The 528,991-nt window shown below is 41.0% G+C and overlaps 2 protein-coding genes across 5 annotated transcripts; one reads left to right on the plus strand and one right to left on the minus strand.

The window, feature by feature from the left end:
- Positions 1-39,643: 39,643 nt before the first annotated feature.
- Positions 39,644-434,655, plus strand: DOK6 (docking protein 6). 3 transcript variants are annotated; one of them, XM_045006143.1, is made up of 8 exons: positions 39,644-39,883; positions 190,467-190,574; positions 216,056-216,170; positions 258,142-258,261; positions 278,381-278,570; positions 322,673-322,811; positions 354,589-354,706; positions 433,052-434,655. In XM_045006143.1, exons 1-8 carry the CDS (start codon positions 39,818-39,820, stop codon positions 433,189-433,191), a joined length of 996 nt encoding a protein of 331 aa, XP_044862078.1. In that variant the 5' UTR covers positions 39,644-39,817; the 3' UTR covers positions 433,192-434,655. The 3 variants fall into 3 exon arrangements, with proteins under 3 accessions (XP_044862078.1, XP_044862077.1, XP_044862079.1); XM_045006142.1 differs by lacking the exon at positions 39,644-39,883 and adding an exon at positions 99,746-99,873; XM_045006144.1 differs by lacking the exons at positions 39,644-39,883; positions 190,467-190,574 and adding an exon at positions 191,840-191,969.
- An 11,024-nt stretch (positions 434,656-445,679) lies between these two features.
- CD226 (CD226 molecule) lies at positions 445,680-485,611 on the minus strand. Of its 2 annotated transcripts, XM_045007633.1 has the most exons (6): positions 485,478-485,611; positions 484,863-485,192; positions 464,210-464,542; positions 450,423-450,534; positions 449,439-449,499; positions 445,680-445,922 (listed from the first exon to the last, which is right to left on the minus strand). In XM_045007633.1, the coding sequence occupies exons 1-6, from the start codon at positions 485,521-485,523 to the stop codon at positions 445,785-445,787; spliced, it is 1,020 nt and encodes a 339-aa protein (XP_044863568.1). In that variant the 5' UTR covers positions 485,524-485,611; the 3' UTR covers positions 445,680-445,784. The 2 variants fall into 2 exon arrangements, 1 of the variants encoding a protein (XP_044863568.1); XR_006577397.1 differs by lacking the exons at positions 445,680-445,922; positions 449,439-449,499; positions 464,210-464,542; positions 484,863-485,192; positions 485,478-485,611 and adding exons at positions 455,569-455,616; positions 463,951-464,067 and having other exon boundaries at positions 450,441-450,534.
- Between the last annotated feature and the right edge of the window lie 43,380 nt (positions 485,612-528,991).

Genomic DNA, 528,991 nt, shown 5'->3' on the forward strand with positions numbered 1-528,991 from the left:
GTGTAGAATATATCGATCAAATGGAGTCATGAAAGATTTTCCCTCATTTCTGGGAAAGGGCAGTTTTTTCATGTTTGTAAATTTAGGAATAAATCATTATACAGAAGGTATGATTCACACAAGGATTTAGGTGCCTAACTCCCATTAACTTCAATGGGAGTTAGGCACCTGAATACCTTTGAATCCCAACCACAATGATTGCATGTAGTCAGGTGCAAAGTTCTGCCACTGGAAAAAATAAGAGGACGCCACAGCTACAGTGTTACTAAGGTCAAGCTTAATTTAAAAAAAAAAAACCTCTTTAAATTTCTTTGAACTAACAATGTGCCAAATTAACTCAGACTTAGTGATCAATACTACTACTTTAAAAGAAAAAAACATTTTTAACTGATTGGGAAAAGATGTTTCAGCTTTTTTGTATGACAGCATGGTGCCATCCAGAGGCCAGATAAGATTATCCAGTGTTTTGTTTGCTAGGGATGTTGTAGATCCCAGTCCTTGTATTCTGTATAAAGTAGTGTTTGTGCTATATTGTCTCAGTGAAACTACACGTTTCTTGCGCTACAGGTGGTAGAGTAATTTGAAATCCAATTAAATATTTACCTATAATGAGAATTTTCCCAAATGTAATACTTAGCACTTACATAAATCTTTATATTTTCAAAACTGCACAGTCTTTACCCTATGGGTAACTAGCGTTAAGACATGTTTCGACATAGGAATACTGAGGTAAAGTGACTGGCCTAATGTCACAAAGCAGGTCATTGGTGGAACTGAAATTAGAAATCGGGCGGTCCTGAGCTCATGCTCAGACTTCCTGCCTTTCATCTGTGGGCCCCTTGTTTTGATGCTCTATCTTTTACAATAGTTAGTTTCCTTTACCATGAGCACAAGGTAGAATAGAGAATAACTTACAATCAGTGACTGTGATACCTCTGAGGAGAATTCCTGTAGCAAACCTTCACCAGCCCACATCTCTAGCATGACAAATTTAAACTTTTTTTCCTCTTTTTGTCTTGAGAGAGAACCACTATTAGCTGCTCAGGCAGTACTTTGGAGCCAACCCATCATTTGACAATGGCTTGGTGGCTCCAATTTTCCAATGTGGAGATCTAAATTGGACATGCACATCTTGGATGTGGACAATAACAGTGACACTTAATTGCTTAAAATGGGGCAATTATGTATGTAATACCCAATTGAACTGTACTAATATCCTGTTTGGACATCCTAGTTGGTTGCTGATGTTTGAAACCAAGGCTGTTTTTCTCAAATGTGCATCTCTCGTAGTTGGAATATTTGTTCCATGAGGTATATTTGCATCTCTACTCTGTCTAAAATACTATATTTTCTTTCTTGCCTTCCTATCTAAAGACAATATCCTTGCTGCCACATACATCTCCCCTCACCACTGGCAAGCAAGCCATAAATGTGATGGCAACACCAATTTTCCAATGTGAGTATAGCAAGACTGAAAAGAATTGAAGCAGGTTGACTCCACAATCTCCTGTCTAATGCTCTGCAGTAATTCTACATGGGATCCTTAAGGTGGGGGATTTAATGCATGCATGGGAGGGAAGAAACCGTGACCAGTACTGGGTTGAGCCAAAGCAAAGGTAAAGACTCCCATTCATTTCAGTGGGCTTTACATACAGACCTGCATCCTTGCACAATACTCAGAACCCCTCTCTAGAGGGAACACAGTCCTACCACCACTATTTCTGAGCTCACCATGGAGTACTATTCATGATCTGTGTCCCTGTGTCATACCTCCAATGTTTGGAGGAAGGATTTTGTCCTGTTCATTCCCATGAAGTTCTGCTGCACAGAACACTTTTACTTAAATTGTAATCCCCTGAGCAAAAGTAAACATTGATGATTTTTTTTAGAGAATTTATGAATAAAATACTATTCAATTGTTAAACAAATCTATTTTCCTTCCTCTGTGCTCCTTCAAAAAGAAAAAGAAGAGACAAAACTAGGACTTCCATCCTTTGAAACAAGACAATCAGATCTTATCCTTAAGCAACAGTTGTGTCAAATATCCATCAAACCTTCCAAAAAAACAAGAAAATGATTCAGAGATGACTCCTTTTCAGAGGATCCAATGTATAGTCAAAATCTGTGACATACAAGGTTTAATAAAGACACAACAGAGAAGCAACTAGTTTTGCTGATATATTAGCCTTTGAATAAATATGTAAAACCCTGCCTTGGTAAGCCCAATCCTGAATACTAAAAAAAAGGATTTTTTTTTAAGAAAAAGCACAGACCAAGCTTTCCACTGCTCCCAACATTCCAAGTCCATTCCTTTATCTTATGCCACACCCACAATTATCAGAATAGACTGGTGATTTCGGAGCAGCAAGACGAGCGTGCTCCTGCTCTGTTGGTCTGGGGTGGTAGTGGAATAGGACTGTATGTCCTTGAAAGATCAATAACTAGTTCTTTCCCAAATAAATGCCTGCATGTCCACTGAGCACTTAAAAAATAATCATGTATGTGGTGGTGTTCCCACAACAGTTGTCCCTGGATAGTTGAACTTCTAGGTCTAAAATAACAGTTTGTATCAAACAGCAGTTTTGATGCTGGCATATCATTCTTGCAATTAAACACTGAGGGCTGTTATTTCCAAGCCTATTGTATTCATTTATCAATACACCACAATTAGACTTGACCCTTTTCCTCCTCCGACCTAGACAAGCTTAAAGAAGCCTAATTATACTTTGTCTTTGTTCAGCATTATAGTACAAACATTACTTCCTTTTCATTGTTTTTAATACAGCCATTTTTCAAATTTTACTCCTCTGATTTGGGGAATCTATGTACAAATAATAAATTCTGGTTGGATTTTGTGAAATTGCTGTAGCACTGAATGTCTCAGTGCTATGTGGAATCTGCTATCTGTTGTCAGGGCTGTGTTATGTATCCCAGACCAGGGACAATGGATGATCATTAACATCGATGGCCCTCATTCCAATAGGAGCATCTTGGGACAAAGAGTTGGCCCCATACTAAGTAAAACCAGTTTATCCAATTGCTCTGCAAGAGGCTGGGATTTGGAGAGTCAAAAATCGCAACACTGGAGAACAAATAGATCAGGTGTTAACACTGCATCTCAAAAACAACAGAGCCTAAGACATTATATGTACCTCCACATCCTCTAAAGAGACACAGGAAGGCTTGGCAGGAGAAAGGGACAGAGGAATAGGGTGGGTTTTGTTTGTTTGTTTTGTTTTTTTAGTGAATGGGTCTCCCTCTCAGAGGACAGGGACTCCATTTCAGAAGAGAAGCCACATGCATAATGAGCGGATCCTGGACTCCTTACAGGAATCTAATTGATACCTAAAGAAAGCTCAAGACTGTTGAGAACTGAGGTCGGGAAATGTGTAGAGGTGTTCTATGTTTTTTTCCTAGAGCTGTGCACTCCTTGTGCTAGCTACAAAGTGACTGTTTGGGGAACTATTTTCAAACACCTTTCACCCAGAAGAGGTGAACTGTAAAGCTAGAACATGTACAGAGTGGAATTCTGGGAGAAGGTGAGCTTAAGCTACTAAAGAGCATGGGAGGAGGTTCAGCATGGTGGGCCTAGGGCAGCGGGGCTACAAGGTCATATTTCTGTGAAGTGGAAACAGACAGACAGCCTGTGCCCAGGAAATGTGGCAGAGAGGTCCAGGAAAGAGCACATGGGTCTAGCAGATCCCTTAAGATTCTGTTAATCTAAGTAGACTCATCAAACAAGTTTGAATCACCCTCTGGAAATGGTTCTGCTTCAGACCGCATCTGCTCTTAAAAGGGACAATATATACCAACACTACATTTGTAAGATACCCTTTGTTCAGGAGTTCAAAAATATTTTAAAACAGCAAAGTTTAGCAAAACAGCATCCATTGGGCCTGTTTAGAAGCATAGACACACACACACCATAGCCTACTCAGAAAAATGGAAACTAAGGGTAGAGGGGGATGAAATCCAAACACAGCAGCCTGGTGTGTGTCCACCTGGAAGAGCTTTAGCAGGGCTGTGATAACTCCTAAAATAAACAATCATTTTATCTACACATGTTGATTTCACTTGTCACCCAGTGCAGAATGCAGACTGAAGTAACCATGTGTCAAAGGTCTCACCCCCACTTGGAACTGTTGGGCTCCAATGTGGGGACCTGACTTGGTTTCCCTCTAAACTAAAATCCTAGTTTAGATCTAGTAAGCTGCCACCATGTCATGGGTCTACCCTCACTTGAAACTGGGCGGTTTCAAAGTGAGGGTAGACCCATGACATGGTGGCAGCTTACTAGATCTAAACTAGGATTTTAGTTTAGAGGGAAACCAAGTCAGGTCCCCACATTGGAGCCCAACAGTTCCAAGTGGGGGTGAGACCTTTGACATGGTGGCAGCGGAGTTTCGAACCCATTGTTACAAGGAGTTTTTTTCAGCTGGGCTATGCTGAAGGGAGCTATTCTCTTCTTCTAGAGCAGGAAAGCAACCTGAGAGAAGAGGGAGTTTACAGTTTCAGCCAGGTTGGCTGGAGGGAATTTAGTTTTCCAGCAGGCTTTGTTGGAAGCAGATTTTCGTTCTTGTTGCTTGGACAGGCAGCTTGAGGAAAAGGCAGTTTCAAGCAGTTTTCAGGGTTAGGAGGAGTTTTTTTTCTCTGCTGGCTATGCTGAGGAAAAACTCTTCCCTAGAGGTGTGTCCTTCCTTTGTGATATCAGGCATCACTCAGGATTCCTAAGGTGGGGGGAAGTGCTTGACAAAGTACATTCCCATCCAGTGGGGAAAACAGGTTTTGGGGGGGGGGAGAGACATAAACCCTCCAGCCAGATTTTTTTTTCCCTGTGTCTTTTGAAATCCTCTGGAGCCAGGGAATACAAATCCCTGAGAGGATTTACTACACTTTTCTCGCAGGTACTAAGTAGCACCAGCCGGTCAGCTGGGCTTATTAGTGTTTTTTTGAAAACATATTTTCAGAGAACAGCTAGGAAAGAGGTGTAAGTTTTTCTAACAGGCTTTGTTAGAAGGACCCCTACTGTGAGGTACTTAGCAAGTTGCTAGAAACAGGACAAACCAGTTTTTTTTGGTCTTCTCAGTATATCAGCAAACAGCAGCTACACAAATGCAAATACAAAGTTTTTGTTTCTTTTATATTCAGTCTCTCGGGAATAGAAAGGGTTAGGAATTGGGGAAACCAATTCACTGACTGCAGAGGGGTGTGGCCAGCACCAGAAGGCACTGTTCCCCATCCCAAGAAATTTCCCACCTACATGGCAGGTGAGAACACTGAGGCCTTCTTGAAAAGTTTTAAAAGGACCTGCCATGGGTACAGCATCCCTGAAGACCAGTACAAGGACTGGTCAGGAAAGTAGACTTTTGCTGTCTATGACAATTATTCCATCCCCATGCTATTGGGGGAAAACTTGGCCAACCATGTGCAGCTGGCCAAGAGGGGGGGAGTGGTCACCCGCGGCCAGGCCAAACAAGCAGGCACTCCCATCCCTGTTCCTGAGCCATCCACCAGGACCCTGTCTGTGTTACCAGAGACCCAGACAGAGGTGGTGGAACCGGATCTCATGCCAACAACTACAGCAGCCATAGTACATCCAGTCCCAGGACCGGAACTGGAAAAGCAACCAGCGGCAGAACCAGTGCCAGCACTGACGCCAGCGCTTGCAAGTCCACCGCCAGGGGGCGCCAACGGGCCTAAACTGGCAGAAGCAGCAAACAACTCTACCCAAGAGGCTCAGCCAGAGCCTCATATATCACCTTGTGCACCAGCGGAGAGCGGTCCACAGTCAATGGAAACAACCTCATCACCTACATCGCTCCCAGAGGAACTGGTGTCTCCCGCCTCAAGGGAACAGTTCCAGACAGAGCAGGAAGCCGATGACAGCCTTAAGAAAGCTTGGGCGGCGGCACGAAGCAACCCACCGCCTCTCAGCTCTTCTACCCAATTCCAGTTTGTTGTAAAACAAGGACTTTTATATAAGGACATTCTTTCTGGTCAACACCAGGAAGGCCAGCATCCTCAAAGACATTGGTAGTTCCAACTAAGTACTGGGACAAGCTCTTAAGCTTGGGCCCTGACATCCCAGTGGGCATTCTGGGGTCAACAAAGCAAAAACAGGTTAAAAACATTCCTTCCACTGGGAGGGGATGGGCAAGGACGTTGCCAAGTATGTCCGCTCAAATGCATACAAAGTGTTCTTCAGTGTCAAATATCTTGTTGTTTACATACTTAGTAGTATATGTAATAGTGCATGTGTTTTGTTAATCTGTTTATTTTAAAGTTCTAGAAGGAAATCACCGCCAGTGTGGTTCCCCCACTGTCTGCGATTTGGGGGGCGTGTCATAAATAAACAGATAGTTAAGGGTTAAGGTCTGTTTTACCTGTAAAGGGTTAACATGTAGTACCTGGTGACCACCTGACCAGAGGACCAATCAGAGATAAGATTTTTTCAAATCTCTGTGGAGGGAAGCCTTTGTCTGTGTGAGAACTGTTTTTGGATCTAATAGAGGACAGTCATGTCTCCAAGTTCTCCTGGAGTAGTTTCTACTAATTAATAGTGAGTATTAATTAGAAAGGCGAATTAGTCTTATGATTTGATTTCTATATTTGCAATTGTGTGTTTGCTAAAGGAAATGCTTTATTCCTGTTTGCTGATATTGCTTTTACTGAGAAAAGGGGGAGAGGGGATTCTCTCCAGAGATTGATAAGGTTATACCCTATGAGTGTCCAGCTTGGGCTCATAGAGATTCTGTACTTTCTTTTTGTTCTCTTAATAAATTCTTTTCTATTAAGGACTTGTTGGTCTTTCCTTGGGTGGATTCTCAGGGAAAGGGGAGGGGGAGGTATCCCTCTGTAGTTGGATCCCGGTATCTCTCCTAGGAAAAGGGAGGGGGGGGAGGAAGCAGGGGGAATGGTTTGTTTCTCCTGGGTGTAAGAACTCCATGGATTTGGGGCTCTTGGAATCCCCTAGGATTTTGGGGAAGGACTGTGTCTCAATCCACATTTCTTGATTGAGTGGTGGCAGCGAGAAGGAACCCCACCCTAAGGGTTAGGGTGGTGGCAGAATACCTGCGGGTCCCCATCTTTGAACCCACAAGCTCAAAGTGGGGGTGAGATCCCATAGGACATGGTGGCAGAATACATGCGGGTCCCCATCTTTGAACCCACAAGCTCAAAGTGGGGGTGAGATCCCATGACACCATGCTTACACATAAAGCAATTATTTCTCATCTGGAGCAAGGTAAAAGATCTTGCACTAAGACAACATGTACAGTAAGAACAGTTAAAGGAACACTAACAATTAGAACAGAGAAATTGGGAACTGAAAATAATCTGTGCACAGACATAATTGGGGGATGGGGGGAATGGAAAAGAGGAATATATATATATATATATATATATATATATATATATATAATTTTTTTGGTCCTCTGAACTACAGTGTTCCACTTGATTCACTTCATTTGTAATGCCTATCTAAAGAGTACAATAAACTTGACTGGTGGTGCAAATGTGCTATGTTTCAAACATTTGGCAAGTCATTCCTAAGGAAACTTTTGTATTTGGGGGATGGGGGTGAGGGTGGGGGTTGAAGGTTCACATGAGAAAAGGCATTAGCATGTCCAATGTCTCTCACCACTCCTATCCACAAAGTTGTGTACCACGAGCTAAGGCTCCTCTGCCCTGCAGTGAGAGGTCGGGAGTGATTAGCAATGTTGGCATATGGTAAATACCCAATAAATAGGGGTGTTGGAACCAGCTCCTGCAGTCCTCACACAGGAAAAGCTCCCTCTGAAGTCAGTAAGATTGTTGTGTGCTTCTAGACTGTAGGACCATTCCCTGTGTACTGGCTATAACTCTCAGGGCTTGGCTACACTTGAGACTTGCAGCGCTGGTGGAGGCTTTCCAGTGCTGCAACTTAGTAACTGTCCACACCTGCAAGGCACATCCAGCGCTGCAACTCCCTGGCTGCAGCGCTGGCTGTACACCTGGTCTGCTTGGGGTATAACGAGTGCAGCGCTGGTGATGCAGCGCTGCTCGTCGGGTGTGGCCACACACCAGCGCTGTTATTGGCCTCCAGGGTATTAGGAGATATCCCAGAATGCTTTTAACTAAATTACTCTTTTTGTTTTGTTATGCTGCCTCTCTTTGTTTTGTTGTGAACTCGGGGCTCCGGGAGCTGCTTATCTAAAAAACAAACACAGCTCCTGTTTGCTGTGATCAATCTGTAACTGACTGTGAACAATCAAATGAGATAACCCACTACCTTGCTGTGAATGAGGCAGGCAGGGGGATGAGTGTTTGCTTGAGGATAGAAACAGCAGGGGCAGGGGGGAAAAAGGGAGTCCGTTGGAGCAGCTGCTTATCTGGTCTGCAGGCTATTTGCAGTTAAGAGTAAGGGGTCGGGAAAATTTTCTGATTTTGCAAGGCTGGGAGCTGATACAGTGTCGGCTCCAAAAATCCACTCTCTGTCTCTCCCCCGGTCCCTGTCACACTCCACCCCACCCCCCTCTTTTGAAAAGCATGTTGCTGCCACTTGAACGCTGGGATAGCTGCCCATAATGCATCACTCCCAACAGCGCTGCAAATGTGGCCACACTGCAGCGCTGGTAGCTGAGAGTGTGGCCACACACTAGCGCTTTCCCTACACATCAGTATGACCAGCGCTGTAACTCCCAGCGCTGCAACTCTCAAGTGTAGCCAAGCCCTTAGTCCCTTTGCCAATGTTTCTGTTGCACCAGTTCCCATACAGTTTAAGTTTAAAAAAAGGTTTGGTTGTGAGCAACAGTAAATCATTAGAGGGAAGGTCCAATTTGGGTACACTGGCTTGTATAACCACCTTTGCTACTCCATTGCACTTCAGCAGAATGCAGGAGTGATTTCAAAGTGCCAGTGCTCATTAGGAATGAGTCAGGTACTTGACATAGCTATGAAGGTATTTATTTGTCCCCATGTCAAATGTCTGCATTTGAAAGCAGATGTCGTACAGCTTACAATTTATAGAGTTAGTTTCTCTCTCTGGGCTATGGAGCACTGGATTATAGTGAACAATTTTTAGACAGCAGATGGAATCCATTTGTGATTGTAGAATGTGAGGGTGTATTTTTCTCTATGGTATGTACAATGTCCCTTCCCACTTAACAGGAGGAGGACGAGGAGCTGAAGCATTTGCTTTGGGCCAGCAGAAGGACATTCATCCAGGGGGTCTTGTGGCTTCAGAGTGTGCCCTCCCTTGGACAAGGGCTGCCTCCTTTTTCGCATCTATATCCATGGGCAGAGGAGGATGTAGTCTTTGCCTCCCTGGCCACCCTCTGGCCAGTTCAGGGGGGGTAAGGGTGCCAACTGCCTCCAGCAAACTCCTTCTCCTTTCTAAAGGAAGACAAAGATCATTATTCCTACTCTTGTAGATGGACAGAAATGTGAATTGACTTGCCACATATAGCAAACCAGTCAGTGGCAGAGTCAAGAATGGTACCCTGCCTCCTAGGCCAATGCCCTATGTACTGGATCAGAAACTAAAGCTGCAGCCTCTAAGTCTCATGTGTTTATGGTGGATGAGGCTGGAATAATAGCCAATGTACCTTAGCTAGCATTTTGTTTTAGAAGTATCTTTCAGAGGAACAGCATTAACCTAGAAATCTGATTTCTGCTTTTGCAATATAGAACATTGAAACCAAAAATGGTATGTTCAGGGAGATAAAATGTTTAGACTTGTTGCTGGTGAGTTTCTCGTATTAATGAAATAATCAAGGAATCTATGTTATGTGGTTGGTTAGGCTATAGCAAATTGGTCAACAGTCATATATTACTTTTATGACAAAATGTGTCCAGTCATCTTTTTTCCCCCTTGGTTTATATGAACTGAAGGACTATAGTACGGAAGCACCAGCATGTTAAGAATAATTTATAACCTAGTTATACAAGACCAGTTTAATTTAATTAAATCAAAATTAGAATTCAGAATGTTATGGTAGGTTTATAATAGCATTAGTGATTATTAATCTAAATCAAGCATGCAGCTTTTTTTCAAAGGTTATACTTTAATTACCAGGTTTATACTGCAGTTGTTTTAATAACAGCTTGGGAAACATTTACCCGAATGACAAGCTAACATTAAAGCTAATATTAATAAATCACTGTCCTTTTTTCTAAATAAAAATATTTTGCTAACATTTATGCTAGCCCATTTTGTACTTGTAATTTATTGTATGGTTGTAAGTGACTCAACCTTTATACTTGGGGAAACAGCAAATTAGTGCTTTTTTAAAAAAAGTTTTCACTCTGGGCGAAATTCACTTCTGCTCAGAGGGCCCACACAAGGCATATACCCCATTTAAGTCTCACTTAAAAGTATTTTGAAGGAATTTAGTGGGGGATTTAATTGTTGAGTATGCCTTGTGCAGAACCTCTACACGGGGATGAAGTTCACCTTCTGTGCTTTGTTTCTCTTTAGTTTACTGTACCATTATTTCCAAGACTCTGGTTCTGCAAAAACTTATTCACATGCTTAACTTTATGCACTCTGAGTAGTCCAGCTGAAGTAGACTTCAGTAGAATTACTCAGTGTGTGTAAGCTTAAGAACACATATAAACCCTATTCTGCAAAGAATGTACAGTACTAACCAGACATGGAACCAAAACATGGTATCTATTAATGTGGCCAGCTCTAGAGATTTTGATATACTAGGGAAATTAGTAGATTTTCCCACCTCTAACTTCTATTATTGATTATTTAAAACAGAATAGAAATGATAACCTACTACCAATGACTCAAAGGAATTTTTTTTGAGGGGGAGGGGGCAGGATAGCTATGTGACCCTAGCCACCACTGTATTCACACTCTACACACCACATCAATGACAAAATATGCCTTCTCAGGTATCATTTGAAAACTAGCAACACATTGGTCATAACACTGTTGTGAAATGACAAGACTATATATGGAATTATGGATACTCACTGATATTATGCTTATAAGTCTGTGACTAAACAGCGTTTAAACTGGGCATGTGAGGGCAGGGCCGCCCAGAGGATTCCGGGGGCCCGGGGTCTTTGGCGGCGGGGGGCCCTTCTGTTCCGGGACCCGCCGCCGAAGTGCCCCGAAGACCCGCGGCGGGTACCCCCCGCCGCCGAATTACTGCCGAAGCGGGACCCACCGCCGAAGTGCGGCGCGGGGGGGTCCCCGCCGCGGGTCTTCGGGGCACTTCGGCGGCGGGTCCCGGACCGGAAGGGGCCCCCCGCCGCCGAAGACCGGGCTGCGCATCGGCGGCGGGTCCCGCTTTGCCCCGGCCCCGGCCCCAGCCTCTTACCCCCGGCTCCCTCGTCACCCGGAGTCTCAGCGCCTCGCCGGAACAGCCGCAGCGTGTGGCCGGCGGGGCCTGAGCTCCGTCCCGCTCAGAGCCGCGTGGGGAGGGGGCGGGGCTGCGAGCTCCACGCCCCCTCACCACGCGGCTCTGAGCAGGGCGGGGCTCAGGGGCTCCGCTGGAGACATCAAGTGCTGAGGCTCCAGGAGCGGGGCGGAGGCGGGAGCCTCCGCTGTTCTCTTGGGGGCCCCTGCGGAGCCCGGGGCCCGGGGCAAATTGCCCCCTTTGCCCCACCCTCTGGGCAGCCCTGTGTGAGGGAGAGTTGCTAAACAGGTTTTCTCCAGACCCAAGAAAGAGGCTAACACCTCAAACCAGGTGTAGACAAATTCAATGCACTATATATTTATACTGGAGGTTGCAGGAAGAGCTCATTTACTTGTAAAAACTACTGGCTGTCGGAGAGGAGAAGACAGCATGGCATCTAGACCAGACAGAACCGTGTCCACACTCAGCAGAGAAAAGAAACTTTATCTGGGGATATATTTCAGAAGAATACATTTCAAAGGTTTACTGGATTATAAGCAGAAGGGAAGCAGACCCCTAAATGATCCTTCACCTAAAGAGTTGAGGAAAATCAGTGCATTGGAATCTGTGGGGATCTTGGCTAGACACTCACTGCTGGAAAAGGAAGATTGGTGAGGAAACTACCTTGAAAAAAGACTGTAGCTTGTTGAATTCAGTCTTAGCCATTGGAAAACATATTTTTACTTTTGTTTATTTGTAACCATTTCTATCTGTATTCCTTCTGTTTGGTATCATTTAACCTTAGTCCTTTTCTTGTTAAACTCATTTTATTTGAACTATAAACCAACTTGATGCTGTGTTTGAAAGGAAGGATGTTTACCCCAGTCAAGTTAGTAAGCTGTAGTGTCACTGATTCTTTAAAAAGAGCAGCAAACTTAATATCTTCTATGAATGTAATAGGGGCTGTGCATTTCAGAGATACATCTCCGAGGAGCTTAGTGGCTGGAGCTCACTGAATGGTGCCTGCTCGGCAAGATTTGAGCCTGGAGAACCTTGAGAAGTTTGCTGGTGAGGAAGTCAGGCTGGTGTGGCAGGGAGCTGACACACAATCTAATCTCCAGCACAGCTCCTTCTTGCTGAGGCAGAGAAATAGCAGTGTGGCTCACAGTTCTGGGACCCCCCCTGCAGAATGTTACAAACCATCAATATTAGACTGAAATATCAATCCTAATTAAAGTATTTAAATCAAGATACAGGTTATGCAGATGCTACTGTATATGTATAATGTATTTGTTTGTGTAGGGCACTATGGTCCAAGGGAAAGGGACCGCTCCAGGGAATCGAGACCTGGGTGCTATCCTTGGCTCACCTGCTCACTGTTTGTGTGATTGTGTGCCTCTAAATGCCTAAGAGTCAGATTTTTTAAAAGGCATTTAGATACCAAGTGAGATTTTAAAAAACATGTAGGCACTTACACCCATTGATTTTAGCGGATATTAAGGAACCTAGATGTCTTTGGCCCTGTCTACGCTACACAGTTGTGTTGGCAAAAGGCAGCTTTTATTGACAAAACAGTGGAGGTGTGCACACTACAATGCTGTTCCTGCCAACATAACTCTCCTGCTTTGCCGACAAAATAAAACCACCTGGACGAGAGGCTTAGTTTTTGTGCAGCAAAGTTAGATCAACAAAGCGTCAGTGTAGACGCTGTGTTCATTATGTCGCTGTAACTGGCTTCCAGAAGGTATCCCACAAGGAGCATAGTGTGGACATGCAACAGAGGTTTAATTACAGCAGTGGCTGTGTGTTGGCATAACTTGCATTGACAAAACTCTGGAGTGTAGACAAGGCTTTTTAAAAATCCTGCCAGGCACCTAAATACCTTTTTAAAAATCTGGCCCTATATCTCTTTAACAATGGAGCCTAAGCTCTTAAGGCACTTTAAGCATTTTCAAAAATTTTGCCCTTAATCTCTTTGTGCCTCAGTTTTCCTATCTCTAAAATTGGAGATGATTGCCCTTTTTGTTGTAAATTGCTTTGAGATCAATGGATAAAGTTCTATATACTGTAGAACTCATCATAGCTCCTCAGAGACCAGAATCCCTTTGTGCTAGGTACAAAAACAGAACAAAAAAGCAGTACTGCCTCCAAAGAATTTAAAGACAAGAGACAACAGACGGATACCAACACACAGGGTAGTGCGAGGCAATATTGGTCAGTATGATAGGCCTTGGTTTCAGCATAGCAGGAGCCTAGCCAATGTCCTATTTTTGCGGGCATCATGCCAAAAGAGTCAGTATAGTAAAATAGGCATAACTACATGAAATGCCAAAGGAGTTAAATAATCAAATAAAAGGGCTGTAATAGAAGCAGGAAAGAAAGATGGTAAAAGGAGAAAAGAGACATGGGATGGAAGAGAGAGATGTTGACAGGGGACAAAAAAGAGAATGTAGAAAGTGAGCAGTCATTTCAGTTGGAGGCACCTCACACGCTAAATGACCAAAGGTGGAGAACGTATTTATGTGGTAGGGGTAGAAAGGGAAATAGAAGAGGGAAGGGAAGTATTGTGACAATGGACACTGAATGGAAAAGAAACGGGGGAAGAGTACCCGGATGAGTCAGAAGAAGGGGGATCTCTCATTAGTTAAATGAGTACAGTACATAGTAACTCTGTTATGGTGGTTTCTTGCAGATATAAAACTCATTCTTAATAAGGTAATTAGTGGACTGCCACTAAATCCCTAATTTATATGTATAAAGTACCCTGAGTGAATGAACAAGTCATGTTTATCTGTAATTCTAATGTATAGCATGGGGATGGGATGATAGTTTTGTGTTTTTTTTAAATTACAAGATTGAAGTGAGGAGATCTTGATTCTTTTCCCAGGTTTGTCACATAATACTTGTGTGGCCTTGAGCAAGTTGTCTGACTGTTCTTGGGCCTTCAGTTTCCCATCTATGAAATGAGGTTAATGAGGAAGCTTTGTGATTTATTCACTAAATCATTACAGTCCTTCCTCAAAATCCGCTTCTTCTGTTATGCAACAGAAACCCAACGGCCTCATAAGTTAGGTTGTGGTGACTGACTCTGATTGGCTAAGAATTGTACACACCATATGACTTTTGTCATGCTGTCTCACCCTATCTCCAACTCTGACCTGCTTATTGTTTCATCTACCTGAGATATCTCTTCTTTTACTGTAACCAATTTGCAGCAGACGTTGTCATTTTCTTTGTGCAGCGCCACGCATGACAGAGACCCGATCAGATAGGCTTCTAGGTGCTATAGCCATATAACTAGTTTATTATTATTAATTCAATGTTTGTGAAGTGCTTTGCGAACCTTAAATAAAAGATGTGTACGTGAAAGACATAAACTACTGTGTAACCCAGTATTCAGAAACACAAGGACTATTAAACAAGACAGGTATTCTACAGTATGCTTTTTAAAGAAGTGAAAATATTTCAAATATGCATAGAGGAAAAAGTGTTAAAATGAGCTTTTATTAAATGAGATACATGTATGGGTCTTAATTCAATCAAGTAATTAGCTGCATTGCCACCAAGTCACAATATATCTAACTACACAAACAATCTGTTTTGGATGCTCTCATAAATGAACTGGGAAAAGCTCTAAGCTCATCTTGCCTTCTTTCAGGCAGTATGGCAGGGACAAGATGCATTGTAGTAAGACTCCATCATCCCTATGTTTATCTAATCTCCATAGGTTTTTATTAAAGCTCATCAGGAATTTTCCATTTAACACTTTTTGGTGGGAGGGCAGGGGACATTTTAATTGACTCAGGGCGGTCAAAAAAGCAAACAGGATGTTAGGAATCCTTAAAAAGGGGATAGAAAATAAGACTGAGAATATATTATTGCCCTTATATAAATCCATGGTACGCCCACATCTCGAATACCGTGTACAGATGTGGTCTCCTCACCTCAAAAAAGATATTATAGCACTAGAAAAGGTTCAGAAAAGGGCAACTAAAATGATTAGGAGTTTGGAGAGGGTCCCATACGAGGAAAGATTAAAGAGGCTAGGACTCTTCAGCTTGGAAAAGAGAAGACTCAGGGGGGATATGATAGAGGTATATAAAATCATGAGTGATGTTGAGAAAGTGGATAAGGAAAAGTTATTTACTTATTCCCATAATACAAGAACTAGGGGTTACCAAATGAAATTAATAGGCAGCAGGTTTAAAACAAATAAAAGGAAGTTCTTCTTCACGCAGCGCACAGTCAACTTGTGGAACTCCTTACCTGAGGATGCTGTGAAGGCTAGGACAATAACAATGTTTAAAAGGGAACTGGATAAATTCATGGTGGCTAAGTCCATAAATGGCTATTAGCTAGGATGGGTAAGAATGGTGTCCCTAGCCTCTGTTCGTCAGAGGATGGAGATGGATGGCAGGAGAGAGATCATTTGATCATTGCCTGTTAGGTTCACTCCCTCTGAGGCACCTGGCATTGGCCACTGTCGGTAGACAGATACTGGGCTAGATGGACCTTTGGTCTGACCCGGTACGGCTGTTCTTATGTTCTTATTAAGATTTTCTTCTGGCTTCTATTAAATCTCCATGGAATGTTGACATTGACTTTAGGTAGGAGAAAGATTGAGCAACAGCGATGAGTAGCAAAATGGACAACAGTTGATTAGGGGATTATATTATACTTTCAGTAAACTGTCTGAAATGAGGAAGGGGACAACATTCCCTTAACACAGGATCTCAGAATTTGCATTCATTCCTGACTGCCTACACCCTGCTGTGTTTCAGCAACTCAATGTAAGCTAGTGGTCAGAACAATAGGCAGGTCTAATGGTCAGAACAGAATCAAAGGGCAAATTGGAGACATGGTCAGGGGACAACCCATTGGTTGGAGTCAAGAGTTCTGAAGAAAGTAGGGACCAGGGCTGGAGTGGGAGCAGGCACAGGCTGAAGGAAAGGCCTGTATAGAAAGCAAGTCTGGCATAGCTGTGGGCATGGAAATCATTGAGCAGCTACTGTGCTGCTGTTGCTACCAGGCTTAAATGGGGATCTGTTGGCCCTTCTGTCCAGTCAGGAAGCACAGTCACTTAGTAAGGGTTTATTGGGCCCAGCTAAGCTCATGGAGTTGCTAGGTGACCACACCCAGAGCCAGCTGAATTCCTGAGGGTTGCAGACATACAATAATCATGATTCTTGAAATGTTTGCAGGTGTAGTGTGTGAACCATATGTCCTTAATTTATGGATAAATAATTACTTAAGCATTAACTGCATAATTTTACCAGATGTAGGAGGAAATAAATGCAACCAATGCCCATAAATGCAAAGGCAATGTCATGATTACTGGACCAGTAAATGATTATAAATTACAAATTCACCCCTCCAAAAAAACTATGCCACCTTAAAGGGCTTCAAACATAACAAGAAACATAAGGAAATACTCAGTTAAATGTTAAACATACCATATACCTCTCAATTCCATGGTCCAACAAAGCATGCCATTAATTAATTCATTAGATTGTGCTTTCATGACCTAGATTTTGGAGAACCTGGTATTCTTTTTTTCACTTTTATTGCTTTTTGTCATCATTTTAATGTGAATTTAATGTGTTTTTTGTATATATATAAAGAAAATAGGCAAAAGATGTAACTCATCTCCATAAAGCAGCTTATTAAGTATTCAAAGACCCTTTGTGAGGCAATAAATTATAAGCTGAAGACCTATATTACAACTAAGTGTGATTTAAAGGTTCAGCGAAGGTGGTGGTGGTGGTTGTTGAAGTTGAAATATATTAACAGCCTAGTCTTTGAAGCCAAACTCATATGCCACATTTGTTAATCTACAGTACACACTTTAGTGTGTTCAGCTAATAAATATCTTGCGTTATCTGGCATTATTGTCAGCTGAGTACTCTAAATAGGTAACCTATAAACTAAGCATTATCTTAAAGCAGAAAGAAACTAGAAATTAACAGATTTTTAGCAGTAATATAAACATATATGAAATACTACCGGCCCTTTAAAAAGTGAACTTGTATTATACACTTAGTCATGTACAAGATACTACGCAGAATAACAACTTCACTATATTTTTCCCCTTAGTAATATCCCAAATTATGAAATTTAGCCAAATATAGACTGTAAATGGACTGTGTAGAATAGCAGAGAGAGTCAAATTCTTAGCTTTTTTATATTGTAATAACATTCCAAAATTGTCTCTTTGGGTTTACACTTACAGGAACAATGAAAAAAAATGGGTGCTATTGCATGACTATTATTCGAGGAATATCTATGGTTTCAGACAGGATTGTACTAAGGGCAGCGGCAGCTACCCTACTATTTTTATCACATTAGCTCAATCAGAGCTAGCATGTGTATGTCTACCCAGGCTGAAAATTGTACCCCCAACTCCAGTGGAGACATAACTCAGGGTATCTTGATCCTGTACAAGCTCTTGAGATGTGGTTTAGAGCCAGCCTATCATTCCAAGCTGGCCATGTCTTTGTTAAAGAGCAGGAGAAGACAAAAAGAGCGGAACTGAGGGAGAAACTGAGAACTGGTATATCAGCATTTCCTGATAATAGTGAGGATACCCAGGATAAACTGGCAATGGACCAATTTATTGATGTTCATCCAGACATTGATTGACAGATTATGATAATTGAAAGGAAACCATGGATACTTTATAAGGCTATGGAATTTCCTACAGAATTGGAGTCCTTCATGCAACATGCCACCAAAAAAGAAAGCAGGTGCTAAATGAGGAAGGGGGAAGCTGTCCACAATTATCCCTACAAATACACATCATTCTTTAATATTCATAATGAAAAGGGGAAATCTGATTTGATTTGGGATATGATGAATGGGGGGGAAATGATAAATTCCTTTAGCAAAACTGAAGATATTTGTAATATATTGTGATAGACCCAGGCCAGTTGGGTACAACAATGTAGTAGAAGGCAGATATATGGGCCACTGGATTAGCAGTTTTCTGTTCCTTGACTGACCAGAGCAGGGGCTGCTCCAGGTTAATGAGAACACCTGACTCCAATTAACCTGCAAAGAGTCAGGTGAGGCCATTAAGATAATGTGAACACCTGACGCAGATCAGAGCCATGCAGTGTTTTAGTGAGAGACTTCAATATACACCATAAATATGGTTTTTTTAATCTCTTTATTTTTATGATTCTTTTGGTGGCTTTGAAACATAATTTATTACATTGACTAACCTCACTGGTAACAAATAAGGATACATTCTCTCACCCTGTTTGGCATTACGATCTACTTCATTATAAGGCCAAATATAGATGGATATAACACAGGCATTGCATGGTTCAGCAACAGTATGCTAGAAGATCTGGATCTTGCTGATGACATAGTTCTTCTAATTGACAGCTGAATCAACATGCAAGCCAAGACCAAAATCCTGTCCAGCATCCCAAAAAAGATGGAGTTAACAATCAATTATGAAACAACAAATCTAATGAGAACCCAGCAACTCCCAACTCAAGCCTTACATTAGAAGACAAAATAATACAAGAAGTAAGTCAATTTACTTATCTTGACAGAAATGTGCAAGCCATTGGAGATGACTACAGGGAGATAATGTCAACCTGGCAAGGCAGCAGCTGCATTTACCAGGTTAAACAAGATTTGTCATTAAATATCCACAATTTAAGTAACAAACTACAAATCTTCAGCTCAAATTTATTTCCCTCTTAATATATGGACGTGGAAGCTGGAAATCCCCTAAAAATACAGAGAGACATCTAAATGCCTTTGAACGCCAGTGCATTAGAAACACTAGGCATTGAATGGAATTAATTTATAACAATACTAAGATTTGTCACAGAACTGAACAACCTCTTATCTCTGAAGTTATCCAGAAAAGGAGGAGGAAATATTTGAGACATCTGTTGAGAATGAAGCCAGAGTATCTGCCATAGGAGGTGTGGCATTGGGCAAGAGGAGGACCATCTAAAAGGGGGCAAAAAGAAGAATCCCTCAGTTGAACGCTACTCAAAAAGAAAACTTATAGGACTTAACAACATAGAGGACATGCAAAGAGCGGTTCATGACAGATGTCTTGTTCATGCCCTAAGCAATGTCTGACTGCACAGGAAAGATTGAAATTCAGAGCCTTACAGCTCAGTTACCAGTTATTGAATTGAATTTAGATGAGACATTTATGCTTTCTTGACTAATGTCCATGAAGAACACAGAATAAGCTACCCACATAGGTCATTGTTGTTCCTCTAGCAAGGTTTAATGCAAACAGGGGACACCATTTTTGACATGTGAATGGAAAAGAAATGTAAAGTTGTATTGTTGTTTTCTTGAATAAAATGTTGGGAGGGGGATATACAAACCCCACACTGGTCAACAAGGGGTTAAGGAGCTGCTCTGGGCTCAGCCAACCCTGCCCAGATGCACAGACTGGAGGAGGAGATAAAAGGAAGCAGAACAGCTCACTTGGGGGCAGACCAGGGAAGAGAGCAGACCTGCAACTTGCATCTCCTGAGGGAAGCTGCCCAAAGATCCCACCCTGAAGGAAGGGAAGACCTGCTGCAGATATGCTGTGAGAGAGAGGTATTCTCCCCACACACACACACCAATATTGATTTGTGCTAATTACCCTTTGTTTATGGACTACCTGAGCAGTGGAGAGACTTGGAACTGATCTTGCAGAGGGCCAAGCAGAGGAGGAAGCAGCCACCACCCTAAGAAAGAGGGAGCCATCACACTATGCATGGCCACAAGGAGATGCCAAGCAGTGAACTGACCCTCTTGCATCTCCTCACCACCAATGGCAAACTCTGGACAATTGTGGGGTGACAGCCAGGGGCGCCTTAAGACTGTCCTCTTTGGGCCATTTCTTGTCAGACATTTGATAGCCCTCACAGGGCCATAGGCCAGAGCCCAGTGGAGTGGGAGGGCCTGGGCTTCCCTACCAATCCCCCCTCTTCAGTTTTCCTGCTGGCCAAGGTTTAGGCCCTTCAATGAACCCCATGAACTATGGCCATCACAAATGTACATAATAACTTGGGTTTTACTTATTCTTCATTTTTGTGTTATCAGTTTGGAATAGCCAATCAGATACCATCACTGCAACTTCCAGTCCACTGAGAGGCAGATACCTCAATTACTAAGAACAAATAGGCAAAGAAAGCACCTACTATGTTTCTGATAAAATAATGATTTCCTGTTTTGAAATGTTAAGGTGAGTGTCCATAAGGTTTAATAAGTTTCAAATGTTCTACTCTTATCTATATGTGTGGTTTTGATAGCTCAGTCGGTCTTGAATTTTTTATGTGGGGCACCACTTTATAAGAATAAGAGCCTTTTATGAGCCCTCACTTCCCCTCCTGATCTCTCTACTTAGTTCTGTGGGGAGGGAAGGTTCATTCTGCAGACTACCAGAAAGGGTTCATCAGACCATTGCTGGGCCATGTCCCGCAGCCGCAGAACCATCTCACTAGCTGAATATAAAACCACAAGGCTAGACTTTTACTTGAATTTTTGACCCAGATGCAAGCAGTGATACCAGATAAGCAGAGTATTTTCATTACAATAACTTCTTGTAGAATAAAAAATAAATACCTAAAATCAAGGGTCAACTTCCTGTCCAAATTTAATAAAAAGAGAAGTTATTGATAAAGTTAAAAAAAATTAGAAGGAATTCTTCACTTTTTAATAGATATATTCTTCAGTAAAGTTCCATTATAGACAACTTAAAAAAAATCTACTAAACTGAAACCTAAACTCTGTTTAGCTAATGTAATGAAACTCCTGGATGAGACCCCTTATAAAAATTATTGATTTTATATGGCACGCTTCACAAATATCAGATTTTGTGGTGCAATATGTACAGGAAATACATCTCACCAGTTGTAGAAATACATACATTGTCTGGACTGGAATAAAGGCGCCATTCTGTTCTAACAATATGACACAGAAGTTGAAGAACAACATGCCTAATTCAGGGGAAAGTCCCACTGGGTTTTAAATAATTTCTAGTGGTCATCATCTCTCTTTCAGTAGCACAGTGCCCCCTAATGTCACCCCAGGGTATTAGATCATTACAGACTGAGCTAGAAGACACCTGCCTGCTGGATACCCATCCCCACTTCTTGCATCTGCTAGGTTGTCCTAAATGGTCTTCTAGCATCCAAGTAATGGCCATCCCTTCTTAGCTTATAAAATCTGACAAACTCAAAGGTCAAGGAGCCTTTGCTGCAGATGAAGTTGGACAGAAGAAATCCTTGCTTCTAAAATGTTAAGTGTTTTATCAGTGGGAGGATGTAATGTATATCTGAATTACTTGAGGATGGGGACATGATGATTCATGACACATTTTGAGTCAGAATTATATCTGTTCTAATAGATTATGTGTGTGTTGTAACACCTATCTAAATCCTGTCATTTGGCAAAACAAACACACACACTTTTTCCTCCTTAAGCAGCCATGACTAAATCTAATAGTGAGATGATTTAACAATTTCATAATAATAATGGGCCAGATCATGCTCCCTAGGTACTTTAACTTATTTCCACCCTTCTTCACAGTAGCTCAAGGTAATAATTAACCCTAGCAACTCCTGAGTCAGAGCTGTGAAATGGAGGTCATAATAATATTTGTGGGAAAGCTGAGGCACAGCAGAGCACTAAATGTTGTCATGTCCTCCAGCATTATTAATAAATCCTGACTTTTTATTCCATCATGGTTATGTAATCATTGCCTGTACTTCTAATAATTTGTATAGCATTGGATCACAAGACTAACATGTGACTGTCTCAATCCATAATTTTGTTTCTTATTTTTTCCCATTAAAAACTCAGCATATTACTGAAGTGTCATCTTTCGGAAGAGATGCAACCAAGACCTGACCAATAATAGTCATTATGGTCCAAACTCTGAAATCCTTGCACTGGTAATCAGTTAGTCAGATGAGTATTGCCATTGAAATCAGGGGGTCTACTTGCATGAGTAAGCCTTTAATTATATAAGGGCTGTGACCAGGTGTCTGAGATGGACCACACTGAAAATGCCACACTGAGGGAAGGCTGCAAGAAATAGGGCAGACAATCCCCAAAACTGGTTGTTTATTCTATAATTAGATTCACCAAGCCAGTAACAAAAGACCTTCTGGTTAATAACCAGCAGGGTGCTACAGAAGCCAAACTCAGTCCCCTCTATGCATTCCAGCCCTTGCATCCCATAGAGACAAACAGGTCTAGTATAATGAGAGGTTACAGAAAACCCAAATCACCATATGTGAGGTTCTACTTCTTTCATATGGCTGGTGTAGAACAGCAACTACAATTTTACCTGAAGTGGATTGCGCCAAATGGCTACATCAGGAGTAGCAGAATTTATTGCAGTTATGCCTTCTTCATATCTATAAATTGGGCAGTAGGTGGGGATATCTTCGATGGTCTGTCATGGGGAACCACACTCACACACTGGGGAGTCCTTGATTTTCCATTTGTGCACTAGATACCTGCATCTACCATGGTTGGTTAGAATTAAGGTCAGAGTTGACCAAGATGACCATGGAAGATCAAACCCAGAAAACTTCTGTGTAGGATCTGATGTGTGAGGCTCTACTAACCCAAAGGATCAGACACTTACCCCAGGTCAATATGTATCACAGATCTTACCCAAATATCACACTGTCAGTCATTCCTTTGTAAACTAACTAAAGGTTTTATTAATGGTTAATTGCAATCATTTGTATGCATATGGTCTAAGCCCTTATATCAGGTTTGTAGCAGTGATGGAATAGCATTTTGAATGTAGACAACCCTTGGTTTGACTGTTCAAACGGCTAGTAATAAAGTTATCTAAGAAAGTGACCCTAGCCTATTTTGTTGCATGAGCTAGCATTGTTTTGTTGTCTGTTAAAACCTAGGTATGAGCACCTAGAGGATTCTGAAACTAAGGGAGGTATTGATTATATTAAATCTTATTTACTCATAAGGATTTTTTTTCCCCTTAAAGCATCCCACACTGTTTTGGAGGACTCTGTGTCCAGAAAACTGGAAACGCTAGGGAGAAAGGAGCATTTAAAGTTTAGCATTTCATATGATCACCATTTTAGACAAACTCATGCTGCGTCTTATGATGCAATTACTCTGGAATCCCAAGTCTTCTGAGGTTTCATACTTGTCAAAACAGAACTGAAATACAAGTTTGCCATTATGAATACCGATAGATGAATCTACCAATGACCACAAAAGCTTGCCACTGTGGCTTAGGGTGACCATATATTCCTTTTTTAAGCCCTGTCCTCACTGTCCCAACTTTTTTTTCAAAAGGAGGCATTTGTCCTGTTTGCTCTTGCTGACTTGATTAGTTGGCAAGAGCAAATAGGACAAATGTCCACTTTTGTCAAAAAAATGGGGTATGGTGTGGAGGGGTGGGGGGATGAGTGGAGATGCCAGCTCCAAGAGGCAGAGCTGCAGGGGCGGGAGTTTCTAGCAAGGGGTGACTGCCTTGTGTCAGGGCAGGGGGATGGGTGAGCGGGTTGGGGTGTCCCATTTTCTCTTTAGGAAATATGGTCATCCTATGTGTGGCTTCAGTTGTGATAACTTTTTTGCTGTCACCATTGCTTCTTGGCATAGAGTAGAAATCCCTTGTTTGTCACTGACCTTGAGAATACTTTGGCAAAGAGTTCACTGTGAATCCCAGACGCTGTTTTTATTTTAACTAAATTTAAAATATAACATTTTTTAAAAGCCCAGATGGGGTCATACTTCCTTCAGCAAGTGAAAAAGAACAGGTCCAATAAACTTGGGATTAAAAAAAAAAGGTATTAAAATGTGCTAAAGACTTATTATAAAAACATATGTAGTACTTGTATCTTTAGGTGCCTTTTGCTCTCCACTATGAAATCTGTTTCATATTAAAGTGTAAGAAAACAGGAAAGAAATATTTCCAGAAAATTAAATGAAATGTCAAAATAAAAGATCAATTTTTTAACATTAAGAGACTCCAGGGGCTGATTTATTTACAGATTAATGCACTTCTTGGAACAACAGCCTTGAACCTAACATTGCACTAGAGGCATGTGTTAATGATCTAGTAAAACACATCCTGTTATGTCTTGTGGTTAGAAAGATAATGCAGTGCACACATCTTCTTCAGAATTTAAGGGATTAACAACAATGTGTGACCTTGAAAGCCAATGTATTATGTTTCTTTTAAAAATTAACAGTAATAGTGTTCTTCTTATCCTATAATCAGCTGCTGTGCTACTTTTTAGAGACTCATGCCTTTGAGAGAACATTGAAGTGCTTGAAATTCATTAGACACTCAATACATATTTTACAATGAAAAAGAAAGTGATTTTCCACCCTAGAATATAATGCTTTACATATTCAGGGCCTGAGTCTGGGAGGTGCTGTGTGGGTTAGATTGGGTGGGGGAGGAGGCTTTGGAGTGAGGAAGGAGGCTTTGAAGGCTCAGCCCAGATTTGAATGCTTTTTTAATTAGGTCTTGGTCTTTTAAGGCCTGGCAACTGTAGTCTTTAGAGGGATCATGTGACTGCAGATTGGCCATAAAAGGGGCAACTTTCCTCCTAGTAGAGATCAGAGGGCTGTGTGTAGGAGCTGTTCTCTGGTTATTCTCCATTGTAGAAAGTGGAACTCTGGACTAAAGAGAGCTGCAGTCAATGCTGTGCTGTGATGTTTGTTACATTATTTTTATTTATAAATTACCTAAGTATTAAATATTCTTTCTGACACTAAATAAAGAGACTGGCACAGGAAAGACCTGGTAAGAATCTTGTTGCGGAGAAAGATTTGAGGGGAGCAACAGCTTGGTTAGAGATTAAGCCCTTCAGAGTCATGGGTCTGTGTTAGCACTGGCATGGTTCCCTTCTGAGAAGAAACCAAGAGAAGGAGTTGATGAAATCCGCGTAAGAGGAGACCTGGGAAAAAGCAACAGCCAAGCATCTGAAGTGAGACAGATGGGGTTTCCCTGTGGGATGTGAGCTGGGAAACTATGACCAACAACACTGACTGCCCTTGTCTCCTGCTTGATCTTTTGGTTCTGTCAGCATGTTCACCTACCACAGCCCAGTGGCCAGCTCTACACTAAAAAATTGTGCTGGCATAGGTATGTCAGCTAGGAGAGTGGAAAATTCACACCCCCTCAGTGACACAGCTATACCACCACAACCCCCAGTGTACATGCAACTAAGCTGACAGAAGAGGGTTTCTGTTGGCTTAGCTAATGGTTTTTGAAGGGGTGGGATTACTATGTCAGCAGAAAAATTTCTTCTGTTGGTCTGTGCAGCATCTATGCTACAGGGCTGTGCAGGCATAGGTTCTGCAGCGTAGACATAGCCACAACTCACTGGCAGCAGACACCTCTCTGTGTCACTGAGGCTGGGGCCTGGCGTACATGTAAAAATTAGATTGCCGTAGCTGCGTTGCTGTGGGCTGTGAAAAATGTTGTGCTCTGAGCGCTGTAGTTAGGTTGACCTAACCCCCTGTAAAGGCTGAACCAAAAACTATTTTTATTTTTTTAAATTTTTGGTAAATTGAAAAGTCAAAAAAATTGTTTAGGACCAAAGGAAACATTTAGTTTTGATTTTCACTGTCTTTTATGGGGGGTTTTTAATTAGAAAAAAAAATAAAGGACATCTCAAAACAGTTATTTTTAATCCAAAAATTGTTCTGTTTCAAAACTGTCAATTTTTTTCTTTTTGGATTTTTTTTGTTTTTGCTTTTGTTTGTTTTTACATGAACAATTCAGTGAAACAAATCCACAAAATGTTTGAGTGTCACCAAACCTGATTTTTTGGCCACAATTTTGCTCAGCTCGACTTGTAGATGCCTATGCTGTTCTAAACTCAGGCCTTGATAAATTAAAGGATTTTCTGTTTGTGTTTTAAAAGTGTATATATAAGAGCTGAGATAGAATATGCATAAGTCTATTTATTAGTTTAAATGAGACCCTGTTTTACGCTGATAAAAGTAGCTTAGTAAAATATGTGCTACTTATTATCATGTATAGAGAAAAGTTCCCATAATCTAAAGGGGTAACTAAACCTTCTCTACCCGCCTCTTCATCAGAGAGAGTTGAGTGACTGCACATTTTATGGGAACTAAAGAGGATAATCATCTCACAACTTGTTCATCAGTTCCACTCAAAAATTAAATGCATGTGTACACCCTGATGAGAGCAGAATAGACCTCCAACTGCACTGACATAATAGATAGAGATATAATGGGGTACTGCAGAGCTCTGTAACTTTTGTGGGACTGAGACACTCATTTTCACCTGCTGTTGTATGTCTGAGCACTAATGAGCCATGAGTATTGATGATATGATTATGCATATGTCATATTTAAATGCATAAATTGCTTGAAATTCATCATCAGCAGCAACACTTTATTTTTTCTGAGCAATTTATCATGGAAAATAAAATAAAAGCAAATGTAAAAAAGTAAGATGAGCTAAAAAGCAATAAATAAAGAACACCTTCCAAAACTGTATGAAAAACAAACTGTATCTAGGACCACATGCTAATATGTGTTGTTGTTGTAGTTAATATCGTGGGTCTGAGTCTCCAGTGCCTTCCAAGTTGTGTAGTCATTTCAACCTGTGCAAAATAAATACAACATGGGTGCAAAATGCTACCACCAGCTTGTGTGTGGAATTTGGATTTGATAGTGTCTTACATCTTTACATAGGTATAAATGACAATGTCATATGCAAGACAGTGCAGGTTCAGGTCAGTAGTATACAATAGTAATTTCTCTTGCTCTTGATTTTATTTTCTGTGTAACTAATCTGAAGATTTTTCTTTTTGTTTGTAGAAGACAAAGAAAGGACTTTACTGTCATCAAATTGCCCTGAGTGTCACTGGTGGTTCTTTTAGGCTCTCTCACAAAAGGGGTCTATGTGCTGAAGAAGAACTCCAGACTTGTTTCATATCTCCTGATTGTGGTTAGCTACTCCTTAGGGCTCTGATCCAAAGATCACTAAATCAATGGAAGTCTTCAATAAGTATAGTTCAGTGCTGAAACAAGAAAGATTTGCTAGATAATACTCCCTGGCTTAGGAGAGTCTGAAAGATGTTTCTTATGAAAACAGTCACCAATAATTAAAATAAATGGTCCCTGGTGATTTTTATATGGACTGGCTTCCCTTTCAAGAATAAGAACAAAATATTATTTCAGGAACATCCAAAAACCCAGACAAATAAAAATGCTTCACTTAATTATGAAAAGCTTACTGTTTTAGTGATACAGCAGTAGGTTCCATATTTTTTTCACACCCTTCAGCTTTTATTTCTATTTGTCATATGTTTGTATGTGTGTTCCTTACTGAAACTTAATCTCATTTTTTTTGTTTTCATAGCCGTTGAGGAATGCTGCATGGCATGTATACTTTTCATCAAATAACTAACTAGCTCCAAAATAAAAACCTCCCATAGGGTTTTCACAGCTTCCTCTCATCTGAATGCTTCTACCAGTCTCTCCCTAAATACTGTAACCTCTGTTTGTTTTTGTTTGTTTGACTTGTGGAAGGACAGTACTACCAGTAGTTTGGTAAAGCCAGCCACCTCAAGGGCAAATGTGGAGAAAACATGTGTGGGGAGCAGGCTCTTCAGTTTTTCTGCCCTAATAAGGAGTGCTCCACAAAATGAGGAATGCTTGGGAGGCATTCTGCTGCACAGTACTTATGGGTATTCAACTATACAGCACAGTTCTAGTCCTGAGTCTCCCCAAATCCTTAACTACCACACACTCTGACTTCCGTCCCCCCCCATCACCTCCAAAGGCATGAAATCAGATCCCCACATGCTCGTTCGCTTTTGCACATAATCTCCACACTGTTTGCATACCAGAGATCTGCTTCAGGTTAAAATTTTAAAAAAGGATTATTTAATAGAAAAATCACAGATTCAAAGATGAAATAACAAGGGAAGGAAACGTACAAGTTATACAGAAAATAAACCTATAGCCACAACCTCAGGCTTTACGCTTTCAGATTAGATAAAAATTCCTTTTCTAATACAAGTTACCTATTGCCTTTGAACTGTTTCCCAGCATACCCCCTGTCAGAGAGAGGATCCAGTATTTCAAGGACAGCACTTGCCAATTGACTGTTGCTCAGTTTCTAAATGAAGTCCTCAGTTTCATGCCTCCTTTTTAAAAGGATATGTTTTTTCCTTTCTTTCTCCTGGCATTGTGACTCAAGTTTATTTAGGGTGGGGAAATTCTAGCCAGCATATCTCATTGTCTTCCCATTAACTCTAACGCCCCTCATTTGTCTTTTCCTGGATTATACAATGTTTGCTGCTTCGAGCTAGTCTTGCCTGATTGGGGAGGCAGCCCCTCCCTGCCTGACTGCACCACAAATTATGAACACAGTTTTCTATATGCACAAATACATAAATTCATAACTGCAGTCTGTATACATATCTAATGATGAGCATTAAGTTTAGAACATTATAAGCTTTCATAAAAGACCATACCTGACATTTTTATTGCACATCATATTATTCAACCAGTTGATTCAAGTGCTTATTCTTTGGGATTCATACCCTGTTATCCCCCAGGTGTCTGGACCCTGATTGCCACAGCTTCAAGAAAAAAGACTGACTTGAAAAAAGTATTGGGTCTTGACATGTAGAATTCAGAGTGATGGAGGGAAAATAAAAGGAAAACTTTTCTTGCCTAGATCAATCTCTGATAAATCTCAAATATATTGCAAATCATATATCAAGTATAGTTATCTCATATCTGAACAGACTAAACACATTACCACTTAATTAAAAGAGCCATATTATAAAGGAGAAAGCTCAGAGGCTGATAGGGAACAAGATTCAAACAGAAAGAGAGAATACTATCATCCCTGTAATGAAGGATGATAGGCAAGTAACAATGTATCTGACAGTCAAAAATGATCAATTCAGGAATTTCTGCCAAATCATTTTAATCTTCCAAAAATGCATTTAGTGCTCAAAACTGATAGTTTCATGGAAAACAGTATTTTCATACCCCTGTCTTTGGAACAAAAGAATGTATTAGGTGTCCAGATCTGTACAACTCAATTGAGGCTGTCATAAAAGAAATGCTGTCAACTAATTCACCAGGCGTTGATGGATTTCTGGCTGATTTTTATAAACCATTCACAAAACAGCTATCCCCATTGACCACAGATTACACGTATACACATTCCATAGTAGAGATTTATACCACTGGCTCTGTACTTAGGGACATGACAATAATAAAGAGTTTCATTACAAGTCTTGTTTTGGACTCCCTACTAACTTGTGTACACCTCAAAAACCCTAGACAAAACAGTTCTTCCTTTGGCCTGAAACTTCTTGTGCTTCATTTCTTATAGCAGGAGTAGGGAGGTGGGATAGAGAAGCTTTTATGGGGGACTGCTACCTCATGTACAGGTGTGTAGGAAGTGGATGGGCAGGTGTGAGGATTGGAGGGAGCCTTCACTCCCGACTCCAGCCACACCCCCACCATGCCAGACAGAATATGAGTCAGCACAGAGCAGAAGCAATTTGCACTAGCTGTGAGTCTGGGGAAATCAGGGACCATTGTGTGACTTTCAGAGACTCCCCCAATGGATTCTATGGTCTGCTTCTTGGGCAAGGATACTACACCATGCCCTTTATTCAGGGCCTGTGATGAAATCACAACACAGCTTTGTGCTGTTAGACTGTATAACTTCTGAAGTGACCATGAAAGTATAACCCCTGCAAGTCCCTGATTGCAAAAAAATGTAAGACTCATGAAAGGTACAAGCTGTAGTGGTACTCATGGAGTATATCTACCCTACAAAATTTGATACTTGTTTTTTTAGCATCGGTGCAGACACACCACTATTAGCAATGGTGAAGCAACAGTGCAGATTGGGCTCAGGTGTTCTTCAGCATCATGGCATGAAAGCAGACTGTCATGATATGGTGATTAAAACATCTGAGTTCAGTCTACCCTGGTGCTTACAATTCCTGGAAAGTTGGTACAAAATGTCGTTATATAGGGAATTATGAAATATTGCCATTATGGAAGTTACAAGCTTCTCTAGCATTAATGGCAGGTCAATGGGAGAAATTCGAGAACCACATTTTAAAAGAGTGAAGGCACAAGTGTTATGATTGTGTATGCAAACTATGCACAAGAAAGCTAGTTGTGTGTGTCAATGCATTGTTTATGAGGGCTACAAGTTCTGTTAGGATAGTTATAACTGTAGAGTTTTGTACTAACTTTTACTTAAAAAAATAGACTACACATGGAATTTACTAGCTAATCATTACTTTTTGTTTCCCATATAGCACCCTGATAAAAGATTGCCTTCACTGTTTTGACAATTTCTGTAATAGAAATTCATAACCCATTTAAGTTCACATAAATATAGTAAAAAACAGACAGACATGGAGCAGGATGGTAGGAACATGAATGATTTACTGATTTTTTTAAAAAAACAGACAAACAAGGAAATATGTAAAAAATCTTGAGAGAGTTGAGGGTGAAGCTTATAATTTATTTTTATTGTTCAATTATAGCTAACTTAAAAAAATTAAAAAGTTAGAACCTCAGAAAGCTTGCACTTAAGATTCCAACACAACCTGAATGCTATCTCTCACCCATTATTGCTGAAGACATATTTATCCCTGCTTACTCACTGCTTTTCCATGAATGGGACACAGATCTTTACTGTTCCCATAAAAACTCTCTATATAGTGGTGTAAGGCATAGGAATGCCTCTGAATACTTTGTGAGTCTTCTTGTGGTGCACAGGGTTTTATATGTTTTAGAAGATGCCAGAAACCAGTCAGAGAGATCATGTTTATAACTAGGCTTTGCATGTTTGTGTACATTAGTAAATACAGTTATTAAGATTTCTCCATGTGGTTTCTTCATATTGTTATTGTGGTAAAAAAGCAAAAGAAACAAGTGGCCCTTGATCTTCAAAACCACAAAGAGGAGATGTCTGACCCCTCACTACTCCACCCTCCTGAAAAAAGCCAGAGATTACATCTCACATTTTAATAATCACAAAGAGTCCAAGGTCAACCATCTCTCTGCCAGTCATCATCCAGTATAAATCACAGGACTCCAATGAATCCCTGCTCAACCTTCTGATACAAGTCAAAACCACCCTTTTGTGGGTACAAGTTAGAGACCTATCCTGTCTACCCTATACTTTGTGAGGAAATACAGTGTAGCCTAGTAAGCCTGTAATACACATGAATGCAAATTTGGGTGGAACAAATGGCTGTAGCTTTTTCGTTTGGTGCACCCAGAAGACAACATGGTTATATTTCACCTTCTCAACATATAGACTTATGTTCATGGCAATTGGTAGTTTGTGCAGGATGGCAGGCAAGGGGATATAGCAACTAGGCAGCTGTTAAACCTAATTGTCAATGTAATAGCTTTCAAAACATTAGCTTTTTAAATTAGCTATTTAGTCATGTTAATATTGTCTTTAAGGGAAATATATTTTCAACCTTAGCACTATCATTCAGAAGTTTGTTGTTTGTTTTAATCTGAGAATGCTGAAGAACCTGAAAGTGTGTTTGGAGACAATCATCCAGTGTTACTACTGAATGTTAACTTTCAGATCCCTGCTAAACTTGTACCTACAACTCTGTTCTAGAGTTAACCAGCGAGGGTGGGGAGGGAAGAACACAACTTCACTCCTCTGTTAAAAGCAGATGGAGAACTCCCCTTCCTTTCTGGCTCATATAGGGAGAGGTCTCCATCCTGTTTCAAGCTGATTTAAACTACTGGATGTAACCATAATATTCCTTAATCATTCATGAGTTCATATGGGATTTATAACAGCAGATTTGAAACATACAATACCAGGAAAATCATTCATTTTATGCACCAGGCAGAGCATAGGAGTGTTTCACCAAGACAAGCAGGTTTTTGTCCAAGGTGAGTGGCAATACCTGTTGTTTATCTGAAAAATATTTGGATTTGGTCCCAACTATACTGAATGGGTCAGGGATTTACCACTCCTGATAATGCTCACCTTTCATCTAGGGACAAAGGACCTGTTTTATTTGTGTTTTGGAAGCTGATGGCATTGGTATGTTTTGAAACAGTTCTGACAAAGAATACTGTTCTGCTAACAGACCACTTTCTTGATGGACTTTCTAAGGGCCCGTTTACACAGACACTTAGGCCTGGTCTACACTACGAGTTTATTTTGAATTTAGCAGCATTAAACTGAATTAACCCTGCACCTGTCCACACAACGAAGCCCTTTATTTCGATATAAAGGGCTCTTAATATCTATATCCTCCCCAACGAGGGGAGCAGCGCTGAAATCGGTATTGCCATTTCAAATTAGGGTTAGTGTGGCCGCAATTCGACAGTATTGGCCTCCGGGACCTATCCCACAGTGCACCATTGTGACCACTCTGGACAGCAATCTGAACTCTGATGCACTGGCCAGGTAGACAGGAAAAGCCCCACAAACTTTTGAATTTCATTTCCTGTTTGCCCAGCATGGAGAGTGATCAGCACAGGTGACCATGAAGAGCTCATCAGCACAGTTAACCATAACTATGCAGTCTGAGAACTGAAAAAGAGCACCAGCATGGACTGTATGAGAGGTACTGGATCTGAGAGGATTCCATGCTCGCTGAACTACGTTCCAAAAGACAAAATGCCAAAACATTTGAAAAAGTCTCCAAGGGCATGATGGAGAGAGGCCACAATAGGGACTCACTACAGTGCCGCATGAAAATTAAGGAGCTCAGACAAGCCTACCAGAAAACCAAAGAAGCAAACGGAAGGTCCAGGGCAGGGTTGCAGACATGCTGCTTCTACACTGAGCTGCATGCAATTCTAGGGAGGGCCACCACCACTACCCCACCCCGACCATGGATTCCGAGGAGGGGGTAATCTGAGCCATGCCTGAGGATTCTGTGGACGGGGAAGATGAGGAGGAGGAGGAGGAGGAGGACGACGAGCTTGCGGAGAGCACACAGCACTCCATTCTCCCCAACAGCCAGGATCTTTTTCTAAGCCTGACTGAAGTACCCCCCCCAACCCTTCCAAGGCAGTATCCCAGACCATGAAGCCATGGAAGGGACATCTGGTGAGTGTGCCTTTGTAAACATAAAACATGGTTTTAAAGCAAGCTTTTTTTAATGATTAATTTGCCCTGAGGACTTGGGATGCATTCGCGGCCAGTACAGCTACTGGAAATGTCTGTTAACGTGTCTGGGGATGGAGCGGAAATCCTCCAGGCACATCTCTATGAAGCTCTCCTGGAGGTACTCCAAAAGCTTTCCAGAAGGTTTCTGGGCAGTGCAGTCTTATTCCGTCCTCCATGGTAGGACACCTGACCACACCATGCTAGTAGCAAGTAATCTGGTATCATTGCATGACAAAGCCTGGCAGTGTATGGTCCCGGTGTTTGCTGGCATTCAAGCAACATCCGTTCTTTATCTCGCTGTGTTATCCTCAGGAGAGTGATATCGTTCATGGTAACCTGGTTGAAATATGGGAATTTAATTAAGGGGACAGAGGTGGCCGTTCCTACTGGGCTGTTTGCCTGTGGTTGAAAAGAAATCCTTCCCTGCAGTTAGCCAAGCTGGGGGGGAGGCATTGGCGCTGAGCTTTTTCACGTTTGGCTAGCAGGGATCTTCCCTAATACCAGCCATGCGATGGGGGGAGGGGTAAAGCGATCATCCCAGAGAACTAGTTTGGTTTCTGCTGCTGCATGTTAACAGGAAAACCGCAGCACTCAACGGACTTTGCTTGGTATGTGGGAAAGAAGGATATATGAAGGCTGCAGAAGCCAAAAGACAATGGCTTACCATGGCTGCATGCAAGCCGAATTCTGTTGCCCAGACCTGCATCTGTGATCTCTAACATCAAAGCCACAGACACTCAATATTAAGATGCAAAATGCGACCTTGTACTGAAATCACATGTGCTATGTAATGTGAATAGTGTTGTTCACCTTGAAAGATTATAACCATTGTTCTATAAAATGTATATTTTTAAATACTTCTCTCCCTTTTTTCTCTCCCTCCCGCAGCTGCAAATTTGTCAAGCCTCCCTCCTCCGTCCCGAAGGCTATCTCAGATAAGGCGGTGAAAAAAAAGGACGCGAGACGAAATGTTCTCTGAAACCATGGAATTGACCCGCAATGAAAGAGCTCATCTGAATGAGTGGAAGGTCATCCTATCCCAGTACAGGAAAGCTGCCAGTGAATGTGAGGCCATGAGGGATGAACGTGAGGACAGGAGAGACACTCAAGATGAGGAGGCTATGGAACATGGTGAGGGGGGAGGGTGGTTATACAGGGGCTGCAGCGGCACTCTGTGATCCTGCTGCCGTTCCTGAAGCTCCACCAGATGCCGGAGCATGTCAGTTTGATCATGCAGCAGCCCCATAGCCTCCTCACTCAGACGTGTAAGAACACGGGGGGGTGGGGGGAGAGACTCCGTGCACCCGCCCACTCCACCCCAGTGGACAGCCCAAGCAAAAGGCTGTCATTACTTTGAACATTTTCAGTGGCCTTTTCCTTCCCTCCTATCCTCCTCCCAAACCCCACCCGGGCTACCTTGTCAGTTCTCTCCCTCTTTTTATAATCAATTAATAAAGAATACATGATTTTTAAATGATAGTGACTTTATTTCCTTAGAAAGCAAGCTGTGATCGAAGGGGGAGGATGGGTTGCTTACAGGGAATGAATCAATCAAGGGGGTGGGTTTTCATCAAGGAGAAACAAACAGAACTTTCGCACCATAGCCTGGCCAGTCATGAAACTGATTTTCAAAGCTTCTCTGATGTGCAGCGCTTCCTGGTCTGCTCTTCTAATCACCCTGGTGCCTGGCCACGCGTAATCAGCGGCCAGGCGATTTGCCTCAGCCTCCCACCCCACCATAAAGGTCTCCCCCTTACTCTCACAGAGATTGTGGAGCACACAGCAAGCAGCAATAACAATAGGGACATTGGTTTGGCTGAGGTCTGAGCAAGTCAGTAACATGCGCCAGCATCCCTTTAAACGTCTAAATGCACATTCTACCACCATTCTGCACTTGCTCAGCCTGTAGTTGAACAGCTCCTGAGTACTGTCCAGGCTGCCTGTGTATGGCTTCATGAGCCATGGCATTAAGGGGTAGGCTGGGTCCCCAAGGATAACTATAGGTATTTCAACATTCCCAACTGTTATTTTCTGGTCTGGGAAGTAAATCCCTTGCTGCAGCCGTTTAAACAGAGTAGTGTTCCTGAAGCCGTGAGCGTCATGAACCCTTCCCGGCTATCCCACGTTGATGTTGGTGAAACGTCCCTTGTTATCAACGAGTGCTTGCAGCACCATTGAAAAGTACCCCTTGTGGTTTATGTACTGGCTGCCCTGGTGCTCCGGTGCCAAGATAGGGATATGAGTTCCATCTATCGCCTCACCACAGTTAGGGAATCCCATTGCAGCAAAGCCATCCACTCTGACCTGCACATTTCCCAGAGTCACTACCTTTTGGTAGCAGCAGCTTAGTGATTGCTTTGGCTACTTGCATCACAGCAGCCCCCAGAGTAGATTTGCCCACTCCAAATTGATTCCCGACTGACCGGTAGCTGTCTGGAGTTGCAAGCTTCCACAGGGCTATCACCACTTGCTTGTGAACTGTGAGGGCTGCTCTCATCTTGGTATTCTGGCGTTTCAGGACAGAGGAAAGCAAGTCACAAAGTTCCATGAAAGTGCCCTTACGCGTGCAAAAGTTTCGCAGCCACTGGGAATCGTCCCACACCTGCAACACAATGCGGTCCCATCAGTCTGTGCTCGTTTCCCAGGCCCAAAATTGGCATTCCATGGCTAGACCCTGCCCCATTAACAGCATGATCTCTAAAGCACCGGGACCCGCCGTTTGAAAGAATTCTGTGTCCATGTCCTCCTCACTCTCATAGCTGCCTCCTCCTCGCCTGGTTTTGCAGGTCCTGGTTCAGCATAAATTGCACGATAATGCGTTAGGTGTTTATAATATTCATGACTGCTGTCTTGAGCTGAGTGGGCTCCATGCTTGCCGTGGTATGGCGTCTGCACAGTTCACCCAGGAAAAAGGTTGTGAAACGGTTGTCTATCGTTGCTTTCATGGAGGGAGGGGGAGGATGTACCCAGAACTACCAGCAACAATGTTTTTTGCCCCATCAGGCACTGGGATCTCAACCCAGAATTCCAATGGGTGGGGGAGACTGCGGGAACTATGGGATAGCTATGGGATAGCTACCCACAGTGCAATGCTCTGGAAATCGACCCTAGCCTCGGTACATGGACGCATACCGCCGAATTAATGTGCTTAATGTGGCCACGTGCACTCAACTTTATACAATCTGTTTCCAAAAATCGGTTTCTGTAAAATCGGAATAATCCCATAGTGTAGACATACCCTTAGTATGCAACAAGGTTGAGTTAAATATACGGTGCTTTAGTCTACTGAGTACTAAAGTGCCATGTGGTCCTTGCTGCTGTGCATTAAAAGTTCTTTAGTGTATTTTGCATACTGCTCTTTCAAATATCAGTGGATGTTTTTTGTAATTTAAACAACTGCTGGTCTCATTTTGGTCAAACCCTCTATTTAATGTGTCCTAAGGCATCTTGAAAACACTTCTGTCAATAAACAAATTCCATTTGTTTTTCTTGAGTCATGGAATATTTTGATATGAAATAACCCCAAATTTAAAATTATGAAAAAAATATCCTTGTATCTAGAGTAGGAGAACAAAGTTATATTATCTCTTGGTCATTTTATTATAAATAACCACAAGCTATATCTGTCTATATGACAAATATTTCTCTCCATCTCTCTCTCATCTTATCTACCATGAACAACTGCATGATTAGATAAATGCTTGTGCTTAGATGGAAATAATGCAGATGTTAAATTGCTAGAAGCAAGTGTCTAGGAAAGTTTAGAGAGAGTTAAATTCTCAGCTCACTTATCTGTTAACAAATAAAGTTGAAATTAAACAGGAAAAAAGAAATTGGAAGTTGAGTGAGAATATTCCTTCCCTAGCATTTGGAAAATTTCAAATTCACTAGGATCTGATCCAAGCCTACTATTGTCAATGGGTCAGACTATTAATGCTCAGTCTTTTCCTAAAATAGGGTCCTAAACCAAGATAACTGGATGCAAGAGAAAATGCACAAGTCTAGATTTTCAGAAGAGTTTAAAAAAATCTGGAGTTCAAGACACATGAAGCCTTATATTTTAATCCACTTATTATTCCTATATATTAATATAAAATATATATTGAAGTGACATAGCCTTTTCTCATAACTCCATCTCCAAAGCTTTGAAATCTATTTTCCAGATTTTGATCAGTCTCCATCTTTTCCTTATGTGCTTAAAGGTATATTTCTAAATGTAACTCTAGAGAGTTTTACTGGAAAGTACAACTTGCCCAAAGGTTGGCTAATCTTAATATTATTATTTCAGAGAAGAAACTCACTTAATGGGAGAAACAATAAAATATAATATTATAATTTTAATGTCCTGTACATTAACATTTTTTACTGAGACTGATATGAAAACCACTTAAAATAGAAAAGAGAAATTATGGAAAAGTGTACTTTTGATCTCACCTCAAAAGCACACTTTAAATCTGTAATATATATGTACAGTATATATTGCAAATTCTTCATAAATAACGCTTCAGGGGTCAATGGTGCAATTTGACTGAGAATAGCAATTTTTTAGTAAAAAAGTCATGAAAATTTCATTAAGCCTATCATAAACCTCTAACTTTCACATAAAATATTCTAAAAAAATATTTTTTACAATCTGCTAATGATGTGTGTCTCTTATTTCTATAGCTTGGCTTTGTGGAGCAGGGTAAATCATCTGTCTACCCTGGGTTTGCACATACTTAAACAAGTAAATCAATCAGAGTTGTTTTTCCTGGTGTCTTCAAAACATAATCTAGCATTTGTGCAGAATCATTCTTTGCTAGATCTGCCTTAAGGAGCATTATAATTAAAGACATGCTTATCACTGCTGAGGGTATAGTACTATGTGTGTGGCACAATGTGGAGTTCCATTTCACAAGCTCAAAGGGGTTTGTACTTTATTTTTTGTTGGTTGTTCAAAATGTTTGTTTTATTGATGCAATAGGCTAGAGTGTTTGACAATGGGATCTAGTGTGCATTCCTGAATGACTTAAAAAGAAGAGCCTAGCCTTTCTTTATGCCTAAGTGTAAATCACTCATTCCTGAACTTTTAACACAATATGTGCATGATCTGCAAACAAATACACACCTGAGTCACTTTAAACTAAATATCTGAGCTTTTCAAATCTTTTTAGCCATACAGGTTATACAGTAGTTTCATTTCAGTGGAAGTTCTTGTGGCTAAATTCCCTGGCTGGGTTGGAAAATCTCAACCAGAGACTGATCGCTGTAAAGTTTCTCTTGCCTGTCAGTGTTTGCAGGATCTGGTCTCACAAGTGTACCCCACACTTTTTGGTGCATGTCAATTCTGACATGACTTTGTCCACATGAAAACATGCAGGGATTGTGCCTACCAGGGTGTGCACATGTGCCGTGGTCAAGTGTAAAAATCCTTAAGCAGCTGCCACAGTCTCCGAATGGACCATTATAGTTATTTATTGAAATGGCAGTTGCACGTATTGTGCTAGGCACAGTACAAACATAGGATGGATGATCTCTGCCTTCAACAGTCACAGCCCAACTGGACGAGCACGAGGGACGGCCAAGGATTATTTCCCTTGATACGTTTTTAAGAGGCAAAATTAAACCCCTGCCCTCCTCTTCCCTCCGCTACCTGAGCCGGGAAATCCGTGTTATTCCCCTGGGTCACAAAAAGGGCTGGGTGAGCCGAGGGCATAAACTCCCCGAGCATCTTCTCCCGGGAGCGTGGGCAGCAGCGGAGGCGGAGCGTGCCTGGCTGAGGTGCGGGGACCAGAGCCTGGAGGCGGGACCGGCAGATGGTGCCTTCCCCTCCTCCCCTGGCTGCTGAGGTGTGAGGAGGCGGCCCGGAGCCGGTGCCCACCCTCCCCCTCGCCGCGCAGGCGGATGGTGCGGTCCGGACAGCGGTGGCGCTACCGCCGAGTGATGCGGGAGGGCGGCTTCCGTGCCGGCGGCGGCGGCAGCGGCAGCAGGGGAGGGGGAAGCAAACAGCTGGCGGAAGAGCGAGGAGCGGGTCTCGGCTCCAGGCAGTAGCGGCGGCCGCCGCTTCCCGCTTTCTCTCCATCTCCCCGCTGCTGCTGGAGCAGAGCCGCTCGCTCTCCCCGCTCGCCGCCGCCGCCGCTCCGGGGCTGAGCGCAGCGCCCTGCGGGAGGAGCCGGCTGCAGCCGGGCAGCGCGAGCCAGCGGGAGCGGGGAGCAGCCCGGCTGCTGCTGCTGCTGCTGCTGCCTGGATGCCAGAGGCTCCCCGGGAGCCGGCGGCCAGAGGCACCCCGGAAGAGCCGCAGGAGGAGGAGGACGAGGCCCCCGGGCTGTGAGCGGAGCGGAGGAAGCCGGCACCGCTGGCCATGGCCTCCAACTTTAACGATATCGTCAAGCAGGGCTACGTGAAAATCCGCAGCAGGAAGCTGGGGGTGAGCCGGTCGCTTTCTTTCCCCTTCCTCCCCTCCGGTCCTTCTCGCGCGCCTTTCCCTGGCACTTTCGGAGGGTGGGCACCTACCCGCACCTCCTTGCCGTGCTGCTGGGTGGGTGAGCGAGCGGGGCTTGCTCCCAGCTCCGCAGAGAGAGCGGCGGTGGCTGGGGACAGTGTGGGGAGCAGGGACCTGCTGCTGCCTGGACTTTGCTTTCCCTTGACTAGGGTTGGAGGAGGGCGTGTTGCGTTAGCAGTGTACCAGTGAAGGCGCCGTTTCTCCTATTTTCCTTGATGATTGACTTGTTTGGCTAATCGAGGTGATTGGGTTTTGTAATTTGATGGGATCCTCTTTTTCCCTGTAGCGGTGTCTCAAGCTGGTGAGGAAATTTCCCGTTGGGTGTTTCTTCCCCCCTCCACTCCCCGTTTAAAGCTTCCACTTGAATCAGGATGGGGGGAGGGGAAAATGGGGGCAGTCTCTGCAAACTTTGGGCAGAGATCCCCTTTCTCCTTTGGAGGTGGGATGGGTCCAACCGAAGGACATGATGGAAAAACCCGAGATTTCTGAACGGCTCCACAGCAGCCTGGTAAACGAATTGAGGAAACAGCGAAGGTTGGTGCAGGAAGAATTATGGCGCGGGGCTGGAGGAGAGGAGCAGAGTAGCTGGTCTGGGGGGCTGAGAGGAGTGTAGGAAAATTGGGGGAGAGGAGAGTAACATCTCAATGGGCAGAGAGCGTGGACTGAAGGGGAATTGAAAGATTAACAGACACACTGGTTGGTGGCCGTCAGTGTGTGCAAAATATATGCCAGTGGATAGGAAAAAGTAGCCGAAACAGTGTAGCCCAAAGGGGTAGTCAGAGTCACTTTGAAGAGTGTACACTAGACAGGTAATGCTTACTCTGCTTGCCCATAAAAGCATCCTCTGAAGGGCAGCGATACAACGACCTAGGCTGACAGAAACATCAACAGAACGGACAGAACTTTCCAAACTTCGGACACTTCTAAACGCTTCAGAACTTTGCCTTCTCTCTCTGTTTTGCGGATGCTGGAACAATGCGAATTAAAAGGCCCTAATGATCCCTAGCCGAAATCATGATTAGTTTGCTTTTGTTTGAATGCATGAGCCAGAAGAGCTTTTATGATTTTATTAGGAAGTTGTTCAGGGAGAAGAAATTGTCAGTTTACGGGAAGCGGTGTGATTAGTCCCCAATCCAGGAGTTCCTTCAATTCCCACACGTGTTTGTAGACTGGCAGGTGTTTGGAGTAAAGGGGAAGGAGTTCAATTGGTAGCACCGGCGCTTGTTTGCTTCTGAGGAAGGCTCCTCCGGAGAACAAGGTGCAGACAACGTGCTGAGAAGGGGCAACAAACTCTGGTCTCTGCTGTCTGGGTGCAATGAAGAATTAACTTCTCCATTGACTTCAGTGACGGGAGTTCGAATTCACACCCGAGTGACTCAGAGCAGAATCCCACTAGGTGCTTAGAAGAGACATTATAGTAGAGCTTCCCTCGTAATGGGCTGTTTAGCCAGGAATACAAAAGGAATTTAACCCAAGCAGGCGGTGTGTCACCTGGGGTAGCTGCGGAGCCGGCCGGGTCTGTATTAGGAAAGCAGTCACAGCAGAGGGTAGGGAGGGAAGGTACAGTCTCAGACTCCAGCTCTCATGTCAAGGGCCTTTTCTCGAAAGAATGAGCCGCGTTTCTGTATCATCATCTCCCTCTCCCCGACCCCAAAGTCAGATAAGGGAAAGGCCGTATGAAATCTGCAATTCTACAAGTACCTGGGAGCTTATCGCAGAGCTAATATATTTCTCTCTCTCTCTCTCTCTCTCTTTCCCCGGATGCGATGCTTAGCTTGCAAACGCGGTGTACAGGGACAATGGAAATAATCATAAATTGACCTTTGGAACACTTTGCTGTCTTGACAGGGATGTTAGTTCCCAAAGGACACAGCAGAGTTTGGTTGGAAACTCTCCTAAAGCTGACTCCTGCAGCCTTCAGATGGAAAATGTTAGGAAAATTATTTTAAGTCCAGCGAGCAATGACACCTCCTCCCTCTCCTCCTCCTCCCCCCAAAAATCATGATTTCCAGGGTCGAGCGTTAGTTTGTGTCAGAAAGCTATCTCTGAACCTTAGTGGCATCTGTTAACCCTAGCTCCTGAGTCTCTAGTAGTATTATGGGGGCCCGATCCAAAGCAGTGGAAAGATTGAATCCGGGTAGTATCACAGCACGTTAGGGCTCTTAATTGGAGGCAGATTATCCTGTTGATTTACCTTCCAAAAATAATTGGCCGTACCTCTAAATATGTACAAATTAAACGAAGAGTATATGCAGTAAACATACAATGGCTGCATATTAGCAGGCATCACACAAGGTTAATGTAAACGTCCACAAGTGACATATGAAGACAGTAATTTCATCATGGCATAGCTTATATGGTTGAAGTTCTCCTTTTTGAGATGTAAATCTGACTTGTGGCTGATAACAATAGTGTGCTTTTCAGAACTACACATTATTCATGGTAGCTTTCTGTTGTGGTGCAGAAGGTAGAAGAGACCAGCTCTATAATCTCTCTGGAAAATTGTTTCCTGTTAAGAAGATGTAGGGTGTGTGAGTTCAGATTGCACAACCTCAAGTACATGGTAGTATAAGCTTATATGTGGAAAGTAGGGATGTAGATGTGAGTAAACTAAATAATCACATATAATGTACAAATGCATATTATTGTGTAAAAAAAAAAGCATCAACATTCATGAGAAGCTGTGGTTGAAATGTATGACTGTGTGTATATCTGTCTATAGCTAATCAGATTCTATCCTGCCTGAATTTTCTAAATGAATGCAAATTTTATTCACAAAGTGAAACATTAAAGATTCAGGTTTTTTTCCCTTATATAAAAGTATATTTCCAAATGAATGAGAGAGTCTGACTGTAGTATTTTACAGTTAAGCCTTAATAAATTGTACTAAAGCCTGCCTTCCTGTAGGTGAATAAATCCTCTTTAACGGATGTAATAACATGAGTTTCTCATCATCCAAGAAAATAAATAATGAAATAGAGGGTCTGTATGTTGGAACTTGTTGCCTAGATAATTATGAAATATGTAAAGAGCATTTGATCTCATTAGGATATTTCTTAAATTATTTATTTCTCCTAAACTTTAAATACATTAATTTTCTATTATAATGATCTAAACTCTAAGAATGTTTTTTGGTAGCCCGTAAAAGTAGATTAGAACTGGGAGAGCCCAGATGGCTAATGCCACTTTTTTAATGCCAAACCTGGGCTATAAAGCTGCTTCTATCCTCTAGGCAGGTAGCCAATCCATTACAGAAGTTCTTCCAGTGCTTTTGCTATATTCAGTCTTGTTTTATTACTGAGTGAGCCCTGGCTGGGAACCAAACTAAAGATATTGTGATCTAACACAACCTGTGGAGTGACAGTCAGATGTTCAGGTGGGCGAAATAGTGCTACAGTACAAACAGAGAAAGTCTAATTCATATTTGAGAAACAAATCTTAGTTTTGGAGTAAAATTTTGGTAGACTACGTAGTTTCTGGAAACTAAAGCCATCTTATCACACCTCATGAATTTCACAATTCTTAGAAGAAAAATGTCTCTTTGAGTGCTTTATTATAAAATATGGTATATGTATCACTGTTTTGTTAAAGTTATATTTTGGTTTAATTCTTAATGCCATGTAGTCCATTTGGCTAATCCCTCCCTACATAGGAATATATTTGAATTTAGATTTCGGTATAGGAAATTCTCCCTTCATTTAACGTTCTCAATAGCAGCATCCATTTTTAAGTTGTGATTATTTTACAAGTGTATTTTACTCTTTTTCAGAGAAAGTAGGAGAATTATTATTCCTTACAATCAACACTGTAGCAGGGGTTAACAATTTCATACCAAAATGCTTATTTCAAATCAAAGAGAGGGCCCAAGTCCTGATGGAAATAAATGACAAAACATGTTACCATAATGAATAAATGACTTGTTTCACAGTGGACCTACATGATGTACTGATCATCTTTATTTTGTTGTCTTCCTCCCCATAACCAAGCACCAGTCTAACACTAGGCTTATGTCTTAATGGGTTTGTGTGTACTTTTTTGCCATCCAGCAATTTTCAGATTGACCCCATTGTGTACACTATTTATTTACACAGCTGGTAAAAATAGCTCCTTTTGATCCAGAATCAGAGACAATAATATCACAAACAGAAACCTTACTTGCAATTCTGTTTTTGTCAAAATCTGTCATCTGCCACCGTTGGGAATATAATTGAAGCTGCTGCAGAAGCAGCAGGATGTGGAAGAAATTTACCCAACTAGTTTAACCCACCAACACTCTAGTTACTTTCGTTGATTTAAAATTTTTAAAAAGGTACATAAAGTATTTTAAGATGCCCAGCAACTTGAAATACGGTCTGTGCATGAAAATATCCTAAACATATGCACATCAATTGCAGTCTTTTATAAATATCTGAACTCCCACAAATTTGGAATCTGTAGTCAGTAAGGATAATACTTGTAATTAAGTTTTTTTTCAGAGATCTGGATTCCCAATGGCCTGAATATGAGTGTCTTTTCAACTCTCTAACATTCAACTCTCTTAACAACTCTCTACCACAGTGTTTGGTATTTTGCATTTCTCTAATATTACATAAAGGAAGTACCTCATTCTTCAGCTGTTACATTTGACCCGTGTGACCCTCTTTTGAAATAACTTTAATTGTAATGTGGTATGCTATTCAGATTATAATAGGTCATTTGTGTAGTGTGGAATAGGACTATGCTGCCTTTGTTCTTTTTGAATCTTTCATATTTGTGTTGTATTAAAATTCATATGACACAATTTTACACCATACTAGTTGTGCTCACAGGCTGCAACTTCCTTGTAAGAGACAGGAATCCTTTTATTGTCTTCTAATATCCTGAGCTGCAAAGATTTCATGCATTGTTGGAGTGCTGTTTCTAAGAAGGAAAACAATTTGATGTCAGGTTAAATAGTCTAATTAAAAGGAGTATTGCATCACTTCTACAGTTTTGTTTTGATCCATTTCAACCACTTTGGTCACAACTTTTATTTTATTTATTGCACATTTTGACCATAGTACAAAAGAATTCTGTGTAATAGAAATTTTCATTGAGTTTGTGACTATATCCTGTTGTTTGTTTGTGTTTCTACATGGTGAGCAGAATTATTTGCTGAGTGATTCATTTTGTACTCTAATGCTGTTATCCAAAGAGAAAATTGTACCTGCCAGTCAGCCTTGACTGAGTAATAAATAACAGGTTGCTGCTAGCCCTTTAATGAAAAGTTTTATCATACAGCAAACTATTTTTAACCATGCTAGTAAATCATTACAGGTAGCTTTTCTGAAGATGAACACTATGCTTTTCCTGCTGATTGATTGAGGACAGAGTTAGCATTATTGTGATCATGAACTAAGCTGCAGTCTGGGGTTCCTCTTGAAACATTGCAGTAAATACCTTGCAAAATGTTACTATTTAAATTACAATCTCGCTAAGAATAAGTCAAGAAAATGTGCAATGCTTTAGCTTATATTGATTGAGAACAAAAGCGCTGTTTAACTGTAGGGGTTATGATGGATGTAATGAGCATAATGGATGGTCTTTCACCTGGTTAGATTGTGGTAACTTATTATGAACAAAAGAAGCAACTTGGTATTAGGTGGAATGGGCTGACTTGAATATTTTCTTTCCGTAGTTTACCCTATATTTTCTGTTACATTAGCTCAAGGTCTTTGAAGGAATTCACAATGGTGCCTATGATGTCATCATCATTTGTGAAATAAACCCTGACTTATTTCAGTGCATGAAAACAATTAAGATGAGCACTTTTAATATAATTTCTGTTTATAATGTGCTTTATTTAATATTAACGAATCTTCAGACCCTCAGCATTCATAAGTCTAATTCTGTGTGAAGGAACTTCTATTATTGTCACACCACTTCAAGACAGTCTGAGATGTGGCATTAAAAGGATCTGACTATAATCTATTAAAGCATCTAGTAACATGTGCTGTACAATCCTGACAATATACTCTCTGATCACCAATAATTATTCTTTTTTGTGATGAAGAAATTAAGTGCAAATGATCCATTCCCTTAAAGAATTATTTATTCTTGAACCTAAACATCTTTTTTTTTTTTTTGGTGCACTATCATTGTGTGAGTGAATTTGCTGAATTAAATGGTAGATGGGATTTCCAATCAGCTCATTATGCATAGCGGCAGTAGTTTTGAACTACAAATCTGTGATTTAGTGACTGGACAAAATTGAGCAAAAACCTAGAGAAAAGCTTTGAATTCACTGTAAATAAAAATAAAAAAACTCAGTTTTTCCAAGTGTTCTTTTAAACACACTATTTACATTCATGTTAAATATTTTGTGCTTGGCCTTAAGTGGCAGTTTCTCTCCTGAAGATTATGCGCATTGCCTCCATGTCACTGCAGGTTATGGGAACTACAACATTTTGTCTCATGTGTAATACCATTGGTTTCAAAGGGATTACTCCTCATCTGTGTAACGATTACTCATGGGAATAAGAGTTTGTGGAATTGAGCCCTTCGTCATACCAGTGATCAGGCAATAAATTTTTATTTGATTTTAGCCATTAGTATGCCTTCACTCTAAGTTAATGGCCCTACTGAGCCATCAGTTAATGGTCTGTTGTTTTTGTCCTATTATGAGCATTAAGGGCCTGATTCACAGCCCACTGAATTCAGTTTAAATAATCCCATTGACTTCAGTGGTCTTTGGGGCAGGTCCTTAGAGGAAAATTAGTAAACTGCATACAATCTGAATTTTCTTGTTGTAAAAAAAAAAACAACCCTACAACTTGTACTCCTATGAATACGCCTTCACATTAATAATTGTGGCAGGATCATGCTTTGCTTGTTTATGATTTAACTATATAATAAGAAGCAATTGTGCACATCATGTGTTCAAATAGTGAGTTGCTTCTGACCTTTCAATAAATGATTCTTTTCTGTTTTAATTCATTCATACAGATTGTCACCTGTGCCTTCACAATGTTTTCTATGGGTTGCCTAGCAACAACAAATTTTTGCTCACATTAGTTACTTTAGTTTTTATATATGAAACCTAGAAAATTCTAAGAAGCACAGAATAAGATGCTTTCATTTTTTTAAAAGATGAGTAATGTTTCTGTGAATGTCATACATTGTAAAGTTTGTGTATTATTCTGAATTTGACAAAACAAGCTATTAATTCAAACACTTTCCACAAATGTCAGGGCTTAGCTGACATGCTTGGTATGTCTGCTTACAAATTTTGTAAAATATTTTAGATATTTGAGGTAAATAATACTCCAGTTTGTGACAAAATACCGATATTGATTTAGATTGCTGGCCACTTTCTGAATTGAAACATGTTTCTGAAACAAAATGATGGTATTTTCCTTTACACTGTAATCTTTGACATGGTATATTTAAAATGTTTAAATCTCTGCAGCATATCACGCAGCTCTAATATCCAGAGCTGTAACCATGTCTGACTTAAGTTAACATTTAATCTGTTGCAAAATTGTACTTCCAGATAAAATATATAGTTTGTCTGTGTTTGCTCTGGTCTTTGAAGATTCAGCAATATTTAAAGGGTACTTTAATAAAGTGTTGTGTGGGAAGTTTGTATGTAATGGGCTAATAGTGCACACCTGCTACTCATCCGAGTAAAGCCTATTTGCATGAGTAAAGGTTTCTAGAATCTGACTGTTGGTGCTTATCTACCATATACAATTTTTCACATTGAAATGTTTCAGGAATGTCATGTTAAAATAAAGACAGTGACACAGTTCAGACATCTGTTCTCTTTATTTTGCTGTTTACAGATAATGTACGTTAAATAGATGCCCCTTTCAATGATTCATTGTTAATTCAAATGTATAAGTATATGTCACCGTGCCTCAGTGGGAATACCAGATTCCTGACAAACTGCTGAGAAATGGGGCAGACCTACCCCCAAACTAGTGGCTATTCTTCCATAAGTTATACCAAGCCAGTAACAAAAGTAAACTTCTGTCCCACCACTCTGGTTAACAAGAACACAGAAATGCAGTTGTCTTAGGTATCCCGGCCCTTATTTCATCAGGCACACACTAGACTAGACTAAACTTTATGATGAGTGGTTATTTAAACCCAATTTAATCAAACAAAGGGTTCTTCTGATCTTAAAATATCACCCACATACCCAGGTCGATATATAACTCGGATCTTACCTAATAATCACGCTGTTGCGAATCCTTTATCTAATATTTAAAGGTTTATTTATAAGAGAAAAGAATGAGAGATTTAAAACGGTCAAAGAATTCAATTACATAAACCATTGCAGAGTTCTTTTATCAGGTTTGAAGCAATGATGTTACAGACTGATGGCTCGTAAAGTTTCTGGTAACTTCCAAAAGATTGGAAGGTCCTCAGTCAATTGGTTGGAATGCTCCTTTTAGTGTAAGTCCAGAGATCAGAGCAGGAATGAGGCAAATGGAGATGCTTCCAGGGTCTTCTGTATCTTCTCCCATGTGGAGGGAATACTCTCAGTCTTAGGCCTTGTCTACACTGACAAGTTTCTGCGCAATAATGCAGCTTTCTGCATTGTAACTCACGACGTGTACACACTGCCAAGCCACTTAGTGCACAGAAACTGTGCAGTTGCAGCACTGTTTTTAAAAACAAAACAAAACAAAAAAAAAACCAACCACCCTGACGAGAGGCGTACAGTGGGGCTACAGCACCGGGGTACCAGTGTAGATGTAAGCAGGGGAATGGTCCTGCTGTTGTGGGGAACTTTCCTGGCTTATACGCTACCCCAATGAAATGGCCTAGCGAAAGGATCTGAGTCCTCGCTCCCACTTCCTTTACCCAGAGGGCTCCCCTTCCACTCTCCTGTCTGGCAGAGTCCTCATAACCCCAACAAGGCTGGACCCAGGATTCCTGGGGGGCTTGACCCCCAACCTTGTGGTCACTTAGGGCAGGGGCTAGGGAGTCCCCACTCTGGGGTGCTCTCTCTGCACTGGATGCTTCCTTGACCCATGATCATTACATACAGTTCAAAGCAAATACAATTTATTAAACAGCAATCAATTTTAAAAAAAATAAGGAAAAAATGGGAAAGGTTAAAGGAAAATACATAATCCCCCTCTGTGGCATGGGAACATCACAAACAGCAGCCTCTGGAATGTAAGGGAAGTTCACAGTCTGTTCCTCACAAGTCCCAGGTCTCCTTGTCCGGCCCTGGCTGTGCTGCAGGGGTGCTGCAGGTCGGACACTTGCTCTGGTGGTGGCCACATGCTCTGAGGCTTTAGGTGGCAGGACTCTTCTTCCCAGCATTGCCCCTGACCTGTCAGGGTTGCAGTCCCCCTCCAAGTCTGGCCTGCAAGGCATCTTGGCTGGGGGCATTTCCCTGCACTGGGCCTGCTGCCCAAGGTCCCCCTTGCCCTTCCCAACTGCTCACCGCACCCGACTCTGGACTGCTCCGGCTCCAGCTCCACCATTCTGTCTCAGCATGGCTGCCGCTCTGTCTCCAGCTCCCTGAGCGGCTTCTCTGGCCCCTCAGGCTCTGGTTGCTGCAGCTCTCCTCCCAGCACAGATCTGCTCTCTGGGCTGCCTCTGTGACTCTGCTCCCAGCACTGACCTGCTTCCTGGGCTGCTTTTCTGGCCCCCTCTGGATCTAGCACGGCTCTGCTCCCCAGCTCAGCTTGGGCCCTTGCTTTCTTGGCTCAGCCCCACTCTGTCTGACCCAGGCAATTCCAGCTCACACGGACGATGGGATGCTTCTGGCCGCCTGACTCCCTGATTGACAAGGTGGGTAGGCTAATCAGGCTGACCTGGAGCATTGTTCCTGGGGACTGTCAGTCTCAGGGTCCTGATTTCCCATCGATCCTTCCCCTTTGTTTGGTACGTCCCCACTGAATTTTAGTAAGGGGTCAACAGTCCTCTTACATAAATACCCTGGTCAATTACAGCGCTGTGATTGGCCTCTTGGAGGTGTCCCACAATGCTTGTTCTCGCCTCTCTGGTCATCGGTTTGAACTCTACTGCCCTGGCCCCAGCCCTTAAATTCCTTGGGAATTTTGAAAGTTCCCTACCTGTTTGCTCGATGATGCGTGCAGTGGTCTCAGCGCATCTTTCCAAGTGACCATGCCTGCTCCACACACCAGATGATCCCCCCGCTTGGAGCAATGCTGGACTGCTGAACCTCATCAGCATGTGGGAAGCGGAGGCTGTCCAGTTCCGGCTGCACTCCAGCCATAGGAATTATGATACCTATGGACAGATTTCATGATGCATGACAGAAAGGAGCCATGATCGGGACACACTGCAGTGCAGGTCAGAGTGAAGGATCTATGGAACACCTACCACAAGGCATGGGAGGCAAACCACCCCTCTGGTGCTGCACCCAAGAGCTCCTGGTTCTGAAAAGAGCTGGACATGATACTTGGTGGTGACCCCACCTCCACTTCAAAGGCCACTGTGGATATTTCGGTGGCTCACATGCCAGTCAAGAGTGGACCGAGCCAGGAGGAGGACATTTTGGATGAGAAGGGGGAGGGGGACCCGGACCCAGACCCAGACCCAGAGGCAGAGGATGACTCTGAGGTCAGAGATGCATACAGCCCGGAGTTTTTCTTTACCCTGGAGGAGGCTAGCCCATCACAGCTGTCAGATTTTGACGAAGTGCAAACAGGAGAGGATGACCCTGGAAAGTGGCTTTGATTTTGGGAATCTCTGACGTGAGTTGTTGGTGGCCGAGGGGTTGCAGAAAGCAGGCTTGTGTCTGTATGATGCGCGTACCACCACATGCCTAGTCTGAGCGGCAGAACAGGGTGTTGATTGACTCCCTAACTTCATGGGATTCTGCTTCAGAGATCTCCAGGAAACTCTCGTGGAGATACTGGGCAATCCACTGCCGCAGGTTCTTTGGCAGAGCTGATTTGTTTCTTGCCCCATTATGGGTAAATTTCCTGAACAACTCTGCCATCATTGGAGGGCGGGGGGACCATTGCTGCACACAGGCGAGCTGCATAAGGACTAGGGTGGAAGCCACGGTCTTGGTGCAGACCCTCCTTTGATTCCCTGCTCACCCTCAGCAGCGAGGTATCTTCCATAATGAACACATCCTGGGAAAATGTGGGGACAGTAATGATTATAACCACCCCCTCCCCCATAGTGCTGGCTCTCCCCAAGAGCCACATGCCCAGTGTACAGTATGGTCCTGGAACATTGATTTCCCCTGTGGTTACTCACCATTTTGGGGATCTTGTGGCTCATGTGTGTTTGCCTGGGGTCAGCCAGTTAGTGACAGATATTTGAAGAGTGGCTGTGTTTTAAATCAGTGGTCTGTGTTGCAAACAACACTGCTTCTGTAAAATGTTGCATTTTGGCTTCACATATATGATCTTGGGAGTCCAGCCTCCCTCTTTATCGCTGGCTGAACAGCTGCACAGAATTAGAAAGTGTCCACGAAGAACTAAAGAGGACTTTCTGCGTGATGTCATGATGCACCCTGTGGCCGAAATACAAGAATTAAGGAGCGATAGGACAGCAAGAAGAAGGACTGAAAGGAGAATGCAGCATGCCAGAATGAAGCCACAGAGCAGCTCTTAAACATTATGGAGCGCCAAGCGGACACTCTCTAGGCACGACTAGCACTGAAAACCAAGCAGCTTCGCACCCGCCCTCCCTTGCAGCTGCTGTCACAAAACTCTTTCACGTGCACCTCCCCCCGCCCGCCCCAAACACCACCAACACACTCTTATCAACCTCCTGGCTCCAATCTGTACCCACAGTATTCCACTCCTCCCTCCTCACAGTCCAGCACTGCAGACTCCCAGTACCCACTGCACTCAACACCGATTCCTCTGTAGTTGAGCCCTGCTGAAGTACAGTACCTGCTGCACTGTGCTCTAAAGGAGAGGGTTGGATATCATACCTGGACATACACAAATCTTTAACCATCGCAGGACCCCTCCTCCTCCTGGGACCCTCCATTCCCCCATCCGGCTCAGTTCTGATGTGTGTTTTTTGTCTCTCTCTCCTCCAGTTGTTTGTTTAAAAAAAACAAAATAATTGTTTTGGTTTGAAAGCAATCTTTGTTCTATTAATTGAAAACAAACAGAGCCCTTCAAAGCATCAAGCAATTTTCTTAAACCATCATAGGGCATCGTCTGCACCAATCACAATAGTCTCCTAGCATTACAAGCATTGCACTCCTGAGCATAGCAACAAATATTAGTGGCTTTCAGCTTCAAATTGCTGCCTGAAGGCATCCCTGATCCTTATGGCCCTATGCTGCACCCTTCTAATAACCCTGGTCTTTGGCTGTTCAAATTCACTGAGGGCTGGACCTCCAGTGCCTGGAGGCTAAAGCTTTCACCACTCCCTTTACAAATATTATGGGGCGTATAGCACATGGCTATAAGCATAGGAATATTGTCATCGGCCAGGTCCATCCTCCCATATAGGCAGTGCCAGCGGGCCTTTAAATGGCCAAAAGCACACTCAACAGTGATTCTGCACTTGCTCAGCCTGTTCCTGAATTGCTCCTTGCTGCTGTCAAGGTGCCCCGTGTATGGCTTCATAAGCCGCAGCATTAAGGAGTAGGCGGGGTCTCCCAGGGTCACAATGGGCATTTTGACTTCCCCTACAGTGATCTTCTGGTCTAGGAAGAAAGTCCCTGATTGCAGCTTCCTGAACAGGTCAGTGTCCAAAAGATGCATGTGTCATGCATTTTTCCGGACCAGCCTGCGTTAATGTCCATGAAATGCCTGTCATAAACAGATAGTTAAGGGTTAACAAGCTCAGTGAACCTGGCAAACACCTGACCAGAGGACCAATCAGGGGACAAGATACTTTCAAACCTCGGTGGAGGGAAGCCTTTGTTTGGGTTCTTTGTTTTGGGGGGTGTTCTCTCTTTGGATCTAAGAGGGGCCAGACGTATATCCAGGCTCTCCAAGCTTCCTGAAATATTCTCTTCTATTCAGTATAGTGAGTATTAGAAAGGCGGATTAGTCTTTTGATTAATTTCTGTATTTGCAAATGTGTGTTTGCTGGAACAATATTTTACCTCTTTGCTGTACTTGTACTTATGCTAGAGTCCCTCTAGTTTTTATAAGCTGTATCCTGTAAACTTCCATCTGGATTTTAGAGCTAAATTTTACCTTTTATTTTTTTCTTTAATTAAAAGCTTTTCTCTTTAAGAACCTGTTTGATTTTTCCCTTGTTTGAGACCCCAGGGGATTAGTCTGACTCACCAGGGATAGGTGGGGGGAAGAGTGGAGGGGGGAACGTGAATCCTTCTTTGTTTTAGTTTCAAGGAGTTTGAATCAAAGAAGTTTTCCCTGACGACCAAGGGAGGGAAAGTCTGGGAGGGGGAATGGTTTATTTCCCTTTGTGTTAAGATCCCAGGAGTTTGGATCTGGGTTCCCCCCGGGAAAGGTTTGGGGGAACATAGAGTGTGCCAAAACACTATATTTTTGGCTGGTGGCAGTGTTACCAGATCTAAGCTAGGATTTAAGCTTAAAAGGATCCATGCAGGTCCCCATCTTTTGGACGCTAAAGTTCAAAGTGGGGAATAAACCTATGACAATACCCCAGTGATCCACAAGCACCTGGAGAACCATAGAGAAATACCCCTTCTGATTAATGTACTCAGTGGCTAGGTGGTCTGGTGCCAGAATTGGAATATGCATGCCATCTATCGCCCCTCTGCAGTTAGGGAAGCCCAGTTGTGCAAAGCCATCCAGAATGTCACGCACATTGCCCGGAGTCACGGTCTTTTAGAGCAGGATCCAATTTAATGGCCCTGCACACTTCTGTCAATACGAGTCCAACAGTCGACTTCCCCACTTCAAACTGGTTAGCGACTGATTGGTAGCAGTCTGGAGTAGCCAGCTTCTACAGTGCAATCGCCACATGCTTTTCCAGCTGCAGGGCAGCTTTCATTCTTGTGGTCTTAGGCCACAGGGCTAGGGCGAGCTCATCACACAGTCCCATGAATGTGACTTTCCTCATCCGAAAGTTCTGCAGCCACTGCTTGTCATCCCAGACGTACATGACAATGTGATCCCACCACTCAGTGCTTTTTTCCCAAGCCCAAAAGCGGTGTTCCACTATGGTCAGCAGCTCCGTGAATGCCACAAGCAATTTTGTGTTGTAGCTGCTACATGTGGTGAGATCAATGTCAAACTCCTCTTGCCTTTATAGTTTAAGGAATAACTCCACAGCCACCCGTGAGGTGTTACTGAGAGTGAGCAGCATATTGATCAACAGTATGGAATCCATTCCTGCAGACCGAAGAGGCAGAGCGTGCAGTACACAAACCATTGAAAAGTGGATGGAAGCACAGGGATTGCTGGGATGTGAAGCAATGCACCATGGGGCATTGGGACAGGACCCAGGATGTCCCATGCCCCCTCCGCCTTCCCACAAGTCTTAGGGGCGGAAGAGGAAGAGATGCTCTGTGGGATAGCTGCCCAGAGTGCACCGCTCCGAATACTGCTGCAAGTGCCGCAAGTGTGAACACGCTATTGAGCAGGCAGCTGACATTGTAGACACACAATAGCGGTTTCCCTTCAGCGCTCTCTGAGCACCGCTGTACCTGCCAGTGTAGACATATACTTTTAGTTTGTGGGAAATTACAGCACATAAGCTAGTCACATGCTCTTGCATGATTTGATGGCTCATAGGAGCAGACCTTACCCATATTTTTGGATAAAGCATCCATAGGAAGGCTCGCCGGGTGGGGACGAGCTTCTTCTATGGCCTATTGTGTTCTTTAATGGGCCATTAACTTGAATAGTTATTCACAATGTGCTGGCCAGACTGGATGTAAACTACCTTGTGGGTGTGACCCCAGGAGCAAACACATTTGAAATAATGGTACCTAGTCAATGTTCATAACTTTAGATACGTACATACAAACAGGACAATCGTATTTGGTTGATACTTTCCATGACATACTTTGTATAAGATTTGTTGCAGTTGTCCAACAGTTGCAATACTAATGTTATAAATAGTGATGTTTCAATCATACAGCATCACAGCATAATAAAAAGATTAGTTAGAATTTACATGTTTTATTGGTAGACTTGGAAGGATTAGATTTTTATCAGTAAATGTTGATTTTGTCATACATACACAAACCGACAACAACAAATTTCCATTGATGATGATCTAAAATTACAGATAGGCAAAGTTTTTTTTCTTAAAAAAGTCCATAGAATTTAGCAGAGTCAAAATTCAGTGATTTAGACTTGTTACAAATTGACTAACTGAACAGTAAAAGAGGCATGGCTTGTTGACTGTAAGGAAATGTACTCTATAAACCATTAAAGCAAATTGTCAACATCACATGCCAAAATACAGAGTTTTCACTTTTTGAATATCAACACTACTGTAATTAATTGTCTGACCACATAATTTCATCCAACTGTGAAAACTTAAATTGATAAGTTTAAAAAACTGCTTAAAATAGATAGGCATAATCATCAATTATACATAAATTCTGCCAAGCTTACTTATTGGCTAACCAGATTTGTATTAATTTAGTGTTGAGAAATAGAAATGAATTTATTTCTATTTAAATGATAAAAATCATGTACACCTTACCTAAGCCTGTTAAAACTTTTAATCAAAATGTTCTTAATATACAGGCAATAGTTAGCTTTAAAAAGGACATCTTCCTAATTTAGTACTATACATTAGAATGTATAAATTCAAAGAAAACATCTCTTCAAAATAACCAGAGACATCCTTAAAGATATATCTTCACTACTTCTGGGTAAATAAATGGCCTTGTATCATGTCTGAGAGGGTAATAAATTTGGACTGTCAGTTCAACCGGAAAATGGGTTGTAGAGTTGAATATATATATTTTTTTTACAAAAGTCCTGCTACTAGCCCAGAGATTTCCTAATATCTAAGTAAGGGCAATTAGTGATTGTTGTATTATCATAGCTCAGCTACTATGGCAGTGTCTGGAAAACAGAAGCCCTTTTTCATGTAGTTAGGGCCAAAACTTAGAACTTCAAACTTCAATATGAATACAATGAATTCCACTTTCCTAAGAAGTCAGGCTGCCACATTCTGCAGAATCTTTAAGGGGCCAGACATCTTTGTGGTCAGATACTGTGTAAAGTGCATTATGGTAATTTTGTTTGGAAGTTACAAAGACATGAATGACTATTGCATCAAAGAGTGGCTGTATAGACAGATTAAGGTCACTCCAGAAATGTAAAAATACCTTTTGAATTGGAAAACTAATTAATGAAGGGTGGGCAAACCTTCTGAAAAAATAAGAGTAGGTCACATGGTCTATTTTATCTGTCTGACCATCATCACCTCCATCTTAGCTACATTAAGACTCAGTCAGCTCATGGTCACCAAAGGTCTAGTTAGATATTGGGGGAAACCAGTATATTTCTGGGTCTGAGGAAAAGCCACACAGTCTCCTCCAGCTGCCTCACATACTTATTCTAGAATCAGGGATGTGTGAGAAAATATAAAATGCCTCACATTGCCCTATTTCCCCAGTCTGGAACATTTTTCTCTCCCTTGCATCTTATAGGTAATTGCTCCTGAGCTGTCCATCCTCAGAGCAAATGGTGCATTCTTCTTGCTTGTGATGTCATTAAGTATTTCTTTCTAGAAAAAGAAATAGAGTGATTAGGTCACATACAGTACACTTTTAATTTACAGACAAAAATTCATAATTAGCTTTTAATTTATCCTGACCCACATTTCTAAAACCACATTCTAAATGACATGAACTCATCCAATTCAAATGTGGTTGGAAAGTGTTTTTTTTAAATAGTACAAATATCCTTGGCACTTGGTGAGGAAAAATCCATTCTATTTTGAACTTAAATTGTTGTAGTATGTTATTGGTGATGATTAGATATTGGCAAAGTGCTTTCAAATGAGTTGCTTTTACCAATGAAGGCAACTATTGTTTAGTTAAAAGAGAATAATAATATTTGCTCTTGAAATTGAACTTTCTGAATTGCTATTGTAACGCCGACATGGAACTGGGGACCTCTGGAGCTTAGTGCATGGGCCTCTACTGCATGAGCTAAAAGCTAACTGGCTGTTAGCTAAGGCGGTAGAGCAGACTCATTCTTCTCTCTCTAAGTGGTCTTGGTGCCACTAGATGAGACACAACACCACACCCGGGAGGTGTGTGGGTTACACTACTGCATTGGAAAGTCTGCTTGAGGGAGAGAATTTCCACATCAGAATACTGAAAGACCATTATGTTCTTGTGAGAATTATACAACCAAAACTATAGGCACTTAGTGGTCCTACAAAGTGCTGAGTTCTCTCAACTTTGCAGCACCAATATAGCACTTCCGGTGCAGACACGTTACATCGACAGGAGAGCGTTTCCCGCTGACATAGTGTGGTGTAGATACCGCTTTAAGTCAATGTAATTTACATTGCTCAGAGAGGTGTTTTTCTCACACCCCTGAGAGATATAACTTGCATCAACTTAAGCAGTAGTGTTGACAAGCACTTTGTGGGTAAAATATTAGACTGTACTTAAGAGATCTGGATTCAGTTCCTGGGCTCTGCCACAGGTTTCATCTGTGATCTTTCATCTGTCTATATGCAGAGTTACATTTAGATCCATTTTTAGGCCTCGGTATTGCCAAAATAGTTTAAAGTGGCCTTAGTGTAAATGAGAATCAAGCCCTCTGTGCTTCAGTGTCTTGTTTATTTAGATCAGTGGTTCTCACATTTTTTTTATTCATTTGTTGTTGTTTTTTTGCAGACCACTTGAAAATTGCTGAGGGTCTCGGCGGATCACTTAATGATCTTTCCAAATGTTGTTTGTGCCATTAGCTAACTATTGTAAAGCACTTTGGATAAAAGCACTATATATAAAAAAATAACTTTTTTTGTTCTACAAATAAAAGCACACAATTCATATTTTAATATCTGTAGTCTTACCTTCTAATGCGATGGATGTGCCTGTTTTTGTGATCAGCGTTCAGGGAAGTTGGGTGTAATGTTTGTCAGCTTTAGCCTTAGGTCACGTTCAGCATTCATCCTGCTTCTCTATTTGAACTTGAGGGCAGTAAGTGATGAAAATCCTGTTTCGCACAGGTATGTAGTAGCAAATGGCATCAGAAAACGCACTGCTTTGTTTGCAAGTTCTGGGTACTCTCCAGTTCTTTGAATCCAAAACTCAATTAGGGAATGTTTTTTAAATTCTGACCATAATGTTTCATCACAAGAACGTGCCAACAAGCAGTCTTGTGCCTTATTGGACAAACCAGAGGGCAGCTCACTGATTTCAATTCCGAAAGGATTATGTACCCAGTTTTTTGGTTCAGCTTCTACTGGAAAGTAATCTTCAAACTGTTGCTTAAGAGCAACAAGATGTTCTTCAATGTCATTTTTTATTATTTTGTCAAGAACCAGTTCATTTTCAGACAGAAAACCTTCCAATGTTGGGAATGAGCTGAAATCATCCTTTTTTACGTGACTAGCAAACAAGTCAAGTTTCTTGATCATTGTATTAATTTTTGTCTCACACATCCAATATAATCACTGAAACGCCCTGCAGTCCAGCCTTAAAGTCATTTAGGCATGTGAATATATTGGAGAGGTAAGCCAATCACGAGAGCCAGGATGAATTTTCAATACAGCTTGTGAATTGGAATGGATGGTCTGTTAGAAATAGCTGTACTTCTGAACGTAGCTCAAACAAATAAGTAAGTACTTTTTTCCTCTTGACAACCACCGAACTTCTGTATGAAGAAGTGATACTTGAGCACTACCCATTTCATTGCACAGTACATTAAAACTTCAAGAATTCATAGGTCTAGCTTTTATGAAATTAACTGTTTTCACAGCAGAGTCCAAAACACCCTTCATTTCCACTGGCATTTTCTTGGCAGCTGGTGACTCTCGATGAATGCTACAGTGCACCAATGTGGCATTAGGTGCCACTTCGAGGATACTTGCCATTGCCCCACTGTGTCTTCCTGACATTGCTTGTGCACTGTCAGTACCTACTCCCACACAACATTGCCAATCAATACTGTGTTCCTTCACAATTCATCTAGTAATTGGAAAAGTTGTTCAGCGGTGGTTGTTCTTGGCACTGAATGACAAAACAAAGTATCTTCCAGTATTTTCCCTTCCCACTCATACCTAATGTATGCATGAAGATTTGCAACATCAGCGATATCCATTGTCTCATCCAACTGCAATGCAAAATACCTACTGCTGTTTTCACATTTCACGAGAATGTGTCTTTAACATTAGCTGCCACATCTGCGTGACACAGTGTCATTTGAAAGAGGCACACAATCAAACTGCTTTGCTGTCTTCTCTACACACAATATAAACACAATTTCTTTATGTGCAGGCAGAATAATTTCTTCCCCAGTAGTGTGAGGCTTCCCCGCTTTGGCGATTTGAAGGCTTGTACGAAATGAAGCTTCCAGGGCCTTTACGTTTATTTTTGCATGAGCAACTATTGTTACTTCCCCTTGTTTCAACTCATTCAGTTTGTGCTGAAAAAATTCAGGAGGTTATCTTTGAAAGCAGCGTGATTGGTCTCCAAATGATGCTGGAGATTTGCAGGCTTCAAGCTTTCATTTGCCAGCACTGCATAGCATATTGCACATTGCAGCCTTGGTTCAGCTTGTTCACCAGTCCATGTGAAGCCTACATTAATATAGCTTGAGTGGTGTTGTCTTACTAATTTTTGGCATTTCAGTGTATTTTCATTACCGGTACTCATACTGGTTCCTGGTAAACACGGGTCTGCACTCAAAATTTCCTTTGCAGATGTATCTTTGCTTGTTGTACTCTCATGTTCAATTTTGAACTTTTCACTGATCTCACCATCACTGGTTTGATTATTTGTTGTTGTTTTCTTTTTCAAATATCCCTTTTTCAACAGCAAATCCATGTCTGGGGGTTGACTACGATCCTACTTACTGGACTTGTAAGATTCTGGTACAGTCAGTACTTTCCATGTGACAATGATGCCCAATGCATACAATAGGTAGGTTAGCTGAATTGTATCCAATGCAAACCACACATACACAGCTGAAAAATGAAACCAATTAAAACTATGTATGTAGTGTAGTAGGGTACCAATTTAAAGAAACACATTTCGTTTTTGGATTAAATGGGAATAAAAATAAAATAAAATAACACCAAAGGCCCAGTTAAATCCTACCATTGACCTCTAAATCTCTCCACTGGGCTGAGAAGGGGGGGTCTGTGTCTCTCCACTGCCATAGCTGGGGCTGGGAAGGAGTGGGGGTCTCTCTCCCGGTGTAGCTGCGGTCGGGAACGAGGGGGGTCTCTACCCTGCCGCGACAGCCACCGGGCTGGGAAGGCATGCTGCAGCTCCACTTACAGGCTGGGAAGCCATGCAAAGCTCCAATTACAGGGAACTGTCAGCGGACCACCTGTATGGAACTTGCAGACCACTGGTGGTCCATGAACCATAGTTTGAGAACCTCTGATTTAGAGTGTAAGCTCTTCTGGGCAGGAACTGTCTACTATTATATGTATGTACAGTACCTAGGACTGATCATGGTTGGGGTCACTAGGTACTATTGTAATACAAATAATAGTGAATTGTTCCAAAAACATAAAAATCTGGAATAAATAATTGTATTTTCTCCACAGCAAGCTAGTGAAGTACATATTTAAAAGTTATGGTGAATTGGTTCCTCTTGGTTGGATCTTTCCGTTATCCTCTCCCCTTGACCTCCCTTTCAAAGACAGCAAACTGTTGATGGATTTTTGTGTTTATGTATACAAATACTTACAGGTCTATTTTCTATAAGTGGTGGTTTACCAGTTTTAATGGTATGAGCTTGGGATGACAGCATTATTCATGAGTATCATAACTATGAGCTATAGAGGGCACCCTAAAAAGTGTCAACAAAACCTTTATAACGAATATATAATTTTCTGCTATATTTTATGGAAATGTTATTTTCTGAGAGCTTAAAAGATGTCAATGGTAACATTTTTTTCTTATTCATCCACCAGTAAATCTAGGCAGCCTTAATTTAATGAATCCAAAGTTACAGAAGGAAAAGGAAAATTGAGCTGCAATAAACTTCTAGAGTTTAAAAAATTATTTAAATCAGGGTGCTATGACTATAAGGGTTGATTGCTATGATTGCAAGTATCTCCTAATTGGCAGAGGCGAGAAAAATGTTTTTTATGCTTTCTTATTATATTTTAATGGCTAATTAAGTAATTAAAATGTTATTGACTATTTATATTGCAATAGTATCTAGAATAGTATCTAACCAGGATTAGTGCCCCATTGCGCTAGTAGCTTTGCAAATGTATGGAGACAGTCGCTGGCCCCAGACCTTACAATCCAAGGTCCAGATCCTTCAAAAAAGTTCCTCATGGAAGTAGTCCCACGAAATTTGGTGTGAATGTACATGCTTGTCTTCCTGGATCAGGTTCTAAGAAAAGTTACATAGAAAGGGTGTGGGGAGAGGTATACAATCAAATATATATACACATTTTAAATATGGATTCCCAACTCTCCAAATGAATACAGTAAGTGTTTCTAGTCCAGATGGTTTGCAAGAAACTGCACTTTTAAAAATTGCATTTGTATGTAGTGCAATACTGAAGATGTTTATTTTAGGAGAGAATGAAGGAAATATTTATATTTTAGGTAATTTTTTCTTTGTCAGGTGACATTAAATTGTCTTATTGTTATAATTAGCATTTAAGATATAATGGGAAAAGATTAGAAAATGGAAAAAAATACTTAATGTTTTAGAGGGTTTTTTGTGTGTGTTTGGTAACAGTTTGTGCATAGTCATTTTGTTTCTCATACGTAATCAACTAGTCATTTTCTTTTATGGTCTATTCAGACACAAAGAAAAAAAATTAAAAATAGGAAAAAAAATTGTAAAACCACAACAATTGTGGTAGAAGACTAGAATCAAGTGTCCTATCCATTTTAGAAAACTGGGACACTATATATAATAATGACAGCATTATTCATGAGTATCATAACTATGACCTATAGAGGGCACCCTAAAAAGTGTCAACAAAACCTTTATAACGAATATATAATTTTCTGCTATATTTTATGGAAATGTTATTTATATATATATATAGCACCTATATCTAGGTGCTATATACCTTTATAGACCTTAAACTGGTTTAGGACTGAATATTTCTTTTCCTGGGCCTAGAACCAGTGTAATTTATGCAGTGGGTAGGGTATTCCACATTTCTGGGGAAAGAAAGAAACAGTTCTCTAGTCTTTTAAAAAAAATAATTAAAGATAGCATTTATCTGAAGCAAAGGTAACAGAAAAGTGTTCAGGACCCATATAATTAGAATATTAATATATGGTCAACTTTTCCATACTCGAGTACCTGAAGTGGTACTTCTAAATTTGTTTTTAAGCACCTAAATGTATTCCTATTTAGATGCCTAACTTCAGACAAAATGGTTGGAAAAAGCTAGTGCTGTGCACGTGTTTGTAAAGTCTTCTTTCCCTTGCAAAATATTGTGCATTGGACTAACTTCACAAAGAAAGACCAAACTTTAAAAATAGTATATGCTCATTATTTACCAATGAAGTATAAATACACCATTGTTAAAATGATCAAGGGTAAGAGATCCTTTTAGATACCCATATCAAATCAGTGGAAAAGCTAGATACATAATTCTCTTACTGAAGGGGTAAGAGTTACATAAATTATAAACTATTAAAGCTCTCAAAACTGCTAACCTGAGAAGATTCATTTTAAATTTGGATAGTGTCAGGCTTTTAAACGCTGCAAGTACTGTAGCTTCATGAAGTCTTTGACCTCCTAGGGTACGTCTTCACTACCCGCCATATCGGCGGGTAGCAATCGATTGCTCGGGGATCAATATATCGCGTCTCATCTAGACGCGATATATCGATCCCCGAACGCGCTCCTGTCGACTCCGTAACTCCACCAACCCGAACGGCGGTAGCGGAGTCGACATGGAGAGCCGCGGACATCAATCCCGCACCGTGAGGACGGTAGGTAATTCGATATAAGATACTTCGACTTCAGCTACGTTATTCACGTAGCTGAAGTTGCGTATCTTATATCGATTTTCCCCCGTAGTGTAGACCTGCCCTTAGTTTGCTAATTGGATCAGACTTTTCTCTTTTAACTGTGGTGGGCGGAGGGAAGGGGAGAAAACTTTTATTCTTCCTACAGTTCAAAACTTATGTTCTCTTTGAAATCAGGTGTCTATATTCCTTATTTACTAGCAGAGCATCTTTTACCATTATCTGAGAGTTAATCCCTTTTAAACACTCCTTTGTCTCCAGAAGCAGACTGCACAGCAAAATGTATTGAGTTTTGGCTTCATGCCCTAAGTAGGTAATTAATTGATTGGCAAAATTTTAGAAAATACCATTACTTAGTTGAAGACAAATATTAGCCCAATTTCAATAAAATTTTATTTTGGGAACTCTAGTTATTTAGCCAACTTATTTTAGATCCCCTCCAAAGAATGTGATTTGTTATGTTAGTAACCAAAGGGATACATTGCAGGTTTTCTTTAAGTGACAGTGAATTGCCAATACTATAAACACAATTTTAAAAAAGACAAGCAAATAAATCACAATGCTGAGATTTTTCTCAGTACCTTTCAGTTATGCTTTGCATTGCTGTACAGAGATGGGTTTCTCTGTAGGCATAGCATAAACAGTCAAAAATAAAAGGTACACTGTTATCTTTTCTTGATGGGTGAATTTTGGGACATAGAAGAAATTAAAACCAATGATGGTGAAAAGTGTTCAAAGCACTTAGAAGTGTAAAGTAAATGTGGAATCTTTGGTTTATGGGAGGTCTGGGGTTTTTTTTTTAATACATATTAAGGATATTTAAAGTTTTTAAAAAACATTTTGTTGAACCAAAAAAATATAAAATAAAAAATAAAATAAGGGTTTCTGAATATTTTTAAAATGCATATTTATGCCATAGCTGTACTTATCCTTCCTTTTAATTTTTTAACAGTTGCTCATCTTATAATTACATCTTTGGTGAAGGGATGCATTTCAACTGCTTTTTGGAGCCTGTGCCAATACCACTGCATAGATCAGCTAAATCTATAGTAGAATAGTTATGTATATTGCCTTATAAGTCTGATGAATGAATACATTAGTTGTGTGGCTTGTACAGCCTCCATTACTATTAAGCCCAGGGTTATGCAGTTTGTGTGTTACCCTGGGAGTCCAGAACACAATTTTATGGTGATATCCAAACAAAACAGTTCTTCAAGCCCGCATACCCATCTTTTGTAACTGAATGGCCATGAGAGAAATGTACTATAGCTGATTGTTGAGAGATCTTCCATGTTGAATTATCATTGGTATTTGTTCAGTGGCTTAGGTGTGCATGGTGCTTTATTGAATAATATAGTTGCATTAAAGAGTTTACAATTTGAGAGTTTCATATGAAAACTTACATTTAAGCATAACTATTTGCAGGATTTGGACTCCATGGTTTCGCTTCCCTAAAAACTAAGAATGGTAGTGGCAGGTTGCTTCTAAGGCAGCAGTATGCTTCCCACCCCCATCAGGAGCAGCTCTTGAAGAGCTGCAGTGGGTGGGTGGGTGGATCAGCTTGGGTATTTGGGTCAATCCTGGTACAGACGTCTCCTGTTGCCCCACACAGAGCCATTTGCTAGGGTGGTACTGATGAGGTCCCCAGAATAGTGGATTCATGGAATTAACACCACAATAAATCGAATGGGGCAGTTCACAGTTTTTCAGTGTGTGGGTTTTTTTGGTTGGTTTGTTTGGGTTATTTTTTACTCAGGTGACTCAGGTGTCATTGCTACACTGGTTATGCTTGGTTTATGTTTTTACATTTTTCTTCACAACCATGAACGTCAGAGACTTACTACTACTTTAAGTAAAATCTGAGATTCTGGTGTAATATTACCACCCCAGGAGCTGGTGTTCTAGGCACAGGCCTACAAGCCCTGTGCCTTAATCTGGCCCTAGTAACTGCAATTAAAGGTAATTAAATATATAAATATTTTTACATATGGTTCCTGTTGTTTTCTTTCTTTAAAATCAGTGTAAAATATTGTCACAATTAATTTTAGTATTTATTAATTTTAATATTTTAATTAGTCTTTCTTGATAGAGGTAATTAATGCCAATTCTTCCAATAATTACTTCCTTATTATTTGTATTCTATGTAAGTGTAAAATATTATTTCATAGCATAATTCGTTATGGGCCTCCAAGGGGCAGAATACCCACAACTCCTTTTGAAGTTAGTAGGTGCTGGGGTTGCTCAGCACCTGTGAACAGGGAGAAAAAAGGTAGCAAAAGAAAAGATACTGCAACAATCTCCTACTAGAAATATTTTTTTTTTGGAATCACGTGTATGTGCACAGGGAAAGGGTGGTATAATTGGAGCAAACATGGAATAGTAAAATGATGCTAGATATTCCAAAGTTGAAACCTGCAAAATTCTTTAATATTAGTTTGGTGGCAAGTACTGCAGATACATAATTTATATTTCTCTCATGTAAACATTGGATTCTCTTGGTTATTTACATGAAAGCTCCCCACTGAAAAATTCCCAGCCTAAAGACTAAATTTTTCCAGGCAAAGGCAGTGTAACTGTAGAACAGCTAGATTGACTTTAATATGGCTGCAGAAGAGGCACTTAATTGTTCTATTGTAAAAAGAATGAGTTAATAAGTCCAACACAAATCTGTCTCTGCTGTAGCTCTTGGCACAAAAGATCTCTAATTGGGTGAAGTTATCTAGGCCATAATTGCTGATTTTGCAGTACTGCCATGTTTACAGATAAGGCTTTAATACAAGTTAAAATTTGTTAACTGGAGAGAAACAATCATTTACACCAAAAGTGAGGGCATATAGCAGACATTTCTGTAATACATCTGGTGACAACTTAGGTAAAATATTGCAGCATGCAGCATTGATGAATTCCACGTTTTAGGCTAATGAAATTCCTTTTTTCTGAGCAGAAGACCAAGAAAAATGTTTGAGTATCAAGCTATGCAACCACTTCTGAAATAAATCTGTAGTTGAAATGATAGTTTCATCATTGATTCCCATAGCTCTTAATTATCAAAAAGCTTTTAGCCTGGAGAGGGACAAATGCAACTATTAGATCTACATTGTGTCATGAGGTCTTAGGATTGATATGAGTACAAGAGAGAAGAAAGAGCCATCGGGTCCAACTGCCTGAGATTGTTGACATCAGTACTTTTATCTTCCTAATATCTGCTTTTTAGATTATTAATTTTCAGGTTTTCTGAAAATGACAGAAGCTAGTGCCAAGTGAAGTTGGGAAGATTACTATTCTATTCAATTTTAAAACAATGCTCTTACATCTTGGACTGTGCTTTCTCCCCTTGTTTAATTTTTCAAATAGTTTGCTTCTGCCTATTAAGCACTGCAAGCTACTGTTTCAGACTTGAACTTTAATTTGAAAATAGTTGTATTAGCATTTGCAGCTAAAATATAGTAATACTTATAATTGCTTTCTATATGTGCTGAAAGCTAAAAGGAAGAATTGATTGTATAAGGCACAGGCTTTTCTTGGGCACTGCACATAATATTTTGCAAGAATTATTAATAAATGTCAGTCATCTCTGACCCTCTTGTCTTAGCTGCAGTGTTTATTATACAGATTCAACATAGGGAAAAGCTTTAGAGACTGGATTAGTGAAATAAACAGACACTACAATGAACTTCAGCTCAATGTTCTTTCAGTATGTTCCCGGAACAAGGCTTGACTAGGTATTTTGAGTGTCTTTGTGTGTACTTGGTTCAGACTAGCTTCTTATTTGTTTTTCTGAAATATATTGTATAACATTTTGTAAGCCACACAGTAGCTATTGTCATACTATTATTGAGATTTGTATTAATCTCTATAACTGGACATGTATATAAAAGCAAAGAAGCTGAAAGGACTAGTCGCAAAGGCTTAATTCTGCATTTGTTTGTGCTTAGAAGACAAGGGATCATGTATGTTTATCAAAGTTAGACTACAAATTATTATTATTCTTTGCTGCAGGGAGACTAAATATATTAAAGGATGTCATTCTGCAGGATATTTACTGGGAGACTCAGAATCCATGTTAAATATAAAATCCAATACCTACTTTTTTTTTACTTTATTCCATTTGAATTAATAGTCTGCAGTGTGTGTCGAGTCTCTCTGTCCCAGACCAATCTTAGTGTGTTCAAATGAAATAGGTTCTAGTTCCAGTAGAATTCAAAGACGCTTCCAATATTGCATCTCATGTTTCTTATAATATATACCCCAGAAGTATCAGAGGATCAGAGCCCTCTGTGGCACTGGTGATCAGTGACTGGGGAGGGAGCAGTCTGGGGCATTATGACCACCTTACCCTCTACTTTGACACTGAGGCTTAAATGGAGGGGCACATGGAGTGTTTTGACTGCTCAAAATAAGCAACTTGTAGTTGAACCTGCTGAGGATTTTGATTTATGTCAGAAAGACTGGAGCAGATTGAATCACATTAGGATATCTCATGGGAGATGTGGACAAACCCTCTTTAAATAGAAAATGAGGAAAACACCAGTATGCAACTGTGGTCAACAGCTACAAATGATGGAACATATCATACCTGAGTGTCCCCTTTGTTTTTTCACTAGAGGCCTGAAGGACATTCACCAGCTCACTGCTGCAGCAATGTGCTGGCTATCAAATCTAGATATAAATTTGTAGTCGTTGCTACTGTGATACAGCATGGCCAGAGGGCAGCAAGAGAATGTTAGCAGGGAGCCTTATTCCCTGCAAGGGGTGGAAGGTTTGCTATAAATTAACTAGAGCACCTGAAGCCAATTAGAGTACCAGCAGTGAGTCACATGATATAAACCCCTGCTTCAGGTCAGACAGTGTGGGTTGTTGGAGCAGGAAGGTTTGGTTGGAGCAGAGAGCGGTTTGAAGGAGTTGAAGCAGAGAACAGTTTTGAAGAGAGACAAAAGGAAAGTTTGGAAGAGTGCTGCGGTGGGCTGAGAAGTCCAAAAACCCTAGGTAAGGGGCACCTGGCTTGTGTAGAAGGAAGGCAAGAAGCCCCTCCACAATCTGAAGGGCAGGAGAGGGAAGTAACCCAGGGGAAGGAACCACCAGTACAAGTGGTTCACCACTAACCTCAGGGATCCTGGGTTGGGACCTGGAGAAGAGGGCAGGCCCAGGTCCCTCCCTCTCTACGCCACTCCTCAAGGACACTAGCGGGGTAATTAAAAATACCGGTTCAGAGGCAAGCAATGGCGCCCTGAACCTTCCCCAATGAAGAGAGAGCGCGAGACCCAGCATAACAGTACCGGCAATTTGCCACACTACCTATCTAAGCCAGATGCTAGAAGATGAAGCATGAACTCTCAGTCTTTATTCATCAGTAGGAGGTCGTCATCAACTAATAATGCCAGTGCAGTCTCCATACCATATCTATTTGGATAAAGAATGAAAGTTTGCAAAAACATCTGAGGGCTTCAGAGGTTGCCAGAGCTGCCCCTTTTAGCATCTTATCTGTATCCCTGACTCACAAAGCAAGGTTAAAAATAGTGACCACAGGAACGTCCACAACAAGCAGACTACTATGTGGATTACATATTTTATAAAATAAAAATCAAGCAAATGTTAACATGACGGGGCTACAAATACAACTTGTGTTTCTGGTGACCACATGATCTTCTTCAGCATTGCTATCCTGGCTTATCATAGGAATTTATAATCAGAATTATAGCCCCACAATACCCAAATGTTTGTTTCTGTTCCCAGTAGCAATGTTGTCATTGTAGAATAGTAGAATTCTATCAATCAAAAATATTATCCTATATGAACAAGATTCCTGATTGATAGAACACTTTGTTCTATATGTGATATGATATCAGAATCAGATACAAAGGTATTTTTGGTAGTGAATGAGCTGCAGGGAATACTGAGGGGCACGGGGTGGAGTGAGGTGGATGGGAATGCAGCAGTTTGTTTTAAACCTTTTGTCCAGGACTGGCTTCCAGTTTAATTTGCTTGCATCTGCACTGGCTAATGACTTGTAATTTTTATTGAAAAAGCTAAATTATGAACCTTTCAAAGACTTGATTTGTTGGGGTTGAAAACACTGCAAGATGAATAATAGCATCATTATTCATTTTTTCAATATTTTCCAAGGAAGATAAATCAAGAGTGTGGCATGCCAGCTCTCTGAATGTTCTGGTATGAGGGCAGACTAGATGTGGATGGTTAAGGGTGAGGGAAATGGGATCATGCTTTACTTTCCATTTTTGGTTTGGGGATTTTGCTATATAATATACTTGAAGAATTTTCAACAGCCATATGCTATAAATAATAGAAACTAAGCAACTACATATCACAAGGCTACTGAATGTTTTTTATCTTGTATATCTACTGTGTCAGTGCTGTTAATTCAGCAGTCTGTTTCAGTTCAAGCATTTGAATATATGAAAATTACATTCTGTTGCAATTTGCTCCACAAACTTAGCTTCTCTCATTATGGTGTTGTCATAAATAAACAGATCAGGGTTAAGATATCTTTTCCCTGGAAAGGGTTAACAAGCTCAATAACCTGAGAAACACCTGACCAGAGGACCAATCAAGGAACAGGATAATTTCAAATCTCTGTGGAGGGAAGCCTTTGTCTGTGTTCCTTGTTTGCTCAGAGCTCTCTTTGGATCTAAGAGAGGTCAGTCATGTCTCCAAGTTCTCCTGGAGTAGTTTCTACTATTTAATAGTGAGTATTAATTAGAAAGGCAGATTAGTCTTTTGAGTTGCTTTCTATATTTGCAATTGTGTGTGTGCTAAAGGAAATTCTTTATTCCTGTTTGCTGTTACTTTGCTTTCACTGAGAAAGAAAGGGGGAGGGAGGATTCTCTCCAGAGATTGATAAGTTTAGACCCTGTATTGTTTCATCTTGGATACAGAGACAGTGACTTTTCTTTTTTTATTCTTTAATAAATTCTTTTCTATTAAGGACTTGGTTAATCTTTCTTTGGGTGGATTCTCAGGGAAAGGGGAGGGGGAGGCATCCCTCTGTAGTTAAATCCCGGTATCTCTCCTAGGAAAAGGGAGGGGGGAGGAAGCAGGGGGGAATGGTTTATTTCTCCTGGGTGTAAGAACTCCATGGATTTGGGGCTCTTGGAATCCCCTAGGATTTTGGGGAAGGACTGTGTCTCAATCCACATACCTGATTGAGCGGTGGCAGCTTTTACTAGATCTAAACTAGGATTTTAGTTTAGAGGGAAACCAGTGCAGGTCCCCACATTGGAACCCAACAGCTCCAAGTGGGGGTGAGACCTATGACAGGTGTCCATTTACTTTACCTTCTCTAGCTGTGCCTCACCCTCTTCTCTGTTGAAATGATTTGCCAATGTGTCCAGGGTCACCAGGATTGTGCATTTACAAGGCCTCCCTAACAGCTGCATGATCATTTTACTTTTAGTCCATGAAAGACAACTCACATTCAGCTTTTGGCTAATACCTTCCTCTTTGGTGGTCTGGAGAATGACTTAAGATGCTGCCTCCTTTCTTGGCAGCCATCCTTTACCTCTTGATGGATTGGTGGGCCTGTAGCTACATGCATGCTTTGCTCTTCATTTTTGGTAACAGCCATCGTCATATCCCTTCCTAGAGCCTGGTAAAGTGTGGGGTTCCCTTGCAAATCTGTGGCCCTTCAGGGTAGTTTCATTCTTTGTAAAGTGAAGTTTGCTGTGTGACTCCTTTCACCCTAGAACTTCTGTCTCTTAGGTAAAAAAAATCAACACTAGATGGAGACAGACACGGGAGGCAGGGAATACATTAGATCAGGGGTAGGCAACCTATGGCATGCGTGCCAAAGGCGGCACACAAACTGATTTTCAGTGGCACTCACGCTGCACGGGTCCTGGCCACTGGTCCTGGAGGCTCTGTATTTTAATTTAATTTTAAATGAAGCTTCTTAAACATTTTAAAAACCTTATTTACTTTACATACAACAATAGTTTAGTTATATATTATAGACTTATGGAAAAAGACCTTAGAAAAACGTTAAAATGTATGACTGGCACTCAAAACTTTAAATTAGAGTGAATAATGGAGACTCGGCACTCCACTTCCAAAAGGTTTCTGACCCCTGCATTCGAGTTTGGAGGGAGAGGGCTACACCTGCAGAGCTCAGAGCTACTGGACAGAATTGTTTATCAATGGGTCTAGAGGACAAGGTCAAAGTAGGACAAACTAAATGGGTTAAAGGCTGTGTTAAAGGGTTAAAGCATGATTTTCAGAGGTGCTAAATGTTCTATTTGGCCCCAGCAGAGAAGGAGATAGTCACAGACACAAGCTGATAAAAACCCAGCTGTCTGCTGTGCTCACTTTAGTGTTCAGGCAGCAAAACTGAAACTAACATGAAAGTGATGATTTGCGCTCAAACATTTAGATGGACAAAACATCACACGATGAACCCATAGCTCATGTAGAAGTGACTGCTTTGAAACTGTTCTAGTTATGCAGTTCAATACCAGTCTGTTTTTTAAAACTTTCATATCCACACATATGCAGTAAATGTACAACCAAGATCAGGCTTGCAGGAAACTGTGTACATGGAGAAACCTGTTTTGCAATACTTGTGAAGGTTTTTAAATGTGGATTTAGAAGCCCTACTTTAGGCACGGATTTAAAAAAAAATCTTGGCCATTGTATTTGGTGTTAGGTCATGTTGTGTTGTGTGTTAGTCTATAACAAAATACTGTGCATGGATATTCAAATATACCTGTTTTCACAAGTGGATTGACTAAAATGAATTTATGATCCCAAAGCATATAGGGAAGTAGGTGACTGTTTCCCATTAAGAATAATGATTGTTGCATGCCTAATTCACTGTGCATTTTACTAAAAAATACTGCCATTAGGCCTTATACTTTGAAATCTGAATGAAATGCAAATTAACATTTATTTATTAAAAGTATTTGATGTAATTACATTTCTAATTAAATATTAATTAATGTAATTTTAATTGCATCAGGACAGTATTTGTAATCAGGTTAAACCAAAATGTCAAGTTCTTATAACAGAGGATAAACAGAAAATGTGTATGTGGATTATGGAGATTTAGAATGCCCCCATCAACAGCATGATTACTTCAGCAGCCACATCCACGAGATGGTTAATATTTGAGATATATTTTGTCCCAAGCTGCCAAGATAGCTCCTATAATAACTTGACACTCATGAATCTTTTGAGAGAAAGAGAGAGAGGAGGAGAGAGATGATACAGAGTAGGTGAGTAAATGACATTCAATGAAAGCATCTCTTTGATGAATTGTCAAATACAGTTTAATGGGTGCGAACAACTCTGAGACATAAATGTATCTCTGCTTGGAAGGATGTCACAGCCCACCCACCAGGGATTCTATCTTCCTGAGGTATTTTGAAAGTGCTGATCGCCAAAGCAACTAGGTGCAGAACCTCTTTGAATTTCTAATGTTACTACTATGAGGGTGGAATAGCATTCTAAAAATCTTTGTCACAAAATACTGTAAGTCCTCTGCGTGTAGAACTTCAGTGCGAGTTCTGTACACAGAGGGCCTGCAGGCTCAGGACCACAGCTATTAAGATGACAACAGACCCTGCTGACCAGGATATACAAGAGAATGAAACAGACAGTGGGATGGAATTTTTAAAGCTAAGGCTTCAACTCTATTAAAAGTATCCCTTGAACTATACCTGTATTACCAATGGGTGCTTTATTTAAATGTAGGATTTGATAGATATGAATTATATTGCGAGTATTAATTTAATATTTTAGCAATATGTCTTTAAAAGTTGGGCTATTACTACTTGGGTACTGTAGCTGGTTACCTCACAAGGGGTTTAGTGGCTACATTTACTGTACAAGTTAAGGGTGTGATTCCCCTGCTTGTGTACACACACTTGCACTAGCTCTCTTCAAGCTAGGATGAGTATAAATAGTAGTGTAACTGTAGTACCGCACGCGGGTAGTAGTAGTGGCAGCAGAGGCACAGCTGAACCGTGTTGAGCACATACCCAGCAGTTTCAGTTGGATTTGTACTCAGCATGGTCTAGCTGAGCCTCTGCTGCCATTTCCCATGCTACCATGGCTACAATGCTGTGTGTACTCACGCTAGCTTGATGAGAGCTAGCAAGAGTGTGTGGACAGAAACAGGAGAATCACATCCCTAGCTCATGATGTAGACACAGCTTGTGTGTGCATGTAGATAAATTGAAACTGACAACTTGAAGACTGAAGTTTTTAATTTATATTCAAAACATGAATACCATAGACCGGGGCAATCAAGTATTTTTTGTCAAGGTCCAGATTTCTTGGGCAAGGTATAGTCAAGGTCCACACTCCAGAGAAAATAATACAAATATAATAACAACAATGAGAAGTAAATAAAAGGATTTTGCGGCCTGTTCAAAAGCATCTGGCAGTTCGGATTTGGTCCGTGGTCTGCATATTGACTACCCCTGCCATAGACCATGGCAATTCAAAGTTTCCCCCACTTCGTGCAGTTTACCTCAAAGCTTGTCTAGACAGACCACCTCTGTGTCGTGAGAATGTATTGGTAGTTTAGTCTTTATGGTCCATTCAGTCTTTGGTCTTTCTGCACTTAGAATGCCAACAAGTGTTTTTTAATTATGGTGGCTTTTTAAAAATGTGAACTTTTGCTCACTGGGACATGGACATAGTGATTCCCACAAAGTACGGGCCCCGGCAATGTGCACATCATGGTGTTAATGGGGCGAGTTCATGCTGTAGAACGCCTGTAGAACGCCTGGGCCTGGGAAACGAGCACAGACTGGTGGGACCACATAGTGTTGCAGGACTGGGACGATTTCCAGTGGCTGCAAAATTTTCGCATGCGTAAGGGGACTTTCATGGAACTTTCTGACTTGCTTTCCCCTGACCTGAAGCGCCAGAATACCAAGATGAGAGCAGCCCTCACAGTTAAGAAGCAAGTGGCAATAGCCCTGTGGAAACTTGCAACACCAGACAGCTACCTGTCAGTCGGGCATCAATTTCGAGTGAGCAAATCTACTGTGGGGCTGCTGTGATCCACTTAGCCAACACAATCAAAGAGAAAATAATACAAATATAATAACAACAATGAGAAGTAAATAAAAGGATTTTGCGGCCTGTTCAAAAGCATCTGGCAGTTCGGATTTGGTCCGTGGTCTGCATATTGACTACCCCTGCCATAGACCATGGCAATTCAAAGTTTCCCCCACTTCGTGCAGTTTACCTCAAAGCTTGTCTAGACAGACCACCTCTGTGTCGTGAGAATGTATTGCTAGTTTAGTCTTTATGGTCCATTCAGTCTTTGGTCTTTCTGCACTTAGAATGCCAACAAGTGTTTTTTAATTATGGTGGCTTTTTAAAAATGTGAACTTTTGCTCACTGGGACATGGACATAGTGATTCCCACAAAGTACGGGCCCCGGCAATGTGCACATCATGGTGTTAATGGGGCGAGTTCATGCTGTAGAACGCCTGTAGAACGCCTGGGCCTGGGAAACGAGCACAGACTGGTGGGACCACATAGTGTTGCAGGACTGGGACGATTTCCAGTGGCTGCAAAATTTTCGCACGCGTAAGGGGACTTTCATGGAACTTTCTGACTTGCTTTCCCCTGACCTGAAGCGCCAGAATACCAAGATGAGAGCAGCCCTCACAGTTAAGAAGCAAGTGGCAATAGCCCTGTGGAAACTTGCAACACCAGACAGCTACCTGTCAGTCGGGCATCAATTTCGAGTGAGCAAATCTACTGTGGGGCTGCTGTGATCCACTTAGCCAACACAATCAAAGAGAAAATAATACAAATATAATAACAACAATGAGAAGTAAATAAAAGGATTTTGCGGCCTGTTCAAAAGCATCTGGCAGTTCGGATTTGGTCCGTGGTCTGCATATTGACTACCCCTGCCATAGACCATGGCAATTCAAAGTTTCCCCCACTTCGTGCAGTTTACCTCAAAGCTTGTCTAGACAGACCACCTCTGTGTCGTGAGAATGTATTGCTAGTTTAGTCTTTATGGTCCATTCAGTCTTTGGTCTTTCTGCACTTAGAATGCCAACAAGTGTTTTTTAATTATGGTGGCTTTTTAAAAATGTGAACTTTTGCTCACTGGGACATGGACATAGTGATTCCCACAAAGTACGGGCCCCGGCAATGTGCACATCATGGTGTTAATGGGGCGAGTTCATGCTGTAGAACGCCTGTAGAACGCCTGGGCCTGGGAAACGAGCACAGACTGGTGGGACCACATAGTGTTGCAGGACTGGGACGATTTCCAGTGGCTGCAAAATTTTCGCATGCGTAAGGGGACTTTCATGGAACTTTCTGACTTGCTTTCCCCTGACCTGAAGCACCAGAATACCAAGATGAGAGCAGCCCTCACAGTTAAGAAGCAAGTGGCAATAGCCCTGTGGAAGCTTGCAACACCAGACAGCTACCTGTCAGTCGGGCATCAATTTCGAGTGAGCAAATCTACTGTGGGGCTGCTGTGATCCACTTAGCCAACACAATCAAAGAGCTGCTGCTATCAAGGGTAGTGACTCTGGGAAATGTGCAGGTCATATTGGATGGCTTTGCTGCAATGGGATTCCCTAACTGTGGTGTAGACGGAACCCATATCCCTATCTTGGCACCGGAGCACCAGGGCAGCCAGTACATAAACCTCAAGGGGTACTTTTCAATGCTGCTGCAAGCACTGGTGGATCACAAGGGACGTTTCACCAACATCAACGTGAGATGGCCGGGAAAGGTACATGATGCTTGTGTCTTCAGGAACTCTGGTCTGTTTCAAAAGCTGCAGGAAGGGACTTTCTTCCCAGATCAGAAAATAACCACTGGGGATGTTGAAATGCCTATAGTTATCCTTAGGGACTCAGCCAACCCCTTAATGCCATGGCTCATGAAGCCATACACAGGCAGCCTGGACAGTACTCAGGAGCTGTTCAACTACAGGCTGAGCAAGTGCAGAATGGTGGTAGAATGTGCATTTAGACGTTTAAAGGGATGCTGGCGCATGTTACTGACTTGCTCAGACCTCAGCCAAACCAATGTCCCCATTGTTATTGCTGCTTGCTGTGTGCTCCACAATCTCTGTGAGAGTAAGGGGGAGATATTAATGGTGGAGTGGGAGGTTGAGGCAAATCGCCTGGCCACTGATTACATGCAGCCAGACACCAGGGCAGTTAGAAGAGTACAGAAGGGTGCGGTGCGCATCAGAGAAGCTTTGAAAACCAGTTTCATGACTGGCCAGGCCATGGTGTGAAAGTTCTGCTTGTTTCTCCTTGATTGAACCCTCCCCCACCGCACCCCCCCTTGGTTCACTCTACTTCCCTGTAAGCCTACCGCCCTCCCATCCACCTTTCAATCACCACTTGCAGAGGCAATAAAGTCATTGTTACTTCACATTCATGCATTCTTTATTAATTCATCACACAAATAGGGGGATAACTGCCAAGGTAGTTTGGGAGGGGTGGGGGAGAAGGGAAGCACCGGGTGGGGTGGGGGAGGAGGGAAGGACAAGGCCACACTGCACTTAAAATTTTTAAAACTTATTGAAGGCCAGCCTTATGTTGCTTGGGCAATCCTCTGGGGTGGAGTGGCTGGGTGGCCAGAGCCTCCCCCCCCCCCCACGTTCTTGGGCATCTGGGTGAGAAGGCAATGGAACTTGGGGAGGAGGGCTGTTGGTTACACAGGGGCTGTAACGGTGGTCTGTGCTCCTGCTGCCTTTCCTGCAGCTGGAGCATATGCTGGAGCAGCAGCCGGAGCATCGACTCTTGCCTTCTGTCAGCAAGCTCTATGAACAGTCCAGTCCCTCCTTAATATGCTTCTGTATAGTAATGACATATCATATTACCAATTCAGTTAACTGCTAAAGGAATTTTTATTGTTGAAATATGTCTATAATTTGAAACATATTTGCTGGTGCTTTCTTTGAAGCTTATGAATTATGCAGGGCAGTTTGAGGTTTAGCAATACTTTTATTTATGATCTCATAGTCCTTTCTACAACACCACATTGTGATCTAATGTATACTGTAATTACAAGGTGGAGGACCTAGGCTGACTTTAGTGCACATATATCTTAACGCATTGTCAGGAAGGTAGTAAAATGACAAAAAGTGTATCTTTATTTTTATGTATAATGTTAATGTTGAACTTTTTGGTAGAATACAAATGCATATATGAACTATCTAATTGGGCACCTCAATTTAAATGATGTATTTTCATGTGATTTAATTCTAGTTTGCCAATTTATTGATACTCAAAGGAACAGCAGTCTCATGAGAAGACAGGACTCCATAATACTGAAATGCTATTTACAGAGAATTCGCTGTTCCCAGCCACCTCTACAGTGTTAACACTGGCCACAATGGCAACAAAAAGAACTGGAAAACTCCCATTTAATTTAAAGTAGGGCTGTCAATTAATTGCAGTTAACTCAGTGATTAACTAAAAACAAATTAATCGCAGTTTTGATTGCACTGTTAGTGCTAATTGTTATCTTTTCTTGAATATTCCATTCTTTCACAACATCCAAGAAACGCTCTATACATGTTTCAGCCCAATGTCTCTCTTCAGTATGCATTACTGTTAAAGCAAATGACTGCAATGTCCATGAAGCATCAGTCAGGTTTGCCATGACTCCAAGATAGCCCAGTGATCACCAGTCAAAGCAACAGGTAGTGCATTTTTGAGAAGCTCCAACTTTGTAGTCTTCTCATTGTGATACAGGTCATGTATTCATGATGTAATGGTTCCTCAGGAGGGCCAAGTGTATGACTGATTGGAAGGTGCCATTTGAATAACATCTCTTAGCCCTTTGTCGTTTACAGTGTTGAGTGGTCTGCAGTCAATAGCTATCCACTTTGTAATAGCATTGGTTAAGCTGTTTCACTTTGTTTGATCCATGGGCTTGTAGCAATCCTGAAACACTGTAAGCATACTCAGTCATGGCTGGTGGGATTCATTTGCTGTCAGTGGTTATCTGTAGCATAAGAACTGGAGGCGAAAGCATGAAGATGGTACTGCAGACTTGAAGTACTTTGATGGTATTGGAACGTAGCCTTGCAATAGCTACATATAACATCTTTTTATCCAATGTGATGAAAACACTGATTAATCGTGACTACTTTTTTTTTATCACTTGACAGCCCTACTTATCAAGGTCAGTCTTGAAACAAGTTAGTATTTTGCCCCCACTATTCCCCTTGGAAGGCTGTTCCAGAACTTCACTTCACTGACGTTAGAAACTTTCTTCTAACTTCAAGCCTAAACTTGTTGATGGCCAATTCATATCCATTTGTTCTTGTACTACCTCTGGCCCTTAACTTAAATAGCACCTCTCTCTTCCTGATGTTTATCCTTCTGACATATTTATAGAGAACAGTCAGACCTCCCTTCAGCCTTCGTTTTGTTTGGCTAAACAAGCCAAGATCCTTAAGTCTCCTCTTGTAAGGCAATTTCTCCATTCCTCTGATCATCCTAGCAGCCCTTCTTTGAACCTGTTCCAGTTTGAAATCATCTTTATTAAGCATGGGAGACCAGATTTGCATCCAGTACTCCAGATGAGGTCTCACCAATACTTTGTACAATGCCTGTCTCTACTGGAAACATCTTGCATAATGCATCCTAAGATTGAATTAGCCTATTTCACAGCTTCATCATACGGGCAGCTGATAGTTATCAACCAATATACCTAATTCTTACTTCTCGTCTGTTACTTCCAACTGAGAATTCCCCATGACCTTTCACTTTGCACAAGGGCTGTCAATTAAGGATTAATTCACAGAATGATTAACACATTGCAGGTAGTAGAGCTCCATAGGCAGGAGCCCAGAACGCTGCACCCCCAAGGGGGTTTGAAGCCCAGAGCCCTGTGCCCTGAGCAGGGCTGAAGCTCCAGAGGCAGCCGGGTAGCTGAAGGCTGGAGACCTGTGCCCTGAGGGAGACTAAAGCCCAGATTTTTTTTTTAAATCTTGATAGCCCTAATTTAAAGATAGCATTAGAAAACATATAACACTACATGTTTTATCTAATAAACATAGGGAGCTATGGCTGCTCAGGATCTCTGAAAATCAAGCCACTGATTTAGGTCCCTGACTTTCTTTTGAGTGCACAAATTTTGGCCAATATATTTAACAGAAGCAGCTGTGACCCACTTCAGTAAACAAGTATACTACTAATTAATGAAGTATCATATGGGGTGTATTCAGTCGTGGAATGCAACCTTTCGTTCTGTGGCTTCTGCCAGTCAAACTTTGGAAATGTAGATTTTCTCCCTCAAATCTGCAGAGCCCTTTTAACTATAATTAATTGCCCATAAATCTTCACACTAGGAAAGATGCAATTAAAATTTACTCTCTCAGAAGAAAAAATCTTCTTAGGGGATTGTACCACTTTTTTTCTTAATTATATAAAACATTTTAGTCCCTTTTCACATTTTATAATGTCCTTGGGGTTGAGGTCATGCACGTAGAGCAGGCGCACTAAAAAAAGTCAACATTTTCCTCATTGTAATATTTCCACATTACTGTAGAAAATTCTTTTATTTAAAAAAACCTGATTCAGGTTCCATTGTAAAACTTCCATAAGTTTAAATGAGAGCAGAACAGACCCCAAATATAAGCCTCAGTGGTGAGACTTTCCCATGGTATATGGTGATAAAATGTTGACTTTTACAGTGCTATAACTCTAGGAAATGGATTATTTTATAGATTGCATTCAAGATGGGTCCAAAGTAAAACTCCAGGTTCAAGCCCCGGAACCTTAGGAGTGTTAAAAATTTGGGTCCAAATTTTGCCAGTGGCTCATATTTCAATAATAGACTGAGCCAAAACCCTAGATCTGAATTTGCTGAACTTTAGGGCATTGAAAATCCAAATGCAGAATTTGCAGTTTGTGCCGATTTTTTGTTACTTAAAACAATTTCTCTGCTTTTCATTCATGAGTATTATATTTACTATGAAATATAGTAACAATATTAATATATGTTGGGAGAAGGCAAATGGAATGGAAAATAGAATACAGTACACTGGAACAAAAAAACATTTAGCAGAGATATTGACCAAAGTGTACAGGCATGCAGCTTTGAAGTAAAGCACCAAAATCCATATTTAGGTAATTCTATCACAACTGCCTGATTTTCAGAGGCTAAGCAACTGAAAATGAAGCCACTTATTTCTTTTGAGCATGTAAAGTGCAATATACATATTAAACAGTATTGATGATTAAATTTGAATTTAGGAGCTTATCTTTAAGCACCCAACTTTGAAAAACTATGGCATATTGCTCACTTGCTCTCAAGAGATGGATTAAGACTAAATGGAGTTCATATCCAACAGGGTTTTACCTTCCAAGACATACTCTTCTTCCCAGCCTAGCATCCTCTTGACAAAATTTTTTCAGCCTGCTCCCTGTTTCTTCCATGTCGTCTCTTGTCTGCTTCTGAATCCTAAGTCTTTGATGCTACTCGTTCAGCCTTTCTTCAGTCTCATTCTGTAGAGTCTGGGCCTTTTGTGGTAGACATTGTAGAGCTAAGGAACCTGATTTAATCCATCCCTGATTATGTTTAGGACTTTTTGTTAATATGTGGGAGTTGCAGTATATTCACTCTAATGTGTATGTGGGACACTTAAGACATACTCCAACTGTTAATTCTGTTTATCCCTCTATTTCTCTTTCAAATGTCTGTTCTTTACAGTGATTTTTAAAATGTTTCTAGAACAAAATTAGAAGGAATAAAAGGAAACAACTTTGACAGAAATACCTAACGTTTGTTGTTCTTTTATAGGTAGAAGGTTGGTGGAAATGGAAATTAAAACTAAGGCTATATCTACAGTTGGAGCTGGGGTGTGATTTCCAGCTTGTGTAGACTAGCCCTCACTGAGAGAGTGCGCTAAAAATAGTAGTGTAGCCACAGTACCATGGGTGATTGCACAAATCTTTCTCGACCCCATGAGTATGTACTTGGAGCAACTACTCGTGCTACCGCTCGTCACTGTCCATGTGGCTATACTACTATTTTTAGTATGCTAGCTCGATGGGAATTAGTGCAAACATATTTACATGCGCTGGGAATCCACACTTCTTGCTCCAAGTGTAGACGTAGCCGAAGAACAAAGGTATCCGCTTAATGTCTGTTCACCCACATCCGCTGACTCCATCATTTTTACTAACATATCAAATACTATTATCTCATGTGCCACTGCTCCATATGTTAATGGAGAGGACTTCAGTATTATTTTTTTAATTCTATGCTGAACTATAAGATCTGTCTCATATTATGATCTTTAAAATCGCTGATTGGAGAATTAAACCACATTCTTCTAAAACATTCATAATATTTACTTAATGACTGAGTTCTGTGTAATACCGTAATCTATACTTGAGTTCATATTTATTGTCTCCACAGGGAACACTGTTTTTCAGGTTATGCCCATATTCAACTTGAACAGATTTAAAATGATCCTCGGGTATTGAAGAAAGGAGATAACAATTAAATACAATTCTATTACAGGATCATACCTGTTGCTCTAAGTTAAAAACAAAATTAGATTGCCTTTTTCTTACAAATATGTGCTCAGATGTCATGAGAGGAAGAATTGGATCAAGATTGGATGCTTTTCCAAACAAACAAACAAACAAACAAAAACAAAAACTCAAAGAATTATTTGGGGGACATCCCATGGCCTGTGTTATATAGGAGATCAGACTAGATGATCACAATGGTTCCTTCTGATCTTGGAATCAATGAATCTGAATGGGATTTTTTTTCTTCTCTGTTTATCTTGAAAAGAAAAATACTTCAAAATTGGAGCATATCTTAAAACCCCTGTTTTTGTAAAATTTCACAGCTCTCCTCCAGCATGTGGCCTTGCTATTGTGTTTTAAATTTAGGTAGTACTATTCTGAATCAAATTATGCAGGCCATAGAACAACAGAAATGTAGGGCGGAAGGGACCTCAAGAGATTATCTAGTCCATTCTCCCTTCCCCCCAGGTCTGAGGAAGGACCTTATATACCTACACATTTTCTAGCTAACTCTCTCAAATTAATAAAACGAAATAAAAGTAGTGGAATATTAGGTTTAGTCATGAAAGTCAAAGGAAGTATGCTGACAGGTTCATAAATGTATGTATATCAATCAGATTCTGCTGGCATTGAAACCTTTTCTTGTGGGCCTTTCAATGCCAATTTTAGATAAGTCAGTCCAAAATTATGTGCAAGAGCCAGTCTTTGCAAATGAAATGAAATTAATTGCAAAATAACTGGAGTCATAAAGGGATCTCGATCCAGTTGGATTTCCTGCTGTGGTCAGTATAATATGTAAAAATCAACTGCCATCAGAACTTAATGTTCTTTTTGATTAGACGGAAACCAATGCTGCTTCAAATGCTTCTTTCACAGAAGAAATGCTAACGAAATCTAGAGACCCTCTCAACTGTAAAAATTATTTCCTAATCTCACGGATCACTGGGAAGTGATTAACACCCCAATCTCTCAAGGTCAGACCCATAGTATTTCTCTTTCCTTTGCATCTCACCTTTTCAGAAATGTTTGTCCTAACCAAGTTTCTATGGAATAACAAGCTGGCGGTGATAGTTATTAGAAAACTTCTTTCCAAGGAAATGGGCAGAGGTTGAATTTTATTTTAAAGTAAGATGTATTTTGAATTCTTCATCATATAGATTGTCCCTCTGCCTACTGGTGAAAATCATGCAGGTATTTCTTATTTTCTCAGTGCTGGTTTGCGCATGGCCTTTGGGCCGCTGCAGAGGGACTGAGAGTGAGAAAAGTTTTCCCTACCTTGTACAGGTGCACTAGGGCCACTAACTATAGCACTCCCTGCACTTCCTATACTCTGGGGATTCCAAAGATTGCTCATTCCTGATCCTGCCTAGAGAGCGGGAGTCTGAAATGGGGCGCAGAAGAAGCAGAGTTCTGATCTGCATTATCCTATGGAACATGGCTAGCAGACAAGAGGACCAATTTCGTCCATACCTTTCCCATAAAACAAGGGTGCCCAACCTACAGCCTCGGGGCCAAACACTGCCCACCAGAGCATTTCTTAAGGCCTGCGGCTTGCTGCAACACAATATACTAATGGTCGATTCATTAGCACTTTGTCGTCATGTGTACATCATTTTAGTTTACACAAGTATGCAAATAGACAATACTGTACATAGGTTGTTTCTGTCTAAATACATATGAAACAAGCTGAATTTAAAATATATAAATCAATACAGGTGACTTCAAATCTTAGTAAATATGTAGAATCTGTTTGGCCCACACAAGGTTGCACTTAGATTTATGATGCCCTCCTGTATAATAAGGTTGGGCATTAGTGGAAGGAGACTGCATTACCTCTTGTGCACAAGGGTGCTGCAGCACAAGTTATCTCAGTGAATCACAGTCTCCCAGTGGAGCTCTGCACTTTCATCAGGGCTGTGGTCTAAAAGCTGCAATCTTGTGCTCGCTATTCTGCATGAAAGATTGTTCTGTGTCTTGTCTTGTTTAGTTTAGATTGTAAACTCTTTGAGGTTGGGAGTATGTCTTAATCTATATCACAACATGCTGTGTGGATGATGTAGGCTGTGCAAGGGTCAGATATAATGTCGAATAATGTCACCATTATTTACATTAAATTGTTTATTACACAAGTAGTTCAATTTCAGTAGGACTATTAATCAATAAGGTACTATTCAGTGTGAGTAAGGGTAGATTCTGGCCCTAGATGGTTTTTAATTATGATAATCTCAGAGTACTACTTTTGTCATTTGAGGTGATTGTTGCTATGATTTACTCCTTATGTCATTGTTGCACAGCAAGTGGCATAATAGTGTACATAAATGACTTGCATGCATGTTATATGCTAGTTTGTTTTTGAATGCTATATTATAAATAGCCATTTTGAATACTTCTCTCTCATTACACTTATTTTTGTATACCCCTTTGGGGGTGTAAGAGTGAAGGACATTTACAAATTTAGCCTTTGGAGTAACAGCTTTTCAAGAATGTTCTGATTAAATTATTGCTACACATTGTTGTTTTAGTATTAGCAGTTCCTAATGTCATGGGTATTTAAAATTGTATTTATTCAGTAAATTATTTTATATGATGGAAGACCCCTGCTCATACCAGACTTGTTCTCTCTCTATTTTGATTAAAATTCTCCATGTTTTGCCATGGCTGGATTTTTATATTTTTGTAGAGCATTTTATGCTAGGTATTAACTGATTAATCCTCCTGCTTCAAGATTATGAAACCCTCAAATCTGTGCACAATTCAACAAATCCAGATTAAAAGCTTTTAAGCATTGGGAATCATGGATCTCTTGGGGCCTTGAACAATTATTCTAGCTCTGTGCCAAAGAAACCAAGCCATTAAGAATCATCATGTGTTTTACGTTCTTTGAACCAGGAGGGAGGACTGACAGTGCTGCCTGTTTCTCATTTCCTTGATCAGTGATTTCTTTTCAGCTAGCTACTTACAAGTTAGTTTGTAGACAGCCTTCCACCACAATGCACATGTTGTTTATCAGAACTTCATGCTAACGATAAGCAGCAGGGGACCTTGACTGTTCAGTTCATTGCTGAACTGATTTTTGCTTTCCGAAGTTTTTAAAAGCTACAGTAGTAAGGTTTTGTTAATAAAATGCTTAAAACAATTGTTTAACCAAGGGTTGACTCTCTTGCCTGCATAAAATGAAAAATAACATTCACTGCTAATATACGTAAATATGTTGATGTGATTCTCTTTACGCGCTGTAGCAGTATAAAGGGACCTTAGTGTAAATGAGAATCAGGCCCTTTGTGGTTTGGCTGTAAATATTGAACTATATTTGCTCTTTTTACTTCTAATAAACATAACACCAAACCCATCATTGCAAGTGTTTGAGCCATCAAAGGATTTGTAAGATGGGGTGAGGAGGCAGGGGGGCTTTTTTAATTTAGGAAGTTTGTTAGCTGTGTACAGATCAGACTTTCATGTCTGACCAGGAGGTTTAGTAGTCCAGCATGAATTTTTTATGCACATAATAAAATATAAGCTTGAAGATATTCATATTCTCTCTCTTTATATATGCAAGTAACTTTTGTGGAAATGTTAACATATAAAGAAGCTCCACTTTGGACTGAACAAGCATATCTTCAAAATGGCCACAACCAAGAGAAGTTGCTGATTGTAGAATATATTAGATACTACTAGATATGGTTTGACAGGTTTTGGATAACAAAAAAAGGTTTGCCAGTTTTAGATAACAAACTAATTTGTTTCATGTCAATATGTAGAAGCCTAATTAGAGTTCATTAGAAACTGAAGTGCCTAACGCAAATGGTCACTAAGCATTTTCAACACCTGTTTGTGTTAGAGCATTCCATTGGGACCTCCTCCCATTATAAAGACAAGAAACAAGGAATTTTGATTGTCAGTTTCAGTATAGTGCATTGTGCTGCTGATTAATGTTAGTGGACATTTAGAATATATTAATAAAGGCATTTTTTCTTTAAAATCCACTATTTCTCCTTGATGTGCCCTCTGCAGTAACAGTTTTTCAAATGAAGTTCACACTTCTTTGTTTTTCTTGGAAAAGTTCAGGTTCTGATTCCTGCTTTCATCCTAGCAAACATAGCACAGTGTATGGTATTTTCTGTTCTCCCCATTCTGAACTAGATTGCCAGGCTAAATAACTATGAAATACCAAATGAAATGCTGTCAAAAACAGACATCAGGTGGATAGAAAAACAGACGCCAGAGTAAAATGGGACTCTTCAAGGTACCTACTCTTTTCAACTCCCTACTGCTGTCACTCAGATTGGAATGAAACACTTGAACCACCCAGAGTGAATATCTCCCTATTTCACTTCTGCTCTTTTGGATATAATGACGTTCAAAGATGATTTGTGGCCATAACAAAATCAACAGAGCAGGAATTTAAGGAGACAAGCTACCATGGACGTGATCCTCTGAGATATTCAAGGAGAAGATAGCTCCCTTTTCACCGCACATACTCCCTCAGTTTGCTAACATGGGACCTGATCCAGCTCTCAGTTAAGTTGGTGAAAAGAACAAGGAGTACTTGTGGCACCTTAGAGACTAACAAAGTTATTTGGGGTGAGCATCTTGTCATTAACTTCTTTGGGAGTTGGATGAGGCCTGTAGCTTAAATCTATGGGCAGCATCAAAAGTAGGTCCCTCTGGATCAGTTAAAAACAAGACTTCTTACCACTGGGCACATTGTCAGCTCTCAAATGCTGCTTTTTAAAAAAAAACAATAAAATACTGATTAAAATTTCATTAACAAAATAATAATGTGACCAAAGGGATGGTTCCTCCTCCAAAGATGACCCTGGAATTTCGGTAGTTTGCTATGATTTATATTTCCTGCAAATTTTATCTCTTTGGATGAAAATTGAAATTGTCCTTCTGCTTGTGGGATTGCAAACAATAAAATAAGTTAATCAGAGCAATAATACGCGTAGTATTGGCTTTTCACCAACAAGGTAATGATGCCTGACCCTCTAATCTGTATTATCTGGTCATTATCTGCTTTGTAAAGGACCAAAGTGTATTTGTTTCAATAACAGAAAGAAGAAAAACATACTGAAATGTAGATTATCCATTTATAAAATAGATAATTGCTTCAAAATAGTTATTTTCAGCTCCTCATTCAAACATTTGATACGTAATACTGACTAAGTTTATATTTTTTATTTCATTCATGATGGTCTGCATTTTGATAACCATATTGAGCTTGATTATGCCTTTGCTGAGGCTTCATTTTCCTCAAATAAAAAAGGTATCTCACTCCAACAGATGCAGTTGGAGAGATGTCTTTAAAAGTCACAATCTCCTAGACCAGGGGTCAGCAACCGGTGGCTCGCGGCTCGCCAGGGTAAGCACCCTGGCGGGCCGGCCCGGTTTGATTATCTGCCGCGTCGGCAAGTTCGGCCGATCGCGGCTCCCACTGGCCGCGGTTCGCGGTCCCAGGCCAATGCGGGAGGCAGGAAGCCGCGGCCAGAACATCCCTTGGCTCGCGCCGCTTCCTGCCTCCCGCATTGGCCTGGGACCGCGAACCGCGGCCAGTGGGAGCCGCGATCGGCCGAACTTGCCAACGCAGCAGATAAACAAACCGGGCCGGCCCGCCAGGGTGCTTACCCTGGCGAGCCGCGAGCCACCGGTTGCCGACCCCTGTCCTAGACCCTGTGTACGTGTAGCTATACACTGCAGTGAAAAGCAAGCTGCATCCAGGGGGGAAGCAGAAGGAAGGCTCTGCAGTGGGAAACTGCTAGAGCCTTTCTCTGCTGCTGGACTCTTTTTTTATTGCACCAGGGAAAGCTCCCAGCAGCTCCTCACTGCTGGAGCCTTTCCCTGATGCTGGAATTGCTGGAGCCTGTCCCTACCTCAGGGAAAGATTCCTGCAGCAGGGAGCTGCTGGAGTCTTTCCCCAGTACTGGAGCCTTTCCCTGTGGTGGGGAAAAGTACAGCACTGGGGAGACAGCAGGACACTACACTGATAAAAATAGCAATGTAGACGATTGAAGGGACTGGTTGAGTGTGTAGAGAACTGTGTGAATATATAAATGAGGTATATACCCATAGATTTCAGGAGTGTCTTTATTCTACTTGCTTAAGCGGTGCCTCACTAGCTACACTGCTATTAGTATCCATGTTAGAGGGGGCGTGGAGTGTATGTGTGACGGGTTGGACCCCTTGAAAAGCCACCTGATGTGCTGAGATACCACTTAATCCACCTGTTCTGCCAGCATGAGCCCCCTATAACCTGTCTTGCTGAGCCAGGCTATTAAAGCTTCCTCTAACACACACACACAGGCAGGGCCACACCCTGCTGCAGATCAACTCTGGGAAGACTCATATTTATGGACTTGCTCCAGCACTCAGATGTCCCTTGGAGTGCAGATCCAAAGATATATTATGAAATTTGCCCCTTCCCTCAAAGTGGAGAGAGGTGTGCACACTTCTTGCCCCCCTCCCATTAGAAATTACAAAAACTGGGTTTAATAATAAACAAAACAAATTTTATTAACTGTGGAAGGCAGATTTTAAGTGGTAAAAGGGATAACAAACAGAACAAAGCAGATTACTAAGCAAATGAAATCAAACACGCAAACTAAGCTAGTTTTACTAAAGAAATTAGTTATAAATAGTATTTCTCACCTTAGATATTGTTGCAGGCAGTTTGCAAAGTTTCTGTGGTTCAGAGTTCCAGTTATATTCCTTTTCAGACTAGATCCCTGTCTCAGTCTCGACTCCTCCCTTGCCTTCCATTCAGGTGCTTTTACAGGCTTTCTTCTTGGGCAGACAGCCATGGAGAGGAGGAGTCCTGTTTGCCTTCCTCCCCATCCTTGTATAGGATTTACATAAGGCAGGAACCCTTTGTTTCCAAAACTTGACTCCCCCTCGCTTTACAGTGGAAAGTTACAAGAAGTCCCAGGTAATGTTTTAGTATCGGGTGACAAGACCACCTGACTCTGTAGGATCACTGCGTGCATGAGTCAGTGGCAATATGGAGTGTCCACAGGAAGGCTAAGATTTTTACAGTGCATTATCCTTGCTGATGGGCCATCTGGCCTGTCTGGCTTGTCTGTTGTTGTACATGAAGTGTTAGCAGTGGGTGTCACCCAAAGTAGCATAGTTGAAATACAGATACATAGTCAATATTCCTAACTTCAGATAGAGAAGTTATATAGGCATACAAATTGGATATTCACATTCAGTAAATCATAACCTTTCCAATGATATCTCACATGAGCCATCTTGCTAAAAGTATATCTCAGTTATCATAAGCATATTTCCATAAAGAATATGGAATGACATGTCACAGTATGTACTCTACACACTGCTGTGGTGTTTAGATGTTGCTTGTAATTATTAGAACTGGGAGCACTGGCTGTTGGGAGTCTGAAAGGACAGGAAGGCGGGGGAGGAGTTGAGGAGGCAGAGTGAGAGTTACAGAGGGTGCAGCAGCAGCTTGGTAAAGAGGTTTCCACTTTAAAAATAAAGTCCTGTTGAAGTTTGTTAGTACCTTGCCTGGTTGATACAACATTTTAGCGATGAGGATGGATCTTCTGCCTCTGAACACACCTGCATCCTTTTTGCAAAGCCCAGGTGAGCCTCCAATTGTGTTTACTGCGTGATCCATATGTTTGAGACTTAACTGCTTGCAATCAGTGCTACAGAGATTTCTGAAGTAAGAAAGCATGCTCTGCTAATCCACTGCCTTGGAGCAGAAGGGCAGTGTATATTTTACACTTTTCCCCTTGCAAATGATAAGTATGAGACTGCACTCACTGCATTAAAGAACTTTTTTGTGCCCAAAGTGAATGTAGTAGCTAATAGCTACAGATTTTGCCAGAGTGAGCAGAAACCAGGGGAGACTATAATGCAGTATATTGCTTCCCTGAGGAGTCTGATTGTAACTTGTGACTTTGGGAATATGACAGATGAGATGATTAGAGACCAGCTCCTTGAGAAAACAACCATGCTTCATGTAAGAGAACGCTTACTTCTAGAACCACAATAATCATTGCTACTCAGATTGAGTCAGCTACAGCTGAAGTCAAAATAATGAGCAGGGATACAGGAGGCACAGTCCAGGCTGTGACTCCTTTGCAGAAAAGTTCACTATTGCTGCAGACAAACAATTGCAGGAGGAAAACTAATGAAAAGCCACTGAATCGGCAAATTCAAAATACAGTAAAAGCATGCTTTCGCTGTGGATCCCCACAACACCTTGCAAACTACACAGGATGTCCAGCAAAAGTAGCTCAGTGCAATCATTGCAAAAAGATTGGGCATTTTGCTACAGTATGTCGCAGTAGCCAGTTCAATCAACAGGTGCATGCAGTTACAATACCAGATGTTACTGTGCTGAGCGTGGACAAAACCACTACTGCACATATTCCAGAACAAATAAAGTGCACTGTAAATGTTTCCACCATACCCTCAGGCAAATCACACTCTATTCAGCTAATGTTGGACACTGGCTCAGCAGTATCTATACTACCTGATTCCATCTATTTGCATTACTTTACAGATGTCCTCTTACTGAACACAAACTTGAGTTGGTGTGCTATTTGAAAAAACATATTCCAGTATATGGCTGCCTGCCAGCAATAGTTACTTTTGGTGATTGCTGTGTAACTGCAGAGTTCTATATTTTCCACAAAGGCACTCCTATCCTTGGCAGAGATTTATTGGCTGCTTTAAATCTCAGGGTAGTTAATGGATGAATTGATCTTCCTCAGCAAAGCACTCTTGTGGTACACACACCAGTTTCAGCTGGGACCCAACACCAGGTTGAAGAGAAACTCTGCTGTGCTTATGAGTTTCTGCATAAAGTTAAAATGTGGAATAATGTGATGCCTGTATGACAGAAATTACGGCGCTTACCATTTTCAGTCAGAGAAGCTGTTTCAGAGGACCTTAGAAAATGTGTTCAAAAGGACATTATTGAAGAGATTAACTCCTCCGAATGGGTTTCACCTATAGTAGTGACACAAAAGAAGGGTGGAGGCATTCGCCTTTGTGTGGACTTAAGGGAGCCAAATAAAGCTATACTGGTTGACAGCCATTTTCTTCCTCACATAGAAGAAGTATTGGCAGAACTCCGTGGAGCAATGATGTTTCCTACTCTTGATTTGCAGAGTACATGCCACCAGGTTATGTTGCATGAAGATAGCAGAGACCTAACAGCATTTATTACACGAGGGACTATTTCATTTTAAACATGTTCCATATGGTCTTGCATCAGCCCCAAGTGCCTTCCAAAAAATGTCATTGATTCTGAAGAATTAACATGGAGTTCAGTGCTATTTGGATGATATTATCATATTTGGAAATACTACTGAGGAGAATGACAATAACCTGCAGTCTGTACTAAACTGCATCAGCAAAGCAAGCCTCAAGCTTAATAGGTCCAAATGCAAATTTAGACAAACTGAACTCTCCTTTCTGGGGCATACAATTTCACAGCCTGGACTAAAACCTGATCCAGATCATATCCTGGCAATTTCAAATGCTCCTCCTCCAATAGATTTGCAAACCTTACGTTCCTTCTTGGGTCTTACCGCCTGATATGCAAAATTCATTCCCAATTATGCTTCTGTCATTGAACTGTTATGAGAATTACTACGGAGAAGTTCAATCTTAGTGTGGACAATGGATGCACAAGCTAGTTTCGAAACAGTGAAAGACTTGATTGTACATAGTCCAGTACTTGCACTATTCAGTCCTGCGTTGCCCACAATTGTAACTACTGATGCTTCTGATTATGGACTTGGGGCTGTCCTCACACAACTTCATGAGGACAACTAAGTAATGCTGAGAGAAAATATTCTACAGTCAAAAAAGAAGCACTTGCTTGTGTCTGGGCTACTGAAAAATGGAGAACTTACCTGTGGAGCCACACATTCAAGTTGCACACAGACCACAGCCCTTTGACAACATTGCTTACCATGGAAGGACTGGGAAGAGCAGGATATCTTATTGCTAGATGGTCTGCAAGACTACTCTTTTTCAATTATGAACTGGAATGTAAGCCTGGAAACAAAAATGTGGTAGCTGATTGCCTTTCTCGCCTGCCTTTGCCTTCACCAGATGGTCCACTGGAGGATGAGGATGTAGTAGTTGCGCTTATTACAAGCGCTCTTACTGCAGTCACAATAGAACAATTTCAAGCTGCTTGAGAGAGGGAGAGTTACAGAGGGTGCAGCAGCAGCTTGGTAAAGAGGTTTCCACTTTAAAAATAAAGTCCTGTTGAAGTTTGTTAGTACCTTGCCTGATGGATACAACTACCACTGAAAGGAGTATGAAATGTAGACGTAATTAATGTTACATTTGTGTAACAGGTTTAGGTGATGCTCCAGTTCAGCACTGCCCTGATGGTATAAACAGGCGGCCTATTCAGGGCCTGTCCAGACATTCCCTCGGAGGTAATTAGCTCTGCCAACAGGAATAGCTACCCTCCTTTTCCCTTTTGTGGCTACTAGATAATGCCGCCCTGATCATCCATTGAGGCCTTAGAGGATATGCCTTAAGACCCACTACCCCCAATGTACACATAGAGGGAGGAATAATTTAATCCATATAATTTATTCCCTTTCTTCTTTATGTGAAACGCCAATATATAAAAGCATAATAGGAACATTGGGCTGGATAGGAATGGCACCTGTACTGACCTGACAGCAAATTTTGGCTCATTCTCCTCATTTACCTATCCTTGAATTTTTAGAAAAAAAAGTCTACAGATTTTACAAAAATTACAGTTTGTCAGTGTGATCAGGACACACATGAGAATAAAACCATTGCTGCATCTGTGTCAAAGTAGAAGACCCCAATTTTTTTAGTTTTATTATTATGAGGTCTGACACCCCCCCCCCCAAACCTCTTTAATTCCAGATTAATTTGGTCCAGGATGCAATGGAATCACCTCATGCCAGACAACCAAGGAATGAGGGTTGGCTTCCTCAGCGAAACTTCCATGAATGAATTAATCATTCAGGCCTCCACTTCCCCATTTCAAAGGGGAGTGAGAGGGCAGAGAGGGGTAGCTCAGTCTGTGAAGACTTAAGATCTCCTCTTGTCCCATAGGCTAACAAGGTTCATTAGTCCTGGTGTCCTGTGGTCAGGTTTAACCTAAGAATGGCCCCATGAAGCCACTTACCTGCACTGGACACCAGCCATATGTTACAATACAATGTATTGACATTTACCACCACTCTTTTTTTTTTTTTAAGGTATGCTTTCTTCTCCTTATACTTCAGGATTCTGTAAGGAAGGTGAAAAAAATAACCAGACACCTTGTTAATCTTGCCCAGAGGAAAGAATTACTTTCTGATCCCAAAGGGCAATCTGGTCAGACCCATAGCAAACTTGGAAACCCACTTCTGATAAGTATGCTATCTATATGGCAAAACAGGCAGTTTTCAGTGGCAAGAATGGCTGTCACATGCCCACTAATGTAGGGGAATTACTATAGTTGCCGACTTTTTCAACCCACCTCTCCTCCACCAAATTGGCCTGGGGTGGTTAGGAGAGGTGCATCTCTGCTCCATTTTCTCTAGCCCTAGCCTCCACCCACCATATAATCCCCACGTGTATTTTGAGTAGGGAGAGAGAAAAGAGCAGAGCCTTGATGGTGGAGGGCACCCTCTTCCAATCAGGAACTGAGGGTATCATGCTGTCTGGAGGGGCTCACAACTGTGAGTGTCTACATCAGGGCAGACTGTTAAAAACAGGGCAGACACCCCAAACTGGTGGTGTGGTCTATAATTAGATTTTGTGAAGCCAGTGACAAATGTGAACTTGTGGATCACTGTAACCGTCTTACCATGGAGTCACAGACAGTCCCCTTAGACTCCCCAGTCTATCTTGGAACCTAGGCAAGTTGCTTTTATGATAAATGGTCACTTACACCAAAAATCTCAAAATATTCAGGTTGGTTCCAGTCCCAAGAGTATCCTAGTTCTTACATCAAAGACAACACTTGTAGCCAATCATGTAAGATACTATCTAAAGGTTTATTAACTAGGAAAAAGAAATGAGTCATTTACAGGTTAAAACAAGCAAACATATACACACAAATGAGTTGCAATCTAAATCCTAAGAGCTACAGAACTGGAGTGAGCTGTCAGTTCAGAATGTCTTTCGGGGCAGACCCAGGGGTACCCTCTGGGCATCTCTGTTTTCAGTTGAGAGTGTCTGGCCCTGTGAAAGTTCAAACAGCAAAGAGATGGGAAATGTTCTTGTGTCTTTATTTCCTTCATTCAGCCTCCAAGTCCATAGGATGAGCTGCTTCGTGCGTAGCATTTCCAAAGTGCGATAGGCCATTCACCAATCCTTTGTTGTGATGTTTCTTGATGGCCAATCTGATTTGATAGTTCTTCTGGATAGTTGGGGGGAAACACTCTTCCCCCAGAGTTCACAAGTTTAGAGCAAACATTTTCAAAGTTATAGAGCAAAATTTACATGTTTCCTTATAGCATGGAATACAGATATAACAAGTGAGATTGATGCATTCAGCAACTTACATGCATTTCATAGAGTCTAAACACTGCATACATTCTTATAAGACTAATACCTAATTTGAGCAAAACTAACATACAGGTAGACTGGTCTGGTCTCCAGCTATGAGTTTGTCAATTCTTCGCTAATGCCTGCAGCCTTTGCAAAAGCTGGTACCTGGCCTGCCAGCATCACAGTGGGTATGGTCATTCTGTTTCCAGTCTGATCAAACAGTCCCTCTGCTAGCAATGGGAAGGTGCAATTTAATCACATTAGCATTATTTGTTTACGAAATGCCAGTTTTCTGTAATTACTAAATTGTTTGGGTTTTTTTTTTAAGTAGTAACTGAATTTTAATATTGGCAAAATGTGTCAGAATGACAACCCTGGAGACTGACGTTCTCTATTTATTATTCACAACATAGGCACAATACACACTGCAGCAATGTAAGTTTCCCACTGTCGTGCCAAAGAGTTTTCTTATGTCTTTTTTGTCAGAGAGTAGTTCAGTCTTCATGCACATTCATTCTTCAGTGAGGCATAGCCATGCGATTTATGATGGTATTTGTGATATGGACACTTGTTCCCTAATAAATAGAATGAAACCAGAAAATTCATTTCATATGGGACTGTGAAAATAACTTCAGGTCACTAGCAATCTAGGACAGATTTGAAAGACAAGATTTGAGTTGACCTAAAATGTTGCATTCCATTATTGGAGTACTAAGCCTTCCAAGCTCTGTGCCCAGGGAAGCTGCCTCTCTTGCCCTGTCCTAGTTACAGCCCTAGAAAATTGTGGTAACTGGACTTTTGGTTTACGGCCAATACTTCTGACTGGAGACTACAGGTCCTTAAAACCGGACATTTCAGTTGCAAACCAGACATGGGGCAACCCTAAGTCAGTTGTCAGGTTTAATTTTGACATCTGCATGCTTGAGATAATAGAACTAGAGGTATGAAAACATGACTTTTGGCAACCGACGTGTTCCAAATAGAGGTTTATAGTTTTGTAATGTATTATTACTCTAGGGTGACCAGATGTCCCGATTTTATAGGGACAGTCCTGATTTTTGGGTCTTTTTCTTATATAGGCTCCTATTACCACCTCACCCCCGTCCTAATATTTCACATTTGCTGTCTGGTCATCCTATGTTGTTCTTTATTTCACATGAGTAGTTAGGTAGAGTTCAGGTTGTTTTCATTACCAACCGGTTGGTTGTTTTCATTACCAGGGGAAATTGATCATGGAGTCAGCTGTCTTTGGCACAAACCTGTGTATTTACAAGGAATGTACAAAGTCTCGTTTCCCTGAACACAGGAGAAAGCAAACAAGGAGAGAGAGTTTATTTGATCCAAGCCATCAGGCAGGCAGCACATAGTCCAAAAACACTTTTTTAGCTTTTTCTCAGGGCCATGTTTCTCAGTGCTTCTATTGTGTATCTGGTGATTCTTTTCTGCCTTTTCTCTCTGCTTCTCTGGCCTTTCTGCCTTTTTTCCTCAGATACACAAACCTTCACAAAACAATAGCCTACAAAAGTCTTCTGCCCACATGTGACTTGCCAAGTGCCTTTGTTCCGGGCAGTGATATATGTGCCTGTGTTTTGGTTGGAGGCCTGTATTGTTTCAGCTACTTGGTTCCATAAAGGATCGCAATGTTTTCTTACAACTATCTTGAGAGATGGCCCACTATTGTACCACCAGTCTCAATGAGATTTAACCTAACCATAACAGTATATTACAGCACATTGTTTTTTGCAATAATTATCTTTTCATGGATTGCCACTTAAAGTATATCTACTGAAGATGCACTTCTTACCACAAATAGAGATGTGGTTATCTCTTCTATATTTTGATCTACTAATGTCATCAGAATACTTAAATAAAATATGTACTTTTAACAGGGCCTGTTCAGCAGGGTATGGAACCCATCCTAGAAAGTGCTGAGCTCCCTCAGCTATTTCTTAAAACAATGGGAGTTGAAGGAGCACAGGTCCATAGGCGCTGCCTCCGTGGGTGCTCCCATCCCTCCCCACTCCATGCCAGTAAGGAAAGGTGCCACTAGGAATTCATCTTGGGGAAAGGCAGATAGTGTTTTTGTGCAGTCTGGCCTTCCCAGCAATTCTACCTAACAAAAGGCATCTCTAACCTGTGAAAGGGTCTCCATGAGTGTGTCGACACTGCAATTAGACACACGTGGCCGGCCTATGCCAGCTGACTTGGGTTCGGGGGTATTTGGCTAAGTGGCTGATTAAGGCCCGGTCTATACTTACTTGCAGTGGGCGTCAATTTAGCGGGTCTAATGAACCCACTAAATCGATTGCAGAGCACTCTCCAGTCAACTCAGGTAATCCACTGCTCCGAGACGAGTTAGTTAAGTCAACGGGAGAGCATCTCTGGTCGATGCAGTGTGGTGTAGACACTGTGATAAGTCAACCTAAGCTATATCGACTCCAGTTACATTATTACTGTGGTAGTGTAAACAAGCCCTAATTGTGGTGTAGATACTTGGGCTGGAGCCTGGGTTTTGGGACCCTCCAACACCATAGGGTCCTAGAGCCCAGGTTCCAACCCAAGCCTGAACAACGTCACTGCAATTAAATACCCCTGTGAGCCTGAGTCATCTGGCATGGGCCATCTGCGGGTGTCTGATAGCAGCGTAGACATACCCCAAATGACCCTTGCTGATGGAATAAAAGGATAAATGGATACAAATCAGATATTAGGAATGGCAATATACAAAAACCTGTAGGAGAACACTTCAATCTCCCTGGACACACAATAGCAGATTTAAAGGTAGCCATCCTGTAGCAAAAAAACTTCAGGACCAGACTTCAAAGAGAAACTGCTGAGCTTCAGTTCATCTGTAAATTTGACACCATCAGCTCAGGATTAAACAAAGACTGTGAATGGCTAGCCAACTACAAAAGCAGTTTCTCCTCCGTTGGTGTTCACACCTCAGCTGCTAGAAGAAGGCCTCATCCTCCCTGATTGAACTAACCTTGTTATCTCTAGCCTGATTCTTGCTTGCATATTTATACCTGCCTCCGGAAATTTCCACTGCATGCATCCGACAAAGTGGGTATTCACTCACGAAAGCTCATGCTCCAATATTTCTGTTAGTCTATAAGGTGCTACAGGACTCTTTGCTACTTCCAGAGAGTACTTCTAGTCTCTGATGGCCCAGGCATAAACCTAAGAAATCATGTTAAATCTTCACATTGAGTTGCTAACTGTTTTGTATTATTATTGCTAGCCAGCTAATGGTATAGCCCAGGGGTCGTCAGCCTTTCAGAAGTGGTGTGCCGAGTCTTCATTTATTCACTCTAATTTAAAGTTTTGTGTGCCGGTAATACATTTTAACGTTTTTAGAATGTCTCTTTCTATAAGTCTATAATATATAACTAAACTATTGTTGTGTGTAAAGTAAGTAAGGTTTTTAAAATATTTAAGAAGCTTCATTTAAAATTAAATTAAAATGCAGAGCCCCCCAGACCTGGCCAGTGTGAGTGCCACTGAAAATCAGCTTGCATGCTACCTTTGGCATGCATGACATAGATTGCCTACCCCTGGTATAGCCAAATACAGAGTTTTGGAATACTTGTTTTGAAAGGCATTATGATGGAGGGGGGAGAATGTTGCTTGGATCTGTCATATTAAAAAGTTAGGCTGTCTTCTTAATGATATGGATTGCAAATTGCAGAAATATTAACAGTGAATGTGAGCCTACAATTAATGCTCTTCTGGCTCACAGCCCTATGTGCCTTCTCTTAGGTTAAAGAGTATTTTGTGGTGCAATGTTTCTGTCTTATTCATCTGATTTTTACCTGAGAGGTGTGTGAGGGCTGCCAAATGCTAGACTGTCTCACAAGATGCATGACAGTGATCTGGTCAGATAATGTACTCTCCCATATTTGAAGAACAGGGGAGTATAAGGTCTTCAAGCAATCAAGGCTGTTTTAAAATACATAACTTTGAACCTTCTACTGTCTCAGGCTAGGCAACATCAACTGTCTTTCATTTGCAAGCTAATTTTTATTTTGTCCAATTCACTGTAGCCAGGTGTATCTGTTTTCCAAAGTAGTTAAATTGTTGTTCTGAAAACTGAAGATTTCTTTCTTTCTTTCTTTCTTTCTTTCTTTCTTTGGGGGGTGGGGAGGGATGATGTAGTAAGACTACCACAGATGCACACACAAAAATTCAGTGTTTTCACATTCCCACATGAGATTCTATAGCAATGGTAGTGATCATAATACGAGGAAAAGAAATGGATAAAAATGGCCTCATGCTGTTAATCAGAAAGACAACTGCAACCTTCTCTGAAGCTTGCCTGCTTCTTTTCAGGGATATGTGACCTTTTTCAGTTTAGGTTAATCCTGTTACAAAACTTATCAGAAATGAGCATGAGTAAAATGTCTCTTCAGCTGATCATAAGACTTGCAAGGACGGGGATCAGACTCTTATGTTCAATTCACTAATACGGTATTTCCAAATGAGTACGCTCTACTTACCGGTAGCTACAGTGAGAAAATATATCAGTGAACCTATTTCTATGTTTCAGGCTGCTTCTGTTTGTGACTTTTACCATTTAAAAAGTAATCAGGCTATATATTTTATTATTATTTGTGTTATATGGAACACAGGGGCCTCGATCAACTTAGAGCCCCACTGTGCTGGTCATATTACAAATACATAGTAAGAGAAAACCCCACCCTTCAGAGTTTACAATGTAAACTAGGACATGATGCAAGGTGGACATAAATGGAGAAAATGAAGAAGGAAGGATGACGGTAACAGTTATAGGAACACACAGCTATGTAGATTAATTAAAAAAACAATTAGTTTGGGATATAAATAGTAATTATGTCAGTAATGCGTGTTGGTGACCTGCCTCAATTTGTATAATTTTATTTTACCTTGGTTCAGTATTGTAGCCAGCAAAGTTTGGGGGCTTCATACATGACTCTCAGCTTCATGTTACATAAGTGAGGTAGACCACACTCTAGAAGACTTGAATTAACCTGAATGTCACCATATTCTGGTGAGTTGCCCGGAGTGGTGCATGAAATTGGAGGCACTGTTTGGTTTTTGGTTTTGAGCTTTATTATAGTTGTTGTTTTATTATTGCTCATTTACTTGCTAATGGGTACTGAGTTAGTTTTCTTTACCTATTCTTGTGGTTTGCTTACATTTGGTTTATGTTTAAAGGAGCTGAAAATTTAGTAGATGTTAAGTTGAACTGGAAAATGTATGCAAAAACCAAAGGCAGTTTTCCTCAGTTTTATCAAATAGTTTTATCTAAACATAACTTAAATATTTTTTTAAAAAATGAAGGACTATGTTTCATATGGGGAAATATTTGTGTCTTCAACATTTAACACTGAAGTAATTTCTGTCAGTGATTTAGACATCACCTTTAAATATTTACATAACAGGTTGAATGAAAGTAAAAACCATATATTTAGTGAGAATGTGGTGGCATTTATCCAAGTGGAAATAATCTTTAAGAGCTTGTCCAGAAACGATTACAGATGTTTTAAATAATGATCCATTATTTAGCAAGTATGATCCATATTACTATTACTTTTTATTAGCATTTCCACTTCCTAACTGCTATTTTTGTTCAGCCCTAAGACCTCATAATTTCATGATGTCTGTGTTTATGATACTAGAACATGTTGCTATGGAAATTTATTATGTCATAAATGTAATACCTACTGATGGATGAGGTTTTGGTCTCTTTTTTGCTTCTTTTCATTTAAGAAATTATCCAAATATAGAAGTATTGCAAATCACAAATCTTAATAAGGACTATATTTATGCCAAAAGGGCAAGTAACCTACTTCAGACTGTTTAACCAAGATCCTGGACAAATCACCAAGAATTTGGTATGTTTATATTAAATGAATCTAGATATTAGAATCAGCTGCTTTAATACATCTAATGCAAATACATTTGGATTTACAGCAATACTACTACTTGGCATTTTTAAATGCTTTTCATCTGAAGAGATCTCTGCTTCCCTCTCCATCCCCCCCCCCAATATTATTTAGGCCTCACAACAATGCTGGTAGATGCATATCATTTCCATTTTGCAGATAAGCAAACCATATCAAAATAAGTTGTTGGCTTAACCAAGGTCACACATCATATTGGTGACAGAGTTGGGTATTCATCACAGTATTTTGTTCTAACCACTAGAAAATGCTTTTGTCAGTACATGCATTTGTAACTAGCGTCCATCACCAGGCACCAAGGAATAGATGTTGAACCCAAGCTCCTTAGTACCAATGCACAAGCTTCTACTACTTGAGCTAAAAGAGTCACTCCATTGGATGGTAGCATCAGCACCACTAGAACTTTGTCTTTCATGTGGACCAGTCACTAGGAAGGGGACAAAATTCACACTTATAAATGTTGTTGGGTTTTTTTTTTAATCTCCCCTTTTTTATCCTGAATGTTCATATATACCATACATAACTTATACGTATGTTAGGATGGCTGATCCACTCCAAAGGTGGCTGTATTGTATGAAACACATTACCCAGCAGAAACTGAAACTCCTATTCTGTGGGAAATTCCAAAATGGAACAAAAAATTGGAATTTCAAATTTTCTCATGGAATGGGAATTCTGAAATTTTGTTTAGAAAAAAGTTGATGTAATATTTTGTTTCAACCTTTTTGAAATGTGTCATGGCCCTAAGCTACCCTAAACCCCAGAAGCCCACCAGCGGAGACCAGAACATGGGAGTCCCTGGGAGCTCCGGCTCTGGGGCTTTTTGCCTAGCAGGATGCCTTAAAGCTGGGAGCAGCAACTGTCCAGACAGGCTGCTTTGAGCAGGGACTAATTTTCCAATGGAAAACTGAAATTTTTCAGCAAAATTAAAATTTTCCTATGGAAGATTTTTTTGTTTGTTTTTTGTTTTTTGTTTTTTTTTTGGAAAGTGAATTTTCAGTAGTAAAATCATTCTGACATAAAATTTTCCAACCAGCTCTATTGGCTAGTCTACAGTAGCACAACTAATACGTTATTTAAAGGTAGGAAGTGAACTTTACCAGTGGAATCTACCCAGGACGGTTTTCATGCAGTGAGGAATGTAATTAGAGCTGTAATAACCCAAGCTGGAATTGGAGCAAAACCCTGGGATTAATACTATTATTATTGGGCCTTTTCATGAGCCTCAGAAGTTAGGACCTCAGTATTACATTTCATTATTGACTCCATCAGCAATACTTTCTCCCTTACATCTTGCTTGGATATTGGTTGACCAGTGACCCATCTAGTTTATCACTAATATACCTTTTTAGAGATGCACCTGTGATCTCCTCCTGTGCAAGTATAGTAGCCAGGCCCATTCCTGCTTTAGTTTTGGGATCTGACAAGATAACAGCAAATAGTGTTATGACTGCTGGCAATATAGCCACATTCTTTATTACTTTGGTGAATTAAAATGAGAAGAAAATATGTTCGGTACAAGTTACTGTTTTAAATAGTAATTATATAATATATAACATACTTTAGAAAAGTGGATAAAAAGCCCTATGGATACTAATATAAATGCCATTTCTCATAATATATAGTATTTGAGGCATTCTTTAGTAGTTTTAAATTTATAGCTCTGGATCTCCATGTCTACAGGAAAAAAAAAACATGGAAGATAACCTAAAAATAAGAGGATCTTCTCACAGAGTTTCCCCAAAATAGTTCTACTAGGGTTGGAGTTTGCACTCCTAGGGCATAGGAAGCACTTCTGCCTTCAAACCCCACATCTCCCAGAGGATCTACAGGTGCAGCCCGGGCTATAGTCAAGTAAGCCCTGTGTTTCTATGCCAGCTCTGGTGCTCCTTGCCCTCCTCCAGATCCTGAATAATTCATCTCCATTTGAGCCATGCTGTCATGAATTTCTTCAAGGGATCTTCAGCTGCAGAAGGGGTCCCACACAAAAAGAAACAGTGTCTGTGGAAGATGGCTCACAGGTATAGAATATATATCCTGACTCTGGCTCCATCTCTGTCTCCACTCTGTGTAGGGTGCTGATATGAGAGAACATTGCTATAGAGGTGGCATTCCATAAGAGAGGTCAGATCTGTGGGCATGGATTATAGGGGGATGATATTAGATCCATAATTATTGATGTTATGCTTCTAAGAAAATAAACACATTGTAGTCTTCTAGAGGAAATCAGAACTTAAAATTATGGTACAGCTAAATGTTGAATCCTATACCTATCTCATAGAGCTGAAAGGGACCCCAAAAGGTCATTGAATCCAGCCCCCTGCTTTCACTAGTAGGACCAAGTACTGATTTTGCCCCAGATCCCTAAGTGGCTCCCTCAAGGATTGAGCTCACAACTCTTGGTTTAGCAGGCCAATGCTCAAACCACTGAGCTATCCCTCTCCACTAGAGCATGATATTGGAACTCGCATAACTGAAGAGATTTTACCAGAAAATAAAAAAAGGAATAATTACAAACCAAACCTGAATACAGAATTACTGTGGTTTTTGTTAGCTGTATGTCTATCAAGCTTAATTTTTGACTCAAATGAAAATGAAATTTCAATGAAAATTAAAACAGTTCACACACTTCCCCCTCCCCCTTTCTCATCATGTGTTCAGTAGTTTTTGAAGTGAGCTTGTGGTTTCAGTCTGTTTCCAAGGGTCTTTGGGTCTGGCCTTAGTAACCCAAAAATCACAAAAATAATTAGAAGGGGTTCTAATTGGCATCCTAACTGGCTTTAACAGCAGAGCGCAAGTGCTGAATAGATATAGGCTCTAAATTATTTTCCCTAAAAGTGATTCCACTGGATCAGGATTGTGAGACGTTGGTAGGATGGTTTTGGAAATTTTCATTATAATAAAAGCAGCATGCTATACCTTTCTTAGCTCAAGGTTGGTCTGTGGTTTCTCAAGGTTGTTGCTCCAGCTCCTTTTGACAGCACTAAGTTCACTCTAAAACAGAAGTTCTCAAACTATGGGGCAGGCTTCCCAAGGGGAGGCACAAGCTGTGTGATATATTTTTTTAAGAGCTCTGTCTGTTAACCCCAGGTGGGTGAGGCTCCTAAAAAAAGGGTTATGCACACGTATGAAGCGGGGTTAAAGGGAACAGCTGGAGACCGGTGCCCCAGGGCTGACAGACAGAGCCCTACCACCTGGACTCTCCACACCTTCCCATCCGCCCCCCTCAAATCCCTTACCTGGATGCAGTGGGGCTCTGGCTGTCAGCCCCGGTATGGTGGCAGCAGCAGCAGCAGCAGCAGCAGCATGGAAGTAAGTGTGTCAATGGGGTGCTAACCCTGATGTGAAAAGTTATATTGACAAATATCACTTTTTACATTGCCTCCCTTACCTCTATGCTGCTGCTGGAATGGTGCTGCCTTCAGAGCTGGGTGCCGGTATATGTACTTGTGGAGGCGGCATAAATGACTACAGACACAAAGAAGGGGAGCCCAATCAAATAAGTTTGCTCACTGCTCTAAAACAATCAAGCAAAAACATTATTTTTAATTTTATTTTTTTAATTAACTTTTTTTAAGCATTATGTATAGCATGTAAAAGGTAAAGTGTCTCATGTCGATCGCTTGTAGCTGTTAACAGGACAAACAGTGTAATTGATTGCAGAACATTGGGTACATAAAGAAATATGCTGTCTACTGTTGTAAGGAAATTTGATTTTCAATTTTTTCTCCCTGTTTCATTGGTATTGAAATAAGGATGTAGGGGATCATTTAACTTGGATATTTGTCAAGTGCAGAGAGCTTTGTTTTATCTTCGGGTTGGGGATTCTAGCTTACATGTTGATTTTTGCCTTTTATTATCCAGTTTCATGTAGTGCTGGCTGATTATGATATCGCTTATTAGATTGGTGTCCGTTTTCTCCTTTTTTTTCTCTGAAATTATGAATGCATTCACTTTTTCTCATGTCTTTGGATAACCAATTCCTATAGTTTTACTTATAAGGGGTTTGTGTGGGGAAGAAGATGGTCATTATCTGTAATTCTACTTGAATATATTTTTACTTTGAGAGCACTTTCTACAAGGGGTGAAATTCATCCCTGTACAGAATGTCTATGTACCATTTAAGTCCTACTTAAACCCTCAGTGGGATTTAAGTGGCACATGAGCATTGGGCTGGCCCTCGGGTACAGGGATAAATTTTACTCTCTAGTATATGTTTAGCCATCATTAATACCGTAGTGCAGGCAGTCTGCTGTACATTTCTAAAAGGCTTATATATAATCCTTTGCTGTATCCCATTTTTTCTCTCTTAGATTAGACAATAGTTTTCAGACGAGAAGTATGTCTAAGTGCACTTTGTTCAATATGCCCAAACACTTGCGAAGCTTGAATTCCTACTCTTCTGTTTCTCATCCCCGAACTTATTGTTCATAGGAAAATGGCATTTTAAAAATGATAGGCTTCTGACAAAATTCTTGAAAATGTGCTGATTAGTATTCATTTAGTTAATTATAGGCAACATTTTCAAAAGCACCTAAGTGATTTAGGCATCTAAGTCCCATTGACTTTCATTGAATTTTGAAAGTCAATCAGATATAGGTACTTAGATGCTTTTGAAAACTTTACCCTGTATGTTAAACTACATCAATTTTCAAAGCATATTGTTGGACATGTCTTGAAAAAGCTCCAGTAAACCAATGGAAAATATTCCCATTGACTTCAGTGGAATTTGGATTGAGCTCAGACTGAACACTTAACTGGGCATTGTAATCAGCGCTCCTGGTTTTACAGATTCATAGAGATGGGAAAGAGTACCAGAGCAATTTTAAAGATTTTTATAATTTCAAAAAGAGTTTTTCTGTAAACTGTGTGGGGCATATACAGAATACATGATGGTGTATTAGAAAGGTTGGATTGACAATTAGTTGGGATTACCAGCATAAATCTCTCATGATTTTGGCTCTTGTGAGTATTGCAGCCAATCCAATTGCATGAAGTTGAAATATGTCCCCCACATAGTGGTATCATGTATTTCTTATGTATCATATATAACTTTATATACTTGGACAATAATAACTAGGGCTGTCAAGTGATTAAAAAAATTAATCACGCTGTTAAACAACAATAGAATACCATTTAAAATATTTTTGAATGTTTACTACATTTTCAAATATATTGATTTAAATTACAACACAGAATACAAAGTGTATGGTACTCACTTTATATTTATTTTTATTACAAATATTTGCACGGTAAAAAACAAAAACAAATGTATTTTTTAATTCACCTCATACAAATATTGTAGTGCAATCTCTTTATCATGAAAGTTGAACTGACAAATGTAGAATTAGGTACAAAAAAACCTGAATTCAAAAATAAAACAATGTAAAACTTTAGAGCCTGCAAGTCCACTCAGTCCTATTTCTTGGTCAGCTAATCACTCAGACAAACAAGGTTGGTTACAATTTGCAGGAGATAATGCTGCCTGCTTCTTGTTTACAATGTCACCTGAAAGTGAGAACAGGCATTTGTATGGCACTGCTGTAGCTGGCATTGCAAGATATTTCTGTGCCAGATGCACTAAAGATTCATATATACCTTCATGCTTCAACCACCATTCCAGAGGACATGCTTCCATGCTGATGATGGGTTCTACTCGATAATGACCCAAAGCAGTGTGGACTGACGCATGTTCATTTTTATCATCTGAGTCAGATGCCACCAGCAGAAGGCTGATTTTCTTTTTTGGTGGTTTTGGTTCTGTAGTTTCCACATCGGAGTGTTGGTCTTTTAAGACTTTTAAAAGCATGCTCCAAACCTCGTCCCTCTCAGATTTTGGAAGGCACTTCAGATTCTTAAACCTCAGGTCGAGTGCTGTAGCTATTTTTAGAAATCTCACATCGGTTCCTTCTTTGCGTTTTGTCAAATCTTCTGTGAAAGTTTTCTTGAAACGAATATGTGCTGCATCATCATCCAAGACTGCTTATAACATGAAATATATGCAGAATGCTGGTAAAACAGAGCAGGAGACATACAACTCTCCCCCCAAGGAATACAGTCACAAATTTAATTGACACATTATTTTTTTAACGAGCATCATCAACATGGAATCAGGTCCTCTGGAATGGTAGCCAAAGCATACGAATGTTTAGCATATTTGACATGTAAATACCTTGCAATGCTGGCTACAAAAGTGCCCTGCGAGCACCTGTTCTCACTTTCAGGTGACATTGTAAATAAGAAGCAGGAAACATTATCTCTCGTAAATGTAAAGAAACTTGTTTGTCTTAGCAATTGGCTGAACAAGAAATAGGACTGAGTGAACTTGTAGGCTCTAAAATTTTACATTATTTTATTTTTGAACGCAGTTATTTTTTTGTACATAATTCTACATTTGCAAGTTCAATTTTCATGATAAAGATTTCACTACAGTACTTGTATTAGGTGAATTGAAAAATACTCTTGTTTTTTACAGTGCAAAAATTTATAATAAAAAATAAAGTGAGCACTGTACACTTTTGCCTTTAACATATTTGTATTATTTAGTCATTAGCAGATGTCTTTTATTGTTTTTTCTGGTAATTTTTGGGGGAGGCGGAGGGTTGTTGCTGCAATAAAGTTACTAACATTGTTTTTAAATACATAGACCTCCTTTGCATGGAAATCTGTACACAAGTAGTTGATTTTCCAAGAGCATGTCTACGGTGCCCCTCATTTTGGACTATGGGACTATGAATAGCAGTGCGCACCAAATTGTTGCTCTTTGACTCCCCCATGTGGATGCTGAAGGCACAAATTTAAAAGTTGCTAATTCTCTGGATTATATTAATGCAAATTAGGAACCTTTCAGTTTGTGCCCACACTATCCCTATGAGGGAGTTACAGCACAGCACTTTGGTGCATTATGCTATTTGTGCTCCTGTAACTATAGATAAAGCCCAAGATATTTCATGATGAGTGCTGCATCTTGTGGTGGTAATATATTGTACTTAGCAGTGCATAACACCATCCTTTATGATGACATGGTTTATACAGTTTATATGTTCACAGTTTAAAATAAAGGCCATAATTTCCTGTAATTTTAAGGGTATTGCAATGAATTATGCAAATATATGGTGTAGTAACTACTGACTTTTACGTACATATTTAAAATGAGAAAGGTTAAACCCATTATTTTAAATACAGTCAATAAGACCACTAAAGTACTGAGAGACTAGTAAGAGTATGGTCTGAGTAATGCAAATGAATTAAGTGAGAAAAGAGATGTAATGTACTCAAGTACATTAGTGTCGGAGAAAAACTCAGTTCTCACTTTTTGTTTGGGTGCAGCAGAGTCAGATACTTTATTATTTCTCAAGCAATTGCAATAGAGGGAGGGAGTGCCCTAGGACACAGGGTCGCCCCAGTCCCGGACAGGTCTCTCAACAGGTAAACAATTACAGCAAACATTTATACTTTTGTTACAGACAATAATAAGCAACAGCTGCATTTTGTTTATACATAGGTCATCCTGATACCTTGTTTTTCTCACTTCTAAAGAGACGCCAGTCTACATTTCATATTATCTACACATTCTCTACCCAAGGTCGCAACAACTTCTCACACAGTTCTTTTCCACTCGCCTCACACAATCCTCGGTTTTACAAATCTCGCGTTATTAGGGTTACAGCTAGCCTCACTCTTGCTAACAGAGACTGTCTTGCATTAAGATCCCCTACAAATCCCTGTCAGTTCTTTCTCTACTTCCACATTAGTAATAGAGGTATACAAAAAGACTGCACCTTTGCTGTTTTTCTGAAGTTATCTTTTCTCTTTCCTGCATCTCCTTTATCTATTATTTCTGTTTGACGTAGTTGCTGTCATTTGGCCTTGACAGTTTACAAATGATGGCTTTTCTTGTTTCTCAATGCTAGTCAGACATTAGATCTTGTTGACCTTCAGCAGTGTAACATGCTTGCCAGTGAAGTCTCTGCATGAGCTCCTATTCAGGAAGGATGAATGGAACTGACTTCAGACATGGTTTCTGAAACAAATTTGTATTAAACCTCCTTCAAAAAACTCAGATATGCTTCAGCATTCATAATACTAGTAGTATTTGGAATAGATACTCTTGCTCTTTAGCTTACAAGTCAGATGAAAATTGAAAGATGAAAGAAGGGAAAAAAGTTCATTGTGAATAATTGGATTTTTTGCATTTTACAACAATTGGAAAATAAATTAATTACACTGATAAAGATTTGCACTGTGTATTGTATTTGCTTCCAGTCATGAATACTATGAGACTATCATATTTAATACTTCCCAGCTCCTCACCCATAAATTTGTGGGGGAACAGTATTAGGTCTGTTATAATTTATATCCACGTATCATTCAAATCTGAAGGAAAAAGGCAGTTTTAACCCTGGTGCCTGGTGCAAAGCGGGGGAGCTGTGGCGCTTGTACTCACCCGGCGGCAGTCCGGGTCTTTGGCAGCATTTGGCAGTGGGGAGCCCTTCAGTCGCTCCGAGTCTTCGGCAGCACTGAAGGGCCCCCCGCTGCCAAAATGCTGCCAAAGACCCAGACCGCCGCCGGGCCAGGGTTCGCGGGACCCCTGCGGGGCCCGGGGCCTGGGGCAAATTGCCCCACTTGCCCCCCCTCCCCACCCCCGGGCGGCCCTGTGATAAGTTTATGAAAGGAATTGCATGTTGTGGTTGCCTGCAACTGCAGGGGACTGGACTGTATGATCCAGGAGGTCCTATGATCTTATGTTAAGGCAACGGGGAGGGAATAGGCACTATCCTAGGGGTCGGCAACCTTTCAGAAGTGGTGTGCCGAGTCTTCATTTATTCACTCTTATTTAAGGTTTCGTGTGCCAGTAATACATTTTAACATTTTTAGAAGGTCTCTTTCTATAAGTCTATAATATTAACTAAACTATTGTTGTATGTAAAGTAAATAAGGTTTTTAAAATGTTTAAGAAGCTTAATTTAAAATTAAATCAAAATGCAGAGCCCCCCCAGACCAGTGGCCAGGACCCGGGCAATATGAGTGCCATTGAAAATCAGCTCGCGTGCCGCCTTCGGTACTCGTGTCATAGGGTGCCTACCCCTGCACTATCCTATACAGAGCTATATACTGAGACTAAATTCTGCTGAGATTCCATTGAATTTCTTTAAAAAAGAAAAGAAGTTTTCTAATTAACTTCTTACTTAGATTCATTTAGTACTTCGTAATCCTGTAAACACTCATGTATGTTCTTAACTTTACTATGTGAGTAGTTCCATTGACAAATATACGTGCTTACAAGATCAGGACTTTATTAATCTGTGTTTTAGTAGAACATGAATGAAAATGAATTATTGACTTCTCCCTTGGATCTTTGTCTCTTCTGCTTCAGTGGGACTATTCACATGCTTAAGTATCTTGCTGAATCAGGGCCTAAAATGTAACGTTATTTATAAAACTCATTTTCCCTTCACTATGTAGATTGTTGCAGAACTACATATTTCAAATTACATTGCAGTAGTGTCAGACTTCATCAGTTGTATCATGCTACATCGCAAATGATGAATATCATAATACAGTGTGTAGTATGAGAAAATGATAAGTCAAGCATCAGGAAGGGTGAGAAATGAAATTGCTTGAAAAGCATAATTAAGGAAACAGTTTTATAGAATAGTCATTTTTCAAAATGCACCATTCTTTGAACATAAAAATGTCCACCAAGTATTTGGTAGCCAACTACATTTTGTGTGTACACAGATATGACTAAGAGGAGGAGACTGAGTTTAAGTGTGAATGTAAGGTGGAAGTATAGTGGTGAGTGAGGAATAAGGAATCCTAAGCAGAAATGTCTTATGTCCCATTAATCCTTGGGTTTTATATAGTGTCCCCTTATATGTAAATTATATAAAATTTGTATTAATCAGAATGGCTTATTTAACCCGCAAGAGACTATTTTACATTATATGAAAGCTTACAGATATTTGGCATGAATATTCTGCATTATGAAGTCAGACTTCACTTAAGAGAATTCAGAAATAGTGGCAAGGTAACATTTCATATCTTCTATGGAAAAAGTATGCTATTCTTGCACATGCTCTTTCAGCCTTCTAAATTACATTTTGGTCAAGTATTCACATAATACCCTCACAATGAGTATGTCATAAACAAAATGTTGAATGTAAGAAAGAGATAATCTACTATGTTTGGCAGTGGGGAATAGATATTCTTAAAATATTATCTTAATATTTAAAATATTACATTTTTTGCATCTAAATTTATTCAGATGGTCTGTGGTAATATTTCGGTGTGCAATCTGTAACAAATAATTAACTTAGTTGCTGAAGGATTAAGAGTATTGGAGCGTATTAGTAAATTAACAATTTTTTATAATTACCTGCTTCATGATGACATACCTCTAAAGCTTGTTTCTCTCACCAACAGCAGTTGGTCCAATAAAAAATATTACCTCACCCACCTTCTCTCTCAATTAAATTTAAATCAGACCACTATATGCTCCCAAGAGAGTCATCAAATGCAAAAATATGATTTATGATGTTTGTCAAACTTCATTTCCAAATACTTTATCTGAATTTTTGTTTTTCCTCTGATTAACTGTTATAGTTTTTCTTCCCTGTGCTGTTACACATTTATTCAATGCTAGTCATATACTGCTGTGTTTAGGTTTGCATACCAAAGAACCGTCGATTACAGTTTAGCAAAAACAGGTCCTTTTGATGTGAGAGGTTTATAGAGAACATGCCAACCTTGACAAGGGATTATTTGAAGATCAGTTCTATAATTAACATTGGTTTCCAAAAGAAGAAAATATTGTGGCTTTGCTGCTAGCTATGCTTTTGTTTTGATTGTATTAAAAAGAAATGTAATTACATTTGACAAGTTCATGCTTACATATGGGGCGATGAGGAGGGGAAGTATTCTTGCCATGTTCTATCTGAAAACTATATTGCCTTTTAGAAACTACTGTTAAATAAACCTTGGTAGGTGGCCACTCTTGAATTTACCAATTGCTTTATGGTCAGCTTATGATACACTTGTGTTGGTGAGCTCTTACTCACACGAGTAGTTCCATTGACGTCAGTGGGGTTACTCACATGATTAAATGTTTCACCAACACAAGGAAGGGTTAGTTAAATAAGGTCTATGTTCTACCACCAATATACACATTGAGTAATAATGTGTTCTGTGCAAGTTCTTATATCATGGTGATGTCTGAGCATTTTCCAGAAATGCATAAAATTACGTGACTAGCACTTGAGAAAATTGAGTTTTTTCTATATTTTTTTGGTTTTGTCCATTGTGCTTTGTGTTTATATATTATTGAAAGCAAGTGTGAAGAAGCATGCCTTGCAATGGGAACGGAAAGTGGTGAGGATTGAGGTAGTTATTAGATCCTGAAGAAGTTTATTCCCATCTTTAAGACCATTATTTGAAAAAACACTATTTTAAGCATTTTTTACCCTTATATTAGACAGCTCCATTGGAGTGGAACTGTTGACCATGGTCCTCATTCCACAGCTTTACGTGATATTTTAGGTATCCTGAGTAACCAACTGTATCTCTGTATTCATGCCTTGTGCACTATTGTAATAATCTTTGTACAAAGTATGCCTTGTGAGGTATCATATGAAAACTCATAATTTACCAGTCATTATTGTCCTGATAAAATATGTGTGGCAATGTTGTTTTATGTAAAGTATAAGATTCCACTGTATCACGTTACTAGTCTAGGGTCTGGCCAAACCAGTTCTTCACAGTCAAAGAGCAATCTGATGCATCAGTCAAGTGTAAACAAAGTCAAATGGGCCATCACCTGCTAAGAGGCTATTCATTCGCAGAAAAAGGGAGATGGACAAAAAACCTACATCTTAGCAAAGAAATACCATGGGGCTCCCATCCACTCAGCCTGTTACCCTATGTTCCCAGCTGGAGATGCTTCTCAAAGGAGGGAGAGGACTATAAAAAAGGAAGGGAAGACACCGCAAAAAATCCCTTGCTTTCTCTCTGACCATGGCCTTCAACTGAAGAACAAAAGTAGTAGCATTGGACTGGGGAAGCATCTGACCGAAAAAAGTTCAACCAATAAAACTGTTGAAACATGTTCGGGGCGGGGGGCGGGGGGAGAGAGAGACTGCTTTGAATTTACCCTAGCTGGCTAAGTTAGGCATTAGTTGTGTTTTACTTTTATTTGTCTTGTAACCAATTCTGACTTTTATGCCTCATTACTTGTAACCACTTAAAATCTATCTCTTTGTAGTTAATAAACTTGTTTTATTGTTTTATCTAATAGTGTATTTGAATTGAAGTGTTTGGGAGACTCCATTTGGGACAGCAAGAATGTTCATATTGTTATTAATTCAATGAAAAACTTTATATAAGCTTGTACTGTCCAGAAAAGGGCTGGGCAGTACAAGATATATATTTCTGGGGGGAAATCGGTGACTGGGAGTGTATTGGGGTCACCCTGCAACTAAAAAGCCAGTGTGAGACATAGCTGGGCATGACTTACATGCTGGAGGCTGTTTGTGAGCAGATCAGGAGTGATGGCTTCATGAGGAAATCAGTGAAAAAGACACCCCAGGTTAGAGGCCAGGGGGACACAACTAGTAATTAATCTGGATCTTACCCCAGTTATCTCACATCCCGGAACCAAACCACTGAGCACCTTGTAGAAGAGGACAGACACATTGTATTTGACATGGTGTTCTAAAGGGAGCCAATGTAACTAGTAGAGAACAAATCTGATGTGCTCACAGTTGCCCATACTGCTGAGGCGATGGGCTGTTTTCTGTTGTTGTTTCCTGAGGACTCCTGGCTTCCTGCCCAGATATATTGCATTGCTGTAAATTAGCCACGAGATGGTAAAGATGTATATAATTGAGGCCAGGTTACTATCTGCCTGGATGAGATGCTATATCCTATCCAGCCTTAAATGACAGAACATGTTACTTACAGTCATTGCTATGTAAGAGTTTAACGTCAGTGAGGAATTCAGGAGCAGTCCTAAACTGTGGACTGAATTGACCAATTGTGGACATGTATCTCCAGCTAAAGTAAACCACACTATGGTTCAGAACTCCTCACAGTATTTTCTTCTGCCAGTTATCCTAGCTGCCATTTTACTCTGATAGAGCTTCAACCAGCTGTTCTTCATTCATCGCATCTAGGATATTGGCTTCAGTTAGATGAGCCTGAAAGCAGCTTTTAGCTAGCTTCTCTGTGACCTTCCTGAGAAATGGAAGGTTATCGCAGTAGTTAGCTAGGTCCAATCTATCCAGGGTGTATTTCTTCATTGTTGTCTGAACCTTTTGAATGTCTGAAAGAGGAAAGAAGATTCCTTCCCTGAATGATGCATTAGATTTTTTCCATCAAAAGAGACATTGGTTGCTTGTGACTCTCTCTTACCAACTAGGAAGGGCAGGTATTGGTTTCACAAGTCTTGGGTCAAGTCTCCTTTGCAGTGTCTGGTGCTTTCTTTTGTGTAAATTAACTGAACTCATGGAATGAAGGTGTGCTATTTGTTGATTGCGGGTAGGAGAATAGATCCATGCAGCCTAAGAAATCTTCCAAAGTATGGTTGATCTCTTTCAGAAGTAGGACAATTATTCTCTGCAATGCTTTGAGCTTGGTGCTGCTGTGGATGGAAAGAAGTCAGATTTCGTGAAATGGATTATCACTAGGATGGGCTAGAAAACCATTCTATTTCACCCAAAATTCTGAGATTTCAAAATATGTTTTCATTCTGACGCAGAACAAAAATTAGACCTTTTGCTATTTTTTTATGAAAAAAACATGAGACTCATCCCTGTGTAGCCAGTAGCCTAATGGTTAGGGCACTCACCTGGGAAGTTGGGAGACCCAGTTAAAGTCCCTGCTCTGCCTGATTAGATCAAGGACTTGGGATGTGGGAGACCCAGGTTCAAGTGAGTACTCCAATCATCAGGCTATTGGCTATTCTGTGGTGGGTGTTTCCTTGTCACTTTTCCATTCTGAAACTGAGAAATTTTCATTGAGACTACTAGGTTCCCACAAAATATTTCAGTTTTAACAGGAAGAAGTTTTTATCAGATTTTTCGACCAGCTCTAATTATCACCCTAATATCTCCTTAAGGCATGATTTGGTGGTTTCAGTGCAGGCAGATAAGAAAGTTCTCTTAGCCTTTAATACCACCTCAGCATAGGCTTGGAGAAATTGAAGGACAACTCATAGAGTATGGTGCTATTAAATATGAATTAGAATGGTAGAATCTGACTTTCAATTATTTTACCTAAGGAATTTCAGTGTAGTGTATATTCCCAATAGTATATATAGAGAAGTTTAGGTAATATTGTAAATACTGAAGTCTGTCTGTCTGTCTATCTTTCTGAAATATTGGCAGGTTTATAAGGGTAACCATCATACAATATAAAATAGCACAATAGTTCTATTTTTAACTGTAATTTTAGATACCAGCTTGCTTTTTTACTGAAAAGGTTAATGGATCACTGTTATGCATATGGGATTATTTATATATTACACTATACCCCATGGATGGTTGTGTGTGTTAGGATTCTTTAATTGTCCCTGGCTCTAGTTTCTTGATGACCACACATTGTAATTCTTTTATTTTATTCATTCTCTGCTACAAGAAAAAAATTTACTTACAAAATCACTTTGTCTTTCCCACTTCTCTTATATTACAATAGTACAATAGTCAATAAGTTTATGATCATATTAAATGAGGATCTGACAACATTGTTCTAGGTTACAACCAAAATAGTTTCAAGTCACAAAAGTGTGATTTTTTTTGTTAAATCAGTTTCCCCAAACACATACAGAAAGAAAAGACAGAAGAGCAAAAAAAGTAGAAATGTGTTTTGTTATGGTCAGATGTGGATGAGTGGTTGCAGAGTTGTTGCATCAGGCTTAAGCTGGTTCTCTTGTTTCATCAGAAGACAATTTATCCATAGATGTTCAGCTCAAGCTGAAGATTAAGAAGACAGAGGTGATGTCAGTATGACGGGTGCTCTTCCAGCAAAAGAATAAAGGCAATATCAAACGAGTAGGTTGGGACTATGTGCAGGACTGCTAGGGTACACTGACAATAGCTTAAGAGGCACCAAGGCCATAGGCTTGATAAGAACAGGAAAATAGGAAAGGCAAAAGTAAAGGGACAACAAAAACAATCAGAAAAGAGTTACCTCCTTTATAGTACTTTGGGTTGTTTCTGTTTACCATCAGCCATCCTGACAAGCATAGAAAGTTGTGTGCCCTTTCACGAAAAACATCAGAGCCTTGACCATCTGGAAAGTGTGTAAATTTTCATAATCTTGCTACACTTTATCTGTAAGCAGTCAGGACTTATTTCTCCAAGAGTCATCTAATTAACAGTCGGGTGAAACCATGATGGTTGCTGCTGTAATCCTATGGTGCAACAGTGACATCCGTTGGCCAAATAGGAATATTTCCAAATCATTAGCCAGTCATCACCTTCCTGCTGAGGCACAGAGAGAGAGGAGATTTACAAAGATCTCCTTGTGATTTCCTCCTCCCCCACCCCCAATATTTTTTCATTGGAGAGAATGAGTTTGTCTTCCTCCTCCCCCTATCACAGAATGAACAGAGATTCTGCCTCCATGCTGGTTCAGGGGTCTGAAGCTTCTCCAATCTCCAGTTCTGTAACACTGCAGTTCTAACTTGAGCTGCACTGCAAAGTTTTCCCCCAGTTGGCAGTGGCCCTGGAATTCTTAAAGAGGGAATTGGGTGTGAATAAGTCAGTGCAACCTCTAGTTATGTTTACTTGTTACCAGCTTTTCCATGGTGTTTGGGGAAAGGAAAGTGTGTGCATTCCCTGTTTTAGTCCCCATCTCTTCCCCTCCTGTGTTCTCTCAAGTTGAGGACCCTCAAACACCCTAGGGGTTTTCTACAGAATCTGGGAAAGGAGGAGATGGTGCCAGGGAAGCAGATGACTTCTCCACCCCCACCCCAACTTCACATGGGATGGGAGGAAGCTCATGGAGGTACTGTCAGCACAGTAAACATGTCTCTACAGCCTATTTCTTCTGTTTAAAGTTGGTCATCAGAAGAGATTCAGGTATTAGTTACTCCCTGTGTCTGGTTTATCTCTTCAACTGTTTGAAATGTAGCCAATTAATTCATCTAAATTAAGGCGACTAGTTAGGGAAGTGGATTGGACTAACATATTTAGGGATTTAAAGGCAGATGACGCCTGGGGTTACTTCAGGTTGAAGTTGCAGGAGTTGTCAGAGGCATGTATCCCGAGAAAGGGAAAATGGCTCATAGGTAGCAGTTTTAGACCGAGCTGGATGAGCAAGCGTCTTAGAGGGGTGATTAAGAAAAAACAGAAAGCGTACAAGGAGTGGAAAATGGGAGGGATCAGCAAAGAAACCTACCTTATTGAGGTCAGAGGGTGTAGGGAAGCAGTGAGAAAGGCAAAGAGCCGGGTGGAGATGGACCTAGCGAAGGGGATTAAAACCAATAGCAAACGGTTTTTTAGCCATATAAATAGGAAGAAAACCAAGAAGGAAGAAGTGGGACCGCTTAAAACTTTAAACGGAGTGGAGATTAGGGATAATCTTGGAATGGCACAATATCTGAACGAATATTTTGCCTCGGTCTTTAATGAGGCTAATGAAGGGCTAAGGAATAGTGGTAGAGGGACTGATGGGAATGCAGATATGGGGGTAGACATTACGGTATCTGAGGTGGAAGCCAAACTTGAACAGCTAAACGGAAGTAAATCGGGGGGCCCGGATAATCTTCATCCTAGAATATTAAGGGAATTGGCGAGTGAAATTGCAAGCCCGTTAGTGATGATTTTTAATAAATCTCTAAACTCGGGGGTTGTACCGTTTGACTGGAGATTAGCTAATATAGTTCCTATATTCAAGAAGGGGAAAAAAAGTGACCAGGGTAACTACAGGCCTGTTAGTTTAACATCTGTAGTATACAAAGTCATGGAAAAATTTTTAAAGGAGAGAGTGGTTACGGACCTTGAGGCCGATGGCAACTGGGACAAATTACAGCATGGTTTTACGAAAGGTAGATCGTGCCTAACCAACCTGATCTCCTTCTTTGAGAAAGTAACAGATTTTTTAGACAAGGGAAATGCAGTGGATCTAATATATCTTGATTTCAGTAAGGCGTTTGATACGGTACCGCATGAGGAATTACTGGTTAAATTGGAAAAGATGGGGATCGAAATGAAAATCCAGAGGTGGATAAGGAGCTGGTTAAAGGGGAGACTGCAGAGGGTCGTATTGAAGGGTGAACTGTCGGGTTGGAGGGGGGTTACCAGTGGAGTTCCTCAAGGTTCGGTTTTGGGTCCGATTTTATTTAATCTATTTATCGCTGACCTCGGAACCAAAAGTAGGAGTGGGCTGATAAAGTTTGCGGATGACACGAAGTTGGGAGGTATTGCCAATTCGGAAAAGGATCGGGATATCCTCCAGGGAGATTTGGATGACCTTGTAAACTGGTGTATTAGTAACAGGATGAAATTCAATAGTGAGAAGTGTAAGGTTATGCATTTAGGGATGACTAACAAGAACTTTAGTTATAAGCTGGGGACGCACCAGTTGGAAGTAACGGAGGAGGAGAAGGACCTAGGAGTCCTGGTTGATCGTAGGATGACTATGAGTAGGCAATGTGATGTGGCCGTTAAAAAAGCTAATGCGGTCTTGGGATGCATTAGGCGAGGTATTTCTAGTAGAGATAAGGAGGTGCTAGTCCCATTATATAAGGCGTTGGTGAGACCTCATTTGGAGTATTGTGTGCAGTTTTGGTCTCCCACGTTTAAGAAGGATGAACTCAAACTGGAACGGGTACAAAGAAGGGCCACTAGAATGATCCAAGGAATGGAAAGCCTGTCGTATGAAAGGAGACTTGAGGAGCTCGGTTTGTTTTCCTTAACCAAAAGAAGGATAAGAGGAGATATGATTGCACTCTTTAAATATATCAGAGGGATAAATACCAGGGAAGGAGAGGAATTATTTCAGCTCAGTGCTAATGTGGACACGAGGACAAACGGATACAAATTGTCAGTCAGGAAATTTAGGCTTGAAATTAGACGAAGGTTTCTAACCATCAGAGGAGTGCAATTCTGGAACAGCATACCGAGGGAAATAGTGGGGGCGAAGGACCTCCATGACTTTAAGATTAAGCTGGATAAGTTTATGGAGGAGATGGTATGATAGGATAACGGGCTTAGTCAATAGGTCAATTAAGTGCCATACTGGTAATTAGTACAATGGGTCAATGATAGGATATTGTTAGCCTTTTTCCAGAGGGTATAGCTGGAGAGTCTTGCCCGCATGCTCGGGGTTCAGCTGACCGCCATATTTGGGGTTGGGAAGGAATTTTCCTCCAGGGTAGATTGGCAGTGGCCCTGGAGGTTTTTCGCCTTCCTCCGAAGCATGGGGCAGGGGTCGCTTGCTTAAGGAGTGGGTGGATTGGCTTATGTGGCCTGCATCTTGCAGGAGGTCAGACTAGATGATCATAATGGTTCCTTCTGATCTTGAATTCTATGATTCTATGATCTAATGAATGATACACCTGTAGGTACGTGTGATGCCTGTGGGGTCAAGTATCATAAGGTTTGTGAAGACTGATTTGTCATGCTACAGACACTACTGGGAGTGGAATGTAGTTTTATATAGAATTTCTCATACCCAAAGTATCTTGAGTTGCTTTACTGAATGATTAAATGGATACAGGTAGTGCAGTGACATGCATGGAAGTGTAACATAGAGAGTGTGCTTAGTAATAATTTAAATACAAATTTGGACAAAAAGCTCTTATTCTGTCCTAAGTCAGAGCCCTTTTAGACCTTGAACAGGATGAGAAATCAGGAACTCTGCAAACTGACATAATTTCATCACCATAAGGTATATGCACAGATGTGTTTATTTCTAAAAGGAAAAGAAGTCTGTTTTTTCATTTAGAGAAGCCAAATAACCCTGGGAAAATGTCATAATTTGTGTTATATCAGAAAGATGGGTGTTGCAAATTCAGAAATTGCTTCACAGTTCATTATTTTCTCAAACCTTCTGCACCAAGCTTAGGCTAGATTTACTTGGTGCTGTTAGAGAGCATAGACCGACACTTGACCATCTACCATATGCTGTACTTACATATGTTTGTTGTGAATAATTGAGCCTGGGACATTAACAAAAACATTGACCAAGCAATAAAGAAAATGCAGTATTATAGGGTTTAAAATAATATAACTAGGCTGTTTTGTCCCCTGCAGAAGAAAAGATATTTAGCCCATTATGTAGTTTGCGTATTTATACTTATTTCAATTTATTATAATTTCCTCAACATTTCTTTTGCCATGGGATATAAACATAAATTGTTTAGTTTAAACAAAGTCTTACCAAGACATGCACGAAAGATTGTGTATGATAGGAATTAAATCTGTGTTGTTACGGTTACCCTTTTAAGAATTAATTCCATTTTATTTTTAAATGAGCTGTGCCTGCAGAAAGAGCTTTCTTTAAAGGGAAACAAGCCAACGTAATAAATCCTTTTTGCAGAACGCTACACAATATCAGAATTTATAGGGGCAGTGATTGTGGAATTAGAGAGTTGAAAAGTTGTTATAAGATTTGGTCTGATTGGTTGAAACTACATTGGTTACATAATTTTTTTTAGTAAAAGAAATATCTTAGGACAAATTTTCAAGTTATTACTCAATTTTTACTCAGGAAGAGCTTTCATTGCAGTCAATGATGGGTGGCACACTTTGAAAAGAAATATTTACCACATACATTTGGTCCAAAATGCTGATGTAATTATCTATGAGAAACACCAGTCTCTCATTCACCCATAGAGTTGTACATATATTATAGGGGACACTGGTAGCACCATCTTGTTATTAAGGGTTCTTGACATTTCCCATTATAAGTCCTGGTTTTCAGTTGCTTATAACTTTGCCAGGCTTTAACCATTTGAGTTGAAATTTTCCATGCCAGGTGTCTTCCTCAGACTGTTTTTATGTTTCAGCCAAAATGGTCCAGTCACTTCAGAAAACAAAGCTAAAAAAATATGTATAGCAATATTTACCCACCCCCTCTTTTTTTTGTTGTTGTTTTTTTTAGAAACTCTAGTGCCCACATTATTTGGAAGAGGGACATGAAATTTGGCAGGGGGTGCCTTTGTGTGAGGGATGAGGAGACTGAGATTGGATAAGGAGCCTGGGAACGGGAGACTAAGCCTGGGAGGTGGGAATGGGGAGATAGATCAGATGAGGAGCCTAGAAGTGGGAACTTGGATGGGTTGGGCATGTATGCTAGGGACAAGAGTTTCAGGTGAGGGAGGGGGGCTGAGGCTGACTGGGCAAGGAGACTGGGGCTGCGATGAGAAGTCGCAGAACTGGTGACTGGGACTGGATAAGAAAGGGAAATGAGACTAGAATGAGGAGCCAGAAATGGGGAAGGGAAATAGTGGACGAGATGGGGCAGAAGCAATCAAGCTTGTGAGGGCCTGGGGGAAACAGACAGAATACTAATTAAAGTCACTATCATAATGCATTCACACAAGGAGGCCAAATTAAAGATGCACAGAAATCTTAATTCTGGCATTTCCTAACTTTGGAGTGCCTAACATTATAATCTTAATAACATTCTTTTAACGTGTGTGTGTGTGTGAAATTTCCTAGGGTTTAAAAAAGGAAACTGAAACCCCACAACAAATTCCATTGTATTGAGACCCACTTGCATCATCCACGGGGAATTTTTAGATCTACTCTACAGACATTTGCCGGTTGAACTACTGGAGTAACTGATAGCAATAGTAGGTTGTCGTCCTCTTTGTGGAGCAGCACTAGAAGGGGTGTGTGTGAGTAAAACACTTTGTCAGTGGTTTTCACAGATATTAGGTGACAGCACAGGACTGGTAAGACTGAGGAATCTTGTGGTTTTTTTTCCAGGCTCCAGAGAGGAGAGTTTTATAGTGGGCATAGAATTTCTTTTTTTTTTCTCTTCTGTTCATTCCTGCCAAGCTTGATTCCCTCTGCCCTGTCCCTGGCCCAGTCCTGTTTCTTCCCTATCCTTGGCTCAAAGGTTTCTAACTTGGCTCAATTGAGGCCGATTTTCATGTGGACAGCAAAGGCCACAAAAGTCACATAAAGACCATCATTCTGCCAAATTTCAAGTTTCTACACTTAAGCTGCTCAAAAAAAGACACCAGAATTTTTTGTTATGGGAAAAACAACATATTTTCCGCTAGTCTTGTTCTTGGAAATGGCTGAAGCATTTTTGCTGAAGTTTTCCAAAACAGTTCAGCCTAATGCAGACTCCCAAAATGTCCACATTAGGGTCTTAAATTGGGAAGTGTCAGGCAACCTTTATAAAAGGTAGTGTGATCATCCCCGCCTATAATATATAATACAGTGTTTACTTGTGTGCACATGTATTTGGCAGCCACTGAATAGAAAACAGAATATTCACTTTAGCAGAGGCAATTTAGACATCTTCTCTCAGTGCTGAGATGTTGCAAGGCATTATCACATCTTATAAATCACTTGATATTCCTGTCTTTTTGAAGGTTCATATTTCACAAACTAGTGTGGTCCTTATTGGTATGCCCTTTATCTCCCCTCTGCCTTATTCTTCTGTCTGACTTCCCTATTTTATGTCTTAAGTGGGATTAAAGTATCACATAGACCTTGTGCTGGCCTTCTGCAAAGTGGTAAATATTACCTTGTGCAAACAGGTATATAACATCAGAAAAAAACAAACTGGAAGAGGGAGTGCATCATTGTGGCTGTCATGACATTTGGGATTTATTGATCTATTATATGTCCAAGTGTTCCCACATCCCTGCATGTGACAATGTATTGGATATTTTTTCATGGCTACAGGATTTTATGGAATGGAAAAAGGTATTTTAAAATAGTACTAAGCCAATGAATAAGTGACATGGGACCAGGGGCAGCTCTAGACATTTCGCCACCCCAAGCACGGCGGCATGCCGCGGGGGGCGCTCTGCCGTTCGCCGGTCCCGTGGCTCTGGTGGACCTCCTGCAGAGGTACCTGCGGAGGGTCCGCTGGTCCCGCGGCTCTGGTGGACCTCCCGCAGGCGTGCCTGCGGATGCTCCACCGAAGCCGCGGGACCAGCGGACCCTCTGCAGGGACGCCTACGGGAGGTCCACCGGAGCCACCTGCGGCCCTCCCGGCGACCGGCAGAGCGCCCCCCGCAGCATGCCACCCCAAGCACACGCTTGGCATGCTGGGGCCTGGAGCCGCCCCTGGGTAAAGATCCAAGACCAATAGCATAGAAAGATTAATATGATTTGGGATTTCTATGATTAAGATAAGAGCATTTTCGAATCAAGATTTTGATGTTAAACTAAATTACAATAATGAAAGTGAAAATGTACTTGTTTTCCAGAATTAGATAATTCTGGGTCTAAACTGAGAGACATCTCGCAAAATGAAGGACAGTTGGGACCTGAGGACTGTTGATTGACCTTACAGCTTATTTTTTAATGGATGAACTGTTACTAAATAATTTCTCCAATATATTAGATATAAACTGGCTTTTGCTCAGCATCAGGCATGGAGGTCAGAGATTTCCATCTTTTTCCTCATCTACAAACATATTTATTCAGTTCTTTGCAAGGAAAATGTTGTTACTCTGTAGTGCAGTAGTTTTCCTGTATTTCCCTTAATGCATCTAAAGGAATAATGTAGGCAGTTGTTACCAGTCTCTGTTTTAGAGTAAGGATCTGTTATCAAGCTTTCGTGACATTTAGAAAAATAAATGTCTTTTCATGCAGTCATTTAAATTGGGAAAGAATGGGGGGCTTTTGTGTGATTTGGACTGATTATCCTCCCCTTGTGAATACTTTTCCAACAGTTGCTTTTAATGATGATGGGCACATGTTATTTGGAGTGGTGTCCAAGTGCTCCTGATGTTACATAAACACAGCTCTGTATTCCACACCAAATCCTGTTATAATTACCTTTGAAGGAATATCAAATTTGAATGATGTCCCCAATCCATAATTTTTTTTGTGAATAATAAGTATGGAGAACTATGCAAGAAGTAGTGAATTATCATCTGTAAATAGATTTTTTTCCTCACCATTCACATACTTTTCTTTTCACACATTTCAAATGTAGTATAGTTTGATTATAAAGGACTGTGGATACGTGACAAACATTCTTTTATTGGCTGAGCTTTTATCTTTTAGAAACTATGATAGTATTGCTAATCTGGCTTTGAGTGAATTTGATGGACTCACTGACTGGTCTGTCGAGATTAATAAATTATGAGTAATATAAAATGTGCTTCAGAATTAAATTGGAACTGCCAAAAATTCAAGAAGAGCATTGCTGATGTAGGAAATCCTCAATGGAATTAATTGCATTATATAACTAAGGTAAACTTCTGGAGCAAAGCCTAGTAAAACTTGCTTCTGCAGTTGCATGATGCTACAAATCACTGATTCATAGTATTTTTAGTAGAAAGTGCTTTGGAACTGTGAAGAGCTTTGGAAATTTGATGAGTCTTAAACTATTTATTATGAAACCCAATAAGTCAAATGGCAGCAACTAATTGAAAATAAATTCTCTGTTGTTTTAGTACTTTTCTTCACAGTGTTATTATTTAGTTTCGCTGCGAAGGCCAGAGCTTTTGGAGTAATTATTCATAACTGCATTGTCTGCATAATTGTGTGTATTGTATTGCACTGAAAGAACTTTAACAATATTTTATGTGGTGCATGCTTAAAATGGATGTTTGTCAGCATTGTCAGCAGTTGCTTTACTGAGTATCCATCAAGGCCAGTTTATTTTGTCAGCATGCCTAATGCCAGTATTGTTTGCAGTGTTGTAGCTGTGTTGGTCACAAGATATTAGAGAGTCAAGGTGGGTGAGGTAATATCTTTTATTGGGCTTACTTCTGTTTTGGAGAGAGACAAGCTTTTGAGCTATGCTGAGCTCTTCTTCAGGTCTCGGCTTGTCTCTCTGATCAACAGAAGTTGGTTCAACAAAAGATATTACCTCACCCACCTTCTCTCTCTAATGTCAGTATTGTTACTTTGTGCACAATGAGAAAGATGAAGAATGCAAGGTTCTAGGAAATGTTTGAGATTAAAGGAAATATATGCTGTAGAGTAATGAAGAATATTAGTTATTGTAGTTAAGCTTGGTGTGCATAACACTGTAGCTGTCCTTGTGTGATTGGGTGCCATCTGATGTTCTCTTTCATTCCTGACTGAATGAGAATTTTACTTCATGTGTTGGTGGAGGCTGAGATTTTCAGAACAAAAAGATGCATGCCTGAATTCCCTACACTACTTTGAAAATCTCAACCTGAATGATTAGTGACTTGCCTTCATTTTCATTAGAAAGTGCTGTAAATGATTACCTGGGCAAGATTCCACCAGATGGTGAAGAGGTATAGTTTGTACCTTCTGTGCTTACAGAGCCCACTAAACTCCAGTAGTGATTCAGCCTTGGAGAATGGCATGGGTATGAGGTTTTTGTGCTGTTGTCTTCCCTCAGTGGCTACACCAAAAAGGGGAAAAGCCACTTTCATATTATAACTGGAACAATACTTTCAGGCAGACCTCATTTTTCAAGTTGATAAGATCCCTTTAAGACCTATGATATTTTGAATCAATTTTGCAGTGTCATGACAAGATAGCTTCAAGATTTAAGATTATTAAGAATTTCTTTGTTATGACAGTTATTTTGCAGGTATCTTATTCAAGAAGAGCAGTGGTTTGAGCATTGGCCTGCTAATCCCAGGGTTGTGAGTTCAATCCTTGAGGGGGCCATTTAGGAATGTGGGGCAAAAATCTGTCTGGAGATTGGTCCTGCTTTGAGCAGGGGGTTGGACTAGATGACCTCCTGATTCTATAAACTAGAAAATATTCATAGTTGGGAGCTCATGTGGGGCGGGAGGAAAGGTAAAGCAATTGTCATTGTAGAAGGCAGAGTATAAGGAGCTCTCTAGCCGGTCTTACTCCTTCTTTGGATATATAAAAATAGATTGAAAGAGTTTAATAAAAGTTGTCATGTTCTTAAGGAAGTTTATAATTAAGGCTAAGATTTTGTCATGGTTATTTTTAGAAAAAGTCACGGGCAGGTTTTGGGCAATAAACAAAAATTCATGGAACCCATGACCTGTCTGTGACTTTACTAAAAATAACTGGGGGCAGGGCTAAGTAAGGGAAAGGAATGGAGTCCGATGGGGTGGGAGGGCACGACTGACAGGCCAAGACCCCTGCCATGGTGGGGAGCACAGCCTTAGATCCAGTGGCTGCAGCTGGGGGACAGGGGTGCACAGCCCAGCTGCAGCCCCTGCCAAGCCCGGGTGGCAGCTGGGGGAGGGCGCTCACGGCTCTGGGAAACCAAGAGGGGAGCACATGGCCCCCAATGCAGCTGCCAGGCAGGGGCACACAGCCCCAGCTTTAGCCCCCGGTGGAAGCTGGGGCGCAATGGGGGGCTCACAGTCCCCGCTCTGGAGCTGGCTGCAGCTGAGGGCCCTGCCGGGCCCTGGCCACAGACAGGGAAGAGACATTACAAGGGGAGTGCATGGCAGAAGCCGCAGGACTTGGGCACAGCAGGGGGTGCAGCCACGAGGGGTGTACAGCGCCCACTCTCAGGTTGGCCACAGCTGCAGGACAGGAGCACACAGCCCAGCTGCAGCTCCCCACCTCGCAAGCTGCAGGGCAGGTACTTGCACGGTCCAGCCATCCAGCCCCAGTTGCAGTGGGACAGGGGCGCACAGTCCCGACTCCAGCTGCTGACAGCTGAAGTGGAAGAAGTCACAGAGGTCTGGTAAAGTCATGGAATCTGTGATTGCTGTGACCTTCATGACTAAATTGTAGCCTTAATTATGCTTAAATGGCAAAAAAAACACAACCTTTGTTAATGCAAAATTAAAAGTGCCTGTTGATAGCTTGTGCCCTTCCAGATGGTTGAGTTCAGCAAAACTCAATCTTCTGAAAAACCAGGAAATACGGAGTTAAGGTAAACACCCTCACATTATTTTTTTCCCTCTGGAGATGACAGTAGGTACTAGGAACTATCTGCAGTCACTATGTTAGGTGTAGCTGGTGGAGGTATACGTTGGAAAAGTTTGAAAGAGCTATAATTGTAATATGAGATGATCTGGGGATTTATTTGTGAGGCATCACAGAGCTATCGTGATATGAAGAGATCAGGGTCTGAGTACCCCCATGTGAGTGATCAAAGGAACAAGGTGCATGTGTATCATGAGGTTCCAGTCTAAATCATTTCAATATGAAGTTTTGTTGGTTCTGTCAGTAACAGGGAATGGAAGTCTTCTTGATGTGTGGACTGCCAGTAGTGAAGCAGGATATGAGAGCAGTCTGTGAATTTAAGCATGGGTAATGGAAAGTATAGGTTTAAGTGATCTCCTGCATGCAAGTGCAAAGGGCTTGTAAAACAATATGAAGTGGTTGTTAGAGTTCCATGCTTATTCTCCTATAAGCTCAGTGTTTGAGCAGAAGGTAAATGCAGGTAGCACCTGTCCGTTACAGTGAAGAGGCAGAGCACGAAGATGTATGTTATCAGCTTTTTGATGCATCACTCAAAGAGGGACAAGTTAAGAGTGTGTATAAGGTTCTGTATTTCTTGGTTTTCAGAAGTTTCAGTGTTTTGCTGAACTCGACTCCTGGAAGGGGAAAAGGTGTCACTGGGAAAACTTAATTCTGTGTTAATAAAGTTTTTTGACATTTAATTTCTTAGTTTTTTACCAGGAAGAGAAATGTTTGTTGATAGGCGTTAGAAATCATTTAGACAGTTATAGCTCTCACCTAGGTTTGCAGTATATATGCTAAGTAATAATCAAAAGACACAGTGCTTTTTATCGGTAGATCTCAAAGAACTTTACAACATTATCACCATTTTACAGATGGGGAAACTGAGGCACAGTGACATAACTTGCCCAAGATCACCCAGAAGGCCAGTGACAGAGCTAGGAATAGTGCTATTCCCATGGTCTTTCCACTAGGCAACACTGTTGCCCTGCTATGATGGAAGCAGGGGAGAGATCATGTCTCATAAATGCACACCAGTATAATTCTGAGTTGGAGCCTTCTCATTGATCTGGTTTGGCTAGATGCAGCTGCTAGATCACTGTAAATGCTGAACAACATACCAATAGATTTTGTTGCCAATTTACCACTGTTTCTCTCATGGAAAAAGCATTTGCATGAGTCATTGGGCCTCTAAGATTAAACCACAGATTTTATCAGGAAATAGATAATGTTCACATACTTTGAAGATGAAAGAAGTTTATATGAAGCAGAAAAAATCAAAACCTTAAATCTTCAACCTTAAACCTTTGCGTGCCTAAAATCAGGCAGCTGAGATGATGTGTCTGATAGTTTTTGGAAGAATTTCTTTCTTCTTGCCCACAGAAGAAAACATATGTCATTTTACTGTGTTTTTGCTGAGGAAGGACATTTCTTAGCCTTTGCATTTTTCCTGTTTGCATGTCTACTGTTTAAATATTTGCCTAAACAAACAAACAAACTGCTTTGAGTATAATGGAAAGTTTTTACTATAATACAGCAACTTTTAAGTTTTACTTCAAAGTGTTTCACTTAGTTTGGAATTCTGTCTGTTGCATGTAATGCATTTTTAATTATTCTGTACTTCTGGGTTGAAAGGTTATGATCAATAACTTTGTAGAATTCAGTGCTAATTGATTTACTGTTCAATATGGAGACTGGAAGACAATGAAAGTTCAGTATTGTTCCACCTGATAATGGTAAGTGCTAAAATAGAACAAAGACCAGATAGGTCATCCTGAAAATATCTACTGAACAGTTGTGCATCTCTGCTGATCACTGTGGGGTAAAATCAACACCTGTCTACATGGCCATGAAAACTTGTACACCTTTACTGCTTGAAGGAACAGCTGGTTTTGGAGATGATGGTCTAGGATGGTGGCCAACCTGGGTGAAATTTACCACGGTACAATGGGCTGGCACAAAGTCTATATACCAAAGGGCTGTTCTGAGGGCTTAAGTGGGATGGGACTTATATGATGCACAGGTTTTGTGCCACACATCAAAAAGTCACCTCCTGCCTATGTTCAACCCACGATGCTGGCTTCCATTGCACACTTGTTAGATTTTTCCAACAAGCACATTTTTGTTTTCTGCCATGCTGCCACACATGCTTGGGAGAAGCTCCACATATGCATCGGCAAAGCTCCCTCATTATCCTCCTTCAAATCCTTCAACCACAGTTAGGCTGATGATATGCTGACATAAGAACATAAGAAAGGCCGTACCGGGTCAGATCAAAGGTCCATCTAGCCCAGTATCTGTCTACCGACAGTGGCCAATGCCAGGTGCCCCTGAGGGAGTGAACCTAACGGGCAATGATCAAGTGATCTCTCTCCTGCCATCCATCTCCATCCTCTGACGAACAGAGGCTAGGGACACCATTCTTACCCATCCTGGCTAATAGCCATTTATGGACTTAGCCACCATGAATTTATCCAGTCCCCTTTTAAACATTGTTATAGTCCTAGCCTTCACAACCTCCTCAGGTAAGGAGTTCCACAAGCTGACTGTGCGCTGCGTGAAGAAGAACTTCCTTTTATTTGTTTTAAACCTGCTGCCTATTAATTTCATTTGGTAACCCCTAGTTCTTGTATTATGGGAATAAGTAAATAACTTTTCCTTATCCACTTTCTCCACATCACTCATGATTTTATATTCCTCTATCATGTCCCCCCTTAGTCTTCTCTTTTCCAAACTGAAGAGTCCTAGCCTCTTTAATCTATCCTCATATGGGACCCTCTCTAAACCCCTAATCATTTTAGTTGCTCTTTTCTGAACCTTTTCTAGTGCTAGAATATCTTTTTTGAGGTGAGGAGACCACATCTGTACACAGTATTCGAGATGTGGGCGTACCATGGATTTATATAAGGGCAATAATATATTCTCAGTCTTATTCTCTATCCCCTTTTTAATGGGGACATGCCTTTATACTTAGATTTAAAGTCTCTGGGACTGTCTTTTTGTTCTGTGTTATACAGTAGCTAGCATGATGCAGTTCTGATCCACTAGAGCTCCTAGGCACTACAAAAATATAAATAAAACAAAATAATAATAGTCTGCACTAGGTAAATGTACCAGTCACGTAAAAGTGCATATACCCTGCATAGCAGTATACAAGGCTGGGGAAGGGGCAGTCTTAGGAAGTAGTGGTTGCTGCATGGATCCTACAATCCCTACCTCCTTTAATAGTGGTGTGTTGGGGTTATAGACAGTTATTTCAGCCAGTGAGCTGAAGAAGTCTCAGTGGAGTGGCACTTCACTCTGAGAGGATCCTTCAGTTTCTCTAGCCCCCATGGAGACCCCCAGCCCGCTGGGCTCTGGGTCCCTAGATCTGGCTTCAAAAGAACATTTCATCCCCATAGATTTGAGTTTGTGCACAAAGAAAATGATGTGCCAATGCTTCAGCATCATAGAAACTGTGTACATGTAGAGGGAGTTGATTTATAGAAGCTAAATTGGTATTTCAGACAACTTTTTAACTTACAGGCTTTAATTTTTCCCATTTCTAAACAAAATGAAGCACATTTGTTTCTCATAAAGCTTATTGAAATGTGAAAAATTCTTAGGAGGAGGAGGAGACAGAGTATGATGAATACTGCCAGCACATCTGGAAGAAATCCATTCTGAGTTTCTAATTATCCAAGGGAGAAGAAAAAGGCTTAATGTGTGTATGTGCCCATGTAATATGTATGAACACAGATATGCTATATTATGGGAGGTGCATGTTGTGAAACCAACATTATCCTTCAAATATCCTCAGAATAAGGCATAAATGACTGTTTATATATAGCTTTCAGGATCTGGAGTTACTTTTGAATTGTGTGGCACAATACCATATGGTTTACATGGGCCACATTTACCTGATGAGTCTTTTGTCTTGAGCACCATGGGTAATTATTCAACATCTGTAATTTCCTCTTCAGATACAAGTGTCTTTCCTGTCTACCACTACTAGGAAGGATTCCTCACTCTTATCTTCCCTGTTTGGGTAGACAGCTTCTCCATGCTATAGGAAGGCTTGTTTTCCTGCTGCTTCTAAGCTTGGCTGGAAATGAAGCAGAGAGCCCCACTTATCAAAACCTGCAGTATCTCTCTCCCACAACAGCCACAAATTACTTAGCTTTGTCTAGACTTAAAGAAAAAAAGAATCAAGCTCTGTTAATGAATAGTACTGTGTCAAAAGGAACCAAATACTGTAATAAATTTGCTGGATGGCTTAAATAACTACCCTCTTTGGCAAGATGTCTGAATACCGATGGGAAAAAATGTTTGCTGGATATGCTTGTGCCAATATGCAATTACAGGTTAAAGAGATAACTTTATATCTTATAAGACTATTCCACTCAGTCAAACAACGTATATGATTTAACAAATTTACAGTGTTTTCTTGCTTGTTTTGACTGATGGAGTGAGTGGGAATAGTTTGCTGCCATGGAAGTTGGGGGGAGGAGGGGAAATGTCACTATTGAATTAAAATCCTACACATTCTTATCATTGCATCATGTCTGACTTCATAGGTGGATAAGGATGGGTTGAATGCTTGCTCTCCACCGTATAATATGCAACATCTCATCTTGTTACTATTCCCTGGGAGAGTTGGCTTACAAGGAGGCCCCTTTTGCTTGCAGCCTGTATAATTTGGTAACAACAAAGAAGAATGAGTCAAAATAGCTGACCAGCTTCCAGCTAATCATGAACATGTTTGTGTTTGAGGCCTGTTTTGTTGTCTCGGGGAGCTGCTCCAAGGCAGAGGGCAGGAACAGCACACGGTAGTGGGTGGAGGGACAGCTGCAATCGATAGCCTGCTGGGCAGCTGCTGCACAGGAAACTTAGGGAAATCAGGAGTTGAAAGGGGGGGCTGCCGGTCTGCCCTGGTTCCAAGCCCCCATTAGCTAGCTGCAATGGGCTGCTCTTCCTGCAAGCAGTGGACAAAGCAGGCAGCTGCCAAACGACCTTAGAGGGAGCATTGCACAACTTTAAACGAGCATGTTCCCTAATTGATCAGCAACCTAACAACAAAACAACGACTTTAAGTGAGGAGTTACTGTAGCTATGATCATGATGGACCCTTCACCTCCTCTGCCTGCGTAGAATAGTTGCTATAGTTATGTAAAGATATGGGAAGTACCTGAAGAACTAAAAAGGGTCACATATCAAATTACAATGCAGGGCTGTGACATTATTATTTTTTTTAAAGAGCTACATGCTGCAGTTACATGAATGCAAGTTAAAGATTAAAGAACCTACAAACTTTTCTTGCATTAGAGTGAATAACATCAATTCGCCCTCACCTTCCAAAACAGAGAGGAACTACTGCACTCTGAGCTACATAATTTTGCAGGTTGTTAAAAGCTCATGCTCTGGTGGCTCTAAAGCCATGTTTGCAGAACTTTTCTTTTGAGTGTATAAAACTTATAAACTGAGAAGAGGTTTCTGTTTTGTCAGGTCTCTAGTGCTTTGTGTCTTTTCCTTTCCTGGAAGAAGCACTTAAGCCTTATTCAATCATTCTGTCAGGCACGCATCTACGGATGAGAGATCTAAAAAACACTATGTTAGTTACCCATCAAACTGTCACATAGATAGCACATGAGTGGTATGGACCTGTTAAAGAATACAGTTATTCTATTCACAAGACTGCTGACAAATGTCAACAATTTATGGTGGTCACCAGCCATAGGAGGACTCTGGAGCATAAGCAAGTAAACAGAACTGGCTGAATGACACAATTATTTTTATGCAGAAGGCAGAAACATCAAGTTCCTGGTATAGTAAATACTGCATATTATTAACACCTGCTATGAAGCTGGAGTGAGGATTTTATTAGGTTTTGTAATCTTCCCTCAGCAGTTACAGTATTCTCAAATCTGCCAGGTTTCTATGGAAAAAACCTCAGATTTGCATCCTTTTTATGGAAATAGATTGCTTATAGATGATTTATAGCTTGCAAATGTGTGTGCTTAAAGGATGCAACACATTTTTCCTCAGAGAGAGAGTGTGTATTCCTCTGGATTAAAACTAAAATAAACTCCATAAAAGGAGTATTACTGATCAGTTAAGTCCATAAGCATCTTTCTATATATTCGACTGTATGACTGAAATTAAATGCTCATAGTTGGTGGAAATGCTGCTCTGTCATTTACTGTCTTTCACCTTGTGTCAGGTCCTGAAGGGAAAAAGGGGCTGACCATGATTTGCATTTGAAATGGAGCTGAATTTTTACATGCACATTGCTGTTGTGAAATTCACACCTCATTCACAATTCACTCTCCATGATTCTGAACCCATGATCCATCCCGTTCTTTTATCTGAAGCTACCATTATGTAAGGGATTGTGACCTCCCTTCTTGCTCACATTGGTAAACAGTTATTCACAGGAGCAGCCTCATTCACTTCAATCTGGCCCTGAGTGTTTCTGAAGTGCACACAAGAATCAGTAAAATAAACTGTATCTGGTTTCCCTGCTTATAATATTATATGAGAACAATATCAAATTCTAGATGGAGTCAATGGGGAATGAAGAAGATATTCAAAATTAACAGAGGATGGGAAGTACTGTCATAAAATTGATTAGAATAAGAATTGGAAGGAACAAACTGTCAGAATTTTTTTAAAATAAATTTTCTTGAAGTTCTTGGAGCTGCTATTGAGCAACTGCCATTGTAGTGCTATTGTCTATGCTATATCTGTTCTTTGGATGTGTAACACTGTCCTGCTGGCTGAAGGGGCAGAATAATGCATGAGGCCCATTCCTAATGGCCTTGTCAATTTGGGGGCCCCCGCAAGAGTGCCAAAACCTGGGTAGAAGTGGGAGGACCACTGGTGCTAGAACTGTGGCCCTGCCCTCTCCTTCCCCATGGCCGCATTTTGGCCAAGCTGGAAGCCAGAGCTGGGGAGTGGTAAGAGGTGCCCAGGGAGTCTGGCTGCTATGGAGAGCCCCGGACCCTCTGCCTGCCCTGGGAGGGGGGCGGGATGCCAGAGAGCAGCCCCTGGCCCATGTCCTCACTGTCCAGGGCATGTTGCTGCTGGTAGAATCCCGGGGCGGGGGCTCTGGTCCAGCCTTCTGCTGCCTCCTCCCCAGGCCTGCAGACATGCTCTGCAGGGAAAGGAGGCCCTACCCCAGCTGGGAGGTGGCAGGGAGCCCTGAGAAGGTCACAAGCAGTGAGGAGCTGGGAGGGAGGGCTCCTCTGGGGAAGCTCCTGCTGCTGCTGGCCTGGCCTCAGCAGCCGCCACACTCCACCCGGGCTCGTTCAGTGTTTGTGCCCAGCTCCTGGTGAGTCCACCTGCTTCCAGGCTGTCTCTGCTGCCACCTGGGCTTTGTACCCAAGGCAGCAACCACCTGTGTCACTGCTCCTGTCACTTCTGGCCCTAGGCTTGCAGTTTGGAGGGGGGCAATGCCTCCCCCAAACTGTGCCCATACTGCTGCCGCCTCCCATATTGTCTGCCCGAGGCTACTATTCCCATGTTAAAAAGTGGGTGGGCATGGCCTTCCCACTTTTAAAATGGGGGTGGGGGTTATGCCCTCTGGCTTCCACGTTTCTGGTGCTTCTGGGCCCCCAGGATGTGGGGGTGCCCAAATATTTTCTGCCCACTGCCCCAGTAAATCATCATCAGCCTGTCTGTCTCTGGGATTATTTCTGCCAGCTAGTGCACCCCTTTTAGGTGGTTCCTCTCCCATCATTGTATCTGCCTGCAGACCTGCCTCAGTCCAAGTACCATAGTGTCATCTTCATGACTCGGACCCTGCCCATGTCACCATCCATGTTTCCCCCCCCCCCTCTTTCTTGGGAGATGGGGGAAGTATTTCAGTTCAATAATCTAGCCACTTCCCCAGTGGCGACTGGGGGGCGGGGGCGGGAACTGGGCCTGCCCACTATTCATGGTCCTGACCCAGGGACCTTTTAGATAGCAGCCTCCTGCTGTGTCTCATTAACTTCGCTCAATGTTGCTTCAGTTCCCTGGGCCACTTCCCCATGGCCCCAGCACCTTCTTCACCCTCTTCTCAGGGTATTGAGCCAGCAAGTCCCAGCAGCCAGCCTCTTGCTCCCCTGGTCCCTGTCAGCAGCTGCTCTGACCAAGGTGCTACCCTTCCTGCAGCCCACTAGGAACACAGTCCTCTGGGCTTCCTGCAGCATCTTTTTCTGGCATTGCAGATCCTTTTAGGTAAGTCTATCCCTTGCCTCTGGCATGTTACTCAGCTCCACCCGCTTCTGCCAGGCTCTGGAAACATGGCTCCTGCACTTGTGCTTTCAGTGCTCCTCCTGCTAGGGCTGCTCCTCTAAAAGAACATCCTATAACATGAAATGGAGACAGCACTAATTACTACAGCCCCTAGCTGTCTTATCCTGCTCTAGTGTGTTCCCCGAGGGGATTACAAGAAGCAAGGAGCTAGGCTGCTTCCCCAGATCTCCTCCAACCCATTACTTTCATCTCCATGGAGCTAAAACCATAAAGTCCCTGAGTTGGGATTTTGCAGAGATAAAGGGAAGTGAAATGGAGAAAGGGGCAATTCCAGAGACACAAGCTTCCCTCCATATGTGGGCACAGGATTGAGCAAGGGGCTTGTAAATAATTGTAGTATACGGATAGTAATGAAATGGTATAATACAAAATAAAAAGTGTGTATTTTGTGATCAGAATGCCTTATAAATAATGGGTCTTATATTTTCTTAATTGTTTAGAAAATGCCATTAATTCTTAGAGGAAGCTTGGATAATGAAATACTTTCCCTCTTTATTCTTTCTGTTGTATAACCTATGAAAATCAGTAAAATCAATTAAATAGAGCAATCCAAATAGTCTTGTTCATTGTCACTTATACCTCCCTTTTGGATTTTAAAGACAGTTATATAACTTTCTCTCTACTGATCTTTCTCATTACTTGGAATATTTTGACTTCACTAAAGGTTCTCTGTATTCAATCAAGGACAGAATTTGGCCTCATTAGTTCTATAAAAATTGTTAGTATTGTACTCAAATAAACTGTCTCTGTGTGGTGTTTATGTTAAGTAACTCTTTTGAAAGAGCTGGTAAACACTGAGAAGTTTTTACCTACTCAATAATTTGTGGGTGTGGAATTTTCATTAATGTTTTTACATAGTCCTTAAGGTTTTGTGGTGTCATTATGGAGTTTTTACTTTATCTAATAGCTATTAGTGCTGCTTTAAATGAAATTAATAGCAAAATTCCCATTGACTCCATTAGAACTCCCTCATGGATTGGTATGTAGGGCAACAAACAGTAAATATTTGGAGGGTTTGAGAGCTCTAAATTTGCACTATGCAAACTTGTCAGTGTTCAAATTGCATGAACATTCAGAAGTAAAATAAAAAGAAGAGGCTGTGGCAATATGATCTACCATATTCTTTTCAAAGGGGGGGAATAAACTAATAATTGCCAGCAGTCTGTATTTTAAGTAAAACATTTACAATATTTTCAGTCTTTTTGCTTTGTCCTTCCACAAATCTATTACATTCACAGTTTTTTAGATGAATGTTCCTCCTGTTTCTCACAAATATACCAATTTTTATTACTTTCAAGTGTTGTCACATTTAATATATAAACCATAGTCCAAATAGTCAACTGTGAATAATTTAACATCTTAAATGGCATGTTTACTCCAGGAACAATATAAAAAATAAGTTTTCAGTCTTTTTATATGCTGTTACCACCTCAGTATTAAGCTCCGAATGCCTGATATATTGGGTGGTGAATGTCTGGTAAATTGGGTTGGCTTATAAGGGTCAAATGGTTTCTTTAGCATTAGCCCAAGACCCAATTACTCACTCCTATTGGAAAACCTGCAGGGGGGACGAAGCAGAGAACATTTCTGTTAGATTTTCCTGGAGGACACTTCTTCTATGTCCTCCTCTTGTGGTATGGTTTTGCACGCTTTCCCCGTCTCCACCCTTCCACCTGTGAAATGACCTGAAGAACCGTCCCCCGCGTCTCATAGATCTCCTGACCTTATGCCTCTGTGCTGGCTCTCTATCCCAAACAGTCCAGCCCACGCCCTGGCAGTGCAGATTGATTGGAACTGTGCAGCGAGGGCCCCCTCATCCAGAAGTTACCCCAGGAACTATAGCAGTGATGGTGGTAGTGGGAACAGGTTATGAATGTAGCCTGAGTCTGTATGGCTTTTCCTAGCCCATTTTCATGGGGCCAGTAGGATTGATGTGTGTATCTCCACTCCAACCCTTGGCTGCCCACTTCCTGACCACTCTCCACTTGTGGATGCCCTGTTCTGTGGAGCTCCCTCTATGGACCTGGCTAAGAGTTGGGGGCCAGTACTGTCCTGACATCCCTTTCTGCAAAGGTACAGAACTTGTCGGTATATAGATCATGAGCCCACTACAGCTGCCTTTCCAGAAGCTCTTCTGTTTGCTTTTGGCACCGTAATGATTAGTCTCTTTTTTTTGAAACACACAATACACTGTGCCAAACTGATGCCTGATATCAGTGGGGTGACAAGAAGGATGAATCTGACCCATTTTCATCTAACTTTGCAAAAATTCTTGAGGGTCCTTTCTTTGGGCCTTTCTGTGTATGCAGAGTGCATTGTTTATTTTTAATTTAGTATTCTGTAGAATTCCAGGCTGTGATTTTTTTTCAAAATCCACTGTCTTTGTTAGGGGAAAAAAACAACCAAACTATACTAACAGATGTAAGTGATGCTTGCTAACAGTAGCTAGTACAAAGTTATCTCAGGAGAGATTTTAGCAACATAATTCGATACATAAAATGCAGAAGAATAACCTAGAAAGGAAGGAAAAGGAAAGATGAGGAAATAAGTCTACCTGGGCATTTATACCTATACCAGTATAGGAGCATCTAGGAATGATGGGCTTAAAAACTGAGATACAGTGACCTGGAGCCCAATCTAGCATTCTTTGTGTATCAGCAGTGGGAAAGGAAGACTGGGTTGTGAGAGATGAGAAATTGAGGACCAGAGGGATTAAATGACTTTTACTGAGGTCACACAGCAAGTCAGTGTCAGAACCAGGATTTGATCCCAGACTCACAGAAATGTGTGATTCACTGGACCACTCTGCATACAGAGACAAGTCCTCCTGTTTTACCATCTGTAATGTGAGGATAATAATATTGTATAAGCAAAATCCCCAAATGTGCAGCATTTAAGGGGAGGAGCGGTAAGTGTCGTCATTACCGGATGTTGTATACAAATGGTAAATGAGACAGAGAGGATAAGTGACTTGCATGCAGGGCTCTGTATTCCAGTGGATCAGGCAAGGCCTCGGACTCAAGAAAACCAAGTTCTAAGTCAATTCTGGACATAGTTTTGTTTTCTGATGTGGGTGTCCATCATTTGATCTTTGAGACTTCATTTCTCTGTCTAGAAAATGGGAGCTTCGTACCTATGTTATAAAGGTGCAATGAGAAATAATGGAATCAGTCCCTCGTTACACAGCTGTAACTCCACTAACTTTTATGGAATTATTCCTTATGTGAAGGGAGATGCAGATCCTTTTTCACCTTAAACAATACAACAAGGGATTTAGAAAATAACACTGTTTCTGAGGCTGCATGTTCTTTCTGATGTTGCTGGTTCTCATGATTTTATTGCGAGTTTTGCGATATGTTGTTTTTCTTAAAGATCAAACTCCTGGAGTCCGATGATTTTGTGAGATCCCAACTTTCATTTAAAGGAAAAAAAATATTTCCTAGCCATCATGGTTGTGAGTAAAAGCTTGAAAATGTGAACCCTAACCCCAGAAAGCAAATAGAAGAACTCACCTTTATTATTTCTAAAATCTGACTGAAAATTCATGAATCTGGTGATTTTTGGAGCCTGACTCATAATCTTTGAATCCTGGACTTGGCAATACTGTCTTTCACAAAATCATCCCCACTGCCTCCAAGCTAGTTCTGAACTCGATTAGGCTGGGGTAAATCCACTTGATTTCAATGACAATATAATTTTGTTCTCTGGTATCATTTTGCTGTCATATAACATGGAAAATAAAATAACCGGGAGAATACTTTCCAAAATAAATTTAATAGGGTAACTTGTCAGTAGGATGGCACAATGTCTAAAGGGCAGGCTGTTAAAATTGTTTTTTGAGGTAAAATTGGGTTTTTCACTAGATGACCTATATAGCAAAATAGATGCTTTTCACATAGTTTAAATTTTTCAAATCATAATATTTCAGCTGAAATCCCAAAATATATTTGATGAAAACTAAAATGGTTTTTCCCCAAAGTAAAAGTATTTTGATTTGGAAATGCTACTTCTTTCCCTCATAGGAGTTATAGTACGGGTACCTCAAGCACCCTTCTCCTCTATAGGCTGTATCTCCTGTGTATATGTGCCATGTCCAAGGATGAATCTCCCCTCCTCTCCATAAGTGGAGACCATGGACATCATGAGAGATGGAGTCAAAATGGGGATGTGGGGAGATTTGGAACCAACTCTAGCTCTTTACAATTTTTATATGTGCAGGGACACTGCAAAAGCCTGTTCTACAAAATGCTGAGTACCCACAGCAATCTCACAAGAGATGCTTCCTTGCAGGAGCAGGATTTAACTTCCAATCATCTATAAAAATGTAAGATCAGCCATTGGGTTGCTTCTGATAATTGGAATGATCTGCATGTTGTGGGGGTTTAATTATATTAACATTATGTAGAAATGTTGATTTTCATTCTTAGGTACAACAGGAATCAGGAACATCTGTAAATTGGACATAATGATGATTATTTCACTGGGGAGATCTGGCTGAAGAGCTATTCTTTTTCAAGCATAACACAATTAATATAAACAAAACTTACTGCAGCACAGAAAGTATTTGCCTTGAAAAACAGCATTCCCCCTAAGTGCATTTGTTTTCATCATTGCCAGCTGGGAACTTTAAAAAGCAACAGCCTGGCAGGTGGATTTTAATTCCTGTTGCAAATATGTTTGCTGTAGATTTCCCTCTCCTCTCTTGCTCCGTAACTTTACTATTGCTACATAAAAAATAATTTAATTAAAACTTTCAATAATAATTATATCAAAATAATGCTAATATTCCACATTTGGAAGACGGGAAATAGGAATAGAAAGTGTTACTGTTGAAGTTTATGGACAAAAACAAACAAAACAAAAAACTATGACTAGAGAAATCATTAACATAGTACTTACCAAATTCCAATGAAAATAATTCTATTAACTATAGTATACCAATTCCTAAGGAGCTCATTTTTGACATTGGAAGATGCTTAATTATTCATTGATGCATAAATAACCAAAAGAAATACATTTTGTAGTTGGAAACATTACTGTAGGCCCATATGTGCCAATGTATCTCCACAATTTGGTTCATTTAGTCATCCAGGTTTAAAACTGCATAATTTGCTAGGAATTCTATTCTGTTCTAGCTAATCTATCTATATGCATTCAACAATGCCAGCATTGTTTCTCCATTCTAGGTGAAATCTCACAATAAACTGTCACTCACCAATATCTGAAGGTATAAATAAGAGACCACTAGGATGAAGAATGACAAACCTTTTAACTCATTTGTAATACCATGGACTAATAGAGCTTTTCTGGAGGGAGCGAGTAGGGAAAATAAATACAGATATAAATGGAACCAGTGCCATGCCAAGGAAATATACTTTTTCAGTATTTCTTTCCCTTCCTTTTTGCTGTTGGTGAAGTTATGTATGTGCTAATAAGGGTTCTTGCCCTAATAGCCTAATCCTGCAGTGAGATCATAATTCTGTATGTCACATTATACTCAGTTGCTGTGGAAATTATTGTGCTGTCATAAATACAGCTTGAGAACTGGTTGAGAAGCTTCTGCTGAAGCAACAACATTTCAGTAAGAAAAAATAATAATGAAAAAGTTAATGAAAAATTGTTTTGGTTTCCCAGCCAGCTCTATTTCTTGATCAAATAAGAGAAGAAGCTGAGTGTGAGACATGGAAACACAAGAGTAAAGGTAGTTAAAAAGAAAGATGCACAGATTTCAGTTTTGAGTTAGGTATATTTAAAATTTTTTCCAGTATATGTTCCTTTTATCTGGAATTTAATTGATAACATCCAAAAGAAGTGTTCTAGTAAAAATATAATTGGCAAACCCCATATAAAGCCCAGTCCTACAAAGCCTTAATCACATGAGTAATGATTTGGGGGCAAGTACCACTTTTTTTGTTGTGTTTTTGTATAGTGCCTAGCAAAATGGGCCCTAATCTCTGACTGGAGAACCTAGGTGTTCCTGCAATACAAATAATATTTGTAATAAAATCTCCATCATATGAGTACTAAATAGGACTGTTTACATGAGAGAGACTCACTCCTGTGAATAAGGATTGCAGGATCAGGCCCCAAAGTCAATGATATTAAAAATATCACACTGAAAATCTGCCCTTTCCAATGTAACTGCCTTTATAAAAGTTTTTCTTATTCAGAAAACTAAATTGCTCAGTTGAATGGTAACAACCAGTATGTATAATGCCATTATGTTTCCACAATACTAAGAAAAGCTTTTGTCTGTGTGTCTGTAAGACAGCATATTATACAGAAAAGTAGTGAGGATAGTCTCAAAGAACTAGGAAATGCTGAAAGGTGATGTCTGAGTCAGATGGTCTTTTATAATAGCATCTTTAATCACATTATGCATCCCCAAGGAGTCACAAAGGAAAATCTCAATATGGAATAAATTTCCATTTCAGATAAGTGATGAAGAAGTGCTTCACTGGCTGTCAGATTGGGCCACTGTTTAAATAGAAAGAGCACCGTGTAATTTGAGGTTTGTGAGTAAGAGGAAAGGTGGTGTCACAGGAAAAATGCTGGGGAGGGGAGGGAGAAGATTATATGTTAATTTGCAGATCTCTCATTTCCTCAGTCAGGTGGGGATTAGGGATGTCACAAAATTGATGTGCTTGATCTCTGAGGAGGACTACAAATCACCTCACTACTAGAAGGCCCCTGGAAACAGCTACATGGAGTCATTCTAACTGCAGTCCTATGGCTCATGGGAGGACCACTGCTGGATGGCCACTAGACAGTGAATACAATGGGCAAGAAATTACATTGATGGCATTTGGGAAGGAGTGTTAGGAATATCAGCTTCTGAGTTTTGTACCAGTCACATCACAAACTCTGTCACCACAACATTTTGATGGCAGGTCATGTGCTAAGGTATAGTCGTATCAATCCATCACCATAATTTCCTTTGCAATATGACATTTTTCCATTTGTTAATTTCTCCATATGTTAAATGACGGTAACAGTCAGACTGCTTAAACGGAGGATGTGCCATCTAGTTAATTAGGACCTGATTTGCAAAAGTGTTGAGCATCCACAGCAACCGCTGGCTTCAGTTTTCCTTTTGGATGCTCAGCATCTCTGAAAATCAGATTCTTAATGTTCATGAAGTAAAGTGTGTGTGCGCACGCTCCAGCACATATGGGGGCACATGCGCTAGAAGTCACTAGAACGCACACCCAACTCTACAGTGGGATCAGCCCAAGAAGGGACAATACCAGGCTAGATGAGGGAGTATTCTGATTCATCTCTCTGAGAGCCTCTGCTGTGGGGCTCATAGCTGGTGGGCTATTGTGGTAGTGATGCTATTGCCTGTCATCCATAGGGTTGAACGGCTGTCAGCAGACCTGTCTTGCAGCATTATTTTACATATGTGTACATGTATGATTTTATATATCTCTATATAAAATAAATTAATTTAAAAAGCACACGTGGAAGCAAATCAGAATGTTGCACCGAATTCTCAACTGGTGTAGATTGGTATAAGTCCATTGAAACCAATGGAGCTGTGCCAAATTACATAAACTGAAAATCTGGCAGAAGCTTTCTTAAAATTTCCAGGAAATGGAGTTTGTTTAGGAATGTATTTGAAAATGAGATACACAGAAACACACACTTAGCCCACACCATGTTGGGAGAGGTAACCTCACTGGCACCTAGTGGATGTCAAGACCTGATTTTGGTCACATTCAAAGCAACACAAGTGTTGCCAATCATTTCAGTGGGAGCAGAGTAAGACCATAGGATTCTGTTGTATGCTACAGTATTTTTTCCAAAAAAGCCAAATTTCTCTATAAAAATTCAGTAAATATGATGCACTTCACTGAAATAAACATCAACTCTCACCTATTGCATTATCTTCTTTATTGCCAGTATTTTACTTGGCAAGTCTGTTGATGGAAACTCACGACTTGTTACTTCACTTCATGCTTTTATTTAACTTTAGTTATTTAATAATGAGAACATCTGAGCCAATTGACAAGACAGTAGAGTTCTGCTGATGTTATTGATTTTAGTGCTGTGCATATCCGCCAATGTTATACATTTAAAGTCCTTAGTTAACCGATTTAAAGAAACAGACCCTTTCTGTATTTTACAATTTAAATAAAATTGCACTAATCTTTCACCACCCACAAAACAAACTTTTTAATGCATAACTTTAAGAAGTCATTACATAAAATTGAATTTTCTGTAAAATGTAACATGGAGCATTGGATGTTCTGTATTTTTGAAGCAAAAAATAAAATTAATTTAAGAAAAAAAACCTACATCATTCTGCAGTGGTAGAACATAGAAATTGTCAGTCCATATCAGACCAATGATTCCTCTAGGCCACTGTTATCTCGTTCTCTCTCTCTCTTACTTACTTTCACAGACACACACCCACACCCAGTCCTTTGGTGGTAGCCAACATTTTACTTACTTCTACACACACACCCCATTGGAGGTGGCCAACCCCTGACATTTAGTGGTTGGCTAAGAACCTGAAGCATGAACACTTATATCCTTTAACATTTTTTTTAATCCTGTCACCTGTAACCATGGAAGTTCTCATTATCCATGTGTAATGCTTTTGAAATTCTACTAAGCTCTTTGCCTCAATGATATCGAGGAGTTCCACAGAGTGCTCACTGTATATAAAAATATTTCTTTTTATCAATTTTAAATATACTGCCTTTCAATTTCATTGAATTACTTGTTTTGTATTATGAGAAACGGTAGATAAGATTATCTGATATACCTTCTTTATACCGTTCATTATTTTGTATACCTGTAGCATGCCCACTTCTGGGTTTTTTAAAATAAAATGTTGTCTGGAGTTTGTACAAGAATAGTGAAACTATAGAAAGGCCCGTGATACTGAATTGCCCCTCTGACATGTATTAGGAAATCTCGGAAGTATGTGACAACTCCTATGTTTAGAAGTGCATTAGGTTTATAAAACCCCACCCAGCTGCATATTTTTAAAGAAATGTAAGAATTATTCTCAAGAAGTCTATTTCCTCTTTCCTCCTTATCCACTGAGGCTTGAGGTTCAATGTTTAGGTCACTAGCTTAGGATTTGGGAGACTGAGGTTCAGTTCTCTGCTCCATCACAAACTTTGTATGTGACCTTTGGCAAGTCACGTAGGGTATGTCTACACTATGAAATTAGGTCAATTTAATAGAAGTCAATTTTTAGAAATTGATTTGATACAGTCAATTGTGTGTCCCCACTAAGTGCATGAAATCAGCAGAATGCATCCACAGTACCGAGGCTAGCATAGACTTCTGGAGCGTTGCACTGTGGGTAGCTATCCCACAGTTTCTGCAGTCTCTGCTGCCCATTGGAATTCTGGGTTGAGCTCCCAATGCCTGATGGGGCAAAAACATTGTCACAGGTGGTTCTGGGTACATGTCGTCAGCCCCCCCTCCCTTCCATGAAAGCAATGGCAAAAAATCATTTCTCGCCTTTTTTCCTGGGTTACCCGTGCAGACAACATACCACAGCAAGCATGGAGCCCACTCAGCTCACTGTCACCATATGTCTGCCAGGTGCTGCTGACAGATGCGGTACTGCAGTGCTACACAGCAGCAGCTCCTTGCCTTTGCAAGTTAGCAAAGATGGTTAGCAGCTGTATTGCACCGTCTGCTGCTGTCTCCTGGTTGCTCCTGGCTGGCCTCAATGAGGTCAGTCAGGGATGCCTGGGCAGAATTGGGTGCTCGTGGCCAGCCTCGGTGAGGTCGGTCGGGGCGCCCTGACATAAATGGGAGTGACTCCAGGTCATTCTCTTCTTTAAGTTTCGTCTAATGGAGATTCAGTCCTGCCTGGAATATCATGCTAGCTGGAGGCTTTTGCCTCAGGCTTCTCTCCCAGTCGGCAGCACCACCCCAGCCTACCCTTTGCTCCCATGGCTCATGAAGCGTGGACAGTAGCAAGGAGCAGTTCAACTATAGACTGAGCAAGTGCAGAATGGTGGTAGAATGTGCCTTTGGATGTTTAAAATCTCATTGGTGCTATTTGCTGACTAGGCTGTTTGCGATTAGAAGAGCACAGCAAGGCACCTGCGCCTCACAGAGCCTTTGAAAACCAGTTTCATGACTGGCCAGGCTTCAGTGTGACAGTTGTGTGTGTTTCTCATTGATGGAAACCCGCCCCTTTTGTTGATTTTAATTCCCTGTAAGCCAGCCATGTCGTCAGTCGCCCATCCCTCTGTGAGAGCAACTGCAGACAATTGTTTAGTGCCTTTTTTTCCATGCAGACACCATGCCACGGCAAGTATGGAGCCCACTCAGATAACTGCAGCAGTTATGAGCACTGTAAACATCACGCGCATTATCCTGCAGTATATGCAGCACCAGAAACTTCAAAAGTAGGCGAGGAGGCGACAGCAACGCAGTGACGAGAGTGATGAGGACATGGACACAGACTTATCTCAAAGCACAGGCCCTGGCAATTTGGACATCATGGGAGTAATGGGGCAGGTTCGTGCCATGGAACGCTGATTCTGGGCTCGGGAAACAAGCACAGACTGGTGGGACCGCATAGTGTTGCAGGTCTGGGATGATTCCCAGTGGCTGCAAAACTTTCGCATGTGTAAGGGCACTTTCATGGAACTTTGTGACTTGCTTTCCCCTGCCCTGAATCGCAAGAATACCAAGATGAGAGCAGCCCTCACAGTTGAGAAGCGAATGGCGATAGCCCTCTGGAAGCTTGCAACGCCAGACAGTCGAGCATCAATTTGGAGTGGGCAAAACTACTGTGGGGGCTGCTGTGATCCAAGTAGCCAACACAATCACTAAGCTGCTGCTATCAAGGGTAGTGACTCTGGGAAATGTGCAGGTCATAGTGGATGACTTTGCTGCAACGGGGTTCCCTAACTGTGGTGGGGCAATAGACGGAGCCCATATCCCTATCTTGGGACCAGACCACCAAGGCAGCCAGTACACAAACCCAAAGGGGTACTTTTCAATGGTGCTGCAAGCACTGGTGGATCACAAGGGATGTTTCACGAACATCAGTGTGGGATGACCAGGAAAGGTATATGACGCTCGCATCTTCAGGTACTCTGGTCTGTTTGAACAGCTGGAGAAAGGAACTTACTTCCCAGACCAGAAAATAACCGTTGGGTATGTTGAAATGCCTATAGTATCCTTGGGGACCCAGCCTTATCCCTTAATGCCATGGCTCATGAAGCCATACACAGGCACCCAGGACAGTAGTAAGGAGCTGTTCAACTATAGGCTGAGCAAGTGCAGAATGGTAGTAGAATGTGCATTTGGACATTTAAAAGTGCGCTGGCGCAGTTTACTGACTCAGACCTCAGCAAAACCAATATTCCCATCGTTATTACTGGTTGCTTTGTGCTCCACAATATCTGAGAGAGTAAGGGGGAGACATTTATGGCAGGATGAGAGGTTGAGGCAAATCACCTGGCCGCTGATTATGCACAGCCAGACACCAGGATGGTTAGAAGAGCATAGCAAGGCATGCTGCGCATCAGAGAAGCTTTGAAAACTAGTTTAATGACTGGCCAGGCTACGGTGTGAAAGTTCTGTTTGTTTCTCCTTGACTGAACCCTCCCCAGCCCCCCCTTGGTTCACTCTACTTCCCTGTAAACCTACCGCCCTCCCCTCCCCTCTTTGATCACCGCTTGCAGAGGCAATGAAGTCATTGTTGTTTCAAATTCATGCATTCTTTATTAATTTGTCACACAAATGGAGGGATAACTGCAAAGGTAGCCCGGAAGGGGTGGGGGAGAAGGGAAGCACTGGGTGAGGTGGTGGCTTGAATGAACTTACCCATATATACTGATAAGTTTTGTGCTTTCATAACCCAAAGATCTGTGTTCCCGTTTTTATGACACGCCAGTGCAAAACATAAGCATAATTCCAGTGAAGAGAACAAAAACAAAACTTCAGTAGCAAATCTGATTATGCATAGCTGGATGGCTTTAAAGTTTTGACATAATTGTTAAAATCAGAAGCAAATAAATTCTTTTTCATAGGAAACCGCCCAAAGTGACATGGCTTGAATTTGTGCTTGTCCATAAACATTTTGCTGGAAGACCGGTTACAAATTTCAGTGTTGTGTTTCCAACTGACAACATATTCAATTATTTTTATTATTGATTCACCACAGTCTCTCATCTTGCTGAGGCATTGCCACATACTATAGGAGTCTTTGGACATGGTTGATCATGGGAAATGTGTTCCGGTTGAACCCAGCACTAGGGAGAATGGAGGTCTGTAAGGCACCCAAACTACAGCTCATACGATGGCATTTCCAAATCATTAATTTTTTTTCAGCTGAAATAGTCTGGTTTTTATCTATAGCAGTAATATTGATTTTTTTTGCAATGTCTATCGCTCTATTTCTGCTTGACTTAAATTTAGGGGTAAGCTTTTTATATCAAATGAGAATTATTGACTAGGGTTTGGTTCTGGAAACAAGTTACTTTTAAGCCAATGGCACTACTCACAGAAATAAGATTTCCTCTGTGGGAGTGTTTTCAAGGTAAGCCTTGAAAGAGGGAAAATTGGGAGTCCCACTGTACAACTGGAGAAAACAAAATAAATGTGGAAGAAAGGAGAAGATACAGATGGGGGGGGAGTAAAGTAGAATGAAGTGTCCATCCCTCTACCCTCCTTCCATCCATATTGTTCTCTTTTTCGTTTTTTCTTTATTAACCTCCCTATTCTTCCTACAAAAGAAAGAGGGAGATTTTTTCCAAAAAACGAAGTGAGAAATTAGAGAAGGGAAGTTAAATCACTGGAATGTTCCTATTTTGGCAGCTGTTTGGCTTTTTTTTTTTAATTTTCACTTCATTTAACAAAATAATTTTCTTTATTTGAGTGTAATTGACAGTTAAATTAAAATGATGATGGCTAGACAGTAGAAAACATTTTATGCATAAACAGGGGCATGGTAATAGACATCACTCTAATGTTTGTAGTGTTCCTGTTTGTAGTGTACAGCCTCTGAAGTATAAGTGTCATCACTGTGGTCCTCAAAGAAAATAAGATTAAAAAAAGGTGTGTGTGTGTCCGGGTTGGGGGGCGGGGGGAGCTGCACAGGCACAGCAGGCAAGGACTTCATCACAGCTTAAAAAAAAAAAACCCACCCCAAAACAACCCTCATTCAATCACTCTCACAGGGTATAAACAACCAGCTAGAAGACTTTGATAGACTGCATCATTATAATGATGCCTGTGCCATTTAATCACAAAGCAAACTGCAAGCAAGTGGCCTCTTAGAAAGTAGAAGGTATTTTTTTTTTAGTTTGAAACCTGCTTTGCCCAACCCATTCTCAATTTCTTCAAAAGAAAGCTGAGGCTCCTATTCCGACCAATTTGTGTTGGCTCACAAACATTTTCTTTTCAGATCAGGGTAGATTTGGCTGGTATTTTTGTCAGTGGCAAGCGGCGTCATCAAGAGGCATCGCCGCCAAAATGCCGCAGAAATTTGGCGGCATTTCGGCGGATGCTCGACCACCAGCCAGGACAGGGGTGCATTGGCACCCGTGGGCATCGCGTTGGGGACCCCTGCATTAGTTTCACTCTAACTTACTTGTGACTTACATCTAAAATTACAAGTTACTTTGTCTTTAAATATTTGGTTGTGGATTTAAATTACGGGAACTGTGTCACAAAGCATGTGTATTGTTCATGTTTTAAAAATGGGTTGTACTGATATGCTGTGTTAAATGTATTGCTTAAAGTTGTTACATTAGTTGCAAGTCATTTTTATAAATTCCTCCATGTTTTTCTTATCTTAGTTTTCAAGAAGCTTTTCTTGCTAGCATTTGAATGTTTGCCAAGTGGCAAATAATTCATTCCTACTTAATCATGAATGTTCTCAATGTTAATTATAATACCGTAATTTCATATTGGTAGTTATACTGATTAAACTGTAAGAAAATATGTAATTAAACCTCCATTATGGTATCCAGTTTAAAATCAAATATTCTGCAGTTAAATTCCCCCTCCCCTTTGTATGTAATGGTAAATACAAGTGCTGGTGCGGTTTTATGTTTTGTCTTGTGTTTTTTTTTTCTTTGGTTATTTTTATTCTAATTTTCACAAATATGCATTTCAATTTGTTCAGAAGAACACTGCTAGTTGGATATAAGTAAGGCTAAGATTTAGTCATGGATATTTTAAATAAAAGTCATGGACAGGTCACGAGCAATATAGAAAAATTCTCAGAGCCTGTGACCTGTCCCTGATTTTTACTAAAAATATTCATGATACAATGGGAAGGGACTGGGCACCTGCGGGGTGGCTGGGGCTCTAGGGCCCCCACCACCTGTGGGATCTCAGAGCTCCAGGGTGCCCCTGCCTCAAGCGGCAGTGGTACCTTACAGCTCTCTGCCACTGCGGGAAGTGACAGGACCCTGCAGCTCCCATCCTCCAGGGCTGAAATCACGGAAGTCTTTGGAAGTCATGGATTCCATGACTTCCGCCCTCCGTGACAATGCATATGGTTCTTCAATCTCTGGGTAATATCCAACCCTATTTAGAAGGGCAGAATAAGACCTATGCAACACTTACATTGTACTTAATCCCCTCAATTCACGGCATAAATGTGTCTTACTCTGCACAGTGGAATTTCATCCTATAGATAAACCACACGGTATGTTGAGGCATGATTTCAGTTATGAGGGACTTCAACATTCATCTAAAAAGGAGCAGTATTTTTGTGGGTATGCATGACTATCACAAATAGTCCCACTGAAGTTAATTAAGGTCTACTCATACAAGTAAGGGTTACTGGACCTGGTCCCTGCACTTTAACTGTCAAGAAATTCTGGGGGGGGTGGGGGGGGCGATGGACATGAGAATGGAGAGTTAGCTAAAAAAGCTAATGTACTCAATGCTTTTTTTGCCTCTCTCTTCATGAACACGGTCAGCTACCAGACTACTGCACTGGGCAGCACATTATGGGGAGGAGGTGAGCAGCCCTCAGTGGTGAAAAAACAGGTTAAGGACTGTTTAGAAAAGCTGGACATGCACAAGTTCATGGGACCGGATCTAATGCATCCTGAGGGTGCTGAGGGAGTTGGCTGATGTGATTGCAGAGCCATTGGCCATTATCTTTGAAAACTCGTGGTGATTGGGGGAGGTCCCAGACGATTGGAAAAAGGCAAATATAGTACCTGTCTTTAAAAAAAGGAAGGAGGAGAATCCGGGGAACTACAGCCTCATCTCAGTCCCTGGAAAAATCATGGAGCAGGTCCTCAAGGAATCCATTTTGAAGCACTTGGAAGAGAGGAAGATGATCAGGAACAGTCAACATAGATTCACAAAGGGCAAGTCATGCCTGACCAATCTGATTGCCTTCTATGATGAGCTCACAGGCTCTGGGGATATGGGGAAAGCAGTGGTTGTGAAATATCTTGACTTTAGCAAAGCTTTTGGTATAATCTCCCACAGTATTCTTTCCAGAAGTTAAAAAAGTATGGATTGGATGAATGGACTATAAGGTGGATAGAAAGCTGGCTAGATCATCGGGCTCAACGGGTAGTGATCAACTGCTTGATGTCTAGTTGGCAGACTGATCAAGGAGAGTGCCCCGGGGTTGGTGCTGGGGCCGGTTATGTTCAACATCTTCATTAATAATTTGGATGATGGGATGGATTGCACCATCAGCAAGTTTGCAGATGGCACTAAACTGGGGGGAGAGGTAGATATGCTGGAGAGACAAATTGGAGGATTGGGCCAAAAGAAATCTGAGTTTCAACAAGGACTAGTGCAGAGTCCTGCACTGAGGACAGAAGAATCCCAAGCACTACTACAGGCTATGGACCAACTGGCTATGCAGCTGTTCTGCAGAAAAAGACCTGGTGATTACAGTGGATGAGAAGCTGGATATGAGTCAGCAGTGTGCCGTTGTTGCCAAGAAGGCTAACAGCATATTGGGCTGCATTAGTAGGAGAATTGCCAGCAGATCGAGGGAAGTGATTATTCCCCTCTCTTCAGCACTGGTGAGGCCACATCTGGAGTATTGTGTCCAGTTTTGGGCCCCCCACTACAGAACAAATTGGAGAGAGTCCAGTGGAGGGCAACAACAATGATTAGAGGGATGGGGCACATGATTTATGAGGAGAGGCTGAGGGACTGGGCTTATTTAGTCTGCAGAAGAGACACGTGGGGTGGGATTTGATAGTAGCCTTCAGCTACCTGAAGGGGGATTCCTAACGGGATGAAGCGCAGCTGTTCTCAGTGGTGGCAGATGACAGAACAAGAAGCAATGGTCTCAAATTGCAGTGGGGGAGGTTGAATATTAGGAAACACTATTTCACTAGGAGGATAGTGAAGCACTGGAATGGGTTTCCTAGGGAGGTGGTGGAATCTTCCATCCTTAGAGGTTTTTAAGGCCCAGCTTGACAAATCCCAGGCTGGGATGATATAGTTTGGGTTGGTCCTGCTTTGAGCAGGGGGTTGGACTAGATGACCTCCTGAGGTCTCTTTCAACCCTAATCTTCTATGATTCTGGGGATATATCCCATGGTTCTTTGTGCTAAGATGCTCTAGGATTGTCTTCCAGTCAATGGTGTCTATTATGGGATAACTTGTCTATACTTAAGGGAGAGTTGTGAGAGGGGCATTGGAAGACCATCAGCTCACAAATGAGTTAGCTTTCATCTTCACTACAAAGTGAATAGGTTCCTACCTGAGTTAAACAGCCTGGGCTGTAACCATAACCCCGAACTGGGTTAGCTAGCCTGGGCTTAAAGCACCCCTACACCCAGTTCAGAGGTTTTGGTATGTGGACTATAGTGGGTTAAGGTTAAATCCTGGGAAAGAGACCATGTTAATAGTGCAATGCAGATATACGCTTAATGCAGAGGGAAAAGAAATTGCAGCTATCCTCATTCTATTTAGCCATCGTGGCCCATCCCTGGAGGTGATGGGATCAGCCCCGGTGGCTGTTTCCACCCACTTTCAATATTCTGCTTCTCTGGTGATTCTGCAAAAAAGTATTCAAATTAATGCTAGTTGCTATGATAGTGAAGACGTGTGTACCACCAGTTGGACGGAGACAACCACTTCATTTTATGTAGGACACTGAACAGGCACCAGATAGTAATGAGTTTCAGTCAACACCAAGCTGGGCTGGATTCACACCAGCAAACTAGATGTGGAAAAGTCAATATCCCATAACTAATCCCTGGAGCCATCAAGTCTCCGTAGTTGTATCTCTTTATAAATACACATCTTCTACATGTTCCACTCTGAACTGAATGAATAAACATGATTTAAAGCACCGACTGTAGGATTTTACTAATCTATTTATTAGTTCCCATTGCAAGGGAAGTTATAATGATGTGTTTTCACTTAAAGTAATTAGAATGTATTTTTAACAAGGGAAATGGTTCAGATTATAATTACAGAGCATTATGCTGTACTTTTAATGATTTTGCTCTTTACAATAATGAACAGTGTGAATCATTTTGCATAAAGTTATTATCTTGTTCTCATAATACAATTTAGGCCTCTTTCACAGGTTCTTATGCTTTACAGGTCATCACAGCACAGCTGCTGGGTAGAGGGACCCTATTGTTTAGGCCAGGATAGATTTTTTTTTAAAGGGGATTAATAGATATCTAATACATTGTGCAAATATCTCACTGCATTACACATCTGTATGAGTAGGACTATCAGTTCTTAATTACAGTTCTTGAGACAATATAATTTTGAAGCAAAAATGAAGATGGTATTTTAGATTTAACATAGCATGAAGCTAACCTGTGAAGATGTTTACTGATGTTCAGAAATATGGTTCCATTTTCAGTTGCTTATCTGGAGTAGGACTTAAGTGCAGGGTCTGCAGTAACAACACATCTATGAAAGGTAGTCATTAAGTATGGGGTAAATCCCATTCCAGCTACTTGGCAGATACAGAAAGTGCAACAGACAGTGGATCAGGTGCAGTTCTACTGCACACTGTAGGTATAGGATGCAGGCGACCTAAGAGGAGAGTCTGCATTTCCTATGCACCACAGAGCTATGCATGACAGAGGATCATTCTGTACAGCTATGGAGGGGGGATGTGAGGAGCAAGGCAGGAGATGAGTAGGAGCATTGCTAGTGGGTCAACAACTAACATATCCACCAGCTTGAACTTCCCCATCACTATGATTAGGGAAGGTGGCAGAAGTGTGAAGACTGCACTGATGTCCACACACAAGCTCTATTCCCTTCCCCATCTGCTGCCAGGCAACTGCACTGGAGCAAGCAAGCAAGAGTACTTTTTTGGAATGTTTTTCTTGAAGTATATAAAAGAAGCTAAGAATGCACTTGGAACATAGCCTCCAGGAATCTCAGTTTGTATCCTGATTACTGTAGGTGGGAAAAGGAACACGTTGGTAGGCACTGAAAAAGAAATAGCACTTTCTTATAGCCATTTGTATCAATCCTCTGTGTTGAAATCTAGCTGAGAGGAAGATGAACTATTCTAGGGAAACTCTTGGATCTAATTCCCCTCCCCCCATTTTGTGGTGTCACACTTAGTCAACAATCTTTCCTAAGAGACCTTAGTGTGAGTGGTGTTTGTATGAAAGTAAACAAATAAAAGGAAAATTTGTACATGCCCTGTTAGGGTGAGGTGGGAAAGGAAGAGTTCAGAGACTATTCCTACTGAAACCAATTAAAGATGTTGTTCTGTAATGATAATGTGTTATATGTCCTGCTACTATTATGGTACGCTAGTTCTTGTGTAAATAAATGTACCTTCAATATTTCATGATATTGTTTCTGTGTCTGTGGAAGGGGATGTTGTGAGACTGGTGGTGTGTGATGGGAGAGGGTTGTGAGCTGTGGAAGTGTTAGATGAGAGTAGGAGACAACCCTGGGTTACTCAAACTGGAGTGATAGTGGAGTATGTGTCTCTGAGGAGCTGAGAATTGGGTTGGAGGTGGCTGAGGAGAGTCTGATCTGAGAGCGGGTTGTAATGAGTGATGGGATTGAGTGTCTTGGGAATGGAGTCAATGGTTGAACGAGGGCATGGGTGAATTGGTGATGGAGTGTGAAAAGGAAATAGTGGGGGAAATGTGAGGGCTATGTTGGCAGGGCAAAGGTTGGGATTAGGAGAGATCAGTAAAGGGGTCACAGAGAGATAAATACTAATTTTCCCCACCATGCCCTATACTGTAAAGTGTCCCAATTTTCCATTCTGAAAGGGGCAGGAGAGGGAAGAGAGCACTATTTTTTCTTCCCACTTCCCCACAAACCTTCCTTAACCCACAGCCAGGCTTTCCTTATCACACTCCTGACCACAGTATCCCAGTTTTTCCACTTTGAAAAATTGATCAGCATTTGAAGGGGAGGGACCAGAGAGATGAGGAAGGGGCATTTGCTATGTATAGCACCATTAGTGGGAGTTTTGTGTGTGTGGTAGATGTCATTGGCTTTAATAGTAGATGACATAGCTTTTTTACAAATAGAGTCACATAGATGCATCCTAATCAATGCTGAGCATGTAGGTTTTGTGCAGAGATTTAAATGAGTAATTTCTGCTGCACCTATAGTAATCAAATCATCCCAAACTCATTTCTGAGCTGCCCAGAAACAAATATTAATGTAGATGTAATAATTATTGCTATCAATACAGATATCCATTGGATAGTCACAAATAATGTGGGTTCTCTATAAACAAATAGATTTAATATAATTCTACATGTTGATCTTTAAAGAAGTTTATTTTTAGCATAATAGGAGAGTGAAAATATCTTGCTTCTAGTATTATTCTTGGGTTACTCATATTGTTGTTAACGTTTGGACAAAGCATTACAATTTCATTATCAAGTGATAGAATCATGCTACTGTTCCCCAAGAGATGCAAATCACTATTTTTATTCACCTGCTGTAAGTAAACAAAACATAGGTCATCCTGAAAAGAACATAGACATTCTTAAAAGGATAAGAAATAAAAATGTCTTAGTCCGTTTTATTTTCTGATCTGCACATCTTTTAGGTATACCTCCTTTCTACTCCCTTGCTATATTCAGTTTGATTTCTATGTAGAAGTTGCTTGCTTGAATGAATGATTAAAAACATACAAAAAAACTTCAGATAGAGAGCTCCATCTTACAAAACAGAATTAGTTTTATGCAAAAATTGCTTTAACCAACATAGTATAATATGGTTACTGATCTCTTGTCCTGGCCATAGGTATTTCCCTCCACTGCTCCAGGGGCCTGCCAGGGTCTAGTTTGACTCCCAGAACAATTTAGTGTAGTCTCAAGGCTGCTCTAACTTGTGCCATTTCCTAATAGCCCTTGAGGGGCTGGTATGCCATAGGCAGTATAACTTTTTGGCCATGTTCCCTCCCTTGCCACACACTCCTAAAGTGGGAGGGTCAGGGGTAGGAGCACATGTGATAGAGTTAGCTATTTTGGTACTATGGTAACTATATAGATTCTAGGGTATCTGATATGTGGTAGTTAATTGAATTTCTCATACTGGTATGTGGTACCACTTCAGTAATGGTAGGTCATTTCCTTGTTGGTAGGTCAAACAATAACCGCTTGATCCTAATTCCATTGAAATCAAGGGTAAAACCCTCATTGACTACATTGGGGCACAATCAGGCCTTATATTTTTTATCTTCCATATTTCTGCTAGTAAAACACTGACTGTTAATAAATCCCTGCTTCACAACATGTAGATTTACTGAGGCAGAGCCATCTCAGTAACTCAAACATATGTGCCCTCCTTACAAGATTAGAAACACATGACTCATAGGACATGAACTTTAAAGGTAATATTTCATTTGGATTTAGGACACATTCTGAAATAGAGATGCTTTGGGAAAGGGGTGACAATATGTCTGATGGTTAACTTCGTATCAATTAAATACAGTGATATGTGAAAGTGTTATGATGTAATTTAAGCAGTAATTGATTAACACTTTATGTTGGCCTCGGCTGAAACTAAAAATATTGTGCTTATCAAACACTGCCTGACTAAGAGTAGGAAGTAACCCCAGCCTCACCACCACCCTTTTCTATTCTGATCCATGTGTTGAGTGTCATTTAGGGCCAGATTACAATGCTGTTCATCATGCTGAGCAGCGCCTTACTTCACAAGTAGTCTTCATTGAAATCAGTGGAACTACTCCTGGAGTAAGGTACTACATGGAACTACAGCATGGGCAAAGGTTTCAAAATGTGGCTCTTCATGATGCAACTCTTCCACTCCCTTCTTTTCACTGCTAGGGGTTACTTTTTTTTTTAATACTATTATTATGAGTGTTGGCCTATCTTCCCCATCACTGAAGCTAATGTAACAATGCAAAGGATTTTTCCCCTTCCATGAAGATGCACTGTGTCAGAGGACAGCTGGTCCTTTAAAGAGAATCAGGCTTAAACTCACTTGTGACTAATCAGCTGCCATTCAAAATTACTTGTTTCTCATAAAAGCCAGCAGTAGCTCTGCTGAGCAGGAGAGCTATGGAGAATAGGAGTGCTTGTAGGAGTCCCTGGGGCAGGGGAAAGAACTTAATTTACAGGAGATTCCCAGGTAGGTGCCCTGTGGAGTGTAATCTTGCAGGGAACAGGCTAGGAAGAAGGGAGCAGAGAAGCTTGTCTGGACTCCCAGAGAGCAGAGAGATGGGCTGAGGAATATGATGCTGTAGAATAGATGACTCTGCAGAAGACTCTGGGTTGAGGGAAGGAACACGATGGATATGTAGAACTTGTGTTAGGGTACGTCTACACTACGGGATTATTCCGAATTTACATAAACCGGTTTAGCAAAACAGATTGTATAAAATCGAGTGCGCGCGGCCACACTAAACACATTAAATCGGTGGTGTGCGTCCATGGTCCGAGGCTAGCGTCGATTTCTGGAGCATTGCACTGTGGGTAGCTATTCCGTAGCTATCCCATAGTTCCCGCAGCCTCCCCCGCCCTTTGGAATTTCCGGGTTGAGATCCCAGTGCCTGATGGGGCAAAAATCATTGTCGTGGGTGATTCTGGGTAAATGTCGTCAGTCACTCCTTCCTCTGGGAAAGCAACGGCAGACAAGCATTTCGCGCCTTTTTTCCCTGGATTGCCCTGGCAGATGCCATAGCATGGCAATCATGGAGCCTGTCTTGCCTTTTGTGACTGTCACCGTATGTGTACTAGATGCCGCTGACAGAGGCGATTCAGCAGCGCTACACAGCAGCATGCTTTTGCTTTTGCATGACAGCAGAGATGGTTACCAGCCATACTGTACCATCTACCATACCATAAATTCGTAATAAGATGATCATGGTTACCAGTCCTTTTGCACTGCACCATTTGCTGCTGTCATAAGTGCCCCTGGCTGAGATCAGCCAGGGGCGCAAAAGCCAAAATTGGGAATGACTCCCTGAGTCAATCCCTCCTTTTTGGTATCTAAAAATAGAATCAGTCCTGCTTAGAATATGGGCAAGTGTACTAGAGAACCACTGTATCATAGAACCAGAGAGCACAGCTGCTCTGTGTCAGATCCTGCAGAAATTATGAGCTGTATGCTATTCACAGGGGGTGCTCCTGCAACAACCCCACCTGTTGATTCCGTTCTTCCCCCAGCCTTCCTGGGCTACTGTAGCATTGTCCCCCCACTTGTGTGATGAAGTAATAAAGAATGCAGGAATAAGACACAGTGACTTGTTAGTGAGAAATGAGTGGAAGGCAGCCTCCAGCTGCTATGATAGTCCAGACAGGACATTAAGCAGTGTGGAGGAGAGGAGCCCAGCATCCCTCTGCTAGTCCAGGGGCAATTGAATCTTTTCTTTACACATGAAGGGTGGGGGCTGATGGAGCTCAGCCCCCTGTTGCTATGATGAAGACGGTTACCAGCCATACTGCACCATCTACCAGGAAAAATTAGGAGCAGGCGCCCTTGATCGACCTAACTGATGCTAGTCGGCATGGTTACCAGTCCTTTTGCACTGCCCCATGTGCCAATAGGCTGATGATGACGATGGATATCAGCCATATTGTACCATCAGCCACCCATGGCGGGGGGGGAGCAAGGATGTTGGTGTTGAGTGCTGCAGCATCGCGTCTATCTGCAGCATTCAGTAAAGATAGGGTGACATGTAAAAGAGTCAAGAGAGGATTGTTTTTCCTTTCACTTCTGGATGGTGGGTTGGGGGGTGCGTAAATTGCCGAGCTATGCCCTGACCCACCGTGGACACTGTGTTTGACCCTAGAAGCATTTGGAGCTCAGCCAAGAATGCAAATGCTTTTCGGAGACTGCAGGAACTGTGGGATAGCTTGAGTCCTCCAGTCCATGAGCGTCCATTTGATTCTTTGGCTTTCCGTTACGCTTGTCACGCAGCAGTGCGCTGAGTCCCTGCTATGGTGTCTGTCTGGAGATTTTTTAAAAATGATTTTGAATTTCGTCTTCTGTAACGGAGCGCTGATAGAACAGATTTGCCTGCCCTTACAGCAATCACATCCGCAGGGTCCATGCTGGAGCTCTTTCTTTACTTTGATTTTTAACTGCATCGCCACACGTGCTGATCGGAGTTCCACGCTGGGCAAACAGGAAATATTCAAAAGTCCGCGGGGCTTTTCCTGTCTACCTGGCCACTGCATCCGAGTTCAGATTGCTGTCCAGAGCGGTCAGTGGTGCACTGTGGGATACCACCCGGAGGCCAATACCGTCGATCTGCGGCCACACTAACCCTAATCCGATATGGTAATTCCGATACTAGCGCTATCCTCTCGTTAGGGAGGAGTACAGAAATCGATTTAAAGAGCCCTTTATATCGATATAAAGGGCCTCTCAGTGTGGACAGGTGTGGCGTTAAATCGGTTTTACGCTCGTAAAACCGGTTTAAACGCTTAGTGTAGACCAGGCCTTAGTTGGAAGAAATAAAGCTGAAGAGACAGGAACTGAAAACCTGTGGTTGCAGTGTGTTTTGGCCCATGATCAGTGAGTTAACCAGTGGTTCTCAAAGCCGGTCTGCCGCTTGTTCAGGGAAAGCCTCCAGGCCAATGTTGGCTGCAGGAAGCGGTGCGGGCCGAGGGATGTGCTGGCTGCCCTTCCCGCAGGCCCCATTGGCCTGGAGCGATGAACTGCGGCCAGTGGGAGCTGCGATCGGCCGAACCTGTGGACGCAGCAAGTAAACAAACCTACCCAGCCCGCCAGGGGCTTTTCCTGAACAAGCGGCAGACCGGCTTTGAGAACCACTGAGTTAGCCCACTAGTTTATATCCTCTCAATCCAGTATAGCTAGAATGAGAGACCGAAAAAAAACCCCTGATATAATTAAATATGAATATCTCCACATCTGATCATAATCTCTAATATTTTAGGTAAAGTTATGCCAGATTGGGCAAGTAGCTCAAAAACATATGAGTCTACTGGGTATTTAAAATGTTTTCTGTTCAGGGACTCAAGTGAAACCAGAAAGCAATGTTATCTGAAATGTATAAATTAATTATTAGTCTTGATACTACTTTGATACTAACAGATGCTGACATTTGCTATATACAGGCTGTGCCAGCCCTATTGTTATCTACTTTAATGGTCAGATTTATTAAACACTCGGTGCATTATGCACAGTGCATAGGGAATAATATTAGAGGGTTTTTAATCCTCAGTTGAGACACACAGAACAAATCTTTTTTTCCTGATTTGCTTTATTTATTTTTGCTTGAAGATTGTTGTGTTAAGCTCAGTGGCAACAACATACCTCTTATATGGGATTTGGGCTGTCAGAAAAAGCAGACCAATTACATAAAGCAACAGCAGAAGACTATTAAAATGAGTTGTGGGTGACCAAGGCCCTATTCTGTAGGGTACTCAGTGAAGAAAGACTTCTATGTCTGCATTGAGCCACACTAAAATCAGTGTATTCATTCAAGTCAATAGGGCTCTGCACAGGCACATGGAGTAACTTAAAGGATCACAATCTTTATAAAACAACCAAGGAAACTACAGACCAGTTAGTTTAACTTCTGTGCCAGGGAAGATAATGGAACAAGTAATTAAGGAAATCATCTGCAAACACTTGGAAGGTGGTAAGGTGATAGGGAATAGCCAGCATGGATTTGTAAAGAACAAATCGTGTCAAACCAATCTGATAGCTTTCTTTGATAGGATAACGAGTCTTGTGGATAAGGGAGAAGCGGTGGATGTGGTATACCTAGACTTTAGTAAGGCATTTGATACGGTCTCGCATGATATTCTTATCGATAAACTAGGAAAATACAATTTAGATGGGGCTACTATAAGGTGGGTGCATAACTGGCTGGATAACCGTACTCAGAGAGTAGTTATTAATGGTTCCCAATCCTTCTGGAAAGGTATAACAAGTGGGGTTCCACAGGGGTCTGTTTTGGGACTGGCTCTGTTCAATATCTTCATCAACGACTTAGATGTTGGCATAGAAAGTACACTTATTAAGTTTGCAGATGATACCAAACTGGGAGGGATTGCAACTGCTTTGGAGGACAGGGTCATAATTCAAAATGATCTGGTCAAATTGGAGAAATGGTCTGAGATAAACCGGATGAAGTTTAATAAAGACAAATGCAAAGTGCTCCACTTAGGAAGGAACAATCAGTTTCACACATACAAAATGGGAAGAAACTGTCCAGGAAGGAGTATGGCAGAAAGGGACCTAGGGGTTATAGTGGACCACAAGCTAAATATGAGTCAACAGTGTGATGCTGTTGCAAAAAAAGCAAACGTGATTCTGGGATGCATTAACAGGTGTGTTGTGAGCAAGACACGAGAAGTCATTCTTCCGCTCTACTCTGCACTGGTTAGGCCCCAACTGGAGTATTGTGTCCAGTTCTGAGCACCGCATTTCAAGAAAGATGTGGAGAAATTGGAGAGGGTCCAGAGAAGAGCAACAAGAATGATTAAAGGTCTTGAGAACATGATCTATCAAGGAAGGCTGAAAGAATTGGGTTTGTTTAGTTTGGAAAAGAGAAGACTGAGAGGGGACATGATAGCAGTTTTCAGGTATCTAAAAGGGTGTCATCAGGAGGAGGGAGAAAACTTGTTCACCTTCCCCTCTAAGGATAGGACCAGAAGCAATGGGCTTAAACTGCAGCAAGGGAGGTTTAGGTTGGACATTAGGAAAAAGTTCCTAACAGTCAGGGTGGTTAAACACTGGAATAAATTGCCTAGGGAGGTTGTGGAATCTCCATCTCTGGAGATATTTAAGAGTAGGTTAGATAAATGTCTATCAGGGATGGTCTAGACAGTATTTGGTCCTGCCATGAGGGCAGGGGACTGGACTCGATGACCTCTTGAGGTCCGTTCCAGTCCTAAGGGTACGTTTATACTTACCGCATGGGTTGACGCGGCAAGTTCAACTTCTCGGAGTTCGAACTATCGCGTCTGATCTAGACGCGATAGTTCGAACTCCGGAAGCGCCGCGGTCGACTCCGGTACTCCACCGCGGCAGGAGGAGTTGGCGGAGTCGACCTTGGAGCCGCGGAGTTTGCTTCCGCGGCGTCTGGACGGGTAAGTCATTCGAACTAGGGTAGTTCGAATTCAGCTACGTTATTCACGTAGCTGAATTCGCGTACCCTAGTTCGACCCCGGGGCTGTGTGTAGACCAGGGCCTAGAGTCTATGAATCTATGAATCTGTGTCCTTGTCAACTCCCCCACAGTTCATCTACCTTATAAACTTCAAATATGTGAAATGAGTGAAAGGACAAAATAAAAATAGCAATTGCTCTATTTTCTCATAGAATCAGTAAATGCACATTTTCTGTGAATTGTTCTACTGGCAGTAATTCAAGGATCAAACTTATACAATCCTGTATTACAATGAAACCTTCCTATTTGGTGTAAGGTTACTGGTAAAGGGTACATTATTAATAGAGCTGCTTGGACCATTTTTGACAAAATGGAATTTAGTCACATTGTATTTATCTGAAGTCAAAAGAATTTGCATAATGTGGCTAAACTATGTTTTGTCAAAAATGTTCATCAGAGCCAAAGTTCTCATCAAGAAGGTACAGACCATATTCATGCTAGGCAATCTTGCTTAGTGGATAAAACATGGGCCTCTGACTCAGGAGACCTGGGTTCTATTCCTGTTTTGGCCACTGGCCTACTGGATGGCCTTAGGCAAGTCACTTCCCTTCCTTGTGCTTCCATTTCCCCATCTGTAGAATGGGAATAATGATACTGCCCTCCTTTGTAAAGCACTCTGAACTCTATTCATTTGTAAACAGATCTGAAACATTTTCCATTTTGTACATTTATTTTACAGATATATTTTTTTCTTACCCTGAGAGAGCAACCACTTGAGTAGTGGAGAAATTATTTGACTAAATGTGTACTGTAGGGCTAATCCAGAAAAGGTGTGTAAGCAAGTACAACTCCACAATAAACAGATTTGTACCTTCTTGCATCATTTCTAAATTTGACTCATGCTATCCAAGAATTTCTTCAAAGTAGATATATTTTAATCGTTTCCTGTCTTTCATATGTACAGAACAGAATTCACATCAGAGATCCTATAAACGAAAGTAATTTGTTTTCCTCCGTATTATTTTGATTCCCCTTGGCTGGAGTGAGCCTTCTGGGTTTTCTTGTTTCTGCTGCATGGTCACCATTGTACAGACAGATCTAAAATTCTGTGCTATCAATTGGTGATCAAATGGCTTGGTTGTAGAGATGAAATAGGCAATATTTTCCTATTTTAATGGTTTTGCTGTTAGCTTTAAGAGCTCCTTGACAGAAAATTAATGTGTTCTATTGAGCATGTTCTTTTTCATATATATTTGCAATCTCATTAGAAGTTGGATTTCTTTGGCAAAGAGCACAGAGGTGCAAGATTAAAAGCTGAAATTTTTAGATGTCACTTCTGTCATAACATTCATATAATGGATACCGGCACATTGTAACCTAGAGATGAGCAGTGAGCAATTTTTCCTAATTCTTGTACCCACATAAAGTTATTCATCAGTGTAATGATGAGAACAGGAAGCAAATAATTGTGCTCTAAACAGTTTTTTAAAGCCAAGTGATGGAAGCAAAGATCTTTTTCTGTTATGTGACACCATTATATAAACTAGCCTGAGAATCAGCTGGAATACTTATTTAAACAGTATCACTGTGATCAATGCTGTACAAAACAAAGAGGGAGATGCAGACTCTGATCCCAGTCTGAGACCCCCAGTCCTCCAAAAATTTAAGCAAAGAATTTAGAATCTAAAATAAGTGGCAGATGGTGGGTGAGGGAGAGGGACACTATTTCCAGTACCCAACTTAAATTAAATGTTCATTAACTGGCTGATTTCAAATAGACATAGCAGCAGAGAACTTCCACGGTGGAGCAAATCTGATTAAACATCACTTCCACGCAAACAAATTTTTGTGTCTAAATTTTAAATTTGTTTTTCCTTATATTTTAATTGATAACCCTGATCCCAGTTCCAGTGGTGCTGAATCTTGCTCTCTCTTTGTGAAATGTTTTCAAAATGCTTTCTCCCTCCTAGCCTAGCCTCTCTGACTGTTTGCTCCTGCAGTGGAGTCATAATCATGCGTAGGAAATTGGTGTGTTGCTATGGAAATGATAGGGATATCACAAGTTCAACATTGAGACTTCACTGCAGAATTAAGTAGGAAGACATGAGTAGGAAGAATAAACTCTAAACTAGAGTTGGTCGGAACATTTTTGACAAAATGAAATTTAATCTAAATATGTTGTTTCATTGAAAGGAGACACTGCTTTTCACAAAATCTGCACCCAGAAGGTTTTTTTGAGAGAGAGACTGACTATAGCCAGGTGATTAGGGTACTGCTTGGGATGAGAGACACCCAGGTTTGAGGCTGGGATGGAGAAACTCTTCTCTGAATCAGGTGGAGCAGGGACTTAAACCTGGATCTCCAACATCCCAGGCCAAACCCTGTCCATTGATAGAGGGTGGAGTGGGGTTGCGGGAGAGAGGTGCGTACACCTCTCTCTTCATCTGAAATCTGACATCTTGCCACAGTTGCCACAAAACAGAATAGTGTTCCAGTCAGATGTACCCTAAAGACAAGTATCATCAGAAGTAACAGACAAGGTAGGGGAAACTCTGCAAACCACCTACAACTTCTTTCAGTCACTTTAAAAGTTTTAGTTTATTAGCAAGTTGTGCTGCACCTGTTTTGCTGTGACAAAACAGTGACATACCTTGTGGATCCAAACAGAGGCAGTTTCCCCATTTAGAGGAATCTTCTGGTGTTATAAGATTGCTATAGGTACTCCTGTATCACCCTTTCTGCATCCATAATGTCAAAGGTATGCTGGGAGTGCCTATGCTTTGGCAATTTGTAGCAGCTGCTATACAGTAGATCATCCCTAGAGCGGCTTTTCTAGGGACTGTCTTGGTAGTCAGCCAGCCACTGGTGTCTCCCAGGATTATGGGTACATAATGGTGTCTTCAAGAACACCTTTGTGCCCACATTATTCTCCATTTCCCCACATACCTCTAAGTTGCACTAGGGAAAGATGGTAGGTAGCTCAGAATCAGGCCAAAAATTGCAACTCTTATGCAAATCAAGCTAGCAAACAAGACAATTGAAACTCTAAATTTCAGAGCACTTAGCTCTAAATTGCTATGTCTGCTGGATTGATTCAAATTTCCATTGTACTCTGGCTTTGACCATCTGGGAGTATTATTTTTTTTTATTGGAGCATAATGTTACTTAGTTCACATACTTGAATAATAATTCTGTACTGACACCAGATCAGAAATAGAATGCTGTTTTCTTTCTTGGTTCTACCTCAACATCAATCAAGCAGGTTGTCTTTTTATGCCTATCTATTTTTAAGTACATGTGCTGCTTATACTCAAAGCAAGGAAACTCAGTCTTCATTTATTTTTGGCTACTGCCATATCTCACTTGGAGAACCTCACAGGAGTAATGGAGTATAGGAATGTTTACAACACATCACACTCTTGTCATCTTTGGTGGATCTTACAAGACCTCAATACCTTATAGCAACTGTTAGTGTTCATTTATGATCTTCAGCAGCACACACCATTATTCATAGGAAGTATGAGGGAATTGAGATTGATTGTCCATATCATGGTATGTGCAGAGTCAAAGCTTGCATTTTATCCCATCCTTGGTCACCAGCTGCAGAAAATGAGCAGGAAGTGGATTTTTTGGTAAAACAGGAGGAAAATCCTGTTGAGGCAAGTTAACCATCCATTTCCATTGAATCATAGCAGTTCAGACACCATGACAGTATAGTTATCTATATAGATAGATGGAAACTAATTGAAAATATACCGATGAGAATAAATGTATGGTGCATTGTTCAATATCTGTACAGCGCTATAGGCATGCGTGACACTTTACATAGGGATTAAAGATGTGATCCCTGCCCCAAAAGCCATTATTTACACTGTTTCCTTGTGCTGTCAAAACAATGGAAGTCCCAGTGACCAACATTTGAATTCTACTTTCAGCCAAACCTTACCCACAGCCTGACATCTGTGATTTGCTAGCTTTGTGAATGGAGGGGGTGGACAATTCCATGAAGTTGGTGTATGATCATGCCACACACAATCTGTGAGAAATCCTGCACACATTCATAGAAGACTGCGCAAAGCAGCAGTATCACTCTGAGCTAAAGAAGCAGCACTTTATTAGAACAAAAATCTTGCAGTTGAACTGCAGTCCACAGATAAGCTATGGTTTAGCTTAATGGTTGCGCAAGAAACCACAGTGGTGGCTGTGGTATACGAGTCTGGACAGCTAGAATTAGAGTCTCTGAAACTTTCTAATTGACAATGTTCACTTCAGCTTGGCTGTCTTCATATTTATTTATTTGTATTACATAAGGAAGAAGCTAAAAGTGGCAGCTCACCTCAGGGGAAGACATCCGTTCCCCTTTTTGTCCCTTGCAAGCCATGATATATAGGAAGATTCATTGCTGGAAGGAAGGCAGTATTACAAGGGGAAGAGAAGCAGGAGGAGAGGAGTGAAGTTTTGACAGGAAGAGGAGAGCAGTGCTGCTGCTGCTCCCTGCAGCCTAAGAGACAGGACCTTCTGGAGAGCAGCCTGGGCACCTTGCAACCAGGTGCCCTTGACTGACAGTACTGCTGCTGCCTTCAGGGGCTCACAGGTGGCAAGATTACTCTCATGTTAAGATTGATAGACGGCTTTTCAACTGCAAAGATATGGTAATAGGATAAGAGTCAGTTAACTCCCTCTCCAAAGCAGTTGCAAGAGAAAGATAATGTAGCTTTCAGCAGTTTCTGTTAAATGTTCATTGCATGTGCAGCTTGGTTTTCAGGGCTGGGTGATTTCTTTTTATTTCCAGATTTTTTTTGGTGTGATACAACGGAATGTCCTACTTGTGTGCAGATGGTATCATCACCATGCACAGTCATCAAAGCAGACTGTCATATTGCACTAGCTCAAACTCGCTGCTGAGAACTCTGCCAATATTCAATCACATCAGTATGCCTCTAATTCAAGAAATCATCTCCAGCTTCATTCAGGCAGTTCATTTTACACAAAGCCTCAGCGCTGAGTATCTGCATTTACTAGTTAACATTCATGAATATCTAAATTTAACTCAGCAGGACAAATGTGAGTTTTTCTTTGTGATGTGACTTCATTGAGATTGCATGTGTGTAAATGAGGAAGAGAACTTGGTGTGCTGTATCTTAAGATGTAATAAACAAGAAGCCCCAATAATTTTCTCATTTTGTGGGGATTTTTTTTCCAATACGCAATGTAGGAAAAGGGTACAGCAAACAACTAAAATAGATTTTTACTTTTTAATTATATAAACTACATATCCCAAAAAGTTAATTGCACCAAGGTTTCATTTGACCCTTAATTTATATTCTTCTATCACTATGTAACTTCAGGAAAGTGCAAGCTGTCACATCAAATTTATGTAATCCTTTCCTGATCTCACAAATGACAGACATCCTATTCAGATGTATGATAGCAGAGGTGCTAGTAAATGTATCAGAAAAAACCTAAGAGCTATTTTATGGAATAAAAATGAACTACATTAAAAATGGGTTTGAGCCTGTGACTCAAAATGAAAAAGGGGTTTGCTTTACAGAATAAGGTGCTGTGAAGCACCTTAGAATAACTTCTTGAAGAGAACATTTTTATTTATTTATATTTTACATCCACCATGCTAATGAGTTTTGAAGAGGGCTGGTTCCTACATGCTGTACCTATTTCTCATGAAGTTTTTTGTTGTTTGTTGTTGTACATGAGGATGCAAGGTAGGGTTGTATAAAAACCACATTTGTCTTAAATACACAAACACCCACTTTACATAATTAACCAGAACATCTCTGAAGGAGCAATTATATACTGTAGTGTTGATAATGTGAAGATTAAAGCCCCCGAAGGCGCACTGATATGATAGACTGTAAAGACTCCCAAGGAGTTATATTATACCATGTTGTGTTAATGAACAGTGGATAATGAATCACTGGGAGATTTTTGAATCCCACCTCATTGTTGAAAAAGCACTAACAATTCACCAGTCTCAGATACAAATTCAGTTCCTTGTTTTCTCTTTATAAAAAGCGAAAACCACATTAATGAAGTTCCAGGAGGGAGGGATAGCTCAGTGGTTTGAGCATTGGCCTGCTAAACCCAGAGTTGTGAGTTCAATCCTTGAGGGGCCCACTTAGGGACAAAACAAGTACTTGGTCCTGCTAGTGAAAGTAGGGGGCTAGACTCAATGACCTTTGAGGGTCCCTTCCAGTTCTGTGAGATAGGTATATCTCCATATGTAAAATCACAATGAATTTACTTTTAATCATGCTAATTAAAAATAAGATCAAAGACAGGTTCTCAGACTATGGTCCAGTCCACAGGGTATTGCTGTTGTCTGAAGAAGAGCTCTGTGTAAGCTTGAAAGCTTGTCTTTCACCGATAGAAGTCAGTCCAATAAAAAATATTTCCTCACCCACCGTGTCTCTCTAATATCTGGGACCAACACTGCATACAATGATTTAGGGCTCCATGTTTATCACAGAGGTAGCGAAAGTCATGGATTCCGTGACTTCCTGCAACCTCTGTGACTTCTGCAGCAGCCATTGTGGCTGACCCTATGGCCACCCAAGCAGCTGGCTCCAGAGCCAGCTGCTCAGGCGGCCCTGGGGACAGCCACACCGGCTGCTGCTGAATCAGCTCTGCAGCTAGCCGCTCCAGCAGCACCACAGCCAGCAGCACAAGCTGCTGCTGGGGTGCCAGCCGCACCGGCCGCTGCTCTGACTGCCCCAGGCAGCTGGCCCAGGGATGATCAAAAGCGCAGCGATCTTGGGGCAGCCGGAGCAGCAGCTGGCCTCCCAGGGCTCCCTCTCCCCCTGGTGGCAGCTGGAGTTGCCGCTGGATCCCCGGGGCTCCCCCCCGTCACAGCTGGTGCCCTGGGCCCCCGAAGCTTCCCCCCCACAGATAGTGGTGCGGGCAGTGCCCTCCCACCCCCCACCCCAAGACTCAATTGAGTATTTATGGTATAAATTATGAACAGGTCACTGGCCATGATTTTTTGTTTCCTGCCTGTGAGCTGTCCATGGCTTTTACTAAAAATACCCATGATTAAATCATAGCCTTAACAATAATGGAAGGTATCAAATTTTGACATTTGAAATGTATTATTTTATCAAATTAATTCTGGTAGTTGCTACAAGGAAATTACGGAAGGTGAGGTAATTCATGGGATTACAACTGGAGGAGGAGGTTTGTCCATAAAACAATCTCTACTTGTAGAGTCTGTGCACTTTATCTAGTCAGTTTTAGGGTTTCCCTGTAAAATGAGCCAGTTTGTCCTGTGCTTAGTGGGAGCCTTCCACATAGCAAGTGGAGGCAACATTTCCAAAAGTTATCAGAAAATGTGGGGTTTGTTTGTTTGTTGTTTGTTTGTTTAAATTAGAGTTGGTTGGAACACTTTTAATTAAATGAAATTACATGTCTTGTCAAAGCTGAAACATTTCATGGACATACACATCAATTTCAACCAAGTCTTCATCAGCAAGGATTTTTTTGGTCCAGGACTCTCTCGTCACTACTGCCTGCAGGTAGAAGATGAGAACTAGATAGAATCCATTCACCACTCAACTCATACCTGTGACTCTTATTATTTTGCTGAACAAAGTTTGTTCCCAGCTCCCTGCTCATTTCTTTGGTTTCTCTTGGGAGAGGATGCCTTTCTCTTTCTTTCCCTCTTCTGCAGGGATTCCCCCAGGGGGCAGAGGTTCCTCTCACCTATGTGTCCGCTTTCTCCAGATCTTTGGGGAGTGGTATTTGTTCTAGGTCTCTCTAGCTCTCAGCAGGCTGAAGGGGCCTCTGGCTGAAGGGCCCTCCCTCACACCTCAGTTATTTTGCATCCTTGGTTTTTCCTGCTGCCAGGACAGCCCCTTGCTCTTGTTCTCTTCTCAGATGAAGATGTCATGGTGGCAGGCATAGTGGAGCCTTACATTTCCTCCAAGATTTATTTTTAATTTTTAAGTTTAGATATATATTGGACCATTCAAGGTCAAGGGTGAAGTTATAGCAGTCATTACCGTATGTGTGTGTGTGTGTATATATATATATGAATATAGTGGGTGGGTGTGTATACACACACACACTGCACAACACAGTTAACATTCAAAGGTGCTTGTAGTATAAAGGGAAAAATGTATTTTGATTAGTATGCCATAAGTCAATTTTACCTACTACCCTCTGCCTTTGTACTAGCTACTTGTCAGCTGTTCAAAATCATGAATAGATTTTATTAGATGTCTGTTAAATATGTATCAATGCCTCACTTAAACTTTGAATCATTCTAAACCTAAAGCCCCTGGCCTCATGCTTATAAATAAAAATGATTAAATAGTTTGCATTATTTCAAGTAGGAGATCTGAACCTTTTTTTTCCCTAAAAAGATAAACCTTTATTCTAAGATACTGTGATGAAACTTCTATCTGAAAATCCCTTTGGGATTATATTTCTCTCTCTTGTGTCCCACCCTCTGGGATTTGATTGATAATCCTTTTTTGCAATAAAATACATATATTTTCATGTGGCTGTGCCTGTTGTGAGTCAGTGAACTGTTTCTTTTATAAATAAAGAAACTAAAACAGACAAATCAAAAGCTGATGTGATGTATTATTACACTATAAAGGCAGTGATAAAGAAGTGAGCTTGTTATGAAACATAATAATCCCCTGTAGGCCAAAGCCTCTTTCTCTTATCTCTACCTTGCCCTGTCAGTAGACTTGACATCAAATGAGACCTGAAATCTAAGATGAATCCCTTTCCAATTATGCATAAAGAATTTTTCATAATAACTCAGTTCCCTTTATCTGAGTGATTTAATACAAAGAACTACAGTCAATTTCTTAATCTGCACTCTGGCAGTGTCTGTGTATTTATATCATACTGTGACTTCTGTCAAATTCCTGTGTTTTGCCCCTATAATTCATGATACATTCTTACTCAAAGTAGTTATTGCTAAAGCTACAGTAATTATTTTATTAATCCTACTAGACAGATGTCATGCACAATTTGTATATTTTACTGTGTAACTATAGTATGTTACTGACCTTTCACAGGGAAAGACTAGTTAACAAAAAGAGTTACAATAAGACTATGCTGGTTGTCACCTCGTACATGATAGCATCCTGAAACAAAATCAGTTACAAATGTACTAAGATTTTTTTTTAAAGAAAATTACGCTCATCTTGTGAAATTTCAGATTTAGAGTTATTCCAATATGATCATTAATTAGAAACTTCAGAGCCAACTCATGTGCTCATTGTCATCAACAGGGGCGGCTCTAGACATTTCGCCGCCCCAAGCCTGGCGGCATGCCGCGGGGGGCGCTCTGCCGGTTGCCGGTCCCGCGGCTCCGGTAGACCTCCCGCAGCCGTGCCTGCGGAGGGTCCGCTGGTCCCGCGGCTCCAGTGGACCTCCCACAGCTGTGCCTGCAGAGGGTCCATTGGTCCCGCGACTCCGGTGGACCTCCCACAGGCATGCCTGCAGAGGGTCCACTGGTTCCGCGGCTCTTCTGAAGCCGCGGGACCAGCGGACCCTCCACAGGCACAGCTGCGGGAGGTCCACCGGAGCCGCGGGACCAGCGGACGCTCCACAGGCACGCCTGCGGGAGGTCCACCGGAGCCACCTGCCGCCTTCCCGGCGACCGGCAGAGCGCCCCCCGCAGCATGCCATCCCAAGCACGCGCTTGGCGTACTGGGACCTGGAGCTGCCCCTGGTCATCAATGGCTGTTTTGCCAATGATTGCAGTAGAGAGCACACTTCCTTCAAGGAATCAAGAGTTGATAATGCTGTGGTCAAGGATAGCTAATCCACAACTGATCCCTTAGTTCAGCTCAGCCAGCAGTCTTGACTGAGAGTTCTTTAATAAGGGCCTCTTTCTCTCTCTCTCAACAAAATTTGATTTCTGGTTCCTCCTCTTGGTATTTCAGGATTTCCTTCTTGGCAAGTGACTGATTTATAAGCTGCTGCTGTTCTGGTCACTGGATGAAGAGTGCTCTACTAAATAGATGTCTGTATCTGTGTAGTCACTTTATAGATAACTAGAGGCCAGTAGGTGGAACTAAAAAAAAAATAGCATTGTTTGTAGAATAAAACAGTTGTTGCTGGGCACTGAAAATGGTTTAGGTATGCAGCTCTTTTTGTGGAGCTCTTAATCATCCCTTTCACAATTTGTTTGAAAATCTCTCTTATTTGCAGCACATCTTCATGTGCACAGGTGTCACATGCCAATAGTCCATGGGGCATGGAGGAGAAGGGAGTGTCCACACAGCTCTGAACCATAGGAAAATTCCCGTGGTTGCTGGGCTTTCCAAGCTTTGTTCAACGCCTTCCTGTACACACACACACACCTTCCACCCCAAATCTCTCTAACTACTTTTGACACCACAAAGTGAATTGCCTAAGGCAGATGCTAGCAATGTTTCAGCAACCAACGTGAATGTCATAGGAATCACTACATACAGGTCAGGTTTATATTGGTTTTTAATGTCAATAGATAGGTATGTTCTAGAATATATAATGCTGTTGAGATTTTATCTCCTGGCATACAGCCAAACTCACTCCCATCCCCACAGCCAGCCAGAATGAACAATACCCTTTTGTTGTCATCCTCCCTGCTCTTTTAATACTGGGAGGAAGGCATAGGGGCACACAGCAACGATACTGCATAAATAAGCAGCAATATTGTGCAAGGGCACAGTCTGTCACTAAGGTGCTTGTTTACCTTAAATCAGTAACTCTAAATTGTCCCTTTCAATATAATCTTTTCCAGGGAACATCAGGGCATGACAGAACACCATGTTTGTTTACTACCAATGAGACAGCATGGCACACAAAATATGGCACCCACTGGACAACTAGTCAGGCTTTCCTCTGCGTGGAAGGCTGTTCTTTTTTTCTCAGTAACTTTTCTGCAACCAGAGACAGGAGAGGATTTTAAAAGCTACTGTGTAATTTTAACTGTGCCAGTGGATTAATCATGACGCTAGCATCTGTGATCAAAGTCAATGTTCTTGGGGTACTTGTTTCCAGAATGAGATGGAGAAGGAGGATCATGGGGGTGTCACCTCATGGTTCACTATTGAGACGATGGCTTATTTATCGCTCTATTTTCCCCTAGTCTTTTTCTTTTTTGTGAGATGAGATAATTCTTCCTTTAACCAAGGAACTTGCATTTGTTTTAGATCATCATTATGTCATAGGAATTATTCTTTTTAGGCTCTTGCCAAAACACATTCAAGTCACTGGGAGTCTTTCAGCTTAACTTCAATATGCTGAAGCTCTAAAACAGCTCCAGTTCACACGTGTTTGGAGGCTCATCACACATGCTGAACAGGGACTCCAGAGTGGTCTCTGGCACAACTGAACACTCCGGTTTGGGATGTAGCAATCTTATTTATTTTATTTTTTTAAAAAACTCTGCATCACCCACTGGGCCTGTAACAAGATGAGTACCCTTTCCCCCACATTCACAATAATCAAGTAGAAATAAAGAATATGTGCTTACCTTGGCTTTTGGAGTATCCTAGGAGCCCCACAGTCCAGATGGCTGAAGAGTTTAGGGAAAAGGTGGACTGATATGTGTGTGTGTGTGTGTGTGTGTGTGTGTGTGTTTTCTTCCTTTTATTAGATGTACAAACTGTCCTTTTCTGTTTCATATTCCTCTTCTGCAAGAGAAACTGAACCAAATCTATACTGTGAGTTGTATACTGCTGGGGACTGCAGGTTGCATTCTCCCCTCACTCCTCCTCAGTCCCTTGTTCTAGTTGTTAAAGACTTTTCTCTCACATTTGGAGCTGATGGTGTGCATGTACTGTTCAAGATTGACACACATGTCAGAAGAGGATTGATTGTGTGTCTGCAGCTACTTTAGATTTGGGTCCCTTGTAATGGGAAGCAGAACAGTGGCAAAAAGCAAACCATTCAGAAGAAGCGAGTGAGGCAGTTGAAAATGTCATTGTGTGTATGTTTGTTTTCTGCGTGAACACGTTCCTTTTGAACGCTCATGACTTGAAGTAAATTTTCAGAGCGGGAGTACTATGTGTATTTGCCTTTGAAAATTCCCCTTTTGCCTAAGCACTTAAGAGTGGTCCTTTGAAAAAATCTGCTTCAATATAGTTCAGCTTGGAGACACATATATATAACACTGCGTTGGGGACCACTGCTTTAAACCATAGCAAGGGAAATAGGTTTGAGACTGAGGGCATAGTGGCAAGAATAGCTGATGATGGTTACAATGTTGGTGTGGCAATAGAGTCACCAGCCCATGCCTCAAAATGTTGTTGATATTTGTATGACCTGACACGAGGAGTTTGATTCAGCCACACTGATGCTGGAAGGTGCAATTTGCAAAATGCATATCCTGTTCTAAATATTTAGCCCCCCTATAATATAAAATAGTGATGTGATGTTTTTATTATGTATGTACAGAAAAAAACAAATGTGTATATATTTGTACAAATTGTATATATGTATGTAACAATGACCAGATATTTCATAGTAATGGACCATGGATTATGTGGGTCATTAGCTACCATACACATTTAAGCATCTAGTGCTTTTCCTGAAGAATTTTCTATATGCAAAATATTTTGAACCTATACTATATTAGAAAAAAAGACTCTGACCTCCACTGTTTTACAACTAACCGACTGGGATGATATTAGAAATAAAATAGCCCGTAATCATATAAAAGGTACTCTAGCTTTCATATTCAGTTTACACTTTTATAGTTGTGAAAATGCCCTAACTTTAAAGGGCTGTTGCTAGTCTTACTGTATATTACGCTAAACAGACTCCACTTCCATCTATCTTGTTAGTCAAAGCAACTTCATCTTGAGGATAGAGATGCTGTTTCTTGATAGATATGTTTTTGTGATACAGCGGATAAAAGTAAGGACAGATATGTAAAGAACACTAATGCTACCTCTTGAAAACATAAAGAATAAATTTATTGATCCCAAAGCTCAATTTAAGTCTGTAACCCTCTAAATTAGGGCTGTAAAAATTATTAAGATTTTGTCCTTCGGTAGTTTAGAACAGGTGGCTATGATTATTATTCCATTCAAAATCTCTGCTTTGCTTTAAGGTATTCAGTTGCATGGGTTTGATTTTGTAATATTTATTTTGACAAATCCGTATGCTCCCAACATGAAATGCTTAGGATTTGAGTAGATAGCTACCATCTTTCAATATAAATGTGGTATTTGAGGCTGTGTGTGAAGGTCAGAATTTTGAATTCTAAAGGCACAAAAAAGGAAGCAGAATCTCAGTAATTATCTTTCTTTTTTCATTTACTTATAGTATGAAACTCCTTTTTGTGCGTGTGCATGTGGTAAACAACATTTATCTTGTCAAAGAACATGTATTAAATATGTATAACAAAGAATGACATTTCATTGCCTTCAAAAAAGTATGGTAGTGTCAAAGTTTAACTCAAAGAAGGTGGGACTCCCATTGCTTTAATGAGCAGACAATGTATTAAACATTCACAAGAAACTACAATCGTTCTCTTGAAGAATCATTACAGTATATGAAATCACTATTCTGGACAATCAAAAATTCTTGATAATATTATAACTTGCATCAAGCTAAAGAGAAAATAAGTAAATGTTCAGTGTATGTACTTTTTATTTTCAATATGTTATTCATATAAAAATATTTTTACTAGATAAAATAAGCCTGTACTGTTCAAATTTAGTGCCACATTCTGTACCCTTTACTGACATAGAACGGTATCTTATTTCGCAAGTAGTTCCACTGGTTTCATTGGGACTGTCATAAGGTAACACTGGCCTTTTAGAAGGGAAGAGGCCAGTACACCTGTAACTGGTCAGTTGACCCTAATAAGAAAACATCCGGGCTCAAGAGGGAAGAAGACTAGGTGAATCAGAGACCTGGTAAACTGGAGCTTGAGAAAGTCAGGAAGGATCAGAAGACATTTGCTGGAGGGAAGGAGCTGAAGGAGAGCAGTAACTGTGAGCTACCAGTGAGGAGCTGTAGGTGAGAACTGACCCAAATTGAGGACCCCTGATGAATGGACGTCTCAGGCAGAGGCTCTTAAGAAAATTGGGAAGACCCAGCTTGGTCAGGGGAAGCCAAACCGGGAAGCAAGAGGGTTGTTGCAGAGTAGATCCCCCTGAACAGTGGTGTAGGACTCCCTGACAAGGTGGCCTGAAGGAGTGGGATATTGTGGCGGGGGGTGGGGAGAACTCCTCTAGGCAAAGACCCGAGTGAAGAGCTGTTAGGAGGATTGGCCACTTCAGACGGGGGAGGCCTGGGGAGTGGGCCTCCAGACAGGGGCAAAGTCAAACTGGAACAAAGTTGACTTTCAGGTGGGTGCCTCAGAAGGGAATAGAAAAATGTTTACATGTTTATTGTGGAGATTGGAGATTGATTTTCACTACAAGGCTTTCGCACTGGTATATAAGAATGAATTAGGCCCAGAAGCAGGCTTTGTATCAGTCACTGACATCTATGTTCCTTTCAGGGTGGAAACTAAGGCAGGCACACCTTTCATGCCACAGCCTGCCTCTAGAGGCATTCCAGCAGGGCTGCTATATGACAGGGAATACTTGTGGTGCAAATGGTAATAAGCATGACTTAGGTGACATAGGGTGCAGATTCTGGCCCTTGCTTATCATTTAGTCCATTTGTTGTTCACAATCAACCTGTGTGTGTAGAATTTAAGCCCTAATGGAATGTCTTACTCACAGGAACCAAACAGTTTCGTGGGCATAATGAGAAATGTTCTTTTTAAATATTGGAAGCTCTGGCTTTTTCCTCCTCTTGGTAGTTTGCAGCACATGCTGTAGGAGAGTTTGTTCTACAGCATGTGTAGGTATTAGTGGTAGAGCTGGGTGGGAAACAATTTTCCCATCCCCTGGAATTTGAGATTTCAAAAAATGTTCATGCCCTGAATTGGGATGAAAATTCAAAATTTTGAAATGTCATGAACCAAAAATCTGAAAGAAAACCAAAACCAAAACACCTCAGTTCATGTCAGTTAAAATGTTTTTGTCTCAATTTTGGCCATTTCGAAAATGTTGAAATCAGACTGACAATTTTGGGGAAAAATCTGAGTCAAGAAATTAATAAAAAACAACCCTTTCCCAGGAAAAGTTCATTTTGACAAAACAGCATTTTGTCACACTCCTCACCAGCTCTAGCTAGTGGTGCTGTGAAATACAGGTGTTTGCATTGTTTATGAATCTCTTCCTTCCGACAGTCCCATTGACAACTCAAAGCAAAGTAACATGATGTTGAGTTGTGAGCTTAAGGTATCTAGGGATTAATAAAAGTGCATATCTCTTCTCCGAAGAATACTATGAACATTTTTTTCTAAATTTCTGCCTCTAATTATTTATATATATGTATGTATATATGTATGTATAATATATATGTATATACATATGTGTCTGTATATATATATTTACATGTGCATGTAAAAACACATGCGAGAGAGAAGATTAAAATAATAACTATGTCAAAAACTGGAGCTAATTCTCTTTGTTTGATCTGAACACTCTTTTGGACTTTATATTCCAGGGCTATACAGTTCGATTATACGCAGTGGTTCAGGGGTTTGGTTACCATAGGAATAGTTGGAAAATTACTGGTAATGACACACTCTGATTTTTGATAACTCTCTAATAGTGAAGTAAATCTTCTTATGAATTACAAATAGAGCCTGCAACTGCAGATCCATAAATTACAGTACATTATAAACATTCCAGATTCACGTACAACAGCAATTATAGGATAGCTGGTTGAATTGTCCCTAATCGTCTCTTTAACTCCATACTAATTCCCACTGACTGCAATCAAGCCTGTGAGGTCTGATCTAATCTGAGATGAAACAGACTGACTGCACCAGATGTTTCTATATTTCTTTCTGTTCCCAGCTGTAAATGCTAGCACATTTGCAGTCTGAAAAAATCACTAAACAAAACCAGAACCACCAGAAGCGTTGGGATTTGAACTGTGACACTGAAAAAGGGTCATATCTGAGTGGTGTCTCAAAACTTCTTTGTCACTCTGAATTATGGAATGTATTCTCTACTTGGAATGATGAAATTAAGCAAACAGCAACTTTACAGGCAAGAGGTTCAAGAACAATATCTACAAAAAAGAGAATGTTTTAGAAAATTCCACATTGTGACTCAAATATCTCTCTTCATTTTGTGTGCATATCAGTGCAAGAGCATTTATAAATTAAAAACATTTAATAATATTTTGGTGTTTCAATGGGAAGCTATTCAGCCCTTTTCTATCAAGCTCATTTCACAGTTATCAGTTGTTCCTAAAATTAAAGTTAACATTTATTGTTGATACAGTGCCTCGGGTTTTTTTCTTTTCTCCCTTGCACTTCAAAAAAAGACCTATGGAGATAGGGTCTGATTTTCTATTACCCTGCATCACGTACAGTCACTTACACCTGTACAAAATGCTACAAGACTGATCTAGTAGTGTTTGACACCCACTTTGTGTCGGTGTAAGTAACTGCACAAAGAGCAAGGCAGCAAAGAATCAGGCCCGTAACCTTTCTGCTGTTATACTAAGCTGTTAGCTGAGAAACAAGCATATCTTCTGGAATGTTCTTGGGTGCAGTCTCACATCACAATCTCTAAACCACTTATTCTTTCCCTCCTTTGGACTGTATTCTGATGCAATTCTAGTAGTCTCTTTGACTAGAGATTGTCTAGTGGCACACAAAACTGCAGCTTCCCTAATGGAATGGGGCTTGTGTACTAAATTGTCATCACCAGGTACAGCTATATTCCCATCCTTGTTACCTCATTCTGACTCCATTAAGTCGGGTGCATGACTGCTAATAAAACACTCTTTACAGAAATTGCACTTTTTTGCTTTACAAAAAGTACAGGCGTCACCCAGTAAAATTAATAGACAGAAGTTTTAAAACAAACAAAGGAAGTACTTCTTCACACAACATAGAGTCAAGCTATGGAACTCGTTGCCAGGGGTGATTGTGAATGCCAAAGGTATAACTGCTGTCAAAAAAAGAATTAGATAAGTTTATGGAGGATAGGTCCGTCAATGATTATTACCTAGGATGGTCAGGGATGCAGCCTCATGCTCTGGGGATCTCTAAACCTCAGATGGCTAGAAGTTGGACTGGATGGATGGATCACTTGATAAACTATCCTGTTCTGTTGACTCTCTCTGAAGCATCTGCTACCAGCCACTGTCAGAAGATAAGGTGCTGGACTAGATGGACCATTGGTCTGGCCAAGTATGGCAATTCTTATGTTCTTACATTGTAACTGTAAAAATGAGATTCAAGAAATAAAACCAAGAGTTAAGACAGAGAAGAGTTATCCTCCCAATAGGCAGTTCAAGCAGACCACCTCATACACTTTGATTTTTTTGCTTTTCTTTTTTCTTTCAATGCAGTAATACCTGTTCCTGGACCTAATAAATAAATAAATAAAAATTAAAGGGTGGGAGTGAAGGGGAAGACACACTATGTATGTATTCATGCTCTCTGTTTGTGTATATATATCTCCTCAATATATGTTCCATTCCATGCATCCGAAGAAGTGGGCTGTAGCCCACAAAAGCTTATGCTCAAATAAATTTGTTAGTCTTTAAGGTGCCACAAGTACTCCTGTTCTTTTTATGTAAAGGATGACATTTTCTTGAATTTACCTGAAAAGGCAAAGTGAGTATGTATAGAAATAAGCCTGTCACCCTCAAAGATGGTATTTCATATGGATCACTAGGTATGCCTTGTAGCTAGCACAGAAGAACATCTGTGTTCATGGGGAAGAATACTTAATCGGGAGTGAGATGAGTTTTCTAGATATTTGAGTATTTTGAGGGAGAAGTTTTATTTGTTTTTAGATTTTTAAAAAATGCCTGTTAGGCCAATTTCTGATCATTTGTATTCAATTTTAAGTTTAGGAAATACTTATTTTTAGATTTTTTTTTTAAAACCACTATAACAGATTTTAGGGAAAGAAATGGAATATCAATTTTGATGTGCTCATTATATTGTGCGGTAACTTTTCTATCAATACTGGTTTCTATAAGTAAATGCATACAAGATACATATTTTTTTAAATTGCCATAAGACTTGGCAGAACCACTGGCCAGGCAGCTCTCATCTCCCTAGTTTATCAATGGATTTAGACAGCAGCTTTAAAAAATAATAATAAATATTATACCCCCTCAAAATCCTAAGACTGGCTCTTTGCTAAAGATCTTGAAAGTGATGCTAAATCTAAATACATGAGGAATCAAAAGGATAGGTCACCATCTTAATTAAGTCATATCATAGAACTAATCTACCACGGATAATATGGGACAAATTGTGTCCCCCAGGTGTTTTGTTTTTGTTTTGTTTTGTTTTTGGGGGGGATTTTTTGGGGTTTTTTTTTTTTAACCCACTCAGTGGCTAGAAATTCCTCAAGAATTCCTCCCTCTCTTAAAGAATTATTTCACAGTTTGGTGAGGGCTTCGATGGAGATCCTAGATTCTTCAGATGATGTCCACTGCTAATCAACACCCCCTCCCCTCCCACCCTACTCATCCCCGCCATCTCTACTCATAGATTCCTTGTTCTGCTGAAAGTCTTCAGAAAGGCTTGGGGGAAAAGAAGATGGATGCAATGCTGCAGGGGCAACTGGGCTTCAAGAGGAGAATCTGAATTTTCATAAGACAAGCTTGTCCTTTTAAACGTTAGCAAGAAATTTGTTCTTGCTTTTTTTTTTAATGTGTGCTGCTTTCTGCTTTTCAGAGTATAATGTTTTAATTCATTCCTGGCAAGCATGTATCTTATTCAGTAGTTTCTAGGTGTAGCAATGCAATACATTTGCAATACAATTTTACATTTCTTAAGAATGCAAGTGGGAGATAAAACAGAACATTCCATAAACATAATATTGTTTCTTTGGGCTGAGGTGTTAGGATAGAGAGCCAACCTTGACACCTTCCAAATGGGAAAAAAATCAACTAAACCTCAAGCTTTGTAACCTAACAATGTATCCAGCATTTCCCTTTATTCAGTTCTCATGGTCATTAGTACAACTTTAGTCTGATTACCCAGCCCTGAAAAGACATCCTTTCTACATGTTTGCAGTAAAGCTGTGTTGTTTTCCTTGTAGGGAAAGTAGGAGGGAATTTTCTGTCATTTCTCTTCTGTTTAGAAATCCATTACAATCTCTTCTCCTCATGCCAGTTTGCTTTTATAAATAGTGTCTTTTTGGAAATTCTCACCTAGAATTTGCCATAGTAGTCCAGTAACCTGCTTCTGGCAGCGACCTATGCACAGCTTCAAAGTTGTGTGGAAAAAGAAAAGAACCCAAAATGCATCTAGTCAATTGTGCAATGATCTATTACTAGTTATGAAGTATTATGATTAGCTCTGTTTGTTAAGAACTGACAACTGAGCTCAGTGCTGTTCAAGATAGAAACCATTCCCTGCTCCAGAGAGCTTATTCTCTAATAGATACACAGTAGAGAAGATGCCCTGGGAACCCTATGGATTGTTTTATTCTTTATATTCAGTATTATTGTTTGCTCACTATCAAGAAAGGATGGGAGAAATTTCCTGACTCCTTCTGGCTTCAATGAACTTGAGGGAAAGACTCTCATTGACTTCAGTGGGAATTATGTGGCTCAGAGACTTGGTGATTTTTTCCCCCCCTGAGGCATGGATGGCGTGTGACTCCTGCATTTGGGGAGGCTGGGTGCAAGTGCTGGAAGCTCCCTAGAAGTAGAAGGGGCACCAGTGCCTGGACTGTGGCCCCACCCCTACTCTGCCCTGAGGCCCACCCCCATTTGGCCTCCTCCCCTCCAAGGCCCCGCTCCCTCTTGGGAGTTTAATCTGAGTCAGGATTCTGGTTTTAGTTTACCTTCAGGTTATATGTCACCTAGTAGTTCATCTTTTTTTTTAAAAAAAAAAAGTATAGGCTCCCAACTGCTATTGACCTAAATTTTGAACTTCTTCACCTTTAGTGCTTTTTGTGGAACCTCGGTAGGTCTTGAATAATCATTTTAACATCTGAACAGAGTTGTGCCTCACTGAACTCGACGGGGGTGGGGGGAGAATAGTTAACCTTTTCAATAAATGATTACATGTAAGTCAGATTATTGTTATATTGATGCATTACTGGGATACATTCAATGGGTTCACTTAGCAAAAATTTCCATTAGTGATGCTTCAGTGGCTGTTTCTGCTCAGCTACAGTTTCTGTAAGAAGATAGGATCTTGAGTCACTACTTCTCTGGAGGGATGGCTGCTGGTGACAGTCAATTAGAGGTTCTCCAAGTTCCGTAAGATTGGTGAGAGTGGCAATCAACTAGATTTAGGACATGTCTACATGTACAGCACTGCAGCGGTGCAGCTGTACTGATGCAGCTGTGGTGTTGTAGCGCATCTGGTGAAGACACTCTATGCTGATGGGAGAGAGCGCTCTAGTCAGCTTAATAAAACCACCTCCACAAGCAGCAGAAGCTATGTCAGCAGAAGAAGTTCTCCTGCCAACAAAGTGCTGTCCACACTGGCGCTTATGTTGGTGTAACTTATGTCGCTCGGGGATGTGGGGTATTCACACCCTTGAGCAACATAAATTCTGCCAATATAAGCTGTAGTGTAGACATAGCCTTAAAAATCAGATGATATCTATCAGAGAGATTCTTTTAAGTGTTGTCAAAAATAATTCTCAATGTGTAAACTTACTAGCAAAGCAGAGAGTTGAAAAACTTTTCAATCATCTCCTTGAAATAAAGTGATAAGTGGGTGGTTATTTTGTGAGAATATTCTCTTACATAGTAGATACTTGCTCAGGGACTTATGTCAATGAATGGATGCCTGTAAAAATGTGTTGGGTGTTTAAAATACTTTCAGAGTTTCATTATTAGTTATCGCTGAAGATATGAACTGACATTAATTCAAGTTATTTCTGGCTCAGTAGCTTTGTAAATGAGTGCAGAAGCACTCACAAACTTCAAAAAAAGTAAAAAGGGAGTATATAGCTGCAAAATCCACATAGTTCTCATGTATAGCTTGCTATCATGGTGTATTATTTTTAGCAGACAAAATATTTTTCCATCTTGTACCTTCCAGAAAATTTATCTACTATATGGATTTTAATAGGGGCTAAAGTTGTGCTGTTGTTTTCCCCTAGCATCTTTTTATTTGACTTTATGTATAACCTTGGTATTGATGAAACCACAGAGCTTACATCAACATGAATAAAAGTGATTCAGTCACTGGCCAAACAAACACTTGCATGTATTATTCAAGTCAACAACCTTCAATGAACATAAAGTAAGTATCAAGAAAACAGTAAAACAAGCTGTGAAGTTGCTGTATGAAACAGAGGGGAGCAATAGAGCAGTTCCCAATCCTTTTTCTGCTCAGTTAATGATGCTTAATGTCTCTTTCTTATTATGTAAAGAACTTTTAAAGAACAACTGTAGATGACCAGAAAGACAGTTGAGAGGAGTACTATGGAGTGGTGCTTCTTTCTGCAAAATGTAACAAAAAATGGTGTTGGGGAATAAAGTTACTTAAATATTTGGAACAATCAATTTATTTTGCTATTAGATGAACTGTTCTGTGTCCCTCTTCACTAATAGAAGTTCCTCTTTTGACACCTGATTCTGCCACCCTTACACACATTGAGTAGTACTTACTCATCCAGAGAAGTACTACACTGTATTAGTGAGGGTTGCAGAAATAATTCTTTGCTTAGCACAAGTGTGCTTTGCATAGCTGCACAGCATAAAGTGATGAGGGAACCTGACTGGGGGATACTCGGATCAGATTTGACTGTCTGAATGAAAATCAAATCAATCTGAGAAGAAAAGGGCATTATTTAAAAAATACACTGCTGTCACATAGAAGGAACCATGCATATTTCCATGCTTCAGTGCCGATCATTTGAGATTTGCATTGGACAGTGTATGATGGCCCTTGTAATTATGGTACTAAATAGGAGGAGGAGGACAGTGTCATGTGCTTAAAAAACATTTTGTGTCAAGCTGCTAACCCCTCTGGAATTTCCACATGGAAAAACTATAATATGCAGTTAGACATAGAGCATGTTAGTGCAGTGTTTTGAGTTTGTCTGTGTTTACCTACAATCTAAACTACTTTTGGCATTTTCCTTAGGCATTGGGGGCTAGATCCAAAAAAAGCACTTCAAACATCACAGTGCCTAGTGTTTAGGCACCCTGTCACTTAGTGGAATCCCAAGCCCAGCACTAGTTGCCCAAGCTCCCTGTACAATACATGGAGAGAGTTAGACATTAAGAATGGGATTCAGACAAGCCAGCACACTGAGGAGACAGCCACCTATGCTAAAAGCAGGGACATACATTCTTACAGGTAACACTAAATATGATATAGGCAAAATCGCATGCAGTTATATTTCTCCTATTGTTAAACATCTGACACTGATCTCTTTCACAATTGCTACCAACATTAGTTGTGAACTCCCACAGAATTTCAAAAGCTTTGATTACTAGCCAATGATATCTAAAACTAGGCCAGGGATAAAAGAATATCCAACTTTTCCTGAACAATTAAGTGGGCTTCTGTATGACAATAAGGTGTCTTAAGTAAAGAAAGCATTCACTTGCTATGCATTAATCTCTGTGCTACTGCACATATTATTTTTATTCATTCATGTTTATCTACCCATACCTCGAATGCTTTTACAAATTTTAGGCCCAAACTCTTCTGGTGAAAATGGAGGAAACTCTATTGAAGTAAATGGAATTGCACACATTTACTCCAGCTCTGAATGTATTTTCTTAGAACCTGGTCCAGAAAGTATAAAACTTCAAAATATATAGACGTGCTGCATCATGTCTGCTCCTTCCATAAAAATAACCTATGAATTAAGCATCCTCATCCAGCATTTGCATTATTCCAATCCCTCTTCCTGTTTCTAAACAGTTGCAAAAGAGCAAAGGTAAATGTCAACAAATATTCCTGATAGTGAGTATATTCTGGAAATGGCAGATCAAGGTGGAATCATTTCCACAGTCAAGGACCCTCACATGAAATATCCTGCCACCAGCCATCTCCCTTTTAAACATGAGGACTACTAGTTTCCACTGATCACAAATGTGAAGGTATCACACAAATTGAGGTGATCACTCCAGTACCCAGATTCCAAACCATTTAGAACATTGTAGGTCAAAATCCACACCTTAAGCTACCCATGAACAAATAGGAAGCCAAAGGAGCATAAGGGCTGGTCTACACTAGAAAATTAGATCGACTTAGCTATGTTGCTTAGAGATGTGAAAAATCCACACCCCTGAGAGATGATGTTAAGCTGACCTAAGTCCCATGTAGACAGTGCTAGGTCTATGGAAGAATCCTTTCATCAACCTAGCTACTGCTTTGCTGGGAGGTGGATCTACTACAGTTACAGGAGAATCCTTCTGGCTTCTGAAGTCTGCTCCAGTGAATGTATTTAAAGCATTTCAGGGCCTAACCTCATGCAGAGGCCTAATGAGGGTTTCCTTAAAGATAATTGTTTGCAGTGTTTTGGGTGAAACCAGACAATCCCTATGCTCTCAAATGAACTCACAGAGAAAAATAATAAGACAAAAACACCATATTACCTGTTGTCCTGGCCCCAAATCCATGGAGTTCTTACACCCAGGAGAAACAAACCATTCCCCCTGCTTCCTCCCCCCTTCCTTTTCCTAGGAGAGAGATACCTGATTCAAACTGCTTGAATCAAACCCAGGAGGAACTGTCTCTTCCCCCCTCACCTTCCCCTGAATTTCCACAGAAGAAGGAATTAACCAAGTCCAAAGAAAAGAAAAGAATTTATTAAGAGAACAAAAAGAAAATACAGAATCTCTATGAGCCCAAGCTGGACACTCATAGGGTATAACCTTATCAATCTCTGGAGAGAATCCCCTCTCCCCCTTTCTTTCTCAGTGAAAGCAAAGTAACAGCAAACAGGAATAAAGAATTTCCTTTAGCAAACACACAATTGCAAATATAGAAATCAAATCATAAGACTAATTCGCCTTTCTAATTAATACTCACTATTAATTAGTAGAAACTACTCCAGGAGAACTTGGAGACATGACTGGTCTCTTTTAGATTCAAAAGAGTTCTCACAAAGAACACAGCCAAAGGCTTCCCTCCACAGAGATTTGAAATTATCTCGTCTCTGATTGGTCCTCTGGTCAGGTGGTCACCAAGTACTGCATGTTAACCCTTTACAGGTAAAACAGACTTTAACCCTTAACTATCTGTTTATGACACCTGTGGGTGAGCACTTTTCACAAAATGATCACTTTATATTTGACCTCTCAGTCGTCATCCTAAAAGGAAACCTGCACAACACTTTCAAAAGATGAGGCTGGGAGCTTAAATTCATAAGTTTGCTAGACACTAAAAAAACATGGATCAAAAAAGACACTAGATTTATGGCTTAGTACAACAATCTCTAACCCACTAACGACCCTTTTCTGTCCTCACTGCAGAAGTGTTAACTGGTCACTTCATGTTGAATGGTCTTTTACAGTATATATTAACTACATATGCAAAACAATCTATTCCACCTTGTATTTAGCTATGACACCAAGTACCTTTCCTAGACTTGAAGAAGACCTCCCTGTAGCTCAAAAGCTTGTATCTTTCACTAACAGAAATTGGTCCAATACTAGATATTATCTCACCCACCATGTCTCTCTTAAGGATAGTTGTCACTGAGACCTTTTGAGTGGCAGTATTGGCAGTCTTCATTAATGGGGGCCCAAAGCCTTTTTGCTGAACTTCACCAATTTAGCTCACAAGTTGTAGTGCAAAGCTTCTGCAGCATCTACAAAAACTCAGCAAGTAACACAGTCTGAAATTCAAGCAAAGAAGATGTGAAACTCTGCTTTTTTCCCCACAGTGGCCGACAGCTTGGACTAGCTTCCGGTGATTTTCATCTACAAAGTAATGCAAATTCCTCACAGTGAGGGAAAATTTGACTCCTTATTTAATTGGAGGCCAGCCAAATTAACCATCTGGAGCACTTCTGCTGTGCAGGATATAGCTGATGCTTTGGATCCTATCCCACATAACCATGGCATAAGACAGGAAAAAATATTTTGTCATAGTCAGCACAGTCTACTGCTACTGCTCTTGCTGTCATCTTTTTTGTTTCCTCTTTCTCAGTTTGAGGTCACCTGTAAAGTATCCACGAAGGACAAAACTAATTGAGAGTGTGTTTAAAATCCACTGTATTGAAAATATAGAACATATGGTGCGGTTTTCTGTAGGTTGAACTGTATTCTCCTTCAGACCCATCTGTCAGAGCACTGATCCCATTAATCTTTAAGGGTAGATCATCAAAATGGGAAGTTTCATGCCAACCCTAAAGTGGAAGAGACAATTGCCCATTTTACCATTACAGGGTGTAAAGAATCTCGGAGAAAAGACTGACCTTAAAAGAGGTGGGATGGATTGAAAAAGCATATAGGTAGAACCTGAGAAGACTTGCATCCCTGCGAGACAGCACTGATGAGATTCTCATTACTGGAGATCGGGCAGTCATCTGGTGAGCAAACATGAGAGCAAAAAAGCATCAGAGAGCACAGCACTGTTGCATTCAGTGCTGTGAAGGGGAAAAAATACTCTATTTCTCTGTGTATCCACTTTAACTTGCATATGTGGAGATTTGCCATGTTGTAACATTATTACCAGGAGATTGAATTTGCAGAGGTGATGTTACTGTTTCAGTGAACACATCCACTGCTGACACATCATTTCAGGAAGTACTGTCTAATGAAGAGGGTACATGAAGAAATGACATTACACTACAGGATATGAAGGGATATGATGGTACGTTGCTTTCCTCATAGGTTAGATAGCATTCCCACTTTCAGAAGCACAGTTGTCACTTTCCAAACCTGAACAGAAGAACCAGCAACCTCTCTTGTCTTGTGATAAGAAATATACTTGCAGACTAATTCTAAGACTAAGAGCCAATAATTTCTTCTTTTGTCTTAATGTTTTCTTAACTAAACACAAAGTGACACTGAAGTACTATGAGAGGTTTATTAAAAGAGAACATTTGATTTATTGCATGTCTAGCATTCATTTGAGATATTGATTGCATCCCATTGCCATGATTTTACTACAGTATATTAATTTAAACTTGATTCCTACACTGAGATCATTTTGAATAGCTTCTACAATTGCTTCTACAGCAAACTCCACACGCGCCTGATAGTGTCTGCATTCAGGACAATTTACTGTTTGATCCACCTGTTAGTAGTTGCACCAATGCCAAATTCAGAGTTAATATAACTTCCCTACTCCTCCTTGATATTCCCCTGTTTATACATCAAAGGATTATATTAGCCTTTCTGACCACAGCTTTGCACCATGATTCCCACATCTGTTTCAGAGTCACTGCTGCCCAGGATACAAAATATAAATTTGTAAAGATATACATATGTATATTAGTTTGTAAATACTCAAGGGTCTTGTTGAACAAATGAGTACTTTTTTTTCTGTTTCCTCATTGCTTTACCTGCATCCCAGGACTTGCAAAACTTGGCCCATAGTAAAGGGCTAATTCAGTTTAAATATTCTCATTTGGCTTCTATAAATTTAGGAAATTAAAATCTAACTATGAAATAGAGTGAAGCTCTAGAAAATATAAGGGAAAAATATTTTTAAAACCTTGAAAATATGTACTCTACCTAGACATTGTTCACACAGTCAGTCGGTGGCAAAATTACATAAACATATAGCTCTTATCCTGACTTTCCTGCGCCTTCCTTTCTCTCATTCATTTGCCTGTTATATCTTGTCATAAACTCAGGGTTTGTCTGTGGGGTGGAGAGGAAGAGATAAAGGGTGGACGGCACACTCAGGAAAATAAATCCAAATTAATTAAAAATGTGAATTTAAAGTGGATTAGTTAAACTGCATTAAACTCTTGTGTGGACACTCTCATTGAGAATTAAAGTAGCCTTATTCCGGTTTAGTTTAATTCACTTTGGAAGTGAATTAAATAAATGAAGGCCACAGGGGTTTAACTAATCCACTTTAAATTCCATCTTTAGTTAATTTGGATCAATTTTCCTGATTGTCCAAGTGGAGATATGCCCAAAAATTGTCAGCTCTTTGGGGCAAGGGCTGCCTTTTACTATGTACATGCTCAGTGTCCAGCATCTTGAGGTACTGATCTAGGTTGATAATAGAAATAAATAATCATAATAACAATGGAAATGTTTTGGAAAGCTATAAAAATAATTAAATTACAAGTCCTTGGCAATATTACTTTTTTATTTTTGCATAATGTGTTTGCTTCTTAAATAGAATAGAAAAAAAATACTGATTTGAGTTTCATTCATAACGTAGTCTGAAGATTTTTTGAAGTTCAGAAGTTGCATTACTGCTCTATGTTTTGTCTGGAAACAGAAATACTGTAACAAATTTTTTTCTAATACTTAGCACCTACATAGTTCTTTATACCCTTAGGTATCAAGGATTTTTATATACACTTTTAAATACTGGGGGTTAAATCTTGGTTATGGTGAAGTTAATGGCAATTTTGCCATTGACTTCAATGGAGCCAGGATTTCACTTTAGATCTATTTAAAACAGAGATGGAGGTGGCCTCCTGATTCGATGGGTACGCTAAACTGCTGAGGAGGTGCTGATCACCCACAGCAGCACCCTCCTCCCGGGCACTGCAGCCCTAATCCCGGCTTATGTGGGAGGGGAGGCCCTGGAGGGCTGAGGGGTTTGGACAGCAAGCCTGACCCTCACTCACCCCACAGTGGTGGCTCCTATCCCTGTACTGTATTTGAATGAGCATGTGTATGTGTTTAACAAGGTAGGACTCTCTCATTTATACTTGTAAATGAGGATACAGGAAGGGTCCAATCCTGCTATGTATCAAGGGTCTCTTGAGAGTTAATGAGGATCCTCTACTCTCATTGACTACAGTGCTTGGATCCTAGCAGGATCGGACACAGCCTTCTAGTCACTAGGGATGAGTGCCTATAAATATATACCCCAAATAAAAAACCAAAAAATGAAACAGAGTACCAAAAACATGCCATTGTGGCTAAGCAGCAGAGTAAAAAGGCTGTTAGTAGCAAATAGGCATCCTTTCAAAATTGGAAGTCAAATCTTAGTGAGGAAGATGGAAAGGAGCATAAATTCTGGCAAGTTAAGTGTAACAGTACAGAAACAGGCTAAGAAAGTGTCTATGTCCTTATCTACTTGCTCTTCAAATTCTAACAGCAATTTTCTTAAGTACATCAGAAGCAGTAACCCTGCCAAAGAGTCAGTTGGGCCACTGGACAATTAGGGTGCTAAAGGAGCACTCAAGGAAAACGAGGTAATTGCAGAGAAGCTAAATGAATTCTTTGCATCAGTCTTCGTTCCAGAAGATACTGGAGAGAGCCCCACAGCTGAGCCACTCTTTTTAGGTGACAAATCTGAATAACTGTCCCAGACTGAAGTATTAATAGAGGACAATTTGGAACAGATTGATAAATTAAATAGCAATAAAATACCAGGACCGGACTGTATTTACCCAGAGTTCTGAAGGAACTCAAATATGAAACTGCAGAACTGTGGTTTGTAACCTATTGCTTAAATCAGTCTCTGTTACAGATGACTGGAGGGTAGCTAATGCAAAACCAATTTTTATAAAAGGCTCCAAAGGCAATCCTAGCAGTTACAGGCCTGTAAACCTAACTTCAGTACCAGGCAAAATGGTAGAAACTAGAGTAAAGATCAAAATGATCAGACGCTTAGATGAACATGGTATGTTGAGGAAGTCAGCGTGGCTTTTGTAAAAGGAAATCATGCTTCCCTATTGAAATTCTTTGAGGGAGTCAACAAGAATGTGGAAAGGGGTGATCCAGTTGATATAGTGTATTGTACTTTCAGAAAGTCTTTGATGAAGTTCCTCACCATAGGCTCTTAATCAAAATAAGTAGTCATGGGATAAGAGGGAAAGTCCTTTCATGGATCAATAACTGGAGATAGGGGAAAGGGTCATAATAATACCATAATGCCACAATATAAATGCATTGTACTGAATACTGCGTGCAGTTCTGGTTGTCCCATCTCAAAAAAGATACGTTAGCATTAGAATAGGTGCAGAGGAGGTCAACAAAAAATATTAGCTTCCATTAGAGGAAAGATTCAAAGACTGTGACAATTCAGCTTGGAAAAGAGACAACTGAGGAGGAATATGATAGAGGTCTATTAAATCATGAATAGTGTGGAGAAAGTGAATAGGGAAATGTTGTTTACCCCTTCACATAAACACAAGAAGTAGGGGTCACCCGATGAAATTAATTGGCAGCAAATTTAAAATAAACATAACAAAGTACTTCTTCACATAATGCAGCCAATATGTGTTTCTCATTACCATAGGATATTGTGACGGCGAAAAGTATAACTAGGTTCAAAAACAATTAGATAAGTTCAGGGAAGATAGGTCCATTAATGGCTGTTAGACAAGGTGGTCAGGAATCTCGTGCTCTGGGAGTCCATAAACCCCCAAACTGTCAGAAGCTGGGCCTGAACGAGAGGGCAGAAGACAGGATGCTGGGCTAGATAGACCAGTTGTCTGACCCAGTAAGGGTACTCTTAATGTCTTTAAACTGAGGGCTGTTTTATGGGAATTTCTTCCCATGGATCAGCTGAACCATATAATTTAAGACTCTAATGTTAATGAGCTTACATAAGAAAGAGAGAATAATAGAGTTCCTTCATTTTGTTTGCAGATTTTCAGGCGATGCTGGTTGGTTTTCAAGAAGGCTTCTAGTAAAGGACCCAGAAGGCTAGAAAAATTTCCAGATGAAAAAGCAGCATATTTCAGAAATTTTCATAAGGTAGGTCATGCACTCCCACAAGTGCACATCTACTTGGGCATAAGGTGCTTCTGATATGTAAATTCTGGAAGAAGATAGCATGACCAAGCTGAATGGTGTCATCCTGAGATCACTGAAGTCAATGGTAAAATTTCTATTGATGTCAATGTTGAAGAATCAGGCCTTTATGTTTCTGTCCAGATAGACAAAATAAATTTATTCTCTTTGATATAAGTATCTGATCTCTACATTAATGTAGTTTTCCTTGAAAACATGACACTGAATTTACTAAAGATTTGTACAAGAATGTTTATGTCAAATATTAACAATTATAAATTAAACATCAAATCAATTTCAGAAGATGCTAAATGTACCAGTTGTAAGTTCTAGTGAGATCAACACTGTTGGAATATTAAACATAATTTTTATAGACGATTGCAAGGTTTACAGGGTATTTCACAGTGGGGATTTTTTTTTGTGAGAAAAAATCAGCATTATTACTAAATTGGCAGTCTTGATTGAATGAGCTCCTTATTGCTCTCTATTTGTCACAATCAGTTCTGTGGAGGAACCCAAGATATTTGAGAAAGGGCTTTCCTTTCCTTTCCCTCCAGATACTGTCATTAACTCACCAAGTGGTGCAGCAGTGATGTAATAATAAAATGACATAATATTTTGCATTTATAGATTCATAGATTCTAGGGCTGGAAGGGACCTCGAGAGGTCATCAAGTCCAGTCGCCTGCCCTCATGGCAGGACCAAATCCTGTCTAGACTAATCCACATTTCTATAACCATCTTCCATCCAGGGATCTCAAAGGGCAGGATAAACATTTGGATTTAACCTCACAACAGCTCTATAAATTAGACCAGGTGTCGGCAACCTTTCAGGAGTGTTGTGCCGAGTCTTCATTTATTCACTCTCATATAAGGTTTTGTGTGCCAATAATACATTTTAACGTTTTTAGAAGGTCTCTTTCTATAAATCTATAATATATAACTAAACTATTGTTGTATGTAAAGTAAATAAGGTTTATAAAATGTTTAAGAAGTTTCATTTAAAATTAAATTAAAATGCAGAGCCCCCCAGACTGATGGCCAGGACCCGGGCAGTGTGAGTGCCACTGAAAATCAGCTTGCGTGCCGCTTTCGGCACGCGAGCCATAGGTTGCCTACCCCTGAATTAGACATTACCTCACAGTTAGACATTACCTCATTAGCTCACAGCTGGTCAAACTGAAGCACAGAGGCAACTTACCCAAGGTTGTACAGTGAGACCATGAACGACTCAGGAGTAAAAATCCAGATCTCCTGAGATCCCAGTCTTGTGCTTTCCATCACAGAAGGACAAATTCACATTTCAGTTCTGATGAACTGGGTCCACCTTTTGGCACCTGTCACAAGGGAAACAGATCAGGTGGGTCACCTACTATTTCCTAGTGGATATTTGTTCACCATCCCCTCCTCCTCCCCCCAACACACAAATAATTTGGCATTAGTGGAAGTCTCTGTTAATGAGAGGCCCAATACTCGTATAACAATGATGTTGTGGGTTAGGATCAGAGCTGTGTAAGGAATTTGCAAGTCACCGGTCTAGTATTCTCATTCTTAGATGTACCAAGTCCCCACCAAGCAAAAATAGTCCTCCTCCTCTTTAAAATGCAAGTGGGACAGTTTGAATTGGAGACGTAGAACATACACCTGGGCTGCTATTATTGCCTATTTAAATTCTCTTTTAGTAACATTGTAGTTTTTCATATCTAAAAATGACATTGCTAGCCCTTCATTAATCAGAGACAATTATGTCCACTGTTGTTCATTTTACTGCACTAACGTGATTCCTCTATATCCCTTTATGTACTTGATATTCAATTTATTTCCATTAAATATCCACAAATGGCTCACAACTGACATCAAGAATGACTTGCATAGAAAACAGTTGTGATGTCGCAATAAAATTACATCTCCAGATAGGGAAATAAGGAGCAGGAGTAGACAAACTCTTCAGAAGCAAAGATCTCTTTTACTTGAAAATGTCTTTATTAATAAAGAAAGCAGGATAAGATTTAAAAAAACAGATACAAATGACTAATATTTAGATGGTACCTTTCATCCAAACAGCTCCAAAAGTACTTTTAAAGCTGATTTTTCAGCCATATATTTTATAGAAGAAACAATTATCTAATTGGGCAACCATTTAACAGTGCAACAAAATAGTATAGTCCCGTAGGACAGGATGTGGAGAATAATATCTTGTCCTGTTTCCATGAGTGGTGGAATTTTAGGCATGTGGAATATAATTATCTAAGGAAAAATTTAATCAGGTCACCAGGATGACATCCCCACTTTGTAAAAATTGTCATGAAATCATTACACACCATAAGCAGTCAGGAGTTAGTTACTTCTTATCCACAACAACATTTCAGAAAGCTTCCATGAGGCACTAGCAGCTCATTAAGAAGAGCTCAATGGCAAGTAGTCGAGTGGGACAACATGGTTTCTTTCTTTCTTGGATTTGTTTAGACATCTTCTGTTCCTTGTGTCAGACTGACTCCTTGGAATGGTTTTGATCTTGGTGTGACTGGTATAGATATTACTTTTACAGATTACCAGTCATTTTCTGTTGGAGTTTATTGCTCTCTCTGCAGCTGTGATAATTGTTTAGTTAGTATTCTTATTTATTATTTGTATTGCCATAGTGTGCAGAAGTCCTCACTAGACCAGGATCCCATTTGCTAGGTGCTCTATTCTTGTTTTGGTATTTCTTCGGTTCTACTTTCTTGGCACATAATTCTTTTGTAGCCAATACACGATTAATTGTCTTTGGCTCAAGAATTAAGATGTTAACTGTAAGGTTTTTTTCTTTGTCTCTATACTTGAGATTTTAATAAAGTATTGTCAGTTGCACTGTAGCAGTCTAACAATGCTAAATATGGATCCTTTTGAATTTTTGCTATTTGGACAAACTTCTGCTAACTCATTTTGATTGTGTAGTAAGGGCTTGAGGTGATGTGCTTGAACTGATGTGTGTATATATAAAAAGGATAAAGTGAATCTCACAAATTTAATGTCAGTATTTGTTATTAACTCATCTAGAAACCCAGCAGGAACAAATTATGAAATGCAACATGTTGTGCAACTACTCAATTTCAAGAAAAAATAGAATGATCTGCTACTCAATGGTAATCTTTCCCATTTAATTCAAATAGATCTGCACCAACTGCAGACCAAGGGCAACTGGGAATATCATGTAATTTCAGAGGTTATTTTGCATTCTGATTCCTTTACTGAGTGCATATTTCACCCATGGATACCTTATCTTTGATGGCAGCATGCACAACTGTCCAGATTGCGACATTTTAGACTCTGTTCTTATATTTCTCAGTACCCACAGGTGCATTGTTGATTATGCTTAGCATTTCTTAACTCATGCTGTATTATATTATGACACAATGTCCTTTGTGCAGAAATTTCATCTCTAGTCCCAATATGCTTTTGTGCTTGATAACTGGTGGTGGTGGTGGTTTTTCCTGTCTGTCATCTGTCTAGGTTTAATCTCTCAATTTCTTGTAAAAACAGGTCATTTTGTATTTTTTCAGCTGGTCTTACCAAACTTTTTCAAAACAAGTAGCACATGAATTATATTTACTTCAGTGTCTTTTTCCTGCAGTTCCTTGCTGTCACTATTTATAGTTGTTCTTTAAATCATACTGACATAAAGAGCTCCTTACTAAGCCTATGTTTCATAGTTAAGGAAGCTTTTGCAATTTCTTGATCACTTCCTGAATTTTAGGTGGTACTTAGAACAGTGGTTTCTTTAATATGGTTTCTAGTGGTTTATGGCATGTCTTCCCTCAGCTGATTTCTTCCTATTAATATATTTATGAAACAGCTCCCAACAATGCACAACATTGTCAGCATTTGTTTTTAATCTGAGCATACTTCTGTTGTGTTTAAATCAGTGCTTAGGATCTATTCGCCACTGGACAGTTGTCTTGGAGAACAATAGTCCCCAGTCCAGGTGATCTTGCACTGATTTTAGGCTCTTTGTTAATATCAAAGTATTTCTGAACAAGTGGTTCCCTGACAAATTTAAATTCCCTAAGGCATTTTTCTTGCAGTCATCCTTTGACAGTTGGTACTGTCCTCAGATGACATTGTAATTTGATCATTTATTTGTGAAAATTGAGTGATTTTTTGTTTGTTTGTTTTAAGATGTGAATTTTAGGCCTCCATTTTTAGGCTCTTTCTATTTGCACAATTACCTCTCCTCTGTCCATCATCCTTTTTAGAACATAAGAACAGCCATACTGGGTGAGGTCCATCTAGCCCAGCATCCTGTCTTCTGACAGTGGCCAATGCCAGGTGCCCCAGAATGAATGAACAAAACAGGTAATCATCAAATGATCTATTCCCTGCTGCTCATTCCCAGCTTCTGGCAAACAGAGGCTAGGGACACCATCCCTGCCCATCCATGCTAATAACCATTAATGGACCGATCCTCCATGAATTTATCTAGTTCTTTTTTGAATCCTGTTATAGTCTTGGCCTTCACAACATCCTCTGGAAAGAATTCCACAGGTTGACTGTGCACTGTGTGAAGAAATACTTCCTTTTGTTTGTTTTAAACCTGCTGCCTATTAATTTCATTTAGTGACCCCTAGTTCTTGTGTTATGAGAAGGATTAAATAGCACTTCCTTATTTATTTTCTCTACACCAGTCATGATTTTATAGACCTCAATCATATCCTCCCTTAGTCATCTCTTTTCCAAGCTGAAAAGTCCCAGTCTTATTAATCTTTCCACATTCGGAAGCCGTTCCATACCCCTAATAATTTTTGTTGCCCTTTTTGGAATGTTTTCCAATTCCAATATATCTTTTTTGAGATGGGATGACCACATCTGCATGCAGTATTCAAGATGTGGGCGTACCATGGATTTATATAGTCAATATGATATTTTCTGTCTTATTATCAATCTCGTTCTTAATGATGCCCAACATTCTGTTCGCTGTTTTGACTGCTGCTCTACATTGAGTGGATGTTTTCAGAGAACTATCCATAATGACTCCACGATCTCTTTCTTGAGTGTTAACAGCTAATTTAGAACCCATCATTTTATATGTATAGTTGGGATTATGTTTGCATTTATCAGCATTGAATTTAATTTGCCATTTTGTTGCCCAGTCACCTAATTTTGAGAGATCCTTTTGTTGCTCTTCGCAGTATGCCTGGGACTTAACTATCTTCCCTAAACATACTTCCCAAATAACTGATCTCATTAATACAATCTGGAATGTATTCATATTCAAGTCCAATTTCTTTTCATTGGCATATTGCAGAATATTTCAGTATTTTATTATGTTGTTGCTTATGTTTGATGCCAATCAGCAGTTATGTCTGCCTCATTTAGAACCTCAAAAGTTTGGGAAATTATTATTATTGTTGTTGATTATTATGAATATTAATAACAATGGTTGGCTGCAATTTCAGAGGGAAGTTGCTTAAATATATATCCACCAAAAGAAGGATTGGAAATTCTGGGTTTTGCTCTTTCTATATTGTCAGCCTTAACTAAAAACCTTGGCTCATATCCAAGCCTGAAAATTCTCTTTCATTTTGAAGTCTAGACCATGTCTTCCTCAACTGTTGTAATGAATAGTGCTCATGTTTTCTTATCTTAAAACCTCTGGATCCATCAAATCATGAATGTGATTGTTTGGTTTTGTTACAGTTGCCATCCTGTTAGCCCATACCTTGATATATGAACTTAATTATATCATCTGGTCAAGTTCATTTTTCACTTTACCTGTTAATGCGAATTCTCAAAGAGAACTAAATAGCTTCCCTCTAAAGATTAAGTCCCTTTAAGTTGTCTCAATTTCTAATCACTAATCAGTTTTGTAAATCTTGACCAAACTTCATAAAGTTACCTCTCCAAAATAATTATTTTGGACACTATCAAAAGAGAGATTTCTTACAGTAATACTGATCCACCATAAACAATAGCATCACAAATATAGAAAGATAATTGTCTACTTTTTTTTTTGAAAATGTGGTTGATTGTTTTTTTAAATTCCTAAACAAATATCTCTAAAGAGCGATTAATATGATGATTACTTTTATAAACCTTTTCATTCTTAGGCTGATAGACTTACTCAGATGCATCTGTGGTTTTCAAAATGTCCCTCTGAAGTGTACTAAGGTTGTGGAAACTTCAGCTCTTGAGTAAAGTCTTCAAAAGTGCCTAAGAACATAAGAATGGCCATACTGGATTAGATCAATGTTCCATCTATCCCAGTATCCTGTCTTCTGACAGTGGCTAGTGCCAGATGCTTCAGAGGGAATGAACAGAACAGGGCAATTTTGAGTGATCCATCCACTCTCGTCCAGGCATAGCTTCTGACAGTTGGAGGTTTATGGACTCCCAGAGCATGGGATTGCATTCCTGACCACCTTGCTGATTTAGGAGTTTAAAAGGCAGATTCTCAAATGTATTTAAGTACCAGAATTTTCTTTACAATGGAGATTTGGCACCTAAAGATCTTTTAAAAATCTAGCCTTAAGTGCCTAATTTATTTTTGTAGATGACACTTAGGTGTTGCAATGCTGAGCATTGCAATGCCCAAATGCTTTTAAAAATCTGGGTGTAAGTCATTATTGAAAATGGGTCTTAAGCACTCGAAAATCTCACCTGCTTCTTCCCTCCCACTTTAGTCCTGTGTTTTGAAAATGTTGTAGTTAAACTGCGAGATGAGAAACCATCTTTACTAACTTTATTTGGAGGTTGTGGAAAGATGAAAATATATATTAGTCAGGAGATAGCTGCCTTGGAAATGGTAACTGATTAAAGTGAACCTCATTTAAGTGAGTAATTGTTTGCAGAATAACCTAATATACTGAGTGTTCTGCACACCAAACCATAAAATTTACAATAATTATCAGCCCCCTTTTAAATATACAGCTATCTGAATAATGTCATTGTTCAAAACAGGCATTCTGTGTACCAAAAAGCAAATTACAAAATATAATTGGAACTGTGCAGTAATAAAGCTGTTAATAGAGTTTCAGTACATCAAAGGGCAGAATATAAACTAACACAATGAAATCCCCTTCAACTAATAGTGTATTAAAGCAATACAATTGTTTTCTCCCCTCTACAGTGTAATTGAGAGAGCACCATTCTAACATGCTAACTGAAGAGTAGAGACCTGACTGAACTCTTACAAATTTAGGCCTGAATGTTGTACATGATTACTCTTGTGTGGAATCTACTCTTGTGTGGAATTGTTTGAAGGATTGGGGATTTTATTTTGAATTAATTGTAAGGTAGACAGGACAGTTAGATAAAAAAATGTATGCAGAAAAGGAAAGTTGTCTCACCAAGTGCTTTCATATAAAACAATTAGGTCTCAATAATAAGAAGTCAGATGGCCTAGGTGGCCAGACTACTGTATCTGATTTTTATATAGTCAGAGGAATTTCTTAAAAAAATAAAATAAAAAAGAGTGAGAGAGAGAAATATGATCATAGTCATGATTAGTTTGCTTTTGTACTAAATAGGCTGTTGTCTTTAAGAACCTTTAATCATTTTTTGCACAATTGGAAATGAAATAGAATTATTGCATGAAGAGAAAAGATTGTCTCATTGTTAAGGCAGTTGAATACTGCCTGGAGAATTAGATCCTATCTCTGCTCCTGCCACAAAGTTCCATTCAAGCAATTTTTAACCTAAACTTTTCACAGGTATCACTAATTATGTGTGACTTGTTTTCTGGGTGCCTGACTTGGGACCAGAGAGTCTATTTCAAACTTAACCATCTAACATACTATCAGTAACACTAGTAAGGAATTTTTGTTTTTTAAGCATGTATGAGTTTTAACTGCAATGACCCCCTTTAAAGCTACATTGCATTTTGTTAGGTGAATCATGGAATGAGTATAGGATTCTCAAATGGGAATGCGAACAAGAAATGTCCTTAACAGCAAACAGGTACAAACATTAGATCCAAACACATTAAGGTTGAATATGATGCTGGGGGAGACATTTAGGTTTATTGTCACTTTCACTCTCTGTGGTAGTAGAGACTAAATATAACAAGCCTTATGCATATTAAAAGGCTCATTCAAGCATTTGGTATGTTTACTGCAAGAGAGTCCTTCTAGAGTAAATAAAAAAAGAACAATTTATTATGAATATTGCTATAGAAATTGTCTCTAATTTTTACTACTTCATAGAAGGAAATTTGAAATTCAAATCACTGGCTGATGAAGAATGCTATTAAAAATGCATTAGGATTGAAAATGTAGCTGTAGATAATTGTCATAACAGATATTCTAAACAAATGTATCCCCCATGACAATTAAGCTAAAAGAATTTTCATATAATCAGCTAATAAATTTCATTTAATTTTGAAAGCAGATGCAATAGAAACAATAAAAAGAAGTTTGGGAACAATAAATACTAGAAAGGTCAAATTAAAAAAAATGCAGAAATCCCAGACAAGGAGTTGTACTTTCATTCCAGAGTCTTTCACTCACTTTTCTCAAACCACCATGTGCTTCCTTTCTCAGCGGACCCACGTCTCAGTATCTTTTGGGTTTCTAATACAGAATATCCTCTTCTTTTTCAGAAAACTTCTAAATGAAATTAGTACAGAATTCTGAAAGGCAGAATCTTTTTATCTTCTTTGTGCTGCTTCATATATTGTAATGTAAAATGCTTGATATAAAAACCTTCTATATCTTTTACCCAATTGACTGTTGCAGCTTTCGTATATACCATAGTAATATACACACAAGTAATATAATATGATTAATTTCTTATACATAGCAACTATAATGATTGTAAATGCATACATTGGTTGCCTTTGCATTTAGAATAAAAGATTCCTAGGGCTTGTCTTCATGTACAGTGTTACAGTGGTGCAGCTGCACCGCTGTAGCACTTCAGTGTAGATGTTACTAAGCCGACAGGAGAGCTTCCCGGCAACGTAGTTAATTCACCTCCCCGAGAGATGGTAGCTATGTTGTGTAGCGTAGACCTGCTCCTAAGTGCCTAGGTCACGGCATTGCAGAGTGTGAATTGCAGAGCACAACAATGTGTTGCACACTGTTCCTGGCTTGGGTGGACACTGTTGGTGTGAACTAAAAGGTATGTAGTTCACATTATCGTAGTCCACACTGTGGTTAGACTAGATATAGCCAACATTTCTCATATTGCTTAGGGCTTGTCTACAAGAACACTTATTTTGTAGCAAGCTGGGGTGTAAATCTATCCTGCCCTGGCCTGCTGTGCACTTAATGTCCCCGTGCACTCTGCTGCTGCACACTAAATGTTCCATAGTGCTCTTTTATCTACTTTCCTTTCAAAGAGGGTAAATCAAATTTCACTAAAAAAAACTTTTAGTGTGTGGCAGCAGGGTTCACATGGACACTTAATGTGCAGCAGGCTAATGAGGACTTGATTTACACCCCAGCTTGCCACCAACTAAGTATTCATTTAAGGGCTTGTCTACATGTTTTGAAAATGTTAGCCTTATTGTGGTAACTTTAAATTTATTACAATGTATTTTATAAGGCCACCAATCCTGCAAAGATTTATGTGCATGATTCATTTTAAGTGCATAGAACTATTTGTGCTTATAGTTAAACACATGCTTAAGTGATTTGCTAAATCAGGCCCAAAATCTCTTAATTTATTTGTCTGAGGAGACGCATCAGTGCTAGATGCTAGGCCCTGATTCCTCAATGAGCTCCACATAGACAGCATCCTTTCGAAGTCAGTGACACTACATGCAGGCTCAGTAGTCTACCTACATGGAGCGCCTTGACCGACTCAGAGACTTAAATTGTGGACGCAAATTATGCCCTGAATTTTGTACACCTGAATGTTGCAGGAGTCAGTTAAAGCCGTGCCTGTCCAACAAAATACACACAGATGTGTCTCATTTTAATTTGTCTGATGATAAACTTTAAAAATCATTGGGGCAAATTCTCACTTTATTTAAAATGGGGTAAATCAGACTTATGCTCTGACGGTTTAATGATTTCACAAGTTCATCTGTGTAGAGTTCAACACCTACTCCTGCTGAAGGAAACTGTGTGTCTGGATTTACATAATTTTAAAGAGCAGAATTCTGTAGTTCAGTAGTTCCAAAGACTATTGCTTTGTTAAACCCTAATGAAAATATTCTGCTATACATACACAAGTGAATTTTTAGTCAAAATTTGTTCTAAAGTAGCTTCAAACTTAATAAACAACTGTTAGTGACAGATCTGGAGTTCTGATAATGGTGTCATTTTTAGCAAACCAGGGGCAACATTTAAAAGTTGGAAAGGTATATTTACTTTTGATTTTACTGAAACTGAAATTTCACACATGTTTCGGGGGGGAAAAAATCACATTTGGATTCAGATCAATTATGAAAAGTGTGGACCCAAATGGACTATTGGAGAGCATTATGATGGATGAAAGATGGAAGCTGACTGGCATACTCTACTAGTATTGTCATACTGTAATAATCTAAATATATTATTAAAAGTGAAATAATTCACCATTTATGAACTTCATGTATTATTACCTGCTTGGATGATTACACTAAACTAATCAGTCTCCATTTCTGTTTCTCAGACAAAAGCACAATGCTATTGTGTTTGCGTTCCCATCACATCATGTGACTGATCCGTTTTAAAAAACATCTTTATTGACATTTGGAATGAAGATAATGAGATGTTTGCTATTCATATTTGGTTTTGTTTTAAACTCCCTCTCCCCACATCTTCAAAACTACTTTATTTTTCAAATCTAAATTTGGATTCTAAATTGCAAGGTTCTTTTAACCAAATTATGCCTTATTTAAAACATTTCCAAACTCTCAATTCTCCCTGAGGTTTTTATATTTTAATCATGCACCAAGATGATTGTTCTATGATGTTCAATTTGTGAATTAAAATGAATGGTACAGTTTGGAAAATATATGGGGGGAATCGTGGAGGTTGGGGTTTCTATATTACGGTTGATTAATCTTTGTCTGCATGATACAAAGTATTGTTTTGAAGTATAAAGGCAATTCTTTTTCAGTAGCTATAAAAATAATTGGTGATTAAAATAAGAGAGATCACAATGAGGCTTTAAACTTCATTTTACAACTGCAGACAATTGGCCAGGAACACTGTAACCCCAGTGGACTGGCTCATTTTACGGATTACACAGCGGTTGTTCAGTTCTGGAAACATTATAGTAGTGTACTTCAAGACACAAAGTGAAATAACTTGCTGTGATGAGGGCTCTGCCTTATTACCTAATGAATGCCAGTCTACACAAAAAATTTGCAGTGATTAAGCAGATTTGGTAGTCCCAACTTGTAGAGACTGTGAAGCACTTAATATATGTTGTGAAATATATAGCAAACCCCCCATCAAATGATAGGGTTGGTTTTTTTTAAATTTAGATTTCATGGCAACAAGACAAAAGAATTCTGGAATGGATTTGTTTGGTAGCTGGACAGGTTTTGCATCATATGATGGCAGGGTGAATTTCCTGGGAGTCAGTTTAATTATGATGATAATGATGCTCTGTTGAAGGTGAAGGTCAATCAGTTTTACAGTTCAAATGATAAATACAATTTCCAGGTTTTTTTAAATTATTTAAATCCGAAGAATAAATGAAAGATTTTTATTTATTTTTCACTCAGTTCAAAATTTAAAATAATAAGGATTACATTCTCAAAAATAACTGATGAATTTTGATCTTCAGAATGTTTCATTTGTTTTAAAAGATCAAATTTAAAATAAAAAGGCAATAAGAAATAATAGAATGTTCATTTTCTGAGCTGTGCATATTTTCTCCTGTCAAATTTTCATTTTCTTGTAGTAACCTTTCTTGACTGTACCTTGTCTACGTTTTGTATGTTTATTCTTTCTCACTTATTTCAGGCTAGTCTCTCTCTTATCAGCCTTTTCCATTCATGAGGCTTGAGTCACCTTTCTGTTATGTGAGCTCACCAGGATGGAGGCCGCCTATGTTGGGCCTGGAGGCAGGTGCTTGCAAGCCTTTCTCGTCAGGCCAAGTGGATGGAGGCATGCCCTGGGAAGCAAGGGTAGAGGCCACTATGTCTCTCCCTGGCAGAACTCCTGGAGGATGGCATTACTGGCACTACTGCCTGCCCTGTCGCAGGGGAAATCCACCTGCAGGGATGAAAAGAACTGTGTGCTCAGTCAGTAGTCTTTGGTCTCATTTACATTTTCTCTCATTCCTCTATTCTGTTCTTCTTCCTTCATAGTTACTTTGTTGATAGACTCTTCAACCTTCCTCATCTAATTCTGTGTTGTCTTATCTGTTCTCTTGTTCTCCGTTCAGTTTTGTCACTACCCCTCTATAACAGTTTTTGCACTATCCAGATTTTTTAATTTTTTTTGTTCAAGCTTGTTTTTCAGCCTTCCATATTTGTGCTTGGCCTCATGCTGTGTCCTTATCCATAAAAAGCTGCACTAGAGCTAGGAAAATGCATTTAATCCTAAACTATTCTGGTTAGCAGGGCAGGATTTGCTGTCCCATATCAGTTGAGTTCAGCTTCCACAAATATCCTGAGATACTCATAGATCTGGGACACACATCCCCCTGTAAACCCGGACTTCTGCATTTCCTGGTTCTCCTTGCTTCTCAATGATTGCATGGCCTCCTTTAGACCCACAAAGCTATGCAACTCCAGCACAACTTCCACTTAGTGTCAGTAGGGTTCAACCATGTAAAGGGAGCTACTGCTGACTCAAGCACTATGCAATTTTCTGTTTGGATCACTGTACATCTAGCAGTTGCTCCTTCCATTTCCTGCAGTGTTGTCCCTTCTGGAGTGAGGGACTTCTGTAGTGTCTGGGGCCCAAGTAAGAATGCAGCAGAGCTGCTGCCTTTTGTCATTCCATTGGCTGTCCCTTCCTCACTTCATTATGTGCTTGGTATTGCACAGCAGATGGTCACATGTGGGCCATTATTCAGAAAGAAAAGGATGAACAGTTACATTTTGCAGTCCTTTTCCTCTACTTCTATTGTTGTTGTTAATAGAAATGTAGTGACAGGAACCTAGTGGCATGCTAGAAAATACAAATCCATTCATGTCAGTTCAGACCTTTCCTTCCACCCAGGCAATTTCCAGAATCTGTGCAATGTAAATACTGTGAGGTATATGGACTCTCAAGAACATTCCCTGTCCTACTTCCAGATATGAGGAAGTACATATTTTTAGAATTATTCAGACAGGACATGCCTAAGAATAAAATGTTTGGTGTTTTTCAATTTCCTCTGATGATACTAGGGAAAAGTGGTCTAAATGAAATTACTACAAGGTGGGTGCACAACTGGTTGAAAGACCATACTCAAAGAGTAGTTATCAGTGGTTCACTGTCAAACTGGGAGGGTACCTAGTAGGATCCCACAGGGGTCGGTCCTGGATCCAGTACTATTGAATATTTTCATGAATGGTTTGGATAATGGAGCGACGAGAGTGTTTATAACATCTGCAGATGGCACCAAGCTGGAAGGGACTGCAAGCACTTTGGAGGACAGGATTAGAATTTAAAATGATCTTGGCAAATTGGATAATTGGTCTGAAATCAACAAGATAACATTCAATAAAGACAAGTGCAAAGTACTTCACTTAGGAATCTTACAAAAATGGGGAATATGTAGCTAGGTAGTACTACTGCTGAAAAGGATTGGGAGTTATAGTGGATCACAAACTGAAACGTCTTCAAACATGTTAAGAACAGTTATAAAGAGGACTGTGATCAATTGTTCTCCATGTCCACTGAAGGTAGGACAAAAAGTAGTGAGTTTAAACCACAGCAAGGGAGATTTAAGTTAGATATTAGGAAAAACTTTCTAACTATAGTTTTCCAAAGGAGGCTGTGGAACCCCCATCACTGGAGGCTTTTGAGAACAGCTTGGACAGAAAACTGTAAGGGATGGTCTAGTTTACTTGGCTTCAGTGCAGGGTGCTGGACTTGATAACTTCTCAAAGTCCCTTAGTCCTACATTTCTATAGTTCTATCTATTGTTTTTGCATGTCTTCAGTTATCTGTTTTTGTTTGTCATAGGGCTTTATTTTCTGACTATAATTTAGGACTGCACTGTGGAGCAGTGAGCTGTTTAAATATATCATTTTAGGATCATGTTCCTGGATGTGAGTTATATACACAGACAAAATTTATTTGCATAAATGAATGCTGCAGCTGATCTCTTTTGTAACTTTGCAAGGCATAGATTAAGACATGTATTAATGTGGACCTTCCTCCGCTCCCCTGTAAATCTCAATTCCACAGTATAACCTGGTTGAATAAGAAAGTAATTTTAGTAGAGTATTAAGTAAGCAAAATGAAAATGAACTCATTTCAGTGTGATTGGTTCAGCTATTAGTTAGTCATCCCATGTTGTATCTGTGCAATTCACTGCATCTCCTGGTATGTAGGATTTTACATTTATTATAATCAAATCTCTTATTGATGCCTGTAGCCCCACTGCTCTATTATTAATTATGATTATTAATATGGTATTAACAATATATTCTGTGCTTCAAAGACAGATATGAAGAGTATCAGTGTATTGATCCATCTATTTACCTGTATATCCCCCATCACCATAATATCAAAGCACCTGTCCTGAAAAATTTAGTTTATGCAGAGATATAAACGAAGTAGGTGTAACCAAAAACAGTGCAACTGAATGGTGAAGTTAAGAATGTATGTTGTTAATTCCGTTTTTGTGTGTGGGTTTTTTTTTTTTGCATAATAGTTTTTTTATATATATATAGTAGATTAAAGGGGATGGATGGTGAAGCTCATATCATTTCTGTGTTGTGAGTTTATTACCTCTCCAATTTCGATGTCATCTGCAAATATGATCACAATTGACTTCATACCAAAAACACACCTAATGAAGACATGGAGTGGATGTTTAAGGTGCTTGTTCTTGTGTAGTATTTTTTGGATGGGGAGGAGGGTTAGTTTGTCTAAAAAGCCTTTGGAAACACCTTACAGACAGAGGCGACACTATGTGCTCCCCCAGATTTCTGCCAGGGCTTATATTTTTATTTGTATTTCTTTTTTTGAAGGGAGTGGATTCTAAATACGTGAGTGCACAGTAGTTTATTTCAAAACATAGACGCCCTTTGTCACCCTGGTGCTGACCTACAGCGACCCTCCAGCCACATCAGGGCTACGTGTGGAAGGCAAATGCCACACTTGCCAGAGGCTTGCAGGGGCCAGTGAGGCTGGGCGCTTACCCCAATGTTTGTTCGGGTCTCGCACAGAGACCTGGGGGGCATTTAACCAGGGCCACGGGGTGGCTAATGCGCAAGAGCCCCTGGCTGCAAGGGTGGGGGGAGAGATGGAGGGCCTTGGAAGCCACAGCTGGAAACCACCCAGCTTTCAAGGGCTTGGGGCGGGGCTGGGGCTGCCCAACTCCCGTGCATGGGTTTCTTGTTGACTCAGAGCCAGCCCTGCGCAGCAGCTGGTGAAGCTGAGCCAGTCCAGTGATCTTGGAGAATGAGCAAACTGTGAGCTGTGCCCTGCGGGGAGAGGCAGGAGCAATAGCTGGGTGCTGCAGGGAATGGCTGCTGCTTTCTGGGAGTAGAGAGTGAGGGTAAGGGGGATCTGCCTAGGGCAGGCCATGACTCAAGCTATTCAGGGGTGGCCGAACCTTTAAATTGTGCCATCCCCCCACTATCAAGAGTTACACATCATCTCTGCATAAAGAATGCTAGGTTATGCTATCAAAAATTTCAAGACTTCCATATGTTTAATCCCTGTAACAGAAATAGCTCTATAGACCATCTGAAATTGGTCCTTGGACAGCATTGTGAGACATTGCGTCAGAGACCTGGCTTGGAAAAGAACAAGATTCTGGACTCAGAAACAGCACTAGACATAACAGAGATTAGTTAGTGCTGCAGAAACAAGGGCCATGTTACTGCGAAATAGACAATGGCTTAATAGAAAAATCGGCAGTAGTGTTAACTGGTTCACTAATATGTAGTGGAGTACCAATATATGATCATAGTGATTGATCACTAGAACAAAATTACCCATTCTAAACAACAACAAAAACATTCTGGGGATAGATAGAGTAGTTTGACTATGCATTAGGCTGGACAGTCGACATTCTTTTCACTGGGGATAGGAGTAATAATCTGGTGTACAAGCTTTCTGAAGGGGGCCAACTCTTGACTTTTGATTTACAATGTAAGGAAAATACTCCAAATATTAAGTTTTTGTCACAGTCATAGGAAAACTAGTGACCTGATGACTGTGATTGTGAGTGTCCATTGAACAGCAAAGCAAAAACTTTACTTTTTACCATGTATTTTTTCCATAGATTCGTAGGCAATGAGGCTAGGAAAGACCATTCAGTTGAACGACTTGAATGTGGCAGAGCTACTTTTTGATGAATGTGGGAGTGCTTGTTAATATATATTTGTCTATATCCCAAAATGTGTTATAGGATTTCTGAGATGACCAGTTGGAATGTCAGAAGGAGCATTGTTTCAGTTCCCCCTCCACCCATAATCATAAGACCAGTGATTGCAAGCTATTAGGGCTGAATTGGTCTAACTGCCAAACAACAGAGCAACCATCACAAGGGCATTCTCTTAGGCCTGGTCTACACTGGGGGAGGGGGTCGATCTAAGGTACGCAACTTCAGCTACGTGAATAGCGTAGCTGAAGTCGAAGTACCTTAGCTCGAATTACTTACCCGTCCTCACGGCGTGGGATCGACGTCCGCGGCTCCCCCATCGACTCCGCTACCGCCACTCGCTCTGGTGAAGTTCCGGAGTCGACGGGAGCGCGTTCGGGGTTCGATATATCGCGTCTAGATGAGACGCGATATATCGAACTCCGAGAAATCGATTGCTACCCGCCGATCCGGCGGGTAGTGAAGACGACATACCCTTAGATGGCCTAGCAGAGTGGGGGAAAAACAATCTGAAGTAAAAGCAAAACTTCATAGCTAGGCCTTGGAATGAAAGCCATTGAGAAATCTGAAAGAGACAAGGTGAGTGAGGTAATATCTATTATTGAACCAAAATCTGTTGGTGGGAGAGACAAGCAGTTGGTCCAATAAAAGATATTACCTCACCCACATCTCTCTATTGTCCTGGGACCAACAGAACTACAACATCATCACATATTTTGAGATATATAATTGCTCTCAGGCACATACAAGGATGAGAAAGAGGAGTTTTCATGAGTGGGGGTGTCAGGGACCACAGCCGGACAGTCATGTCCATAGATGGACTGAAGAAGGAAGTCGAGCCACAGTCAATAACCTGGGTCCAGAGCTGAAGCGGTGGGGTCAAGCCATAGAATGGAACCAGGACCTGGGGCCCAAGGTTAAGCCACAGAAAATAGTTAGGAACCACCGGGGCAGGCTGAGCAATCTGCTTGAAGATATCCACGTTTCCATGGCAGGTCCATAGCTGTGCTTGCACAGCCTCTTCTACCCACAGGCCCAAGAGATCCAATATCTTTTGTCTCCTCCAGGCTGGAGTGTGTCTGGAGCATGTAGCCGGCATGGTCAGCTGGGCAGTTGCACGCAACAATGGAGAGCTGCTAGACAGGAAATCAGGAAAAGGCATTTACAAAATTTGAGGGTGTTCAAGGGAGAGGGGTGGCTTCCAGTTTCCATAACCCCTGGGCAGTAGAGTTCACAATGGTGACCAGATCAGTCAGTGTTGGGCATTGTGGTACAGCTGCTGGATGACTGTTAGGGTTGGCACAGGTAGCACAGTGTCCACATATCTGCTGTGTTGATCTCTGTACCTTGACCTTGGCTCAATGCTGCTTGGGGAGGTGATATTACTATGTTGGCATAATAGGCCACTTACAGCAGTGGAAGACAAATTTAAGTGTGGACACAAGCACAACTAGATATTTAAGATCTTGCACTTAGCACACTTGAGTACAGAGGCGTAAGTTGCTTTCTACTAGCTTTCCACATTTTGATGCTAGGAGTAGTCATGAACTTATCAGGTCCTCAGTACAAGTTGAGCTGGTAGGAGCAGTTGAGGAGCTAGCAATGCTAGCTTTCTGCCAATCAGTGATTCCCTTATATAAGGATAATCCCCAGCAGGCTTTTAAAGACAATTTTCTATCCCTTTTTGCATTGCTGTAAGAGGGCTGAGGACCTGGCCCATTAAGAACAGAGGGAGTTGCTAAAATGCCAGAAGCTAAATGATGTGAAAACTGGATTCTTTTCTTTGATAAGGTGCAAGGGCGCTGGAACTGGTGAAGCCATGGTCCTCCCACTTTTTGAAAGTGGACAGGCCTGGCCCATCCACTTTTTGCCATGAGCCTTCCCGCCTACCCAGCCAGGCCGGCACCTGGAGACCAGCCAGGGAGCCTGGGCAGCATGGGGCACCATGGACCCTCCACCTGCCGGGGCTGAACGGGGGGGACAGAGAGCAGCACGTAGCCCTGCCCCCAGAGCCCCTCACACAGGGCAGGTTGGAGGGTCCACACCATGGCGCCACACAGCTGCCTGGCCACGCAGTGCAGCTGTTACCATGGACACACGGCGGCTCTGAGGCCCCATCCCCTGGCCGGAGCTGGGTTGGGGAGAGCTGTGCAGGAGCCACAAACCCTGAGCAGGGGGCCTGCTGGGCGTGGACTAGGGCTGGGAGATCTCTTGGCCCCCCTACTCCAGGCAGGTGGAGGGTCCGTGGCTCCCAGCCTGCTCCAGCTTGGCCAGGGATGGCCTTGGGTAGAGGGGGTGGAGTGGAGCCATGGAGGAGGCGGGGACCCACCCACTTTTGGGAAGGCTCCACTACCATTGCTAAGGTGATTCTTTTTGCATCAGTTAACAGGATGGTTTTGTCTGAGATTGCTATCAGTAAAATATTAAAGAAAGCAAACATCTTGACTAATTTTTTTTCCAGTTTTGTCCATTTTATGTACTTGGCAGTACTTTGAGTATGGTCTATTTTTCACTATTTCTCGGTAGTCAGTTTCACTTTGGAAGCCTTTTGGTCAATTTGTCCCGATATTTGTGTGGGCATATCATACCGGAATGGGTGAGAAATACTTTTAAAAAATGAAAATGTGTGACTTGAAAACCACAAAGTCATTAGGAAGGCTTAGGAGCAGTTGGGAGTACCTGAAAGTAATTGTAACTCCACTTTTGGGAAATGGCTGGATTTCAAGTAGGCAATGTCCTGTTAGTGGCAAGAGAAGTAGCCGTTTAAAAAATTTCAGTATTAGAGTTCTATTTTTATTGACCAAGAAAAATCCTGAGAACAGGGTCTAAACCTTGAGAGGTTTCTAATAATAGTGCTTTTGTAATTAAATGCAAAACAACACCAAATATTTTCTTACGGTGTTGATAATAGGCCCATTTCCATAGAAAATTTCATGAATTTTATGGAAAAAATAAGCATATTTTCTACATGAAATTATGCATTATTCAACAAAGAATTATCCCCCTGCCATGTACAACCAATATGAGTGGCAGGGAGCCCACAACATTTTAGGAATCAAAATCCCATGAAACAAAATGTGAATTTCATGCAGCTGTACTTGACCCACCAAAACAAGGAACTTTACAGTCTACTGAAAATCTGGAGAACCATAGTGGCTCAGTGCTGGGCATAGCACATAGAAAAGGACAAAGAGAATGTGGCAGAAAATGGTCTCCCATTTAAGGATTAAATGTTTTTCATTGTACACATGTCTGTTGTGCCACTGAAGTTTTGATGTCTTTAGACCGTGAGTAAAGCAAACAGGTGTTGTGTATTGCCCTGCTCCCAAGGTTTGTATCAGACTCCCATGAAAATCAAGGCGGTGCATTTCTTCCCAGTAAGTGAAACAGAAGGACTCATCCCCTGCTTACTTCCAACTGTTGAATGCTACTCTGTGTGTGTCTGATCCTGATTTTTCAATAGAAAATGTACTGCTGATGTATTTTAATACAATTATTTATTGCATGATGTAATTTAATATACTGATTAGTATGAGGGGCTAGTAGAAACTTTTGCTTCTGTATGGATGGCTAAATATGTCTCCCCAGTTTTGTTGATAGTAGCCTCTGAATACAATTTGAGTTACTGTCAAAATTCTTATATTGTTTTGGTGCCCAGATTGGAGTATTTTTTATCAATTTTTTTTTAAATCAGTGGCAGGTCAGGAACTATTTATTGCAGGATCATGTTGATAATCTTTAATCCTCAAGTGGTAAAGGAAAAAATCACTACCTAGAATAGCTTACACCTCTGGCTGAAGAGTTGTTTAAAGAGTTCTTGATACAGTTTATGACATCGTGTCACCATTCAAAGCTTTTGAAGATTATTATCTAATATTTCCTTTCCTCCTGCTCCAGAGAGAGAAACCATCCATTGTTAATTTAGTGGGTATTGTACTGGGTTTTTCTGAATGTTGTCCTCACAACCATTTATGCAGATACAGTTGAACCCTGTTATGTCGCCGGCCTAGGGGTTTGCCAAAAAGCGTCGAGATAACCGATGATCGAGATAAACCCCTATCCACCCCCCCACCCCTGAACTCCCCTGCCCTCTCTCCAACACCCCCTCCCTGCCCCCTTACCGCGGTGCCTGCACGTGGCTGGATCCGGCGAAGCGGGACGGGGAAGCGGGGCCGGGCGGCCGTGGACGGGGACCCGGAGCCGGGCAGCCAAAGAAGCGGGACCCGGTAAGCGGGACGGGCGGCAGGCGAAGCCGGACCGGGGAAGCGGGGCCGGGTGGCAGGCGAAGCGGGGACCGGGTAAGCGGGGCCGGGCGGGCGGCACGCGAAGCGGGGACCGGGTAAGCGGGGCCGGGCGGGCGGGCGGCAGGTGAAGCGGGGACCGGGTAAGCAGGGCCGGGCGGGTCCCGGGGAAGCGGGGCCGGGCGGACGGGCGGGCGGCGAAGCGGGGACGGGCGAAGTGGGCCCGGACGGCCGGGCGGGCGGCGAAGCGGGGACCGGGGAAGTGGGGCCGGGCGGGCGGGCGGCGAAGCGGGGACCGGGGAAGTGGGGCCGGGCGGGCGGGCGGCGAAGCGGGGACCGGGGAAGTGGGGGCAGGCGGCAGGCGAAGCGGGGACCGGCGAAGCGTGGCCGGGCGGACGGGCGGGCGGTGAAGCGGGGACCGGCGAAGCGGGGCCGGGCGGGCGGGTATGCGGGGAACCGCGGTGCTGGGGACGCGGGGCCAGGGCAGGAGTCGCGTGGCCGGGGAGGGATGCAGCAGGAGCCGGGCAGGGCCGCCGCCGGAGTTACAGTCGAACCCATTTATCTCGACCTCGGTTAGTGGCAAATTCGGCGCTCTTCTGTGCTCGAGATATTAGGGTTCGGCGAGATTAAAGAATCGACATAACCGATGAGAAACCGATAAGACAAAGAGGGAGTTTGGCGGTTCCACTTCTAAAACGTCGACTTAATAGGATTGGCAAGTTAACCGAAGTCGAGATAAATGGGTTCGACTGTATATCCAATACCCTCTTCATATGCTTTTCCCCATTTAATTAGGGTCATCTATATTTCTTGCATGTTATAGTGTTACTTATCTATTTAGATTCTGAACACCTAATCTTTAGTCAATAGCAGTTAGGCATATTTGAAAAAACTCACTAGCCACATATCTACATCCTTAGGTGCCTAAATACCTTTAAAAATATGGGCCCAACTTTGCTAGCCATAGTGAAAAGTACCTGAGATTTCATACTTCCAAGGCTACAAATCGTCCAAAGCTACATCTTTTTAATTTACATCTTCACTCCTCTACCAGTAAATAACCACATTGCTAGCTTGGCTGGGGTTTTGAGAAGTCTGGGAAGAGAGAAGGCCACTCCTCTCGAATGCTCCCCCCACATGTATTTTGGCCATAGTCCTGGTGCCAGAGTGTTGGGGTTTTCTCTGTGTCACTGACATCCAAGTGCCCTATGGTGAAGTTGAGAGGGACTCAGAGTATGGGTGAAACCTATTTCCCAACCCCTATGTCCATGGATTGCTGATAATAAATTATTCAATAGATTCTGAGCTCCCCCAGTAATCGAACACTGAGAACTAACCTGCACCTCAGTTAGTTAATTTGGGCTCCCTCCACTCAATCAAAGACATGATTTCTGAGCCCTAAATCCTCTTCCTAATTAATGAGCCTGTGAGTTTCTGCCCCCTCCTATCTTCTAGTGAATTAATTTTGGGTTCCCCTACATTTATTAAATTCTGGCATCTTCCTGCCCTTCAGTTATTGGATTCTGGGCTTCCTTCCCTTCCACCATTAATTAATGAATTTTTCCCCCTTCCTTCTTTGCAGAGCTTCTCTGGAGGCAACAGGTGTCACTAATTGAGATTAGTGGATACTTTTGACTGTAATCTCTATGTGCCTCAGCTCCCATTTGTAAAATGGGATAATACCATCCCCTCACCTCATGGAGGTGGGGGAGTATTGTGAATATTAAATGAATTGTTTATGAAGTATTCAGATACTATGGTGATGAGCGCCATTAAAAAAAAACTGTGAGGAAATGAACAATTCTGTCTTCAGAGCAGTGTGCAGTACATAAGATTTGGGGCCACATGTTGAACAATGAAGATAAAACAAAATATTGAATAGCTGTTTATTCAATGAGCACTGTCCATCCTGTGCCCTGAGGCAGGGGTCTTGTGGAATATATAGTATGTGATCATGTAATTAAAGACTGCATCATAATTCATATTCACAAGGGGGTGAGTTAAGGTTGCACAGGTAACCTTAATTCTGTATTTCCTAACTTTTGAGTGCTTGACATTACAATCTTAGACTAGATCTACATTAGAAACTTTTGCAGGTATAGTAATGTCAGTTAGGGTTTTGTTTTGTTTTTAATAGGATTACTAAAGTGGCAAAAACCCTAGTGTAGACACAATTATACCAGCAAAAGCAGAGATATTTTTTGTTGGTAGAGCTTACTTTGTTTGGGGAACCACCAGTGTATATCAGCAAAAGAACCTTTTTGCTACTATCAGTGTATCTACACTAGGAGGGTTTGCCAGTGGAGATTAGGCCTCAGTAATGTTCTTTTAACATAGATCCTTTGTGTACAACTTCCAAGGTTTTTATGAGAGCAAACGGGGGGAAAAGCCCCGAAATTCCATCGTATGGCATAATATTGACACCCAAATAGTTCATCAACAGGGTTGGAACCTTTAGATCAACCACACAGACCTCTGCCATTTGACCTAAAGAGTAACTGGTAGCAGTAGTAGGTTGTCATTTTGTCTTTGGACCACTGTTTAGAGAGAGATGGGACCCTTTGCCAGTCAGTTTGACAGAAATTTGCTGACAGCAGAGCTTTTGTGAGACTTAAGGAATCTGGTATTCCATTCCAGGCAGTAGAATGGAATGTGTACTAGTGGGCACAGACCCTGGTGCGCCACCCTCTCTGACCTGTCTTTGTACCAGTCTTATTTCTTCCCCAACCTTTTCATCTTGTTCCAATCCCATTCTCCTTGTCTATCCAGTCCCGGTCCCCACTCCTCAGGCTTTTCATCCCAGGCACAATCTCCTTGCCCCAGTCATTACCTGTCCTGTTCCCCATCCCTAGTGTGTCATCCGATTTGACTCTCTCTCTCTACAAATATTTACCATCCTTGTTGGCAGACAATTCCGATCTCCCTCCCTGGGTTCCTCATCCAATCTTAATGTCCCCCCAGCTCCTTATCCCTGTCTTTCTGTCCCACCAGTCCTAGTTCTTCTCCTTTATTCTGGTACCTCATCAGATCTGTCTCCTCCATCTTCACGTTCTCCCCCTCTGCACCCCATGGTTCTTGGTCCCAATCTCTTTTCCCAGCCATTCCAGTTTCCCTCCAACTCCTCACCAATCTGTCTCCCCTATCACCTACTGAATTCCAATTCAGTCTCCTTGCCCAACCAGTCATATTCTTCCCCAAATTCCATCCCAGTTTTTCCCTCTCTTCCCCCACTGCCAGCCTTCAGTACCACTCTCTACCTTCTCCCATCCTGATCATTTTCCTTCTGCAATCTACTGCTCCCAGCTGATCTAGCTCTTTTGACCTCTGCATTCTGGGCATTGGGAGTAGGGGTGTCATTGCTTTCACAAGACAAACTCCCTGCTCTCAGGTCCGGAGTCCAGACCCTCACAGCCCATAGCAACCCAAACAAGCAAGTATAGGGAAAGTCCTTTGTAGCCCTGGGCTGGAACATGCTCAGCTTGAATAGAAATTTGTGAGCGTTTAGCAGCTAAAATCCCTGAAGTCTCTACTGAGCATGTGCAAAGGGGAATTTTTTCAAATGCTTATAAATTGGCCAAATTTGGGCAGATTTTCATGGGGACAGCAAAAGGCCTATTGGTGACAAAAAAGGTCACCCCCCCTGCCAAATTTCTAGTCCTTGAATCTGAGTGCTAGAGCTGTCCATAAAAATGGTTTCCAGAATTTTGTTGTTATGGGTAAAACCCTTAGCAGCTTTTTTATAAATAGCTGAACTGTTTTGGCTGAAAAATTTCAAAACAATTCAGCATGAGAGAAACACCTGGCCTGGAAAATTTCAGCCCAAACGGTTAAAGTTTCACAAAGTTCTGAGGAACTAAAATCAGGGCCTTGTAATGGGAAGTACTATTTAAGAGGCAGTACTAGTAGTATTCGTATTTTTCTGGGTATTTTTCTCCCATTTAGTGCTAATTGAAGTTATCCATGTGACTTGAAGGATGGGGAAATATATATTGCATTTTTTATACTTTTTTTAATATTATGGCTAATTTCTTCTTGCTAAATTTTTCCTGGACCTTCTCAATTTTTGGATCAATACAGTTAAAGTTAGAATCATGACTTTCTAGTTCTGACAAGGATGGCACTGGAGCTGCCAATTCCACTTTAAAGATAAATGACACAGTGTCAATATGAAGGTGTAAGGTATTAATTGGTACAATTAATTGCCTGCTTCCCTTGGCTAATAAGCTACTGCTATTTCTTTTTAACAGCAACATACTTGCTACAAATTCTGGGGGGAGGGATAGCTCAGTGGTTTGAGCATTGGGCTGCTAAGCTCAGGGTTGTGAGTTCAATCCTTGAGGGGGCTACTTAGGGATCTGGGGCAAAAATCAGTACTTGGTCCTGCTAGTGAAGGCAATTTGGGCTGGACTTGATGACTTTTCAAGGTCCCTTCTAGTTCTAGGAGATTGGTATATCTCCAATTATTATTATAACAGATTTGCCATTTTGTATATTCACACAAGTTTGTTGTATTATAGGGAGAGAGCAAAGCCACTCTAGATGAAAAAGAATAGGTTAATACTTTTTCACACACATTCTCATAAAATGAAAAAAAAACCTATACATTTTTGACAGAAGATAAATTCTGTAGACAATTCTACAGCTGTTGACACACTTCTATATTGTTTCTCAGCTACAAGAAAATGAATTCAGATGGTGATCCGACAATGTGGTGATTGTAGTGAAAACTGAACATCTGGGGTGTGTTCTGTACTATTTATACGTTGGTCTAAAATATGTTTCTCTTCACTTCAAGGTAACTGAGCTTCACAACATCAAAAACATAACCAGACTGCCTAGAGAGACAAAGAAGCATGCAGTGGCAATTATTTTTCATGATGAGACATCAAAGACATTTGCCTGTGAGTCAGGTAAGCAATTACTACCACATCTCCAGCTTCAGGAAATCAAGCTGTATATGAAACAATGACTCAGAAGATGGATTAAGATACAGGAATAAATAGTAAACCTTATCTTAAAGGGAATGTGTTGCATTTTTTTAAAGTAAGCAATACTGGAAGTTTTGATTGTGGTGTTATTTACAGAGGTTTTGGTGATGATATTTTATTTGTCTTTGTCTGGGTTTTGCGCCCAGATGGTCCAGAGACTCTTGAGGTTTTCAGCTAAGCTTGTAGAACAAGTAACCATACCTATGGGACATTATTAAGGGAAGCAGTGACATGGATTCTGGTTTTTGCAAAGTGTTGCTATAGGCATTTGCTAGGGGAGTGATGCTGTCACACAAAAGAGAGAGGCAAAAAAACAATTAAAATCTCAGGACACTTTAAAGCTGAACTTCAAGCAATTTGTGTATTGAACAGTTACCTGGCATGATGAATAAGTAAAGTTCTGAGTGTATTTGGGTGTTGTGGTTCATAAAATCACCTATCATTACTGAGACACCAAATGTTTTGTATTTTTAAAGTACACTAGCTTTCTTGTTTTGAAACCACACAAGTATGTGCACATTTGTTATTAATTGATAACACACATTTGTTTAGAGATGTACTAGATTGTTTCAAGCTATACATTTCCTTAATTATTATTAAACAATATACAGTACCATGGATGCATGTAATAGAGCATTACAGACAAATAGAATGACATTCTCTAAGAGCAGACAGTCTAAATTAGATGCAACACCGCAAAGGATAACAATAAATATTGGGAAGGGAGATTGCAAAATGGGGGGTACAACAGTGATATATCATTGGATATGCACATGTAGGGCCCAGTCCTACATGTGCATAACATTTGCAAACATTTATCCATGTGCTTAATTCCATTCACATGAGTAGTGTCCGTAAGGCTGCTCAAAATCAGAGGGATAACCTGACACAGAAGTGAATTTTGTGGTAAAAGAAAAAAAATTGCAGTGGCTTTCTAGGATCCAGTTCAAGGGTACCAGCAGCAAAGGTAGATAGGTGGTATGTGTCAGTGAGTCTATTAGTTTTATTTATCTCTTTTAGAGTTAAAAAATAATAGACACCTATCCGAGACTTTAGGCCAGTAGTGGGCAACCTGCGGCCCACGGGCGGCATGCAGCCCATCAGGGTAATCTGATTGCGGGCCACGAGACATTTTGCTGACGTTGACCGTCCGCAGGCACACACACCCCGCCACACCCCTCGCCCTCCCCCCACACACACACAGCTCCCAGTGTCTGCAGTTCGTCGTTTTGAGGGAAACTGCATATTCTAATTTGAGACTGCCAAACACAAAAAACTGAAAATGATATAAAATGACCACCCTGATGTGGAAAGAAGAGCACTCTCACCCACTCTAAATTTACCTGTCTAGCACCCAAACCAAACGTGTTGTCTGAGATTTTTGTGAATGTCTTGGTGACAAATGAAGCCAGAGGGAAGATGGATAGAGTGTTGGTGGTAGAAGTTTCCTGCTGAGACTGGTTGGGTGCAGTGTAAAGATTTTTAAAATTCTTATGTTATGGTTGTGAATAGTGGCGATTAGGAGTTGTTTTCTAAGCCACCTTATTTAACTACATTGTCAAATCAATTATTTATCATTTTATAGTCCTATAAATGAATTTTGTTGAAGAGCCATATGAACACAAAATGGGTATAAAATCTCCAGGCATGTGGACAGACAGGGAAATTTGAAATTAGGGAAAAAACTTTTTACAAAATGTTACCAGTACTTCATAATACAGTATTATTATCATATTTATTGTCCTGAAGCTACAAAAGATAATTCTATTCTGATGACACAAAGCTCTAAGAGGGCATAAGTGACAGATCTTTATTAAGTCTTTTGAGAAAGATTTACCTATTTCTTCTTATGAAATCCTATAAAAGATAAAAGTGACTTGAAGGATCATCCTGGTGTTATTACTGTGTTCAATAAAACAAAAACTGTGTTGGATGAATCAGTTCTCAAGATTGCTGCACCAAACTATTCCAAATAGCATAATTGTTGTATTTTTAGTGCTTAGTAAGTGTGGTATTTTAAAACTAGTAGAACAGCTGTTGTAGGAAATCTTCATAACTGTTTATTTTTTAAATGAAAAAAAATTACATTCGGGATTCCATGATGCAATGTGTAGAAGCACTGTATTTAATGCTCTTTATTATGGACAGAGCAGATAATATTGTCCCATTATAAAACCCTATTTAGAGTTACATATGACTTTGCCAAACTTTAACTATTCAGGCTGAAATTTTCTATGTTGGGTGTCTGCATCAGGCTGAAGTTTGTTGACGAGTTTCACCAGAAATAGTTCAGACCATATTTGTGGGTGGGGAGGAAGACTCTGATAACTGTTTTGTTGAGAAGCTGAACTTTCCTGTGGAAAAACACCCAAAACATGCCAAATTATGAGCCTCTGAAAATCTGTTCGCACAATCTTGGTAGAGATTTGTTAGAGTTTGCTAAATATTAGCTACATTTGCTAGATACTTTCTTTGACGTTTCTGTCTGTAATTAGCACGCTCAATCTAGGGCAGCAGGTGCTGAGCAGAACTATTGCCGGGGTTGCTGTTTCACTCGGCACAAGAACTGAGAGCAGGAAGACTTTCTCTCCTCTGCTTTCAGTGCTTCCCCTACTGGGTGCCGGGCAGCATCAAGGAGGAAGCTTCCAGACTTGAATGCAAAGTCAACAGCCAGATTTCCAGCAGCATCTACTACTGCTATCAGTTACTGCATTAATTCAAGCTTCAGGGGTCTGAATGAATCTAAATGTTCCAACCATGCTTATGACCCATTTGAGTGTCAAGGTGATGCCACATGAAGGAATATCTGTTTGTGCAGTTTCATAAAAAAAACCTAAAAAATTACATGCTAGAACATAACGGCCACACTGGATCAGACCAAATGTCCAATTAGCCCAGTATCCTGTCTTCTGACAGTGGCTAATGCCAGGTGCCCCAGAACGAATGAACAGAACAGGTAATCATCAAGTGATCCATCCCACGTTGCCCATTCCCAGCTTCTGTCAAACAGAGGCTAGGGACACCATCCTGGCCCATTCTGGCTAATAACCATTGATGGACCTATCCTCCATGAATTTATCTAGTTCTTTTTTGAACCCTGTTATAGTCTTGGCCCTCACAACATCCTCTGGCAAAGAGTTCCACCAGTTGACTGTGCGCTGTGTGAAGAAATACTTCCTTTTGTTTGTTTTAAACCTGTTGCCTATTAATTTCATTTGGTGACCCCTAGTTCTTGTGTTATGAGAAGGAGTGAATACCACTTTCTTATTTACTTTCTCCACACCAGTCATGATTTTATAGACCTATATCATATCCCCCCTTAGTCATCTCTTTTCCAAGCTGAAAAGTCCCAGTCTTATTAATCTCTCCTCATACAGAAGCCGTTCCATACCCCTAATAATTTTTGTTGCCCTTTTCTGAATGTTTTCCAATTCCAATATATCTTTTTGGAGATGGGGCGACCACATCTGCATGCAGTATTTAACATGTGGGTGTACTATGAATTTATATAGAGGCAATATATTTTCTGTCTTCTTATATATCCCTTTCTTAATGATTCCCAACATTCTGTTCACTTTTTTGACGGCCACTGCACATTGAGTGAATGTTTTCAGAGAACTATCCACAATGACACACACACATAATACACTAAAAGAGCATTATTGAGGTTACAAAGTGAAGCATTCAGAAGTTAGGAAATGCCAAAATTAAGGTTACCTGTGCAACTTTACTTCAGTGCATAGGCATTATGTTACAGTCTTTAATTAAATGACCACATACTATTCTATCTTATAATTGTTGGCATTTCTTAGCTATTGAGTGCTGCATTTCGCAACCTTAATGTTCTTTTAAAATAGTTTCTGTTGGTAACAGAATATTTACAGCTTCCATGCAAGAATAGGTGATCTATGTGTTGGTATGGTATACCTGAGAAACTCACTACTGCCAGTAAAAAAAAAAAAAGAGGAAATAATTTTAAGGGGGGGAGGGAGAAAATTATTTATACAAGTTGGAATCTAGACCTCATTCATAGCTTTGAATTCCATTTTCTCTCTTATTTGATTTCCGGAGGTGGGGAGGAGGATGGGACAAAGTTTTTTGGTGAAAACATTCCCATTTTGTAAAGAACCAACAAACTCCTTCAGCTTCAAAATTCAGTTACTGTATGGCTCAGGTTTTTAATGTTTTGAAATTTTATGTGTTTGCCAACTCTAAGTTTAATATAAAGAAAAGGAAAATAATAACACACCACCTCTGTCTCCTTCTTAGCAGAGTTGATCATAGAGCTGTTTGGAATATGCAGTACATCCAAAATAAAAATGCTTTGTGAAATCAGTCCAGTTTTGTTGGAATTTTGTTTTGGGGGGCAAGAAGTTCTGATAATTCCCCTCTTTTCCCTTTCCTCCCTATGAGTAGAGGGTTATTAATGAGTTACTTCACCTTGAGTGGTCCTTTGAAATATGTGTTAACTACTTACGCTAAACAATCTGTCCCATCTTTGTATTTAGTTGTGACACTCTGACTACCTTTCCCAGATCTGAAGAAGAGCTCTGTAGCTCAAAAACTTGATTCTCACCAACAGAAGTTGGTCCAATAAAACATATTACCTCATCCACTGTGTCTCTCTAATATCAAAATAACATTTTTGGATCCACATTTTGACTGTACCGTACGTAGAGTAGTGATGGTTGGTGACTGTCTTCTGAGGGGGATGAAGGCACCCATCTGTCGTCCTTACATGGCATCCTGGGAAGTATGCAGTCTGTCAGGAGCCCATGTCCTAGATGTTACAGACGGATTGTCAAGGATCATCTGGCCCTCTGACTACTATCCCATGCTGCTCATCCATGTGGATACTAATGATACTGTGAGGTATGATCCTGAAAAGATCAGACGTGACTACAGGGCTCTGGGAGTAAGGGTGAAGTAGTTTGGGGGAGCAGGTGGTGTTCTCTTCAATCCTTCCAGTCAAGGTTAGGGGCCCAGGCAGAGACAGATGCAACCTGGAGATGAATGCCTGACTGCAATGATGGTGCCACCATGAGGACTTTAGCTCTCTTGATCACCGTATGCTGTTCCAGGAAGTAAATAGTGATGGGCTCCACCTATCAAGGAATGGGGAAGAGTATATTTGGATACAGACTGGCTAGCCTCGTGAGGAGGGCTTTAAACTAGGTTTGAAGGGGGCAGGTGAGCAAAGCCCACAAGTAAGTAAAAAACATGGAGACCTGGGAGAAGGGTTGGAATCTGGAGGGAGCATGGGCCATTATAGCAGGGATAAGAGAGACGAGATAACTTAGAGGGGTTATCAAATCAATATCTTAGATGTCTGTATACTAATATGAGAAATATGGGGAATAATCAGGAAGCATTTGAAATGCTAGTTAATAAACACAACTATGACATAGATGGTAGATGGTATCACAGAGACTTGGTGGGATAATACTCGACTGAAATATTGGTATAGAAGGGTACAGCTTGCTCAGAAAGGACAGGCAGGGGGGGAAAAGGGAGAAGGTGTTGCTTTATATGTTAAAAATGTATACACTTGGACTGAGGTTGAGATGGAAATAGGAAATAGGAGACAGACTTTTGAAAGTATATGGGTAAGGATAAAAGGGATAAAAGCAAGGGTATGTCATGGTAGGGGTCTACTATAGACCATCTAACCAGGAAGAAGAGATGGATGAAGCCTTTTTTAAACAACTAACAAAATCATTCAAAATGCAAGACTTGGTGGTGATGGGGGACTTCAACTACCCAGACATCTGTTGAAAAAATAATTCAGCAGGGTACAGATTATCCAACAAACTCTTGGGGACAATTTTTATTTCAGAAGGTGGGGAAAGCTACTAGGGGTGAGACTGTTCTGGTTCTGATTTTGACAAATAGGGAGGAACTGGTTGAGAATTTGAAATTGGAATGCAGCTTAGGTAAAAGTGATCATGAAAGGGTAGAGTTCATGATTCTAAGGAATGGTAAGAGGGAAAACAACACAATAAAGATAGACTTCAAGAAGGCAGACTTTAGCAAACTCAGGGAGTTAGTACGTAAGATACCATGGGAAACAAGTCTAAGGGGAAAAACAGTTGAAAAGAGTTGGCAGTTTTTCAAAGAGATTATTAAGGACACAAGAAGAGCAAACTATCCCACTGCATTGGAAAGATATGAAGTAAGTCAAGAGACTACCCTGTCTTAACCAGGAGATCTTCAATCATCTGAAACTCCAGGGTGGTTTAGGTTGGACATTAGGAAAAACTTCCTGTCAAGGTGCTTAAGCGCTGGACTAAATTTCCTATGGAGGTTATGGAATGGTTTAGATAATACTTATCCCTGCCCTGAGTACAGGGGACTGGACTAGATGACCTCTCCAGGTACCTTCAGTCCTATGGTTCTATGATTAAGTGTGTGTGTGGGGTGAGGGGAGGGAATATAGCTGGCTGGCCAAATGAAGGGAACAGTGCTTTATGGCTGGAGGGGTGGGGGAGGGAGAAGGAGAGAGAAGTAGTCAAACTGCTGCAAAAGGGGACAAGGGGCAGTATGGCGACATTGACTCATCCCCGGGGAACTGGATGTGTGGAAGGGTTTAAAAGGGACAGCCCTGTGCATGAAGCCCCCGTTTTGCATGGAGCAGGCAGAGGCAGCCCTCACTCTCCCTCCCCTTTAGATGGTGAAATACCAGGTTTGGTCAAGACCTGCTTTGGGTGTTGCGCTAGCTGCCCCTTTTTTAGGGAGCCTGGGATGGAATTTTTCCCTTTCCACCAGATTGGCCTATGTGGAGTTGGAGTTTTTTTGCCTTCCCCACACAGAAGTAGGCCATATGTCGCAACTCATTATATAAGTGTAGGGCAGATGTCCAGTGCGGGTACTCCATAGGGAAGGTATACAATGGCTGGATAAATAGCTGCATTTTTTCACTTCAGAGGTGGAACTTCATGGGCATTCCAAACTTACAAACAAATTCACATCGGTCAAGTTTTGTTTGAAAATAGAGAAAAAGACAAAACAAATATAAATGATTGTCTGATCATATCTTGAGTTACTTTTCCCAAGAGATAATAGGGTAGGCTCTCTCACTTTGAGCTACAGAAAAGCAAAAGCTATGGGCTTATGTGTATCCAGAGAGCACATCTTAATGTCTGACTCCTTTGTCTGACACAGTGGCAGGTCCCACCTTGAGAGCATCTTTGTACTTTCTGTTCCTTTTGAAAAGATCCTGCTTCCCAGTGATGGGCAGGTGAGAATCAATTAACATCGACAATAGCCTCTGTGTTCTGTGGATTTATCCTGGGGTGACATCCTGCTTCCCCCGCTCAACCAGTTCTAATTGGGCTTTTGTGTGCATATCTGCTGTAATATAGGCTTTAGTGAAATCTGGGCTCAGTAATCAAAAGTGAATGGTTCTGATTCTGTGTTGGAATTGCTGTATTTATGGTCTTTTGTGGCATCATTCAGTGTTCCAGGAAAAAGGTATTCATTCACGTATTGTTTGGGTACACATAATGATCAAAAGTCAACTCTTTCCCCATCCCTTTTTCCAGTAGTTATAAAATACAACTAATAACTTTAGAGCATAGGGAAATACCTGTTCACTTTTATAAAATGTCATTAATAGTCAGTTCCAAACTGTCACCTTAACTTTTCAGTGTAAAAAGGGAGATTATTTCATATTCTTCATGTGAATTGTTGTTTTTTTCAAGTTGTTCCACCTGGCCTTGTTATTATGGGAGAATATTGATGTTTTTGTTGTTTGTTTAAACTAGCCATCTAGAAAACGATGCAGAATTCTTTTAACAGTGAATACAGCAGCTTTTATAAGATTGATGAAGTGGATAGATTTTTTTTTAATGGAGTTCTTCAACTGAGATAAGGAGTGATGTAGCTGTTAGGCAAGAATTTACTCTTAATGATATTCCTGCTCCTACCTTGTCTGAGAAAAGCCAGATATTCAGGTAATCAATTGTATGCAAGGTCTTAGAACAAATTTTGAAATAGAAAGTAAAGGACATAGAGGCAAGTGGTAATTGGGATAAAATGCAACATGGTTTTACAAAAGGTAGATCATGCCAGACCAACCTGATCTCTTTCCTTGAGAAGATAACTGATTTTGTAGACAAAGGAAATTCAGTAGATCTAATCTACTTGGATTTCAGTAAAACATTTGATACAATTCCACATGGAAAATTGTTAGTTAAATTGGATATGATGGAGATTAATATGAGGATTGAAAGGTGGATAAGGAACTGGTTAAAGGGGAGAGTACAATGGTTCATACCAAAAGATGAACTGTCAACTGGAGGGAGGTTACTAGTGGAGTTGCTCAGGGATCAGCCTTGGGACCAATCTAATTTAACATTTTTATTAATGACATTGCAATAAAAAGTGGGAGTATGCTAATAAAATTTGCAGATGACATTCTGGGGGTAATGCCAATACCAAGGAGGACTGGAATATCATACAAGAAGATCTGGATGACCTTGAAAAGTAGAGTAATAGAAATGGGATGACATTTAATAGTGCAAAGTGCAAGGTCATGCACTTAGGGACTAACAACAAGCATGTTTGCTATAAGCTGTAAAAGCAGCAAAGAGTCCTGTGGCACCTTATAGACTAACAGACGTATTGGAGCATGAGCTTTCGTGGGTGAATACCCACTTCATCGGATGCATGTGACATGCATCCGACGAAGTGGGTATTCACCCACGAAAGCTCATGCTCCAATACGTCTGTTAGTCTATAAGGTGCCACAGGACTCTTTGCTGCTTTTACAGATCCAGACTAACACGGCTACCCCTCTGATGCTATAAGCTGGGGACTTCTCAGCTGGAAGAACAGAGGAAGAGAAAGATCTGGGTCTATTGGTTGATCACAGGACAACTATGAGCCCTCAGTATGATGCGGGTGTGAAAGAGGCTAGGATGATCCAAGGAGTCTCAAAGAGCTTGGCTTGTTTAGCCTAACCAAACAAAGGCTGAGGGGAGACATGATTACTCTTTATTAATACATCAAAGGGATAAGTATCTGGGAGAGAGAGGAGTTATTTAAGTTAAATGCCAATGCTGACAAAAGAAGAAATGGATATAAATTGGCCATTCAGAAGTTTAGGCTTGAAATTAGATGACAGTTTCTAACCATCAGAAGAGTGAAGCTTTGGAACAGCCTTCCAAGGGAAGCAGTGAAGGCAAAAAAGACTAACTGGCTTCAGGACTGAGCTTGATAGTTTTATGAAGGAGAAGGTACGATGAGGCTGCTTACGATGGAATATAGCTGATCTGCAACTGCTAGTATTAAATATCCCCAGTGGCTTGTGATCAAGATGGGGAGGTCTCTGAGTTACTACAGAGAATTCTTTCCTGGTGTCTGGCCGTTGGGTCTTGCCGAAATGCTCAGGGTCTAACTGACCACCATATTTAGGGTCAGGAAGGAATTTTACCCTGGGTCAGATTGGCAGAGACCCTGTTTTGGTTTTTTTGCCGCCTTCCTCTACAGCATGGGGCACGGTTCACTTGCAGGTTTAAACTAGTGTAAATGGTGGATTCTCTGTAACGCAAAGTCTTTAAATCATAATTTTAGGACTTCAATAACTCAGCCAGAGGTTAGGAAGTTCTAGAAGGCAACAAAGAGGCAGAAAATTTCATCTGACTGCCAGCAGATGATGGAGGTTCAACTGTATCTGTTACCTGTTAATCAGAGATTAGTATGAAAGATGTGAGTTACCGAGCAGAGACCAAAGCCACCACCCTAACACACGAAGCTTAGCACCCTCGCCCTTCCTATTGTGGGAGAGTGAGGATCTGAACTTCTCATTTGGCCCTTGCCTCTGGATCTTACTACTGGGGCTGTGGAAGATCCATATGTTTCATATCTTCCCCTAGCTAGTAGTGTGATAAGTGTTTCAATTTCTGTATTATGCCAACCTCTGTATTCTATACCTAAGTAAAATCTATACCAATGACATGATATAAACACATACAAAAAATAAAATCCTGCAATGTGGTCTAACATTTAGCTAGCTAGAGAGAATAAAAGTTGTTCTTTAGCCTCTGGTTGTTTATGGAAAAATTGAAATCTGATATTTTTCATACATTGTGCATCTATGTATTATAAAACTTCCTTCTGATTCAATTTAGAGTTTCTCAAGAGACTTGCCAAATGTACTCTACCATAAATAATTGTTAGTCCTCTGCAGCAGAAATTTTAAGATATTATCTTCCCTTTTCCATATTCATGACATAAATATGAGTCCCTATGCAAAGCTGAAATAGTTCTAAATAAGATATAATGAATGAACACCTTAAAAGATCAATGTTTTATCATGTATACATTTCTTTAAACATTGCTAAGATACTAAAGCACAAAAAATGTTGTTGCCTTCATGCTGTATATCTCAGGATGTCAGCATACTCTTCATACACTATAGGATAACCTTTCAAGAAGAGGTGTCTGTGGTGGACCATAATAATATGGTTATGCAGAAAAATAATAACATTGTTTTTCTCTTTTATAGTGCCTTCCATCTAGGAATCTCAGGTTTTATAAACATTGTCTCAAAACATTATTGTGAGGTACTCAGAGGTATTTCCCTCCCACTCCGCCGACCCCCAATTTTACAGATGAGGAAATAAAAAGTAGTTTAACTGAATTTCCCTGGTCTCACAGAAAGACTGGCAACAGAATCCAGATGCCCAAGTCTTAGTCATAGGACTTCACTTCATAAAATATAATTCTGGATACCAAGGTGACCAGATGTCCCAATTTAATAGGGACAGTCCTGATATTTGCGGCTTTGTCTTATATAGGCGCCTATTACCCTCTGCCCCCATCCTGATTTTTCACACTTGCTGTCTGGTCACCCTAATACACACATGGGTATTTGCATACAAGGTGAACAGTCACTAGTGCTGGTCAGAAAAATTGAAATACTTTGAAAATTTTATTAAAATGGGAGTGGGGGAGATTATGTGTATTTTCCACTCTTCTCATCCTTTTCTAGATGCTCATATTTTGTGGATGCAACAAAAATAGCAGGACACTATTTTTGTATTCTGACCTTCTATGTACACATAGTTATTTTGGGGGACTTCTAAGGCCTGTATTATACAGAACGTCAGACTAGGTGACTGCAATGGTCCCTTCTGGCCTTGGGATCTATGGAGTAGGTGGCTTTCCACTCTACATAAAAATAGACAATCTGTGTTGGAGGTGATGAACAAATCCATTAATTTCATTTTTCCCCTGCTCCCTCCTAAACAATCTTGAAAATATTCATACTGCTGCTTATTTTATATATCTCATAAGCTGGCATACACATTTTCAGTATTGTATATTTTTTCAATTAAGATGCATTGCTATGGGTGGGAATTTGGTGGCGGTTAATCAGGAGAGAAGCAGATTATTCTGAGGCAAAGCTATTGGGAAAAGGATGAGGGCTGCACACAAATGGAGTTCTTTTGTTTAAAAGTACTTCTGAAACATCTGTGTTAACAGTCGCTAAAGAGCCCTCAGAATTACACAGAACATTTCTACAGCTCATGCTAAATCCTGTCCTCCAACTGGTTATATTAAAATCAACACTTACCAGCTTTCCACTATGAATTATGAATTATTATTCATACATTTCTCTGTATGGATATTATGGTGTTTCTATTCTCCTATGTCATCTGTTTCTTTGCTATAGTAACTTGATGCTGTTATGCTATCTTAGTTAATTCCAGCCAACTACTGTATTTGAAATGGTGATCAGAATAACTACCATAATTGGCAGTTAGACAACATAACCTTATGCTGTCTTAGCAGAAAATAGAGAATATATAATGTGTGTTATGTAAAGTAAGTCAAGTATATATTATTATTAGATCCAAAAAATATGTATGAAAAGAGTGTTGAGGGTACAAAGTCAAGCACTCAAGTTAGGAAATGCCTGAATTAAAACTGCCCATTCAACCTTAATTCACACCCCTGGTGTTATGCATTGTTGCAGTCTTTAATTATATAGCCATATGCTATTTTTTTCCATAGGACTTCTTCCTAATTCAGTGCATGGGAAGAGCAGTGAATGATGCAGGGCACTGCAGGAGGAGAGAGAATATTCTCTTGTGTTGAAAGCACTGGATTGGGACCCAAGTGAGCTGGATTCTAGTCCTGTCCTTGACATAGATTTCTTGTGTGATGCTGGGCAAAACTATCACAATGTATACATGCAAGGGAGTTCAATTAAAGTTCCATGGGAGACTTTGATTTGGCATTTTCAGGTGGCAAAGTACTTTTAACATAGTTTTGTTTTTGTAGGTCATAATAATAATAAACATTATTTAATTTACAGTATGTAGTTCTCTGGAATGAAATACTTAGGGGCAGATCCTCAACTGGTATAAATTGTCTTAGGCCTATTGAAGTCAATTAGCCTATGGCAATTTACACCAGGCGCGCATCTGCCCCTTAGAAGCTTGTGGAAAATATATGAGATATTAAGACACACTGTTATGAAGAACTGATTATTTTGTGTGATGAAGTGAAGGACAGAGTTGACAAGGAAATTGAGAGTATCATCCACATTTGCTTTTTGGGAACTGGAACCAAATCCTTTTCACCTTACTAATGTGAGTAGTCCCACTTACATATGTAGTAAAAGGAAATGGAATTTACGGATATATCTGTTTCCGGAAACTTCATAAAGCAAGTATTTGTGGCAGGATTTGTTGATACCTCAGGGCAATCTTAGAAAACAATCTATTTTCAGTATCAGAGGGGTAGCCGTGTTAGTCTGGATCTGTAAAGGCAGCAAAGAGTCCTGTGGCACCTTATAGACTAACAGACATATTGGAGCATAGCTTTCGTGGGTGAATATCACCCACGAAAGCTCATGCTCCAATACGTCTGGCAATCTATTTTGAGATAATCCTGCTTATATTGCATATCACTTATTTTATGTCTCTTCTCATTTTTATATTATTATTATTATTGAGGATATTCATATTAAAACAGCATTTTTGTTTTTAAGTTCATCTATTTACTCTGCTTATCAGTCATCCAAACTCCTAATCCTTCTACTATGCTGTCATGAACTCACTATTAGGACTTCAGTTGAGGAATAAATAGCAGGAGCAGATGGACTTTTACAAATGTTGTTTCCATACAAACATGCCTAATAATAGTCTGATAGAAATACATAACTCTACCTATGTCTGTCTGAGAACATACCTCATTTCTGGGCTGAAGCACATTTGCGAGTTCTGCTACATTCAGAACATCAGAATCTGGTATTATGTAACCAAGCAAGACACCACATGTGGTATGATAGCAATGGAGAGGAACTTGGAAAACCAGACATCAGCTAAGGCATGAGGGTTTCTACTCATCTTCCTGGAGTATGGGTTAGCACTTTCAGGGTTTGTGAAAACGTGTGTCATATTGTTAAACCATGTGACTTCTGCAGCTCCTGGCCTCCCTTGAAAATAGTGTACATTTAGAGGCAGCACAAAAACCTCTGACATTAATTTATAGATGGAATTTGGGGTATTGACAGATGATGTATGACTGGAGAGATTTAAATGAATAACATGGTAATTTACTGCACCTAACCTGAAACACCAGGTCTATTTTTCATTTTCTGTCACTATTCAGTCTCAGTTGCATTTGACTACTTACATAGCATGCAGTACATGGTGCTATAAATAGATTAACCATTTAAAGTCTTTTCTGAAAGTCTGAACCTGTCATTGAATGAAGGGGTTTTGAACTGACTAGTATATTTATACGGGCATAGAAAATAATGTATACAGTTATGTATACTTACCTGGAGCCTGGAGCATTCCTATATCATGTAATATCTAGTGATATGGCTAGAGAAGAGGATACTGGTTTGGAATGAAAACTTGCCAGTCAGGAATGTTGTGTGTTCTGTTTTTCAATAAGTAACAGAATATGGTAAGTAATTTCATTCAGTGCAAAAGTTCATTATGAGAGATGAATATACCAATATGTTCAATATCCAGCTAATCCCACCAGGTTTCAGGTAGATTGCCGGAAGTCACTTGCTAATTTGAATATTACTGTCAAAATTAAAGCCCCAGTAGTCTATTGCACAGCGAAATTCTCTTGGTGTTTACCTGTAAAGCTTGGGAACTTGCTGCTCTTTGTTTGTTAGATTTGAGAAATATAGAAATTTTGGAAGCTGTCAATATCATACTGGTGCTATTGTGCCTTGAGAGTGCTGGATGAGGAGGTACTTCCATTAAAAGTCCATTTCTCTCTCTCTCTCTCTTTTTTAAAATATATCTTTGTTCAGAGATGCCCATGCATTTTCTCAGATCAAAGGTAAATCTTTTTTGAAAAGATCTGTAAAAATATGTTAGGCTGTTTTGGAGGTATTACAGTGGGAAAACATGGTGGGCTGTTGTTTAATGTTGACTACTGTTAGGTAGGACTTGTTTGGCCTGTGATAACTCACAAATTAGTTATTTCTGAAACTTCAATCTTCTCATGAATTGAGGGCCAGATCATCATCATCAGGTGTAAACTAGCATACCTTCATTTACATCAGTGGAGCTATGCTGAGTTGCAGCAGCTGATGATCTGATGCTTAGCCCTTAATAACAGCATTTGAGATAAGATTTGCTTTAGAAAAAATGAAATTATAACTTGAAAATTGTGAGTGAAATCCTGGTCCTACTGAAGTCAGGCAAAACTCCCATTGACTTCAGTAAGACCAGGATGTTATCCCATGTGTTGTACATGTAAATTGTGGCTTTTCCAATCAACATTTGACAATGTACCATACTCTAGGTCTCCAAGCTATTTATAGTTGCATTTATTTCAACGTGTAAGCCTATGGAAAATATCGCAATGAATGTATTTGTTCAGTAAATGTTGACAAAAAGATGACTTTTTAATTATTCCCACCTGTGGCATGGTGGAGACTCACCGGCGCAGCGCCTCCTGCTGGCTGTTTCGGGAATTAGCTCTTTCCAGCCCAAAGCCCCCTCTGCAGGCCGGTGTCTCGCCTGCTGCTGGCCCAGTGTCCCTCCCAGACCCTGGTGCCCTTTGCCCAGGGGTTCTGCCCACCACAGTACCCCCTCCCTCTGGGTCTCCCCTCCCAGGGGAACCCCTAACCCTCTATCCCCGCCTTGCTTCAGTGGCTACTGCCAGTCATCATCTAGCCCCCACTCCCTGGGGCAGACTGCAGTCTGTAAACCACTCATCGTCAGCAAGAGGGTTAGGTCCTGCTGCCTTTGCCTATCTCTTGGCTGCCCCTCTGCAGCCCCAGTATCTATTTGGCCCTTTTAGCAAGGGGATTTTTCTTGGCTGGAGCTCCCCAGCTCCTTCTGCCCTTCCCCAGCACTGCTCCACCTCAGGTACGCTTCTCAGCTCCCAGGCAACCAGGTCCTTCTCTCTCAAGAGGCGAGAGAGCAGAGGTGAAAGTAAGCCGGTATGGTCCGGTACAGCATACCGGCAAGAGCCAGTACACCGTGACGGACTGCACCGGCTTCTGCGGCGGGCATTTAAAGGGCTCTGGGCTCCCCGCCGCAGCCGGCAGCCCAGAGCCCTTTAAATCCTGCCCACAGCTCGGGCGGCTGGGCTGGGGCCAGATTTAAAGGGCTTAGAGCTCCCGCAGCTGCGGGCAGCCCAGAGCTCTTTAAATCCCACCAGCGGCTCCGGCAGCTGGGCTCGGGCTGGGATTTAAAGGGCTCAGAGCTCCCATGGCTGCGGGCAGCCTAGAGCCCTTTAAATCCCACCCGTGGCTTCGGTGGCCAGGCTGGGGCCGGGATTTAAAGGGCTCAGAGCTCCCGTGTCTGCGGGCAGCCCAGAGCCCTTTGAATCCTGCCCGCAGCTCCAGCAGCCGGATCTGCGGGGGTGGATTTAAAGGGCCTGGAGCGCTGCGGCGGCCGGAGCCCAGGGCCCTTTAATTTGCCCCTGAGCCCCGGGGGCTCCCAGCCACCTCTTCAGCTGGGAGCCCCGGGTTGATTTAAAGGCCCCGGGGCTCCCAGCCACAGCCATGCCCCAGGGCCTTTAAATCTTGAGAGGCACCGCCTCTTCCGGTTGAGGCCACGCCTCATGCTTGTTGCTCTGTTACTTCTTACAAGGTTTATTTAGTTGCCTTCTTACAATTGTTTTTCTGTCTATGAGAAAATAAAACATGAGTGACTTGAGAAATGTAGACCTGAATGCTGTTAGTGGGTATTGTTCTTAGCGAAGACTTCTGCCACATGCACTCACCTCTCTAAGGAAGGGATGTCCCTTTTCAGCTGAAAGACTGGGTATATTTTATATTGTTTTGTGCAAGCCAGTATTAAATAATTCAATTTTGGGACTCCACCACTTTTCTGATAAATTTACAAGCACGCTTTTCTGATATTCATCCCAAAATTTTCTTTTCTAGCTTTAATCATCATCAAGGTCGCCCAGAGGATTCAGAGGGCCTGGGGTCTTCGGCGGCGGGTCCCAGGGCAGAAGGACCCCCCGCCACGGGTCTTCGGGGCACTTCAGCAGTGGGTCCTGGAGCGGAAGGACCCCCCGCTGCCGAATTGCTGCTGAAGACCCGGAGCGGAAGAAGCTCCGGGGGCCCAAGCCCCGCAAGAGTTTTCCGGGTTCCCCCGAGCGAGTGAAGGACCCCACTCCAGGGCCCCCGAAAAACTCTCATGGGAGCTCCTGCGGGGCCCAGGGCCTGGGGCAAATTGCCCCACTTGCCCCCTCCTCTGGGCAGCCCTGATCATCATTATTAATGCATATATGCCTTAAATAATTGCTCCCCAGGTTTGTTGTGTGCAGCCTTCAAATCTCTATAGACTCTGGGTCCATCTTTTCTTTATTTGAAATTAATTAGTTGAATGAAGGAATCCTCTGCCTGACATTAGAACAAACTTCAATGCTTTCACTTTTCAGTTAGATAAAATCGAGGTTGGAGTTGGCGCCAAACAGAAAGCATACTGGGTGCATTCAGTTCTCTTTTTTTTAAGTAGTTTTTAAATTAATACTATGGAGACCTTAAAAATGATGTCTGGAAGTTCCACATTCTCCAATCACTTAAATGTACACTGGTAATTGCAATACACTCCTTTCTGCAGAGACAGTGATCTCATATAGGAATGTGAATACTTTTCTGTAGTTGCAATTCAGCATGTTTAACGTTATATACCATGTTTCAATATCTGTTCCTTGCTGGCTATAAAATAAGCTTTTTCTCTTTTTTGTCCTAAAGCCTGGCTGCATTTAACATCTATGTCCAATTTGGTACCAAGTATTGCTATTGCCATCTTGAAAGAAAACTGAAATTAGTCAATAGATGAGCGTCTCCTGGCTGCACAGTTTATATTGGATTGCATGAAATGTACGTGAATTAGTGGCATGAAAGGTTGTACATGAATAGTACACTTTAGTCTAAGGCAAACAATGCAAATAACTTTGAATATACAAAAAACACACATACCAGTCATAGAAAGACAGTACATTTTGGTCTGGAATTGTAAGTGGCAAGCTTATACTTTATATTTAGATATAGATAGATATTTGATGTGATTGTAAGTGAAAGCTATTTCAAATTCAGTTTTTACTGGTATTCCAAGCCTGGAGAGCAGGATCTGTTCAATAACAAGTTACGTTTAATTTATTAGGGTTTAAATTTTACAAATGCTTAATTCATCAAACTGTGTCTTGCCATTGATCATTACTGTGACAAGTCCATTGTCAGTGAAAGGATGGTCCAGCAGTTATGAGTTAGCTTGTGACTTGGAAGACTCCAGTTCCATTCACTGCTCTTCTAGAGACTTACCCATTCTAATTCCTTGAATTCAGCATGGTTGTGGCACTTTTATTTAAAAGAAATGTATCCACATTTTTCTTTGCAGGTGTAATGTACTAACAATCCTCAAATGTGCACAAGTCTGCCCATCCTTAAGGAACCGTCTTCATGCTGGAGTGCCAGCTAATTAGTCTTAGGGGTAAGGTGGTTTGAGAAATCAGAGGGTTTTGATCTCCACATTCACATGAATCACAATAAGTGGTTCTGCTCTTCTGACTTCTTGGCTAGGTGCAGGCCTTTCTTTGGAGTTGAGTCAGCAGAGTGCTAAAAAAACAACGCTGATTAGCAGTTTCATTTTTGCCAAGTCAGCATTTGTTTGACATGAAAACACTTCCTTAAAAAACTTCCAGATAGCTCTAGTACAGAGACACAGAGATGCACCTGAAAAGAAGACGAGCCCGCACCATGTGCCCAGCTAGCTCTCCACTGACCACCAAGTGTTTGCGGACCACAACTTAGGAGCCACTAGCCTAGAGCTTTAAAGACCACCCCACACAAATCTAAAGAACTTTTTGTCTCAGTTAACAGATTTTTTTTTAAATTCAGAGATTTTAATAAAAAAGTAAAATGTTTATATTCCTAAAGGTAAGATCCAGACATAGCACTTCTGTTTTACTGTCCCATTAAAAGTACTGTAGGACAGCTATTGGTCCCTAAAGTACAAAAGAGGTAACTGAAAATAACCTAGAACTGAGGGAAATAATAAGGAAGTCAGCTGTAAGTTCATAATTGCAACAGTTAAAACAGAATGAAACGAACTTGGCTATAAATCCAAAAATCTCAAAATTCCAAGTGGAAGAGAGAACTTGATCCTTTAAGCATATAATTTTAACAGTCGTGACTTTAGGAGCAGCTGAGTGATTCGCAGCTCTTTGACCAAATGAAGGCATTTTCCTCCAAAGGAACCTTCCTATCCTTCTTCACAGTTCTCAGATGACCTAACCCTTTGACTAGCACAATATTTATTTCAAGTAAAAAAAAATCTTGTAATTAAATTTGTGTTCTATAAATAAAAAGGGAAGCAAAGATTAGAAGTGGTTCCTCTATTGTGCTATGGATTATTTTTGCTGGACTTAGCAATTAAAATAGCATATTTCGAGAATTTGTACTGTGATTGAGAGAGAGGTGGATGTGTCTAATAAATGTAAATTGAGAGACCATTTGAGTATGTTAGTGGTAAAACCTCTAGGTAATTAAAATTGCATTGGAAACAGTATGGCAAACTGTCTATGTATCTTCTATTTTACATTCTAAATATTAAAGGCCTGATTGTGTCCAGCCATGCATCAGTGTGATAAGTAGTGTGCAAGGAGCCTTTCCTCCAACTTACATCTTCTTGACACATAAATAAAAGGCATGGGGCAGCATAAAAATACTGGCAGGAAAGGGTCTGTACTGTATCTTCTTAGTGTAGTACAGCATCCAGGATGTCCCTATACTTCAAGGGGCTGTACCTCCCTGATATTTCACTGAAGATACCCAACCTGCACTGCCCCATCCCACTTTATAATCCTCCCCTCCCCTGCTGTTGGTATAGGTTAGCTCTAACATACAAATAAGTAATATCTACATATTATTTAATAATCTCTTTATAGTACCTTTGTTTATCTGCTGTCTTGGGCACAAGTAGATTTTATATCTCTGTTTGTACTTTTTTTTTGGTGAGCACAACTAGTTTACTTTAAACAAGAGTGCTTTACATTGGGAAAGAAATCTAGCTACCTACAAAAATATAAATTAGGTAATAAGTATAGTTAACTATGATTCTACAGTACACACACTGTACTTTGTGTGATCCTCTTTGAAGATCCTCTAACTTTGAACTTTGAAGATCCTCTAAGAATCGTGTAGTTCCAGTAGTGTGTGTACTGGCACTCCAAACTGCTGCTTAGTACTTGCTCTCTGGAGCTTTCCTCAGGTTTATACAACTATTGAGAAAATTATGTTCATAGCTGAAACTCATATACATAATTGCAGGATAACAGATGCCCTTATAAGGGCGGGACAATTTTTTTAAAATATATTTTTGGTTTGTTTCTTTTACTTGCCAAGGCACAACTGCAAATATATTCGCATTTAGCTCTGAAAAACCCAGCCACTATTAGCAAGAAGTTAAAAAGTTGGGTGCACATTTCTCTGTGTGGTCAGGGCAAGCTGCTTCACCAACCAGTATTTCCTGAGTTTCTTTGAAAGTTTCAGCAAGGGAACAGAGGTAATGAACTATACACTGGAGGTTTTAGTCATTCTAATTTTACTTGTTTGTTAGATCATCTGCATTTTTGGCCTCATCATCATCATAATCTATTTGATTTCAAGTGTGGAAAAGCAATCAATCACCTTATAGATGTGTTCCAGGTTTAATATTGGAGAATAAATACTCTGGTCCAAATTGTTAGAGCATAATTCCTTAGGTAGGGCCCCACCAATTTCACGGCTGAGAAAAACATACCATGAAATAAGCCCTTCCCCATGAAATCTGATGTCTCCTTGTTCCTGGGAGCGCCCCAGCAAACGGGGCTCCTAGCTTCAGCTGGGCTGGGAATGGACAGGACTTGTCCATCCCCTGCACAGCTGCTTTTGGGAGGTGGGGGAAACCAGACCCACCTCCAGGTGCCTCCCCCTGCTGCAGGATGCTCTGGGACTGGGCAGCAGCCCCAGAGGTTCCTGCAGCTGGAGGAGGCTTGTGGAGTTGGATCCAATCTTCCCTGTGCTGCTGGGAGCACCCCAGAAGGGGGCTCCTACCTGCTAGTCTGGGCAGGGTTGGGGCAGGACAGGACTTGCTCTTTCCCTGCAGGGCTGGTCTTGGGTACCGCTCCTAGCTGCAGATAGCTCCACACCCCCTTCTCCCCACTCGCTTCCTGTCCCTCTCCCTTTGCAGCTGCCTGGGGAGGGGACATTGTACAGGGAACTGCCCCCCCACACACACACGCACACGTTCTAGGTTCAATTATTAGATCATTTCAATAAAAATAAAGATGAGGCACTTGACAGGGTATTTTCATTGACACTTTACAGCAGTAAATAACATTCAGGGCTCAACTCACTGACTGGTAGATATGGACATTGGGGCAGTTTTGGAAGGTAGTGTTCTCAATTGGCAGCCTACCGGAAGACAAGTGAAATTACTTGAAAATGAGTGTTTAAAGTAAATCAAAAACCTCTACAATCATTACTGCAGTGGACTCTGTGAAAGAATTTGGAAGCCAAATTCTACATACCAATGGTGTATTTTGTACAAGCTGCAGTGTGTTTCCTTGGATCACTGTGACAATGATTCAGCTCCACTTAGACTCAGAAACCCATAGAAGCAGAAAGAGGGCTGCAGATAGCACATTGCTGGGAAACAAAAAGTAAAATAAAATAAATAAATAAATAATGTATTGTCTTTTTAAGAAGACGACAGAGAGCTCTGAGACCCATCATTTAGCTAGAATGGAATTTGTGGATGCATTTGCAAGTGCTAATATACCGTTGGAAAAACTTGTTCTTCCAAAGCTGCATGAGTTCATTCAAAACGCCAGTTTCTTACCAAGTGTGAATAAGCTCCAGCAGAACTACCTTCCAAAGGTTTTTGCTACACATTTTGAGATGAACTTCAAAAAACTTACATGAGTTAATTTAAGTTATTTCAGCTGAGTCAACAGATGAGCAAGACCACTATGTACTGCATGTTCTATTTGATTTTACCTCTGACACGGCACACGGCCAAAGACATACAGACAGGAAAGCCAACAACAGTGCTTGCCAATTGCATTTATTTGGATGCTGTTAACTACACTACAGTTTCTCAAGTGATAATTAAAACCGTTTCAAATTAAAGGGCAAACTTTGACAAAATATCTGCTTTCATAAGTGACAATTCAACTTACATGACAAAATCTTTCAAATCTGTTCTCCAAGGTCTAATGCCAATGCTGTCCATATTACATATAATGCACATATAATTTCTTTTGTCAGTGAGCTGTGGAGATGTGAGTTTGGTAAAGTTGATAAACTGGGCAGCTACATTAAAAGTTCTTTAAACACTGCCCAAGCCACAGACTTCGTTACAGGCAGCACATCGCAAACATGACTGAAATGGGGAACAAAAAATTGCACTTCCCCCAGAGCCAGTAATTACTTGTTGGAATTCCTGGTTTTGAGCTATACAATTCCACGCAGCTCACCTGAAGTACAACTCTGAGTTTGTCTCATAAGAGCTGACACGGACACCCAAAAGGCAGTTTTTAACAGAACTGTCTACGCTTCTAAACAATGCTCAGCTGAATGAGGAAGTTCAGTTCGTTGCCAAACATGCCACAGGACTCATGGACTTAATCAGTTGGTTTGAATCTTGGCATGTCACAATTCACCAAGCGTACCACAAAGTAATGGATGTACTGTTCTGGACTGGAAGCACAGTCAAACGAAAATCACTCTGACAATGCCGAGTTAAATGCCAGTGCTCAGCATGTGTTTTCTTGCATGGCAAAGAAGCACAGACTGCTATGAGGAAGAGTCAAGCTATGTAGCAAAAATAGCTCAAAATTTTCAACAACCTGTAGCAGTGCATATTTTTGACCCTGCACATGTGCACAATGTGCTTTGATGGTGGATTTAACCTTGCCTAATGCAATTCCTGACTTTGATAAGAATTGTAGGCTGGAGATGCCTGCTTACAAAAATATTGTGAAAGAAGTGGATTGTAGTTTGCTTGTGCTACAGTTATAGAACTCAGTGAAAGGCAAAATCCCCCATCTTGCAAAGCTAGCTTGGTGCTGTCTGACAATTCTAATCAACTCCATGGATGCAGAGAGAGCAGTGTCTAAACGGACAGGTGTTTTCAGCACAGAGAATGAAGAAAGACACCGCACAGTTGCAGGATGCTCCATGCTGACATTCTATTAATGACATTTGAAACCAGAACTTTTTTTCCACTTGTTTTTGTTAACTGAAAGCTGTGGTTCTCAAGTTGGAGGCTACCAATTGAGATCACTCCCCTTAAAAAACTTTCTCAGGTACCCATATCTACCATTCAGGGAGTTGAGCCCTGAGTGTTATTTGCTGCTATAAAGTATCAATCAATAAAGCCTGTCAAGTTCACATGACCTTACTTTATTTTATTGAAACAAGCTAATAATTGCATCTTGAAGAGGGGTGCACCCTGTACATTGCCTCTCCTCCTGTGGCTGTGGAGTGATGGGGCCAGGAAGTGAGTGTGTGTGTGTGTGCTCGGGGGGGGGAAAGGGGCGGTGTGGAGCTTTCTGCAGCCGGGAGAGCGAAGAGCAGCCATGTAGAGGAAGAGCAAGTCTTGTCCCTCCCAAGCCAGCGAGGACTAGTAGCTAAGAGCCCCTAGCTGGGACGCTTCTAGCAGTGCGCGAGAGATCAGACCCACCTCCACCTCCAGGAACCTCCTGCGGCCGCAGGAAACTCTTGGGGTGCTGGCTTCAGAGTCCAGGTCTGAAGGCAGCACAGGAGTGAGGATGGCAATCCCATGAGCCCCTACAACAGGTTTGCGATCCCCCATCTCCTTTTGGATCGGGACACCCATGGCTACAACACAGTGAAATTTCAGATTTAAACATCTGAAAATGTGAAATTTATCAATTTTCAAATCCTATGGCCGTGAAATTGACCATAATGGACTGTGAATTTGATAGGGACCTATCCATGGGCCTATGTTTTCAATAGACTTCCATTTAAGGAAAATAAAATTTGTGTTTGTGTCAGTTTGTTTATGTAAAATCCTATGTTTGCTTAAAGCAATTGAGTTATTGTGCACACACACGTTTCCCTCTTTATACACTACTACCTGGTTTGTGAACACAAATCTGGGTGCTTTGTCAGGGACTAAATTAAGGGGGAACGGGAGAGCATGCAGTACCCAATCCCTTCCCTGGCCTGGGTAAGCAGTGCTCCCCCAAAATTCCATTCTCTTTGGTGCAGTGTGAGTCCCCCCCGCCCCCGGTATCAATCTACTTTAACAATGGGTTTTGTGCATGCAAAATGAGGAGCGCACAAATTGTACAATTTCATTAATGAACGGTCCCTGAAAACATGGCACTCAGAGTGAGTAGGATCAATCAGTTAGTCATACAATATGGTTAATTTAAAGATTTTGCTCCAGCTTGCCAAATGGGGGTCTCTCTGTGTACATAGTTTTCTATTTCCATTACATTAAACACAAAATTAAGTGTAATGCTTATTCGCATGTAGATTACTTTTTATATTATCCTTCTCTTTATTAAATTCATGTTGATGTATTTAATATTCTAATCCACTACCTCCTGTCAAATGAGATTAGTAGATTTTTGGTTTTCTAGAGGATAAGAGAACATTCAGTGGTGTTCCATTTTCCCAAATGAGGACATACTGCTCATCCCTATAAGAGATGTCTTAATCAGGTCAAATCAGAACAGCTGGCTGGCCACCCTGTCAAGAGACCACATCCTGTGTTAAAAATTCTATGTGTATCAAGGAAAGAGCTGTTACTGCTATCATGCTTTGTACTCAAGGGGCATGAGATTATTTGCTTGGCAAGTGAGAAGAGGGGTTTTATTTTTAATTTTATCATCAACAGCAGCAGTTAAAACTACACTTGATTTCAAAGGCCTCTGCTGCCTGACTGCTCTTCTTCCAGTCCTCTTTTTAAGTACCGCTGGAAATAATAATATATAAATTATCAAATTAATAAAAAGTTGTTTTCCATTAGGTTATCTATACACTATTCCCAGCTTTATGCAAACAGTGTGAACACTTTCAAAATTGCATATACATATTTAATTCTTTGTGTATCATATTGGGCTAGTATTTTGTAGTCATGTCCTCTTTCAGAAACAAAAGACCTAAGTTTTTTCTGTCTAGTTCTGGTAAGACCAGAGGTGAAAGTAAGCTGGTATGTCCAGTACGGTGTACCAGCAAGAGCCAGTATGTCGTGCCAGACTGGACCGGCTTCCCCAGGCTGGCGATTTAAAGGGCTCGGGACTCCGGCTGCTGCAGGGAGCCCCAGGCCCTTTAAAGCGCCACCCAAGCCCTGCTGCCAGAGCTCCAGGGTAGCAGCGGTAGGGCTCCGGCGGTGATTTAAAGGGCCCGGGGTGCCGGCCACTGCGGGGAGTCCCAGGCCCTTTAAATCGCCATCTGAGCCCCACTGCCAGAGCCCTGCGGTAGCGGCGGCTGGGAGCCCCGGGGCTCAGGGCTGATTTAAAGGCCCCGGGGCTCCAGACGCCTCTGCAGCTGGTAGCTCCAGGGTGATGTAAAAAATATGTTAAAAATATGTATTATTTAATATTTTAATATACAAGTCAAACCAAATATTTTGATGGCTCCATGTAGGATTTCAGCAATACACTCTGGCTGGGGCTGGAAGTGAATGTCACCTGGAAGCTCCAGTTGACTCATTCTACAAATGGCCTATAATGGGCAGGGGCCTAGCTATTGCAGAGTTTGCCTCTCATGTAATCAAGCAACATTCCTTAGTGGTTCTGTGACTGAAAGAACTTGGGATGAAGCTTTCGGGGGATGGTTGCAGCTGAAGTGTTGTGTTTAATACAATCAAGAGCCCTCAATGAGCTATGGACTGGCTGGAATAGATGTCAGATAAATATTTCCACTTATCAGTCATTTGTTGCTAAATTATAACCATCAGCGAGGCATTTGTGAAGAGAGAAGGGAGAATGGAGAGCAATGTGAGCCTCTTATTGAAGATTAAAAGGTATAGACTGGTTAGCAAGGAGAGAGAAAACTAAGAGCTCATCACTAGACTAACCACTTGTGTCAATAGGTGACATAAAGTTGTTTATATATTTATTTTTCGTCAGTCTATACTCCACTGCAAGCCACTTTCTCCCCTTTTTATAACAGGTTCCTTAAGAAGCTATGGAAGAACAAAGATAGATTGTAGGTGGCACAAACATAAATAGTAAACCTTGGAAAGCTTTTGAATAATTACAGTTGATTAATAGAGTCTACAAAACAAAATCTTTTAAGGGCAGTAGAGCACGGAACAGGTCTTGACTTCTTGTGAAGCAGTAAGTCTGAGAATTTCTGAAATTCATAGTTTTACTAAATAGTATTGGAGCACTTTTGTTCTCGATAAGTTTGGAAGGAAGATTCCTGCAGATAATACCCCGGTGCTTTTTTGCCTCAGTGAAAAGTTCAAATCCTGGTAGGGTCAACTCAGCTTTTCACCCTTCTGCTGTGGTCCAGATAGTGACCAACTACTCAGATAAGCAGTCCTATATTTCAGTTGGAATATTTATCTGAATATGGTGACCACAGGTGGCTGGCTAAGTAGCAGTTCTTCAGAAAAGGATCTGGGGATTACAGTGGATGAGAAGCTGGATATGAGTCATCAGTGTGCCCTTGTTGCCAAGAAGGCCAACAGCATATTGGGCATTATTAGTAGGAGCATTGCCAGCAAATCAAGGGAAGTGATTATTCTCCTCCATTCATCACTGATGAGGCCACACCTGGAGTATTGTGTCCAGTTTTGGTCTCCCCGCTACAGAAGGGATATGGACAAATTGGAGAGAGTCCAGCGGAGGGCAACGAAAATGACTAGGGGGCTGGGGCACATGACTTATGAGGAGAGGCTGAGGGAACTGAGATTATTTAGTCTGCATAAGAGAAGAGTGAGGGGGGATTTGATAGCAGCCTTCAATTACCTGAAGGAGGTTCCAAGGAGGTTCCAAAGCGGATGGAGCTTGGCTGTTCTCAGTGGTGGCAGATGACAGAACAAGGAGCAATGGTCTCAAGTTGCAGAGGGGGAGGTTTAGGTTTGATATTAGGAAACACTATTTCACTAGGAGGGTGGTGAAGCACTGGAATGTGTTACCTAAGGAGGTGATGGAATCTCCATCCTTAGAGGTTTTTAAGGCCCAGCTTGAAAAAGCCCTGGCTGGGATGATTTAGTTGGTGTGGACTAGATGACCTCCTGGGGTCTCTTCCAACCCTAATATTCTATGATTCTATGAGGTGGTCCCATTGTAGGGAAGAGAAGATGAAGGGGTGTCAGATAAATCTCAAAAATTAAGATGCTATCCAGAACTGGTTGAAAAATAGGTTTCTTTTCTTCAGCAGAACATTTTTCACAGGTTTTGCTTAAACTTTTTTTTTTTTTTAGTTTTCAGAAATCAAAACCCAACTTTTTTTGGCTGATTAACTTTTCTTCAAAAAAACTGAAAATTTTCAAGTTAAGCAGACACTTTGTGCAAAAATTTTCATTTAGTTGAAAATCTAATTTTCCATAGGAAAAAAATGTTGAGGACATTTTTGACAAGTCTTAGTGCTATCTGTTTTTCATGGTATTGAATATCCCATAGATTCCAAGGCTAGAAAGTACATGACCATCTCGTCTGACCTCCAGTATAACACAGGGCATTTCATAGAAGAGTATGGGCTTGCTTCAATTTTGTTGGCCAAAATTTCCCCTTTCTCAACTCTTGTGTAGCATGCTTTCCGCTTCTCTTAGCCATCATCTTCAATTTAGGGTTTTGAGCAGGGTGGGAGGGATGTGTGTGTGTGTGTGTTTACACAGAAAAATATGTTTGGTTATTTTTTGTGGGGGAGTAAATTTGTAAAAAAAGTGAACATATTTGCATGCAAATGCACACCAATATTTATTTTATATATTTAAATATTAAAATATAAATATTAAATATGTATATATTTGTCTTTGGGATATGAAACAATATCAAATAATTTATTATTAACAACACATTGATTGTATAGGGAATACTTTAAATTAATAAATTATAAAAACTCTCTGAGCAATATCTTAAGCTAATATGATTTCCTCCTCCTACCTCTCAGTTAGATAAGGACTTTAATCCTCCAAGGAAATTGCATGTGCCAGTAATGAAAGTAGTTCAGAAACATATATGAATTGTATTAAATTAAATTTAAAAGGTTATGATTTCTTAGGGACTAAATATTAGCCATCTTTTAAGATATTACTGTTTTACATCCACATCAAACCCAGAACAGTGAGTGACGTAGGCAAACTTTGTGCAAATGCATTTCAGATACAAATCTTTGAAACAGCTCCTTGGACCTCCGCTGCACCTGCAGTAGCTATTTAATGAGAACTTCTTTCAACACATAGAAATTAAACCACTTGATTTATCTCTATTACTAGATTCCAAGGATTCTATGCCAAGGCATGTTTCAAGATGATTTCTGAGAATGAGAAGAAAGATTTGTGTGGGTAAGCCCTTATCTGACTCTGAAAAAAGAAGAGAACCCTGCTGCTCACTCACCTTCAGTAATCTAGGAGCTGCTGTTGCTGCAGCTATTTCTAATGCCATGAGCCAAAGAAAACCTAGATGCCCAATATATATCTTATAAATAAGTCAACAAAACCTGAGTTACCCTCACATATTTCAAAATCAAGAAGTGATTTTGTGTTGCAAGGTGTTTTTTTCCTTCCTGTTCCTTATTTTTCCCCTGAAGATAGAACTAGGCCATGGCTGACAAGCAGACAGGAGAAAACCATTGAGAGCCATTTTCCTATTTAAGAGTATTAATACAGAGAGCAAACAAAAGCATTACAAACAATAGGTTTATTGTCCTTCCACTCATCTGTCAAGTGTATACTGAGACTCAGTGCAGCCAAATGTCTCTGTGTTTCGTAAATGGCAATGTTCAATTTTCTCACCACTTGTTTTTGTTAAATTAAAACACCTTTCAAGATGTTATGTTAGCTGTACATACCATCTTCAGAACGTTGTTTTCTGTACTGCGAAGAGATGGGAGAATATAGACTTGCATTTCACTAACAGAATATTGTTTTTATTCTAGGCTCTCGCCCCTTTTTTCAGGTCTTAAGTCTTGTAAACAATTCAGCCTAGAATCCAAATGAACAACATAAAAGGAGATTATTTAGGGCCAGACTGTGAATCCTTTACTCATACTGGAAAGCAGTTGCTTACATGACTAGTCCCATTGACTTCAGTGGCCTACTTCTGGGCTATATTGTCTGTTACCATGAGACCTAAGGAAGGGACAGTGCATAATTGCATTACTCCAGAGGCACACTAGGAACACAGTTGTGACTCTCAGTCACAGTTCAGTCCCTGTTTCTCCCTTGCTCCAGGAGAAATAAGCTGTGTCATCACTATACCTGGTGCAGCGTACATCCCACTCAGCACCAGCTCAGTTTCATTGGCCAATACTCTGCCCGCTTCCCTGCCTGTCCACCTATGCCAGAAGGAAGCCAAAGACCCTGTGATGGCTACTCTCTCCCCCAAGCGCAGATCAGCAATGCAGATAGGCCAGAAGTGGGAGTAAGGAGGTATTTTACACTCTTCATGTGGGTTCATAAGTCAGTTCGCTATTAAGCCCTTCTCACCAGTTTAAAGAGTTCACATTGTGGCCCATGGATATTGTCTTTCATTGTACCCCTCACCACTGACTTCTACATTTCAATTCAACCCTCTTTTTCTTTGAGTGCTTGTCTCTATGTGTAGTACACTTTGGCAGCACCCACTCAGTTCACCCATGCACCCCTCCTCTCCCTGTGCTCACCACCAAGCATAGAAAGGGTGATGCCAAACTGCTGCCAGACTGTGTATGCAGTGGGCATCGACTCACTAGTTTTGGTTCCTCAAAGTGTCCTGGAGTCCCTTGGCTTCTGGGAGGACAAGGGAAAGGTGTGCATCGGGGTCCAGGTCAGTCCCCTACTGCTAATGAGGACTATGATGACAGACACATCCCTGATAGAGTGGGGAACCCACCTGGAAGGGGTAGGTGGTCTAAGCAATGTGGTCCCCTCAGGAGTTAATGCTCCACATCTGCATGCTGGAGTGGACAATGGTCCAGCTGGCCTGTGAGTATTGCTTGCCTTGCATTTGCAGTCAGTCCGTCAGTCTTGGTGCTACTGGACAATGTGACAGTGATCTGTTACATCAACAAGCAGGGAGGGGCCTGTCCCTTGCAACTCTGTGAAGAGATCACCACCCACTGGAACACATGCATACCCCTGCAAGTTGCCCTGACTGCCATCCATCTGCCAAGGGTTCAAAATATCCTGGCAGATTCCCTCAGCAGACATGTCTTCAGAGAGCACAGGTGGGAACTTCACAGCCTGACCCTGTGGGAGTTATTTTGTGAGTAGGGTCACTTGACCAAAGGCTTGTTTGCATTCAGACATGAACAGAAAGTGCAAGGACTTAAGCTTGTGATGGGTTGTTGATGTGCCTATCAGCTCAGCTTTCTAACTGCCTTCTCCTGGTATGAGACTGTTACCTGGGATCCACACTCCTTCCCAGTCTCATGAATTTGTCACTTCATCTATTCTTATTAGCAACACTGCAGCTGTGCAACTGTTTCATCTTTCTTAGCAAAGGCCAATTTCTAACTATTCCTAACTATTTAGTGTACTCTCTTCCAGTTAATGGTGGCTGAATACACAAAATGGCTGTGGTTATGTCAAGTCCAGTTCTCTCATAACAAGACCTCTTGACAAAAAACAAGGGGAGGACTCACTATCTCAGCCGATCCAAAGAGGTCTCCTAGACTCTGTCTTGTTTGTGGAGAGGATGAACGGAAGAGGCTGTTTCTGCCCTGAGGATGTTAAAGTGGATCTTGGATCACTCGCATAGTACTCTGCTGTGAACTGAACAATGGGGGCAGTGTGAGAGCATGCTCGACAAGAGCCCCGGCAGCCTTAATCTCACTAAAGGATATCCCTAGTACTGACATCTGCAGAGCAGCAGGCTGGGTCTCTGTGCACACTTGCACGAGACATCATTTGCTGGTGGAAGCATCTGCCTTAGATGCATCCCTGATCAGGGCAGTCCTGCATTCTGTAGTGGCACAGGGCTCCAGGCACTCACCTCCTCAAGAGGGACATGGCTTGTGAATTGCCTGAAGTGTACTACACATAGGGACAAGCACTTGAAGAAGAAGGAAAGGTTACTTACCTTGTAGTAACTGGAGTTCTTCTAGATGTGGTGTGTCTATGTGTAATGCACTACTCAGCCACCTTCCCCACTGCCTCAGATTCTGTCGTGGAAACTAGCAGTAAGAAGGAACTGAAAGTCCCCTTTGGACTTTCCTCGTGGAGTATGAGGAGAAAGGGGCTGCATTGCTAGGAAAAAATATTCACACCAGGGGGCATGAAGCTCATGCACAATGTGACGTGCACTACACATAGTGACAACACATCTTGAAGAACTCCAGTTATTACAAGGTGAATAATCTTTTTTTTCCCTCTTAGTGAGCTAAGTTCCCTGCTCCTGCTTTATTCTCAGTTTTAAAAATAGGCTTGAAGAACACTCTTGCATGTAAATATTCCTCATATTTTTGAAAAGTTCCACAGTCTCCTAAATAAGGGTGAAAGACTTGTAATCAGAACTATCTTTTGATAGCAAGTTTCCAGTTTAACAAGAGTCTGAGTTGTAATTCAGGAGAACACTATTGAATTTTTAAACCTTATCACCCGTTGTGATATCCAGTCATCCAGACTAATTCTCAAGTTTTGCTTTTCTTGGTGGGAAAATGCTACATGATTGGAATGGGGTTCACCTTTTCACACTTTTTATATAGGCATTTAGGCTCTGGTTTAGCAAAGTACATGATTTGCTGAGTCATGGCCTCTGCAGGAAATCTTCGCCTTACTGAAGACAATGACAAAATTTCTATTGACTTCAATAGGTTCAGGATTTCACCCTCAGTTTTAGAAGTTTACGTTACCTAAGAGTGTCCTCATTAAAAAAACCAACAACAGCTTCTCAGTACTGATGTAGATGGATGGTCACATGTTTAAGGTGGCTCACCTTGAAAACCACAAATCTAAATCTACCTGATCTATATACAAAGTTCAATTTCATTAAAAAAGGAAAGTACGGGGAGGGAAGAATGCTGCATATTATATTTTGCTTGCTTGAACAAAAAGCGTAAATATTTTAATTAAATCTAGAATATTTTTGGATGAAAAAGATAATTTAGTGTAGAAAATGCAATGATCCATTTCACACTGAGAATAAAAAATAAATGATTAATTTAAGATGTGAATAAAAGATGTATACTAAGAATTTCTAACAAAAGAACCACTCAGGATTTGATCAGTGTATTTGTGCAGTGTAAGCAGACATTTATTCATTAGGTTATATAGTCTATAGTTATTATCTAGGGAAACTTAAAAGTTCTGTATTATTTTGCAATAGAAGCATATTGAGAATTACAAGGGTAAACATGATAAAACAGAAGACATACCAAATACATTCTCTAGCTAATACTAGACCACCTACATGAATGCAAAATTTTACATGACTAAAACTTAATTTATTCTCAGCAAAAGTGCACACAATGTATCATAGTATTAAGATATGATGGCATACTATTGACCCTGAAACAATACGCTGCCAATATTTTTGCCATTGGAAAATGGGGCCTGAACCTAACTGTTTAATGTCATGAAGCTCCCATTTCTAGCTCTAATGGATAGCAAGAGGTCATACCTTTGGATCACCAGTTCAGCACCAATCATTGCCCATTCTGAGTCTCATTGCGGCATAATTTTGGGTGAAATGTAATATATTTTGGGGATAAGGGAAGCAAAGAGAGAAACATTTGTGTTTCTTTTAAAAGACAGTTGTGGCAGAGTGCAGGTGATTCTTTCTTTGTACCCTAAGAATGACACTTGCAACACTGACATGCCCTTTGACCCAATAAACTCCTGTCAACTAAACAAAAAAAAGGGGCGGGGGAGGAGTTGGGCAGGGATTTAATAAAGTCTAAAAATTAATCACAGTAAAAGCCCCTACCTCAGGCAGAATATGTACCCCCCAAAAGGTAGACTCCATGAAGTCCACTAGGTACTTCGCTATTTCTACTGATTTATATGGATGGTGCTCAAATAATATGGTATCAAATCCTAACATAGGCTATCAAAGGTATATGATAAGATACTTTTTTTATATAGTTGTGAGGTTATTACATAGATATCACCACTAAATCTGTGGTGGTTTACATAGATGGTATAGAAAGTACCCCCATCTTGCCACACCAGCTTTGCTTCTGTATAGATCGATTGTTACAGCAATTCTCCCCTCCTATCTTATCTACCAGTATTCTGACCCTTAACAATTACACTTGTCCATAACTGGAGAATAAGACTTATTTTTTGAAATGTTATTGAGGATTAAATACGTCCCAGACTCTGTGTTTATAGAAGCTTTGATGGTAGAAGAAAGGAAACAGTTAAGACTTGTATAGAAGGTACTTAATTCCCCTATTCATTTAAGAGATGATTCTTCGATCTCCCAAGAGAAACAAAATCCTTGTTGGGAAAAACTGAATGTGAAACAGGTTGAAGACAATTTTGAGCCAAATAAATTATACGATTGACCGCATATCATAAGTAGTAGCTGTGTAACTTGATGTAATGGTGTTCAATATATATGTTATTCGTGGGGGAATTCTGCACCATGTGTGCACTCAAAATTCATGACCGGTGCAGAATTCTTTGCTTCTCCATAGAAAATGATGGGGAAGCAAAGGGAAGCCGCAAGAGCGGTCACATGCTCCTCCCCAGCAGTCCAGATGCATCATTTCTGGCACCCAGAACAGTAGGTGGAGAGGTAAATCACCGTGGGGAGGCATCATCCTCCCCAAACAGAGGCAAGGCATGGGGGGGGTACACAGGGGCATGTGCCACTGTCTCCCTATCCCCACCCCTGATTTCTGTGAGTGCAGAGCTGCCCGGATGAGGGAGAGTGGTCATTTGTCTTGGCTTGCTGGCTCTGCACCTGGCCACCTGGGAGTGAAAGGAGGAGGATATAGGTGCAGGCGACAGTGGGAAGAGGAAAGGGATGGGGCAGGGGACAGTGGAGAATGGACAGGGGAAGCCAGTCTAGCATGCAGCATCCCCTCTGTAGCTGGAGCTCCCTTGCTAAGCAAGCCCATTGAACCCCCACCCTGATGAGCCCCACCCCCTCTTCACCAGGATCACCCTTATCAGCCCTCCACACTGAGACCCTGACCCCACCAAGCTCCATTTCCCCCAGCACCCGGACCCTCCTGCTGAGCCCCCCCAAAACCAGACCTGCCCCTGCTGAGTCTCAGCCGCCTTCACCTGGACACCCCCACTCCTCCGTAGAGTCCCATTGCCCTTGCATCTGGAACCCTCCAATGAGCCCCCATACATCCAGATCCCCCCACTGTGCCACCCGCAGCCAGATTGCCTCACACCACACACCTAGATCCCTCCACACTTGGATCCTGCTGGGCTGAGCCTGCTTGTCTCTACCTGGTGCACCTTGCACAGAGGGGCAAGACCCCGGGGTGTTTCTGGGGCAGGCTCAGCCCTTGCGCTGTGTCAGGGTCAGGTGCAGCATCACTGCCGGGTCCCTGTCTGGGGTGAGGAGAGGCTTCAGGGTGATCTCCCACCTCCATGCTCCCCACTGCCAGGCTGGAGCCTCCACATTTATATATTGACAAATTTTGCAGAATTTTTAAATATTGTGCACAGAATTTTTTTGGTGCAGAATTCCCAAAGGAGTTATATATTGTGTGTCATTGCTGAAAGGTCCCTTTTTGGAGATGTGACTGACGTTGTTTATATTATTGCCATGAAGCATATTTTATACGTGCTGCCTGCAGTTATTTTACTTTTGCACTGTTTTCTTTTCATTTAATAATTGCAGAACTGGAAATAGATTGACGATACTGGGAAGTTGCCTAATTTCTATGGCAAATCCTTGTAGCTGACAATGTTCAATATAAAAATGTGTTTCTGCCTATTTCCAGACAGCTTGTAGTGTTTACTCTTTTACACTAAAAAGGAAAAGTATCATTCATACCAAACAATTGTATTTCTTTTTGGCTAAGAACACTGGAGCCGTATTCTGCCACTGTTACTCATATTGCATAGTTCCTACTCTGAAGAAGAGTACCACTGAAATAAATGGGACTACTTTCTGAGAAAAGTAGTACCCTAGATGAGTAATAGTATCAGGAAATCTAGCCTTAAAGACACAATTCTTTTGCTCACACGAGTAACATGGTACTGCATGAGTATCGCCATTCATTTCAATGGGACTAGTCAGTGAGGTAAGTGCTATTCAGTGGAAGTAAGAATGGTAGAATTTATTCTTTAACTAGAGGAAAAGAAATAGGTATGTTGTATAGCTAAATTGCACCAATGTCTAACCAGGGGAGGCGGGGGGGAGAAAAACTGTCTATAAAATGTACAATTTCCTCTCATGTTCCCATACCTTCACCAATCTTTTGTTTTGTTTTGTTTTGTTTGTTTTTTTACAAGAATTGGCCTGAAACTTAGCCCTTAGCTTATATGGTCAAGATACGAGTGGCTTTCTTCCCACCCACTGTGACCCCAGGAGACCTACTGAAGTATTTTGCCCCAGTACTGTACAGCATTTCTTAAAATTTGATTTAAGTTTTCACATTATTGTCAGTTTTTATTTCTTGGTGTTGCCTTATCTAGTGTTAATGCTATTTTAAAAAAACTGTATTCTGGATATGGCTGACATTTTATATAGTTATGAAATTAATGACTATTAGCATTCAGCATTATAGCTAGGTCCTTACCAAATTCATGGTCCATTTGGTCAATTTCACAGTCATAGGATTTTTAAAATAGTAAATTTAATTATTTCAGCTATTTAAATCTGAAATTTCACAGTGTTGTAATTGTAGTGGTCCTGACCCAAAAAGGAGTTGTGTGTGTGGGGTCACAAAGTTATTGTAGGGGGGTTGCAGTACTGCTACCCTTACTTCTGTGCTGCTGCTGGCGGCAGCACTGCCTTCAGAGCTCAGCAGCTGGAGAGCGGCAACTGCTGGCCAGGAGCCCAGCTCTGAAGGCAAAGCTACTGCCAGCAGCAGCACAGAAGTAAGGATGGCATGGTTTGGTATTGCCACCCTTACTTCTGCGCTGCTGTCTGTAGAGCTGGGCCCTCAGTTGGCAGCCACCACTCTCCAGTTGCGCAGGGGCTGAAGGCAGCACAGAAGTAAAGGTGGCAATACTGTGACTCCCCCCCCTAAAATAACTTTGTGACACCTCCCCCCCACCCCCGCAACTCCCTTTTGGGTCAGGACTCCCAATTTTAGAAACGCTGGTCTCCCCCATGAAATCTGTATGGTATAGGGTAAAAGCACACAAAAGACCAGATTTCATGTGGGGAGACCAGATTTCACAATCTGTGATGCATTTTTCATGGCTGTGAATTTGTTAGGGCCCTAATTATAGCATCTTATATGCTCTTCTTTTCTAATACAAATGTATGCAGCATAGTTCATTCAAGGAAAAATTGTACTTGAATACAATATCATATATTTTGGGAAATACTTTAATGAGAAGTAGCATTCATGTGACAAGTCTTTTGCCTTGTACTACAATTTTCCTGCCTTGTTAATTTCACTATCGCTTGAGATTTTTAGATTAATGGTTGTATGGTACACATTATAGGAATAAGCATATTGACTAAGCTGACACGTTTGTACAGACTTTCAGATGTGAACAGGGAATCGCCAGGGTGATGCATGCCATTGCATGTTCAAGTGACTACTTAGATACATGACTGGTTATTTTGTAATTGCAGTTACTGTGATTTTTTTAACCCAAACCGGCTGCTTATAGATCTGTCCTTGCCATATCTTTCAGCATCTGTAGAGGAAAAGTGGATGGATGCTTTAAGTCTAATTTCTGTTTTCTTCCTAAAATATGCATTTTCATCTTTTAATAACTAGCATTAATTGACAATAATGTATTTACTTCATTACTTATTTATTAAGGATTTTTTACCCAGAAATGTATTTAAAGCACTGCAGAAAAAAGGTCATCAAAAGTCTGAAACAGCATAGTAGCTTTAAATCACTTATTTTGATTTAAGCTGCCACACTGCTCTCTGAGTATATACTTCCTTCTCTAACTAACATGGATACCTTTAATTAATGGAAACATTGTCACATAATTTGTTTTAAAATATTAATTAAATATTTTTTCTCAAGTCTTTAGAAGTTATGATACTTTTATAAAATGAAGTACTAGTTAAAAAATGTTTTGCTGTTTCAGGCTGTACTGCTATCTACTAGTGAAAAATGAGATCACGCTTGTGAATTTATTTTATGTAACTCAATTCAATTAAAAAAAATAGTTCTATGGGGATTCTTTGTCCCCCCTCTCCCTCCACACAGAGATTTCTTATTATGGCTGTGTATATTTTTGTAAACATTGGCATGTGTGTTTCTTCAGCTCCCATCTTTCTTCTCTAAAAAGATCTTGCAGGTCCAGGTTTGAATGATCCAATTTTGTTTCCAGTCTTATTCTGAATGAGAAAATCCAAATGGGTTTTGGAATTCTTACAAACAGTTCTGGGAGAGCAATGGTAGCAGAAGTAACTTTTTGTGAGACATATGGAAATTGGTTCCAAGTCAAAGATCCAGCCATTTTAGGTCTGTGTAGCTAGACATAGGCAGGCGTTAGGGAAAGCACAAAAAAATAAACCAAATTCATATTATGTACAAGGAAAAGGCTCTTTTATCTCCATACAGCTGAGTTTCATACAAGAGCGGGGAACAGGCTTCCTCATCTTTATTTCAATTCAGTACAAAATCTACTGAGCCATTAGTGTGTTGTTACTGGACTGGAACTGATCTCGCGTCTTCAAGTCAGTGGTGGTTGTGTGTGCCCAACACTTTGGAGGCCTTTTGTGATTCTTTAGTATTGATGCCTATAGGGCTGTACAATATGCATTTTCAATTTAACCTGAATTACTGATTCCTGAGACATGGCACTGGGCTCTTGTGAATCAGGATACAGAGAAACAAAATTCACCTTATATAACTGCAGCAGGTACTGAACTATGAGCTAGAGCAGAAATGGCATATTCCTTCAGCCACTGACCTGGAAGCTCAGGGAAAACTGCAACTAACAAGATTGTATTTTCAGAAGAACCGACTTCAGCCTGCTGCTAGTTGCATTTCTCTTGCAAGAAGCAGTGTCAAATTGGGGCCACCTGTCTCTTTACATTTGATCTCACCTTTTGATATTCATATAGCAGAGCAAAATACTTGAATATTAGAGGAAATTAAGATGTGAATATTTTGAGAGTATTTATGGCTGCTTAAAATATGCCAACATATGGCATGAAGGTGTAAAAGCAGGCTACGTTCTGCCATGCCATACAGTGATTGCCACTAAAAAGTTAACCCTTATCGATAGTTAATACGTAGAATCTGATCCAGATTCCACTGAAGTCAATGAGTACTTTGCCACTGATTTCCATGGAAGCAGGTTTGGATCCACCAGAATAGGTCAAATACTTCAGAATTTCCCTGTACTTGGAATGAAAAAAAAATTGTGGCACTTCAGAGGCTGTCGCATGGCAATTTGTTGATTCTTAAAGATGAACACAGTTAATGTCATAGGTAACAAATTTGGTGTAAGTTACTGTGCAACTCAAAGCATTCTAATTAGCATTGTCAATTAATCACAGTTAACTCATGCGATTAACTCAAAAAAAGTAATCACGATTAATCGCACTGTTAAACAATAGAATACCAATTGAAATTTTTGAAATATTATTGGATGATTTTTCTACATTTTCAAACATATGAATTTCTTTTGCAAAACAGAATACAAAGTATACAGTGCTCACTTTATATTATTATTTTATTACAAATATTTGAATTGTAAAAATGATAAACAAAAGAAATAGTATTTTTCTCTTCACCTCATACAAGTACTGTAGTGCAATCTCTTTATCATGAAAGTAACTTACAAATGTAGATTTTTCTGGTTATATAACTGCACTAAAAAACAAAACAATGTAGAACTTTAGAGCCTACAAGTCCACTCAGTCCTACTACTTGTTCAGTCAATTGCTAAGACAAATAAGTTTGTTTACATTTATGGGAAATACTGCTGCCTGCTTCTTATTTACAATGTCACCTGAAAGTGAGAACAGGCTTTCGCATGGCACTTTTGTAGCCGGCATCGCAAGGTATTTACATGCCAGATATGCTAAACATTCATATGCCCCTTCATGCTTCGGCCACCATTCCAGAGGACATGCTTCCATGCTGATGACGCTTGTTAAAAAAATAATGCATAAATTAAATTAGTCACTGAACTCCTTAGAGGAGAATTGTATGTTTCCTGTTCTGTTTTACCTGCATTCTGCCGTATATTTCATGTTATAGCAATCTTGGATGATGACCAAGCACATGTTTGTTTTAAGAACACTTTCACAGCAGATTTGACAAAACACAAAGAACGTACCAATGTGAGATTTCTAAAAATAGTTAGAGCACTCAGCCCAAGGTTTAAGAATCTGAAGTGCCTTCCAAAATCTGAGAGGGACAAGGTGTGGAGCATACTTTCAGAAGTCTTAAAAGAGCAACACTCCGATGCAGAAACTACAGAACCTGAACCACCAAAGAAGAAAATCAACCTTCTGCTGGTGGCATCTGACTGAGATGATGAAAATGAACATGCATCAGTCCACTCTGCTTTGGATTGTTATCGAGAGGAACCCATTATCAGCATGGAAGCATATCATCTGTAATGGTGGTTGAAGATGAAGGGACATATGAATGTTTAGCATATCTGGCATGTAAATATCTTGTGATGCCGGCTACAACAGTGCCATGTAAATGCCTGTTCTCACTTTCAGGTGACATTGTAAATAAGAAGCAGGCAGCAGTATCTCCCATAAATGTAAACAAACTTATTTGTCTTAGCAATTGACTGAACAAGTAGTAGGACTGAGTGGACTTGTAGGCTCTAAAGTTCTACATTGTTTTATTTTTGAATGCAGTTTTTTTTTACATAATTCTACATTTGTAAGTTCAACTTTCATGACAAAGAGATTGAACTACAGTACTTGTACTAGGTGAATTGAAAAATACTTTCTTTTGTTTTTTACAGTTCAAATATTTGTAATAAAAATAAATATGAAGTGAGCATTGTACACTTTGTATTCTGTGTTGTAATTTAAATCAATATATTTGAAAATCTAGAAATTTTAAATAAATGGTATTCTATTATTGTTTAACAGCATGATTAATCGTGTAATTAATCACAATTATTTTTTTAATCAGGCGATTAATTGTGATTAATTTTTTTAATCGCTTGACAGCCCTAATTCTGATCTAAATTGCACTGGTTTGGTATTCTGCAGATGTGGAAAAGGAATCTACTACAACTCTCCTAATACATCCATGTGTTATAAGAGGGAATGTGGTAGTAGATTCAAAGGGAGTGTAGCCATTTAAAAAAGGTTATTTCAGAGTGTGTGTCAAGGTTATTTCAGAGTGTGTGTCAAAGCTCCATCTTGGCAATCCTGTGTGCTCAAAAATACTAGGAGTGCATAAGCTGAAACAGCACCTTAGTAGACAATCCATTTGTGTTTCTGGAAGTACACACACAGCCCTTCAGTCTTGCAAAAGCTGTTCAGTCCAACAACAGAGTCATTTCCATAATGGAAAATATATATTTATAGAGTATTAAATTGTTTGTTTTTGTAACATGTAAACATGGTTTATACACTTACAATATGATAAATGTGACTACAGCCTGATGTAATCATAACTTTAGTATTTTCCTTTACTTAGTTGCATAAAAATCTTTTCAATTAGTGGTAACAGTTTACCTAAATCAATAAAATTTGTTTTTGCCTGAGGTTTATGTAAGTATAATATATTCTTCAACTATTTGGCTATAAGTTCATGATTCATATATTTCCATATATTTTATACTTTCCAAAAAGTTTCCAAATTTAAACTATTAAAAGTATACTTTCAGCATTGACAACATACGTTCTATTGACTGTGCCTCCCATTATGTTGATTTGATTTACTAAATAGTTTCTCATGTGTGTTAAAATATATTTCTTCCGAGAGGGATTTTCTACGAGTTGCTTTCCCTTGGCTTTGCCTGATTTTGTGGGGGTACAGTCGAAGTTAATCACCACTGAGGCATAACAACTTGCAGTAATAGCTACAATCAAGAAATGAACTGAATCTGATTACCACAGTGGATTGCAGCTAGAGATTGGCCCAAACTAAGCCGTGCTATTTGGAAATTTTGAATCTGGATCCCAACCTTCAGAGTCTAGAAATGCCTTGTTGATAAAGAAGATTGACAAGGAGCATTCACAAGAAACCTTCATGTTTCCTTTCAGTGGGGTTGTGTTTTTTCCACCTGTCATGAATTTGACTTCAGGAGACATGTGGCTTAAGAACTTACTCACTGCTTTCAAAGTATTTCCATAAAAGTCCTCCTTTAACTATAGTGACATTAGGCTGGATTCATGAACACAATATTGATTTGTGCACATTTTTTTTCTCTTTTAGATGTTTGTTTGAGAGGCAGGATGGCTTTACATTTACCATCTCCTCACAGATCTGTCTTATTTACTGTTAAATTTATAAGACAAACCCATTGTTGAACCTCTGGGTGCTGGAACAGTTCAGTACTGTAAGAAAATGTATATTTTTGACAAAATAAATTACCTCAGGAAAAATGACAGCCATTGTATGGTGCTATAAAAGTCATTAAACTTGGACTTTATCAGACAAATAAAGATGTGAGTTCGAGAGATGAGTTTGCTCCATTCTCTTAGTTTCCATCATATTGATATCTAGGGACTGTAAGCAAAAGCACCCAGTTAATCTTAATAATCAAGATGGATTTAAAGCAACAATAATGTATCTTTTCAGATAACTATACATTAAAATAATTTTAAATTAAATTATTTCCATCAAGCAGGACTTGCTGAAAGATACTTTCTGAACAGCCTTCCCCGACCCAGTCACCCACACAGAGAGAGTTTTGCAACTGGGAAAAGTTGGAGGCTGTCCTGGGTGTATGAGTTGATTTCTAGCAAAATGAGCTTTTTTACACTTTTCACCTGTTTCTAATCAATTCAGGAGCCATGGCCTGATTCTTTTTTTAGAAAAGGTCCATAAATCAAGGCAAAACAGTGTGTTCGGGATTTTTTTTTCCGTTTTTTGCTGGTTTTGAAACAGAAGTTATTAATCGTAACTCAGTCATAAAAATAGTCTGTTGATCAAAGACCTATTTCATGTTGTACCTTCTTTTGAGTAAAATATTTCATGAATTCCACTGATGTCTTTGTTTATGGTTATTTTCAGAACTGGAGGCAGAGGAGTGGTGCAAACATCTTTGCATAGAGTGTCTAGGGACCAGGCTCAATGATATAAGCCTTGGGGAGCCAGATTTGCTTGCTGCTGGAGTCCAGAGAGAACAAAATGGTAGGTAGCCATCTGATATGGCTCTCCCAAATATTTCTGTATAGTTCTTCCCAAAGGTGAACAACAGTCTACCTTTGTTTTTTCTTCACATCTGCTAGAATAAGGAAAAATTGACCAGATGCAAGAAGGAGAGAAAATTCTGACTAACTTTAGTAGCAAGTCCAATGTTTATATATTTTCTCTCTCTCTCTCTCTCACTCACACACACACACATACACACACACACACACACACACTATGGTCACATTTGGGAAATTAATATCATGACTTCTTTGGACAATGAAAGAATGAAAAAACAGCAGACATTCTAAAATAGTCCCTGAAGAAATTGATGAACATTTTAAAAAGTCACCCTTTGGGTCAGAAAACATCTTCCTGTTATATATTCATACAGTGCCTAATACAATGGTGCCAGGGCCTCAAAGTGCTGCCACATACATATAATAAATATAATAGTGGGGCATGGTCTGCTGAGAAGAAAGTCTCTAGCTTTCCAGTAAATGCACAGGCGATTGGATGTTGGTGGTTGAAATCCACAAGAATTAAACAAAATCTTCTGTTATACAGTCATTTAACATCCAAAATCACAGCCCTCTTTTATCAATCATTCTTATTCCTTGGAACAAAGTCCATGTTTTTTTAAAAAGTAATGCAAAGAAGCTTAGAGCTTGTCTACACTTACATTTTATAGTGCTCTAACTTGCTGGCTCAGGGGTATGACAGCGCTTTGAAGTTTCCAGTGTAGCCATATCCCCTGATAGCTGTAAAATAGTACCAGTACCTGTATCTTTGCCTCAGCTTTGCAAACAAAATTACATCATTAAATTGTGGAACGACTACCATTTCCTCAATATTATTTTATTTATTAACTTGTGGTAGTGTCCTGGATGCATTTGAATCCAGTAAATGAAACATGGAGAAATCCATAAGAAGTATGACATCCTACTCGTTCTAGGAAAGGATGTTGCTCAGTTCCATTTCAAATAAATCTGGGGCCTTTGTGAAGCTGTTTGTTTGGATCACTCACTGCAAGACACAAGATTTAGCATGTAATATGATTCACCTTCACAACGGCCTCAGACCACTATATTAAGTACAGGAGGGTGGATTGACAGCCATGTGGGGAGGTGAGGGTGATCAGGAATATATCCAGGAAAAAACCCACAAACAAACACACACTTTTTCTATCATCTGCCATATATGTATAAGTTCTTATATTGTAGAACAAGTGTGTTATGTGTTTGAGGGGGGGAGTTATGGGACCAGTAGATGGAGGTTTCCTCAAAGATGAAGAGGAACAAACCTGTGATCTGCTCAAATGGATTGCAATAAAAGGAGAAACATCTTTATTCCCTAGGGGTCTCAATATATCACCACAGAGCTCTGAGTCAGTGTCCTGCTGCTTTGTGTCATAAGCAGTGAATATCACAATGAGATTTCTCAGCTTGTGCCTGATAGAGTGGGGCTCTCATGATATAGGGTCCCCTGAAGATCCAGGCTGAACAGCTCAGTCTGAATTGGCCTTGATGCAGTTGCTGTAGTATAACAGTTAATTGTGTTGTTACTGACTACTAAAAATTGGCACGTAAAAATAATTAGCATCTTTATTGTCCTGTTGTAAATAAATGAAATGAAACAAATACAATTAGCTTGGAAGCATGGGGCCTTGGTGTGGATCACATCGATAAGACAGCAAGGGGTATGATTAGTGGTACCTCTTCAAGCAAAGGGGGGTGAATGAAATCAAAATGTCAAGAACATTCTGTACTGAGTCATTAGTTACAGTACCTCAGACAATGCAATTTTGATACATATGCCCCAGTATAGAATTCTCTATTTAAATTAGCATCTTTAAAACTCAAAGTTGCTATCCTAGTTAGTTGCTTAATGCTAAGCAAGTGCTTGTTTTCTTAAAATCCCAGTAGGATGTACAAAGAAGCAGGGCCGGCTCTAACTTTTTTGCCGCCCCAAGCAAAAAAAAGACCGCCGCCCCGCTGTAACACCCCCCCCGCGAGTGCCGCGCCGCCAAACCCCCCGAGCATCGCACCACCCAAGCCCCCCGCCCCCTCCGAGTGCCGCGCTGCCCAAGCCCCTGCCCCCCCGAGCGCCATGTCGCGCCACCCAAGCCCCCACTCCCCTGAGCGCCACCCAAGCCCCCGCCCCTCCAAGCTCCGCCGAAACAAAAACAAACAAACAAGAAAAACCCTCCAGCGCTGCCCTGCCAAACCAAGAAACCCCCCCCAAAAACGAGCGCCGCCCTGCCCCAAGGTGCCGCCCCAAGCATGTGCGTGATTGGCTGGTGCCTGGAGCCGGCCCTGCAAAGAAGACCAGATGCTATTATTATTTGTATCCTTTTGTATCCACCCTTTTGGTTCATATAGCTGCCACTCTAAGAGCTTGCAGATGCGCTCAGTTGTCTTCAACAGGGTTTTGTTTTTTGTTTGTTTGTTTTTTACTAAAATAAGTTGAATAGAACTGTGGACCCTAGGAACTAAGATTACCTTAGTTACTCTAAACTTGGAGGCCTTATTCCTAACATGACAGTGTAATGGAAGAAATTAATAATTTCTGAGGAAATAGTTTGGTGATCTGTGATAGAAATGTCAAATTTTAAAATTATTTTTCTTTAATCAATGGTGCAAAATAATGAGTTCTACCAATTTGCAAGATTCTAGCTCATAAGGGCTCACTTTCAAACATTGTAGCTCAAAGAGCACTTGAAATCCATAGAAAGACTGATGCGCTTCTGATGACCTGAAATGGAAAGGTCAAAGTTTAAATTTTCAGCCCATAAAAAGCAACAGTATGTAACAAATTTCAAGATTCTTGCTCCCTGTGAAAATGTCTCCCTGTGCTCCCTGTGAAAATTGTCAGACTCAAGTCTGTTACAAATGACTGCGTTATATGGGTGTTATGTAATTGTACTTAACACTTACATAGCACCTTTCAAGCCAGTACTTTATAAGCATTAATATCCTCACAGCATCCCTCTGAGTTAGGTTAATATTAATGCACAGAGTGACAGAAAAAGATGGAAAGACACACCTGAATCTTAGCAGCAGAGCCAGGAATAGAACCCAAAGTCTCTATTCCTAGTTTCCTTTTCTTGCTACTGGCATGTACTGTTTTCTGAAAATTTTCAGGGCTATTCTCTCAGGAAGGGTTGGATATGGCTGAACAAGAAGTACTGATCTGTTGGCTCTTGTTAACAGCTAAGGTTGTGACAGAATTTTCAGTTTAATTATACTTTGGGTTCTAACTTACTATTGATATTTTGTAGACTAAAATAATTGCAACATGGTGACATGATATAACATCACAAAGTTAATATCTTTATATCCTGGCAAGACAGTACTGCCAGATGCAATCCTACTCTGCTATCGTTTGCAAATGGCCCCATATCCCTAAACATCTGCTGAACATACTTTGCCACAGTAAGGTGCAGACTTTACTGATAAGTAATTACTGCCACTTACAGAAACACTAACTTAATAAGAGTTTTCTTTCATAACTAGTCTGGTTTTTCCATGGTAGCGTTCTTAATATGTTACGTCCCTCATCTCCTCTAATATTTCCATGCTACACTCCCTTTCTCTGGAGTTCGTGAATTCTGTGTTGAGATCATTTGTATTCCATAAATTGGTATGGCCAGTTGTTAATATAGGTTGAAAGGGCAGGAGAGCACTTGCCGTATGAGCCAGGCAGGAGGGGGAAATGTGGAGATAGCAGTCCATCCAAGGTAAGGAAGAATGGAGTTCTCTGTCCCCATTTCCCCTTGGTTTAGCTCCTGGTTATGGCAGAACAGCAGCTGGGAGGGTCTAGCTTTCAAGTTTTGCGGTAAGTTGTGTGACAAAGAACCAAGCTTGCATTGGTGGCTTCCGGGCAGATTCAGTGGCCTCAGAAGCTTGCTAAGGCCCTCAGTGTGACCTCTCTTTCTCAGCGTAGTGGCAAGGGTCACAGCCTACCGAGTTACTTTCATCACAGGCCAGTATGGGAGTCTCTGTTGCTCCTTTGAGCTAGTAGGCGCAGTTCAGCTTCTTGTCTGGACCAAGGTCTGCTTCCCCTCTCAAAGAGGTCTCTGAAGAGCATGGGGGCGGGAGCGGAAACCTGGGCCCACCCTCTACTCCAGGTTCCAGCCCAGGGACCCTAACATTAGCAGCTGTTGGCGGCTTCCCCTTCACCACTGGAGTTGCTTTGATTCCCTGGTCCACTTCCATGTGGTCAGGGGCGGCTCCAGGCCCCAGCACGCCAAGCGCGTGATTGGGGCGGCATGCCGCGGGGGGGGGGCGCACTGCGGCTCCGGTGGACGAGGGGGCGGCAGGTGGCTCCGGTGGACCTCCCGCAGATGTGCCTGCGGAGGGTCCGCTGGTCCCGCGGCTTCGGTGGAGCATCCGCAGGCACGCCTGCGGGAGGTCCACCGGAGCCACGGGACCGGCGACCGGCAGAGTGCCCTCCTGCAGCGTGCCACCGTGCTTGGGGCGGCAAAATGGTTAGAGCCGCCCCTGTATGTGGTCCCCTTTTTCTAGCTTCACCCTTACCTCAGGCTTCAGCAACACTTCCTCTCTTCCAGCTGCTTTTACCTTCCTCTCTTCCAGCTGCTTTTACCTCTTCCTCTCTTCCAGCTGCTTCCCTGAGGGAACTGGAAGGAGATCAGTATGAGTGGGACCTTGATTGGTTCCAGCTGTCTCCATTAGCCTAACGGCCTTAACCGGTTAATTGGCATCAGATGTCTTAATAGGCCTGGCACAGGCTTTGTTTGACTATCCAGGGAATAGGGACCTTCTCATCTTGAGGTTGAGATCCCTACCTTCCATCACTCTCTTATATCCTTCTGGTTTGTGTTCATCACAGGTGTAAGCCTCTTTGTGTATGCCCTAGGACTATATAACCTCCTCTCATTGAGACATGTTGGGTGTTACTTTAATTTTTACACCTAGTGATTCCAGGGTTTTGAAAATATGTGCAATATGGACAAGTTGGCAAGCTTCTCCTCTTTTAGACATGTACTTGTCTATTTACCCTCCCCCTTCACAGTCATGTGGTTCCCCTGAGATGAACAACAGATTTTTGGAGGGAGGATATTTGGTGCTTTGTGACATAAACCAAAAGAGGCATCTTACATCATGCTTTTTGCCTGGAAGTCTGGAAGAATTTATATTTAGGATATAAGTAATATAACAATAGGGTCCTATGATGGGGTGTACCTAACCTGCACCAGCCCCAAAAGGGTTCACTGTGCTTTGCAGGCTGAGGAAGCTTCACCCTTCCAACTCTGCTAAGTATGCTCAGCCTGGAGGAAGAATATAAAAAGGAAACAGCCCAGCTAAGTCTGGGCAGGCGGCTGAAGGAGGAGGATGCAGACTGCAGGTTCTCTCCAGGGAGCTGCTACAGGCCCCGAGTACAGAGCCACGGCATGCAGAGTTCCGGACAGACTTCAGGCTGTCTGACAAGCCTGGAGAAGAGACTGTGCCGGCCAGAGTTACACCACCTGAGGACCCCAGGGACCTGAGGGAACCGTGGAGCATTGCTGAGGGAGAAAGGGTAGGAAGCAACCCAGGGGACTTAGACTCTTCTCCAGTGAATGAACTGGGACAACAGTCAGCATGTTTTTGGAGGATCCCCACTGACTTGGTAGTGAGGCCCCCCCCGGGCTGGGACTCGGAGGAGCAGGGAGGGCTGGAGTCCCCCTACTTTGGGGGGGACACCCCTCTGAGGGGCACCCAACTTCCCCAATGGGCCACACAATACCACAGAGGTGGGCTACTCTATTGACTCTGGCCACTAGGCCGTGCTGCCCTGAATATGCAACCAAAGGGGAAAAAATCTCAAAATGTACCTGATTACCAGTGGAATAGACATCAAAAACCAAAAATTCTTTATGCGGTTTCTTTGGGAATCCATATATAATGAGCTCGCACCTACTTGTCTTACTTCCTTCAGTGGGACCATTGCACGAATCAGGATTTGGACCTATATATATTATCTTTTTTCTGTAGTTCTTGTATTCATTTCTGGATCCATACGTTTAAGACCGAATGTTGGGCCCAATGTAAAGCCCATTGAAGGCTCCCATCAACTTTAGTTGCTTTTGAAAATCAGGCCGTAGGAGTCTGATCAAAAGTACTCAGCTTATGCAGAGGCATCAAAATAAGTAGCATGTGTGGGCATCTGCTGCCCTGAGCAGAAGGGCTGCTTTATTGACTCCGGCCATTGGGTGGCTATACATTTCTTTCCTTCTTCTCACCATATGTGACCCGGCACCTGTGATGGGAGTGTACCTGCCATGCGACAGGTCCCAAGTAGGAGTGGGAGAATAATGGGTTTTTCAGCTCACTGGCAATTCTGAAATAAATAAATAAATAGTTTTGTGTCAAACACTACATTTTGTTTTAATTTAGAATATTATTTAATTTTTATTTTTAAACAAAATTAGACATTTTTATTTGTCATTTAAAATAAAAATATTGAAATGAAGCATTTTATTTTTTTTCTCATTAATTTGTTTTTTAAACTGAAACAATTTGGTGAATTAATACACGTTCACAACATGTTTTGGTGTTGCAAAGCCGACATTTTTTACCAAAAAAAAAAAGTTTTTGGTCAAAATATTTCACACAGCTGTAGTCTTAAGTCTATTAACTAAACTGTTAATGTTGTTTGATTGAGGCTAAAGTCTGTGTTAGCCTAGTGGTTTGAAACAGATTGGCTCTTTTTTATGTTTTGAATGTTTGATGGCTGATAGCAAGATATAAAACCATTTTATAATTCTTTTAATTGTTGTACAATCTTTATTTGTAAAACCCAAAACCTTTATTTTCTACCTACTGGTTTTATTGGATCTGCAACATGTTGTGAAAAATACATGTTCGCATTTTCTCTTTGGCTTTTTTGTTACTATTTTGAAAAGCTTTACATTGTAAACAGCCAGCACGGAAAGGAAAGTAGAAAAGGTTAAAACTTTGATTGTTGTTGTTATATCCTTGGGGCAGCCGGTGTAGGAAGCAATCACTTGAGGCCAGAGAGCAGGCAGCTAACCAAAACCTCCATTTTATTTACAGATATACAGAGAGCTCACTCAGTCGGTTGAAACCGTCTGAGCTATCCCTTAATAGTCTAACTCAGTTGCCATAGTAACAAAACCCATGACAACCAAATACACAACAGTTGTAATGATTGCTAATATATAAATAGGGATAGAGGCAGGTTCCCTTCCCTTCATCCTGCACCCCCTCCACTGCCACAATTATAGGAGTTAAGCAAGGATGTGGCAGTGCTTGCTTTAATGGAGACCTCAGGCGGGAAAAGTCCTGCCAGTAGGGAGGGAATAAAGAAGAGTTTTAAGCTACCGCTATGCAAAGCACATCATTAACAGTATGAAGCCACCTTTTTGAATTCTATCTCAGTTATTACTCGTAAGAGATATTATTACTCATGTAAATACCTTAATTCCAATGCTTTAAGTGGCTTTTAGATGTTTTCTTTATATACCAACCAGACCAGGGGTCGTCAACCTTTGGCATGCGGCTTGCCAGGTTAAGCACCCTGGCGGGCCGGGCCGGTTTGTTTTCCTGCCGCATCCAGAGGTTCAGCCAGTCACGGCTCCCACTGGCCGCGGTTCACTGTCCCAGGCCAATGGGGGCAGCACGAAGCAATGCAGGCCAAGGGATGTGCTGGCCGCCACTTCCCGCCCCCCTCATTGGCCTGGGATGGTGAACCATGGCCAGTGGGAGCTGCGATCAGCCAAACCTGCGGATGCAGCAGGTAAACAAACCGGCCCGCCCGCCAGGGTAAGCACCCTGGTGAGCCGCATGCCAAAGGTTGACGACCCCTGTACTAGACTCATAACTCATGGCTAAGTTGTATAAAATTTGTAGGAAACTGAGAGCTGAGCTAAACCGCTCTTCCTCTTCCTCTCCCCTTTTACTTTCTTTCCTCCCTCAAAGCCTCCTGTATTACTGCAGCTCTCCAACCCCAGGAACTTCAGCAACCCCTTTTCTAGTTAGATTGCACTCCTCTTATTTACATATCAGAGGGGTAGCCGTGTTAGTCTGGATCTGTAAAAGCAGCAAAGAATCCTGTGGCACCTTATAGACTAACAGATGTTTTAGAGCATGAGCTTTCGTGGGTGAATACCCACTTCATTGGATGCAAGTCATTGCATACCCACTTGCATCCGACGAAGTGGGTATTCACCCACGAAAGCTCATGCTCTAAAACGTCTGTTAGTCTATAAGGTGCCACAGGATTCTTTGCTCCTCTTATTTACGTTATATACATACATCTTTGGTATGTGTTTGTACAGTGCTTAGCACAGTGGGGCTAGTAAAGAAAGGCTGGACGCGGTTACATTTGGATCCTGATAATTTCCATTGACCCTTAGCCACAAGTGAAGGATCTCTTGAGTATGGTACACTGCTACCTACCACAACTATTCCCCCTGCTGACACAGGGAATAAGAGACGTAGTGTACATCATCAACTCATTTCTATACAACCACACATGGTGATGTATTTTGAATCTGTTGACTAAACTTTAATAATAGGAAAAGTTCCATTATTTTAATTTGTTTAGCTGACTTGCTGTGGTTTGCCTGAGGAGTTAGGTTCTTCTGACCAGTTAAATCAAAATGTTTCACTGCTTTAGTTTTTAGTACTATGTTCTCAATCTCCTTGACAAAAATGAAGTTGTTTGTATGTTGAATATTACTTTAGCACTGGTAAAATACTGGAGTAATATTTGCTGTCTCTTTGGCCTGGTCTACACTGGAGGGGGGGGTCGAACTAAGGTACGCAACTTCAGCTACGCGAATAGTGTAGCTGAAGTCGAACTACCTTAGTTCGAACTACTTACCCGTCCTCACGGCGCGGGATTGACGTCCGCGGCTCCCCCGTCGACTCCGCCACCGCCGTTCGCAGTGGTGGAGTTCCGGAGTCGACGGGAGCGCGTTCAGAGTTCGATATATCACGTCTAGATGAGACGCGATATATCGAACTCCGAGAAGTCGATTGCTACCCGCCGATCCGGGCGGGTAGTATGAACGTACCCTTTGTTTGTCCAAAAAGACCAATATACACTTCTTTTAGAGGAGGACAAAATGAGTTCTTGTGTAGTGGAATGAGCTTTTTGCTCCTGGGAGAACACTAAGAACAGACTCCAGGTCTTTGACATTGTTAGTGAAGCTATATCCAGCACAAAACTACTTTTAGTCTGTGAAAGAGACTGGGAATCAGAGGTAATAGTGATTGAGAAGAGATGATACTGTGGTTGCTGTTAAAAATTCAGACTTTGCCAACAGTTGGTGACTCTTGCTCTTTTCTTTTATATATGAGAGAATGGTGATATTTCACATACTGTGGTATATGTTGACTTTTTTAATGACAATCATGGGATGTATCAATTATATGTAAGGTGGTGGAAAACTCACAGGCAAAGACATCAATTCAATTAAAATATTTTTGAAGTGGCACAAATCAAATATGAAATAAGGTAATGTGGGATCTGAGTGCCTTCAACCATCATTTTGATAGGTATTAAAGATGTTCATAAAATTGCAGATTGGACCAATAGAATCATAGGATTAGAAGGGGCCACAAGGGTCATCTGGTCTAACTCCCTGCAAAGAGTCAGAAAGAAAAAGTAGGCCAGAAAGACATTCTATCTAGAAAAGGTGCAAAATGCCAAATGTTAAGGCAAATATGCAACCAAAGGGGAAAAAATCTCAAAATGTACCTGATTACCAGTGGAATAGACATCAAAAACCAAAAATTCTTTATGCGGTTTCTTTGGGAATCCATATATAATGAGCTCGCACCTACTTGTCTTACTTCCTTCAGTGGGACCATTGCACGAATCAGGATTTGGACCTATATATATTATCTTTTTTCTGTAGTTCTTGTATTCATTTCTGGATCCATACGTTTAAGACCGAATGTTGGGCCCAATGTAAAGCCCATTGAAGGCTCCCATCAACTTTAGTTGCTTTTGAAAATCAGGCCGTAGGAGTCTGATCAAAAGTACTCAGCTTATGCAGAGGCATCAAAATAAGTAGCATGTGTGGGCATCAGTATGCCCAATAGTGGGCCAGATTCTTCACTTGTTATGTTGGTTTTATCCTGAGTATCTCCATTGATTTAAATGGAGTTATGGCAATGTAAAATAGGTATAGGTGACTGGAGAAAATGGACAAGTATATTCAGATTTTAATGCAAAATTTTAATGGGGGTTTTGCTTAGAGTGGGTCTGTGGGTGGGTGTGAGAGAGAATGAATTAGTTTTTTATTCCTTTTCACTCTTTCCATGTTATCATTGACTAATGCCTCATAATTGATTTCTCTAGTAAAGACATTTTGTTAATTATTGTGTTGTCTTCCTTTGTATAAGTGCTTTTTATTTGGAAGATACCATAGTATCTCAATTGCAGCAAACTCATTAACTGCCCCAGTGTCAAATATAACTTGTTGAACAAAGGTCTTGAATTCCCAGAATAGCCTTTTACTTTTTATATGCAGTGAAATTACAAACTTAGTCAAAGCATAGAAAAGATTATATAATTCAATTATACTCATCTGATTCATTTTTAGAAAATGTTCTTCGATCTATTGAATTACTGTATGTGATTCACTGTGTGACAGAATTTTTCACATATTTTATTCATTTTCTGTCATCCTTAATGCATTGTTTATCGTTTCAAATTTGAAAAAGATAAAATACACATTTATGGCTAGTATTCAAATAAGACATTTATTTAAATATTAAAAAGCTTATTCAATATATATCATCTGTAACCAATGTAAATGGTTAGTAAATCCTAAGCACAACATCTTTGTTACTTTGGTGATTTGTAGGTGAAATTACTTGATTTACAATAGCTTTGATGTTTAGAAAATTAAGAAATCTTTCTACAACATATTTTGTAACTGATGTAAAACAGAATAATTGCTATTAAAGAGGTTAAATCAATATTTAAGGGCCAGTTCCTCAGTTGGTGTACATTGGGTAGCACTACTGAATGCATTGGAGATACACTGATTCATACAAGTGAAGAGCTGGCTAAATTTGCATTTATTTTTATCGGGCTGTGGTTGTGGCCTTCCCTAAAAAGAATCCTGGACTTGGGCTATAACTAACAAACATTACTACTTGAAGATGACAGGTGCTGTGAGTGAAAGAGCTCTGTTGGCCACCTGGAAATGATCCGAGTAAAGTTAGTATCCCAGGAACTGTAGTTTGAGGACCATTACTTTCAAGATTAAGACTAAGAGCTAGATTCCACTCCTTACTTTCAGGTGCCTAGAAAATCACTGGGATTCACAAAAGACTGAGATTGGTGCCTAGGCTCCCTGTATAATGAGTAGGGAAAGAGACTCCTAGAGTGGGAATCGCAAAAGCCAGCATTCTAGGTAACTCCTTACCTAAGCTAGCCAGTGGGAGGTGCCAAACTGAGAGATGTGTGCTAAGCTCCAGCCCTCTTCCAGAGATAGGCATTGAAGTCTGTGCTGCAGGGAGGTGCCTCCTTCTGCTTGAGATTCTCTGTTGCAAACCCTCTCTTGGTGTTAGACACCTATGCCATTTTTGCAAGAAGCCAAGGGCGAGTGCAGGGAGTTGAGCCCAGTGGTTGGGTACTCAACTGGGCCTGGTTCAAATCCTCCCTCTGCCTGAAAGAGAGAAGGAGTTTGAATGGGGATCTGCCACTTCTCAGGTGAGTGTTCTAACCACTGAGCTATAGGATATTCTGATGTGATGCTCCCTCAGTCTCTCCTGTTGAAGCTGTTCCTCTGTGGATATATAATTAAAAATTTAATTGGAGCAGAGAGACTGGATCCAGTGTCTCCCAACATCCAGGTGAGTGCTATAACCACCAGGCTACAGAGTCGCTCCCATGCTTGCATTATCTCTCACTCTTTGGCCCAGTGTTGAAAATGTTCCACTGTGGATAATTAATGAAAGAATCATTGGACCAGAATCATTGGACTCCATAGCGTGTTAATTAGACAACTCATGTGAGAGACACAGTCCCCTTGCTCCAATGATTTTTTTTAAATATATATATTCACAGTGGAACAGCTTCAACAGATAAGACTGAGAGAGCCCCACAATACAATATCCCAGGTGTTCTCAAACTTTTTTTTGCTAGGACCCCCTTTGAAAATATTTCAGGCTGTGATGATCCCTCCTAAAAAGTAACAACTCTCCACTGCCCCATGCCACCATTACTTCTGCACTGCCGCTGCTGGTGGTGCCGGTGCAGCCTTCAGAGCTGGATTCCTGGCTAGCCACCGCCACTCTTGCGACCACCCCCCCTCCAGTAATCTTGCAACTCCCTTTTGGGTTGGGACCCCCAGTTTGAGAAACCCTGCTTTATAGCCCAGTGGGTAGGGCACTGTGATCCAGGGACCTCTTGGTGTCAGCTGGCAGAGGGCACATGGAATTCATAGGGTTTTACAGAGCTCCTGTGGGACAGATATATGCATAATAGTTCACCAAAGGGTAGTATATGAGGTCTCTACTGGGAGCCAGTAGCCCACTAGTCACCATAATCACTGTGAAATGTATGGATGGCTAATATTTATGGAAGAGCAGCAAAGAGTCCTGTGGCACCTTATAGACTAACAGACATTTTGGAGCATGAGCTTTCGTGGGTGAATACCCACTTCGTCGGATGCATGTAGTGGAAATTTCAGGGGTAGGTATATATGCAAGCAAGAAGCAGGCTAGAGATAACGAGGTTAGTTCAATCAGGGAGGATGAGGCCCTCTTCTAGCAGCTGAGGTGTGAAAACCAAGAGAGGAGAAACTGGTTCTGTAATTGGCAAGCCATTCACAGTCTTTGTTTAATCCTGAGCTGATGGTGTCAAATTTGCAGATGAACTGAAGCTCAGCAGTTTCTCTTTGAAGTCTGGTCCTGACGTTTTTTGCTGCAGGTGGCCATCTGGTCCTGAAGTTTTTTGCATGCAAATGGGGCCGGGGGGGGGGTTGAGCACCCACCGGCACTGGGAAAAATTGGTGCCTATGCCTGAGGCCAATAGGGGTGCAAGGTTAGGAAACCAGTGTGGCACAGGTCCCAGTTCCTTGCACTTAGGACTAGCCAAGATAGTGATTCAAAATCTGGAAGTATTGGAAAAAGCCAAAAGCTGGAACTAGCTTACAGAGTCAAAGAGCAGGAAGCAAAGGAAAGAGCTCAGGAAAAAAGAGCCCAAAAAAGAGCTGGAAGCAGAAGCCCAAGAAAGAGGGATGGAAAGGTGGCACAAGCTTAAAAAGCCATAAATACAAGGATGGAACCCTCAGCCCCACTTGTACTCCTCTTCAGGGATCACCCATCTGGGACAGATTATACCTGAGTTACAGGGGGACGGATTTCATCAGAGAATATGTGACCACCTTTGAAAGAATACGCAGGATACACTAAATCCCTGATGACTAAAGAATGACCGTCTTAATTCCCAAACTGACTGGAAAGTCTTACAAGTGTTTCATGATTTGAATGTAAATGGTTTGTTGTATGATCTGTTTAAGGGGTCTGTGTTAAAAAGGTTTCAGAGGCATGTTTCCAAAGTTTAGAAACCTCAAAACACTTGATAAAATAAGTTACAGGATATACGCCCATAAAATGGGGTATTATTTGAGAAAATGGATAAAAAGTAAAGGGGCAGAGATTTAGGACCAGTTGATAGATTTATTTGTTCAGGAGCAGTTCTCTGATGTCGGCTCTGATAAGGTTAGGGCAGTGGTTTGGGAAAAGTCCCCAGGAAATGTAGAAGAGCTGACTTGTGCCTGGAATTGAGACCATTCCTAGAGCATGGATGCCAAAGGGAAAGGCAAAAGCCCTAAAAGGGGGTCCCCAGTGTTTTCCTGGGAAAAACAAGGGATGGGAGGGGACTAAGCACACATCACCCAGTACCAGGCTGTTCCTGGTAACCCTAATTACCTGACCCCAGTCCAACTGGGCAGGCCAAGAAAGTGTGTCACAAGAAGAAACAGTGCCCCCCGTATGAAGAGTCCAAATACAATGCCCAATCCACCCAGATTAATGCAGTTACCATTGAGTTGGAGACTTCAGTGGTGGCACAGGGGAGTCCAGTTAATGTTGTCAGGTTTGACCTCTTGGAGGTTGACAAAGAATTTATTCAAGAGGCCAAGATAAATTATAAAGTGTGGCAGAGGTGGAGAGACATGGCTGCCCAGATCTTTCTAATCAAAAGAGATGTGGTTAAGCAGGTTGATATGTTCCCAGAGGAGAAGGTCAAACTTTTTGTGTTGAGGCAATTTAGAACCATGGTAGCTTTAGCCTGCATTGAATTAGGAGTGAAAAGGTTTAAGAGATACTTTGAATATGGGGATTCTTAAGAATTTACCAGCTGATGTATTCGTGGAAAATAACGTAATATCACTCCAAATATGTTAATATTATGACCTACAGCAAGAGGAAATATGTCCCTAAGTGCACATGGGTAAGCTCTGAGGAGAAAGAAGCAGCTGAGAGGGGAGAGGAATCCTCTGTATCCTTATCAGCAGAAAGTTATGATGTGTCTCCATGTTAGGGGAGTGAGAAGTCTCCTTCCCTGTTGCTTGAGACAGCTTTCAGTGCAAGCAAAAGCCAAATGGAGTTTGCTGCAGAATAAAGTGCAGATGCCCCCCTGGAAAGCATAAGAGATGCCATCCTCAGTAATGCCCCAGAGAAAGAGACCAGGAGGGGGCTCTTTATAGAAGAGGGAAGAATTTATAGGGACCCCAGTTGGGAAAAATAAAACTCCTGGGGAGGCTTATAAATAATTGATCATGCCCAAAAAGCATCATAAGCAGTTAATGCCACTAGCCCTTGATTGCCCTTTTGTTGGTCACCTGAGAATGGAGAGGGCATACGAAAGGCTAAAGAAAAATTTCTATTGACCCAGTACTCAAAATGAGGTAAAGAAATACTTCAAGACTCGTGACTCATGCCAAAAGTGAAAAAAGACTGTACGTCTCCACAAGGCTTCTTTGCATCCTTTACCTGTAATCAAAGGGTTGTCATGGATATCATAGGGCCCCCCTACCCAAGCCAGCCAAGGGAGAAAAATATTTATATTATTAGTGGTGGATTTTGCCACCAGGAATCCAGAAGCATTTGCTCTTCCAAATGTGGAAGCTGACACAATTGCTAAGGCACTGTTTTCTGTATTCAGCAGGGTGGGCTATCCAAAAGAGAAGTTATCAGATCATGGGTCAGATTTCATGTCCCAGCTGTTTTGTGAGCTATGGAGGATGTGTTGGGGGTAAAATAACTGAAATCTGCCCCATCCCATCCAGACACAAATGGAGTAGTCAAGAGGTTGAATGGAATCCTAAAAAATGTATGTAAACAATAAGGCAAGTGACTGGGATGTAATGTTACTGTTGTTGACTTACTGCGAAGTGCCACAAAAGTCCCTCAGGTTTGCTCTGTTTGATCTCTTGAATTGGAGAAAGGTCAGAGGTCTCCTGTATCTCATTAGAGACTCCTAGGAGTGTGGCACTGAAGCGGAGGGGGGAACTGGTGACTGCATATGTGCAGTTCAGGAGGGAGTTAAAAAACCATGATGGAAATAATGCAGCAAAACCTCACTACAAGCCAGGCAGCTCAGAAAGAATGATATGATCGCAATACCTATAATCAGTTATTTCATGTGAGGGATTTGGTACTGGTATTACTCCCTATAAAAAGATACAAAATGCAGAACTCATGCGAGGGGCCTTTTGAGGTGGTAGAAAGAGTTAGCGATGTTACCTACAATGTACAAAGACCTTGTAGCAGGGTTGCACCACAGACTGCTCATATAAATGAGTTAAAAGCTTATCACAATCGTGAAGCCACTGTAAACATGATATGCTTTGTAGAGAAGGAATGTAAGACTTTTAATGATTTAGTGACTGAATGCCATAGTGATACACCACTAGAGAGCATTAATTGATATGAAGGGTTAACCCTAACCCAAATAAACTAAGATTATGGCTGTGGTGCAAAGGCACCAGCAGGTATTTTCCAGCAGGGCTGGCCTGACTCACAAAATCATCCATCAGATTAACACTGCAGGACCACAGCTTGCGCCCAGCAGATCATACTGAATATTTGGTAGAATGAAGGAGCAATTCCCTAAGGAGATAGCTAGTATGCTAGATGTGTCAATAATTACAAAGTCAAATAGTCCCATGGCTTCTCCAGTTGTTATGGTCCCCCAAAGGAATGGGACCATATGGTTTTGTGTTGATTATAGGAAACTTAATACTGTCATTGTTTCAGATGCATAGCCTATGCTCAGAATCAGTGACATACTAGACTCTTTGGGCAGGGCAAAGTTCCTGAGCACCCTGGTTTTGACAAAGAAGCATTGGCAAATTGCCTTAGACAACCCTGTCAATCTCACTACCGTTGCTCAGAGAGGTGATGTTCCTACAGTGACAGAAAACCCCCGTCTGTCGCTGTAGGCTTACTCTTCACTACAGGGCAATACTGGTGTAGCTCAGCACAGTAGTTATGCCGGTATAGTCCCTGTAGTGTAGACATGGGCTTAGAGATGTTTATGGTTGCTGCTAAATTTCTTTCTTAGTCAAAATGTTTCATTTAAGAAATAGTCTTCCCCTTTATTCTACACTCTGAAGATCATTGTTAGTTTATTTATTGACAATTATGTTTTTCATCAAGATAAAGGACTTCTGTTCTCCAAGGCCTACATCCTGGACTGAGTCACATAACCCAAGTACCTTGCTCTGTGCTGCTCTGCTCCATGGAGAGATGGAGTAGGGAATGACTGGATGCATGCCCTCTGTGGTGGAGTGATAGATGGGTCTGCATAGCAGCAAATTCTCTGGCCTTGGCTTCACCAGACCGTGCTCTGCCCATAGCTGACCCTAATGTCCAGAGGGAAGTTGTGAAGCTGAGCACTATGCTGCTCCAGGGATGCACCTTCAGACTGGTCAGAGAACCTCATAAACATTAACGAGTTTATCCTCACAATGTGAGCAAGTATTATTATCCCCAAATTTACAGACAGACAGAAACTGAGACATAGAGAGAGTAAGTAACTTGCCCAAAGTCATTCAGGGAATCTGAGGCAGCACTGGGGATTGAACCTCGATTTACTAAACCCTAGCTATGCAATTGGGGCAGGATTTGCCTCTGAAACCCATTTTTTTCCCTTGACTTCACAGAGAGACTGTGCAAACCTTCCCCAGCAGATTTGACCCTAATTTTTAATTCCATGCATTATTCCTCAGCATTCATTTTCCTCCCAATTTCCTGTTGTCTGCACACTTTCATAAATTTTAGTTACAAAATTGTACTCTTAGTTAAAAAACAAAACTGAAAATCTGCAAAAACAAACAACATTTGCTTCTCCAGTGCATGTATGAATAACTTCTGTTATTGCCAGCCTGAATAAGTTCCTATGGTTCCACTTGGTTGCCTTGCAGCTGATGTTCAGTTTAATCAGACACATTTCCTCTCAATCCATGACACCTCACCTTAGACACTGACCTTGAATGCGGAGTAGACAAATGTCTCCTGACAATTTGAGTATATCATGTCTCCTGAATGCCCTTATGCAATAATATCCTCAAACAATTCCAAGAAGTTAGGTTACTTTCTGTGAAAATTTTGGTAGCTTTTAAATCATGTTGAGCTTTTCTCTGTAAATTTAAAGTTGTTTTTGTATATTCTAAGTGGAAACTAAACCAATTGGCTTCTATTTTTCATATGGCCTTAGATTCTTCCTTAAATAATAGCATAGTGCATGTAATTATCCCTGAAAATTAAAATCTGCGTAAAGTGGCAAACCTTTCTCCACATGTGCTAGTGCCATTGTGACAGTGGAAGCAAGGGGATTCTGCTATACAAGAAAGGGGCAGAGTTTCAGGAAATGTACATCCCCTGTTCAGCACGTAGCACCGTTCCAAAGGGGCTCCTTGTGTGGTTACACACAGTGAGGCTAAAACTGAGGTGGGTCAGAGAATCAGCCATTACACAGATTATCCAGACCTTTCGTTCTGGTCCACTTCAAAGAGGGGGAGATGCTAGGGCCTGGAATAGGCAGGCCATTCATCCAGTTTTAAGATGAACAGTTCTCTTTTTCTATGGTTTGCCCCCTGTCCACTACAGAGACAAAACTGAATGTGGTTTTGTCCAGTATTATGGAGGAGGGATGCCATTTTGAAGATCGTGCTGCTCCACCCTGCTGGTGTGACTTTGCTCACACTGCATGTGAGGTCACACTGTGTGGGAGGGAGCGGTGCATTCTTCAAAATGTCATCCTCCGTGCAATGTGACCTCTCACACATTGTGTGTGCAAGGTCACACTGGCAAGAGAAGGCTTATACCGTTCCTGTAAGTACCATAATGTCTCGTATTCTGGGAATTCAGCAGTGGCAATCCTCGTCAGGAATGGTAATAGCACAACAGTACAAAACTAAAGTCTAGTGTGTAACTAAATCATAACAGTGTCTATTATGAAGTAGAAGTCATGAGACTGGCTAGAAATCAGTGTCCACAATCATTTTTGTTAACCCATCTGTCAATCATTTCTATTATCTCACTCTCACACTTTTCCTTCCCTCCTCTATCTTAGGGTTTTGCATAATGCCCATCACTGTAGTATCTAATCACTGAACAATGTGATCATGTACAATTCTAATACAAAGAGTAAGTAAGCTACCATGATGTTCTCTAGATTCTTCACTCAGTAGTCGGTGTCTAAGGGCTTTTTATCCAATGCCAACTGAAGTCAATGGAAAACTTCATTTATTTCATTGTCATTGGATTAGATCTCTACTAAAGAAATCTCTGTGATCAGTAAGGGAAATTGTTTACAGTGATTTTAACTGCATCTGCTAAGCTATTTGTGCTTTCTGTTAAAGGCCTGTCACTAAACATTGTGGGGTTTCCACACATGGGACTAGTAATAAAATACAATTTACAGGGCTAACACCCATTAGTATGATTCATGAGAAATGGAATTTAAGAGAAGAGGTTGGATGGCCAGAAGATTGAGTGAATCAACTGGGGAGGCACTAATGGGTCAAAATTAAATGGGCTGAGACAGAATATCGTTGGGGATGACAAGTTTACTTATAGCCACATGGGGTTGCAAATCTTACTGTACATGTGATTGTTCCCTGATCACTTTAATTCCATAACCAAACGTGTGTTCATTTCTGCTCCTATACTTTTAGCTTATTTTGCATTAACTTGGATGCTCATTTACAACTTCTTCCTCCACTGATCTATCAAAAAGTGTATTTAACAAATGTTGAAAATACAGTCTGGTCTGTTGACTTACATACATAATGTAGGTCTCTTTTGACTGTTATTTTGTTTACTCTCTGTACATACCATCCTTAAATGAGTTTTAATTGCTTTCACAATTGTATGAGGACCCTCCCAATGAATGTCTCCCCAAGACTTGATTTTTTTTAAAAATGTTCTGCACCAAACCCTTGCTCTTTTATTAATTTTTGAAGCCACTTTTCCTAATTGGCCCTTATACATATGTGTATGTTTCCAATAGCTCATTTATAGAGTGAGTATTTCTGATGCCCAGTCTTGAATTGTTATTTTATTCATAGCTTTGGTCTTTCTAGCACCCTTAAAAGTAGTAACACAAATCTGCAAGTGTATGACCTAGTTTCACAAACGCAAGGAAATTCAGAAACAAATCTACAAATCGAGGCTGACATTCTGCCCTGGATCATGCTATTGTGCCTTGAGAATTAAAATATAACCCAGCATTTCCAATATTTGCATCTTCAAATGTTGACTGTTTTTCTGTTTCTGGCTGTGCATGTGTGCATATATATAATATATGTGGCAATAAACTACAATTTGATTTAAAATTCCCTGAGTAGCATCATGGGCTGTTTCCATCCATGTGAGTAAATGATGCTTTATATCATCTAATAATTTTGTTTCTAGTAGTACTGTATGTAAAATGCCAGGAGCCAGATCCTTCACTTATGTAAATTTTATGGCTTCATTGACTTCATGTAAATCAGCGGAGGATCCGGCTCATGATTTCTAAAATTTCTGTAGCCAGGCAAATTGGTATTCTGTTAATTTTTCAAATTAACTCTCATTTTCACCAGATTTCCCTCTCGTTTTGCTTTTTTCCTTCCTAGAGCGATTCAACGTATATCTTATGCCTACACCAAATTTAGATATCTATGGGGAATGTACAATGCAGATCACACATGAAAACATCTATCTCTGGGATATCCATAATGCCAAGGTCAAGCTGGTCATGTGGCCTCTGAGTTCTTTGCGGAGATATGGGCGTGACTCAACATGGTTCACATTTGAGTCTGGAAGGTAAGAGTTAAGGAAGTGTGGCAAGTGGGAAGAAAATGCATATCACTCCATTGTTCAATTACTGGGGGGAAATATTGTTACCATGGAAATTCTGGCTGATAGTTACTAACAGTTACCTACCTATGCCTTGATTTTGAAAATAGCAGTATACTGTTGGAGGGAGGATCCACTGACATGTGGAGAGAGAGTGATTCTTGAGAGTCAGATCCTCTAAGTTAGGCTATTCCATTTTTTGGAGTGAACAAAGAAGAGTAAATGTACTGCCCATGCTACCTACCTTTTTGTATATTACTTTTTCAAAGTGCTTCATATTCAAAAGGATTGCATCATGCCTAACATTTAAAAACACTGAAAAAGTATGAATGCTGCCCTTTTGTTTGTATCCAGCTTATTTCCATTTCTACCATTGCTGGGGTGGTCTTTCAAATAATGGGAGCTGTGTTATCAGATTTGAGTATCAGAGATGTGGCTATGCTCATGAAAGCTAGCAGGATATGTGTGCGCGTGATGCAGAAAAAATTAAAATCTGGTCAATGTCAAGGTGGTTTCTTCCTGTAATAGGAAAAGAAAAAACAACACTGGACAATAGGTGTAGGGTTTGTCTACATAGGGCAGCAAAGCACATTAGAAGAATATGATTTATAAAGCACTCTAATGTGTTGTGCTCTAACTGCCCTAACTGGCATGCTCTAAAAGGTACCTCGTGTGCATTAAAGTAGTCCTGTTTCAAACAGGACATTAACATGAACTAGGAACCTTTTAGAGAGCTCCAGCAGGATCTACACAAGACAGTTAGATTGCAACACATTAGAGCTCTTTACAAATCATACCCCTCTAATGCACTTTGCCATGCTGTGTAGACAAACCCTACATCTTTTTTACAATTTATTTTTGATGATAGTCATGTCCTTATAGCTATGTGCATCAGGGTTCATTTTTACAGGCGGTTTTTGGAGCACTACTTCCTTTCCTTCACATCTTCACCATTAAGAAACTTAATAGGGTTATTCCAACAGAATTGATGGAAAATCTACAATGACTGACCTGTGGTTCGGTTATACTTCCAACAGACCAATTAGTGTGAAATAATTCAGATGTAGGTTTATAGAGAAACTGTTGTACTCCAAAGCTAATAGACACAGTAGCAAGTGCATTCTTGGGTGAGAGTGGTTACAGAAACCACTTAACTGATGGCACATTTTAAAGTGGTTATATTGTAAGATTAACAAAGGCTGAAAGGGTAAGAAAAGTCTGAAAACATAAGGTAAACATCTATAGTTATTTGATGCGTGTAGCACTATAGCATTTTCAGCAGGCTTCCCTTTTTGTCCATTAACAGTGTGTTTAATTAAAAAAATATATCTGTCAACGGGGGAAAAGGCTACATTCACTGGACTGAGGCTAACCATACAACAAAACTTCGTGTTTCTGGCATTGCACAATACAGCCCAATGCATGTTTCATGAGTTGCATCTCTGAGTAAAAGAAATCTCTCTGTTAAAGTCTGATATAGCTCTAATTAAAGTCACTGGAAAGAGAATTAAATTGGGCTTTTAAATAACAGACAAGTTCTGTAACTAGAAATGATCAAAACATTTTGATGAAACATTTTTTCTGTTGAAAAATGTTGTTTTGTTGGAACTGAAATGTTCTGCTAAAACATATTGGTTTCAATGAAAATGTTGTCAGGAAAGTTATTTGGGTCCAGGATGGAATTTGAGAGAGAGGGAGACCTAGCCCAGAATACCTAATTTTTCGGTGTTTAGGGCACTCACCAGATTCTAATCCCTGCTTTGTCTGATTTCTAGCAGGGAACTGAACTTAGGTCTTCTATATCCCAGGTGGGTGCCCTAATCACTGGGCTAGGTACTACTCTTGGGTTGGTCTGTGTCAGTCTCTGTCTTATTTTTGTCATGAAAAAATTGAAAAGGTCTTGCTTTCATTCCACATCAGAAGAAAAGTAATCTTAAATCTCAAATTTTTTCATGAAGCAGAATTGTTTACTGGTCAACTCTTACTGTGTTCCCAGCTAGTCCGTAATTATATCCCTACAATGAACATATGCATCCAAGTAAAAAGCAATAACTCTATAACCACCTGCACTTCCCATTGTAACTCTAATATTTTCAATACATGATGCATCTACAAACCATATTATAACTCAGACTATATTCGTTATTTTCACCCTTCCTTATAATTGGTGGTGCTTCCAGCCTGATGAAAAGTAGATTCCTTTCCTTTGTTCTGGTATTGTGAGTTAGATCTACCTTTATCTGTTACGCTTCATTTTCTTTGATCTGATCCCTCCCTTGGTTCTTTCAGAGTTCCTTATATATGTGTGTGTGTATGTGTATGGAAATGTTTGTATGTGGATTTGCGCTGGCACAGAAAAGAGGGAGGTAATATATGACTACACAAGAAGCAGTGTCTTTAATATCATTAAGCCTATGAAATGCAACATTGATGCACTTTTTAAAACCTGTCCTTGGCTTTATTCTATGGTTCTCTCTCCAGCATCTCTCTGAACATTATTATTGCCTGGTCCTTTGATCTGTTCATCTCCTCATGCAGCAAAATCCTGATGTATGGTCTCTTTTTAAAAGTGAAGAGTTGAGCCATGCCGTAAAAGGATGTTCACAGTAGTAGTGTTTTCATCATAGGCATCAAAATACGCATTCAATAACAACAGTTGCTTTATGTGCAATACTTACAAATACATTGTTAAAATATTTGTATTATGGGTTAGCAACTGAGTCATATTTTACTTCATTCCAATGGGATTACTTGTGAAGCAAAGTACCATTTAAGTGTGTCTGGTTGGAAAAAAAGCCCTTAATAATAAAGATTAACTATGTACATATCATCTACAGCAGGGGTTCGCAAACTTGATTTGTGGCTTGTTCAAGGTAAGCCCCCGGTGGGTCGTGAGACGCTTTGTTTACCTGAGCGTCCGCAGGTACGCAGGTACTGCTGCTCGCAGCTCCCAGTGGCCGCGGTTCTCCATTCCCGGCCAATGGGAGCTCTGGGAAGGGGCACAGTCCTGGCCACTAGTTTATCAGTGCTCTGAGGTTCTACTGAGAATTCTCTCAGGTACTTGGCTAATGGCTCTTGTTTTTTTCAACCAGACACACTTAAATGGTACTTTGCTTCACAAGTAATCCCATTGGAATGAAGTAAAATATGACTCTCTGTAAGTAAGGATAGTGAAATCAGGTCTTCAATCATTATCTTTTTTATAAACGTATAATATTCTTACATCTAAATGAAATAAATATTTGGGAATCTAAATGTAAAGTGTTCAGTTGTTGTTCAGTAATTACTATATCTATATGCAGAGAGAGAGAAGACTTTTTTACGTGAAGTTCTTCATGTTGCTTTTCTATTGATTATTGGTACTTTGAGTGTGAGCTAATATAATCTCTGTGTGCGCCACTGCACTAAGTGTGAAGTACAGTAGAGCCTTGCTAACTTTCTAATTGGAGACCCACTGCAAATTACTGGATTGCGAGTCAAATGACTGAATTTTACAGTAAGTGATATTAAAACTTTGCTGACTGCCATCTTTTTGCATGGATTATAAAGTGTCTGATTTAGTGCAGCATAGATTAGAAGTGAGGCCTTTCCTAAGCTTCCATGCAGCTGGTATAGGGTCCCTCCAGGGTTGGCCTGGAGTCTCTCAGAATCGGCATCGATCTCCTGGTGACTATTGAAAGCAGTCTGGGAGATTTTAATAGGATATTTTAAGAAAATGACATTACGTCATGTTGTGGGAAAAAATCTCCTGGAATAGCTTCAGTCAGAATTGGCAACCCTAAACTGGTAAGACTTAGATAAGAGAGCTATAAATGAAGATTGTTACTGTATTAAAAACATTTCTTTTATGCCTTGTGATGGTCCTACTGTTGAGATTAAACAATGCTTTTGTGACAGGTTCCCCCCGGGGTGCCACCTGGAATTGGGGTACCAATGAGCCCTCTGACCCACCAGCCTGGGCTCCCTCTCACACCATGCTGCTGTGACAAGCTGCAGAGCCCTCCAAGCTTGCACTTTCACCAGCATTCACACAGGTAGGGACACACCCAGCTGCAGTCACATGCAGGCTCTCTAACCACCAGCCTCCCAGCCTAGGACCCCAGAGCAGTACCGTCCTGCCCTGGTCAAATCTGGCCAGTATATTAGTTTAATACCTGGTCCGCCTCTCCCTCAATGTGAAGAGGTCTATGCACACTTGTGGTAATCAACCTGAGATTCTCCCCAGACATTTTAGTCAAACACGCATCAGTTTGGATTAAAACATAAAATAAGCTTTTAACTACAAAAAGATAGATTTTAAGTGATAGCAAACAGATCAAAGCAGATTACCTAGTAAGTAAACAAAAAACACAAACTGAGCTTAACATACTAGATAGGTAGGATATGAATTAGCACATTCTCACCCTGAGTGATAAGCAGGCTGGCAGATTCTTAAGGCACAATCTGCCTTTTCTTTCCAGGTTTTCATACACAGGCTAGGTAAAGTACCATCATGATGTCATTTCCCCCTTTCATATCTTCTGTCCACTTGCTGGAAAGCTCTTTTGCTGTGACCTGGGTCAAACAGTTCCAATTGTGCAGTGTTATCTCTGAGAGGTTTCCATTGTACACAGTTCCTGGGGTAATCCTTGTGGTTGTGTGCTTTTCCTCAATAAGCCATTAACATTGTTTGGCTTTTTTACTGTTGTACCTGAAAGGCTGCTTGTGGTGGTTTTAATCTCACAACATGCTTGAGTAACATATACATAGCCAAACTTCATAACTTCACATACAGTGATAGCACATACAATCCAATGAGATATTAAGTCTAGCAGATCAAGACTTTTAGAATGATACTTCACAAGGCATACTTTGTAAAAAACATATCCTAATTACATGACAAAGATGAATATGGGGGTGACAAGTTGTCACAGCTTTGTTCTAGGAAAGTTGTTTAATCACCTATATTAACCACTGATCACAAGGAAACACTTACAGCCACTTATAGCCATTGATGAACTTATCTTCCATGAATTTACTAGTTATTTTTTGAACCCTGTTATAGTGTTGACCTTCACAACCTCTCTGGCAAAGAGTTCCATAGGTTGACTGTGCACTGTGTGAAGAAATACTTCCTTTTCTTTCTTTTAAACCTGCTGCCTATTAATTTCATTTGGTGACCCCTAGTTCTTCTGTTATGAGAAGGAATAAATAACACTTCCTTATTTACTTTCTCCACACAAGTCATGATTTTATAAACCTCTATCATATCGCCCCCTTAGTCATCTATTTTCCAAGCTCAAAGGTCTCCGTCTTATTAATATCTCCTCATATGGAAGCTGTTCTATACCCCTAATCATTTTTGTTGCCCTTTTCTGTACCTTTTCCAATTTCAATATGTCTTTTTTGAGATGGAGTGACCAGATCTGCATGCAGTAGTCAAGATGTGGACGTACCATGAATTTATATAGCGGCAACATGATATTTTGTGTCTTATTATCTATCCCTTTCCTAATGATTCCCAGCACTCTATTAGCTTTTTTGACTGCCACTTCACATTGAGTGGATGTTTTCAGAGAACTATCCACAATGACTCCAAGTATCAGAGGGATAGCTGTGTTTGTCTGTATCCACAAAAACAATGCATCTGAAGAAGTGAGTTTTTTACCCATGAAAGCTTATTCCCAAATAAATCTTTTAGTCTGTAAGGTGCCACCAGACTCCTTGTTGTTTTAATGACTCCAAGATCTCTCTCGAGTGGTAACAAATAATTTAGACCCCATCATTGTATATGTATAGTTGGGGTTTTATTTTCCAATGTGCATTAAGTTGCATTTATCAATATTGAATTTCATCTGCCATTTTGTTGCCCTGTGCCCCAGTTTTGCGAGATTCCTTTGTAACTCTTCACAGTCTGCTTTGGACTTAACTATCTTGAGTAGTTTTATATCATCTGCAAATTTTGCCACCTCACTGTCTACCCCAAGGATCAGCAACCTTTGGCACGTGCCCCACCAGAGTGAGCACCCTGGCGGGCCGAGACTGTTTGTTTACCTGCTGCATCCACAGGTTTGTCTGATTTCGGCTCACACTGGCTACAGTTCACCGCTCCAGGCCAATGGTGGTGGCGGGAAGCGGCAGCCAGCACATCCCTCAGCCTGCGCCACTTCCCGCAGCCCTTGTTGGCCTGGGGCAGCAAACTGCGGCCAGTGGGAGCTGTGATTGGCCAAACCCGCAGATGCAGCAGGTAAACAAATCGGCCCGGCCCGCCAGGGGCTTGCCACGTGCCAAAGGTTGCCGATCCCTGGTCTACCTCTTTTTCCAGATCAGTTATGAATATGTTGAACAGTACTGGTCCCAGTACAGACCCGTGGGGGACACCACCTCTCACCATTCTGAAAACTGACCATTTCTTCTTATCCTTTGTCTCCTATCTTTTAACCAGTTACTGATCCATGAGAGAACCTTCCCTCTTATCCTATGACAGCTTACTCTGCCTAAGACCCTTTGGTGAGGGACCTCGTCAAAGGCTTTCTGAAAATCTTAAGTACACTATAACCACTGGATCACCCTTGTCCACATGCTTGTTGACCCCTTCAAAGAATTCTAGTAGATTGGTGAGGCATGATTTCCCTTTACAAAAACCATGTTGTCTGTTCCCCAACAAATGGTGTTCATCTATATGTCTGATAATTCTGTTCTTTACTATAGTTTCAACCAATTTGCCTGGCACTGAAGTTAGGCTTTCCAGCCTGTAATTGCTGGGATTGCCTCTGGAGTCTTTTCTAAAAATTGGCATCACATTAGCCTCCAGTCATCTGGTACAGAAGCTGATTTAAATGATACCATAGTTAGTAGTTCTGCAATTTCACGTTTGAGTTCCTTCAGAACTCATGGGTGAATACCATCTGGTCCCGGTGACTTATTGCTGTTTAATTTATCAATTTGTTCCAAAAGCTCCTCTAATGACACTTCAATCTGGGACAGTTCCTTAGATATGTCACCTAAAAGGAATGGCTCAGGTTAGGGAATTTCCCTCACCTTCTCAACCGTGAAGACCAAATTCATTTAGTTCCTCTACAGTGGCCACACAAAAGTGTTCTTTCACTTCTTTTTGTCTGAAGAAAAACTGCAATTAAGTGTGTTTTTCTTAAACGCTCGTCAGGCCTGGAATCCATTTCCACAGCTGAGAAAACTTTAAGTTCAAGGGTTACTGAACCATGAAGAGTGCTGAGTTTAGAATAAGTGCTGAGCCAGATTTCTTTGTAATTTCTCTCCTTTTACTTCACCCAAGGTTGATGTATTAATTTTCTCAAGAGAAAATACACAGGTGCCAGAGTTATGTGAAGCAGAAAGTTCAGTGTTTGACAGATATCTTTTATTTTTATGTCATTCTTCAACAGGCAAGTTTTGGAGTTTCAGTGAGATGTCACAATCAGGTAACCCTTACAGTAAGGGTGGGGGAAACACCACAATTTCTTTCTCCATGTGATAGTGGGGCATTTTTTTTTCTCAAATACCTCAAGTGAGAATCATTTTGGCCAAGTGGTTTAAAACCACTAACTGGGACTTTTTTTTACAATGGTTCAAATTCAGCTCAGGTCTCTTCTCCCACTTCCTTAACACAATATTTTAAACTTTTGACAATATTCTTTTAAGAGCTTAAAAATAAAAAGTTTGGGTAGGAAACAGTTAATAAAAAATATTACATATTTTTCTTCAGGCTTTGTCAGTAAATAAAATTATAAAATTCTACAGTGATAGTAGGAACAAAAATGGCATTTTTCACAATTGAAAAAAAAATGCAGTGTGGCAGCAAAGGAGTATTAATTATCTCTTAGTCTTTGGTAAAAGTGCCCTGCCTAAGGGTATGTCCAGCCAGTGAGTGTGTTCTGATTGTGTAATGTTTCTCTATTTTATTTCATTGGCTGCCAATGTTGTCACTCAATATCCAATTGCAAGACTTGTGTGGTTGAAGTTTCTGCCAACTAATCTAACCTAGAATAAGCTCTATCCTGTTCATGTGTATGACTTAATTGTGCTTAATATACACACTTTTAATCCTTTGTCCAAAAGCAACATATAGAAGGATATTAATAACTGCCTTGTGATTGGATTCAGTATCCTGAATGGGTACACTTAGGCTGGAATTTACAAGAAGGTTTCTCACCATCAGAGGAGTGAGGTTCTGGAACAGTCACCCATTAGTAATTGTGGGAGCAAGCAACCTAGCTAGTTTATCTTAAAGCCTGATACATTTGCAAGAGGGATTGTATGATGAGGTTGCCTGCAGTGGTGGTGGTGGCGGGGGGCTGAGCTGGGCAACCCTGGGTGTATCTTCTGGTTCATATCTTATGTTCATAAAATCTCATGCTTCAGGTGTTCAGCCAGTCACCTGTAGGAGTTAGGAAAGAAATGATCCCCTCCTCCCCCCAGCTATATTCATTCTTCTTGTTCCTCTGAAGCATCAGAGATGCTGACTGCTGAGAATGGGACACTGGATAGGGTTTACCAGTGCTCTGAGGTGATACTGAGAATTCTCTTAGGTACTTGGCTAATGGCTCTTGTTTATACGCTCAGGGATCTCGGAAGGGATTCCCCTTCCTCTACAGTGTGGGCCATGAGTCACTTGCTAGGATCATGTTGGTATATCTCATCTAACATAGTTCACTGTTTTTGCTCTGTGGTTAATGTGTTGTACCCTTGGATGGCAGCTGGTCTGCATGTCTAGTTTTTGCATTGGTATTTGTGTTTAAATACATGCTTATATTAAAGAGTTGGATTTGCACACAATGCTTCATTAGCAATTTTTATTATACATAATGAAATGGAGCTTCATCACAGTACTCCATAAGCTGTGAGTTCAAGTATGTGGCTGGTCTCAGTAAAATTTTGAAAGTTCAATAAATGTCATCACATTCATCTATAAGCATAAAAAAGCTCCAGACATTTCAGCACAGTGATGAACACACAGTGGAGACAGTGATTTCAGTTGTACAGTGTCATTTGGTGGGAATAATGTCCCAGCTTGCCCAAAGAGGTAAAGTTTTAATCTCCAAAATAAACCCTGGGATCATGCACCTTGCCAGTGCACCCTCACATTAGTGTCCATGAATCTGCCTCTGACATCGACCAAGACCTGCATAATGATGGCGTAATAGCCTTTGCGGTTTATATACTCGTGCACCTGGCGAAGGGCACATGAATCCATCAGTGGCCCTGGCACAGATTGGAAAGCCCATTCTCTCAAAACCCAGCAATTATTTCAGGAACATTTGTAATGGTCCCCACCTTTGGATACATCACTGTCCTGATTGACTTACAAGCCACCACAACAACCCCCGCAGTTGACTTACGGACTCCAAACTGGTTCGGAACAGATATATAGATGTCTGGAGTAGCCAGTTTCCAACAGCCCTAGGAACCTGCATGGCCTCCCTCATACATGTTTCCTGATGATGAAGGGTCAGAGCAAGCTGATCACAAACCTTCAGAAGTGTCTGCTTCTTCATGTGAAAATTCCAGAGCTGCTGCTGGTCATCCCACATCCACATGATGATGTGATCCCACCAGTCTTGCTTGTGGCACTGCTCCAGAAGTGTGAGTCTATGTATGGGGGGATGCAGAGCTATGGCAGGAGGCACGAGCAGCACTGGGAGCTTACAGCCAATATGCCAATGCTCTTCTCTGAGAAGTGCCTTTGGCAGGTCAGAAACCACTGCCAAAATGCCAGAGATGCTCTGCCTGATTTCCTAAATAGAACTGACAGCATGATCTGGAGAAGTTGTGCCACCAGGTCAGGATCCATGTTGATGTCTCTGTCTGCTGGGAGCATGATGGGAGTGTGCAGATCCGAAATGGCTTGTCTGGATGTGTTGGTGGGCTCAAACCACTGAAAATGCTTCTGGTCAAGTCCTGAAGAATGGACAGAAAAGCTCTCCCCCAATCCATTATGAACCAAGCCCTATAGTGGCTGCAGCCAGTGAGGGCACTAGGATCCCTAAAGCAGGGCTGCCCAGAGGGGGGGACAAGTGGGGAAGTTTGCCCCAGGCCCAAGGCCCCGCAGGGGCCCTGCAAGCCCTGGCCCGGCAGCAGTCCCCACAAGCTGCAGTACTTGTACTCACCTGGCGGTGGTCTGAGTCTTCGGCGGCATTTTGGCGGCGGGGGGGGGGGGGGGCCTTCAGTGCTGCCGAAGACCCGGAGCGACTGAAGCGCCCCCCACTGCCGAAATGCCGCCAAAGACTCAGACCACCGCCAGGTGAGTACAAGTGCCGCAGCTCCATCGCTTTGCCCCAGGCCCCCTGAATCCTCTGGGCAGCGCTGCCCTAAGATACAATGAGATATGTCCCCAGAAGCAGAACATCTGACTCAGGTCTGTGTAGTACAGTATGGACACGCCAGCACATTTGTGTGGCCTGAGTTTACAATGCAATGTGGATACTGAGGTGTGGGCTTGAAACTCCAAGTCTGCAAGCCTGAATCCCACAGACACGAGCTTACTGTGCTGTGTACACATAGCCAACTCTTCCACTAAGAGGTTTCTTTCATCTTCCCCTGAGACAGGATATCAGACTGGACAGATAGTCTGATCCGATTTGGCAATTTTGGTGGAAGATTAATGTTAATAAATGTTTTATTTATGTATGTTGTGGGGGTATATTAATTAATACACAGAACCTTGAGGCATCCAACTGTTCTATATCTTTACTTACACACATACACACGCACCCCAATGTCCCTCATATTTTTGGTGTCCTTGACTATCCATGGCAGTTTCTACAGTAGCATGTAAAGGGCCAAAACAGAATCTAGGCATTGTTTAAACAAATAATGCAAAGAGAGTACCTGCTCCAAGGAACTCACAATTTAGGATTTAGAAAATGTGGACAGATGGGATAGAGGAGTAAGGTAACAGCAGAAATAGGAATGTTTGCATAAATTAGTAGTCACTGTGGTGTCCATAGTCACAGTTGGCTACCAGCCTAACCAGTGCCAGATGTTAGTGATTTGTAGGTCTCTCCTTTGTTCATTGTTTGTGGTGAACAGTGTGTGCTGAATACTATATTCTGTTAGATGTAAGGAGGAAGAGTACTAAAAAAACAGATTCTATACAGAACATGTATTTCCATCTTTCTGTACCCACAACTTAATAGATTCTTTGACTCTGGTATCTCCACTTTTCTCCACCAAAGCTTCATATTTCTTTCAGATTGTCTCTGATATTTTACTGTGTTAGATGACTTGTAGCACTCACCCTCCTCATCAAACTTGCCAAGGTACAATTCAATATAATGTACTTTTTCCACTAAAAGCACTGACATATTTAAAAATAAATTATCCCAGAAACATTTGTTCCAAGCAGGGTATTTAGAAAAACAAAAAAAAATGACCTTTTCTAATACTTCAGACTGGTTGGGCATTATACAATTGTTGTATTAAACAGAGTTCTTCCCTTTGGAAGTGTGTGACCAGTGGATTATACTAACCCTAAACAGCCTTCTTAAAATATAAATGTTTATTTAACAATAGTAGCACAGCATAGTATAAAAGTAAAAGGATATTAAAACAACGAAAGGTCTACATCCATGGCTCTCTTACTTAGAGTCTAAGCATTGTCCTAATGGGGACCCCCGGAGGTTTAACTTTCCCCAGATAATTGTATGGTAGGCTCTGGGTTCTCAGACTTAAAAGCCTGTCTCTGTTAGCTGCTCCTTTCTTGAGGGCATGTGTCTCTTTAAACACTCCTGAGTCTCTTTGCCCCGGTTTTCATTACAAACTTATGTCAGTATAATTGCATTACTCAGGGATATAGAAAATCTACACCCCACAGTGACATACTTATACCGATTTAACTCCAGGACAGGTGTGGGCAGCACTATGTCAATGGGAGAGCTTCTCCCACTACCACCTCTCAGGAAGGTAGAGTATCTACGCCAATGGGGGAAGATACTCTTGGTGTAGGTAGGGTCTTCGCTAAGCGCTGCAGCGACGCAGCTGTAAGTGTTGATAAACCCACTTATTCGCTCCGTCCGATAGGGAATGAGTCCCTAATGGCAAAACATGTCTGTCAGGCTCATAAGGGTGCTGTGCCAGAGCATCAAAGTGAATGGCTCTTTCATTGCCATTCAGGTGTTTTCTAACAGCCTTCCCCTTCCTGGGTGCATTTCCTGATAATCCTGCTATTGAATTAATTCAATATGTGCATCCAGTAACTGTCAACACATAATATTCATAAATGATCACAGGCAGCTTCAAATGCATCATACTATTTGGTTTGGTTATTTGCCAGCCTGATTACCCCAAAACCCTGAGGTGACTAAAGGCTGGGACATTAATCATTATTCAGAATGTATGCTGACCTAAAACTTTAAGACAGTGTTTTCAATTCATGTCAGTGCAAACAGCCAGACACTACACCACATTATTTTCAACTCAGCGGTCAAATAGAGAGGGAAGCCACAGCACAATAATGTAAATGTAACCTAGCTCACTTCTATTAGCAAAAAAACCAAGGAGTCCTTGTGGCACCTTAGAGACTAACAAATGTATTTGGGCATAAGCTTTCATGGGCTATAACCCACTTCATCAGATGTATGAAATAAAAAATACAGGAGCAGGTATAAATACATGAAAGGATGGGGGTTGCTTTACCAAGTGTGAGGTCAGTCTAATGAGATAAATCAACTAACAGCAAGATACCAAGGGAGGAAAAATAACTTTTGAAGTGGTAAGAGAGTGGCCCATTACAGACAGTTGACAAGAAGGTATGAGTAAAAGTAGGGAGAAATTAGTATTAGGTTTTGTAATGATCCAACCACTCCCAGTCTTTATTCCGGCCTAATCTGATGGTATCCAGTTTGCAAATTAATTCCAGTTCTGCAGCTTCACGTTGGAGTCTGTTTTTGAAGTTGTTATTTGTTGATGAATTGCCACTTTGAGGTCTGTTATTGAGTGACCAGAGAGATTGAAGTGTTCTCCTACTGGTTTTTGAATGTTATGATTCCTGATGTCAGATTTGTTTCTATTTATTCTTTTGCGTAGAGACTGTTTGGTTTGACCAATATACATGGCAGAGGGGCATTGCTGGCACATGATGGCATATATCACATTGGTAGATGTGCAGGTGAATGAGCCCCGGATGGTGTGGCTGATGTGGTTAGGTCCTATGATGGTGTCCCTTGAATAGATATGTGGACAGAGTTCGCACCGGGGTTTGTAGCAGAGTTTGGTTCCTGGGTTGGTGTTTTTGTTGTGTGGTATGTAGTTAATGGTGATTATTTGCTTCAGGTTGGTGGGCTGTCTGTAAGCAAAGACTGGCCTATCTTCCAAGGTCTGTGAGAGTGAGGGATCGTCCTTCAGGATAGGTTGTAGATCCTTGATGATGCGCTGGAGAGGTTTTAGTTGGGGGCTGAAGGTGACGGCTAGTGGTGTTCTGTTACTTTCTTTGTTGGGCCTGTCTTGTAGTAGGTTACTTCTTGGTACCCTTCTGGCTCTGTCAATCTGTTTCTTCACTTCACCAGGTGGGTATTGCAGTTTTAAGAATGCTTGATAGAGATTCTGTAGGTGTTTGTCTCTGTCTGAGGGATCGGAGAAAATGCGGTTGTATCTTAGAGCTTGGCTGTAAACAATGGATCGTGTGATGTGGTCTGGATGAAAACTGGAGGCATGTAGGTAAGTATAGCGGTCAGTAGGTTTCCAGTATAGGGTGGGGTTTATGTGACCATCGCTTATTAGCAGTGTAGTGTCTAGGAAGTGGACCTCTTGTGTGGACTGGTCCAGGCTGAGGTTGATGAAAGCATGGAAATCGTTGACATCTTGGTGAAATTCCTCAAGGCCCTCCTTCCCATGGGTCCAGATGATGAAGATGTCATCAGTGTAGTGCAAGTAGAGTAGGGGCATAAGGAGACGTGAGCTGAGGAAACGTTGTTCTAAGGAGGCCATAAAAATGTTGGCATACTGAGAGGCCATGTGGGTACCCATAGCAGTCCCGCTGACTTGAAGGTATAAATTGTCCCCAAATCTGAAATAGTTATGAGTGAGGACAAAGTTCAGCCATCAGGTTTGCCATGATGGTATCAGGGATGCTATTTCTGATGGCTTGTAGTCCATCTTTGTGTGGAATGTTGGTGTAGAGGGCTTCTACATCCATAGTAGCTAGGATGTTTTCTGGAAGATCACCAAAGGATTGTAGTTTCCTCAGACACACTCAGTGGCATATTATTGTCTAGGCCGACAAGGCCTAGGCATAGGGCAGCAAATTTTCAGGAGCAGTAAATTTATAATAGCAGCATTTTTATAACTGCGACATTAGTGATGCTGCAATTCTACCAATCAAAGCACGTATTGAAACCACCAATGACGTCGCAACACCATTTAGGAAACATACTCGCGAGAATCCTAAACGTTAATAATATGACCGGAAGGAAGAAATTAAGTGGTTCTCAGTTTTGGATCCATGCGCGGTCCTGCGCTATAAGCGAAACCATGCTATACAGATGCGCGTTCAAGTGAGGGTCCACTGTACTTGTAATTTTATTTATAATAAAACTTGTAAATGTTCAGTTATTTTAATGATATTTAGATTCATTTTAGTTCAAATTAATTTGTAAAAAAACTAAAACAAGTTCATATGGGACCAGGGGCAGCAATTATTTCAGGGCCTAGGGGCGACAAAATCATTAATCTGCCACTGGATACACCATGGCTCACACTTTCAGATGAGCCTCTAAACTTGGGCCCACCAGCTTGTGTGCTTGCAAACAGACATTTCTGCTCCATTCAGGTGATTGAAAAACCTGCATTAAAGGGTGCAAACTGAGTAGTGAGCCATGCACAGGAAACTGTCCTTATTCAGTGGTGAATCATTGAAATTGAGGATTGGTCTACGTGGCTCTTCCTTTCTTTATATATAGGTTTTGATAAGGTTGCCCATCATGGTATCTGTCTTCAGCTGTGCAGCCCACTGCTCAGTGTCTTTCTATTTGGCTTTCACTGCCCCATTTTTTATCAGCCTGTTGTGTTTTATTCTGCACAGGACTTTCAGTATCACTTACAGTGCAGATTTTGCTGCCTGATTAGATGATGATTCTGTCTAGCTGACATTTTTCTCATTGAAAGTTACGGTTCTTACAGTGAAGTGGGGTGGGGAGTTCCTACCCTTGCAAGCTTGAGAAAGCTTTCCAGTGTGATGGCTGTATCTTTACAATGGGAAAAAAATCTAAATTTCAGTTTCTAACAAAGTTACAATAGAATATCGAAGAATACAGCAAAAATACAGAAAGACTCTAAAGTGGTGGAAGCTAATATATCTGCCCCAACATTTTTCTGCTTTCTCCTATGTCAAGCTATAGTTTTGAAGGATTTTCTGTGTGTGTATTTTAGTGGAACATGTACATACACGCTCTTCAAATTGAGTCAGCAGTTTGAAAAGAGCAAGCCTCTGTACCTGTCTAACTGGGCAGAGAGAACATGTAGTGAGATCACATTAAGTCGTATGCAAAAAGCTTCATTAGGTTTCTCTAATCATTAGATAGGATAACTAATAAGCACTCTCAGATTCTGGTGCAGCTGCGCTTAAGGTATATGGGGAAACTATATAACCTACCAACATTTCAGATATCTTAAAAGGGCTGATGTTCCCTAAAAATCCTGCTTATAGCTATGGATCTGAAGAGATATGTACAACATGTTCTCTTGGCCCGTGGTTTCTCAGATGAATGAATTGTGACATATATTATGAAATGGGAAAATATATAGCTACATAAATATGTGGTCCTCAAATCAAATGACGCATGGTCCATGCTACAAAGAAAAAGGTTTTTAAAAAATCCATTCCAAAGTAACTGAGCAAACAGTTCCCCTTCAAAACACAAAAATGTGTAATCTGTACATGAAAAATCTTCTACTCTTTCTTTCCAGGTCTTCACTTTCCACACATACATTCTTAAAGGATAGTAAGTTAAACGTAACTGACCTTTATAAATCATAGAGGATACAAGAGCAAATGCTATTTCTGACTCAAACCATTTTTGAACAGAACATAATGATGTTCCTGGTGATGATGGTAAGGCAAAGAGGCAGTCACCTCCACTTTACTGCAGTGGCTTTAGGTCCTGTCTTCCTAACAAGCTCACCTGTCACAACCAGAATAAGACTTGCCATACAATATTTTGGCACCACTCCTGATTTCCTCCTTTCAAATGAGCTGATTTATATCCATGTTTTGAGCTCAGAAGGTGCAGTTTTCACTTATTCTCTCTATCTCTCGCTTTTCATACCCATCGCCATGCTATATGCACAAATCTTTGCATTAATTTTCCTGCCTCAGAATGTGACTAAAGATTTCATTAGCATAAATAAGTAGGGATGGAGAGGAAGGAGACAATGCAGTTTATCCATTTCAAATAATTTTAGATTTTCACTATTCGTTCCCAAGTCACAGCTTAACCCTTTAATGCCACAGCAGATGCTCAATCACAGCATTTAATCTGCCATGTGGAGATTTTGAATAACTCTGGAGAGACATAGCCATAGAAGCTTTTCTACCATAAGAGTGACACTGATATCATTGACAACAGCTTCTGCCCAAATAACACAAACAAAGAAAGAAAAAACAAAAGCACAATGCAACAAATAAACCTTAAAAACTGCAATAAAATAATTTAATAAAATGAAACGCAAAGGTCCTATGCCAAGCAGAGTTTTTTCCCCCAAAAGAGAAGCACCAGTAAGTCTATGCAGTCCATTGAGTGCCTCACAATTGCTTTTGGAAGGCACTCAGGTATTACAGTGATGGATGGCAGTATAAAACTCAAAGGCCTGGTCTATACTGGGAGGGGATCAATCTAAGTTATGCAACTTCAGCTACGTGAATATCATAGCTGAAGTCAGTGTACTTAGACCTACTCACCGTGGTGTCTTCACTGCGTTGAGCTGACTGCTGCCGCTTCCCCATTGACTCTGCCTGCACCTCTCGTGGCAATGGAGTATAGGGAGTCAACAGGAGAGTGCTCGGTGGGTCGATTTATCGTGTCAAGACTAGATGCGATAAATCGACCCCCGCTGGATCAATCGCTGCCCGCCAATTCGACAGGTAGTGTAGACATACCAAAGATAGACAGAGCCATATCTGTGTGATGGTTTCACTGTATACATATAAGGCTGCTCATTGACTAAGATATTGAAATAAGCAATTGTAGAGGTCTTATATGCTTTTAACAACTTATTGATGGACATATCTGTTACTTGGTTTAAAGATTCTGAATTGTTTTTTTTTTTATTGTAAATATTTAAACTTAGATGTAAACTGCAAAGAACTTGCCCAAAGAGACCCTTTCTCAAAAAAATACACATACCATCTAGCTCTCTGTTTTTTCCAATTTGTCAAAATATGTGAGCTCCTGGACAAACTGGGCAATATGGCTTGTCAGTCTATGACATGAATGCAGCTGAAAATCTGTTTGAGGAACCCTGCACTACCTGTACACTCTAGCAGTGCACTGTACAACACATAAAGGCAACTAATCAAAACACAGTGAGTGATGTCCATGTGCAAAATAAGTGTCTACATGAGCATATACAAATCAGTGCAAATGTATATGTGCGCTTGCACATACATTTAATTTGTAGGCACATTCACTCTTGGCACGTGGTCCCCAGCCTTTGATTTCAAAACTTTGTTTCCTAAGGTTTAAAAGGCAGATAGCCTATTCCTAAAGGTTATTGTACTATCCAGAAAGTTTGGGTCATTTCCTGCTGAAATTATAGGGTGACCAGATAGCAAGTGTGAAAAATCGGGACACTTCTTTGAGGGGGAAAGGCAGAGACTAGTTGTGTATATAAGACAAAGCCCCTAATATCAGTATGGTCCTGATAATATTGGGACATCTGGTCACCCTATTAAATCAGAAGTGATAAATGGTGTGGTGGTTCCGTTTTAATGATGACACTTGTTCACTCTGCAAATAACACTGCACAGTTTGGCACAGCTCAGCATAATTCTCAATCTCTGCTACAGAGCAGGGGAACCCGAGGCCTGCAATAGCTGTGGCACTGCAGGTCAGGACTCATCTTCATAGGCAAAGTGTTGGGAGGCTTGCTGTGTTGGGAGGCTTGCTTAGCATTGGCCTGTACTTTGCTTTGTTCTAGCTGATGCTATCAGTCCATTGATTTAGTAAATAATAAATTCATTCAAAATCTTATTGGTTCCTTTCTGTTTACCTTTAGTGTGATTTAACTGTCCTTGAGCATGATAGTACCTGCTGACTTCGCTGCATCAAACAGTTATCTGGGGTCTCACACCATGTCTTTGACCTTTGCTGTAATTCACAGAAGTACAACAGCTATGGGAATATAACTGTACCTAGAAATAACCATACAGGACTAAAAATAGCATTTTTTCCACAGTGTTTCTTCCAATCATTTCTTCACAATGATGAATATGGATTGTACTTAGGCTTTATGATGCTAAGTTTAATACTTTTATCAGGATTATTTTGTATTTATGTTGCATTATGCTTTTCATCTTGAAGGATCCCAAAGTGCCTCATGAATTACAGTACGTACATTCACCACTACTGATATACAACCACCTCTGAGGGGAACCAGTAAACACAACAGTGGGAAAAGAGAGAAAATTGTGGCCCAGGACAATGGTTGAAAAAACCTCTTCTTTTACGAAAAGCACCATGGGACCTTTTATATCCACACTACCACCACCAGACCGTGACTATTTCAAGCCAGCTTTCAAAAGTGCTCAGCACTCATAATTGAACCCAGATTTTCAAGAGTTCATTACCTGTTTAGCCATTTAAGGCGTCTACACTATGGGCTAGGGGTATGAGTACCCTGCTCATGTACACATATATGCACAACAGAAGCATGGCCTAGCTATGCTAAGTACATCCCCAGTGATTTCAGGCAGGCATGTACACAGCACAGCTAAGCCATGCCTCTGCTCTTTCTTCCCATGCTACCATGGTTTCACTGCTGTTTATATTCATGCTAGCTCAATGAGAGCTAGCACAAATATGTATACCCAAGCAGAGGAATCACACCCCTAGCTCATAGCGTAGACGTAGCTTCAGTATAGCAGCTGGATTTTCAAATACTCAATGTCCACAGCTCCCATTGACAAGAGTGGAACTTCATATGTGACTTTTCTTTTTATAAAAATATTCCTGTTGTGAATTTGAATATTTTTTATGATTGTTTATTCCTTTGAAAGGGGTGAAATCTGTAAACTTTAGCTGAATGCTCTCCATATAGCATAGAAAATAGATTCTTGAGTTTTTCTGGCATTTTAAGTATATTTACTAACAACAAACATTGGTCAAATGTGTGTTACCAGTGAAAAGCCAAGTTTTCAGAATTGATTGTATGCAAAGTAGTGCATAATTTGCTGCCTGATTGAGCAGGCATTTACAGTCAATGCACACGCAAATGACATGCCAGTGACCAATTAGACATCAAACTAGACATTTGTGAATGAAATTACTATGTTTGTCTGCAGTAATTATATATGTGGGCTGTAGGCATAAATCATGTTCAAAACCTGGGACCTAGAGCATAAAGAAGAAAATAAATAAATTTAAAATAAAATCATTATTCTGCTGAGAGGAAAACAAGGATAATCACTGAAAATAATGCCAGAGTACCTAGGGTGACCAGACATCCCGATAAAATCAGGACCGTCCTGATATTTAGGTGTTTGTCCCACGTCCCAACTCGGCTTTCTTTTTTTTTTTTTTTTTTGCTCCACCAACAGACCCCCGCTCCTCCATCATGTGTCCCAATATTTTCTCCTCCTCATCTGGTCAAGTTACTTCTGGGCACACTGTCCAGGGCAAAAAGCTTCTTCATCTATGGCCTTCCTGGGTCTGACCTCAGAGCATTCAGCACCCCTGTTCTCACTGTGCACTTCTGTAGCGGGTCCACCTGGACAGGACCCCTGGGGAAGCCAGAGGGTCCTACACACCAAATTTGCAGTCATTCGTGACTCTCAGCCAGCGTGTAAAACAGAAGGGTTTGTTAGTTGCCAGGAATACAGCATACAACAGAGTTTGCTAACACTCTGTTAGCAAATCAGTAACTTTAGCCAAGTCCATCTTGGGGGGACCCACGGCATGGTGCCTTTGGACTCCCCTCTCCGAGTCCCAAAAAAGAGACTGACCCCTTCCAGCGGCCAGACCTCCAACCCTCCCCATCTCCCCCCATTTTTTGTCATGCTTCCGAGGCAATGTGTCACCTCTTCACGTCCCCCTCCTGGTTCTCAGGTTATGAAAGGCATCAGCCATCGCTTACGTGCAGGCAGCTGGAGCAACCTCACCTGCCCTCTCAGCAAAAGTCACACTCCCTTATTCCCACCACCTAGGCAGTGATGTAATACACAGGAAAACTGAGGTACATGCAGTATTCATGCAAAACAGTAAGACTCACATAGGCTCACGTACAACCTAACAGAGGGGAAAAAACCACTTCATCACACCAACACATAGCTTATTCTGCAAGTCTTTGCATGTGTTTGAGTGTCTTCTCAGCTCCAGCTTTAGCTAGGTAAGAAAGTATCAAAAACCTGACAGATAAGGAAAATCTGGAAATGTGTACCAAATTTTATATGAAGCTCATAGCATGATTGTAAATAGCAGGCAGAATAGGATGAGATAAACCTTGAGGTATGTTTGAGAGGGTTCTTGGGCTCCTTTATCTGTTGCTTATTTAGGACGCTAAAGGAAGTTTTGCCTCTTATATCCTGTGAGAGGAAGTACTATTGGATACTGTATCCCTGCTAATAGTACTTCCTGGCTAGCAGAGTAGGTTATTACTATTATTGCACTATTAATAATTCTGGGGTCTGAGTAATACTGGGATGCTATGTGATTTAGTATTACTATGCTTGGAGATTTGTCACATCATATTTTCTAAAGGGCCTTGGACTTATTAGAAAGTGTGGGGAGGGGAGGGGGAGGCCATTGCTAATGGAATCCTTCAGTCTCAGAAGGTTCCAAATGTCATTTGGGTCGTGTGCGTGTTTTGACTTTTTGGAAAAAACATATGGCAATGCTATAACTCACTGAGATATGCCTCAATCAGTTATCTTGTCAGCAGCCTATAGCCTGGTCTACAATACCGCTTAAGTTGACATGTTACGTCACACAGGGGTGTAAAAAACCCATTCCCCTGAGCAACATAACTTACATTGACTTACTACAGTGTCTTCTCCGCACTATGTCGGCAGGAGATGATCTTCCATCGACATAGCTTCCACTTCTCTTTGAGGTGGATAAATCACGTCAACAGGAGATTGCTCTTCCATCAATTTAGCGTGGTAGTGAAGAAAAGTGTAAGAGTCAAATGTAAGATTGCAGTAACATGGTTTGCTTAAACCAGTAAAACATGATTTGAGTATTTTACCATATAAAATAATGTTGCCTTTTCTTTTTTAGTTACTCTAGCCCAAGCTGAGTAAATTCACATCTCTCTAAGTGAGAAATGAACTCTTTCTTTCTCAAAGTTGCAGTGTGAGTGGCAGGATATATTTTTATCTGTCTGGAGCGTGTGTTATGATGATTGAAAGCTCACAACCAAGTGTGGATGTGGATTATAAAAATAAAACAGGTTCAAATTAGTACTACTTAATGCAAAATTCTATCTGTGGGCAGTATGTAAGAAATCCCAGTATCAGAGGGGCCAACAGAATCATGTGTTATTTGTGGGGAAGAGAGAATGGAGGTAAAGATCAGTGAACTGTGTCAATATAGTGACAGTTGGGGTGGGGGACTGAAGTTCCCTGAAAAGCTGATCTTGGGGACATTTGCCCTCCATGAGAGTATAACCAAAGAACTGGTTGGACCATCTCAATTTCTGACTTCTTAACTGGGATCAGAGGCATTGCCTAGTAGACAAAGCACTGCAGGGGAAGGAACTGGCAGAAGGGAGTCAGAACTACTTCAAGCCATGGTAACAGCAGTTGTGTGGATATGCTAAATCTGAGGGCTGGGGTGAAAAGGCAGGCATTACAATGAAGGGCAGCAACAATCTGAAAGGCAGCTGTTAAACCAAACAAAGAGATGAAGTTGATGGGGCATAATCTGATTGGTGTATGAAGACTGGGAAGAGTTCATCAGGGAGCTAGTAGGGAGATAATCAACCTAGTTGATTCAGAACAAAATGAAGGGCTAGAGAGTGGAGTAGCCAGGGGGGAAAGGAATTGAGGGTAAGTAGACAGGGGCGAGCAAGACACCATAAGAGCTGGGAAGAGAAATCTGAAGCCTGGTCTACACTACGCGTTTAAACCGGTTTTAGGAGCGTAAAACCAATTTAACGCCACACCCGACCACACTAAGAGGCCCTTTATATCGGTATAAAGGGCTCTTTAAACCGGTTTCTGTACTCCTCCCTAACGAGAGGAGTAGCATTAATATCGGTATTACCATATTGGATTGGGGTTAGTGTGGCCGCAGATCGACGGTATTGCCCTCCGGGCGGTATCCCACAGTGCACCACTGACCGCTCTGGACAGCAATCTGAACTCGGATGCAGTGGCCAGGTAGACAGGAAAAGCCCCGCGAACTTTTGAATATTTCCTGTTTGCCCAGCGTGGAGCTCCGATCAGCACGGGTGGTGATGCAGTTAAAAATCAAAATAAAGAAAGAGCTCCCGCATGGACGATGCGGACGTGATCACTGTAAGGGCAGGCAAATCTGTTCTATCAGCGCTCAAAATCATTTTTTAAATATCTCCAGACAGATGCCATAGCAGGGACTCAGCGCACTGCTGCGTGACAAGCGTAACGGAAAGCCAAAGAAGCAAATGGACGCTCATGGACTGGAGGACTCAAGCTATCCCACAGTTCCTGCAGTCTCTGAAAAGCATTTGCATTCTTGGCTGAGCTCCAAATGCTTCTAGGGTCAAAAACAGTGTCCGCGGTGGGTCAGGGCATAGCTAGGCAATTTACGCACACCCCCACCCACCCCCAGAAGTGAAAGGGAAAACAATCCTCTCTTGACTCTTTTACATGTCACCCTATCTTTACTGAATGCTGCAGATAGACGCGATGCTGCAGCACTCAACACCAACATCCTTGCTCCCCCCACGCTATGGATGGCTGATGGTACAAAACGACTGGTATCCGTCCTCATCATCAGCCTATTGGCACATGGGGCAGTGCAAAAGGACTGGTAACCATGCTGACTAGCATCTGTTAGGTCGATCAAGGGCGCCTGGCCCTAATTTTTCCTGGTAGATGGTACAATATGGCTGATAACCATTGTCATCATAGCAACAGGGGGCTGAGCTCCATCAGCCCCCACCCTTCATGTGTAAAGAAAAGATTCAATTGCCCCTGAACTAGCAGAGGGATGCTGGGCTCCTCTCCTACACACTCCTTACTGTCCTGTCTGGACTATCATAGCAGCTGGAGGCTGCCTTCCACTCATATCTCACTAACAAGTCACTGTGTCTTATTCCTGCATTCTTTATTACTTCATCACACAAGTGGGGGGACAATGCTACGGTAGCCCAGGAAGGCTGAGGGAAGAACGGAATCAACAGGTGGGGTTGTTGCAGGAGCACCCCCTGTGAATAGAATACAGCTCATAATTTCTGCAGGATCTGACACAGAGCAGCTGTGCTCTCTGGTTCTCTGATACAGTGGTTCTCTAGTACACTTGCCCATATTCTAGGCAGGACTGATTCTATTTTTAGATACCAAAAAGGAGGGATTGACTCAGGGAGTCATTCCCAATTTTGGCTTTTGCGCCCCTGGCTAAGAGCAGCCAGGGGCACTTATGACAGCAGCAAATGGCACAGTGCAAAAGGACTGGTAGCCACGATCATCTTATTACCAATTTATGGTATGGTAGATGGTACAATATGGCTGATAACCATCTCTGCTATCATGTTTAAGCAAAAGCATGCTGCTGTGTAGCGCTGCTGAATCGCCTCTGTGAGCGGCATCTAGTACACATACGGTGACAGTCACAAAAGGCGAAACAGGCTCCATGATTGCCATGCTATGGCATCTTCCAGGGCAATCCAGGGAAAAAAGGCATGAAATGCTTGTCTGCCGTTGCTTTCCCAGCGGAAGGAGTGACTGACGACATTTACCCAGAACCACCCGCGACAATGATTTTTGCCGCATCAGGCACTGGGATCTCAACCCGGAAATTCAAAGGGGCGGGGGAGGCTGCGGGAACTATGGGATAGCTACGGAATAGCTACCCACAGTGCAATGCTCCAGAAATCGACGCTAGCCTCGGACCGTGGACGCACACCACCGATTTAATGTGTTTAGTGTGGCTGCGCACACTCGATTTTATACAATCTGTTTTGTTAAACCGGTTTATGTAAATTCGGAATAATCCCGTAGTGTAGACGTACCCTGAGCAGGAAAAGCAAGGAATGGCTGTTATGGAGAGGTAACTAGAAAGAGCAGGAGAGGAATGGGAGGGGGCAGTGACACAGGAAGGACAGCAGTGCCTCTGCAGCATGATGCTCTGGAAGTTTCAGAGGCTGACTGGCCAGCTCAGGCTTGAGTTCCCAGACACTTTAAGTAACCAGTACTTAGGATGTATTTGAGAGAACAAACACTGCCTATATCTTGCTTTGAGAATTCCCCTTGCGTTTGAGAGACAAGGTGAGTGAGGTAATATCTTTTATTGAACCAACTTCTCTTGGTGAGAGAGACAAATTTTCAAGCCTCGCAGATCTCCAAAGCTTGTCTCTCTCACCAGCAGAAGTTGGTCCAATAAAAGTTATTACCTCACCCACCTTGTCTCTCTAATATCCTGGGACCAACATAGCTACAACTACATCTTGTTTTCAAAGTATGCAAAACTGGATCACCAAATTCCATATGTAGCACCCATTGGAGCTTCTTTCATTGTTCCCCTGTACCTTTATGTGTTTTAAAATGGGAAGTTGCAACATCAGAAGGCATGTCATTTTCACTAAAGTGGGGAAATAATGTTTTGAATATATACTATAATCAGCTGCGACTCATTCACTTGCTCATTTGCAATAGATTTAAATTCAGCTTTATTCTTTAGCAATAAGAATTTTCCTCATCAGTGTCTTGACACTGTTCATCCATCAAATATGCTAATTTTATTAGTTCCTTCCCATTCACCTCTATCGGTAGTATTTATTTTTTTACGTAAGCAATGGAGGCATTATTATATGTATATTTTATTGAAGTATTTATTTCATACACTTATTTATGGTGCAAATAAAAAAGTTGGTGATATCACAAGTGCATAGAGTATGTCACTCAGAATGAATGAAGTGCTCCATCAACAGATATGTGGGATAGAAAGTCACTGAGGCATTATAAGATAAAACTTCTTTAAACCACCTCTTAGAAATATTCCTATGTTCAGTGCTTAAGTCTGCTTGTGTGAGTGTGCAAATGCCAGAATGGCTTTTGTGCAGTAGCTTTTAAACAGCTGGTGTTTATTCATGACTGATTACTCAGAACATGTAAAGCATAATTTACAAGCAGTAGTAAAATGGTGGCCAGCACCATAGCATATGAGCACCTCACATTATTTAAAAATACAATTAAATAAACAGTGACCTGCACACATTTGGTTACATAGTCTTTGTTTTACTAATCCATATTTGTTTACTGGCATGTACCTCATCATTGCAAAGCCTTCAGCTCACCCACCAAACAGATGATACAGACAGGTGCACATATCTCCAATCTCTGGCAAACAACCAGTGGAAGCAAATTCCATAAAGAATGGGCTTCTGCTGAGAACATCCCAATTCCAGCAATAAAGCCAGATTCAGAAAAGATTATAAGATGCAGTGGGAAAGAAAAAAGAATTTAGTCTAAATGAGTTCCCGGTCTTATTGTTTTTGTGTAGGGTGGTCCTGATTTACTGACACTCGTATCCTGTATTATTGTGGGGGGGGGGGAAAGGGGGGGCATTAAGCAGTAAAGTAATGGGTTTATTTTGTGTTTTATGTCTAACATTGAGTGGTTAGCAAAATCAACTGTGTTAGTGTGTAATTAATGCTGCTTAACCTGTCTTGCTGCTACTTAAGAGAGTGAGAGAGATTGAGTGTTGTTATGGGAGGCTGTTTTGCTGAATGAGGAATAGTACCTTCTAATAGGATGGCACTTATTCTGCAATGGATTGTAATATCAGTATTGGATATAAGCATCGATTCCAGGACTCAACACCTGCAACTCTCTGGTCTAGAAAGGAGATAGTGTCAATATCTGAGTCCTGTTAAAATGAAAAGATACAATAAAAAAAATAAAATAAACCAACATAGGTAATCTCTGTGACCTCATTTTTTCCCAGCTAGTTGTTTGTTTGTTTCTTGTCAGTGGTTTGCTGTTACTGTCGCATTGTGTACCGTGACATGCTATAATGTTTCTATGGTAAAATTATAATATTATTACATAAACTATGAACTGTTATCTTCAATCTTTCTTCTTGCTCTTAAGAACAGGTGCTATTTCAAGACAAGACAGTGATAAACCATATTCCATTATTATTGATCAGACCAAGATTTCACAAATTAGGAGAATGAATTATTTGACAGTATATTCATGTTTGCTCCACTGCTTACAAAAATACATATTTTGCTCCAAAAATGTGAGTGCCTTCTGTATTTAAGAATAGGTAGAAAATTGATTTCACTATCCTATCTTAGTTTATTTCTTACATTTAGTGCAGTATGTCATATGAGTGACTTTAATAAAGCTTCTTAAAGAAATCCTGAGAAGTCAAAAATCCACTAATACTATATCATGTATATATTATTTATCTGCATATTAATGCATTTTAAGTGAATTTAATACTGGTGAAAGATACTGGTATGCATTGCCAATCCAGAAGACTTAATTCCTCTGTTTATCTATAGATCAGGGTTTCTCCAACAGTGGTCGCCGCTTGTGCAGGGAAAGCCCCTGGCAGGCTGGGCCAGTGTGTTTATCTGCCCCATATGCAGGTCCGGCTGATCACTGCTCCCACTGGCTGCGGATCGCTGCTCCGGGCCAATGGGAGTTCCAGCAGCGATCCGCGGCCAGTGGGAGCCGCGATCGAACGGACCTGCGGACGGGGCAGGTAAACACACCGGCCTGGCCCACCAGGGGCTTTCTCTACACAAGCGGCGACCCCTGTTGGAGAAACCCTGCTATAGATGATATATAGTATGCACAGCAGCACCACGAGCTTTCCCGCCAAAGTGACTCAGTCATGTTTTGGAGGATTATCTTTAGCTAGTCAGATGTAGAGCCCTTCATATTTGAGGATGGTAATCATTGAACTCCTGAGTACAAATGTCACTCAGAGGACCCTTCTCCCAGTAACTAACTTCACGTGTGTCTAGAAGAGTATACCACAGATCTCTCCAGTGTTTACGCACCATTATATCCAGTTTTCCCATCTCTACCGAGGCTGAGGGTAGTTGGGTAGTTCAGTCTTTGTACTCATTCACCTTTCTGATATAAGTAGCCACAAACTTCATGGTTATGGTGATGGTCATGGTTTTTGCAATGTGAACACTTGCTGCCTTGGGATACCAGTTCAAACTGGCTACTTACCATGTGACAGATGGTAACTACATTTGACTATTTTTTTTCTATCTGATTTTTATACCATACAGTGAGTCCTGTTCTTTAACTTTTCAGTGCTAAGAGTTGAGATTTATTCTGATTCACTAAGGAAAAGAAAATTAACTGAACACAAAAGACCAATTTATTTAGTGAAAGAAAAAAAAGTAAGAGCTTTTTTTATTATCTGAACCAAACCGGTCTGATTCAGTTCTAGTCCCTGACAAAGAATCCTGGTTCTTGAGGGTAACAGACCTTGACAAACATCTCAGTGCAAATCTTACAGTTGTGTACTATTGCTCCAATCCTGCAGTGGTTATGTGGGAAGGCAGGGATCTGCCTTCTCTAAGTCACTTGCAGGACTGTAGCCATAGCGTGTAGTCAGTAATACAGTTCATCTGCAAATGTAGTCTGCATACTGTACTGCCATTAAGCAGAAAGGGAGAAATGTGCAAAATAGAATAATGGGATATTATTCCTGCAGTTCCATCAGTGTGATCTGCATGCTTCAGTACACTGAATGTAGGGAAGGCTATTACAGAAGAAAGACAGCACAGGCACTGGAGAAAAATGAATTTCCAGAGAGACACCATTACTGCTAGAACTGTGCAAAAAAACTCTCCCAGCCAGTGAAACAAGTAGAAAAATACATTTCATGAGCAAGTTAAAGACATAAAAATAAAAAATGAAAGACTTTTGTTCTTCTCCTTAAACTGTTGGCTAGTTTAGGTGGAAACTTAAATCTGTCACTTTACCTTAAAAATTGTTTGTTTGTTTTTAAAACAACATACTGTAGTCTAGGAGGGAAAATTGTTAGTTTAGCATAGTTCTGTCACTAATATTAACACACATCCACCTGGGGATGTTCATTAGTCTATCACATATGGGCCGAAGGTTCCAGTACATTACATATAAACAAAACAACTTGAAAATATAGTGCTGTCACTTGGAAAGAGTTATGGTTCTGCAGGACAGATCAGAGGATTGTTGGATCTCTTTGGAGCAACAGAATCTCAGCTATATTTTAGAGCAAGTCCTCATAGCCACTTACAAGCTGTGAGAGTTTTGCATCTCAGAAAAGGAAATCCAAAATGGCAATAAGTAGAGATTCATCGTTCCAGTGAATAGGTTTACTATCGGGAAAGGTGTTTGGATACCAAGAAGAGCAATAGTCTTGAGATTAAGGCTCTGGACTAGGAAATGTGGGTTCATGTCCTATGTGACCCTGGAAAAATCATTTGATCTCTGTGGGCCTCCATTTCCTATTTGTAAAATGGAATTAATATGATCTTCTTTCTCCTCCCCTTGTATCTTGTGTATTTGGCCTGCAGAGGAGCAGGCACTGCCTCATATTATAGGCTTGTCTTCACTGCACTATGAAGATGCTCTCTGGTCGACGTAATTACTTTACCTCAAAGGGTATGTGTATGCTACCCGCCCGTTTGGCAGGCAGCAGTTAATCCAATAGAGGTCAATTTATCGTGTCTAGTCTAGATGCAATAAATCGACCCCCGAGCACTCTCCTATTGACTCCTGTACTCCACCGCCATGAGAGGTGCAGGCAGAGTCAAAGGGGGAGCGGCAGCAGTCGACTCACCGCAGTGAAGACATCATGGTGAGTAGGTCTAAGTACATTATTCACGTAGCTGAAGTTGTGTAACTTAGATTGATTCTCCCTCCTACCCGCCATATAGACCAGGCCATAGAGAGGTAGAAGCTATTTTGGCAAGAGAGTGTCTCCCGCCAACATAGCACGCTGTAGACACTGCTTTAAGTCAATGTAATTTATGTCACTCGGGGGGGGGGTGTTTCACCAGTAGTGAACCAGTAATGTAGACAAGCCTTACGTGTTTGTATAGTGCCTAGCACAATTAGAGACACCAGTTTAGGCCGAAGTCAAAGTGCTACTTTTATAAAAATAATAAATACTAATAACCAAGATGATAGGCACTTTACAACTGCCTGACACAGGCAGGGAATAACGCTAATGGGAATTGCACATTTAAAAACATATGAAGTTGCTATATACAACAAGAAAAAACATGTTTTGTACATAATGTTCTTTGCAGTAAATGACCAGTTTTTGTTGCTGGCGAACAAGCAGATGCCCTGTATATCAGCTCATAATTCTACAGTACAGCTAGAAATGGAGGACACTGATAGATCTATGGGGAAATTAGATTATAGGGCTGATAAACTATGAAATAAGTGGAGCTATACGAGGAAAGAATTTGGTTCATTGTTTTTCACCTTATAATTGCCATGATATCTCTGTTAGATATGCAGAATGGGACTCTATGATGCGAACTGCAAAACATGGAATCCAAGCTTATTATCCATTTTATTCCCACCAATTTCCTTGGCTAAATGACAGAGTCATTATGAACTTCTACCTGTTCTGTATGTAGCCCTTTATAAACTCCTTGCACTTCACATTATTATTCCTTGTTTCTCAGTCTTTCACTGACCTTTCTTTTGCTTTCACTGACCTTTTCTCACCTTTTCTCACCCGACCACTGTCTACTGTCAAAAGTCTTCTCTGGTATTAAACAACATTTCCCGCTTGCCTCCTGTTGATTTTTCTCACCTCTTCATTTGTTGACCTTTTCTAGATTCAGGACATTTATGTAGTGTAACCTTTTCCTAATGATTCACCCACCTCACCTTATCCCTTTTACATTTCCTTACTCTAGTTTAGTACTCTGCATCTTGTCGACATTGTCTTATATCTTCATCTATTTTTCCTATCATTGCAACAACTGTCACTGCCCTTATTGTCACAGTTTTTATAGCACCAGAATTATCTGTTACTCTTATATGTTTATATAGTATCATAGATAGGCATGACACTTGAAACATAAAGCAGTCACTGCCGTAAAGAGCTTATTTCCTGTTCTGAAGCTCCCAATGGTGAGGTACCTACCTTAGGGCAGACTGTTAAAAAACAGGGCACAAATCCCTAATTGGTTGTGAATTCTAAACTTAGATTTCACCAACTAGCTGCGCCAAGTGCAAACTCCTTAGACACTTTAACACTCTTAACATAGAGGTACAGACAGTTCCCTTTCGTACTCTGGTCTGTCTTGCTACACCCAGCATTTAGCTGTGATAGATGACCCCTTACACCAGGAATCACAGCAAATATTCAGGTTACTTCTAATCCCAAAAGACCAGTAACTTACCCCAGGTCAGTTGCATTTTAGGGCTCACACCAAAGACAATGCTTGTAGCCAATCCTATAGTAAACTATATGAAGATTTATTAAATAGGAAAAGGAAATTGAAGTGTTACTTTCTAGGTTGAATCAAGCATAGACACATGACTGAGTTACTGTCTTAGGTTTCAAAGCATAATATAGGCTCCTATAATCAGCAAGCTTTACTCATCCTTTAGGGCTAACCCAAACTAAGCAGCAGAAGATCTCTTGCTTATGCCCAGAAACACCTTACCTCTCCCAGAAACCAAGCAGCATAGAGATCCTTACTTCTCTTGGTTTGGGTTTTTATCCCCCTCCTGCCATGTGCTCTGAGCTGAAAACTCAGCTGATGGGAGGAGTCTCCTTGCATGACTCATCTTCACAAGGAGGAGAGCCAAACAACAATAAGAATCTTTAGTCCTTTTGTCAATGGTTTTTCAATACAGATGTAGGGAGTTTTCAGTTGTAAGATTCAACTGTAGCCCATTGGTATTGATGTGTCTCCTCTTTCAGGAGGGGCATAACAGTTTCTGTAGAAGAGCAGCTCTTCACACTAATTAATGTCCTTCTCCTGTATGGTGATTCATACGGTCACAGAGGGTTTATGCTACACCTGTTCAAATATTATATTACAATATGGAACACAGATATTACAAGTAAGATTAGTGCACACAGCAACTTACAGGTATTCAATAGAATCTAAACCATTTCTCAATATTAACTAAGGCTGTGTGTCTGTCACAGAGTTCATGGAAGTCACGGATTTCATGACTTTCCATGACCTCCGTGACTTCTTCAGCTGCTGGTGCTGGCTCAGGGACTGCCTGGCTGGGCAGCCCCTGGGCCAGCAGCAGCAGTTTGGATGTGTGGGATGGGGCTCAGGGCTGGGGCAGGGGGTTGGTATACGGGGCGGTGCTTACCTGGGGGTGGGGGCTCCCCAGCTCCCACTGACATGTCCCTGCAGCTCCTAGGCGGAGGGGCCAGAGGACCTGCAGGCAATGCCCCTGAAGCTCCCATTGGCTGCAGTTCCTGGCCAATGGGAGTTGCTGAGTCAGCGCATGTGGGAGTAGCAGCCCTTGTCCACCCCTCCTGCTAGGAGCTGCAGGGACACGCGGAGCTGGGTAGGGAGACTGCGAGCCGCGCCAACCCTTCTCCTCCCAGCACCAGTAGAGGTCCCGGGCCATGTGCTGTGGCTCACCTCTCCCCCCGATAGCACCAGCAGGGGTCACAGGCCACCACCCCAGCACTTGCAACCCCCCAATGTCCAGCTGAGATATGGGGACATTGGCATGAGCTGGTACCTGGCCTGCCAGCGTCGTACATATCTTGCCTTTTCATTTTTCACAGAGAGAGAACATTTTAGGGAGCCTAGTTAGCACATGTTGATGGCTGGATTGAGCAAGTCGTGTGGCCCCTCAGTGAGGATGTATACCTTTGTGTTAGTCATCTCTAAGAGGAGTTCTGTGCACCTTCCTTGATAGTCGTGCCCAAGGAGGGTATGCCATGTGTTACGTTTGTGCACAAAGAACAAACATACTTTGTCAGAATTACCTTTATTTCTGATGAGAGACACAAGAGGTAATATATTTTATTGGACCAGCTTCTGTTGGTGAGAGAGTTAAGCTTCTCTTTTTACTTTATTTCAGATTGACGGAACAGCAAAATAAGAAAGAATAAACATTAAATGTCCATGAGACAGCACAGTGTTTGTGTGTCTCCTCTGACAATCTCACTAAACTGAACACAAAATGGCTGCCAGACTCCACAGATAGCAGTCTTTAGAGAGTCAAAGCTACAAATGCACAGAAAACAAATGTCTTCGTTACATAGCTAAATACTCCACAACAGTTCTCTCTCTCTCTCTCTCTCTCTCTCTCCCACACACACCTCAGCAGTTCTATTTCTAAAGGGAGACGCCATATCTTTTCCACCACCCTTGTCCTGGAAATAACTGCTCTAACTCTGGGCTGGTCTACACTGGCGGGAGGGGAATCAATCTAAGATACGCAACTTCAACTATGTGAATAGCATAGCTGAAGTCAAAGTATCTTAGATCGAGTTACCTACTGTCCTCACGGCGCGGGATCGACTTCCGTGGCTCCCTCTGTCAACTCCGCTACTGCCGTTCGCGTTGGCGGAGGTCCGGAGTCGACAGGACTAGATGAGACGCAATATATCGATCCCCGAGAAATCGATTGCTACCCGCCAATATGGCCGGCAGTGAAGACGTAACCTCTGTATATGACATCTGACCTTCTCATGCCCTCAAGACAGAGAAAGGACAGTAGCTGACTTCATTTCTCAGTCCAGCTGTTGCCCTGGTTAAGTGCTTAAAGTCCATATCTCTCTTGGGCTGCCTTGGTGGTGGTATCCAAGAGTCCACATATGCCTTTGAATCACACAGAGATATGTAAACAGAAACAGCCAGGAGTCCTTGTAAAAGATGATACCAGACATGCTGAGCCTTCAAAGGAAGGCTTACCAGTAGTTGAAAGTGGAGAACATAGACCTGGGTGAGAAGTAGGAAGGTGCTGCAGAAGTGGATGGGAAAGAGACTTTTCTGAACCCTCCAAAATGGACCTTGCTCTAACTGCTATTCTCAGATACCTCCTAGCTAATCTCCCACCAAATTTTACATCCATGTTAAACAGTAAAAGATCACAACTGATTTAGACTGGCACCTGCTGTGTGCCAGTCTAAATCCTAAAATGGCAAGCAAAAACAGATGCTGTAGCACTAAATTACTTTTTCCTCCCGCTAATATCCCCTAATCCTGACCTGTACTAACATTCATTTCAAACTCTTATCAATAGAATTTATTTCTACTCCTGTATATCATCTGCACTTGTGATGTAGTTAGCTGTTACAGCACTTATTTTATCAATCCCCACATGGAGAATGAGGGGTATAGGAAGTGGGCTGATGGTTGCATTATCTATAACCTTCTCTAAGGGGCAAACCTAGCTCCTTCTTCCATGGCTACAGCGGGCAGTCTGGCTATAGAATCAGTGTGGTTCTGCTATGCAGGAAAGGTGAGGACAAGACTTGAGAATGGCACACCCTTCCTGTAGCATCAAGCTCAATGTCAGGTGGGCTTCCTGCATTTTGGTGTGCAGGAGGTGTTTGGGAGCAGATTGAAGCCAGTTCAGGGAGAGGCTCATGGATCCTCTGATGCTCTCCCATTCTCTTATGGAGGAGAATAGTGCAGAACATCAGAGGCTATTTCACTGCCAATACATTTATCCCCCTGTTAAAATACTTTTAGGTGGTGCTGTGGCCTGAGTTTTCCCCCAAGTCAGCCTCAAATTGACTAATATTACTAAATGACAGAATCTCAGGCTAAGCAACTAAAATGGGAAAGCAAAAATACAAGAGCAATGGAATCAGAGGAGTAAAATGTGCATGTGATAATTGTTCATGTTCTTATCAGTGTCTTTAGCAGACTGAATTGAGACTCAAGAATGGAGTTTTCACAGGTCTTTCTGCCACCACAATTAATCATGTTGCCTCAGGCACTAAAGACCCTGCCATGAGTCTGTAATGTTTTTGTTTGTTGTTCTTAGCTCATTCAGCTCAGTTTATTAAATGGGTTAAGTGAAGACTGTTCAGGGGCTAATTTTTGACTAATTACATATTTTTAAAAATGTATATGATTTTAATCACACCTCACATTAGTGAAATGACAGACTAAGCATTTTTATTTCTTTAATTAAATTAACACTGTCTTATTCAGGGGCTCTTAAAATCAAAATATCTTTTAATTAGAAATATGTAGGAATTAATCTACCTAATTATAAATGTCATCTTTTATTTTAAGACAGACTGAAAGTTTCAAAAATGAATAGTGATTCTGGTTGCCTCATTTGTTGAGCGTTCAACTTAGAACTCCTTAAAGGGGACTGATTTTCAGTATGGTGCTTCTCACTTTTTTAAAGTGAGGCACACCACATTGAAAATCAGACCCTTTTAGAGTATTCCAAGTTAACATTCAAACATTGAGGTACCCAAATTCTCTAGTCACTTTTGAAACCCTTGGCTTATACATCTTGCCTGAGAAAAGGTGAAAATCACACTATATTGAGAGACATAAGGTGGGTGAGGTAATATCTTCCTGCAGCTCCCATTGGCCAGGAACAGTGAACCGTGGCCGCCCTCTGGGATCTGCGGGCGGCCGTGCAAATGTAAACAAATGGTCTGGCAGCCCGCCAGCAGCTTACCCTGATGGGCCGCAGGTTGCCCACCACTGCTCTAGATAGTCCTAGTCCTGCACTGTTATAATTGCCTACATGTTTGTTTAACTCATTTGGCTATTCAATATTATACACTTTTCTTTACTCATTTAATGCCTGATTACGCACCACTGTAATCAATGGGAGATTTACCATTAACTTAAATAGATACTGGATCACTTCCTTACCCATCACATTTCCCATTCTACTTGTGTGAAGCAACTGCAGGATTCAGAAGTTTAACTAACACAGACACACACACACACGCTCTTAACACCACAGAAATTCCTCCCACTGATCCCACTAAAATAGGAAATTAAATTACGACAATGTCTATAAATGCAGTCCATTCTTATCATTGATTTCCATTGCTTAATGTAGTGTTACTTAAGACTCACATGCTGCTATTCAGAGGCACTGACCATCCACAGCTCCGATTATTTTCATTTAATTTTTTGGGTGTTCAGCACTTCTGAAAATCAGCTCCCTTGCCCCTAAATCTTCAAACATTCTAAAAAGTTTTACATGGACAACTCCTATTAAAATCAGTGGCAGTATTTCAGCAATCTGCACTACTCTCTGAAAGTGTACTGTGCTCCTTAACCTAATAAAAGGGTAACTCTTTTAATTAAATACATGTTTAGATAACCAAATAAAAAGTAATATCTATAATCTGCTTTGCTTGCTTTTGTTTTGTGCCTTTCTTATTAGGATCTTATATATAGATATGTTTAAAAACATGAGGGAAAGTCAAACACTTGGTTTTTTAAGTACAGTGACTGAATATTGTGTTGTATGTCTATTAAACTTTACAAAAAACATCGCAACCATGACTTGAACGAGTCAAGCTCTCTCTGTGAGAGAAGTGCCATTGGTAAATGGTAGCAATCAAGTCCATGCATTATTTATGTTATCATTAGCTTTCTCAAAAGTAGTATTAGAGTGTCTGGCTTGAGGGTTTGATGTTTGCATCCATACAAAAAAGAGTTAATTTTAGAAATGATACAAACAGGTTCAGACTAAAGCAAGTATTTGGAACATATGAGTAAGTCAGAGTAATTTTCATAATTGATCTACTTCCAATCTACTCTGTGCTGTCATCTTAGATGTCTTTCTTATTCATGCAGCCAGAGCTTCTAGTAGTGACTCTACAGTTAAGGCTAATTGGCGAGCTAATGCTGTGACAACATTTCAAGATGAAATGCCTTCCAGGGTTTCTATTTTGTGGAATGTTAATTTCCCCTTCTTTCTGAAGGATCTGATCTGAAACCAGTGGGAATCTTCCCACTGACTTCAACAGGTTTTGAATCAGGCCCAAAGTGGTAAGTTCAGGCAAGGGTGAAAGTAATATTAAATTCTTACCAGTACTGGGGCCGGCCTTGCATGAAAGTGGCGGGGTTGGGGGGTCAGCCTCCCCCAGCCAGCCCATCCACACTGCCTGTCCCTGACTACCCAGGGCTCCAGCGGCAATTAAAAAGGGTCCAGAGCTCGGGTCCTTGGGCCCTTTTAAATCACTGGCCCCAGGGCAGCTGCCCCTTTTCCCCGCCCATCGGTGGCCAGGGGGCCCAAAAGGGGCAATGACGTTAAATGCCTCCCCCTTCGGCAAAAGGGGCAGCAATGTTAAAGCAGCAGCGACGTGGGCTGCATACGGGTCAGTACCAGCTTCTTACTGGTATGCCGTACTGGCCCATATGGCCCACTTTCACCCCTGAAGTTAAGTATTCTGTAGATAATAGTGGGCGTCTGCAAATACAATACTGCATATTGAATCCCCAGTTTAGTATGATGTATGGCTGCACATATCAAATATGAAAGCAGATGAATATTTTGTTGTTCATTTACTCGGCTAATAGAAACATTTGCTACTGTTCTGGAAAATTAGCTTTAAAATGGTGTTCACTGTGCCACAGTTTGCCAACAATTAATCTAACAGTCAATGAACAGAACTTCATGCTAGTAAGTCAGATATTTCCTGTAGCTCCTGTCTTATTCATACTGTAATATGATAAATTAAAAATCTGCAAACTGATATTGATTATTCTCTACAGAATAAAGTATAAACAAATCTGATGTCCTCATACATAGCTTCATGTTTTATACATAACTTTATACTGTATGTTGCATCAGATCATACCATAAGTCTTCCGGTCAATGTTTGTCTATTCATCCATCCGAACCATTCTGTAATAATACAAATAACTTGCACTTTACCCCTCCTCCCCTTTCCAATAAATAAATTGAGGCACCCAAAGTCAGAAAACAGTTGTGATAATTTAGGCCAGCATGACTTATTTAAGGTCGGAGAGCAAATCTGTGGCAGAGGCAGGAAAAGGAGTCCAATCTTAGTTCTGTGCATAACTAAAGCCAATCAACAGTTAAAAAATCATGAAAATGACAATGTTTTTGAAGTTATTTTAGTATCATTGGATTTTGAAATTGACCATTTATCCAAAATATTTGTTTTTTTAAAATAAAAATGGTTATCAACATATTTTATATACAGTAGAACCTCAGAGTTAAGAACACCATGGGAATTGAGGTTGTTCTTACCTCTGAAATGTTCATAACTTCAAACAAAATGTTATGGTTCTTTCAAAAGTTTACAACTGAACATTGATTTAATACAGCTTTGAAACTTTAATATGCAGGAGAAAATGCTGCTTTCCTTTTTTTTTTTATTAGCTTACATTTAACACAGTCCGGTACTATATATCCCCTCCCCCCACTCCCAGTCTCTGCTGCCGCCTGATTGTGTACTTCTGGTTCCAAATGAGGTGTGCAGTTGACTGGTCAGTTTGTAACTCTGGTGTTTGTAACTCTGAGGTTCTACTGTACCAAATTTAAACAAAAAATGATAAACATTTTGCAGGAAATGATAAATGTTGATAGTGTCAGCAATTCTGGGTAAAAAGTGCAGCATGGGGCACGGGTCATTTGAATGTTTAAACTAGAGTAAATGGTGGATTCTCTGTAACTGAGTCTTTAAATCATGATTTGAGGACTTCATTAACTCAGACAGAGGAGTGGGTGTGTGAGGTTCTGTGACCTGCAATGTGATGGTCTCTTCTGGCATTAAAGTTTATTTTGAAAGGCTATTTTTCCAATGAAATTTTTTTTCATTTGAATTTTTTTGTCCACTTCTGGCTTTAACCTCTAATCCTTACTGCCAGATGCTGGGATGGGCTGACTCAATAATTGTTCTGTTTTGTTCATTCCCTTTGAAGCATCTTGCATTGGCCGCTGTCAGAAGACAGGGTACTAGGTTAGATGGACCATTAATTTGACATAGTGTGAACATTTTTATTCTCTTCCCCTCCTTCGCTTTGCATATTTCTTCTGTGCATGCACATAAAAGCTATGCTCATACCCACCATAATGTGCTTCATAATAGTGGTTATTTGTCTCCTGACACAACTCTGCAAAGGAACAAAATGCCAGTGTAGCTAAATGTCAAAATAAAGGTTCAACTATTAGTTGCACAAAACTGTTAATTACCTAGAGCTGCAGTGCACAAAAGATGTACTCTTAAGAATTTCATCACCCTGTATAATAATAGATTTTAAAAACTGTACAGAATACCATTGGGGTTTTAGGACATAAGAATGTGATTGTCTGGTTTGGAGTTCCTGCTCTGTCTTAACACTGGAAAGTGAGTAAACATTCACTTTAGGTTTAGAGAGAAACTAGTTGGCAAAATGAGACTTATCTTCAGACCTCCAAATTTTCCCTTGATCACAGTTAAACAGCATTCGTCAGACTAGTTTATCTTCTTTCTCTTTGTGTTATTTCTTATGTTTTTGAATAAGCAAGAAATCAGCAAACAGATTTCTCTGTAATCCAGGACCTGAATGTACAAGAATCTTTGCTTTTTCCCAAATTGTAACATAGCGCTCAATTTACCTCCATTTGTGCTGTCTTCTGCCAGTGTAAACCAAGGTGCACAGCATGTGGTGAGGAGGAGGAAGTTTCGTTGTAAAGGCCTTGCAATCTGAAAAGTGACAAAGCTGTAGTGGACCCAACGGAGAAGTGGAGGACAGAATACTGGGGGATAAAAAGGGTTGTGCAGGGCATTGTATCCTGGTCAGTGCTAGCTGGTGTGTGTGTGTGTGACCGCTGTGCACCTTTAAGCGGGGGGTGGGGGGTAGGGTATTTGGCTGGCTGGCCGAATGAAGTGAACAGTGCTTTATGGCTGGTAGGAAGGGGGGGGGGGAGTAAAAACTGCTGCAAAAAGGGACAGCATGGTCTAGGGTAACCAGATAGCAAGTGTGAAAAATTGGGACAGGGTGGGGGGTAATAGGCACCTATGTAAGAAAAAGCCCCAAATATCAGGATTGTCCTTATAAAATCGGGACCTCTGGTCACCCTAGCCTTTTCGTTGACTCATCCCCTGGGAATGCAGGGTTTAAAAGAGGTGGATCTGCGCCTGAAGCCTCCCGTCTTACATGGACCAGGACTGAAGCAGGACCCACTTTCCCTCCCCTTTTAGATGGTAAAATACCAGGTTTGGTCAACACCTACTGTGGGCATTATGCTAGCCTTCCCTTGGTTAGGGGGGCTGGGAAGGAATTTTGCCCTTACCACCATATTGGCTTGAGTGCAGTTGAGGTTTTCTTCGCCTTCCCCACAGCAGGTTCAGGTGGGCTCTGTTCATGCATGGCGGGCAGTAGACCATATGTCGCAACTCATTATTTAAATGTAGGGCAGATGTCCAGTGCAGGTACTCCGCAGGAAAGGTATACAGTGACCGGATAAATGGCTTGGAAAAGGACATAAAAAGAGGTGTTCATTAAAGGAACAAACGGGGGGTTGGTTGGGGACTCCTATGATTGGTATGGCAGGGAGCCAACCCTCCATTCTTATAGCCCACCTTAACCCTCCTACAAGGTGGGGGTGTGGATGGTAAGGTCCCAGCAATGGATTTGCTGGAGGGGAAAAGAGGGGGAGCTGGTAAAAGCCCCCTGGGTAATTACGGCATAAACATGAGGTTACACTTCTACATAAACTGTACACTTTATCTGCCAGTTAATCCCAGACATTTAATAATAAAGTTGCAGCCTGATTAAACTCATGTCAAATGTCTCCTGTCCTTCTTTCGGCATAGCCAGACAATAAGCAGAGCAGTTAGAGATGTGCTGATTCTATGTATGCTTGGCAGTCTCTGCTGGCAAGGTTACTATGGAGCTCCTGGAAGAAAGTAAAGCTGCCCTTTCCCAGCATAGTTCCTGGGGTAGACCAACAGTAGTAAAAACACATGTCTTTCCTCCTTAACCCCCACCTCCACCTGTAAGTCAATCCTACACCTGAGGCTACAGCTGGTTTCTCTGGTTAAATTTGCATCTCCCTGTGCCAGCTGGGGTGAATCTAGCCCACAGTGTGCCAATATACATTTCATTGTTCTTGGATTTTTATTTCTAGTCTAACCACTTGCCGTCTGAGGGAAACATTATAAATAATTAGGGTTACCTTTCTGTATCATAATAATCCAGACTGCTGAACAAAAAGACTCTGCTCTATACTATCCATAGAATGGACTCACCTCCTTTAGAGAGTAATTGTCTATGCTAAGCCCACGTGGAAGCACAGGAGCTTTGTTCCACCGAGTCTTTCCAGAGAACATTTTCTTTTTATAAGGGTCAGCCCTGCACGGTGTTGAGTAGGGCTGGCTGGAAAACAATTTCATTTTGCAAAAATATTTGAAATTTTTTGTTTTTGTTCTGATGTGGAACAAAACTAAGACCTTTCATATTTTTTTGTAAAAAAGTGAGTGCACCTGTAGCCAATAACCCAATGCTTAGGGTGATCATCTGGCATGTGGGAAACCGGGGTTCAAATCCCTACATTGCCTCATTTGTTTTGGCTCGAACACAATGGCAATTTTCAACAGAAAAAAAAATTTTGCCAAAAAAATTTGGACCTGCTCTAGTGCTGATTGCCTTCAAATCCCATTGACTTCAAAGGGAGTTAAGCCCGCACAGTACTTTAGAGGATGAGGCCCATTATTCTCCTCTGCCCCCTTTTGAGCAGTTGCATGTATAGCGAATTCTTAGCTAGGGAAATACAGTACCTTTATTGGAAGGCTGCCATAAATAGCTTCCCTCATGCTGGCATAATATAGCACACTATGGCATAATATAGCACACACATAATATAGTTTCTGGTTCCAACTGGAAGATACAACCTCCACGCTAGGCTTCACCAGCATGGAGAGCTGCCATACCACCGCAAGGGCCAGCTTCATTGTTTCCTGTTTTTTAGTTTGATAGTAGATTTTGATTGTATCAGCTCTGGCTAGTGATTATGCTTTGCTTTGTTAAAATAAGCAGTTTAGCTCTTGAATCTTAATCAACCCCTGTTCATTATTTTCTTATTGTGATCCCTGTTGATTTTTTTTCCTCCTCTGAAACCAAGAAAGAGATAGTGTTTTGTTTCAGTTTGTGAAACTCATCATTTTTTCCAGACTTTCCATTTCACGCTGTTTGGATTTTATTAAGATCTCTTTACACAGGAGCTGAATGCCAGCTATTTGATGCCCTAAGGGAACCAAAATGTTGTTGCTTTAATGTCTCAAATCTCTTGAGACATTTCATTTGTACCAGAAGCTCCTTGGAGACCTGTGGCTAAATACATAAAATATTTTCAATGTTTACAGAAAGATCTTAGTCTCCAGTAGAATTTAATACAATTTTTTTTTTATTTTTACCTTCAAATTGGCTGATTGAATTAATGCCAAGCTTGCTAGTAACCCTCTACTGCTCCTTGTATAAACTGATCGAATCTTGTTTGGTTAGTTGGTTTTTGTTTTGGAAGTGTGGTGATAAATACAGTATATTATAGTGAGTTTGGACTTTCTAAAGAGTGTGACTCTTTTTTTTTCTTTTCAACTGCACATCTCTATTGACTGTTAGCAAATATTTGCACCAAAAATCTTTCCTCCATGCTTCCTCCCCCCCACATCCCTTGAAACAATTTTTGGAGATTGATCTTGACTGTTCTTGTGCACTTCCATGAAAAACTGCTGAACTGATGCTCACCTGATGTTTTATGTAAAGATCAGTCTCAATGTCATTAAAGGGCCCAGCTGATCAGTTTAAGCCTCTTCATAAATATTTAATACAAAAATCCAGTACAGAAATAAGATTAAGGACTGCAGGAGGTGATACTAATATTAAAGCTGGTCAGAAATTTTCAAAATTCAAAATTTCAAGGAATTTTGTGTCAAAATTTGACAAAAAAGGATAAAAATTATATGAAAGTTACACTTTTTTGACTAACTTTAACATTTTGATGTAACATTAAAGTTAGTCAAAAAAGTGTAACTTTCATATAATTTTTATCCTTTTTTGTCAAATTTTGACACAAAAGTCCTTGAAATTTTGAATTTTGAAAATTTTTGACCAGCTTTAATGCATATGCCTAGTCTGGAAGGAGGATTTATTCATGGATGTATTAAAGCAGGGTAAATAAGCTCATTATGTAGAATTAGAATTGTTTTTATTAATATAAAAGCAACTTTTAAGATTTTTATAAGAAAAATCAATAAAACTATAGGAACTTTTAAAAGGCCAAGATTTTGGAAAGTGACTAGTTATTTGGGATGCCTTGATTTTTCATTGCTAGACATGAAGCACTTAGAAAGATTCAGAAAGTGGGTGCTATGCCCTTTATGAAAAATTAGGCCCCTTAAAGGTATCTCAAGTGGGTCATAAAAAAACGGAGACGCACAAAATCACTAGTCACTTTTCAAAATCTTTGTCTTATACATTTAACAGAAATTATTGAGCAGTTGAAAACATTTGTTTACTAATGGCCAAGAAAATCAAAGATTTTCCTATCTCAAATGATACCAAAACTCTTGATTGTTAATACTGAACCAAATTAACAAACCGATTTCAACTCAGTCTCTAAAATTGCACACACAATTATGTATGTGCTGATTTTTGCATGCTCAAACCACCCAGTGGGCTGACTAAAATTATCTGAGCAAATTCCATTTGCATGCATAAATGTAGAGTTTATGGGGGCACATGCAATATTGCAGGGGCAAAGTTGCAGGTCGTTTGGAAACTGGGGCCCTAAATGTCTCCTTCACATAGTTCTTCCTCTTGAACAAATATTCATTTTAACCGCCTGGCCTTGAATGTTTATTCACATTTAAAAATCTTTCCAGTTCAGTTATTCATCTTATCTACCTCTCTTCTTCCTCCATGTATTGTCGTGGGAGTCCTGAGAGAAAGACAGCACAGCACTTACCTTCACAAAGGAAGAAAATATTATTTTATTTATATTGTGATTTGCATTATTTTAATCTAATTGTATAATACAAATAATATTCACAGTACAGAATGTATTCATACTGAATGGCTTTTGTAATCATCAGACTAGTTGTAGAAGCTGCCTAGTGCAAATATACTCCAACAATATGAATATTATCTCTTAATCCCTTTAATGCTCGCTCTCAATACACCCTCTTTCCAGTGATAGATCGCAGTGGCATTTTTGAAGTGCCAATGTGCTGTTAAAATATCAGCACAATGGAGGCACGATGTACCGTGTACATTTGGCAGTAATGAAGTGGTTAAGGGAATTAAATTTAATTGCCTAGTCACCAGTACAGACATCTGAAACAATGTCATAAATAGTTGACTGCATTACTAAAGGTTTCTTATTTTATTATAGAGACTCCTCTCATTCAGTTCAGATTATTTTGACAGGATGACTAAAATTGAATCTGAAGAAGTGAGGTTTTTTACCCAGGAAAGCTTATGCCCAAATAAATCTGTTAGTCTTTAAGGTGCCACCAGACTCCTTGTTGGTTTTGTGGATAGAGACTAACACAGCTACCCCCTGAAAATTGAATCTAAAGGCTACATTCACGAAGTTCTGCACACACATGCCTCTCGGAATACATTTCTTTGCTGGTAGAAGTAATCATGCAGAGGTTCAAAATGCCACAAATTTAGCTATGAAAATTGAGATGTCCTTTCCAACAGCAGGGTGAGCACATGAATTATAGAGGTCAGCGCATTAATTTTTAACTGTTATAAAACAAGTACTCACTTTTTTTTTCATTCTTCCCACTCCCTAAATCTTTTCCCAGGATGTGTGACACAGGAGAAGGACTGTTCACCTTTCAGACAAGGGAAGGAGAGATGATCTATCAGAAAGTCCATTCTGCAACACTGGCGATAGCTGAGCAACATGAAAGACTAATGATGGAGATGGAGCAAAAGGCACGGGTAAGATCTTACCTCCAGTATTTTAAAACTTCCATTGGTGAAGTGAAGGGTTATGATGATTGCAGAGTACAGCTCCATCTAGTTATGCCAAAATGGTGTGGTTTAAAAAAAAAAAAAAACCAACCGCTCCCAACAACTTTGATTTTTTTCTTTAAAGATGATACAAAATAAAGAAATAATCCATCAAGCTGGATGGAGCAAATTCAATGAGTGCATGAAAAAAAAACCCAGAAGATAATTTTCAACTACATCCTGGAATTTTGGGATGATGGTTACATAGTCCTACTTGCTTCTTTGTATGTGTGGCAAAGCATGCAGCAGCGCACTGCACATACTGGAATATGGAGAGCAGAGCTCTGGGAAGAAGAGAAGGGAATTGCAACACTCACAGTGAGAAGTGATGGCTAAGGATTTAAGGCAGGAATCTGAATAAAAAATATTGTAGAACTGGAGACAGGAAGATTTACTGGCGTAGGAAAGGTGGGAAGAAGAGAGTTCAAAATCAAGATTAAAACGAAGTTGGAGACAAGCAGAAGGTCCAAGCTGAAAAGGGCAATAGAGCGAATGGAACTGTATTTATTGATGTTCCAGTTGCCCCAAACACTTACTGCTCTACAGAATATCTTAGTTCTATTGGTTATAGTATTGCCACCTTTTTAATTGTGGTAATCGGACCCCTCAGGACCACTGTTCTGCCTCTTCCCCCCTCCCTCCATTGCTTGCTGGATCATCTCCACCTCCCTCCTCCTACCCAGCTGGACTCCCTCTGCTCTGGAACTGGGATGGGAGCTGCTGCAGCCAGACAAGGAGCCTGCCTGCAGATAGGAGACGGCCCCAGCTGTGCAGGGTTTAGTGTGGGTTAATGACCTGGCACCTCCCCACTTTAACGAGGTTTTTGATGTCCGGTCAGTACATCTGATCAGACACCACCAGGATCCCTTTTCGATTGGACTTCCGGGGTGAAAACCAGGCCCCGCCCCACCCCCAGAGCCAGGCATGGCTGGGCAGGGGCACACACACAAGGGTAAGGAGGCAGGGTCTATGGACTGATCCGCAGTTGGGGTGGAGCCACAACCAGACCACAGTGGAGGTCGACATCCAGGCCCACAGCCTGGTGTGGCTCCACTCCCGGCCCTACCCTACAACAGCCTCAGTCCTGGGCCAGAGAAGAGCCACAGCTGGGCTGTGGTGGCGGCCAGCAGCTGGGCCCTCATCCAGGTGTGGAGCCATGCTGAGGCTGGGGATGAGGCCAGTCACGGGCTGGGAGCCGGTGTAATGGCTGGGGCGGGAGCAGAACTGGGGTAGGGGTGGCGCTACCACCCTGCCCCCCATGGGTGCTGGCCTAGACCCTCTGTACCCCCAACAGTCCCACCACACCCCTCTGCTCCACAATTTGGGGACCTCTACCTAAATCCGTCCACAGAAGTAAAAAACCAGAATGTCCGAGTAAAACCCGGATGGGTGGCAACCCTAATTGGGTACATAATAAAGCAGCTTTTTTACAAAAGTGATTGAGTATTAGAGATGGTGTCATAGGGCTCTCTACTCACCACTGGGTGGCACCCTCTTCGGGCATCCTGGAGATTAGCTCTGCCCAGTTCAGCACCCCCTTTCTTCTTTCTACCATCTGCAGCTCTCCTCCTGCTCACAGAGTCACTGCACAGCTGCATCATGACTCAGGCCTCTCACCAGATCACACTGTGATTCCCCTTTGGGAATGCTCAAACAACATCAGGCAGTCCTCATGCCTGCCTCCCTGACCCTGTGATTCCTGCAGTGACTCAGGCAGTCTTCTAGTTCACTGCTCCAAGCAGTACCACTCTACAGTAGTTGGTAGCGACACCCAGGCTCGCCCTCTACTCTGTGTTCCAGTTCAAGGCCCTGTAGTAAGTGGTTAAGGTCTGTGGCTTTACCAATGGTCCCCAGACTGTGGTGCGCAGCCTCCTCCGGGGGGCGTGGAACCAAGGAGTTGTAACTGGCTGCTTGTTGGCCTCCTCCCAATGCAAAATGGAGCACGGATGCAGGAGGAATTGATCCCTGTAAGTCTACTGTTTTGGGAGAGTTTCAATCAGAATACAGAGAATGACTACAGTTTGTTTTATTTACTTATATTAATGTGACTTTCAGGACTTCCCACCTGCTCCTCAGCAGCTTTACTGCTTACTGAAATTGTTTTGGCTCTGCCATTAGATAACTGTTTTAAAAACATCAGTTATGGTGCTTCTGACCATATGGTGCATAACATTAAATTCTTAGAGCAGATTGAGAAATATCCACCCAGTGTATTTTCTGCTTGTGTCTCTGGGATGTAAACTTTATGGTGACCTCCAAAGGAGGCAAAATAGGCTTGTGAACTGTTTTACTGCTTTATGGTTTATAACTGAGGCCTGAAAGTTTGTTGATGTATATAAATACATAGTAAGTCCAGTGTTACCTGATTTTACTGGAGCACTTACTGGAGGTCTCATCTATGTGAGAAGCTCCATCAGCCTGTAACTGAAGAGGCATGGAATCTTTAAAAAAATAGTTTTCCCTTTAGTTAGATTTCATTGCATTGCATCTCCAATATCATAATCCTACCATTTCTTCAGATGCCCCCTTTTTTCTTAGCAGACAAGTTGTTAATGTATAATTCAAGAAAGCAAACACAAATATTTTTTAAATCTAGGATTTAGAGGCCAAAAATGTATTTTAAAATCTGCCTTAAAGCTCCCATTTTGGTCTTCTGCCCATAGCTTTTACTACTTAACTTTTCCTTTTTTTCTGATTCGTTTTACCTTGAACTGTGTGCAATTAATATTGTATTACATAGGGATTTTGCATTTAATTTTTATAAATCTGAAAGTAAAGGAAAAGAAACACAAAAGCTGAAGTTTAATAATGTATACGTTGTTATATAAACCAGGAAATGAAAGATATAAGGCTAATTCCATCCTTATTCCTTCCAGCTAGTCTCAGTAAGTTGAATAAAAGAAGGGACTGTCTGTAATAGCTTTGAATTTTTTGTATGCTCCATCCTGAACACTGTAGCATTTTTAATACTTAATGTTCTAATGCTGTTTAAATTCCTCCAGATTAAAATTGTTATAATCCAATACTTTAAAAGATGAATGGGTTTATAAAGGAAATTACTGTGAAGCTTTAGCCATAGCAACCCTGATGAGGTATATAGATTATACACTCCTTTATGAGAACTAAAAGCAAAGTGGGTTACTTTAACATTAAAAAAATACCAAATTCTGTCAAAGAAACGGCAAGATTAATTCTTACTGCAAGAGGTTTGTCAAATAAGGCTACCGGTGAACAATAACACTAACAGTGTTGTGTGCTGGAGAGTTCTGTAGGTTGCAATGGATGGGAAGAAAAATGAATCCGTCCCAATACCCTCCAAAAGACATGAAATGGCAGCAAAGCTTCTCCATGGCAGTCACTGCAGCATCAGGGCTGCAGTACCTCTTGTGTCTCTCATAACCATTCATCACCACGATGGAAAAGAATGGCAAGTAGATATATGTAGTCATGGACACATACACTTGGTTCCTTGCCAAATTCCCCTCCACACTGTGGCATTGGGAAACCTCATGCAACAGCGGTTGAGGCACCCTGCTAAGTTGACCACACTACTTCTGCTGCAGTCAGAAACGTACCCAGCCATGGGATGTATAGAACGTGTTTGCCCCAAAGTCAATACCAAGAAAAAACAGACATGCCAGATTTTTCACTGTCCTGTATTACCAGATCCATGCAGCAGCATTTGAAACTCACTTTGAACAGGTGTAAATGACTGCACAAGGTACAGGACACTGGACAATTGTGCTTGATGCTGGAAGTTCCTTACTGACAGAACATAAAAGCTGTTTTCTAGTGTTGCAAAACTTTTCTTATTTTTTTGCCTTTTGACAGGAACAGAGTGACAGAATCACTGTTTTTCTGAGTATTATGTTTTGCTGGTGTTTTATTTTAACAAAAACTTTTACAATAATGTGTTTATTGTTTAATAACATTTAAAATTAAATAAAACAATTACTGGTTTCTATTAAGGGCTTTTTTGGTGCCATTGTGTTATCTATGTTAGCTTATTTCAGTCTTTGGTTTTATTATTAATAGGTTGTATGTGTAGCTATTTGTACAAGATGAAAAGATGTTATTGACTTCCAGGGTACTTTTTGTTTTACTATTTGTCTCTTACTATTTTTTGGTACATCTGGTGCTTGTAAATGTTGAGGGATTGACTGAAATCCTGTGTGTATCAAAAGAAAAGCAACAGCACTAGTGCAAGTTGCACCACACTGCTACACAGGTAAAGCCCCCTAGTATAGACGCAGTGTATACTGGCCAAGGGGTGCTTTGGGTGGCATAGGTTATACCAGTTCCCCAAACAAAATAAACTGTACTGACAAAAGCACTTTTTTGCTGGTATAACTGCATCAATCCTAAGGCTTAGGTCAGTATAAAAATGTTGTAGAACGACAATCACACCCTAACCAACATTACTATATTGGCAAAAATTTTAAGTGTAGACCTGGTCTCTAGGGATGAGAAAATATTTCACTCTCTATGCCCATTCAGTCCTTTGCCTCTCTTTTTACAATCAGTAAGGATGTCAGCTATTGCCGGTTCTACTGGTAATTATAAAAGAAACTCAGAGACTATCAAAGCACGTGAATGTTCCTAATGATCCTTATGTGTCTAATCTCTATGCCACAGTAAAAATTTCCCCCAGGTCTTTGAAGTAGGACTTTTGGGCCTGATTCTCCTCAATGCTACTCCCGCTTTACACTCATATAATGCCACTGACTTCATTGGAGTTACTCCTGATTTACACCAGCATAAAGGCAAACACAACCAGTCTCATTGTGTTTGGATATGTAGAATGGGGGCTTATAGGTTGCAATGCACTTTGATCTTTTTGAATGTGTAGGGTAAGTTTTATTGTTCTGTTTGTGAGTGAATGACTCTCTTATGACTGGCTGAGGACAGAGATGTGTAATGGAATAGCCCTAAAAATTGCTTCTTTCAAGAGGTGGCAGTAAAGCTTCATTTATGTCTTCTCAAAACAGCAGCGGCTCCAGGCACTAGCGCTCCAAGCACCTAACTGGGGTGGCAAGCCGCGGGAGGCGCCCTGCTGGCCCCTGCAAGGGCAGCAGTCAGGCAGCCTTCAGCGGCTTGCCTGTGAGAGGTCCGCTGGTCCCACGGATTCGGTGGCAATTTGGCAGCGGGTACGCCAAAGCCGCAGGACCGGCGGACCTCCCGCAGGCACACCACCGAAGGCAGCCTGCCTGCTGTGCTTGGGGTGGCAAAAAAGCTAGAGCCACCCTGTCTCAAAAGAACTGTAATTTAATTTTTTTAATATAATGTTTGAATAAGATGAAAACAGTTGATGTCAGTCACACGTCAATAACACTAGAGACAAAATACTTGGAAAACAGAACTGTATGCATTTGCACAACAAATAAAATTTTAGTAAGTGTATAGGGACTATAGGAAGGCGATTCATTAGCACTGTGGATGAGAAAGTGATGAAATTTCAGAGGGTGACTCTTTCTTCTTCTGATGTGAGACATTTTATAAAAGATGAACCTCTTATAACTTATGGTGTCTATAGGGCTCTCTTTCACTCTTCTCCTATCTATGTTTCTATAAGTTATGCTCCAGGAATTGTTTGGGGGAAGTTCTGTGGCTGTGTTATGCAGGAGGTCAAACTAGGTGATCACAATGGTCCCTTCTGGCCTTGGAATCAATGAATCAACTTCTATCTCAAAGTAATATAAATTTAAACTGTGTCATTGAGGCAAGGAGAACAGTAAACATGTTGAAGAAGGAAAACATATGTTACTCAAATTTTGATGCCCTAGGGGGTATTGTGCTACCATTTTTCAGATGTGATAAAGAATCACGGTCCTAACACTTGTGGTCATTAATGGTCCTGTTTCACTTTGTGTAAGAGCATATATGTTGAATCTGATGTCTTGGACAAAAATCCAACTGCTTCCAAATTCTTCCTGCAGTTCCAATTTGATACATTATTCTTCTTCATTTCCTGTCCTAAACATGTATATATTGTTGCTGTGCACTTTTAGAATCAGTTGGTGCATCTCACCCCATCATCATAAGAAATATTTTTGTTTTTCTAAAAGATCTTCTCTAGGAATAATTCTGAGGATGTTCTATCATGGTTAGACTAGATGATCATAATGGTCCCTTCTGGTCTTGAAATCTGTGACCATTAGTCTATACGCCAGTGCCTGCATTCCAGTATCTCTTTGTTTGCTCCTCCAAGGCATTGTGAGGTTCATTTGGTTATTGTTTCAAAAACTCTTTGAGAGCTGCAGATTAAAGTTGACATTGAAGTTCAGCATTTTTATATTATTATTGTTATCTCATGAAGAAATTGTCTAGTTCAACTCCAGAGAGCTTTTGCAAAAGTGAACTTGTCTCCCATGTCTGATGTACCCAAACACTGAACAGCTGGTAGTGTGCTATTTCATAATCTGTGATGAGATTCCGCCCACTGGCAGATCCCTGCCAGCTGTGGGCATTATCAAGGGGGAAAAAAGTATACTGCTGGGTTTTTTTCTCAGTCTCAATCTGTGCACTCCTTAATTTTAGATTTGAGTATTGTAACCTCAGTTCCTATCACAGTCAATTATTTGATTCAGAAGTCCTGTTGGAGTATAATATTTTTTTGTATGACCATCTGTCACAGAGACCTCTACTCACCACTGGAGTGCCTCCTTCTGACCACATCTGGAGATTAGCTCTGCCATCCTGATGCCCTCTTCTTACAGTCACCAGCTCATCTCTTGCTTCTCAGGACACATCTTTGTGTCTTAGCTCTCCAGCAAAGTCACAATAGACTCCCCTTCCAGAGTACTATCAAGTTCTTCCACACGATCCCAGGTAGTCCTTAAATCCACTGCCGTGGCTGAGCCACTCCCTAGGTAATTAGATTGAACAGACCCAGACAGTCTTCAAGTTCATTGCCCAGACTGTACCACTCATTCTGTGCTGGTAGGGGAAGCCAGACTCTGGGTTCCAACCCAGGGGCTCTGACTCCAGCAACTAATGTCTGTACTACCATGAACCTTTGGCCACTCTCCTGGAGTTTTTCTTGCCTTGCCTATCCCAAACTTACATTCTCCACCCTTCTAACTAAACCCCTATCTCCTGGTTCTCATATGTGGATTTTGTGTTGTGGGGGCAGTTTTGTGGAGTGTGTGTGTTTTGTGTGTAGAAGGGGAACAGATACGTGAAGTGCTTACATATGAGTTGAATTGGTATATTACTGAGTGTGTAGATGGACCAGCTGTAGCGGGATGGCGGGGGGTGGGGCAGGGAATGAAAGAGGGGGTAGGAGAAGAAAATAAAGAAGGAACAAAGAAATATGGGACGGCAAAAAGAGAGAGAAATAGAGAAGTGAAAATTGGGAGGCTGTGACCAAATGCACCCCTGTATTCACACCTTACAGACTATTATAATAACCTTTGTACAAAATATACCTGTGAGATATCATTTAAAAGCTAGTAACTCACTGGTCTATAATAGCATGGTGAAATGTGCATTGTAACATGATATGTAAAGTTATGAACATAAACTGAAATTATGACTGGTAATGTGGTTACCAGACGAGTCTGAGAAGTGGATAAACCTGTTTCTAAAGACAAAGGACAAGCTGACACTTCTAATCAGTTGAGGGGCAATCACCTGTCAAATGGCCATTCTTTGGCAAGGACAAGAGGAGGGGAAGGAACAGATCAATCTACATTTTAGCAAACAACAGCATGGAATCTTTCATCACAAGGCTCCATGACTCCAACCTCACAGTGGGAATGAACTTTATCTAGGGGTAACCCTGAGCAAAATGCATTTCAAAGGGTGACTGGACTATAAAAGTGAGGGGCAAAACCACCCCAGGTATTCTTTCTCTCCCTGTCCACATTTCTGTTTTTTCTACCAACGAAGACAAAAGACTTGTTTCATTTTTAATCAAAACTAATCAGTGTTGTCTTTAAACTGAACTGTTTGGGTAGCTCCCTTTAAAGTAGCAACTGTTGTACATTGACCCCCATTGTATGTGAGGGGCCCAGGTTGGGAGCAACAGCAGCAAAGCATTGTGAGGCATCCCAGGTTGCAGGGTAGGTCTGGATTGCACTCTGGAATGTCATAAAGGGTGAATGAAGAAGGAAAGGTGATGGAGAGAGAGATGCCTCAAGGATGTGGAGTGGAAGAGAGATGGGGTAATAACTAGGGGCTTCTGGAGAAGGGAAAGAGATGGGAAGAGTTGAGAAAAATAATACAAAGGAAGGAAAGGTATAATAGAGCAGAAAGGGAAATATATGTGGATGAAAATGAGAGGTTGTAGAGGAGAAGAAACCATAAGGAATTGATGGACAACTCTAAGATTAGCCATTTTTGTTTGTTTTTATTAACCTCCTGTTCTCACTCTTCCTCCACACAAACTCCACATTGAGTCCCTTATTTACCTTCTTCCACCCCACCACACTCTCTCTATTTAATTCGTCCACTGGACCTTCATCTTTAAATTCATTCCCAGACAGTAGTCCCAAAACATGATGATTATAAAAAGAGATGAGATTCTGCTAACATTTGTGTGCTAACAAAGTGTATTTAGATATTTCTTAAGTAGTGGAAAATCTGAAGTTTTGAAAACCTCATGCACCACTGAGCTGCTGGTGGCAAAACCTTCAAAGGTTCTGTGAGATACAGTATAACTTCTTTATCAGTCTCCTCTTTAGAAGACAGGAAAGTTCTGTGCCTGTTGAAGACTTTTCAAGCCAACCAGAGTCCCTCAGTGACTGTGCAACTCCTGTTAGTGACAATGCGAGGTGCACATGCATATGAAAGGGAAGACAAACATTCTTGTCTGGTATCCAGTTCAGATGGGAGCTCCACAGGGGAGTATCAGATCCTACCCATCTAGTAATCTCTCCCTCTAATTTGTTTTTGTGACCCTCTGAGATATTTTATATTCAAGGTTCTCAAAGTGCTTTGCAAACAGGAATTGATTAAACTTTTTCCTCATTACACTTTTCATCTTCTTTGACCAGTCTCGGCTTTGAACTGTCTTTCATGATTGGAAGAGTCCTCCTTATGTCTGCCAAAAAACCTGCTTCCCCTTCTTCAAATACATCGTAAACCCCATCCAGCAATCCTCCAAATATTGATCTCCACATCCTCTATACCTCAACTGTAGCCCTGTTACTTTAAAACAAGATTTTGTTTGTTGCACTGACAACATTTTGGGACAGATATCTATGGTAAAATTTTCTAAAATGCGTAGAGGTTTTTAAAGAATTTTATTTGCGTAAAGAAGCTGACTGCACTTGGAGTTAGGTGCTTTTGATGATCTCACTAGGCACCTAAATATTTATAAAAATCTGCCCCTAAGTGATTTATGAGCCTAAGTCCCATTAATTGTCAATGAGACTAAGGGCCCTATATGTCTAATTCACTTTTGAAAATGGGGTTTAGACTCCTAATCACTTAAGGACATTTGAAAACTTTACCCTAATCTTATTCTTTGTAAAACATTGTATGTATTTGTAGTGCTATGGAAGTATTTAAAGCAGGAGTCTCAAAGTCCTGGCCTGCAGGCCATCTGCAGCCCGAGAACCTCCCCACTGCGGCCCGCGGAGGAGAGACGCATGCAGACACGCTGCCAGCAATGTCTGTTGCAGGCGCCGTCCCCCACAGCTCCTATTGGCTGGGGGAGAGGGACAGAGATACCATCACTAGTCATCAGACAGAGTCAGCCATGGAGGCAGCATGATTAGTTGCCAGGCAGAATCAACCATGGAGGCAGCATCATTAGTTGGCAGGCAGAGTCATCCATGGAGGCAGCGTCACTTTTTTCCACAATGAATATAAACAAGTCAAAATACCAAACACAACTATCTGATGCACATCTTGCTGCAACCCTGAAGGTTTCAACTGCTCAGTCACTGAGGCCAAACAATAAAGTGACAGAACTGAACTGTTGCCTGGTGTCTGGCAAACACTAAAAATGCTCTGGCAGGTGAAGAATTGTATGCATTAGTATGGCAGTTTTATTATTTCTAAGAAATTCAAAATAAAAAATACATTATAAATGTTTTCTTTTCTGAACACCATCCTCAGTGACATTATTGGCCCGCTGGAAGGATTTGAGGGATGCCCAGCACTGGCTCTAATGTAAATTGAGTTCGAGACCCCTGATTTAAAGGGACTGTATCACCTTAAAATCCTTGTTAGAAAATGAGACAAATAAGTGAAGAGGCAGAGAATATAACATGAGCAAAAAATGTGGTGTGATTATGGGCCTGTTCTCTAGGAGTCACAGGTAATATGAATGTTAAGTTAGGAATATTTGCTGTAATTATTAGATGTCTGGGGTATGCCTGACTGAACCCTGTTTGGCTTCTCCCAGCCCTCCCCTGATCTAAACTTTGAACAGACATTTAATATATTTGGGAAAGGAAAGGAAGTACTTCTTCGCACAGTGAACTTGTGGAACTCATTGCCAGGGGATGTTGTGAAGGCCAAAACTATAATGGGGTTCAAACAGAATTAGATAAGTTAATGGAGAATAGGGCCATCAAAAGCTATTAGCCAAAATGGTCAGGGATGCAACCCCATGGTTTGTGCATCCCTAGTCTCTGACTGCCAGAAGCTGGAAGTGATTGACAGGGAATCGATCACTCGATAATGACCCTGTTCTGTTCATTCCCTCTAAAGCATCTGGCACAGGCCACTGTCAGAGGACAGAATACTGGGCTAGATGGACCATTGTTCTGACCCAGTATTCTTAGTTCACTTTATGCACAAGAAAATTTATTCATTTGTTTTTGTTTTTTAATAGTTTCACTTTTGGTTCTTAGGTACAAGCACAATGTCAAGGGTCTGGGTAGTACTCACAGCAATAGAATGTTAAAATCAACAAACAAAACTGTTTTCAGGGATTTTTTTTTCAATTTCATGAACACATCTCCCTAAGAGTTTTCTATAATGCCCAGCACTGTAATATCCAAGGGCTCTGTCCAGCCTAGTGCTGAGAACTCTGCAGCTGATCCAGCCATAAGTGCTTTATTTTTATATTAAACTCTTAATATAGAGTTTTGATAAACATTTCTCTTGTAGAACGTTCTAAATTCCCCAACAGAGTAGTTGTTAGCAACTATACTAACAGATAAAACCACACAACACTCTCATGTGATAGGTATTATTGTAATCATTATATTAATGAGTAAACTGAGGCAGAGAGAGATTGAGGCCACATTTGGCTGCATATAACTTGCCCAAGGTCATAGAGCAAATCAATGGCACCGGTAGTAATAAACCACTGCCAAAATGGAGTCCTGAATCCCTATCAACATCTTGTTCACAAAAGTATTAACATTTGGAAGAAATGTTGCAATTCTGGGGAAATTTATGACTTGTACCTATTTTCTCCCAAAGTCTTGTGAATCCCTATGTATGTGGGCATTCCCTCTTCTGCTAAAAAAAAAAAACTCAAAAGCCCTCCTCTATTCATGCATTAAACAGCTCTTTAGAGCAAATTGAGGGGAATTGAGGATGTGTAGTTCTGATTCATAGAATCATAGGACTGGAGGGGAGGTCATCTAGTCCAGTCCCCTGCACTCATGGCAGGACTAAGTATTATCTAGACCAGGCCTGCACAACATGCGGCCCCAGGGGCTTACTGTGTCGCCCGCAGGCAAGCAGCAGAGTGGGGCTGCTGGGTTCGCCCCATGCCCGGTGGGGTGGGGGGGCACCTCACAGCCCCGCACGCCGCGCTCCAACCACCCTAACGGCCAGAACCGCACGTGTCTCTGTCTCCGTCACCCCCTGCCTGGCGTACAGCGGGTGCGTCACTTCTGGGGCCTGCTGAGGCGGGAAGCGCTGGGCACAAGGCAGATCCAGTAAGTGCCAAGCGAGGGGAGGGGCGCCTGGCCTGTGCTCAAGCCGCAGCTTCGGAGGTGGGGAGACTGGGCCGAGACACCCCCCAAGTTGAGGGCAGGGCGGGGCAACCTCCGTAATGATTGGGGGGGGGGGCGTTGAACTGTCCGTAGGCAGCCAGGAATTCCCCGGGGGAGACGTGTGTGTGTGTGTGTGTGTGTGTTGCACCTGCCCTGCCCCTGACTGCTGCCCCTCCCCGGCCCCTATCACACTGCCCCCCTCCCCGACTCCCTGCGGCCCCTGTGTTTGTGTGTTGGACAGTCACATCCAATCCCTTCACACCGCCCCCCTTTCCCCTCCCCTTAGTTTATAGCCCCAGAAAATCCCTTCAAGCTGTCCCCCTTTTCCCCTCCCTTTATTTCATGGGGGGATGATGTGCCGGATAGGCAGGCGAGCAGTGGCAATGAGGATTTATACTTGGGGGGGGGTGAGGAGGCGAGTGGCGAGTCAGTGGCTGGAGGGGGGATCCATTTTCAGTATTTTAATTTTTGGTACTACTGTGTGCAGTAATATAGTGACCCCTGGGGGTTGAAGAGGGGTGTGATGGTGGGGCCAAGCGGGGATGGGGCGACTCCTATTTTACTGCTGTGATCTGGTCACCCTATGTGCACCATTTCTTTTCCCCTACAGGCTTCCACACACCATCAATGCCTTGCTAGTGTGCCATGCACCATGAGATATCTCTTCTCTTTGTGTGTGACTGTGAATGTTTTCCTTGTGTGTGAATTTATTCAACAAAATCTTGAGCTTCATAATGGATACCATGAGTGAAAAGAAAAAGAGAAAAATAGAATCAGAGCACAGAGTTTTCAACAATGAATGGATGAATCAATGCTTATTTACTGTTTCTAAAGACAAAATACTGTGCCTCGTGTGTCACGAAACGTTAGCCATTCCGAAAGAATACAACCTTTGGCAGCACTTTGAAACTAAACATCCCAATCTCACCAAATTGAACCCAAATGAAAAAATAATTAAAGCAGCCAGTTTAGCGAAAAACCTTAGTGGAGAACAGCAAATTTTCAAGAAAGTGAGTACTGACAATGATACGGTTACTAAAGTAAGCTTTCAGATTTCTAAGGAAATTGCTGGGAAATGCTTCACAGAAGGCGAGTTTTTTTAAAAGTGTAGATTGATTGCTGTATCTGAGTTATGTCCAGAAAAGAGGGGAATATTTGAGAATGTCAGTCTATCATGCATGACAGAGAAGAATAGCTAACATTTCTACCAATCTAAGTGATCAGTTAAAGCAGAGAGTCAGTGAATTCTGCTTTTACTCCCTAGCTATGGATGAAAGCACCGATTTAAAAGACACCGCCCAACTTCTTATTTTTATTAGAGGTATTGATAAAAACTTTGAAATTACTGAAGAACTTCTTGGCATGTGCTCCATGACGGGTCGCACAACCGGAAAAGAAACCTCCAGTTAAGTGATTAAGTGCATGAATGATAAGTCCGGATAGATTTCACAAACTTGGTGGCCATTTGTACTGATGGTGCTCCAGCTATATGCGGAAAAAATGTTGGAGCAGTTACTCTTCTTGAAGAATTTATCGGGAGACAAATAACCAAACATCACTGCATTATACATCAGCCGGTTTTGTGTAGCAAAGTCTTAAAATTTTAGCATGTAATGTCAGTGGTAGTTTCCATTGTAAACTACATCCGTTCTAGAGGACTAAAACATAGGACATTTCGAGCCTTTCTTGAAGGAGTAGACACCGAGTGCAGCGACTTAATCTACCATACAGAAGTGAGGTGGTTGAGTCGAGGAAGAGTGCTCCAGCGTTTCATTGCTTTGAAAGAGGATGTAGCAAAATTCCTAGAAAATGGGCCAATAAAACTCCCAGAGCTTGAAAATGAGTCCTGGAATCAAGATCTTTTTTTCTTTTGTGATATTACAGCACACCTGAATGATCTCAACATTAAACTTCAGGGAAAATTCAATTTATATTTCAAATGTGTGCAGCAGTGAAAGCTTTCAAAATGAAATTGAAACTTTTCAGAGGTCAGCTGTCAAAAAGTGAAATGTGTCACTTTCCCACTTGTGCACAGCGTATCCCTCAGCACAAACATGCCGAGTTAGGAGAAAAATATGCAAAGCACATCAATCTTTTGATTGAAGAATTTGACAGAAGACTTACTTTGTCTAAAGAAGAAGACGTCCAGTTGAAGCTGATTGAAGATCCCTTTTCTGTGGATCCAGAGGAAGTGCCAGTAGATTTGCAGTTGGAGGTTATTGAACTTCAATGTTCGGCAGTTTACTGAAATAAGCACAGAAAAAGCAGCCTGCAGGACTTCTACAAAAGTCTGGATGATGAAAAATACAAGAATCTTATCGAAGTTGCACTGAAAACGTTCAGCATTTTTGGAAGCACTTACATATGTGAACAAACATTTTCCATCATGAACATGAATAAAAAGAAGCAACATTCTTCTGTGACTGATGACCATTTGGAAGACATTATGAAAATATCCACTTCAAATATGACCTCTGAATACGACAAGTTTGTTGCCAAAAAGAGATGTAATATCTCTCATTAAATTTGCAAGGTAATTATGAAAAGTACAAATGTTTTCTTTCAACAGAACAGGTGTTTTTCATTTTTCCATTATTCATAAAAAAAATTAAAATAATTAAAAAAATTGTTTGCTTTAATTGAAAAATTCTTAATAAAGTATCACGCGCGCACACACACACACACACACACACACACACACACACACACCTTCCTTTTTGGCCAGAGCTGTTTTGGCAGGGTGGCGCTGGGGAAGGAGTGTTTGTTTTCATGGGGCGGGCAGCGCTGGGGTTGGGGATGTGTTTTGAGGGGCTGAGCGGTGCTGGGGGGGATGTTTCGGAGGGCTGGGCAGCGCTAGGGGGGTGTTTCGGTGGGGCCGGGGGAGTTCGGCCCTCAGCTGTTTTTTTTTAAGTAATATGGCCCTCGCCGCTTTACGAGTTGTGCAGGCCTGATCTAGACCATCCCTGACGGTGTTTGTCTAATCTGATTTTAAAAATCTCCAGTGATAGAGATTCCACAACCTCTCTAGGCAATTTATTCCAATGCATAACTCCACCCTGACAATTAGGAAGTTTTTCCTAATGTACAATCTAAACCTCCTTTGCTGCAATTTAAGCCCATTGCTTCTTGTCCTATCCTCAGTGGTTAAGAAGAACAATTTTTCTCCCTCCTCCTTGTCACAACCTTTTATGCACTTGAAAACTGTTATCATGTCCCCTCTGTCTTCTCTTTTTCAGACTAAACAAACCCAATTTTTTCAATCTTCCCTCATAGGTCATGTTTTCTAGACCTTTAATCGTTTTTGTTGCTTTTCTCTGGACTTTCTCCAATTTGTCCACAACTTTCCTGAAATGTGGTGCCCAGAACTTTACACAATACTCCAGTTGAGGCCTAATCAGCATGGAGTAGAGCAGAAGAATTACTTCTTGTGTCTTGATAACAACACTCCTGCTAATACATCCCAGAATGATGTTCACTTTTTTTTTCTTTTTTTTTTTTTTTGAAAAGTGTTACACTGTTGACTCATATTTTGCTTGTGGTCCCCTATAACTCCCCAGATCTCCTTCTGCAGTACCCCTTCCTAGGCAGTCATTTCCCATTTTGTATATGAGCACTGATTGTTCCTTCCAAAATGAAGTACTTTGCATTTGTCCTTATGAATTTCATCTATTTACTTCAGACGATTTCTCCAGTTTCTCCAGATCATTTTGAATTTTAATTCTACTCTCCAAAGCACTTGCAACCTCTCCCAGCGTGGTATCATCCACAAACTTTATAAGTGATCTCACTATGCCATTATCTAAATCATTGATGAAGATACTGAAAAGAACTGGACCCAGAACTGAGCCTTGCAGGACCCCACTTGTTATGTGCTTCCAGCATGACTGTGAACCACTGATAACTACTCTCTGGGAATGGTTTTCCAACCAGTTATGCACCCACCTTATAGTAACTCCATCTAGGTCAGTGGTTCTCAAAGCCAGTCTTGTTCAGGGAAAGCCCTTGGCAGGCAGGGCCGATTTGTTTACCTGCCGCGTCTGCAGGTTTGGCCGATCACGGCTCCCACTGGCTGCAGTTTGCCGCTCCAGGCCAATGGGGGCTGCGGGAAGCGGCGCGGGCCGAGGGATGTGCTGGCCACCCTTCCCACCACCCCCATAGGCCTGGAGCGGTGAACCGCAGCCAGTGGGAGGCGTGATCGGCTGAAACTGCGGACGCGGCAGGTAAACAAACTGGCCCAGCCCACCAGGGGCTTTCCCTGAACAAGCGGCGGACCGGCTTTGAGAACCACTGATCTAGGTTGCATTTCCTTAGCTTGTTTATGAGAAGGTCATGCATGACGGAATCAAAAGCGTTACTAAATCCAAGATATATCACATCTACTGCTTCTCCCCCTGTCCACAAGTCTTGTTACTCTGTCAAAGAAAGCTATCAGGTTGGTTTGACATGATTTGTTCTTGACAAATCCATGCTGACTGTTACTTATTATCTTATTATCTTCTATATGTTTGCAAATTGATTGTTTAATTATTTGCTCCATTATCTTTCTAGGTACTGAAGTTAAATTGACTGGTCTGTAATTCCCCGGGTTGTCCTCCTTTCCCTTTTTATAGATTGGCACTATATTTGTCCTTTTCCAGTCTTCTGAATCTCTCCCATCTTCCATGACTTTTCAAAGATAATCGCTAATGGCTCAGATATCTCCTCAGACAGCTCCTTGAGTATTCTAGGATGCATTTCATCAGGCCCTGGTGACTTGAAGACCTTTAACTTTCTAAATATTTTTTAACTTGTTCTTTCCCTATTTTAGCCTCTGATCCTACCTCATTTTCACTGGCATTCACTATGTTAGACGTCCAATCACTTCTAAACTTTTTTGGTGAAAACCGAAACAAAGAAGTAATTAAGCACCTCTGCCTTTCCACATTTTCTGTTTTAGTTCCACACACACACACCCTCCCCATTGAGTAATGGGCCTACCCTGTCCTTGGTCTTCCTCTTGCTTCTGATGTCTTTGTAGAATATTTTCTTGTTACCCTTTATGTCTCTAGCTAGTTTGATTTCGTTTTGTGCCCTGGCCTTTCTAATTTTGTCCCTACATACTTGTGTTATTTGTTTATATTCATCCTTTGTAATATGACCTAGTTTCCACTTTTTGTAGGACTCTTTCTTGATTTTAGATCATCAAACATCTCCTGGGTAAGCCAGGGTGGTCTCTTGCCATACTTCCTATCTTTCCTACATTAGTTTGCTCTTGTGCCCTTAATAATGTCTCTTTGACTGTCTTCAGTTGTTTTTCTGCTTAGACTTGCTTCTCATGAGATCTTACCTACCAACTCCCTGAGTTTGCTAAAATCTGCCTTCTTGAAATCCATTGTTGTTATTGCGCTGTTCTCCCTCCTACCATTCCTTAGTATCATGAATCTTCCTTACCAATAGGAACCTTCCTTATCAATGACTAGTGTGTTATAATATTCAGAGAATGAGGAGATTTGTAAAGGAAAATTTGAATCTGAGAGGATAGCAGGGATTCTTGAACAATTTTTATAGTGGGGGTGCTGATGATGGAAACCATGTATTTGGTGTTTTTTATTACTACTGCAAGCCGGGGCATGCAGCAGCAGCACCACAGGACCCCTAGTTCCAGCACCGCTGGAGGATAGTCAAAGTTCCCATAACAGCCACATTGTTGTCCCTTAGGCTGAGTAGAAAGCCAAAGTTTGGGCCTTGTGGGATGGTTCCCATTTGGAAGAAAAGCTGGTGATAAGGTATATTCTTGGTGTAAACTTGTTTATTCACAAAAATGCACAAAGCCCTGTTTCCCTGAGTAGTACCGCAAACATACAACATGCAGACTGGCTCAGAAATCTCCAGATGTGGACCTCTCCTGCGACTACTGTGCCCAAGAAGAGGCAGCCTCTCTGCCTCTACTTCCTTTGGGATTCACACACAACTACTACTTCTGGCTTAGTGATTCCAACTTACATAGCCTGAAACCAATCCCTATCCCTTGTGTTTGGATTTCCTCAGGAAACCCCAAAGCTTTCCACGTGGCTTACCCTTTCAGGTAACTTTGAGAGTTAGCCCACATTTTGTTTGCATCTGTTTTTACTAAGGACTTGATTAATATGGGGGTGTAATTAGCTGGGATGTTGAATGTGGAAATTGGTAGTGTGTTTTGCAATTTTGAATCTCATTGACATGGCAATATTTTGGTTTTTAGTTTTAAAGTTGTGATTTCTCCATTCTACTTAATGGTTTCTCTAAGGTGTGGTGCAATAGTAAAAACTGAAGTTACTGTAGGTTTGGAAATAGAATTTGTACACCCACAATAAAATCTGCATTGTGTTTTCAAGGATGTCCTTTCTGTAACATTCTCTATATATTGCTCAGATCTCACCCATGTGCATTTCACATCACATGGGGGTGGCGGGACCTGCTAGAAGTGCAGATTTCCATGGTAACAGATGCAATTTCATTTCTTTCCTTTTGTGAGGCTGGAACTGAGCTGTGTTGAGATGGCTCTGCAATAATTTTTTTTTATTAAATGGTAACAGTGGATTTCAAAAGGCTATTCAAAGTTACAGGGCATGTGGTCATACAAATACAACCTAAAGTACACCAAACAAGTCTGGACAGGAAGGAGCATTGGGAAAAGAACTGCTTTATTAATAAAAAGTAAATGAACTAGAAAGAGCAATGTAGGTAAATTTATACCAATCCTGATTACAATAAATATAAGAACATTTACAGGAAGGAAAGTCACGCTTCATCCAATATGTAATTGTTGCCAGTTGGTGGGATTCATTGGGCTGAGGCATATGTTTATACCATTGTATGAATTAAAATAATTTACAAAAACATGTATCTGTCTTTCCATTTACTTACATATTTTATAAATTAGAGTTATGCACATCAGGCTAGCAAAGCATAAGATTACATTGGTTTCCACTAGCTTCCATTGTCCGTAGACAGTTGGATAGTGATCTCAGTTTTGAGCTGTCCACACATAAAAGGTTCATTTGATTTTTTTCTTTTTCATGTGTACTTTATGCATATTTAACTAGGGTGTATGTGACTGGCCAGGTCTTCAACTAATGTAAATTGGAATAGTTCTAGTGATATCAGTAGATCTGTGCAGATTTAAGCCGTCTGAGGATCTGACCCATATAAACGTATTCCATGAAAACTCCTATCATTACTACAATGTTAAGACTTTGTAAACAACCACTCAAAAGTCACACACACCTAATTAGATACACATAAAGTACATGCAAAAAAATGAAATGCATCTGTGTGTGTGTGTGTGTGAGTGAAGTTTGTTTACTTTTACTAATTATTTCTTAAACATTATCTCTTGAAATATATTTATGGATTAATTATGTGTGTGTGCGCGCACACATACTTATATGTATATCTATCTATACACACATTGTGTGTATGTGTGTAATTAATACCACAGGTATATTTCAAAAACCTTTATAATATTTGGGAAATAACTAGTAAAAGTAAGCAAATGCTTCTTTATAAAAGGCATTAATGAACTATCTAGGAAGCTTTGTGCTTCATAATGACAATGTTTGAGTATTTTATATTTTTATTATTCAAATACCTTCATATGATATAGATTTAAAACTAGGCTTCTAAAAACATCAGAAACACTGAGGTCAGCAGGACTATGTGTGTAATTGAACATTGGGGTAGGATAATGACAACCTTATTGTGAACTATTTGTGAAATTTTGTTCTATCGAAAGTTTAGGTAGCTGCATTCTTGACCTTTCATTAAAATTCATGAGTAGCCAGGAGTTTCTGTGCATATAAAATGAAGGTCCATTTCTGGAAAATGAAGGTCCATAAAGTTGTACAATAGAGCTAGGAACTCCTTGTCACGGTTATGTGACTGTTTGTACCACAATCCCCTTTCTGGTCTTACTGAGTGCACATGCTCAGGTATTAGGCCTTGTAACCTTGCCTGCCTCAAGGTGGAATTTTGCAATTCTCCCACTCTTATCAGGACATAGTACAGCACTCCCATCTAGGCCAACTGTTTCATAACACGCAGGTCTGACTGGATGTCTGTGTTTCTTCTCTTCGGGAGCTTGTGACCAGCACTATACGGTGATGAATAGCCTTATTTAACACATGGACCAAAACTTTAGAGAACATGATTTTAAACAGCCAACAGCCTACATTAATATTTAATCTCATCTAATCTTACGCTTCTCTACAATCTAAGTTAGATGGGTTTTCCTCTTGAGTTACAGAGAGACAACAGGCCCTACTTATATTCTTTTAGGAAGCCCCAAAGCTCTTGGACCCAGTCTGGTCTCCATTTCCCTTTCAGAGGGCTGGTCTACACTGGGGGGAGAGGGGGTGGATCGAACTAAGATATGCAACTTCAGCTTTGTATAAGTATTCGCGTAGCTGAAGTCGAAGTATCTTAGTTCGACTTACCTGGCCATCCTCACGGCAGTGAGTCAACTGTTGCGGCTCCCCCGTCAACGCTGCTTACTCCTCCCGCTGAGGTGGAGTATGGGCGTCGATCCTGCGGGTAGTATAGACATATCCAGAGTGTGTCCCCCAGTCTGTTCCCCCTCTCAGAGAAACTCCCCTTTCTCAAAGTCCAACGCTGCCTGTGTGTGCCTGAGTCTAATTACAATATTGCTTAATGGCTTTTGTTACAGGGCCTAAGTGTGAAGTCTTCCTTTTGCCTCTTACTGTGTTTTTTTTTCCAGTTAGCCAGTCCCACCTCTATGATGGTTGCTCCATTGTTTGGCAGTTAGCCTTAAGGGCTTGCAGTCACAGGTTTTGTGACTATGAGGGGTGTTCCGAAATGGTCTGTTCCCCCTTAGATTCCAGCACACCACTTCAGAAGTCCTATAGATAAATCACATTTTGGGTCCAGATCAATATTCATTACCAAGCACCCTGGCATCCATTCAGCACACCAATGTGGAAATAGTTACCTGGGTGAAGTTCCTGCGAGGTGCTAAGAATCTGCATTCAGACTCCCAAGATGGCCCATCTGTTTAACACTAGACTGAAAGGCCTAGTGTGTTACCTTGTAAATAGAGTACTACAGCAGTACTACAGTGTAGTAGAGACCCTCACTTGCTTCCTTTAAATAAACAAGCACAGCTGCCAATTACTAATGGAGGAAGAAGTCAGTACTGATCAGATTTTGGATTCCTGCTGTCTAAATATAAAATCTCCCAGAGCTGCTTTTGAAGCTTTTAAGAAGTGTTCTCCCCCCCTTTCCCTTAGAAAAAGTCTATTTGATCTCAAATACCATTTAGATAATGTTGGAGATCAAATATACATTTTCCAAGTGAAAATGAATCTGTAAGAGCTTCAAAAGCAGCTCTGGAGGCTGGAGTACTTGTTCTTCACTGAAGTCCAAAATGGCATCCATGAGCCGCATGTACAGTACTTCACAGATCCAAATATATGAGGTCTTATGGGGCTCACACATCTACCATTCTTAAAGACATAACACAGTACTGCATATCCCATAGAGATCTGTGAATTGGAATGAAATACAAGTGCACATCTATAAAATGTCATCCTTAATTTCCAGGAAAGTAAAAAATATTTGTATAGAGAACTCTGAAGGATGCATAGATGGTATATGACACAAAACTGAATATCTGGCACAAGAAGAAGAGAACAAACTGAAGCTAACAAAATGCAAACTTACATTAATGAACTGTATAATCTGAAGGTAATCACCGATTATCAGAAACAGCGCTGGAAGTTGAAAATGAATATATTTAAAAAACAAAGAGTTAAAAGATAAGAAAATATTGCAGGACATTCATGGTAGGACAGGAGAATCAGCAAGAGGTATGTGTATGTCCTCCTTATTCTCAAAGATGTGACCTGAAACAAAATATTTAGTTTTGATTTTCCTAATGGAAAACTGAAAAAAGTTGGTAAAATAAAATTTTAATTTTGTGGAAACTGATTTTCCTAAAAAAAAAAACATTTTGACAGAAAATTCCTGACCAACTCTACTATCTAGGTCCTTGTATGGCTTCCATCACTGTTATATTTGAGTGCCTACAAGGCAGGGAGGAAACATTTAATTCCATATTTCAAACACACCTGTTTGTTTTCCAAGCTACTCCAACATTGCAAATCAATTTACCTGGAACCTAGGGCCAATTTCAAAGCTGGTATATGTGCTGCTGACATCAGTGTGATTGTGACTGCATATACCAGCTGTTAATTTACACTCTAGACTTTGGTATTTTGATGTAAACAAAAATATTCCTTAGAGCCCCAAAACAAATTTTCTTTCGTCTCATAAATGAATCTCAGCTACAGACTCAACATTCCCTTTTTTCAATAGTCATACAAACTTCGCTTACTGAATAAAAAGAGGCATGAACAAGGCTAAAGCTAAATTTTATTTAGAAGGTGGTCACATTTTTATTAATAACCTTTCTCAGGGTTTGCCCAGCTCTACATAAATGCTAAGCATAATTAGGTACTATTAATATGTGGGTTTGATTTGACCCTTGCCCACAGTGTGATTTTTAAATTTACTGTTAATAGCCTTATGCCTGTTTATTCTGCTCTTCAGCTTAACAGAATTTAAGCAGTTCCCTTCACTTTCCTCTTCTCACACTGAACACTGTGGGTAAGGGCAATTTGACAGACTTCTCCACTGTAGGTGTAAAATAAAACTAATAAGATAAAAATCTACCACTTAAATGCTAAGTCTTAAAATAAAAATTGTTCCTTCATCAGGAAAATTCTCGGTCACAAGGTACCCCATCTCATTCGCTTCTCTTCTGCCTGCCAACCCCCCTTCCCAATCTGTCTTCAGGGACCTGTTCCACAGTAAATAGATGCTCTTCTACTCTTGGATGCTATAAAACCAGTTTCCATGCAGCACCAGGGCGGGGTGTTATTCCAGGTATTTCCTGGTTCCAAAAAAGAGCAGTGGTTGTGAGACCCATCCTAGATTTAAGACTACTCAACAACTTAGTGAAGACACAAAAATTCAAAATGGTGATACTTGCAGCAATAATTCCATTACTGAACCAAGGGAATTGTTTTCAGCCCTCAGCCTTCAGAATGCATATTTCCATATAGCAATCCACCTATCCCATAAAAGATACCTATGTTTTACTGTCGATCAGGACCATTTTCAGTACAGGGTTCTCCCTTTTGGCCAATCATCTGTCCCAAATGTCTTCTCAAAGGTCAAAGGCCATGTCAGTAGAAGTGACACACCTCCTCAGAAAAGGAATTCTGGTGTTCCCTTACCTAGATGATTGGCTTCAAAAACATTGCTCCCTGGGCCTAACTTCACGGGCAACTTGTGAAGCCATATACCTATTCCTCAAATTGGGCTGCAATTGAACATTTAAATATCCACCTTGATCCCTGTGCAAAAGTTAGAATTCATAGGAGCTCATCTCGATTCAGTGGTGGCAAGAGCGTACCGCCAAATGCACAGATTTATAGCCCTGTCCAACTACACTACTTTCCATACCCACCTTTGTAAAGGAATCTCTCAATTGTTGGCAATACCCTCACAACCTTTGTGCTGGAGTCCCTTTCACCTGCCCTCCCCCAGCAGTAAACGTAACAACGGATGAATCCCTGTTGGGATGCGGAGCGCAGCTAGACACTCACACAGCCCAAGGCACCTGGATGCCTCAGGAAACCACCCTGCACATCATGCTTCTGGAACTCGGGGCAGTCAGATACACTTGTCTCCAGTTTCTACCTCTAATTGGGGCAAGTACATGAAGACCATGATAGACATTGTGTCATGCATGTTCTATGTTAACCAATAAGTAGGGGCAAGACTCCCCCCCCCCCTTCCGAGGCTGTCAAACTGTGGAATTGGTGCATACACAGAGTGTCATCACAGCAGTTTACCTCCCAGGAGTTCAGAATTCACTCTGCAAGATCTATTTCTACTTCTACAGTCTTTCTCAAAAATGGTCCCATAACTGAAATATGTAAAGCTGCTACTTGGGGCCTGTATACTTACATGGTTACTCACCCTGTGTAGTAACTGTGGTTCTTCACGATCTGTGTCCCTTATGGGTGCTCTGCTGCCTGCTGTCTTTCCCCTCTGCTTCAGAATTCTCTGCTATGGAGCTTTGCAGTAGAGAAGGGTGGTTCGTCCGCGCAGTGCCGTATAACAGCATGGAGCACGAGACTGAGTAACACGCATGCGCGGGATGAATGGACACTACCATGAGAGATCTCTGATCAAAGGTGCAGAGGGTGCAAGTGCACCTGGAGTGGAGCATCCATAGGGGAACACATCTCGAAGAACCACAGTTACTGCACAGGGTGAGTAACCAATTCTTGTTGAGAGGATGATAATTCTGAAATGTGAATATGCATTCAAACAGGATACAATAAGTTCCATTAATGTTTCGTCTCAGTCAGAAATGGATTGCCCCTCATGTAGAGAAGCCAACCAAATGAAGGCAGAAGAACTGAGCAATAATCCCATACTGTGGCTTCAGTCTCCAGACCCTGTGGATCTGGAGCTTCTGTATGGAAGGGAATCCCTTGACCTGCAGAGACAGGAAGATTGGCCCTTCAAATTGCTCTGCCCTTTCCCACTTCCCCTTTTGAAATAGCCATGGTACCCTTAATCTTTGTTCAGTAACATCCATGGAAGGTACTATTGCCTTCAAACATCATTATCTCCTACTAGATTTCTACTTGTGAAACCCTTAGACTCTGCAAAGGATGCTGCTGCTTAAAAAAAACCTGTTTGCCTCTTCCACTCAGCCCTATGCCAAAATCCTGCATGATTACACTTCAGCAGAGCTTCATCAGCAAGGCATCTGCAGGGTCCCAGTAATAGTGAGACAGTGTCACAGAGCTGACATTTCCCCCTCCCATCCACCAGCCATATCCATTAGATTAGGGTTCCCCTCTGCTCATAGAGGCAGAGAGGACAGTCTCCCTCACAATATGTATCTCTTAGATCAATAATTTTTAATCTCCACCTTAGCAGAAGCCAATATCTGTTAATACTGTCTGTGCACTAATTAGTGCTCTGCATCTAGTAAATTCTCTGTCATAGAAATGTGTTTACTGTATCAGTTACTTCCACATATCAGTGATTTTTATATTGTTTCACCGCAGGGTACATTTTGCATTTGTTTATTCTGTGGGTAGCTATGGGAGCTGACTTTCTAGCAGGCTGACTTCATTCCTTGGAAAGCTTCTTTACTATCAAGAGCTGTAATACCTGGGCTCTGCCCACACTGGAGCCAAATATTCAGTATTTGTGTTTTTAGTAAGTGTGTTGTGACTATTGCAAAGTGTTCAAAGCATATTTTACAATGGTTCAGGTCTCGGTAAAATGTAAGGGTAATCTTCTGTCATTGCAATGATTAGCGTGATTTCAACTGGAGTAAAGAAAGAAAAACAGAGTGTGAGAAGAGATGTTGAAATATGAGTGAATATATATACACATCTACCCTGATATAACGCTGTCCTCGGGAGCCAAAAAATCTTACTGTGTTATAGGTGAAACCGCGTTATATCAAACTTGCTTTGATCCGCCGGAGTGCGCAGCCCCTCCCCCCCCCCCGAGTGCTGCTTTTCTGAATTCGTGTTATATCGGGGTAGAGATGTTATATCAGAATTCGTGTTATATCGGGGTAGAGATGTACTTTATTAATATAAGAATAGTCCTCATATTCTGTACAAACTGTTACATTAGTCCCTCGTATTTCAGTTATTGATGTGTTCTATTCTGGGCATCTCTGACTGGAAATCTGCTAGTTAAATATCCTGCCAGAGAGAGAGTGAGATGCCCTAATCCTTTATTTATAATATAGCCAAGGAGATAAAAATTAATAGTCAATCCCCAGTTATTGATTCACTTTCCAGCTGATTATTCATTAGTGCTTTATTATTTATACACAATATTGTCCGCAGCCAGAGAATAACAGGCATCCATCCTGGCATTACAAAGCAGGATATTTTCCTGTAATTGATTAAGAGATTATACTTGAATAGATATAAGCAGGGATTTTGAAAGTCAGTGATACTGGAGACAGGTCATGGAAAGGGGTGACTATTTTGTACACAGTCCCTCTCCCCCAAATAATCAATTGAAGCTTGGCCATTGACTGCAATACATGCAAGATTAGGCCAAATTTTATTTTGCTCATTTTTATTTCTCCTTTATGTAGTATTAAGTAATACGTAGTACCTGTTTGGTTGGTGTCATCATACGCCTCTTCTCTTCTGTTAATCTCATCTCACTACTAGCATGAGCTGTAGAAGCGGAGAAGTTTGGGCCTATGAGCCTGAGCCTGTAGCCTAGGATTGCCAAATTTCTAATAGCAGAAAACTGAACACCTCTGCCCTGAGGCCTCTGCTTTGCTCCTTCTCCGAGGCCTCACCCCCCCCCACTCACTCCAGCCCCCCTCCCTCCCTCGCTTGCTCTCCCCCACCCTCACTCAGTTGCTCATTTTCACTGGGCTGGGGTGGGGGGGTGCAGGAAGGGGTGAGGGCTCTGGGGTGGGGCTGGAGATGCAGAGTTTGGGGTGCAGATAAGGTTGCCAATTTTGGTTGGACGTATTCCTGGAGGTTTTGTCACATTACATAATCTTTAATTGAAGATTAATCTTTAATTCCTGGAGACTCCAGGAAAATCCTGGAGGATTGGCAACCCTACTGTGGCCCGATGCTGTATTTGTGAGCTACTCTTTAGCTGACTGTATTAGAGGCCACTGCAGGAGAAGGGATGGTGGAAGCCTGGCAACTTTCAAAGAGCTGTCTGCTGTGTTGCTACTAGTTGCAAGAGCATATTTGAAGTGCAGGGAGGAGCAGACACAGATCCATGCAGCCTTTTCCACTTCCGCTGCTTTTTGCCTTTGGCCTGAGGACTGTCCCCTGCGCTAGACTAGTCTTGGGTCAGTGTGCTTGCCTCACTGGTTGGGAAGACTGAAACAGCAGGCCTAGAACAGTGATAATTCAGCCTAGCAACTATGTAAATATCCTCATGCTCAGTAAACCTTGATTGATGCTGATCACCTGCACACCACTCATGCATACCTCTGCCTAATGACCATGGGAGCTGCTCAGCACTTCTTAAGATTTTCTCTTTAATAAGAATTTTTTTTTTTTACAAATTGATAAACCAAAATCTGTGTTTTTTCTTATCAAAAGAGAATATAATCTGTACACTGGGAAGCCACTATCTTTGGGTTTCTGCTTCACAAAATTATAACATTTAAAAAAAATGAAATGCTCATTATCTAAATATAATCTTGCTTATTGCTTACATTCATGTTGATAAATGTTATGGTCTATTTTGTTACTCATCTCCTGCTTCCTCAAAGATATTGTGTGATCCACAAGCACTGGTTTAGAATGAATTGTTCTGGTTTCAGGGCAGTCCAGTTTTATAGTCTTTCTGACCCCCATAATAGCACTACACTATTTTTATGTGTCATCTTAAAATTCCTTTGGTATGTGAATTGGAAGAGTGTATTTATAGCATGCTATAATGGGATTATGCTAGAAGTGATCTCTCATTTATCTGGGAGTACTATATTGTTATTATAATATATTGTGCATGCCAGTGAAGTTAATCTGGGCTTTGCTGCCACCACCAGGTTACAGACATCGTACAAGTAAAGAATTCTACCACCTCTTCCTTCCCCTCCAAGTTCTTCACGGAACAGAAGCACCCTTAGGGCTAGAAAGAGGGAACTCTATATAGGCTTTAACAAGGTGTGGGGGGAGGGGGAAATATGTTTCTATGTTTCTGCTGCTGGGCCTGTTGAAAACCTCCTCTGTCTATCTGAGTTAAAATAGCTATTTGTCCTCACACATCTCCATTGGTAAGATTAATTTGACAAATGTTGTAATGCTTTGGTGTCCTATTCACTCAGTTTAATCCATTTTGGAATCACTCTTTTCTTCTTGCTAGAGACAAGAGATAATGTTCTCTCTAAACTTCTTGTTCCAGCAAAAAAAAAATCATAATAAAAAAAATAGAGTGGAAATGTGGTCTAAGACTATCACTAGCTACTTTTAATATATATTTACAAGATTAGATTTTTCAGTTCAATGAAGGGGTTTTTTTGGTGAGAAGGTGAGATCAATCAGAGGCCTCAGTCCAACTCCTTGTGGACCAATGTCCAAAACACACAAAAAACTGTTTTTGCTGGCCAACTTTGGAGCAACTCCAAAAACTGAAAGGATGGGACAGTCTGCTTAATGTTGCTGCTCATGTTTACATGCTCTTGAATAAAGAAAAGACTTTATTCTTTAGTGCCTTCAAAGCTTTAACTTTTTTTTTAGAAAAGTCAGAGGAAAATGAGAGAATCACATGCTATACATCAAAGCTCAGAGTTATAATATGTTTAACAGGTTACATTCTTAGAACAAAATTCATTGCTGGCATCAGAAGGAGTAACATCACTGAAGTCAATAGAGCTTTCCCAGGGGCATCATTGGTAAATCTATCCTTTATGCTTTATTTCATAAAGATACACAATTAACATTTTTGAAGATGGCTTACAGTGAAAAGAGTTTCCATTTCCATCCATCACAGACCCTTGGAAATTGTAAAGAAGTCACTGGTACATGGAGTTGATGTTACTTTAGATTTATTCATTATGGATAACCAAGAATTAAGCACCATGTCGACAATCCCAGAGGTCCAAGATCGAGGGCCGTGTCAAGTATCTGGAGAAAACAAGGCCAATGGACTACTCCATGCCAGTTTAAGAAAAGTCTTTCAAATGTGTCAGTGATGTTTTTGTTGCTTTAAATCTAAGAAATATAGGTCATTCTGATCTAGATTTATGTATTTATGCTTCTCATTTCTACTCTCTTGCCTCTGGCCTCTAATCACAATAAGCATTTCTCTCCTCAGCTCATGTGGCAAGACGGTCTTGACTATGTACTTGCAGTCCTCAACATCTCAGTGAATCTGAAAAATCTTTATAGCAAAATCATTCATGATATTCTTCACTTTTAAGGCTGTTAAATGGAAACAAAATACTGTTGTGATTATCCCATTGCTTCTGTTACTGGTCATATCTTCCTTTAATAGGAGCATATAACTAGTTGTTTAATATTAAGGCTAGTTTATTTCTCAGAGTAAATGCTTTAAATGCATCTATACTGTTTCTGCCGTTTTGGACCCTGTAGGCTTTAACATCTCTGAAAACAGTAGACCTGATTCTGCCTGTCTGCCAATGATGGAAAGTCAATGGTGCTACATTGCTGAAAGCGAGAGGAGAATCAAGCCCATTATACTGTTGCTGGAAACAGGACACCTGCAGCAACCCATTAGACGGGGTACATATTCAAAAGTGTGGATTTACACCTATAGGTAGTAAATAGGGCTTAGTAGATACTAGACAGGTAAAAGATTCTTTTCTTCACACACATCCAGTTATCCAGACAGAAAATTTGGGCATATTTTGATATTAACTTCCCAGCGTGTGTGTAACTGTATTGCTTTTCTCCTGACATTATTAGGTCACTCTACCTTGTTTATTTGTTCTGAATGCAGTTCTATTCAGAAATCTAACACAAGAATGGATTTTATTTTTGATTTTACACAAGATGGGCATACTCAGCAATTATAGATGAAGGGAATAAGAAGAACAGGAGATTTGCCAATAATAAGTTAACTGAAAATATTGACTGTTAAACTGTTTATTTTTTTCATTTTTTATAATGTAATTTAAAGGACGGATTGTATGGTATTGTATGACACTCAAAGCAAAATGGTTCTGGAAGATTGGAAGAGTCTGTGGAAAGATAGTTATGAATTCACTAGTGTTGGAGTGACTATGTTAGTATTAGTATGTGTGTTAAGCCTCTGATCGTGCCCGTATGGACTGTTCCAGAAGCCTGAGCAATCTCATTCTGAGGTGTGTGTTTGTACTGTTAATTAGCAGTGCTGTACCTTCTCTCCTGATAAATTTGACTCCTGGGTCCTGCTTAAACATTATGAAGATTCATTGTATTATGAAACATTGTATTATGAAGATTCATATATGAATGATTATATATAAATACAAAAATAATATACAGGTATAGCTTTTTTCCCTCTCAAACTAGTTCTAAATTGGTCCATTGGAGATACTCCTATTCTGGTACATAGCAAGTTTCTCTAAAGTAACCATTTATCTATTGGTTAATAGCTTCTCCCAGGATTTGGTTTTTGTTTTTTTGTTGATTTTTTTAACATTGCAATAATATTGTGCAAAAATGAATGTCTAAAAATATCCACTTTATCATTGACTAACTCTTAAGAATATTAGGCCAGAAAGTTCTGTTTAAAATAAAAAGATAAGGGGAAGTCAGGATTGTGGTTAATGAGAACATGCCAATTAGTGAGATTCGCTATATGGACTCATTAATGCTATTAATTGGCATTACTGTCACCAATTAAAGATCCATGTTTATATTTTAAGCATAGGCCTTAAATGAAAAACTGGTGATGTGTTTTAAAGTGCTCTTTCCCTCAGGGTGATATTTCCATAAAATATTAATTGCATTCTCTTTTTGGTATTAACCATCTGAAAAGATATCTAGCTCAGTTCATACTATAGTAATATGAATACTGGTGACACATCTTCCTACCTAATGCTTAATATCAGAAGATGTTTTACTTATTGAATTATAGATCCTGAGAAAAAGATGCCCTGCTGTTGCTCTCAGAACTGTGCTTTTGGGTACAATAGTGGTTCTTGCCTTTTTTGTTTTAGGGGCATTTTTTTATCTTAAGGTTTCAATGAACTTGTGTAAAATTTATCTGATCTGTGGCTCAACTTGTCCATTACATACTTCTGTGTGTCTTTAGCAAGCCACTTTTAGTTAAATCCCTGGGTGCATCTCTGGGAAAATGGGCCAGATTCAAAGCTGATTCCATTGATTGGAATTGGGTAATACTTGGCATGAATAAATAACGAATTTGGCATGTTGCTTTCAGACTAGAATTTTGTTTCTATATGGGTGGGTAACAAATTTCCTATTGCATAGTAGGCTACATTTTTAAGACTTTTGTTGTTATTATTTATCACTTATTCTACAGTAGTGCCTAGGTCAGGATCCGGGCCTCCTTGTCCTAGGCACTGTACAAACAAAGAGTAATTGTCAGATTATTTACTGCTATGTTAATTTCCAGGTAAGACTTTGTAAACTTTTATTAATTTTAAGTTCTCAAGTTTTTGACTGGAATCTTAAGTTAGAATGATCTTCAAGGGAAATAAATTAGATGTCGAGGAGGATTAGCTACAGTAAATTTGACCAATTTTGATTACAGTCCCCAAGAAAGGAATTGCTAAAGTAGTTGCAAATAGAGAAATCGGGAATCAAAATGACTACTACACAGGAAGGAAAATGATAAACACATAGAATTTGTAGAGTTTAAGGCCAGAAGGGACCACCAGTTCATAGTGTCTGACATCCTATATATCACAGGCCACCAACACCACCTAGCCACCTGCACACTAAGCGCAACAACTGACATTGCACCAAAACATTACAAGCACGGCCACACAAACAACAGCTGTAGGAAAGTAGGGGCAGAAGCAGGAAAAAAATGACCTAGTAACCCCATTATTTAGGAATACTTATGATTTTTTTTCCTGAATACCAGCAACTCATTTCCAGCATTGATGCTCTTCATAGAAAGTAAATCATAACATACAAACTGTGATTATTCAGTAAAATATACATTCTAATGATGGCTCTTTTCCCGTTTTAAAGCACTGAAATGTATACGTCAAATGGGCTCATGAATGATTTGCCACTTACGTTTGCTTTGTCCCTTAGCTCCAGACCAGTCTGAGTGAACCAATGACATTATCCAAGTCAATCTCACTTCCCCGCAGCGCATACTGGCATCACATCACCCGACAGAACAGCGTTGGAGAAATCTACAGTTTACAAGGCAAGTAGCTTTAAAAATAAAATTGCAGGTTCATTAGTTTCTCTTTCATGCAAATTGCTTTTCATTTGCATTGGTTGTTTTCCCTTCATTCCAATTTATCAGCTGTCACCAACTTTAGAGGAACTCCTGAGATTTGCAATACGATTTTTTTAGTTATTTTTTTCATAAACTAATGGTGAAAATAACTTCCAGAATCACCATGCACCAAATAATCAGTTTGGCATTGGGATTTGAATAAAACACTGTACAATGTGACTTATAAGTACCTAAACAGAGGCTGGCATCTGGATCTGTTTGATAGTGTGTTCTGCAGAGAGTTTTTCTTGCATCTCCTTGAGGAGGACCAAATGGTATTCACCCAAGAGTTCTGAAGGAACTCAAATATGAGATTGCAGAAATACTAACTCTGGTATGTAACCGATCGCTTAAATTAACCTGTGTTCCAGATGACTGGAGGGAGGGCTAATGTAATGCCTATCTTAAAAAAAAAAAGCTCCAGAGATGATCCTGGCAGTTGCAGGCTGGTAAGCATAACTTCAGTACCAGGCAAACTGGTAGAAACTATAGTAAAGAAGGATATTATCAGATACATAGAAGCACACAATATGTTGGGGAAGAGTCAACATGGATTTTGTAAAGAGAAATCATGCCTCACCAATTTATCAAAATTCTTTGAGGATGTCAACAGACATGTGGAGAAGGGTGATCCAGTGGATACTTGGACCTTCAGAAAGCCTTTGAGAATGTCCCTCACCAAAGGCTCTTAAGCAAAGTAGGCAGTCATGGAAAGTAACTGGTTAAAAGATAGGAAGCAAAGGGTAGGAATAATTGGTCAGTTTTCAGAATGGACAGAGGTAAACAGCAGGATCCCCCAGAGATCTTACTGGAACCAGTGCTGTTCAACGTATTCATAAATGATCTGGAAAAAGGAGCAAATAGTGAGGTGGCAAAGTTTGCAGATAATACATTATTCAATATAGTTAAGTCCAAGCCTGATTAAAAAGAGTTACAAAGGGATTTCACAAAACTGGGTGACTTTGCAACAAAGTGGCAGATGAAGTTCAATGTTGATAAATGCAAAGTAGTTCACATTGGAAAACATAAACCCAACTATATATACAAAATGATGGGTTCTAAATTAGTTGTTACCACTCAATAAAGAGATCTTGGAGTCATCATGGATAGTTCTCTGAAAACATCTGCTCAGTGTGCACTGACAGTCAAAATGCTAACAGAATGTTAGGAACCACTGATAGATAATAATACCACTATGTAAACCCATGGTACACTCACACCTTGAATACTGTGTGCAGTTCTGGTCACCCCATCTCAGAAAAGATATATTAGAACTGGGATAAAGTACAGAGAAGGGTAATAAAAATGATTGGGGTATAGAAGAACTTTCATACAAGGAGAGTTAAAAAGACTGGGTCTGTTCAGCTTAGAAAAGAGATGATTGAGGAGGGATATGATAGAGGTCTGTAAAATCATGGTGTGGAGAAAGTGAATAAGGGTGTGTTATTTCCTCCTTCACATAACACAAGAACCAAGGGTCACCCAATGAAATACTGCACACAGTATTCAAGACGTGGGCATACCATGGATTTATATAGAGGCAACATGATATTTTCTGTCCTATTATCTATACTTTTCTTAATTATTCCCAGCATTCTGTTTGCTTTTTTGACTGCCGCTGCACATTGAGTGGATGATTTCAGAGAACTATCCACAATGACTCCAAGATCTCTTTCTTGAGTGGTAACAGCTAATTTAGACCCCATCATTTTATACATATAGTTGGGATTATGCTTTCCATTGTGCATTACTTTGCATTTATCAACATTAAATTTCATCTGCCATTTTGTTGCCCAGTCACCCAGTTTTGAGAGATCCTTTTGTAGCTCTTCGCAGTCTGCCTGGGTCTTAACTATCTTTAAAAAGTTTGTATCATCTGAAAATGTTACCACCTCGCTGTTTACCCCTTTTTCCAGATCATCTATGAATATGTTGAATAGAACTGGTCCCAGAAGAGACCCCTGGGGGATGCCACTATTACCTCTCTCCATTCTGAAAACTGACCATTTTATTTTTACCAGTTACCAATCCATGAGAGCACCTTCCCTCTTATTCCATGAATGTTTTCATTCGAACTAAAAAATAAAACAAAAATCTACATGCTAGCTATCTCTTTGTGTAATTTGACCAGGGTTTAACAATTTTGCCTGGCTTAATGAGATATATGCATGTGCACTACCAATTTACAGCCAGAGCTAGAGGTTAGAAATTGTAGGGTGACTGAAATATCTTGCCTGAGAAAATATTTTACACTTTTTCATGAAAACTGGTGCAGCGTAGTGCATTGATGAAAGACCTGGGCTGTTTTGTTTTGTTTTGCTTTTAAATCATCATATAAATTAAACCCAGCAGGTGGGAAGCTTCTGTAAAGATTGCAGAAGAGAAAACATCTGTACACTAATGCATGTGTTTTTAAGTCCTGAATTCAACCCATAATGTAAGCATCTTTAACAAGATAAAACATTTTTTTCTTTTCCTGCCTTATCGAAGAAGGACAAATAAAACAGAATAACGTTCTAATTAGGCAGTTGATGCAACTTCTGAGTTTTGCATTAGAGACTCATTCCTGGTTTAGAAAATATGGCTAAAAGTTTATAGACAACAAAGATGTCATAGATGTCCTGCAAACACATGCAAATATAGAGGTTCCTACATAGAGGTAGCAAAGGAGGGTATTTTGTATTTACAGCATTCTTCAAATGAAAAACAAAACAAAAATTAGTTGTGACCGATAACAGAATGGTGTTTAACAGACTATCTTTTTGTGTGTTTTTTGTCAGTTTACCTGGCCATCTTGACAATTACCTCATTGTGCTAATCAAAAGGTGTTGTGGCGTTGATTATGAAATGATCTTAACGTATTGCTTGGATGACCTTCACCATATTGTAGATATTTCGTTATATTAGCATAGTAATAAATAGAAATAAAATGTATATGCATTCAGATATTACAGCTCTTCTTGTTCAGTTATGTTTTGGGGAAAAATCTTTTACATTATTAGCTATTTTTGACAGGACAATGATATGGTGTTTGCCTTGTATTTATGACAGTGAGACAAATATGTGAAACATTGTGCCATATCTTGTGTTTCCGAAACAGCTGCTTTGCTAGTATAGGATCAGTGTAACAAAAAGGTGGGAAGTAAGTCTAGGTATGTTGAATATCATAATAATATGCATAACTGGTTTCACAAGAGAAAATATTTTAAAATATGGTATACCAGTAAATGTATCTTTAAAACTGCAGAAATTCTGCTTTATGAAAAACTGTAGATTTATGTATTCTTCCACTAAAACATGATAGACATATTTTAAAACTTGCCTATCTGTAGTAAGATGAATAGATGAGGGTTAGTATGTAACATTGACCCCTATGTTTGGAACAAAAAAACATTTTAAAAATGTTGACATTTCCCACAGAATAGAAATTCTAAGTTTTGACTCTCTCATTTCCATTCCCTTTGCACCAGCTCAGATGGAAACTTTCTTTTCTTCATAATTTTGTTTCAAAGAATTCTTGAAACCAGACCAGCTTGTAAAATATAAATGCAAAGGTCCTCAATCTAGCTAACTTGTAAGAATGTTGTAAGAATATTAGCCTTAGGGCCTTACGGTCAACTTACACTCTGGAGGAGCAGGTCTGTATTATGATGCACAGATATAAATAAAAGACCCCAATCTATATCTATTGCCTTACAAATTATAGTGGTTGTTTCCAAAGGTAGCATGTTAATAATCCAGATCAGACCTTCCATTAAAATCTAGATATAAAATTTCATGTTTACAAACATTTTAACATAACACAATTAAAGCAGACGGCAAAACAAACAAACAAAAACCACTTAACTCTTTCCTACTGCATGCTGATTTGGAATATGTACAGTAGTGAGACTCAGATTCTCTTATACTTTTTCACAAATAGGGAATGCTATTCATTTCTATAGAAAATGTAAGGCACAAAAAAAGCAAGAGCTGATAGCACAGCAGAATGGCAGGTTTTGACCGCTTAACTCATGGAAGTAAATATGCCCAACCTGTAGCCTTTGTAGTTGGGATGGGGAGAATGCTGATCTACCAGTTGGCTATTGCTACTACCTAGTATTCAGGAGGAAACTAGAAGATCTAACCCAGTGGTCCCCAACCTTTTTTTGTCTGATGGGGCCAGACGACAAGCCACGGAGGACTGTGGCGGTGGACGAGCATCTACCAAAATGCCGCCAACAAGCAGCCACGTCAATGGGCGTCGCCGCCAAAATACCACCGACAAGCAGCGTCATCCAAAGGCACCACCGCCATCGGTGGCATTTCAGCGGCAATGCCTCTGGATGACACAGCTTGTTGGCAGCATTTCAGTGGATGCTCATCCGCCGGCCAGTACGTGGGCGCACTTAGATGCCCTGGCGGGTGCCATGGCACCCACGGGCACCGCGTTGGGAACCCCTGGTCTAACCAGTCTGCCCAGTTGTGAATTCATGTAGCCCATTGAGGTGCAGATATTATCCCTGACATCTCTTCTGCTTGCTTCCTCCAAGCAACCAACTTCCCATCAATCTTATCTGCTTTGGAATCTCAGCCATTTAGCCCTAATCCATGTACCAAGTTCACCCATACACCAAGTAATGCAATTGATTGTTTGGGCAGGTACTGATGAGGTGGAGACAGAAAGCTGTGTGTCAACAACATACTGATGACACTGTTTAGCCCATGCCTTCTCACTAACCCCCAATGGCCACTTTTAATCCGAGAGATGACAAGATGGAACTGTAGCTTAAGAAAATACTACTTCAGTGTCTAAATTGATATTTGGTGCCTAAATGCTGTGATGTTTGGTGCTTTAAAAATTTGAATATAATAAATAAATAGGCTTACTGCAGGGTGCTCTTTGTTTGTCATTGTTACATTCCGTTTCTTTATTATTGGTCTACAAGGTAAATTACTCAAGAGAAATTATTTAAAAATATATGCAGATAGAACCAGCTGATAGGATTCAGCTCTGTAAATGGGAATGTTTTTGGATTTTTTTTTTTAATTTGTGCTGATTACCATCACTTCTATCCAATCCCCTGTCATGGCTGGTGAAGTGGCTAAACAAGGAGCCTTGAGGTGGTGTCAGGAAGGTTAGCATTAGTGTATGTATGTATGACCCTAAACATCCTTATATTCACGCCCTACACACTTCTGCAATAATATTTGTACAAAATATGTCTTGTGAGGTATCATATGAAAGCTAACAACATGCTGGTTTTTAATATCATTGTGTCTGAATTAGCTGGGGGTTTGTTCAAGCTTGGTATTGAGTGAGGAAAAGACAGGCAGGACCAGGGTAACACTGAAAAGCCAAGTGGCTGCGTTTATTTAGGGATTTCTTTACACCTTGGGCCAGGGGAGGAGGCAATTTCCAACTGGGACTCAGATAAACAATGCAAGCAAATTCAAACCAATAACAATGTACTGTATACTGCTCACCACACCACCAAATAGACAGGCACACCAATCTCTCAAGGTAGGAATTGGGTTCGTCAGGGCGATGCCCGGTGCAACACAGAAAAGAGACCCACGGGCCACTGCCTCAGCCACCCTTGCGTTCACACAGAGGATAAATCCAGAGTGTGGTGCGGCTGCAGCTGGGCAGATTCCACTCACTCAGACCGCGGGGACTGGACCCCCTTGGTCAGCTACTCTCTAAGTAGAGGCAGCTCCCACGTTTAAACACACACACTGGACACAGACAGAGCAGTGATTCATTCACATAAAACAGTTTGCAATTAACAATTCAATAACAACTAGAACTATTATACAAGCTAGCTAAACAATTGTGCAATTCTGAGCTCACTAATACAATCCTGATATCCTGAGTAGATATTTGGTACCAAGTTAGGGAGGGGAAAAAATAAGAGGCTAAATAAGCTAACTGTCAGATATCAAAAAGCAAATACCGCACTCCAGGCGCAGCTGACCAGCAGAACAGACACCAGAAGCATGACGAGCTGACAGGGATCGGGTCCAAACGACAACGAATCCAAACGATACGACACGAGTGCACTTTACCGGGAGGAGACCCTGGCCGAACGAGTGATCAGGTCCTTCAGCTAACACGCGGATGCTCCACACAAATTTTGGGGGGAAACCTAGTTTTATAGAAGGGTCTCACTCCCTCGTGTCAGCATCTGATTGGCTCCCTGGTCCCTCCTCCCTTCAGACTTCGAGCTGTTGCCACCCCACGTCGGAAGGATTTGCACACGGCACACTGGAGTTGACAAGTAAACAAACTTGACCCTTAGATGACTGGGTCCAAAAAGAGCAGGAAAGTGAGTCTCTGGGCAGAATTAACCTGACCTCCAGACGACCGATCCAAAAAAAACAGGTTGCCGGGCAGAATCAGGCCTTCACACACAGAACTAGCCTGACCTTTAGATGGCCCAGCAGGAGAGAGAAAAAAAACAAAAACACAGGAGAGCATACACAGCCAGTGTTGCTGGGCAGGATTGAGTCTCTGCCCTCTCCTATACAACAAGAACCTGGTCCAAGATAGAGGCTGCCTTGTCCTTTTAACAGGACAAGATGGCCGTGGACCGACAAGTGGCCATACATAGCCATAACTGTGCATCGGATTGCGACACATTGTAAAATGCAAGTGTGAACATTATATGTAAAGTTATAAATTCCCTCTGTATGATGTTATTAAACCATGTTTAAGACCAGAATAGCCTAGCCAAGTTAAAGGTGATAAACAGGTCTTTCCTAGAAAAACTAAAGTGGGTTTACCTCAGTTTACATATTAGCAGTATACAAAGCTACTGAGCTAAACCCGTGGGGGTTATCCTGATCACCAACTCAAGAGACAGAGAATTCACGTGGCTCCTGCACCCCAGCAGAGGCAGCTCTAGATATTTCACCGCCCCAAGCACGGTGGCATGCCACAGGGCGCACTCTGCTGGTCGCCGGTCCCGCAGCTCCGGTGGACCTCCTGCAGGCGTGCCTGCGGAGGGTCCACTGGTCCCACGGCTCCACTGAAGCCGCGGGACCAGCGGACCCTCCGCAGGCACGCCTGCGGGAGGTCCACCGGAGCCGCCAGCCGCCCTCCCAGCGACCGGCAGAGCGCCCCCTCTCCCCCCCCCCCGGCATGCCGCTCCAAGCACGCGCTTGGCGTGCTGGGGCCTGGAGCCGCCCCTGCACCCCAGAGAGACACAGGAGACTTAATCCCCAGGAGGCCTTCATGACTTGTAAGACAAAGATATCCCTTTGGGAATATAAGGAATAGAGTGAGACTCTATTATCTTTAACCATGGGAGACAAAGAAACCAAGCAATTTGGTCTCTTTGATGGGACCTGGCCAGGCTGGGTAGTAAAAAACTGGCAGGGAGAATGTAGGGGAGAGAAACAGTCTTGAACGAAGACGGTGTCTTGCAAGATTTAGACTTTTGGTTGCATGTTTTCACAATTATTTGCTTGTAACCATGTCTACTATACCTCTTTTACTTGGTATAATGTAATCCTTGCTCTTTGGTTAATAAACTTACATTGTAAATCATCAGTGCTGAGTAAATTCAGTAAAGTATGCGCTTCTAGAAAGCTAACAGGTTCGAATGTCTCTGTAAAGAAAATGAACCTCACACTTCCTCTGTGAGGGTCCAGAGAGAGGGACTGGTCCCTGCATTAGGATGATTTTGGGGTGAATTTGAGACTTGTGGGCTGCTGGCAGGCTGTTTGGGATAGAGCTCTGGACCACAGATGTATAGCCATAAGACTCCCAGGGTTAAAAGGCAGATGCTGCTGAACCCCTTATTGGCAAGGCTGAACTCCAGACTGTCACAGTTTGCTAACATTAATGTTAGCCAGGATTTCTCAGCAGACATTCTACTATTAACAGTAGCACAAGGTGTGGCCACTGATGCTAACAGGTTTAAAGGCTGTTATCATTGTATTGCAGCCCTTCTTTATGCAGGCAAACAGTTGATTTTTTTTATCAAATGACTATCCTGAATTTTCTTAATCCAGGATGCAGTGTGATTAATAATAGTTTGGTAAAGAACAAGTCTCACATTTGCATTTATTTTCTTTGGAGAGCGAAACAAAGTAATTTTAAGCAACATAAATTAATAGCCAAAAGAAGTCTTCTAGGAATTAATTTGTATTTTTCTCACTTCATTTGCTCTTCTAACTGCTGGACACAAAAATGTTTTCTCCTACCTTCAGGTGTTACACTAATTAATGGTAAGCCTGGGGGTTTTCTCCATCTGTTTTTTACTAATACATTAAATATTAGTTTTAGAGGTGACAATTGGACATCTCAACAGTACAGTACACTTTAGCTCCAATTCAGATTGCAAGTGACCTGAACAAGAATTCAAATGAAAGCACCAGAGTCCTGTGGCACCTTATAGACTAACAGACGTATTGGAGCATGAGCTTTTGTGGATGAATACCCATTTCATCGGATGCAAATCTACTTCTGAGGGAGTTGGAGATTTTATCAACAGAAACCATATTTTCCAAGCAGCATATTTTCTCTGGTTCTGAGTATTGTGCATTTTCACCAAATGTGTTTTCGAGTCACATGGAGCATTTGATCCAATTGCCTCAAAAGCAAAGGGCAAGCTAATTGGTTAATACCTGGATGAATATAAATAAAATGCTTCATAGCAAAAAGTGTCCCTGCTCAAAATGTGTTCTTTGCTATTATTCTGGCATTGCTTACACCTGTTTTGCAAAGTCACTGTAATTCAAGATGAGCAACAGGTTCTGAACTTTTTTTAAAAGCAGAACATAACTGACAGCACAGATGTTTTTCTTTTAAAAATTGTCATATATCCTGTTTAAACATATACTTTAAGTTAATAGTTTGACTGAAATTTTGCACTGAGCTGAAATTTAGTATTATAATTCTTGCTATGAAATAAATTTTCTCTCTCTTTTTTTTTTAATTAAATGGATGTTGCAAATTTGGTATGCAATTGATTTGGCTATTTTTAATTAAGGCCAAAATAAAATTTTGATACAGAAACTTCTATTAGCTTTTTATTCCTTCTCTCCACTCTGTTTTGCTATCATTGAAAACCCTTAGGAAATGAACTACAGAAAATCTAATTAAAGGCTGGCCTTAATCCAAGAAAACCCAAATTAAGGCTCACCTTCGGGTCCCTTGTTATGACTAGATCTAAGGTTCTGTTGTTATTTAGGACTTGTTAGTGCAACCGTCACTCATGTTAATGAACATGTACTCACACAAGTAGTCCCATTGACTTCAGGGAGACTTCTCGCATAAGTAAATACTCACCGCATGAGCATTACACAGGAAAACTCTGCATGTTTTCATTTTGAGAAGAAAAGCAACTTCTTTTTTATAGTTACATTAAATAAAAGGAGGCACCAATAAAATTTTGATTCAGCTTTATTATAAATGCTTTGGACTTGTGTGGCAAATTGCCGGCACTATTATGATGGGTCTCGTGCTTTCTCTTCTTAAGGGGGGGTTCAGGGAACCATTTCTTGCCCCTGAATCGGAATATTAATTGCCCCACTAGTGTCTTTGAGGAGTGGAGTGGAGAGGGAGGGACCTGGGCCCACCCTCTACTCCAGGTCCCAGCCCAGGGGCCCTGAGGATAGTGGTGAACCACTTGAACTGGTGGTTCCTTCCCCTGGGCTACTTCCCTCTCCTGCCCTTCAGCTTGTGGGGGGCTTCCTGCCCTCCCTCTGCACAAGCCAGGTGCCCCTTACCTAGGGTCTTGGATTTCTTAGCCCACCGCAGCACTCCTCCAAACTTTCCTCTGCTTCTCTTCAAACTGTTCTCTGCTCCAATACCTAAACAGCATACCTTTTTACAATGACAGGTTATACAGTACACATTTTACACATAAAACACTGAATAAAATAATGTAGAACCCTACTACCACCATTCAAACACATAGAACATGGTAATATAGTAAATTCAGTACAGTAATACAGTATAAAATTGTCAATTACACTAAACTTAGGTAGGGGTGGCAGCTAGATTTTCTTGGGCTGGCTTTTCAGTTGCAGAAGTCTTAAAAAAGGATTTTATCGACATCTGCTCTCCTGCATGAATCTTTGAACAATAGATCTCCCTGTAGCAAGCCACTGGAGACTTTGGCAGACCGTTCACAAAAAGGATCACCACTCTGTATGATTTCCATCATCTCATCCAGCAGCCCAAAAATGGGAGAGATTCTTTGTCATCAGATTCCTGGCTTCCTGCCCTACATCATTGTTATCATTGTCCTTGCTTTCTTTGGATATCCATTGTTGATCCAGATCAACTGGTTCCTCATTTGTCAGTTGCTCAGCATGAGATTCCAACAACTCCTGTACATCATCCTCCTCCACCTCCTTGAAGCCGACATCCTTCACAACTTGACAATTTCTTGCTCAAGAGCAGGAATGGCATCAAATCCCATGAAGCTGTGGACAGCATCTGGCCATGCACCGTGCCAAATGCCGTTCATACATTGCGAAGTGACCTCTTCCCATAACGCATCAATGTTTTCCACACCGTTCAAGATGATGTAGGTCTTCCAAAACTCCTTTACACTGGCCTTTCCTTCACCTGCTTCCTGCTTAATCAGCATGTCCTCCATAGGTAATAAGCCCTGAATGTGGCCATTATGCCCTGGTCCATAGACTGCAGTGACAATATGGTGTTGGGTGGCAAAAATAGGACCTTAACTTTCAAGCAGAGGTCTTTGTAGTCCAGTTTGTGAGCATTTGTGTTATACAGCAGAAGGAGAATCTTAAAGGCCAAATTTTCCTTCTGACAACAAGCCTTAAATTCAGGTACAGCATGGTCTATAAACCACTCATGGTCTATAAACAGCATGGTCTATAAAATATTGTGTGTCATCCAGGCCTTTCTGTTTGACTTCCAAATTACGGGCCGACGAGTCTTAACATAGCCCCTCATTGCTCTTGGGTTTTCACTGTGGTACACAAGCAAGGGCTTCAACTTTTAAGCGCCTTCTGCATTTCCCCCAAACAGAAGAGTTAAGAGGTCTTTTGAGGCTTTGAATCCAGGAGCAGCCTTCTCATCATGAGAAATATGAGTCATCATTGACATCTTCTTCCCGTAAAGGCCTGTTCCGTCTACATTTAAAACTTGTTTTGGAGAGTAGCCATCTTTCAAAATAATTGTGTTTAGCTGCATAGGAAACATTTCAGCTTCACTAGCCACTTCTGTGAGTTTTATATTATGTAAATTAGCACACTTCTGAAATCTGTGGAACCACCCACGAGTAACATTGAAAGTCTCCTATTCTGCTCTTGAGCTCGCTCCCTCTCTTTCTTTAAATTGTTACACAGACTTTTGGCCTTCTCCTGAATCAAGCTTAAACTCACAGGCATTTTCTTTTCATGGAGGTCATCAATTCAATCAGTCAGCAAACATTCCATCTTCTCCATTGTACTGCTTCTCTGTTTTGTTATCTTCATTGATGACAACTTAGTAGCACTTCTAGTGCTTATTGGATTTGATTAGCACTCTTAAAAATTGAGCATACTGTTGAAGTAGGCAAACAGAGAGTATGAGCAACGTCGGCTGCATGCTCACCTCTTTCAATATGCTTTATAACATCTAATTTCACTTTGAATGTTACACTCTTACGTTGCCTCAGACACAGGCCCACTCTTAACACTTTGAACACGCTTTGCACTCATGATGGCTACAGGACAGTACTGTATTCAGGCCCGCTCCGCCTCTTCGCACCCCCCTCCACCCGTGCCCTGCCTCTTCCTGCCCCCTCCACCCATGCCTTGTCTCTTCCCACCCAGTTCCACCCTCACCTCTGAGTGCCTCTTCCCCACTCCTTCCCCTTCCCTGCATGGCTTCTGAATGCCGCTTAACTGCTGATCGTGGCAGGCGGGAGGAGTTGAGAGGGAGGAGGAAGAGTTGATCAGCGGCCCTCCGAGCTAACACAAGTACAGTACTGTTCTGTACAATAGGGGAACATGTTCCAATTCACGTCAGTCACGATCTGTGCAAACGATGGATATGCAGATCAGGACCAATGTGAATCGGAACTCATTCCTCTGTTGATGAGTGCTGGATATCCGAAACAACGGATAAGGGTGAGATGTATACTGGGGATCCCCTGTAAATGGGATCATGGCTCCACTTCTTCTGATCAAAGCAGCAGATAGCTCCCCCTCCTCTCCTTGCCCTGGGCTAGAGAGGTGAGAGCTCCCCTCCTCTTTCAATGTACTGCAAAGCACTTATCAGTTCTAACAAAGCTGGCATTGGTGCCAGTTAAACCCATGAAGGGTAAAAGTTTTAATTCTAAGAAAGTGACAATGTCACACGCACATGATTTCAGCTACACAAATTCCCAGACTTTACAAAGTAGAAGGAATGCTAGTTGGCAGCTCATTACAAATATTCAGAGAATATTCAAGTACTTAGAGCTGTTTGAATTATCCTGCTTAGTCCTCCTTTAGACTAATTCTTTGTGCTTCTGTACCTTTCTTCAAATTAAAGTATGTAAAAAGACTCGCAGGACATTCATCATTTTGGCATTTCCATTGTTTGCTCATCCTCACAGCAACTAAGTGCAGAATTCCTTTTTCTATTTACTTTTAATCCCTGAACAATGCAATTGATATCAAATGTTACAGCAGATAAATTGGAACATTCAGTTGTGTTTCACTGTCTGCCAGCAGCTGGATGAGACACCTTGCCATTTATTTTTTCTGAATCTATAATCAAGACTTGCAGATCGGTAAACTAAAGCCTCATAAAGCTGGAAGTCTAAATAAAGGATACCAAAAATGGGACACTATGTACAGTAGTATATAGAAGATCCACATTATTCAAAGTGTTATTGAATTATAGTGTGTGGATTCCTTAATCTTATGCAGTATCTTTGCTCCTATTCTTGAAAGCTTTGAAAATCTATATAAATGAATCTATTGTTAGTTTTGTGCATTTTTCATTAGTTTTTTTCTAAAACCATTTCATGAATCATAGAATCATAGAATCTCAGGGTTGGAAGGGACCTCAGGAGGTCATCTAGTCCAACCCCCTGCTCAAAGCAGGACCAAACCCAACTAAATCATCCCAGCCAGGGCTTTGTCAAGCCTGACCTTAAAAACCTCTAAGGAGGGGATTCCACCACCTCCCTAGGTAACCCATTCCAGTTCTTCACCACCCTACTAGTGAAAAAGTTTTTCCTAATGTCCAACCTAAACCTCCCCCTCTGCAACTTCAGACCATTACTCCTTGTTCTGTCATCTTCTACCACTGAGAACAGTCTAGATCCATCCTCTTTGGAACCCCCTTTCAGGTAGTTGAAAGCAGCTATCAAATCCCCCCTCATTCTTCTCTTCTGCAGGCTAAACAATCTCAGTTCCCTCAGCCTCTCCTCATAAGTCATGTGCTCCAGCCCCCTAATCATTTTTGTTGCCCTCTGCTGGACTCTCTCCAATTTATCCACATCCTTCTTGTAGTGTGGGGCCCAAAACTGGACACAGTACTCCAAATGAGGCCTCACCAGTGCTGAATAGAGGGGAATCATCACATCCCTCGATCTGCTGGAAATGCCCCTACTTATACAACCCAAAATGCCATTAGCCTTCTTGGCAACAAGGGCACACTGTTGACTCATATTCAGCTTTTCGTCCACCATAACCCCTAGGTCCTTTTCTGCAGAACTGCTGCCTAGCCATTCAGTCCCTAGTCTGTAGCAGTGCATGGGATTCTTCCGTCCTAAGTGCAGAACTCTGCACTTGTCCTTGTTGAACCTCATCATATTTCTTTTGGCCCAATCCTCTAATTTGTCTAGGTCCCTCTGAAGCTGTATATACAGGAAACATTAAAATATAAGGGTTGGTCATTTAAATCTCCACATACAGTGGTTGTTCCCCAAGACTTCCTGTAAGGTTTTTGTTTTGTTGTTTTTGTCAGGAACATGGGCATAGGCGGTCTGGCCTACTGATCATAGCTGGACTGAGGTCTGCACAGCAGGGACTTTAGTCACTGAGCAGGAGTTGGGGAAATCAGAAGAGCTAGGTCCCATAAGGAAGAGTCAGGATCAGAATCAAGCTGGGGTCGGAGATCAGAAATAGTACCAGGCTTGAATTGGGAGACATGAGTCAGGGTCAGAATCAGGCTTGGATTGGAAACCAGAAATCAGGAGATCAAGCAATGTCTGACATTGCAGCAGGCCAAAGTCTATGTGGTTATCCAGACAACTTCCTGGGGCAACCCCTGGAGTTAAATGGGGAGCTTGGCCAACCAGAGGACCTCAGGGTGCTGTCACTCTGGGTTTCTTGGGCGGTACTTCCTGTGGTACCTACTTTCCACAATGCTCCTTAGCTGTGCTCCTGCATGGCATCCTGGTGGCTCTGTAGGAACATCAGTTGCCCTAGGTTCTGGTCCCCAGATCCTTACAGTTTTCCATTTCCCATAGAGTTTTAAAATCAGGTTCTTTGGAAGAATAATTCTCATTATTTTCCTATCTATTTTATATGGCCCTCATCACCATGATAGCTGAAAACCTTCAATATTCCCTTTTGTTTTATACATTAGTGTTTACACCAAAATCCCCGATTTCTCTAAGCCTCTTCATTCTATGAAATTATCACATGCAATCTATCCAGTAACTCCCTGATTCTCACATAAGGAAACAATAGTTTTCTATGTTGAAGTGATTCTGCAACCTCTGCCCTTGGTAATTCAATATGTTCCCTTATTTTGTTTGATTTGCTTTTTGGCATGGGTTTATGGTGCTATGCAAAGAATAACAGGGCTCCCATTCTGGCACATGTCATGATCTACATGCACCATAAGTATAAGTATCTGTGGAATATCCTATGAGAATATATTACATAGGGTTATTTTGTAGAGGGATTTTCTGTTGTTCTAGATTCAGAAGTTTGTAGGTCAGTTGTGATACATCTCACTTCCTGGCTCTCACAGGGTAATGACATCACATTTCTCTTTCTTCTGTTAGTTACCTTAAACCTCTATTTTCCCTTTAGACATGTTAAAAGAACTGAAGATGATGTTTTAATCTACACCTGTGATTTGGAATTTATTATACTTTTCTTCATCTGGATGTTTGCACCCATAAGAAACTAGAAAAAGTGGCAATAAAATAATAATGTAGACTTACCCTACTATGTAGTTTTGTATCCATATGCCATTATTACATAAGTATGGCTTTAGATTTAGATTTGCTATTACATAGCATTATGTACATGTATATTATTCCAATATTTTCAATAAAGAGCTAGAACAAATGAAAAATAAAGGCTGTAAGTGTTTTGCAGCATTAATTAGGAATGAGACTCACTTTTGGAGTTGGAGAACTTTTGTAAGAATAGTATAGCAAATGTGTGCATGCATTTCTTATCTTCCATCTTTTGTTTAAATAAGAATAGACACTTGCAGAATGTGGTAATTAAAAAAAAATGAAGACACATAGCGCAGACACTGATAGAGGACTACCCATTGGGGTATGCAATGCCTGCTCCCTCCTTTACTCCTGTGAGTGCCTGATGCCTGAAGTTGATAAGGTTCTGTAGTATGATGGTAAAGCCATGTGTTCATCCTCATTCCAGGCCTAATTATGTTGGCTGGACATGGAGGTGGAAAGTACATTGAATCCTCCTGAAGGATATAGATGCTATGTCACTATGTTACATGGGATCTTCTAGGAATAATGATGGCTGAATTATTTCCTCTTGGGGATTCTGGCTGTTACCCAATACCTCCAGAGTTTCAGATTGTGCCTCAAGCACAAGCTAGCCTTATACTTGGAGAAAACAAAGAACTTCTAAAGTAGTTTTAGATTTGGGCTGAGGCAAGACCCCAGAACTTTGAGGAAGTTCAGACCCCGATCCAACCTCTGCAGTGCAGTTCCACCTGAAAATACTTGCCAGGAAGGTGTATAATAAATGTATGTATCCTAATAAAAATTAAGTCTGTCAGTAGCTTTTTCCTGAGTGAAAGAGTAAATGCCATATGGGAGAAGTTTCTCACTCTTAAGTCCAACAGAGACTGGTATGGGGAAAGAAGACCTGATTTTGCTCAACAGTGACTGTTCCTGATAATTAAGAAACAACATTGACAGGCTCTGAGGGGAGGTCATGTTTTTGTTCATTCTGAACCGTTCTGGATGAGGTCAGAGATTCCAAAAGTTGTGGAGAATGTAAAACAAGGGAGAAAGCTGTAAGGTTATCAGGATGTCAAATATGAAAGTTCTGTGTTCATTTAAGGCCTGATTGCAATACTCTTTCTCACAATGAATGTCACCTTAGTGAAACTACTTAAGCTGTAATTAACTGTTAGCAATTTCTCAGGTTATTTTGAATATATAAAAAAAGTGCAACAAAAATGGTTCTATGTTGAATGGCTGCTTCAAAAATCAAGCAACTGATGGATTTTTAACTAGTTTCTTTAATATGGGCTACATAGATCTTTGAACCTTTCGTGGCTTTGTATCTACTGAGTGACAGATGGCTGTTCTAATGAAGTTTTGTGATACGGGCTGCTTTTAGGGCTTGTCTTCACTATATTGTTAGCTCAAGATATAATTTGTGTGTTGCCCCTAATTTGACTCCTGTCCACACATGAAAATCTGTATCTTGAGTTCAATGATGTTTAAAACTCTAGCTAACTGTTGCAATGAAGACAAGCCTTTAGTAGTTTGTATAGTTTCCTGAAAGGTGTAACTCTGAACATAATTTTTGAATTACTTTATTTCCCTATTAGTGTTTTTCCTTCTGTTCTGGCATGACTGCTTCTTTTGAGGGGAGGGGAGGAAGGCAACATGAGCAGAAAATCACCTCAACTTTTTAATTATTTTTTTAAAAGAACATCAGATAGCTGGAATTTTTAAATTAGGTCCCTGGAAAAATAGATTCCCCCCACCCCCAAAAAAAAGACCTGTGTGGCATTTCACAGTATGAAAGTAGGAGACTCTTGTACCCATTATTTTAATATTTTAAGAGATTTCACACCTGTCATTTTCTGAGACATTCCACTATGGATTTTTTGTTTGCTTTATTACCATTACTCCTTTTTTGCACAAATAATGTTGCATGTCTGTGACCTCTACTGTCATAAGTAAAATGGAGTGAAAATCAGAATTTCCATCCAGCAGGAAATTTTGGTATTTCAACGTTTTCTTCCAATTTTGTATAGAACAAACAGTTCCAAAATATTTCAGTTCAGAAATGACAAAATATTTCATTTCAGCATTTTCAATCAAATCAAAATATTTTGATGTTCTCAAATTGAAACATGTCATTTTGGCTTGTTGAACTCACCTGAAACATTTCATTTTGAAAAATCCATTATTTGCCCAGCTCTAAATACAACGTTCCTAATACAAGAAACATCCTAAAGTTCCACACACCAAGGAGAGCATCGTTTCCGGAGTGTAGATTAAAGAACCATTTATTATAGTTAATAAGCAACAATTTTGTGCTACTTAAGATATCTTGAATTGGACTTTAGTGACTTTTGGTGGGATAAGCTTTTTTGGGTTGAGTGCCCTGTAGTGGGCTGTGTGCTGATTGAGGGAAGCAAAGGACTCAAGCTTGGAGCAGTGGGTGAAATTAAAAGTGGTTTTACTGGTTTTGGTTGGGTTGGGTTTTTTGTTCTTTTAATCACTTGATTTTGATGTTTACATTCTTTTGTGTATGTCCCCATGAGTATGGTGAAAATTGGCGATTGCATTTTTGTAATATTTTGTCAAGTAGTGCATGTGATGAGTAACATAGCAAGGATGGGTATGTTTACAGCAAAAGCTCTGTTGTCTTATCAAGTATGGTCATTTTATTAACAGTGGGCTGGATTACCACCTTTCAATCCAGCCCAAGTAAGGGGCAGTGCATAGTTACGCTACCCCAGGAGCAGCGATAGGCATTAGACTGTGACTTGGACAGTCACAATTGGGTGGCAGCTTCTCCCTTGGTGAGGGAATTAACCTGTACCAGCTCTTTTGCTAGACCAGGGGTACGCAACCTATGGCACACGTGCCAAAGGCGGCACGGGAGCTGATTTTCAGTGGCACTCACACTGCCCGGGTCCTGGCCACCGGTCCGGAGGGCTCTGTATTTTAATTTAATTTTAAATGAAGCTTCTTAAACATTTTAAAAACCTTATTTACTTTACGTACAACAATAGTTTAGTTATATATTATAGACTTATAGAAAGAGACCTTCTAAAAACGTTAAAATGTATTACTGGCACGCGAAACCTTAAATCAGAGTGAATAAATGAAGATTCGGCACAGCACTTCTGAAAGGTTGCCGACCCCTGTGCTAGACCAATATACTACCGCCATTGCATTTGTGGGATGGAGCCAAGGCTCCACTCACTGTCTGTCTCTGACTGTCCACTCTCCATCCAGGGAGAGGAAGAAGCAGTCTGCCACTCTCTGCTTTCCTTCCCAGGGCCGCCCAGAGGATTCAGGGGGCCTGGGGCAAAGGGGGAAGCTGCGGCGCTTGTATTCACCTGGAGGTGGTCCGGGGCTTCAGCGGCATTTTGGCAGCGGGGGGGGCCCTTCAGTCGCTCCGCATCTTTGGCAGCACTGAAGGGCCCCACCACTGCTATGCCGCCGAAGTGCCTGACTGCTGCCGGGCCAGGGCTTGCGGGGCCCCTGTGGGGCCTAGGGCCTGGGGTAAATTGCCCCACTTGCCCCCCCCTCTGGGCGGCCCTGTTCCTTCCACCTTTTGCAGGGTTTGGCAATGCAGATAGCTGTGCAGGTGAGTAAGGGGGCTCTTTATTCCTCTGTGCAGGTGCAAAGCCAGGTCATGAATTTCCACCCTGTAACCAGTCCATACAATGACTGACTAATCAGAGGTGACATCTGTATTTAGTATGTTTTATATACTTTTTTTTTATTAGTTATGGTTTCTTAAGAAAATAAAGATATCCTCTTGCTCACAACATTGCTCATTGTTCTTGTATTTTATTAATCAAAAGATATCAGTTTTACCCTCTACCTTATGCTAATGTATACAAGTTCTAATGTTTCCATGAATAGTTATGATGACCTTTCATGGAAGCTAAAGAAACCCCCATGATGCTTATCTACATATTTGACCTCATTTTGCTACTTTTCTGCATGTGTATTCAAACTTAGAAAAATAATGCAATATTTTCTTCCTGAACGCATACATAAATGTGACAGAATGGCAACCCGTTTTCCATAAATGTGCCTACATTTTTGAATAAACACAAATGATGCTTGCTTTTAAATAAGATTTCTGTGTACTACATTAGGATGTCTAATGGGAGAGTCGTCAGATTTCCTGGTTTCTTGGTCACGGACTGATGATATCAAACCAGGGATGCAGGTACAATATGCTTTTCTCTTTCCGCTCATCATCAGCCCAAATCTCAGCCTCTGAGAATGATCATGAACAATGTGGGTGCTGAAAATGAAATTCAAAGCTTGTTTACATAAATGCCAAAGCATGAACTTCAATTTGAAAAAGCATGCTCTCATCATAGTTACTGTACATGCAGTGTGTGTTTGATTGGATGATTACTGACAGGCTTCGGCTGCTTGTTTTCTCCATTACTGCCATTGTTTTGTTCATCAGTGTCTCAGCAGTTTTGCAGGACTTTTATTTGTGAGATGACAGTCCTATCATCACCAAGCTTTTGATGTTACAGCTATTTTACCATAAGTAAGCTGAGCAATTTGGGGTTAGGAAATGGAAATGCATTTCATTCGGTCTTGTCGACTGTCACATTACTCTCCAATCATCAGAATAGGTATTTAATTCTGAGAAATAGCTCAGCAGCTTTTCATCCTTTTTGTGCCTTAATAGAAACACTTTTATTTGATCAAGTATGTGCTTTTTTGTCAGTCTCTTTTTCTGCTTGTTCATATACCTGTTTCTGAAGATCCTTGTTTTCCTTTAACATCATACATTGTTGAAGACAACCTGAAGTTAGTTAATGGCTTCTGATGAGGAAAAGCACTGTGGGCAGTGGTTTCCCCAGGAATTGAAATTAGGGGGGGTATTCGAATTTACAGGGGGGGTGTCAGGATCAATGAGATATATAAAAGAGATATGAATAAAGTAAATGTTTTGTTAGGATTATGCAAATTTAACATAAGAATAATGCAAGTTACACCAAAACACATAACAGGTCTAGATTTCTAAAAATATATACATTTTAAAAAAAAGTATTTAATTTAAATTGACTTTTGAAAAGTAAGCCATCATGGGGTAAGAGGAAAGTCCTCTCATGGATCAGTAACTGGTTAAAAGATGGGAAACAAAGGGCAGGAATAAATTATCAGTTTTCAGAATGGAAAGAGATAAATAGTGGTATCCTTGAGGGGTCAGTACTGGGACCAGTGCTGTTCAACATATTCATAAATGATCTGGAAAAATGGGTAAACAATGAGGTGGCAAAATTTGCAGATGATACAAAACTATTCAAGATAGTTAAGTCCCAGGCAGACTGCAAAGAATTACAAACGGATCTCATAAAACTGGATGACTGGGCAACAAAAATGGCAGATTAAATTTAATGTTGATAAATGCAAAGTAATGTACACTGGAAAACAATCTCAACTATACATACAAAATGAAGGAGTCTGAATTAGCTGTTAACACTCAAGAAAGATCTTGGAGTCATTGTGGATAGTTCTCTGAAAACATCCACTCAGTGTGCAGCGGCAGTCAGTGATTCCCATCATTCTGTTTGCTTTTTTAAAAAGAACAGGAGCACTTGTGGCACCTTAGAGACTAACACATTTATCTGAGCATAAGCTTTCGTGGGCTACAGTCCACTTCATCGGATGTAGCCCACGAAAGCTTATGTTCTTTTTGCAATACAGACTAACACAGCTGCTACTCTGAAACCTTTGCTTTTTTAAGAAAGGGATAGATAATAAGACAGAAAATATCATATTGCCTCTATATAAATCCATGGCACATGTACACCTTGAATACTGTGTGTAGATCTGGTTACCCCATCCCAAAAAAGACTTACTGGAAATGCAAAAAGTATAGAGATGGGCAACTAAAATGATTAGGGGTATGAAACAGGAGAAGAAATTAAAATGACTGGGAATTTTCAGCTTAGAAAAGAGATGACTAAGGGGGGATATGCTAAAGGTCTATAAAATCTTGACTGATGTGAAGAAAGTGAATAAAGTAAATGTTTTGTTAGGATAATGCAAATTTAACATAAGAATAATGCAAGTTACACCATAACACATAACAGATCTAGATTTCTAAAAATATATATAATTTTTAAAAAATGTATTTAATTTAAATTGACTTTTGAAAAGTAAGCCATCATGGGGTAAGAAGGAAGATCCTCTCATGGATCAGTCACTGCTTAAAAGATGGGAAACAAAGGGTAGGAATAAATTATCAGTTTTCAGAATGGAGAGAGATAAATAGTGGTATCCTTGAGGGGTCAGTACTGGGACCAGTCCTATTCAACATATTCATCTGGAAAAATGGGTAAACAGTGAGGTGGCAAAATTTGCAGATGATACAAAACTATTCAAGATAGTTAAGTCCCAGGCAGACTGCGAAGAGCTACAAAGGGATCTCACAAAACTGGGTGACTGGGCAACAAAATGGCAAATTAAATTCAATGTTGATAAATGCAAAGTAATGCACATTGGAAAGCAATCTCAACTATACATACAAAATGATGGCATCTGAATTAGCTGTTAACACTCAAGGAAGAGATCTTGGAGTCATTGTGGATAGATCTCTGAAAACATCCACTCCATGTGCAGCAACAGTCACAAAAGCAAACAATGTTGTGAATCATTAAGAAAGGGATAGATAATAAGACAGAAAATATCATATTGCCTCTATATAAATCCACGGTACGTGCACACCTTGAATAGTGTGTGTAGATCTGGTCACCCATCCTAAAAATATATATATTGGAATTGGAAAAGGTACAGAGATGGGCAACTAAAATGATGAGGGGTATGAAACAGGAGGAGAGATTAAAGTGACTGGGAATTTTCAGCTTAGAAAAGAGATGACTAATGGGGATATGATAGAGGTCTAGTATCAGAGGGGTACCGTGTTAGTCTGGATCTGTAAAAGCAGCAAAGAATCCTGTGGCACTTTCTAGACTAACAGACGTTTTGCAGCATGAGCTTTCGTGGGTGAATACCCACTTCTTCGGATGCAAGTAGTGAAAATTTCCAGGGGCAGGTGTGTGTGTATATATATATATATATATATATATATGCAAGCAAGAAGCAAGCTAGAGATAATGAGGTTAGTTCAATCAGGGAAGATGAGGCCCTGTTCTAGCAGTAGAGGTGTGAAAATCAAGGGAGGAGAAACTGGTTCTGTAGTTGGCAAGCCATTCACAGTCTTTGTTTAATCCTGAGCTGATGGTGTCAAATTTGCAGATGAATTGAAGCTCAGCAGTTTCTCTTTGAAGTCTGGTCCTGAAGTTTTTTTGCTGTAGGATGGCCACCTTAAGATCTGCTATTTTGTGGCCAGGGAGGTTGAAGTGTTCTACTACAGGTTTTTGTATATTGCCATTCCTAATGTCTGATTTGTGTCCATTTATCCCTTTCCTTAGAGACTGTCCAGTTTGGCCGATGTACATAGCAGAGGGGCATTGCTGGCATATGATGGCGTATATTACATTGGTGGACGTGCAGGTGAATGAACCTGTGATGGTGTGGCTGATCTGGTTAGGTCCTGTGATGGTGTCGCTGGTGTAGATATGTGGGCAGAGTTGGCATCGAGGTTTGTTGCATGGATTGGTTCCTGAGCTAGAGTTACTATGGTGCGGTGTGCAGTTACTGGTGAGAATATGCTTCAGGTTGCCAGGTTGTCTGTGGGCAAGGACTGGCCTGCCACCCAAGGCCTGTGAAAGTGTGGGATCATTGTCCAGGATGGGTTGTAGATCCCTGATGATGCGTTGGAGGGGTTTTAGCTGGGGACTGTATGTGATGGCCAGTGGAGTCCTGGTGGTTTCTTTCTTGGGTTTGTCTTGCAGTAGGAGGCTTCTGGGTACACGTCTGGCTCTGTTGATCTGTTTCCTTATTTCCTCGTGCGGGTACTGTAGTTGTGAGAATGCTTGGTGGAGATTTTGTAGGTGTTGGTCTCTGTCTGTGGGGTTAGAGCAGATGCGGTTGTACCTCAGTGCTTGGCTGTAGACAATGGATCTTGTGGTGTGCCCGGGATGGAAGCCGGAGGCATGAAGGTAGGCATAGCGGTCGGTAGGTTTTCGGTATAGGGTGGTGTTAATGTGACCATCACTTATTTGGACTGTGGTGTCTAGAAAGTGGACCTCCCATGTAGATTGGTCCAGGCTGAGGTTGATGGTGGGGTGGAAGCTGTTGAAATCTTGGTGGAATTTTTCCAGAGTCTCCTTCCCATGGGTCCAGATGATGAAGATGTCATCAATGTAGCATAAGTAGAGAAGGGGCATGAGTGGACGGGAGCTGAGGAAGCGTTGTTCTAGGTCGGCCATAAAAATATTGGCATATTGTGGGGTCATGCGGGTGCCCATAGCGGTGCCACTGATCTGGAGATATATATTGTCATCAAATTTGAAATAGTTGTGTGTGAGGATAAAGGCACAGAGCTCAGCAACTAGTTGTGCTGTGGCATGATCAGGGATACTGTTCCTGACAGCTTGTATTCCATCTGTGTGTGGAATGTTTGTGTAGAGAGCCTCTACATCCATGGTGGCTAGGATGGTGTTTTCTGGAAGGTCACCAATGCATTGTAGTTTCCTCAGGAAATCAGTAGTGTCACGGAGATAGCTGGGAGTGCTGGTGGCATAGGGTCTGAGTAGAGAGTCCACATATCCAGACAGTCCTTCAGTGAGAGTGCCAATGCCCGAGATGATGGGGCGTCCAAGACTTCCGGGTTTGTGGATCTTGGGTAGTAGATAGAATAACCCTGGTCGGGGCTCTAAGGGTATGTTGATTTGTTCCGGTGTTAGTGTAGGGAGTGTCCTGAGTAGATATAGAGGTCTACAAAATCTTGACTGGTGCGAAGAAAGTGAATAAGGAAATTTTATTTAATCCTTCACATAACACAAGAGCTAGCAGTCACCCAATGAAATTAATAGGCAGCAGATTTAAAAAAAACAAAAGGAAGTATTTCTTCACACAATATAAAGTCAACCCAGGGAACTCTTTGCCAGGGGATGCTGTGAAGACCAAAACTATAACAGGATTTTAAAAAGAACTAGATAAATTCCTGGAGAACAGGTCCATCTGTGGCTATTAGCCAGGATGAGAGGGATGCAACACCATGCTCTGAGTGTCCCTAGCCTGTTTGCCAGAAGCTGGGAATGGGCAACAGGAGATGGATCACTTGATGATTCCCTGTTCCATTCATTCCGTCTGAAGCACCTGGCCTTGACCACTGTTGTAAGACAGGATACTGAGCTATATGGACCATGGGTCTGACCCAGTATGACCATTCTTATGTAAAAATTAATTATAATAAAAATGTTTAGTACAGAAACTCCCCAACATAATGACCTCCCAAGATAGCAACAATGTGAGATAACAACCTTGGCAAATACAGCATTTAAAAAATCTTGGCCTACTGGGAAACATATTTATATAAGTTTCCATTCCCAGCCTCAAATCTAGCATTCTGGAGCAAAGTGACTAAAATATAGTCCAGCAAACAAATCTTTATTTAACATGCCCCTCACTTTTCCCTCCACTGCACTCCACTCACCGGTGTTGTCCTTGGTCAGTAGAGACTCAGAGTTCAGAGGTGCTTTCACGTGAGTACACCTCCCAGGTGGGGGACAAAAAGGCACAGTTTGCTCTGGCCATGGCTGTTCGTTGTGCCACCGTTCACTCCACCACTCTGTTGCCAATGGCCCTGCACAGTCACCTTCTGCTGTCACCTACCACTGTGACCTCTGCAAGTTGGTCTCTCGAGGTTCCACCAGCTCTCAGTGATTTCAGCTGAGCTCTCAGTGCGGGAACCTCGCTGCTAGTGCAGTCTGGGCTGTCTCTTACACAAAAACACTCTACCCACAGGAACACTGTCCCCACAACAGGACTAAGCACTTAGACCTGATTGTCAGTGATTTCGGCTGCAGTGGTCACTTAACAGAACAAAAGACTATCTATTGGAGCCTAATCAGCTCTGTCTTTAAACAGTGGAGAGGGACAGATCCCCACCCTCTCTCTTGATGCCTTCAAATCATCACAGGCTAAGTACAGTTCTATTGCCCTTTACTCATACAATAAGAACAACATTTCATCCCCTCTTACCCCCCACATTCAAGTGGTTTGTAACCCAACCCCAGCCAAAATCTATCACTTGGACAACACAGCTCTGTTTGCTGGATACCTAGGTAGATTAGATGTGAATGTAAATATAATCTGGCCCTGAAGCCTTAGCCCCCAGCTCATCACTAGCTGTCAGGGAGAACTCATTTAGACTTCGCTTACAAATCATCATTTGAAATTATTAGGTTGGCCAACATCTCCGAAATGAATGCACTGACATCATAAAAAACAGCTGTATAAGGAAGCAAGGAAGCTAGTCTATGTTCATACTTTTCAAATCTATTATACTTTTTCAGATACACATATTTTATCATACACTGTATAAGCTTTTGAAGTATTAATGTTTCAGTTTAAATTCAGATTTCCAAACAGTCACTAAATTGGTATGTAACTAGCTCACAAAACTAGGGGGGGTGTTGGGAAAATTCAGGGGGGGTGTACACCCCTCCGGGGGGGGTGTAGGGAAATCACTGACTGTGGGTGCTCTGGATACCTGTGTCTGAACTTCAATTATAGTGTCGCTGCTTTGCATTTCACCATTGATGTCAAGAGACTCTAAAGCATAACCATGCTATACGTCTCCCAGTATAGGGGGATTCTGTTGTGGCTCAGAGACAACATAATGGCTTGTACACCACTTTCCTTCCTGCAACCACTGTAGAGAGTATTTTCCAGGGAAAGGGGGATATATCCGGGGATTCTCTGTACTCCAGTGATCCCTGGATGACCCTGGGGTCTGTTAGTCATCAGGCTTCTCTAATTTATGCTGGAGGAATGGACTTGCACACAGCTATCCAAGGACTGGGATAGTGTAAAGGTGGCTTAAAGACCTTTTTGCATACTCCAACTACCCACATGATTCTCATCCGAAGCTGAAGATCTGGGCCATAATTTTTGCAATGGTGTTTACCATATGTTAAAATATTAAATGGGAAGAGTATTTAAGCAGTCATGCTCTATGGCAGTGGTTCCCAAACTTGTTCCGCCGCTTGTGCAGGGAAAGCCCCTGGTGGGCCAGGCCAGTTTGTTTACCTTCCGCGCCCACAGGTTTGGCCAATCATGGCTCCCACTGGCTGCGGTTTGCTGCTCCAGGCCAATGGGAGCTGCTGGAAGCGATGCGGACTGAGGGACGTACTGGCCGCCACTTCCAGCAGCTCCCATTGGCCTGGAGCAGCAAACTGCGGCCACTGGGCGCCAATCGGCCGAACCTGCGGACGCAGCAGGTAAACAAACCGGCCTGGCCCATCAGGGGCTTTCCCTGCATAAGCAGCGGAACAAGTTTGGGAACCACTGCTCTATGGCATGATTCTCCTCTTACTTACACTGATGTAAATCAGGAATAACTCCATTGGCTTGAATGTAATTACACCAATGTAATACTGTTGTGAGAGGATAAAACGCTGATAGCATTTAAATGGCAGCACTGTCATGTCTGTAGGGTGCTTACTCATCTTTCTTACTTAAATTATTAGAATAAAAAAAACCAGATTTTCTCTCTCAACCAACTCAGAGAGAAAAGTGTTGTTATTCATATAGAAGGGGTCAGATATCAGCTGATACAAATCGACATAGCTCACTTGATTTAAAGGACCTATACAGATTTACACCAGCTGACAACCTACCCCTTTTATAGTATATCATATTCATATATTTTTTCAACATTAGTTGTGTTTGCCACTTTTGATCATTTGTGCACTGAAACACAAGTCCAAGCCTTTGACCAAAGTTGATCTTTATTTTGATAGAAATGTGTCTCTTTGTATAATTTTTATATACAGATTTAAGTGCCTTTTCCCTGATAAGGATGTATTCTCTTGACTGTTTAGGATGATAGAACCCTTAAATGAAGAGGAATGATTTTTAATATTGTAGCTACAGTGTAGGCAATGAACTGACTGAGAATATCATCACAGACACATGGAAATAGCCCTTTTCCCAGTACCATTACCCAGCATGAAATTGCCCCAAACCCACATTGTTGCAGTTTAAGTTAATACCCACAGAGTGGAGTCCATGCCATTGCACAGAGTGTCAGTAATGCAATAGTCAGTCTTAGGCAGTCGGGGACTGATCATCCCCTTATCTCCCTGAAAACAGCTTTAGTCAGTGGGACATCTAAGGCTTGTACCTCCCTGCACGTTGGCCTGCTGCTGCATTTTTTTTCATCCAGAAGTGATGGACAGATTGCTTTGGATCATGTCTGTGCTGACCCTAGGAGAGTAAACAAATGTCACTATTAAAGGTGAAATATGACTCACCTTCTAACCATTCACACAGCATTCCCGGCTTTCAGAGACACAAGAGGCAAGTGGCCAAATCCACAAATGTCATTGTGTCTCTCATCTAGCAGCAGAGTGCTGTCCTTAGACAACCAGGCAGGAATACACACACAAACTGAATATGGATTGGCAGCTGCTTGAAATGACTGTGTGAAACCATAGCTTTTAGAGAGTCAAGTGGTATCTCTTTGTTAGTAGAATTTTATTGCAAATAAGTGCAGAATATTTTTTTTCAGTATATTAGTGAGTGTGTGTGTGTGTATGCTCATTTGTTTTCTTTCTCCAAAAAAAAAGTGTTTTCAAGATTGACATGTTTGATTGTTTCAGCTCTTTTTCAATATTGAGTTTTTGCCAAGGTTGTTAACAACAAATAGAGCATACGACTAAGAGATATATATTAGTCATTCCCCAAATACTTCATAACCCAGTTATTATCTCACTCTCTAAGCCCACACAAAGAACAAAACAAAATCATAAAATGCAGAACAAAATAAAAGGTGACTTGAAGGTGGGAGGCATCTTCACTATATAATAATCATTCCAACAAATACAGCATTGCATATTTTCATGTATTAATTCCAAATTCATTGATATAACCCATAAATTATTTCCATATGTACTGAGGCTGTGTCTGCACTTGCAGCTGGGGATGTGATTCCCAGCTTGAGCAGACATACTCGTGCTAGTACTCATCAAACTAGTGTGCTAAAAATAATAGTGTAGCCATAGTAGCATCAGCAGCAGTGTGTGGCAGCATGGGCTAGCCACCCTAAGTACGTATCCATGGGTCTGGTCAGGTTTATACTCAGGTCAGCTAGCCTGTTCTGCCTATCACCTCTGCCTCTGCTACTGCAGCTACACTACTATTTTTAGTGTGCTCGCTTGATGAGAGCTAACATGAGCATAAGCTCCAACTCCAAGTGTAGACATATCTTAAATCTCCCTTATTCTATATTTTCAAAATAGCTCCTTCAGGAAATGCCATGAGTAAGGTAGGTTAGCCACCAGGCATTCTACTTCAGTTGGTGGCGCACTGTATTTTCAGATTCTTAATTATTCTATTTGCCATCTTAATCCAACTTGCATCCAGATTGCCTTCCTCAGGCATCCAACGAAGTGAGTATTCACCCACGAAAGCTCATGCTCCAATACGTCTGTTAATCTATAAGGTGCCACAGGACTCTTTGCTGCTTTTACAGATCCAGACTAAGACGGCTACCCCTCTGATAATTCCTCAATTAAAAGTTCTTCGGATGACAAGTATCATTTAATGTACAGTAAGATTAGCCGTAAACTCCCCATCACCTTTTCCAAATATTCTTTTGTGACTTTACAATCCCAAAGCATGTCAATAACATTACTGACATAATTTTGACATCTCCAACAAAACTTTGTAGCGTCAGACCCGATCTACCCATTTTCTGTGGTGTTGCTTTTATGGTATATATCTTTTTTTAAAAATTCCCATTGCCTATTTTCAGTCTCCCACTCAATTTCATTTTTCACTGGCCATAAGTGCCCATTACCAATGCTTAGAAATATAGATACTTGGCGAGCACTAAATCTGATTTTTTTCAGTAATGTGGCACGATCAAATGAGGGCCAGATCCTCAGCTGTTCTAAATTGGTGGGACTCCTCTGTCTGGCCCTGTGTGTTCATGCATGCTAAAAAGATTCATATTTCACCTTTATTCCATGGAACACATCAGAAGCATGTGCACCTTATCATAAATATGCTTGGTTATATTTCAGTTCTTATTATTTGTATACTATATGCTATATGCTTCCGTACATACTGTTTATTTAGTTAAACCTCCAAATAATAATTTGTCATTTAAACCTCATTAAATAGTCTAGTCGCTGTAACATTTCCTGACCTTGCAGATTGGTTTCTGTTTTGCTTGAGACGTGTGCCATGCTATGCTTTGAAACAAAATTGATAATTTGGCATTGCAGCTAAATGGAAAATTCTGTCACTTCCAAAATATGTGGTACATACTTAGTGCAGTGTCTCATGAAGCTGCAAAGGCCACTTTTCCGGTCCCGCTGTAGTACGAGTCTGATTTCTAGTGGCAATGTACAACTTCAGTCACAATGATTATAAGTAAGTTTCCTGATGTGGATGCCCCGAGTGAAAGAGAATTATAATAACTTGGCACCTTTTAACTGTTAATATTTGAAATATAAGTACCTTTGACAGGACTTTGCCATTAGGAAGTTAAACAGTGCAGCCATCATACTCTTGTGAGTAGGATTTGTTCTGAGTGTCATGTGATAAAGAATATAGAGACAGGGAAGAAAGTCCGTTCTGTTGAATAATATTACTGAACATTGTTAAGCTCAGTAGTTGTGTATCTTCATTTGAATAGTTATTTAAAACTGTGTACTTGCTTTTTTACAGAAAGAGTACTCAGTGCGTGGATATTAATACAGACCTTAGATGTAACAGGTTCTTGTTTTAAAAGTTCTCATGGTAGTTTGCTTGTGCTCCCTTTGATGTATGGAATAAGTCCCAGTTTTAAAGCTTCCTAGTTACTGCCATTTTTTTGCCCTAGTGCATTGTTATAACAAGAAAACAGTATAGACTTAAGATGCAATTAGTTACTAACTTAGGCTGTTTATGAGAACTGAGCTGATCAGCTGGAAGGTGTTCTGTTTAAGGATACCATAACCAAGACTTCAGATTGCATTATTTATCAAGATTGGTAGTAAACATTAAGTATTTTTCAGTAAGTGTTTGATATATAATTTGTAAAACCAAACCCTATGTACTAGACCCCCAGCTGTTGTATATCAGTATTACACCAGCAAAGTTGATGGAGCTCTGATGATTCACATCAGCTAAGGGTCTGTCCCTATATATTCACTAAGGGCCTGATCCTGCAAAGAGGGTAAGACCCAGATCTTCAAAGGTATTTAGGCACCTAGCTCCCATTGAAATCAATGTCAGTGGGAGCTGAAGGTGCTTAATTCCCAGGGCAGTCTCTACAGGAGTGCGGGGCCTAGGGCGGAAGTGATGGATTCGTCTCTTCTGGAAATGACCATGCCAGCCAATTGCACTGGCCCGGGGAGCCCCCCAAAGCGCAGGGCCTAGAGAGGTCTCCCCAATTCACCCTACTAAAGGGATGTCTCTGTTAATACCTTGCAGGAGGCTCTCAACCCTTAACAGAGTAGGGTAGACAGAGGAGAGGGCAAAGGCTTTACAAAATATTGCTGATTGTTCCAAGAACCTCCTGATTTTAAACTTTTTTGTTTGTATGTGCGCGCTATCTCCTTTAAAGCCTGGAATATACTGTTCAAAATCTTTATAACAACCTGCTGTTCGATTTCTGGTATAGCTTTCTTCCCTCCCACTAACCTTTCTAAGAAATCTCTTGCCACTAGTTTGTTTCCCCCAGTATACTTAAGCAGATGAAGTTGTTCTCTGAAGGAATACACTGTAAAATATGATCATTGTACAGGTACAGAATATGGCCCAGTTTCTGCCCTCTGAAAGAAGGTGGATTGTTCCCACGGAAATTATTGGGAACTGCCTGCTCACCTCCAAAGTTAAAATTTTGCCCAATGATAAGTAGGCAATGTACTGTAAATAATTCCTGTCTATCAACATCATCATCATCATCATCTTTGTTCTCTCTCATCCTGTGTTTGAGACTGTGCTGAATGACTACTGAAAATATTGGTCATTAACCAACATAGGCATTAAATAATTTGATTCTGAAAGCATTACCATACAAAGATTTTTTGTGTGTGAGTTCCTCAGGCAAATTTTTTACCATTAACAACTGCATAAATGTGAAATTCCAGTTCCATCATTTTCAGGAAATTTCTGGCTGCTTCCAAAAGACGAAAGCAAATTGGCAATAATTGAAAACCTCTCAGTTCTTTCTTGTAAAGATGAGTTTTCAAAAAGCAAGTAATCAATCTTGCTTCCATACTCATCAGTGACCCATTTGCAGAGTTCAAGCTTCTTTTGAGCACTTAGATTATTTTCATGGCTAATAGAAAAAAGATTTTTAGTTCTGGCTTTTAGGGCAGTATTTTAGAAGCAAGAAGGAAATGAGTTAATTTCACCTCCATTTGACTCGATCTCAGTGGATCAATAAATTGTGTCCCAGGCTTTCTTTGTAGTTACTGACCATGGACAATTTGTGATCTGTCATCCGTATGACCTATAAAAGGTAGGTTATTTAATGTAATAGTTTCCTTAAAGAGTCACACACAGAGGCAGCTAACAAGAGAGTTTCAGAGGGAGTGTGACAGGCTTTCCTTCCAGATTCTGCATTATGTGTGGTGTCAAGATGTCCAGCAATGGAACAGAGGCAGTGGTCTGCAATGGATGTGCCATGTTCTCTCGCCTGCCTGAAGCCAGAAGGGATTTCCTTTGCACAAAGTGGAGGTTAGTGGCTGGAGGGAAAGATTCTTGAATTGAAGGGGCACATTGAGACACTACTGAGAACCAGAGAAGCTGGGGAGCTCCTAGACAGCCAGGGCTGGGAAACACCAGTATTCCAGGTTCAAGGAAGAATGGAACTGGCTACCAAGGAATTGGAGAGGAAGTCAAAGAGGAGCTCTGGTGGTTTGTAACCACCACAGGCAAGAGGTCATGGCTGGAAACAGGCCAGGATAGGCAGGCTGTAACCACCAGAGAGAAAAGAAGGAGGAGGAATTCCACACCGCTGGAAGTTTCAAATCAGTACCAACTCCTCAGTGTGGAAACTATAGAAGTTACTACTCAGGTTCCAACAGATCCAAGGGATATATGGGACAGGCATGTAGATAGCATCTCGGCCCAACCTATAAGAAAATCAAGCTTGCCTGCAAAGAGTTCTCCAACCATCCAAGGAAGACAGACAGTCCTTGCTGGATATTCGACACTCAGACGAATCGAAAGAACATTCTTCAAGGGACAGATGGACAACAGGATGGTGTGCTGCCTTCCCGGAGCCGAGACATGAAATGTCACTCTGAGATTGGATAGGTTTCTGAAGTTGATGGGAAAGGATCCATGGGTGATAGTTCGTATTGGCACTAATGACACTGCGACATGGGCTATGGCATTATAGGTATGAGCAACTCTCCAAGGGTAATATTGGCTTGTCATATCCTTTAGAAAAGCATGAGCTGGCAACACAAGCCAGGAATTAAACAGTCATCAATAATATTTATAGAAAGGCTGAGGGATTAATAAGATCCATTTCTAAAGTATATTTTAATCTTTCACCTATAAAACAGCTCATTGAATTGATAGCAGACAATTGGGTGACTTAGCTTCAGTACTTTTTTATGAATATAATGACTTTCATAAACTATACAGACATTTTTACTCTTTCCAAGGTGGATTAATATATAAACTAGTTGTCTCCTGTGTGATGCTGATCTGTTTTATAGCATTATTTCCCATGAGGCATACATATAGTAACTAACTTCCCAGATTGTATTTGGCAAGAACTACATTTTCATCACTTTCTTTTCCTATTTGCTAAAATTATTAGTAATAACTTTTAACTTAATATATACAATTCCTTGATTATATCCATATTCTTTATCATTGGATTTCTGTTAGCATCGATAATCTTGAACCATTTTTTTGGATCAGTGTTTGGTCTTTTTTAAATAGTCCTTTGGTATGAGAACAGCTTTGTTATCTTCAAGAGTACATTTAACATGCCAAGGAAGTGGACCGTTAATATCGAACAAAATAACTAATGGTGCTTGAGATCAAATTACCTTATTGTTGATCGTTTCAGAAAAGATTAGCTTATACTCATAGATTTCAGTGTATGACGAACACCAGGGTATTTATTAATCAATTTTGTCCTGTGTAGTTTTTTTTAAATTGTTTTCATTTTTATCTGTGCTAGTTACCTTTAACTTTGCAGAGAAAAGAAACTTCTTTCTATAATAAGTTAAAAATTAAAAGTATCAATAAAAAAAGGACATTTGAACTGAGTTTCAGCATACATCATCTTCAGTGTTTGAGATACATTATCCTGTGTCATATTGTGATTATCTCCTGTTCGGGTAACTAAAATAAATAGAATTATAATTCAATCACCATGTAGGCTGAAAAGCATGAATATGTGCTGCAATCAAATGTAGAGACATGGGACAATGATAGGTTTTGTATGCTGGTAAAGACCTTTTACGCAGCACATTCAGCTACTTTGTCAGAGTAATATAAACGACAGGGATGAAAGGCTCAGAAGAAAGTGTGAGTGAACCCAGAAACACTAATGTTCAGATGCTAACAATACTGGTTTTAATGCTTAGGGTTTTTAGGTTTGTTTTTTTCCAAATCAAGTATGCTTTTGTTCACATTTTTGAACATCTATTAAAAAAATTGGTGTATTATTTCACTTTATGGGAAATTCTGTCATCCTGAAAATAACAAAATTGCAATGAGATGATATAATATACCTGTAAGTGTCGTAAAATCATAATCCAACATCAATATGTCTTAGGTTTTGGTCATAAACGTTGAGTAAATGTGCTGATAATATTTGGCTTGATGGTTTAAGCTTATTACAGTTGTGAAATGACTGAAACGGCTCCTTAGAGCAGAGGCACCCAAATTTTACCCAAGTAATAGCCATGTTACCAGCTTTCCAGGAACCCTAGAGATGTATGTAATTTCTATAAAATGGAGCACATTAGCTAAAGTACCTGTTGCTGTGGAGCATACTGATGAGACTTGTAGTCTCCAAAGGCTTCATGGCAACACAGAACATCAGGCAGCCATGGACCACATTAAAGAACTTGGTAGGCTATATTTATTAATATTTTTATGCCCCAACACTCCATGTAATGCTGTACAGAAATCCAAGAAAATATGTTCCTGGTCCTGAAGAGATTACAATCGGTCTATAGGCAGAGAGAGGCTGCTACTGCCTTAAGACTGAAACTTGCCCATCCTAAGCCTTAGGCCTGGGTAACAGGGGAGGGAGGAATTCAATATTTGTGTTAAAAAGAAAGAAGAGGTTCTCCAGCAGGGATGATTTATAAAATCTCATAGTAGTTTAGGATTTTAGAATAAATCTCTGGAGATGAATATTGGACAGAGGGCAGGACGGCAGTGAAAAGTGCATGATAAATTAATTTATCACATAAATATGTGTGTGCAAGATCCATTTTTCTCATACTTTGGCCACCACCAGTGTAGACCATCTTAGACCAATAAGTTTCTCTCAGAAAACTTCTCACGGAAGGTCACTTTCATGATAAGAATGCTAATTGTTTTCAGTGTTCCCAGTCAATTAATGGCTAATGAGTAAGTGCAGGTTCTATCATCAAAATAATGTCTAACATGTGAGCTATCAAAATAATGCATTTAACAGGCGGCAGTTTAAAAAAAACTCCAAATGAGGCTCTCAACAATCATTTGTAAGCTTGGCACAGAGACAGTGTGCCGTTTTATAATCAGAAAGGGTAAATTGCAATCATGCTGCTGCTTAAAATCATTCACATCACTATCAGAGATAATAAATCCAGGTAATATAAACACTCTTGCAGAAATAACTTCATATCATGATATATTGATATATCCCAAGTCATACAATAGAGAAAAGAATTAACTAAACCAACACAATTTTATCACATTTTTTGCAAATACCTGCAGTTTCTTTACAAAATATAAAATGTGTTAGAGAATAATGGAAATCTTATATTTTCTGCAGCTCAGCTACATCAGCTTGTATTTTGATCCAGTCAGATCTCACAAGTTAATTAGGGTCTGTACTTAGATTGGAGGCCTCCATGGTACATATTCAGGTGCTGTAAGAAATGCTATTGGTAATTGAATATGCAGCATTCTTTGAACTTGGTACTGAACCATTGCTCAACAATATCCGGCATGTTCATAAGAACAATGCAATAAGAGCATATCATCTTTTGAAAGAAATATAAAATTTAAGTCCTGTCCATTTGCAGTCCTTAAAAATCCATAACACTTTTCACAAGAGTTGAGTTGTTAACATTAGTGGCCTAACAAAATTCCAGCAGACTATTTATATTCTGTCCCAGCAGTCAATTAGGTAGATGTATAGAGATGGGCCAAATCTCATATTTGTATGCATTTTTGTTAGTTTGGGGGGGGGGTCTGTTTACTACAGACTCTTTTGCACAGTCCTGCATTAGGTTCACACCATTCTGGATATAAGATCCAGCAACAGTGCCTTTTTCCCAGTGATGGAAAATGGTTTTCCACATATTTTTACATTAATGTGGGCAATGATTTGAACTGGCTTACCATAGCATTTTGTTAATGCTGGGAGAGTTTGGGTTTTTTTGTTTTGTTTTGCTTTTGTCTGTTCCCATAAAACATTTTCTTTAGTAATGTTAAACCGGAAGTTTGTTGCTTCTGATTTTGTTTAACTTCCTCTTCCCTTGCCTCCTAGTTCTAGAATAATGGATAGTAATAATAATAATAATAATAAATAATCATAAGAGACTATTACTTTTTCTGTATCATGTCACAAGTAAAGGGGAAACTTGGAAAGTATAAAATACTCCAAACTCCAGACATGACTCTAAACAAGAAATTTGTGCCAAAACCAAACTAATAATGCTTGATCCCATGGCTAGGTTTTATATTCTTCTTTCTGCCCTTAATTATTGTGTAATCTTATTATGCACTGTTAAACAGTTGCCTTGTTTCACTCTGCAGATGACTACATTTCAGTGATGGATAAATTGATTCATATATGTAATTTGTTATAGAGAGTTTCCAGATCCTTAATTATGCTTGTGAAAAGAACTTAATTAGAAAAATGCTTTGCCACAATATAATGTTATACACCCTCTTCCTGTTTACATTTTTTCTTGTTTGTCTAACACTAATCGGGAATATGGTACCATGTTTCCAGTGGTGTATTATTTTGTACGCTATCTGGTAATAAGGTATCTTAATAGTATAGTTCATTACTAGTATAGAACATGCATGGAGTTGACACCCTTTCCATATGGTGTTCACACACATACCCATTTCAATACACTTGTGTCAATGTCTGTGAACAAAGGGCAGTTCTAGATATTCCTGTGTGAGAAAATAGAACTTAAACATATACCAAATGGGAGCAGATAAATACATACGAGGTGACCTAAAAGATGCTTTTTCCGGGTCAGTCATAGGCAGATATAACTGTGGCCTAGCTCTAAAACTAAGAAAAATTGTGATTTGTGATATTGGAACTGGATCCAGTGAGAAGTTGGAGAAGCCAGTGATATAAGTACGACCTCAACAGTTTGTCCCAAAGTGACTGTCCTGCTGCATCTGCATTATGATGTTAAATGTTTTTTTTTAAATAGCCAAACTACATAAAACACATCTCTAATCTAATTTTGTGTGAGTTGGATCCAATATATTTAACTACACTGGAAATGTAAAAGTATTTTAGACTGGAAGACATTTAATTACAGTCAAGCTCTTTGATCTGTAAAACTCCATGCTATAGTGAGTCAGTGACTAACAGCATAGATAACTTAAATCTATCATTTCCAATTACACTCAATCCCGAGACTGCTTAAGCACTATTCTTTAGATGGCTATCAATGTTCAGGAGTTGTTGACTGTTCATCTTGATAACCTTTTGGACCATTGGCACAAGAAGGTGCAAAATTCAGCCATCAATTAGATTTGAAGTCAGAGAGAAATACATTTTGTTAATGGTATCTCAGTCACTTAAAATGAAAAGGCTGTCTGTCTGAGAATTCAGAATCATTTAGCACCCAAGGCTGTACTCAGCTTTCCTTATAAACAAACAGAAAGATACACTGTTAAATTGCCCGGATCTACACAGGGAAGGGCAACTCCACTGATCAGTGACAGAAGATGGAATGGACTGTGAATTCAATCCCAGGGGCAGCCAGCAGCTCTGGAAGCTGTAACAATGCAGCTCCACTGGAGACACACCATTAGGTACTAGGGCATCGGAGGAGGGCCGTGCAACAGGCCCAGATGTCACACAGAGACATACAGTCTCCATGAAGATGTCTCTGGCCCTCTGACTCCATGGAACAATCTTATAGACTTCCTCCTCTTTAACGTACTTCCCATGGGAAGAGAGGGGTTGGGCCAATTGTTGTTGGACATTATTATTAAGCAAACATGATTAATGATAAAATATGGAGCTTTCATCTGCACATCACTCATGTGAACATCTAGATGGCGAGTATCTTAAATTCATTCCCTTTTGCCCACTGAATTGTGTGAATTAAATTAGTGATTTTCCTCTAATTTCTAAAGGAGAAGTGTTCACAACACAAACATCACTAGCATCATCAGAACTAAATTATGTCCTTGTTGGAAGTCTTAGCAGAGAGACTAAAGACTGGCATGTAGATGGAACTACCCTCTCAAACCAGGAGTTAGTGACTGTAGTTCAGGGGTGACGTATATTTTACCATTATAAAGCGTGGCTATATTTCAAGAGTATTTAATTGAACTTTTCTTAAGATCATTGTCTTTATTAAAAATTCTATGAACTTTTTCTAAATCATGTGATTTTATTTCATTCTTATCATTTTCTAAAAGAAAGAAAGGAGAGAAATTTAGGAACTCTTGTATGAACAGGAATTTTCTGGTGAATACGGTAACTGTCCAGTAGTAGATTTTACTATTCAATCATACAGTAAATGAAGTAAAATGTAATCTAATGAGCAACTAGTATCCAGTATGGTGGTTTTTCTGTGGATAAAAATCATGCAAAAAAAGATGGCAAGATCATGATTTTGTGTTAAAATTTTATTCTGCTCCAGTACCGCTTCACTATAATGTGGCTACTCACATGAGCAAGGGCTACTGACATTAGTTAGTTGGGTTCGAGATATTTCATATACGTTCCAGTCTGCATAGTAAATTTAGTCACAAGGGGGCAATCTAGTTCTGTTGGGCCTGGTCATTCAGAACATGTTTATGAAAAAATGTCTTGATCGAAGTACAGTCTGTGAGATGGTAAACATCACAGTTATGCCCACTAAGGTATTTCAAAGATTAGCAAAGGCAGCTTTTCAAATTGAAGAGTATTGTGATCGCCTCAATACTGTCTGCCTATCTATCTGTCTAATATTCTAAAGCCTTTCTTTTTAATTATTGTTTCCAATATCTCCATTGATTTTTAAAGGGAAGTGGGGGCCTAACAGGCACTTTTGTGACTTGGGAAAATCTCCCTCAGATATTCTCAAAATACAAATGCATCCTTCAATTTAAGCTTTTGCTGGGTATATTTATCAGACAGTGAACAGTCATAAATGTGTACATCACCCACTTTTGAGCTGTGGCTCATCAAACTTCAGAGCTGTGTTAGGTGGAAATCTTTTGCAATTCTGAGAAAATCATTAGTATCCTAAGGGATGAAAGAAAAAGTTACCTGCTTTTCCCAGCAATCTCACATGAAAATATAGCAGTCTCTCTGCTTTTTGCCTGATAGTGCAGGATGCTCTTTATGTCACAATCTCTATATGGCATTTTAATGGTTTTTTTAATAGTTAATTTGTTTTCTCTGTTGACTTTAGATCACAAGTGTATGGCAAAAAAAGGATCTGTCATTCCCTTTAACACACACACTACTAAATTATATCTGCTCTGAATCAGGCACTTTCTCTGGGAGGAGGGAGTAAAGGAAGCCGGATCAAGTCATATTTTTCTGGAAGCATTGGATAGAGTGTGAGGGAGATGGGCCCCAGAAGGTACACATTGTGATGGAGCAGACCGTAGCTATGTCCTTCCCTCCTGCCCATGTCTGAAAAGTAGCATGGTCAAATAATAGAGTTTTCGGGATCTTTGTCAGATAATTTTTCTAATATTTAATTAAAGTCACTTTAATTAAGGTGTTTTTTATGCCATTGACCAGAGTAACCCAATTCAATCTTTTCATTTCTTTTAAGAGCATAAATAACTACAAGGCTGACAATTTTATTATATGTCCCTAAAGTACTAAACAATATGAAAGTTAGACTGAGTTTACAAAGTAAATCAAATTAATCAAATAAAGGCGTGAACAATAATACTAATTAAAATTGGTAAACTAACAAGAAAACAATTTGAGACCAATTTGATTGGTCAAATCATTATATTAGCATAATCAAATCACAAAACCAATATGATATAAATGATTGAATGGCTTACTTAGTCTTTCTATCTCTATGCAGCTTACTTAGCAGACACCCCAAACTGGTAGTATGTTCTATAGTTAAATTTCGCCAACCCACCAATAAATGTGAATTCCTAGATCACTGTAACAGTCTTACCACAGAGTCACAGACAGTTCCATTGGGTTCTCCAGTCTATCTTTCCACCCAGGCAAGCTGGACGTAGTGTTCAATGGTCACTTAAACCAAAAATCACAGAATATTCAAGTTGCTTCCAGTCGCAAGGTACCAGTCACTTACCCCGGATCAATTTGTACCTTATATCTCACACCAAAGACAATGTCTATAGCCCAGTGGTTCCCAAACTTGGGCTGCCACTTGTTTAGAGAAAGCCCCATCAGGCCAGGCTGGTTTGTTTACCTGCCGCTTCCACAGGTTTGGCCGATCGCGGCTCCCAGTAGCCGCGGTTCGCTGGTCCAGGCCAATGGGAGCTTCTGGAAGCAGCGGCCAGTACGTCCCCCAGCCCACGCCGCTTCCGGCAGCTTCCATTGGCCTGGAGCAGCGAACCACAGCCACTGGGAGCCGCGATCAGCTGAACCTGCAGACGCAGCAGGTAAACAAACTGGCCCGGCCCGCCAGGGGCTTTCCCTGCACAAGCGGTGGAACAAGTTTGGGAACCACTGCTATAGCCAATCCTAAAATAAACTAACTAATGGTTTATTAACTAGGGAAAAGAAATGGGAGTTATTTACAGGCTAAAGCAAGTATGCATACATACACAAATGAGTTTCAGTCTGTTATTCAAAAGGTGATAGAGATGTAGTAATCTGTCAGCACTGAATGTCTTTTTAGAACTTAACCCGGTTGACCTTTGGGATTTCTGCTTTTTGATACTTAGCTCCAGTCTTTGTGAGAGTTCAAACAGCAAAGAGATTAAAAATCTTAACCTTCTGCACATACTTCTCCATGGGTGAATGGGCCAATTAACAAAGCTTTTGTCCTATGATGGCCCACTTCATTTTGATAGTCCCAGTTGGGCTGTCTTCCCGCCTGAGTTCACAAGTTCAGAGCAGCCATTTTTACAATTATAGTACAAACGTATATTTTACTTTGTAGCGTGGAATACAGACATTATATGTAAGATTAATTCATGCTGCAACTTACAAGCATTTTATAGAGTCTAAACACTGCACACATCCTTACAAGTCTAACACTCATCTTAATCAATACTAACAGATTGGTATGCTGGTCTGGTTTCCACCTATGAATTTGTCAGTTTTCAGCTGACGCTTACCGACTTGGCAAGAGCAGACACCTTGTTTACCAGTGTCATATTCTACTTTCCTTGGGAGGAAAAGTAGGAGTATCAGCTGTCTGGTTGTTGTGGTGGTGACCTCTGGAGGAGCACACTGCTTTATGCTTTACCTGGTTATTTAAGGTTGAAATTCAGGCTGGTATTGTCCAACAGGAATTCCCCCAGCCATCTTCTGATTAAATCAGGGGAACACAGGTTTCTTAACCCAACTGCATTTTTCAGCCCTGGTTGAGGGCACTCTGACCTTTGGTCAACCCTTGGGTCCCTTCTTCCTAGGGGACTGGTTGTTTGTCACATCCACAAGTCTGTGTGTTTTTCCTAACAAACAGTAACAGGAGAATAACAGGAGATGCCACCTCCTGCTGGAAGATACAACTGGAATTAGACTCTTGAAGTCTTCTATCATCAAAGCCTGTTTTTACAATAGCTGTAGAAAAATGAGGCATCTTTAAGAAACGTACTAGTCGTTTTTAAACTGCAATATGTGTTTTAACTGTGTATATTTCCTACTGATAAGATTTGATTTTTTGTGGGGAAGGGTTTTTTTGTTGCTCCATCAAAATTGTTTCAATTTCCCTTATCTGGGTCAACAGTCAGGGATATTGAATGGCTTCTTGACCATTGGGGCCTGACCACTTTCCTGGTCATAACACGTGGCCCCTTGCTCTCTGACTTAAAAAAGCTATGGAACTGTCACCATCTGAGAAACTGGGGAATGTGTAAAAGGTTATTTTGCTCTATCAAAGCTCAAAGCCAAGAAGCTTCAAAGGCTGCTTATTAAATCCCATTAACATAAACCTACTACAAATATGGCACTTAACATCTACATTACAATAGGTCTATATGTTCTACTGTCACAGGCTACACTTCTAGAACAAATCTAGCAACTGCCACATTTGTGTCCATCCCCAGCCAGCTCCCATAAAGCTGTATGTCTGAACTGCCCCTGAGCAGATGAATGCCCCCGTGGGCCCCTATTCAGGTGATTCTTCTTCCTCCTAGCCCCTTCCCAGCACTGGTCTCAACTCTTGGAGCAGTAATAGACTCCTCAAGGTTTTATTCTAAATGTTACCTCTGAAAGGGTGCATCACTGCTTGCTTTAAAAATTTACGTATTGCCCTTCTTCCCCCCACCCCCTGACACACCCTGATAAATTTGGATTGAAATGTAACAATAGGTGGTATCTGTGTATCAGGTATTATATCTGAGATTAGAAATGAGCTTTTAGGACATGATCTTTAAACCCATGTTCATTTCAATGGATTTACTCACATGAGTAAAGGTTTATAAAATTAGTTCATAAATCTCAGTCAGGCACTCAAATCCAATTTGAAATCGTCTGTCTGTCTCTTTAATCTCCAACACAATGGTCTTTCAAAATCTACTGTTCAGCATAGTTTTTCCAGGCAAGAAGCTCAGATATTGCTGTCTTTCTCTGGGAGATTGCAGTAAATCTGCAGGAAACTCATTCTTTTATCCTGTAGGGTGCCAGTAGCATCCTCAGTGTTGAAAAGATTTTCACCTAGTGCAATTCTGTAGTTTGACGAATCGCAGCTCAGAGCCAGGTGGCATATGTCTTGACTGTTCATTGTCTGATACATTCAGTTCAGCAGAAGCCTAAATGGAAGGATGTCTTTTTGAGACCATCTGTCCTAAGAGATATCAGCAACAATAAAGAAAATAAAGTCTTTAAACATTTTAGAAAAATCCCACAACACCACACACACCTAACAGAACACTTCCCATTGGGCTCCCCTTTGATTTTAAGAAGCGGAATTTGTTTAACTTTCAAATGACTTAATTGTCGTATTTGTTGTATTTATGAGCGTGAAGAATATGACTTCATGACTTCAGCTGACACACTTGTGTGTAAATATGTATTGAATGGACCTTTGCCATGACCATGCCTGGCAGTGCTGGATTGCCCCCTGGTGATTACATTTTTTCTTTTCAGCCTAGAATGCATATTAACTTATAACAGGAAATCATGATCACAGTTTTTTCAGGGGTTTTTTTTTTGGATGTTATTTATCCAAAGAATTTACTGTAATGGCTCTGCCACAAAGTTAATAATCTTTAGCAGTTCTCGTTATTGCATTACATTGCAGTTATGGTTTCCTGACTATAAAATCAGTCAAGTTATTACTAGGCTTTCATAATGAGGCTGTGATGCTTTGGTTGATGTAGTCTATATGATGGTAGCTGTGATAGAAAAAGATGATTGTTTGCTGCAGTTGAGTCACAAGTTTATTGCTCTGTATGAGCCAATCTATATTGCAACAAAAGTAATGTTCCAGTCTCATATAACACAAATATTTTTGTGACACAACTCTTTGTAATATCAGAATGTTATTTGCTAATATACCATAATCAATACCTTGACTTTTAACAGAAATCTTATGGTCCCTTGAAAAGATTCTCAAAGACCAGCTTTCTGCCAAATGAAAAAAAAAGATGATAAATTCAAAGGATCTAGATATGAAGCACTATTTGTAACCGAACTGTGTTGTAGCTCTAAGTTTTCCTGTTCCTGGGTCCAAAAAGAAAAGCGGAGCTAGGGAAATAGGGAACTTCATTTTCAAACTTACAAACTCTGTGTTAATCTACTGATGTCCACAGTCCATTATCTGAAATGATTTAATCCTGGTGGCATACAAGTTGAAAACAATATTGTTTAGGTGTCAGATTTTTCAAAAGAAGCAATCGCATAGACCTCACACCTAATTAAATAGCATATTGAGGAGCTGCTTTTACACGCATTCGGCTACCTGATGATATTTGTGTGTTAGGGAAGCAGCACTGTTTTTTATTCCTGCCTTATTTCTCCTTAAAGCACTAAAGAAGTGGAAAGTAGCCCTTGATGGTACTGGAAAGGGTGCCAGCCACTCAGTTAAGACCCATAATCGCCTTGTTACTCTGGGCCGGAGGCATATTCTAGAAGAATGGGTTTTCTGCCTGACTGTGTCTCCGAGAAGAGAGAAATGAAATGTCAGACCAATTATCTGAGCAGTGGACAGTGTAAGGAAAACTGGCTGCTTTGTGAAGATGTGGCCAGAGTTCCAATTATTGGATTAGGCAGAGTTTGCTGCTACATTTCACGGTCATGCTGCTATGTACCAGGGACTTGAGTACACTTAGAGGTGAGTCATGTATGGCTGTAACAAAACAGCCAATATGCTTTGGTAAATGAGGTTCTGATTGCATACAAGCAGTGTCACTTCTGTGGAATGAATTTTTTGTATCAGTTGCTGTTGAACTGGTTTTCCCTTCAAAGGTCAGTATCCACTTAGTCCTCTGTAGTTGGAAGTAACTCAATGAAGTATGTGAGATTACACTGCTGAAAAACTGGTGTGAGACCAAAATCAGACCTTCAGTGTGAGGGAGTGTTTGTAAATGTCAAAAGTCAGAGAGAAACCTAATGGCAGTGGCAACTGTGGCTGGTTCAGTGCTTAAATTCTCCATTTTAATTTAATTTATAAATAACAAGGGGCAAAAAACAGTCAGAATTCTTCCGGTAGTTAACAGTGGAGGATGTGTAAGCTTGCATCAAGTTGTCCCTTGTAAACCACAGACTTCATCTGAATGGTCCAGCATAAGTTGAAACAAACCAGGAAGTGAATATAAAAGTGTTATCTACTAATGGAATTTAGCTCATGAATTTAGCATCAGGGTTAAGCATCACAACAGCAAATTAATGGATCTTGATAAAGTAGAGTAAATGGAAAAAAAAGCATGATTGATATCTGAAACATGCTAGAGAGCAGATTTTGCAGGTGTGCATCAGTAGTATTCTACTGCAGCAAATTGTTTGTGTTCTTGATGAACCATAGACACTGCACCTAGTAAACAGTGTTTAGATCAGTGGTTCTTAACTAGGGGTACATGAACCCCTGGGGGAACACAGAGGTCTTCCAGGGAGTACATCAACTCATCTAGATATTTGCCTAGTTTTACAACAGGCTACATAAAAAGGACTAATGAAGTCAGTTCAAACTAAAATTTCATACAATGACTTGTTTATACTGCTCTATATACTGTAGACTGAAATATAAGTACAATATATATATATTTCAATTGATTTATGTTTTAATATTGTGGTAAAAATGAGAAAGTAAGCACTTTTTCAATAATAGTGTGCTTAGACACCTTTGTATTTTTATGTCTGATTTTGTAAGCAAGTAGTTTTTAAATGAGATGTAACTTGGGGGTATGCAAAACAAATTGGACTCCTAAAAGGGGTACAGTAATCTGGAAAGGTTCAGAGACACTGGTTTAAACCAGCACATGGATTTTGGCTAAGTAGTTAGCAGTAAGATTCAGTTTGCTAAAAAGCAAAGCAGAATTGGAAATGCAGAGTCCTCATACACTTCTGCATAGTTCATCACTGTATGCTTTATTTACAACGTGCTGTGCTATACTAGCCCGTCCTTCACCCACTCTTCTCCTGTCTCTTCCTGTCTCTCTTTTAACTGTCCTTAGCTGAGGAGCTGAAAGACCTTTTTAACTGGTTAATCACTTGGTGCTTAATCAATTATCTTGTCAATTTTGCCCATGTGGGGACACTTACAAAGTGCACAGAGTGATGAGCCAACCTTAGGCTACTCACGCTCTATCCCATCGTTATTTTTTCAGAGTTAACACTAGGAAGAAAAGTTAGGCCTCTTCATTAGAGACCTGAACAGAAATAAGGGGCAAATCCTCAACTGGTGTAAACTGTTATGGTTCCACTGACATCAGTGCAGCTATGACAATTTACGCCATCTGAAGATCTGCCGCATAATATTTAAAATGCATGAAAATCTATCCAAAATTGCTTGAACTTAATACCTTTTATTTTAATTTGCTTAGGTCATTCTCATTCAGGTACCTCTTTCCAAATAATGCAACCCACTGATGTATGAAATAAACACCAGTGAGGCATACATCGGCATTGCAATATAGTTCATTTAAATTCACAATTTTCAGCAGGTGACTAGATTGGCATGAGACCCTGAGACACTCTTCTAAGCCATGTGACAGGGCACCAGCTGTGATGAATGGAGATAAGAAACTAAAATGTTTAAAGTAACAACACTGTTCCAGCTGAAATAAAATCACAAAACACCAGGAAAGAATTTGGATTTATTTAGGATCTATAAAAGCAGGAAAACTGCCAAAGAGGCTCAGCAAGACATATAGCATGCAATAAAATGGTTAACAGTGTGTCACAGTTTACTATCTTCTATATAACTCTCTTCTTTTTCCTCAAAAATATCCAGAATACACATTATAAAGCATCCTTCTTTTGCTGAGTCCCCTGCTAAATGTAGAGGACTCCGTTTTAGGAACCTGCAATGCCAGAAGAGTCTTACCATGTCACAAATTATTTGGATGTTTGAACTATGAAATAAAACTAACCTTACAGAAAATGTTCAGGAAAAAGGACTAAGAAGACAGAAGCAATATAAAACAAAACTAAAATATACCAGAAAAAGTTTGAATACTCAATGTTAAATCATTCATTAATTAACAATAGCACTCGCCTTTTAATGCAAAATTACTAATGTGATAGATTGGCCACTGCTGATGAAGTTCAAAAATAGAGTTGGTCAAATAGTAAAACAAAATGGATTCATCACTCCCTAATAAAAGGGAAATCTTTGGGGTGATGTTATTTGTTATTCAGCAATGTTTGGATGACCTCTGGTTGTTTGTGAAAATGTGCGCAACTTCTGAGATTCATGAATGATTATTGGTCCAAAATTCAAAATGAAAGTATGTTGTTCATTATTTGTCTTTTATTATTCACCTGTCATGAAATTCATCCAATTAGGAAACAGAAAAGAACCATATGACTTAAATGACCAGTTGCACAAATCAAATTGTCTTTGAGTCAGTAAAGCACAAACTATGTCCTTTGGGCTTGTTGAACTCAATGGAGCATAAGCACTTGCTTAAAGTTAAGCACATGGTTAAATACTCTGCTGAAAAGGAATTGGATTATTCATGTGCTTAAAGCTATTGCATGTTTAAATCTTTGCTGAATCGGGAATATGAAAAATAATGACACCAGGTTAAACAATTCACAAACCATCAACAAGCTGGAAATGATTTATCAAAACTATTCCACAAATAACCGTAAACACTGAATAGACTGGCAGAAATCAGAATTTGGTAGCCAGTAAAGGGTCAGACTGCAAACAAATATCATTGTTAACAAATATTCCAACCACTTTAATCACAAGCATCATCATTGTCCTCCACATCACATAAATCCCTTTCACACACATATACTTAGCCCTGGTCTGCACTACAAACTTATGTCGGTATAACTATGTCGCTCAGGGATGTAGAAAATCCATAGTCGTGATACTGGTGTAGAGAGCAGTATGTTGTTGGAAAGGCTTCTCCCGTTGACATATCTACTGCCTTTCAGTGACGGGGAGTACCTACGCTGATGGGAAAAGCCCTCCCGTCAATATAGGTGGTGTCTTCACTAAGCGCTACAGCAGCGCAGCAAGTGTAGACAAGCCCATAGGTCATTTAATTTAAAGATGAGGAGCACAATACAAATGAAGAGACACACTTGGTAGCAGTAGCTGGGGGAAAGACAGATAGCGAGAGAGGTGGCAGGTGGGATAGCAGAGTTATCCTTACGCCTTGGACTGCTGAGACCCCCGGGGCTCCCCTCCCTCATGGCAGGGCAGAATATAGCCAACATCTGCTTCTTTCTTTCCTGCTGATGATCAGGGAGCAAAGAAGGGGCCCCTCCATGTTGCTATGACATCATCTAATAACAACACCTTAGCATTTCTATAATGTTCCAGCCAGGGTGATCAGAACTTTGGAAATCACTTTCCCGCAATCTCCTAGTAGTACAATCTTGAGGAACCCCAGGTCAGGTTAAGGTAGGCACAGGTCTCCTTGTTTTCTCTCTCCCCTGTCCCCATACCATATCAGATCAGAATTCCTGCTCACCAGTTTCATAATTCCTGACACACACAGTTCAGGAGAACTTAGATTCCTGTTAGGAAAAAGGCAGTGTTATTAAAAGAACTATAAAGGCAGATCTGATGCAAAGCCATGTGACAGGAGAGACTCTCCACCTGGGCAAAAGGATGAGACCAAGTGCCCTTAGGATGGCACTGCATTTTGAGAAAAGGAGGAGCTGCTGTGTTTGCTGTGTCTGGGGCTGAAGGACAGCACTGGTCTTTCATTATTATTCTAATCTTTTTCAAGTTGTCTCCTCAAGAATCACTGCTGCCTAGACACAATAGCTGTTTGCAACTCTTATCTTTTGTATGTCACATACTGTGCTGAAGAGCATGTGTGGAAGAAGGGAGGTGGTTTTCTGGATTTTTCTGAATCAGTAAATGAAAATTATTTTTCATCTGGGAGCAGAGGGGAACATGACACATTGGGACACATCCCTACTGTTTTTTAAAAACAAATTCATTTTCAAAGCAAAACAAAAAATCCCTGGCTGGCAGACGCCTGAGCCGCTGTGCTTGTCTCAAAATGCTCCTTCCTGCAACTGCTTCTTAGTTTAACTATTACAAAAACTGTTTAGTGCTAATGGTGTGGTTTTGATTGTGCGCTCTGGCTACATTCTTTGCCTGGTGACGCTACCTATGTGGCCAACCAACCACTTCCTCCTTCAGAAATGTGTTTTCCTTGTACACCTGCCTAGATCACACACTGCCACCACAGAGTTTTGCGAGTGTTTTCTGGGAAATACTTTTGCAGGGGTGAAGCAGTGCCTCTCTCAGTGCCTCTCCCAGTAATCCTGAATGTCACCTAAGTTTTAAATAAGTCCTGAAATGTTTTTGAAATTCGGTTTCTGGCCATCCACTGGCTCCAGTCCTTGAATGTGAACTGTGAAGACAGCCCCTCTAGGTCCATACAGAGCCCCATTTTATCCTGTGATTGTCCTCAACGTGCTCTTAAAAATACCAGATGTGTTCATTTAAGTTTGATTTGCCTTTTGTGATGAATGCCTGAAGCCAACACTTTGTGCTCTTTATTTGCAGGCTGCTATTTTGCCTTAATGTTGAATCATTTGATCACCTTTTTCATCAGATACAATATTTTCAAAGTCATCTGTGTCAAAATTGGATTGGATTGACATCACCCAAGATGTCAGAGGCTTCCAGGCATGTAAAGGCAGTTTCCAACCCTCCTGCTCCCAGGTTTCATTCAACTAAAGATCGGTCATAATAGATGGAGGGAACAACCCATGGCCCTAACCAAAAAATTACCCAATGCTTACATTCACGAAGTAAAACAGAACCTATTAAAAGCAAAATGATCCTTACTGCATGCCTGAGTGTTTATAATAGTCTCATGACTCAGAAATCAAGAAATGCCCGTGGATTGAAGACTATATAAAGGGGACCAGTTTAACAGTAAGCCGCAGTCATGGGGTATAAATATGGTGATTTTTATCACGGAGAATCAATGTCCTGAGTAATCAAGATGATTCAGTCATCCCTAGTGTGAGCTATAGCATAATAAATTCTAGATGTTCCAGGAGTTTAGAGCATTGATATGTTCTCATTAATAGCATGCCCATTCTATCAGAGTTATCTCAGACTTCAGCTGTTCCCGCCTGAGGCACGCTCAAGAAAGAACTGTTGTATTAAGATGGAATATAAGGGGAGAAAGAGTTAAAGGTGGTAACGTAACCCTATTACTGTCCAACATTAAACAGTGTTAAATAAGGTGTGGGGTTTGATATACAGAGACCTCAGCCTGCTTAGTACCATGGCAAACACATCATTTAAAATCCTTTTAACCTTTTATTTAAGATACAGAAAACAAAGAAAAACAGTAAAAGCATTTGAAATGTAAAGCACTAATTATGGCTTTCATGTTAACAACATCCCTTGTTCCCTTTCCCTTTAGCTAGAGAGAGTTTTTAGAAGGGAAAATACCCTTTGTTTGACATCTCTTAGATGAAATCAAATATGGTAATAACTGTTCTTTTGAGGAAAAGAAAAGAAGTTAGTTGAGATGGACTGAAGCTGTTTTTGTTCAAGTCCAATCTCATTTCACCCCAGGTGGTGTTCGGATTCAGTGATAGATGGAGGTGGAGAGGTGATAGTGTCATCTAAGTCCCTCTCTTTGACCCAGTTTAGTAGGACATCTCTCAGGATCAGGATGATGAAGGCCTGGGGTCCCAGGAAGTGATGAGGGTGGAGCCAGTTTTTCTCCTGAAGTCTCTTTCCTTAAGAACTCCAAAAGATGGTGGTGGGCAGAATAGCCAATCCCTCGCTCCCTCCTCTTGCCCCGTCCCCCCCATTATTTTGTCCATCAACTAGGCCTAGTTTCAGACGCATCCGTTTTGGTTCACTGATTTCTGATTCCACTCTTCTCTTGTTTACCAAGAGTGATCTTAACACAGTCCTTGAGTTATACTGTTAGGCCTTTTTGTTCGGACGAATTCAGTCTTTCTGTGTCCCTTTCATACCTTTTCCTTGTTGTTACAGATTTTTGTGAGATCTTATGAACTTTGCTCTTTACAGTTCAACTCCCAATTAGGGTAAATTTCTAGGCCCAATTATCACAATATTAGAACCCCTCAGAACAGCTTCATTCTCAACACCATTTGACTTTAATAATAGTAACGAGAAGTCATAATTGCTGGCTTACTTTTTAATAGTCTTATTTCCCAGGGAATGTTGCCTTAAGAAGACAAATTAAAAGCATTGGGGGAAAAGCTGTTTGCTGTTCATCTTTACTTTGGGGAATTGTTTAGCTACTATTTTTTTATTTCCTGCATTATTGTATTCTTAAAAACAGCAGATACGTTAATTTTGGTTTGCCTTTCGTGTTGAAAATCTCTAGCCAATAATCTTTGTACTGTATATTTGCAGGCTGCTATTTTGCCCTAATGTAGAAGCATTTGATCAACTTTTTAAATCAGATACAGTATTTGCAAAGTCATGTGAGCTACAATTGGACTTTAGTGTCCTTTTAAATCACAATTTATCTCCAGCTCTGTATAACTATATTCCCAGTTTCATCTATCTGGGAAGCCACTTAAATTTTGGTGTTTATTTCTTCCTCTTCAGCAGTATCAAAGTTTGCTTGTACTTAGATAATTCCCTCTGTGTATGCAAAATTTGTGAAGAGGTGGTGCTGTAGTTTAAGAATATTGTCTTCCCTTGTGTGCACCTACACAATTACCGGTTCTAGTTTAAGACAAAAAGAACAGGAGTACTTGTGGCACCCTAAAGACTAACAAATTTATTTTAGCATGAGCTTTCGTGAGCTACAGCTCACTTCTTCGGATGCATAGTTTAAGACAGAAGTTTAAGGGACAGATTCTATGCCGTGCTCCTCTCAGGAGATGCAGCCCACATGGCATAGAAGGGAAAGGGTTTTATTTATTTCTCTTTTTATATCTCTCTGCTTCTGGGATGCTGATCTAACTTCACCAACTTCTATTGCTGCCATGGGTTTGCTTCACATCCAGGAACAGCTGAAACGGAGTGCTGGTCACACCCCTTCCATCCCCAAAATGTGAAGTGGGGCTAAGCATGAGAAGGGGCATGTCAAGGAAAGCTGCATTTCCTTTACACTACTGGAGCTTACAAATCTGTCTCCAAATATTTCTAAATTTTGTTATGCTCTGCCAATTCTTCTCAGCTCACTGTAACCTTCTCTTTCTCCCACTCCTTTCTCCATTCCTTTTTTCACATTCTGACTTCCTCCTAAAAACTGATATCTTTTTATTAACCTCTCCAATTCTCTTTCCCACTTTGTCATCTTTTATCTGTATACAAAGCTCATCTGATTTTGCAATAATATTAGAGAACAAGCTTTGTAGGGTCCCCTTCCTTTTCCTATCAAAGCCAATAAATTCATGGAGCATAGGTCCATCAATAGGTATTAGCCCAGATGAGCAGGGATGCAAAAGTATGCTCTGAAGTGTCTCTAGCCTCTGTTTGCCAGATGCTGGGAATGGACAACAGGGGATGGATCACTTGATGATAGCTTGTTCTGTTCATTCCCTCTGAAGCACCTGGCATTGACCACTGTCAGAAGACAGGATACTGGGCTAGATGGACCATGGGTGTGGCCATATTCTTACATTCAATAGCAACATTTCCATTAATTTCTTCAATGAAAGGATTGATCTCATTACTTTGTAAGCAATAAAATTTAACCTAATGCTGTCCTTTTCTCAAATGTTCATATGAAGTATAATTGTCTTGTGCATGTGGCACACTCTAAATCAGGGGTCGGCAACCTTTCAGAAGTGGTGTGCCGAGTCTTCATTTATTCATTCTAATTTAAGGTTTCACATGCCAGTAATACATTTAAACATTTTTAGAAGGTGTCTTTCTATAAGTCTATAAACTAAACTACTGTTGTATGTAAAGTAAATAAGGTTTTTAAAATGTTTAAGAAGATTCATTTAAAATTAATTAAAATGCAGAGTCCCCCAGACCAGTGGTCAGGATCCAGGCACTGAAAATCAGCTCATGTGCCACAGGTTGCCTAGCCCTGCTCTAAACACTATCAGTTGTTGTTTTCCTGGAAAGTAACCTGGGCTGTTGAAAAGATTCATACTGTCTTTTTTTTTAATTATGTAGCTCATACTAGTAATACATAACTAAGAGCCACTTTGAAAAGACAACTAATTTACCCTTTGAGAAGACAGTTTCAGAGATCTGCCTGCCAGTTTGTTTAGCAGATTGTTCATTTGATTTGTCAGACTATAATGTTTTGCATAAGGATGCAGCTCCAGACACTTGGGATTAAACAGAGCTGCTGCACAACTGTTGTATTTTCTATGACAGTACTGGTCACAAAGGCAATACTAACAAAGGAAGGGACTGAATGAGCAGAGAAACAGCAGTGGCAGGAGATGGGAAAATGCAAGACAGATGTTTACAGGGTAAGATTAAGATTTCAGGAAGGATATGTAGGTAGTCATTCAGTTTTTGGGAGGAGGGTGAGGGGAGAGGTATTTTAATGAAGCTTTTATTTTCTCTTTTTCTTGCAAGACATGTTTCTAAGGGTCTCCTACTATCATCACATATATATATACACACACACACACACCAATAATTTGACACATCTTTTGAAGTTCTGCCTCATCTGGTTTCACCAGCTTTGCAAGCATCTAGTGAAAATGAGACAGTCAGTTCACAGCAGAAGTCCCTTCCAGGGAAAAGAAAAGAACATAACTTACATCCCTCAATAAATCTGTCCTTTGTTTTTGATTTCCTAGTGGTAATTGAGGGCTTTTACAACTAAAACAAACGCTTTTTAGAGTTATGAAAAGTGGATTAATTTCCCTTGGTGCTTCATGGATGTTTTAGACAACTACTTTATTTCTAGTAAACTTAAATAACCTAAATGAATAAACTTTCATATGCCACAGTAATAAATGTTAGGGGGAAATATTTTGTTTGGACCTGGGGGAAATGCCTTGTTTTCTTATACTTTATGGCTACACTCTGTATTCCTCTAAAATTAGAAGAAAATTGTTTTTGAGTAAGTGGGTAATCAAGGCACCTGTTCTAGTCCTGAACATATGTACCATAGTGATAAAGGCTGGGATTTTCAAGAGTTCCCCACTTTCAAAAGCTTAAATGTCCTTTGTGACTTTGAAAATTTCCTTCTATGCTTAAAACTGTTTTTGAAAGGGGAGAGTCAATTCAAGGTTATTAAACTAAATTTATCAAACTCTTTTAAGTGTGACCAGTCTCCTAATAACAGAGTGTTAGGAAGGAACAGAGAACCTGCCTGGATTGGATCCCAGGTCCTTATCTTTGACAATGGATCCCAGTATCTTATCTTTGACAATGGCTAATACCAGATGCTTCAGAGGAAGGTATAAGTACCCGCAGTAGCAGATATAGGATAATCTCCCCCCTCATAGATCTCATCCTGGTTTAAATAGTTAGAGATTGATGTACACACTGAAAGCACAAGGCTTAACATCCCTTTCAAAATTTATTGTCATGACTTGTGATCATTCTTGATATCCATACAGGGGCGGCTCCAGGCACCAGCACGCCAAGCGCGTGCCTGGGGCGGCAAGCCACTGGGGGCGCTCTGCCGGTCTCCGCAAGGGCGGCAGGCAGGTTGCCTTCAGCGGCATGCCTGCAGAGGGTCCGCTGGTCCCATGGCTTCGGCGGACCTCCCGCAGGCGTGCCACCGAATCCGCGGGACCAGGGACCTCCCACAGGCAAGCCGCCAAAGGCAGCCTGCCTGCCGTGCTTGTGGCAGCAAAATACCTAGAGCCGCCCCTGTATCCATACCCTATATATGTTTTCCATCTGGACATTCTGGATTTGATTCCTGATCTATGCCCCAGATTATAAACAAAATTGTTTTCAAAGGTGTGTTTTCCAATCATTTTAGTTAAACAGGTGCAAAGCTCTGTGTGGACATTCTTAATTCAATTTAAAGTGGGTTTATATTGATTTACTCTAAGTCAATGCCTTGTTAACTTAAGATAAATCAATACAAACAGGGGTTAAATTGATTTAAGAGTGTCCACACAGGAGTTTGTACTAGTTTAACTAAATCAGTTTTTTTTTTAAATAGTGCAATATTTGTGTGGTTCCAAGTCCTAGCTCTCTTTCTGTCTGGGCTGTGAGAAATGCAGCATGGATGTGGGTAGGGAGACTCTTGAGTTAATTAACAGTTACACTGTGTCTGATTTTATTTACTGCATTGTGGTACTGGTGGCTGGAAAGTTCCCAGCTGCTGTGACCACAATGAGCATGGTTGGATAACCACAAATCATTGCCTCCATAACAGCGTATTAAAGGAGATACTGATGGGGTGCTTGAGAGCTTTCCTGAAGGAAACTGGGGTTTCAGTCTCTGTATGAAGTAATTTTTATTAATAATAATTATTATTATTTATTTGATTTTATTTCACGTTATTAATTTTAGTGGCAGCAAAGCACTAGGCACATCACAGGCAAGAATACAAGATTTTTATCCCCAAAAGTTTACAATCTAAACTGACAATATACAAAACCAAAGAGAGGGAAGTGGAGCAATGAAAAGCCATACAGCTGCATGGTGAATTTAGTCATGTGTGTTGATAGTGCCCTATTCTTTTTAATGCAAATGAATATTTTGGCTTTGTTTATTTATTTAAAGAGAAGTGTTTTTTTTTTCTCCCCAGCAGCAACTTGGAGTGAGGATGGTTTGGGTCAGAGAAAAGATGACACATAGGTGGGCGATTTGGAAGAAGGCCAGGACATGAGCATGGGACCATGATAGAGAAACTTAGAGAGATCAGATTTCTTCTAAATCTGAACAACAATTTTATTCATAAACTGGAAAATAGTATTTGTCCCTAAAGTTAATCTACCTCTCTCTTTCTCTGTCACTGCCTAGAACCTTTCTTCTCACCATGCATAATGAGGAGAGTAGCAGACAGATGGAAGACAGGTAGGCAGGAGCTAGGTTGTGGCAAGGCAAAGATCTTAAAGATAATCTAGGTGATCTGGGAAACGAAGTAGAAATATCTGAAGAAGACTTAGACGTAGTCAGAACAGTGGCCATGGAAGATTATTTCTGTAGCAGCAATACTGGGGACAAACTGAAGGTGGCATCCATAAGACCAGATGAAGAAGTTGAAGTGACTAAAGTGACAATTAATCCTTAGGACCTGGACAGGGTTTTGGCAGAAAGGAATGGGCAAATTGTTGTATTAACAAATAACATGAATTAGTAACAGTATTACTATGAGGGAGAAGGAAAGAGCAGCGTCAAAAATTGCACTGCTGAAACTGAGTTATCATTGTCACCCATCAATAAGAATCCAAAAAACAAAAAATTAAAGAGATATTTTACATACACTTAGGAAAACATCCCCTTAATAAAGCTCGACATAAAGCTGATAACATTGAAACTAGTATTGTTTGAAATATACCATTAAGAAGAAAATGTACAAGTTACCATCTTCTCTGACATTCGGATTGCAGGAAATGCCAACAGGATGATATATGGAGTATAAAAGACAACAAGGTCTAACTTAGCAGGTGAAAAGAAAATTAAGCTTCAAATAGTGCAAAACTTTATCTGGCAGTAATTGCAATTGAAAACTCAGGGCTAAATCTGCAGTGGGATTTTAAGCATCTAACTGCCATTTGGACCATCTTAATTCAAAATTTAGGTTCTCAAACCCCAGCTCAACTGCCACCTAACAGCTGCCAAGACCTGATGCCTATCTCGTGCCTAAGCCCCAGTGGTATCCTCAAACTAGGCATTCTCCCCACTGTCCCGCCTGTGGGACCTGACATGGCAGGCATGTTCAGAGGCTGCCTAACAGATCGGATGTTGCACAAAACATCACAGGAGGAGGCGATGGTCCCTGTCCCCTAATAACCTTTAGCCCAGTGGCTAGGGTACTCACCTGGGATGTGGGAGACCCAGGTTCACATTCTACCCCCTCTCTGATTTAGAGTAGGGAATTGAAACCACATCTACCACCTCTCTGGAGAGTGCCCAAATCACTGGCTGGCGGCACATTCTGCAGTGACTCTTTTAAGCTGTCCTGTTGACGTTTTTCCACTTTGTACAAATAATTAGGCATTGGGCCAGAGACAGAGTGAGAATGGAGGTGGATTACGGTTTCCCAGGGTCCTGGGCCAGAGCAAGTGGGGGCGCTCCCCAACCTGTTCCACCCAGGGCACCCCCCATTCTGCCCGCCCCACAACCCATTTCCTCCTTTCTGGCCCCCCACTATGGCCCCAAGACTGGAGAAGCTCTGTCCCTGTGCCATTGCCCCGGGGTGCAGCAGGGAGTGAGACCTCCTCCAGTCCCAGGGCTACAGCAGGGGTCCAGGTGCTGGGGCTTCTCCCACCTGCCTAGCATTTTTCCGGAGAGCGGGGTCAAGCATGGGGGTTTTGCCTGCTGCCCCACAGCTTCTCCAGGGATGAGGTCATGGGACGGGGGCACTGCGTAGGGGACATTCCCTGTCCTGCAGCTTCTGATGGGATCAATTTCGGGAGGGCTTCCCCCACACCACCCGCCAGGCAGCGGAAGCTGGGGGTCCCGCAGTTAACCAGGATCCCTGGTCATGGGCCCTGTGGGCCCAGTGGCTTATCTGCCACTGAGTGAGGATGACTCTGTATCCCAATGGTTAGGGCATCCAGCTGACACATGGGAGACGCTAGTACATGATCCTGTGACTATTTAATTATTTATATCAAGTGGAATAGATTCATCATAGAAGCAGCAAAGAATCCTGTGGCACCTTATAGACTAACAGACGTTTTGCAGCATGAGCTTTCGTGGGTGAATACCCACTTCATTGGATGCAAGTAAGGTGCCACAGGATTCTTTGCTGCTTCTACAGAACCAGACTAACACGGCTACCCCTCTGATACTTGAGATTCATCATACAGATTGATAGACAACCCTCCCCCTCCCCCAAATATTTCAGACCCCAGTATGTCCAAAGATGTGGCTTTAGAATCCTGTTCCAAATCACCCCATGATGGGATCTGAATCTGGTTCTCCCACATCTTGGGGAAGTGCTCTAAGAACTGGGCTAAAGGTTATAAGCAGGTATCTTCTGCTCCTCAGGTTTGTTTGTTTGGGTGTACTGGTCTTGTCACTTTCAATTCCAGCTTCCCTGGTACAAGTATTATGTTCTTGTATAAGAGTTGACCCTAGAAGTGCTGCAGAGAATTGCAATCACTGGAGAGATATTGCAATCAGGAGGGAGAGAAAATATTGTTATAGCAGGGGTGTTTCTTGCAGTGCGCAATCTTGGGATTAGGGGTCTCCCAAGAAGAAGGCTCAGGGGCTTGGGCTGTTCTAAAGCAACTTGTTTCTAAAGGCCAGATCCTCAGCTGGTGTAATTTGACATATTGCCATATAGTTAAATTGAGCTACATCTGTTTACACTAGCTGAGGATCTGGCCCGAAAAGAAGACAGATTGTTCTGAAGCTTTTGGAGATTTTTAGCCTAGAACCCTGTTTCTTAGTAGCACAGCCGTACTGTCTTTGGTGAAATTTCTGTAGAATGGAAATGTCTGTGTGCAGTTTTGACCTCCTCTGTTCAGGATAATCAAGCCTTGTATCCATTTTGTAAATAACTTCTCTTTCACTAGAAAATACCCTGACTCTTCCAAAAGGAAACTGATCTAGTCCAAGGCCCCAAAGTCTGCTTCTGATCAGCAGAAGTGCAAAAAATATAAAACTGTTGTGTATATTTGAATGAAAATAAAAATGTGCTATTAATTAGTTTAATGATAAGAAAGGAACTAATAAATGAGGGAAAACAGTTTTAACTGTTGGAAATCAGGATAAATATTTCATATAGTTATAATTGGTATGGCAAGTATCACCAAGTAGTGCTGTTAATATGGTCTTTGGTGTTTGTTTGTTTTTATTACCGTGCAAGCAAATGTTCCGTCTTAGGAAGCCATAGTGTTGTTAGCTTTGGGGTTAATCAACGTTTTGTGGAGAAGGAGCTGTGAGAGCAGGAGAGTTTGCTGACTGTCTTGGTCCCTGATTAGAGGCAATTCTAGAGGCAGAATTGCTCTTTAGAAACCAGGCATTGATGTTGGGCTGAGATTCCTGAAAGAAGGGATTGCCCTGCATGCTCTTTGATCACTTCTGATCCAGGGCTGGAGTACATTTGAAAATAAAACAAGTTAACCTAGAATGGGTTCACGGCTTGTTCAGGGTAAGCCCCTGCTGGGCTGCAAGACACTTTGTTTACCTAAGCGTCCGCAGGTACGGCCACTCGCAGCTCCCAGTGGCCACAGTTCGCCGTCCCCAGCCAATGGGAGCTGTGTAAAGTGGTGGCCCAGCCCACGCCGCTTCCCACAGCTCCCCCGATTGGCCAGGAATGGTGAACCACAGCCACTGGGAGCTGCGAGCGGCAGTAACTGTGGACACTCAGGTAAACAAAGTGTTTGGCGGCCCAGCAGGGGCTTACCCTGAACAAGCCACATACCAAGTTAGGGAACCCCTGACCTAGAATAAACCCAGACTCTTTGTCACTGATTTCTACTCCACTTTGAAACTGATTTGCAAGAAAGTACACATGATTTGAGGACTTCAATGGCTCAGACACAGGTCTGATACTGGAGTGGGTGGCTGAGATTCCGTGGCCTGCATTGTGCAGGAGGTCAGACTAGATGGGCATAATGGTCCCTTCTGACCTTAAAGTCTATGATTCTATGACATTGGCTAGCACTCTGGAGATAGGCAACAGTTATGTCAGAATACAACACTGGAAACAGGGGCAATATTATAAACTTTTGCCTCAATCAGCAAAGGCTAGTAACTTCTGTTGTAGAAGGAAATTATTTGTTACTGTTTCTGCCTGCATACTGGTTGTATGACATTGACTATTCAGGGCACTGTTTGGATGATCTAGGAATGTTTGTCCAAATTCATCCTTGGTGTAACTTCCTTGACTTCTTTAGAATATACTGGCCCACAAGTGTATGTACAACTCCAGATGAACATCAGGGATATATCAGTATATCTCCTTTAGATAGACATAAGAACTGGCTAACTGACAGATATCAAAGTAGTCATCAGTGGGGAATCATCATCAAATGGGGATATTTCTAGTGGGATTCCACTGGAATGAGTACTAAACTCAATACTATTCAGCATTTTCATCAGTGATCTGGAGGTAAATATAAAATCACTGCTGAAAAAATTTGCAGATGACACAAAGATTGGCAGCATGGTAACTAATGATGAGGATGGGGCAGTCATACAGAGTGATCTGCATTGAGTGGTAAGCTGAACCTATTGAAAGAAAATGTGTTTTAGTCCAGCAAAAATGAAGGACTGTATCCTGGAAAGCAGTGATTCTGAAAAGGATTTGGTGTCATGAGCAACTCACCATGAGATACCACTGCTATGCTAAAAGGGTTAATGCAAAACTTTAGGTTTATAGAGGAGTAGGGAGGTGATGTATACCGCTATAAAGAACTCAATCTATTTAGTTTATCAAAAAGATTAAGAGGTGACTTGATTACAGTGTAAAAGTACCTTCACTATGAGAAAATACTGAGTAATAAAAAAGTCTTTAACTTGAGGAGATAGGTAGAGCAAGAGACCCAATGGTTGGAAGCTGAAGCCAGACAAATTCAAATTAGAAATTAGGCACAAATGTTCAACAGGGAGGGTGAAACACACTCCCAATGGCAGTGGTGGAGTCTCCATTTCTTGATGGCTTCCAGTCCAGACTGGAAGCTTTCTGGAATGCGCATTAGCCAAACACAAGTTGTTAAGCTTAGTACAGGGACGACTTGGTGAATGTTACACCGAAGGTCAGACTATATGATCTAATGCAGTGATTTGCAACCAGGGGCCCGGGGGTCCGCCAAGCAGGGCCAGTGTTAGACTCGCTGAGGCCCAGGGCAGAAAGCCAAAGCACCACATCCCTGGGCTGAAGCCCAGGGCCCTGAGCCCCACCACCCAGGGCTGCAGCCGAAGCCTGAGCAATGTAACTTTTACAGGGGCCCCTGTGACATGGAGCCCCAGGCAATTGTCCTGCTTGCTACCCCCTAACACTGATCCTGGCTTTTATATGCAGAAAACCAGTTACTGTGGCACAGGTGGGCAGTGAAGTTTGTTGGGGGTCGAGGGAGCTCAGGAAGAAAAAGGTTGAGAACCGCTAATCTAACGGTCCCTTCTGGCCATAAACTCTATGAATCATCCCGCTCACTTGAATTGCCATTGTCTAAATCTTCCATTCAGGAAACTCAAAATATGTGTACATTTCATGGACATTCACTGAAGCAAATAGCGAAAGAACAATAGACATACTGGAATACTTGATGTAATGTGCATGTTACTCCTTTCCTCTTATCTCATTGGGTCAATTTCAGTTCAGAACTTGATTGCTTAAGTAAAACTCACTTTGGTTAGATTTAATTAGTCAGATATTGTGACTTTTGATCACTGTTTGCAGGACATTTAGGACTGGTTCATGTGCATCAGAAAAACTGTCTCCTGAGTCTTCCCTACCACCCTGATCTCATGTTAAAATATTACAGTTTGATAAGCCTGCAAAGTCAGCATCCAGTCTGTATAATTGTGGACACCAGAATTGGACGCAGTATTCCAAGAGCAGTTGCACCAGCACCAAATACAGAGGTAAAATAAATTGGAGAATCACATTAGCTCTTTTGGCCACATTGTTGCACTGGATGCTTATGTTCAGCTGATTATCCACCATGACCCACAAATCTTTAGAGGTACTGCTTCCCTGGATAGAGTCCCCCATCTTGTAAGTATGGCCTATATTCTTTATTCCTAAAGGTATACGTTTACATTTAGCTGTATTAAACACATATTGGTTGCTTGAGCCCAGTGTACCAAGTGATCCAGATTGCTCTGAATCACTAACCTTTTCGTTATTTACCACTCCCTCTGTTTTTGTGTCATCTGCAAACTTTATTAGTGATGATTTTATGTTTTCTCGCTGATCATTGATAAAAATGTTAAATAGCATAGGGACAAGACCAATTCCTGAAGGACCCCATTGGAAATACACCCTATCCATGATGATTTCCCGTTTACAGTTACATTTTGAGACCTATTCATTAACCAGGTTTCAATCCATTTAATGTGTGCCATGTTGATTTAATATCATTCTAGTTTTTTAATCAAAATATTATTCAGTACCAAGGCAAACACATTACAGAAGTTTAAATATATTATGTCAACACTGTTACCTTTATCAGACAAACTTATAATTTCATCATAAAAAGCTGTTAAGTTAGACTGACGTGATCTGTTTTCCATAAACCCATGTTGATTTGCATTAATTCCATTACCCTCCTTTAGTTCTTTATTAATCAAGTCCTGTATCAGCCATTCTATTATCTTGCCTGGGAACGATGTCAGGCTCAGAGGCATATAATTACCTGGGACATCCTGTTTTCTATTTTTAAAAATTGGCACCACTTTAGCTTTCTTCCAGTCTTCTGGCACTTTCCCAGTGTTCCAAGGCTTATTGACAATCATCAAACATCCAGTGAGCTGCACAGCCAGCTCTTTTAAGACTCTTTGACACACATTATCTGGCCCTGCTGATTTTAAAATGTCAGGCATTATTAACTTCAGTTTAACATCCTCCAGAGATACTAGGGGAATAGAAAGAGTACTATCACCATATGATGAGACTATGTCATCTGATTTTCCCCAAATATAGAATGGACACATTTATTGCACACCTCTACCTCCCCTTCTCTGCATCATTATAGACAATTCTACAGTTTCCATCTAATAATGGACCAAATACCATTGTCAGGATGCTTTTTGTTCCTATTATATATTTTTTAAAATTCTTTATTGTCCTTAGCGCTGCTAGCCATAGATTTTTCTTTGTGTCCCTTGGATTCCCATATCAATTTTCTACAATTCTTAACTTCTCATTTATATGAATGACTATGAACTTTCTCTTTCTTCCATATATATAATTCTGATATGGAATTCCCTCATGTTTGTTGCAACACTTTTTGAGTTAGGAAATTGTCATTATTATGTTTAGAAATTCCAAGAATGTTTTACTGCTGGGAGCATGAGATCTCCAAGTATGTGTCACTCAAATGGAAGTTCCCCCAGGATCACACAGCTTTGTTTCCTACACATTGTAGATAGATGCATAAGGAAATGTGTGATTTGGTGGTCTATACCACACACCAACTAGTACCCCCAACTTGGGCTTTATCTGATAGTACATTGTTCCATAAGCATTCAAGATCATTTGCCAGACTGATTCTATGAGAAAATTCTCCCATAAAACCATGTCATATACCACAAGAACTGTGGTATATCTTCCCTTCACAATCTCCCCTTCACTGGAATAAGTTGTGACCAGAGCCTAAGCATCAAAATTTCCACTGGCTTCTATGCAGCTGGGACAAAACTTGGTCCTAAACCAGGTATGTACTTGGAAGGTGCAGTTGTAGAGGCAGAGGTGTATCCAGTGATGAGCAGCCAAAATCATAACAACCGGTTCCCTCCTCACCCCAGGAGGGATCATGACCTCCCCCCCCCGACTCCTGCCCCATCCAACCCCCCACATTCCTTGACACCTCCCCCCCCCCACCCCAGGGACCCCTGCCCCATCCAACCACCCCTTCTCTCTGTCCCCTGACAGCCCCTGGAACCCTTGCCCCTGACTGCCTCCCACTGCCCCATCCAACCCCTGATCCTTTCTAACTGCCCCACCAGGACCCTTGCCCCTATTCAATCCCCCTGTTCCCTGCCCTCTGACCCCCCCAACTCCTATCCACCCCCCCACCCCCAAACTCCCCTGCCCTCTCTCCAACACCCCCTCCCTGCCCCCTTACTGCACTGCCGGGATGTGGCTGGCGGCACTACAGTCCAGCCGAGGCTGGAGCCGGGAGCCCAGGCATGCAGGGCCGGGGCAGGAGTCACGCTGCCGGAGCTGGAGGATGTGGCGGGAGCCGGAGGGCCGGAGCCAGGTAGCTGGCCAGCCAGAGTAGGGCGGCCGGGAAGGGACGCGGGGCCGGGGCTGGGCGGTGGGGGACGTGGGGCTGGGCCCGGGCGGCGGGGGATGCAGGGCCGGGCGGCGGGGGACGCGGGGACGTGGGGCCGGGCGGCGGGGCTCGCAGGGACGCGGGGCCCGGCGGCAGGGCTTGCGGGGACGCGGGGATGGGCGGCGGGGCACGCGGGGACGGAGCCGGGAGGCGGTGCATGTGGAGACGCGGGGACGGAGCCGGGCGGCGGGGCACGCGGGGATGCGGGGCCGGAGCCGGGTGGCGGGGCTCGCGGGGACGCGGAGCCGGGGACCCGGGCAGCCGGGGAGGGACGCGGGGCCGGAGCCAGGGACCCGGGCGGCCGGGGAGGGCCGCGGTCGGAGACGCGGGGCCGGGCAGGGATGCGGCCTGGGCGCACTGCCCTCCGGCTCCTCCTACCTCAGCTCCGTCTTCCTGTTCCTGAGCGGGAAGCCTGCTTGTTTCTCAGCCCTCCCAGGCTTCCTCACGGGAAGCAGGGGGGGAGGAGAAGCAGGGAGGAACATTCATGGGAGGAGGTGGAGGCAGAGCTGAGGTAAGGTGGGGCCGCAGCAGGGAGCGCTTGTTAAATTTAGAAGCCCTTTTAGAACCGGTTGTCCCATGTGGGACAACCGGTTCTAAAAGGGCTTCTAAATTTAACAACCGGTTCGCGCGAACCGGCTGCAGCTCACCACTGGGTGTATCCTTGCAACAGGGAGCAACTTCTCCCTGACTGCACAACAGCAGCAGGCCTGCAGAGTTTGAGAGAACCAGATAGTTTCAGAGACTGCTTTCTGTTTTATAGTCCTCACAATAATGTGTGCCACCGTACAGCCTTGTCTACACTACTTATCAGTCATAGGTAATGTATGTAGAGTGGGCAAGGCCTAAGTGTTGTATAACTCCACTGTCCCCGGCTTCCCTGCTATCAAAAGTATGTAAATTATGCTGCTTGGTAGCCAATTTTTTTAATAAATTCAATATTTCAGTTAAACGAAAACATGATGAAATCATATTCTCGCCAAATGGCTAAATCAAATTTGCTCCCTGGCCTCAGACGTTGTGTGGCAAGTTTTATCTTGGAACAGTTTTTTACAATAAGTTATTAATCCTGTAAATAGAGTATTTTTTATGGAAACGCTGTCAGGCCAAGAAAGATCAGCAATACTAAAATAGATAAAAAGCTTTAACATCTCTGAGCAATCAGCTTTTATTAACTTTCTATTTTCAAGAGATGCTCTACTTTCTGTCTTTATATCTAGCTTTATATTTTCAAAAAATGTCATTTTTTCCCTCTGTTCTTTTTTAAGGCCTTCTAATATTAAACACTCCACTATGTCACTTTACCATCTGTAATGTCAGTGCATTGCATATAAGCCATTATCACATATAAAGTGTTTTCAGGGATAGCAGTTCCAAGGGGCATATGTCAAAGTGATTTAAAATTCAGTAAATATTTACCAGTAGACTATTATATATCCTCAAAACCGTGTTGGAATTTGTTAGTTACCTCTGCACTGTAATTCTGTTAAAGAGTACTTCAGAGTGAAATCATGATCAGAAATCAGCATATATGCTTTTTTCAAAAAATAAATATGGCAATAGATACTGTCCTTTCAATTGCATATTTGGTTAACAATTGAAAATTACTATATATTACATTTTGAGAGATGTGAAAATGTCCTGTAAGAGATAACAGACCGGTAAATCAAGAAACTAGCACTGTTGATATAAGCTACCTGTGTGAAAGTACTTTGCTAGAGGTAATTTTCAAGGATCTAAAAGAAAATGGTCTTATAAATCTGTTTAGGTGTGAAATCAACAATAAATTGATTCATAAAATGATTTCTTGCTATATTCAAGTAGCTAATGCAGTGCAGTCAGCCATCTCCTTTTGCTTTTGTTTCTTGTTTTATTACTCTTATGTCCTTACCTGTTTTCCAGGTCATTCCAATAGTACGCTATTTTTAATGGTTCTCTTTCCTTACTATTGATTTATTATATGCCTATTTTATTTTTGCCAGAGTTTGCTTTGGGATCAGACCAAATATGTAATATTTATCATTCCAGTCTAATTCAAACATTTGTTTCAAAGGGAATAGAACAATGGTGTCTTCGGGTGACTTCCTCAGCCTTTTTCATATTTCTTTCTCTAATATACCAATTCTCAACTCTCTATTAGTAAAGCTTTGTGAAGTTTTTGTTAAATCAAAACAAAAATCCTGCAACCACATGAAGCTCTGCTAGTTTTGAGCTTGAACAAGACGATGAAACTATCTGGGTCCTATGCAAAACTATTTTGGCCCTGTTGACCTTTAGTATAACCTACAGGCAAAGTTATTTTGCTACATTTTGGATAGCAAGGAACAAATAATTAAAACCAAAGTTTTGCTATTTCATTTATAAACCTCCTTCCAATTATCACATAATAATGGGTTGTCTAGGTCCCTGATTGTCTCAGCCAATGTGATTGGGAGACCATATATGCCCCTTTTGAGTTGGTTTTCACAAAGGACCTGAACCTATAGAGTCCTGAGCACTGTCAACACCTTTTGTGAAGATAATCACCGCTTCAAAAGATCAGGCTCATACTCTGAAGTGACCCAATCCTCCTTGAACTTAATTTTTCAACAGGACAAAAATTTTGTGCAACCACGATTGAGAAATTTCACTTGGAAATGTCAAAACGTTCTGTTTCAACATTTTCAATCAAAATTAAACATTTTGACATTGCCCAAACTAACTGTTTTGTGTTGGTTGATTGAAATGACCGGAAACATGTTACTTTTATGTCAAGTGAATGTTAAATTGCATTTTCCCATGCTGCTGCATTTTCTCATGGAAGTCATAGTTTGGAAGGCTGATGCCACCTTTCTGCCCTATGACTCAGGCTCCTTGGACCGACTACATCGACCAGAATGCATCTAGAGTCATGTGACTCCCATGTCCCTACACAGAGGTCAGAGGGAAATCTGCATTGTATTATGGGAGATATAGTCCTCTGGGGAGCCTAGACCATAGGCGAGAATGGGGGCCAAACTACAGCTCCCACAAGGCAATGCACTGGGAGGGAAGGCAGCTTTGTTATACTGATTCAAAATAAAATGTTTTGGGTCAGTTAAAAAAAACAAAATATTATGATCTGGGTCGAATTGACCAAAAATAAAATATTTCATTTAGATTTTCCCAATGGGAAATTAAAAATTTTCAGCAAAAACAAAATTTTCCAAAAAAAAAAAAATTGGGGGGAATTATTTTCATATTTTTCAGAAACTGCATTTTCTGTCAGAAAATCATTCCAATCCAAAATTCCTGACCAACTTTACTTATATGGATGTAAGATTGGACCCATCCCTCTCCCACATGAGTGAGAGTGAATGTGTGTATAAATTATGGGTTTGCACATACAAAGATCTCCATTCCACTCTTTCTGACACCAGTTTAAACGAGAGGTAACTCCTTTCAACTAAATGGTTCTGCACCAGAGTAAAATTAGTTTTAAGTGCGAATAGACTCGTACCCACTATCACCATCTTTGTCTAACAAAGAAGTCAACCTCATTGTGGAGGGATGGTGAGATATTACTTTGCTTTTGTGCCTTTAACAAAAATGCTAACTACTGTTATTAATGATGACTGATATATAGTGCTGTAAGAATAGAGTTGATCAATCTTTGTTTAGTCCTATGTGATCCTTAGATGGAAGGGTGCATAGAAGAGCGAAAAATTAGATACTATTCTGGTTAGTCGCAAACAGGCTTATGGCATAGGGCTAAAAAACATTAGCCATTCAGTTTGAACACTAACTTTCAGACAAATGTATATTAAAAATGAAAGAGCTCAAGCAGTGTAGTTGATACCAGAGTGAACAAAACTATAGTGTACTTCTAAAAATGAGGTGACATGTTCAAGGGTCCACAGGCTGGCTGTAGGAATGAGTATGTGAGGGCCAGGGACTTTTGAGACATGGGCAAAATAGTTTTCTCATTGTAGCTTGCCACCTAACCCAGATTGTTATGACGGAATTGTCTGGGACAGCAGGGGAGTGGACTTGATGACCCAAGAGGTCTTTTCCAGTCCTATATTCCTAATGCATGGATGTGGAAAAAGCTACATTATGAAAAAATCTCTGATGGACCAAAAGTAGATTGATTAAATTAAGTGTAAAAGGCAACCTATTCTCACCTGTTTGAGAAGATATTACTGAGGCTGTTTCTAGCAACAGAACTGCATCATCTAATGGTGACAGCAAGCTTGATCCAGGCAAATGTTGAGAATAAAATATTGTTTAAATACAGTGATAGTGCAAGTATTTAAAAACGCTGCCCCCTGAAATCAGTGACCTACCTTCTGACATACCTGTTGGCTATTCTTTGGGGGGTGGGGGTGGGGGGAAGGAATGAGATAATCACATCTTCATGTCTAGTAGATTCAGCCCATGGTCACTCTTCATTTCTGCTGTGTCTACATGAATCTTGCTTGTGGTTAACATCCTCTATGGACAATTAAAAAGTCAGTATCCTTGTTTGAAGGCTATAAATGGCTGTTTTTAACTTTCTTGCTTTCGAGACATATAGAAAGCAAGATCTCTTGAATATATTTATAATGAAACACTGATAAAATTGGTCCCATGCCTGCCTGAATGATGAACAATTCTATATCTAGAGTAGGCTGAGAAATCAGGGTACCTGGATCCCTTTCTAGTTTCTTTCTTCTTGAACTAGCTGCCACAGAAGTATCCTGAAGTCCACTCTACCCGTGCATATCCAATCTCTTCCCTTTTCTGGGAAGAGCTGATGACAAAGCCATTAACTCTTACGATAAACAATAATGATCCAATCCTGAAAGGTGGAGAATGTTTTCCACTCTCATTGAAATAAATAGATATTTATGATGCTCGGTACCTCACAGAGGGCCCATTCTTGTGCCCGTTGAACTCAGTGGAGACTCACATTGACTTCATTTTTTATCAAATCCAGAGTTGAGCTTTTAAAGAACACATGAAAGAATACATGAACATAAACATACTCACAGCAAAATAACAGGTTTACTTTGTAGCAGTAAACCCTACTATGAAACTTTGCTTTATTTTTCCTATTCAATGATAAACAGAAAAAATAAAAAGTGGTTTCTCATCAACAGCTTAATAAGATATTGTATGTTCAATATTGAATTGCAGGCAGAATTTTAATCAATATAAGATAAGTAGAGTAACCACTATTCTTTATTTTCTGCTTTAAATGAAATTATCCCGTTTTGATACAATAATAGCGATTTAAGGTGACTTGAAGTTGCTGTAAGTGTATTTGAGGACCATCTTCTGTATCCAGATTAAAAAAAGAGGATTCTTTATTTCTTCTCAACAAAAGGATTAAAGCTTCCCTCTAAAATCAGCAGCAATAACAATTTAGTCTTTCATTCTTCCCAGTGGAAATTAAATCATGGCTACCGTGCCTTTCCGTTTTTGTCATAATTCTTTACAATGATGCTGTCAAAAATATACAGCTGGAAGCACCTCTGGAGACACACTCCGTATCAAAACAAGAACATTACCACAACCTATGGGTCTTACCTGAAATAAATAGAAGGAGCTTTCACTGATGATGGAAATGTCTGTAGAGGATATAAATCTAGATTAAAAGCTGTTACCAGTTTTGCGAACTTGTCTGGCCAAAGGACCGTTTCTAGAGCCTAATGAGTGGAAAAAATGTTTGAAAACAAAATGTGAGACAGCCAGGGTTGCATTTATATTGGTTTTATATTCAGGGAGGACAGAGAGCTGTGGTTTGAACATTGGCCTGCTAAACCCAGGGTTGTGAGTTCAATCCTTGCGGGGGCCATTTAGGGATCTGGGGCAAAAATCTGTCTGGGGACTGGTCCTGCTTTGAGCAGGGGGTTGGACTAGATTGTACAGGGAGACTTTGGCAAACCAGTAAAGTGCCTAAAACCACTATGGTTTATTGTTAAAGGCGGCCTAGTCAGCAAGCTGTAAGTTGGCCATTCAGCAATCTCAGCTTGACTGAGGCAGGAGGGGAGGGGGTTTTGGGTGCCACAGCAAGGGCAGCTTGACCCCCACATCCTTCCTGATAAGAATTGTGTTGAGGTTGCTGATACATGCATTTTAAAAAAGCAGGATGTACCTTCAGGAATGTCTATTGGGATCTCAAGGCTGCAGACTCTGAAAAAACCCACACCTGGTTAATCAATAATCAGAAGGAACCTCTTGCTTGATGATTGAAATTGCTTACTTAACAAGGTTTCTTTAAGGGACATGTCATTCTATTACTAATGTATAAATAAGGGTACTCTTTTGGACTCTCTTTGGACTCTCCCTCTGGATATATCTTGTGGTCCCCACTGGCAGACGGAAGATTTGGCCACCGGAAGCCTGCTGCTGTGTCACTCGAAAGACACACTCAGCTTTGGTAATTATCAAGGGTGGGGGCTGTTTTACTAATCTTGTTGAGGACGTGTGTAAGTGCTTGAGACTAGTAAAGTTTAGCTTTAAGTGAAAGCACCCTTGTGTTGTCCTGTTTGTGCCAGCCATCTATCAGTCAGATGGCCGTGTCTCCCCTGATTTATTTCCTGACACCTCCTCGCACAGAGTAAAAGTTACCAACAGCTTTCAGTTGAAAGAACCCCAGGTAACAAGATGACCTCCTAAGGTCCCTTCCAACCCTGGTATTCTATGATTCTATGATTATTAAATGCCACTATTGGATCAAAAAGAAAAAGGATGGAGCTTATTCATGCACATACACATTCATACCCTTGTGCACCCACACAGTCAGAGAGTTACCAGAGTCAATAGAGGAAGCCAAGGCATTGTAGATCTGGTGTGTCCACCTGCAGTCACGGATCCAGGCTGGCAAGCAGGTCAAGAAGCAGGGGGCTTGTGTGCATGCTTTCTTTCTTTTATTGGAACTGAGCGACTCCTGTCATGTACACTGAGTTTCCCTTCTGTGTCTGTCACCGAGAAGCATTCCTAGGCCTCATTCCTTTCATGCATACCAAGTTCTTCTTTTCATTACAGCACCCCACGATTGTCTTCTCAGCGCAGATTACATCAGACACACCTGGCTCCTGGCTCTGGGCTCTTTTCTCCTTAGAGTTCCTCTCTGCCCAGTCCTACATAAACTCCCTTGTTCACACTCCCTTACCTTCCCCACACACTCCCTTGTGTGATGGAATATTAAGCTTCGAGGTTTATACAAGTGGTAACTGAAAAGGTTACAAAGTTTGCAAAAGTTACAAAACTTAAAAGGCTATGCTCACAATAACTAAAGTTACAAAAGTTTGCCAAAAGGTCACAGAACTTAATGATCATACTAGCAATGACTGAAAACTTACAAATCTTACAATCATATTCTACTGGATTAAGCAGAGGTTTTACATAACAGGAAGCACCTCTGGAGACACACTTCCTATCAAAACAACAACATTACGACAACCCGAAATAAATAGAAGGAGCTTGCACTGATGATGGAAATGTCTTTAGAGGGTACAGTATAAATCTAAATTAAAAGCTGTTACCAGTTTTGTGAACTTTTCTGGCCAAAGAACCATTTCTAGAACCTAATGAGTGAAAAAATGTGTGAAAAAAAATGTAACAGCTGTCTCTTTCCCCCTCCTCCCCATGCATATATACAGACACACTTTCACATACCTTTATTTTTCAAGCACGCATTAACTTATTGTTTTTTCCAACTTCCCTGAAACACTCTGCACATAAATTCCCCATTGGCGGCCATGATACCATTGCTTTTTTTTACTGCTCCATTTATTAAGAGTGCGACAACTTGACAATGAAACCTTCTCATGAAAAGTAGACTTTGTTTTACTTTGCTTTGCTTGATCCACTTTTCAGGCTCTGAGTGTGCACAAGTTGATGTATAGAACTTAGTTTTCAACACCCATATTTTTCTATAGTGCGTACCACTATGGAGCTGTATTCCTGACTTTTGAGTACTACTGTATAAAATAAAAAATAATTAACTGACTTTAATGCCTGACATTTTGTGCTCATCAACACTTGTGCTTGCAAATGTTACAATTTTCATTTGCATCACAAAGCATGTAGTTAGACATCTACGGCTATTTTTATTACATTTAAAAAAACTACATTTAAAGCACGTTATTAAGATTGCAAAATCAAGCACTCTAAACTTAGGAAATACCAAATTTAAGGTTGTTTGGGACCCCTTGTGCATAAACATGATGATAGTCATTAATGACATGAGCACATACTATTTGTTCCATAGGATCAGGATTCCTGCCTTTGTGCATGGGTGGTGTTCATTCAGTACAGTGGAACTTCAGAGTTACGAACACCTCAGGAATGGAGGGTGTTCGTACCTATGAAATGTTCATAACTCTCAACAAAATGTTATGGTTGTTCTTTCAAAAGTTTACAACTGAACATTGACTTAATACTGCTTTGAAACTTTACTGTGCAGAAAAAAACTGCTGTTTTTAACCATCGTAATTTAAATGAAACAAGCACAGAAACAGTTTCCTTACCTTGTCAATTTTTTTAATCTTTCCCTGTATTTGTAATAGTTTGCATTTAACACAGTACTGTACTGTATTCCTCCCCCCTTTTTTTTTCTTTGCTGCTGCTTGATTATATACTTAGACTCATAGACTTTAAGGTCAGAAGGGACCATTATGATCATCTAGTCTGACCTCCTGCACAACGCAGGCCACAGAATCTCACCCACCCACTCCTGTAACAAACCCTTAACCTATGTCTGAGTTACTGAAGTCCTCAAATCGTGGTTTAAAGACTTCAAGGTGCAGAGAATCCTCCAGCAAGTGACCCGTGCCCCACACTGCAGAGGATAGATGGGAAACATCTGGTAAACTTCACTCCCGAGTCTATTCAGTTAGCTATACTGTAATGCAATGGGATTTTGGGGGACAGCCACAAACAGAATCCAGCTTCAGAAAATGAGGTGTGTGGTTGACAGGTCAGTTTGTAACTCTGGTGTTCATAACTCTGAGGTTTTACTGTATTTTTTTCTCCTCATTGTTCAATGTAAGGTCCTTATTTACTGCACACTATTTAAACCCTGCTCTAAAGACAGAATTATGAATTTTCTCAGAGGGGTTTTCTATGGTGCTTATAGTAAAGTGCTGAGTGATTCACAAACATTAATTAATTTATTTTCATAACAGGCTTATCAGATGAGCAGGTGGGATTATCCCCCTTTTACACCTTGGGAACTGAGATGGGGCAATGTCAGATAACTTTCATAATTGGCAGTGCTACCCACCCCATTTGTAATTATCGTCTTTTATTATTTGTATTCTGGCAGCACTTAAAGGCCCTAATCAGGATTGAGTCATCATTTTGTTTGGTGCTGGCCCACTACACAAGCAGATCTAGTCCCTGCCAACAACAGCACAATATGTTAACGGGACTGCAACCCAGATGCTAGTTGTGTGCCTCTAGCCAATTTTTAAATATTTAAAAATGGAATGGGAAGCAAGGAACATTGAGGAGGCCTGGAGTGGAAGATGCAAGGGGCCAGCGGGTGAGAAGGAAACTGCAGGGGCTGAGGAACCTGGAGGGGAGGTAAGGAAGGAATCACAGGCAAGCATGTGTGGATGGGACCTCTAGAGAAGGGACTTTTTTAGGAGTCACAGGGTGTGGAGCTGGAGTACATAAATGTGAGCAAATTCAGAAAAAACTGAGCAGGAGGATGGGGCTACCTTTTATCACTTATTGAAAAAATAAAACCCAAGGAAATTCACAAACAGAAATGCATTTGCTTAGTGCTAAAGTCACTCAACTGCATTTCCTATCAACACCGCCAGTAAAAATCTAGGAAATTATTGCTTAAAAGAGGCAGGCCTATCCATTAAGATATGTATATGTTTTGAAATCTCTTGCATTTTCCATTTAAACTCAGACCACTGTATGCACTTCTAACCTCCTTGGAGAAGCTGTGCTTATCTATCTATCTATCTACCCTCAGCCCTATCATTAGCTGCTGCTGTTTTGTTTTTTTCCTCTAAAGGAGTGTAACACGTAAGAACCATGACACAAAGTGTGATGCTGCAACAAACTGCTTCTGCCCCCAACCTAATTAAGATTAGGAAGAATCTAATTGTGGCCTGCTTTGCCAACTGACATTATTATCTTTATGAATTGTGTATCCTTATTTGGTTTGGACTAAAGCTTCAAGTGAATGTATCTGCACTCTGTATTCATGTTTCAGTGGAGCCCCTGGGCACTGTAGTCCTCTCGCTCTCCTGGAAAAGAGGCCTAACAAAAGGTGAACAGAGGAGGCTTTGGAAACATGGCTGCAAGAAGCAGGAAGAGTAGATTCCAGTGCAAATCCAGAAGCATAGGTCCTCCATGAGAGAAACCTTTTCCTCCTGTGGATTTCCCTATGAGATGCAAAGTGCAGAACGTGGCCCAAAAGATTAGTATTTACAGACTATTTTTGTCTAAATCTAAATTCTCTGCCCAGTCCAAGTGACAGGACTGAGCACTGGAGAATTCTATGAGGGGTAGCGGGAGTAGGAGTCTTTCCCTCTAGGTCCCTCCAAGGCCTTAACTCCTGCTTAAAAGCCTGGAATAGGCTTCATATGGCCCTAGTGCCCTCCACAGGAAAGACCAGAGAATCTCTATAAGGTGGTTCTTCCCCGTCCCACCCTTCTGCTCATCCTAGAGCATCAGGGACACTGCAAAGTCTAGAATATGGAATGCACAAGTTTTGGAAGGGGAAAAGAGGACTTGTGGTACTTGTGGAAGAGTGGAATCACATCATTTCCACTGCAAGAGAGCTTGACACGGTGGAGGGAGTGTGCAAGATTTGTCACTTAACACATACTATTACGTTTTTCAAATGGCAGTTAAATATAATTTTTAAAAATGCTTAAAATCATTTATCAGACTTAAATCACCTCTCACACAAATTTACTCCCTCTGTATCGTGCTTCAGTGAAATTTGCTTCACTAAAGAACAGTTGTTTTTACTCTCTACAAGTGTATGTACTGCCACAAGCTGTTTTGTTAATCCTACAAAAGTGAATTAACTCTTATTCAGAATTAGACACCAGCCTCTTCATAGATTTCCACTGAGACAGGAGATTCTCAGCTGAACTGGTGAGGAAACACCCGAATGGATTTGAAATATCCATGTGAATCCCACAGAGTGAGCAGATGGGAGAAAACTGGCTTCAATCCTTTGGAATGAGTGAGTGATCTGTGAAAAAGAAAAACCAGTTTCTGCCAACTCCTGGTGAGCTCCAGGAGTGTTCTTTTCCTTTTGCGTGGTTTATACAAAGGAAGGCCAGAGTCCAAAGCACATGAACAAAGGTACAATACTACCATTAAAGGGAATGCAAAGAACCAAACAGGGGGCTAGGACTGGTTTTAGGTACATGCTGTCATATGTTTCAAAATATGCAGTAAAATACTGCTACGATAATCTTTCCTGTTTTGATTAATTTCTTTATGTACCATCTAGTCTTTTTCTAATGAGAGCCTACCATTGTACATAGCAAAATGCATTTCAAAGAATAGAAAAGACCAGTGACATGTTGAATATATATAATTAGCCTTGTTCCTCTGCCTGTGTTGCTCACAAACATAATACTTTCCTGGTGAAGTTTTGCAGACCCAATAAAATTTCTACATTAAGAGTCCAGTAGGAATAATTAAAGAGTGTATTATTTCAGCTTTCAGGTAAGTACAGAACAACACTTTACATCTTCAGAAAAGACACTGGCAGCTTTGAAAAAACATAAGAGCATGTGACTGGTCCAGAGATAGGTGTGAGTTAAGTTAAAAAAGAACAGATCATTATGATGCAAACCCCAGCTAAATGTATAGTTCTGCAGGGCCCCAACTGAATCTCTTGTATGACTAAAGCTTTTCAGAATTGACTCATTACTATCTAAGTCCGCTTGTGCTTTTTCAGTATTACTTTGCTGTTCAGACCTCACTGCCAGTTTACATTTTAATGCAGTTTCATGCAAAGGCTCCTTGAAGCAGAAAGACATTATAGACTTGGCATCTCAGTCAGGATTTTGATAGCTAATGTTAATTTAACCCAGTGAGGAAAGCTATACAGACAGAGTGCAGTCTGCTGTGCATGCTATAAAAGGGATTTTGTGATCATTAAGTTGCCACTGGGAAAGCAGTCTGTGGTTTTATTGTCTCTAGTGTTGCTGGGTTGATTGGTCGTTTTGTTTGTTTCCTCTCTCTCGATATTGTTGCTCATTTCCTTGCCTTTTGGTGACCTGTAATTTTGTATGAAGCAATAGACGTATAGCAGTGGCCATAGCTAGACTTTTCCAAGGACAGCCCATTATGGCAAAGTTTTGCAAATGGGTCTCATTCCTGATCAGCTGTATATTTGCTATTCCAGCTCTACTAGTTCAGGCTTAAATCATTCCAGAAAACTGCTAGTTATCTTGAGATTCTTCAGTGGGTGACCATCACACTAGTCACTTAATAGTTTCCTTTCATTCCGTTCAAATATTTAATTTTGGCTTTGTCTAAGAGGATTATTCTTTTACCTTCTCATATATAATTAATTTACTAAATATATTTTAATAAGCACTTTCCAACCTCACTTCAGTTCTAGTCTTGAATGTGGATTCCAAAGGTATAAAAGATGGATAATAATTTGCACTAATTATCCTTTGATCTAAGGAGCTAAAAGAGTTTTATCAATTGTAGATAATTAATTACGTCTCAAACCTTCCATCTGAGGTAGATAAATCTATAGGATAGGGAACTGGCTAATCTGAGTTCTAGTCCCAGTTTTGTCACAGGTTTGCTACGTGGCTTTGGACACATCATTTAACTTTTCCATAACTCAGAGTAATTAGGGCAAGGTCACACTGCATATCAATAGCTTAGCTGAGAATTTAGATAGTCTGATGCTCAGTCCAGAGTTTTGTAGACTGTAGGGCTTGCCTTCTTTCTTGCCTATATATCTTTTCTTATGGGTTTCTTATTTTCTTATGGGCTTTATTATTTGTTTTATTATAATAGGTTTATATTAGAGTATTTTTGGTTGTAATGCAGGGGACCTGCGGGCCACATCCTATATTTTGAGCTAAGGCAAAGTTAGTGTACATATATTTGGGACTTTCCACCTAGATAGGTGGTGATGAGATAAAGCATAAGGTCCATATATGGTTGCAATCTTTAACATAGATAGATAAAGGATGCATTGAAGCACGATGGTATGGGGACTATCGAAGTTCATATCCTCTTTAAACTTAACGGGTACACCACAACTTGGAAATAACCGAAATAACTGATTAGGACAGAAATAACAGATGTGAGAATGAGCTAATGTCATTAATATGTGTGTGTGTATATATATATATATATATGTCATCCATACATACAAACATACTAGGCTATGGAGTAAGTGTGCCCTAATATTTTGTGGGTGAGGAAACTAATTTTGGACATAAAAGATGGAGCTCGAGCACTTGAGCCCTTAAGAGGGGTGACCCACTTGTCCCACTGGGACAAGAACCTTATTATCTTCTGATCAGATTAATTGGCAAGCCTATAATTCATATTATCCAAAATAATATTAACCTCTGAAAATCAGACAACAGTTCTAACACATGGACCATGTTCCATCCCAGATTAATTCTGAAGTCCAAATGCACAATGCTGGTTTTTACCCAACCTTCATGTCTTCTGCATGCAACTTTAGCATGCAAATAATCTATGCTTATGGCCACCTTTGCATGGAGTATGATTTATGGGAGTAATCCCATTGAAAACAATGGGGTTACTCATGTGAGGAGGGGTTGCCATTCGTTCTGAATTATTAACTCAGTTAATTATCACTGAGTGTTTATAAAGCACCATAAGTATACATGATAGTCCACAAAATAAGACCTGACTCTTGCTCTGAAAAGTTTACAGTCTAACACAAACAAGACACAACACATCTAAACATCTAAATTTAAGTAAGGGGGAGGACATAAGAATCTATGGTGAGGAAGAATTTATGGAAGAGATGGGTGCTGAGGAGGGATTTTAAATAAGAAAGAAGGTGGACAAGAAGTGGGAGGGAGACTGTTGCAAGCACAAGGGGCAGCATGAAAGAAGGAACAGTTTGGGAGTGAGAGAAGTAAAGGGAACAGGGAGAAAGAAAGGTAAGGGAAGAGCATAGTGCATAATAGGGAATGAAAGGGAAATGTAGGTGTGGGTGATACCTAGTGATAGTGTGTAATTCAACATCCACCAAAGGATTTAACTAATTGAATTCTGTGCTGGTAAAAGCTCTCCACAGCTTCCAAAGGAACTAGTGAGACTTACATAGCCTTTTTCCCTAGAAAAGCACTTTAGAGCTTGACTGTTAATTATTGCTGTGAAAAATGACATATTTTGTTAGTGAATAAAATAAAAAGTCATTTCATGTGGGGAAAGCAAGGATGACTCCCATTTACAATCACTCTCTCCCATAACAGCCTGCTCCTGAAATTACTCTCACAAATAATCCTTATGTATCTGCACACCCACAATGGTACAGAATCTAATTATATGGGGTGCAGGGGTCGCTGGAGGCATTCCTTGCTGAAAAGCCCAGGAACAAGGGAGTAAATATGAATAAATCAGTGTTTGTGAATTTGATTCATGGAGGAAATAAAGGAAGAGACCCGAAAATGCAGCCCAACCCTTGGTTCATTCTTTTTCTCCTCTGTCTGAGTGTTCCTTGGCTAAAAGGGTCCAAATACAGTATGGAGCTGATGCACTTGTTTGTATAGAGGATGTTGCCAGTTCAGAAAGAGCTATGGCTAATATCTTATTAGCCTATTCAGAGGACGTTTTCAGCTCAGTTGATTTTGAAGCTCAGTAAGGTGATTCATAATACATTGTTCTCTGCCTTCGTTCCAGGTCACAGTCTCAGTTCAGCAAAGGTGTCTCGTGCACAGACGTTTCCCAGCTACACCTCAGAGCCGGGCAAGGAGCACCAGCAGTCCCTGTCGCTGTCTAGCAGCTATGGATTCAGCTACAGTTCAGCCGTCATCCAATGATACACACACAACAGATGACCAGAGAGACAATAGAGCCTGGAACCTGCCTGTAGGGCCAGGAAGCCACTTGCACCCTCAAAATCCATGAAAGACAAATTATAATGAAAACTGAGGCCTACCAGCTCCAGTCTGGTCACAGTGAAGATTAAAAACTGCAGTGCAACTTCCCTGAGGCACAGGCTAAGTCTTTTATTTATTTAATTTTTATTTTCTTTCGTCCATATGTAAAAACAACCAGACCGATTTCCAGGTGTAAGAAAGCAATTGAATCCAATGAAACCCTCTTGCTGTGAAACAGAGGTTTCTGCTTCACTGGACACCACCTGTTCTGGGTGGAAACATGATGACACACTTTAGACTTGTCACCCAACACTATGGTCAAGTTTGCCCATCTCCATTCCCACTGGCATCACCCACCTTTTTTATATCCAACTGATTGCCCATTGGTTCCAGTTGGTACTGGAAAAGTGTTGTCCATTAAACAGTATAGCAACTGTAGATGTTATCCTTAGAAATAAGCAAAGCTGCAATTACAAAAAGGAGTGAATACCTTTTTAATCAGGCTCCCATAGCTACCATGTTTAACTCTACGTATATATTGGGAGTAACAAGATAATGATTAGTAACATCTTGGGAAATAGAATTTGGTTCATTAAAAGTAATATTACTACCTAGTATAGCTCTCATTTTAAAAGGCCAATTTCTGCCTATGAATGCCATTCAGAGCTGTACATAAATATCTAAAGGGCAGAATCCAGCTCTTAGACCTGTGAAGTCTTCACAGCTGCAAAATATCTAAACAGGACTGTCACTGTTATGACAAGTATATATTTACAAAAAAGAGGGGAAACTGTTCTTCAAACAAAGGAATCTGGGCTGAATTCTTGAAAGGCAATCTCCTATTCTACCTTCTGAGCTAGATTCTCTGCTAGTGTCTAGCAGCCTAGCTCTATTCTTGTGCTTCTGGTCATTGTTACTTTGATTTTTTCAGTTACTTTCCCAGATTTGTGTTTTAGTCACATTGTGTGTTGTGTATGATTGTGGATCAATTAACCACTTAACTTGGAAAGACATGGAACAATTCTAAAGTAGGCCTTTCCGTGCTTGAAAGGCATTTAAAAAACAAAACCCTGCTAAGTTTGTTGAGAATCAGTAAGGGATAATGTGAAAGGCACAAATGTAGGTGTGGAGAATGAGTTTGAGCTGTCCTGAATATTTAATTGTTCAAAAGGGTCATCAATTATTTATGTGCAGCATGTGATGCTCTGAAATGCTGGAAATTGGGGGAACAAAAATCTGCTTGCTGTGTATTGTGTGAGCCAACCGTACAGTCCATTCTCTTTATGGATTGTTTGCCACGATTACCAGAGACATTCTTGTCATTAGTTGTCAGGCCTGGCAGAAGAAGTATAACAAGGAAAAGAGCAGTTGATTCTTTTTCCAATTACATGAACAGTTTTATCTATGGTAATTTAACTGAAAAATTGCTGAGTTTTTGTTTTTTTATAAAAAGGTACAAAAGAAATGTCTGCTTTGACTAAACATTTATTGATACGGTATGTTTGACTTTTCTCTAAACATTCTACAGGCTAACAGATTGCAAGCTTATACACCTCAGTGAACAGCTGCTGAATGAAAAGGTTTGTGATTTGTTTGTTACAAAGTGCAGCTGATTCATTTAATCAAGGTTATTCTTTTCTTTCTTTGCCTTTCTCTTCCCAATCCGTATTGTGCCCCTCCCCCCACCACATTCACAAACAGACCAGCCCCTGGTGTAGCATATTCCAGTGGGCTAACACCACAATGGAAATACGCTATCCCACACTGTCAGCAAATTGCACCCATGATACTGCCCCCATCAATAAAGCTTCATCTACACTTTTCATTTTTAAAAAGAAAATCAGGTTGATAGTTTGCTTGTGGGAAAATATTTCCGTTTGTAAAAGTTACATGTGAATTTTGATATGAGGGGCCAGATCCTCAGCTGGTATAATTTGACGTAAATCCATTGTTCAAAGGAGCTATGCCAAATTTACTTGACGATCTGGCCTAATATTTTTACTTCTTTGTAACTGCAAATGCTGCAGCTTTCCCACAACAAGAAAGAAAATGTGTGTGTGTTTAATCTCTTTCATATTTCTTGGTCTAAATGCTCTCGTGTGTTTTGTGACCTCAAATTCAGATTCTCATTCATTGTGTCTCTCAGTGACGTCAATGGTGGTCACTTCATAATTATACATACTTCGTGGTCCAAAACCCAGGGAACTGGCAGAGTGAAAAGTGAAAATGGAAGCATTGGAATTGCCATCCAGACCACATGTCCATATATTTCAGAATCCAACCTCTGAGGGTAGCCAGCAGCAGTTGCTTCTGATTATAGCGCATTATGGAGATTTTATGCTTTTGTGTTGTATGGATGATATTACTGTCTGACCCCAGCTGGTGACCACCTCATATGGTGATGTATGATTGCTGATAAGCTGTGTTATTTTATTCTAGCCCTTGAAACTGCAGAAACTATCTGCTGCCCCCTGAAGAAAAAAAAAGGCACTTATAGTAATCTTAGTAACTGCCTTTTTCTCCATAACTTTGAGCGACAATACTTTCCAAACCACTCATACTTTTATCAACTCTTGAACCACTCCTTGCACCTTCAGGTACAAAGCTTAAAGAAAAGAAAAAGGAGGGAAAGTAGGTCCAAAATTAAGTTAAATTATACCTATAGGAAACCTGATTTCTCAGACAGTGAAATAACTCTTAAGAGACAGACACAGCAGCACTTGCAGCATTCTATAAAGACTCATTTAAAAGAAAAATGGACACCACAAACACAGGGATTTTCAGAAGCAGATGAGTGGACTGCACCACTTGCTTTATGTGTGTTACCCCAGACTGCAGGTGATAGCGCTGAAGAGGTTTGGGTTTGTCATTCCCCAGAAGAGCGTTACACGTCCTACAAGAACCAGGAATGGCTAGTGCTAGCTGATAGCCATATCTCAAACAAACACTGCCTTCATAGAATTATGGTAACTCATGGCATGTGGCTTCTCACTGAAACAAGCTTTACACAGCTCCTAATGGGGTTCTGCCAGAAGGAGACACCTTTTTGGCACATAGCTGAGTTGCAGTCTAGAGCCCACCAGGGTCCATAAGGAGCCTTGAGACACAAAGAGCCCTAGTCAAGTCTCAGCTTCATTCCTGTGCAACATACACAGATAAGAAGTCCACTCCTGAAGCATGAAAAAATGAACTCTGATTTCAGCTCCTGGGCTGTGTAGAGCAAGAGGGCAACAAAATGACTTCTGGTAACATGAATATATCTAATTAGCTTTGATTTACACTTTGAAAAGGACCTTTCAAATGTAAATACCCAGCGTGTACGTTAGTCATATACAAATGAGATATTGCAGAGTTGCACCTAACTAGAATGTTAGCATGTGAGATGTTCTAGTGGACTGTCACATGCTGATGTTTCTAAGTTACAGAATTCACATAGGGCAGCTAAGAGAAAATGGAGTGGAGCCCACTGCTAATTCATGAAATATGCTGCTAAAGTAGTGTAGTTTTCTCAGGGTTGTCAGTGCCCACCCAGTTTTTAAGTAGATACATTATGACCGTTTTTGCTTTAATTCGGCTCAGCGTACACTATTATGGATCAATTTTGCCTGCCTGTGTTCAAAGATCTTGAAATCTAGAGCTCAGAGTCTTGCCTGTAGAAAAATTGTATAAATATTTGGGCTTTGCTTTTGTCTTTTTCGTTTTGATCCCAGTTTTCCAGCTACACGCTGTCCTTCTAAAATTATGGCCTTGAGTTGGCGGAGGTAGAGCAATAGAAAAAAGCCAATGAATCTGTTGGTAAAGTAAATGCAGGGATCAAATTTGTTAGGAAAGCTGTTCTGTTTCATTCTTGCAAAGGTCTAACGTGAAGTTTCTGGAAAAAATCTTACTTTTGACACCATAGAAATAAATTGGAATCATGTAGTAAAATAAAAAACATATTGTTTTAGCTATGCCTTGCATTGGTGCCTCCCTGTTAACCAGATCCAATTTTATGAGTGGTGTGGGAAAAACATCTTAAAATCCCTATAGCAATAATTTCACTACTAGGGCTCACAATATTAACAGCTCACAACCAACCTCTTTAGTTACTAGTTTGGTAAGCTGAAGACAGACTGGGCTTTTTTTATTTTAGTGAAACTTTAGAAAGGCAGTCAATTCAGCATGTTTCACGAGCAATGAAGTCCTTTATTTATATGCAGAACAGATGCAGCAGGGGTAGTACTTCTTCTCAACCTTGAACTGTAATGGCAACCTGTGTGTAGAGTTCAGACTTCTTGTTCATTCAGTCCTTGGCCTCCATTGTAACTGCTTACAAACGTGCTAATTAGTGCCAAGAATGCTGGTGATTTGGGGGGCTGACATTATCTGTGTATTAGAAACTCACTGAGATCATCGGCCAATGTCACATAGGTCTCTGCATGGAGGTTGGCCACCAGCAATCTAGGCTGGATTTTAACTGGTAACCTGTAGGCTTTGTTTTCCATGATGAGATCTCATAACTGCTACACTTTGGACTGAAGCAAAAATCAATATCGTTCAAATGCAACTATATCTTCCTAAGACTAGTGAAGGAAACTATTCCTGTCTCCATGTCTAGTTTTGTATTTTGTAATTTCACACTTCATTCTGAACAGCACTAAGGGTTAAGTTTTCACCATTTCCGCCTTATCTTTCTGTGTAGAAAGCGTCATGAGAATGAATAGATTTGCACCTTTCTTTTGTTATAATCTTAGGAGAGTCAGGGGAATTCATACATTTTACAGGGGATTTTTCATGTAACTATTTTAGTTCTGAGCAAAGTTATCCCTCATTTTTAATGTATGCTATATTCTTCTTGTTCTCAATATATATTTCATTGTCTTGTAACAAAGACAGCATAAAATTAATCCAGTCTCTTGATAATTTTACACCAGTAATGAGAACAAAGATGGCAGTTACACATCTATTGTCATGACTGTTCCTGTAGCAAGAACAGAACATGGTGCATAATAAAGCTATCCTTGTGACAACATTAATATTGGAGTCTTTTGAGCTTCCTCAGATGACAGACAACGAAATCAAGCATCTACATTCTGGAGGTGCTTTTTGTAAAAGTTGCATTGCACTTTTTTAGTCTGTAGTAAGAAAAACAGTAATAAATGAAATGCACTCATCTTCAATCCTGCATTCAGCTCTGGTCCCCTCCTCGCCAAAAGGGCATAGTAAACAGAGCGCTCAGGGAAGGGCAACAAAAAGATTAGACGCATGGACTGGGGTGAGGAGTCAAAACAAGGAAAGATTTAAAAGGATTAGGGTAATTTAGGAGATATGATACTGATAGGGCATTGGATCCTGCAAAGTACCCTCTACTCCTGTTGAATCCAGTGGAAACTTAGGGTACTCAACCCTCATCAAAGTGTTCAACTTACACTGGCTTCAATGGGAGCTGAGATTGGCACCTTTTGCTCACCTCATAGGATCAAGCTCCTACAGAACAATAATTTGTGCAGAGAGGGTCAGTCAGGTGTTCTTGTATTATGGAAAAGGGTAAATAAGAACATCAGCACTCATGTTAAAATGCATTATTTAATCTAGATAAAAGAAACTCATTTATAGTTGGTTTAACTTGTGGGACTCACTGATGCAAGATTTTATTGAAACAAATAACTTGGAACATTTCAGAAATGGATTAAACATTTATATGAATAAAAACAGTGTCTGCAATTATAAGTAAGAAAACATGAGGACCCTTAGTTCTCATGCTTCTGCCACAGATTCTCACTAGACTCTTTCTGTGTAATTTCCTACACGATACATTAGTGCACAATTATGGAGGTTTTACATCTTCTGCAGGATATAGTATTAAACCTTAAAACATTTATTTTCCTGAATACCTTCTTTAAGTTATGAGAAAATATGGTGTTGGCAGAGTGTACACTTAAACAGAACTGAAATATACACTACTGTTTATTAACAAATAAAAGAAAAACGTGGCAAAATGTACTTTGACTATAACTTAGCATGGCTAATGTGCTACTGATCACTAGTTTTTGAAGTGATTTCAAGTAGGCGTGAAAGAGATATGAAAGGTTACAAACAAAATATACTTTCCAGTGACTAAAACTTAACTTCAGCAGGTTACAATCTGTGTCTAAGCAGGTTTCTCACCTACAGTCAGTTCCCAGAGACTTCAGCCCCTCTTCTTCCTCCCCGCTTGGTTGAAGAATCAAGATTTCAAGAGCTCTGGCCCCTTGTGTTTCTGAGGTGATAGGTGCCAATGCGACTTTCGGTTTCTGCTTATGTTTTCCAAAGTCTATTGTCTCTGTTTTAAGAACCAGGAAGGCTTCCTGGGGGTACAACATACCCCGTTGTGATCAGTAAGTGGTCATCTCCCCTACCTGCTAGTTTGATGGCTGTGTTTACTATAAATGTACTTCCATTGTGTCTCTCCTCACCTTGCTCAATTTACATTGACAACACCGTGAAGTAGATGAAACAACATTCCTTTGTCTGGGTTAGGCTTATGCACTGCTGGCCAAACACATTTCAAGACCATATTTCCATCACACAGCTATAATTCTTTATACACCACCTGTAGCTAAACCGTGCAATAATATTGACGACTGGCATGTTACCTGTTTTGATATGATACCTTACAGGATGCCTTTTTTCACACTGATTGCCCCACCTCACTGTTGTCATAGTGAGTGTGAGAGACCTCAGGTGAGTTATGGTATGGTGGTGCCTTCTTCCACTTGGCATAGAGAGGCACCCAGGGTCTCTCAGCTATTTCCAATTTTATCCATAATTACTTTCAACTTTGCTCAGTACTGGCTGTGTTACCAGGAAAGTGGCTACTCAAAAAATATGCCAATTGCCTTAGATAACTTTATAAAATTTACCTCAGTATTTCTAGTATTCTAGGTTATAAAGTATAGACAGGCTAGAAAGGATTAGATTTTTAATTGGTAAATGGCTGTAAACATTGATTTCTCCGTACACACACACACTGATGAAAAAGTATTTCCATTGATAATAGCAAAATGTATCGATAGTCACAGTACAAAAAGTGCTGTTTGTGAACTTAGATTTTGATGATTATTTTGACATATAATGTTGCTTCCATCCCCATAATTTCACGATAGTGAAAATTTAAATGAATTAAAAATAAGCTTACAAATAAACATTGATATTATGAGTCAAAAATTACAAAAAATAAAAATTGAATTCTGCCAAGCGAAAGCATAAGGAACTATTATACCATAGATACTAACAAACTTATCTTTTTAACTAAGGTAAAACTTTTATTTTATTTTATTTTATTTTTTTGAGTACCCCACATGATGGAAAAATAACAGTGCCCAGAATGCATCTTTGTATTAGACACAGTGCTAGCAGAAGGCCGGGTGGCATGATAACTGCATCATTCACTCTGAAATAGAATTCAGCTCCGTCTTGGAAGCCCTGAGGGCGGTGACTAGATTTTGGAAATATTCAGTGCAACATTTTGTTCAGAACCTTCAAAATTAGGAAATCAAACAGCAATGTGTTTCAGCAAAGCGTGGCAGATTTTACTTACCCAAAGGTCCATATTTTCCAGCATTGATGGGCTATCTAAATTTTTCCAGGTATATCTCAGCTTGTGGGAGGTAGACACCTGAGTTACTTTTTCTGAGAACTGATTAAAACATCAGGTAACATTTTCAAATGCATCCGAGTGCTTTAGGAGACTACATTTCATTTTCAGAAGTGAGTGACACCTGGTTACGAACCAAAGCTGGTTCAGCACCTATCTCCTATTGATTCCAAGGCAGCTAGGCATGTAACCTGTTTCAGTGCTTTTGAAAATATGACAGTTTGCCTATCCACATCTGTAGGTGTCTAAATACCATAGAAAATCTGGTCGTTAGGCACTTAAGTTTCATAGCAAGTCAGTGGTACTTATACTCTTAAATGCTTAAGTCACTTTTGAAAAATGGGACTTAGGAGCCTCAATCATGTAGATATTTCTGAAAATTTTACCCATCATCTAAATAATTCTATGAGCAGGGTTTAGATTGGGAGCCTGAATTATTCAGGTTGGTGTCCAACTAGACATAAAACATGTAAAAGGAAATGTGCACATTTCTAACGTTTCACAATGTCATCATTTTTAACAGCTCAGTGGTGTTAATTTCATAATTAATTAATAGCTTTAAAATAAAATGTCTCAGAACATGGAGAGAGTCATCTTGCTACCTGATGATCATTAAAGACGGGAGCTAACAAATAGATTTAATTGGAGAAACAAGGCATTTGCAACTAATTGTAGCCCTGGTATAAGCAAATACAACTCCATTGAATTCAGTGGAAGCATTTAAAGCCTGGGTTTCCTCTCACTTATACCTGTGTAATTCAGTGAGGTACATGGTAACTCTGCTGGTGTCAATCAATGTCACTGCTCGGACTTCAGTGAAGCATCGCCACATGACAATCACTTAGCCTAATGAGTTAAATGGAACTTCAGGGGTGTAAAGTAGATATGAGAAATAATCTGCCTCATGGTTTCCAGAAGTTTTAAGACTATAAGTAATCTTCTCCCTAGGATCTGTTATTTGAAACAGTTTCTTTTCATAGCTCAGCCCAGACCTTTCCCCAAGTTTCCTGCCTGAATCTTTCAAGCACAACCTAACATACACTTATAGCTTCCTCCTCTCCCCCTCTCAGCAACAAACCCTCCAGACGTTACTTCACACCTCCAACTACTAGTGGACAAAATGCGCTCTGCTGGGCAGGAGAGAAAGGAATAGCCAAGAGGAACAGAAAGTGGGAAGTTACGATGGAGGCCTTGGCAGGATGCAGATTAGTTATTCTCTTTAAAACACATCATTTTTTTAAGAATAAAGAGAGCTAAAGGAAATATTTCAATATAGCATCTCAATTCTCTGCTATACTATCTACCCAAAGCACCTTAAAGTGGGAGTTCAATCCTCTTTCTATTTTTCATGAACCAGGAAGATGGCTCTCTCTGTAGGGTGAAGTGCTGCCAGAATAGGCCAATTTCAGATACTATTTTACTTTGGAGGACTCCGTTTTTCAAGAGACATGTATTTAAGTTTAAAAGATTTCATAATGCCATCAATTACAGGACTTCTGCTTTAAACATAAACGTCTCTCTCCTTGTATACAACATGCATGCATACAACTAGCCATAGCACATTTAATGTGTCACTGAAGAAAAGCCATTTTTTTCCCTTTCTTAAAAGCTGCTATCAATATAATTCCAGTTTTCTGCTAAGAGTTCCCTTAATTAAAGATTAACAAATTAAATATCTCTTTTGTTTAATGAAAATATGCTTTATCCTGTAAGCTTTATTTATTTAAGTAATGTTTCTGGAGCCTGGGGTTGTTTGGTTATTTAAAAATAAGTAATGCTGTAACAGCCTTCAGTAAATTCCATAATCTGGCTGCTGTTTGGGGTTTATTGTTATCTTGGTGGGACATTGATTTTTTTAAAACTGTTTTAAGCTGTAGAGAGAAATCACCACTTATTTCAATCTTTTTCAGTGTTTATCATTGCTATTTTACTGTTCAAAAGAGATTGAAAAATTTAGTTGCATACTTTTGCCCTAGAGGAAATAAGCACCTGTAAAAGGAATTGCATTTCTTACATTTGCTAAGGATGTAATTTGGTCTTATTATGTGAAATTCTGAGCTTGATCATCTAAGTCATAAATAGTGCCCTATGAGCTGTCTGACTTCAGAGCGGGTACCTAAAACACTAATTTAAAACAATGCAAATTTTGCCACAGACAGTCCCTCTAGCCACACTCATACATTTTAAGAGGTTTTAAATCCCACTCCCCTAACTGCTGTGCTTAGACTCTTCACCTACACTGATTGCCATTAAAAAAAAAATCAGCACTAGCCAACACAGTGGTAGCAAAGTTTTTCCCTATATTTAGAAAAGAAACTGTCTGTTGGCAATGTTGATGTATTATGACAACTTGTGCATGCATACACATTATTTATCTATATAAATGTGTATGTATGTATGTACGTACGTATCTCCAAGCCAGGCTCTTCAGTCTTAAGAGATTTTTGTAATTTACTGATTTTGCTGCCAGTTTAGAATATTGACAAGGTTGTATTTTTAATGGTTTCAGCTGGGGTTCAGCTGCTGTTCACTGATATAGCTTTATAATAATGGTACAAAATTAAGCTTTTGCTTGGTCTGTTTATTGGAAAGGATTAATATATTACTTTTATTATGCTATGTGTGATGTGTTGACACAATTTTCCCTGTATACTGTCTTCGTAGAAGCAAAACATCTATGGAATTTGAATTAAAATAGATTAAACAAAATGCCAAGATGTTCAGTATAGATTTTTTTCCCCCTAAAATCTGGAAAATGTTCAATTATTTTGAAAAAAAAATGTACACAGAAACGTTATAATGGCCTCAGATAGCATGTCAAGGAAATATCAAGGACACTTACCAGAAACAAACCAAAATAAAGCGATCCTATAGCTATTCAAGTTAAAAAAAAATCCTCATTTTTTTCACCCTCAGTAAAAACAACTTTTTAAACTAGTATGGATGCACTACAAGTGAAAACTCTGCTTCTAAAAAGATAGGGGGGCACTACCAACTTTGCGGTTATTATATCTTGAGGCATCCGGAGCTCTGACTGGGAAACATAAAGCTAGTGGAATTCATTATATTAACAGCTTGTCATTTGAATATAAATGGGATCACCAGACCTAGGTTAGAGAAAAGGCCTGCTGATACAGGGTTTTACTTGTAATACTGTGCACAATTTGCAATGATCTGGTATGATGTGATAACTCAGGTAAAAAAAACAAACCCAACTTATTAAGAGTACATTTCTGTGTATCCTCATCAATATGATGCAATTTCATCGTTCATATGCTAACATTTCCTAAATCCTTCAGTCAGTGGAAACAAATAAAAGTACCCCTTATAATGTGTATAGGTATTTGTTGAGGCGTACACAGATCAAAAAAAAATAGAGATGTTTTCTAATGGTGTTTGACATTCTATACAATGAAACTCTTCAATGCTAGGTTTGAACGAATTTTTAGTCTTGCAACACTTCAATTTAGCTGAAGTGTAGGCTAGCTGCACAATACTGTGATCCTCCCCAGTAGCTTGGGACACCCATGTCCACATAATGACCAGAAGAATTCAGACCACTGTTTTCTTATTCACATGAAAATGGCCTTCTGTCGGAAGAGGTTAACTATAATAAAATAATACAGCTTTTAGCTTTCAGGCTGCTGTCAATGCTCTTTCCCTGCCAAACTCAATGGAACTGGTAACTAATATTTAGTCAGAATGACATTAACTTTTTTCCCCTTTCCAGAAATATTCACGTTCAATACCACTTTCACTAATGTTTAAAGAGAAAGGGAGCACCAGGCCAAGCAGGCGTGACTAATCAGCCTGACATACCGTATACAGTATGTTGAGGCACTATAGTATGCAGCCGTATGTGACTATTAGTCTTCATGATAGCACTCACTTACCTGGATTCCTCCCTCATGTTAAAGTGACTGTCCTGCACACGCCTAGAGACATTCCACTAAAAGCACTTGTGTAAAGGGCCGACAGGATGCGTAGACCCTAATTCTCAGGTCTGCCTTCTGGTTTTGTTTGTTTCTTTCTTTCTTTCTTTCTTTCTATTTTTGTGCATTTTCTTCTGCAGGTTCCTGCAGAATATATACACATGTGTGTGTGTGTATGTATACATATCATTTTGTAAGTGTTCTTAATCATGCTTTTTTCTTCTGCTTTGCCTCATTTATTCCTGTATCCTCCTTGTTCTTGTTTATTTTTTGTGCAACCAAACCTTATAATAAATTATTATTAAATATAACTTGTCAGTGACTGAGTCTTTGTGTTTTGTTTTCACCTGAGTGTGCTGCTGTGCCTCACGGCCAGATTTCTATCTTTTTCTCAACAATAAGGACCTGAGTGACTGCTTGAACATCATGTGTGACCATTGAGAGGGAGGGATGGTGGGCTCCTATGAACCCTTCTTATTCTGGGCAAGAGGAAATCTGATGTATTTGATCCTGTCACTTCACATGCAGGTATTATGTTACCAGTGAGCAAAAACAGTTTCATTCTGCTGCCACTCTATAAAGCACACAGTATAAAGTGCCACTGCAGATGTTAAATACCTGGATCTAGACAGAAAAGAACACATTTTCCCTCTGCTTCACTCGTTCATATAAACTTTCAGGCTCAGATTCAGACCTGGTGTAGGCAGATGCAGCTCCATTGCCATGGGACGTACACCAGCTGTGAATTTGGCCTCTTAATTTATTCCCTCCCTCCCTCCCAAAAAGATTGCTTGAAATGTAGTTAAAGCCTCAGAAGGTGTAAATTATAGACAAACAAATAATCTCTTGCTGCACTGATAAATCAAAGTCACTTAGCTGATGGAGACTAAAAAAATAAAGGTCAGTCTGGTACAAAGAGAATAAAGCCTATGATCCAAAGCCTTTACTTCTACGTTGTTTACTTTAGTCAGACATGAGAAGGAAACTCATGCTCTTGTCTTAGGTTTGCGTGAGAAGTCTCTGTAGTTGATATAAATCTCATGCATCTCCCCAGATACTGATGCTACTCCTCTTCCGCTGTTTGGTGTGCCACGAAAGTTGGATCTTCCATAACTGTTACTGGGCTAGAAGAACATAAAGCCATTAAAAAATGTCAACAGTGAACTGCAAATCAGTGGTTCATTAGATAGCCACACTTTATTTAATCCAGGGAGATGCTCATAATCGAACTAAAGCTCAAGAGCTCCTGTTAGTGTTGGGCTTTGGATGCCCTCAGAACAACAGTAATAGGAATGTCCGAAAAATGAAGAAAAGCTGTTTGAGCTCAGATCTCTTTTACAGCACTAGACGATAATGCAGTAGTGAAGGTAAGGTTGGAGAGAACAGAGATGGGAAGAGGAACCTGGAACAAGTTGGTGCTTTTAGTATTCTGAACATTTCAAACAGTTCCAGAGTTTTCTCAAAACATCTAGGATAAGGCTGACAAGCGATTGAAAAAAAAATCACATGGTTAAAAATAGAGTATTAGAATACCATTTATTTAAATATTTTTGATGTTTTCCACATTTTCAAATATATTGATTTCAATTTCAGTGTACAGTGCTCACTTTATTTTTTATTAATTTTTGCACTGTAAAAATAAAAAAAAATTCAATTCACTTAATACAAGTACTGTAGTGCAATCTTTTTATCATGAAAGTTGAACTTACAAATGTAAAATTATGCCCAAAAATCCTGCATTCAAAAATAAAACAAATGTCAAACTTTAGCATCTATAAGTCCACTCAGTCCTATTTTTTGTTCACCCAATCACTCAGACAAACAAGTTTGTTTACATGTGCAGGAGACAATGCTGCCCACTTGTTTATGTCACCTAAAAGTGAAAATAGGCCTTCTCATGGCACTGTTGTAGCTGGCATTGCAAGATATTTATTTGCCAGATACTCTAAAGATTCATTACAGCCCCTGCTTCCCCGCTGCCTGGGTCTGAAGCCCTTGGGCTTCGACTTTGGCTTCCCTCTGGCACAGGGTGGCAGGGCTTAAACAGGCTCAAGCTTCAATCTCCTCTGCTGGATTTCTGTAGTAATTTTTGTTGTCAGAAGGGGGTCGCAGTGCAATGAAGTTTGAGAACTCCTGCTCTAGATCTCTGAGACAAGAGCTGCTTCTATAATTCAAACTGTGTTCTCAGAAGCTATCTTATATGGTTGAAACGTGAAGGGACATATGAATCTTTAGTGTATCTGGCACGTAAATATCTTGCAACTCTGGCTACAACAGTGCAATGAGAACGCCTGGTCTCACTTTCAGATGGCATTGTAAACAAGAAGCAGGCAGCATTATCTCCTGCAAATGTAAACAAACTTGTTTAACTGAGTGATTGGCTTTACAAGAAGTAGGACTGAGTCCTTTCAGGCTCTAAAATTTTGCCTTGTTTTATTTTTGAATGCAGGTTTTTTTGACATAATTCTACATTTGTAAGTTCAACTTTCATGATAAAGCGATTGCAGCACAGTACTTGTATTAGTATTTTTCAATTCACCTATCTCATGTTTTTTTACCTTAAACATACTTGTAATCAAAAATCAATTTAAAGTGAGCATTGTACACATCCCATTCTGTGTTGTAATTGAAATCAATATACTTCAAAATGTAAAGACCATCCAAAAATATTTAAATAAATAGCATTTTATTATTGTTTAACAGTGTGCTTAATTGCGATTAATTCTTTTAATTGCTTGACAGCTCTACTTTCAGCCCTTCTCCCCACCCCAAACTTGACTCTCCTCTCCAGCTGCCAAAATCCCCTCTCAAAGTCTCTGACTATAGTTAGAAATGCAGCCCAAGATTTCATCGGAAAAGCCTGATCACTCTGCAAACCAGAATCACATAATTTTGCCCAGAAATAACAATTGCTACTGCAACTCCTCCCTTCATTAGAGAATAAAGGCTGAGAAAAAGGGGCCAGATTCTCACCCAGTGTAGGCCCATTGCCTTCAATGGAACTCCTCAGATTTACACCAGCTGAGGATCTGATCCAGAGTGTTTAAGTGGTAAGCGGTTAAAAAAAAAAATGAGCCAAGGTAGTTACTATGTCTCACCCATTTCCAAATTAAAAATCAAACCAAAAAACAACAACTTTTGTCACAAATACAGGATCATTATAGGATCAAGTAGCTGGGGAAACTAGGCTGCTATTCAAAACAGTTCTCAAATAATTTCAAATGGGCTATAGTAGATAGATGAAAACAACTGCATGATTCGTCCAGTCTTAAAAAACTTACGATTGCTCATGCATTAATTGCTTTATGAACTAGGTTGTTTCTAAAGTGGGAATGGGTCCCACTAGGGCTTCTTATCACAGAAAAAGGGAAGATTTCTGAGTGCAGGGATTACTCCCATTACAGCCTGCTTCACCCTTCTTCTGATCAATATAAGACAGAAGGGAGGCAGCGAAGACTAGGAGCACAGATGGAGTTTTAAAGAAATCTCTACCATGCAACTCAAAGTGGCTTTATGTACAAGCTAGTGACTGGGAGGAGCAGCAAGAGACTCCCACACTCATTGCGAAAGGTTACATAGTGTTCAGGGGGCAAGATGGCAAAGGTGGTCTCAGGAGCCAGGACTGAGGGTCAATGAAGAGGAAAAACAGGAGCAGAATTAAGTTGGCACCCTTCCCTCACCTTAGCGTTCTTAGGGCTCTATATGATTTATATGATATTAATTAGTGTATATTATATAATATATCATAAGGAACACACATTTCTAAAAAGGTTTAAGTATTAGTGTTAGGGTCCCACTTCTAAAGAACAAAAAAGAGGGAAACCTCTGAAAATTAGGTATCTGCCCTACAAAATTAGAGTAGGTGAACTCACATCTCACCCCCAGACACAGCACATAATTTCTCCTGTTACACTTCTCCCATGGCAGAAGTCCTGCATACATATGCAATATGTTTAGGTATTACTTTTAAGACAAACTGAAGATGCATCAAATAATAGAATAATAGAATGAACCAATGTTACCTTTAATTTCCAAAATTAAACATGCATGCAACATATGGAGGAATGATGGGGTTAGCTTTCAAGCCTAAAGGTAAGTTCTTTGCAATCATCTCTAACATCTTATATCACAGAAGGATCACTGACAGTATTAAACATCGAAGTGCTAATTATTTTGGCAAAGTCCTTAACAAATATTAACTAACCCTTGCAGCACTCCTCTTAAGCTAGCAATCCATTTTTATTCAAGGAGAAACAGAAATTCAGAAAGATATTAAAGCCAGATTTTCCCCTTGGGAGCTCAAAACCAGTCCATATATCCATATTTAGGACAAATACACAGGGCCTGATTTGGAGATTTGCTGAGCATCTGCAACTCCCATTGACTTGAGAATGGTGGCCTGCATGACTAGCCCATAAACAGGATTAGAACTCGGGAATTCCTGGTGCTTGGATCAGTGCTCAGACCACTACACCATGCTGTCTCTTACAAGTATCAGCATATTTCAGAGAGACAGTGAAAAAAGCACCAATAGTAAGAGTACAGTCTAAATTGCGAACTGCAGAAAGTACTGTTTTCATGTTGTCACATTTAAAGAAAAAAATCCTGCAAAAAGCAAGTAGTTCTTTGGCCAGTCTTACCCGGGTCTGAGCAGAGTACAGGGCTTTCAAGAGGGCCTTCATGATCCTTCTCCTTTTCTTTCTGGTGACACACATTCAACAGGAATGTTACAGTGGAAATGCACATTTACATAGTTTAGCAGATTAATTCTAGCACCATAAATCTGTACAATATCATCAGTACAAAAATAATAACCAAAAAAGGCTTAAAAGGCCATCTAGTATCTTGGGATTTTGCTTCCCAGGGAGAACTAGAAATGAGAGAGATAATGGAGGGCTGCCTTTATCTCCTTACTCAAACCAAAAGAAAGAAGAAACTCCGATCAGCCTCGCCTCCGAGTCCCTAGGCATCTTAGAGTGTCTGAATTATAGACTATAGACTATAACCTACTTGACTTTGTCTCATATAGTGCTAAGGACAACGTTTGGACATAAAAAAAACAACCCCATTTCAGGTGAATATAAAGACATATTTGCCAATTAGCTAAAATGACCTTTTTTCTAAAACTGCTTTTTATTGGTGGGGGGATGTCTCATTTTGTTGCTGTTGTTTCTGCCACTTCAACAAAAAACAAAGATATAAAATCTGGGTTCAACATCTTTTAGTCATTTGGTAGGGGATGCAGTAAACTTGGGGGAGCGGGGAGAAGGCATTCAAGTAGGAAATGACAAATTCAGAACTTAATCCCTTAGCATGTAATCACAGAATATGCCAGTTGTGGTTTATGCCATGAAAGCATTTCGTAGGCGCATGAAGATTAGAACGTGTTGAAATTTTTCAAAATTTGACATTCAAATTTTTTTTTAAATTAGGAAAATCTTGAAACATTCACAGTTTTTTCTACCAGCTATAGCATCAGAATTTTTCAAGTGTTGACATTTCAAATTTTCAGTAAAAGGGGTAAATTTTTAAAAATTGCTACATTTCCACACCCCATTATGAGGTCCTAGAGACTTTAGAGCTACTCAGTGTCATTAAGGAATTGGATCTGCTACTCTACTTACTTTTTACGATAAACGACGGTGATGCTGATGATCAATATGGTGACCAGTAGTAATAATGAGGCAGCAGCCCCTCCAGCAATGAGCAAAATATGCCAGTGATGATCCAAAGTTGCTAGAAGATAATAATAAAGATCATCAATAGTTTGAAGAGGCAGGAATTCTTCACATTCCACTAAGGTTCAAATCAACAGTTATATGGATAAAAACATATTCAGTGAAAGCAAAAGGAGAAAATGAGACTGGCCCTCCCTGCCACCCCTCAGGCCCCAAGAGCACCTTTGTTTCTGGGGTTCTCAGCAGACTTTACATTGATATCACAAAAGGCGAGAGACCACAATACAGAGATAGGGACTAAACAATGCAATCATAGCTTTTTTTTTCCCCCACTGAGGAAACCAGAGTCTGATATCATGAACAAGATCTCTTCAGGTAGAAATAATAAAAATACTGCATGCTAGTTGTGTAAAAGTTATTGCAGAACCAGATCTGGCCTATGATTTTACTCTACAGAGGTTATCTTAAACAAATAGTCCAACAATCTCTCAAAACTCAGCCTCCTGGGTCTCGTGACTGAAAACAACCAATAGCTTTGTCATCTCTTCAGAGACCCCAAAAAGGTTGCTACAGCCAACATTACATTGTCAACATTTGCCAACAGATACTACTACACAATCATGCTAGTTATTTCCTATGCTAACTATAGAGGAAACTGTTTTAACAAGCCTTTCTACAAAAATGTGTCCCCTTAACCTATGGTAGATCCCATGTCCTGGGGTTTTTGTTTGAAGAAAGATTGGAGAACCTATTCATCTGTTCTACTATTGAAACAAAGACACTTTCTGAGCATCATAACCAAGGTGAGAAGTACTTAACAGTCAATATTACATTAGACTTCACTTTCCTTGAAATGTTTAGATTTTATTTCTGAAAATCTTACTGGGCCAGACCCAAACTGTAGCCAAGGAGCACTCAAATAGCCAACTAGAGGGGGCAAAGATGGTTTTAAGACACATGTACTCCCCCAATCCTGGGACCACCCTGCACACACACTATTTATATAGTTCCTGTCATCTGAGCACCACAAATGATAATATATTCTCACAACACTCCTGACAGGTAAGAAGTGATTACCCCAATTTTACAAATGGGAAAATTGAAGCACGAAGGGGAAGTGACTTGCCCAGGGCCTATCAAAAACTCTGTGGCAGTGGCAGGAACTGAACCCAAATTTCTTGAGTCTCAGTCCAGTGTCTCAGGCCTACAACCATCCCTCTTCAGTACTGTTTACTAGTGAACTACAGTAGTTATACTGAATAGATTTTCCTCACACTCTTGATACTGATTTTGATTAAAAGAAGCAGGAAAAAACATATGTTAAACCACAGAACTTCTAATCAGCCTTTGTGCAGCCCACCACAATGCACTGCTTCCTCCTATGAGCAGGCACAGGGGCACACCCAGATAACACAAGCTGTTAACAGCAGCATATGCATTAGCCGGCTCTTTTCACCTCCTATGCTGCAGGGAGTCAGTGTGTGAACAAACATACCACCCCGTCAACCCGAGTGGTGGGAGGGATTCTGTCCAGCTATTTGCATAGGAAACAAATGCTCCCTTATACATTCTTCTGCTTTTTTTGCCTCTGTGCACATAGAGCTTAGGATCTCATCTAGCCCAACGTAAACAGAATGCAAAAACAAATATCCTTACTGTTTTCAAACATAGAAATGAAAGTAACGAACAGTAAGGAAGACATGGGCTGAGAAAGGCAAAAATTTGTTAAAAATGGGGACTTTTAATATATGGACTATATTAGCTATATTATACTATATATCAGCACTTCTCAAACAGTGATCCAGGAAACCAGGTTGGTCAAATAGTGTAGTGTCTCTTCCTGGTTTCCATCTGTTAAAATGTATTAAAAGACAGCTGAAGTTGATGGGGGGTGGGTGTGCAAGGCTGGTTTTGGGGTGAAGATGCAGCGTGCGAGGCTGGCTGCTCCCCCTGATGGTCCAGCAGCACAGCCCCTGCTGCGTGATGGATCTCGGCCAGTGGAGCCCTGCCCCGATCCTGTTTCCAGATGGCACTGGCTGCACACTGCAAGTGGCAGTGGCTGGTGAGTTCAGGCAGGTGCCTCTGCTGCCCACCAATCATCCCTTTACATGTTCCCCCTCTCTCTGCTTTGCCCTTTCCCCCTGCCACCCCACTGCTCCTCCATATCCCCACTGGCAGTGTGCGTCTCGCTCCCAGTGCTGTGCAGAGAAGCAGCCCCGGTCCAGAGTCCTCAGCTCACCAACAGCCTGGCTGGCAGGCTCCTTCCTTCCCCTACTGCCTCTGGCTGAGCCAACACCCCAGGAAAGCCCAAGACCCTCCAGTCCAGGGTGCCGGCCGGGAGGAGCTAAGCCCTACATGTGCTAAAGCCCTGAACAGCACTGGCACAGGGAAGCCTCTAAGCTCTGGGGGTGGGGGTGGGGGGGTAGGGGGGAAGCAATTTCCAGCCTGTTCATGCCCTGACCCTGCAGGCTGCACAGCAGCTGCCAGGGCCAGAACTTAGCACCCTCTTCACCTGACCCCCTCCACCCCACCCTGGGTCCTGCCCTCAGGGAGCTTGGGTTCATCCCCTAGGCACCCTCACCTGCTGAGTCACCTCTGTGGCAGGGTTTCCTGAACCCCCTGCAGTCAGCTTCCCTGGGGCACAATGCATCCTTAGGGCTTAACCCTCCTGTAGCCAGAGGGTTATGTTGGTGGCCAGCAGCAGCCTTGAGGTGTTAGCTGCCTTTTGACATTTTGCGGGCAGGAAGGGGGAGGTGGGGTGAAGAGATGAGAGCTGCAAAGACACAGGCCAGGTTATCCCTTCCCCCCCTTCCGCCTCCCCCGTAGCTTGAAGCAACTCCCAGCCCTTCCCTCCCGCCCAGTGCCAAAAGGCTGCCGCTGGCCACATTCTGGTGTGAACCCCGGCAGAAATATGGAGGGGGGGGCATGTGAACCTATGCTCCCCCTCCCCCTGCATATTGTCTCAGGAAGATGTGGCACCGGGAAAGGCAGGTCCATCCTGGGGTCCCAGGTAGGCATGGAGGGTGGAGAGCACTGGGCAGAGAGGGTTGGGTCGGTTGGTCACACACACACACACCCCGGTGTGAGAGCGGTGTACAGAAGTGTGTGTGGCACCCCTCCTCAGGTGAACCCTAAAGCCTTAAAGATAAGAAGGTAAGTAAAAAGAATCCAACTACACAGTATTTAAAAAAAAAAAACTAGGGGCTCAGTCAACTTGATCTTAATTTGAACGTTTGTACTGCATAGTTCTGATTGATTTAATTCTTTAGCTTAAAATTATTTAGCACTACAATGACTTCTGTTGCAAAGATTTATGAAATTAAGCACTAATTCTAACTATTATACTAAACAAAAAACTGGCAGCTGGCAGCAACTTTTCCAGTTTAAAGATACTTTATGAGCTTTCTAGAATTAAAATAAGGTACTTAACATGAACATCTTACATTCCCTGTAGATCCATATCATAGCAAATGTCCTACATTCCTTTTGAAAGGTAGAGGCACAGATTACATAGCACATTGCTGCTTTAGAAAATAAAACTTCTGAGCTGTACTAAGTTTGGACTTTTAGATTTCACACTTTGCAAAACAAGTACAAGAGGTTTGAAGTCTTTGTGAGATCAATCATCACTGAAACTCAAGTGTGCTGTTGCGGTTAAACCAAGTCACCAGGAGAAGATCTGATACACTACACAGGCTACAGCCTCAGAAACATTAAACATATTCAACTTGAAAGATGGAATATTTTACTTCTAATAATATGGAAATCAGTGCAACAATAAAAATGCACTCCAATGATATTATTGTGTTTTGGGGGTTTTGTTGGGTTTTTTTAAATTTTTTTTTTACAGGCACTTATCAAAGTTGAACCTCACTTTAATCCCCTTACTGAATATACCTCCAGCAGTGCTCATCGGTAGCTCAAATTCTCTTAGCCACTCATTACTTCCCCCTTTGTGGTCTCTTTACTATATCCCCCTTTTAACGCTCTCAAAAACCAACTTTAAAACAAAATGTCTAAATATAATATAGCAGATGTACCTTCAGAAGCAGCAAAGAATCCTGTGGCACCTTATAGACTAACAGACGTTTTGCAGCATGAGCTTTCGTGGGTGAATACCCACTTCTTCGGATGCAAGTGGGTATTCACCCACGAAAGCTCATGCTGCAAAACGTCTGTTAGTCTATAAGGTGCCACAGGATTCTTTGCTGCTTCTACAGAACCAGACTAACATGGCTACCCCTCTGACAGATGTACCTTGGTATAATAATGACACTCCGAACTTTTAAAGGCAACATTTTCAAAATTGCATGCCTACGAGTTTGCCACATAGGGCCAGATGCTCAGCTAGTGTAATTCAGTGCAGAACAGATGCACTTCTGGCCCCTAAATCCTTATTTAAGCACCTAAAAAACTTGCCTGGTTTTCAGAAAAAAGAGAGAGAAATCCCACAGCTACCCAGACCTTTTCTGTCTTCCTTTGTTTAGATTAGAAATAAATTGTTATACCACCTTTTGTAAAGATCTCTCTTGGGATGGGCAGACAGAGAAATAAGCAGCACAAAAGTAGTGAACTTTGCCAGGACTTTAAACCTAGGTGGTTAAAAGATCTGAAACAGCATCCCTACAAATGACACTTTTCCTGCAGAACAATAGACAGCCTTAGATCACTCCACCACAAACTAGAAATTGAACTTTCTGAGGTCTGCTGAACACAGCCAAGATTGCTTGTTTAAAAATAAAATAATGCTATCTATTTAGCCAATATATTCAGCCCTGTGTCCCTATTACTGTCACCCTTCTCTATATTGTACACAGCAATCTAGCTGTCACGTCACATCTTTAGCCAGATTGTAAGGGTTTAGGGACAGAGGAAGTCTTTTATCTGATTGTAGAGCACCCCATACAATGAGGGATTCCAAGTGTTATTGTAACACAAATAAACCAAACATGCAACTAATAAGGATAGACTGGGGAAAAAATCAAAGTATTAAGTGGGCCGCACTCTCACTCCTGTGAGAAAATGTCAAGCTGTAGCATGCGGACTTCTAATGACAAATGTTGTATGAGCCTCCCATGGTATATTTTCTTACTTTGCTTGTACTCCTCCTGATTTTGACCAGAAGTGCACGGTGTGATTTCTGTTTGTAAAAAGAGATGAAGAAATGCACATTTAGAAAAGGAGAAACACTTATTCTCCCACAGTATTTTCTCTCTCATAACCCAAGTATGTCTGTTTCTATGGTTTCAACTCTGCAGATGACTCCCAAATCTATTTATCTGCCCCGTCCGATGCCGCTCTGTCCAGTTTCTCTGTTTCCAAAATTGTCAGACATTTTCTCTACAACGGCCAACAATCTTCTCAAACTCAGTCTCTTCAAAACTGTATTTCTAATCTTTCCTCTTAATCCCTCTCCACCACCACTTCTCTATCACTATTTACAATTCTACTATTCCCCCCAATTTCCCAGACTCAAAACCTGAGTCATCTTTGACTCGTCCCTCTCCTTACCCTATATCTAGTTCTGGCTTCCAATATTTGTACCGAACCTCTCAAGGTTTTAATCCACTTCCCGATCAGTAAGAAATGGTAAGGAGTCTGATAGGAGATTGAACCTGGACTATTACTTGGCTCTACAGCCCCAAATGAAAGCCAGGCCAAATGAGGTGACTGAATGGATATGACAAGGAAATGCATAAAATGATACATCAAGTAGTCATGCCTAGAAATGAAATTTGGGGGGGGAGGGGGCTCCTCATTCAAAACAAGTGCTGAACCAGGCCACAGTAACTAAATTTGACCTTGGCTGGACATTTCATTAATTTCCCCACATCTCTCAGAATGTTAACACAAGAACGGCCATACTGGGTCAGACCAATGGTCCATCTAGCCCAGTATCCTGCCTTCCACCAGTGGCTGGTGCCAGTTGCTTCAGAGGGAGAGAAAAGCACATAGCAATTTATTGAGTGACTCATCTTCTGTCATACAGTCCTAGCATCTGGCAGTCAGAGTCTTAGGGTCACCCAGAGCATGGGGTTATGTCCCTGACCATCTTGGCTAATAGCCATTGATGGACCTATCCTCCAGGAGCATACCTAATTCTTTTTTGAAGACAGTTATACTTTTGGCCTTCACAACATTCCCTGGCAATGAGTTCCACAGGTTGACTGTGCATAGTGTGAAGTAGTACTTCCTTCTGATTGTTTTGAGCCTGCTGCATGTACGGACTTTGGAGGCCAGGGTGGCGGAACTGGAGGAGCTAAGAGAGGCAGAGAGGTATGTTGATGAGGCTTTCCGGGACACTGTAGAATTGTCCCACCTCCGCTCAGACAGCTCCTGTGCTGTTGAGGAGGAAGAAAGGCCCAGGGAAGCAGAGCAGTCAATGGGAGCAGAGGGAAACCTTCCCATATTTGGGACCCTCCTTCCAGATGGTGCTGGGGTTGCCTCTCGCACTGAGGTTGCCTCTCCAGGGGAGGGAACTCCAGTTTCTAGGAAAAGGCAGGTGTTAGTAATGGGAGATTCGATTATTAGAAATGTAGATAGCTGGGTCTGTGATGACCAGGAGAACCGTATGGTGACTTGCCTGCCTGGTGCGAAGGTTGCGGATCTCTCGAGACATCTAGATAGACTTATGTGTAGTGCTGGGGAGGAGCCGGTGGTCATGGTACATGTAGGTACCAATGACATAGGGAAGGGTAGGAGAGATGTCCTGGAAGCCAAATTTAGGCTGCTAGGGAAGAGACTGAAATCCAGGACCTCTATGGTGGCATTTTCAGAAATGCTCCCAGTTCCACGCACAGGACCAGGTAGGCAGGCAGAGCTTCAGAGTCTCAATGCGTGGATGAGACGATGGTGTAGAGAGGAGGGGTTCACGTTCATTAGGAACTGGGGAAACTTCTGGGATGGGAGGAGCCTATACAGGAGAGATGGGCTCCACCTAAACCAAAGTGGAACCAGACTGCTGGAACTAAACATTAAAAAGGTTGTAGAGCAGTTTTTAAACTAGGAGATGGGGGAAAGCCGACTGCTGCAGAGGAGCATGTGGATCGGACACAGACTTCTCTTAGGGGAGAGTCTGATGATAGAGAATCTCCAGGTTATAGTCAGGAGCAGAGGACTGAAAAGTATAATGTAAGGGCCGGATCAGATGATAAACAGTCACATAAAAAAGAATCTGGCACATCAGAAAAAGGCAGGCTAATAAACAGGGACAAGTTTTTAAAGTACTTGTACACAAATGCCAGAAGTCTAAATAATAAGATGGGTGAACTAGAGTGCCTTGTGATAAAGGAGGCTATAGATATAATAGGCATCACAGAAACCTGGTAGACTGAGAGCAACCAATGGGACACAATCATTCCGGGGTACAAAATATATCAGAAGGACAGAACAGGTCGTGCAGGGGGAGGAGTGGCACTATATGTGAAAGAAAGTGTAGATTCAAATGAAGTAAAAATTGTAAGCGAATCCACATGTTCCATAGTCTCTCTATGGATAGAAATTTCATGCTCTAGTAAAAATATAAAATTAGGGATCTATTATCAACCACCTGACCAGGACAGTAATAGTGATGATGAAATGCTAAGGGAAATTAGAGAGGCTATCAAAATTAAGAACACAATAATAGTGGGGGATTTCAATTATCCCCATATTGACTGGGAACATTTCACTTCAGGACGAAATGCAGAGATAAAATTTCTCGATACTTTAAATGACTGCTTCATGGAGCAGCTGGTACGGGAACCCACAAGGGACGAGGCAACTCTAGATTTAATCCTGATTGGAGCGCAGGAGCTGGTCCAAGAGGTAACTATAGCAGGACCGCTTGGAAATAGTGACCATAATACAATAGCATTCAACATCCCTGTGGTGGGAAGAACACAACTGCCCAACACGGTGGCATTTAATTTCAAAAGGGGGAACTATACAAAAATGAGGGGGTTAGTTAGACAAAAGTTAAAAGGTACAGTGACTAAAGTGAAATCCCTGCAAGTTGCATGGGCCCTTTTTAAAGACACCATAATAGAGGCCCAACTTCAATGTATACCCCAAATTAAGAAAAACAGTAAAAGAACTAAAAAAGAGCCACCGTGGCTTAACAACCATGTAAAAGAAGCAGTGAGAGATAAAAAGACTTCCTTTAAAAAGTGGAAGTCAAATCCTAGTGAGGCAAATAGAAAGGAGCACAAAGACTGCCAACTTAAGTGCAAGAGTGTAATAAGAAAAGCCAAAGAGGAGTTTGAAGAACGGCTAGCCAAAAACTCCAAAGGTAATAACAAAATGTTTTTTAAGTACATCAGAAGCAGGAAGCCTGCTAAACAACCAGTGGGGCCCCTTGATGATCAAAATACAAAAGGAGCGCTTTAGACGATAAAGTCATTGCGGAGAAACTAAATGGATTCTTTGCTTCAGTCTTCACGGCTGAGGATGTTAGGGAGATTCCCAAACCTGAGCTGGCTTTTGTAGGTGACAAATCTGAGGAACTGTCACAGATTGAAGTGTCACTAGAGGAGGTTTTGGAATTAATTGATAAACTCAACATTAACAAGTCACCGGGACCAGAAGGCATTCACCCAAGAGTTCTGAAAGAACTCAAATGTGAAGTTGCGGAACTATTAACTAAGGTTTGTTACCTGTCCTTTAAATCGGCTTCGGTACCCAGTGACTGGAAGTTCACTAATGTAACACCAATATTTAAAAATGGCTCTAGGGGTGATCCCGGCAATTACAGACCGGTAAGTCTAACGTCTGTACCGGGCAAATTAGTTGAAACAATAGTAAAGAATAAAATTGTCAGACACATAGAAAAACAAACTCTTGAGCAATAGTCAACATGGTTTCTGTAAAGGGAAATCGTGTCTTACTAATCTATTAGAATTCTTTGAAGGGGTCAACAAACATGTGGACAAGGGGGATCCGGTGGACATAGTGTACTTGGATTTCCAGAAAGCCTTTGACAAGGTCCCTCACCAAAGGCTCTTACGTAAATTAAGTTGTCATGGGATAAAAGGGAAGGTCCTTTCATGGATTGAGAACTGGTTAAAGGACAGGGAACAAAGGGTAGGAATTAATGGTAAATTCTCAGAATGGAGAGGGGTAACTAGTGGTGTTCCCCAAGGGTCAGTCCTCGGACCAATCCTATTCAATTTATTCATAAATGATCTGGAGAAAGGGCTAAACAGTGAGGTGGCCAAGTTTGCAGATGATACTAAACTTCTCAAGATAGTTAAGACCAAAGCAGATTGTGAAGAACTTCAAAAAGATCTCACAAAACTAAGTGATTGGGCAACAAAATGGCAAATGAAATTTAATGTGGATAAATGTAAAGTAATGCACATTGGAAAAAATAACCCCAACTATACATACAACATGATGGGGGCTAATTTAGCTACAATGAGTCAGGAAAAAGATATTGGCGTCATCGTGGATAGTTCTCTGAAGATGTCCATGCAGTGTGCAGAGGCGGTCAAAAAAGCAAACAGGATGTTAGGAATCATTAAAAAGGGGATAGAGAATAAGACTGAGAATATATTATTGCCCTTATATAAATCCATGGTACGCCCACATCTCGAATACTGTGTACAGATGTGGTCTCCTCACCTCAAAAAAGATATTCTAGCACTAGAAAAGGTTCAGAAAAGGGCAACTAAAATGATTAGGGGTTTAGAGAGGGTCCCATACGAGGAAAGATTAAAGAGGCTAGGACTCTTCAGCTTGGAAAAGAGAAGACTAAGGGGGGACATGATAGAGGTATATAAAATCATGAGTGATGTTGAGAAAGTGGATAAGGAAAAGTTATTTACTTATTCCCATAATACAAGAACTAGGGGTCACCAAATGAAATTAATAGGCAGCAGGTTTAAAACAAATAAAAGGAAGTTCTTCTTCACGCAGCGCACAATCAACTTGTGGAACTCCTTACCTGAGGAGGTTGTGAAGGCTAGGACTATAACAATGTTTAAAAGGGGACTGGATAAATTCATGGTGGCTAAGTCCATAAATGTCTATTAGCCAGGATGGGTAAGAATGGTGTCCCTAGCCTCTGTTCGTCAGAGGATGGAGATGGATGGCAGGAGAGAGATCACTTGATCATTGCCTGTTAGATTCACTCCCTCTGGGGCACCTGGCATTGGCCACTGTCAGTAGACAGATACTGGGCTAGATGGACCTTTGGTCTGACCCGGTACGGCCTTTCTTATGTTCTTATGTTAATTTCATTGGGTGACCCCTGCTCCTCACATAACACAAGAACCAAATAACACTTCCCTATTTTTCTACACCATTCTTGATTTTATAGATTCAGGATTTTATCATATCTCCTCCCCCACCCCCAACCCCTCCACTGTTCTATGATGAACAGTCCTAGACTTTTTAATCTCTCCTCATATGGAAGCTGTTCCATACTCTTAATTATTCTTGTTACCCCATCCTGTACTTTTTACAATTCTAATATATCCTTTTTGAGATGGTATAACACACAGTGTTCAAAGTGTGGGCATACCATGCATTTACATAGTGTCATTATGATATATTCTGTTTTATTATCTATCCCTTTCTTAATGGTTCCTAATATTTTTACCTTTTTTGACTGCTGCTGTACATTGAGCAGATGTTTTCAGAGAACTATTCACAATGACTCCATGATTTCTTTCTTCAGTGGTAACAGCTAATTTAGACCCCAATCATTTTATATGTATAGTTGGGATTATGTTTTCCAATGTGCATTATTACGTATAGAAGTGATACCAGTCTCTCTCCCGCTTCCAGTTAATATTTCCCCCTAGTTCTCTCATTCATTCATTGTGCATTATAACACTTTTGAAAAATAAAAACAAAATGATTGGAAAAACATTTCAATAAAACAAAATCCTTTAGTTATTATATTTGATGCACATAGGGTGACCAGATGTCCCGATTTTATAGGGACATTCCCAATTTTGGGGTCTTTTTCTTATATAGGCTCTTATTACCCCCCACCTCTTCCCGATTTTTCACACTTGCGGTCTGGTCACCCTTGGTGCACAGTTGTATGTGTAATGTTGCAGTGTGTGTACCTGAGATGGAGAGGGCTTGGCACACACTGAATTGTGTTGTGCTGTAGGCACAGCCTTTCAAATTTTTTCCCTTCGAACAACAGTTGTTAGAAGCAGAAACCAAATGTACACTGACAATGTCAAAGTTGTCCAGGATATATAGGATTTCTTTAAAGTGATAGAAGGTTAATAATCAATCTTTAGGTTGGGAGAGGCAGTTTTAACAGGTGGGGTAGACTGGTCCTTTTTATTGTTTGGGTTTTTTTGTTGTGGTTTGGGCTTTGTGTGTCCTGCTGCACTTGGAGTCAATAGGAATTTTGCTAGACACTTCATCAGGTTCAGGCCTGTTTGATTATTATTGCATAAAGTCAACATTTTAAAACTTGGGTGCCTAAAACTGTCAAAGTCAAGAGAAATTCAAGATTCAAAAGCTTTTTTCCCTTCCCTCTCTCATTCAACAACAGGTTAGGTGTGCACAGTAATATGCTGGGTTCGTTTTCCTATGTTTCTACCCCCTAATAACCACCCTTTGGATTAAACATTCTGAAAGGATTCAGACTCCCTGCCATAGAAACTATTTCTGTTAAAGAAAGTCTTCTAGCCCTAGGATGTACGTTGAATAACCAGAACGCTCAGTTATGACAAAGAAAAAACAGCAAAGAGTCCTGTGGCACCTTACAGACTAACAGATGTATTGGAGCATGAGCTTTCGTGGGTGAATACCCACTTCGTCGGATGCACGAAAGCTCATGCTCCAATACATCTGTTAGTCTATAAGGTGCCACAGGACTCTCTGCTGCTTTTATAGATCCAGACTAACACAGCTACCCCTCTGATAAAGAAATAACAGTACCTTTAAAGGTACTTAACAGCATGCACTTAAACATGAATGGAAGGAGTCGAATTTGGAAGGCACAAGAGGAGCTTTATACTTTCAAAACATGCTCAAAACAACCTAAAATTAGTTTTAGCGCCTTCAAAGCATATTTAAAGTAGAAATCAAAACTGCAGCAGGATTATTTAGAATGGACCATCAAAGGAGCTCTGCGGTATCAAGATGAATGGAAAATGCAATAAAATGCGAGTTAGTTCACATATACACAGGAGAATATCAAATTTTTCACAATGGTTAGATTTCCTGTTAGGAAGAAGGAGATTGTTGCAAGCAATCAGTGCAAAATGTTTCCATATTCCCACATGTACTGTCTTTAATCCCACATACATCATAGTTAACACTTTGCACTGTGTTCTCTCCTGGCTGTAAATTCAGTGGATAGATTTCTAAGCATGAAAAGACTACATGAAAATTGACTAGTCCTTAAAAGAAAACCAAAAAAAAAAAAATTCCTATTTTGAATTTTTAATCTGCATGCGGTATCTGCATTATATAGTTCTGACACAAGGTAGTGAGATCCCAATCCATAGGCTTTTAGTGATGCAAAACACTGTCAGCTGGATGGCTCTGTGCATTGATAATGGAACATGGAGCATTTCCTGTCAGATTGCCAGTGAGAAGCCAGGCCTGGCTGATATCACACAGCAATTCTTCAATGGTCCAGAAGAAATAATTTTCGTGGTCTCCATCTAATTTACTAATGTGGTGGTGGCCATATCCCCATATCATCAGCACAATTAGTAGAGAAGCTAGGGCAGTGGTGGGCAACACATCCTGCTTCCTGCAGCTCCCATTGGCCAGGAATGGTGAACCGCAGCCACTGGGAGCTGCAGGGGGCCGTGCCTGGGGATGGTCCACATCAGCAAAATGTCTTGCGGCCTCCAATCGGATTATCCTGATGGGCCACATGAGGCCCACAGACTGCAGGTTGTCCACCACTGAGCTAGGGTGACCAAGCTATCTTTTCACCTGTGCAGGCCTAGGTCATTTTAGGGCAATGGGGGTGGGGGTGGGGAATCTGCACTGTTTCGGTGTGTGCTTAGACTGTTCCAAGGATAATGAGTGGACTTCAGCAAGTGTAGCTGTCAGTTTGGCACGTTTTACAGGCATTATATTAGAAGTTTACAATACAGATAGGATGAGTATTCTATTCATACACAAAACAACAAATATATTTAAATAAATGAGTACCTAACATAAATACTATGGCAGCCATGTTTGATATGCTGCAGCTCCAGACAAACTGCACTCTTGAGCTTCCCAGATGTTTACAACTCAGAGTGCATCACACTTCTGGAACCCAGCGTAGTGCACTCCAGGGCAGAGGTGCTGGAACTAGGTGCTGCACCCCTTGGCTGGAAGTGGTTTCCATCATATACAGGGTTGACAGTTTGGTTGAATGGCTCTCAGCACCCCCACTATAAAAACTGTTCCAGCACCCCTGCTCCTTCCCAGGGTGCAGCTTGAATGGAGCTGGAGATTTCCCTTCCCAGCCTTAAGTAGCTCTCTCCCACTACTCTCCCCTGTTCCAAACCACCCATCTCACCTTCTCTCTCACTCCCACACAATCACTGGTTCCCCTGAGACAGCTGTTAAAGTAACACTGAGAGACCAGCCAGGCTCAAAGTCAGCCCAGCCTTGTGGAAGCCACAGTAACCACCCCATTCCGCTATTCATGAGATACTGCTAGTTTGAATGTGACATCAGAGAAGTCCACTTAGCAGTTACAAGCATGTGTGTGTGGGCAGAAAACATTAGCAGTTCAAAGAGTTCCCATCTGTGAAACTATCAGCCCCTTCACTTACCGCTAGTGACAGTCAAGCGCATCACATGGGTTTTATTTCCACCGTAATGACAGCGGTAAATTCCAGAGTCAGAAGATGTAACATTTTGAATGACAAGAATGTCGCTCTCCTGAGTAGCACAGTCTATCATTGCACGCTCCTGGTAATCTGAACCGTAGGTTTTCCCTTCTAACAAGTTACACAGGACTATGGTATCCATCCGATCCGCTTTAATCCTTTCCCACGTCACTTGCCGCACCAAATCTCCAACACTGTAAGAACATCTAAGTGTCACATTTCCCCCTGGTTCAATAATCATGTGGTTGGTTGGTGGCACGGGGACCTCAAAAGAATCTATTAAAAGGAAAACAAAAAAGACTGTTGCTCTTAAATGTATAAACAATCTATTCCAAGAAGTACCGTTGAGTATATGCTAATATTACGCGTTAATATGAATTAAATTGGCTTAGAGTGAAAGGATGTTTGAAGTCATCTGGTAATTTTAAAATACTGAAAGGTAACACATTACATACCCACATTAACCCCTGACTCCCCACTTTTTAAGGCAACTCCCATCTTTTCATGTACTGTGTGTGTAGGGGTAGGCAACCTATGGCACGTGTGCCAAAGGAGGCATGCGAGCTGATTTTCAGTGGCATTCACACTGCCTGGTTCCTGGCCACTGGCCTGGGGGGCTCTGCATTTAAATTTAATTTTAAATGAAGCTTCTTAAACATTATTTACTTTACATACAACAATAGTTTAGTTATATATTATAGACAAGAGACATTCTAAAAATGTATTACCGGCATGCAAAACCTTAAATTAAAGTGAATAAATGAAGACTCTGCACACCACTTCTGAAAGGTTGCTGACCCCTGGTGTATATATACCTGCCTACTATATTTTCCACTCTATGCATCTGATGAAGTGAGTTTTAGCCCACAAAAGCTTATGCCCAAATAAATGTGTTAGTCTCTGAGGTACCACAAGTACTCTTCGTTGTTTTTACATTACATATGTGCACATATGCAGGATGTGAAGACATTTTCAAGATTATTTGTAATGCATTACCCATTTACCCACATTGTTGAATAAATCCCCACCCACAAGAAAATTATAGTAACAATCAAGTTAAGATTGAGATGGCACTTTCCTTCTAAAAGTCTGTTTTTCAGTCACATTAATTTTTCTTTTTCAGATTAATAAAAACTTGCCTGTTGTGATCTCTCATCACATATACTTAAAACAAAACCAAACCTCAACTCCCTGTATAGTTCCAAATCTACATTCATCAACTAGATTACAGAAGGTACCAGTTAATGAACTGAAGTTCTCCCAACCACAACCCCAGTGCACCTCGAAAAATCTCAGACCTGCCACTGAGGAAAAACTTGCATGACAGCTAAACATTTGACTGTCCTATGAAAGGTCAGTAACTCCTCAAATGAACTAAATCAGTTACTATCAGCTCAAGAAACTGACTTCTCAGTTATACAAATTTCTTAAAAGTAATTCTTTTTAAAAATCTTTCTTGTTGAACTTTCTTAGCCCTGAAGTAATTTTGGAGTGAAATAGTTAGCTGCTTATAAATAAACAAAGCAAGAAAAAAATTCTCTTCTTTAGGACAACTGTAAATGTTCTTGGCATTCAAAGGACTCAAGAACAGCTTGGTCTCTAACATTAATTTTTTGATATATGTAACTCCTAAGTGACAATAGGTATTTTTGTCTTGTTTGGAGACATTTGGTGCTGAAAGAGGTTGGAGATCAAGTTAGTGTAAAAGGAACAGTCCAGGGTGCTCAGTGCACTCAATTCCCACTGGTGGTAAGGACTGAAGGGTTGGATCCCATATTGCCTTTGTTTACTTCAGAAACTTGTCCCAAGATGCATTTCTCAAGCTTCCGCATGTGCTTGGTATCATTAACATAAATATGGGGGAGACTGAAGTAAAACAAAATAATACGAAGTCACATTAAGTAAATTAAAAACTGGCTGATAGCTCTCAAAATGTAATTGTAAATGGGAAATTTACACTGTACTCAAAGTAGCACCCTCTAACCACCAGATTCACATTCATATATGGTTGTGATATTTCATTCAAAATATGCCAAGTACATGATAAATAATGAAGAGAACAGGTCACTGATACAGAGCCATCTGAATTGCTTGGTACACTGAGTACAAGCAAACAATATGTGTTTTAATACAGCTTAATGCAAAGTCATATCTAGGAACAAAGAATGGAGGCCCAACTTGCAGGCTGAGGGACTCTACCCTGGGAAGCATTGATTCTGAAAAGGGGGCGATCATGGTCCATAATCAGCTCAACAGGAGCATCTAGTTCAACTATATGGCCAAAGGATTAATGTGATCCTTGGATGTACAAATTTAGGAATATCAAGCAGGAGTAGAGCAGTTATATTGCCTATATATTTGACACTGTTGCAACCACTACTGGAATTATCATCTCCAGTTCTGGTTTCCATACTTCAAGAAGGATGTTGAAAAACTGGAGATGGTTCAGAGAAAAGCCACAAGAATGATTAAAGAATGGAAAATATGCCAGATAGTCAAAAACTCAAGAAGCTCAATTTATGTAGCTCATCAAAAAGAAGATTAAGGAGGTGACTTGTTCAGAGTTTATATAAGTACCTTCCTGGGGAATAGAAATTTGATGAATAGAACTCTAATGGGCAAGGGTATAACTAAATCCAATGGCTGGAAGTTGAAGCTAGACAAATTCATACTGTATGGTGCAAAATTTTAACAACAAGGGTAATTAACCTTTGGAACAACTTGCCAAGATTATCAAGAGTGGATGTTTTTCTAAGAGACATGTTATGGTTCAAATTAATTCAGAGAAGTCTTTCTGACTTGCACTATGCTTAGTTAGACAAGATGATCCTTTCTGGTCTTTACATCCATGACTTTATGAAAAGTGCTATTTCTTCATATTATATTAGTGACCCAATAATATGCAACAGTTACCAGCAGAATAGCATCTTGCAGTAAGAGATCCTATTGTAATATACACACAGGAAGAATAGAGTAAAGGTGGCTGTGGACCTTAAACCTATCATTTTCAGACTTGTATGAATTTAAATACTTGATATTGTGCACTTCAGTCATGATATTGCATTAACTTGGTTATTTTTGATATAATAAATATTAGGATAGGAAGAAAATGAAAATAATAGCCAGATATATTTTAAAAAAATAAAACAAATAAGGATAGCACTGAAATTCCTTGCCATATGTAGCAGTTTGAGCATCATCTGTCATTTAAACCTGTGAAAGTGGGTGTAAAACGCTGCAATTCTGACACAATAGTATTTTACACATACTGTGTATAGGTGATCCCAGAAGGTGCACGGTAGTGAAGAATCAGGTCTACATATTTCTAATTAAATGCTCCCAATACATGGATCAAAAATACTGCACATTTGCAGCTTTTGTTTTCTTTAATTAGCTCTCTTTATCTTGACACAGGTGTTAGCGCAGTACTTTCCGCCCCCTCCTCCATGTAACAACTTTCTTTTTTTTAGCACATCTCACTATATATTTACTTCTTGCTTTGTGTGGGATGAGTGTGCTAGACTCTCTGAACAACAGTTTTTCCCTGCTAATGCTGGAACTAATTCAGTCACAGTCAGAGCTGTCTTCTGGTCTACTCATATCTTGCAGCCATGGACCCCTCCCCATGATTTGAGGCCAGTAGAAATGTGAAAATCTCTACTTTTGTCTCTTCAAACTATAAGTCTCTATCCATTTTTCTTGCTATCATAGCCTTGAAAATGTAAATGGATGTCAACCAATGTAAATTAATTGCTAGAGTTTAAGAGAACGAGCAGCTAAGCTCAAATTCTGCAACAGGAAGTTGGCTGGAGCTAAGGATTCCAGTATCTATTCTCAATATCCTGTAACAAAAAGTTCCAGATTTAGAGTTGAAAGGACTTTTTGTTTTGAATTGAAAAAGTTAATTTATAGTTTTAAAAAGTTTTAAAAATCAAAATGAAATGGTTCTAAATTATCTAAACAATTTTTTTGATCTGATCTAAAAAGAACCAGATTTTCAGCTTCTGAAAATTTTCAATATTCCTACTTTTTGTTTTGATTGGACATGGGAAAGTTTTTTTAAAATTTTTTGAATATTCTTGCAGGACAAGAGAACTATTTCCTGCCCAGTTCTAATACTTTTCGCACTCTTTGGTCAACCTCACCTCGTTTTTGTTTCTTCACTGGCAAATCGTTCAGACACCAGGCTCTCCCCCTCCCAGCTAGTTTTTCATTCATTTTTCAAGTCGGTATATATGACTATTACTGCTTATCACAAGTTGCACTATTTCCAGATTTACAGTCTTGTAAATCTAATATTCGTTCTTGAGTTTAACTTTACTTTATAAACTTCACACATTACTCTCTTTTTAAATTTTTTATATAGAAAGACAATTACGGTAACCTTAAACATTGATCCTGCCAACATGAGCAAGGCGTAGCTCAGTGAAAAGAAAGAAAATGCATAATGATATCCTATGTATTCTTGTGGCTTTGCATGTTGTTTTGTCTATTATGACCAGTTTATTTTTGGATATATTTAGATTTTGTTTTGCATGATGCTGGAAAATTTCACATCTGATTAGACACACAATGCGATCTAATAGATAGCTCTCTTGTTTCTCTTCTAGTACCCTGAAATCTGTTCCCAGATTGGTCTCATTTTAATTCTCTGCAGAATGAGGATAATGACACTTACCTTTGCAAAGTGCTTTGAGATCCTGTGATGAAAAGTTAATTATTACTCTTGCTCTGTTCATACATATACACTCATCCAGGGTGAGGCAAGCTGATGCTAGGCAGGTGCACTTGCTGCCTAGCAACAGACAGTCTAAGTCAAGGCATGAGTACACACGGTTGCTGTGGGGAGCACTCCACCTGAGCTCATCACTTACAGTCAACATCAGGGTGCATCTACTTACTTTTTCAAAGACAAATAGATATGGGGGAACCTCAGCAAGTTCCGAGGTTCCACTTGATTAGCATAAACCAGTACACAGCCTTCCCTCCAAACGTGTTCTCACTTCTCTGCCCAGAATAAGGAGGGTACTTTTTATGGATTCTTGTTTTACCGTAATCTAATCCAGAGCTAACAACAAAAGATTTCAATTTTGAATCTGCACTGTACAATCTTTCATTTTATTTTGATTCCATCCAGGTATTACAGGTTTCTTCCTTATTAAAAATGAGGCAGGTTATTTCATACTAAACTTCTTAGTACCAGATACTCTAGGACCAAATAGATAAATAAGAGAAACCCATACCTCACTAGTAGTTTTTACTGCATGTTTCATCTCCATTTCCTTCTTCCCTTATTAAATTCCCAATTATACTGTTTAGATGACAAATGAGCCAAAAGAAAGGCTCATCTTTAGAGACAGCAGTGGAAAGAGGATCTGGGATACTTTAAGAATACTAACAGGTAAGCTCCTTTCAATGGACTCCACTGAAGTACTGGAAGTCTAACCATCCCAATTTATAGTTCCCCTCACACTTTTCTCATCTCCTATCTGGGTTCATTCTGCAGATTAGTCATAAAATGCGGTATATTTTCCCAGCACAACATGTTTCTCGGTCTGTTCTATGGAGCCTATTACCCAGCTCCATCATTTTAAATATTTTAAGTTACCATTGTACACTTTCCACTTCCCTCCACCATTGCGTTATGTAATAATATCCATATTCCACTAACTCAAAATTTTATCAAATCAAATTTTTTCTTTAGGGAAAGGGAAAAAACAGCTCCAGATCTAAGCTACTGGGTGTCAGAGGGATAATGGTGGATAGTGCAGATATTATGTGCTTAAGCCAAGGTGAATTCAATCATAGTTGCAGCAGTATAATGCTGTGGAATAATAGTTGGCAAACTAAATAATTTTTGTCATATACACAGATATATTCAAAAAGATATAATTTGACAGCAGCCTTAAAATTAAGAATGCGCTATGCCTAGAACAATCTTCACGTTTCATACTGTTAGCCTATGAACCAGATTCCCATGAAGTTTTGCGGTTATGCTAGGAAAGGAAAATTTCCAGTGTGCTGTATTACTCCTAGGAGAAATTCTCAACCAAAAAACTAAAAATTCTGCACACATTATAAAATTCTGCATATTTTATTTCTCAAAATAACAAGAGAATCATGCCAGTTTCAATTATTTTAGTAAAGTATTGCAAATACCTGTCAGCAAGTATGCCTGTAACAACACAGACAATAAAAAAGATTCAGGAAATGTTTTTTGACAAATAGATTCCTTACTCGGCATAATAATGCAGAATTTTGAGTAATAATTCATTGAAACTATAATACAGGAACCTATTTCCCATACTCTTCAGAAATAGTGCAAAGGCTTGGGGGAATCACAGGTAATGGAGGAGCTGAGGGAGAGGGAAGTAATTGCTGGGAAGGAGCCTAGGAGTGAACCTGAAAGGTTTTTGGGTGTGGATGGGAGAAGTATGGAACAGGTTTTTTGTGGGATGGGATTGTTAGAGAGTTAGGGAACCTTGCCCATGACCCTGACTGACCCCTAGTTTCTCCCATTGTCAGGCACATCTTCCCATCTCCATGTGTCCTGCACCCCGCTCCCCATTCAGCCAGGCATAACTGTCCTGACCCCATTCAGCCACCCCCCATGCGGCCCTGCACCCCCCCTACCCAACAGGGCCAGCCAGGGGGGGGCAAGTGGGGCAATTTGCCCCAGGCCCCGGGCTCTGCAGGGGCCCCCACAAGAATGGCTGAGGCTCCCTTCCCGACCTAGCCTGACCCGACCCCACCCCTCTTCCGGAGCCTCAGCAAATCCAAGACCATCGCTGAACAGCTGCAGCATGGTTCCGGCGGGGCCCCTGAGCTCCGCCCCGCTCAGAGCCACGTGCTAAGGGGGCGGGGCTGCGAGCTCCAGCGGGGCCTGAGTTCCCTCCGCTTGGGTTGGATTGTGGGCGTTCCAGGTGTCTGTCAGGACTCAGCGGGGTGGGGGTGTGTGGATAGGGGTCAGGGGACAGGGAGCAGGGGGGGCGGATCCTGGGGTGGTGGTTGGAGGAGGGTCTCTGGGGGACGGTGAGGGGACAAGGAGCAGGATGGGTCGGGGATTCTGAGGGGGGCAGTCAGGGGCAGGAAGTGGGTGGGGATCGGATAGAGGGCAGGGCCAGGCTGTTTGGGAGGCACGGCCTTCCCTACCCTAAAGCTCATTCAGCAGTTTGAGGCTTGCAGAAGAGCCAAGCTGTTAGCTTTTCCATTAGGGCTACCATCCCTTTCACTTCTCAATGCCAAATTATAGTCTACATTTAATTTCAGTGCCATAGGGAGATTCATGTCAGGGGAGGGTAGCTTCATTTAAAATTAGCCACCGGTACAAAAAGTTAGAGAACTTAACCCCTCTGAAGCCTCAGGGAATGCAGGGGAGGGAGGTCTCCCTTGGTAGGGTTGGGAAGGATATTGCTCTTCTCATGTGATCCCTCCCTCCCCTGCATTCCCTGAGGCTTCAGAGGGGTTAAGTCAGTGGTTCTCTAACTTTTTGTACTGGTGACCCCTTTCACATAGCAAACCTCTGAGTGTAATCCCCCCACCCTTATAAATTAAAAACACTTTTTTATATATTTAACACTATTATAGGCAAAGCGGGGTTTGAGGTGGAGGCTGACAGCTCGCAACCCCCAGTAATAACCTTGTGACCCTTTGAGGGGTCCCGACCCCCCCCAGTTTGAGAACCCCAGGGTTAATTTAATTTTAGCACCCTGTGTCCATTCACATGCATGTGCTATTTTGAGCATTTCAGTTTTCACAACATAGGCTTATCCCAGATTCTAGAACAAGCTCAAATGCTCAGTTCGTGGAGTATGTACATAAGCTACACTAAAGACAAACCCACAGTAACCGTCTCCAGTTTGTGAGGGACCCCATGGAGCCAGTCTCTAGGAAACAGATAAATGCATGGAGTTTAAGTCCATTAATGGCTATTAGCCAGGATGGGTAAGGAATGGTGTCCCTAGCCTCTGTTTGTCAGAGGGTGGAGAAGGATGGCAGGAGAGAGATCACTTGATCATTACCTGTTAGGTTCACTCCCTCTGGGGCACTTGGCATTGGCCATTGTCGATAGACAGGATACTGGGCTGGATGGACCTTTGGTTTGACCCAGTATGGCTGTTCTTATGTTCTAACCTAAATGAACCCAAAGTTATGGAGGCAGATATGAGTCAAGGAAGCCAGCAGAGTATCAGAAACGTGGAAAAATCTCTGACTGGATGGACTCAGGCATTTGGTCACAAGCTGAGGTGGTTCAAAAGTTTTGGATTTTTTTAAGCAGAATTTTTTTGTTTCTTTAAACAATCAAACACAGCAAGCCTCAAATATTTGGCCACACACTTCTGAAACCCCAAACCATATTCAGGTTTTGGCAGACTAATTTCAGCTTTTCAATTAAAAAAAAAAACAAATTTTGAAGGAAAGCAGACATTGTCCATGTTTTTTTCAGCTTTTTAAACCCCCCTAGTTTTAGATCCAGAAAAAGTTTTGAGGGAAAATATTTGTCCAACCCTTTTAATGAGCTTTAGTGCCTTTTAGCACTAGCTGATGCTGAGAACCAGTGATACCTTGTAAAGAAGTTTTCTCAAAACTGGGTTTGTGCCGAGATGCAGAAGGTTTATTTTTCCCAGGGCCGCCCATGGGTGCGGAGCAAGTGGGGCAATTTGTGCCAGGCCCCGTAGGGGCCCCCACAAGAGTATAGTATTGTATAGTATTGCAATTTTTTTTATGAAAGGGGCCCCCAAAATTGCTTTGCCCCAGGCCCCCTGAATCCTCTGGGCGGCCCTGCTACCCAATCCCATATGACCCTGCACCCACCCTCCCATTCAGCCCCTGGCTCAGTGTTGTCACCCCACTAGCTCCTGTGCCCTCACCCAAGTCCGTCCCCTCAACTAGGCCAGTCTGTGTGATACCCTCCCCACAGCAGCCCCATGTGCCCCGCTCTGTCTCCCTCCCCCATATCCAGTGGCTCCTCACCTGGCCCTGCGGGTCTGGCACTATGAAGAAGGCAGCCTCTGCCCCCTCCCTCTCTGTGGCTAGCTGCTCCAGCCCGTGAGCCAGCTGCCCTTTTTTCTGGTGCCACATCAGCCCCTGGTCAGCAAAAGGTGTAATTGCAGTTTCCCTTTGCCTCCCCGTCAGAATCAATTATTTGGGGTCGGAGGGGGTGTAAATCTGCAGGGGACATTAATTCTGTGCTTGGCAGTGGTGCAAGACTAGTGTATATGTTAACACATGTTATGCCACATATGACTAAAAATAACTGTGCTTATTGGGCAAAAATATGTTTGGTTCTGTTACTTGAGTGACTGGTTATAAATTGTATTGAAGCTAAAAAAAGAGAAGGCGGCGGCAGACACAGTATAAACAAGTATGGTTTAAAAATAAGTAGCTCTGTAATCACTTTAAACAGAAAAATCCACATGATTGCTGCAAGGCTGTTCTTCAAATTAGTAACATTAACTTTTCTGTGTTGTTCTGTCTAATATTTTGCTAAATAACCAGGCTCAATCAGCTTATCTGATGTCTTATATGCTAATACCTGTAACAATAACGTCCCATTTTCTTCCTCCAAATATCCTTTCTTTCAACCAATCTTCCATATGCTATTCCTCCTAATAAATAAATACTGAGGGGTTGTTGTTTTTTTTTATATAAAATCAGTTTTAAGAAGTGGAATTAATACATAAAGAAACTACATGACCTTTTATCATATAGGCAATCTTGCCACTCCTTTCTCCAGTTCCAGTTGTCATTTCCTGTCTACTTAGAGATTGAGAGAACTTCAGGGCTGAAAACCTTCAAGTTTCCTAAGGCAATTTCCCTACACTGTGTATATGATCATGCAAAGTTCTCCTGTACTACACTTTACATTTTCATTTAAAAATGTGAAAATAATTTCTACCATGTTCCTGTGTAGATGCACCACTAATATTATAGCTAGAGTTAAGAACTGACCGAATTAAGGAATCTACCAAGATACTGTCACATTTGCAAGGTATTTAGCTACATTGCATTTCCATATATTTTCCAGTGACTGCCTATTTTCATCATTTATAACAGGACATTTTGTCTCCAGCCAGGCACAAGTATCTGGGACATTGATCCTTCTCTTTAGGAGAAGGATCAGAGTTGGCAATGTTATCATAATTAGAAAAAGATGTCCTACTCTGGGTGCCACAGAGATTTTCCGTAAAGACTCCAGCACAGTGATTTCCGAACTGAACGTGAAAACAAAAAGCCTGGAGATAAAGGGACTCTCCCTCACTGCACAATAAAGAATTGTGCAAACTACAGTATTCAAGAGAAATAAATGCAGATATCTTTATTTCAAGTTTCAAAGTAGCAGCCGTGTTAGTCTGTATCCGCAAAAAGAACAGGAGCACCTTAGAGACTAACAAATTTATTTGAGCATAAGCTTTCATGGGCTACAGCCCACTTCATTGGATGCATGTAGTGGAAAATACAGTAGGAAGATATTATATATATATATATATACACACACACACACACACACACACACACAGAGAACATGAAACAATGGGTGCTACCATATACACTATAAGATATATATATATATCTTCCTACTGTATTTTCCACTACATGCATCTGATGAAGTGGGCTGTAGCCCACAAAAGCTTATGCTCAAATAAATTTGTTAGTCTCTAAGGTGCAACAAGTACTCCTGATCTTTATTTCAGTTGCCATTACAAAATATTTTCCATCATTGGAAAGACTCATCCAAATTACCCATCTAGCACACTTTTCTCACTATAGGATACCTGCCTTTGGAAATTTCCACTACATGCACCTGATGAAGTGGGTATTCACCCACGAAACCTTATGCTCCAATACATCTGTTAGTCTATAGGGTGCCACAGGACTCTGTCGCTTTTTGCATCCTATGTACGTTCCATTCCTTTCCCCCTTCAGTCAATCCTTTTACCCGAGCGTGCCAGGAAAGAACGAAATCCCTCCACATAGCCTTTTGTACTAGTTTAACCTGAAATTTGTTTAATTAAATCAGTGTAAGTCTGTATGTAGACGAAGTATCAGAATAGAAGAGTGATGGACCACACAGCTTATTTTAGCCCTAGACTTCCCCTGCCTGCAAAAAGACAAAGAAAAGGGTGTTCCTCACAATCTGAGCCTCTTCTTAAGAAGAAAAATGGGTTCCTTCCACCTGTTTCTTTTCCTCCCACCTTCTCTACTGAAGGGAAATGGTAAACTTCAGTCTGCACCCCCTTCCCCCAAACAGAAAACAAGCAGCAAAAGGGAAGCCTTTAACAAACACATCTCCGTGGCAGATATCTAGGAAGGGCAGTCTCACTTGGTTTGAGCTGCTTCCTTCTTTTCTATTAACTGTTAACAATGTGCTTGCCACTGTAGAAGACACAAAGATTGTCCTTGCCCTTGGGAGCTCACATCTAAGAGAGAGATAAGGAGCAAAGGCCCATCAGAATCATGTCTTCTTTCCAGCTACAGTAAGTGGCTGATAATTTTTCACTACAAATCTATGAACCTCATTCCATACTTAGACACAGATAAGCTGAAAAAATGTTATTTAAGGTGAATAAGGACATGGGAAAAATATATGTAATGTACTGCTTTAAGCAAACAGAAGAACAGTAATCTAGAAGGTAGTGCTCAGTGTCAGTGTATAATTGCACTAGTTAAGAACAATTGCGCTCTCTCTCTGCTATCACAGAACAGAGCAGATCACTCTATTTAAAATGTGATAATACTTAATAAGTACAACTGGCATTGAAACACTATTAATAAACTACCTCTCATATTTAGTATTGCTCAGGAAATGCATCCTCCGGGGGCAAATGGCCCATTGTCATTGATTGATTGAAGCACAAATTTTGTCAAAAATTAAAAACTATTTCTGTTTGCATTACTATCTTTCAGAGAGAGATCGGAAACCAGAAAAAGAACTCAAATAAACTTTTCCAAGATGTAACAGGTGATATGCAGAATTCACATCACAAGATTTTAAAGTAACTCTTGGCATAAACGGAATGTTCCATTTTCAGTTCAAAGAGTAAAATGAGAGTGTTTGGGTGAAAGGAGCAATGATTCTGTTTTACCTTCTAAACGCAATACTAAGGAAAGAGACTGGGAATTCTTATTTAAGGTTAAACTTTCCTTACTTACAATATTTTGAAACACGCAATGAAAGTTCTCCAAGCAACTTTAATTCTGTCACTATGTACCATTGCTCTGCACACACACCATAAAAGGATGTCTCTGGCTTTACCACTAGTTTCCATTTTAAACCTTGTATGCCTTGACCGTTTAGTTATAAACTCTTCCCTTGACTGCAGATTTTAAGACACCCACTTTGTTTAAGTAATAGGATATACATAGATTAACAACAAGTGTATAGGAAGAGACTACTATCCCTTCAAATAGCTTGAGTACGCCAGTCATGCTAACCTTGTTTTCTATGTTTTAGAAGCCCCAAGAACCCAATCATAGAACTATAGCAGCAGTGTATACAGGTAGCAAGGCCCCACGTACTGCTTATATTCAGTAAATATGGTTACTTGAACTCCACTATCTCCATATAGTTCTGTCTTATCAGATTTGTTGTATAAAGAGCAAACCACATAACGAAAGGCAAGCAAGGTATCTGAACCTGCGGTGAGCCCGACCATTGAGGAAACTCCAGCTGCCAACGAACAGCTAGTCTTTTTTCATCTTCTCTTGGCCAGGAGGCTGCGCCACAGTCATTCCTAATGTCGCCACAGTCATTCTTGTTTTCATCAACTCGCTCTTACCTGAGTTTAGAGTCAATCACCACAAAAAAGCTGAAATGGGTACGCCCCACAGCAGCTCATGTCATTGGTGACAAAGGCTGACATAGGCATCGAGCACCTGTGCTTTCTAAATGCCACAGGCTCCCAGGACTCTTCCAAAAAGGATTTTAAAAGTCTTGGTCCTAAACTACAAAAGACTTGTTGCACTGGAACTTATTTAAGCAGTACCTCAGTGAATGCCTTGCTCTCCACAGGGATAACACAACACTGGGAACAGAACATTCTTGGTGCTAGGCTACCAGGAATGATGAGGCTGAGTCCAAGCCAGCTGTCATTCAGATCAGATGGTAGAATCTACTGTTCAGTAACTTCTGCCCACAAAAATAAATGCCCTTAAAATAAATAATCAAGTATCCATGTCCTTTTGCCTGAAGGGAATTTTTTTGGGGGGAAAGGGAGGATCTTGTGCTATTTTAGATACCATACTGATAAGTACAATATAAAAACCTTAGGTAGATGTAGATGGGTAAATTAGATCTAGAGGATTCAGCCTCTGTAACATTTCCAGGAAGACAACTATATGAGAAAAGCAGTTTGACATCGGACAGGTCTGTGTGTGCACACATAGCACAAGCAGCAAGATGTTGGTGTTGCCATTTCTCAAGAAGGGGTGAATAAGAGGATAGTCTGCAGTTGCGTAGGCGATGCAAATGTAGGAGTTTTGTGGTGTGAACACGAGTATGGTACGTTCCAGGTGAGAGAATGGGAGTAGGTGCCTCACACTTTCGTGTGGAAAATGCAGAGTGTAGGCATGATTATCTCATCATTTTGAGTGGTGGGTGGGCAATGGTATAGTGAAACATAAATGGTTGTTTGTGGTATCTTAACTGTCTATTTTCCATACTTTCAGATGCTTGATTTTGTTGATTCTTTTCAGTTTATCATTGTCTTAGAATTTCCTGTCTTTATTTTGTTTTTTATTCAAATGGTCTAAATTTTTCTTTCCTTCCAGAACTCATAGGTGTTTACAATCTAAACTTTAGCTTAATTAATTCTTTTGGATGAGGATTTTGTTCGTTAAATAAATAATAATTTAAAAAAACCTGTGTTTTGCAAAAATTAGTCTCTGATCTCTTGAGTTACATTTTACAAGTGTAGCTATACCAAACTTCATATCCCTAAATCAGCTCAACTACTGACTTCAGAAAGTCCAGCAATCGGTTGTAGACCTGGGGTCAAAGTGCATTCTCTTAATGAAATTCAGCAGCATCTGCAAAATTTAAGTTTCATTTTAGGATGGTTGGAGCAGCTTCTAGCCTTTATGGTCCTAAAGAAAACCTCCCAAACATGAACAGAGTGCAAACATGTATAGTGCTGAGTGTGCTGCAGGAAGAAAAGCCTGAAACAATAGCTATATGGGATGGGCAAACTCCCTACATTCAGCTTAATTTGTGGCATCTTAATGGAGCTTTGAAGCGCTAAGTGTAGTCAAAGCGCCAGCGCTGGGAAAGAGTTCTCCCAGCGCTGGGAGAGAGTTCTCCCAGCGCTGTCCGTACTCCACCTCCCTGTGGGGAATAACGTACAGCGCTGGGAGCCGCGATCCCAGCGCTGGGGCTTTGACCACACTGGTGCTTTGCAGCGCTGCAAATTTGCAAGTGTAGCCAAGGCCTCTGTGGTTTTTTAGAGTAATAGGAAGTGGTTGCGGTTCTCACAAGATAGGAATACTACTAAGAAGGCCCTTAAAGAACGTCTCTAAACAGCTTTGTGTACTCTCAGACCACAGCAAGAACACTATCACAAAAATGACAGAGCTGGCAAATGTTTCCCTGGTGGACACTAGAGTTTTCAAACGCCCTGTTTAATCAAATCAAATGAAGACAGAATGTACCATCAGGATCTCTACAGTAATATTCTAGATGTTCATTATTTCATCCACTTATAGATGCTTCACTCACATATCTAAACAACATACTTGGTGTTTACACTAAAAATACCTGTAGTTATATTTGGTGCTTAAGTATTTCAGCAAATACAACTAAAGTGAATGTGGACAATCAACAAATTAGCCACTTGTTGCCATATTTACCCAATGACAAACTTCAGGGGTCCTGCCTTGAACCTTGCATAATCATTTATACCGTGTGCAAAGTGGATGTAAAATGCTACCAAATCTGAATGGTAGCCATCACATTCCAGGTGAGTGGCCTAATGCTAATTAGCTACTGGCTATTCTAGGGTGGAGCTCTCTTTCTCTGACTTTGTACTCACTTTGCTTGGGTGTTAAAGTACTGTGCAAGGTAGAGGATAATCCAGCTCAAGGCCTCTATGGAGTATAAAATAGGGCTGACTGGAAAAACAAGGATTCTATATCACACACAAAAAATAAGGCTTTGATATATTTGCTTTTTTATTCCAGATCTGGCAGACCAGGGACTTGAACCAGAGTCTCCCACATCCATAAGCACAGAGACGTGGATGGGACTTCCTGAGTCATCAATTCCAGATCCCCAGCTATCATAAGCTACCCCATCATGTCATCCCAGTCAATTTATCAAGCTCCATCTTAAAACTAGCTAGGTTGTTTGCCCCCACTAACCCTATTGGGAGGTAGTCTAGAACCTCACTCCTTTCATGGTTAGAAACCTTCTTCTATTTTCCAACCTAAAAGGTATTTATGGCAAATTTATATGAATTTGTCATTGTGCAAAAATTGTTCTTTAGATTGTCCTTTACCTCCCTCCCCAATATATTTATAGAGAGCAATAATATCCCCATCTCAGCCTTAGATTTGCTAAAATAAACAAGCCAAGCTCTTAGTCTTCTTTTGTAAGACAGATTCCCCATTCTCCTGATCATCCTGGTACAGCCTTTTTCTGTACCTGTTCCCATTTGAATTCCTCTTTCTTGAACATGGGTGACCAGAACCATACACAATATTACCAGTGCCTTGTACAAAGATATTACTACTTCCCTCTCTCTCTCTGCTGCAAGTACCTCACCTCACACTTGCCTTTTTCACAGCTACATCAATTGGTGATTCAAGGTTATTTTCTACAACTTACTCTTCCTTAATGGCCTCATTACTTACCAAAACCAGTCTGAAACAGTATTGCCATCACATTCCAGGTGAGTGGCCTAATGCTAATGCTCTCTTTCTCCCTGCCTCCCCACCCCATACCTCCCAATCCTGAATCTGAACAACCTTCCTGATGATTTTTTTTAAATTTTGGGCAGTACTGATAAGTTTCCATGAAAAGTTTCAGTTTCAATTAATCGGCATTTCCCAACAGAAACATATTTTACCAAAAAATTCCCAACCAGCTCCACCAACAATGGCAGAGATAACAGCAAGGAAAGGAATCCATATCCAATACTGTTAGTGTAATGTTGGCTCAGTAGTAGCCCAACAGTTTTTCACAATCTTCAAATACAGTCTAGACTATGTGTGATTCTAATTATGTCTACAGGTTCTGTAGAACACTTCTCTTCCACTCTAGCTAATCTGGAAATTAAGTGATGCACTACAGTGCCTGAGAATTGTCTGAATGGGAGTACTGTTGATATTTTTTTATAATAAAGAATGATCCAAGACACTTAGGGCTTATCTGTGCACAGAAGTTGTGCAAGTTTAATTTAAGTTCAAAATCGGATTTAGATAAATTAGTTAAAATACAAAACTCCGTGGACACCCTTATTTGGTTTAAAACTGGCTATATAGAGTTTAGTTTGTGCCTGTAAATTTACCACTGCATGCTGAACTGATATAAGCCATGCTTACACTGATCTAAGAGCTCCCACACAGAAAAAGTTATAGCGGTTTAAATCAAATTAGTATAAAAATCACACCTTTAGTTTAACCGATGCAACTTTGCATGTAGAGCACACCTAACAAAACGATAGAAAATACAACTAACTACTTTGCAAGAAAAACAAGGATTTCAAATATTTTGGGGTAAAACTTTAGATCTCATTCAGCTCACTGTATTTCATAAAGATGGAGCTTATTGCAAAATCCCAGATCTGCCATTTTCAACAAATAGAAGAAGTGAGATTCATAATGTCTGCAGACAATGTATAAAATAACTTCAAAATACCCAATTAAACAAAGAAACCAGCCCTTTTGGAAAAGTAATGTCCATCAAAAGTCAGTAAAGTACAAATTTTAACAAAAAATCTTAACTCATGAAGTCATTGTTACTCAAAAACAGTCTCAAATGTCTGCTAAAATGACCCTTCTCTAATATATTGACCAGATTTGTGTATACAAAGAATACTGCCTCAATAACAGCTATCTTTTTACAGGTACTCAATGTTACTTGATAATGGAATTTACCCTGCAGGACATGAAGCAAAACAGAAGGAATTATAATATTTAGCTCACATATAGCACTTTTCATCCATAGATCTCAAAGCATGTTAGAAAAGACGTCAAATTTGACTATCTCCATGTTAAAGGTAGAAAAACTGTAAAACAGCGTTGTGAAACTAAAAGTGAGCAAGGAAGTAACTTGCTCAAGATCATATACAGTTGGTCAGTGGCAGAGCTGGGAATAAAACTCAGGTCTCCTGAATTATAGTTCAATGCTCTATTTGCTAGATCATCCTGCCTTCATTGACTCCAGGACTGTATATATATATATGGTGAAAACCTGGCTCCGTGGAAATTAATAGGAGCTTTGCCACTGACTTCAAAGAAGCAGAATTTCACTTATAGAATGTACAATACTGTACTGATTAATGGCTCAGTAAAATTAGATATTATTGACAGAAAATGTTCTGCTATGATCTTGCAGTGATAGATATGTTTTAATGCCCTATTTTTAATTAAGTGTTTAATGCATGTGGTAGAATAAAGTTATAAGGCATCGTCTGGTAAGGCAGTTCATTCCATTTAGACCAATGTTTACATACACCTTTAGGGAAGCAAATAATTCACACAAATTATTCTTGTTCCTAGGCTTAATTTTTCTAAATGAAAAAAAATGTTATTTCTATGCGACATTTATTCTCTCTCTTGGCAGATGAAAGAGAACATCTGAAGAATTTTTTTTAAAGCACTAAAATGGGGGAGGGGGAGAATCTCTAACTGAGCATACAGAACCTCATGATATCATTTTTAGATAGTTACCTCTGACAACAGCAGCAATTTTAACTGGGATTTATAGTTTGCTGATACATGTGAAGGGGATGCCATTTGCAGATATTACACTGTGGACTAATTTTCCAAAGGAAATTAGAATGAGGTGGAAGCCTTGTTTCTTGAGGAATTTTAAGGTAGACTGGCCAAAGCACTCAAAAAATACAGATCTAGGCACAATCCTGAAATGGCAGAGTGATGGAGCGAAGGACCCATAAGTGTCTTCCACTTTTTAGATTTTATGGGAAATCCCGGTCAAGAAAGGGTAGACTTGCTCAGAGCTCAGATTGAGATGGGTCACAAAGGGTCACCAACCTTGTCCCTTTTTTCTTGAGACAGCCATGTTGTTCTTTACTTTTTTGTTTTAAAGTAAGCTTTGAACTCTCATGGCTATGAAGTGGAAGCTAGTGGGACATCTGAGCCCAACCAAGGGGTGATCCCGCATAGCCCAGCAGGACAACCCTATTCATGCACCCTTTCCCTTTCCCTTTCCCGGGGCACTTTTAAAACTGCAAAAATGTACTAATTTTATGGGACCTAATAGCTTTGTTTAGCCTTTAGAAACAATCTCTGGGCTGAGTGATATTAAAAGTTCTATAGAAGATTTTAGGGGAAGATTTTCAAAGGCTCAAATTAGCGTTTGGTCCCTACTGCCCTTAGGCCCTTTGGAAATCTTCCCTCTTATCCTTCAAGCAAAGAAGAGTTTTCTTTCCTTCCAGAACCTTTTAAGTTTGCATTTTGGTCTCTTTAGAAGATCAGTAAAGACCCTAAATATAATAAGAGATATAGAACAAGAAAGCAGCTACTCAGGGATGTCACTGAAGGAAACCATTGGTGAAGGTGAGTATGGAGCTCCACCCTGGATTTATCAATGACTGACTGTTACAGGTGCAAGGTGCAGCTAATCAAGCCTTCCCTGCTGTAGTGAGACTGCTAACACAATCCCCATCCTTGTTTCAGGAAAAAAAAATGCTCCCCTCAACTGGTAGAATGACTGATGGCTACATAACAGGTACAGTCATTTCCATCCCAGAATTTCTTCTAAAACAGCTTTTGGGGCAGGGGGGAAAGAAACAGAATTAGCAAGTTTTAAAAGTGTTGTTTTAGTCAGGAAAGTAACTGTGTAAAAACAGCAACTTCTCATTCCCCACATCTGGTCACTATGCTGAGAAAGAGAAGTTTTTACTGCTGACAGAGCTAAGATAGGTAGGGAAGAATGACCTGGATTCCATCTCAACAAAAGTGTCATATTAAACCCAAGGGCAAAATCTTCATTTTTGGAGGAAAGCTGAGAGGTAGAGAGAACACAGATTGGATTTTAGATCCCAGGCTGAGCCTGGCAGTCAGAAAAGTCGTCTCTCATATTTGACCTAGGACTAATGTGAAAGAATATTATCTGGGGAGAATATAGATCCCCAAAATATCATTTTAAACAGCCAACTGACTACAACTTTAACTTATAATGATACTGAAATAAATGAAGGGTAGAGGACAGAGTGAAGGAAAGGAAGATAACATTTAAAAAGGAAGTGTCCCATTAGCAGCTACTGGACTTCAACAGTTAGAGGCTAAATTCTCCTTTAGCTCATCATTGCCCGAAAGGGAAATACCAAAAAATAAATAAAATAAATAAATAAATAAAATGAAGATATGAATAGTCACATTTTACCACGGTAGCTCTAGCGGCCTGGAATAGGACACAGTCTTTCAATGGTTGGCTGTTTAAATGTAGCCGAGGCTGAGGAGTGTCCAAAATGTATTATCTTCTGAAAGCTGTTCAACAGCCTGCACAAAATGAATTTATGTTTGTAATCCAGCTCCTAGTAGATAGATGTTCACATCATAATTGCCACTAATTGGCCTTACTGCTGACAGTCTTGACAGAAGAGCAAAACAACAACTACCTTGCTGCTCCTACCTCCAGGGGACAGCAAGAAAGAAAGGATCCTCCAGCTTTCCTCTTCCACAGGGACAAGGAGAGAAAGCAAACAGCAAGAATAGTCAGCAACTACAGGGATAGGTGAAGCCACATGGGCTCCTTCCCTATCCCGTACAGACTTTATTAACATGGCCATTCCTTCCTCCTCTCCCCAGCTTTAAACAGTGCCCATTTGGGAAAGGGTTTTTTGTTTGTTTTCTTATCCTATCCTAACTGTCTCCCTTTTGTGGTCTCTTCACTCCTAAATGGCTAATTACTCTGTCATTCTGTTTCTGAAGAGCTTCTGGGCCAGAAGGACTGATGACCAGGTAGTGTGGACCCAAAAGCATGTACCCCAAAACAGTACAATCTACAATGGTGACAAGGGCTAATTTCATACATGTAGTGAGGTTGCAAGGTCATGAGATATTATTTCCCAATGGAAATGGCTCACTGATGTTGCAATGTGCAATATTCTCTGAAACCCTGTCATTGCTAAACCCTTGTCATGGCAATTAAATACATTTGTATCACTGCTGTGATGTCTTCCCTCAAAAATTCAGCTCTTCTCCTTTGTGATATATGTTGATCACCCCTAACTTGGATCCCTGGAAATGTAATTATTTCCTGAAATGGTAGCAAGCAATCTCCAAATGACTTCATTAGCGGAGCAACTGAATCATCCATCAAATTCTGTTACCAAAATGAGAGCCCAGATTTTTCTTAATTTTGTATATATTTGCATTTACCAGCAATTTATAAAATAGCAAAGGTTTCACTTACCTAATTGGATAACCTGTACCACCTTTTCCCAGACTCCATTTGGGAACGTTATGGAGCATAAATATAAGCCTGTGTCTGCTTCAGTGGTCTTCATGAAGTTTAGGGAATTGTCTCTTGTGGAAGCATTTATAAAGTGAACTCTGTCCTTATATTTGTCTTTAATATGCACACCGTGCAATGGGTGGGAGACTGCAATGACTTCTTTTCCAGTTACAATACTCTTAACCCAGGACATTTGGGTTATGCCGTCTGTCTTTGGATAGACGCATTCCAGAGTCATATTATTTATGAGTTTTACAGTTGCATCCACAAATCTTCCTTCCCCTGTGGCTGAAACACATATCCAGCGTTAGCACTAATTGTAGTTTCAAAGTTTAACACAACTAGCTAGCTAACATTCTAAGATCAAGCAAAATATTTTAGAGGTTGAAAAGCCTGGCAGCACAAGAACAAGCCCAGCAAAATCCTTATGGGTGTTATTACTTATATCAGTTAGTTTTTCTGAATGCCTTCAAAATTATTTAAGCCACACATAAATACTGATGAATTCTGATTATATCTGTCATGCAAGAAAAAAAGAACATATATTGCTAAAGAAAAAGAAAGCAATCTTACTTTCAGATAACTGGAGAAGAACAATAAGGCAGGCAAGATAGTCCATCTCTGAGAGCGCTGGAGTAGATTACTATGCGATACAGCTTTATTCGGACTCCCTTCACAATATGCTACTTCCTAATCGACTGTTATCACTGAAGTCTTTACTTTTGAAATGAGACACCTGAAAGAAACAATGTGCTTTTACTTTCATATAAACAATAGCCCCATCTATAGGCAATCAGGTTCACAGTATAGTTCAGCTATTCATATCAGACTAAATGTCTGTCAAAATTCACTGAAACAAAAACCTCCCAACCCCAAGAGAACTTGAGAAATATGGATGATGATGATCATGATGATGATGATCTCCCAACCTTTCCAGACTACTGTACCCCATGCAGGAGTCTGATTTTTTTGCGTACCCCCAAGTTTCACCTCACTTAAAAATTTCTTGCTTACAAAACCAGACATAAAAATACAAAAGTTCCACAGCACACTATTACTGAAATATGGCTTACTTTCTCATTTTTACCATATTATAAAATAAATCAATTAGAATATAAATATTGTAGTTACATTCAGGGTTGGTTCCAGGCACTGTACAGGGAGACCTTGGCAAATCAGTAAAGTGCCTAAAACCACTATGGCTTATTGTTAAAAAGCAACCTAGTCAGCAAGCTATAAATTGGCCATTCAACAATCTCAGCTTGACCAAGGCAGGAGGGGAGGGGGGGTTGGGTGCCACGGAAAAGGCACCCTTCCTGATAAGAATTGTGTTGAAGTTGCTGATACATGCATTTTAAAAAGAGCAGGAATGTCTCTTGGGGTCTCAGAGCTGCAGATTCTGGAAAAACCCACACCTGGTTAATAAATAATCAGAAGGAACCTCTTGCTTGAAATTGCTTATTTAACAAGGTTTCTTTAAGGCACATGTCATTCTATTACTAATGTATAAATAAGGGGGGAAAGCTTGAGATAGTTGGACTCGTTTGGGGACTGTTTTGGACTCTCCCTCTGGATATATCTTGCGGTCCCCACTGGCAGACGGAAGATTTGGCCACCAGAAGCCTGCTGCTGTGTCATTTGAAAGCCACACTCAGCTTTGGTAATTATCAAGGGTTGGGAGTGTTTTATTAATCTTGCTGCGGACGTGTGTAAGTGCTTGAGACTAGTAAAGTTTAGCTTTAAGTGAAAGCACCCTTGTGTTGTCCTGTTTGTGCCAGCCATCTATCAGTCGGACAGCCATGTCTCCCCTGATTTATTTCCTGACACCTCCTCGCACAGAGTAAAATTACCAAGAGCTTTGGGTTGAAGAACCCCAGGTAACAGCACCAGTGCAGCAAGCAGGTGCTTGGGACAGCCAACGGAAAGGGGAGACATGTCTGGCTCTTCGGCAGTGGGTCCCTCAGTCCCTCTCGGAGGGAAGAACCTGCCGCCAAAGGATGAAGCAGCAGTGGTATAGCTCCCACCGAAGTGCCGCTGATCGCGGCTTTTTTTTTCCTCTCTCCTTCCCCCCTCCGCTTAGGGTGGCAAAAATGCTGGAGCTGGCCCTGCTTACATTTCAGTGTATAGAGCAGTATAAAGAAGCATAAAGACTTCACCAGTGCTTTTTATGTAGCCTGTTGTAAAACTAGGGAAATAGCTAGACGAGTTGATGTACCCCTTAGAAGACCTCTGTGTACTCCCTAGGGTTCACATACCCCTGGTTGAGAGCCACTGATAGAGGGATCCTTAGTTTTCATCTGTGCAGGCTAATAAAATTCCTATTGTATCCAAAGAAAACTAGTTGCATGGTTTCATTCTACAGTAGTTTAAACTGAAAACCAATCCCCCAGACTACCCTCGAGCATAAGTAGTCCTGTGACTGTCACAGAACTGATCTATAGATAGGTCTTGAATCATAGTTGTTTCACTTGTTTCCTACTCAACACTATTTGGAAGACCAGAGGAAGAGCAACACTGGATTTGAAATGTCCATTATGTATCTCATTTAAGGACTGGGACTTGATTTTAATACTATGGGCTATAGGTTAGCAAGTGGCCTCCTCACATTCCGATATTATAGTGATGGGTGTGATATGAGAACCTATGTAGAATTGGGATCTGAGTTGGAACTTGTTCTATTGGCATTACAAATTTATCCTTCTTAGGCCAAAGTCTAATTTAGATCCAGCTTGCCACAGAGGACACAAAATCTTGACCATAACAGCAAAGAGGCATGGCAAATGAGAGTTTCAGAGCGCATAGCTGTTGAGCCTGTGCTTGGAGGTAGATGAACTTGGTGAGTAGTTATTTGCTTCTTGTTAGTGAAGGGTTGAAGCAAAGAGTGAAAATCATTTGCCAAGTAAACTTGTGACCAAGTGAACACGAACAGCAAACAGGAGCTTTTGTTCTAGGTATAGCTCTACACTTAATGCTGTGATGTCCAGCAATAGAACCGTGGTTGTGATGAACAATACATGTGCAATGTTTTGTTTCCTACTAGGAGCCACAAGGGATTTCCTCTGTATGAAGTACAAGCTGGTAACTGAGCTGGAAGAAAAGATTTATAGTCTGGAAGGACAAGTATACACACCATGGAGCATCAGAGAGGTTGAGAGATTCTTGGACAACCAGATTCAGAAAGCTTCACCACTCCAGATTCAAAAAACAAAGGAACTAGCTGCCAAGGAACCAGAGAGTATGGAAACTAGAGAGGAGGTTTGGTGGTTCATAACCACCAGAGGCAAGAGGGCCGGGTGGCTTTCTACGTGGCTGGAGGCAGATGAAGGATGGGCACGCTGTGACCAACAGAAAGAAGAGCCCCAGTAGGAATTCCACACAGCCAGAAGTACCCAACTGTTATCACGTTCTCAGTGTGGAAACTGTAGAAGATATCTCTGAAGATCCACCTGGTCAAACAGAATGGAGAGCTGCATAGGACATACTGTGGATAGCTGTACAGCCCAACCTGCAGGGCAATGCAGGCTGCCCATGAAGAGATCTCCAGCCATCCAAGGAAGAAAGCCTATCCCTGTTGGGGATTTGGTACTCATAAGAATGGAGAGAACATTCTGCAAGGCACAGGTGGACAACAGGATGATGTGTTGTCTTCCCAGGCACGAGATTTGACTGACTGACTGGATAGGTTCTGAAGCTGGTGGGCAAGAATCCATTGATGATGGTGTATATTGGCACTAATAAACTGCTGCACAAATTATAGACAACTTCAGGGAATTTGGAAGGACACTGAAGGGGAAGAATGTCCACATGATCTTCTTGGAAATCCTTCCTATCTGGAAGTGAAGGAAGACAGAAAATAGAAGATTCTGGAAGTGAAATGCTCGCTTGGTAAGTGGTGTCAGATACAGAGTTTTAGTTTTGTGGAACATTTATCCACCTTCTATGGGGCAAAGAGGCTGTACAATTTGGATGGCCTCCATCTCAATAAAAGAGGAACATATCTTCTAGGGGACAGGCTGGCTAGACTAGTCTGGAACGCATTAAAGAAGAACAAAAGAGGAGGGTGAAAAGGGAGAATAAATGAGAACTTATATAAAACAAAATCAAGATGTTGAGAACAAAATTAATCAAGACACCAAGGAACATAAAGAGAATAAATTCGTTAATAGCCTATATACCATGCTAATAGTCTTGGTAATAAATGAGAGGAATTGGAATTGCTCATTTAAGAGCATAAATTTGACCAAGTTAGTATAACTGAAACTTGGTGGGAAGGTTTGCATGATTGAAATGTTAAAATCAATGGTTATAACCTATTTAGGAAGGACTGAGTGGGCAAAAGGGAATGGGGAGTGGAACGCTTTTATACCTCAAGCTATCTTGTTGGAAGATGAAGGGCACTCGGGTATGGATGCTCCTATGATGCTGTAGTTGCCCTCAATTCCTGGTTATTGGGAAGTATAATCACTGACAGGGAGAGGTGCTGGGTTATATTTATTTTTTATAACATACTAAGTGCTTTACATTAAAAGATGGAGACAAGGTCTCTGCTCCAAGAGTTTATATTCTGAAATAGACAGCTAGATCAGACAGTATAACTGTCAGAGGAAAAGGAAAATAAGGAGCCTGATTCACCAGTGCATTACTCCCATTTTACATCTGTATAGCTCCACTGATTTCAGTGGAGTTACAAATGTAAGACTGGAACAATGGTCAACTAGGCCCAAATCTATTATTTAAGAAATTGCAACTTTAGAAAACTTCCACCAAAACACTCTTCATGTACTTATTGGAGCAAGGAAAACCTGCAAACCACCTATAATATCTATACACAGGGGGATGGCTTTCTAGACTGGAAGATTATTATTTATATAATGCCACAGTTGAGCATGGCATATTACAGATCTGCAGGATTTGGCACCGGATAGAGAAAGAAATATAAACTTGTGCTAATACATTTTTGTTTTTATTATTCCTAGTGAAGCATCCTACACATCTGTCATCCTTAATTGGAACCGAGCTGGACTACTCAAGAAGCCTCACAAATGACAAATTCCTTTCAGTGAAAGTAAATTTCGCTCATCTGTTTATATATAAATTACTGTTTTGTTGAACTGAATTCCATGCTCATTTCTCTCCATCTGTCATTAAAAGAGAAATGAAACTTACTAAGATCAATATCCAACCCTACACAATGCCTAATTATTTTGGGTGTGATATGTTGTAACAAATACATGTCAGTAGATGCCAGGCACAATTACTATATAATTCACATAGGGAGAGCAGGGACTACAATGCAGGACATGTAGTTTCAAAAACACAATCCTCTGACACTTCTGCTAAAGGGGAACTTTTTAAACCAACCCACTGCAGGGTTTCCCTGCGAGTGCTGAGATACACCAGTCTACTTTAGATATCTGGGCACATATACTTTGTATACCAGGAGCTAGGAAGACAAACCCTGTAGCTGCTGTAAGCACGAGGCTCTTTGCAGGCTGTAGTCTTTGGGCAGGGAGTTCCTATTGTGGTTTTGTGGACTGCACATTTAAGGGCTCAGCTTCACAGCCAGAGTCTGGGCAGGGCGCTGTGAAGCTCTTGTTATGCACAGCTAGCTGGAAACTGACACAATAAAAAGCAAATCTCTAGCAAGCTCCTAAAGCACAGCGTGATCACTGAACACCAAACCTATTAACACTCACACATTTCAACTAATGGGATTACTGCACTAGGGCTGCCAGAAATTCTTGCAGATACCCAGGTGCAAGGACTTTTCATCAACTCAACAGTACAGAGTCAGTCCTTTGGGGCAGGGGTATAAAGGTAACTGTACCTAGGGGCTCTCAGTTTAGTGCCAGGGATACTCCCTTCCAGCCTACCCATCTCTTGGATGCAACAAAGCAGTAGCCCTTTTCCCCACTCAGTTCTCTTGTTTATGGCCTTGTTGGAGCCCATCTGTACTGACCTCCTGGCATCACATGCAGGTAGTCCCCTGCTTACTGGTCACTGCCCTGTATCCTCCTGCTGCAACTACTACAGATCCTTTACTGGCAACGTGCTGCTTCCTTGCTCAGCTGTCAGTGTGCTTGCTACCCAGACTTCCTTCCCCAGCCAGCTCTCTAGCAGCTGCCTCCAGCCTGCTGCTTCTGCGCACATGCAGCTTCTGGCTCTTTCCTGGCCCTTGTCACCCTTGATCTCAGGCTGTCACACCTTTTTACTGAACTTATGGAGCACTCTAGTGTCTGGATATTGAACAGTACAACACAATGCACCCCACTGGCTAGATCTTTTCCCTCCTGCTCAGAGTGAGGGGAACATGTAAGGGGGGGTCACTCCATTTATTGCAACTCTCTCTGGCAGTACTAGTATTAACTCCCTAATCCTCTCTGTGGACTAGCCATTAGAAGGTCACAGCTCTCACTGACAGAGCCTGATCAAGCTCTCTACTGCCACCTTCTGCAACTCTGTGGTATTTTACAGCAGGCTTATACCATGGGACTTGTCCCCATTGGTGGGGCCTGGGTATAGCCTGACATGTGTCTTGCTTTTTTTATCTACAATCTTGAAAATGAATTGGTGCATGGGATTTTATACTGAGGTCTCTGAGCAGGTGTTTCAGCAGCAGCTAGATCTCTGATAAATACAGCAGAGCTACAGGGAGGCTTCTCCTACAAGTGCCCAGCAATCATGGAGCCACCAGGGAGGAGAAAGCAGGGAAGGAGGGGCAGCAGGCCACCTCAAGGCCTTGTTAGCAGAGGAATTAGTAGAACAGAATGAGGCTTAAAGGAGGAAAACAAGCTAGCATGACGGGGGCTCAGATGGCATGAGAAGCAGAAGCATAAATGATAAGGCTTCTCCAGGATACCCTGCAAACAGTTCTCAGGACTCCAGGCTCCCACTGTTATTATGACGTCTGTCTCGTGCCAGTATTGGTGCACAGAGCAGAAACCAGTCTCTTCCATCCCTCTCTGCCATTTGCTCCTGCTTCTATCTGCTCCATTGTGTTGAGATTAATAGGCAGCAGGTTTAAAACAAACATAAGGAAGTACTTCTTCACACAAACACACAATCAACGTGTGGACCTAGTTGCCAAGGGATGTTCTGAAGGTCAAAACTATAATGGGGTACAAAAAAAGAATTAGATAAGGTCTGGAAGATAGGTCCATCAATGGCTATTAGCCAAGATGGCCAGAGATGCAAGCCCATGCTCTGAGTGTCCCTAGCCTCTGACTTCCAGAAATTGGGAGTGAATGACAGGGGATGGATCACTTGACGATTGCCTGTTCTGTTCATTCCCTCTGAAGCATCTGGCATTGGCCACTGTCGGAAAATAGGACACTGGGCTAGATGGACCATTTGTTTGACCCCATATGGACGTTCTTATGTTCTTAGATTGATTTTCATGCCCTCCGTGCTGAGAGTTCTTTTTAAGGTTTCTCTTGCGTGACCTTATTTCCTCACACCAGTTGATTCCACTTGACTGCTTCATGTCGGGGGTCTGCGTGTTGGCACCCAGAATACATGCCCCCCAAATGTCCACTCCTTCCTTCTAATTCTAGTGGAGATGAGCAACTGGTTGGTGACTGCTCATCTCTTCGCTGGTTATAAAGTCTCTCCACCCAATACCCAGAATCTATTGTAGGCACTTATTTTCAAAGGCATCTGTTTTTCTAGCATTTTAATAGATTTTCAGCTCTCGCAGCCATACATTAACAGAGATTACATTTGAGCTGAAAATTCTCAGTTTTGTTTTGGTATGGTATATCTTTGATTTCCACATGTTGCTGAGTTTAGTGAATGCTGATGCCATCTCTTTCCTGAGGTCTCCACTGGCTAACAGAGTACTGTGAGAAATTCCAATTTGAACTATGGGAAAGATCTGAGCACCACCAGAAGTAGAGGAGTGTGAGACACCGACTGGACCAGAAAAAAAATGGTCAGTGCTTAGAGATGATGTGGATCAAGCTGCAGCAGATGAAAATGGATATCAGCATAAGTAGAGCAAGAATTGGATAAGCCAAAAGATGTGGTGTCTTATTGAAGAAAGAAAAGCACTGAAAAAAACCCTCCTAAATGATAAGACCAATGAAATATTACAAAAAGCAATGGAGGAGTACAAGAAAGCAAACAAAGCAGTGAAAAGCAGTGCAAGGAAAGAGAAACAGATATGGTGAAGACCTACCAACTGAAGCTGCTGCTATGATGGGAAATCACAGAGTCATTTACCAACGGATTAAAACCCTGTGTGGAAAATTCAACACACAAAATAGGCCAATAAAAAATAAAGATGGAAAAATGGAGAATAGATGGGCAGAGTAAGGTGATCTCAACAGACCCAGCCTTACTTCAGCCCCCGAGTTCAATGAAACATGTCAGCCCGATCAACTTGATATCAACAACATCGGTCCAGTAGAGATATCAGAAGTACAAGCTTCAGTCAAGAAGCTAAAAAGCAACAAAGTGTGGGGAGCTAATCAAATCACTTGACACTACCACCTTAACAAAACTGTCCAAGTTGTTCAGTGAAGTCTGGTGGTGGGAAAGAGACTCCTTCTGACCAGTGGAATAATTGTCAGAATACCCAAAAAGGGTGATCTTACTGACTGTAACAACTGGAGAGAAGTCATATTTCTCCTTGTTGTAGGGAAAGTTTTCTGTAGTGTGATACTACATAGGGTAAAAGAAGCAGTGGATGCAAAGCTTACAGAAGAAGAGGTTGGATTCAGGCCTAAGACAGCCTGTATAGATCAAATAATCTCACTAAAGGACCATCACAGAAGAATGCCTAGGATGGCAGGCCCCCCCTTATCAATTTCATTTATTTTTAAAATGCATTTGACGGCCTGCATAGATATATATTGTGGAATGTTCTTCAGTCTTATGGAATTCCAGCTAGAGTCATGAACATCATGGTTGTGCATAAAGATGCAGAGTGCACTGTAAGACTGAACAACAACAGAGTGGTTCAACATGGACACTGGTGAGAAACAAGGCTACACTCTATGGCCTCGTCTACACTACGCGTTTAAACCGGTTTTAGGAGTGTAAAACCGATTTAACGCCACAACCGTCCACACTAGGAGGCACCTTATATCGATTTTAATGGCTCTTTAAACCGGTTTCTGTACTCCTCCCTAACGAGAGGTAGCGCTAGTATCGGTATTACCATATCGGATTAGGGTTAGTGTGGCCGCTGATCGACGGTATTGGCCTCCGGGCGGTATCCCACAGTGCACCACTGACCGCTCTGGACAGCAATCTGAACTCGGATGCAGTGGCCAGGTAGACAGGAAAAGCCCCGCGAACTTTTGAATATTTCCTGTTTGCCCAGCGTGGAGCTCCGATCAGCACGGGTGGTGATGCATTTAAAAATCAAAATAAAGAAAGAGCTCCAGCATGGACGATGCGGACGTGATCGCTGTAAGGGCAGGCAAATCTGTTCTATCAGCGCTCCGTTACAGAAGACGAAATTCAAAATCATTTTTTAAATATCTCCAGACAGACGCCATAGCAGGGACTCAGCGCACTGCTGCGTGGCAAGCGTAATGGAAAGCCAAAGAATCAAATGGACGCTCATGGACTGGAGGACTCAAGCTATCCCACAGTTCCTGCAGTCTCTGAAAAGCATTTGCATTCTTGGCTGAGCGCCAAATGCTTCTAGGGTCAAAAACAGTGTCCGCGGTGGGTCAGGGCATAGCTAGGCAATTTACGCACCCCCCCACCCACCCCCAGAAGTGAAAGGGAAAACAATCCTGTCTTGACTCTTACATGTCACCCTATCTTTACTGAATGCTGCAGATAGACGGGATGGTGCAGCACTCAACACCAACATCCTTGCTCCCCCCGCCATGGGTGGCTGATGGTACAATAAGATTGATACCCATCGTCATCATCAGCCTATTGGCACATGGGGCAGTGCAAAAGGACTGGTAACCATGCGTACTAGCATCTGTCAGGTCGATCAAGGGTGCCTGGTCCTAATTTTTCCTGGTAGATGGTGCAGTATGGCTGATATCCATCATCGTCATAGCAACAGGGGGCTGAGCTCCATCAGCCCCCACCCTTCATGTGTAAAGAAAAGATTCAAGTGCCCCTGAACTAGCAGAGGGATGCACTCCTTACTGTCCTGTCTGGACTATCATAGCAGCTGGAGGCTGCCTTCACTAACAAGTCACTGTGTCTTATTCCTGCATTCTTTATTACTTCATCACACAAGTGGGGGGACAATGCTACGGTAGCCCATGAAGGCTGGGGGAAGAATGAAATGAACAGGTGGGGTTGTTGCAGGAGCACCCCCTGTGAATAGCATACAGCTCATAATTTCTGCAGGATCTGACACAGAGCAGCTGTGCTCTCTGGTACAGTGGTTCTCTAGTACACTTGCCCATATTCTAGGCAGGACTGATTCTATTTTTAGATACCAAAAAGGAGGGATTGACTCAGGGAGTCATTCCCAATTTTGGCTTTTGCGCCCCTGGCTAAGAGCAGCCAGGGGCACTTATGACAGCAGCAAATGGAACAGTGCAAAAGGACTGGTAGCCATGATCATCTTATTACCAATTTATGGATTGGTAGATGGTGCAGTATGGCTGATAACCATCTCTGCTGTCATGCAAAAGCAAAAGCATGCTGCTGTGTAGCGCTGCTGAATCGCCTCTGTCAGCGGCATCTAGTACACATACGGTGACAGGCACAAAAGGCAAAACAGGCTCCATGATTGCCATGCTATGGCATCTGCCAGGGCAATCCAGGGAAAAAAGGCGCGAAATGCTTGTCTGCCGTTGCTTTCCCAGAGGAAGGAGTGACTGACGACATTTACCCAGAACCACCCGCGACAATGATTTTTGCCCCATCAGGCACTGGGATCTCAACCCGGAAATGCCAAGGGGCGGGGGAGGCTGCGGGAACTATGGGATAGCTACGGGATAGCTACCCACAGTGCAACGCTCCAGAAATCGACGCTAGCCTCGGACCATGGACGCACACCACCGATTTAATGTGTTTAGTGTGGCCGCGCGCACTCGATTTTATAAAATCTGTTTTACAAAACCGGTTTATGCAAATTCGGAATAGTCCCGTAGTGTAGACTGTCTGTTGTTGTTGGGCATTGCCATAGAGTGGATAATGAAGTATTAGCAACACAAAGACTGGCATAGCACAGGTACATGGCAAATGCATAGAAGACCTAGACTTTGTGATGATATTGCACTGTTGAGTGACATCCCAAAACCTACAAAGACAGAGACCTTATGGAAAAACAACATTACTATTGTAAGAAGAATACTTTTCTATTGTAGTATTTCATTAACAGTTCATCTATATTAATTCTGTCACTAACACAGAGGAAGGTGAGGATGGAGCTCATTTGCATTTTATCAAAGTGGAAATGGCAAAAAGTTTAAGTAATCCTTTACCTCAAGAGGGATTTTGCTCATTTATAAACATTAAACTTTTGTAACAAACTATGGAAAACTAAGATGAGCATATTAATTTAACTAGTCTCATAAATCAATTGTAACAGGTGGGATCACATCAATCATTAAGGAAGAATTTTATAGATGCCTGGGGATAGGACTAATAGGTTTCAATAGAAATTATTTACCTTCAATTTATATACTCGTTCCATGAAAAAGGAGCTCCTATCTTTTGCTCTGAGCACTTTACAGCAAATTTTGGAAATACGATTAAACAGATTGCTCCTGCTCACCTAATATTTAATATACAATCACAGCCAGCTGCTAAAAACATATTTTCAATCTTTATGCTCTGCCATTTTCTCGCCCCTCAGGAAAACAAAGATGTTTTGCTCTAAAACTTACAGAATGTTGTCAATTTCTGTAGAATGGATAAATTGGGTTACAAATTCTATAGAAAGGATTTTTAAAATAAATTCTATAGGAGCTTTCTATTTACATATTTTAAAAATTCATCTGTTTTGAAACATATTGCATATCACTCACAAAACACTGAGTTGCTATGTTATACACAATCTCAAAAAAATTTGGAAAGTGACATAATGAGGACATGAGTCAGGATACTGTACCTTACTAATTGTATGCTATTTTCCCCTCTCATTAGAAGGATGTAGATCCTTCATATATATAATTGTATCTTCATCACAGAAGGAAACAGTTTCTTGGAAGACTGGACTTTGTAAGTGCTACCTATTTGTTCTCTGGGAACAGAAGACTCATACTCAAGTGTAACCACTTGTACTCAAGGGTAACCAAAGTAACCAGAGTTACATGTATAGTATTGTAAAGCTCTTACCCCAAGACCATAACTCCAACATTAAATGTACTTAGAAGATTTTTAACTAAAAAAAAAAAAAAGGAGGAAGTAGGATCTTGCAGTGAACACACACATTGGATTTTATTCTCGGCTGATGCACTTCCTGTGTGACCTTGGGCAAGTCACTTCATCTGTTCTCAGCCTGCAAAATATAGAGAGTACCTAATGCATTGAGATGTTTTGAAGTATGTTGCATAAATGTCCATTATAAGCACCTGAAATCATAGATTCTTAGGGTTGGAAGGGACCTCAGGAGATCATCTAGTCCAACCCCCTGCTCAAAGCAGGACCAATCCCCAAATGGTCCCCTCAAGGATTGAACTCACAACCCTGGGTTTAGCAGGCCAATGCTCAAACCACTGAGCTATCCCTCCCCCAAATAGAAGTTGCTATATAAAGGTGAAGAATTGTGTTTCGTTTTCAGGCTTCTTACTACATAGGATACAACAAAAACAGAACTGGCCCTGGAATATTGTTATGAGATGGGTAAAATCTTGTTCTGGGTTGAGTTAAAACCTTGTTCAAACTAATTTGTAAACATGCACTTAGAGTTTGTGAACAATACCAAGCTGATAGGGGTTGCAAGTGCTCTGGAGGATAGGATTAAAATTAAAAATCATCTGGACAAACTGGAGAAATAGTCTAAAGTAAATAGGATGAAATTTAATAAGGACACATGCAAAGTACTCCACTTAGGAAGGATCAATCAATTGCACACATACAAAATGGGAAATGACTGCCTAGGAAGGAGTGCTGCAGAAAGGTATCTAGGAGTTATACTGGATCATAAGCTAAATATGAGTCAACAATGTAACTCTGTTGCAAAATATATAATTATAATTCTGTGATATATTAACAGGAGTGTTATAAGCAAGACATGAGAAGTAATTCTTCCACCCTATTCCATGCTGATAAAACCTCATCTGGAGTATGGTGTACAGTTCTGGGCACCACATTTCAGGAAAGATGTGGACAAATTGGAGAAAGTCCAGAGAAGAGCAACAAAAATAATTAAAAGTCTAGAAAACATGCCCTCTGAGGGAAGATTGAAAAAATTAGGTTTGTTTAGTTTGGAGAAGAGAAGACTGAGGGGGGACATGACAACAGTTTTCAAGTACATAAAAGGTTGTTACAAGGAGGAGAGAGAGAAATTGTCCTCCTTAACCTCTCAGGATAGGACAAGAAGCAATGGGCTTAAATTGCTGCAGGGGCAGTTTAAGTTGAACACTAGGAAAAACTTCTTGTCAGGGTAGTTAAACACTGGATCAACTTACCTAGGGGAGGTTGTGGAATCTCTCTGACTGGAGGTTTTTAAGAACAGGTTAGACAAACACCTGTCAGGAATGGTCTAATAATTATATAATCCTGCCTTGAGTGCAGCAGACTGGACTAGATGAACTACTGAGGTCCCTTCCAGTCCTACGAGTCTGTGATTCAAGGCCATTCATTTCAAATAGGTGTAAGCCAGTTAAGGGGTCACACCTGAAACAAGGCCTAAAAAAGCCTGGCCGGTACCCAGCACTATGTGGGTCAGGGGTGTGGTGTGGAGAAGGTGAAAGAACACAGAGAAACCAAGAACAGAGAGGGGCAAGAAAGCCAGGCTATAGCCTGTGAGCACAGTGTGACCTTGTAAAAGGCTAGAGCAAAAGCTTCTGGGCCAGCTGGCTAAAGCAGCTTTGGGGCTACAAGCTAAAAAACCTGCTCTTTTTGTTCTTGGTTCCTTCTGCATTCAGAGAGGCAGGACTTGTAAATAAACAAAACTGTAGCAAAGAAACTATCAGATTCTGTCAATTTCTACTTCTAACTGGAACATCCCTAGAGCCCTGAAATTTGACTAACCGCTTGCTTTGAAAAGGGACAATAATATGCACTACAAATAGTTAATTTTGTTGAGTCTTAAGTAAAAACTATGAGGCAAGCAAGAAAAAAAATATTTTTCATTTTTCTTGGTTTACCTGAATCTTTCCAAGGAAACCAAACTCACTGAAGTGGAAACAATGGGTCAATGAAGAACCAATAGATACACCTGTTTCCTTATGAATGATAGGCGTCCTGTGGTGAATAAACCCCTCACCAGGGAAATCACCTCTCCTGCTGTTTACCATTCCACAGTTAAGCAGGGTGTCTCACTGCTGCAATCTAAAGATACAATAATTTAATATGCAGTTTTCCTTTCCAATATCTAATCCAACTGAATCAATAAAGCCTAAAATAATATTGAATTAATCTAGCAAGCATGCCTGACTCACTGACGTAATGGATAGAAATGTTAGCGTGTATTCATTAACCTCAAAGGAAAGGATATGTTAATACTATCTATTACTCTAAACAGAGAGGGGAGAAAGTTATGAATTAAATATTATCATATTTTAGAGACCTAGTGAGAAGGATGACTCAAAGGGGAGGAAATGGAATCCAATTTGACCTTGCCTATAAACAAGAAAGGAGAGAGAATGAAATCTAGAGAGCACTGTACATCTTCAAGTTAGTCTTATACATTTAATCACAATCATTTCTTTGAGAGGCAACACTATAAAAATATCATTTGAAATGAAAACACTTATTGTACAGTTTCCCATTTGCCTTACATCAAAAAATATGAACACACATTATTGACAAGGGAATTATGTATCCACAGCTTTCTATAAACTCAGTTCATAACAACTGATGGAATTAATACACTGTAGTTACAATACTGACAACTTAATGATCCACTGCACAGGAGTTCTCTAGCATTTCAACAAGCCATGGGGAACAAAAATCAGTTTAATAAAGTGGTGTCAAATCAGCGGAGTGTGGCGAGATTTTTTTTAAACCATATGCTCATGCTAGAGAAAAGGCCATTAGTGATAACTCTTAGAAAGACAGATAACACATTTTATTTTTACATTTCTAGTGCTAGGCAACATTACTGCAAATGCTGATTCCCAGCATCACTTGGGTACCCAAATGTGTCAGAAAATTACAGATTGCTGGTGACAGAAGGATGCAAAGCAATGTGTGCACAGATGTCACTGAAATGTTGAGATTCAGGAAGCTCATTTTATTGGTTTTCTAAGAGGGACTAACTCTGATTAATTGATGGTGGCTGAACAAAGGAAATTTTTTTCCTAACAGTGAGGTTTAGCAGTCTGTGGAATAATTTTAACCAGGGTTGTGGTAGAAGCACCCCTGTAGAAAGCATTAAAACTACATTGAACAAAGCACTGGACACAGAGGTAGCATTACTGACTACCTTGCTAAAGAATGAAGGCTGTTCATTTTGTTTTTTTAAAAGACATTGTGTAACTGATTTTATGTCAGTTTCGTAGCAAGAAAAATTATGCCCATGATGTAATTAATTGTGAAGTTGGGCACAGCTTGGTTGGTTTTTTTTGTTTGTTTGTTTGTTTTTCCTTAGGATTCTGAAACAGGAAGAATAGTCACTGCGAAAAGAAATTGAGGGTAACCTTCTGGACATTAGCTTAAAATAAAAATGGAGGTTGTCTTGACCTCTCCTTTGGTAGGCTGCTTACTTATACCACACCCAATACAATAGTATCTAAGCACCTTCCAAAAGTGCTACATAGATCCTCTAGTCATCCCTAACTTCACAGGGAGGGGCTGGCCATAGAGCTGCAAAAACAGACTGTAGACTGAAAGGGAGATAGTTTCCTCTTCTACTTCCCTGTGCAAAGATCCCAACGAAGTTACTCAGGGCTAGTCTATACAGAGACTTAGTGCATGGCAAGCTGGAGCATACGACACACTAGCCTGCCAGTCACTAAATCCCTGATTATGGACCTTGATACCATGCACTTAAAGTTCCATAGAGCACTTTGACTTACTGCTCTTTGAAACAGAAATGGAATTTTTGTGCATGGCAAGCAGGGTCCATATGGCAATTTAGTGCATAGCAGACCAGTGTGCAGTACATTCACATTCCAGCTTCCCATGCACAAAGTCTCCATCTGAGTGCTGGAGAAAGGATTCCCCGCGCCCCTGCCAAAGGAAGAATAAATGTGGAAGAATAGGATGTCATTTTTACAGATGTCTGGTGTCCCAGCTACAGTGTCACAGCAGCGGAGCTTTTCAAGAATGGCAGCTGTAAACTAACTGAACCAAAGCAAGAATGAGGGAATCTGCAGCAATCATTTGATTTAATAGAAAGAGTAATTGTACCAGAAACTCATGCCTTATTCACCACCACATTACTTCTGTTTTACGCTAGTGTAACTCCAATGAAATCAGTGGTGTTTATGCTAAAGCAGTGATGAATCAGTCTCCATCACTGGATTAACATCTTCTCCTTTGAAAAGGAATGTCATGGCTTTGCACTGGCATTTATCTAGCATTCATTTTGCAACTATTTTCTATTCAGTGATGTTATCTCTTCATAGTCAGCAGACTTAATTACAGCAGCCATTATAGAAGCAGTGCAAGTCATTCTACTAAGACTTGTTTTTAAAAATTCAGTTATTGTGACTGTGCATGCCTATTTACTACATTAAAATATTCCTTAAAGAACCTAATCTCTTAGAGGTTTTTAAAAACAAAGCTGATTCACATGAGGAACTAAATGCTTATAAAAATATTGTACAAGCTCAAGTGTGATTTTTCAAATACCCTAATAATTAAGTTTTATACATCCAGAAAGCTTTACTATTTCTTTTATTATCAAATTTTGCTTTAATTCCACCTTATCCAAAAACAATGTGCCAAGATTTGGCACAAAGATAATTTTCAGAAATAAGGCAAACTGCCTTGAACATTGGAGCTAATCATCAAAAAGTTATTTTACCTTAAGGACACCATGAATTTGAAATATAGTCACTTTTAAAAAGTGAGTTAAAAGTTTCAGGTAACCCACCTACCTCTAGCCATTATCTCTGCTTTTACAATTATGCTTTCCTATTTTTGAAAATGATTTCTTGTCCCTGTGCGAAAGATCTACCCAACCGACTAGGTGAAATGACAAAGCGTCTGTCTTAGAAACACTGATACACAGGTGTAACTTTGCCCAGGTGAATAGTCCCCTTGATTACCAAAATGAACCAACATTCCAAACTCTTACAATAAGTGTCATGGTATCGTTAATGATCAAAAATAGTCCAGATTTTGGTTTGGTGTCTCAGACAAAAGGCAACACCTCCAAGAGCACAGTAACCCTAATACAATGCTGGGCCTTTAGTTAAGTTCTAGAAACAAGGCAAGATGTACCATTTATCCAATCCTCCCTTACTACTTCCCTGCAGAGCTGGGTTTTCTCTGAAACCATCCAAGCTCTAGATTGGCTCAACTTTTCTTAGCTCGTGCCAAGTTACCAACCTGAATTGGGATAGCTGCAGTCAAAAGTATTTATTCTTTAACCTCCTTGTATTGCTGGATGCATCCATTGCAATGTATTTTTCAACAAGAGAACTGGATGCCCAGCATCTAGGTTTTATGATGTGCATATTACTCTAAACACAAAACACATGCTCCAACTACAGTGGCATTGTTATAACTGTTTTTCTTCCCCCGTTTCCAAGCATGACTGAAGCCTTTGTGCTGGTCTTTTTTATGTTGCACATGGTGGCAGATGGTGATTGATAGGTAGTACTTCTGAGGCTCTATAGACTTTTTCCACCACTGCATCAACTGCCTTTTTCTATACGCCTGATAAACACACATGGCCAATTGTCATTTAATTAGAAGAAGTTTTGCTGCTTCTGGAGCAATTTAAAAATTATTCACAGTATGTGGGATCTGAATTAATTTACTAAATTGGTGAACAGTAACTTATGTGAACACAGATACAGATATCCTGCCAGATATGATCTATTCTTTGTATAAGACAGTCAGTCACCCAAGCATTTTAAATGGGAGCAATGGGATCTTTTGGGCATGATTTTAGCAACGTGAGAAGTAACTAATTTTGAGGTGAGAAACACTGACTCTTTAGGTTTCATTTTCACATCACTCCCTTCTGCTGTGTTTGGGGATGGGGGGCAATATCAAGTTTGTTGTATAGATGTGTCTAACTCGCCCCCAATTAAATACAATCATCAAATATTTTGTGACAGACGTGTTACTGCTAGTATTGTCTTGTGTTAACAAAAGTATCTGCAGTATCTCCCAAGTACACATTTTCTTTTTTCAGTGAATGGACTACTGAGAGAATAGCTTCCTCCAAATGTAGCAGCAGTAAAAATCATTGACTACATGACAGAACAGCAACAATACTCTGCATGTACATCAAACATTTTATCTGAGGATTTCAAAGCACATAGCAAACAAATTAAGCTTCATAATGCCAATGTGAGGCAGGTAGGTAGCCCAATTTTACAGATGGGTAAACTCTACACAAAGTGACTCATTGGTAGAATCTGGCTGTAGCTCTACTAAACATTCTAGCCTAGGAAACATTTCACTCTACCTTGGTCACATTGATTATCTGTCACACTAAATCAGAGTGTTATATTTCTTTAGAAATCAGAAGAAAAGATAGCAAAGTTCTGGCTAAACCCAGAAATGAGTCATTATTATAACTTTGCAGGATGGTGGAATGAGGGCATTTAAGCAGGAGAAAAACCTAAACAAAACAGCCTAACAAGACACACTTCTATTCCCTTTATTCTCAATGGAGAAAACTAAGGGGTTATCTGCACACAAAAGTTGTAGCACTTTATGCCAATGTAGTTAAAGCAGTACAACCTGCTAGTATTATTGCAGTTATATTGGCATGAAGGCACTCAGTTATGGCTCATTCCATATGGGAAGGGGAATAAGCTATACTCATATAAGGCATCTTTACATTAGTATAACTGCATCTATACTATACATTGTATTCTATACATCTATACATCGCTCCCGTATAATTTATATGGGTAAAAAAATATTGTTATTGTTGAAATTATTATATAGGTACAAAATGCATGTGTAGTTCAGGCCTAAAACTTTTCTTTTAAATTCACTTCTGGGAAGTTGCAGACAAGTTACAGTAAATTAATCTATAAGAAAGAAATAACTAATGTCTTACTCTGAAACAGGTTTGTCTCAGTCATGCCAGTCATGATGAGACTAGGTCATTTTGAGAAACTGTTAATCTAGTTTAAACCAGCAAGCAGATCTCTCTGTCCTTGGGATGACATCACTGTCATATGCTAGGCAATGTTATTCATACTGATGGGTTCAACTAAAAAGTTTCCAGAATGCAGCAATGGAATACAGCAGGTCATTATCTTTATTTGTATGCTTGCTAAAGAAACCAAGTACAAACAAAAAAATAATTAATGCAAACTATAACACACTAAATTTCTTTTCCAAGTTCCTTCCAGTAGTGGTAGTATAAACTTGAATCTCAGATATCTACCACAAGTAAACACGATAATCCCAACAGCCACTTTGTATCAACACTATTCTCTTAATTCTTTCCCTCCTTCCCACCCCTCTTCTGTTCCTAATACCTGAAGCTCTATTTCAAACTTTCAGACAAGTGCACACATTTCTTTATCAGCCATACCTTTTCCACTTCAGATTGTGATCCCAGGTCTTAGCATTTAAGCAAGAACTGGCGTGATCAATGTGTGTCTGGAGACAGCGAAGGAAAATCCAAGGAATTGTAAGGAATGTATTGGCAATTCAGTATGTGACATTCTTCTCTCTAGTCATTGAACCAATGCCCTCAGCACAGGGTTAGGGGCTTCTCTGCTACTATGATATGCCTCCTTTCAGAGGTGACATAAAACTGAGTTCATAGGGACCTGTGTTCTCGGTAACTACATTTTCCTCTTAACTCTCTATGTACTTCCTATTGGTATGGTCATCTATACAGTAATATTTTATTCTGTTAAGACCTGGTCCAATGCCCATTGACTTCAATGGACTTTGAATTGGTCCCTTAAACAGTTGCTGTTTTACTTAGTGTCATGGATGCATAGTGCTCAGTGTACTGAATGCAAGGACATGCAACATTCTTTAGGATTCTTCTTGATAAAAACCACAATGTAAAACTGTCAATTGCATACAAGCTAGGAACAAGATAGAATACTGAAGGATAAAAAACCCACAGTCTCTTATTTTTCATGCACACAGTTTGCAGGATTTTTCTAACCATTAGAAATCGTAAGATTTTCAAAAAATGAGTTCAGCATAATTGCTCATACTACACTCACTCTGCCAGTTTCCAAAAACATTTTCCTATTTTTTTTAAAAAAAACCAAACATTTGTCTTTGCCCTCTTGCTGTATGAAAGACACACACAAATAGGTGGAGAAATGGACTATACAAGGAAACAAATTGACTATATATAAAACACTCAAATGGACAAAGTAAACATAAAAAAGAAAAGTTTTTCTTCTGTAATAAACATTGAAGTCTATTAGTACATGACATCTGACAAAAGTGTGATTTGAAGTTGATGATGTCCCTTTAAAAGCAACAATTGCTTAAAATTATTGTTCTTTTTGATCTATTCACTGTCATACATTCTAGCTTAGCACAAACTTCAGAATGACAAACAGTCTTAAACAAACTAAAGGCTAGAATACTGGTCCTGAAAGAACTCCTGACTGGTCCTTTCATAGTGCAATGACTTAATACTGAACAACTCTGCTTGTTCTTTCATATTAATTTGGCTTTTGCAGAGAAGGTTGCAGATTGCCTGATTTATAACAGCAGACTACAGTAGCCCACCAGTTGTGTGTGATAATTTCTGAGAAGCAGCAGGATTTGTCATTTCAATGGGGGGGAAATGAATAAATATGAATACTGCATAGTTTTGTGTCATTGTACAGATTTTTGAAGTAGTACAATATAAAGAAACTTTCTTAGCATATTAAGAAATTCAATTACAAAGGCCCTAAAGCAACTTTATATCAAAGTTTTTATGAAACATGTAAATAATTTAAAATGTTAATTTCTGTTATAACTGAGCCAGACCCTTGAAGGATGTGTTGTATATTCTCATAGGTAGGGCACCATTCTGCAATTCTGTGCAGTTTTGTTGAAAACAATATATTTTGCAGGTGCACAACAGCCAGACCACAGGGTCTACAAAAGTTTGCTACAGACTTTTACTGCCTGCTACAGTCTTATGCTCTGATGTTACAAAGTAGCATGTACTATGACCCTATACAAACGACAAATTAAAAAGCAGAGTGGAAACTTCCGAGACCTGTCGATTCTATTGATGTTGTATCTATTGATGCAAACAGGAGCGTTCTCTCATCACCCTTCACACTTCTGGATCATTTTCCAACCTGAACACAAACTTTTAAAGCACTGAGGTCCTTATCTTGAGATCAGCACACACGTGAATAGTTCCATTGCAGGATAGAAGCCCAAGTATGGAAGGATTAATACCTCTTCTTCTGTCAAAAAGGGGATCTTACAGGGTCCGGTCAAATATACTGACTGGAAACCAAAAGTCTGGTCACTGTGGGTGAGGGGGTGGGGTGGGAGGAAGTGGCAGCCTGTCACCCGGCCCTGAGGAGGCAGCTTCCGCAGAAGCATGCATGCACTGACTCGGACGGCCCTTTTAAAGGCTGAGGTGAAGGACAGAGTGCAGGGGCTCATGGCGAGTGGGGTAAGGGGCTCCCAGTGGGCATGGAATGTTCCTCAGGAGGGAAGAAATGTGAGCTGCAGTGCCAGCCAGTGTTTTCCCTGGCCATGCTGTCAGGCAGCTCCAGGGTTTGAGAGGGCTTGAATGGGCAGGTAAGAGGGCTGCTGGGCAGACAGTGCAGGAGGGCTGAGTCCTAGCTTGCCTGACTGCTCCTGTGAGACCACAGCACTCAGCTGACCTGCATTCCCAGGTGGCCTGCTGGAACTGGAATTTGCAAGTCCCTTGGGGCTGCTCATGCTGGAGTTGCCCAGGGTTTAGAGAGAGGTGCTGCTGGGACTGGAATCTGCTTAGGCATTAAAGCAGCAGAGGGCGTGGCAGACTTTGTAAAGGGGGAGGGGAGAAGAACGAGGGGGGCAAGGCCTCGAGCGAAGAGGCAGAGCAGGGCCTCAATGGAGAGAGACGGGGTGGAGGGTGTGTGTGTCCTGTTTTCAGAAATTAGCAAGTTGGCAACCCTACTTGTGCACTATTATTTCAGAGGAGTTGGGCACAGAGGACACTCAATAGTACAGCTTGAGAGAGCTAGTCAGGGAATGATTATTTTTCTTCCTGAAAAAACATTTTTCTAAACCATTTTAATTTTTGTTGAAAACCGTTTTGATAAAAGTTTGACAAAAACAAGTTTCTTAAAATTTTCCATTAATTAAAAAGCCATTTTCTCTCAATAATTTATGGATTTTGTTGACAGCTTTAATATTTGACTTGATCCTTCTCCCTCCATCCTTTATACAGTGGAGGAAGATAAATAGCAGGGTCCCCCAAGGATCTGTGTGTTCAACATATTCTTACATTATCTGGAAAAGGGGATGAACAGTGAGGTGACAAAGTTTTCAAATTATGCAAAATTATTCTAGATCGTTAAGGCCAAAGCAGACTGCAAAGAGTTACAAAGGGATCTCACAAAACCGGGTGACTGGGCAACAAACTGGCAATTTAAATTGAATGTTAATAAACACAAAGTAATGCACATTGACAAAGAATCCCAACTATACATACAAAATGATGGGGTCTAAATTAGCTGTTACCACTCAAAGACATCGTGGAATCTTGGTGGATAGGTCACTGGAAACATCTGCTCAATGTGCAGTAGCAATCAAAAAAGCTAACAGAATGTTAGGAACCATTAGGAAAGGGATAGATAATAAAAAAGAAAATATCATAATGCCACTATATAAATCCATGGCATGCCCACACCTTGAATACTGTGTGCAGTTCTGGTTGCCTCACCTCAAAAAGGATATATTAGAATTTGAAAAAAAAATACAGAGAAGGGCAACAAAAATGATTGGGGTATAGAACTTCCATATGAGGATAGATTAAAAAGACAGGGACGGTTCAGTTTAGAAAGAGAGACAAGAGGAGAATATGACAGAGGCCTATCAAAACATGCATGCTGTGGAGAAAAAGCATTATGGGCCCCTCCATATAGCACACAAACTAGGGTTCAAGCAATGAAATTAATAGGCAGCAGGATTAAAACAAACATAAGGAACGATTTCTTCACACAACACAGTTATCCTGTGAATCTCATTACAAGAGGATGTTGAAAAGACCAAAAATATTACTGGCTTCAAAAAAGAATTAAAAGATAAGTTCGTGGAGGATAGGTCCATCAATGGCTATTAGCCAGGGTGGTCAGTGATGCAATCCCATCCTCTGGGCGAATCTAAACCTATCACTAACAAATGCTGAGATTGGTTGACAGGGGACAGATCACTCAGTAGTTGCTGTGTTCTGTTCATTCCCTCTGAAAGCCACTGTCGGAAGATGGATCACTGGTCTAACCCACTATGGCCATTCTTATACACCACTTGTCTTCGTGGGCCTTGATCCTGCACAGCTCAGACTGGGTGAATCTTATTGCAAGTTTGGGGTCTAAGACTGAAAACTCTTAAGAACAGCAGCTGTTCAGCACAACAGGTTCTTAATCCTGGTTGGGGCCTTGGAGCATTTCCAAAACAAATATTAAAAATGTCAACTGCCAATATGAAACTGATCTGCAATGCTTGCTGATATTTCTACAATCACACAGCCCAAGATACTTGGGTTATTTGCTGTTTTGTTGAAAAGAATGGAGTATTGTCATCATATTTTTGAAGTTACCCTTTAGTTGTAAAATTTTCCCTTCTCCCCCACCCTCCCCCTGCCCCCAGATATGAGCAGCACTCATTTTATTGCACATGAGCAGCTAGCAGGGGGTTTTGCTACTGAGAGTTTTCAAGAGGCTGACAGGTTATCTGCTGATCTGCGGTTTTTCAGTAGTGTGGGTGATGCACAGACCCCTTTCATTATTTCTTACATTGTTGGAGTTTTACTCTACAAGTTGAAGAATATACTTTTATTTGCAAAAAGCTGAGAGCATTTGCAAGCTCCCTTTCTAAAACAGTGACATCCAGTGTGAGAAACCTTGATGCTCCTCACAACTAAAGACCAAATATTTTCCATGCTTTTCTGATCCCATTTAATCCATATAAATACATGGAGTTATTTATTACACTTACACAGAAATCTTGCTGGTGGTTTACAGTGGACTATTTGTTCAGGGAAATATTTTATAGCATACTTTGTCTTGATTTTACACATTGCCAAGCGGAAGAACTATTCTAGATTTAGTGTTATTGCTAAAAAAAATAATCACTTATTAAATTATGAGCAGTTTATTTATTTAGAAGGATATTTTATGACTATGTAAGGAAGAAAGTAGATACAAATGAAACATAAGAATGTGGAGTGAATAAACAGCATCCTCAAAACTTCCATTGCTAGTTAGTAGAAAGGTTGTAGCCCAAGACTGCCACTGCAGCTTTCATCTGGGCAAGCTTTGGGTTGTCAGTAGCCAAAGGGGGTGTGGGTGTGGGTGTGGGTGTGTGTCCTTAATCAGAGAAGAAAAATAATTAAATGACATGCATTTCCTGGGTTTGCTGATAAAGCAAACCATTGCTTGGTGTTTGTCATTGAAGGCTTTGTGGGATAAGGGTTGTTAGCCAAGATTTCTTAGAAATGCTCTCTCCAATACTTAAAATTCTATATAGGCAGTGTTACAGTTAAGTTACACACAGATGTTTACCTGAGACAACCAATATGTTTTTTTCATATTGGTCTGTCAGCCATTTTAGTAAAATACTGGGCCAACTAAGCAGAAGACTTAGGCCCTTTTATATTAGGTAAGAGGTGAAATTAGGAAGGCCAGTGAAACCGGACCTACTCTCTTCTATGCACTAATGGGTAGTGTTCTCATTACTGTCCCAGAAGGAAGCAATCAGATCTATAAATGGATTTTTGACTATCAGTATCAGAAATAGCAGTAGGAGCTACTCAAAGTAGATATCTAGCTTTGATATATATTAAAGCGATCTATCTGCTTAGTAGAAGCTGTTAATTTGGCATTTTGGCCTGTAACTCTCCAAAGTGAACTAGAGTAAAATAAAATCAGAGAAACATATAATTAGACATCACAAAAATTTGCTTTCCATCTTCACCAATAGATACAAATGACCATATTAAAAATACTTTAGCTCCGTCATCATGTTTGATTGACCTAAATTTTTTTCAAGAAACAAAACAGAGAACCAAGGACTGCAATTTTTCCAAAGGGTCAATATATACACGTATTCTAAGGGCCTGAGTGGTTTTGCTTACATCAGTAAGACTATAAAGCTTTTCCCCCCCTCACATAAACAAGACCCTTACATGTTATTCTTAACTTACTTATTACCCTCTACTGAAATTAACATCAGAATACCATTCTGGTAAAAAGAATAGATCCAGAAGTGAAAATTGAAGAAGATTATGGATTTTTTAAAATTGGAACGGAGGTTCAAAATCAGCTATAGAACTCAAAAAGCACAAATATTAACTCAAAGCAGGGGCGAAAGTTAATGTTAAATACTTATGGAACGGGGGCCCAGCTCCGGGCCTCGGGCAGAAGGGGCAGGGCTGGGGGTCAGCCTCTCCCAGCCAGCCCATCTGCAATGCCTGGCCTGCACTGCCTGGGGCTCTAGTGGTGATTTAAAAGGGCCCAGGGTTCCCGCCCACCACTACTGCGGCAGCAGCCGGAGCCCCGGGCCCTTTTAAGTCGCTGTCCCCGGGGCAGCTGCCCCTTTTGCCTCCCGTCAGTGGCTCTGCCAGTAAGATCTGTAATAGAATTGAAATAAAAAGGTTTAACTTTGCAGCGTGCCAGGTGAGAGCAAGGTAAGAAAACTGCATTTCCTTGCCTGATGGGGAAGCAGAAATTATTTCCCATTTCTACCAAGTAGCAGAGCTGGTCAAAAAATTTCCAGCTGGTACAGAACTCATATGCCTGTCTCTTCCATGGTTTCGGCTACCATGAGCACAATAGGCTCTCCAAATCTCAAGTCTCTCTACTAACTTCTAGTCCATTTCAGAGTCCAATTTAGTCTTCATCTTCAAAGCAATTAATGGACCAAGCCCCAATTATGTTAAAGACTGAATTTTAAATAGCAGAACTGCTGAGACAGTTGCACCCTTCTGAGAATGCAGATGACAAAGTCTAAAATTAAGCATGTGAGAGCTGGGGACAAAGCAGTCACAGCTGAGGAGATCCAGCTATGGAATGAATTTGCAGGAGAGATTAAGTTAATCCAGAGTTGTACCATCCTCTGAGATGAAGCAAAACCTTCAAAACCACCTGTCCACCAGAGCAAGTCAGAGAAAATTCTGCCTTACCTGGGAATATTGTAAGTCTTCGCAACAGGAAGTTTTTCCTGTCACCATGGCAACTGCAGGCATATCAGATCTTTGGCTCTGAGCCTATGCTTTGAACCACTTCTCAGGAAGAACTCCCCAGAGTTACAGTATTTTTCAGCATTGGAAGTTAACTATATACAAGTTTTAAAGAGCTAGTCAACGGAAACCTTTTGCAGCAGAACCTTGACATAAACTTTAGGGTTTTCCTGGAGCAATAATGAAAAGTTGTGGTTTTGCAGAAAGAAAAAAAATCACTTCCCAACCAGCTCTACCATATTATCCATGTATACAGTTTTTTATATTAAAAAGTTAACATGATAGGCATAGAGGACAAACTGCCTCCCAACCTAGCCACTATTTATTTATTTACTTATTACCCTCTACTGAAATTAACATCAGAATACCATTCTGGTAAAAAGAATAGACCCAGAAGTGAACATTTAAGATGATTATGGATTTTTTTTCCAATTGGAATGGAGGTTCAAAATCAGCTAAAGAACTTAAAAAGCACAAATATTAACTCAAAGCAGGGGCGAAAGTTAATATTAAATACTTATGGAACAGGGGCCCAGCTCCGGGCCTTGGGCAGAAGGGGTGGGGCAATAATAATGCACAAAAATGGCAATTTATCAATCCTAGTATAGGAAGGCTTCTCTCTTGCAATGGGACTACACGAGTGTTAGTGTTCAAAACCAGGGCCTCAGTGCTTTAAAAGTGTATACTCAAGCTGGCAAATGATCCACAAGTTTCAAATGTGATGAGATAATGCTCCTACTTGCTTGTAGATTCCACATCGCTAGAATCAGTACTGTCTCAAGTTTCTACTCTGCCTTCTAATTTGTGTTTGCACAGGCCCAGAGAATTTGTAATTTCAGAGCATTACTGTGCGGCAAGGATAGTTAAGGTCCATAAGCAAACTGTAACCTGGGTGGTATGACTGGTGTGCACCTGCAAAATATATTGTTTTCAGCAAAACTGCAACCACAGAATTGCAAAAAAAAGCCAGCTTCTGTTACCATACTACTTCCGTCTCTCTTCTGAAAGAAATGTGGTCTTGGATAACAACTTAAAATAGATAGTGGAGTTTTGCGAGGGGCTGCAATTGGCCCTTCTACCTGCTTGCTCAAAACCATATTTTGGAAGATTTTTAACAATAGCATAAGTAGTCAAGGAAAGACATGCATTCCTTTCACTTGTGAGGGATGATATTGCATTTATGAATACCCATGTACAAGTCCAAAAAGAGAGTGCTCTGTATTGAAAATGTTTCTTCTTGTAGCAGAGGTTTCTCTGGATGACTCTCCATATCTTCAGTAGACGTCCAGGATGTTTATTTTCATATTTTGAAGTTTTGGAACAATAATGCTATAATGGCATATTTCAGTATTTTCCCCTCAAATATTCATCTATTATATTCAACATATTCAGGGCTGAGTTACTGTACTGAAGTTTTGCCTGAGTGATGATCTTCTGTCTGTGCATTTGACAGCATATTCCTGCAGCTGGTGTAACTATGCCAGGGTTGGGCAAACTTTTTGGCCCAAGGGCCACATCTGGGTATGGAAATTGTATGGCAGGCCATGAATGCTCATGAAATTGAGAGTTGGGGTGCAGGAAGGGGTGAGGGCTCCGGCTGTGGGGTGCAGGCTCTGAGGTGGGGCCAGATACAAGTTCAGAGTGCAGGAGGAGGCTTTGGGCTCAGGGGGAAGGAGGGTGAGGGCTCCAGCTGGGGTTGGGGCTGGAGATTACGGGTTTGGGGTGCAAGAGGGTGCTCTGTGCTGGGACTGAGGGGTTCAGAAGGTGGGAGAGGGATCAGGGATGGGGCAGGGGCGCGGGATGGGGTCAGGGGTGCAGGCTCCAGGCAGCACTTACCTCAAGCAGCTCCCAGAAGAAGTGGAATGTCCTCTCTCCAGCTCCTATGCAGAGGCGTGGTCAGGAGGCTCTGTGTGCTGCCCATCCATGGGTGCTGCCCCAGCAGCTCCCATTGGCTGCAGTTCCTTGCCAATGGAAGCTGCTTGGGGCGGGGGCAGCATGCAGAGCTCCCTGGCTGCCCCTACGCATAGGAGCTGGAGATGGGACATGCCACGTGGTGCCACGGCATGTGTGGAGCAAGGCAAGCCCCCGACTCCGCTCCCCAGCTGGAGCAGGGCAAACCCTGGACCCTGATTCCCAGCGGGAGCTCAAGGGCCAGATTAAAACATCTAAAGGGCTGGATGCAGCCCCTGGGCTGTAGTTTGCCCACTCTTGAACTATGCCCTTTATTAAGGAGACCACAGCAGGCTTAACTTCAAGCAAGTATTTACGGGGAATTTCTATTCAACCTTAATCATGCCATCATAAACTAGGTGAGGAAGAATTACAAGGTTGATTTGTTTGTTTTTTTGCATTCTGTTTTCTGAAAACAAACACCTGTAAAGTTATATCCCCGTTCTCACGTAATTCTGGGAAGTCTGAGTTCTCACCCAAAGCTCCAGCTTTAGAGATTTCTCCTTCCCTTCAGAGGAACAGAGGGCAGGGATCTCTCAAAAGAAGGTTTACATCTTTGTGCTGCCCCTTTAAGAGCTGCTTGTGAGGAATATGCTTCACCAGTCACTGGGTCAAACACCTGAAAGAAATGTGGATGTGCCCTGTGAGGGGCAGAGTGCATTATCAGGAAGATGGTGAAAACAGTCTGCAGGCATGTACCCTGAGGAAACCAGTAGCCACTTTATAATCTCCTGTAGAACCCCTGGAGACTGGGAGGGGAGAGGAGGTAGGTCCATCTCCCAGGTAAGGGGATCTGATTCACTTTATGCCATGCTCCCTGTTGCTGGAGCCAGGCTGAGTGGGAACTGATCACACAAAATGAGTGCTGGACAAATGACTCATTGGTATCAGGGAGGTCACAAGGGCTGGCACCTTTCATGTTTGCCAAGGTCTGGCTGGCTGAAGGAAACAGCTTGTAGGAAGACCGGGCTGGAATGCTTTGTAATCTTCTCAACCATCTCAGCACAGATTTTGCTTGCATGCTGGCTGGGAGCAGGAATTCCTTCCTGGTTGCTAAGGGGAGACCTCTTCCCAGAGATTCAGGAGACTCCAGTGAAACTTTCCTCCTGGCCCTACAATCTGTGGGAATAGGAATCCCATGCCTAGGGGACATGCTAGATTTACTCTTATCCTTGCATTATTAAATGCAACAGGGACACCAATTCTGGCTTGGTCTCAGTGAAGGAAACTTCACTGTCTCAGTGGTGACTGTGACTGGAGCCAGGTTTCTCTATCCCTGACTGCCATTTCTATTGCTATCAATTTTACACGGTAGAGGCTCAGACGCCAGACTGATAGGAAGCAGCATTGGTATGTACACAAACACACGCAGTAAGTATCATGTAGATATTTACTGCTTCCATCATGAAAGGTGATGTGACCTTGCCAACAAGAGTTTAGTTACACACCCTAACCAATTACTTTGTGGAGGTGACTGGCATCGGAGTTGGCTGACTAAGCCTTGTTAAGTATGGAAAACTGATTTTATTATGATATTTGATGTTTTCAGAAGCTTGTAACTTATAGGTATAATACGTTTGTTACAGAAATCTTATATTTTTAGAGAGCGCTGTATCAGGGTGCAATTCATTGTCATTGTGAACATTTAAAAATATTTTAAGGTGGTATGTTATTAGATTTATTATGTTTATGCAGCTATTTCACTCACCACTGTGGCATCTCCTTTTGGCTGGACCTGGGGATTAGTTCTTGCTTGGTTTTGCACCCCCTTCCATTGGTTATTCAGTTGCTGCAGAAGTCTCTTCTCCATACTTCACAGCACTCCCTTTGTGGCTCTGCTCTCCAACTAGGTCTTGATCTAGTCTTCCCCCTCTGGGGTGTCACAAGTTCCTTTGGACTCTCTGTACACTGGCCCACGCAGTTGTCTATGTCAATTCCGTCTATGCCACTTTCCCAGTGATTCCCTCCTCTACTCCACGGTTCAGCCCAGGGACCCTATCCTCAGAAGCCAAAGTCTACACAGTCAACCTTTGCTGCTTTTTCCTTGGGCTTCTTCCTACTCTGCCTTCCACAGGCTCTCTTCCCTGCAACTCCACTGACTATACTCCTTCCGTGAGGGACAGGAGAATCCCAGGGTTTCCTCACACCCACCTCTCTGTGCCGAGTGACTGCAGAATCTCTCCCTCCAGCACCTTTCTCAATTTCCTAGTTTTATACAAGCCCAATCTGCTCCTGCCCAGCTGGACTTCATCTTCACTTAGAGCTTGTCAGTCAAGCCTGACTTTCCCCCAGGTGCAGCCTATAAAGTTAACTGGCCCCATCTCAGCAACCTTAACTCCTTCAGGGCTGTGTGGGGTGAACACCCCATCACATACTCTCCCCATCAAGACTGCAATCGTCGGGTATGGATGCCCCCAACCCTGCATTTACCAGAGCTGGGCCCCGGAAGTCATTTTGCTCCTGCTCTAATTCACCCATCAAAAGAAGCAGTTTTCCCCTTTCTTCCACGGTGTACCACTACTTTTCGTTCTGATATTCTAGGTCTTGTACAGCTACTTGTAAGGCCTGCTCTGCAGCTACCGCCTTCGCTTGTAGCACCTTCCCTTGCTCTGCAGACTCTCTCTCAGGATCAGGGTTCCAAACGTATACTGGCTAATCTCTATGTTTATCCCTGCCTTGTTCAGGTTTGTCTTTGTAAGAACCTCTCCCCCTTTCAGTTCCTTCTCACCCTCTGTCATCACAGCTTTCTCTACTATACCTGTGCCGATGCTGCAGTTCACCAACTTTCTTCAGGCCCTAAGTCAGGACCCTGAACTTCTCTTGGCCACATTTCTGCTCCTTATGAGGGACAATGCCTCCTCACATGTCACAATTCCCCACAGAACAGAAGGTGCACCCCCTCCCAACAGGTTAGGTGCCTTAGGGCTTCCCTGCATTCCCACCTCCAGTGTAAGGCTTCCTATCCCCATACAGGTAGGGTTACTCTTTTTTTGCATGTCCCCACAGACATAAAGCTTCCTTGGCTGCACTGCTGACCTAAGAACCTCTTTTCTGTTCCCAGCCTCTGAAGTCTCTGCTAATTTCCTCCCACAAGAGCCTATATAAATACTCCTGTTCCCCCAGCCTCATCAAACAGCTCTACAATTATAACTGTGCTTCCCACTGTCTATGTTGTTCTCCAGGGACCTGTGTAAGTACTGCTGGGATCCCCTCTTGTTGTTGTCAGCCCCCTTAAGTGGAAGAGTACCTGCTTTCTGCAAAAAAGGCTTCCATACATGACTCCATTATTCTTTTTCCCTGTTCTTCCACTACAGCCTCTCACACTCGCCTTGGGAGAGTCATGGGGGCAACACTCATACCTGCATTCTCCATCAAATCGTGACAGGGCTCACTCACTGCTGGGGTGTCCCCACATGGCTGGGTCTGGGGATTAGCTCATGGCACCCTACTTCAATCAGTCATTCTATAGCTGTGGTGTCCTCTTGTCTCATACTTCACAGAACTCCACCTTTGTGGCTCTGCCCTCCGGCTAGGTCACTATCTAGTCCTTCCCCTTCCTGGGTATAAAAGTCCCTCCTGGACCAACTCCTGTCTGTACACTGGCAGTACTTCATGAGAATTCCCAGTCTGTGCCACTTTCCCGCCCAGGTGTGGCCTATATGTTTAATTGGCCACCTTAACCCCTTCAGGGCTTTTATAAGGTGAACACCCCATCACAGCTCACAACAGGTTCGCACCGTTAAATGATGCATATGTTCCCATCAATTAGATGATTGTTAGGTTTTAGCTTAAGGGTAAATGTGCGTAAGAATATCAGATCAGTTATCTGATAAACAGGGATAATGAAACTTACCTGCTTTGTAAAGTGCTTTGAAATCCACAGATGAAAGCCAGGTTTTGCTTATTTGCCATTTTGCTTATGAATTTTCAGTAACTTTCCATCTTAAGTCTTTAAGTCTGTGCAATGGTGTCTATGTTTGTACGAGTAGCTCTAAGGACCCTCGTACAGGAAGTCTGACAGAAAAATATATGTGGTTTTTTCAACCATTTCCTAGAAGAGATGAAGGTGAATGTTTGGTGTGACACTACATCTGTTATATGTTCTCGGATTTTGTTATATATTTAGCTTCCATGAGAGAAATGTATTAGTGTGTTACCAACGGGGCACTTTTTAACATGAGTTATTAGTATACACTGGTTGAAAACAACAGCATGAGCATGAACGTTATGTAGAGCAGAGAAAAAAACCCTTTCCTACTGCATGAAAATGTCTTCTGTCTCTGACACATTCTACATTAAGAATTTTAGCCCGCTTGAGTACAAATTTGTGTTTGTAGACCAATTTCCTAAGCCATATTTACCTTAATCATAATAGGGAACAGTTAAAACTGCCTCCCATTATTGCTTCATAAATAAAATGTTGAGAAATATAAACAATTTGTCTGGATGTGAATTTGAGATGTACAAATTATTAATAGAGTAAGATTTGCTGTAGCAACAAATATAACAGGAATTTACTTGCATTTTACAATAGGAGTAATTGGATAAAGGAACACAAATAACTTAATACATTCAAAATGATATAATTAAAAAGGAGATCCAATTCTATTACATCTGTACTGCACCTGGATTTGAGTGAAATTTTTCTTAGATTACACCTCTACCTCGATATAATGCGACCCGATATAACACGAATTCGGATATAACGAGGTAAAGCAGTGAGCCGGGGCTGCGCACTCCGGTAGATCAAAGCAAGTTCAATATAACACGGTTTCAGCTATAAAGTGGTAAGATTTTTTGGCTCCCGAGGACAGTGTTATATCGAGGTAGAGGTGTATTTGTTAGACACATCAATATCAGATACCAATTAGACATAAAGAACTCTTGTCTGTGCAGAATTTAAAAGTTCAGAATGTAGACAGGTCATTTGTCACCATGCTTGTAATCTTCCAGGCGGGTCTTCCTTTGAGCTGTGGAATCTTGTATGGTTTTTATTCCTTGAGTGTGTATGTGTGATTCTTTCTGCACAATAGTGAAGAGCTTTTCAATTTCTGTACCTCTACAGAGAAAAAAAAATTTTTTTGTATCAATCAAATACAACTGGCTTTTGAGTTAGCTAGACAACTACCACTCTGTTTCTCTGCCTTATTGGATCCATGTGGTAAATTTGGGAAAAGTATTGATATAACTGCTTTCTTCTCTCTCCTGTTAAATGCATAATAAATTCCTTATGTTTAAAATTAAATGAATTTGGCAGTGAAAGGCCTGGCTTTTTGTCTCTCTCTGTCGGATGAGGTGGGACAGTTAACATTTTACATGCCTGTTCATTAGTTGCCTTTTCAGAAAAATCTTTAAACAATACATTCTGAAGGAAAGCAGTAATGTTTCCAGATCCTCGGGGAATCATAAAGTACATACATTAGAACTGTTGTGATGACTTTCTACATAATCTACTTAATCAATTAGAGACTGTAGTCCTGAATCTCCACTGCCTTGCATTTTGTGCAGTCATTTACACTTATTCAAAGTGGGTGTAAAACACTACTAGGTCAGAATGGCAGCATTTCACAGCAGCTTCGCCAGGATAAATGACTATGCAATGTGCAAGGTAGTGGAGAATCAGGCCTTGATGATCAAAAGGACTTCTTTTCTCCTTTCAGGAAAATCACCACTGTCCTGATAGTGAGCTATTCCAATGTTATCTGCCTCATGGCAATGTCTATTATTATGTTATAAAGTTGCACAGCTTTATAATTGACAGAATCTAATTTCAGAAATAAGCAAAGATAGATCAGTTTTCAAAAATGCTACAGTCTTCTGTGGTCTGGTCTGGAGAAGTAGGACAGTTAAAAATGGAGACTCCGGTCTCTGCTTCAGGTGTCTCTTAGAGGTTTGTTCATGCTTATCCTTCTCTTTGCTCATTTTGAAATGATTGTGTGTCAGTTCTCCCTGGGGGAATCATGAAAACATGTGTACCTAGGGAGAAGCAAAGCAGCCTGAAATGGATCTCAGAAGTACTTGCAATAGAGTCTCAGCCAAGCACTATATGGCGACACTCTTACAACTCTCCAATGTTCCTGAATGTATCTAGAATTTATTAGGAAAACCATGATGATATTAATGACATGATAGCAGTTTAAGGATACACAGACCTGCTTAACAGTCTAATCTCTTCAAGGTAGCACTCTGTCTCTGTGGTTTTTGTAAAGCATCAGAACTCTACAAATAATAAACACAGTTTCTGGAAGGTGTCTCTTACAATGTTGCAATCATAACTTTTCCATTCTGATTTCCAACAGAAGAGCCTCAAACACTTGCACAGACATAAAAGCTGATATGTTAACACAACTGTCACTGAAATATCAATAGAGACTTCTCTTGTACATATTTTAAAGTAAAGGTTCTAACTTTAAACTGAAAAATCCATGGGAAAAAAAAACCAGTTACTCACCTTCTCGTAACTGTTGTTCTTAGAGATGTGTTGCTCATATTCATTCCAATTAGTGTGTGCGCGTGCCACGTGCACAGTTGTCAGAAAGTTTTTCCCCTAACAGCACCTGTCAGGTCAGTTATGGAGCCCCCTGGAGTGGCATCTCCATGGCAGTGAATATAGGTCTCTGCCGACCCGCCGCCTCCTCAGTTCCTTCTTGCCGGCTACTCCAACAGAGGGGAAGGTGGGTGGGTTTGGACTGACATGGGCAACACATCTAGAAGAACAGTTACAAGAAGATGAGTAACCATTTTTTCTTCAAGTGCTTGCTCATATCGATTCCAATGAGGTGACTCCCAAGCGTTATCTAGGCGGTGGGATCGGAGTTATAGAATCACAGACTGGAGCACCGCTCTGCCGAATACCACATCGTCTTTGGCGTGCTGGGTAATCACGTAGTGAGCAGCAAAAGTGTGCACTGAGGACTACATTGCCACACTGCAGATCTCTTGAATCGGGACCTGGGCCAGGAATGCCATCGAGGAGGCCTGTGCCCTTGTGGAATATGCCATGAGTGCCAGGGTTGGCACGTTGGCCAATTTGTAGCAGGTGCGGATGCAGGAGGTGATCCACGATGAGATCCTCTATGATGAGTCTGGAAGACCTTTCATATGGTCTGCCACTGCCATGAACAGCTGGTTCAATTTTCAGAATGGCTTTGTGCGCTTGATGTAAAAGGTGAGCGCCTGTTGAACATCCAGTGAGTGGAGTCTTTGTTCCCGGCTGCTCACATGAGGTTTAGGGTAAAACACTGGCAGGAAAATGTCCTGGTTGGAGTGAAATTGGGACATAACCTTTGGAAGGAAAGCAGGGTGAGGTCTAAGCTGCACCTTGTCCTTAAAGAAAACCACGTAGGGAGGGTCGGAGGTGCAAGTTCTGAGACCATCCTTGCCCGAGTAATGGTGACTAAAAAGACAACCTTCCATGACAGGTACAGAAGCGAACAAGTCACCAGTGGTTCAATTGGGGCCCCATCAGTTTGGAAAGAACCAGGCTGAGGTCCCACGCAGGCATTGGCTAACTAATCTGTGGGTACAGACGCTCCAGACCTTTGAGGGAGTGGTCAACCATGGGGTTGGCAAAGACAGAGTGCCGTGCCACTCCCGGGTGGAATGCAGAGACAGCTGCCAAGTGCACCTTGATGGAAGAAGCTGCTTAAGGTGTAACAGGTACTCCAAGATGAGAGGAATGGAGGCCTGCAATGGTGGAGTACAGCCCTGGGAGCATTAGATGGCAAACCTTTTCCACTTGGCCAGATAGGTGGCCCTAGTGGAGGGCTTCCTGCTACCAAGCAGGTCTTCCTTAACCAACTCCGAGCACCTGAGCTCTGTGCGGTTTAACCATGAAGCTTCCAGGCCATGAGGTGAAGAGACTGGAGGTCTGGGTAATGAGGGTGACTATTGTCTTGGGTGATCGGGTCCGGAAGTAGCGGCTACATGATCGGGGCATCCGACGAACATTCCAGGAGTGTGGTGTACCAATGGCAGTGCCACCGTTATGACAATTGCCTGGTCCTGGCAGATTCTGAGCAGGACCTTGTGCATGAGCGAAAATGGTGGGAACACGTAGAGCAGATTATCTGACCAGGGGAGGAGAAAAGCATCCGCGAGGGAGCCCTGGCTGTGGTTTCAAAACGAGCAGAACTATTGGTACTTCCTGTTGCTCCAAGTGGTGAAGAGGTTGATGTGGGGAGTTCCCTACCTCTGGAAAATGGTGTAAAAGCCATCTGGCCGGATGGACCACTCGTAGTTGCGGAAGGATCTGCTGAGGTACTCCGCCAGCTCATTCTGTGAACCTCTGAGGTACGTTGCCTCCAGGTGAATGGAACGGGCTATGCAGAACTCCCACAGCTGGAGGGCTTCCTGACACAGGGAAGAGGAATAGGCCCCACTTTTCTAGTTTACATAAAACATTGCAGTTGTGTTGTCCATCATAACTCCCACACACTGACCCCACAGGTGAACCTGGAAGGTTTGGCACGCTAGTCGTACAGCCTTCAACTCCTTGATGTTGATATGGAGCCAGAGCTCATCCTAGGACCAGAGGCCCTGTGTCTGAAGGTCCCCCCCAGGTGTGCACCACACCCCAGTGCTGACGTGTCTGTTACCAGGGAGAGGGAGAGCTGGGGCCTGTGGAAGGGGACTCCTTTGTACATGTCCTGAGGGTTGAGCCACCAGCCTAGGGCTTTACAACTCAGTATTGCCTACCAGCAGGCAATCCTGAGCAGGTACAGCTTCAGCTCCTGGAACTCCATGCTAAAATTCAGGGAGCTGGTACCCACTACTGTTAAAGAGGGCAAGGCAGTGTCACAGACCTCATTACAGGCTACACTGGACGCTGTGGACTCAGCAGCGCACACCTTGTCCTCAGGCATCGGCATGAGGCGTAGCTCATGGCTCCGGGCCTCAGGGCTGCCACCCAAGGTGCAGACCCTCCAGGACCTCCCATTTGATGGGGCGGCCCTATTTGTGGAGCAAACTGACTCCAGGCTGCATAGCCTTAAAGACTGTAGGGCTACGCTGAAGTCACTAGGGGTGCATACCCCAGCCACTCTGCGGAAACACTTTAAACCTCAGCCCTCACAGTGCCCTACCAGCCATGCCCTAGATAGGTCTTCTCTAGGTAGCGTGGCAGGAATGGCAGGTGCAAGCTGTCTCAGCCCTCATCTAACCAGGGCCAAGCGTGCACTTCCTCAGGCTCTAAGCAGGTCTTTTGAAGGTGCTCCTGGGAATGACTTACCAGCCATTAGACCCCGAGGCCAGGAGCCATGAGCTACGCCTCATGCCGATGCCTGAGGACAAGGTGTGCGCTGCTGAATCCATAGCGTCCAGTGTAGCCTGTAATGAGGTCTGTGACACTGCCTTGCATCAGAAAAGGTCCAGTCACTTAGACTCCTTTGATTTGGGGGTAGGGCCCTGCTGCCCTGCCTCTCTCGTTTGTTCTGCAGGGTCAAAGTTGATGGTGCCGGCTCATGAACCTACTTCTCTGTAGGATGCACCCCAATGGTGGCTTCCAGGGCAGCAGATCTCTGTGTAGGGGGTCAGTCCCTGTCCTGTTTCCAGTGCTGTTTCTGTGGCACCGGGGAATGAGACCGGTTCACTTTGCTGTCTCTGCTGGCTTTGGTGCCAGGGAGCGATGGTGCCGATGGTCTCTATGCCCAGAGTCCTTCCTCGGCACTGCTTCTCTTACAAAGGCCAGAGCACTCCACACAGAAGAACTCGGTGTCGGATCCTGCCATGCCGAGGCGGGCTGAGGTTTCAGAACCACCTCCATGAGGAGCTGTTTTAAACTAAGGGTATGTCTACACTACAAGACTATTTCGAATCAACTTAAGTCGAATTTGTGGAATCGACCTTACGAAGTCGAATTTGTGTATCCACACTAAAAACACTAATTCGACTGTGTGAGTCCACAGTAACGGGGCCAGCGTCGAATTTGGAAGCGGTGCACTGTGGGAAGCTATCCCACAGTTCCCGCACTCCCCGCTGCCCATTGGAATTCTGGGATTTCCCCCCAATGCCTGCTGGGGGAAAAAAATGTGTCAAGGGTGGTTTTGGGTAACTGTCATCATTGAACCGTCAATCACGCCCTCCCTCCCTCCCCGAAAGCACCGGCGGGAAATCTGTTAGCGCACTTTTCTGGTCAGTGACAGCGCGGACGCCACAGCACTGAGAGCATGGAGCCCGCTGCGATCATTGCTGCACTTATGGCCGTTGTCAACTCCTCGCACCTTATCGTCCACCTCTTCCACAGTCAGCTGCTGAGAAATCAGGCTACTTTTCAATGGTGCTGCGAGCACTGGTGGACCATGGGGGACGTTTTACCAACATCAACGTCGGGTGGCCAGGCAAAGTTCATGACGCGCGTGTTTTCAGGAACTCTGCTCTGTTTAGACGCCTGCAGGAAGGTAGTTTCTTCCCGGACCACAAAATAACTCTTGGGGATGTGCAGATGCCTATAGTGATCCTCGGGGACCCAGCCTACCCGCTAATGCCCTGCCTTGTGAAGCCCTATGCAGGCACCTTGCACAGCGACAAGGAACTCTTCAAGTACCAGCGAGCAGCGTGACCTGTGACTGTTCAGTTTCTTTACAGAGAAGCTGAACCTGCCCGTTTCTTTACCAAGTTACTGTTGACCAGCATCTGCAGTTACATACCCCGTCCACCCCGCTTCCCCCACTTCCAACACACGTTTAAAAATAAAATACATGTTCCACTGTAACTTTACAAAGGTTTCTTTATTGATGACTTTGCATTAAAGGGTTGAAACTGGGACGCAGACTGTGCTGGGTAGGGTGTGCGGTGATGTAAAGACCACCTCTAAACTCGAGGAATGACAGGCTCCTGCTCCCAGAGCGGTCTGCAGTGCCGGACTGGTTGTTTCAACAGAGCCTGCCATCCCTCCTTTTTGGGACTCTGTGTGCGGGGGCTATGTGGCCTTGTGGCGGGGGAGGACGGATACAGATTCCTCTGCTGCGTGGCTCTGTGGTCCAGGACAGGGACCGTTGCATGAGATCTGTAACCCCCCTACCCCGCTACAAAGTCACGTACCCCCCACCCACACAGAACCTGCAAACCACCTCCCATACCGACCAGGGTGCCTACTGACTGCACTGTGTGTGTGACCTGCTGCTGATCCTGCCCCCATCTCTGTACGCTGTTAAAGGTGACTGTCTTATGCAATACCCTACCCCCTTCCCCACCCACCCCTTCAAACTCAGCGTTGTGTAAAAAAGCATGACAGAAACAGTAATTAACAGCAAAGTATTTTTAATAATTAACCAGACAGTCAGGGGATGAAACTGGGATTGGGGCTAGGGTGAGTCAGGAAGGGAAGGAATTCTCAAAAATTAGGGTATGAGAGCTTTTGTGTACTTGAGCACTCTACTGGGGTGCACTCCTTCTGGTTACTTTGGGTGACAGGAGGTATGGGACTTTGTGGCGGGGGAGGGCGGTTGCAGATACACTGCGGGGGGGGGCTCTGTCCTCCTGGCTGCGGTCCTGCAGAACATCCACAAGGCGCCGGAGCGTGTCCGTTTGCTCCCTCATTAGTTCAAGCAGCGTTTGAGTCGCCTGCTTGTCTTCCTCACGCCACCACTCCTCCCGTTCGCTGTGTGAGCACTGGTACAGAGAGAGGGTCTCCCTCCAGTGGCTCTGCTGGTCCGCCTCGGCTCGGGAGCACCCCATAACTTCAGCGATCATCTCGTCCCGTGTCTTTCTCTTTCGCCGCCTAATCTTTGCCAGCCTCTGTGAGGGGGAATGCTGTGGCAGGTCTGGAGACAGTCGAAGCTGTGTGATGGGAAAGAGGGAGTGAATTCCTTGCAAACATACATTTCTGCGAACAATGAACACAGTCTAGTCTGTGTCTGTGAACAACACCATGCACAGCACCTATCTCGTCCGCACTCCTGCAGCAGGCAATCCGGAAAGCATAAACTCTGCCCCTGTTCCACCCCATTGCAGTGTCCCCCGACCCTTGGAATTCCGGGTTGAGATCCCAGTGCCTGATGGTGCAAATTTCATTGTCGCGGGTGGTTCTGGGTACATGTAGTCACTCATTCCTTCCTCCGGGAAAGCAACGCCAGACAATCATTTCGAGCCCGTTTTCCCTGGATTGCCCTGGCAGACGCCATAGCGTGGCAACCATGGAGCCTGTTTTGCCTCTTATCACTTTCACCGTATGTGTACTAGATGCCGCGGACTGAGGCGATTCAGCAGCGCTACACAGCAGCATTCATTTGCTTTTGCATGACAGCACAGATGGTTAACAGCCATATTGTACCATCTACCATGCCATTGTAAATTGGCAAGGTGATGATGGTTACCAGCCGTATTGCATTATACCTTCTGCAGCTGTCATAGGTGCCCCTGGCCGAGATCAGGCGGGGGCGCAAAAGACAAAACTGGGAATGACTCCCCGAGTCAATCCCTCCTTTATGGTATCTAAAAATAGAATAATTCCTGCATAGAAGATGGGGCTAGTGTAGTAGAGATCCAGTGTTTCAGAGAACCAGAGAGCACAGCCGCTCCGTGTCAGATTATGCAGGAATGATGAGCTGCATGGCATTCACAGGGGGTGCTCCTGCAACAACCCCACCTGTTGCTTCCCTCCTCCCCCAGCCTTCCCGGGCTACCGTTGCAGTGTCCCCTGATTTGTGTGCTAAAGTAATAAAGAATGCAGGAATAAGAAACAGTGACTTGTTACTGAAATGAAATGAGGGGAAGGCAGCCTCCAGCTGCTATGATTGTCCAGACAGGACATTAAGCAGTGTGGTGGGAGAGGAAAACAGCATCCTGCTGCTATGACAGTCCAGGCAGTACAGAATCTTTTCTTTACACATGAAGGGCGGGGGCTGATGGAGCTCAGCCCCCTGTTGCTATGATGAAGACGGTTAGCAGGCCGTCTACTTATTGGCTGATGATGAGGACGGGTACCAGTCGTATTGCACTACACCATCTACAGCAAGGCTGATGATGATGACGACGGATATCAGTCATACTGCACTCTCAGCCACCCATGAGGCGGGGGGGGGGGAGAGGATGCTACAGTACAGTGCCGCAGCATCGCGTCTACCAGCAGCATTCAGTACACATAGGGTGACATTTAAAAGAGTCAAGAGACGATTTTTTTTCCTTTTCCTTCTGGGGGTGTGGGAGGGGGGTACATTGACGAGCTATGCCCTGAACTGCTGCGGACAATGTGTTTGACCGTACAGGTATTGGGAGATCAGCCAAAAATGCAAATGCTTTTCGGAGACTGCAGGAACTGTGGGATACCTTGCGTCCTCAGTCCCCCCTCCCTCCATGAGCGTCCATTTGATTCTTTGGCTTTCCGTTACGCTTGTCACGCAGCAGCGTGCTGAGTCTCTGCTACGCCGTCTGTCCGGAGATTTTTTAAACATACTTTGGACCAGGCGTAACATTACAGTAATTCCCCTAATTAGATGCAGGAGTCGCCGAGCGAGATCGCACTGAGGAGGGTCACTGAAGGAGATAGAGAGCGCATGCTGCGTGAAAGCCAGCACAAACCAGGGCCCTATGCAGCCGTGCTCGGGGAGGCAATGCTCATGAAAGCCTGGCGCGGAAAACTGTGCTACCATGGAGCACCCAATAAGGCAGCTCTCCCCAGGAACCTCCTGCGGAGGCTTTTCGATTACCTCCAGGAGAGCTTCGTGGAGATCTCCCAGGAGGATTTCTATTCTATCCCCATATATGTAGAGACCTCCTTTTCACATACTTCAGCTTCCTGTTATATTAAGAATAAAAGTTTACATGTTTAAAGCACTTACCGACTGCTCCTTCCCCTGATTCAGGGTCCGGGTTAACGGCTGGGGAGGGTTGGTAGGGGATCTCCGTGACGGTGATGAAGAGATCCTGGCTGTCGGGGAAACCAGCGTTGTAAGCGCTGTCGCCTGCCTCGTCCTCCAGAAACCCTTCCTCATCTTGCCCGTCCGTGAACATCGCCGAGGAACTGTCCGTCGACACTGTCCCATCGTCAGAGTCCACGGTCACTGGTGGGGCAGTGGTGGCAGGCTCCATAGCGTCCGTTTGCCGCTTTGATTTTTTGGTAGCCTTGTCTGGGGTCCTTGATTTTCACGCGGCGCTGCGTTGCATCCCGCCTGTATCCTCTGTTTCTCATGGCTTTGGAGACCTTCTCGTAGGTCTTTGCATTCCGTTATTTGGAGCGCAGCTCCGAAAGCACAGACTCCTCGCCCCACACACCGATCAGATCCAAGACTTCCCGGTCAGTCTATGCTGGGTACCACTTTCTATTCAGAGATTACATGAACTCCTCTGCTGGAGAGCTCTGCATTGCTGCCGGTGCTGCTGAGCTCGCCCCGATGTCCAACCACGAAATGAGATTCAAACTGTCCAGACAGGAAAAGGAATTCAAATTTTCCCGGGGCTTTTCCTGTGTGGCTGGTCAGAACATCGAAGCTCGGACTACTGTCCAGAGCGTCAACAGAGTGGTGCACTGTGGGATAGCTCCCGGAGCTACTAAGTTCGATTTGCATCCACACCTAGCCTAACTCAACATAGCCATGTCGAATTTAGCGCTACTCCCCTCGTCGGGGTGGAGTACCGAATTCGAACTAAAGAGCCCTCTAGGTCGAACTAATTAGCTTCCTGGTGTGGACGGGTGCACGGTTAAATCGAATTAACGCTGCTAAATTCGACATAAACTCCTAGTGTAGACCAGGCCTAACTAAAGTCCTGCTCCTTCTAAGTTCTGAGTCAGAACCCTTTGCAAATCTTGCACCGGTCAGTCTGGTGTGCTTCCCGCAGACACTTGAGGCAAGAATTGTGGGGGTCGCATGTTGGCATGGACTTGTGGGAAGACTTGCAGGGCTTAAATCCTTGGGATCGAGGCATGCCCCGAATCCCAAGGAAAACAGGAAAGTTGGGGTGGGGAAGAACCTCCCCTGTACACTAACAAAATAACTATAAGTAAGGCTACAATATTGTCTTAGACGTTTTTAGTAATAGTCACGGACAGGTCACAGGCAATTAACGAAAATTCACAGAAGCTGTGACCTGTCCCTGACCTTTACTAAAAATGTCCATGACGAAATGGGGAGGGAGGAGGGTCCAGCACCCTGCCCTCCTGTGGCTGGGAGCTGCCGCTCCTGCCCTGTGGCTGTGAGAGACTGCTACCTGTGGCGGCTAGGGAGCTGCAGGAGATTCCCTACCATTTGCAGTGGCTAGGGAGCTGTGGGGGCTGGGGAGCTGCCAGGGAATTTCCCCACACCGTCTGCGGCCCCGGCAGCTGGGGACAGCCAGGGGATTCCCCCCCACCACTGGTGGTGACGGGGGTACCCCACAGCTCCACGCCCCCATAGGAGGTGGGGGTACCCTGCAGCTCCCAGCAGCTGCAGCCTGAAGTCACAGAGGTCTGCGGAAGTCACAGATTCTGTGACTTCCACAACCTACGTGACCAAATCGTAGCCTTAACTACAAGATATAAACTATGAAACTATGAAAACTATATACACTGAACTACAGAAGAACTAGGGGTGCACTTGTGAAAGCAAGCTGAAGT

This window comes from Mauremys mutica, chromosome 2 (genome assembly GCF_020497125.1).
Source record: "Mauremys mutica isolate MM-2020 ecotype Southern chromosome 2, ASM2049712v1, whole genome shotgun sequence".
Lineage (NCBI taxonomy): Eukaryota > Metazoa > Chordata > Testudines > Geoemydidae > Mauremys > Mauremys mutica.

Coding starts and splice junctions, on each gene's coding strand:
- DOK6 (XM_045006142.1), top strand. CDS start 99,805: ATGCCAAAAGGGCAAGTAACCTACTTCAGACTGTTTAACCAAGATCCT. Junction 99,874..190,466: donor GACAAATCACCAAGAATTTG/GTATGTTTATAT, acceptor TTTTGTTTGCAG/ATTTTCAGGCGATGCTGGTT. Junction 258,262..278,380: donor AGTCCAGAGAGAACAAAATG/GTAGGTAGCCAT, acceptor TTTCCTTCCTAG/AGCGATTCAACGTATATCTT.
- CD226 (XM_045007633.1), bottom strand. CDS start 485,523: ATGGACTATCTTGCCTGCCTTATTGTTCTTCTCCAGTTATCTGAAA. Junction 485,193..485,477: donor TCTTCTCCAGTTATCTGAAA/GTAAGATTGCTT, acceptor TATGTGTTTCAG/CCACAGGGGAAGGAAGATTT. Junction 450,535..464,209: donor GCGCTTGACTGTCACTAGCG/GTAAGTGAAGGG, acceptor ATTATCTTCTAG/CAACTTTGGATCATCACTGG.